Here is a 484,995-nt window from a genome sequence, read left to right on the forward strand (position 1 = left end):
GCCTCTGAAATAGCCTGAGTTCCTGGTCTGCTGTTGGCTATGGCTACAGACAGGCCAGGGCCAGGAATCAGTCCTGGATGTCATCAGGATCACACGCAGAACTGCTTTCCTTCTTCTCAGACTCTGCAAGCTCTGTGGAGAAACAGAGTTGTAGGCCGGTGCCGTGCCTTAACAGGCTAATCCTCCGCCTTGTGGCGCCGGCACACCAGGTTCTAGTCCCGGTCGGGGCACCTATCCTGTCCCGGTTGCCCCTCTTCCAGGCCAGCTCTCTGCTGTGGCCAGGGAGTGCAGTGGAGGATGGCCCAAGTCTTGGGCCCTGCACCCCATGGGAGACCAGGAGAAGCACCTGGCTCCTGCCATCGGATCAGCGCGGTGTGCCGGCCGCAGCGCGCCTACCGCGGCGGCCTTTGGAGGGTGAACCAACGGCAAAAAGGAAGACCTTTCTCTCTGTCTCCCTCTACTGTCCACTCTGCCTGTCAAAAAAAAAAAAAAAAAAAAAAAAAAAAAAAAAAAGAAAAGAAAAGAAAGAAAGAAAAGAAACAGAGTTGTAATCACCTGGCCTTGGGACCCTGCTTCCACCATGGCTAAGAATTTTAGCAACGTCCCCCATTCCTATGGCTGCTTCCAGGGCAGGGCTTCTCTACTGAGAAAACCTCTTCTTGTTTTGTAGTCCAAAGACCAGGCTGGGAGAAATGGGTCTGAAGTTCCTGACTTTCGACCTAGGGCCTCGTGCCCTCTGGCTGCTTCAGGCTCCAAAATGACATTTCTTCTCCCCAGCAAAATCATTCCAAGTCCAGCTGAACTTCGCCAGAGCTCAAGCCACAGGCCCCAGTAATAGGAAGGGATAAAGAGGATCCTCTCTCCACAAATACCCTGCTTCGTAGTGGAACAGCTTGTTTCACTGTCACTTCCATTAGATCTGGCTGTGTGTTTTGGGCCCAAACCAGAGATATTCTTAAAGAATAACAAAGGAGAAAAGCAAACTAATTAATCATCACAAGGATTAAAACTAATTACTGATTCATGAGATAAACACATTTTGGGGTCCCTTATAGGCCTACCCCTTTACTGAGCTCTGGGGTTGCAGGTTACCTGTTTTTTCGGAGCTCATAGCCTGAGGGGGAGCACAGAGACCACAGGGGAAACCACTGTGGGCAGAGGGTACTCAGGGAGTTTCCCCAAATCAGATGGAAGAGGTGGGAGGATGACAGACTATAAAAGGAAGACATGCTTCAAGGTTTGATCTTTCAGCTACCGGCTGTAAGAACTTGGACAAGTCACATATCTCTAAAATAATATACATGGCTGAACAGCACCAGGAAAAATAAGGTGGAGTACACTCTTAACATATTAGTGTTGGGAGAAGGGACCAGTTTAGCTTCAGGGGAGGGTACATGTGGGAGTTCGTGGAGGAACCAGGGTGCTCTTTCCCTGGTATTCTTTCAGGAGTCTTACTTGCTTCTTGCTGGCTTCTGTTATCTGGGCCAGGGAGAGTAAATGACGCTGAAGTGTTGAGGAGGGAAGCAGGACCCTGGGCAGCCATACCCCCACCTATTACATTCAGGAGTCAAGCCTGGGAGTAGGAGCTTCTTCCCCAGAGGAAGCTTCAGGCCAATAGCACCTATTAAATCTTTGGTGCCAGAGGCTGCAACCAGAGATTGGAGAAGGGCTTTTACCTTGGGTGTGGGGGAGGGAGGGAGGAGAACCAAAGCCTCATGGCCCTATTTATCCCTGGCAGAATGGTCCCTGACGCAATCCTCCTGGGTGGTGGTGGACAGTGCAGGCCAAGGACAGGTCATCCTGGCCAAACAGATTGTATTCTCCTGCCCAGCCTCTTTCCCTCCCAGTCAGCAGAGAGCTCCATCAGAGCTCAGCTTTCTAGACCTTCTGTCTGGGTGGTCCTTCCCACAGCCCCTCCCCTCTCCTCAGACACATTTAGTGATTTAGAAAACATAAACAAAGGCCTGGTTTATGTGTCTCTTTAGGTATAAGGATGGCTGTGGATAAAGAAAGTGTACTCCCTTCAATTCTCTGGAAATACAGACCGCCCCTAAACTGAGAATGCAGGCCCCTAGATTGCTCTGGGGGTGACATCTCAACATAATTTCCTTCCCTCCCCACTGTGGATGGGAACAGTAATGCAATGAAGCACTAGGAAGAAGTTCGGCATCTGCCCTTGGGAAAAGCCTGGAGGGAAATCTTGCAGTCAGTTCCCTTACAGGCTCAGAAAGCTCTTGCCAGCAGGTAGGGAAAGGTGTTACTATTGTGAATGGATGTGTGTGTGTGTTGGGGGGGGATCTGGGGGTGTGTTCCTGGAGTGATAGCATCAAATTTTATCTAACCCGGCAAGCTCCTGGAACCCTATTTCTCAGCACCTCCCCAGAATTCTTCCTGATTTGGCATCGAAGGCCCCCTCTCTTTTCTCCCACTCCCTACATCAACCATCACTGGGAGAGGCTGGGCAGACCCTACCAACTCTTCTTTCTGCTTGGCTCTTTTGGCTTCTATTCCCTGGAGAGTGGCTGGCCAGTGGATTAAATAAATAAAAACTGTCCCTGCCTCTGAAAGACAAATAGAGCAGAGAAGAGAAATCTAAGCATCTTGGGCACCCAGGAAATCCTGTTAGAGACATTAGCACCGGTGTCGTGTGCTGGGGGCTGCTTCCACCTGGAACTCAAACTGAGCAGACCATCCCCCTGGGGAACCCTTACCTTTTCTGTTTTCTCCAGCTGTCTTCATTCCTTGGTGCAGGAGCTGCTGGATTGGTTTGTACAAGAGGAAGGCAGAGGACAGGTTTCTCCTCTATTTCACCCTCAGGGGAAGGAGAGGATGGGTTGTAGGAGGGGTCTGGGAGTTCAATCTACCTCACTTCTTCCTCCAAACCTACGTAGCTTCATCCCCTTTCTGAGGTCAAGGAGCATAGGCTTCTGGCCTCTTGGGGCCCTCAGGGCCAGAAAGCACTGCGAAAGGTGATACAACTCGAGACTGGGAAGGGTCTTTCAAAGTCACTCCATCTTAGGGCCGGTGTTGTGGTGTAATGGGTTAAGCTGCCTCCTGCACCGCCAGCATCCGGTATGGGCACTGGTTGGAGTACTGGCTGCTCCACCTCTGATTCAGCTCCCTGCTAATGTGCCTGGGAATGCAGGGGGGCTTAGGGCCTCTGCACCCACATAGGAGACCCAGGAGGAGCTCCTAGCTCCAGGCTTTGGCCTGGCCCAGCCCTAGTGGTTACAGTGATTTGAGGAGTGAACCAGTGGGTGGAAAGTCTGTCTCTGTCTCTCTCTGTAACTCTGCCTTTCAAATAAATAAAAAATAAATCCTTACAAGAAAAGAGTCATCCCATCTAACTCTCATTTTGCAGACAGGGAAACTCAGGGTCAGAGGAGAGGCAGTGATTTGATCAAAACCAGAAAACATTACAGAGGTCAAGTCTTCTTCCACCCAGACCAGGACTCTGTCTCCAGCACTATTTGGATCCCACAAATTTCAGTTTAGCTCCAAAGGGGATCATCATGGGCATAACTTCAACTCTTTATCTTTCCCTCCCCTCAGCCCTATCGGTTTCAATCACTTCTGCTGAGCCCTTTCAGCTCCCTCCCTCCCTCCCCTGCCCCTGATTAGGGCAAACTTCTTATCCTTATCCTTACCAGTGGGAGGAATGTGGAGCTCCAGAGCTCCCAAGAAGGCTGGTGGAGGTGGAGATCCCCCAGGGTAGGAATGCTCATCTAGTCTCTCACAAGTTCAAGGAGAACAACACTAAGATCAGGCAAGATTACTTAAGTGAACTTGAGAGCCATGAGATTTTTGAAGCAACGTAGAAACCAGTATTTCAAATCATTCTTTATAATTACTGCCACCCACAGTGAGGACATCAAGAGAAACCTTTACTTTGAAAATTCTAGGAGGTGAAATCTCACCCCAGGAGCCACTTTCATCTTCCACCAAACACCTGGAGGTTGTAAACGCAGTACAGGGAGGGTACACACAACAGCAGAGTGTATGTGTGTGTTCGAGAGCAGGGGTGGTAGAGGGAAGGAGGACAGGGCTCCAGAAGAGCTATGGATATGGAAATCTGATTCTGTAATTATCTGAAGCAGGAGAGTCTGTATAATTAGGATATAAAGGAACGCAGCTGAGAAGAGTCAGAAAGAATGGCAAAGTGTGGTATAGGTTCCTGGCTCTTCCTTGCCAGGCTGGGCAGATCTCACTAGGGGAAGGTGGCGACAGGTCTGGCTTGACTCAGACCATGGTTTCAGGCCATGGATCTCCAAGCCCTTGTCTCCACCAAAACCTGTGGGGCTAGGCTTGTTTGCATGGCAGGGGTTGCCTTCTGCTTGCTTTAAGAGCCTCCAAGGGACAAGAGTTGAACTGGAGAAAATGGCCAGAGGCTGCCAGGATAAGTGAATGGAGAGGTCTTAGTGAGGGGCTAGGAATCTGTGTAGCAGGTGGGAGCAAAGAATAGTAAGTCCTGAACTGATGTTCAGGTGTGCCCTGCCAGCAGCTAGGCCCGGGGTCTAGAAGGCCTGAAGGCCTGACTGGGGTCAGGGACGGAAGTAGCTGAGTGATGTTTGTGGACTAGGTAATGTCAGTCAGTCAGAAAGTGGCCCTTCTAGGAGCTTTCCCACTGGTTAGCTGCATCCCAGCTGGGTACCCTTGGTACACAAGAGCTAGGCTCTGGGTCTTTTCTGTTCCCCACGCTTGCTCTGGATGGTCTGTACCACAGGACCCATAAACACACACTGTGTATATCTGCAGCCCTTATGATAGGAAGCTTGGGACTGCTCTGTCAGTAGTCAACATGTCTTTGGAAGATCTTCTTTATTGAAATAAATACAGAATCAAATAGGTGGGCCAGATAACATCTGTAGCTTTGGGGGCCGAAAGGAAAGGAGTGTTCCTTTCTCAGAACTCAGATCTCCATGAGTTGGTCATTCCCCACGATCACCTCGTTCATTCGTTTAGCTACAAAAGAAAAGGAAAAGGTTTTCTGAAAACTGGCAATGAAAGATGTCATTTCAAATCTAGCTCCTTCTAATTCTGTATTCACAAACAGTTATCCTCTTCAACTGTAACTGCTTTTGCGAAGTTCTCAGGAATACAATGTGCCAAAGCTTCTTCCTACACAGGAGGATTGGACTGAATCTCTGTACTCGGCTTTGGGGAGGTTTTACACAGGAGGAGAACTGGAACTGGGTCTTAAAGGGTGAGCAAAAGTTTTCCAGGCAGTGATCAAAGAGAACGCATTCTAGGCTGTTAAACAGCACGAGCAAAGACATGGAGATTTAAGAAACAGGGACATGAAATACTGTGGTGTGCTCAGAGGACAGGAAATAAGGGGAAAAGAGTGAGTAGAAATGGGGCTAAAAGGAAGACGAGATGTTCCAACAAGAAGGGGAAATACAGTAAGTTCTTCGAGACATTCCGAGGATGCCTGAAAACATGGATAGTACCAAACTTTACATCAACTGTTTTTTTCCTCTATGGATATATTTATAATAATGCTTAATTGTGAGATTAACAATAATAAATAAGAACAAAACAGAATAATTTGGCTTTTCTGAGGTCCTACTTTACCCCAAAAGGCTTTAGTGCAGCAAAATGCAGATCCTTAATGATGGGACCAAGTTTGATAGTGAGAGATGCTTGGGTCTGTTTGTACTGTGTCAGTAGAAAGTGGGTGTCTGACTGAGGCTTTGGAAACATTGAGATTTCAGATTTGTCACCTGTCCGTCTACCTTTCCAGCTCTGTTTTTTCTTAAATCTCCCTTGCACCCTATTCTCTAGATTTTCCAAATGATTTGCACAACAGACTGGACTTTTTGCCTTTAGGTGTTTGCTCACATGGCTATCCTTTGCTTAAAAGAATTTTCCCTCTTTGTATATTTGGTAAAGAGACAATTTTTTCAGGATTTAGCCTTGGGGCTGGCACTGTGGCATAGTGGGTAAAGCTACCACCTGCAATGCCAGCATTCCATATGAGCCCTGGTTTGAGTACTGTCTGCTTCACTTCCAATCCAGCTCCTTGGTAGTGTGCCTGGGAAAGTGGTAGAGAATGGCCCATGTGCTTGGGCCCCTGAACCCACGTGGGAGACCCAGATGAAGCTCCTGGCTCCTGGCTGGCCCAGCCCTGGCCATTGTGGCCATATGGGGAGTGAATCAGCAGATGGAAGATAATCCTCCTCTCTCCCTCTCTCTCTGTCTCTGTGTCTCTCTCTGTAATTCTTACAAATAAATAAGATAAATCTTAAAAAAAACCCACAGATTTAGCCTTAATTCCTTCCTTTAAGATAGACTTGTGCTAGGGCCGGCATTTCGGCATAGAGGGTAAAGCCGCCATCTGTGGCACTGGCATCCCATATGGATGCAGGTTGGAGTTCTGGATGTTCCACTTCCAATACAGCTCCCTGCTTAATGAGCCTGGGAAAGCAGTGGAAAATGGCCCAAGTGCTTGGGCCTTTGCATCCACATGGGGGACCCAGAAAAGGCTCCTGGCTCCTGACTTTGGACAGACCCAGCTCTGGCCATTGTGGCCATTTGAGGGGTAAATCAGTGGACGGATGATTTCTCTTTCTCTCTGTAACTATGCCTTTAAAATAAATATGAACAAGTGGACAGCAAGCAGCAAGTCTTACTCTTTCATTTGTTTATTTGGAAGGATTTATTTATTTGAAAGAGTTACAGAGAGTTAGAGAGAGAGATAGAGATAGAGAGAGAGAGAAGAGAGAGAGATATCGATCTTCCATCCACTGGTCCCAGATGACTACAATGGCTGAATCTGGGCCAGGCCAAAGCCAGAAGCCAGGAGCTTTGTTTAGGTCTCCCATGTGGGTGGCAGGGGTCCGAGTACTTGGTTCATCTTTCACTACTTTTCCATTAGCAGGGAGCGGGATCAGAAGTGGAACAGCCAGGACATGAACTGGCACCCATATGGGATGTCAGCATTGCACGCGGTGGCTTCACCCACTATGCTACAATGCCAGCCCCAAGTCTTACTCTTTTCTTGTTTTAAAGATTTATTTATTATTTATTTGAAATGTAGTATATAGAGAGGCAGAGAGAGAGAGAGAGAGAGAGAGAGAGAGAGAATCTTCTATTCACTGGTTCACTCCCCAAATGGCTGTAATGACTGGAACTGGGCTGATCTGAAGCCAGGAGCCAGGAGCTTCTTCTGAGTTTCCCACGTGGGTACAGGGGCCCAAGGACTTGGGCCATCTTCCACTTCTTTCCTAGGTGCACTAGCAGGGAGCTGGGTTGGAAGTAGAGTGGCTGGGACTCAAGCCAGTGTCGATACAGGATGCTGGCATTGCAGATGACAGCTTTACCCACTACGCCACAGTGCTGGTCCTTCTTTATTCTTTTTTTTTTTAGAGATTTATTTATTTATTTTAAAGTCAGAGTTACAAAGAGAGAGAAGGAGAAGCAGAGAGCGGAGGTGGGGGGTGGGGCGTGGTTTCCATCTGCTGGTTCACTCCCCATTGGATGTGAGACTTCCAACTGCACCTATCTGAAGCCAGGAGTCAGGAGCCATCTTCTGCTGCTTTCCCAGGCCATAGCAGAGAGCTGGATCGGAAGTGGAGTAGCCGGGACTTGAACCAGTGCCCATATGGAATGCTAGCACTGCAGGCTTCATCCGTTACCCCACAGCGCCGGCCCCTTCTTATTCATTTTTAACACCCCTAGCCCACCAGTACCTAGAATGGTAGGCAGTAATCAAATGTTTATTGTTGGCCGGCGCTGCGGCTCACTAGGCTAATCCTCTGCCTGCAGTGCCAGCACTCCAGGTTCTAGTCCCAGTTGGGGCGCCTGCTTTTGTCCAGGTTGCTCCTCTTCCAGTCCAGCTCTCTGCTGTGGGCCAACAAGGCAGTGGAGGATGGCCCAAGTGCTTGGGCCCTGCACCTGCATGGGAGACCAGGAGGAAGCACCTGGCTCCTGGCTTCAGATCAGCACAGCACACTGGCCATGGCAGCCATTTGGGGAGTGAACCAACGGAAGGAAGACCTTTCTCTCTGTCTCTCTCTCTCTCTCTGCCTGTCCAAAAAAAAAAAAAAAAGTTTATTGTAAGAATGTATGTTTTTGGGGTATATATGAGAACACAGGTATAGAACAAAGAACATATCTAGAAGAGAAGGCCTCTAGTCTTCCCGTAAAAGAGAATATAATTGCTTTGGCACAGTGTTAGAGGCAATCTCATGTGGGAGGAAATAAGAGGTAGGAAAGAAAAAGATTCTGAGTCAAATTATTTAGATTCAAATTTGACTTTGAGTAGTATTTTTCTGACTTGAGAAAATTATTTCATACATTTGGCTTTAGATTCCTAACAAAGGTGTGTGTGTGTGCGTGTGTGTGTGTATGTGTGAGTGTATCTCAGGGGTGGGCATTTGGTGTAATGGTTAAGGTTCTTGCATCCCATTCAAAATGCCTAGGTTCAAGTCTCAGCTCTGCTCCCAATTCCAGCTTCCTTCTTGCTAATGTATACCCTAGGGGGCAAGCAGATGGCAGATCCCTGTCTCTCTGCCTTCAAAAAAAAAAAAAAAAAAAAAAAAAAAAAAAAAGTTGTGGGGACTAGCATTATGGCACAGCAGGTTAAGTTGCCATTTGCAATACTGGCATCCCATATTGAAGCATGAGTTGGAGCCCAGCTGCTCTGCTTCTAATCCAGCTTCCTACTAATGTGCCTGGGAAGGCAGTAGATGATGACCCTAGTACTTGGGTCCCTGCTACACACAAATGGGAGACTCAAAAGGAATTCTTGACTCCTGGCTCTGGCCTGGCCCAGCCCCAACCATTGTGGCCATTTGGGGAGTGAACCAGCAGATGGGTCTCTCTGTCTCTCTTCTGTCACTCTGTCTTTCAATCCAATAACTAAATAAATGTTAAAAAAAAAAAAAAAAGAGTTGCGGGGATTCAATAAAATAACTGATGTAAGGAGTCCACCACAGTGCTTTGATAAGTATTAAACAGAAGCTACTGAGGGGCTGGTGTAGTGGTGCAGCAGGTTAAGCTGCCTCCTGCAATGCCAGTGTCCCATATGAGCACCAGTTCGAGTCCTGGCTGCCCTACTTCTGATTCAGTTCTCTGATAATGCACTTGGGAAGGCAATGGAAGATAGTCCAAGTACTTGGTCCCCTGCCACCCATGTGGGAGACTGGGATGGAGTTCCTGGCTCCTGGATTTGGCCTGGCTCAGCTCTAGCCCTTGTGGCCATTTGGGGAGTGAAACCGTGGATGGAAGATCTCTCTCTTTCTCCCTCTCTCGTGGTAACTCTGCCTTTCAAATAAATAAATACATCTTAAAAAAAGAAAGAAGCTGGCACCATGGCTCAATAGGCTAATCCTCCACCTTGCGGTGCTGGCGCACCAGGTTCTAGTCCCGGTCGGGGCGCCAGATTCTGTCCCGGTTGCCCCTCTTCCAGGTCAGCTCTCTGCCGTAGCCCGGGAGTGCAGTGGAGGATGGCCCAAGTGCTTGGGCCCTGCACCCCATGGGAGACCAGGAGAAGCACCTGGCTCCTGCCTTGGGATCGGCGCAGCACGCTGGCCGCAGCACGCCGGCCATGGCAGCCATTGGAGGGTGAACCAACGGCAAAGGAAGACCTTTCTCTCTGTCTCTCTCTCTCACTGTCCACTCTGCCTGTAAATAAAATAAAATAAAATAAAAAATAAAAAAAGAAAGAAGCTACAGGGTGAGGTCTGGCCTGTGTAGTCCTGCCTTGGGAGTATATATACTTTACAGCCATCTGCTTCCTTCAGTGAGTGGAATGGGAAGGAGGCTCAGAAAGTGCCCAGGCTGCTAAATTTCCTAGGATGGTGGTTGCCTCTGAAGCGTGACTGTCAACCAGGCTCCACTCCTGAAGTAAGACTGACCAAAAAAGAACAAAAGAAACGTTTCTCTGGCTAGTTTCCCAGGGTGTCTCCAAAGAGCATCTTTGCCCTGTTCCCTCCATAGTTATGAATTAGCCTCATCACCTTGCATCTAGACTCTGACACTTGCTCATTTTTTCATTTAGTTTCTATTTTCCAGGGAAACTGGGCTGCTCTGAAGACAACTCCAGTTCCAACTAACATTCTTGGACCTGCATGTTGCAGACCAGGGAGTGAACGAGGTGCCTGACTAGAGCAGACAACCTTTTCTTCTGCTCTGCCAGGTTCCAAATAAACACTTGAGCCTTTTCTGGCTTTTCCTCCCCCTTTCCTTCTTATCTGTTCTTGGCTTTGGGATAAGAGAGGCCTTGCTCACTGGGATTCAGGGGAGAGAGACTATATCTGGCATGTTGAAGGTAGATACAATTTCATGGAAAGTCAGTAAATTAGAAGAAATCTGCATCAAGTATGTGTCAAACTCTTGACCTATATCAGGTCTACTGTCATGGCCAAAGGCCTAGGCAATCCCTATGGTCATAGGGAAGAGATCCAGCAGAGTTCTCAGGTTTTGACTCTGGGCTGTGGCCTCTCCACTGTTTGAGCAAAAGGTCTAACTTTGTTGTCAAGACTTTTGCCAACTGAGTGTTTGGGTGGAGTGAGAAAAGCCAGAGATGTTATAAAATAGCTTTTTTTTTTTTTAAAGATTTATTTATTTATTTATTCGAAATTCGGACTGAGAGAGAGAGCGAGGTGTGTGTGTGGGGGTGCTGAGGAGGTCTTCCACCTGCTGGCTCACTCCCCTAATGGCTGCAATGGCTGCAATGGCTGCAATGGCTAGGGCTAGGTCAGGGTGAAGCCAGGAGCCAAGAGCTTTATCCAGGTCTCCCATGTGGGTGCAGGGGCCAAAACACTTGGCCCATCTTCCATTGCTTTCCCAGGCACGTTAGCAGAGAGCTGGATGGGAAGTGAAGAAGTAGGGACTTGAACTGGCACTCATATGGGATGCCAGCATCACAGGTGGCAACTTAACCTACTGCACACAATGTTGGCCCCAGAGGCCTACAATGGATTATAAGAGACACAGTTTTGGGAAAATGGACTGCTATGGATTTAGTGAGTCTGTGGTATGAATGAATATGCTTGGAAACTAGGGGCTGACACTGTGGCACAGTGGGTTAAGCTACTGCTTACAATGCTGGCATCCCATATCAGAGTGCTGATTCAAGTCTCAGCTGCTTCACTTCTGATCCAGCTTCCTGCTAATGTGCCTGGGGGAGCAGCGGAGGATGGCCCAAGTTGGGCCTCTACCACCCAATTGGGAGACCCAGATAGAGCTCTGGGTTCCTGGCTTTGGTCTGGACCAGCCCTGGCCATTGAGGCCATTTGGGGAGTGAACCACTAGATGGAAGATCTCTGTTCCTCTCTCTGTCAATCTGCCTTTCAAATAAATAAATAAACAAACAAACCCTAAAACAAAAATGCTTAGAATTTGGACAGTATTACTTCTTAGCATGAACTTCTTAATATTAGAAATTAGGATCTAATTTACTGAAATTTTCCTGAAATTCTTCCATGTGAGAAACACTGGCTGGGGACTTTGCCATCTATTCAGCTCTTTGCTTGTAAGAACCTTAGTGGATGTCTGTCAAGGTCTTCTGTCATAACAAGGCTTGAGTGCTACATTGGTGGCTAGGAATTTGCTTTTTCCATATGGCTCAATAACTTCTGTTATTACAGTGACAGTGGGAACAGATGATTGGCCAGGGAGCACCTGTGGCAGGAAGACAGTGACTACTGTGTTGTAGGCATTGGTCCCTCCAGAAGGGAACAGAGAATAAGGAGTTGTAAGGTTCTCAGTTTAGAGTCCAGATGACCTCCCTGGCTACCCCTCCCCTTCAGAAGAACCATTCAGGAGTCTCTATTAAAAAGTAGATTCATAGTGTTAGTTAGTTAGTTAGTACAGGAAATGCTGAAGCCCATCTCATGATAATTGCAAACATCTCATAGAGTTCTTTCTTGGAACCCTAACTTTCTGTCCAGAAATCCCCTGAAGTATGCTTTATGGATGCAAAATTCATTGCTTGCCTCCCTGCTTCTAGCACCATCAGTACCTGTTCTGAGTGCTACAGATAGCTTCGCCGTGAGAATCTCAGTCTAGTAGGGAACACAAACTCATAGATAATTGTCATTAAGTGTGATGAATACTTTGATAAAGTTGTGGCAAAGTTCAAGGATGCAGAGGAAGGAATGTTCAGTTCTGTGTAAGTCATGGGAAGAGTTAGAAAGGTTCTAGGCCGGCGCCGCGGCTCAGTAGGCTAATCCTTCACCTTGCGGCGCCGGCACACCGGGTTCTAGTCCCGGTCGGGGTGCCGATCCTGTCCTGGTTGCCCCTCTTCCAGGACAGCTCTCTGCTTTGGCCAGGGAGTGCAGTGGAGGATGGCCCAAGTCCTTGGGCCCTGCACCCCATGGGAGACCAGGAGAAGCACCTGGCTCCTGCCATCGGATCGGCGCGGTGTGCCGGCCGCAGCGCGCCTACCGCGGCAGCCATTGGAGGGTGAACCAACGGCAAAAGGAGGACCTTTCTCTCTGTCTCTCTCTCACTGTCCACTCTGCCTGTCAAAAATAAAAAAATAAAATAAAATAAAATAAAAAAAAAAAAAGGAAGGGGAAAAATACTGAAGAAGGTGTCTGTTTACCAAAGAGAAGGAAAATGACATTGCTTCTTCAGAATTGGTGAGGTTACTTCCTTCAGCAGCTTCCAACCTTATGCTGTTTTAAGTTTAGGAATAATCTCAAAAGGAATCAGCTCTTTTTACTGATCTTCAGCCTCATCCACTTCTTGATTAAATCAAAGTTTGAGATTTTTGACGAGGCTCAAAATTTTGATTAAGTCAAGGTTTTAGCTGCTCTTCAAAGCTCCTTGCATCAATTTATGCTGTCATCTGCAGTGTACGCCTATGCTTGCCTCCCTTATCCTCATCACGGAGCACAACGCATTATCTGTGCTAGTGTGGCAGTGTAACAAAGGGTATCTGTGATTGTAACTTGGGCTCTGGGTTACCTTTGGCTTCAATCCTCTGGCCACTTCCAACCAAGCAGTCCTTGATGTCTGCTCCCTTCTCGATCACGGCATTGTTACAGATGACGCTGCCCTGTATGCTGCTCCTGCAAAAAAGCACTCAGGTAAGAGGGTGGCCACTGCTCCCATCGCCATCCTCCCACTACTGGCTCCAGGTTCAGGTTTTCCCTGGCCAAGAACAGCCATTTAGTCTGGAAGACAGAATGGCAGGTCAAGGAAAGACATGGCTTTGGAGAAGTCTGGAGCTGGGATATGCTTATAATGAGTTTTTTTCCGAGACCTGAAATGATCAGATACTCTGACTTCACTTCTTTAGGGGCCCCAGCCTCAGAGGTAAAAATCCCATCTAACCTTTCCTCCTTTGGTCAGGAGGTGAAGCTGAGGCTGGTCCCTGACCTGTTTCACCTAGGAATATATACCTAATTTCATCTGAGGCTCAGAAATCACGAGTCTTCTTAGAGCAATTATTGAAACAATGGGTTCCCCACAGCTCCCACCAGAGACTCTGGCTAATTAAGATCATACTCATCCAGTGAAAAAAAAAATTTTTTTTAAATGCACCATTCCACATAAAAGGCTACTCCAGATCCTAACACATACTCTGAAGAGCAGCACCACTGACTCTTAGCATCTGAAGGTATTTAAAGAGCATTTGGGACTGGGTAGTCAGCCTAGTGGTTAAGATGCCTGCTTCCCACGTTGGAGTATCTGAGTTTGATTTCTGGCTCTAGCTTCTGGCTCCAGTTTCCTACCAACACAGACCCTAGGAGGCAGCAGTGATGGCTCAAGTAACTGAGGTCCCGCCACCCTAACGGGAGACTTGGCTTGAATTACCAGTTTCTCATTCTGGTCCTCAGCCAGTCTTTTTTTTTTTTTTTTTTTTTTTAAGGTTTATTCATTTATTTGAAAGGCAGAGAGTTACAGAGAGGCAGAGTCAAAGGAGAGAGAGAGAGAGAGAGAGAGTCTTCCATCTGCTGGTTCACTCCCCAAATGGTCACAATGGATGGAGCTGGGCTGATGTGAAGCCAGGAGCCTGGAGCTTCCTCTGGGTCTCCCAAATGGGTGCAGGGGCCTAAGGACTTGGGCCATATTCCACTGCCTTCCCAGGCCATAGCAGAGAGCTGGATCGGGAAACAGAGTAGCCAGGAGTCGAACAGGCACCCACATGGGATGCTGGCACTGCAGGTGGCAGCTTTACCTACTACACCACAGTGCCAGCCCTCTCACGCAGTCTTGGTTGTTGTGGGCATTTGGAGTGAACCAATGGAATGGAGCTGTCTCTCAGATTAAAATAAATAAATAAGTAAATTAATAAATAAAAGAGTACCTTCTTGGTTCCTGAAAACTGGCATGTGGAAGGAGAGGTCTTTTTGAAAATCACCACAGGGGCCGGCGCTGTGGCATAGCGGGTAAAGCCACTGCCTGCATTGCTGGCATCCCATATGGGTGCCGGTTTGTGTCCCAGCTGCTCCACTTCCAATCCAGCTCTCTGCTATAGCCTGGGAAAGCAGTGGAGGATGGCCCAAGTCCCTGGGCCCCTGCACCCACATGGGAGACCAGGAAGAAGCTGCTGGCTCCTGGCTTCGGATTGGCACAGCTCCGGCTGTTGCGGCCAATTGGGGAGTGAACCAGCAGATGGAAGACCTCTCTTTCTCTCTCTGCCTCTCCTCTCCTTCTCTCTCTGTGTAACTCTTTCAAATAAAAAAATCAATCTTTTAAAAAAATAGAAAATCACCACTAATATTAATTGCACACTTACTCTATCCAAGATACTGTGCTAAATATTCTATGCATATTATAGGAGTGATTTTCTTTTTAGACATATCTGTTTGAAAGGCAGAGTGAGAGTGAAAGCAAGCAAGAGAGAGAATGATCTTCCATCATGCACTGGTTTACTCTCCAAAGGGATGCAATAGTCAGGTCTGGGCCAGATAGAAGCCAGGATTCAGGAATTCCATCCATGTCTCCCATGTGGGTTGCAGGGGCCCAAATACTTGGGCCATCTTCCCCTGCCTTCCCAGGTGCATTATCAGGCAGCTGCAACAGAATTAGAGAAGCTGGGACTCAAACTAACACTCTGATATTGGACACCAGCGTCACAAGTGGTGGCTTAACCTACTGCTCCACAATGCTAGCCCCAGGAGTCACTTTTATAAATATAGCCATTTCACCTGAAAAATCACCAGGCAGTATAAAAAATAACAAACAAAATCACCCTCACTTTCCTGGCCCTACTAATTATTTGGTAGATTTGGGGAAGGAGCCTTACCTTTTTAATTAGAAAAAACCTTTCTAATGATTCTGGAGGTACCATTTTTATCTTTGATACAGTACAAACAGCAACCACATTTTGCAAATGAAATAACTGATACAGAGAAGTTAAGCCATCTACCCAAAACCACACAGCTGCTAGGGAGCAATTCAAACCCAGGTCTGGTTGACTCTAGAATCCCTACATCGAATCAATATGCAATATAAAGAAATTAAGAGGAGAAAAGACTGAAGGAAGCCTAGAATTGCTGAGTTGCTCTCTGACCTGAGATGGCTCCGTAGAAGCAGCTAGCTGTGTCCTAACAAGGGAATACTTAGTAGCCCTGAGTCAGAACTGAGAAGAGTCAAAAATACACAGTCGGAGAGAGGAGTATAGGAAGCATATGAGCATGATTTAAATAAAACAAACAAAACCAACTAAGGAAAAACTCTCACACAAACCAGGAGTCATGGAGGGCAGAAAAGAGGACATTCCAAGGACTGAAAACACTGATGCACAGGCTATTAAAAATGATTATCCTCAAATACCAAAAATTTAGTAAAATGTAAAATAGACGTCTAAGACTTTATGGCACTCCAGATTCCTGTTTATTGCTATTCTTCTAGAAGGTTAAAATCTGTCACAAAGCAGCAAAAGGCCAAAGCCACAGTACCTCTGTGGTATGAGCTAGAGATGGGCAGAGACAGTACTAGCTTGGTTTTTGGCACAGACTCAGTATACACTCAGTGGGTGGGCTTTAAGGGAACTTCCAGAACTTTCCACCGTGTTTAACTTGCAAAGCAGTACAATCAACTGTTATGGTGATTCCTATTCCTTGGGGGAGAATTTCCCCAAAAAGGACAATAAGGAAATATAGAAGGCCTTAGATATAAAGGTTCCTGGGAAGAAGCTGCCTATGGCTTATCACTGAAAAGTCTCATTTATTTTTTCAAGGAGGTGGTAGGGTATACTTCCGACTCAGTAGTTTAAATGCCTAAGAATATATGCTTTAGAACCAGGCAAGAGGTAAACAGCAGACAAGAAACAGCCAGAAACTCAAATAGCCATAATTAGAGACTACTAAACAGCTATTTTGGAATCTGGGATTTAAGAGGAAACCCTCTCTGGAAGGAAGAAGCTGGAATGACTAAGGTTAGATTTTCACAACGATGGACATCCAGGTTTCCCTTACGTTTAGCAGGTCCCTAAAGAACCCACCACATTGCTTGTATCACCCATTTTATGTGCAACTCTTCCTGAGACACATAAACTACCACTGCAGATACGGTATTAGTCAGTTTTTTGTTACTACAACAAAATGCTTGAGGCAACTAAGTTCATAAAGAGAAAAAAAAGTATTTGGCTCATAATTTTGGAGGTTCAATACTGGGTGGTCCCATTGGTTTGACATCTGGTGAAAGTGGCAGATGGCAATGGTAGAGTGAATAAAGAAGTGAGCAAGGAAGGGTCTGGGCTGAACTTAACTGAGGATTTTATAATCACACTTTTTGCAATAATTACCTACGGGGGGCTGGCATTGTGGCACAGCAGGTTAAGCTGGTTTGTGTCCCAGCTGTTCTACTTCCAATGCAGCTCTCTGCTAATGCACCTGGGAAAGCAGTGAAAGATGACTGAAGTACTTGTGCCCCTGCCACCCATCTAGGAGACCCAGACGGAGTTTCAGGCTTCTGGCTTGGCCTGGCCCATCCCTGGCCGTTACAGGCATTTTGAGAGTGAATCAGCAGATGGAAGATCAGTCTCTGTCTCCTGTCCTCCCTCTCTATAATTCTGCCTTTCCAATAAAACACTGGTCTAGCACACCTAATGAGAGGAAGCCCAGGCTGTGGGAGCAAGAGTGTCTCCAAATTCTTTCTCCTTCTGGTTTTTGTTAGTACTTAATTCAGTTTATTCCAGGGATGAAAGGGAACTCACAGAGACTGTATCTAAGTCTAATATGTCTCCATCATTGCACAAAGCAGTTTATATTTATTTTATAACTACAGAGATGGTGGTATTCTAATTTTTACGAGAAAAGTAAGGCTTACTGAGGCTCAAGCCCACATAGTGGCAAATGAGTCTCCACTGTCGTGGGCTCTTGCTTCAGCTGTTGACTAAGGCAAAGGGTTGTGAAACTTCTCAGTTTTTTTTTTTTTTTTTTTTTTTTTTTTTACAGGCAGAGTGGACAGTGAGAGAGAGAGAGAGACAGAGAGAAAGGTCTTCCTTTGCCGTTGGTTCACCCTCCAATGGCCGCCGCGGCCGACGTACCGTACTGATCCGAAGCCAGGAGCCAGGTGCTTCTCCTGGTCTCCCATGCGGGTGCAGGGACCAAGCACTTGGGCCATCCTCCACTGCCTTCCCGGGCCATAGCAGAGAGCTGGCCTGGAAGAGGGGCAACTGGGACAGAATCTGGCACCCCAACCGGGACTAGAACCCGGTGTGCCAGCGCTGCTAGGAGGAGGATTAGCCTGTTGAGCCATGGCGCCGGTTCAAAACTTCTCAGTAACTCAGAACTGGCATGTTTTCTTTTTCTTTGGGGATTAGTTGGCAGGTTTTCTTTCTTTCTAAGATTTATTTATTTACTTGAAATGAAGAGTTACAGAGAGAGAGAGAAGACAGATCTTCCATCTACTGGTTCACTCCCCAGATGGCTGCAACAGCCAGGACTGCGCTAGACTGAAGCCAGGAGCAGGAGTTTCTTCCAGGTCTCTCATGTGGGTGCAGGGACCTAAGGATTGGGCCATCTTTCATTGTTTTCCCAGACACATTAGCAGGGAGTTGTATCGAAAGCAGAGCAGACAGGATTTGAACCGCCAAAGCCAGCACTGTTGGTGGGGGCATGACCCATTGTGCCACAGCACCAGCCCCAGTTGGCAGGTTTTTAAACCTACTCATGGAACTGGAGATACATGTAGTTTTATTATGCATGTGACTAAGATCTTCTTTAGGCCAATTCACCACCTCAGCTCAAAGATCATACTGAGTTATGCATATCTTTCCAGGTGTTGGGGAGTCTCCTGACCTTAGCCCAACTTTTGTCTCTCTAGAGGAAGAACCATATATTATTTTCAGTGAAATAGGTCAAGTATAGAGAAAATAATAATATAAATATTATATAAATAGCCTAAGAAAAAAACAGCACAACTTGTTGTGCATCTTTCTTTGATCACATTTTCTTCCTTCCCATTCCAGAGGTAACCACTTCTGACTGCGGTCTCTACCATTTACAAACATTTTTTTTTAACCACATATACTTAGCAGATAACATATTGTTTTACTTGCCCTAAACATTTATACAAATGCCATCTCCATGTAACCTTCTGAAGCTTGCTTTCCCCCTTTAACACATTTGTGAGGTTTATCCAGGCTAATTGATGTAGTGATTTTGAGAAATATGTCAACTTTTCCCTGTTTCTGGTCACTCTTGTTTTTGGGTCTTCTACATTAAAATGTACTGGTTCCAGTCAGTAGACTGAAAAGTTCCTCCCTTTTGTTCTGTGGGACTCCCTTCGCTATACAATGGTGTAGGTGAAATTTGTCTCCTTCCTAATCCCTTAACAGAGACTAAGAAAGAGAGGAAGTTGGAGGAAATCAAAGCAAAGATATATAACATCTCGAGGAACTGGAAACTTTCCATTTAAGAAGATGGGTTCAGCACAAAAGGTTTAAACATAGGAAATGAATCAAAAGCCCTAGGAGCTCTTTAAATTCAATGAATCATCCCCAAAATTTAAGAATTTGGTATTTTTAACGGTGTGACTAAAAACAAACAAAACAAAAAAAGATTGTAATACTGAAGAAACATGGACAGAATTCTTTTAACAATTACGTTTTTTGTTACTTGAATTACACAGACTAAATTTTATGTTTAAGAGGGTTCTTGTTTATAGCTTAAACTACCCATTTGCTAACAGTTTAGAAAGTTTCATTCTGACTTGCCTATATTATGTCTTCAAATAGTTTTCTACAGGATTGGTGGGTGACACATGTCATGAGGCCTGGAATACTTCTGATGCTTTTATAGCAATGATATATTAATGATGTTCCCCCTCTCAGTTCTCTTAACTTGCTATGCTATAGTGCGGGCACCAAATTGTTCACTTTGAAGTTATGTGTGATTTCTTGTATGCCAATTATACCTTTCATGACAGTTATACCTTAAGAAAAGTTGTAAAAAAAAATTTAAAAATCTGGGTAAGGGGCTGGCACTGTAGCGTAGAAGGTTAAGCTGCTGTCTGCAGTGCTGACATCCCTTATGGGCGCTTGTTCTAGTCCCAGCTGTTCCACTTCCAATCCAGCTTCCTGCTAATGCGCCTGAGAGTACAGTGGAAGATGGGCCAAGTGTTCAGGCCCTGCCATCCACGTGGGAGGCCCAAGGGAAGTTCCTGGCTCTTGGCTCCTGCCTGGCCCAGCCCTGGCTGTTGTAGTCAGCTGGGGAGTGAACTAGCAGATGGAAGATCTCTTGCTCTCTGTCTCTCTTCTTTCTGTAACTCTGACTTTCAAATAAATAAATAAATCTTAAAAAAACAGGGATCTTTTCACAGATACGTACTTATAGTAGGGTGGGAGATCAAATCAGGGATCTCCATTTTTCATTCAGAAAATATTTACAAGGTATTTAGTATATAAAAAAGTGTAGTGTTAAGGAGTTAGAAAATATAAAGGCATATGAGAAGCATTTCTATATTTTAGAACAGAGTGCTATATAGCAGGGAGCACAGAGATTGGGCAAATAATTTCTGCCTAAGATAATTTAGGAAGGCAGTATGGGCAAATCAAGAGCCAGAATATATGGGCAGGCATGGTGATGGCTCAAGTAATTGGACTCCTACCACTGATGTGGGAGAACTGGATTGAATTACTGCTTCCAGGTTTTAGGTGCCACTTTTCCCACCCACCTACTGTGGGTATTTAAGAAGTGAATCAGCAGATGGCAGTTCTTTCTCCCTCAAGTTAATGAAAAAAATTTTTAAAGATTTTATTTATTTATTTGAGAGGTAAAAGTTTACAGACAGTGAGAGGGAGAGACAGAGAGAAGGGTCTTCCATCTGCTGGTTCACTGCCCAAATGGCTGCAATGGCCGGAGTTGAGCTGGTCTGAAGCCAGAAGCCAGGAGCTTCCTCTGGGTCTCCCACACAGGTGCAGTGGCCCAAGGACCTGGGCCATCTTCTACTGCTTTCCCAGGCTGCAGCAGAGAGCTGGATCAGAAGAGGCACAGCCAGGACTAGAACTGACACGCATATGGGATGCTGGCACCACAGGTGGAGGATTAACCTATTGCGCCACAGCGCCGGCCCCATGAAGTTTTTTAAAAGATTTACTTTAATTATTTGAAAGGCAGAGTTACAGAGAAAGGAAAAGACATAGAGAAGCATCTTCCATCTATTGGTTCACTCTCCAGTGGGCACACTGGCCAGAGCCTGGAAGCCAGGATCCTGGAGCTTCTTCCTTGTCTCCCATATAGGTGCAGGGGCCCAAACACTTGGGCCATCTTCCGCTAATTTCCCAGGTACATTAGCAGGGAGCTGGATTGGAAGTGGATGAGCCTGGACTCTAATCAGCACCCATATGGGATGCCAGTGTCTGTATAGCAGGTGGCAGCTTTACCAGTGATACCACAATGCTGGCCCCCAAATTAATTAATAATAATTAAAAAAAAAAAAAGAGTTGGAATAGGCATTTGACCTTGAAAGACTGGGAGGATTTCTAGAGGTAAAGGCCTCTGAAGAGAGGCAGTTCAGAGTGAATGTCAGGAATAAAGGGGAGTAGCAAAGTAAGGGACCCAACACGCAGGTCAGTCATTTGAGCATAGCTGAAGGGTACACGCAGGGTAACAAGGAGAAGCAGCAATATCTTGTTTGGCACCGAAGGCTGCACTCACTAACTGCAGAAAGCAGGGCAAACCTGGGTGAAAACTTGACTGCAGCATGCCTGCTACCTCAACTGCTGCTTGAGTCATCTGCCTTGGACTGGGGGGAAATGTGAGGTTGCTTGGGACCAGAGAACCAAAGATGCAGAACACTGGATTGACACCTGAGCCCTGACAATTAAGTTTTCACTAGCTTTGAATTCCTGAGCATCAGTTGTCATATAAAGGGCAGATATGAGACAGACAGGCAGGAGCCTTCTCTGCATAGTCCTGTCTACAGTCTCCTCAGGGTGGTCCTAATAGCATCCTTCAGGCCCTGAGGAACTTGGGCAGGTGTTCAAGCCACTGTCCAGAAGGTCTCAGCATCCACTTCCCCCAGCCAATGCTGACCAGCAGACCAAGAATATGAGAAATTCTTTTCTGTACAAATTTATTTCCTTACTTTGAAACTCAGTCCAGATTTAACAGCAGCAGGGTAATCAAGTCCCACATGACTGCAATTTAATTACCTTTCTCAAATTTACCAGAAGTAATTAAAACTAAATGACCCCAAAGTAATGGGAAAAAATTCATATGGGATGCAGAATATCTGATCTTATCACCAGGAGCTAATTTGCAGGATTGGGTAATCTCTAATGACTTTCCTAGTCATTACCCCCATGTAGGTTGCTTAGAGCTTTACTTCAACCTTCTTAGTTGGAAAAGTAGTAACAGCAGCCATTTGAGCCTTTTACTGCTCCCTAAGCTAGAAAATTCTCCAGGTCATCTGGGATTATGCCTCCTTCATAATAGCAATTGACTGTTAGATATGCAGGCTTTTTTCTCTGAACTACTTTTCTCACATAAGTGAGTGGTAGTTTATAGAGTGCTATGGTTTCCTCACCAAATTTCTACAGATCTATTAGGACACCAACACTGGACTGTAATGCTGTGCCTGATGAGTTGTTCCTTTTCCCACTCAGAGGGGGAGAGTGAGGGGTTGTGCAGTAGAAGGAACAGGGAAAGTAAAGATGCAAGACTGTGAAAACTACAAAGCTTCATGAGTTATTCTGGAAACGTGATCAAATGGATAAAGCTAAGTGTGGTTCTATTTTACAAGAAAATGGTGATGTCTAGTCAGTCTCATACAGGAGTCTGGAAAGGGATATGGAGTTGCAGAGGCACGAGAAAAAGAAAAGTCTTCAATCCCAGAACTTATTCATTTATAAAAATGCAGCAGTTGAGCTGGATGACTTTGAAGACCTCATCTCACGCTAACATTCTAGGACTTAGTGTTGGAAACAGATAACGAGACACCTTCAAACTTGATTCTAAAGGTCATGAGAGGTCTTCTTTAATACTCATAAAATATAATAGAGACATTCTTTTTTTTTTTTTTTTGACAGGCAGAGTGGATAGTGCGAGAGAGAGACAGAGAGAAAGGTCTTCCTTTTTCCGTTGGTTCACCCTCCAATGGCCGCTGCGGCCGGCGCACCTCGCTGATCCGGAGCCAGGAGCCAGGTGCTTCTCCTGGTCTCCCATGCGGGTGCAGGGCCCAAGGACTTGGGCCATCCTCCACTGCCTTCCCGGGCCATAGCAGAGAGCTGGCCTGGAAGAGGGGCAACCGGGATAGAATCCGGTGCCCCAACCGGGACTAGAACCCGGTGTGCCGATGCCGCAAGGCGGAGGATTAGCCTGTTAAGCCACGGCACCGGCCGAGACATTCTTTATCAAGACATTGGCATTATGCCATCTTTGTCAAATGAGATAAACAATAATTAAATATAAAATAGTAACTAATAGTCCATGAGCCAAGCACTATTCAAGGTACTTTATGTTTATTAAGCCACTTTAGTACTCCCAATAAATCTATGAGCTGTTCAGTTTTACCCCATTTTAACAAAATTATTTATTTATTTGAGAGAGAGTGAGACCGTGAGCAAGTGAGAGCATTTCCATTTGCTGGTTCACTCCCCAAATGCCCACAATGAGCAGGAGGTCAAACCCAGGAGCTGGGAACTCAATCCAGGTCTCCAACATCGGTGGCAGGAGCCTAACTACTTGAGCTATCATTGCTGTCTCCCGGGGTCTGCATTAGCATGAAGCTGGAGCTGGGAGTTGCATCCAGGCACTCCAATGTGGGATGCAGGTATCCTAATCCACATCTTTATCACTAAACCAAATGAGCACCTCCTTTTCCACTTTATAGTGAGAAAACCAGGCACAAAGAGGTAAGGCCAATTCTCTAAGTGTCTAGTAAGTAACAGACCCAGGATTCAGTCTGGCAATCTGACCTAAAGCTCATACTCTAATCCACAAGTGCAAGGCTGGGTGGGCTTGGAAGAGAAAGAAAGATGAAGACAGGAAAATAAGAGAATACCACATTTGTTTTCTGGGTCTGACCACTTCTAACCTTTAACCACAAACTGACTACCAGATACCTCCACACACCTGGATGTCCTACAGGCATTTCCAACCTCTTGTGCCCTATACAGACCTCATTTCCCTACAAATCTGCTCCTCCCAAACCTTTCCTCATTTCAATGAGTATACCACTATATACCCTTTTTCCCTAATTAGAAACCTGGCCTTCATCTATCAGTTGTCACCCCCTTACCTTTATATCTCTGGTTGTGTCTTGATTTCTTTTCTTTTCATGCCACACTCTCCTAGAATAATCTAATCAGCCCCCATCCCACCCACTCCCACAACTTCATTTACCACCTCTATGCTGATCCCTCTCAAAAGCCTACTTCAAACACAAGTTTGTTTCCTGAGCTCTAGGCCTGTATATTAAGGCTTCATACATTGGGCGGCGCCGCGACTCAACAGGCTAATCCTCCGCCTTGTGGCGCTGGCACACCGGGTTCTAGTGCCAGTCAGGGCACCGGATTCTATCCCGGTTGCCCCTCTTCCAGGCCAGCCCAAGGATGGCCCAAGTCCTTGGGCCCTGCACCCGCACGGGAGACCAGGAGAAGCACCTGGCTCCTGGCTTCGGATTAGCGTGATGCGCTGGCCGCGGCAGCCATTGGAGGGTGAACCAACGGCAAAAAGGAAGACCTTTCTCTTTGTCTCTCTCTCACTATCCACTCTGCCTGTCAAAAAAAAAAAAAAAAAAAAAAAAAGGCTTCATACACAATGTCATATATTCAACTTGTCTCAAGTAGAATAATTTCCCCACTTCCCTCCCTGCTAATCTGATCTTCCTCTATTGGTTTCTATTTTTAAAATTTATTTATTTAGAAGGCAGAGAGAGAGGGATCTCTCATCCTTTGGTTCACTACCCAAATGCCTGCAACAGCTGGGCTGGTCCAGGCTAAAACCAGGAGTGAAATATATGATATAGAATTTTTGGTCTTTTAAAAAAATGGGGTCGGTGCTGTGGTGTAGTGGGCTAAGCCTCTGCCTTTGGCCTGGCTGCTCCTCTTCTGATCCAACTCTGCTAATACCCTGGGAAAGCAGTAGAGGATAGCCCAAGTGCTTGGGCCCATGCACTCATGTGGGAGACCTGGAAGAAGCTCCTGGCTCCTGGCTTCAGATTGGCCCAGCTCTGGCTGTTTGCAGCCATTTGGGGAGTAAAACAGCGGATGGAAGATCTTTCTCTCTGTCTGTAACTCTACCTCCCAATTAAACAAATAAAATCTATTTTTATTTTTATTTTATTTTATTTTATTTTATTTTTATTTTTTTGACAGGCAGAGTGGATAGTGAGAGAGAGACAGAGAGAAAGGTCTTCCTTTTTGCCGCTGGTTCACCCTCCAATGGCCGCTGCGGCCAGCGCATCTCGCTGATCCGAAGCCAGGAGCCAGGCACTTCTCCTGGTCTCCCATGCGGGGGCAGGGCCCAAGGACCTGGGCCATCCTCCACTGCCTTCCCGGGCCATAGCAGAGAGCTGGCCTGGAAGAGGGGCAACCGGGATAGAATCCAGCGCCCCAACCGGGACTAGAACCTGGTGTGCCGGCGCCGCAAGGCGGAGGATTAGCCTGTTAAGCCACGGCGCCGGCCAAATAAATAAAATCTTAAAAAAAGAGAGAGAGACACGTAACTCCTCACCACTGTATACAGGAGTAACTGCTTTTCCAATTTTTTTTTTGGACAGGCAGAGTGGATAGTGAGAGAGAGAGACAGAGAGAAAGGTCTTCCTTTTTGCCGTTGGTTCACCCTCCAATGGCCACTGCGGCCGGTGCATCTCGCTGATCCGAAGCCAGGAGCCAGGTGCTTCTCCTGGTCTCCCATGCGGGTGCAGGGCCCAAGGACTTGGGCCATCCTCCACTGCCTTCCCGGGCCATAGCAGAGAGCTGGCCTGGAAGAGGGGCAACCGTGATAGAATCCGGCGCCTCAACCGGGACTAGAACCCGGTGTGCTGGCGCCGCAAGGTGGAGGATTAGCCTGTTAAGCCACGGCGCCGGCCTTTTCCAATGGTTTTAAATACTGAATTTTTATACAAGGTTTATCTTAAGAAAAAGTTTCCTTTCTAAAAAGTCTGAAAATCTTTACCTGGTAATATCCTTCCTCTCTTCCATAAACTATGCTTCATTTTTTTCCTGTTTGTTTACAATCTGATTGCAGAGGGAGAGAAGGGAGAGAGACATACCTCCTATCCACTGGTTCATTCCCCAAGTGATACCTGGGAACTGAGAACTCAATTCAAGTCTCCCACATGGGTGGCAGGGAACCCAACTACTTGAGCTATCACTTGCTGCCTCCAGGATGCACAACAGCAGGAAGCTGGAATCTGGTGTGCAGCTGTAACTCAAATCCACACACTCTGATATAGTATGTGGGAACCTCAAGTGGTGGCTTAATCACTGCCCTGAATGCTGCCCTTATGTTTGCATTTTGTACATTTGAAACACCTGAGGTCCACACAGACAAAGAAGCTCATTAAACACCATTCAAGTATTCTATTCCAAGTACAGGCTATTGATAAAACAAGATTTTACAACACTCTAAAGTGTCTTCAAATGAAGAAGAGTCTCCACAACTTGGAGAAATTGCCTTCAAAAGCAGTGTGTGGCTTATACATCTCCTCCTCTGCCTTCTTCAGGGCTGCTCTGGGATACTGAGATAAGGGAAGTTGAGCCCTGGGCATTGGTGCAGTGTTATTCCAGCACTGCCAGTGGCTCATTACTGTGATCATCCTCACCAAGTATACACCAAGGCAAGGGAAGGCAGCTTCTCCCGGGACCATAATTGTTACATGTATGAGAATGGCACTGGAAATACTTTGAGATATCTTGTCATTTTGGAGGCAAAACCAAAGCTTCAAAGGGCCTGTATGCTACTACATCTTTCAACCTTTTCCCCTTCTTTCCCTCAGCCTCCTAATGGTACCAGCAGGCTTGCTTCAAGTCAGCATATGGGGAAACATACCCTTCCTCCACAGTGACTGAGTTCATGAGAAGGCAATTGGTAATAGTCACTCTATCTTTTATATGACAGGAGGAACCAATGACAGAGCGCTTAATGGATGACTTCTCTCCAACCTGTGTATCAGGCCCAATAAGGCTGTCAACTCCAACCTGCAAAAGGCAAATAGAAAACCTTATCTATTCGTCTCAACCAAATGCAAATCACCCTGTATATCATTTAAGCTAACAGAATCTTTCCATAAAGACACTTCAGTAAGAAGTACCATCATTAGTATTTCTTGGGGCTACAAGGTCACACAACATTTCTGAAACAACTCAAACCTATATTGAAGCATAGGCCCTCCCTTGTCCAGAAAACAAAACAGACATGTGATCTCTTGAACACAGATTGCTTAAATCATGGTAAGAAGAGGGACAGGGATTGGAAGCTCCTGTGTCTGAGTCCCAGTACTATCATAGACCTGTTCTTAGAGGTCAGCACCTGCCCAGGCGTATTATTTTATTTTAATTTTTAAAAAAACTTATTTTATTTGAGGGGCCAACACTGTGGCACAGTGGGTTAATGCACTGGCCTGCAGTGCCGGCATCCCATATGAGTGCTGTTTAAAGTCCTGGCTGCTCCATTTCCAATTCAGCTCCTTGCTAATGGGTCTGGGAAAGCAGTGGAGGATGGCCCAAGCCCTTAGGCCCTTGCACGCACATGGAAGGCCTGAGGAAGCCCCTGGCTCCTGGCTTCAGCTCCAGCTGTGGCGGTCATTTGGGGGTTGAACCAGTGGATGGAAGACCTCTCTCTCTGTTTCTATCTCTCTCTGTAACTCTTTCACATCAATAAAACAAATCTTTTTTAAAAAATAAAATTATTTTATTTGAAAGGCAAAGTGGTAAAGAGGGTTAGAGAGAGAGAGAGAGAGAGAGAGATCATTCATCCACTGGCTCATTCCCCAAACACCTGCAACAGTCAGGGTTAGGCAAGGTCAAAGCTAGGAGCAAGGAACTCCATCCTGGTCTCCCATGTGGGTGGCAAGGAACTCAAGTACTTGAGCCATCATCCACTGTCTCCTTGGTGGTTTAACCTGCTGAGCCATAACGGCTGCCTTATCACATAGTATTTTTGAATAAGTTTATTACCAGAACCCAGCTGGGATTTCCCTGGGTCTAATGAGGTTCAGGGCTTGATGACTTCAATCTAGCTTTTCAAGGACATATTTCAAAGCCCTCAGAGAATGTTCCATGCCTGCCCTGCCCATGCTAGCACTTACCAGGTGTTTGTTCACAATCTGTGCTGATGAATGAACCAGTGATTCTTCTGGGCAAAGAACAGGCAGCAATTTGGGCACCTTGAAGAAAGAAAAAGATTTGGTTACTAAAGACCAGAAAAACACCTGAAAATACCTTATGTAGAACCTAATGTTCAATCAGAGAAATGGGGAGTTCTCAGCTATTGCTTCCAGAGATGGCTGCATTTTCCATAGGTCCAGCAATGTTTATACAGCAGCTTCAAGATGGCCCTAACAATCTCAGCTGAGAATGTTCTGTGAAAACGCCACGTCCCTCAGCTGAGAGGCAGTGAGACAAGCCTTTGAGATATTCACACAGCACTTCTTGGGAAAGGAGGCCTGATAAGGACAAAGAATAGCCTGAGTTCTGATCATGGTCATTCTGGTTCCTGCTCACCTCCTGGACAGTTGTGGCTGTGCAGGAGGTGACAATGGGAGCAATGTCAGACAAATTCCACAACCAGAACAGACCTTGAGAAGGCACCCATGTTCTTCTGTGATTCTCCAGTATAGGTAGAGTGCTGGTCAGAGCCCTGTATGTGATGGCCACACTGGCTACACTGGTATGTGAGGTCTAAGACCCCAGCCTCTAATCCTGAGATCTCCTCTATTGGGCCAGGCTGCTGCATAGCCCTGGATGGCACTTGAGATGATACTCCTCCAGTCTCAGGCTGCCCATGAACCTGCTTTTAGATCAGCCTGACAGACTCTACTTATGGAAGAACATGGGACTATCTGTGATCTTTTCATTTTCTTTCTGGCTTGGAATTCCTTTGGATCTAAAACCAATTCAGCTTGAGGTCTGAGGTTGAGGCTACTCACTATCTGCTGTGGGTCCTGAAGATTCCAAACCCAGATTTTCTTCAGGGTTCTAATCCTAATTTTTTTTTTTTTTGACAGGCAGTTAGACAATGAGAGAGACAGAGAGAAAGGTCTTCCTTCTGTTGGTTCACCCCCCAAATGGCTGCTAAGGCCAGCGCGCTGTGGCTGGTGTGCTGCGCCGATCCAAAGCCAGGAGCCAGGTGCTTCCTCCTGGTCTCCCATGTGGGTGCAGGGCCCAAGCACTTGGGCCATCTTCCACTGCCTTCCTGGGCCACAGCAGAGAGCTGGACAGGAAAAGGAGCGACCAGGACAGAATCCGGCACCCCAACTGGGACTAGAACTTGGGGTGCCGGTGCTGCAGGCGGAGGATTAGCCTAGTGAGCTGCAGCGCCGGCCTCCAATCCCAATTTTCAACATCTCTTATATAACCCACTTCCTCTCCAATTTACAACTACAATAATAGTTTTCATAGAATTCTACCAGGAAAAATGCCAACAACCGATCTTTTCATTATCTCAACCCTGTTATTCTTAAATGCCACCCCGATGCAGTTCCCTCAATTATCTATCTATTCTTGCTCTTATCTTAACCCTTTATTGCTCTGCATTTCCTGTTTCTGATCTCATTGTCTCTCCCTCCTAAAACCTTCCTCCAGTGTCCACTGTACACAAAGAGCTCCTCATTCTCTCAGCCTCTGTCCCATTCTCCACCCACTGCCTTCACTATGACCTGGCTTGTCTTTGAGGGCATTGCTTGCCCTTCACTGGAAGCTGTTCATTGTCTCTCATGAACTGCAGGGTTAAAAGGAGAGTTAACCAGACATCTCACTAATGCTGTTTCTGGACAATTGTTTTCCTAGACATTCCTTCCTTGATGCTTTGCCATCTGGCCACTATATACTATGCTCCTTCACCTTCTTGGGGAAGCCTCTTCTGTGTGTATATGTTTACCTCATCAAAGTAATGGTTATGTAGCATTTATCTGCTTATTTATGAAATAAGTACTGTAGATATTCCCATTCTGAATAGAAGACAGAAGCTGCTAAACCCAGAGCTAACCTTCCCGGAGATCTTAGCCTTTCCTTGGAGCCACAGAGGCCTTTTTACCAAGAACTAGGCCCTCCACTTTTCCTTTTGCTGTACCTGAGTAGCTCAATAGTTATTCCCTGACATGCCAGATTTTGTTCAAACACTGGAATAAGACAGACTCTGAATAACTTATCATGTACCTAATGAAGAAATAAGACAAAAGGCTCAGTTTGCTTCTAGGACTGGAGCTCCCGCAATTCTTCTTCTTCTTCTTTTTTTTTTTTTTAGAGTTATTTGAAAGGCACAGATACAGAGAGAGAAAGGGAAAGACAAAGATATCTTCTATCGGCAGGTTTACTCCCCAGATGGCTACAATGGCTGGGGCTGGGCCAGGCCAAACCCAGAAGCCAGGAGTTCATCCAGGTCTCCCACATGGGCTCAGGAACACAAGGACTTGGGCCATCATCTGTTGCTTTCCTAGGTGCATTAGCAGGGAGCTGGATCAGAAGTGGAGCAGCCAGGACTGACTCTAACTGGCATCCACACGGATGCTGGCATTGCAGGGGGTGGCTTAACTTTCTATGCCACAATGCTGACTCCTACAGTTCCTCTTCTAAATTGATCCTCTCACCTGTCTGTTTGCTTCCATGTAGAGTCCCAGCGTGTTCACTCGAGAGCAGAGCCCCTCTTTCATGATGTGGACATAGCAGCGGACCTGTGTTCTGGACAAGTCTTCCCATGTGTCTCCTCGACAAGCATTCCAGCAGGCATCATAGGGAGCCAAGGTCAGTGTATTGGCTTCTTTTATAAAACTATAAATATCTTCGGAACAAACATACAAAGCAAGCAATTAAATGACCATGAAATAATAGGAGGATGCAGACTGTCAGGTTTCGAAAGAGGGGACAGCTAATAGTTCTGTTCCTGGCACTCAACCATGAAGCACAGACTCTGGGGAAATCCCACTAAGTCCTCAATGAATAAGTCAAATGAAAAGAGGCAATGTGTTTTCCAATATGTTTGAAATATTATATAATATAAGAGGTCCTAAAAGTAAGTTTGACCAATAATTGAGTACTACTAGGGGAAAAAAAATTAAGTGACCCTTGTCAATCATGAAATAGCGCAAGCTAGTGTCTAGGATTCAGAGACCAGTCATGTTGGCATTGTGCTGCCAGTCTCTATTACCATAATAGGTGGCTATGCTGTGAAATAAACAGCATAGAACTTACAGGCAGAATACCTGGGTTCTAGTCTTTCAATTCTCACAACAGCCATTTGAAATATTTTACTTTATTATAAGAAAACTGGAGTTTGGAAGATTGAGTATCCTGCATCAGGTTACAGCAGATAAGAGGCAGAGTCATTTCAAACCCAGGTCTGTCTTTATTCCAAGTCCAGTGATCTCAACTATACTATATGTCTCTTCATTTATTTGAAAAATATTTTTTCAGAATATATACTGTGAACCCAGAACAGGGTCAGGGACTAGGGATATGAAAGCAAACCAGACATCTCATCTCCTGGTCCTGGAAAGGAGACAATATGGTTAGTCTCTAATTGTACATTCCTTCACGGAAATGGCTGAGTTTAAAGACAAAATGAGCTACAAATTTGTGGAGGAGTGTAGAGGCATGATTAATTTGTCCCTGAAAACACAGTAAAAGGATTTCCTTGACCAAGCTAATCCAGAGGTCACAGAGTGGGGTGCCCGTCTTGCTACGTAGGCTAGATGAGAATCTGCTGCCTTGAGACAGACATCTTGGGCTGGGCCTGCGTCTTACTGCACCAACCCAGGCACTGACCTAAGGACTTTAGTTCCTTTTTCTTTAGGTCTTCATCTTTTTCTTCTTGTCCTTGTTGTGAGCAAGCTGAGGAAAACTGTTTTCTCACTAGGTATGGAATCAGTTCACTCCGGATAGAAGTGATTGACCTAGGAAGAAAGAGTGACCAAATATGAGAAACCTGACTGCCTGGGTCTACTGGAATTAAAAACTCTGTGCATCCAAGGAAAAGCCAAATTCTGTTATGCCACCTTGAGACTGGCAGAGATCAAATGTGAAATGGAGGGCCAGCGCTGTGACTTAGTAGGTAAAGACCACCGCCTGCAGTGCCGGCATCCCATATGGGCCCTTGGGCCCCTGAACAGTGTGGGAGACCAGAGAAAGCTCCTGGCTCCTGGCTTCAGATCGGCTCAGCTCCAGCCATTTCAGCCATTTGGAGAGTGAACCAGAGGATGGAAGATTCTCTGTTCCTCTCTCTCTCTCTGCCTCTCTGTAGCTCTGCCTTTCAAATAAATAAATCTTTAAAAAAATGTGAAATGGTTCTGGCAGTTCTCAAATCACTGTGGCCATCTGTGGAATTAACCAGCAGATGGAAGATTCCTCTCTCTCTGTCTCTCTTCTCTCTTTAACTCTTTCAAATAAATAAATCTTAAAAAAAAAAAAAAAAATTGGAGGGACCAGCGCTGTGGCATAGCGGTTAAGGCCTCTGCCTGCAGTGCCGGTATCCCATGTGGGCGCCAATTTGGGTCCTGGCTGCTCCACTTCTGATCCAGCTCTCTGCTATGGCCTGGGAAAGCAATAGAAGATGGCCCAAGTCCTTGGGCCCTGCACCTGTATGGGAAACCTAGCAGAAGCTCCTAGCTCCTGGCTTTGGATTGGTGCAGTTTTTGCTGTTGTGGCCACCTAGGGAGTGAACCAGCGGATGGAAGACCTCTCTCTCTTTCTCTCTGCCTCTGCTTCTCTGTAATTCTGCCTTTTTAACAAACAAATAAACCTTTAAAAAAAAAAGATAATTGTTATGGATGTTTTGAAGGACGCTTATCCGGTTAAGGAACTACCCTTTTATTTTTTATTTTTATTTATTTATTTATTTTGACAGGCAGAGTGGACAGTGAGAGAGAGACAGAGAGAAAGGTCTTCCTTTGCTGTTGGTTCATCCCCCAATGGCCGCCGCAGCCAGCGCGCTGTGCTGATCTGTAGCCAGGAGCCAGGTGCTTCTCCTGGTCTCCCATGGGGTGCAGGGCCCAAGCACTTGGGCCACCCTCCACTGCCCTCCCGGGCCATAGCAGAGAGCTGGCCTGGAAGAGGGGCAACCGGGATAGAATCCGGCGCCCCAACCGGGACTAGAACCCAGTGTGCCGGCACTGCTAGGCAGAGGATTAGCCTGTTGAGCCACGGCGCCGGCCCCTTTTATTTTATTTTATTTTATTTATTTATTTATTTATTTTTTGACAGGCAGAGTGGATAGTGAGAGAGAGAGAGACAGAGAGAAAGGTCTTCCTTTTTGCCGTTGGTTCACCCCCCAATGGCCGCTGCGGCCGGCTCATCGTGCTGATCCGAAGCCAGGAGCCAGGTGCTTTTTCCTGGTCTCCCATGCGGGTGCAGGGCCCAAGGACTTGGGCCATCCTCCACTGCCTTCCCGGGCCATAGCAGAGAGCTGGCCTGGAAGAGGGGCAACCGGGATAGAATCCGGCGCCTCAACCGGGACTAGAACCCGGTGTGCTGGCGCCGCAAGGTGGAGGATTAGCCCGTTAAGCCACGGCGCCAGCCTAAAAATTTTTTCTAATGTTAACAGCTGTGTTAGACAATAACTGCACAGGATTTCTATTCTATATTCCTTCTGTAGTAGAAGCATGCAAGTGAGTTTCTTCCTTATGCAAGCTATCAAATTTTATACTTTTAGGCTATTCTTAGGTTTCCTGTCTTTCATCTTAGCTTCTGTGGTACTAATGATTCAGACTCTCTGCAAATTTAAAACCCAATTTAATGAGTAAGTAGTTCCCAGGTAGATTTAATGCTCCCACTTACTAAAACAGTGGGTGCCCTTACTTTACAACAGTTGTATCTATTTACCAATGGCTATCAAAGAATTCCCACAACAAAGTGAACTCCAATTTACTTTCATGTAATCATATCAATCTAGGCTGGCACTTACAGAAGATTAGATCAAATTCCATGTGTAGAAGAACTCCCAGAAGGCAAAAGGAAAGAAAAGAGAAACAAGAAAAAAAGCCTGCAATATTTTAAAATCATTCAAATCTAAGTAGTAAGCAGTCTTGGCCAAAAGCTTTGCAGCTCTCCTTCATTTGGTCTTCTGGGTCCCAGGAGGCCTTGTGTGTCATAGTGGGTATTTTTTTTTCCAAAGATTTATTTATTTATTTGAAAGGCAGAGTTACAGGCAGGCAGAGGCAGAAAAAGAGAGAAAAAGGTCTTCCATCTGCTGGTTCACTCCCCAAATGGCCACAATGGCGTGAACTGAGCTGATCCAAAGCCAGGAGCCATGAGCTTCTTCTGGGTCTCCCAGGAGGATGCAGGGATCCAAAGACTTGGGCCATCTTCTACTGCTTTCCCAGGCCATAGCAGAGAGCTGGATCGGAAGTGGAGCAGCCAGCCTCAAATTGGTGCCCATATGGGATGCCAGCTCTGCAGGTGGTAGCTTTACCCACTATGCCACAGTGCCAGCCCCTCCAGTGGGTACTGAGACAGGATGTTGGGTGTAAGTGACCAGGAATCTATAACAGGGAAAGAAAGGACCTGATCCTTTGAACAGGGAGTGAGAGTTACCGTGTTTTTCAGTTTTCTCTCACACTGTGTCTTGTTAGAATTTTAAATCACTAATTATCTTATTTAGCATTTGCAAAACATCTACCATATGTAAATCACTGTGCTAGGCTTTAAAAACATACTGTTTCGGCTTTTAAGAAATTCACAATTCAGTGGGCCATTGGCCTGGTATGAGTTTCTGGATGGAGAAAGGTAGAAGGAGATGAAGCTGATCAGGTAGGCAAGGGAGCCAGATCAGGGAAGCTTTCTGTGGCAGTCTATTAAGTCTGGACTGAAAAGCCAATGGTTTTAAGCAGAAAAGTAACACAGTTATGTTCCTTAGTAAGGTAATTCTAGTAGTTGTGGGAAAAAGGGACTTGAATAAGTGGACTGAAGCCAGGGAAGCCAGGTATGATACTCTGATTCTGAGATAATGTGGTCTGACAGAGGGGTTAAAGTATAGGCAGTTCAGACAGTTCTATAAACCTGACTGCTGTTGCATAGTTCCCAACCCACCACCCTGCTTAGATGCCATTCAAAGAAGCTCTGCATGTTAACACAGGACCACACAGATGGAATGTAGGTAGGAAGCAAGATAGAGGCTGAGGAGGGTAAGAAAAATTATGAACCCTGGAGCTATACAATTCATGGTTTTTGTCATTTTTAAAGGATCAAGCCAAACATCTTTGAAAATTTTTGTGTAAGCTGGGAGCCCTTGTATTGAATTTCAAAGTGATTTTTCTCCTGATCCTTTGATAGAGATTAAAAATTTCCATATGAATACACAGAATGAAACAACATTTACTCTTAGCTCTTTTTCTCTCCCTTTAATACTCCAAACCAGTGTTGTTAGCAAAAGTTCCTTGGCCCTGCCATTGAAAAACAAAAATCAGTTCCCTTTGAAGAAATTACAAAACATGGACAGCTGGGAGGTTTCAGGTCCATGACACTTACTTTATGGATCAAACAGAACTGTCACTCTAAGAGGCAAGCAAACAAGCTTTGGCACAGGGCTCCTTCAGGCACACAGGCTCAAGGAGATCAGTGTCTGGAAAAAGATTTGAAGCAGTCCTGCCAGGTCCCACTCATCTTTACTGGAGCTCAGCATTAGGTCAATTCCCACAATGCAACTGGTTTAGTAGTATAATGGAGAACACAAGTAATCTCCCTACTTCCTAGTCCAAATGGAAGCAGCTTGAAGCTGTGTCAAGAAGTGGTACAGGCTACTGTTGACCATTGTGAACAACCTGACCCTGGCCTGAAGGCCACCAGCTGGACACAGTGCCCTGACCATGGCCAACCTTACTTCTTTTCTTCCCTCTTACACATAACCTTTCTGGAAAGACCTGTCTCATCTTATGAAATTATAACTTCTCAAGGAATCACAAAGAATAACAACACTTGATTACCAGTTGTAAACCAACAAACCCAGCCCACCAAATAAAGACAAAATAATAGGGGCCAGCATTGTGGCGTAAATGGGTTAGGTTGCCTGCAGTGCTGGAATCATATGGGTGCTGTTCTGAGTTCTGGCTGTTTCACTTCCAATTCAGCTCCCTGCTAATGCATCTGGGAAAGGAGCAGAAGATGGCCCAATCCTTGGGCCCCTGCACTCACATGGGAGATCTGGAAGAAGCTCTTGGCTCCTGGCTTTGGTCTGGCCCAGCCCTGGCTGTTGCAGCCATTTGAGGAGCGAACCACTGAATGGAAAATCTCTTCTTTATTTCTCCCCCCCTCTCTCTGTAACTCTGCCTTTCAAATAAATAAATCTTAAAATTATAATAAAAATAATAATTGCCATAAATAGGACAAAGGATTATAGAGATAAGCATAAAATATTTTCAGATAAACAAGAATTAAAATACGATGTAATTCTCTTCTAACTATATTAGCAGATTTAAAGTAATTCTCATACTGATAAAGATATTTTGAGAATAGTTACTCTCATACAGCCAAGTCAGAGGGATGATTACTGGTAAAATTTTTTCTGAAAAGCATCTGGCAATATGTAGCAAAAGATGAAGATGTTTGTATTATTTCACCCTGTAATTCTATTTCTATAAATCTGCCCCAAGGGAAACACACTATGCTCACTAAATATTTGCTGAATAAATGAAATAATCACATTATGAAAGAGGATGTTTGAAAAAAAAGTATTCCAGGGCCAACATTGTGGCATAGTGGGTAAAACCACTGCTTGTAACACTGGTATCCCACATGGGTGATAGTTTGTGTCCTGGCTGCCTTCATTTCCCATCTAGCTCCCTGTTAATGGCCTGGGAAAAGCAGCAGAAGATGGCCTAAGGGTTTGGGCCCCTGCCACCTATGTGGGAGACCTGGAAGAAGCTCCTGACTCCTGGCTTTGGCCTGGCCCAGCCCGTGTTGCAGCCATCTGAGTGAACCAATGGATGGAAGATCTTTCTTTGTCTCCTCTCTCTGACTTTCAAATAAAATAACTTATTACAATAGAGAACAAACATACAACAATATAATAATATACCAATATAACATAATATCATACAGATAAATCTGTAAATGTAAGAACTTTTTAAAAAAAGATTTATTTATTTATTTAAAAGGCAGAGTAGCAGGGAGAGAGGTGAGGAGGAAAGAGACAAAGAGATTGTATCTGCTGGTTCACTCCCCAGATGGCCACAATGGCTAGGGCTGGGCCAGATCAAAGCCAGAAATTTCACCTGGGTCTCCCACGTGGTGGAAGAGGCCCAAACACTTGGGCCATCTTCTGCTGCTTTTCCCAGGCCATTAGCAGGGAGCCGGATCAGAAGTGGAGCAGCTGGGACACAAAATGAACTGATCCCTATATGGGATGCTGGCATCACATGCAGTGACTTTGCCTGAATAATTTTTAAAAATATTTTATTTATTTATTTATTTGACAGGCAGAGTGGATAGTGAGAGAGAGAGACAGAGAGAAAGGTCTTCCTGTGCTGTTGGTTCACCCTCCAATGGCTGCCGTGGCCGGCGCACCGCGTTAATCTGTAGCCAGAAGCCAGGTGCTTCTCCTGGTCTCCCATGTGGTGCAGGGCCCAAGCACTTGGGTCATCCTCCACTGCATTCCCGGGCCACAGCAGAGAGCTGGCCTGGAAGAGGGGCAACCGGGACAGAATCCGGTGCCCCGACTGGGACTAGAACCCGGTGTGCCGATGCTGCAGGTGTAGGATTAGCCTATTGAGCCGCGGTGCCAGCCTATTTATTTTTTGAGAGAGAATTACAGACAGAGAGGGAGAGACAGAGAGAAAGGTCTTCCATTTGCTGGTTCACTCTCCAAGTGGCCACAATGGCCAGAGCTGGGCTGATCTGAAGCCAGGAGCCAGGAGCTTCTTCCAGGTCTCCCATGCGGGTGCAAGGGCTCAAGTGCTGGGCCACCTTCTACTGCTTTCCCAGGCTATACCAGGGAGCTGAATTAGAAGAGGAGCAGCCAGACTAGAACCGGTGCCCAAATGGGATGCCAGCACTGCAGGTGGAGGATTAGCCTACTGCATCACAGCATCAGTCCCCAAGAATTTTTTAAAAAGATTTATTTTATTTATTTGAAAGGCTGAGTTATAGGGGGGGTGGAGAGAGAGAGAGAGAGAGTGAGACAGAGAGACAGAGATATCTTCCATGTGCTGGTTCAGTCCCCAAATGGCTGCAACAATCAGGGATGGGCCAGGTCGAAGCCAGTTGCAGGAGCTTCATCCAGGTCTCTCACATGGGGGCAAGGCAAGGATTTGGGCCATCTTCTGTTGCTTTCCCAGGCACGTTAGCAGGGAGCTGGATCAGAAGTGGAGCAGCCAGAACTAGAATCCATTACACCACAACACTGGTCCCAAGAATGTTTTTAATGACAAGAAAATGCTCATGGGGGCTGGCACTGTGGCGTAGTGGGTAAAGCCGCCACCTGCAGTATCCACATCCCACATGGGTGCCAGTTCAAGTCCTGGCTGCTCCACTTCTGATCCAGCTCTCTGCTATGGCCTGGGAAGGTAGTAGAAGATGGCTCAAGCACTTGGGCCCCTGCACTCGCATAGGAGACCCGGAAGAAGCTCCTGGCTCCTGGTTTCTGGCTTTGGATCGGCACAGCTCTGGCCATTGAGGTCAGTTAGGGAATGAACCATCAGATGGAAGATCTCTCTGTCTTTCTGTCTCTCCTTCTCTCTTGTGTAACTCTGATTTTCAGATAAATAAGTAAATCTTTAAGAAAAAGAAAATGCTCATGAATCAATACTCAAGGAAGAAAGTAGAAGATATTTTTACAGTATGATTTCAAGTGTGAATATGTGATTACTTAAGAAAGTTTATGGAAAATGGAATTACAAAGTACAGGAGCTGGCATTGTTGTACAGCAGATTAAGCTGCTGTGTGTGATACCAACATACCATATTGGACAGCCAATTTGAGTCCTGGCTGCTCTACTTCTGATCCAGCTCCCTGCTAACAAGCCTGGGAAAACAGGCCGACGCCGTGGCTTAACAGGCTAATCCTCCGCCTTGCGGCGCCAGCACACCAAGTTCTAGTCCCGGTTGGGGCGCCGGATTCTATCCCAGTTGCCCCTCTTCCAGGCCAGCTCTCTGCTATGGCCCGGGAAGGCAGTGGAGGATGGCCCAAGTCCTTGGGCCCTGCACCCGCATGGGGGACCAGGAGAAGCACCTGGCTCCTGGCTTCGGATCAGCACTATGCGCCAGCCACAGCGGCCATTGGAGGGTGAACCAACGGCAAAAAGGAAGACCTTTCTCTCTGTCTCTCTCTCTCACTATCCACTCTGCCTGTCAAAAACAAAAACAAAAAACAAAACAAACAAACAAACAAACAAAAAACAAGTCTGGGAAAGCAACAGAAATGGCTCAAATACTTGGGCCCTTGCCACCTAAATGGGAAGCTGGATGGAGTTCTAGGCTCCTGGCTTTACCCTGGACCAGCCAATGCCATTTGGAGAGTGAATTGTTAGATGGGAAATTTCTCTGAGTGTTTCTCCTCCATCCACCACCACTCTATCAAATAAATCTTGGGGCCAGTGTTGTGGCCCAGGAGGTTGAGCTGTCACCTGTGACACCAGCATCCCCTAAGGGCACTGGTTAGAGTCCTAGCTGCCCCACTTCCCATTCAACTCCCTGCTAATATGCCTGTTCTATTTTCTGACCTGAGTATAGTAGTTATAAAGGTGAGTGACTTCATTTTGTGAAAATTTATTGAACCATAACATCTCTCTCAAATATCTTCTCTTTTTGGAAGCCTTTCAAAACTCTTGTAGGCTTCCATGTTTACATAGTAAAGATAGTTATATGTATTTTCTTTTAAATCTGTATTGTGTATGCTAGGAAGTATGTTGTCTCAAATTCTCATGATAGTTGTTATTGTACTGTTTTTTTTTTTTTTTGACAGGCAGAGTGGACAGTAGAGAGAGAGACAGAGAGAAAGTTCTTCCTTTTGCCGTTGGTTCACCCTCCAATGGCCGCCGCGGTAGGCGCGCTGCGACCTGCGCATCGCGCTGATCCGATGGCAGGAGCCAGGTGCTTCTCCTGGTCTCCCATGGGGTGCAGGGCCCAAGGATTTGGGCCATCCTCCACTGCACTCCCTGGCCACGCAGAGAGCTGGCCTGGAAGAGGGGCAACCGGGACAGGATCGGTGCCCCAACCGGGATTAGAACCCGGTGTGCCGGCGCCGCAAGGCGGAGGATTAGCCTAGTGAGCCGCGGCGCCGGCCTGTTATTGTACTGTTTTATAACTGAGGAAATCAAGGCTAAAAGATGTTAACTATCTTGCTGAAGGTTAATCTAGCTTTTATAATTGATTGAGCAGAACTTCACATTTATCTGAAAGCCTATGGCTCTTTCTACCACACTAATATCCTGTGCTTACTTCAACCATAGTACTTTCCAAGGGATTTACAATTCTATGCTTACTGTTTCTCTATCAGTAAATATGTAGTCTGTGCTAAATAAGTATTTGAATAAATGAATGAGAAAATGCATAAATGATTGGCAAAAGGAAAACATTTGGCTACTTTTGCATTCTGCCATTTACGTCTTTGTAAGCAAATTAAAAGACTTAAAATCGCCTAAATGTGTTCCACTTCAATTCAGTTCTTCAAAGGATTAAATACTTGAGAAGGAGGCAGGACAGCAAATCTACTTGTATAGGGCTTGGAACTCAAGTCCACAGAGCAGGAAGCTGTGGTTTTCTTGCCTCTTGTCTCAGCAGAGCTGTAATTGGGAGAAAGGCAATTGCTAAGTTAACCCTATGCTTTGTTCTCAGGCTTTGCTTTTTTCTTTCTTTTTTGCCTTCAAAGAAAGTAGATACAATCTAGAATGGTAAACAGGAAATTAACTTAGATTAAAAGGTACTGACTTAAAAGGTAGGTATTTGATATACAGTATTCTGTGATACCCCTTTTTTCTTCTTGGCAAAATACTGATGATAGATTCTTTAAAAAAATAATTTCAGGGGGGCTGGCGCTGTGGCACAGGAGGTTAACGCCCTGGCCTGCAGTGCCGGCATCCCATATGGGCGCCAGTTCGAGTACCGGCTGCTCCACTTCCAATCCAGTTCTCTGCTGTGGTCTGGGAAAGCAGTGGGGGAAGATGGCCCAAGTCCTTGGGCCCCTACACCTGTGTGGGAGACCCAGAGGAAGCTCCTGGCTCCAGATTGGTGCAGCTCCAGCCGTTGCAGCCAATTGGGAAGTGAACCATTGGATGGAAGACTCTCTCTCTCTCTCTCTCTCTCTCTGCCTCTCCTCTTTCGGTGTAACTTTGACTTTCAAATAAATAATAAATCTTTAAAAAAAAAATAATTTCAGGGCTGGCACTGTGGCGTAGTAGGTAAAGCTGTTGCCTGCAGTGCTGGCTTCCTATATGGGTGCTGGTTCGAGTCCCAGTTGCTTCACTTCTGATCCAGCTTCCTGCTTATGAGCCTGAGAAAGCAGCCAAAGATGGCTCAAGTGTTTGGGCCACTATACCCATGTTGGAGACCCAGATGAAACTTCTGGCTCCTAACTTCTGTCTGGCCTAGTCCTGGCTTTTGCAGCCATTTGGGGAGTTAGCCAGCAGATGGAAGATCTCTCTCAATCTCTGTTTCTTCTTCTCTCTCTGTAACTCTGCCTTTCAAATAAATAAATAAATAAATATTTTTAAAAAATTCAAAGTTGCTATCTACGGCTTGAGAATCAAAAACATGTTCAGATTCTACTGGCTAGAGAGACATCCTAGGCTTAGGTAAATTCAATAAACTTAAATTTTTAAAAAATTATTTATTATATTTATTTGAAAGGCAGAGAGACAAATGAACAGAGAGAGATCTCCCATCTGCTGATTTACTCCCCAAAATGCCTACAACAGCTGCGGTTGGGTCAGGATGAAGCCAGGAGCCAGAAACTCAGTTTGGGTCATGCATGTGGATGGCAAGGTCCCAACTACCTGAATCATAACAGGCTGCCTCCTAGGGTGTGCATTAGCAGGAAGTCAGAACTGACAGTGGAACGGTGCACTGTGATAAGGGAGGCAGGAGTCCCAGGTGGAGTCTTTTTTTTTTTTTTTGACAGGCAGAGTGGACAGTGAGAGAGAGAGACAGAGAGAAAGGTCTTCCTTTTTGCCGTTGGTTCACCCTCCAATGGCCGCCGCAGTAGGCACGCTGCGGCCGGCGCACCGCGCTGATCTGATGGCAGGAGCCAGGTGCTTCTCCTGGTCTCCCATGGGGTGCATGGCCCAAGAACTTGGGCCATCCTCCACTGCACTCCCTGGCCACAGCAGAGAGCCGGCCTGGAAGAGGGGCAACCGGGACAGGATCGGTGCCCCGACCGGGACTAGAAACTGGTGTGCTGGCGCCGCAAGGCGGAGGATTAGCCTAGTGAGCCGTGGTGCCGGCTCCAGGTGGAGTCTTAACCACCACAACAAATGCTCACCCTCCAACAAACATTTTCTTAGTTCAATTTACTACTCAGCACCCTGTGCCAGGCACTGTTCCTTTTTTTTTTTTTTTTTTTGGATAGGCAGAGTTAGTGAGAGAGCAGAGAGACAGAGAGAAAAGTCTTCCTTCCGTTGTTGGTTCACCCCCTAAATGGCTGCCATGGCCAGCGCGCTGCGCTGATCCAAAGCTAGGAGCCAGGTGCTTCCTCCTGGTCTCCCATGCGGGTACAGGGCCCAAGCACTTGGGCCATCCTCCACTGCCTTCCCGGGCCACAGCAGAGAGCTGGCCTGGAAGAGGAGCAACCAGGACAGAATCCGGTGCCCCAACCGGGACTAGAACCCGGGGTGCCGCACCACAGGTGGAGGATTAGCTTAGTGAGCTGTGGCCCCAGCCCAGGCACTATTCTTGGCAGTGGGGATATAACAGTGAAACAAAATAGGCAAATTTGTGCTGTCATATGAAGTTAACAATTTGGTTGATTTTGCATTTACTATGTATCACAAGATGCACCAGAGAATGGATTTTGTCCTCAAGGGGTTAAAAAAGATAGAAAAGGGGGCCGATGCTGTGGTGCAATAGGTTAATCCTTCGCCTGCAGTGCTGGCATCCCATATGGGTGCCGGTTCTAGTCCCAGCTGCTCCTCTTCTGATCCAATCTCTCTGCTATGGCCTGGGAAAGTAGCAGAAGATGGCCCAAGTCCTTGGGCCCCTGCACCTGCGTGGGAGACCTGGAAGAAGCTCTGGCTCCTGGCTTCGGACCAGCTCAGCTCCGGCTGTTGCAGCCAATTGGGGAGTGAACCATCGGATGGAAGACCTCTCTCTCTGTCTCTTCCTCTCACTGTCTGTAACTCTACCTTGCAAATAAATAAATAAATATCTTAAAAAAAAAAAGACAGACATGTAAATACAGTTTAATGAGATGCACATAATAATTGAAGATTATACAAGATCAGAAAAGGGAATGCTTAATTATGCTTGATGAAGATAAGCACAGAAAAGCATTATGATAAAACAAGAGTAGGCTGACACCGCGGCTCACTAGGCTAATCCTCCACCTGTGGCGCCAGCACTCCGGGTTTTAGTCCTGGTTGGGTGCTGGATTCTGTCCCGGCTGCTCCTCTTTCAGTCCAGCTGCTGTGGCCCGGAAAGGCAGTGGAGGATGACCCAAGTGCTTGGGCTCTGCACCTGCATGGGAGACCAGGAGGAAGCACCTGACTCCTGGCTTTGGATCGGTGCAGCACACCGGCCGTAGTGGCCATTTGGGGGGTGAACCAATGGAAAAAAGGAAGACCTTTCTCTCTCACTGTTTAATTCTGCCTGTAAAAAACAAACAAACAAACAAACAAAAAACAAAAACCAAGAGTACAGGTAAAGAAGAAATAAATGAGATAAAGCTTCCTACAGGAGTAACATCCAGGCTGGTTATTGTTTTTAGAAACTAATTTTTTTTAAAAAAGTTTATGTATTTAATTTTTATTTTTTTAAAAGATTTATTTATTTGAAAGTCAGAGTTACACAGAGAAGAGAGACAGAGAGAGAGAGAGGTCTTCCATCTGATGGTTCATACCCCAATTGGCCACAACGGCCAGAGCTGCGCCGATCCAAAGCCAGGAGCCAGGAGCTTCCTCCAGGTCTCCCACATGGGTGCAAGCATCCTCCACTGCTTTCCCAGGCCATAGCAGAGAGCTGGATCTGAAGTGGCACAGCTGAGTCTCGAACCGGCACCCATATCGGATGCCGGCGCTTCAGGCCAGGGCGTTAACCTGCTGAGCCACAGTGCTGGCCCCTAATTTTTATTTATTTGAAAGGGAGAGACATATACACAGAGAGAGAGAGAGAGAGAAAGAGAAAGAAACAGAGAGAGAGAGATCTTAATCACTGGTTCATTCCCTAAATGCCCACAACTGCTGGGACTGGCCCAGGCCAAAGCAAGGAATTGCATCTGGGTCTCCTGCATACATGGCAGGGATCCAAGTTCTTACATCACCATTCATTCCTTCTTAGGCATATAAGCAGGAAGCTGGATTGAAAATGTGGAGCAGCTGGAACTTGAACCAGGTACTCCATTATGAGATGTGGGTTTCAAGCGTGGGCTTAACCGATTGCACCACAAGGCCCACCCCATCCTCTATCTTAAGGGGGCTAGCAGGTTTAGCAGGCTAGGGTAAGGGAGAGAAAGACAAATTTCTCTGGGTTTCTGTAAAAGGAAATCAGAAACAGCTCTGGTGTAAACTGCCTGTCTCTCATGGTGTTAGCTCAGAGTTGGCATTTTGCTTGAGTTCTTCACAAGGCCAATGCTAATCTAGGGTCTTGACTTAGGTGTCTCTTTTGGAACAATTCCTACGAAGGCAAACAGAGAGTTGGACCAATATCTGGGCTTCTAAGACCTTGCTGAAATCCTAAAAGAATGAAGAACCTTTGACTCACTACTCAGCATAAGAGATATCACAGTTGCAATACTCATCTAGGCTCTGCTTTGGCTTTCTTTTCTCTCATTTTTAAAGATTCATTTATTTATTTGAAAGGCAAAGTTACAGAGAGAGGGACCTTTCTTCTGCTGGTTAATTCCCCAAATGGCTGCAATGGCCGGAGCTGGGCCTATCTGAAGCCAGGAGCATCATCTGGGTCTCCCACGTGGGTGCAGGGGGCCAAGGACCTGGACCATCTTCCATTGCTTTCCCAGGCGCACCAGCAGGGAGCTGGATTATCTGCTTTTCTAGGCGCACTGCAGGCAGCTGTTTTACCTGCTATACCACAGTGCCGGCCCCAAGCTCTGGCTTTAGAAACATATTTTTGAATTAAAATGTTCAAGACATTATTTGGAACATTCATCTATTCCATTTTATTCAGAGGTGGATTACAAAGAAAATTTCTAAAACATAAGTACACAGTTCAATTACTAAACTTCTCATGAAAGACAGTACAGACTTTTTTCTCTCCACAGTTCTCCCTGTAGCTTTCCTGCTTAGTCAACTGCAGAATCTTTCATCTATTCTTTTACCACTGATATACTAAATTACTTCTGTTATCTGTTACTACATCTCCTTTCCTCCCAATCATCAGGCATATGTGGAATGCCTTACTAATCTAGGTAGGTATCAATTCTCAAAGAATTTCAGTGTTGGATGTAAATATGTAAACAACTAAAAAAAATAAGTATGACTTTGAAGAAAACATGAAGCTTTCCACACAAAGAACATGGAGTAGAACACAGGTATGTTACATTATTAAGGTAAAATATTAACAGAGGCTTGTTAAAGCAGTCTTTTCTTGAAGTTGTATCTACTGGGTTTAATCTTTCCATTCCTAGGAATCATCATTTGATGACCAGATTATTATAAAGGTCTACTTTCTTTGAAGGAACATCTTTCCCATGCAGAATGGTCTATGTTCTCCTGCCAGATTGCACCATTGCTTGTTTCACAAAAGACTATCTGTTTAAAGATCTGTAACTCCCTACCTAGCTTTCAAGGCTTTCTACCTGCTGCTACTTACCACCAACCTAATCAATATCATCTCCCACAACTTCTCAAAGACCTCCATTATTCCAGCAAGGAATGAAGGATGATGTCCCGCAGGGTAGGCTTTTGGCCAAAGGTTAAATGTCTGTGTTCTATCCTGGAAAGCCTGGGTTTAATGCTGGGCTCTGGTTCCTGACTCCAGCTTCCTGCTGGTACAGACACCAGAAGGCAATGGTGATGGCTCAAGTGGTTGGGTTTCTGTCACCCAGAGGGAGACTTGCATTGGGTTCAGGCTCCCAGTTTAGGGAGTTGCAGGTGTTTGGGGTGTAGGCTGGTGGATGAGAGCTGTCTCTCAAATAAATAAATTAAAAAATGTGAAAAAGAGGGTGCCAGTGTGGTGGCATAAAAATGCCACATCCATATCGGATTGCCTGGGTTCAAGTTCTCTGCTTCTGATCCAGCTTCTTCTTCTTCTTCTTTTTTTTTTTTAAATAAAGATTTATTTATTTATTTGAAAGTCAGAGAGAGACAGAGACAGAGAGAGATCTTCTATCCACTGATTCACTCCCTGACAGCTGGGGTAGGGCCAGGCTGAAGCCAAGAGCCAGGAGTTTCTTTTAGGTCTCCCATGTGAGTGCAGGGGCCCCAAGTACTTCAGCAATCCTCTGCTGTTTTCCTGGCACATTAGCAGAGAACTGTTGATCCAGCTCTTAACACACACCTTGGGAAGGTACTAGGTGATGGCTCAAGTACTTGAGTCCTTGTCACCCATGTACAGAAGATTCAGATAGTTCCAAGCTCCTGGCTTTAGCCTGGCCCAGCCAGAGCTGTTATGGGCATCTGAGGAGTGAACCAGTGAGTAGATGTTATCTCTCTTTTTGTTACTTTGCCTTTCGAATAAATAAAAACACAAAAAACTTTTAAAAAAAGTGTCTTCAAGTTACCATTCTAATTTTCCCTACTTTTTCTAATATATTAAATATATTGGGGCCGGTGCCATGGCTCACTTGGTTAATCCTCTGCCTGTGGTGCTGGCATCTCATATGGGCGCCGGGTTCTAGTCCCTGTTGCTCCTCTTCCAGTCCAGCTCTCTGCTGTGGCCTGGGAGGGCAGTGGAGGATGACACAAGTGCTTGCGCCTTGCACCCACATGGGAGACCAGGAAGAAGCACCTGGCTCCTGGCTTCGGATCGGCTCACGCCGTCCATGGCGGCCATTTGGGGAATGAATCAACAGAAGGAAGATCTTTCTCTCTCTCTCTCTCACTGTCTATAACTCTACCTGTCAAATAAATTTAAATATATATATATATAAATTTGCCAACTTTCCAACTTTTTTTTTAATTTAATGCCTTTCTAATCTTTTTTTTTTTTTAAGATTTTATTTATTTATTTGAGAGGTAGAGCTATAGAGAGAGAGAGGAAGAGACAAGGAGAAAGGTCTTCTATCCTCTGGTTCACTCCACAAATGGCTGCAATGGCCAGAGCTGGGCCAATCCGAAGCCACGAGCCAGGAGCTTCATCTGGGTCTCCCACATGGGGGCAGGAGCCCAAGCACTTGGGCCATTTTCTATTACTTTCCCAGGAAACAGCAGAGAGCTGGATTGGAAAAGGAGTAGCTGGGACTCGGTACCATATGGGATGCTGGCACCATAGATGGAGGCTTAGCCCCCTACACCACAGTGCTGGCCCCCTCTTTTTTTAAATTAATTTATTTATTTGAGAGGCAGTGTTACAGAGGAAGACAGAGACAGAGGTCTTCCATCCACTGGATCACTCCCCAAATGGCTGCAATGGCCAATCTGAAGCTAGGAGCCAGGAGCCAGGAGCCAGGAGCTTCTTCCGGATGCTCTTTTTCACTTTTTTTTTTTTTTTTTAAGATTTATTTATTCATTTGAGAGGCAGAGTTACAGACAGAGAGAAGGAGAAGGAGAGACAGAGAGATCTTTCATTAGCTGGTTCACTCCCTAAATGGCCGCAGTTGAGCCATTTGGCTGGAGTTGAGCTGATCCGATGCTAGGAACAGAGACCTGGATTGGAAGAGGAGCAGCCAAGGCATGAACTGGTAGCCAAATGGGGTGCCAGCACCATAGGTGGAGGCTTAACCTACTATGCCACAGCACCGGCCCCCTCCAATTTGCTTTTAAAAATTAAAATTTATTTTAATTTATGAAAAAATTTGTTTTCATTTATTTGAAAGGCAGAGTCAGAGAGTGAGAGAGCAAGAATAATACCTCTCTCCTGCTGGTTTATTCCCCACATGCCTGCAATAGCGGGGCTAGGCTAGTTGAAGGCAGTAGTCACATGGGACCCAAGTATCTGAGCCATCACTTGCTGCCTCTCAGAGTGTGCTTTAGTAGGAAGCTAGAACTGGAAGTGGATGGAGCTGGGACTTGAATCTAGGCACTCTGATTTGAGAGGCAGAGGCCCCAAGTGGTGTCTTAATCACTGTGTCAAACATCCATCCCCATCAATGTTCAATATATGTCCTTTGATTCTGGCAACTCTAAGATGTGAAGGTAGATAGGAGGGAAAAAAAAAAAAAGAATTGAGGGTCTCTTTAACAGATCTTGAGATGGGGAGGCAGTGTGATGTCAGACTCTGTACCACTCTCTATTGCAGCAGGCTCTGGGAAAGTCCCATTTGGCGGAGTTCCTGGCCAGGATCCACAGCCAGATAATCAACTTCAAGTGTCTTCAGGGCACATACCACTGCACTTGGAGTGATAGTGGCCACCTGAGCTACAGATAAGCTATAGTAGGCAGAATGAGGCTAGCTATGGTGCAAAATTGCCTGCGTATCCGGATGCCAAAAGTTATAATCTCATTTTATATTATTAACGGAGCACTGTTAGTTTTTTTAGATGTGATAATAATATTGAAGTATTTTTTTAAAAAAGATTTATTTATTCTAAAGGCAGAGTTACAGAGAGAGAGAGAGGGAGGGAGAGAAATCTTCCATTCACTCCCCAAATGGTCCCAAAGGCCAGGGCTGGGCCAGGCTGAAGTGAGGCCTGGAACTACATCTGGGTCTCCCACATGGGTGGCAGGGGCCCAAGTACTTGGGTCATCTTTTGCTGCTTTCCCAGGTATATTAGCAAGGAGCTGGATAGGAATTGGAGCAACTGACTCAAACTAGTGCTTGTATGGGATGCTGGTGTCACAGACAACAACCTGCTGCACCACAATACACAGGCCTCTGTTTTTATTTTTATTTTTATTTTTTTAAAGATGTGAACTTTGTTTTTATTTATTTATTTATTTATTTATTTATTTTTGACAGGCAGAGTGGACAGTGAGAGAGAGAGAAAGGTCTTCCTTTTTGCCGTTGGTTCACCCTCCAATGGCCGCCGCGGTAGGCGCGCTGCTGCCGGTGTACCGCGCTGATCCGATGGCAGGAGCCAGGTACTTATCCTGGTCTCCCATGTGGGTGCAGGGCCCAAGGACTTGGGCCATCCTCCACTGCACTCCCTGGCCACAGCAGAGAGCTGGCCTGGAAGAGGGGCAACCGGGACAGGATCAGTACCCCAACCGGGACTAGAACCCAGTGTGCCAGCGCCGCAAGGCGGAGGATTAGCCTATTAAGCCGCGGCGCCAGCCTATTTTATTTTATTTTATTTATTTATTTTTATTTTTTAACAGGCAGAGTGGATAGTGAGAGAGAGAGAGAGAGACAGAGAGAAAGGTCTTCCTTTTTGCCGTTGGTTCACCCTCCAATGGCACTGTGGCCAGCGCATCTCGCTGATCCGAAGCTGGGAGCCAGGTGCTTCTCCTGGTCTCCCATGTGGGTGCAGGGCCCAAGGACTTGCGCCATCCTCCACTGCCTTCCCGGGCCATAGCAGAGAGCTGGCCTGGAAGAGGGGCAACCGGGATAGAATCCGGCACCCCAACCAGGACTAGAACCCTGTGTGCCGGCGCCACAAGGCGGAGGATTAGCCTGTTAAGCCACAGCGCCGGCCTTATTTTTATTTTTTTAGAGTCCTAATAGTTTCCAAGCCAGTATTGTGGTGAAGTGGGTTAAGCTGAAGTGCTGACATCCTATCAGAGTGCCAGTTAAAATCCCGGATGCTCTGTTTCTGATTCAGGTCTCTGAAAATGTGCCTGGGAAATCAGCAGAATATGGCCCAAGCACTTGGGCCCCTGCCACCCATGTGGGAGACCTGGATACATTTCTGGGTTCCTGGTTTCAGCCTGGTACACAGGTCCAGAAGTTGTGCTTTTTGGGGAGAGAATGAAAGAAGATCTTTTTGTCTCTTCCCCACCGTCACTCTGCCTTTTAAATAGTTTAAGGTCACAACTTATTGCATATGTCTTCATTTTCATTTGGAAGTAAAAAATAAATGCTGCAATGCACAAGATTTAATGTCATTTTTGGAATATATATAAATCTAGACTGGAAACTGGAAAACAGGGTTTGGATTACTCTCTAAATCTTGGTAGCAAATTTCCCTGCTATCTAAAGATCTCCATAATCCATCATGGAGCTTAGACTGCAAGTTCCTGAGGGCAGGACCATGTTTGATTGTTCACCATTGACCGCATAGGCAATCTACCACAATGCCTGCATCATAAAAGGTGTCTAATAAATAAGCGCTGATGGAATGAAAAAGAAAACAAGTCAGAGGTGATAACAGTGTACTGGGGAGGGGAAACAGAGAAACAACAACCCTTTCTAGGAGTCCAAATAGTTCATTTTTCTATTGACTCAAATACATGGGCATCCTTGTAGGAACTTAGCAGGTGATTTGGGGGATGAGGGTTAGAATGTTGCAAGGAAGGTCATATTGGGCGCAGAGAACAATCATCTTTCCCTTTAATATTTATGTATATACACAAGTCCACAGCCAAGGGCAAAGTTAGTATTTAAATTCAGGTTTTTAGATTCCTTCCCCAGCTGATCTGAAGGAATTTGCTACTGTGGTGCCTACTTTGCAGTCCTCAGTGCTATTAAAGGCAGCAGTCATCAACAGAAACTACCTGCTTCTCTTCTATGCAGTTATCAAATCTTTGCCATTTGTTCTTCTAAGGATACATTTTCTTTTAAAATTTATTTATTTATCTGAAAGGCAGAGTGATAGAGACAGAGAGAGAGAGGTCTTCATCCACTGGTTCACTCCCCAAATGGCCAAAACAGCTGAGACTAGGCTGTGCTGAAGCCAAGAGCCAGGAACTCCATCCAAGTCTCCCATGTGGGCAGCAGGACTCAAATACTTCAAGGTCATCATCTGATGCCTCCCAAGTGCATTAGCAAGAAGTTGGATCAGAAGCACACAGTAGTTGGGACTCCAACCAGGCACTCCAGTGTGGGATGCAGTTGTCCCAAATGATAGCTTAACCTGTTGCCACAACACCTGTCCTCAGTTCCATTTCTTCTTCTTCTTCAGATTTATTTATGTATATGAAAGGCAGAGAGAGGAGAGGAGAGGAGAGGAGAGGAGAGGGGAGGGAAGGGGAGAGAAGGGGAGAGGAAGGGAGGGGACAGAAGAGGGGAGGGAGGAGGGGAGGGGAGGGGACACGGGAGGGGAGGGGAGAGGGGAGGAGAGAAGAGAATGAGAGAATCTCCCATTTGCTGGTTCATTCCCCAAATACCTACAGTGGCCACAACTGGGCAGATCTGAAGCCAGGAGCCAGAGCCTTGTCTGGGTCTCCCATGTGGGTGCAGGGGTCCAAGCCCTTGGGCCATCCTCTACTGCTTTCCCAGGCACATTATCAGGGAGCTGGATTGGAAGTGGAACAGCTGGGACTCGAATTGTCCTCATGGGATGCCAGCACCGCAGGCGGCGGCTTAACCTTCTATGCCACAGCGCTGGCCCCAGTTCTATTTCTTATCCAAAATCCTTGAGATCAGCTGTTAAAGGAAGCTTCTCTTTGGAAACCCAAGTCTTGTGGTCTACCAGATGCAGACTCTGGAAAGTATTTAATGTCTAAAATTCTGTTCTCAAAGCAAAAATCAGAAAAAAGATGAAATTTGGCTTATCTTTATTAATGAAAGATCACTCAGTGAGGTATGCTTCTTTTCTAATGGGGGGAATTTTGCTCTTTTTTCCCTCTTCCGTAGTAAGTCTCTGGCCCTTTGCTAAGAGGACTCATCTACAGAATAACTGACTGGGGAAAGGCATGTACCTAGAGAAAAATATATGAAGGGGAGCTCACCTTGCAGAAAAAGTAAACAAGAACATGAAACTGTGCAGAGGGGATGGGTGCTGTGGTGTAGTGGGTAAAGCTTCCGCCTGGAATGCTGGCATCCCATACGGGCACCAGTTCAAGTCTTGGCTGCTTCACTTCTGATCCAGCTCTCTGCTATGGCTTGGAAAAGCAGTGGAGGATGGCCCAAGTCCTTAGGCCCCTGCACCATTGTGGGAGACTCAGAAGAAGCTCCTGGTCCTGGCTTCAGATTGGCCCAGCTCCGGCCGTTGCAGCCATTTGGGAGTGAACCAGCAAATGGAAGGCTTCTCTCTTTCTCTCCCTCTGCCTCTCTGTAACTCTGCCTTTCAAATAAATCTTAAAAAGCAAGCAAACAAACAAACAAACAAACAAAAAAAAAAACAAAGAAAACATGCAGAAAGAGGCATCATGGGTTACTCTAAGTTTTACAAAAATATTTTCCTGGTTTATTTTAACATAGGTCCCAAAAATTAAAAAAAAAAAAAAAAGAGAACTCTGTGGTATAGACAAAACAACATTGTGCTTATAATAGGATTTCATTTCTAAAACAATGGTGAGAACCAACTGTACATTTTATATAAACTAGTGATTAACATTGTGAAGTTTTAAAATGTTAACTTAGTCACAAGGTAGCTGGTTAAGTGCCATAGGCTTGACTCTACCTCCCTTTTTCTTACTTATTTTCCATGAGGAAATCCACGACGTATTTTTTCAAACAGTAGAGATGGGCATCCACAAGACCTGTGTGGAAATGAATTCTAGGGTGCCTGCAAAGAGAACAACAAAGAAAAAGCTCAGAATCTGGCAACAGAGATTCAATTCTATTATCAGGAAGTAGGCAGCAGGAAGTTTATAAAGGTTAGAACCATGCTCTCCACACTTCACTGAAAACTCAGGATGGGAGACTTCAGCTCTGATCTTACCACACAAAAAGTCTTCTCCTAGGGTTAGTGCTGTGACTTAGTGGATTAAGCATCCCATATGGACTGCTTTACTTTCCATACAGCTCCCTGCTAATGCATCTGGGAAAGCAGTAGAATATGGCAAAAGTCCTTGGGCTCCTGCACCCACATGGGAGACCAGGAAGAAGTTCTTGGCTCCTGACTTCAGTCTGGCCCAACCCCAGCCACTGCATTCATTTGGGGAGTGAACTGGCAGATGAAAGATTTCTCTGTCTCTTTCCCTGTCTCTGTTACTCTGCCTTTCAAACAACTAAATCAATCTTCAAAAAAAAAAAAAAAAAAAAAAAAAAAGCCCCCCCCCCCCCTTTTTTTGAAGATTGATTTAGTTGTTTGAAAGGCAGAGTTACAGAGACAGAGAGATAGGGGCCAGTGCTGTGTTGCAGTGGGGTTAAAGTAGTGCTGGCATCCCATATGGGCGCCTGTTCAAGTCCTGGCTGCTCCACTTCCAATTCAGCTCCCTGCTAATGTACCTGAGAAAGCAGTGGAGGATGGCTCAAGTGATTGTGCCCTTGTAGCCACATGGGAGACCTGGAAGTAGCTCCTGGCTTCGAATTGCCTCCGCTCTGGCCATATTGGTCCTTAATTTCTTCAGGCCACACTTTAGCCATAATTTTACTTCTAGCATCTGGCATATTATTCCATCTTCAAAGAAGATTAAATAAAATTTGTGAATACTCCTCTATTATTTATCTAGCAGGATTCATTCAAGATATATATTCTCCAGGAATCCTTCACTGAAAATCCACGTTGTGCTCCCACAATACTTGGTGCTCACATCTATCAGGTAATGTGTGACTGCCTGTTTACATGTCTTTCTGCAAACAGAATGAAATTCAGTAGAGTAGAGAATTTTCATAGCCTTAGTACTTCAGCATTGTGCCTCCTGCAGACTAAATGTACAGTAAACAGTTGCCAAATAAACAAATAAAGGAATAAACTAGTTCACATTAAGGTATTTGCCTAATTGCTGTGTATTTTAATTGACTATCTTTGATTGGCTTACAGTTTTAAAGAAAATTATTTTTATGGGATTTTAATACTCCAGAAGTAATTTATCAAATAAGCTTATGGTGTACCACTCACAAATCTGGAATATAATGAAGAAACAGAGATGGATGACTTCAGATTTTTGTTGTTGTTGTTGTTCTTTCAGAGTATAGTATAGAGAATATATATCTTAGGAATGGCACACCGACAGCATTTAAGTTGCCAAAAGGGAGGTTTCTTTATGTAATTCTATTTCTTTTGAATAATGTTAAAGATTTATATTTTAAAATGAAACAAATAAAACAAAACAAAAACCTCAAAAAAGTACTAGTGAAATCTGGGCATCTGGCTTCCTGCTCCAGGCCAGGATGGTATTATATATAATAAAGACTAACATATTTGAAAATTCTTCACAGGTTTTTTTCTTCTCTAACTACTATAAAAAGAATTTGAAAGTGCTTTTTAAAAAGTTTTTTAAAATAAGAGAAAAGATCTTAGAAAAGTGAGATATAATGGACAAAGAGTGACATTCTACAAATCTCTAGACAATATAAGCCATTAGAATGTAAGGAATATTTTTGGGTTATTTTTACAGCTGTGCTTTAAAAAAATGAAGTTGGTGATTTTAGAATTTGAATTTGTGAAGTTTAAACTTTTGAGGAAGGGGCTGGCATTGTGGCATAGCCAGTAAACCTGCTGCCCGTGATGCTTGCATCCCATGTGGGCATTGGTTTGAGTCTCAGCTGCTCTACTTCCATCCAGCTCTCTGCTAGTGGCTTGAAAAAAGCAGCAGAAATGGCTCAAGTACTTGGGCCCCTGCACCCATGTGGGAGACGTGGAAGAAGCTCCTAGCTTCTGACCTACCCAGCTCCAGCCCTTGTGGCCATTTGGAGAGTGAGTCAGTGAATGGAAGATTTTCCTCTCTCTGTCTTTCCCTCTCTGTAACTCTGTCTTTAAAATAAATAAATAAACCTTTAAAATTTTTTTGAGGGTAATAAAGCATGTTTTTATGGAACAAACCAGTAGATCAAATAATTGGAAGAATTATTTCTTATTAATAACATTAGAATAAATAAAGACTGCACACATGAAGTAAGCATTGGGAAAGAACTAAACAAAGCATTTACTATTTTAACTACAAAGATCAATGGTTTTTAAAGCATCTTCATGAAAGTTCTTTCTCATCTCCTTATTTTTTAAAAAATATTTATGCTGTGGCATAGTGGGTAAAGCCACCGCCTGCAGTGCCTGCATTCCATATGGGTGGCGGTTCCAGTCCTGGCTTCTGCTTCCAATCCAACTCTCTGCTATGGCCTGGGAAGACAGTGGCCTGGGTCCTTGAGCCCCTGCACCCATGTGGGAAGCCCGGAGGCTCCTGGCTCCTGGCTTCGGATCAGCTCAGCTCTGGCCATTGTGGCCATTTGGGGAGTGAACCAGTGGACAGAAGAATCTCTCTTCCCCCCCTTACTGCCTGTAACTCTACCTCTCAAATAAATAAATAAATAAATAAACAAATTAAAAAAAAAAAAAAAGGAAAGAAATGTTCCCCTGGAGCCGGTGCCGTGGGCTAGTGGGTAAAGATGCTGCCTGCAGTGCTGGCATCCCATATGGTTTGAGTCCCAGCTGCTCAACTTCCAATCTAGCTCTCAGCTATGGCCTGGGAAAGCAGAAGATGGCCCCAAGTCCTTAGGCTCCTGCACCTACATGGGAGACCGGGAAGCAGCACCCGGCTCCTGACTTTGGATTGGCACGGCCCGGCCACTGTGGCCATCTGGGGAGTGAACCAGTGGATGGAAGACTTCTCTCTCTGCTTCTCTGTAACTCTGCTTTTCAAATAAATAGATAAATCTTTTTAAAAAATTTTTTCCCCAAAGAGACAGCTGTTTGCTTTGGGAAGTTCAAGGAACAAGTTATCTTTATGTTTCAGTATTTATTTACCCAAATCTGCTCCTAATATTAACAATTTGAAGTACTGTGTCAGGGACAAAGCTTTAAGATCTCCAGGGAGTCTGGCACTGTGTTGTGGAGGATTAAGCCACTACTTGTGATGCCAGCATGCCATAGCAGGGTGCCAGTTTGAATACTGGCTGCTCTGCTTCTGATCTAGCTCCCAGCTAATGTGCCTGGGGAAAGCAGTGAAAGATGGTCCAAGTGCTTGGGCCCCTGCCACCCATTGGGATACTTGGTTAGAGTTCCTGGCTTCTCATTTCGGCTCGGCCAATCCTGGCTGTGATGGCCATTTGAGGAGTGTACCAGTAGATGGAGAATCTCTTTCTCTCTGCCTCTCCCTCTGTGTTTTGAATTTTTTTTTTTTTTAAAGATCTACAGGGAAGCTGTAGAACAGACTTCAGGATTATGCTAGATTACAGATGCTTAGGCTTTTCTGAACTTTGCTACAGTTTAAAGAAAACTGAACATAGAGATATGTATACCACCAACATATGCAAACATCTGTAGAACTATAGAGCTAGGAAATATAGTAGGAGCGGTTTAGAAAGCTAGCCCTGGGCCAATGCTGTGGCGTAGCGGATAAAGCCACCGCCTGCAGTGCTGGCATCCTATATGGGTGCCAGTTTGAGTCTCAACTACTCCTCCTCTCTGCTATGGTCTGGGAAAGCAGTAGAAGATGGCCCAAGTCCTTGGGCCCCTGCGTCCACATGGGAGACCAGGAAGAAGCTCCTGGATCCTGGCTTTGGATCGGTGCAGCTCCAGTTGTGTGGCCAATTGGGGAGTGAACCAGTGGATGGAAGACCTCTCTCTCTCTCTCTCTGCCTCTTCTTCTCTCTCTGTGTAACTCTGACTTTCAAATAAATAATAAATAAATCTTAAAAAAAAAAGTTAGCTCTGAAAAAAGGAAATATGTCCACGAAACACAAAATTAATACTTTCTATGTCCAAAGCTTTTAATGACTCTACAAAAAGGTCTGGATCCCTTCAGTTAATATCAATATCAAAGAATTTTGGATCCCCATTTCCTTAAAAATCTACAGAATGAGAGAAAAGGTCCCTAGTTTCAGGGCAATATCAAATGTTCTTCAGGTTTGCTCCCTTCTTCCCCAATCCCACATGCAGAAGGAACAGTGTTGTTGTTTTAATCCAGCTTGTTGTATAAGTATAGCAAAGGACAACTGGGAATCCTATTCCCCAACATGCTCACTATATAATGCTCAGTTCCTGGAAGAGTGGGTAAGAAAAGACTGATAGGCAAAGAGGAAGTTTGTGGTAGCTGCATGTCTAAAAACTGAAATTCTTCCAGACATTCTGTGCCGACATATTAGGCAGGACTCCTATGAATGGGACCTGAATGATTTCTGGCCCAGCGGGAGAAATGATATGCATGCTGATACAGTCCACAGTGGCCCAATGAAGTAGGAAAGAAAGCCTCCAGTGATCTGAATTGAGTGTGACTTGACAGTTTATATAGCTGCACAAGTGACTTTTTCCAAACTGAATTCAAAATTTGAGGACAAGAGTGCACAGAGGACAGGGTAGGAACATGTACAGTCTCCTGAGCTGAGCATGGGCCAAGGCCTCCTTTGGCCAATCTGATAGAGAAGACTACATGTTAAAAAACATTATGGTTTTTTGTCACATACAAAATAATATAGGGAGCTAGTACAGATGAGGATGCAATTAATTGTCTAAGAAAATTGGCATAGGATAAGATTTCATAGGACGATGAGACATGAGGTTGGTTCTGCAGGATAAAAAATGTGTGCATCAGGAAAAAAACCAATATTTCAGAATGAGGGAACAACATATACAAAGGCAAAGCAGTATGAAAAAAAAGGCAGGATATAATAATGGTTAAAGCTGGAGAAGTAGCCAGGGGCCAGATCATGGACAGCTTTTTTTTTTTTTTTTAAGATTTATTTTATTTACTTGAAAGTCAAGAGTTACACAGAGAGGAGAGGCAGAGAGAGAGAAAGAGAGAGAGGTCTTCCATCCGCTGGCTCACTCCCCAGATGGCCACAATGGCGTGAACTAAGCTGATCCAAAGCCAGGAGCCAGGAGCTTCTTCTGGGTCTCCCAGGAGGATGCAGGGGTCCAAGGACTTGGGCCATCTTCTACTGCTTTTGGAGGCCATAGCAGAGGGCTGGATCAGAAGTGGAGCAGCTGGGACTTGAACTGGCACCCATATGGGATGCGGGCACTTCAGGCGGCGGCTTTACCCATTACACCACAGCGCCAGCCCCCATGAGCATTTTCTTGTCATTAAAAAAATTATTGGGACCAGCTGGGACTAGAACCAGTGCCCATACGGGATGCAGGTGCTTCAGGCTAGGGCATTAACCTACTGCACCACAGCGTCGGCCCCAAGGACAGGTTTCTAAGATGCCATGCTATGGAGTTTGGGTTTTGTCTCTCAAGTTATAGAGAACCAAGGAAAGTTACTGCTTTAAAGAAATAAATACACATGGTATGCTGCCTTTGTATGTATTAACTTAGCTGAGCCAGGAATGTTTTGCAAAATTCCCTTCCCTGAAAGGTTCTGAGTTAGTCATGGCCATAAGAGAGATTTTGTAAGAGATTCAGAAGGGGTAAGTAAGGCTGAAGCCACATTTTTATGCTATGAATGTTGATGAATGGTGCCAAACACTGTGGTAACCTGAGCATGTTACAGATATGCTACTTCTTCTAGTAGGTATGGAATAGTACCAAGACCTACAGTCTTCCAGATTATGCTATATATCTTCCTTCAATTTCTACTGAGTCCTGAGCCAAGTAATGTGTAGTTCTATGAGAAAGGATGCTAGTCTCTTGCAGATCACCCACAACAATGAGGCTGAAAGTAGTAAGAAACAGCTTTGAAGTTTCACTTTGCCCTTCCAGGTTTTATGTGTCCTTCTGAGTCCCTGTTTGTTTTTGCTCTTGTCCACATTAATTTATTTTTGACTGTTTAATCTGCCTGCCTAATGGTGATTGCAGATTCAACTCAAGACATAGAAATAACAGCACGCTTATGCTACTCTATCAGTTTCCACAATTGTATAATATTCATAAATCCTTTATTCTGTATCACTCATAGTATTTCTACTTCTTTGACTGATATAAAAATTGCTATCAGAAGTGTTCCTGGGGGTGGGTGTTTGGCATAGCAGTTAAGATGCCAGTTAAGGAGCACATGCTGTGGTACAGTGAGTTAAGCCACTGCTTGTGATGCCACCATGCTATATAGGAATGCTGCTTCAAGTCCCAGATGCTCCACTTCTGATCCAGCTTCCTGCTAATGCACCTGAAAAGGCGGCAGATGATGGTCCAGGTGTTTGAGGCCCTACCACCCATGTGGGAACCAGAATGGAGTTTCTGGCTCCTGGCTTAAGCTTGGTTCAGTCTTTTTTTTTTTTTTTTTTTTGGGGGGGGTTTATTAAACTTTTATTTAATGAATATAAATTTCCAAAGTACAGCTTATGGGTTACAATGGCTTCCCCCTCCCAAAACTTCCCTCCCACCCACAACCCTCCCCTTTCCCGCTCCCTCTCCCCTTCCAATCACATCATGATTCATTTTCAATTCTCTTTATATACAGAAGATCAGTTTAGTATATATTAGGTAACGATTTCAACAGTTTGCCCCCATATAGCAACACAAAGTGAAAAAAAATACTGTTGGAGTACTAGTTATAGCATTAAATAAGAGTGTACAGCACATTAAAGACAGAGATCCTACATAATATTTTTTTAAATTAATTAATTTTCTATGCCATTTCCAATTTAACACCAGGTTTTTTTTTTTTCATTTCCAATTATCTTTATATACAGAAGATCGATTCAGTATATAATTAGTAAAGATCACATCAGTTTGTACCCATGCAGAAACACAAAGTGTAAATATACTGTTTCAGTACTAGTTATAGCATCACTGCACTTTAGACAACACATTAAGGACAGATCCCACATGGGATGTAAGCACACAGTGACTCCTGTTGCTGACTTAACAATTTGACACTCCTGTTCATGGCGTCAGTAATCTCCCTAGGCTCTAGTCATGAGTTGCCAGGGCTATGGAAACCTTTAGAGTTCACTGACTTCGATCTTAGTCTTGACTGTTGCAGCCATTTGGGGAGTGAAGGTACCCCTCCCTCCCCTCTACCCTCTCCCTCCCTCTTTGTCACTCTGCCTTTCAAATACCAATGTTAAGATACCTCTGTCTCAGATTGGAGCCCCTGGGCTTGATGCCTGGCTCTGGCTCCTGACTCCAGCTTCCTGCTAATGCAGAACTGGGGAGGCAATTGCTCTATTGAGTTCCAATCACCCATGTGGGAGACCTGTATTGAGTTCCTGGCCCAGACCTGGTGGCAGATAGGAACCCTCTTTGGGGAAAAAAGAAAAGAAGGAAGGAAGGGAGAGAGGAAGGAAGAAAGGGAGGGAGGAAGAAGGAAAGAAAGGGAGGGAGAGAGGAAAGAAGGAAGAAAGGGGGCTGGCGCTGTGGTGCAGCAGGTGAAAGCCCTGGCCTGAAGCACCAGCATCCCATATTGGTGCTGGTTCTAGTCCTGGCTGCTCCTCTTCTGATCCGGCTCTCTGCTATGGCCTGGGACAGCAGTGGAGGATGGCCCAAGTGTTTGGGCCCCTGCACCCACATGGGAGACCCAGAGGAAGCTCTTGGCTCCTGGCTTCGGACTGGCGCAGCTCCGGCCATTGTGGCCATCTGGAGAGTGAACCAGCAGGTGGAAGACCTCTCTTTCTGTATCTACCTCTCTCTGTAATTCTTTCAAATAAATAAACTAAATCTTGAAAGAAAGAATGGAAGAAAGAAAGAAGGAGGAAAGAGAGAAAGTCTTGAAAGAATAGAACCTTTGCTGAATTGGTTTCATTTTGGAATCAGTTATCTGATTCAGTCAGGTTTAAACCTTTCAATTGATTGGATAATGACCATTCATATTAATCAGAATAGTCTCTTTTACTTAAAATCAAGATTAGGGGCCAGTACTGTGGCTTAATGGGTGAAGCCTCCGCCTGCAGTGCAGGTATCCCACGTGGGTGCCAGTTTGAGTCCCAGCTGCTCCACTTCTTTTTTTGTGTGTGTGATTTTTTTTTTTGACAGGCAGAGTGGACAGTGAGAGAGAGAGACAGAAAGGTCTTCCTTTTACCGTTGGTTCACCCTCCAATGGCCGCCGCGGCTAGCGTGCTGCGGCCGGTGCACCGCGCTGATCCGATGGCAGGAGCCAGGTGCTTCTCCTGGTCTCCCATGGGGTGCAGGGCCCAAGCACTTGGGCCATCCTCCACTGCACTCCCTGGCCACAGCAGAGAGCTGACCTGGAAGAGGGGCAACCGGGACAGGATCGGTGCCCCGACTGGGACTAGAACCCGGTGTGCTGGCACCGCAAGGCAGAGGATTAGCCTAGTGAGCCGCGGCGCCGGCCTACCAGCTGCTCCACTTCTGATCCAGGTCTCTGCTGTGGTCTGGGAAGGCAGTATAGGATGGCCCAGGTCCTTGGGCCCCTGCACCCATGTGGGAGACCTGGAGGAGGCTCCTGGCTCCTGGCTTCAGATCGGCGCAGCTCCTGCTGTTGTGGCCAGCTGGGGAGTAAATCAGCGGATAGAAGACCTCTCTCTCTCTGCCTCTCCTTCTCTCTCTGTGTAACTCTTTAAAGCTGTGTGTAACTCTCTCTGTGTAAATCTTTAAAAAAATAAAATAAAATCAAGATTGGGTGGGTGGGTGGGTGCTGTGATGTAAAGCCATCACCTACAAATGCCAGCATCCCATATGGGCACCCATTTGAGTCCCAGCTGCTCCACTTCCGACCCAGCTCTCTGCTATGGCCTGGGAAAACAGTAGAAGATGGCCCAAGTCCTTGGGTCTCACATGGGAGACCTGGAAGAACCTCCTGGCTTAGGATCACCCCACCTTTGGCAGTTATGGCCATCTGGGAAGTGAATCAGCGAATGGAAGACCTCTCTCTCTCTTTCTCTCTCTCTCTCTCTCTTTCTGTCTCTGCCTTTCAAATAAATAAACCAATCTTTAAAAAAAAAATCAAGATTGTTGATATTGATTATATCTATAAATACCTTTTAATTTTTAATTTTTTTTTTTTTTTTGGACAGGCAGAGTGGATAGTGAGAGAGAGAGACAGAGAGAAAGGTCTTCCTTTTTGCCGTTGGTTCACCCTCCAATGGCCACTGCGGCTGGCGTATCGCGCTGATCCGAAGCCAGGAGCCAGGTGCTTCTCCTGGTCCCCCATGGGGTGCAGGGCCCAAGCACTTGGGCCATCCTCCACTGCCTTCCCGGGCCATAGCAGAGAGCTGGTCTGGAAGAGGGGCAACCGGGATAGACTCCGGCGCCCCGACCGGGACTAGAACCCGGTGTGCCGGTGCCACAAGGCAGAGGATTAGCCTGTTAAGCCACGGCACCAGCATATCTATAAATACCTTTACAGCAACTTAGATTAGCACACTAAAGCCTAGCAAAGTTGATACACAAAACTAACTCTCACATAGGCTGATGTGAACTGCAAGTGTGACATGTAATATAGGAGTCATCAAAGCCTTCCCAGGCAGGATCACTCAGCTGTTCCTCCTTCCTCCCTCTCAAATCAGAAACTCTACCTTTCACCCCTCCAGGAGGTGCCCTAGACAAAGCTCCTACTCAAAGACAAACTCAGAAAAGAGAGCTGTTTCTCTTGTCATTCCTCCAAGCTACCTATGCCTGAAAGTTTAATAAAAAAAAGATTTGCCACTTTTTACAGAACACGGGTGAAAATTGAAACATTAATTTTCCTCCAGTCTGGTGCTCAGATTTTAGCTGCTAAATCCCTGCCCAGTTTATCACTTTTTCTCCATCTCCACCATCAATATCCTGGCCCAAATTATCATTATTTCTCATCTGGATTACTACAATATCTCATGGCCACAATTGTTCCCCTCCTGTACATACATCTTTTTTTTTTTTTTTTTTTAAGTGGGAGGTAAAATAGCAAGGTTTATTAGAGAAGGGACATCTGTAAGGATGGATGGGCACCTCTCCAGACACAGCCTGAGAGACTGGGGAGGAGGAAGGAGGGAGGTTACATGTTGAGTGGAGAGATTACACCTGACCAGCCAGGCGGGCTGATCAGCAAAGACGCAGAGGGCTGAGCGCGTTTTTTTTTTTTTTTTTTTAAGATTTATTTTATTTATTTGAAAGTCAGAGTTACACAGAGAGAGAAGGAGAGGCAGAGAGACAGAGACAGAGAGAGAGAGAGAGAGAGAGAGAGAGAGAGAGAGAGAGAGAGGTCTTCTATATGCTGTTTCACTCTCCAATTGGCTGCAACTGCCGAAGCTACATCAATCCAAAGCCAGGAGCCTGGAGCTTCTTCTGGGCCTCCCACTCAGGTGTGGGGGCCCAAGGACTTGGACCATCTTCTACTGCTTTCCCAGGCCATAGCAGAGAGCAGGATCGGAAGTGGAGCAGCCAGGACTTGAACTGGTGCCCATATGGGATGCCGGCACTGCATGCGGAGGCTTCACCCATTAAGCCACAGTGCCGGCCCCACATACGTCTTTTTGTAAAGTGACTTTGCATCTTCTTCCATTAAGAGGTAGAGTCTATTTTCCTTTCTCATGAGCCTGGCTGACCTTGTGACTGCTTTGACCAAAGAATATGGTAACAATGATGCTATCCCAGTCCTTTCTCCAATACACAAGATTAAAAGGCCTCAGCTCTGCCCACAAAACTCCACACCACAGCACAACACTCTCTCCTCTTTCAACAAATGTTTTGGGTTCCTACTATATGTTAGGCCATATGTTAGACCCTAGGGTTATAAAGACAAAATATAGGGGCTGGTGTTGTGGCATAGTAGGTAAAGCTCCTGCCTGTGAAGCTGGTATCCCACATGGGTATTGGTTCAAGTCCCGGCTGTTCCACTTCCTAATCAGCTCCCTGCAAGTATGCCTGGGAGAGCAGCAGAAGATGGCTCAAGTGTTTGGGCCTCTGTACACATATGGGAGACCCAGATGAAGCTCCTAGCTGTCCAGCCATAGCCATTGCAGCCATATGGGAAGTGAATAAGCAGATGGAAGATCTCTCTGTCTCTTCTCTCTTTTTCTAACTCTGCCTTTCAAATAAATAAAATCTTTTAAAAGATTTAGCTTTATTTATTTGAAAGGCAGAGTTTAGAGAGAGAGGTAGAGACAGAGAGGTCTTCCATCTGCTGGTTTACTCTCTAGATGGCCGCAACGGCCGGAACTGTGCCAACTGGGAGCCAGGAGCCAGGAACTTCTCCGGGTCTCCCACGTGGGTGCAGGTGCCTAAGGACTTGGGCCATCTTCTACTGCTATCCCAGGCCATAGCAGAGAAGTGGAAAGGAAGAGGAGCAGCCGGGACTAGAAATGGCGCCCATATGGGATGCCGGCACTTCAAGCCAGGGCTTTAAACCCGCTGTACCACAGCGCCAGCCCCAAAACTAAATCTTTTTAAAAAGGCAAAATAAAATCATTGTCCTTATGTAACTTATAATCCAGAGCAATAAAATGTTACAGATATTACCACAGAAATCTCCACAGTACACAGGGGAGCACCAAGGAAGAAGCATGCTTCTGCTAGGGTGGAAAGAGCTTCATAAAGAAGTGATATTTGAGCCAAGTCTTGAAAGAAGAGCAGGTACATAGTCAGGAAGAACAGCCATTCCTTACTTTGGCTGAAGGAAACCAAAAATGGTAAAAGGACAGAGACATTAAAAAGAATGCAGAAGTCAGAGAACTATTAGCAACTTTCCATAGCTACATGGAGAGGTCTGGAATGCCTCTCACCCCTCCAGGAGGTGCCATATGGTAGAGTGTAGAGTATGAAGATATACTAAAGGAATGGTGAGCTCTAAGGCTAGAGAGGTAAGGAAGCATGGTTTGATGACCTAGGGCCTTAGGAATCTGTGCTTTATTCTATAAGCAATGTGCAAGTATTTACAGGTTTAGAGAAGAGAGTAGAGAACAAAGCTGAAAATTCTGCAAAAAGAAAAAAAAAGCTGAAAATTCTGGACAGTGTTAGAGAAAAATGAATGGACTAAGGTTCTAGGGTTCTCAGAGGAGAATGGAGTAAAAGACATAAATAAAGGGATTGGTCTCAAACTTCTTCCTTTAAGGCTAGAAATGAACTGAAGGTAAGTCTGAGTAAAGATAGATGTGGGGATAGTATAACTGAGAAAATCGTTCTGTCAGCCAGGATTTTCTCTGAGAAAAGAAGAGAGGCAGGATCATTCTCTGGCAGGTGAGTAATGGTGGTTGAGAACAGTTGCTGAAAGGAGTGGCAAGCTGACCCAGGACAGGTATAAGAATGAAAAGTGGTTCTGAGGATTCAGATAAGATTAGAAGCATGAATTTATGGTGATGCCAATTTACACCATTGCATAATATTCCTCCTGAAGACTTTAATAGAGCTGATATAGTACTTGACAAAGTAGATAGTCAATATGATCCAAAGTTGAGATTGGAAAGACAGGTATAGACAATGGTAGGGGTATGCAGGGCAACGCCTGAGGCATAGGGTCTAGATTGGATAAAGAAGGAAATGAGGAGAGAAATAGATGGAGAGGGAAGAGGGGTAAGGAAAGACAGAAGGGAGACAAGAAGAGGGGCAGCAAAGAACTAGAAAGATATAATGAGACTAAAATGAAAGAAACAGGATTCTGGGTAAAGATGGCAGATTAAACACAGGCATTAAACACCTACTCCTTTCTGTAAAGGAGTTTGTTTTAAAGACATTAACCCACAAAGATAAAGAACACACACACACATACACATACACAAAAAAAAAGACAAAATTTTGGAAGCTGGAGAAAAGAAGGATGGCAGTAACAGATTTAATATATTTAAGGAAACCGAATCTTAAACCATAAGGAAAGCTAAGAAACCAAATTTGTACTGTAGAAGCCCTGAAATGATCAGGACTCAGCAGCACAGATTTACCCACCCAGGCAGGAAGCAAGATTTTCCTTTGACATCTACAGCCTGCCCTAAAGAAAACGCATAAAAGATACTGAGATGGGGGTTTTCTATAGCCATATTATTTTGTAGAAATGAGTTAAAAGTATAGAGGAGTGGCCGGCGCTGTGGCTCACAAGGCTAATCCTCCGCCTAGCGGCGCTGGCACACCAGGTTCTAGTCCCGGTTGGGGCGCTGGATTCTGTCCTGGTTGCCCCTCTTCCAGGTCAGCTCTCTGCTGTGGCCACGGAGTGCAGTGGAGGATGGCCCAAGTGCTTGGGCCCTGCACCCCATGGGAGACCAGGAGAAGCACCTGGCTCCTGCCATCGGATCAGCGCGGTGCGCCGGCCACAGCGCGCCAGCCGCGGCGGCCATTGGAGGGTGAACCAACGGCAAGAGGAAGACCTTTCTCTCTGTCTCTCTCTCACTGTCCACTCTGCCTGTCAAAAAAAAAAAAAAGTATAGAGGAGTAAAAATAACAGAAAGTTTGTCAACTCTAATTCTATACCCTGACATTCAGTGTCTATGGCAGACAAGATACTTTGGGGAAGGTGTGTGACCGCTGCCTTCCATAAGTTCTTCTGCCACCCCATCACAAGCTGCAAATTAGAGAATTTCTTTAGGAATTAGGGTAACAGTGGGGCTGGTGGTGGGGGTGGTGTATTAATTTCAACACTTTCCACACCGTTGGGGAAATAATCAAGAGTTCAAACTATCTCTCATCAATGTTGTCCCAGAAACACACATTTGGCCATGATCTTTGAGGTCTTGACTAAAGTCCTTGTTTCCCCAGATATAAATGTCTAAACCTTACAAAAGGAACTTGTGAACATTTTATTCCATTTTAAAAGATATCCTTTAGAAACTTGTTTTAATATTTTCATTACTCTTCCAGTAAAAATCCTTGACTAGAATTCAAAAAAAAAAAAAAAAAGCACTGGGGAACAGCTACATGATTTTCTTATTAAGTATTTGGCACACATATCTTTTACTTATGAACTATTAAAAACACATGTCCATCAGAAACAAAACAGGAATTTTAGAGCTGGAGGGAGAGGTCTTTAAAGAACTAAGCCAATTTCAGCTGGGGAAACTGAGGTGTAGAGAAACAAAAGTGATTTGCTCAAGGTTACACAGTTGGTTTGTCTCAGGACTAGATTCCAAATTCTCTGGACTTGACTTTCCAGTACCATACTAGTTTTATCAGCAATATTCTTTTCCAGTACATGTAATGCTTCTCCCAGTCAGAAATGTACCAATTAGACATGTGGGAAAGGTGTTGTCTTTACCCAAATCCAGTGAGTTCACAAGAATCTGGGCCCTTTGAAGTAAAGTTACCAGGCCAGAGCAGGAGAGATCGTCTCTCACCACAGGCCTAGTAGGACTCCTGCTCCTACATTTCTTGGGACCCAATATACATGAGGCCAACAAAACACCATCTCTGAAATCAAACAAATATATTATCCTCTCTCCCAGAAAGGAAAAAAAAAAAAAAAAAAAGATGGGAGGTACATTCCATCACTGTTTTTTCTCCTACCATTACAAATTAAGAAAACTTTTAAGAGGTTTCTGGTTCTCCTATATACACAAAGCCCTTTTCCAAGGTAACTTTGGTGTTTGCCCAAAAGGAACTAGCCCCCACCTTTGGAAATTCAGTTAAAACAAGGGAAAAAAAAAAAAAGGAAATACTGTATTCTCATATTCAAGAGTTCTTGAAAAATCTGGGTCTAATTAGCTTTTGACCATCATCTCAACAAGGCAGGAGGAGCACAATGCCCCAGAGGGTCATAGGAATGGGGAACATTTTTACTGATGATTTATCCAGCCAGCTGACCTTCTTATACAACCACACACCAATGATCCTGAATCTGCCAACAACCAAAAATGCAACCTAGTCTTAGGAAACTGATAGAAGATCATGCATCAGTGGCCCCAGTGCTTAGCCAAAGCCCTGAGCTTAATTAACATCCATGAAGGAAAGGTACATAGTCACCTGCTCTTTATTTCCACCTCAACTTTTAACTATGTCCATCTTTGCTCACATTCTGCCCAAGCTTTGCTCCCTTGGTCAATGATCACTGGGATTAAGTGATACAGTGATCCTTACTCCACATATGGAGCCATAAGCTAGTTCCCAGGGAGGCTAAAGTGAAAGCAGAGAGTCTCCACCCTTTTCTTGGAACTATAGAGACATATATGCCTCTAGCTTCTAAGAACTTAACGTCTAAGACTACTGACTCTAACAGAGCAAAGCATAAACATCAGTGCTTGATGAATGCATAAATGAATCAGGTCCTTTGTTTCATAGCATAATACTAATCACAATTAGACCTTTTTGTATTCCAAAGGACATAATTCCTTCAGAGTCTTGTAAACTTAGCACTGTAACACTGTAATACTTTAAGTCTTGTTACCTTGAGGCAGGTTGAGCCACTATTTCAGATGCCCACATCCCATACTGCAGTGCTGATTGGAGTCCTGGCTACTCTGCTTCTGCTCCAGCTCCATGCTAATATGCCCGAGAAACAGTACAAGTATTTGAGTTCCTGCCACTCACAGGGAGACCTGGATGGAATTGTTGGCTTCTGACTTCAGCCTGGTTGTTGCACCCATATGGGGAGTGAACCAGGGATGAAAGATCCCTCTCTTTTTCTCTGTTACTCTGCTTTTCAAATAAATAAATAAATACATCATTTTTAATAAATCATTTTTAATAAAGATTTATTTATTTACTTGAAAGTCAGAGTTACAGAGAGAAACGGAGAGACAGAGAAATCTTTCATCTACTGGTTCACTCCCCAAATGGTAGCAATGACTGGGGCTTAGCTGGTCCAAAGTCAGGAGCCAGGAGCTACTTCTGGGTCTCCCAAATGGGTGCAGAGGCCCAAGCACTTGGGCCATCTTCCACTGCTTTCCCAGTGCATTAGCAGGGAGCTGGATTGGAAGTGGAGCAGCTGGGGCTAGAACCAGCACCCATATGGGATGCCAGTGGTGCAGGCCATGGCTTTTACTCGCTGTACCACAGCACTGGTCCCAATAAATAAATCTTTTAAAAAGAATTGCTTTTTTAAAAAAATAAAGTTTTGTACCTTCAATCTGTCCTACATATTGCCATCAGGTTATCTTTTCAGAATTCTGAATTTGAATCATCAATTCCCTTCTCAAAAGTCTTTAATGATTACTTGGGAGCTGGGTGTTCGGCATAGTAGTTAAGATGCCACTTGGTGGTGGTGGGGTGCTGGAGTGCAGCAGGTTGAGGTGCTGCTTTAAATGCTGCATTTCACATTGGACGCCTGGGACTGAGTCTCAGCTTCTAAGCCAGCTTCCTACCAATGCACACCACGGGAGGCAACAGATGATGGCTCAAGTACTTTGCTCTGTGCCACCAGGTGGAAACCCAGACGGAATTACAGGCTCCTGCCTTTGGCCTGGTCTATACTTGGCTGTTTGGGCATTTGGGGAGTGAACCAGTGGATGCAAGATATCTCCTTCTCTCTTTGTCAATTTGCCTTTCAAATAAATAAACATTAAAAAGAAAAGATATTGGTTATGATACCCATATTCCATATTGAAGGGCCTGGGTTAGAGTCTTGGCTCTGTTCCCAATTCCAGCTTCCTGTTAATGAGCATCTTGGGAGGCAGCAGATGAAGGCTCAGGTAGTTGGGTCTGTGCTACCCACATGGGAGACCCAGATTGAGTTCCTAGTTCCTGACTTTTCACCTGGCCTTGCCCTGGTTTTGCAGGCATTTGTGGAGATCTCTGTCTCTTCTGCCTTTCAGTAAATAAAAAATTAAAATTAGTAATAAAGTCCTACTATTCAAGGCCCTTTGTTTTTGAACCAACTTAACTTTCCAGCCTCATCATCTAGTGCTTCCCAACATGGACACTCCATTTAGGCCAAACATTCCTGTTTACAGCTCCTACCTAGCTTTTCACACCCTGCCTTTCTACATTTGCTCAAAGCATTCTACTCACACAGTATTCAGCTTCCTGTGCCCCTTTCCATATCTGATCTAAATCTTTTTTTTTTTTAAATTAATTAATTTATTTGAAAGACAGAGCCCACAAAGAGACAGAGGCAGAGGCAACGGCCAGAGCTGGGTCAATCCGAAGCCAGGAGCCAGGAGCCAGGAGCTTCCTCTGGATCTCCCATGTTGGTGCAGGGGCCCCAGCACTCGGGCCATCCTCCACTGCTTTCCCAGGCCAAGCAGGGAGCTGGACGGGAAGTAGAGCAGCCAGGACTAGAACTGGAACCCATATGGGATGCCTGCACTACAGGCAGAAACCCCACCTGGTTTGCTACAGCACAGGACCCTCTAAATCTATTCTTCACATCCAAGTTATTCTGTTGTTTTTCTGACCACCTCATTCCCTATGATTGATACTTCCTCTCAATTCCTAGAACACTGTTAACCATCATTGTTCAGTATCTGATATTGTTTGCTATTGCTTTTAAATCTTTTGTACACATAATCTTATCTTCCACCAAAGCTAAGGAACTGTTTGAGATAAAGTTCTCTGCCTCAAAGATAAAGTCTTCTGCCTTAAATACCAAACCAGTGGCTTGACCAAAGGAGGAAAGTGGGTGACATTTGTCATTTGAAGGATTTTTTTAAAAAAATTTATTTGAAAGAGTTACAGAGAGAGAGGAAGAGGCAGAGAGAAAGAGATCTTCCATCTGCGGGTTCACTCCCCAGATGGGTGCAACAGCCATAGTAGGGCCAGGCTGAACCCACAAGTCAGGCACTTCATCTGGGTCTCCATTGTGGGCAGCAGCAGCCCAAGAACCTGGACCATCTTCTGCTGCTCTTCCCAGGCCATTAGCAGGGAGCTGTACCAGAAGCAGAGCAGCCAGGACTTGAAAAGGTACCCATGCAGCTCTATCCTTTTTTTTTTTTTTTTTTTTAGATTTTATTTATTTATTTGAAAGACAGAGTTACAGAGAGAGATAGAGACAGAGAGAGGTCTTCCATCCACTAGTTCACTCCCCAGATGGCCGCAACGGCTGGAGCTGGTCCTATCCGAAGCCAGGAGCCGGAAGTTTCTTCTAGGTATCCCACCCAGGTGCAGGGGCCCAAGCACTTGGGTCATCCTCCATTGCTTTCCCAGGCCATAGCAGAGAGCTGGACTGGAAGAGGAACAATCGGGACTAGAACCGGTACCCATATGGGATGCTGGCGCTGCAGGCAGAGGATTAACCTAGTGCGTCACGGCGCTGGCCCCACAGCTCTATCCTTGATGCCACAATGCCGGCCCTGAAGGATGTGTTCTTGAAAAGCATGAACAGAAAATGCCCAGTACTATCCTCATTAGCTATAATATTAACACACTCCTTTCTTCCTCTGGCATTCAACACCATTCTTTGAAGTATATGGGACTGACCTAAATGGTTTCCTAGCTGTAGCAGTCTATATTCTAATAACATCTATAAACAAAATCATATTTTTAAAAATACACTGAGATACTTATTTAATTACATCTTATGGTGAGTTCTTCTAAAATACAAAGAAATTCTGTTTTTTAATTTTTTTATTTAAAAATATTTGAGAGACATAGAAAGAGAAACGGAGAGACAGGCAAACAAAGAGAGCTCCCACTTACTGTTTCATTCCCAAATGCCCGCAACAGCTGTTGTAGGGGGAGGAAGGTGAAGCCAGGAGCTGAGAATGCAATCCAGTTCTCCCACATGTGTAGTAGGAACTCAATTACTTGAGTCATCACTGCTGCCTCCCAGGGTCTGCATTAGCAGTTAGCTAAAGTCAGGAGTTGGAGCTGGCTATCATACTCAAGTACTCTGATGTAGACTATTTAAATCATGTCTTAATTGCTAGGCTAACTGGTAAGCCCTGATTTTGACAAACTGATTTAGCGGGGGAAAATCCACAACAAATCCCCAACTATTTTCAGAGAAAGAACTCCAGGGGCTGGCACTGTGGCATAGCGGGTAAAGCCGCCACTTGCAGTGCCAGCATCTCATATGGGCGCTGGTTTGAGTCCTGACTGCTCTACTCTGATCCAGCTCTCTGCTATGGCCTGGGAAAGCAGCGGAAGATGGCCCAAGTCCTTGGGCCCCTGCTCCCACATGGGAGACCCGGAAGAAGCTCCTGGCTCCTGGCTTCAGATCGGCACAGGTCCAGCCATTAAATCAGTCGATGGAAGAACTCTCTCTCTGCCTCTCCTTCTCTGTGTAACTCTGACTTTCAAATAAATAAATAAATCTTTTTTTAAAAAAAGAATTCCAGATCTGGGCAGCTATATCCTGACCACTATAAGAAACAAGGCTCTGGGGCCAGCGCTGTGGTGTAGCAGGTAAAGCTGCCATCTGCAGTGCCAGCATCCCATATGGGCACCGGTTTGAGTCCTGGCTGTTCCACTTCTGATCCAGCTCTCAGCTATGGCCTGGGAAAACAATAGAAGATGGCCCAAATCTTTGGGACCCTGGACTTGCATGGAAGACCCAGAAGCTCCTGGCTACTGGCTTTGGATCAGCTCAGCTCTGGCCACTTTGGCCATCTGGGGAGTTAACCAGTGGATGGAAGACGTCTCTCTCTGCTTCTGCCTTTCTGTAACTGCTTACAAATAAAAATAACTAAATCTTTAAAAAAAAAAAAAAAAGAAGAAAGAAACAAGGCTCCGTCATAGGTACTCTTTATGGAAAGAAAAAAAGAAACATAAAACCTCCTTGGCAAGCTTACCAGTTGGATGGCTTTGCTGCTTACTTTTTAAGATTTATTTATTTATTTACTAGAAGGTAGAGTTACACAGAAAGAGACGAAGAGACAGCAATCTTCTATCCACTGGTTCATTCCCCAGATGGTCACAACAGGCAGAGATGAGCCAGGCAGAAGCCAGGAGTCTGGACCTCCAACTGGGTCTCCCATGTGGGTAGCAGGGCCCAGGTACTCAGGCCATCTTCTGCTGCAATTCCCAGGTCCATTAGTAAGGAATGAGCTGGATAGGAAGTGGCACTGCCAGGACTCATATAGGACCCCAGTGTTTGCATGCAGAGGCTTAGATTGCTGTATCAAACACTGGCCACCCTGCTGCTTAACATGTAAATAAAGTTTTATTAGAACACTGTCACAAGGCCGGCGCCGTGGCTTAACAGGCTAATCCTCCGCCTTGCGGCGCTGGCACATCGGGTTCTAGTCCCGGTTGGGGCGCCGGATTCTATCCCGGTTGCCCCTCTTCCAGGCCAGCTCTCTGCTATGGCTCGGGAAGGCAGTGGAGGATGGCCCAAGTCCTTGGGCCCTGCACCCCATGGGAGACCACTGCGGCCGGCGCATCTCGCTGATCCGAAGCCAGGAGCCAGGTGCTTCTCCTGGTCTCCCATGGGGTGCAGGGCCCAAGCACTTGGGCCATCCTCCACCGCCCTCCCTGGCCATAGCAGAGAGCTGGCCTGGAAGAGGGGCAAGCGGGATAGAATCCGCCGCCCCAACCGGGACTAGAATCTGGTGTGCCGGCGCTGCAAGGCGGAGGATTAGCCTGTTAAGCTACGGCGCCGGCCGAAAGTTTTTCTTTTTTAAAGATTTTATTTAATTATTTGAGAGGTATAGTTACAGACAGTGAGAGGGAGAGACAGAAAGGTCTTCCTTCCGTTGGTTCACTCCTCAGTTGGCCACAACGGCTGGAACTGCACCGATCCGAAGCCAGGGGTCAGGAGCCTCTTCCTGGTCTCCCACACAGGTGCAGGGGCCCAAGGACTTGGGCCATCTTCTACTGCTTTCCCAGGCCACAGCAGAGAGCTGGATCAGAAGAGGAGCAGCTGGGACTAGAACAGGTGCCCATATGGGATGCCAGTGCCGCAGGCAGAGGATTAACCTACTGTGCCATGGTGCCAGCCCCTCAGAGAAAGTTTGTCAACCCTTGTTCTATACTCTGACATTCATTACAAGTGCCAAAGTCCTGAATTTCAGACACTTAATAATGACTAGTCACTAGGTAATTTCCCATTCATTCAAACATGTACTGAGATTTCTCATTTCTAATTAAATCCTGATGATTCAGTTTCCTCATCTGTAGAATGGGCATAATAATAACATTTACTTCATGGGATTATACAAAGGATTATACAAAGACTTAAAACACAGTGCCTGGCACAACATTTGAAAAATTATAGTTGTTACTATCGTCATTATCATTATCATTGCCATGTTCATCATCATTACCATTATCATTTCCTGATGTCCCAGGAAAAGCAAGCTCCCTCTGATGGTAATGATCACTCAAAAGAAGTAAACCCTAGCATGGGAGACTAGGGGAGAGAGTTTCCAAGGGCACTTCAAAAAGTTAATGGAAAACAGAATTAAAGCATGATGTATTTTGGTACAAAAAAATGTTTGAAACTCATGCAGTTTTTCATAACACACTTTTTCGATGAACTTTTTGACAGCACCCAGACTGCAAACACAAGCATATGGAGAAGGTTCTTTTGATAAGAAATGACAGTGGATGCCATAGTCCTCTGACACCAGAGATACTAAGAACACATTCTTTTTCTGAGTTTATCATAAACCAAATATGATATGAACTTATGAACAACTTCCCGAGAACTTAAGAGCACACTTACAACTCTAAACCCATGAAGCATTAAAAAAGTCAAATTATCTCACTAACTTATCACTACTTTTGCAATCAATTAACTACCACATTTGTTAGCAAACAAAACCTCCCACTTATTGTGAGAACTATGATTTTGCAAAAAATCTAACAATCTGAAATATTTATGTATTTTTTTCCTAACAATTCAACAAATGGTAATGTGGTTACTTTTTTTTATAGTACTGGTCCTGTCTCTCTAATATGCTCAGAAGTTGTCTGAGGTAAAAAATGTTGGGGCTGGAACTATGGCATAGTAGGTTAAGCCTCCACTTGCAGCACCAGCATCCCATTTGTGCACTGATTTCAATACTGCTGCTCCACTTCTGATCCAGCTCCCTGCTAATAGCCTGGAAAAACAGTGGAAGATGGCCCAAGTGCTTGGACCCCTGCACCCACATGGGAGACCCAGAAGAAGCTCCTGGCTTTGGATACACCCAGCTCCAGCTGTTGGGGCTATCTGGGGAATGAACCAGCAGGTAGAAGACCACTCTCTGTAACTGCATCTCAAATAAATATCTTTAAAAAAAAAAAGAAAAAAAAAAGAAATGCACTTTATGCTCTTTTGGTTATCCTTCAAAATTCTGGATGATGAAATATTAAATGAGTCCCTGGTGGAAAAACGAAGGTGATTTAAAATCAAGTGTTTATATTAACATGCTGGATAATTAAAATATGATTTATCCACAATGATGGAATATTATTCAACAATAAGAAGGAATGAAGTATTGACATGTGCTATATGAATAACCCTTCAAAACATTAAGCCACATTAAAGAAGTCAGTCACATGAATGTAAAATGTTTAGAATAGGCAAATCAATAGAGACAGAAAGTAGATTAGTGGTTACCTAGGATGGGGGTGGGGTGGTGCCTAGGAGAAACAGGGAGTAATAATGGGTTCCAGATTTATTTTTGGAGTAATAAAAATGCTCTAAAATTTGTGGTAAAGGCTGTATAACTCTATGAATATATTATAACCAACAAATCATGACCTTAAATAGGTAGGTAAAATGTGTGAATTACATCTCAGCAAAGCTGTTATATACTAAAAAGAAAATCAACGTTAGGCCTTCTCAGTCTTCCACCTAGGATACAGAAAGCTGAAAAGAAAGTTGTATCCATTCTGACAGTAAGGAAAAATGGAATGATTTATAAAATCATAACTTTCCTTTAACTTACAGGGTAATCAAGTTGCCAGAAATATCAGAAAAGAGCCTCTAAGGAGAAATGAATATTGATTCAACCATAACACAGCATGGAAGGAAGATGTGGCTGCCATACAAATGGTTAAGAAAATTTCAGTGTAAAATTTTAACAAATTTCTAAAGGTTGAGTGTGAGTTAGTGGGAAGGGATACAACTCCTGGAAACTGCAGACATGTGATACATCTGCACCTACTTTTCTCAAATATACAGAAATGTATACAACAAAAAGTAAATTTTACTTATATAAATAATGCCTCAATAAACCCGACTTTAAAAAAAGTAAGTGGTAGGTAAGTAGAAATAATTTAACTTAAACCAGATATGATTAAATAAATAATTTATATTCATATGACAGCTTATTATACAGCTATTGAAAACTATATTAAAAATAAGAGGATTGTGGCAGTCAGGAAACTAATCACTTAAAGCTGTTCATATCTTGGGGTTGGCATTGTAGCACAGTGGGTTAATACACTTTTTTGGGTTACCCACATCCCATATATGGGAGTGCCTGGTTTGAGTTCTCCCTACTTCATGCTGCTGCTGTTGCTGTTAATGCTTCTTCTTCTTTATAAAGACTTATTTATTGGGGCCAGCACTGTGGCGTAGAGGGTAAAGCTGCCGCCTGCAGTGCCAGCATCTCATATGGGTGCCGGTTCGAGTTCCGGCTGCTCTACTTCCCATCCAGCTCTCTGCTATGGCCTGGGAAAGCAGAAGATGGTCCAAGTCCTTGGGCCCCCACACCTGTGTGGAAGGCCCAGAAGAAGCTCGTGGCTCCTGGCTTTGAATAGGTGCAGCTCTGGCTGTTGCAGCCAACTGAGGAGTGAACTAACAGATGGAAGACCTCTCTCTCTTTCTGCCTCTCCTATCTCTTTGTAACTCTTTCAAATAAATAAATAAATATTTTTTAAAAAGCCAATTTTTTTATTTGAAAGGCAGAGAGAAAAAGAGATAAAGATAAATGAGAGATCTATTGGCTGGTTTACTCCCCAAATGCCCGCATTAGCTGGGGCTCAGCCAGGCTGAAGTCAGGAGCCAAGAACTCCATCAGGAGCTCCCACTTGGGTGGTCGGGGCCCACATACTTAGCCCACCCTCCACTGCCTTCCTAGGCACATTAGCAGGAAGCTGGATTGGAATCAGTGTAGCTGGGACTCAAACCGGTACTCTCACCAGGGGTGAGCACACCAGTGTAACCTGCTGTACCACAATGCCCACCCCTACTCCAGGCTTCTGATGCAACTTCCTACTAATGTGCTTGGGAGACAACAGATAATGGCCCAAGTACTTGGTTTCCTGCCACTCACGTGGAAGGTCTGATGGAGTTCCTGGCTTTGGTAGGGCCTACCTCAGGCTGCTGAGGTCATTTGGGTAGGGAACCAGCAGATGATTACTCTGTCCATCTCTCTCTCACTCTGTCACTCAGCCTTTCAAATAAATAAATAAATAAACAAATCAATCAATCTGGGGGTATTCAAATGCTAATCCCTAGGATCTCTGAATATGTTACTTTATATGGCAAAAGGGACTTTGTAAATGTGATTAAGAATTTCAGCACATGGTGACTGGCCTAGATTATCCTGGGGAGGGGCAATGTAATCACAAGGGTCCTTATAAGAGAGATAAATAGTCAGCTAAGCAGTTTAACTAAAATGTCACTTAATTCTCTAGAATCACAGCCTGGAATGCTCAAAATGTTAACCGTATCATTAAGTGTGACTCCAACACCGAAAATTTAGTGGGCTGCCACTTGAGTACTTAGGGTTTATTTGGTCTTAGGAACACATCTCTGGCGTTGAACAGATGTTGTTTACACAAGCTGGAGCCCTTGTGGGCCCCTCCTTCCACCATGGCCATGGCCTGCAGCTCTTAGAGAATGAGAATCAGGTGCTGAATCCACTTTCGTTACTGTTTCTATTCATTCCTGGGAAACCAAAATTTCCTGATAGACCAAATGACTATCTGTTTATCAGAATGCTGTTGGACCATAAATATAGCAAATTTGAACAGGAGTGCCTAGTACAGTGTTTTTTCAACCTTGGTATGTTAGAATTCCCCAAGGAACTTTAAAGAATTTCTCATCATCTTGCCAGTGCCGTGGCTCAACAGGCTAATCCTCCGCCTAGCGGCGCCGGCACACCAGGTTCTAGTCCCGGTCGGAGTGCCGAATTCTGTCCCGGTTGCCCTTCTTCCAGGCCAGCTCTCTGCTATGGCCCGGGAAGGCAGTGGAGGATGGCCCAAGTCCTTGGGCCCTGCACCCCATGGGAGACCAGGATAAGTACCTGGCTCCTGGCTTCGGATCAGCACAGTGCGCTGGCCGCAGCGCGTCAGCTGCGGCGGCCATTGGAGGGTGAACCAATGGCAAAAAAAGGAAGACCTTTCTCTCTGTCTCTCTCTCTCACTGTCCACTCTGCCTGTCAAAAAAAAAAAAAAAAAAAGAATTTCTCATCCTATGCCAGCTCAATTAAGTCAGATTCTCTGGAGGTGCATTTCAAGTACTGGTATTTTTAAAAATCCTCCTCAGGTTGAGAAGAACTGGTTTTGTGAGATGGGCAGACAAGAAATCAATGCTTTTAATACTGTGAGGCTGGAAAAGCTCTGACTGAATGGATATATATATTTTTAAAATATGCTCAGGGTTAGGAGGCACAGACATTATTAGATAGCATTCATCATAGTTATTATACATGCAAGAGGCCTACACAACATGTCTGCTTTCAGAGAAAGAAAACAATTTAATCATCTTTGCAGTTTAATTCTGTAATTCAAAGAGCAGTCACATCAAAGGTGAGAAAAAGTGCTTTTTACCAGGGAGTCAAACGATAGGGAAAAACCATGTTACGGTGTGTTGAAGGCTGTATTCTCCAGAAGACCGAGACTCTGGTGTGTAAAATGTTTATTAGGGATTAACATCTGTGAAAGGAGAGAGAGGAAGCAGTGTTGGGCAGAGGAAATATTTGAACAGAGATGCCGGTTCTGTAAAGCCTCAGACAACCCTGTAGGGAGTTCTGGAGCAAGGTCTGCCTGCCAAAGTGGCAGGGCCTTTCTATCTCTGCCTCCTTCAGTCAGGGAACGCAGGCTGCCCGGCGAGCGAATGACCTCAGCTAACGTGACTCTTTGCAGATGAGGCAGATCGGAAAGTTGGTGAGAGGTGAAGGCTATCTGCTGACCATACTCCCAGCTGAGCAGCAAGTCCTTTCCTACAGGGGACCTAGTAATACATCTCTATGTCTATCACACTATAATAATGGGCACAGTGGGTTAAGAGGTAGCTGCTTTTCTCAGGAACTTAGAATAAACCATTCTTTCTGTAGGTATAAAAAAAAAGAACTATGGGACCATGTGTTGACAATATTTAAATTAAAAAAAAATCAAAGATCAATAAGACCAAAGGATGACTGTTCATTGCTTTAATGTTTTGGATTGAGCTAGTGATTTGTCCAGGATCTCGACAAAGGCACCTTACAGCCATGTGAGTCTCTCTACTTCCACAATATGTGGGCAGCAAACTAAGACTGAAAGGAATGGTGCTGCATGAGCACAAGATTTTCTTTTCTCTAAGATAGCTTTTGTTTCTAAGACACTCTTGATTGAAAGCGTAGAGGTTTAGAATTTTATTAGTCATCTATTCCCGAGTAACATATTACCTCAACTCAGAGGCTTAAAACAACAAACATCTATTATCTCACAATTTTTGTGGTTCAGGAATTAGGGTGTGGTCCAGCTGGGTGGTTCTGACTCAGTGCCTCTCATAAGGTTGCAGTCCGGTTGTTGGCTGGAGCTGTACTCATCTTAAGGCTTGACAGGAAGAGGACCTACTTTCAACCTGGCTGCTGACAGGCCTCAGGATATGTTTCTAAACTCACGCTCATGGTTGCTGGCAGGCCCCAGTTCCTCACCACATGGGCTTCTTCATATCCTGCCTGAGTATCCTCAAGACATGGCAGCTAGCTCCCCTTCCCCCAGAGCTGTGCCATGTCAGCCTTCCCAAAGTAAAAGGGTGAAACAGCATGAGGTGGGGTCAGCATTGTGGCATAGCAGGTTAAGCCCCTGCTTAAAATGAGAGCACCCCATTTTGGAGCACGAGGTTAAGCACTAGGTTAAGTCCCAGCTGCTCCACTTCCAATCCAGCTCCCTGCCAATACACTTGAAAAAGGACTGGAGGATGGCCCAAGTACTTGGGCCTCTGCCACCAAAATGGGAGACCCAGATGGAGTTCCAGGCTCCTGGTTTTGGCGTGGCCCATCCTTATGTAGCCATTGTGGCCACTGGTGGAGTGAACAAGCTGACAGAAGATGGATTCGCTTGCAGTGCCGGCATCCCATATGGTTGTTGGTTCGAGTCCTGGCTGCTCCACTTTTGATCCAGCTCTCTGCTATGGTCTGGGAAAGCAGTAGAAGATGGCCCAAGTCCTTGGGTCCCTGTACCCACGTGGGAGACCAGGAAGAATCTCCTGGCTCCTGGCTCCTGGCTTCGGATCGGCGCAGCTCTAGCCATTGCAGCCAATTGGGGAATAAACCAGCGGGCAACAGAAGACCTCTATTTCTCTCTGCCTTTCCTTCTCTCTGTGTGTAACTCTGACTTTCAAATAAATAAAAATATTAAAAAAATAAAAATATAAAAAGCAGAGCATGAGTGAACACCAAAGACAGTAGCTAGGAATAAATCATTAAGTCCAGGCCATACTTAAGGGAAACAAAATTAAGCTTCACCTATTAAGATAAGATGGATTAAGAATTTGTAAGCTTATCTTTAAAAGTACCATAAAAATTAAACAGAATTAGAAAGGTCTAGAATTATGTTAAGTTTGTTCTTGCTAATGGTAAGAAAGAAATGAATAATCCAACAAAAATCATTGGCCAGTTATACTGCAGAAAGCATTTTGAGCAACTTAGGGTCTTTCAGCAAAGATTCTTCCCAGTAGGAATCTGTGCCATGGTCACTAAATCAGGAAAGGCCACTCACTTCCCAAAAGCAAAGGCAATGTTCTCATCCATTGGACTGTATCTTTAGAAATAATAAAGTCAACATCCAATTCTCCTTATGTCATTAGGCTTCTTACTATCCAAGACAGTACACATGTTTTATTTTGTTTTGTATTTAAGTCTGGGTATTTTCTTCTTCTTCTTCTTCTTCTTCTTCTTCTTCTTCTTTTTTTTTTTTTTTTGCGAGAGAGAGAGAGAGAGGGAGGGAAAGCGAGAGAGAAATATTCCATTTGCTGGTTTACTCTCCAAATGCCTATAATGGCTGGGACTGGGTCAGGCCAAAGCCAGGAGCCTGGATTTCAATCTGGGTCTCCCATATATAGGAGGCAAGGACCCAAATACTTCAACCATCATCTGCTGCCTCCTAGGGTCTACATTCGCAGGAAGCCCAAATGGTAGTTAAAGCCAGGAATTGAACATAGGCACTCCAATAAAGGATGCAGGTATTTTCACTATGTAATTTTTTTAAAAAAGATTTATTTGTTTATTTGAAAGTGAGAGTTACACAGAGAGAGGAGAGGCAGAGAGCGAGAGAGAGAGGTTTTCCATTCGATGTTTCCCAGGAGCCAGGAGCTTCTTTCAGGTCTCCCATGTGGGTGCAGGAGCCCAAGGAGTTGGGCCATGTTCCACTGCCCTCCCAGGCCATAGCAGAGAGCTGGATCGGAAGTGGAGCAGCCAGGTCTCGTACCTGGCACCCATATGGGATGCCAGCACTTCAGGCCAGGGCATCAACCTGCTGTGCCACAGCACTGGCCCCCTTAAGTATGTCTTAACTGCTAGGCCAAATGCCTGTTCCTCTAATTTTTAAAAAACAAATATCACACTTGCTTTATGAAAAAATGCATATTTATTTTATAGAATTCAACAGCTTCTTACTAAGAAAAAAGTTTAAAAAATTCATCCCAAGGGCTGACACTGTGGTATAGCTGGTTAAGTCGCCACCTGCAATGCCTGCATTCCATATGGATACCGGTTCCTGTTCTGACAGCTCCTTTTTTTTTTTTTTTTTTTAAGATTTTACTTATTTATTGAGAGGTAGAGTTATAAACACACACACACACACAGAGAGAGAGAGAGAGAGAGAAAGATTTTCCACCGGCTGGTTCACTTCTCAAATGGCCCCAGCAGCCACAGCTGGGCCGATCCAAATCCAGAAGCCAGGAGCTTCTGGGTCTCCCACACGGGCGCAGGGGCCCAAGCCATCAGCAGAGAGCTGGATCGGAAGAGAAGCAGCTAGGACATGAACCAGCATCCATATGGGATGCCAGCACTGCAGGCGGAGGCTTAGCCTACTATGCCAAATTTGGGCATTTCTGCAGCCATAATTCCTATAATTGTTTTGTATCTGTTCTATACACAATGACCATGGCTACTCTACTACTGATTTATTGTGATTCAATTCTTGGCTGCCTTCACAATCAAGAAGCGGATTCCCCCCACTCCTGTCCCTGCTTCTAGGAAGAGCTCAAAGATGCCATTCTTGAGTCCTTTCATGTAGGAGAACAACTTAATGTTGCTTTTAAGTTTAAATGATATCATTATTTATAATATCCTTGAGTTCCATTTTCTCTCCCTGAGAATTCTGTAGAAATTGTTCCTGTGGTATTGTATGTTCTGAAGACCTCAGAAATAAGCCTCATTTTTTCTTCCATTTAAGAAAATATTTGTCTTTTTGCCACTAGATAGTTGAAGAATTCTTCCTTTATGCCTGAAGGATACATTTGGTCAAATTTCCTTGGAACATACTATACTTTTAAACTATATTTAATTTTTTTAATTTAAAGATTTATTTATTTGAAAGAGAGTTACACAGAGAGAGGAAAAGACAGAAGAGAAAGATCTTCCATCCACTCGTTCACTCCCTAGATGGCCACAACAGCTGGGTCTGGGCCAGACTGAAGTCAGGAGTCTGGAACTCCATCCAGGTCTCCCATGTGGGTGGCAGGGGCTCAAGTAATTAGGCTATCTTCCACTGCCTTCCCAGGTGCATTAGCAGGGGGCTGGATAAGAAGTGGGGCAGCTGTGACTTGAACCAGCACTCATGGGATGCTGGTATTGCAGGCAGCAGCTTAATGTACTGTACCACAACACCACCCCCTCATGAAGTTTTATTGTATTATACCTTATTCGGTCTCTTTCCTATTCATTTTCTGTTTCTCATGGGTATCTACTTTGAACTCTTTTAGTGCTTCCATTTACCATTTACTATTAATATCATCAGTAGCATTTTTTATTGATATTTCTTGGTTTTTGTTTTTTTTTTTTATTTCATCAATTGCCTGTTGATTTCCCACTATGGAAACAGGATTTAACTTTCTTTCATCACCAACTCTGTTGCCACCATATACACTCATACTTCCTAGAGCTTATACAATATAATTGCTTCAGGGCTGGCACCACAGCTCAATAGGCTAATCCTCCGCCTGTGGCGCAGGCACACCGGGTTCTAGTCCCAGTTGGGGCACCGGATTCTGTCCCGGTTGCTCCTCTTCCAGTCCAGCTCTCTGGCCGGCTGCAGTGGCCATTAGAGGGTGAACCAATGGCAAAAAAAGGAAGATCTTTCTCTCTCTCTCACTGTCCACTCTGCCTGTCAAAAAATAAATACAAATAAAAAAACAATATAATTGCTTCAGTACTGTAGTTAACTCAATAATCAATGTTTAAGTTATTATGACTTCAGCTCTAGGTATTAGTTATTAACTATGAAAGGGGAAGATACACGTCTTTTCTTTTTCTTCCCTCATACCTTCAACACACTAACCCCTTTATCATTCCAAAATAATTATACCATAATTTTGCCTAGATCAAGTCAATGACTGCAAAATTATGTTTATATAAACATTAGTTACAGCTGAACCATTCAGTAACTAATAATTAATTTTTCTCTGCACATTTTTGTTTGCTTTGCCATTAATAATTATCTTGTTATGAAGTTTTCTAGTGTTCATCAACTCAAACCATTCAACAAATACCAAAAAAAACTCCCTCAGAATGTTGAGACACATCAAAAATTCTGTCATTTTCATCAAAGGAAATATGATTACCTTGAAGAAATCATCCCCAAAGCTTTTTTTTTTTTTTTTTGACAGGCAGAGTGGATAGTGAGAGAGAGAGACAGAGAGAAAGGTCTTCCTTTTTGCCGTTGGTTCACCCTCCAATGGCCACTGCGGCCGGCGCATCTTGCTGATCCGAAGCCAGGAGCCAGGTGCTTCTCCTGGTCTCCCATGCGGGTGCAGGGCCCAAGCACTTGGGCCACCTCCACTGCCTTCCCGGGCCATAGCAGAGAGCTGGCCTGGAAGAGGGGCAACTGGGATAGAATCCGGCACCCCAACTGGGACTAGAACCCGGTGTGCCGGCGCCGCAAGGCGGAGGATTAGCCTGTTAAGCCACGGTGCCGGCCCCCCAAAGCTTTTTAACCTGTTCTGCTCTGGTCTGGGTGCCATCTCTAAGGGGTACACACCTGGTATCTCAGAATCTCCCTTTATCATCATCCCAGGAGTCACCTTAGTTCTTTTAATTGGATGCCCCTTTTCCTATATTCTGTGTCTTTCTCTTTCTCAATTGTTTTATGCTTAGTTTTCAGGGTTGCTGTAAAGAAGTTTAAAGCTAGAGAGGGTAGCATAGCGGGTTGAGTCACCACTCAAAATGTCCACATCCCATACTGGAGTGCATGTTTGAGTCCCAGACTTCACTTCCCACTTAGCTCTTTGCTTATATGTTTGGGAAGCCAGGTGATGATGGCTCAGGTACTTGATTCCCCGCCACTCAACGTGGGAGACTTGGATGGAGTTCCTAGCTCCCAGCCCTGGCTATTGTAGCCATTTGGGGAGTGAACCAATGGTAGAAGACTTCTCTATGTCTCTGACTTTCAAACAAACAAACCAAACAGCTTAAAAAAAAAAGTTCAAAGCTTTTTAAATTCCTTTATATACAATATCCCTCCCACTTCTCTGGGAGTTTATAAGATCTTCTCTTTGCTATCAGAGTTAAAAAATTTAATCCATTTTGCTATTTTGCTATGTACTGCTTCTGCTCTATCTAAAATCCAGCTCATTTCATTCTTTCCTTTTAAAAACATATTTGTTTATTTTTTGAAAGGCAGAAACACGCACACACACAGATAAAGAGACAGAAGACTCTCATCTGCTATTTCACTTCCCAAATGCCTTCAGCTGGGGCTGGGTCATGGCCAAAGTCAGGAAGGCAATACAGGACTTCCACACGCTTGGCAGGAACCCAATTACTTGGGCCACCACTGCTGCTTCCTAAGGTCTGCATTAGCAAGAAGATGGAGTCAGTAGCTGAAACTGGGACTCCAACTCAGGTATTCAGGTATGGGTAATGGGCTTCTTAACCTCAGGCTAAATACTACTCCCTCCCTCCCAACTCCTTCCATATAGGCATAGTTAGGCTTGTCAACTTTGAAATTCACTGTTGAGTGATCCAGGTCATCTTTTGGAGAACTCTGATGTCTTTCTTCTTGGACCGTTACTATGATAGGCAAGAATCATCTAATGTCCTTGACTGAAGTGCGGGGCTGGCTGCTTGTATTTAGAAGTCAAGTTGCAGAAGGAAAGTGAGGACCTTAGAACATACATTCATTATTCCTCCATTTTCCTCTAACCTCATCTCTGCCTTATACCCTATACTCTATATACTCTTATACCATATACTCTATTTTATCTTCTTAGGAGTTATTAAGTCTTGAGTTTTTGCTACAGTTGTAAGATTTGGGGGAAGAAATCTGAGGATTTAACAACTTTTGATATCAACTTTCATCACTTTCTTAGCCTCATCCCTAGAAGGACTTGGTGCTGCTGAATCTTGATTCTTTTAAGAGTTCTGTAGTACAAACCAGTCTGAACCCCTGCCTTCTCTATTCTGGCTTGGCATTCAGCTTTCTCAGGAATGCTAACTTGTCCTGCTCTCTTGTTCCAAGATTTTGTTCTTGTTTGTCTCATTTTTTCCTTTTCTTTAGCTTACTAGATTTATAGTGTTCTAAAATCTCTTTATTATTTTTATTGGGGTTTTAGGAGACATTTACCTAGTTCTCATATCTTTCTTTATATTAAAATCCTTTAATAAAATTATTTTACCAAGAAGTTTTTGTATCTGTGAATATATTTTTGGGTTACATGTTCAGTTCTCTAGAGACATTGAATCATTTCTGTCATTTCCATGAGATTCTCTAATTTCTTTTTTTAAAAAGATTTATCTATTTATTTATTTATTAGAAAGGTAGAGTTACAGAGAGAGGGAAAGACAGAAAGTCTTCCACCATTGGTTCACTCTCCAGATACTGGTGCTGCAGAGCTGAATCTCTCAAATTTCTTTGACCACTTTCTTTTTTGTCTAAATCACTCATCTAAAAAAAAAATTCCTCTGTCAATAATTTGACTTTCAATGGTGTTTATTCTGTCCTGTACTATTTTAAAACTTTAAAAAAAAAGATTTATTTATTTATTTGAAAAGCAGAGTGACAACAGAGGGAGAAGATAGAGAAAGAGATCTTCCATCTTTGGGTTTATTCCTCAAATGACTGCAAGAGCCAGAGCTAGTCCAAGTCAAAATCAGGAGCATAAAATTCCATCCAGTTCTCCCACGTGGACAGGGGCCCAAGCACTTGAGACCATCCTCTGCTGCTTTCCCAGGCACATTGGCAGGAAGTTGGATCAGAAATGGAGTAGCTGGGACTTGAATCAGTGCTCCAATATGAGATGCTGGCATCACAAGTGGCAGCTTAACCCACTCTGCCACAATGCCAGCTCCCCTTTTTAAAACTGATTAAAAAGCTGCAATTGAGGTTTTGGTCCTCCATTTGCCTTTTTTAGATCTAGAATATTCTTTTTTATTTTATTTTATTGTTTTATCATTACTGTACTCTTTATGTTTAAATAAGTTGTTTTACAATCATAAGCAAATTCCTTCTATTTTTAAAAAAAGATTTATTATTATCATTTTAAAAATATTTATTTGTTTATTTGAGAGGTAGAGTACAGAGAGGGGGAGAGGCAGAGAGATAGGTCTTCCATCTGCTGGTTCAATCCTCAACTGGTTGCAATAGATGGAGCAGGGCTGATTCAAAGCTAGGAGCCAGGGGCTTCTTCTGGGTCTCCCACGTGGGTGCAGGGGCCCAAGCACTTGGGCCATCTTCCACTGTTTTCCCAGGCCATTAGCAGGGAGCTTGATGGCAAGTGGAGCAGCCAGGACGTGACCTGGCGTCCATATGGGTTGCTGACACCACAGGCAGAGGCTTAACCTACTATGCCACAGCAGCAGCCCCCATTTATTTATTATTTATTTGCAAGGCAGAGTGACAGAAAGAGAGAGAGGGGCACACACAGACACAGACACAAACACACACATACATGGATATTTCATCCACTGGTTTACTCCCCAAATGGCTGCAACAGCTAGGTCTGGGCCAGGATGCAGCCAGGAGCTAGGAACTTCATCTGGGTCTCCCACATGGGTGGCCATGACCATCCTCTGCTGCCCTCCTAGGAGCATTACCAGGAGACTGGATCAAAAGCAAAGCAGCCTAGACTTGAACCAGCACTCTAATAAAGGATGCTGGAGTGGCAAGTGGTGGCTTAACCTGCTGTGCCACAACACTGGCCCCTTCCTCTTATTTTTTGAGTTCTTTTTTTCTCAGGATAGGTGGCTCTTTTACAGGGCATTTTTCTTGTTTTAATTTTGTTTGCTACAGTATGTACAGTTGACATGCTAACCCTTTTGATCTTGTTCATGCTTGAATCACAGCTTTGCTCAGAAGTTTTATTTGTTTTGATACATGTAGATGAATTCCTGTCTGTCATCCTCCTGAATAGGAAACTAGCCATGTGAGCACTATTTTAAATTCTAAATATTTTCCTATGGCTTCAGGAAATGGCATGAGTGGGAGGGACAGGAGAAATTTAAGGAACACAGCTAAGGTATTGTAGAGTCTTTATTAGAATATTTTTCTTTCCTGAGATTTTATAAAATGTTTTTGGTTTATTCCACATAAATAGGGAGCAATTCTTATGGAGGAATTCTCTCCAGCTTGCTTTTATTTCACCTATTCATTATTTAAGCTTAAATTTGTTTTATTATACCTGGACTCTTTGTCCATTTTTCCCACTTCATCATTTACACCACAGTAGCTCTTTCCTTTGCTTCTCCGAAGCAGACAAAGCTAATGACACGTACTTAGTTTGTTTCCTTGAGATTTGGAAACATTAGCAAATATTTATAGGATTTGACTAACATATCAGTATGGCTTCTGGGGGAAGAGGTGACAGGGTAGAACTGGGAGTCCACTTTTAGTTCTCACCACAATCATTTCTTTCTTTGGTCACCATTTTTTAAGTTTTATTAATTTAACTACTCTATTTGGGGGCTGGTAGTATAGCACAGTGGGTTAAGCAGCCACTTGCAATGCCAGCATCCCATATTAGAAGGTAGGTTCAAGTCCTGGCTGCTGTTCCACCTCTGATTCAGCTCCTAGCTATTGTGCTTGGGAAGGAGGTGGAGGACTGCTCAAGTGTTTGAGCTCCTGCAACAACTCACGTGGGAGACCCAGATAGAGTTCCTGGCTCCTTGCTTCAACCTGGCCCTGACTGTTCTGGCCATTTGTGAATGAATCGGTAGATGAAAGATCGCTCTGTCTTTCCCTCACTCTGTCTCCTGTTTCTGTCACTATATCAAATCAATAAATCTTTTTTTAAAAGATTTATTTATTTATTTGAAAGTCAGAGTTGCACAGAGAGGCAGAGAGAGAGGGAGAGAGAGCAGTTTTCCATTCGCTGGTTCACTCCCCAAATGGCCGCCAACAGCCAGAGCTGTGCTGATCCAAAGCCAGGAGCCAGGAGCTTCTTCCAGGTCTCCCATGTGGGTGCAGGGGCTCAAGGACTTGGGCCATCTTCCACTGCTTTTCCAGGCCAAAGCAAAGAGCTGGATTGAAAGTGGAGCAGGGGGCTGGTGCTGTGGTACAGCAGGTTAAAGCCCTGGCCTGAAACACCAGCATCCCATATGGGCACCAGTTCTAGTCCCGGCTGTTCCTCTTCCAATCCGGCTCTCTGCTATGGCCTGGGAAAGCAGTACAAGATGGCCCAAGTGTTTGGGCCCCTGTACCCATGTGCGAGACCCAGAGGAAGCTCTTGGCTCCTGACTTTGGATCGGTGCAGCTCCAGCAGTTGTGGCCATCTGGGGAGTGAACCAGTGGATGGAAGACCTCTCTCTCTGTCTCTACCTCTCTCTGTAACTGTCTTTCAAATAAATAAAATAAATCTTAAAAAAAAAAAAAAAAGAAAGAAAGAAAATGAAGTGGAGCAGCCAGGACTCAAATTGGCACCCATATAGGATGCTGATACTGCAGGCAGTGGCTTTACCCGCTATGCTACAGTGCTGGCCTCTCAAATAAATAAATCTTTTTTTCTTCTTTTTGACAGGCAGAGTGGACAGTGAGAGAGAGAGACAGAGAGAAAGGTCTTCCTTTTTGCCGTTGGTTCAGCCCCCAATGGCTGCTGCGGCCGGCACACTGCGGCCGACGCATCACACTGATCTGAAGCCAGGAGCCAGGTGCTTATCCTGGTCTCCCATGCGGGTGCAGGGCCCAAGCACTTGGGCCATCCTCCACTGCACTCCTGGGCCACAGCAGAGAGCTGGACTGGAAGAGGAGAAACCGGGACAGAATCCGGCGCCCTGACCGGGACTAGAACCCAGGGATAAATAAATCTTTAAAAAATAAATAAATAAAGGATACCTTGGAAGACAGGAGGTAGGCTTCAAACACAAAGAAAAAATAAGGAAACGGAATGGTTGGTTACCTGGTTTGATTGGTTTCTGCTGTGTATAAGTGTTGAAATATTGCACTTAAAGCCACAGAAATGTATATGTATTTCATATTAATAATGATAAAATAGGCCGGCGCCGTGGCTTAACAGGCTAATCCTCCGCCTTGCGGTGCCGGCACACCGGGTTCTAGTCCCGGTTGGGGCGCCGGATTCTATCCCGGTTGCCCCTCTTCCAGGCCAGCTCTCTGCTATGGCCCTGGAAGGCAGTGGAGGATGGCCCAAGTCCTTGGGCCCTGCACCCCATGGGAGACCAGGAGAAGCACCTGGCTCCTGGCTTCGGATCAGCGCGATGCGCTGGCCGCAGCGGCCATTGGAGGGTGAACCAACGGCAAAAAGGAAGACCTTTCTCTCTGTCTCTCTCTCTCTCACTATCCACTCTGCCTGTCAACAACAACAACAACAAAAAACAATAATGATAAAATAAAAATTAAAAGGAAGTTCTCAATGAGATATGACTACATACACACTAGGAAGGCTGCTATCAAAAAATAGAAAATAACTAGTATTGGTGAGGATGCAGAAAAACTGGAATCCTTAAGCATTGTTAGTAGAATTGTAAAATGGCGAAACTACTATGGGAAAATAGTAGGGAGGTTCCTCAAAAAATTAAAACTAGAACTACCATCTGATGCAGCAATTCCACTTCTGCTTATATATCCAAAAATATCGAAAGTTTTGAATAGGTATCTTCATACTCATATTCATGACAGCCAAAGTGGAGGCAACCCAAATGTCCATCAACAGACAAACAAAATGTGGTATTTACATATACTGGAGGATTATTCAGCCTTAAAAAGACAATCCTGTCACCTGTTACAACATGAATGAATCTTGAGGACATTGTGCAAAATGAAATAAGCTAGTAACAAAGACAAATATTATGATTCCTCATCTATGAAGTATCTAAAGTAGTCAAATTCCTAGGAACAGAAAATCTAGTGGTGGTTACCAGACAGTTATAGGGAGGAAAAAAGGAGAATTACTATTCAGTGGGTATAGAGCTTCAAATTTGCAAGATGAAAAAGTTCTGGAAATCTGTGTTACCACAATGTGAATAAATTTAACACAACTAAACTGTTCATTTTAAAATGAATTTTATGTTTATTAATTTATTTTAAATAAAAGAAGGTTCTATAACTGTCAGAAAGTCCTGGCCGGCGCCGCGGCTCACTAGGCTAATCCTCTGCCTTGCGGCGCCGGCACACCAGGTTCTAGTCCCGGTCGGGGCACCGGATTCTGTCCCGGTTGCCCCTCTTCCAGGCCAGCTCTCTAATGTGGCCAGGGAGTGCAGTGGAGGATGGCCCAAGTGCTTGGGCCCTGCACCCGTATGGGAGACCAGGAGAAGCACCTGGCTCCTGCCCTCGGATCAGTGCGGTGCCATTGGAGGGTGAACCAATGGCAAAGGAAGACCTTTCTCTCTGTCTCTCTCTCTCACTATCCACTCTGCCTGTCAAAAAATAAAAATTAAAAAAAAAAAATAAAAAAAAAATAAAAAAAGAAAGACAGTCCTGTTCTTTCCACAGTGCTTTGCCCTAATCATATGTAGGATGTCACTCTACTCTGGCAAGAAAAGATATAGCAAGAGCTAAGCTTATGTACTGAAGAAAAGCCTTTATCCGGTCTTATGGGAAAAACATCCAAATACTTTTGTCAATTTCACACAGTATAATCTAGTTTTCATTGCCTCTTTCCCATAGTGGGTGGTTTTATTTTGTTTTAAGACAAGGAGAACTGCCAAAAAGAAAAACCCTAGGGCTTACTTCTGTAGGATGGATCCCTTAATGACCAGCTCTTCATCCAAGTCTGCTTCATTAGCCATGAAGAGCAGCCTCTTTCCTGTGCTGTCCACTCCAATGAAGTCTCGCTGCTCCACTGAATCATACAAAAAAAGAAAATCAAATAAGGGCATCTGCCTCACCTGCATGATTAAGTCATGGGACAGGGGACTCTGATCACACTGTTGTTGGTGCCAAATATAGGACTGAGATGAGAGGGGTCGTGATGAGTATTATGTAGCACATACCACAATGTTTAAAACACATGTAGTTAATTTTTTTTTTTATTGCTCTAAGGGCTATTGGGATAACTGGTGAAGTATGAATAAATAAGGTCTATAAATTCAAGTACTGTATCAATATAATTTCCTGTTTTAAGAGACAAACCATGCAAAGAATTCATGAAAAACGCATATAATGAAAAACTATGCATGGGCTTCTAATTTTTTTTGTAGCAAAACAAACTCATCTTTTAATTCAATCTTTTCAGGAACTTTTTCAAATTGCCTCAGATATTACAAATAAAGAGAATGATGAAGTAAATGTTAACATTTGAGGAATCTGGGTAAAAAACATGTAAATTCTTTGTACTCTCTTCCTGTAAACATTCTTAAGTGTGAAATTATTCATGTAAGGGGCAGTCAAGATGCTGTTTATTTTAAGGTAATCCATATTCAACAAACATTAACTATTAAGTATATGTCTCTGATGCACTAGATTTTATGCAATGTTTGAGATATTAAAAAAATTGGTGGGTGGGTTGTGACAGATGGTTAAGCTGCTGTTTGGAATGCCTGCATCCCAAATCAGAGTGCCATTTTGAGTCCTGGCTATTGGGCTTCCAATCCAACTTCCTGCTAATGTATCCGAGAAGGCAGCAGATGCTGCTGCAAATGGTTGGGCACAGGGCCAGCGCTGTAGTGCATTATGTTAAACTGCTGCCTGTGGCACTGGCATCCCTTATGAGTGCCATTTGAGTCCCAGCTGCTCCACTTCCAATCCTGCTCCTTGCTAATGTGCCTGGGAAAGCAGTGGAATATAGCTCAAATACTTGGGTCCCTGCACCCATATGGAAGACCTTGATGAAGCTCCTGGCTTCAGCTTGGCCTAGCCCCAGCAGATGCAGCCATCTGGGGAGTGAACCAGTGGATGGAAGCTATCTTTCTCTATCTCTTCTTCTCTCCCTGTAACTGCTTTTCAAGTAAAACGAATAAAAAAAAATTTTTTTTTAAAGTGCTTGGGCCCATTCCATCAATGTGGGAGACCCAGATGAATTCTGGGCTTCTGGCTTGGGTCTGATGGCCTGTCCTGGCTGTTGTGGGCATTTGAGGAGTAAACTGGATGGAAAATCAATCTCTCTTCTCGCCTTTCAAATAGATGATAATGAATGAGTGAATATTTTTTAAAAAGTGCTTATTTTTATCAGATGTGGAGAATTCTTTGGTAGACAATGATTACACAGACTACCACATTATTGCTATTTTTTGTGTTATATTTTGTTTCCTCAACCAGATTATAAGCTATTCAAGGGTAGACTTATGATTCCTTTCTATCTCCCATAACATCTAGTGGACATTTAATAAGAGGTACTACTAACATCTGTACAGTATTTATGACTTCTAAAACATGTTCACAAAGAGGTAGCATAACAATTAAGAATAGAGCCTCTAAAGGCTGACCACCTGGGTTATGAATTCCAGCTAAGCCACTTACTAATTTATGCTTAAGTTACTTAACCTTTCTGCTTCTCAGTTTCATCTATAAAATGGGGAAGTAGTGTCTACCTCGCAGGTTTGTTATAAGAGTTAAAAGAGTTAATTTTTGTAAAGCATTTTAGTAGTATTTAATAGTATTAACTAAACATTAAGTAAAATGTTTAAGTTAAGGAAATTTGACAAAATGCATGCTCTCACTTGTTCCTCACAACAATCAAAGCAATGTTTTAACACCTTTTGCATAGGAAAAACAGGAAGTTTAACTCCAGGGAGAATGTTATATGTAAAGATGAATTTGTCTGCCTCCTATTGACAGCCAATGGCTACTATACAACAGAACATGCTTCTCTGTTGGCCTTTATACCCAGAACCCACTTATCACTCAATTACATAACACATTTATTTAGCTCAGATACTTGAAAGCATTTAGGATTGTTAATCTATTCTTCTTACAATATGTCATGTTTTAATCTGAATAGGCAGTAGCTATCGTAAAAAGTTATATGTTGGGGCTTTTCTCCCAATAACCAAGATTAGTGAAATCCAAAGAAGGAAGAGCAACTACTGCCAACTTAAAACTAAAATTTGCAGAGAATTTAAAATGGCCACACAGCAGCTTTGACGCAGATCAGTTCACTATTGCATGGAAATTTGAGACTGTAACAAAGTTTACAAAAAAAAGTCTGATTATGAGCCAGCCATTTAAAAAAGAAACACAGAGATGTTATTTTTGGATATAGTTTGGAGTGCTTATCCTACCCAAGAACTTAGGCTCACAAAACATTGAACCAATGAATGCTCCAGGAGCAATAATTTCCAATCATCTAATTTTTCACCTATGTTTTACTTTAGTAGTACTCTTCTCCTTCTCGGGACCTCCTCCTTGTATTGCTTCTTTGTAGCTATCATGATAACTAGGACATCAGAATATAATACAGAGGCCGACGCCGTGACTTAACAGGCTAATCCTCTGTCTTGCGGTGCCGGCACACCAGGTTCTAGTCCTGGTTGGGGCGGCGGATTCTATCCCAGTTGCCCCTCTTCCAGGCCAGCACTCTGCTGTGGCCCGGGAAGGCAGTGGAGGATGGCCCAAGTGCTTGGGCCCTGCACCCCATGGGAGACCAGGAGAAGCACCTGGCTCCTGGCTTTGGATCAGCACGATGCGCCGGCCTCAGCGGCCATTGGAGGGTGAACCAACGGCAAAAAGGAAGACCTTTCTGTCACTCTCTCTCACTATCCATTCTGCCTGTCAAAAAAAAAAAAAAAAAAATATATATATATATATATATAATACAGATCATAGAAACTTGGAAAGGGTTCTTTCTGTTCTATTTTAACAAAGTAAACTCCACTCTAGCAGCAGAGTAGGTAACTTGACAATGCCGATACTAAGAAAGACTACACAAATAAGGTTACAAAAGCAGACAAAACTATGCACTTCCATTTAAAAAAATTCTGCCATATCCTGCTATTCATACTTTTTCCCCTCCTAATTGATTTTAATTCTCTCACTAATAATTCTGTCTCTTCTTATCCATTCATTCAACCAACAACTATATTTGTGCACCTACCCTGTGACAGGTACTATGTTTAGAGCTGGGAATTCCAACTGATTTTATGAGGCCAGTCTGATCCTGATGCCAAGACCAGACAAAGACATTGTGAGAAAGGAAAATTACAAGCATATTCACTCATTATTCAAATACAAAGATCCAGGGGCCAGCGCTGTGGTGCAGGGGTTAATGCCTTGGCCTGAAGCGCCGGTATCCCATATGGGCGCCAGTTCGAGTCCCGCCTGCTCCACTTCCAACTTGGCTCTCTGCTATGGCCTGGGAAAGCCTGGGAAAGATGGCCCAAGATCTTGGGTCCCTGCACCCGCGTGAGAGACCTGGAGGAAGCTCCTGGCTTAGGATTGGCACAGCTCCGGCTGTTGTGGCCAATTGGGGAGTGAACCATCGGATGGAGGACCTCTCTATCTCTCTGCCTCTCCTCTCTCTGTGAAACTGACTTTTAAATAAATAATTTTTTTTTTTTTGATAGGCAGAGCTAGACAGTGAGAGAGAGAGACAGAGAGAAATAAATCTTAAAAAAAATTACAAAGATCCGGCCGGTGCCGTGGCTCACTAGGCTAATCCTCTGCCTGTGGTGCCGGCACCCCGGGTTCTAGTCCCGGTTGGGGCGCTGGATACTAGCCACGGTTGCTCTTCTTCCAGTCCAGCTCTCTGCTGTGGCCCGGGAGGGCAGCGGAGGATGGCCCAAGTGCTTGGGCCCCTGCACCCACACAGGAGACTGGGAGGAAGCACCCGGCTCCTGACTTCGGATTGGTGCAGCGCCAGCCATAGTGGCCATTAGGGGAGTGAAGCAACGGAAGGAAGTCCTCTCTCTCTCTCACTGTCTATAACTCTCTCTCTAGCTCTCTCTCTCACTAACTCTGCCTGTCAAAAAATATAAAAAAAAAAATTACAAAGATCCTAAATGAAATGTTATCAGAGCAAAATTAATAATATAGAGGGTAAAAAGCAGAAAGAGTGGGGACAGTTTTGTGGTATAGCAGGTAAAGTCTCTGCTTGTGATGCCTGCATCCCATAAGGGTGCTGGTTCCAATCCCAGCTGCTACCAATCCAGCTCCCTGCTAATGTGCCTGGGAAAGTAGCAGTAGATGGTCCAAGTACTTGGGCTCCTACACCCATGTCCTGTGTGGGAAATCTGGAAGAAGCTCCTGGCTCCTGGCTTCAGATAGGTCCAGCTCCGCTGTTGCAGCCATTTGGGGAGTGAACCAGTGGAAGGAAGATCTCTCTCTCTCTCTGCTTCTCTATAACTCCAACCTCTAAATAGATAAATAAATAAATAAATATTTTTTAAAAAAATAATACCCCCTTTATTTTCTTAATAAAGATTTATTTATTTACTTGAGAGGTGGAGTTACAGACAGAGAGAAGGAGACCCAGAGGTCTTCCATCCACTGGTTCACTCTCAAATGGCCACAATGGCTGGAGCTTCTTCCTGGTCTCCCATGTGGGTGCAGGGGCCCAAGCACATGGACCCTTCTCCAGTGCTCTCTCACGCACATGAGCAGGGAGCTGGATAGGCAGTAGAGCAGCCAGGACCCAAACCAGCACCCATATAGGATGCCAGTGCTGTAGGTAGAAGCTTAATCTACTACGTCACAGTGCCAGCGCCCAAAATAATCCCCTTTAAAAAAATAATTTATTTTCATCTACTTCAAAGGCAGTACAATAGAGACAGAGAAGACATCTTCCATCTGCTTGTTCACTGCCCAAATGTCCACACAGCCAGTGCTAAGCCAGGCTGAATACAGGAGCTCAGAATTCCATTCTGATCTCCCTCCCTTCCAGGCACAGCAGGAGCCCAAGCACTTGAACCATCATCTAATAACTCCCAGGATGCATTACTGGGAAATTGGATCACAAGCAGAGGTACTAGGACATGAACCAGCACTCCAATATGTGATGTGGGCATCCTATGTGGGAGCGACCTATTGTGCTACAATGCCCACCCTGAAAATAATCTTTTTGAAGTCAGAAATGAGAAAAGGATGCCAGTAACACCACTTATATATGTAACTGTATTGGAGATTCTGGCCATCACAGTAAAACAAGAGAAAGAAACTAGAAAAAGTTAGAGAGATGGTCAAAGGAAATAAAATTTCAGCTACATAGGAGGAGTAAGTTCAAAAGTTCTGTTATATATAACATGGAAACTTTGGTTAATAACAATGTATTATATTTTTGCTAAGGGAGTAGATTTTAAGTGTCCTCACTTAGAGAACTTTGCAAACAAAAAGTATTCCTATAATCTTCCAGAAAAAAAAAGTTTAATGTAAAGACTTAGAAGATTATTTATTTATTTGAGAGTCAGAGAAAAGAGAAAGAAAAGGAGAGAGATTATTCCATCCACTGGTTCACTCCCCAAATGGTCATAACATTGGAGCTGGACCGATCCAAAGCCAAGAGCCAGGAGTTTCTTCTAGGTCTCCCATGTGGCTGCAGGGGCCCAGGCATTTGGGCCATCTTTCACTGCTTTCCCAGGCCATTAGCAGAGAGCTGGATTGGAAGTGGAGCATTCAGGACTTGAACTGGTGTCCATATGGGAAGCCAGGGCTGCAGGTGGAGGCTTAACCTACCATCCCACAGTGCCAGCCCCCATGTAAAGATTTAAGAATCAAAATGGTATTTGACTTAACAGAAGATGGTAAAATCATATTTTCAAATTTTTGAGGGAACATGATTCCCAAGAGAAGATTATATATATATAGTCAAAGCAACAGAAAAAGATGAGGGTAGAAGAAAGACATTTTCACACATGAAATAGCTCAAAAATTCACTTTTAACAAACTCCATCTTCGAAGGCTACCAGGGCCGGAGCCATAGCTCAATAGGCTAATCCTCTGCCTTGTGGCGCTGGCACACCGGGTTCTAGTCCTGGTCGGGGCGCCGGATTCTGTCCCGGTTGCCCCTCTTCCAGGCCAACTCTCTGCTGTGGCCAGGGAGTGCAGTGGAGGATGGCCCAGGTGCTTGGGCCCTGCACCCTATGGGAGACCAGGAGAAGCACCTGGCTCCTGCCATCGGATCAGTGCAGTGCGCTGGCCGCAGCGTGCCGGCCGCAGTGGCCATTGGAGGGTGAACCAACGGCAAAGGAAGACCTTTCTCTCTCTCTCTCTCTCTCTCTCTCTCTCTCTCTCTCACTGTCCACTCTACCTGTCTTAAAAAAAAAAAAAAAAAAGGCTGCCAGCACTGTGGCACAGTGGGTAAAGCCGCTGCCTGCAGTGCTGGCATTCCATATGAGTGCCGGTTCGAGTCCCAGCTGCTCCACTTCTGATCCAGCTCTCTGCTATGGCCTGAGAAAGCAGTAGAAGATGGCCCAAATCCTTGGGCCCCTGCACCTGGAAGAAGCTCTTAGCTTCGGATCAGCTCAGCTTGCGGCCAACTGGGGAGCGAACCAGCAGATGAAAGACCTCTCTCCTTCTGCCTCTCCTTCTCTCTCTGTGTAATTCTGACTTTCAAATAAACAAATAAATCTTGTTCCATAAAAAATGTGAGTATAAACTAAGAAAGAAGATGCGAGATTCCACATATGACAATGAATGAACCTAAAATGACAGCTCTGCACAGCAACTAACCCAGATTATGAAAGCTCCAGGAGAGGTATCTTCAAGAATTTGAAACTGGCCAGTGCCATGGCTCACTTGGCTAATCCGCCGCCTGAGGCGCCGGCACCCCTGGTTCTAGTCCCGGTTGGGGCTCGGATTCTGTCCCAGTTGCTCCTCTTCCAATCCAGCTCTCTGCTGTGGCCCGGGAGGGCAGTGGAGGATGGCCCAAGTGCTTGGTCCCTGCACCTGCTTGGGACACCAGGAGGCAGCACCTGGCTGCAGCGCACCAGCCATAGCGGCCATTTGGGGGGTGAACCAATGGAAAAGGAAGACCTTTCTCTCTGTCTCTCTCTAACTCTGCCTGTCCAAAAAAAATAAAATAAATAAATAAAGAATTTGAAACTGATGGGGCCATTGCTGTGGCGCAGCGGGTTAACGCCCTGGCCTGAAGTGCCAGCATCCCATATGGGCGCCAGTTCAAGACTTGGCTGCTCCACTTCCAATCCAGCTCTCTGCTATGGCCTGGGAAAGCAGTAGAAGATGGCCCAAGTCCTTTGGCCACGGCACCCATGTGGGAGACCTGGAAGCTCCTAGCTCCTGATCGGCACAGCTCTGGCTGTTGTGGCCAATTGGGGAGTGAACCATTGGATGGAAGACCTCTCTCTCTCTCTCTGCCTCTCCTCTCTGTGTAACTCTCTGACTTTCAAATAAAATAAATAAATCTTTAAAAAAAAAAGAATTTAAAACTGAGGGGACAGCTAATGTGTTTTTAATAACAAAAAGAAATTTATACAACTGGGTCAGGAGCTTGAATCAAACAAAAAACAATGTAGATTGAGAAAAACAAGAAGAAAAAAGCAATCATATATTAAAAAGCTCATAGTGAATAGTATTTATATAGTCATAATAATATAAACATTAAATATTTAGTTAATAATATAGTATTAACTACTATATTAAGGAGATGAAGAGACTAAAAGTTTGCATATGTGTAGCAGGGGCATAGTGTGTGGTAAAACAGAACTAAGGCCGGCGCTGCAGCTCAATAGGCTAATCCTCCACCTGCGGTGCCGGCACACCAGGTTCTAGTCCCGGTAGGGGCGCCGGATTCTGTCCCAGTTGCCCCTCTTCCAGGCCAGCTCTCTGTTGTGGCCCGGGAGTGCAGTGGAGGATGGCCCAAGTTTTTGGGCCCTGCACCCACATGGGAGACCAGAAGGAGCACCTGGCTCCTGGCTTCGGATCAGTTCGGTGCGCCAGCCGCAGCGCGCTGGCCACGGTAGCCATTGGAGGGTGAACCAACGGCAAAAGGAAAACCTTTCTGTCTCTTTCTCACTGTCTAACTCTGCCTGTCAAAAAAAAAAAAAAAAAAAAAAAAAAAAAAAACACACACACACACAAAAAACACAGGACTAAACCTTTAAGTTCCCAAGTAGGAAGTCAATAATTAATTCACAGAACTAAAAAAATAAAGCAAATAGAAATAAGTTATTTTGAGAAAAAGAGTTAAATGCCAAAAAGTTAGCTTAAAATGTTGGTAGCGGCTGCCTTACAGGGGCGAGGATAGATAGGGAGGAGACTGCTATTTATTATAATATTCCTTTAAGAAACAGACTAAATTGAAAAAAGCCAGGAGACATGGGTTCAAGTTTTGGCTGTACCATTTACTCATGACATGATCCTGAACAACTATCCACAAAATGCTACCAGGCCATATACAGATTAAAAAAAGCTAGCAAATAAAACTACATGCGGGGCCAGAGCTGTGGTGTGGTGGGTGGGGCTGCCACCTGCAGTTCAAGTCTTGGCTGCTCCACTTCCCATCCAGCTCTTTGCTGTGGTCTGGGAAAGCAGAAGATGGCCCAAGTCCTTGGGTCCCTGCACCTGTGTGGGAGACCTGGAAGAAGCTCCTGGCTCCTGGCTTTGGATCGGCACAACTCCAGCCATTATTGCCATCTGGGGAGTGAACCAGCGGATGGAAGATGTCTCTCTCTCTCTCTCTCACTCACTCTTTCTGTAACTCTGCCTTTCAAATAAACAAATAAATCTTAAAATAAAATAAAATAAAATAAAATAAAGTAAAATAATTTCAGGAGCCAGTACTGTTGGCGTAATGGATAGCTGCTGCCTGCGATGCTGGCATCCCATATGGGCACTGGTTCGAGTCCCAGTTGCTTCACTTCTGATCCAGCTTCCTGCTTATGAGCCTGAGAGAGCAGCCAAAGATGGCTCAAGTGTTTGGGCTGCTATACCCATGTTGGGCCCCTGCACCCACATGGGAGACCTGGGGGAAGCTCCTGGCTCCTGGCTTCATCTGCCCAGATCCAGCCATTGTGGACATCTGGAGGAACTCTATCTCTGCCTCTCTGTAGCTCTGCTTTTTGAATGAATAAATACATCATTATTTTTTAATTTTTAAAAAAGATTTATTTTATTTATTTGAAAGAGTTAGAGAGAGAGGTAGAGACAGAGAGAAAGGTCTTCCATCCGCTGGTTCACTCCCCAGATGGCTGCAATGGCCGGAGCTGTGCTGATCTGAAGCTAGGAGCCAGGAGCTTCTTCTGGGTCTCCCATGTGGGTGCAGGGACCCAAGGAGTTGGGCCATCTTCTACTGCTTTTGGAGGCCACAGCAGAGAGCTGGATGGGAAGTGGAGGGCTGGGACTCAAACTGGCACCCATATGGGATACTGGCGCTTCAGGCCAGGGCTTTAACCCGCTATGCCACAGCACCGGCCCCATAAATAAATCTTTAAAAAAATAACCAAAAACTATGTGGCCCTATTCACTGTATTTCAACTTGAGAAAAAAAATCTTGATTATATTTGTTTTTCATGTAGAATTTAATACAGATTTTTCATTTGACTAAAGTATTTCCTAAATTCAAAGACTGAATTCATATTTAATGCAATTGAAAATAGGGATCTGACTTTAAACCAACTACCCTGTCTTCACATAAACAGGTTGCTTACTTTTATCTTACCAAATATGTCTTTAAATAAATTTTCCTATAACTGAGTGAGCTATTATTTACTCCCTATATTTTGCATACGATTGTATTATTATAGTTATCACATTGTGATTTATGAAGTCTAGCATATTTGAACTAACTCCTGTGTATTCTCCTTCAAGCAAAAGAATTTCAGTTCTGAGTATGCAGGGATTTCAAGTCTCTTCTGTTATAAGAAAAATGAATAAACAAAAAATAGTTGCAGGGGGTGGGAGGTAGGAAAAGAATTGGGATTGAAAAAATAACACAGCTAGAGCAGGACCTCAAGCAGGAATAAAAGCTTTTCTGTTTTTTATTTTTTGTAGTACACCTTTGGAATAAATAAAAGAAGGTGAAGCAAAAGAAAAAATACAAAGCTGGCGCCGTGGTTCAATAGGCTAATCCTCCGCCTTGCGGTGCTGGCACACTGGGTTCTAGTCCCGGTCGGGGCACTGGATTCTGTCCTGGTTACCCCTCTTCCAGGCCAGCTCTCTAATGTGGCCAGGGAGTGCAGTGGAGGATGTCCCAAGTCCTTGGGCCCTGCACTCCATGGGAGAAGAAGCACCTGGCTCCTGCCTTTGGATCAGTGCGGTGTGCTGGCCGCAGCGCACCAGCCGCGGCGGCCATTGGAGGGTGAACCAATGGCAAAGGAAGACCTTTCTCTCTGTCTCTTTCTCTCACTGTCCACTCTGCCTGTCAAAAAAAAAAAAAAAAAAAAAAAAAAAAAAAGAAAGAAAGAAAGAAAAAATACAGACTAGTGCTGGGATAGTGGGTTAAAGCCATTGATGGAAACACTGGCATCCCACATGGGGCTTGTTTATGTCCCGGCTGCTCCACTTCCCATCCAGCTTGCTGCTAACGTGCCTGGGAAAACAGGGGAGGATGGCCCAAGTACTTGGGCCCTTGCACCCACATGGAGACCTAGATGAAGCTCCTGGCTCCTGGCTTCAGCCTGGTTCAGCCCTGGCTGCTGCAGCCATTTGGGAAGTGAGCCAGCAAATGGAAGATCTCTCTCTGTCTCTCCTTCTCTTTCTGTAACTCTACCTTTCAGACAGATAAATATATCTTTAAAAAAAAAAGAAAGAAAAAAAGAAGGAAATACAGGCTTATAACTGCCTGTCAGTTTCTATTAGTGCAGGGAGAACTAAGCTGATCAGTGAGCTGACAAGCAAAGTGCAAGCTTTCACTCAGGTGGTTCTAAAGCACACTGATATGTACTAATTCTAGTCTGGACCAAGAATATATTCCCTGAGAACTGGGGAGAAGTTTGAAAAACACTGCAGTGAAATGGATGGGATAAATAAAAGTTTCCCAGAACATTTTCTAGTTTAAATATTGTAAGACACACAGTGGAATTGTAAAGACAGTAGTCAACAATTTGTATCATGAAATCATAATACCATCAAACACTTGCACAAAGTAACATACAGAAAAAATGCCACTCAGTAGACATTATCTGCAATATATCAAAATAAATATATCTTCTCACTGAAATTAAGAAAAAAAATCTTATTTTCTAATAAGCAAGATATAATAAATGGAAAATTTTATACATTATTGCGAATTTAAGACATATAGTATCATAAAATTATTTATGTGTATTGTTGTCACTGATTTTTGTGAATGTAAAAAATTAAAGATATGGAGCCAGCACTGTGGTATAGTAGGCTAAGACTCCGCCTGCAGTGCCAACATCCCATGTGAGCACTGATTAGTGTCATGGCTGCTCCTCTTCCAATCCAGCTCTCTGCTTATGGCCTGGGAAAGCGGAAGATGGCCCAAGTGCTTGGGCCCCTGCATCCACGGGGAGACTAGGAAGAAGCTCCTGGCTCCTGGCTTTGGATCAGCCCAACTCCAGCCATTGTGGTCATTTGGAGAGTGAACCAGCAGATGGAAGACCTTTCTCTCTGTCTCTCCTTCTCTCTGTCTGTAACTCTACCTCTCAAAAAAATTAAAAAAAATTTACAGATATGAGGCAAACTTTTCTCAAGATCAGTTTCTTGAATTTTATCCATCAGGTTTCAAGTTTCTAAAAATGCCTATGACTGAGGAGGGATCATTGAGATGTGGAGATACTGTTTTTCCCCTCATATACATATATACATATATATCCTGGTGCCTAGTTCAGGACTTGGCAAAACACATTCTCAGTAAGTGCACTAAACTGATCTCTCAACCATTAATTCAACACATATATCAAGCAATGGAGTACAATGGCTGAATATTGACAAGTGATAGGTCTTGTATTTCAGTAATGGTATATATTGCTGCAAATACCAAGAAATGGGGTCTGCCAGTTTACAGATCCCATTTGCCTGTACAACCTTAAGTGGGTTGGTGTATGGGTCTCTATACTTCTAAGTTATACAACTTTTTCCTGAGAAGTTGGAACCTTCTAAAATATGCTAGGGGGGCAGCATTGTGGCGTAGTATGTTAAACCTCCTCCTGTGGTACCTGCAACCCATATGGGTCCTGGTTCACATCCCAGCTGTTTCACTTCTGATCCAGCTTCCGGCTGATGTCCTGGGAAAGCAGTGGAAGATGGTCCAGGTGTTTGGGCACCTGTATCCACCAGGGAGACCTGGAAGAAGCTCTTGGCTTTGGATTGGCCCAGCTCCATCCATTGCAGCCATTTGGGGAGTAAACTAGTGGATGGAAAAACTCTCTCTCTGTCTCTCCCTCTCTCTGTCGTTCTGCCTCACAAATAAATAAATAAATAAATCTTTAAAAAAAAAAAAAAAAACAAACAACTAGTTTTAAAATATATTAGGAAACAGGGCCTATTTGAGTTACCAGAAAAAGTTACACATGATCCTTCCAAAGAGGCTGTTCTACACACTTACACTGTCACTATCGGTTTCCCTTGAGACTTTTTTTAAATTAATTAATTTATTTGAAAGTCAGAGTTACACAAAGAGAAGAAAGAGAGAGAGGTCTTCCATCCGATGGTTCACTCCACAATGGCCACAACGGCCAGAGCTGCACCGATCCGAAGCCAGGAGCCAGGAGCTTCTTCCGAGTCTCCCATGCGAGTGCAGGGGCCCAAGGACTTGAGCCATCTTCTACTGCTTTCCCAGACCATAGCAGAGGGCTGGATTGGAAGTGGAGCAGCTGGGACTTGAACTGGCACCCATATGGGATTCCGGCACTTCAGGCCAGGGCGTTAACCCCCTGCGCCACAGCGCAGGCCCCTCCCTTTAGACTTACAAGCTATTATGGTGGATATGCAAAAAAAATGATAGTTTGTAGTCTTGAAAGCATTGTTATTTTACATAAAATTTAATAATCACATGATATGGAATGCTTACAAATTTATTGAATGTGGTTTTTTAGGCTACAGGGCCAAATTACAATGCTGTTACAATCTATTTCAGGTAGTAGGCTACATGCTTTAAAAACATCTTGTTTAAGACTCATAAAAATCCTGAAAGGATTTAGACTGATTTTACAGCTTAAGAAAATGAAGTTCAGAAAGATTGGGTATTTGCCCAAGATCATACAATTTTTGAGTACTAAACCCACACAGTTTGAACTCTAAAGTCTATGCCAATGTTAATTTCATGCCTTCTACCAGGTTATTTATTTAGAAAACCATCTCTTTTTAAAGATGAAGGCAGAGTTACAGAGAGAAGAGGAAACACAAATAGGGAGGAGGAGATGTGGAAAGGGTGAGAAGGGGAGGAAGAGAGAGATAAAGAGAGATCCTCTATCCACTAGTTCACTCTTCAAATGACCACAACCACCAAGGCTGGGCCAGGCAGAAGCGAGGAACATGGAACTCCATCTGGGTCTCCCATGTGTGTGGTGGGGTATTTGGGCTATCTTTTGCTACTTTCCTAGGCACATTAGCAGGTCATTGGATTGGAAGTGGAGCAGCCAGGTTTCAAACCAGCAGTCATATGGGATGCCAGTCTTGCAGGAGGCGACTTAACTCACTGCACTATAAGATTTCAGTTAGATTGGAAGAATGTTTTGGTGATCTTCTGCACTGACAACGATCATCACTAATAATAATATACTGTATATTTCAAAATTGCTAAAGGAATAGTTCTCATGCTAAGTTGTTGAGATGTTGAATATGTTAATTAGCTTGATTAAATCCTTTTATAATATAGATATATATCAAAGCATCACATAGTACTCTACAAATACACACAATTATTATTTGTCAGTTTAAAAAATCTTGAAACCACTCCTAAACATAAATTAATAGACAATGGTTGGTTTGCTAGATTCAAATTGCTGAAATCATTATAAGCTCATCAGCTCTTGATATACCTACTCACGAATCTAACTACAGCTCAGACTCCTATGCTCAGGATTTTTTTTTTTTGAAGATTTATTTATTTGAGAGGCAGAGACACAAAAGGCAGAAGCAGAGGGGTGGTGGCAGGGGTGGGGGAGTGTCCTACAGTTCAATAGGGGAAAGAGCAAACAAGCCAGCAGGTTGCTATACCAAAATAAGTATCTTTTAATTCCATTTTCCATTAACTTTTTGAAATACCCTTGTACAAGCCAGCCTGTTAAAATCCTAAGAATGAAAGCACTAAGATATTAATAAGCCATAGTTAGTTGTTTTTTGTTTTTTGTTTTTTTTGACAGGCAGAGTTAGACAGTGAGAGAGAGAGAGAGACAAAGAGAGAGTTATAGAGAGACAGAGAGAAAGGTCTTCCTTCTGTTGGTTCACTCCCGTAATGGCTGCTATGGCTGGCGCTGCACCAATCCAAAGCCAGGAGCTGGGTGATTCCACCCAGTCTCCCATGCAGGTACAAGGACCCAAGCGCTTGGGCCATCCTCCACTGCCTTCCCGGGCCACAGCAGAGAGCTGGACTGGAAGAGGAGCAACTGGGACTAGTACCCGATGACCCAACCAGGACTAGAACCCGGGGTGCCAGTGCCTCAGGTGGAGGATTAGCCAAGTGAGCCACGGCGCCGGCCAAGCCATAGTTTTTAATAAATATAAAAGAATGTTAATATAATAATGACAGAATAATGGATTACATAATCCTGGCTAAGCAAAACCTAAAGAATGCATTATTTCCAAAGAAGAACTCCAAGGAAAAAACATATCATTCCAGGAAAAGCTTTTGGATCACAAGTTCAGCTATAAAAAGTAGTTCACAGGAGCTGGCGCCGTGGCACACTAGGTTAATCCTCAGCCTGCAGTGCCAACATCCCATATTCCCATATGGGCACGGGTTCTAGTCCCAGCAGCCCCTCTTCCAATCCAGCTCTCTGCTGTGGCCTGGGAAAGCAGTAGAAGATGGCCCAAGCGCTTGGGCCCCTGCAGCAGTGTGGGAGACCCAGAAGAAGTTCCTGGCTCCCAGCTTTGGATCAGCTCAGCTCTGGCCTTTGCGGCCACTTGGGGAGTGAATCAGCAGATGGAAGACTTTTCTCTGTCTCTCCCTCTCACTGTCTGTAACTCTACCTCTCAAACTAAAAACAAAACAAAACAAAGACATTATAGAATCTAATCAATGGTTATAACCATTTTCAAGTCAAGGACTGTCTTCATGTAATGTAATCAACTTCAAGCAATTATGTCTGTGGTGGATGGAAGGTTCTCAATACAATTTTTTTTTAGTGAAAGCATGAATGATAATAAGAATTATGAAAATCCAATAGACAAATAAATCAAATTCCAATCTTCCATACCTGCTTTTTTTTTCCCCTTTTGACCTGGAACTGGTAGTAAGCCATCTTGGCCTTTTCTCATTAACATGGAGAGTGATGCATCATAAGCTCGGAACAAATCCACAACCTCATGTAAGGCAACATCTGTTATCAGATCACAGCTCAGGACCAGAACGTCTGTCTATCAAAAGGAAAAGGGAAAATTAATATCACAAAGGACAATGGATCACATAAATGATCACAGGATAAATCTATGGTGGGTTAAAAGCACAAAAATCATATAATACTTCTCAAATCTTTTTTATAGCAAGACAAGTAAAATTGTAGGGATTGTTCTAATTGAATTGTGCTGTTGGAGGGTCTGAAATCTCTACCTCTGTTTGGTCAACCTTACTGGACAGACTCTGAAACATCTTTAGAATCCTAGGCTCTGGGCCAGGCGCTATGGCATAGCAGGTAAAAGCCAGTTAGAGTCCCAGCTGCTCCACTTCCGATCCATTTCTCTGCTACGGCCTGGGAAAGCAGTAGAAGATGGCCCAAGTCCTTGGTCACCTGTCACCTGTACCCACATGGGAGACCTAGAAGAAGCTCCTGGCTCTTGGCTTTGGATCGGTGCAGCTCTGGCCATTGTGGCCATCTGGGGAATGAACCAGTGGATAGAAGACACCCCCCCCCCCCCGCCTCTGCCTCTCTGTTAAAAAGAACCTATATTACTGAATGATGTTTAAAGAAATACAGCTTTGCTGGTTTGAAGGTCCCATTTAAGGTTCTGATCCACAGTGATATTGTCTAAACAGATCTAATTTTAGGTCTTAGACACTATAAATTTAGGTCTGTCTAGTACTCAATATTCTGGGTACTGAGCAGCCTTGATAAGTCAAACAGTACTGCTAAGATGATGAAAGAGGCAAAAAACATGGTGGCTGAAAGATGTTTAGTTGGGAGAAAATTGTGTATATAGGAGAGAGAGTCAACAGGATAGAGTAGGGAACAAATAGTTGCACATCTCAAATACTTCGCAGTCTGAAGGAAGAACCAAATTTTTTTTTTTTTTTTTAATATTTACTTGCAGGGGCCAGTGCTGTATAGTAAAGCCTCTGCCTGTAGGGTCAGCATCCCATATGGGTGCTGGTTCAAGTCCTGGCTGTTTCTCATCCAGCTTCCTGCTAATGGCCTGGGAAGGCACTGGAAGATAACCCAAGTATTTGGGCCCCTGCACCCACAGGGGAGACCTGGAGGGAAGCTCCTGGCTCCGATCGGCCCAGCCCCAGCCATTATGGCCATTTGGGAAGTTGAGCAATGGATGGAAGACTTCTCTCTCAGTCTCTTCCTCTTTCTGTCTGTAACTATGCCTTTCAAATAAATAAACAAATCTTTAAAAAATTTACTTGATTTTTTTGTTTATTTTAAAGGCAGAGTTAGAGTTAGTTTCCACCTGCTGGCTTACTCCCCAAATGACTACAATTGCCAGAGCTGAGCCAGGCCAAAGATAGGAGCCAGGAATTCCAGGAAGGTCTCCCATATGGATGGCAGGGGCCCATGCACTTAGGCCATCATCACCTGCTGCTTTCCCAGGTGCATTAGCAGGGAGCTGTATCAGAAGTACTGCAGCTGGGACTCAAACAGGTGCTCATGTGGGATGCCAACAGTATATTGCAGTTATGTCACAATGTCAGCCCCAGGAAGAAAAAAATTTTAACTGAGTAACTCAAAAGCAAAACTAATGTAAATATGAAAAGTATTTTTGGCTTCTATGTTAATTTTCTGTTAATAAAAATAAAATTTTCTGTCAGTGGGCCAGCATTGCAGTGCAGGGGTTAAGCTGCTGTGTGGGATGCTGACATTCTCTAAGACCACTGGGTTGTGTCTCAGCTGCTCCACTTCCAATACATCTTTGTGCTTATGTGCCTGGGAAATTAGTGGAAGATGGCCCAAGTACTTGAGCCCCTGCTACCCGTGTGGGAGACCCAGATGGAGTTCTAGGCTCCTGGTTTCCTTGTAGCCATCTAGGGAGTGAACCAGCAGATGGTAGATCCCTCTCTCTTCCTCTTTCTCTCTGTCATCTGGCCTTTTAAAAAAAAAGAAAGCTTGAGTTGCCTATCATTAGAAGTCTTAAACAGAAACTGATTTGCACTTGCAATAGCTCATTTATCTAACATTATTGAGTATTTACTCTATGCTTAGCCAGGCCCTATTCTGGAACCTGGAGTATTAAATGTGAATGGCTGGGGCCAGCATGGTGGTGTAGCGTATAAAGCCACAGCCTGCAGTGCCGGCATCCCATATGGGTGCCAGTTCAAAACCTGCTGTTCCTTTTCTGATCCATCTCTCTGCTATGGCTTGGGAAAGCAGTAGAAGATGGCCCAAGTGCTTGGGCCCCTGCACCCATGTGAGAGACCCAGAAGAAGCTCCTGGTTCCTGGCTTTGGATTGGCGCAGCTCCAGCCATTGCGGCCATCTGGGGAGCAAACCAGCAGATTGAAGACCTCTCTCTCTCTCTCTCTACCTTTCAAATAAAAAAAAAATTTTTTTAAATGTGAGTGTTAAGCAAGTCTACTTATTTTTTAAAAAATTATTTATGGATTGATTTGAATGGCAGAGTGACAGAGGGAGACACACACATGCACACATAATGAGAGACAGAGTGAGAACGAGAAAGAGAGTTTTTTTTTTTTAAGATTTATTTATTTATTTGAAAGGCAGAATTACAGAAGGGCAGAGGCAGAGGCAGACAGAGAGAGAGAGAGAGGTCTTCATCCGCTGATTCACTCCCTAGATGGCTACAACAGCTGGAGCTGCGCCAATCCGAATCCAGGAGCCAAGTGCTTCCTCCAGGTCTCTCACGTAGGTGTGGGGCCCAAGGACCTAGGCCATCTTCTACTGCTTTCCCAGGCCATAGCAGAGAGCTGGATCGGAAGTGGAGCAGCTGGGTCTTGAACCGGCGCCCATACGGGAAGCTTGCACTGCAGGCTGCACTTTATCCGCTACGCCACAGCACCGGCCCCAGAGAGAGATATCTTTCATCTACTGGTTCACTCTGCAAATGGCCACAATAGCTGGGGCCAGGCCAGGTTCAAGTCAGAAGCCAGAACTCTATCCAGGTCTCCTACGTGGAAGGCAGGGACTTAGCTGCTTACGTAATCATTTGCTGTGCCCCAAATGCATTAGCAGGAACAAACTGGAAGTAGCTGGGAATCGAACTGGCTCTGCAATATGTATGCAGGTGTCCCAAGTGGCAGCTTAACTTGCTATACTGCAGTGCCTGCCCCTACTTACTATATTTTAAACAAATGTCTACCTATACCTTCTGCCATTATGTTACCACAAATATGCAGAAAAAAGAAGTTCAAAAACAGTCAATTAGGGGCTGGCACTGTGGCATAGTGGGTTAAGCTGCTGCCAATAGTGCCAGCATCCCATATGGGTGCTGGTTCCAGTCTTGGCTGCTGTACTTTTTTTTTTTTTTTTTGACAGGCAGAGTGGACAGTGAGAGAGAGACAGAGAGAAAGGTCTTCCTTTTTGCTGTTGGTTCACCTTCCAATGGCCGCTGCGGCCAGCAGAGAGCTGGACTGGAAGGGGGCAACCGGGACAGGATCCGGCACCCCGACCGGGACTAGAACCCGGTATGCCGGCGCCGCAGGTGGAGGATTAGCCTATTGAGCCACAGCACCAGCCTGCTGTTCTTCTGATCTGGTTCCATGCTAACGCACCTGGGAAAGCAGTGGAAGACAGCCAAAGAGCTTGGGCCCCTGCCACCCACAAGGGAGACCCAGATGAAATTCCTAGCTCCTGGTTTCAGCCTGGCCCAGCCCTGGCTGTTGCTGGAGTGGACCAGAATGAAGGAAAATCTCTCTCTAATGCTGCCTTTCAAACAAACAAAAATATTAAAAAAAAAAAAAAAGAAAAGAAAAGAAAAGAAAAAAAAACCCTGGAAAACAAATCACTTACATTGTCATTTAAATGTAAAAGAAAAATTTATTTATTTGTTGGTTTATTTATTTATTAGGCAGAGAAACAGAGACAGATTCACAGAGAGCTCCCATCTACTGGTTCACTCTCCAAATGTCCACAATGGTCAGGGCTGGGCCAGGCCAGCCAGGAACCACAAATTCAATCCAGGTCTCCCATGTGGGTAGCAGTGACTCAATTACTTGATCTATCATCTGCTGCCTCCCAGAATGTGCTTTAACAGGAAGCTGATCCAGGACTTGAACCGTGGCACTCCAATATGGGATGTAGGTGTCTTAACCCCTAGGCCAAATACCTGCCTCTAAATTACAATTTAATACAACTATACTATTGTTTCTCAACACCCCATTTATAGTTTCCCAGAAGTGCCTCAGGGAATGCCTGTTTCCTATTGCCCTTCCTAAATCACCAGGGCAAGTCCTCTTTTATTAATCTTATTTTCTGGACTTCTATATAAACTTTGCCTAGGAAAACAGGTTCTATCACCTTAAAAAGCTTGGGGGGGGGGAGGATTAAGTTATTCAAGCTTAGTGAATACATACATGAAAAGTTTTATATGAGATCCCAACTTTCCAAAAGTTTAATTTAATTTAAAATTAAGATTTCTGCTTTGAGTGGATTTCAATTCATAGTCTACTAATGCAGAGTCTTACTTGCTCAGAAAGTGAGACTCAACCATCAGAATGCCTGTCTTACTGCCTGAAATTTCTATTGTGAACACAGACTCTGTATTCACCATTATTTCCTACATAAAGCTCATTACTTATAGCCTAAATAATTCCTTTTGAAGGCTTCGGAAGGTTAAGGAGAAAGTGTTTAGCCTAGCAGTAAAGACACCCATTTCCCATATCAGAGTAACTGGGTTTGAGTCTCTGCTTTGGTTCTAGATTCCAGCTTGCTGCTATGATACAGACCCTGGGAGGCAAAAGCAATGGTTCAAGTTATTGGGTCTCTACCATTCACATGGGAGACCCTGACTCTGGCTTTGGCTCAACCCCACCCCTGCTATTGAGGGTATTTGGGGAGTGAACCAGCAGATAGAAGCACTTTCTCTGTTTATTTCTCCCTGCCTTTCAAATAAATAAATTCTTTTTTATTTTTTTTGACAGGCAGAGTGGACAGTGAGAGAGAGAGAGACAGAGAGGAAGGTCTTCCTTTTACCGTTGGTTCACCCTCCAATGGTTGCCGCGGCCAGCGCGCCGCGCTGATCCGATGGCAGGAGCCAGGTGCTTATCCTGGTCTCCCATGGGGTGCAGGGCCCAACAACTTGGGCCATCCTCCATCTGCACTCCCTGGCCACAGCAGAGAGCTGGCCTGGAAGAGGGGCAACCGGGACAGAATCCGGCACCCCGACCGGGACTAGAACCCGGTGTGCCGGCACCGCAAGGCGGAGAATTAGCCTGTTGAGCCACGGCGCCGGCCCAAATAAATAAATTCTTAAAAGTTGTTTGGGGTAGCTGTTGTGGTACAGCTGGTTAAGCTGCCACTTGAGATGCCTGCATCCCAGATCAGAGTGGCTAGGTTAAAGTCCTTATCCACTTCCTTATTCACTTCTGATCCAGCTTCTTGCTAGTACCCCTGGAAAGCAGCAGATGATGGCCCAGGTACTTGGGTTCCTACCACACACGTGCAAGATCTGGATGGAGCCTCTGGCTTTGGCCTAATGCAGCCCTAGCTGTTATGGGCATTTGGGAGCAAACCTGAGGATCTAACCTCTTTCTCTATCTTTTCCTGTCTCTCTGTCACTCTGCCTTTCAAATAAAGAAATCCTTTCAAAAATTCAAATTTGGATATTTTTCTAGGCTTCTGCTTAAAGCTCTCTTAATTATTTTTGAATTGAAATTCTAAAGTTAAAAAAGGAAAAAATGTTCCTATAAACATCTTTTCGGGGGGGAAAAAAAATCCTAAGCCTGCAATTTACATACAGGAACCACCAAACATTAACAAATCAGACCACAAACAGGCAGGCTAAGGAAGAAACAGCCTGCAGAATCCTACTTCTTATTAACGATGCTTAGAAAGTAAGGGCACAGTCTATTACTAAAGACATCCACACAACTGTCACCACAGCAGTACACAAGTTTTCCCATTTCATTGTAATGAAAATGACAGTTTGCTGAGGAAAAAAAAACCACGTTTTTCTAAGTTTCTCTAATTTAAAAAAATTACATTTTTGCAAGATGATTGTTCTACAATAAATTTGAGTTATTAAGTGTACCCTGGAGTGAAGACATGACTCCAGTGCAGATGCATCTGAAATGGTGACAATGTTGTTTTGGAAAATAAATGCCATTATCATTCAATATCTGCAAAGTGTTTAAATCTGTCAGTACAGTAAATACTGAACAAGTCCTGAATAATTGTGAACAGGCTGCAGGCTCATTTAGATGACTTTTTTGCTAAACTAATACAAAACCCCCAAGGATCACAAGGAACAGACCCCTCCTCTCAATGTCTGTTTGCCATCTGTTCTCGGGGTGTAAAGAAAGGCACTGGTCTGAAAGAGTGGGGCGGGAGGGATACAGATGGAGGTGCTTCTGCCTTTGTTCCCAGAGAATGCATCATGTAAGATTCACTGAGACCAAACATGTTCCCATCTTCTTTGTAACTCCACCACTTCCAAAGAAAGTCTTTGCTGTCTGATCAATGTACTTTGTTTCCAAAAGTTGGAAATCCTGGAAGAGGTAGAAGCCTAAAAAGAAAACTAAATCAATGTTACACATTCATACACTCCCTGAATTTCTTTACATTTTCATAAAAGGTACAACAGAATAACCATTGTTTTAACCTTTATTCTAAAAACATAAAACACATTCAAGAATGTAAATTGCCTTCTCCTAACTAAAGCCCATAGACAGAAAGCGCAAAAGCTAACCCTCAGGTACCTTGTATATTAGGTTCTTTTCTAAGAACAACAATATACCTTTTCACAAGGACCAGGTGGAATCTCCAAGACCTCCCTATTCACTACAGCAACAGTCCTCAGTATGCCTCACTGTAAACCTGCTCCTCTAGAGAAGGGCAATGTCAAGGATAAAAAGCACAGTTTTGAAGGACAGCCCTGTGTACACTATTAACAATACAGAAACATATGTGGTCTCCAAGAGTAGGCAGCACTTCAGTGTTTGAAGAGGAATCAAGATACCCAGGAATTCAAAATCTAAACTATTGCCAGTTAGTCTTGACTAAAGCAAACAAATTAAGCACAGAAAACCCAATTACCAAGCCATGGCAAAGCCCAGAAATATCTCATTACAAGAATATTTTGGATCAAGCCAAAACCACTGAGTAAAACTTGAGGAAAAAAAAACCAAAAGTTAAATCAGAAAACCGGATGTGTGTGTGTGTGTGGTGGTAGTTGCGGGGTGGGAGGTGAGGAGAGCTACTGGGAATAGCCTCTTTTCTTTTCCTGGCAGCTGTTCCATGACAGATTGTTATAAATAACACAATCTGGCAAACGATTTCCTACGGCAAGGAAAAAGAAAAACACACTTATTTCCCTGGAAAAAAACTGTCAGGGCAAGGTAACTACCATGCTTTTATCCACCCAGCACTTCCACAAACAATGGCTATGGTCCAAATCACCACTCTGTGCTCCACCCCTCTCCATATGGAACTAATGAATTCAGCTACTTGGTGTGACTGTGAATGGTCACAATTTACATTTTTCCTATGTGGTCCAGTTTCAATCCAATCCCCAAGAGTAGTTTGTGTGCCTTAACAAACTTCCAATGGTTAACTGCGACAGAGACCTCATCAGTTCCGTTCTGGCAGCAAATGCTTGGAAAAGACTCCCAGTCTGTAGTTCCCAAAGTACACAGCAAAGAGACAACTGCCACTTTGTTTTCACTGAGGTCAGGGCAGCAGGTAGAGGAGGGAATGACCAGCTCAGTCTGTAAGTAAGAAATCTGATAATCCTTGGGCTCAGAGCTAAATGTCCTTCCCGCATTCCTTACCTCAATCATACAGTCACTGCCATCCAGGTTCTGAAGACAGAAATATCACCACGCAGTCCAGGACTCAAGTCCTCCCTCTCCTAATCAATCTCTAACCCTAACACTTCACTGGTCCCCTCACCTTCCTCTTTTTTCTTTTTTTTCTCTCTCTCTCTTTTTTTTTTTTTTGACAGGCAGAGTTAGACAGTGAGAGAGAGAGAGAGACAGAGAGAAAGGTCTTCCTTTTTCCATTGGTTTGTCCTCCAAATGGCCGCTACCGCCAGCTCACTGTGGCCAGCGCACTGCCCCAATCTGCCCAGGTGCTTCCTCCTGGTCTCCCATGCCATTGCCTTCCTCTTTATCTTTACTGCACTGCCTAGTCAGGTTCTAACATTCCAGTCTCACTCTAGTTTTCCCTTATTCTAATCTATACTCCAAATTTCACTTCTTATTTCATTTCCCTGCTTAAACACACCCCATATCAGTGTTCTCCAAACACACAGAGTTGAACTTGTCACCATCTATTTTTAAAATTTATTTTTGGGGGCTGGTGCTCTGGCGTAGAAGGTTAAGTCTTCACCTGTGGCACTGGCATCCCATAAAGGTGTCAGTTTGAGTCCCGGCTGCTCCACTTCTGATCCACCTCCCCATTAATGGCCTGGGAAGGCAGTGGAAGATGGCCCAAGTGCTTGTGCCCCTGCCACCCACGTGGGAGACCTGGAAGAAGCTCCTGGCTTCAGATCATCCAAGCTCCTGCCATTGTGGCCATTTGGGGAATGAATCAGTGGATGGAAGACCTTTCTCTCTATCTCTCCCTTTCTCTGTCTGTAACTCTACCTCTCAAATAAATAAATAAAATCTAAAAAAATCATTTTAAAATACTAAATCATTATAATGATATCATATACTCTATATAACATACAGGGGCTGGCTCTGTAGTGCTGACATAGTATATGGGCGCCGGTTTGAGTCCGGCTACTCCACTTCCAATCCAGCTCTCTTGTTATGGCCTGGAAAAGCAATAGAAGATGGCCCAAGTTCTTGACACATAAAATAGACATTTTAAAAGGAAAGATAAAATTTTAAAAACTAAAAATTCTAATATTTTTCTTTAGTACTCCATCCCATATACTCAATGGCTCTGAGAACATCTCACTTTGAAGATCATTCTTTAAGAGGAGTAAGTTTGGCTGGCGCCATGGTTCAGTAGGCTAATCCTCCGCCTGTGGCACCGGCACCCCAGGTTCTAGTCCCGATTGGGGCACCGGATTCTGCCCCGGTTGCTCCTCTTCCAGTCCAGCTCTCTGCTGTGGCCCGGGAGTGCAGTGGAGGATGGCCCAGGTCCCATGCACCCACATGGGAGACCAGGAGAAAGCACCTGGCTCCTGGCTTCTTATCAGCACAGTGCGCCGACCATAGCAGCCACCTGGGGGGTGAACCAACTGAAAAAGGAAGACCTTTCTCTTTCTCTCTCTCCCACTAACTCTGCCTGTCAAAAAATAAAATAAAATAAATAAATAAATAAGAGGCGTAAGTTCAAATTCCTTAGCATGACATTCAAAGTATGACTCCACCTACCTAATTCAGCCTTCTCACCCACAATTCCCCTCGGCAACTCCAATTTTAACTTGACAGAGTAAACTGTCAAGAATTTATTCCTTATTCTCTCTTCCCATCACATTACATATTCATATATCAAGATTCAATTCTGTCACAATTTCTAGAAAGGATAATGTGTATGTGTGTATTTGAATACATATGTATATTTGAATATATATATATATTTGAAAGGCAGAGTTACAGAGACAGAGAATGAGAGACAGAGAGATCTTCCATCTACTGGTTCACTTCCCAAATGGCCTACTGCAATGGAAGAAGCCAGGAGCTTCTTCCAGGTCTCCCATGTGGGTAGCAGGGACCCAAGTACTTGGGCCATCTTCTGCTGCTTTCCCAGGTCTATTAGCACCAAGTTGGATCAGAAGCTGGGACTCAAATTAGCACCAGCGCTTTAGGCAGTGGCTTAACCAATCCACCACAGCACTGGCCCCATAATCTATATTATCTCCCCTAGACACAAAGCCTTTACGGATCCATCACAGAACTTAAACTGCTAATTGGCTTACATTATTATTATTTTTTTTTTCTCTAGACTTTGAGTTCTATTGGCTCTTCTGTCTGCATCCCCAGTGTTCAACCTGGTGCTGGCAAGTAAGCATCAATACATATCAGCACTCTTCCTGTTAACTCCCTTCTTGTTTAATCTGACTCAAAGATCAAAATATCCATGTTTACAAACAGCCTACACTCTGACAGAAGTTGAGTACTCTCTTTGCATAGTCGGTGATGATTCAGAAGTAGCACAGGGGCCACGGAGGTAACTTTGCAGTTCCCTACAGGAAGAAAGCAGGGAATGAACCAAAGAAGAAAAAGGCAGAGATGTCTGAAAAGAAAGGAAATCAGATGCAGCTGTCCTAGAGGGCATGGCTGGAGAATGATATGCTAGGTTTATATTTACAGTTCTAATATTTATAGTTCATTTATCTTCTCAAAGGAAGGCTTCCTCTTTAGGTTAAGAATGAAATCTATTCCTGTATAGAGGGATTTTATTTTTTTATTTTTTTTTAATTTATTTTTTATTTTTTTATTTTTTTGACAGGCAGAGTGGACAGTAGAGAGTGAGACAGAAAGGTCTTCCTTTTTGCCGTTGGTTCACCCTCCAATGGCCGCTGCGGTAGGCGCGCTGCGGCCGGCGCACTGCGCTGTTCCGATGGCAGGAGCCAGGTGCTTCTCCTGGTCTCCCATGGGGCGCAGGGCCCAAGCACTTGGGCCATCCTCCACTGCACTCCCTGGCCACAGCAGAGAACTGGCCTGGAAGAGGGGCAACCGGGACAGGATCGGTGCCCCGACCGGGACTAGAACCTGGTGTGCCGGCGCCGCAAGGCGGAGGATTAGCCTAGTGAGCCGCGGCGCCGGCTAGAAGGATTTTATTAATCTTTGCTTTGTGAAACTCAAAAAGAAGTATCTGAGAATATGTAAATTTCTAATTCTGTTAAAATGAGTTCTGTATAAAAGCACTCATCACTTCTCTTCCAGAATTTAGATATATGTGATTGGATTTTAATTTCCAAATGTACTGATTTGGAATACAGGAAAAAACAAGGGCTTTTTTTAACTCTCAAATCAAATCTTTACTATAAAACAACTCATTATACTGAATTTATGTTAAGCAATTAAATTTTTTTAATTTTTTTTTTTTTTTTTTGGACAGGCACAGTTAGTGAGAGAGAGAGACACAGAGAGAATTACAGACACTGAGAGAGAGAGAGAGAGACAAAGGTCTTCCTTCCGTTGGTTCACCCCACTAATGGCCACCATGGCTGGCGTTGCACTGAGGAAGCTGCTGCTTCCTCCTGGTCTCCCATGGGGTGCAGGGTCCAAGCACTTGGGCCATCCTCCACTGCCCTCCCAGGCCACAGCAGAGAGCTGGACCAGAAGAGGAGCAACCAGGATTAGTACCCAGTGCCCCAACTGGGACTAGAACCCGGGGTGCTGGCGCCGCAGGCAGAGGATTAGCCAAGTGAGCCATGGCGCCGGCCATATTTTTTTTAATTAGAGAAAAATACACCACAGGATAAAAACACCATTACCTCATTAGTCTAGTAAAACAAACACCTCAAGACCATAGAATATGTTTCTACAATTACAAAAGATATTTTCTTCCGGAATTTGAATTTAATACTAGCAAGGCACAGAAGTATTGTCCAGTTTACTTGTGAACCAGAAAGTTTGGAAAAGGTCAACAGAAGGTAGTTAAGGAGTGTGATAAAATGGAGTTCATGAAGAGAAAAAGGCAACCAATAATTTAAAGCGTGTCTTCTGCCATTAATACCACCTATCACCTTGAGTGAGCTAATCTCTCCTTGAGCCTCAATTTCCTAATCTATACAGTGAGAGGGCCAAATCATCTCTAAAGCTCTTTATGGCATAAAATTGTATGATGTCAAAGATCAACTGACAGTTTTTTTATTTAATATAAATTTACAAAGTACAAATTTTGCATTGTTGTGGCTTTTTCCCCAATAACCTCCCTCCCACCCGCAACCATCCCACCTCCCAGTCCCTCTCCCATCCCATTCTAATCAAGATTCATTTTCAATTATCTTTATATACAGATGATCAACTTAGTATATACTAAGTAAAGATTTCAACAGACTACAGCCACACAAGATATAGAGCACTGTTCCACTAGTAGTTTTACTGTTAATTCTCATAGTACAACACATTAAAGACAGAGATCCTACATGGGGAGCAGGTGCACAGTGACTCCTGCTGTTGATTTAACAATTGACGCTCTTATTTATTTATTTATTTATTTTTTGACAGGCAGAGTTAGACAGTGAGAGAGAGAGAGAGAGACAGAGAGAAAGGTCTTCCTTTCTGTCAGTTCACTCCCCAAATGTCCACTACGGCTGGCGCGCTGCAGCCAGCGCACTGTGCCGATCAAAGCCAGGAGCCAGGTGCTTCCTCCTGGTCTCCCATGTGGATACAGAGCCCAAGCACTTGGGCCATCCTCCACTGCTCTCCTTGGCCACAGCAGAGAGCTGGACTGGAAGAGGAGCAACCAGGACAGAATCTGGCGCCCCAACCGGAACTAGAACCTGGGGTGCTGGCACCGCAGGTGGAGGATTAGCCAAGTGAGCCACGGCGCCGGCCCTGACACTCTCATTTATGACGCAACTGACAGTTTTTTATCTAGAGTTACTTCCTGGGTTAAGGTATCAACATTGACCTTAAGGGTCTGAGTCTCTCATCCACCTTGGGCCTCATCATGAAAGATTAAATCACATTAGGGGGGACGGCACTGTGGCGCACCAGGTTAATGCCCTGGCCTGAAACACCGGCATCATGGGTGCCAGTTCGAGACCCAGCTGCTCCACTTCCGATCCAGCTCTCTGCTATGGCATGGGAAAGCAGCAGAAGATGGCATTGGGCCCCTGCACCCGCATGGGAGACCTGGAAGAAGCTCCTGTCTCCTGATCGGCGCAACTCTGGCTGTTGCGGCCAATTGGGGAGTGAATCATAAGATGGAAGACCAACCTCTCTCTCTCCTATCTCTGTGTAACTCTGATTTTCAAATAAAATAAGTAAATCTTTAAAAAAAAGTAAGTTTAAAAAAATCACATTAGGTATAATTTCAATGCTTAGTACACTTAATTAAACTTGAATTTTTAAAAAGTAATAATCCATGTATGACATATATGGTAATTATCAGTTAATCACAGAAGTCAGGCACAAAAATCATAACCAGTTAACCACTCAGGCTTAATGGATGTATCTATGAATACCTTTTCAGTAACAATGTGAGTAATTTCAGGGTTCTAATTAACAGAGATTGCAATTTGGAACCAATGGCTACACACTATTTGCTACTTTCAGCTAGACTGGTTCTCTCAGGCTATGCTGTCTTTAAGTTGATAGCAAAAGTCACTAACTTAAAACTAGTCAGCATTTATTGCTTGCAAAAGTCTTAAGCATACTTCATTTCATTCTCACAAGTTTTTTTTAAAGATTTATTTTATTTATTTGAAAAGAGTTACAGAGGGACATAGAAACAGAGAGAAATAGGTCTTCCATCTGCTGTTTCACTTCCCAAATGGCCACAATGGCCGGAGCTGAGCCAATCCAAAGTCAGGAGCCAGCAACTTCTTCCAGATCTCTCATGTGGGTATAGGGGCCCAAGGACTTGGGCCATCCTCTGCTGCTTTACCAGGCAAATTAGCAGGAAGCTGGATCAGAAGTAGAGCAGCCAGGACTCAAGCCGGCACCCATATGGGATGCCAGCACTGCAGGCAAGGGCTTAGTGCTGGCCCCTCTCACAATTCTACAATATTAAATAACTAAATCTATTTTATAGATAAAACAGCAGCTCAGAAATACTATGGGATCTGCCCCTCTACCATCACCTTGCCCTCCAAAAACTAAAGAAAGTAAAACAAAAAACAAAACATAGCGAAGCACAGTGGTATCCTAAATCAACCTAGGCCTTCTTTAAATTTACTCACATGACATTTAAATTTAGTCATGCATATTACTGTTTAAAGATAAATCATAGGCCGGCGCCGTGGCTCAACAGGCTAATCCTCTGCCTTGCGGCACTGGCACACCGGGTTCTAGTCCCGGTCGGGGCGCCGGATTCTATCCCGGTTGCCCCTCTTCCAGGCCAGCTCTCTGCTATGGCCCGGGAAGGCAGTGGAGGATGGCCCAAGTCCTTGGGCCCTGCACCCGCATGGGAGACCAGGAGAAGCACCTGGCTCCCAGCTTCGGATCAGCACGATGCGCCGGCCGCAGCGGCCATTGGAGGATGAACCAACGGCAAAGGAAGACCTTTCTCTCTGTCTCTCTCTCTATCCACTCTGCCTAATAAAAAAATAAAAATAAAAATAAAAAGCTAAATCATATTGGGTGTAAAAAAGCCTCAAGATATACTTAAAACATATGATGCCTAAAAAGTGTTAAATATCATGTGAAAGGAACTTTGCTTTTATTGGAACAGATAAAACTCTTATAAAAATGGCCCCCAGATGACAAAATATAATAATATCACTATTACTTGTACTGAACAAGGAATATTTCTGAAAAACACATTCTGAAAGAGACACTGACAAATACAGAGGGGGGCTGGCGCCACAGCTCACTTGGCTAATCCTCTGCCTGCGGCGCCGGTACCCTGGGTTCTAGTCCCGGTTGGGGTGCCGGATTCTGTCCCGGATGCTCCTCTTCCAGTCCAGATCTCTGCTGTGGCCCAGGAAGGCAGTGGAGGATGGCCCAGGTGCTTGGGCCCTGCACCCACATGGGAGACCAGGAGGAAGTACCTGGCTCCTGGCTTTGGATTGGCGCAGCGCGCCGGCTGTGGCAGCCATTTGGGGGGTGAACCAACGGAAAGGAAGACCTTTCTCTCTGTCTCTTTCACTGTCTAACTCTGCCTGTCAAAAAAAAAAAAAAAAAATCACAGAGGGGACACAGGATGTTACAAGGATGCTGAAGGATCTGCAAATAATGGGAACTGAAGATACTTAGGAGAAAAGAACATGGGGATCTGCCACAGGAACAGGAAGATAATGTATTTTGACTGCAAAAAGACAGAATATAATTCAAAGTAGAACTTTAGGGGCCAGCGCTGTGGCACAGAGAGTAAAGCCACCACAGGCACCGGCATTCCATAGGCACCAGTTTGAGTCCCGGCCGCTTCATTTCTGATCCAGCTCCCTGCTAATGTACTTGGGAAGGCAGAGGAAGATGGTCCTCGTTGTTGGGCCCCTGCACCCATGTGGAAGACCCAGAGGAAGCTCCTGGCTCCTAGCTTCAGATTGGCACAGCTCCAGTTGTTGTGACCACTGGGGAGTGAACCAGTAAATGAAAGACCTCTTTCTCTCTGCCTCTCCTCTGTGATTCTGACTTTCAAATAAATTAATAAATCTTTATAGCAACAAAACAGGGGCCAGTGCTGTGGTGTAACAGGTAAAGCCGCCTCCTGCAGTGCCAGTATCCTATATGGGCGCCAGTTTGAGCCCTGGCTGCTCCACTTCCGATCCAGCTCTCTGGATGGCCTGGGAAAGCAGTAGAAGATAACCCAGTGAACCAACGGCAAAGGAAGACCTTTCTCTCTGTCTCTCTCTCTCTCACTGTCCACTCTGCCTGTCAAAAAAAAAAAAAAAAAAAAAAAAAAGATAGCCCAAGTCCTTGGGTCCCTGCACCCACATATGAAACCCAGAAGAAGCTCCTGGCTCCTGGCTTCGGATTGGTGCAGCTCCAGTCGTTGTGGCCACTGGTGAGTGAACCAGCAGTTGAAAGATCTCTTTTTTTCTCTCTGCCTCTCTTTCTCTGAGTAACTCTGACTTTCAAATAAACAAATAAATCTTTAAAAAAAAAAAACAACAAAACAAAACCTAAGTAGAACTTTAAAAGGAGCACTGAGTAGTTCAATATCAGAAAAAGTTCTCTACTACAGAACCTCATGGATACTCCCACTGAAAGTTATCAAACACAGCCTAGCATAATCTCCATAGGAAATCACTCAAGAATAGATTTTGTTCAGAGTAAAGAGTTGATCAGAGGTCTCTATAGACCTTTTTTAATCCTTCTTTTTTAAAAAAATATTTATTTACTTGAAAGGCAGAGTTAGAGAGTGAGCGAGCGAGAGAGATCTTCCATCCTCTGGTTCGCTCCCCAAATGGCTACAATGTCTGGGGCTGGCCTAGGCAGAAGCCAGAAGCCAGGAGCTCCATCATGGTCTCCCATGTCGGTGCAAGGGCCCAAGCACTTGGGCCATCTTTTGCTGCTTTCCAAGGCACATCAGCAGGGAGCTGGGTAGGAAGCAGAGCAGCCAGGATTCACACTGGCCCTCACTTGGGATGCCAGCATCATAGGTGGGGGCTTAAACTGCAATACCACAATGCCATCCCAATCCTTCCTGATTATAAGGGCTTAAGAGTCTATCACTCTTACTTTTTTTTTTTTTTGACAGGCAGAGTTAGACAGTGAGAGAGAGACAGAGAGAAAGGTCTTCCTTTTTCCATTGGTTCACCCCGTAAGTGGCCGCTATGGCCCGTGTGTTGCGGCTGCCGCACTGCACCTATCTGAAGCCAGGAGCCGGGTGCTTCCTTCTGGTCTCCCATGCAGATGCAGGGCCAAGGACTTGGGCCATCCTCCACTGCATTCCCGGGCCACAGCAGAGAGCTGGACTGGAAGAGGAGCAACGGGGACAGAATCCAGCGCCCTGACCGGGACTAGAACCCAGGGTGCCAATGCCACAGGCGAAGGATTAGCCTAGTGAGCCACAGCACCGGCCTATCACTCTTACTTTTAACAGCACTAAATAGTTTAGGGCATTTTCTCTGTCCTTATACTGTCCTCCAAGCAGAGGGCCCAGAAGAGGACTAAGTATCCTCCTTGTTCCTCGTTGTCATTCCAGACCATTTCTCTCCTCTATTCTGTCAGGTCAGGTCATTTGAAGTGCCTGATGACAAACAATATCACCTACTGTCTTCTTTGCTATAGTCAGCTACTGAATTCCCTTTCACCACTTTTTTTTTTTTAAGATTTATTTTTATTTATATGAAAGACGGAATTACAGAAAGAGGTAGAGTCAGAGAGAGAGAGAGAGGTCTTCTATTCCATTGGGTCTCTCCTCAAATGATTGCAACAGCCACAGCTGAGCTGATCCTAAGCCAGGAGTTAGGAGCTCCTTCTGGGTTTCCCACATGGGTGCAGGGACCCAACTTCTAATGCTTTCTCAGGCCATAACAGAGAGCTGATCAGAAGAGGAGCAGCCAGGACTCATCCAGCGCCCATATGGGAAGGTGGCTCTGCAGACTGTGGTTTTAAGCCACTGCACCATAGTGCCATCCCCACCACTTGTTCTTCACTAGAGATTATAAAATTTTTAGAAAAGATAGTAGACAGACGATATATAATGATATTTACCAATATTACCAAAATAATGCTGAAAAGAATGTTTAAATTTTGTTGGCATAAGCCAACAAAAATAGGAAGAATGGAAGGAGACAACACTGAAAAAATGACTCCTAAGTCAGTGGTAAGAAAACAGAATCAACTTAAGTTACATTAGATCCCAAAAAGGCTCAGAAACTGATTACAGGAGAAACCAGTAGAGATGGGGTCGTTAAATAAAGACGACTGGTCAAAAGACCCCTCTTCTTCATTTGCTGCTGTTCAACTACTGCACAAGTCCCACACAGGCAGACAGCTGAAAAGAGGAATCTGGAATAGGAAATAATCACCGCTGGAGCAGGGAGAGGGAATTCCCCATATTGAAAAAAGCAGGCTTTGTGACGCAGCAGATTAAGCTGTTGCCTGTGACACCAGCATCCCATGTGAGCACTGGTTCGAGTCTCAGCTGCTCCATATCCAGTCCAGTTCCCTGCTAATACACTTGGGAAAGCAGTGAAAGATGGCCCAAGTCCTTGGGCCCCTGCACCTACATTGGAGACTTGGATGAAGCTGCTGGCTCCTGGCTTTGGCCTGGCTCAGCCCTGACAGTGGTGGCCATTTGGGGAGTGAACCAGTGGATGAAAGACCTCTTTCTCTGTAACTCTGCTTTTCAAATAAATAAAATAAATTTTTAAAAGATAAACAAAAAAGTAGGATTTAAGAGAATATGCATACAGGATCTGACACACCCTCCAGCCCACCTGTCTTCAAGAATGACAGTAGCCAGATATTTACCTTTCAGGTAGGAGAGTGTAATAATTTTCTCTGGAGAATCGAAGTACTTCAAAAGGGGAAAAAAAAAAAAAAAAAAAAAAAAGCCAAAGCCAATAGCTGACATGCACAATTCATGTATAAAACTTAAATGAAAAAGATAAAGAAAAGGAATCACAAGTTGTTCAGAAAAAAAAACATTAAGAATCATAAACAAAATTATTTTTTGAAAACTGAGGAGGCCATTTGACCTAGCAGTTAAGCTGTCACTTAAGACACTCACATCCTATATCAGATGGCTGGGGTTTCAGTCCCATCTCCCCTTCCTGCTAATGCAGACCCAAGGAGGCAGCAGGTAATGGCTCAAATAGTTGGGTCCCTGTATCCATGTGGGAGACCCAGACCGAGTTCTGGGCTTCTGGCTCCTGGGACTGTTGAGGGCATCTGGAGAGTAAAGCAGGGAATGGAAGATCTTGGTCTCTGTTACTTTCTAATAAAAATACTTTCTAATAAAAATGAAAATAAATAAAAATGGGGGGGGGGAGGATTTCCCAGGAGTGGGCCTCTAGCCTAGACAGGAAATTTCTCTCTCTGCCTCTCAAATAAAATTAATTAATTAAAAAAATTCTTAGGGAGGGGTGGTGTTGTGGCATAGCAGGTTAAGTCACTACCTTGAGACACAGGCATCCCATACAAGTGCCAGTTTGAGTCCCAGCTGCTCTGTTTCTGAGCCAGCTCCCTGCTAATGCACCTGGGAAAGCAGTGGAGGATGGTCCAAGTACTTGGGCTCCTGCCACCCCTGAGGGAGACCTGGATGGAGTTCCTGGCTCCTATCTTTGGTCTGGTGCAGCCTTGGTCTTTGCAGCCATCTGGGAAGTGAACCAGCGGATAGAAGATTTCTCTCTCTCTCATATATAAGCGCCGGTTTTAGTCTCGGCTGCTCTACTTCCGATCCAGCTCTCTGCTATGGCCTGGGATAGCAGTACAAGATGGCCCAAGTCTTTGGGCCCCTGCACCCAAGTGGGAGACCTGGAGAAGCTCCTAGCTTCGGATCAGCGCAACTCCAGCTGTTGTGGCCATCTGGGGAGTGAACCAGCGGATGAAGACCTCTCTCTCTGTCTCTACCTCACTCCGTGACTCTGTCTTTCAAATAAATAAAATAAATCTTTAAAAAAAAAAAGGGATCACAGATGATAAAGCAAACAAAAAGACAAGACCATTATTACTGCAGGAAAAAAAACTGTGTGGGTAAAGAATAATTTTTGGCCACATGGCTCAATAGTTTATATTGTCAAATAAACAACAAATACTGATCTTGCAAAATTACAATATAACTATATTATGAGGAGCAAAATTCTCATCCTTCATAGTAGGGAATCAATAGGTAGCACCTAATACATAAAATCTGAGAAGTAACAATTTAAACATGTTATTTAGACATAGAGAATAAAAGCAATGTGACTGCTTTTACAGGTAAGAATATTAGGAAGTAGGACAGGGGACTAAGTAAAAAATATTTATTTAAAAGGCAGAGCAATAGAAAAAGAGAGAAGGAAAGAGGAAGGAGGGTAGAGAGATATTTTCCATCTGGTGGTTCATTCCCCAAATGGTGGAAATGGTCAAGTTTGTGCTAGGCTGAAGCCAGAAGCCAAGAACTCCAATCTGGCCTCCAACATGGGTGGCAGGCCCTAAATACTTGGGCTGTCTTCCACTGCCTTTCCAGAAGCATTACAAGGAAGCTGGACGAGAACTGGAGTAACTGGGACTTGAACTAGCACTGTGATATAGGTACAGGCATCGTAAATGGAGGCTTAACCCACCGTACCACAACACTAGCCCCAAGGACTAGCATTATTTTCTTTTAAAGATTTATTTATCTATTTTGAATGTCAGAGTTGGGGGGAGGGAAGGAGGGAGGCAGAGAGAGAGAGAGATTTTCCATTCTCTGGTTCATTTCCCAGACGGCCACAACAGCCAGGGCTATGCCAGTCTGAAGCTAGGAGCCAGGAGATTCATCTCACATAGATGGCAAGGGCCCACACACTTGGCCATCTTCTGCTGTTTTTCCCAGGCTTTTAGCAGGGAGCTGGATTGGAAGTGGAGCAGCTGAGACAAGAACCAGTGCCCGTATGGGATGCCAGTGTCCCAGGCAGTGGCTTTACCTGCTTTGCTACAATGCTGGCCCCATAATCTAAGATTTTTTTTAAAGATTTATTTATTCATTATTTGAAGGTCAGAGTTACACAGAGAGAGGAGAGGCAGAGTGAGAGTGAGAGTGAGAGTGAGAGAGAGGTCTTCCTATTCACTGGTTCACTCCCCAATTGTCTGCAACGGCCAGAGCTGAGCCGATCTGAAGCCAGGAGCCGGGAGTTTCTTCCAGGTCTCCCAGGCAGGTGTAAAGGCCCAAGGACTTGGGCCATCTTCTACTGCTTTCCCAGGCCATAGCAGAGAGCTGGATTGGAAGTGGAACAGCCAGGACTTGAACTGGTGCCCATATGAAATGCCGGCACTGCAGGTGGCGGCTTTACCTGCTACACCACAGTGCTGGCCCCCATAATCTAAGATTTAAAAAAAAAAAAAAAGACTTTAGCATTATTTTCTCTTTTACTCTCGTTTTATTATTAGTTCAATGATTTCAACCTCTTTATTGTTGAGGTTCCTTGATCTCTTCACTTCTAAAATTTTTTTTCTTCCTTTCATCTTAGTTTTTCAACCACTTTGCTATATCCTATTCTTTGGCATTACCAATAACTGCACTACTTCCAAGTCTTATTTTTAAATATTCTATTAATTCATAAAACACACATATATTGAGCCCCTAATATGTGCAGACATTATGTCAGGTGCTAGGGAAATAGCAGTGGAAAAATCCCTATCCTTAGGAAGTTTATATCTTATTCTTTTGCCACTACCTTCTCTTACTTTCCCAACTCACTCACTTTGGCTCTCTGGCTCCAGTAATTCTGTTTCTATTAGGATTCTCACAATTTTTCACAGCCTCATTCCCCTGGTGGTCTCATTTACTCATTATAATTAATCCCTCACACACATCATTGCCTTCCTTGCTACTCTCATTCCTTGTACTTACTATGGAAAGCCTCAATCTTAGTTATATTCTACCTATCCACTTTGCATCTAAACTCAAGAGTCTGAACATGGATGGAAAAACATGCACATTAGTATTGGCTAATCTCCTTCTAAACTGGTAATACACATCAAGAGGACCTGCTGCACTACCCATCAGTACATTTCCCAGTCAGTTCACTCTCACACTCTGAGATGATTTCACATATTCTCATCCTTGCTTAAAACTTCAATTCCCTCTCTCTTCCTCACTTTTAACTGGTAGCTTTACTTGTTATTTCAACACAAAAAGAGACGCACCAAACATTTTTTAACACAAAATCAACAAATCTGGGGTGAGCATCTGGTCCTCCCATGTGACAGTACCTGGAGTCAATTCCTGGCTCCAGCTCCTTTCTGCTAATGCAGTCCCTGGGAGGCAACAGTAATGGCTCAAGTAGCTGGGTTCCTGCCACCTATATGGAAAATCTGGATTGTATTTCTGGTTCCTGGCTCCTGGCTTCTGCCAGTGCCCAGCTGCAGCTGTTGAGGGCATTTGGGGAATACACTAGTAGATAGGAACTTTATCTCTGGCTGTCTGGCTGTCTCTCTTCCTTTCTAATTAGTTTTTTGGAAAAAATTTATTTATTTATTTATTTATAAGGCAGAGAGAGAGTGAGTGAGTGAGAAAGAGAAAGAGAGAAAGAGGGAGAGAGAGATCTTCTATCTGTTGGTTCATTCCCCAAATGGCTACAACAGCCATTTAAAGATATTTTCTTTGCAGAAAGAATAGCAAGTACAAATACTCAAAGGTGAAAAATGAGAATGGCATGTTTGAGAGGCAGCAAGACCAGGGTGACTGGGACACAGTAATTATGTAATAGAATGGTTGTATACAAGGCCTGGGAGTTAGATTTAGATCACATCATTAAGAAACTTATAGATCAGCCAGCACCGCTGCTCACTAGGCTAATCCTCCACCTTGTGGCGCCGGCACACCGGGTTCTAGTCCCGGGCGGGGCACCGATCCTGTCCCGGTTGCCCCTCTTCCAGGCCAGCTCTCTGCTGTGGCCAGGGAGTGCAGTGGAGGATGGCCCAAGTCCTTGGGCCCTGCACCCCATGGGAGACCAGGAGAAGCGCCTGGCTCCTGCCATCGGATCAGCGCGGTGCGCCGGCCGCAGCACGCCAGCTGTGGCGGCCATTGGAGGGTGAACCAACGGCAAAAGGAAGACCTTTCTCTCTGTCTCTCTCTCACTGTCCACTCTGCCTGTCAAAAATAAAAAAAAAAAATTAAAAAAAAAAAAGAAACTTATAGATCATAGGAAGGATTTAGAGTTTAGATTTTATTCTATGTTGGGAAATTTTTGGTGGTTATTGAGTGACATCAGTTGATTTATGGTTTTAACTATTTTTTTTCAAAGATTTATTTATTTATCTGAAAGGCAGTTACAGAGAGCCAAAGGCAGAGAGAGAGAGAGAGGGAGGGAGGGAGGGAGGGAGGTTGGTTTTTCATCTGCTGGTTCACTCCCCAATTGGCCACACAACTGGAGCTGCACCGATCCAAAGCCAGGATCCAGGAGCTTCTTCCTGGTCTCCCATGCGGATGCAGGGGCCCAAGGACTTGGGCCATCTTCTACTGCTCTCCCAGGCCATAGCATACAGCTGGATAGGAAGTAGAGCAGCCAGGACTTGAGCTGGCATTCATATGAGATGCTGGGACTACAGGTGGGCACAGTGCTGGCCCCTGATTTATGTTTTGAAAAGATCACTTCAGCTGCCATATGGAAAATAAGACTTATAGGAGGATAGACTGAATCAGTAGAACAGTTAGGTGGTGATTGTAGTAATTTCATTAGGGACCAGTGTTTTAACAAATAGCAGTCTGTGAGAAGGTAAGATGAAAATACTTCCAGTCTGTAGATATAAATTTCCTGAAGAAAAAAATTAGTGGGGATGGTATGGACATTGGGATTAGACCACTGTTTGGGAGGCCTGCATTCCATACTGGAGTGCCAGTTCAAGCCTTAGCAACTCTGCTTCCCACCCAGCTTCCTGCTAATGCATCCTGGGGGGCAGTGGATGATGGCTCAAGAGTGTGGGTTCCTGCCACCCTTGTGGGAGGCCTTGATGGAGATTCTGGCTTCTAGCTTTGGTCTGGCCCATTCCTTGCTATTTCAGGCATTTGGGGAATGAACCAGTAGATAGAAGATCTCTCTCTCTCTGCCTTTTAAGTAGGTGAAAACAAACACAGAGGGAAAAAAATTCTAAAATTCCTACATTCAACTTGTTTGTGCCCTAACCCCTGAGCTTTTCACTCTGCCACCACCAGGCTTAAAGAAGCCATCATCAAGGATACACTGAGGCCCTCCTAGGCAACCATAGCCCACCAAAGCAGTCATGAGAAGGAAAGTTGCCACTAATAAAGTCTCTAAGCAAGTTGAGGCCAAGTTCTCAGATCCTCCCTTGACCAAATCGTAGTCACTCTTTTCAAGCAGATAGAAATCTAACAAAAACAAATCCTTAGGGGCAAAATGAAAGGTTCCAGGAGAGAGTGACAGAGATTTGTAATTTGATAAACACATCAAACACTCAACTGAAAATAACTTGCATTTAGCTTTTTGAACATCTAAAAATAGCATATATGCTCAATCATTCTAATAAGCTGTCTCCAGAAGGGGGATTTTATTGGCATAGTTTGTTCTTTGTTGTAGCATGTTAGCTCTTTCGTAAGTCATATAACAATAGTCCTTTTTCTACATCAAAGGACTTAAATAACTAAACCTCTAACTAGTGTGTTGGTATCATTATCCCTATTTTCTTGGTTGTGAAACTGAGGCAGAGGGCAAATAAGGTTTGCCCGAGGCCAAAGAAAGATTCCAGTCTAGATTAAACAGAATAATCAACTTCGAAATTTCTAAATTAAGAGAAGCAATGAGACCTGCAATATAAGAAAACTGATTTAAACATAGGCTACAAGACTCTATTATAGATTTGGTCTGCAAGCTTCTTAAATATACCTCACTACCTTGTTCTCAAAACACTTATCTAAGGAATAATAACACTCTGTTTCTGAAACACAGAAACAGCACTGGGGCCAGCCTTATAGCACAGTAGGTTAAGATGCTGGTTGTGATGCTGGCATCCCATAGCATAGCTCCAGTTCAAGTTCCAGCTGCTTTGCTTCTGATCCAGCTCCCGGCTAATGTGCCCAGAAGAGCAGCAGAGGATGAAGTACTTGAGCCCCTGATACCCATGTTAGAGATCTGGATGGAGTTCTGGGCTCCTGGTTTTGACCTGGCCCAGCACTGACCACTGTGGTCATATGGGGTGTGAACCAGTGGATGAAAGACCTTTCTCTCTGTCACTATGCCTTTTAAATAAATAAAACAAAAATTAAAAAAACAAAAAACAAAAAACAAAAACCAGTACCAATGGCTGAATACACCAGTTAGAGGAACAATTGTACTGTAGGTCAAGTTCAGTGTCCAAAGAGTCAGACAGCTTTGCATTATGTACTGATCATAGACTGTAACCTTTCTTATTTTATTTTTTTTAAAGATTTATGTATTTATTTGAAAGTCAGAGTTACACAGAGAGAGGAAAGGGAGAGAGGAAAGGCAGAGAGAGAGAGAGGACTTCCATCTGATGGTTCACTCCCCAGATGGCCGCAATGGCCAGAGCTGTGCCAATCCAAAGCCAGGAGCCAGAAGCTTCTTCTGGGTCTCCCGCAGGGGCCCAAGGACTTGGGCCATCTTCTATGCTATCCCAGGCCATAGCAGAGAGCTGATGGGAAGTGGAGCAGCCGGGTCTCAAATCAGCACCCATATGGGATGCTGGCACTTCAGGCTAGGGCATTAACCCACTGCGCCACAGCGCTGGCCCCTGTAACATTTCTTAACTAGGCTTCTTGCTCACACAGCTCTAGACATAAAATAGAAAATCATCCTACAAGACTAGAATCCTTCCCACTAAGAGAAAGATAATCAACAAGCAACAGTTGCACAATTGCAAGAGAATAGTAAAAACTGTTAAAAGAGATTTGTCAGGTTTCTTTAAAAAAATTATTTATTTGAAAGGCAGAGAGAGAAGGAGAAAGAGGTTTGAGGAGAAACTCAGAGAAACAGAGACAGATCTTCCATCCACTGGTTTACTCCCAAATACCTACAACAGCTGGGCTGGGCCAGGCTGAAGCCAGCAGCCCAAAACTCAGTCTGGGTTTCTCATGTGGATGGCAAGGGCCCAAGTACTTGAGCCATCACTGCTGTCTCCGAGGGTGAGCATTATCAGGAAACTAGAATTGGAAGCAGAGCCAGGACTTGAACACAGGCACAGTACAGGATGTGGGCATTCTAAGCAGCACATTAACTGCTATGCCAAATGCCAGACCTAGATTTGCTAGTTTTTAAATACAGATGTTCCTCAAATCACAATGTTGCTGTATCCCAACAATTAACCATGAGAAGTTGAAAACATCATAGTTCAAAAATGGATTTAATACACTTAACCTGACAAACATCATAGCTTAGTAACACAGTACACTATAGAATATAGGGTGTTTACCCACATAATCACATGGCTAAGTTGAAGCTCACTATTGCTGTCCAGCATCATTAGAGGATTGTATCACATATTATTAGCCCAGGAAAAGATCAAAGTATGGTTTCTACTGAGTGTGTGTGTCACTTTTGTATTATTATAAGGTTGAAAAAATGTAAATCAAACCACTGTAAGTCAGGGACTATCCGCATGCTTTACACACAAAAAAAATTTGATGAGTTCTTCTATGCATACCAAGAAGCAGTGAATTGTATACCTTTAAAGAGTTACATACATACAACTATCTAACCTACACAGAAAATTCTACATACACGGATCACTCAGACTCAAAAGAGAAAAAGAAAAAGTAATTTTGAAACACCAGACCAATTAAAACTGTCCTAAACCAATTTTAGTATATGTGCTGCCGACGTGAACACAAACCTGTCCTAAACCAAAGATCCAGAGTATATATGAGGGCTACTGATGGAATAACAAGACAGACTACTATTGTAAGAATTATAAGAATATTATAAGTATTATTATATGGATATAAGATTACAAGGGCTACTTTTGGAGGCAATATAATAGAGTGAAAAAAACATGGGCATTTGGGATAAACATATGTATCTTAAAACCCCAGGGCTGGGGTCTAACTGTGGCACAGCAAGTCACCAGGTGTGGGATCTGGGGCAGGCTATTCAAGCTCTTTGAATATCAGGTTTCTCAATTGCAAAACAGAACAGTAACAACCATTTTTCAAGACTGTTGTGTGGGTTAGAAATTGAGACACATATTGTAAATATAAAGATCTCCCTTGTGATCCTCAGAGCCAATAACTCTGAGAAAAATAAAATTTACATATTAGTAATTAGAATCAGCTAGTAAGTCAACTCTCTACTTTAGGGCAGTCTCTAAGAACAAAAACTATCTTCAAGTAAAAAAATTTCTCAAATGTACTCGTTTATAAAAATCTTGCAAATTTAATTATTTTCAGAATTGCCCAAAAGGCTGGAGCCAGAGTTCCTGTGTGAATAATCAGCTGTGACTGCAAAGCAGGGGTTTCCTTCTCAGTCCCCCATTTTCCATCTTTCTATTCTCCCCCAAATATTTCAACATTAAACAAAAAAGGATCAAATAAAACCTTAAGTGTACATAATTCAGGCTGCCACTCAGAAATCAAAAATACTTTAATTATTTAATTGATTTCTGGGGAGTATATTAAAAGTTTTAGGTATATTTGCTTACACTGAGGCCTTCAGATCATAAAATCTGGAGGGTTTAAAAATACCTTCTCTGGCATGGTGGTAATGCCACCTTCTGGAGTGTCGGCATCCCAAATGGGTACTGGTTCTAGTCTTGGCGGCTCCACTTCCAATCCAGCTCCCCGTTAACGCACCTGGGAAAGCAGTATCAGAAGTGGAGCAGCTGGACTAGAACTGGTGCCTATATTACTCACTACGGCACAGTGCTGGCCCCATAAAAACATAAATAAATAAATAAAAGTTCAAGATTTATCAAAATTGTTATTCTTTATCAGGAATTATTCTACCATATTCCCACTAGAAATGTCTATCCCTCCTTACATCCCCACAATCACAATTTCCTATTTTTCCTGCAAGACTCAATTTGAAAGTCACATTCATGAAATATCCTTTTCTTCAACAAGCAGATCCAAGCAATGTTCCCTGATGGTCCTCTGGAGGGCACTTAGTATTCTCCCAACTCCTCTTTACCATGTTCTAGACCACTTCACTACTGTACTCTCCAAAGAAAATTCAATCTTCACCAGGACGTGTGCTATCTGGCTGTACCTAGTAGATGTTTTCTTTCAATCTTTCAGTTACTTAATCCATTTACTGAGACTTTGACACTTTTTTTTTTTTTTTTTTTTTTTTGGACAGGCAGAGTTAGACAGTGAGAGAGAGACAGAGAAAGGTCTTCCTTTTTCCGTTGGTTCACCCCCTAAATGGCTGCCATGGCCGGTGCGCTGCGTTGATCCGAAGCCAGGAGCCAGGTGCTTCTCCTGGTCTCCCATGGGATGCAGGGCCCAAGCATTTGGGCCATCCTCCACTGCCTTCCCGGGCCACAGCAGAGAGCTGGACTAGAAGAAGAGCAACCAGGACAGAACCGATGCCCCAACCAGGACTAGAACCTGGGGTGCTGGCACCGCAGGCGGAGGATTAGCCAAGTGAGCCACGGTGCCGGGCAAATTTGGCACTTAACCATAGTCCTTCTTCTACTCAAACTTTGGGCAAGTTATTCAAGCTGAGACTACTTTTCCATTTGTAAAAGGAGGATAAAGACACTATCTACCCCAGACTGTAGTTGGGAGATTAAACAAAACATGAAAATAAAGTACTTTGCATGGAGGCATCTGATGCTGGAAAACTTATAGATTAAAATAACCTCAACACTTTGTTAAAAACTTTTCAAAATTTTGGATATGACATAACAAAAATGTATTTCAGGTACATACTGGAATTAACAAGAAAAAGAGAAAATATCAAGTACCAGAATTGAAGAAAGAAGTGACAACAGAGCAAAAACCTTGGATGTCTTAACTGGGCTTTTAAATTTTTTTTTTTAAATATTTTACTACACTGAGTGTTTTTTTTTTTTTTTTTTTTTTTTTGGACAGGCAGAGTTATAGAAAGAGACACAGAGAGAAAGGTCTTCCTTCTGTTGGTTCACTCCCCAAATGGCCGCCACGGCCAGCGCTGCACTGATCCGAAGCCAGGAGCCAGGTGCCCCTTTCTGGTCTCCCATGCAAGTGCAGGGGCCCAAGCACTTGGGCCATCCTCCACTGCCTTCCCGGGCCACAGCAGAGTGCTGGACTGGAGGAGGAGCAACCGGGACTAGAACCGGCGCCCATATGGGATTGCCGGCACCGCAGGCAGAGGATTAACCAAGTGAGCCTTGGTGCTGGCCCTTAACTGGGGCTTTTAAATGCTACACTGAGAGGCCTGGCAGTTGTGGCCATCTGGGGAGTGAGTTAGTTACTGCACCATGGCACCAGCCCATAGCCTTTTCTTTAAAAAAAAAAAAAAAAAAAAAAAAAAAAGATTTATTTTATTTATTTGAAAGGCAGAGTTAGAGAGAAAGAAAGACAGGAAGACAGAGAAGTCTTCCATCTGCTGGTACACTCCCCAAATGGCCACCAATGACCAGGGCTGGGCCAGGCCAAAGCCAGGAACCAGGATATTCTTCTAGGTCTCCAACGTGGATGCAGGTGCCTAAGCACTTGGGCCATCTTCTACTCATTTGCCAGGAACACTAGCAGGGAGCTGGACTGGAAGTGGGGCAGCTAGGACATGAACCAGTGCCCACATGGGATGCCAGGGCTGCAAGCGAATGCTTATCTGCTGTGTCACAATGTTGGCCCCTATTTTAGTTTTAAGATACTTTAAAAAACAAACAAACAAACTTAAAGATTCATTCATTCTGCTTGAAAGGCAGAGTTACAGAGAGGAAGAGACAGAGGTAGGGAGAGGTCTTCCATCTGCTAGTTCACTCCCCAGATGGCCACAATGGCTGGAGCTCTGTGGCACAGCACCAGCCCCAAGGTGCCTTAAGTTTAAGACCCTTCATCTAGGGCTGGTGTTGAGGCACAGCAGGTTAAGCTGCCATCTGCAAAGCTGGCATACCATATGAATGCCTGTTTAAGTTCCTGCTCTCTGCTTTGCTTCACTAGCCAGCTCCTTGCTAATCTGCCAGGGGAAGCTGTGAAGATGGCTCATGTACTCCAGCCCCTGCCACCCATGTGGGAGACCTGGGTAGAGTTTGTAAAAATATATAAAGTAATACATGTGGGATGTACATCAAAAGAAAATAAGAGATACTACATTTTAATAAAATAAAAAAAAAAAAAAAAAAAGAACATGGGAGAAGAAACTTGGTGGTGATACAGATGAAAGATTTTCCACAGGTTGTTAGGTGTTAAAGCTGGGTAACATTGGGGCCAGTGCTGCCCCCTAGCAGATAAAGCCGCTGCCTGTCATGCTGGCATCCCATATGGGTGCCAGTTTGAGTCCCAGTTGCTCCACTTCTGATCCAACTCCTTCCTAAAGGCCTAAAAAAGCAGAAGATGGCCCAAGTGTTTAGGCTCATGCCACCCATGTAGAAGACCTAGGTGAAGCTCCTGGCTTCGGACTGGCCCAGCCCTGACAGTTGTGGCCATCTGGGGAGTGAGTTAGCAAATGGAAGATCTCTCTCTTTCTCTCTCTGCCTCTATGCAATTCTGCCTTTCAAATAAATAAATAAATAAATTTAAAAAAAAAAGTTGAGGCTGGCGCCGTGGCTCAACAGGCTAATCCTCCGCCTTGCGGCACCAGCACACCGGGCTCTTAGTCCCGGTCGGGGCGCTGGAGTCTATCCCGGTTGCCCCTCTTCCAGGCCAGCTCTCTGCTATGGCCCGGGAAGGCAGTGGAGGATGGCCCAAGTCCTTGGGCCCTGCACCCGCATGGGAGACCAGGAGAAGCACCTGGCTCCTGGCTTTGGATCAGCGCAATGTGCCGGCCGCAGCGGCCATTGGAGGGTGAACCAACGGCAAAAAGGAAGACCTTTCTCTCTGTCTCTCTCTCTATCCACTCTGCCTGTCAAAAAAAAAAAAAAAAAAGTTGGATGACAGATACATGGGCAGTGTTCTATTTACTTTTGTACAAGTTTAAATTTCTGTAATAAAAAGTTAAACAATAACTATATCTGATCCACAACTGGTTCTTAACAAATAGTAATTATTTCATTATTAGTGGACTCTTAATAAACATTTCCTAACAGAATGAGTTCAGACAGATTGATTCATCAACAAAAATGAAACACTATTAGGGAGAAAATATGAAATCTAAGAATGTTTATATTATCAGTGCCAATTATAAGAATGGAGCTCACTCACTCAGGGCTTGGGAGAATGAATGAATGAATAATCTCTTGATAAGTCAGAGAAAGAGGTTTGAGCAGCTGAAATAAAAAGTGAGAACCAAAAAAAAAAAAAAAAATCAGTAAAGTTGTGGAGTTAGATAAAGCAAAAAAGTAGAAAAATGATACCAGAAGAATAAAACTAAATAAAATGTATGTCTTTCAGTTGAAAAAAAAAAAGTATTTTAGCAAATATGGTATCCAGCTTCACTATCCTATAAGCACATAGGATGGATTTTCGCATGTAAGAACCCAGAACTTTCAAAGGGAATGTCCTTATCTTACCTAAAATCTTACTGGAAACAGAAAAAATGTTTAGGTAGCTCTTTTGTGGGTACAAGGGAAGAGAAACAAATGAGCTCAAAGGGTTACTGCTTTTAAACCACGGCACAGCATGCGTATACAGCTTTCTCTTTCTATTTTTATTTTTTCAGCTTTCTACTTTAGAGAGACACTGATATCCCTCGGCAAACACTGACAAACTGTCTTCTTAGGCAGGTTGCCTCTCTCTCTCTTTCTTTTTTTAAAATATTTATTTATTGATTTGAGAGTCAGAATTACAGAGAGAGAGAGAGAGAGAGAGAGAGACAGAAAGGTCTTCCATCTGCTGTTCACTCTCCAAATGGCTGCAATGGCCAGAGCTGGGCAGATCTGAAGCCAGGAACGAGGAGCTTCTTCCAGATCTCCTATATGGGTGCAGGTGCCCAAGCACTTGGGCCATTTGCCATTGCTTTCCCAGGTCATTAGCAGGGAGCTGGATGGGAAGTGGAGCAGCCAGGACTCTACAGGCAGAGGCTTAACCTACTGCCATAGTGCCAGCTCCTGCCTCACTTTCTTCAACTGTTTTGAATTGCTTCTCTTACAAAGCTTACGTTTATCCCAGCTAGATAGTTCTGATTTTTGGCTTAGCTCAGGTTTTACTTTGTTCCCAAGATTTTTGGGAGCCTACTTACATTTCTCCACAGGTTAACTTTGTTGCCTTCTATTCCAGGTTGGAAAGCAAACTAAGAGCTAAGATTTCCGTAGGGAAAACCAAGCAAAGACAACAGAGACTTGTGTTCAAGTCACAGCTTAGAAGGCCTAGGGGTAGGACTGCATGTAAGGGATGCTGTGCGGCTGGCGCCACGGTTCACTTGGCTAATCCTCCACCTGCGGCGCCGGCACACTGGGTTCTAGTCCCGGTTGGGGCGCCGGATTCTGTCCCGGTTGCTCCTCTTCCAGTCCAGCTCTCTACTGTGACCTGGGAGGGCAGTGGAGGATGGCCCAAGTCCTTGGGCCCTGCACCTGCATGGGAGACCAGGAGGAAGCACCTGGCTCCTGGCTTCGGATTGGCGCAGCGCACTGGCCGCAGAGGCCATTTGCGGGGTGAACGAACGGAAAAAGAAAGACCTTTACTCTGTCTCTCTCTCTCACTAACTCTGCCTGTCAAAAAAAAAAAAAAAAAAAAAAAAAAAAGGATGCTGTGTAAAAGTAAAAAACAAAAAACAAAAAGAAAAGAAGTAGAAACTAAGTGAAAATGCGGAAAAGAAAAGAAACAGTGCAGAGGGAGGGAAAGGGGAAGGAATGAACAATCCAAGTCATAAGAGAAGGCAGTAACTTGGAAAACTGTCCTTCTGGTAGTTAAAGCCCCTAAGGGTTAGAGAAACTCATTTACAGGAGAATCCCAGTATCTCTAATTCTAGAGTAGAGCAAAAGTAACATTTCTAAAATCTAGCAATTAGAGGGCAAAGAAAGTTTACACCTCTACCCTAAATTTTCAGACAGTAGCTAAAACAGGCACTGGGATGACCACTAAAAATCCTAAAGTCTTTGAAATAAAAGCTACAGTGAGAATGGCTATTATAGGGGCCAGCACTATGGCACAGTTGGTTAACACCCTGGCCTGAAGCACCGGTATCCCATATGGGCTCCGGTTCTAGTCCCAGCTGCTCCACTTCCCATCAGCTCTCTGCTATGGCCTGGGAAAGCAGTAGAAGATGGCCCAAGTCCTTGGGCCCCTGCACCTGCATGTGGGAGACCCGGAAGAAGCTCCTGGCTCCTGGCTTCAGATCAGCACGGTGCACAGGCCGCAGCAGCCATTGGAGGGTGAACCAATGGTAAAGGAAGATTTTTCTCTCTGTCTGTCTCTCACTGTCTACTCTGTCAAAAAAAAAAATATATATATATATATATATATATATATATATAGGAGGGGCCGGCGCTATGGCCTAACAGTTAAGGCTGCCACCTGCAGTGCCAGCATCCCATAAGGGCACCAGTTTGGGTCCCAGCTGCTCCATTTCTGATCTGGCTCTCTGCTATGGCCTGGGAAAGCAGTGGAAGATGGCCCAACTCCTTGGGCCCCTGCACCCACATAGGAGACCTGGAAGCAGTTCCTGGCTTCTGGCTTTGGATCAGTCCAGCTCCAGCCATCGTGGCCATTTGAGGAGTAAACCAGTGGATGGAAGACCTCTCTCTCTCTCTCTCTTTGCCTCTCTGTAACTCTGCCTTTCAAATAAATAATAAATCTTTTTCAAAAAATTGGAAAATAACAAGTGTCAACAAGGATGTAGAGAAATTGGAACATTTGTTCCCTGTTAATGTAATACAGAATGGTACTGTCACTGTAGACAACAGTATGGCAGTTCCTCAAAAAATTAAAATACAGAGTTACCATACAATCCAGCAATTGTACTCCGGGTCTATATCCAAAAGAACTAAAAGCAAGGCTCAAAGAGATATCTATACATCTACGTTCACAGCAGTAGTATTTATATTAAATGAATTACTCAGCCTTAAATAGGAAGGAAATTCTAGATGAACCTTGAGGATGCTATGCTTATAAATAAAAACTAGTCACAAGAAAGACAAATACTGGGCTCTGCCTCTTCCCAACTAGCTGGGGGCTGTGGCGCTTCTGTGAGTGGGAGAAAGCAGGTTAATGCAGAATGACAATTATGAGGTGAAAAGAAGTTCTTGGTCCCTACTGCTACATTTTCAGGCTCACGAGGAAATGGCAAGTAGCCATAGGGCAGATGCAAGACACTATTAAGGAAACAGAGTACATGCCCAATGAATGCTGCCCTAGAAAAACAAAAATCTCACAGACACAGACAGGCTTAACCAATGTATAGATAAATGTACAGCCAGGATTGAAATTGGACTGCAATACCAGATTCCTCACCCAAGGCCAATTCATCTGCCTCCAATGGGCCTCATTCCACTATAAGGCTGGGGACTTCAAAACCAGGAGAAACTGAAGAAACTTTCCAAACCAGTATATCTCAAGTCTTTTGATGAAATTTCCTAATCCAGGAGAAAGTTTACTTCTGAGAATGGTGAGCCAACTAGACTTTGAATATAAACCAGATGACAAAACCCATCTCTTGATTTCCAACAAAAATTCCACTTTCTTCTTAAGATCCCCAGAGTTTGTCAGTCTTGCTGCCTGAGCGGATAACATCAACCTGAAGGTCATGGACCTTACAACCTCACTGACGTCACTTTTGGAACCAAGACCAAGGCCTGAGGAAGGAAGGATGAAGGATGATGACACTTTTCACGGGAATGCTGTTCATCATCAGGGCCGGCTGATCCAAAGAAACTACCCAGTTGTTGAAAATCCATGGCTACTATAAAACTATCTACCACCCTTAGAATATTTTTAGACTTTTTTTTTTCAAGCTAAAGATTTGGTTAAGAGTGTGTTTCTTTGGGTCGGCGCCATGGCTCAACAGGCTAATCCTCCGACTTGCGGTGCCGGCACACCAGATTCTAGTCCCGGTTTGGGCGCCGGATTCTATCCCGGTTGCCCCTCTTCCAGGCCAGCTCTCTGCTATGGCCCGGGAAGGCAGTGGAGGATGGCCCAAGTCCTTGGGCCCTGCACCCCATGGGAGACCAGGAGAAGCACCTGGCTCCTGGCTTAGGATCAGTGAGATGCGCCGGCCGCAGCGGCCATTGGAGGGGGAACCAACGGCAAAAAGGAAGACCTTTCTCTGTCTCTGTCTCTCTCTCTCTCACTATCCATTCTGCCTGTCCAAAAAAAAAAAGAGTGTGTTTCTTTGGTTGTCTTTTGACACTTCCAATTTCCAGATAAACTCTCCTGATTGGGTTGATCACAGTTTTTCACAGAAATTTTATAGGACCCATTCCTCCCCGATACATATATACAAGAGTATGTTTTTTAGTAAAATGCACGTTCATGTTACCTTAAAGCTTATAGTTAATTAGGATACATTTAGGATCTGAAAAGCTCACTTGAAACTACTCATGCTACAGAATAATCAGGAAAAGTATAAAAATTCAAAAGTGAAATAAGTAATTTTATCAATCAAAAAAAATCTCATACTGAATTCATTCTGACTGCTTTAGTTTAGCATAACTAAAAAGTACAAGGTCCAAGCTGACTTTCAAATTATGTCTAAACACAAATGAGACAGAGACTGAAACACAAGAAATTCACTTCCTTGCATGTAGGAAGCCATAGAATTCCATGTCATCTCTTTTTACCTTCAAAGAGGATGGGTGTTATTGATAAAGACAAATCTCTATTTGAAAAAAAAAAAAAAGACATATATGATTTCACTTTATGAAATTCTTAGACAAAGTCATAGAAAGTATGTAGCAAGCATCTGACATGTTAAGACACTGCTTGGGACACTAGCATCTCATTTTCAGAGTGCACGGGGTTCAAGTCCTGGTTCTACTTTCAATTCTAGCTTCCTGCTAGTGTGCATTTTGAAGGATTCAGATACTTGGGTCCCTGACATCCACACAGGAGACTTGGATTGAGTTCCAGGCTCCTGGCTTTGACCTGGCGTGGTCCTGGCTATTGCGGGCATTTGGGGAGTAAACCAGGGGTGGAAGATGTCTTTCTGTCTTTCAAACAAATAAATAAAAATAAATACATATATAAATTAAAAAAAAATTTAAAGAAAGAATGGTGGTCACTAAGGGCTGGGGGAAGGGTGAAGTCATTGTTTCATGAGTTTACAGATTCAGTTTTGTAAGATGAAAGTTGGGGCCGACATTGTGGTGTAGTGGGTAAAGCCACTGCCTGCAATGCTGGCATCCCACATGGGTGCCAGTTTGACTCCCAGCTGCTCCACTTCCAATCCAGCTCCCTGCTAATGCACTTAGGAAAGCAGCAGAAGATGGTCCAAGTACTTGGGTCACTGTACCCACGTGGGAGACCTGGAAGAAGCTCCCAGTTCCTGGCTTCAGCCTGACCCAGCCCCAGCCGTTGTGGCCATTGGGGAGTGAACTAGCTGATGGAAGATCTCTCTCTCTCTTTCTTTCTTTCTTTTTTTTTTTTTCCTAAAGATTTATTTATTTATTTGAAATTCAGAGTTACACAGAGAGAGGAGAGGCAGAGAGAGAGAGAGAGAGAGAGTCTTCCATCCACTGGTTCACTCTCCAATTGGCCGCAACGGTCAGAGCTGTGCCGATCCGAAGCCAGGAGCTTCTTCCGGATCTCCCTCACAAATGCAGGGACCCAAGGGCTTGGGCCATCTTCTACTGCTATCCCAGGCCATAACATAGAGCTGGATTGAAAGTGGGGCAGCTGGGTCTCGAACCAGCGCCCATATGGGATGCTGGTGCTTCAGGCCAGGGCGTTAACCCGCTGCATCACAGCACTGGCTCCTCTTCCTTTCTTTCTGTAACTCTGCTTTTCAAATAAATAAAATAAATCTTTAAAAAAAATGGAAGTTATGGAGTCGGACTGTGGTAAATGACTGTACAACATTATGAATATTTAGTATTACTGAACAGTACGCTTAAAAAAAGTTAATATAATAAACTAGGACCAGTGTAGTGGGTTAGGCTACCACCTGCAACACCAGCATCTCATAAGGGCGCCAGTTTGAGTCCTGGCCTCTCTACTTCCAATCCAGCTTCCTGCTAACATGCCTGGGAATGCAGCAGAGGATGGCTCAAGTCTTTGGGGCCCCATACCCATGTGGGAAACCTGGATGAAGCTGCTGGCTCCTGGCACTGGCCTGGCCCAGTCTTGGCCGTTGCAGCCATGTTGGAAGTGAACCAGTGGATGGAAGATCACTCTCTAGCTCACTCTGTCTCTCCTTTCTCTGTAACTCTGCCTTTCAAATAAACAAATATATTTTAAATGATTATTTAATTAAAAAAGATGGTAAATTTTGTTATGTGAATTGTACAATTTTTAAAAATTAAAAAAAAATTCCAAGCTCCCTAATAAAGTTGGCTTCTGTCCCAGAAAAGAATTTTTTCATTAACATAGTGAAATTCCCTGTATCTCCTCTAAATAAATAAGCAGTTGCACTCTGGAAAGTAACACATCCGATAATTATGATAGTGGAGCCTCTAATTTAAGGCATCAAAGGCCACCTGGGTGGGAACATAGGAAAGCAGAAAGGGAGGCCATAAAGTGAATGGAAATGGTTATAAAGAATAAAAAGTAAGACATAATATTGCTTTAATTTGCAGTAGAAATGATGATATATACAGAAAACAATAAAAGAATACAATTTACCAGAGACACAAGTTATCAGGTCAAATACAAAAAAAAAAAAAAAAAAAACCAACAAAAAAAAAAACAACCAAAAACCTGTATTTCTATCCCAAAGTAATAAACAATGGAAAAACAGACTTCAAAATTCCAGTTATGATATCATTAAAAACATTTTGCTAGAAATAAAACAAACTTACCAAGACATGTTCAAAACATCCAGACTAAAAATTATAAGCTTCATTGAAAGAAATTAAAGGAAACTTAAACATATATACCATTTTCAAGAAATGCAAAACTCAATATTAAGATGTCAGATCTCAAATTGATCTACAGAGTCAATGTACTTCCAACCAAAACCCCAGAAAGCCTTTTTGTACAAACTAACAAGCTTTTTTTTTTTTTTTTTTTTTTGACAGGCAGAGTGGACAGTGAGAGACAGAAAGGTTTTCCTTTGCCGTTGGTTCACCCTCCAACAGCCACTGCAACCGGCGCGCTGCGGCCGGCACATCTCGCTGATCCAAAGCCAGGAGCCAGGTGCTTCTCCTGGTCTCCCATGCGGGTGCAGGACCCAAAGACTTGGGCCATCCTCCACTGCACTCCCGCGCCATAGCAGAGAGCTGACCTGGAAGAGGGGCAACCGGGACAGAATCTGGCGCCCCAACGGGGACTAGAACCTGGTGTGCCGGCGCCGCAAGGCGGAGGATTAGCCTATCGAGCCACAGCGCTGGCCAAGCTTGTTCTAAAAGTTACAAGTACCTAGAATAGCTGAAATAATCTTAAGACCAGGGGCTGACATTGTGGCACAGCAGGTTAAATGGCTGCCTGTGATGCTAGCATCCCATACGGATGACAGTTTTTTTTTTTTTAATTAATTAATTAATTTATTTTTTTATTTTTGACAGGCAGAGTGGACAGTGAGAGAGAGAGAGAGAGAGAAAGGTCGTCCTTTTGCCGTTGGTTCACCCTCCAATGGCTGCCGCGGCTGGCGCGCTGCAGCCGGCGCACCGCGCTGATCCGATGGCAGGAGCCAGGTGCTTATCCTGGTCTCCCATGGGGTGCAGAGCCCAAACACTTGGGCCATCCTCCACTGCACTCCCTGGCCACAACAGAGAGCTGGCCTGGAAGAGGGGCAACCGGGACAGGATCGGTGCCCCGACCGGGACTAGAACCTGGGGTGCCGGCGCCGCAAGGCGGAGGATTAGCCTATTGAGCCACGGCGCCGGCCGAATTTATTTATTTGAGAGGCAGTGTTACAGGCAGAGAGGAGACAGAGAAAGAGGTCTTCCATTCTGCTGGCTCACTCTCAAAATGGTCAAAATGGCCAGAGTTGGGTTGATCCAAAGCCAGGAGCCAGGAGCTTCTTCCAGGTCTCTCCAAGTGGGTGCATGGGCCTAAGCATTTGGGTCATTTTCCATTGCCTTTCCAGGCCATTAGCAGAGAGCTATGGAGCAACTAGGACACAAAACTGTTTCGATATGGGGTGCCAGCACCACAGCAATAATCACAGAAGCAAACGTAATTTGAATTTCACCAACATGTAAAACTTCTGGTCAATGAAGATATTAAGAAAGTGAAAGGGCAAACCACAGACTGGCAGAAAATGTTTTCATCATACATCTGAAAAAATACTTGCAGGGGCCAGCACCATGGTGTAGTGGGTAAAGCTGCAGCCTGCAGTGCTGGCATCCCTATGGGTGCGCCAGTTCAAGTCCCAGCTGCACCACTTCCAATCCAGCTCCTTGCCAATGCGCCTGGGAAAGCAGCAGCAGATGACTCAAGTGCTTGGGCCCCTGCACGCATGTGAGAGACCTGCAAGAAAATCCTGGCTCCTGGCTTTGGATTAGCTTAGCTCTGGCCATTGAGGCCATTTGGAGAGTGAACCAGAGGATGGAAGATATATCTCTCCTTCTAAAACTCTGCCTTTCAAATAAATAAATCTTTTAAAAAATACTTGCAAATAAAATTTATAAAGAATTTCTATTCTCAATAACAAAAAAGCAAACAGCTCTACTAAAAGATACATAAATGTCTTAAACAGGTACTTCACGAAAATTTACAAATGGCCAATAAACCCAAAAAAAGGAAGTTAGCTTCATTATCAGGGAAATCTAAATTGAAACCACGGTGAGGGGATGGCATTGTGGTACAGTGGGTTAAGCCACCACTTGGGATGCCAGCATCCCATGTTGGAGTGCTGATTCGAATACTGGCTGCTATGCTTCCAATCCAACTTTCTAATAATGTACCTGTGAAGGCAGTGGAAGATGGTCCAAATACCTGGACCCCTGCCATCCATGTGGATCTTTCTTAGCTCATGGGACACAATCCCCTAGGAAGACTCATGTTTACGTACATGTTTATATACTTCTGTTTCTTGTTGTTGTTGTTGTTTTTTTTTTTTTTTTTGACAGGCAGAGTGGACAGTGAGAGAGAGAGAGAGAGAGAGAGAGAGAGAGAGAGAGAAAGGTCTTCTTTTTCCGTTGGTTCACCCCACAATGGCCACCGCGGCCGGCGCACCATGCCGATCCGAAGCCAGGAGCCAGATGCTTCTCCTGGTCTCCCATGCGGGTGCAGGGCCCAAGCACTTGGGCCATCCTCCACTGCACTCACAGGCCACAGCAGAGAGCTGGCCTGGAAGAGGGGCAACTGGGACAGAATCCAGCACCCCGACCAGGACTAGAACCCGGTGCGCCGGTGCCGCAGGTGGAGAATTAGCCTATTGAGCAGCAGCGCTGGCCCATGACTTTCATATAAATAAATAAATCTTAAAAAAATAAAAAGTGAAATAAAATAAAGAAAAAAGAAAAAAATGATTTTGTCTAGCCATTCATGAAAAAAATGTTGAAAACCACTAACTGTAGAGTTAGAACTGTGGCACAGCAGCTTAAGCTACTGCTTGTGACACTGACATCCATATAAAAACCAGTTGGAGGGGGTGGCCTTGCGGCGTTGCAGGTAAAGTCACCACCTACAATGCTGGCATTCCGTATGGGCATCAGTTTGAGACCCAGCTGTTCCACTTCCAATCTAGCTCCCTGTTAATAACCCTGGGAAAGCAGCAGAAGATGATACAGTGCTTGGGCCCCTATATCCAGGTGGGAGATTTGGAAGAAGCTCCTGACTCCTGGCTTTGGTCTAGCCCAGCCCCAGCCATTGTGGCCATTTGGGGAGTGAACCAGCAGATGGAAGATCTCTCTATGTCTCTCTCTCCTGTCTCTTCCTCTCTCTGTGTAACTATTTCAAATAAATTAATTAATTGGAAAAAAAAAAAAAAAAGGAAAGAAAGCAAGCCAGTTGGAGACCTGGCTGATCTGCTTCTGATCCAGTTCCTTACTAATGTGACTTGGAAAGTAGTGGAAGATGGTTCAAATATTTGGGGACCTGTCACCCATATGAGAGACCAGGATGGAGTTCTGGGCAGCCCTAGCTGTTGTGGCCAATTTGGAAAATGAACCAGTACATGGAAGATCTCTTTGTCTGTCTGTCTCTCCCACTCTGTCACTCTGCTTTTCAAATAAAAATTAAAACCAGAAAGAAATAAAACCATGAACCATAACAACTGAAGTCTAAATCTTTACTAATAATCAAACCAAAAACACTTGAAGGGTATATGAGCAACAAAATATGTGATCTAAGAATGAATTATTTTAAAGTTTCATAAACTCTACTGACTGGGAAAATACAATATTATTTATCTTCAATAAACAGTAAAAGTCAGGGCCGGCGCTGCGGTATAGTGGGTAAAGCCGCTGCCTGCCATGCTGGCATCCCTTATGTGCGCTGGTTCCAGTCCCGGCTGCTCCACTTCCAATCCAGCCCTCTGCTATGGCCTGGGAAAGCAGTAGAAGATGGCCCAAGTGCTTGGGCCCCTACACTCATGTGGAAGAAGCTCCCAGCTCCTGGCTTTGAACTGGCACAGCTCTGGCCGTTGCAGCCAATTGGGGAGTGAACCAGTGGATGGAAGACCTCCCTCTCTCTGCGTAACTCTGACTTTCAAATAAATAAATAAATAAATCTTAAAAATAAAAGTCAACAATTTTTACCTTAAGTTTTGGATATATGTAGCGCAGAGAATCTGCAGTTCCCATGTCAGCCTCATCAGGAATACATACAATATCTGGCTTCATTTTCATTTTGAATTCTGCACATAGAGCCTTTTGGACATCCTTGGTTGTAACCACAATGACTTCTATAGCATGTAAGGAAAAAAAGAAAGAAAAACACAAAAGCTCATTTATTTAGAAAATGGTTTCACTCTTTCAATTAGATTTGTTCTATTTCTGCGTATAATAATAGCTGCTATTATTACTGAGCATTTTTAATGTGTTTACATGCATTCTCTCAATTCTTACAATGTCACTTTATAAACAGGAAACTTGGGGGCCAGTGTTGTGATGCAACATGTTAAAATCGCTGCCTGTGACACTGGCATCCCATGTGAACACCAGTCTAAGTCCCAGTTGTCTACCTCTGACCCAGCATCCCTGCTAATGTCCTGGGAAAGCAGCAGATGTCCTAAGTCTCTCCATCTATGTGGGAGACCAGGATGGAGTTTCTGGCTCCTGCTTTCAGCCTGTTCCAGCTTTGGCTATTACAGCCATTTGGAAAGTCAATCAGCTTATGAAAGGTTAATCTATTTTTGTTGCTCTGCTTTTCAAATAGATAGATAGATAAATAAATAAATCTTTTAAAAAACCCATACAAATGGGGTCACATTTAAAAAAAGAGTTACCATCTCCTACCAGGAAACCACCAGTGATCACAACGGACTCTAATAAGAGGCAACTTTCACAAATTAGATGTCTTTGCCTTATCCATGTAGCTATCAACCAATGAGAAAACAAGGTTTTGTCGTGAACATTTGGTGATACACTGTAACCCACTACAATATAACACGTGGTGCTAATGCTGGAGAGCATTATGATAGAAAAACAAAGTATGATAGAAGCAGAGTGGACAAGACAAGTCATGTTGTTTGGGATGCCAGCATATGATATTCCATAGGTTAGAGAGGACATTTTAGGTACAGAATGAAGGAAGTAACTGCAAATATGGGACAATCAGTCTATCAATTGGATCACGATTCTTCTTTGTAGAGGGAGACATCAGCTAAGCAGCAGAGTAAGCACTTGGTACAGTTAAGATACCATTTGGAATGCCTGCATCCGATACTGGAGTGCTTGGCATCTAGGCCCAGCTCTGCTTCCAATTCCAGCTTCCTGGAAATGTGCATCCTGGGAGGCAGCAGGTGATGGCTCAAGTACTTGGGTCCCTGCCATCCACGGGGAGACCTGGATGGAGTTCTAGATTCTTGGCTTCAGCCCGGCCCAGCCTCAGCTGTTGTTAGCATTTGAGGAGTGAATCAGCAAACAGAAAACCTCTGGCTTTGAAATAATCAAAAATTAATTAATTTTTAAAAGCTGGGGCTGGAGCTGTGGCATAGTGGGTAAGGCCACCATCTGTAGTGCTGGCATCCCATATAGGTGCCAGTTCAAGATCCCGCTGATCCACTTCTGATCCAGCTCTCTGCTATGGCCTGTGAGAGCAGTGGAAGATGGCCCAAGTTCTTGGGCCTCTGCACCCGCCTAGCAGACCCAGAAGAGGCTCCTGGCTTCAGATTGACTCAGCTCCAGCAGTTGCAGCCATCTGGGGAGTGAACTGGAGGATGGAAGACCTCTCTCTCTCTCTCTCTCCCTCCTCTCTCTCTCTCTCTTTGCCTCTCTGTAATTCCATCTTTCAAATAAATAAATGAATCTTTAAAAAAAATGCTAAGTAGGGCTATGTTAACTTCCCTTTATAAAATAATAAATAATATGAAATGAGTGAACACAGTTACCAAACTCCAGATTTTGCATTTAGTAGCTACCCCCTAAATTTCGAGTGAGCTTCAGTGAGGAATCTTCCATGATGTAGGTATTAAACACACCACAAAAGTACACTCCCAAATGTGAACCAAAGATACCTAGCAAAAGTAAAAGGCAAAGTCACAGGTGAAAAAAATCCATAAAACTTACTAAAGTATGATTTTTTTTTTAAAGATATAGAGATTTCTACCTTCTAGTTCACTCCCCAGATGTTGCAACAGCTGGACTGAGCCAGGCTCAAGTCAGCAGCCAAGAGCTTCATCTGGGTCTCCCCGGGTAGATGGCAGGGTCCCATATGTTTGGATCATCTTCTACTGCTTTTCCTAGGCCATTGCAGGGAGCTGGATCAGAAGCGGAACAGCCAGGACTTGAACTGGCACCTATATGGAATGCCAGTGGCACAGGCAGTGGCTTTAACCCACTATGCCACAGTGATGGCCCCTAAAGTATGACATTTTAAAGTATATCAAGTGTGTCATAATCTCCTTTACCTGTGAAACTGAGCTCTAAAAAGAAAATCTCTTCCAAAACATTTCTTTCAAAATAATTTATTTATTCATTTTCATTTTTATTTAAAGACAGAAAGAGACAGGCAGACAGATCTTCCATTGGCAGATCTACTCCCCAAATGCCCACAACAGCCAGGACTGGGCCAGGCCTAAATCAGCTGCCTAAAACTCCATCCAGGTCTCTCATGTGGATGGCAGGGTCCCAGGCACTGCAGCCATCTTCTGTTGCCTTCCATAATGCACCTTAGCATGAAGCTGGATTGGAAGCAAAATAGCTAGGTCCTGAACCAGGCACTCCAATATGGGACACAGGCATCCCAAGTGGCAACTTAACCACCAAGTCATGTGCTTGTGCCCAAAACATATCTCTTAACAACAATGTCATTTAGTCTGTGCACAGAAATGTGATGAGTCTGTCTCAGGAAGGTAAACTCTCATAGAGGAATAAACAGTGGATCACAAGACTGGGAACAAAGGATCTGGTACCCTAATTTATTGTATCTAACAGGCACTCTGATTTGTTCTAACTGTAGGATACCGCAAATTCCATGTGGCCAAAGATGAGCCCATTATATATTTTTTTTATTTTTATTTATTTGACAGAGTTAGACAGTGAGAGAGAGAGAGAGAGAGAGAGAGACAGAGAGAAAGGTCTTCCTTCCGTTGGTTCACTCTCCAAATGGCCACAATGGAGCTGCGCCAATCTGAAGCCAGGAGCCAGGTGCTTCTTCCTGGCCTCCCATGAGGGTGCAGGGGCCCAAGGACTTGGGCCATTTTCTACTGCTTTCCCAGGCAATAGCAGACAGCTGGATGGGAAGAGGAACAACCAGGACTAGAACCGGCACCCATGTGGGATGCCGGCGCCGCAGGTAGAGGATTAACCTAGTGTGCCACGGCACCAGCCCCGAGCCCATTATATTAATTCAAACTTGTTCCAGGTTGGGCATTGAGATATAGTGTGTTAAGCTGCTGCTTAGGACACCCACATCCTATATTGGGAGCACCTGGTTTGAGTCTTGGCTACTCCATGCTTCTAATCCAGCCTCCTGCTAATGCCCCTGTGAGGCTACAGATGGTGGCCTAGTACTTGGGTTCCTGTCACCCACATAGAAGCCTTGGAGTTCCCAGCTTCTGGCTTCAGCTTGCTCTAGCCCTGGCTGTTGCAGGTATTCGAGGGATGAACAAGTAGATGTCAGTCTCGCTTTCAAATCAATCAATCAATAAATCTTAAACACATACACTCAGAAAATAAAGAGATCTCTTCCCAAAAGACTTTAAGGTTCTGGAAGTTAGAGTCTGAGCTGCCTTTTCGATTTTGTACCCCTGTGTTTCATATATTACTTGGTACATAAAAGATTCTCAACAAGCAATGACTAGGAGGCACTCAGATTCCTAATCTGCTCTTTCTGATTTCATGTCAGTGTTTACCTCAGGTCATTGTGAAGACCAGCTATCTTCTCAACAGCAATAGAGTATAGCTATGTTCCTGATGTAAAAGGGCCAGTCTCCAGACAATTTTGAGTCTTGTCTTCATTCATTCATCCTCTCTTGCCCTCATAATGCTGACACATCTTCGGGATCAAACATCCTAAAAGTTTTATGAGTACATCTCATTGTCACAGCTCACCTTCAAATCCAACACGCTCAAGCAAGTTCAATGGGTACCAAATTAAAGGTTTGTTCCCAACTGGAAGCAGAGGTTTGGGAATGCTGGAAGTCAGGTCTGTCATCCGAGATCCCCCACCAACTGCCATCACTACTGCTTGAAATTCCATTTTTACAAACTGGAAGCACAGAAAAAACAATGAACAAAAAAAGATATAGCCAAAGTCAAGGTGCTAACACAGTACTAACCATTTTTATCTATGGTACTCATACCCACTTACATCAAATGCATCGCTTCCAATTCTATCTTTTCATTCTCTTTAACCAACACACACCCTCAGCTCCATCCTTGGTAAATGTAGGCAGATATGAATGAAAAAACCCGGCCTTGCTTTTGATTTGTTCATAATTCAGGAGAAGACAAATTCAGTATATTACAATATACTACCTTTAGTGCCACAGCAGAGATACATCCAAGCTGCAGGGGGAATAGAGAAGGGAAAACCTAAATCTTCCTAGAAAACACAGGGAAGGTTTTACAGGAAGGCAAGGCTTGAGCTGATTCTGAAGAAGTAAGTTTATCGAGTAGGCTTCTGACAGGTTAAATTGCTGAAAACATTTAAAAATACATGACTTAAATTACCAGCAGAAACATAACCATGGTAGGCTTCTGAAAAGTAGGAAATGACCTTAAGATGCCTCCAACAATTTAGCCATCTGCTCTAGTCTTCTCATTACCCCTAATTTTTTTTAAGATATATTTTTTGAAAGTCTGAGTTACAGAGAGAGAGACAGAGATCTTCCATCCATCTACTGGTTCACTCCCAAGTGGCCCCAATGGCCAGGGCTGGGCCAGGCTGAAGCCAGGAGCTTCAGCTGAGTCTCCCACATGGGTGGCAGGGGCCAAAGCACTTGGCCACCTTCTGCTGTTTTGCCAGGCCATCGGCAGGGAGTTGGATCAGAGGCAGAGTAGCCAGAACTTGAACCAGCGCTCATACGGGATGCCGGCATCACAGGTGGTAGCTTTATACTCTACACCACAAAGCCCCAACATTACCCCTAATTATAAACTCAAATGTGGGTTTGTATCTGAACTATATTTGCAGAACCCAATTACAGAAAAAGACAAAATTTTTAATTCCTTTCCGAAGGCAGGAGCCAGGTGCTTCTCCTGGTCTCCCATGGGGTGCAGGGCCCAAGGACTTGGGCCATCCTTCACTGCACTTCCGGGCCACAGCAGAGAGCTGGCCTGGAAGAGGGGCAACCGGGACATAATCCGGAGCCCCGACCGGGACTAGAACCCAGTGTGCCGGCGCCGCAAGGCGGAGGATTAGCCAATTGAGCTGCGGCGCCAGCCAATAAATTGATTTTTGCAGTTACCACAGAACATAGGCATGGTAAAAGATCACAAATCCATATTGATTGAAACTGAAAGGGGCCAGCGTCATGGCACAGTAAGTTAATCCTCTACCTGCAGATCTGGCATCCCATGTGGGCGCCGGTTCTAGTCCCAGCTGCTCTTCCTCCAATCCAGCTCTCTGCTGTGGCCTAGGAAAGCAGTAGAAGATGGCCCAAGTGCTTGGGCCCCTGCACCCGCATGGGAGACCTGGAAGAAGCTCCTAGCTCCTGGCTTTTGATTGGCGTAGCTCCAGCTATTGCAGCCAACTGGGGAGTGAACCAACAAAAGGAAGACCTTTCTCTGTCTCTCCTTCTCACTATCTGTAACTCTACCTCTCAAATAAACATAAATCAAATCTTAAAAAAAAATAAAGTATTCTGATTTGACTTTTATTTTAATAAGAGTACAAAATGGGGAGCCAGCATTGTGGTGTAGTGAGTAAAAGCTTTCACCTGCAATGCCAGCATCTAATATGGGTGCCAGTTCAATTCCTGGCTGCTCCACTTTCAATCCAGCTCCCTGATAGTGTGCCTGGGAAAGCAGCAGAGGATGGCCCAGGTGCTTGGTCCCCTGTATGCACGTGAGAGAACTGGAGGAAGTTCCTGCCTCCTGGCTTCAGCCTGGCCCAACACTGGCTGTTGGAGAGTGAACCAGTGGATGGAAGATCTCTGTTTCTCTGTAACTCTGCTTTTCAAATAAATAAATCTTTTAAAAAAATGTAATATTCAGAAAAAAGAAATTTATTCAACACCAAATTGGCAAATAATGTACTTTTACCAAAATTATAATCAGCCCTAGGCTCCATACATCAATATCTTGGCTATAGCACTTAACGCTGAGGACATTCAAGGCCCAAAATGATGTCTCATTTGCAACATTTACTGTTTAAAGATATGATCATTTTTATTCCAGCCAGTATTACCTCTGATGGAATTAAACTTCAATTTGGCATTCTATAACTTTAATCACATCAGATATTATCATTAAAAGTTTTGTGGACCCTTAAGAGTCAAAACATCTGAGTTTGAGTTCTAGTTCTGCCACTCGAAGATGGTGTGACCGGGGTGGGGGGTGGGGGTCTGCCATTAAAACTCCCAGTGTCCTCAGTTCCTAGAGGGAAGGCTGGTGTTAAGTTACAGATCCCAGAGCCAGGCTGCCTGAGTTTCAATTCTAGCACTACCATTTATTAGCTGTGTGAACTAGGACAAGCTCCCTAACTTTCCTGTGCCTCAGGTTTTTTTTTTTTTTCTTCATTTTATAATATAGAGATAATTACAGTTTCTACTTCACGGAGTTGTTGTTAAGATTAAGCTACTTGTTCTACATAAAGTACATAAAATAATGTCTATCTCAGAACACGCACCATGAGTATTTGGTATTATCAGACAGAGGCTAGATCAAGGAAAGCCTCTTGTGCCAGCTGAACCATGCTGTTTCAGAATTCTCCCTGCATTACTGTTCTTGCTCCCTAGGGTTTCTTTCTCCTGTACCTAGATATCAACCACTAAACTTTTAAGGAATCATCTTGCCTCCGAAGCCACGCTAACCCTTCCAAGTCCTCTGGTAGAAGTGACTCCTTCCTCCTAGAAGCCTCTCCTCTACCATGGACAGATTACCTCCAGCCTCTACAGGCTGCACTGTACATACATGTTTAAGAGTCTACTTAAGAACGACATTCTTAAATGTCTATTTAAGAGTTCCTTTAAGGAAAGAACTGCGTGATCATCATCATTGTATTCTCACTCAGATGCCAGGCACTCAATTATTGTTCCTGAAATGAGGCTCTGTGAACCTCCCAAGAGCTCTGTGTAAGCGCTCAGTTCCAACTTGTGCAGAGGGGCACCAGAACCCGGGCCACTGGGCACTGAGGCTTCTCTCAAGGAGGCTGTGGGTGAAGAAAGGTAACCTAGGAATCAAGAACAGGTATCACGAACATAACCAAGCATGACACTAGGCAGACGGTCAAGTCTCTCGGTATCACTGCCAGGCCTCTGGGTGCCGAGGATCCAGGAAAGGCGTCTCGCTCGCTGGCCGCCGAAGCTTTCCAAAGGGCGTGCGAGGCGTCTCGGACACGCCTGGATCGCAGCCCTCGCTGCCTCCCGCAGCTTACCCAGAGGAACACGGTACATCCTAACTGGTCTGCCAGCTCGCTGTCCGCTGCCCGAGCGCAGGGGCCTCTTTGTAGTTCACTGCCCTGCACCCAAACGACCAAAGGTAGCCTGAATAAATGAATGAAGGGCCAAAGTGAGAGCTCAGCCACGGTAGTGAGGGCGTATGGTCCCGGGGCTGGTGCTTGCTCATTCTGACTAGGAGCAAAACCTCCCCTCCCCGAAATTCAGTCCAGCTGTTGCACATGGTGCTTGGCTCGGATGTTCCCCAACCTCCCCTGTAGCTCAGACACTTGGCTCCACAGCCGAGGCGAGCAGGGACTTGGGCTGGCGACCTCGAGACTCGACATCCCCCCCGTTCCCTTCGGTTCGGCTCGACGAGCCCGCCTCCCTCAGATGAAGAAGGGTCTCCGGCCCTCACGGCGCTGCTCACCCGGGTTAGCCAGCTCGTGCGCGGCCTGGGAGGGCAGAAAGCGCAGCTTTACCTCAGCTCCCGGTGCGCAGCCACCGCTCCCAGCACTCACCACGCCGCCTCTGACTGACAGCCTAATGGCGCAGGCGCGCGATGGCCGAGCAGATCGATGGGATGAGCCGGGCAGACCCAGGAAGAAGGGACGAGCGCCGGGCGATTGATTAGAGAGGCCCGCGGCGAGCGGAGAGGAGGCGGCGCGGAGGCGGAGCCGTCCTGGATGCTGCCGCCTGGAGCGCTCCAGAGACCACTACCAAGGTTTGGATGTCGCCTCTGGGCCCTGTGGTCCCTTCGCAGACCACCACGCTAGTGCGCGCCCCTGTCAGAACTCAGATGGAACAAGTCGCCATCTCTTCCCTCAGAATTCCTATTCTAGGAGCTGGCCCCCAACTACCACTCCGTGAAAAGAGAGCCCCATGGGTGCCACAGCTTTTGACTAGTGGCGGGGGGAAAAAAAAAAAAAAAAAAAAAAACCATCAAATGCCCTCGCAGGCCAGAACATCCTAACCTGAGGACTCAGCCATCCTAGGAGTAGGGACGGAGGTCAGTGAGGACCTCCCTGAGAAGTGACGCTGAACAGTGGCTTGAAGAGGATGGGTAAAAACTTTCTTTTCTTTTTTAAGATTTATTTTATTTACTTGAAAAGCAAAGTTAGGCCGGCGCTGTGGTGCAGGGATTATCGCCCTGGCCTGAAGAGCCGGCATCCCGTATGGGCGCCGGTTCTAGTCCAGGCTGCTCCACTTCCAATCCAGCTCTCTGCTATGGCCTGGGAAAGCAGTAGAAGATGGCCCAAGTCCTTGGGCCCCTGCACCAGTGTGGGAGACCCAGAAGAAGCTCCTGGCTCCTGGCTTCGAATTGGCGTAGCTCCGGTCATTGCGGCCAGTTGGGGAGTGAGCCATCAGATGGAAGACCTCTCTCTTTCTCTCTCTCTCTCTCTCTCTCCCTCTCTCCCTCCCTCCCTCTCTCCCTCTCTTCTCTCTTTGTAACTCTGACTTTCAAATAAATAAATAAAAATTTAAAACAGAGAAGCAAAGTTAGAGAGAGAGAGGTCTTTGATGTGCTGGTTCACTCCCCAACTGGCCGCAAAAGCAGGGAACTGGGCAGGCTGAAGCCAAAAGCTTTATCTGGGTCCCCACACAGGTAGGGTCCCATCTTCTGCTGCTTTCCCAAGCGCATTAGCAGGGAACTGGATCAGAAGTGGAACAGGGGAGCAGTTCTCAAACATTTTGGTCTCTGGACCCTTTACATTCTTAAAAATTATTAAGGACCCCAAAGAGCTTTTGCTTATATGGATTGTATCTACTAGCATTTATTATATTTAAAAACTCAACCAGAAATTTAAAATATAGTAATTCACCTCAAAATGAAAATAATATACATGTTCTCATATGTAGTTTTAAAAATTATATATATGTATATATATATATATACACACACACATAGACAATTCCAATTATAAATAGTGATTAGTAGGGCTGAGCATTTGGTGTAGCGATTAAGCCATCCCAGCTAGTACGCTTGCTTTTTTTTTTTTTTTTTTTTTTTTTTTTGACAGGCAGAGTGGATAGTGAGAGAGAGAGAGAGAAAGGTCTTCCTTTGCCGTTGGTTCACCCTCCAATGGTTGCTGCGGCCGGCACATCGCGCTGATCCCAAGGCCGGCGCCGGCCCCAGCTAGTACACTTGCATCCCACATTGGATGGAGTATTTGAGTTTGGTTCCTGGATCCTGCTCCTGACTCCACTTTCAGGTAGGTAATGCAGACCCCGGGAGGCAGCAGTGATGACTGAGTAGTTGATTTCTTGTCACCCATGTGGGAGAACAGGATTGAGTTCCCAGCTCGGGATATTTGATAAGTAAACCAGTGGATGGGAGGTCTGTTTCTGTCTCTCTCTCTCTCCGCCTCTCAAATCAATAAAAACAAAAAAACAATAAAGCCACTGCTTGGTAACATCAACATTTCAATGAAAAAATGTAATATTAATTTCAAAATGTTAAGTTTTGTGAAAAGAATGCCATTATCACACCTTTTTTGCAAAACTCTTTGATGTCTTAAAACAGCTGGATTCTTCTGTCAATTGATATGTTGTTTTGGTTCAGTTAGATGGTGAAAATCTGACTTCACGCAGATACACATTTGGAAAAGATAAATTTTAATAGTCTTTTCAGATAATTGTAGGTATTCTTTGATACTATATCAAAACTTAGTAAGTCATAGTTTATTAAAGGCCAGTTACAACATAGAATCTGAACTTAAATCAATAAACATTTCATAGTCTGTCACAACAATAATTGTACTTTGAATGTTTCTTTTTTTAATCCATGCATGGTTTGCTGGTTGGTATATTGATCATTTGTAAGATACTGTTTCACTGACTTGTATAGCTTTTCCCCAAACTGATTCATTATAAAAATATTTTAGGCCGGTGCTGCGGCTCAATAGGCTAATCCTCCGCCTAGCAGCGCTGGCATACCGGGTTCTAGTCCCGGTCGGGGCACCGATTCTGTCCCGGTTGCCCCTCTTCCAGGCCAGCTCTCTGCTGTGGCCTGGGAGTGCAGTGGAGGATGGCCCAGGTCCTTGGGCCCTGCACCCCATGGGAGACCAGGATAAGCACCTGGCTCCTGCCATCGGATCAGCGTGGTGCGCCGGCCGCAGCGCGCCAGCCGTGGCGGCCATTGGAAGGTGAACCAACGGCAAAAAGGAAGACCTTTCTCTCTGTCTCTCTCTCTCACTGTCCACTCTGCCTGTCAAAAATAAAATAAAATAAATATATATTTTAAAGGGGCCGGCACTGTGGCGTAGCGGGTAAAGCCACCGCCTGCAGCGCCGGCACCCCATATTGGCACCGGTTCCAGTCCCAGCTGCTCCTCTTCCCATCCAGCTCTTTGCTATGGCCTGGGAAAGCAGAAGATGGCCCAAGTCCTTGGGCCCCTGCACCCGCGTGGGAGACCCGGAGGAGGCTCCTGGCTCCTGGCTTCGGATCGGCACAGCTCTGGCTGTTGCAGCCAGTTGGGGAATGAACCAGCAGATGGAAGACCTTTCTTTCTCTCTCTGCCTCTCCTCTCTCTGTGTAACTCTTTCATATAAATAATAAAATAAATCTTAAAAAAAAATCACATTTGTTAATAGCACCACCAATCTCATCAGAAATGTTCTTAAACATTAGAAAGCTGGTAAGCTTTATGATGACTAATGCAAATTTTCCAAAATTCTAATTTTCTTTTGAAAGCTCACATATTATCACTGGCAACAAAATTCTGTTAGTGGATTTCCTTGAAGTGACTGGCTCACTTTGTTTATTTTGATATATTGTTGGCCATAATTTTTCAGGTTTTTTTTTTTTTTTCAGATAAATACAGTGTTCCATGAATAAAGAGTTCAAAATGGGGTAAGGGAGCCCCCCTGGGGTTGTGATATAGATGGTAAAAAGCCGCCAGCTATGACACTAGCATCCCATATGGGCATTGGTTTGTGTCAGAATTGGCTGTTCCACTTCTGATCCAGCTCCCTGCTAATGGCCTAGGAAAAGCAATGGAAAATGGCCCAAGTGTTTGGCCTCCTGCCACCCATGTGGGAGGCCCAGATGAAGCTCCTGGCTCCTGGCTTTGGCCTGGCCTAGTACTGGCCATTGCAGCCATCTGGGGAGTGAAACAGTGGATGGAATATCTCTTTTTCTCTCTGTCTCTCCCTCTCTCTGTAACTCTGACTTTTAAAATAAATAATTTTTTTAAAAAAAGTTCAAATCAAAACTCAATCACACAAGAGCTTTTCCTAGAGGACACTATTATACTTTTGCATGCATTTTATTCTGTGAGTAAACACACAGAATATTAAAAAGCTGTGTACTCGAGGGTTAAGATTTACTGACAGGAGCCCTGCAAGAGCCTTGGGGATTCCCAGTCATCCATAGAGCACACTTTAAGGGCTTATGGAGAGCAGGCATTTGACACAGTGGTTCAAATGCTGCTGGTATTCAGTTCAATTCCTGATTTCTTGCTTTTTAAAAGTGGCTTCATTATTTTAAAAAGTATGAGTCAAAATTGACATAATAATAATAAAATGTTCCTAATAGAACATTTCAAATAAAGCAACTTAAAAAAATGCTTTTGGGGATGCCCACATCTCATATCGGAGTGCCTAGGATCGAGTCTGGCTACTGTATTTCAGATTCCAGTTCTCTTATTTCAGACCCTGGGAGGCAGCAGGTGATGGGTTCTTGCCACTTACATGGAGACTCAGCTTGAATTCCAGGCCTCACTTTGGCCTGGCCCAGCCCCAACTATTGCAAGCTTTTGTTTATATAGATTATATGGAATGAGGATATTTTCCTCCCTGTCTACCTCCCTGCCTTTCAAATAAGTAACACAATAAATAAAAATTTTTTTTAAAAAGACTTTAAGCCTTTTGCCACCTTGTCTGCAGTCAAATGAGCTCAGATTTCAAAAGAGGCTGCTTCTAGCGTCCTCCTCTTCTGTGACAAAAAGAAGGTCTGATTGGAACTCAATATGACCAATGAAATCACCAAAGCCAGCTCCTCTCAGCAGATCTGGAAGCTGATCAAAGATGGACTGATCATCTGCAAGCTTGTGACTTTCCATTCCCAGGCTCAGTCCTGGAAAAACATCTTGGCCTTCAGGACAGGGTAAATGAAAGGGCACACCCAAGGCTCAGATGCCAGACAAGGTAATCTGAATGAGGAGGATGTGACTTCTGTACCAGCTGCTCAGAAGACACTGGGGATCTATGAAGATTGGCTACCATGCCTATCACAACCTCTGCTGACAGTGAAGGGAAAACATGTTTAAAAACAAGTGAATTCTCAAGAGGTAGACATTGGCAGAATGTAGGAAAAATATTTGTGAACCGAGGCCCAACTTTTGAAAAATGTGTTCTGTCTTCCACAGTTTAGAGAGCTTGTCCTTCTTGAACTATTCCCCTACTTCCCTGCCTCCTCTCACCCCACCCCCCCATCCTCAGGAGAAAAATGAAGTAATCACAGAAGGCAGATGGGGCCTGTGAGAAGCTCTTGGCTGAGGTCTGTAGGTCTAAAACCAAGGAAGTGCACAAGAACCATGAAGAGCGCCTTCATGCCAAGAAAAGAGGTCCAGTGAGGAAGAGACTAAGAAATAAAGTTCCCCCTCTCTTGTCCCCACACAATGGCCTCAGTGATTACAATGGATCAATTATTGAAATAAAACAAGTTCTATTTGCAAAAAAGAAGGAACTTACTGGTTCCTTCTGCTGGCTCCCACTGCTTCTAGTACATACATTATGCCACTCACCTTAAATAAAAAATGGTCATTCCCTTTTTTATGTCATCTCTGTCACAGTAGGAACCCTTTGAGGATAAAAGCTTTATTTTATTTAGCTTCAGCTCCTCTCTCCCCAAGATCTAGCACAGGACCTGGTATGTGCTATGTGAATAGAATTGAAATGAACTGAGAATGTCTCATAAATTTTCTTTTGGCCTCCCCATTTGGTGATGGGAAAACTGGGCTGAGAGCCCAGGTCACTGACATCTCCTTTTCTTTTCATTAAGTCAAGTCATGTTATTATCCCTCATGCTTAGCCTCAAGCTTATTATTATTATTATTATTATTTGTTAAGTTCACAGGAAATACCTAGTAAATTCTTATTAAATGTAAGTTGCACTCTATAATGTTTGTTTTCTGTTCACAGTGATTGTTTTCAATTTTTACTCAAGGGATGTGTTTATGTCTCGGGGACGGTAGTAAGGGGAGGGAATATTTAAGAAGGGCAAACTTTAAACTGTGGGAGACAAAAGAAACCTTTCAAAAGTTGGGCCTTGGCTCACAAATATTCTTCCCACAGTCTGCTAGAATGCTCTCTTTGGGAATTTGCTGGCCACATCACAATATTCATCTACTCCTTTTGGCTGTGGACTTGTCAGTGAAGTAGGGAATTATTGTTTTTAGCATGCTGAGTGAAAGGCAAAATTGAAAAGAGAAACTCTACTTTTTGGCAGTCAGTGGCAGATCTCAAATATTTATATCTTATTTCTGTTCATAAACCCAGTTCTTGCCTAGTAGAGTCGTGGTAAGTTAGCAAATAATGCTACAGCATTTAATATAAAGAACTGGGAAAGAATTTTCACCACCTAGGACTTCAATATTTCTTTTCAAGCATGCAGAATTTTCATTGGTGGTGTTTTAATAGTCACGATCTGGACTCATATTTTAAACTGATGGGCCAGTTTATGTGGTTTAATCAATTGGGTTCTTTTCCCTCACTTTATTGTAAACAAAAACTTCCAGATGGCTGATTTTTTTCCTGTGTTTTTAAATTGGAAAATATGGTTTTGGAGACCCAGCCTTTACTCATTTAGCAACTATTTATTGAGTGCCTATTATGTACCAAGTACTAAGGAGAGTTTTAGCCTCTTGGGATGCATTAATGAGCAAAATAAAGATCCAGCCCATATGGACCTTACATTCTAGCAGGAAGGCAGTATAAATCTTGAAGTTAAATAATAAGCAAGTAAAGTTACAGTATATTAAAAGGTAAAATGTACTTTGGGAATAAGAAAAAGTTGGGCAGGGAGAAATGGTGGGGAGAGGGAGAACACCACACTATATGGTCTTTAAGTCTTATAGAGGCTATGGAAATTTTGGGCTTGTGTTTGATTTAAATCTTTCTCAACTTTCTATTTAGTAACTTTAGAAGCAAATACAAAAGGAATAGCTGACATTAGTAAAAATGGTGGAGTAAAGTCCTCCAAAACTACTCTCTTTCATACGAGAATACTGTCAAAATTGTCAATTTTTTTTAGATGTGCATCATAAGCTGTGATCAAACCATGTCACTTCTTTCAAAATCTGTTGGTCATTGCTCATCCTTTGTTCAGTTTATACAGACACTAAAGAGTATAGTTGTATTGCTTCCTTGTCGTCCAGTGATACAAGCACATGGCAATTTACAAAAATGATTAAAAAAGAATTGGCCAACAAAATGAAAGTGCAGCAAAGAAATGAAAAATGATAATGCTGGAAGTGGAACTAAAATTGAGAGTAGATGGGGTTAGAGAAAAAATAGCTGATTGTGGGAATGCTGACCCTGCTGTCATGATGAACCATGGATATGCAGCCAGAGGAACTTAGTCAACTTATCTACATTTATGAGGAAAGTGTTAATAAAGTGGATGAGGATGTCCTAAAAGAAGCAATGGCAGCAAAAACCTTCACATTAAGGGAATTCATGAAACTGAAAATATAGAGAATAAAATGTTACTACCTGATACAAACTTAGAAAGGAATGTGACAATTTTTCAAGGCATAGAGAAATTGCTTGTTGCAAATTATAAGATGCACCACAAGAAAAAAGAGGCAAGCTCTTTTCAAAGTATTCTCAATAAGATTTTTCATTAAAGAGAGCAATTTAATCCCCATTTTTATTTTTTGACAGGCAGAGTGGATAGTGAGAGAGAGAGAGACAGACAGAGACAGAGAGAAAGGTCTTCCTTTGCCGTTGGTTCACCCTCCAATGGCTGGCGCGCTGCAGCCGGCATACCGCACAGAACCGAAGGCAGGAGCCAGGTGCTTCTCCTGGTCTCCACTGCACTCCCGGGCCACAGCAGAGAGCTGGCCTGGAAGAGGGGCAACCGGGACAGAATCCGGCGCCCCGACCGGGACTAGAACCCGGTGTGCCGGTGCCGCAAGCAGAGGATTAGCCTATTGAGCCGTGGCGCTGGCCAATTCAATCCCCATTTTTCTTAATGCTTTATATCACAGTCCACTAAATAATTATTACTTTTGTTTTTCTCTTATATTTCCCTATAATTTTTTTTTTTAACAGGCAGAGTGGACAGTGTGAGAGAGAGACAGAGAGAAAGATCTTCCTTTGCCGTTGGTTCACCCTCTAATGGCTGCTGCAGCCGCCGCGCTGCAGCCAGCGCACCGCGCTGATCCAAAGGCAAGAGCCAGGTGCTTCTCCTGGTCTCCCATGGGGTGCAGGGCCCAAGCACTTGGGCCATCCTCCACTGCACTCCCGGGCCACAGCAGAGAGCTGGCCTGGAAGAGGGGCAACTGGGACAGAATCCGGCGCCCCAACTGGGACTAGAACCTGGTGTGCCGGTGCCGCTAGGCAGAGGATTAGCCTATTGAGCGTGGCGCCGGCTTTCCCTATAATTTATAGTTGATAGTGGAGTGGCAAAGTTTTTTGGAACAAAAATTGTTTTTTATTTTTCATTTTCATTTGAAAGCCAGAGAGAGAAAGAGAAAGATCCTCCACTCACTGGTTCATTCCCCAAATGCCTGCAACAGCCAGGGGTGGGCCAGGCCAAAGCCAGTAACCTAGAATCTAATCTGGGTCTTCCATGTGAATGGAAGGCATCCAAGAACTCAAGCCATCACCTGCGGCCTCTCAGAGTGTGCATTAGCAGGAGGCTGGAATCAGAAATAGAGCCAGGACTCAAACCCAGGTAATCTGATGTGAGGTACAGACATCTCAAGTAGTGTCTTAACCACTAAGCCAACACTCATCCCATGAATTAGTTTCTTTATACACCACCAACAACCTTATGAGGGAGGCATTACAATTATCCTTATTTTAGATGGAAATCTGAGGGCCAGCATTATGGCATGGTGGATTAAGCCTGTGACACTGGCGTCCTACATTGGTGCCAGTTTGTGTGGCTGCTCCACTTCTGATCTAGCTCCCTACTAATGCACCCAGGGATGCTAATGCCTAAGATAGCCCAGGTACTTGAGCCCCGGCACCAATGTGGAAGACTCAGATGGAGTTCCTGGCTTTGGCCTGGCTCAGCCCTGGCCATTACAATCATCTGTGGAATGAACCAGTGGATGGAAGATCTGAAGGTCTCTCTGTAACTCTGCCTTTCAAATAAATAAATATTTTTTTAAAGGTGGAATTTGGGGGAGAGCCGTTGGACCAGTGGTTAAGTCACTGTGGGGGATGCCTGCATCCCACATTGTAGGGCCTAGTTGGAGTACTAGGTACTCTGTTTCCAATACAGCTACCTGCTGATATGCACCAGAGAGGCAGCAGATGATGGTTCAAGTACTTGCATCCCTGCCACCCATGTGAGAGACCTAGACTGAGTTTATGGATAACAGACCACTCTTCAAATTCTAGCGTCATCACTTACTACCCATCCTGGGCAAATTACTTAAATCCTCTTTTCACTAGGTTTCTAGAAACGGGCATCTAGAAAGGGGCATAATAATAGTATTTCATAGGTTTGTTGAGAAGATAAACAAGATAATAAAGCAAGCACTTAGCACACTGCTTTGCACTAAGAGGGTTATCAGTCACTGTCAAACTTTTATTTGAAAATTGTTCATTTCAGAAGGAGAGAAACAGAGACAAACATACAGAGAAAGACAGCTTCCATCCTCTTCCTCTGGTTCACTCTCCAAAAGCCCACATGGTTGGGGTTGGGCCCAGCTCAGAAACAGGAGCCAGAAAGGCGTTCCAGGTCTCCCATGTATAAGGTGAGAACCCAAACACTTGAGCCATCTCTGCCATCTTTCAGGGTCTGCTTTGGTGGGAAACTGGAGACAGGAACTGGAGCTGGGAATCAAACCCAGGCACTTCAGTGTGAGGCATGGGTGTCTCAACTGCTAGGCTAAATGCCTACTCTCAAGCTTTTATTATTTTAATACTATGCAAAGATTGTTATAAATCAATAGGAAAAATAAAATCTACCAATAAAAATGGACAAAACACACAAATGCTAGTTAATAAAGAAAAATGACAATATAGTAAATAAAGCAATGGAAATTAAAATAAAAATCATACCATTTTTCAGGACATCAAATTGTTTAAAATATTAAATGTTAATGCCTATAGGTGCTAAGGGTTTAGGAAACAGATACTAAGGGGAGTGAAAATTAACTTATTGTTACCACAGGACAAGTCAGCAGTTTGATAAAGTGATTTCTGGAAGTTACTCCAAGGAAATAATAAAATAGGTAATGCAAAAGTTGTATAAGACAATATTTATGGTAACTGGCTGCCAAAGCTGGAAGGGGCTGGGAGACTGAGGAGGGCAGTAGAATGCAATTTACTGTGGAATACTTAGGGACAGAAGTGAGGTATTAGGTGGCTACAAGACAACAGATCCTTGTGGCACCAAGCAAGAGAAAAGTATTTTATAGATAGAGGCGGTCTGTGGCTAATTGGAGTGCACTTGAGCTTCTACTATTTATTTAAAGTGTTTATTTATTTGAAAAGGTGAGAGAGCGAGTGAGTGAGCTTGCTTTTATCTGCTAGTTCACTCCCCAAATGGTCACAACAGCCAGGAGCCAGGAACTCCATCTAGGTCCCTCACATAGATGTCAGAGACACAAATACTTGGGCCATCACTCACTGCTTCCCAGGGTGTGCATTAGCAGTTGGCTGGATTGGAAGAGGAGGCTGACTTGATCTCAGGCATTCTGATACAGAATGCAAATATCCCAAGTGGTGGCTTAACTACTGCACCATGTTGCCAGCCCCTATTTTATTATTATTATAGTTATTATTTTATTTGAAAGGCAGAGATAGATATCAATCTTTGATTCACTGGTTCACTTCCCAAATGCCAGCAACATCCAGGGCTGGGCCAGGCTGAAGCCAGCAACCAGAAACTCAATCAGGATAATCAGGATCTCTTTCGAGGATGGCAGGGACCCAAGTGCTTGATGTTTCATCTTCTGTCTCTCAGGATGTGCAATAGCAAGAAGCTGGATGAGAAGTGGAATAGCCTGGAGTCAACCAGGCACTCTGATATGGGATGCAGGCGTCCTAAGTAGTGCTGTAACTGCTGCACCAAATGCCCGTTCCAGCACCTGGCCTTTGATTTTGAGGATGGGAGGCCACATTTCAGATGTTAGATAAGGGACATCCCAAGGTTTGGTCCAGCAAGACAAGCCTGGCAGGTTATCTTAAGGACTTTTTTTTTTTTAAAACCCTATCATAGTGCTGAGGATGACCTCCACGGACACCTGTGGCAGCTGGAGGGCAAGATGATGGTTATGTCCAAGATGGTTGCAGTCACGTCCAACTGAATCCCCACAGTCTCCCTAGGAATTCAGCATCTCACCAGGTCCCACCGGTTAGAATGATCCTGTTCTGACCCCTGATCATATGATACTAGTATGTGTATTTTTCCTTTTTAGATCTTACACAAATGGTATTAAATGTAGTCTTCATGGTTATTTGGTTTGCTATATGTGTCACCCATTAGTTTAAATACCACGAAGGCAAAAGTTATCTCTGCATTAGCTAGTTTTATCCCTGCACTTAGAACGGTGCCTGAAACAGGTGCTGGATACATATTTGTTTACTGAATGATCAGTTAAATGCAAAAAAGACTACAAAACATACACTGCAGGAGCGAACAGGCCACGAAGATGAGGCCAGCACCAGGCCTGGAAGCTACCTCCTCCAGGCAAAGGACAGAGACAGGAAAGGTGCGCCCCCTACCGGCGAGAGATTGCTGGGAACAGCAGAGCAGGCTGAGAATGGAGGGCTCCGGTTCTAACCCTCAGTTCCCTGGGTGGTCCGGAAGGGACCTGGCAGGCACAGGATGGGGGCCGTTGGGGAAGCTGAGCTGGGGTCCTAAGCTGTTTGGGGGAGCTCTCCAACTTCAGGGTGAGCGTGGCACAGAGAAGGGCTCAGCGCCACTTCCCAAATCTCACTGCCAGGACAGTGTCAGGGCTCACCCTAGAGGACAACATGGGAAACAGCTGCGAGGGTGGGACAACTGGGACCCTGGGGCTGTGCTTGAGCTGTGCCTGCCCACGGTGGAGGAACTGTACCCACACGGGATCCCTCGCGGTGATTTGTCCTTACAGACTGCACCTTGGCTGGGTAGCAGCTGCACATAGGTTGGGGAGTGGCAGTGAGGTGGGCTCCCCCTTGCTGTCAGCCAGCTAACTTTGCCTTCTGTGTTATGAAATTCTTTTACCCACTTGATTCCAAAAGCGGCCTCCCATCCTCAAAATCGAAAGCCACACTCATCCCAGAGTGATGCTAGGGCAGGCCTCTCCCCTCCTCTTCCCTTTCTGAGTAGGATCATCTTTAAGTCCATGCTCAGCTCCATTGAATGTCTGTCACCAAGAAACTTGACACATTTCTCCTTGGCTCCCCCAGCAGAGCCCAGAAGTCCTGGAAGAGCCCTCTCTAGCTCTCTGGGGTGCAGCAATTTCCTTGTGTGCTTCCTGTGCCTAGCACAGAGCCCAATAAACAGACCCTATGAGCCGAAAAACATATTCTGAAGGAATGAATTCATTCATTTATTCAACTTTCCCATGTGTAAGGCCTTCTTCTGAAGGCATGTCCCAGAGGCCCTCGAGCGCAGGGCTGGGGCAGGAACGTGCAGAATAGGCTTTATTTTTGAGTTGGATATTGGGGAACTGTTAACTTCAGAGAGGATATAACTGGCCTTAAACTGTGCAAAAAACAGCAGACGGGAAGTCAGGCTGCAGGTGATGCAGGAGTGACTGTAGGGTAGTGGTGACGGGTTTCATGTTGAATGGACATAGCTTCTGAGCCAGGAGGGTGGCGACACTTTGTCAGTTGAGACCGGTTTGGAGGAAGGGCAGAGCTCACTCCTCGGTTATAAGGGAACAGGAGAAAAACCGGTATGTGACAGAGGTGGTGCTCAGCCGTTTTATTTGTGAGCAGGCGACTACGGGGGATGACCATCACTCCCTAGCCATCCTGGCCCCTGCTCAGGAGCTGCTGGCATCACCATCCAGAGTTTTCAGTTTTGAGTCACAGTTGAAGCCAGAAGAAAGGAGAAAAGAGGTGGAGCCAAAAATGGAAGCAAAGTCCACAAGGTGGGGAGCTGGGCAGCCCCCTTCAAGTAGCTCAGGCCTGGCAGCTTGTGCTGGGCTTGTTTGGAAGATTCCTCTGGTGGAGGCTAAACACCTTGGGAAGCAAGTCCCAGCACGAGTAGGGCTTGTGGGTTTGCGGGGCTGCACCGCCAATGTCAACTCCAACCACACACAGGAGCAAGGCGCCAGGTTCTGGGTTTCTGAGGGCGCCTGCTCACATCAGGCGGCAGCTGCTCACTGGTGCAGGGCAGGGGTGTTCGCCCTGGGTGAAGCCAAGTGGGGCTGGGCAGGCACAATGCTGCCAGCCCACGCCATCCCATGGCACCGCCTCACTCCTCCCAAGGGCTCATGTCGGTGTCGATGGCCACGCAGTTGTAGGCAGCGTAGCGGAGCTTCTCCTCGCACACTTTGGCACTGCGGGGTTGAGGTCTTGCTCAGTCCCCTTCACCACTCCCAGGGGGATGGGCCTCCAGCCCAACTTCTGTGCCAGAAGTTCTCCCCAACCAAGGATGCCATCTTCCTCCTGCCCCCTGGCTTGAGCCAAGGAAAACTCACCTGACATAGTGTGGCAGGAAGAGGGTGCTGGAGCAGGTGGAAGACTCAGGCAGTGCATCTGTGGTCTCGTAGCTGGAGGTAGACAGGGACACAGAGTAGCATGATTTACATGTGTACAGGAGGCCGCCTGCAGCACCTGCAGACCCCACCTCCGCACTCACCCCAGTTTGTCTGGGTAGATGTAGATCCGTGCTGGTAGGCGGCTGCGGCCCGTGACAAAGCGCAGGAAGCGGCTCCGGTCCTCTGGATGGACGAGGAGGAAATCAGTGTGTTTGCTGGCAGTAGGGGAGGTTCTGCAGCTTCTACCCTGCCCCTGTCCTGCAAGTGGAGTCCAAACCCAGTTGGCGCCCCGCCCTCCTGCACTGACCATTGGTGAAGTTGTTCAGAGCTTCCCAGAAATACTGCACCCGTGTATCAGATGGTTCGAAGTCCTCAAACCGAGCTGGAGGAGACAAGACCAGACATCATTCTTAGGTCTCAGCCATCCCAGTCCTCAAGACCCACCCTCCCGCACTGTGCTCCTGTGCGGCCCTGTCCTGTCCCCACATACCCCTCTGTGTGGAACTCACTGAGCTTGCGCAGAGCGTCCACAGTGACCTCGGGGTCCCCGCACACTTTCTTCTCCAACTCTTGCCAGGTCAGCAAGTCCAACACAGCCTGTGGCACCACCTTTAGCAGACCTGCCTGCATGGCCGCCACCTGGTGGTGGTGGGGGGAATGCCTGACTGAGGAAGAGGGCCCAACTCCCAGCTTACACTGTGGGCATCTCTGCAGCCCTCTGATACGCAGTAGCGTGGGACACAGGATGGTGGGGGCCGGAGTTTCCAGGATAGGTTCTGATGGCCTATTGGGCGGGCTCTGGCTACTAAGGGCTGGGGCTCAAGAGGGTCCAAAGCTCTGATCCGCCGGCCCTCATCACTACCTGCTCCTTGCTCTCCTCTAGGCGTGCCTTCTGCACCAGTCGGATGAAACGAGAGCGGTCTTCATAGCCCACCACGATGCCTGTGCCCCCGGGGACCAGCTCCACCACCTGCTGGTCACTCAGCACAGTGGTGAATGTTAGCTCCTTCCCAAATTTGAACTCAAATGTCTCCTTGTCCATTCCTTCCATCACTTCCAGGAGCTTCACCTGGGAGGCAAGGGGACAGAGGCAGGAGATCAGCCTTTCGTTGTAGACACACTCCCTGTCCTTCCTCAAGGTGCTCTCAGGGAAGCAGCAGAGGGAGCCGGGCAAGGCAGCCTCAGGCAGGCAATGGGTGAGGATGCCGCGCGTGGAGACCAGGAAAGGCATCAGGCAGGACACAGCATCTGAGCTGAAACCTAAATAATGATGCCTGGGAGCTGGCTGAGTCTTAAAGGAAGACAGAACATCTTGGAGAAAGTTAGAGCAAAAGGTCCGAGGGATCTCTTTGGCTGTAGCCTGAATGTGAACCAAGGGGCTAGGGGCACAGGGACCACGGAGGCCTTCACAGAGCCCTCTGAGAGTTTAAACAAGGTCAGTGAAGTCATCACTCTGGCTGCACGCAGACCAGGGGGAGGAACGGAGACAGGGTGCTGGCTTCTATAGTAAGTGGTTAGGTCAGAAAGGCGGCCTGAAGCAGGGGACAGTAGTGAGATGGACGTATGGAAAGACCAGGAGGGAGACTTGACAGAATGTGAGGGGAGAGGGAGGGAGAAGAGTGAAGGTGACCCTGGGAGCTTGGCATGGGGAGAAGCGGGGGCAGTGCCATTTTGGGACAGGGAGCCATGGAGGGCAGCAGACTGGGGAGCCGAGGAAGAGCGCTGAGCCAGAGGTGCCACCTTGGAACAAATGTCCAGGAAGCAGATGCATCTATGGCCCCTGTGCTTAGGAGGGAGGCTGCGGCTGGTGGTCAGGGCTTTAGGGCTCATCATAATAGAGACAGTAGTTAAAGCCATGGGAGTAGATGGGACTGGAGAGGGAGCATGTGTATGGTAAAAGAAGAGGGTGCAGGACAGCCCAGGCGAGGACAAACTCTAGGGACAAGGCAGAGGAAACACTGGTCCCAGACCCTACTCACCAGCACAGAGTCCACGGCTGGGAAGTCCTTGCTCCAGCTCACCTCCTCCCCAGAGAGCTGCTTCCACACGAAACCAGGCAGAGCCAGGACCTGTGTGACAAGCACATACCACTGCCTGCTCACCCTGAGCTGCCCGCGTTTGCTGACTCTTCCTCCTGCTCGCTAGGATGTGGATGAGGCTACTCACCAGGAACTCCTTACCCCGCAGGGCAGCCCCCATCAGCTGTCCAATCCACTCATACTTGGCAAAATCTCGGCAGGAGGGGTTGGGCACATACATGTCGCGGGCCTCACCAGTGCCATTGCCCTGGCCCAGAGACAGAGCTGTTAGCACGGCATGGGATGACTACTTTCCTGCCCCAGCTGGAGATATTCCATTAGGGGCCCTGAATGCCTCCCCCTCGCCCCAAATGTCCAACGGCTCCTCCTCTCCTTGTTAGCCTGGAGGGCTCCCTGGGCAGCCCCATCCCTCCTCTGCTCCCTTTGCTAGCTCAGTCTGGATTTGCAGACAGAAGAGCAGAAACAACCTGGGAGGCGGGCCTGGGAGGTTACCTGATTGGCCGTGCGCACAAAGAAGGGCAGAGGCACAGGGGTGTCGGCTGAGCTGGGGCACAGCTCTTCTGACATGTCTGCCAGACTGTCCCGGAAACCGCCACCTGAAACGACAGGTGCCCTCGGCGGGTACTCACACTCGTGTCCTCCTCAACTGGCAGCCCTTGAAGCCTCTGCCATTCCAACAGGGCGATGAGCAGGACCTGCCGCCCTCCCTAAGGGCCTCACCTTGATCAATGATGCCTTCTGCGATGAATTTGCACTCCCACCACTGGTCATAGCGCATGGGCCACCTGGAAGCAGAGGTTCTTTCCATCATGCTGGGTCAGGGCTCAGGGAGATTCACCTGCCCCAGGAGCAGCCAGAAGGGCCACAGAGCAAGAATGGGGAGGGGCACCAGGAGCAGTGTGTGGGTCTGTGTGTGTTCACGTGCGCCCTGAGCAAGCCCCGTACCTGTAGTCCAGGGGCTTTTCATACTTGTCAGAGGGCTTGAGGCCTTCATAAACCTGGGGGAAGGGCCCAGGGAAGGGAGCTGTGTCAAGACCCTGTCAGGTCCCTCTTGGCTCAGCCCCCAAGGCCCTTAACTGCCCCTCCGTCAGTCTGACTCCACATAGTCCGGACCTGGGTAAAGACTGCGTTCTTGCAGGCAGGGTCCCGAGAAGGGCAGGCACGGTGTTCCATGGCAAGGCGCCGGTTGATGTAGAGGCGTGGCATGAAGCTTGGCTTGCTGCTCTCCGAGTCGCGCAGGCACTGAGCCACAAGGCCAGGCCGCTGCCGTGACAGCAGTAGGAACTGCTTCACTTGCTGGTGAGAGAGGTGCAGAGTAAGATCGGTGTGCAGTCAGCTTCTGTCCAGGCCCTGGGACCTGCCTGTATCCCTGGACCCAATTCTACCATTCCAGTCCAAGCTTGGTCCCTGCCTTCCTTGCCTCCAGGCCCTTTCTTAGTCCAGCCACCAGGGGGAGCCATGTGAAACAATACATCTGACCTCACTTAATACCTTAATAGCCTTTCTTTTTCTTTCTTTCTTTCTTTCTTTTTTTTTTTTTTTTGGACAGGCAGAGTGGATAGTGAGAGATAGAGACAGAGAGAAAGGTCTTCCTTTTTGCCGTTGGTTTACCCTCCAATGGCCACTGTGGCCAGCGCATCTCGCTGATCCGAAGCCAGGAGCCAGGTGCTTCTCCTGGTCTCCCATGGGGTGCAGGGCCCAAGGACTTGGGCCATCCTCCACTGCCTTCCCGGGCCATAGCAGAGAGCTGGCCTGGAAGAGGGGCAACCGGGATAGAATCCGGTGCCCCAACCGGGACTAGAACCCGGTGTGCCGGCGCCGCAAGGCGGAGGATTAGCCTGTTAAGCCACGGTGCCAGCCCTTAATAGCCTTTCTTGTGGCCCTACTAACCAAGTCCTCGCTTTAGTGCCTGGGCCTCAGTTACAGTGTCTGCTTCCTGCCTACCCTCTTAGCCTCGTCCTCCTGTCACACTAACACCTACCCGTACATGTCTCATCTTGAGCTGTGGGGGACTCCCAATATGTACCTTTCTGGCAGCCTGCCTTGCCATCTGTCATGTCCCCTCCCTCAGCCCCTGTGTATGCCACACACTCAGCTGGAATTTTGACCACTACCACTTGTGCCTGGCTTTCTTCCAGCGTTCTCAGACCCTGCAAGGGTCCAGTCCTAGGGAAGGTTTTAGGGAATCGCTGTTGAGACTAGACAGCTACATGAGCAGGAAGAGGAAGCCCAGACTGCCAAGATCAGCACTGGCTGTGCTCACCTTAATCTCACTGAAGGTGCCCAGAGTGTGGTCCCAGGCTGGTACCAAGTGGTGCAGGACACTGTCGAGGATCTTGATGAACCTGTGCTCGGTGAGTAAAGACAGCCACAGCTGAAGAGCTTGGCATGAAGGAAGACTCCCAACTTCCCAACAGGAGAGGGCAGGGCCCACAGACCGCTCTGCGAGATCTTGGGGACCTCCTGCATGCAGACACACAAGGCATAGGGTAGGGGGACGGAGGCAGGCCCGGGACCACAGCCACCTCTGCAGGAGGACAGCTCTGCGGTACAGCACTTCTGGGTCAGTGCCTTCCAGGCGTGGATATCGCACCAGACTGGTCGGCTGGAACAGGTCTGCATTCAACCCTAGTTCCCGCTGTCTGGATGACTTGATCTTGACCCCTCGAAGACGAACGTCAATCCCGTCATCTGAGGGAGAGAGGTCAGAGTGAGGTCATTTAATGTACCTACTGTCCTTGGGCCCTCAGAACGGGGAAGGGCTCCTTCATGCTCAGCCTTGTGTCCCCTTATCCTCTAGAAACTGGGCACCTTTGGGATCCCCTCTTAGTACCAAATTCTCACCTCTATATTTTTGCTGGTTCCTCTGCCCACCATTACAATGTTCAATGCCTGAGGGCCCTACCTCAGTTCCTTGTCCAGGAGAGCCCAACCACCACTATGGCTTTAAGGCAAGCTTATCGCTGGCACCTCCCACCTGGCTCAAGCCCCAACGCTTCAAGTTCTGGAGTTAGTTCAGCCATTACCCAGCTCCAGGCCTAGCCCCTCCTCTCCAGACTGCCAGCTCCCCATCTACACACTGGAGCTCCCCTTCCATCCTTATAGCCTGAAGCCCCACCTCGGCACTCCACGATGCGGATCTCAATTATTGGGAGGTGGACGGTCATGTCCTCCAGGACACAGACATCCCCGATCAAGGTCCTGAGGAGATGGATGTGAGGCACTTCAGACCCCTGCCTCAGGCCTTCAAGGATTTCTGGGGTCCCACCCAAACTCAGGCTTTTAAGCTCAGTCAAGCCCCACTGCCAGGACCATGCCCCGCCTCCCATCCCAGGTAGGCCTGCTCACTCGTCAATGCTCACGTCACTCAGCTTCTTCAGGTTGTCCCCTTCGCCCCCATAGACCACCACCCGCTTAGGCATAAAGTTGTCATCTGTGGTATCCACTGTGAGGAGCAGCTTCCTGAGGGGTCAGAGTGTGCACCTGACGTCTGCTTACCCACAGGCATGTGGCTCACCCCCCCAGTCCTGCCCAGAGCCTACATACTTGACAATGGTGCCCTTCTTCATGGTAAGCCGTACCCAGTGCTGGCACTGGGAGCCATCACTCTCCCAGTAGGTATCTGCGTTGCTATCTGTTAGGCAGGACACGTTGAACTCCTCCTGGTTTTGGACAGAGAAGTAGAGTCAGTGAGCACCCTGACTGGGTATGTGCTTTGGGCCAGGGAGCACAACACAGAAAGCACAGCAGAGTTAGGCTCAAAGGGAAATTGGTATGGGCTGGGGGTGGGGTGGGTTTCCTATAGGGCTCCCAAGATGAGGAGCTGGCTGGAGTGTGGCCTGTGGGGGTTCTGGTGTAGCTCTGGCCAGAAAGTGGGGGTTCTGGATCTAGCCCTGAGCTGTGACTACATCTTGCCTGGAGTGGGAGGAGTCCCAGCACCCACCGTGTAGGAGGAAACGTCTATGCTCTCCACATACTGCTTCACACTACCCAGGTTCTCATCCTCCTTGCCCAGGTGGTCATACAAGAAGTGGATCAGGTCCTCGTCGCACTCGTAGGTCCACGTCGGAGGCACATAGCTAAGCAATCCAAGGCCCTAATTAAGATTGGGACCAGACCTGGGCTCGTTCCTCCCCGTCCCATGCCCAGATCACTCACAGTAGCCTCTGAACAGCTTCCGTGTATGCCTCCGCCGGCTGAGGCCTCGATCCAAGGCGATGCGAGTATGTGAGGTCCACCACCTGTTCCCATCTGCGGGCACAGAATTGGGGGTGGGATGCGGAGGTATCAGCGGGCGGCAGAACACCATCTCCGGATTCCGAAGCCTTTTCCAAAACTCTATCTGCACACCTCCAGAAGTCCCACCCAACCCCCCTGCAGATCCCGCCCCTTCCTGCTCTGGCCCATCTCTTCTCCAATAGCCCGTGCTCCGGGACGTGCCAGGAGTTCCCAGCTCCCCTGCCCCTTCAAGTGCAGAACCTGAGCACCGGCCGGTAGTCCACTCCGAAGAGCTGCTGCTGCCGCTGGAGGTGGTCCGGAGTGTCGATGGGTACGAGGCGGGCCCCGCCCTCTGCCGGGCGGCACACAAGCAGCCAGCCTTCGTCCAGCCCGCAGTCGCCCAGGTGCTCCGCCAGCTGCTCCTGCCGGCGTGCGCCAGATGGGGACAGCCATCAGGGAACTGCTCAGCTGGCCGCCCTGCCCAGCCCGGGGCAAAGTGCACGGAACGCAATGCCAGTTTAATATGGGGGAGGGAAAGGAACAGCCAGGGGCTTCCCTGGCCCCGCGGGTCTCTAGCGGGGGTCCCAGCAGGCCCGAGCGCACCTTTGTCAGCTTCACCCAGAGCCCGTGGCCGTTGCATAGCTCCTCGCCGGTGGTGCGCACGCAGGCGCCGCGCCGGAGCTCGATGCTGTCGCGGGCGGTGCGGAGCGGCCCGGAGCCAGTACCGGAGGCCGGCCCCGCGGCTCCCACACGCAGCCCCAGGCCCTCCGCCTCCCACACCGGCAGGAGAACGCGCGACGGTCCCGCCGGGTCCTTGTAAAGCTTGTAGAGTACCTCCCGCGGTACGAAAGCCAGCGCCGCCGGCAGCGGCCTCCCGGCGCGGAGGCTCCGTGCTGCCTCCGCCAGGAAGCGCACGCGGCCCAGCAGCTGCCGCGGGGACTCTAGTGCCGCGCCCGGGCCAGGGCCCGCCATGGCGAAGTGACGGAGACGAGCGGAGGGACGCGCCAGTCCGCGAGCCGCAGCCGCGACCTCAGGCTCCGCTTCCCACCACGCCCTGCCCCGCCTACCGTCAGCCTTTGCCGTAATTTCTAGACTAAGCGCACCCCGGCGTGGTCCTGGGTACTCATACCCCAGGATGTTCCCTACCTCTGTGTCCCCTACCCAGCCAACCAGAATCAAGATCAGAGTTGCGACCTGATGAAATTTTCTCTCTCCATCTCCAGTGCTACTAACATTTGATCCCCACTGCCTCTGTCCTCGTGGAGGTCACCATCTAGCCTGGATCATCTTAACAGACATTTCTCTGGTACTCAAGAGTTCCTGATTTCGCGTTCCAGTCCTCAGCGAGTCCTATCACAACCAGAAGCACCTGTGCAAATCTGCTGAATAAAGTGGGGTGACCCTTTCTCCGGCAACTGACAGGAGTCGTGACCCGTTTAGGCTTTTGAAAAATTCTGGTTGTTACACCCCATCCCAAGAAACTGCCAATCGGTATCCACTTTGATGTGATCGCAGATGTCTGGTCTCTCATCAGTGTGTAACTCCTTAAAGGGGCTCCAGCAGGGGCTGACTCGCTTAGCACCGACCACAGTGCTCAATTCTGAGTAGGTAACGGAAGTGTACAGTAGAGGAATTCAGTTCTCTGTGTACAGCCTTTTTTGCACCATCTGCTACATTCCTGGCTGGGTAAGATTCTTAGACTCGTGGGCAGTGGAAATGACAGTGAGGCCTGGGTCAAACTGGCAGGATTTCCAGACTCTCAGATATGAACACATTTCTGACACCACCAGTAAGATCTAGTTTTAGCGGAGCTCGTGCCTTTGGACGTTTGGTGTTTCGTCGCTACAAGGGACTTTACGGTGGAAAATGGTAAGGGTCCTACAGGCGGTAGCCAGGGCAGCCCCAGAACTGTCACTGAAGTCCGATCACGTGCCGTCCAATATGGCGACGCCCTCGGGACGCCTCAGGAAGGGGCGGAGCCTGGACTGCCTGTCTGCTCTTACTCAGGGTTCAAGCGGCGAACGCGCTCGCAGTTGCGACATACCATGGAGACGAACGGGTTGGGGTGAGTTCTCTGAAGTAGGCTGCGCGGCTAGCGGGGCTTCTGATCTGAGTCCTCCAACTCGGGAACCTGTATATTCCCCATTCCCTGGGAACCTAACAACCAGAACCCCAGTAGTCTGAATCCTGCAACCACGCAGGGACCTTCATTCCTGGGATCTCCTTGCCGGACTGTGTCCCCCAGACTTTTATTCCAGGGGCTATCCGAGGACTTCCAACTAGAATCCCTATTCTGGGATCGTGGGCCTTCTTCGTCCGCCAGTCTGAGGCTCCTGGCCCTGGCACCAGCCCTGGGCCACCCCGGTTCCTACATTTTCATGTCCGAAGGTCCGCCTCCCTCAAACTATTCCTGCTGGGCTTTCATCTTCTCTTCCCATTCCCTTCGGTTGCTTTGAGGTTGGGAACGAGGACTAGGTGTAGGAGAGAGGCCCCACTGGGGCCCTTGCTACGGTCTTGTGCAGCAACCGATAGGCAGAGAGGGCGGGGAGCCCTGGCTTGGGGACTGGCCTGGAGGCGGCAGATAGCGGTGCCAGACTGAATCCGCCTTAAAAACCAGCGCCTTCCCCAACCTCCAGCCTAGCATATTGACATTATTCCCACCTCCACCTGATCGCCAGACCCAAGGGGTTTCCGGAGCTGAAGAATGACACGTTCCTTCGTGCAGCCTGGGGAGAGGAAACAGACTATACTCCCGTTTGGTGCATGCGGCAGGCAGGCCGCTACCTACCAGGTCAGAGCCAGGACTCGGGCATCTATGTAAAACTGGAGGGTGAGTTTTGAGTAGGGCAAGGCTCTAGAGGGCCTCAGTGCTGAGCCCTTTCTTCCTTCTCCTGTCTGCAGAGTTTAGGGAAACGCGGGCTGCCCAGGACTTTTTCAGCACCTGTCGCTCTCCTGAGGCCTGCTGTGAACTGACTCTGCAGGTGAGGGGTCCACAAAAGAGGGAGGGATTTATGCCCTCAGCTTGTCACCTAGCAACTTGTTTCCAATTCCCTACAGCCACTGCGTCGCTTCCCTCTGGATGCTGCCATTATTTTCTCCGACATCCTTGTTGTACCCCAGGTACCAACTCAAAACTGATCCTGGAATGGGTAAAAACAGGGAAAGGGCTCTGGAAATCCCATCCATTCAGTGAAGGTTCAAGATAAACAATCACCCTATGAAGTGGATAGAGGGTAAAACTAAGGCTAACAGATGGAGTTTGGCTGAATCATATTCTCCTTTTCCTTTCCTCCTGGTATGGGCTGAGCAGAACCTCTTGGAGTTCCAGGTTGTGGACCCAGATATTCTTTCCCCTCCAGGCACTGGGCATGGAGGTGACCATGATACCTGGCAAAGGACCCAGTTTCCCAGAGCCAATTAGAGAAGAACAAGACCTAGAACGCCTACGGGATCCAGCAACAGTGGCCTCTGAACTGGGCTACGTGTTCCAGGCCATCACTCTTACCCGACAACGGCTGGCTGGACGTGTGCCACTGATTGGCTTTGCTGGTGCCCCGGTGGGTGAGACAGGCAGGGACTGTGAGGGGGAGGTCACTGACAGTTCTGGTGCAGACATGGGAAGGACGTGTCTTGCACCTGCGACATCCTCTTTGTACCCTTCTGCAGTGGACTCTGATGACATACATGATCGAGGGTGGCGGCTCAAACACCATGTCTCAGGCCAAACGCTGGCTCTACCAAAGACCTCAGGCCAGTCACCAGCTGCTTCAAATCCTCACTGATGCTCTGGTACCCTACCTGGTAGGACAAGTGGCTGCTGGCGCCCAGGTGAGTCCTGAGAGAGAGACAGATAGGCTGGGGTTCAGTCAACGGGACCCGAAGCAACAGTCTCCTAAAGCTAAGAGGACACATCTTCGTGCCAGGCATGAAGATGGCTGCCTCCAGTGATCTGGTGGATCCCACCCTGACAGTGGCAGGAGGATGTGGATGCTTCTTGGGTTCAGCCCAAAGCCAGTGCTGGGATCTGGAGAAGGCAACACTTTTTGACTGGAACTGGGCTTTATAGGCTCAGGCAGTATCTGGGATAAAAGTCACTTGGGAGAAAACTGAGGCCATTCTATATGTGAAACCTAAGATATTTTCTATTTGTGTGTTCTCTATTTCTTTTCACCACCTCCTCACTGTAGGCATTGCAGCTCTTTGAGTCCCATGCAGGGCATCTAGGCCCACAGCTCTTCAACAAGTTTGCACTGCCTTACATCCGTGACGTGGCTAAACGAGTGAAGGCCAGACTGCAGGAGGCAGGCCTGGCACCGGTGCCCATGGTAAGGACTGGGGTGGGTTGAGGCAAGCTGGGCCTGCTGACCACTGGAGGGCAGCAGAAGTGCAGCCAAGAAAGGTCAGTGGGTGTAGCAGAGCCCTGTGTGTCCTCAGATCTCTTTTTCCTCCAGATCATCTTTGCTAAGGATGGACATTTTGCACTGGAGGAGCTGGCACAGGCTGGGTACGAGGTAGTTGGGCTTGACTGGACAGTGGCCCCCAAGAAAGCCCGGTGAGTGATGGAGTGCATCGTTGAGGTGGAGGTGGAGCGGGGGGAGCAGCTGCCATAGGGCAGTTATTACAGTGTGGCACTGGCTCTGCTTCTAGGGAGCGTGTGGGGAAGACAGTGACCTTGCAGGGCAACCTGGACCCCTGTGCCCTATATGCACCCAAGGTAACAACCATTGTTTCTCTAAGTGTCTGTGAGCTTGTCTGTGTACTCCTATGGCTACAGTTATGGTTGTGGGTATTATGTGTGCATTTTTACTATGTCTGTTTGTTCCCGCCTCTACTCTCTATGCATAATCTAAGTCTTAGGAAGGCAGAAGTTTTTATTATTTTGATTTGTGTTTTCTTTTTTTTTTTTTTTTTTTTTTTTTTTTTTATTTTTGACAGGCAGAGTGGACAGTGAGAGAGAGAGAGACAGAGAGAAAGGTCTTCCTTTGCCGTTGGTTCACCCTCTAATGGCCGCCGCGGTAGCGCGCTGCGGCCGGCGCACCGCGCTGTTCCGATGGCAGGAGCCAGGTGCTTATCCTGGTCTCCCATGGGGTGCAGAGCCCAAACACTTGGGCCATCCTCCACTGCACTCCCTGGCCACAGCAGAGAGCTGGCCTGGAAGAGGGGCAACCGGGACAGGATCGGTGCCCCGACCGGGACTAGAACCCGGTGTGCCGGCGCCGCAAGGCGGAGGATTAGCCTGTTGAGCCACGGCGCCGGCCGATTTGTGTTTTCTTAATGCCTGGCTCATACCAGCCTCCAGTACACTTTGTTGAATGGGTGAATAACGAGTGAAAGCAGCTCAGTGTGTGTGTGTCCCTGTTATGTACAGCGCGGAGAGGCTTGCCGGCCCACTCTGTTAACAGTGCCCTGTTGGCCCCCCAGGAGGAGATCGGGCAGCTGGTACAGCAGATGCTGGATGGCTTTGGGCCACAACGCTACATTGCCAACCTTGGCCACGGGCTTTATCCTGACATGGACCCAGAACACGTGGGGGCCTTTGTGGATGCTGTGCACACACACTCACGTCTACTTCGACAGAACTGAGTGTACACCTTTCTCCTCAAGTGCCACCTGATGTTTCCAGAGAATAAACGTTCCAGAGTTGGGTTTTATGAAAAACTCGTGCCCTGATCCTTAGTTCCTTCTTAGCTTGTGCTCCTTCCTTGAGCTTTTTGCTGCATCCTTCCCGTAAGTCTTGGGGCTCAGACATCAGCACTTAATGTCAGGGTTCTCACCACCGTCTGGCTCTCACATATCCAAGCCCCAGAGCTACACGGGGTGGGGTAGAGCTTACTCCTGGTTGGGGCTGTACATTTGCAAGGAAAGAGGTGGGGCGGCTCCCACACCATACAAAGGTGAATTTGATAGAATTTTGTATCTGGGGAGGAAGAGGAGAACAGACCCAAGAGGGGTACAGAAGTGTTCAGAGCACTTCAGAGAGGCCTGGGGACCAAGATGGGCTCTAAATGAGAGGGAGAGATCAAAAGATGGGAAGGACATAGACTCAGCGATACTGCTTAGGACTGGAGCCTTAGACTAGTGTGTCACCAGGGTAAGATGGCCACTGAAGCCAAGAAGCCCTCTGGCAGCTCAGGGTGGCGCTGCGTTATCTTAGGAACATTATTTTCTGTTTTTTTCAGATCGTGGGCTTTCTGCCATCGCAATGGCACCTACTTCCTAAGACAAGGCTCTGAGGTAACAGTGAGCGCTAGAGAGGGGTCTCACGTGGCTTCAGTTGTCTGTCTACATCTCCTTGTAGGCACAGCCAACGCCCTACCCACACTGGAGCAATGCAGAAGGGAGAGAAGGCCTAATTAATTGAGAGAACACAATATCTGCTTTTAGAAAATGTGACCCATGATTTATTCATAGAAAAGCACTGCGAGTTCACACACTTGCTAAAAAAGGGGCAATTGTGATACAGATATGGGAGTGGCTTCTCTTTCTGACCAACCCATTGGGCTGAGGTGTTGTAGGGGCCCTTGGCTGGACAGTAAGACTCCAGTAGCCACAAACAGCAAATACAACTTACTGGTCAGTTTGCAATAAAAAAGGTGACATAAAGAGTTTGCCAAACAAAGGAAAAAGCAGACAGGTCCTTAGTTCACACTCTAGCTATACCACCCCTTCTCTATCAAGCCCCATCCCAACTCAGGAACTAAGACAGGAAACAGGAAACACCAAGACACTGGTCTCCAACTGACTCATTCAAATATCTTAACTACCTCCTAAAACAACTCCAGGCTTAGCACAGGGTCAGGAAGTAGCAGGAACACAGCAGAGTGTGGCTGTCGGCTAGGGGTTTGCCCTCTAAGGCTAAAACTTAGGAAGGGAAAGGCCAAATGAATACCAGCCCCAGCCTCCAAATCAGTGACCAACAGGACTGTGACAAAAGCAGGCAAAGGAAGTCTGAGGTAGAAAGACAGGGGAAGAAAGCAAGGATAGGGTAAGAACTGTAGCACTAAAGCGGTCAGTCTGGGCAGAGGGAGACGTGCTCAGAAGCTTGTTAAACAAGAGAGAATGGTGACCTCAGGAGGCACAGGGATGGTGAAGCAATGTTTAGCTGGTGAGAGACTAACAGTAATGAAGGAGAGATCTGGCAAAAAGAAAAAGGACACATTTATGCAGATGCTCAAACAGAACTACACAGACATACCTACATGTAGCAATACCCTCAGTTACACACACACACACAGATCCCTGGGGAGCAGGCATCACACAGGTACAAATATGTTGATACACATGCCCCCATGTGTGCCTAGATACACATACACATTAAAAACGCATAGACAAGAACGAGTACACTTATACCCAGATAGGCATTCTCACATGTATATGTCACACTGAAACCCATGGTACAGCACACACATGTGTTCACACACACATGGGCACAAAAGTAACACATACACATCAAGATATATGTGCAGATACAGACTGGCACGCACAGATAGATCTACATACATAGACCCAGGTACTTAGCCAGGCTTAGCACAGGGTCAGGAAGTAGCAGGAACATAGCAGAGTGTGGCTGTCGGCTAGGGGTTTGCCCTCCAAGGCTAAAACTTAGGAAGGGAAAGGCCAAATGAATACCAACAACTTAGCCACGGAGATACACACACACACACACACACGAAACCAGATGCTCTCTAACACAAAGGTGGTCAGAGTAGAGGAGTATGAGCTCAGCAGCTTCCCAGCTCTTCGTCTTCTCCCTGCACTTGTTTCTCAGGAGCTCAGCAGGCTGTCGGAGAAGCTGTATGAAGCAGGAGCAGGAGCTTCAGTGTCTTTATAGCTTCATGAGGTGAAAGTCAAGTCCAGTCCTGGCCTATGCCCATCACCTACCACCAGGCTATAGATGCCTCATCAGCAGGCTGGGGTTTCTGCATAGACTGGACTTGGGATTTATTCCAACTGGCCATTTTCTTCCCTGCCATCCTCATTCTTCCGCTACCAATAACATACACTCTACAAGGGAAACCTGAGAAATGGTTGTGTCTCCTCAGAAAACAGGCCTAACCTCCCACCCACAGCTACTTCAAGTGCCCATCAAATCAGAAACAGAATTATAAATAGTTACAACTTTACAATAATTGGCAACACATATACTATAGTATTTACAGTACCATAAATGCTTGTTTCTCTGGTTAAGCAATCCCTGAGACGGAACAGTGTTCTGTGTTTGCCAAGGGAGGGAGGGCCAATGCCCAGGACACGCAGGATATAGGGCGTGAGGTGGCATGTTGTGGGGTTTCTGATGGATCTGCAGGGCCTGGCTCCTCCAGGAACAGTGGGCTGTGGTGAAAAGCTTGCCAAGGCAGACATATTGGCTACAGCTAGACGCTCTCTGTCTTTAGCCCTGTGGTCCTTTGGCCTCAGCCACAAGTGCTCAGAAATCTCTCAGGGTGGACAGTGTTCCAGTGTCCTTGGCCTGACCTGATGTATCTGGGAGCTCAGGCTGCCCTGCTGGGGAGACATCTGCCTTCTCAGCCAAAGCGCTCACGCACCAGCAGCATCAGCTTCTTCTTGCCTTTGTAGATCTGTTTGAGGTTGTCGATGAACTGGGCAAACTGCAGGTGGCCATCCTGGGGCAGCAGGAAGGTCTCTCGAGCCTTGCTCAGGAATTCGATGAACTCTCCGTAGTGGCGGGGGCTGATGTGTGTCAGGCGTGAGTGTGTAGTGTTGATGTAGGCATTGATGGTGGCATCCAGCAGCTGGCGCAGCGGAGCCTTGTCGGTGGACATGAGTTTTCCAGAGCTGCGGCGGCCTGGGATGCCAGCCAGGCCAGGTGCAGTCACTGTGCAGCGCCGCAGGATATCAGAAAGGACTGTGGCACAGTGCACACTCTTCACCACCAGGGGGATGAGGGCCGCCAGCTCATTCTTGCCCAGAGAGTGGCTGAGGGCACATGCCCAGAGCACATCATTGATGGCGGGGTGGGTATCCTGGTTGTAGGCCAGGTTAAGATGGCTCATGGCTAGGGAGGCCAGCTTGAAGGCACGCAGCGGGTAGCCACGGAGCTCCATGTAGCGGGCAATGGTGAACAGCTGGGAATGGGTCATGCCGCCAGCAGCAGCATCAATGGCAATCTGGTAGGCTGCCTCAAAGGCGATGTGGTCTTTCTCACAGAGTGTAAGGGCTGACAGGGCACAGCTCTGAGGATCCTTCATAGCACACTGCAGGGCCAGCGTGCGAGCACAGCTGGCCAGCTCCTCCCTCTGTGCATAGTCGAGACTGAGGCGCAGGACAGTGGTGTGGGATACGGCTGTGGCGGCTACAATGCTCGTAGCCTCAGTCGGGGTGAAGAGTGTGTACCAGCTCTGCAAGATGCTCACCAGGGCCCGCACACCTGTCAGGAAGAGCCTGAGCTCAGCTGTGGCCATCTGGGTCCCGATCCAGGTCTGCCCAGATTATCACGTAGGGTCTGAACTTGGCCTGTAGAGATGTGTCCTCCCTTCTCCTTAGCAGGCTTGAGATGATCTAAGGCAAACCAGGGCAAGGGGAGCATCCTGGATGGCCAGATCTAATTTGGGGTCTCTTCCTAAACCTTTTTTTCCCAGGTAGAGGGCTGAAGGTTTCTGTAGTGCTCTTAGCCCCTCACAAGGATGCAGCGGTAGAGCCTGTGGTTTGCTTGCTGCCAGGCCCCAGGTAGCAGGTCTGCCTGGGGTTCTAGCTGAAGTGGGGCTTCTGAGGGTAGAGTTTTGTGCTAGTGCTTTGGACTCTAGAAGGGATCCTGAACCTTCAAGTTGTGTGGGATTTAAGGGACTGAATCAAACCATTGGGCTCAAGGGAGCTGGGGAAAATTCACCCTCTCGGACATGCTGACATCGGGCTACGGTCCAAGCAGGGAGGGCAGCACTTAGGCTGGCTGAAAGAGGCCATGTTCCCTTACCAGCATCCTACCCTCTCCTAAGCCATGAGAATAGTAATATGAGAGCTCTAAGTACTTTTTGTCCTGTCTCAAGAGTAAGGCATTGAAACTCTTGTCCCTGGCATAGGGGGAGGTGGGAAACTCACCTACTTCTGTAGCACAAGTCACCAACCATCGCACCATCTCCCGGCGTCTCCAGTTAAGGGTTGATAAGGTCATCCGCATCACCTGTGTGAGAAAGGGGCGTTGCCATTGGGCTAAGCTCAGCTGCTGTGACTTCCCTGTCCCCATCCCCACCATCATTTGTTTATGTGGCAGAGGGTTTTTCCGTACTTCAAATGCAGCCTCTGCCATGAGAAGGAGACACAGGTTTAATTTCTGCTCCATCCCTCCCACCAATTGAATAGGAGGCTTTTCTGATGATCTACAACAAAGTCCTGATTTCCACACCTTATCTGACTTGCAGGAATGGAGAGGTAGAGAGAAGACAAGGGCCCCATGGAGCCTAAAGCTAGAACTTCAAAATGGAGCTCAATTTTTTAAAGTCCTACCTTCTGCCTAGCCTAGAACTTGTGTTCTGGAGACACAGAAGAGCCAGATTTAGCCCATGTCCATGTTCAGTCCCCCAGGGATCTTACCTTTTGAGAACTGTCATTATGCCATAGGCCGAAATCAGGGATTTCCTACCCCATACCTGTAACCCCAGCTCGAGGGCCACATTGAGCAGGGTGCTGTCCGTACTGCTATCTGTGGGAGTAGCAATCTTGAATGCATCCTGGGCCAGCTTGAAGATGAGGGAGGAAGAGTGGATGTGCTTCTGTATTGCTTCCAGAATTGTTCGGAGCCTCAGAGTGTCTCCTACAAGGGCCGAGAGAAGGGACAGGGACAGGGTCTATTGTAAAGTTTCCTAAGTCAGGTATTGGTTGAACTAGCAGTTGTCAATTCATTATTTCTGAATGCTACATCCCTTCTGTGTGGGAAAGCTGTGACCACTGAACCCTCCGAGGTGCTATGCCACAGTGCTGGCCCCTTTCTGCCATCTTAAAAATAATTTTTTTAAAAATTAATAGACTATGCTTTAAGAGGAGTTTTAGTTTTACAGAAAACTAAAAAAAAACAGTTCAGAGGCTTCATACATATACTTTGTTACTAACATCTTATTAGTGTTCAACCATTCATCTTTTGAAGGGTTTTGAAGGATATCTTGGTTGCTTCTAGTTTGGGGCAAGTATGAATAAAGATGCTACAAATGTTCATGTGTGGGTTTTTTGTGGATATAAGTTTTCTTTTTTTTTAAGTTAAAAGATAAATTTATTTTGGAACAAAAATGTTGAAATCCATGTATAGTTTTTTTCACGTTACACAATTTCCAAGAACTTTTCTTTTGGGTACATATATATTTATTATAGTCACATTTTCCTATTGAATCGATCCCTTAATCATTACATAGTGCCCTTCTTTATCTTTTTTCCCCTTGCTTAGTATTTATTTATTTATTTTCCACAAGAAACATTTTATTTAAGGAATATAAACTTCGTGAATTTTCATAAGTACAACTTTAGGAATATAGTGATTCTCCCCACCATACCTGCCCTCCCACCCATACTCCCACCCCTCAACTTATTCCCTCTCCAATTCCCAGTCCCATTCTCCACTAAGATCCATTTTCAATTAACTTTATACACAGAAGACCAACTCTATACTAAATAAAGAGTTCAACAATTTGCATGAAACTGTTCCTCAACAGTTGAGACAAGGACTGTTCAATTTCACTTTTTTAAGAAACTTAATTAGCTTTTTTTTTTTTTTTTTTTGACAGGCAGAGTGGACAGTGAGAGAGAGACAGAGAGAAAGGTCTTCCTTTGCCGTTGGTTCACCCTCCAATGGCTGCCGCGGTAGCGCGCTGCGGGTGCTTATCCTGGTCTCCCATGGGGTGCAGGGCCCAAACACTTGGGCCATCCTCCACTGCACTCCCTGGCCACAGCAGAGAGCTGGCCTGGAAGAGGGGCAACCGGGACAGGATCGGTGCCCTGACCGGGACTAGAACCCGGTGTGCCGGCGCCGCAAGGCGGAGGATTAGCCTAGTGAGCCGCAGCGCCGGCCTCTCTCTCTGCTTTTTAAATAAATGAATAACTCAATAAAATTTAAATTTCAAAAGGCATTGCCATATCCAAGGTCACCTAGATTTTCTCTAATGTTATCTGCTGGAAGTTTTACAGTTTTATGTTTTTGTGGAAGGTGTCAGGTGTCTCTATATTCGTTTTTTACATGTCAACGTCCAGCTCTTCTAGCACCATTTGCTTAAAAGACTGTCCTTTGATGTTTCATATCCATTAACTATAAGTATGTGAATACTTCTGAGCTGTTCTCTTCTATTGATCTACTTGTTTATTCTTTCACCATTACTACATTGTCTTGATTACTGTCCCTTTATAGTAAGCATCTAGGTTGAGTAGTATCAGACCTGCAAAAAGTTTACTGATATTTACAAAATAATTTGCTGAGATTTTAATTGGAATTATACAGCATCTATAAATATGAAGAACTGATGTTAACAACAGTCTTCTAGGGGCCATCTGCAGTGCCAGGATCCCATATGGGCACCAGTTCAAGTCCCACCTGCTCTACTTTCAATACAGCTCCCTGCTAATGTGCCTGAGAAAGCAGCAGAGGGTGGTCCTAATCCTTGGACCCCTGTACCCACATGGGAGACCTAGAAAAAAACTCCTGGCTCCTGGCTTTGGCCTGGCCCAGCCCTGACCTGAAAGTTGCTGCCATTTGGGGAATGAACCAGGGGATGGATGATCTCTCTTTCTCCTTCTCTCTCTCTCTGTAACTCAGCTTTTCTAATAAATAAAAGAAAGTCTTCTTTTTTTTTTTATTTTTTTTATTTATTTATTTATTTATTTTTTTGACAGGCAGAGTGGACAGTGAGAGAGAGAGACAGAGAGAAAGGTCTTCCTTTTGCCGTTGGTTCACCCTCCAATGGCCGCTGCGGTAGCGCGCTGCGGCCGGCGCACCGCGCTGTTCCGATGGCAGGAGCCAGGTGCTTCTCCTGGTCTCCCATGGGGTGCAGGACCCAAGGACTTGGGCCATCCTCCACTGCACTCCCTAGCCACAGCAGAGAGCTGGCCTGGAAGAGGGGCAACCGGGACAGGATCGGTGCCCCGACCGGGACTAGAACCCGGTGTGCCGGCGCCGAAGAAAGTCTTCTATCATGAACATGGACTATCAGTTTAGATCTTCATTGATTTTTTCAATAAAAATTCTAGTTTTCTTCATGTAGATTTTGTACATAGTTTTTTAGACTTGTTCCTAAGTACTTCATTTTTGGGTATGCTAATGGTAGTTTCTTTTCTTTTTTAAAGATTTATTTATTTGCTTGAAAGGCAGAGAGAGAGAGAGAGAGAGAGAGAGAGAGAATGAGAATATCTTCCATCTGGTTCACTTCCTAATATGGCTTCAACAGCCAGGGCTGACCCATGCCAAAGCTAGGAGCCTGGAACTCTATCCAGGTCTTGTACATGGGTGTAGGGGGCCAAGTACTTGTGTCATCAGCTGGTTGCTTTCCAGGTGCATTAGCAGGGGGTTGGATCAGAAGTAGAGCTGGGGCCAGAATTGTGGTGCAGTGGCTAAAGCCAATGCCTGCAACCCATATGGGCACCAGTTCAAGTCCCACCTGCTCTACTTCCAATCCAGCTCCCTGCTAATGTGCCTGGGAAAGCAGTGGAAGATGGCCCAAGTGACTGGGCCCCTGAAGCTCCAGGCTCCTGTCTCAGCCTAGCTCAGCCCCAGCCACTGCAGCCCTATGGGGAGTGATCCAGCTGATGGAAGATCTCTCTCTCTGTCTCTTCCTCTCTCTCTCTGTAACTCTGCCTTTTAAATAAATAAATAAATCTTAAAAAACAAAAACAAAAACAAAACAAGGCCGGTGCTGTGGCTTAACAGGCTAATCCTCCGCCTTGTGGCGCCGGCACACCGGGTTCTAGTCCCGGTCGGGGCGCCGGATTCTATCCCGGTTGCCCCTCTTCCAGGCCAGCTCTCTGCTATGGCCCGGGAAGGCAGTGGAGGATGGCACAAGTCTTTGGGCCCTGCACCCGCATGGGAGACCAGGAGAAGCTCCTGGCTTCGGATCAGCGTGAGGCGCCAACCGCAGCGGCCATTGGAGGGTGAACCAACGGCAAAAAGGAAGACCTTTCTCTCTGTCTCTCTCTCTCACTATCCACTCTGCCTGTCAAAAAAAAAAAAAAAAAAAAAAAAGCAAAAAACAGCAGAGCAGTCAGGAATCAAACCAGCACTCTAATGTGGAATGCTGGTGTGACAGGCAAAGTCCTAACCCGCTGTAGCACAATGATGGCCCAGGAACTTTCTACCTTCAAATTTCATTTGTTCAATGCTGGCATATAGGAAAGCAACTGATTTTTGTATGTTAACCTTATATACTGCAACCTTGCCACAGCCACTTTTAGTGAAAGCTAGAGAACACACTCCTGCCTGCTGGATCACTTCGAAATGCCTGCAACAGCTCCAGGCCAGGCCTGGAGCCTAAAGGAACTCATGTTGGTCTCCCAAGAGGGTGCATCAAACCTAACAGAGTCTCAATCAAATCCAGGATGCAAAACTCTCAGCCACTAGCTAGACCAGACCCCTACCTCCTTTATTTATGATATCAATAACTGATGTCTCCTTTCTTTTTTCTTGGTTAGCCCAACCAAAGAAATAGCTTTGCTTTCATTGATTTTTTGATATTATTTCTCTGTTTTCAATTTTATTGATTTCTGCTGTGATTTTTTTTTTTTTTTAGGTTTATATTGCTCTTCCTTTTCCATTTTCTTAACGTGGAAGCTTTATTTATATTACTGTCCTCTATTGTCTTAGTGTGGAAGGTTATTGATTTGAAATCTTTTTTTTTTTTTAAAGATTTATTTATCTATTTGAAAGTCAGAGTTACACAGAGAGGGGGGAAGAGAGAGAGAGAGAGAGAGAGAGAGAGAGAGAGAGAGAGAGAGAGAGAGAGAGAGAGGTCTTCCATCTGCTGGTTTACTCCCCAGATGGCTGCAATGGCCGGAGCTGCACTGATCTGAAGCCAAGAACTAGGAGCCAGAAGCTTCTTCCAGATCTCCCACACAGGTGCTGGGGCCCAAGGATTTGGGCCATCTTCCACTGCTTTCCCAGGCCATAACAGAGAGCTGGATTGGAAGAGAAGCAGCCGGGACTTGAAACAGTACCCATATGGGATGCCGGCACTGCAGGCAGTGGCTTTATCTACTATGCCACAGCACCAGCCCCATGGAATCTTTTTTTTTTTTTTTTTAAGATTTATTTCATTTACTTAAAAGGCAGAGCTACAAAGAAAGAAGGAGAGACAGAAACAGAAAGAGATCTTCCATTTGCTCTTTCATTCCCTAAATGGCCGTAACAGCTAGGGCTGGGCCAGAAAGAAGCCAGAAGCCAGAAGCCTCTTCCAGGTCTCCCATGTGGGTTCATCCGCCCAAGCACTTGGGCCATCTTCCTTAGCCAGGAGCTAGATTGGAGCAGCCAGGACTGGAACCAGCGCCCATATAAGATGCTGGCGTTGTAGGCGGTACCTTTACCTGCTATACCACAACAATGGCACTGAAATCTTTCTTTTCTAACATGTACATTCAATGTTATAGATTCTCATCTAAGCATTGCTTGCTGCATCCCACGCATTTTGGTGAGCTATATTTTAATTCATGTAGTTCAAAATATTTTAAAATTTGAGATTTCTTGTTTGATCCATGTGTTATTTCAAAACGTGCTGTTTCATCTCCAAATATTTTGGGATTTTCCAGGTTTTTTTCTGTTATCAATTTCTAGTTGAATTTCACTGTGGCCTGAGAGTACATTTTTAATTAATTGTATCCCTTTAAATTTCTTTTTTTTTTTTGGGGGGGGGGGAGTATTTCTTTTTTCTTTTTATTTATTTGAAAGGCAGAGTTACCGAGAGGCAGAGGCAGAGAGAGTGGTCTTCTATCCACTGGTTCACTCCCCAGTTGGCTGCAACAGCTGGAGCTGTGCCAATTGGAAGCCAGGAGCCAAGAGCTTCTTCTAGATCTCCCACGTGGGTGCAAGGGCCCAAGGACTTGGGCCATCTTCTGCTTCCCAAGGCCATAGCAGAGAGCTGGATTGGAAGTGGAGCAGCTGGGACTAGAACCAGCACCTATAATGGGATGTCAGTGCTGCAGGTGGCAGCTTTACTCACACACCATTGTGCCAACCCCTCCCTTTAAATTCATTAATGGGGCCATTTCTGTGATATAGTAGGTTAGGCACCTGCCTGCGGTGCTAGCATCTCATATGGTCGCTGGTTTGAGTCCTGCCTGCTCCACTTCTGATCCAGCTCTCTGCTGTGGCCTGGAAAAGCAGTAGAAGATGGCCCAAGTGCACGAACCCCTGCACCCGTGTGGGAAACCTGGAAGAAGCTTCTGGCTTCTGGTTTCAGTTCAGCCCAGCTCTAGCTGTTGCAGTCATTTGGGGAGTGAACCAGTGGATGGAAGACCTTTCTCTATATATCTCCTTTTCTCTCTCTGTAACTCTGCCTCTCAAGTAAATAAATAAATCTTTAAAAATTTATTAAGATGATGGGGCCGGCGCAGTGGCGCAGCGGGTTAACGCCCTGGCCTGAAGCGCCAGCATCCCATATGGGTGCCAGTTCGAGTCCTGGCTGCTCCTCTTCCCATCCAGCTCTCTGCTGTGGCCTGGGAAAGCAGTGGAAGATGGCCCAGGTCCTTGGGCCCCTGCACCCGTGTGGGAGACCTGGAAGCAGCTCCTGCCTCCTGGCTTCGGATCGGTGCAGCTCCGGCTGTTGCAGCCATCTGGGGAGTAAACTAGCGGATGGAAGACCTCTCTTTCTGTCTCTACCTCTCTCCATAACTCTGTCTTTCAAATAAATATAATAAATCTTCAAAAAAATTTATTAAGATGTTTTGTGGTTCAAAATGTGGTCTCTCTTGGTGGATATTTCATGTGAAGAATGTGTATCTTGCAGTTGTTTGATGAAGTATTCCACAAATCTCAGTTAACTAATGATGCTATTTGTTTCAAATATATCCTCACTAATTTTATGCCTGCTGGACCCATCAACTATGGGTAGGCCTGTGTTAAATTCTCCAACTGTTATAGTGGTTTTGTTTATTTTTCTTTGCAGTTCTACCAATTTTTGCCTCATGTATTTTGATGCTTTGTTGTTAGATACATGCACATTAAGGATTGCTAGGTCTTTTTAGGGAACCAACTCTTTATCCCTCTTTTCCAATTCTGTAATCTGCCTTGTCTGAAATTATTTTAAGTACTCCAACTTTCTTTTGATTTGTGTTAGCATGGTATATCTTTTACTATCTCTTTACTTTTTGTTGAAGAAATCTGCAGTTAAAACATAATTTTAGTGTCTGGTGTTGTAGCACAGCAAGTTAAACTGCTGCCTGTGATGCCAGCATCTCATGAGTGCTGGTGTGAGTCCAGAATGTGCCACTTCTGATACAGCTCCCTGCTAATATGCCTGGGGAAACAGCAGATGACCAAGTCCTTGGGCCCTGCCACATGTGGAATTCCAGGCTAATGGCTTCTGCCTGGCCCAGCTCTGGCCATCGTGGCCATTTGGAGAGTAAGCCAGTGGATAGAAAATCTGTTTCACTTCTAACTTCCTTTTCAAATAAACAAATAAATCTTTAATAATTTTAAAGAGGGTGAAAATTGGGGCTGGCGCTGTGGCGCAGTGGGTTAACACCCTGGCCTGAAGCACTGGCATCCCATATGGGCACCAGTTCAAGAACCAGCTGTTCCACTTCCTGTCCAGCTCTCTGCTATGGCCTGGGAAAGTAGTAGAAGATGGCCCAAGTCCTTGGGCCCCTGCACCCACGTGGGAGACCCGGAAGAAACTTCTGGCTCCTGGCTTCCAATTGGTGCAGCTCTAGCCATTGCAGCCAATTGGGGAGTGAACCAGCGGAGCGAAGACCTCTCTCTCTCTTTCTCTCTCTCTCTCTGTGTAACTCTGACTTTAAAATAAATAAATAAGTCTTTAAAAAAAAGAGGGTGAAAATAACAAACTGTCTATATTAGTATGTATACTTTGCTGGGAGAGTATCATTTTCTAGACCTTCTTGTTCTCAGTGTAGCTAGCTGGTATAATATGAACAGAACAGAGGGCCAGAGTGTTGACAGCATATATAATTTTTTTTAAAGCCCCAGTCTCTATTTTCATTAGAAAATAAAATACCTGGAAAGGTAAAACATATAAGCTCAATTACAGAGAAGTTAAATATCTGCCCAATGGTACTAGGATAAAAATGAAGTCCAGTCAGTATTTGTACTTTGGTTCTTATTGATTAACACTGTCCCTTTACTTTTTCTTTCTTTCTTTTTTTTTTTAAGATTTATTCATTCACTTATTTGAAAGTTAGAGTTATAGAGAGAGAGGGAGAGACAGAGAGAGATCTTCTATTCACTGGTTCACTCCCCTAGATGTCTGCAATGGCCAGGGCTGGGCCAGACCAAAGCTGGGAGCCCGGAATTTCTTCCAGGACTCCTACATGGGTGGCAGGGGCCCAAGCACTTGGGCCATCTTCTGCTGCTTCTCCCAGGCCATTAGTATGGAGCTGGATTGGAAGTGGAGTAGCTGGGACACAAACTGGCACCTGTATGGGATGCTGGCATTGCAGGTGGTGGCGTTACTGGCTATACTACAACGCTGACCCATCTCTTTACTTTTTTTTTCTTTTTAAAGATTTATTTATTTATTTAAGAGGCAGAGGCGCACACACACACACACACACAGGTCTTCCATCTGCTGGTGCATTTCCCAAATGGCTGCAATAGCTGGAGCTGGGCTGACCTGAAGCCAGGAGCCAGGAGCCAGGAGCCAGGAGTTTCTTCTGGGTCTCCCAAATGGGTGCAAGAGCCCAAGGACTTGGGCCATCTTCCGCTGCTATTCCAGGCACATTAGCAGGGAGCTGGATTAGAAGTAGAGCAGCCGGGACTCAAACTGGCACACATATGGGATGCTAGCATTGCAGGTGGTGGCTTTACCTACTATGCCACAGTTCCAGCCCCTACCCCCCCCCCCCCCAGGTATAGTTATAGACAGTGAGTGAGAGAGACAGAGAGAAAGGTCCTCCCTCCGTTGGTTCACTCCCCAAATGGCTGCCACGGCCGGCGCTGCGCCGATCTGAAGCCAGGAGCCAGGAGCCAGATGCCTCCTCCTGGTCTCCCATGCCGGTGCAGGAGCCCAAGCACCTGGGCCATCCTCCACTGCCCTCCCAGGCCACAGCAGAGAGCTGGACTGGAAGAAGTGCAACCAGGACTAGAACCTTGAACCCATATGGGATGCCAGCGCTGCAGGCAGAGGATTAACATAGTGAGCCACAGCGCTGGCCCCCAGCCCCTACTTTTTAAAGTTTATTCGAAAGGCAGAAAGAGAGAGAGAGAGACATTCCACCTGCTGGTTCACTCCCCAAATGCATGCAAAAGTCAGGACTGGGCCAGGATGAAGTCAAGAGCCAAGAACTCTATCCAAGTTTATTATGTGGGTAGCAGGAACCAAGTACTTGAGCTGTTATCTCCTGCACCCCAGAGTGCACATTAGTAGGAAGCTAGATCAGAAGAAGAGTAACTGGAACTACTCAATTATATTGAGGCACTTCAATATGAGATGCAGGTTTCCCAAGTGGCAGTTTAACCTACTGCACTGTAATACCTGCCCCACTCTGTCTCTTTATTGATTCTTCTATCTAGGTAACACTGTAAAATAAAAAGCATATATATATATATATACATATATATGTATATATATAATTTGCTATCTTAACCACTTTAAGTGTACAATTGAGTAGCATTATTCATATTCACAAGGTTGTACAAACACCACTATTTTAAAAAATGTTTCATTGTTGCAAACAGAAGCTTTGTACCTATTAACCAAGTTTTACATTGCCTCTCTCTTGCGCTCCCTAGTAACCCCTAATCCACTTTCTGTCTCTACGGTGTACTTTTTGGGCACCTCATATAAATGGAATAATACAATATTTGTTTGTTTATATCTGGCTTATTTCACTTATCTTAAAGACCATTCATATAACATGTATCAGAATTTCATTCCCAGGGCCAGTTTAGTGGCATAGCAGGTTAAGCTGCCACCTGGGCAGCATCCCATATGGGTGCCAGTTGGTGTCCCAGCTGCTCCACTTCTGGTCCAGCTCCCTGCTATTGCTCCTGGGAAAGCAGTGGAACATGGCCAAGTACTTGGTTCCCTGCCATTCACATAGGAGACCTGGATGAAGCTCCTGGCTCTGGCCTAGCCCAGCCCTGGCCATTGTGGGCACTTGGGAGTAAACCAGCAGATGGAAGATCTCTGTCTCTTCCCCTCTCTCTTTCAAATAAATAAATAAATCTTTAAAAAATGGTCATTTCTCTTTACAACTGAATAATATTCCACTGTACGTATATAACACAATTGTGTACATCTATTCTTATGTTGATGAACACCTGGGTTGTTTTCAACTTTTGGCTACTGCAAAATTCTGAAATATTGGCATGTATGTATGAGCCCTTGTTTATAATTCTTTTGAGTACATACCTAGTAATGGAACTGTTTGTTCATAGTAATTCTCTGCTCAACTTTTTGAGGGACTACCAAACTATTTTTCCACAGCAGCTACATCACTTTAAATTCCTACCCTCAATGTACTAGGGTTTCAATTTCTCCATACTCCCCAAAAATCTGTTCTACTTTTTGATTAACAGTCATCTTAGTGGTATACCTCATTGTGGTTTTTATTTGCATTTCTCTAATGATTAATACTGATATTGAACTGATTTTCATATGCTTATTGTTCATTTGTATGTTTTCTTTGAAGAAATGTCTACTTGTCTTTTTTACATACTTTATTTTGTTTACGATAGGTTTGTAATATAACTTGAAATCAAGTCTGATGCCTCTAGCTCGTTCTTCTTTCTCAAGACTGATTTCACGATTTGTGATTTCATATGAACTGAAGAATTCTTTGTTTTCTATTTTTGTAAAAATGTCATTGGGATTTCAAAAGGAATGCACTCAATCTGCAGACTGCCTCTACAGTTTTAACAACACTGCCTTCCAATTTCTATTTGTTTGTATTTTACAATTTAATTTCTTTTCAGATCCAACCAAACACGGAGTAAAAATATTTCAAAATGTGTTTGACCTGAACAGGTACAGCCTTTTTGTCATTATTCCCTAAACAATAAAGTATAACAACTATTTAGATAATATTTACATTATATAAGGCATGATCAGTCATCTGGAGATGATTTAAAGTATATGTGAGGGGGCAGACTGAGTTGCCACTTGGGACGCCTGCATCCCATACTGGAGTGTCTGGTACGAGTTTTGGATACTCCACTACTGATCCAGTTTCCTGCTAATGTGTCAGCAAATGATGGCTCAAGTACTTGAGTCCCTGCCACCCATGCAGGAGACATGGATGGAGTTCCTGGATCCTGGCTTTGGCATGGTCCAGTCCTGTCTATCACAGGCATTTGGGGTGTGAATCAGCAGACAGAAGATCTCCCTTTCTCTATCACTGTGCCTTTCAAATAAGTAAATAAATAAATAATTTTTAAAAAACACAATATATTTACTATAGTCACCACATCATGTAAGAGATTATTTGAACTTATTTCTCCTGTCCAAATAAAATTCTGTATGCTGTGACTCACATCTTTCCATCACTCTCCAACACTGCCGCACCCCACCAGATAACCACCATTCTACTTCTGTGTGATCAACTTTTTTAGTTTCCATATATGAGTGAGATCATGTGGTATTAATATTTCTGTGCCTGACTTATTTCACTGCACATAGTATCCTCTAGATTCATACATACTGCCACAAATTACAAGATTTTTCACCCTTCCTTTCTGAGGTTGAAAAGTATCCCATTGTGTATATGTACACACTTCCTTCAACCATTTATCCACTGATGGACATTTAGTTTCATTCTCTATCTTGGCTAATGAGAATGTTGCTGCAAAAAACATGGGAGTGTAAATATCTGTTCAACATACTGATTTCATTTTTAAGTCATTAAAAAATTTCTTTTCACTATTTGAAAGACAGAGTGAGAATTAGAGAATGAGAGAGATCTTCCCTCTGCTAGTTTACTCCCCAAATGCCCACAACAGTAAGGCCTGGGATAGGCTAAAGCCAGGAGACAGAAACTCTAACTGAATCTCTCACTGGGTAGTAGAAGCCCCAAGTACTTGAGCTATCATCTGCAAGAAGCTGGAGTGGAAGCAGAGTAGCCAGGACTCAAACCAGCACTCCAAATATGGGATGTGGGTGTCCTAACTGGCAGCTTAAGCCATTGTGCCACAATGCCCGCCCCTGATATTACTTCTTTTGTATATGTATCCAGTAGTGGGAATACTGTATTTATACCATGATGCTTCTTAAATTTCTGTAGCCAGTCTTCTGACATTCACTACTCACCCTAAATGCTCAAGCATTCATGGCATATTCTAGAGTGTTTAGTGGCCAACAAACCAGTCAGTGGTATATTCAGTTTGCTTCACTACTGAATCCATTCAGTCATGATTATATCAATATTTTCATTTTTGCCCTCTGAAAATTTTTCCTAGGCGTCATTAGTTTTGATCATTGTTGTTCCTGTAAAACTTTTAATAGTTTATCTACTTTTCTCAAGTCATATGTGGTGTTAATTTCCACACTATATGAAGTAAGATATAGATGATCAAACTTTGACAGTAACCCTATTTTCTGTGCTACTGATAATGACAGAAACTTCCTTTTCTTCTTTTTACCCCCAGAAATACATTTCATTTTTGTGTTATTTTTACAGAGAATTTAAATTTAAGTTGACAAGATATCAATATCATAAATTTTTTAAAAGGCCACACAATATATGTGAATAGCAGAAGTGTCTGTGACTGGTAAAACTATTCAGAAACAACCAACTCCTCATGTCAGCTGAGGTTAGGTTTTAAAACTGTTAAATTTATGGAAAAAAAAGTTTAGGTTTTCAATTTTTTCAGATTCTGATACTTTGGATCTGAAGTAATGGGTTTATCCAGTCTCCTGTTGATGGATATTTAGAATTTTCAAATACTTTGCAATTACTAACAATGTTGAAAGTAACCATGTACAAATATCATTTATACATCTATACACATATATTGGTAAGATAATCCTGGAAGTAAAATTTTTAGGTCAAAGGATGTGTGTTTTAATTTTAATAGACACTGTCAAATTACCACAAAGAATCACCAATCCATAATCCCGTCAGTAAAATAAAAAAACAATAATTTCTCCACATCTATACCAACACAATGTTTTATCAAAAATTTTCCTTTTATTTTATATAAATTCAAACTTACAAGTTTCAAGAACAGTACAGAGATCTTTTCTTCCTCTTGAACCATTTGAAAGTAACTAATTTGGTTTTTTTGAAAGTAACTAATTTGATATTCCATCACTCCTGAATACTGTAGCATATATTTCTGACAATGACACTATTTAAAAAAAATATTTATATGTTTGAAAGGCAGAGTAACAGAGTGTTTGTGTGTGTGGAGAAGAGAGAGAGAAAGACATACACACACACACAGAGATATTGATTCTCTATCCCCTGGTTCACTCCCCAAATGGCTGCAATGGTCAGGGTTGGACCAGGCCAAAGCCAGGAGCCAGAAACTCCATCCAAGTCTCTCACATGGGTAACAGGGCCCCCAGAGCTTGTACCATCATTTGCTGCTTTCCCAGGCATATTAACAGGGAGCTGGACAGGCAGCAGAGCAGTCAGGACTCAAGTCATGTTCTGGTATGGGATGCTGGTGCCACAAGAGGTGGCTTAACTTGCTGTGCCACAACACAGGCTCCAACACTATTTTTCATATCCATAATTCAACCATCAAAGTTGTGAAATTAACAGTGATATATAACATTTATGTATACCTACTATCTACCACAGACCCATTCAAGTTCCACCAATTGTCCCAATAATGTCCTTTATAGCAAAAGAATTTTGTATAAGATCATGTACTTTTCCATGCGTCTTTTAGTCTTCCTCAGCTTGGAAAAATTTCTTTCCTTGACATTCATGATCTTCACACTTTTGCAGACTAGTTATTTTATAGTGTGTAATTCATTATCAGTATGCCTGATGTTCTTCATGATTAGATGTAGGTTGCATTTTTGGTTGTAATTTTACATAATTAATGCTGAATTTATATTGTTTCCTATTTGTTGATAAATGATATTTGACTTGCCATTATTGATGATATTAACAGAGATTACTCAAATAAAGTGATGTCTGCCAGGTTTCTCTGCTGTAAAGTTCCACGTGTTTCTTTCTTTCTTTCTTTTTTTTTTTTTTTTTTGACAGGCAGAGTGGACAGTGAGAGAGAGAGAGAGAGAGAAAGGTCTTCCTTTACTGTTGGTTCACCCTTCAATGGCCTCTGTGGCCTGCGCACCGTGCTGATCCGAAGCCAGGAGCCAGGTGTTTCTCCTGGTCTCCCAGGTGGGTGCAGGGCCCAAGGACTTGGGCCATCCTCCACTGCACTCCCGGGCCACAGCAGAGAACTGGACTGGAAGAGGGGCAACCGGGACAGAATCGGCACCCTGACTGGGACTAGAACCTGGTGTGCCGGCGCCACAGACGGAGGATTAGTCTATTGAGCTGTGGCACCGGTCATAAAGTTACACGTTTTGCCATTACAATTTATAAGCACTTTGTGGATAGAGACCTTAAGACAATTGTAAATATCTCATTCCTTATCAAGTGTTCACCTGCTAGCTTTACTATCCATTGATATTTTGTAGTTGAATTTAGTATTATATGGTTTTCAGATGCACTATTCTCATTTCATCATTCCCTATATACTTACCAGTTGGTATTCGTATTAGTAAAAAAATTCATGGATGCCTATAAAAATTGAACTCAAGGAGTCCTATTCAATGGATTATAAGCAGTTATATATTTATTTACAGCTTTAATGAGTTGTAACCTGATATAAAATTATCAATATTTATTTAAAATATGAATTTTGATAACAAATTGATACAATTTTTAATATATGTATATGCCAAGAAAACACCACCACGACCAAGGTGATGAATGTATATATCATCCCCACTTGCAACTCTTTAACAAACTCTTCACTTCCATCCTAACCTGCTCCAATTCCTATTTCTAGGAAATCACTGATCTGCTTTCTGCTACAATAGTGCAGTATTTCTAGAATTTTATATAAATGGACTCATACAACATGTACTGTCCTCTGGTTTGGTTTATTTCAGTTAGGATAATTAGCTTGAGATTCATCCACGTGCTTTTATTGCCAAGTAGTATTCCATTGTATGATTATATCATAACTTGTTTATCTATTCCATTTATTGATGGACATCTGGATTACTTCCAGTGTTTTATTATTAAAAATAAGGCTGCAGGGCTGGAATTGTGGTATAGCAAATAAAGCTGCTGCCATTACATCAGCATCTCACATGGGCATCGGTTTGTGTCCCAGATGCTACAATTCCGATCCAGCTCCCTGTTAATGGCCTGGGAAAAGCAGCAGAAGATAGTCCAAGTGTCTGGGCCTCTGCTATTGAGGCTATCTGGGCAGTGAACTAGTGGATGGAAGATTGTGCTCTCTTTTTTAAAAAAAATATTTATTTATTTGAAACTCAGAGTTACACACAGATAGAAGGAGAGGCAGAGAGAGAGAGAGAGGGAGAGAGGTCTTCCATCTGCTGGTTCACTCCCTATCTGGCTGCAAAGGCCAGAGCTGAGTTGATCTGAAGCCAGGAGCCAGGAGCTCCTCCCAGGTCTTCTGTGAGGGTGCAGGGGCCCAAGGACGTGGGCCATCTTCTACAGCTTTCCCAGGCCATAGTAGAGAGCTGGATGGGAAGTGGAGCAGCTGGGACTCAAACCAGCACCCATATGGGTTGCTGGCATGCAGGCAGCAGCTTCATTGGCTATGTCACAGCACCAGCCCCCTGACTTTCAAAATAAGTAAATAAACCTTAAAAAAAAAAAGATAAGGCTACTATGAATATGCATGTTCTAGTCTTTGTATGGACATACGCTTTCATTTCTTATGGGTGGAGTTGAATGGCTGGATCCTATGGATAGGTATCTTTTTATGAAACTGCCAAATTGGGGCTGGTGATCCCATACAGCACCGGTTTGAGTCCTGGCTGCCCCACTTCTGATCTAGCTCTCTGCTATGGCCTGGGAAAGCAGTGGAGGATGGTCCAAGTCCTTGGGTCCCTGCACCTGTGTGGGAGACCTGGAAGAAGCTCTTGGCTCCTGGCTTTAAATCGGCCCAGCTCCAGCTGTTGTGGCCATTTGGGGAGTAAACCAGTAGATGGAAGACCTCTCTCTCTCTCTCTGTCTCTGCCTATGTCTCTTTGAAGTCTGCCTTTCAAATAAATAAATAAATCTTTAAAAAAAAAAAAAAAAAGGCCAGCACCACAGCTCACTTGGCTGATCCTCCACCTGCGGCGCTGGTACCCTGGGTTCCAGTCCCAGTTGCTCCTCTTCCAGTCCAGTTCTCTGCTGTGGCCCGGGAGGGCAGTGGAGGATGGCCCAGGTGCTTGGGCCCTGCACCCGCATGGGAGACCGGGGTGGGGGGCACCTGGCTCCTAGCTTTGGATCAATTAAGTGTGCCGGCCGCAGCGCGCTGGCTATGGTGGCCATTTACGGGGTGAACCAACGGAAAAGAAAGACCTTTCTGTCTCTCTCTTTCTCACTGTCTAACTCTGCCTGTCAAAAATAAATAAATAAATAAATAAATAAATAAAAATAAAAAGAAAGAAATTGCCAAATGATCTCCCAGAGGCTGTGCCAATTATATCACCACCAGAAGGGTGTGAGAGTTCCATCTGTTTCACATCCTTGTCAACTCTTGCTATGGTCAAGTTCATTTTGTCTTTGAAGTTTTAGCCATTTTCTCATTGTGGTTTTAACTCCTTTCTGGAAGGATTGATGATATTGGGCATCTTTTTGTTTATTTTTAACTGGAATGTCATCTTTAGTGCAAATATCTGTTCAGATCTTTTTTTTTTTTTTTGACAGGCAGAGTTAGACAGTGAGAGAGAGAGACAGAGAGAAAGGTCTTCCTTCTGTTGGTTCACTCCCCAAATGGCCACCACGGCCTCTGAAACCAGGAGCCAGGTGCTTCCTCCTGGTCTCCCATGCGGGTGCAGGGCCCAAGGACCTGGGCCATCCTCCACTGCCCTCCCGGGCCACAGCAGAGAGCTGGACTGGAAGAGGAGCACCTGGGACTAGAACCCGGGGTGCTGGCGCCGCGGGCGGAGGATTAGCTAAGTGAGCCGCGGCGCTGGCCTGTTCAGATCTTTGACCATAAAAAATGATTGCTCATTTTCTCATTATTGAGCTTCGACAGTTCTTTATGTATTTTGGAAGCAAGACTTACATGATATATGTGATTTGCAAATATTCCAGTCTCTGGCTCATGTTCTCATTTTCAACAATGATTTTTCAGAGTTTAAGTTCTTAATTTTGACAAGTCCAATTTACTAATTTTTTTTTTATAAATTGTGCTTCTAGTGTTAGTTATATCTAAGAAATCTTTTCTAACTTAAAATTAAAATGATTTTGTCTTATATTTTCTTCTAAAAGTCTTTACAGCTTTTATGTTTAGGTCCTTGATCCATTAGGAGTTAATTGGCTTTCTCTCTTAATCAAAATACATATGTATGGGTTTGTTTTGAGACTTTATTCTTTGTCTATGTTTATAACAAGTTACGTTGTACTGATTATGACAACTTTATTATGAGTCTCAGAGTCAGGCAGTATTAGAATTCTGACTTTATTCTTCTTTTGCAAAGTTGTTTTTCGCCATTCCTCGGTCTTTTGTGTTACCATATTATCAATTTCTACCCAAAAAAAGTCTGTTAAGATTTTGATTGAGATTACATTGAACCTATGGCTCAATTTGCAGAGAACCAATATCTCAATACTGAGTATTTCAATCCACATGCACAGTATATGTCTCTCCATTTATTCAGGTTTTTAAATTTTCTCAGCCATGTTTTATGGTTTTCATTATAAAGTCTTGCATATTTATTGTCAGATTTATTCTCAAGTATTTTCTTGATACTATTATGAATGGTAATTCTTAAAAATTTAATTTCTGATTGTTGGTGATATGAAAGTTCTTTAAAAAGTTTGTGGAAAAATGGAATTAAAGCTATTTATTTTGGTGCAAAAATTTTTGAAATCCACACACATGAGGAGTCTTCAAAAAATTCATGAGGCCAGCACCGTGGCTCACTTGGCTAATCCTCCGTCTGCGGCGCCGGCACACCGGGGTTCTAGTCCTGGTTGCTCCTCTTCCAGTCCAGCTCTCTGCTGTGGCCTGGGAAGTCCTTGGGTCCCTGCACCCGCATGGGAGACCAGGAGGAAGTACCCAGTTCCTGGCTTCGGATCGGCGCAGCGCCAGCCTAGCCCATTAGGGGAGTGAACCAATGGAAGGAAGACCTTTCTCTCTGTCTCTCTCACTGTCTAATTCTGCCTGGCCAAAAAAAAAAAAAAAAAAAAAAAAAAAAAAATCATGAAAACATATAGTATGGACTTCAAAATTTTTGGTATCAAAATAACCTTATCTTTTAATTCAATTTTCCCATGAATCCTTGAAATACACTTGTATAGAAACACAACTGATTTATATATACTGATCATACCCTGAAAAATTGCTGTGGCTTAGTGGGTGAAGCTGGCAGGCATCCCATATGGGTGCTGGTTCAAGTCCCAGCTGCTCCACTTCCAGTCCAGCTCCCTGCTAATGCAACTGGGAAAGCAGTGGAGGATGGCCCAAATGCTTAGGCCATTGCACCCACGTGGGAGACCCAGAAGCAACTGGCTCCTGGCTTTGGATTGGCTCAGCTCTGCCCATTGTGGCCATCTGGGGCCAGGTCAAAGCCAGAAGCTGGAACTCAATCTGAATCTTCAACATGGTGGCAGGGACCCAACTATCTGAGCCATCACCTGTTGCTTACCAGAGTAGGCGTTAGCAGGAAGCTCAGATCAGGAGTAGAACTGGGACTCAAACTCAGGCATTCTGATACGAGACAGGTGTGCCCTAACTGGTTAACCACTAGGTCAAATTTCTGCCTTTCTCTCTTTTTAAAATAGTTTTATTGAAATATAACTCATCCATTTAATACGCACAACTTGCTTCTAGTACATTTTCAGATTTGTACTACCATCATCACAATCAATTTTAGAATGTTTCATTTCCTTCAACAGAAATTCTGGATCCTTACCATTCACCTTCTATTTTAATCTACTATCCCCAACCCTTGGCACCCCACTAATCGACCTTCTGTCAACATAGATTGGGCTACTCTGGATGTTTAATATACAAACATTATTCAACTTATGCTTTGATTTATGACTTTTCAACTTCACAGTGTTGTGAAAGTGTACCCATACATCCATTCCATTTTTTTCTACTTTTGCTGCAGTATTCAATAAATTCCTAGAGATACTCAACACTTGATTATACGATAGACTTTGTGTTATGTTATTTTGCCCAAATGTAGGCTAATGTAACTATTAGCACATTTAAGGTAGGCTAGGCTAAGTTATGATGTCTGCCAGTTCGCAATACATTAAAAGGGGGCAGGAATTTGGCACAGTTGTTAAGACATGACTTAGAACATCCATATCCCATACCAGAGTGCCTGGATTCGACTCCAAGCTCTAGCCAGCTTCCTGCTAATGTACACCCTGGGAGGCAGAAGGGGATGGTTCAAGTAGCTGGGTCTCTGTCTCTCAAGTGGAAAACCTGGATTGGGTTCCTGGCTCCTGGCTTTGGCATAGCCCCATCCCAGCTGTTGCAGGCATTTGGAGATGTGAACCAGTGGATGGGAGATCTCTATCTCTCTGCCTTTCAAATAAAATAAATAGAAGACTTTTAAAATTTAAAAAGTACATTAAATGCATTTTTTACCTTTAATAATTTTAATTTATGATGGGTTTATTGGGACATAACCCTACTATAAGTCAGAAGTATCAGTAAATGGAATCATCTAATGTATGGCTCTTTGTGACTAGCTTCTCTTCTCTCTCTCTTTAAAAGATTTATTTATTTATATGAAAGGGAGAGTTACAGAGAAGCAGAAGCAGAGAGAGAGGCCTTCCATATGCTGGGTCACTCTTCAAATGGCCAGAATGGCTGAGATGAAGCCAGGAGTCAAGAGCTTTTTCTGAGTCTCCCACATGGGTGCAGGGGCCCAAACACTTGGGCCACCTTTCACTGCTTTACTAGGCACAGTAGCAGGTAGCTGGATCAGAAGTGGAGCAGGGGCTGGTGCTGTGGCATAGTGGGTAAAGCCACTGCCTGCAGTGCCAGCATCCCATATGGATGATGGATGGAGAACCTTTCTCTCTCTGCCTCTCTGTAACTATGCCTTTCAAATAAATAAATAAACTTAAAAAAAAAAAAAAAAGAAGTGGAGTAGCTGGGACATGAACCAGTGTCCATATGGGATGCTGGCACTACAGGCAGATGCCATAGCACCAGCCCCAGATTTCTGTTTCTAAAGGCTGAAAAATATCCTATTGTATGTATAGTCATTTTAAAAAATCATTCAGGCTGGTGCCGTGGCTCAATAGGCTAATCCTCCGCCTTGCAGCGCTGGCACACCGGGTTCTAGTCCCGGTCGGGGCACCGATCCTGTCCCGGTTGCCCCTCTTCCAGGCCAGCTCTCTGCTGTGGCCAGGGAGTGCAGTGGAGGATGGCCCAAGTGCTTGGGCCCTGCACCCCATGGGAGACCAGGAGAAGCACCTGGCTCCTGCCATTGGATCAGCGCAGTGCGCTGGCCATAGCGCGCCAGCCACGGTGGCCATTGGAGGGTGAACCAAGGGCAAAAAGGAAGACCTTTCTCTCTATCTCTCTCTCTCACTGTCCACTCTGTCTGTCAAAAAATTAAAAAAAAAATCATTCATCTGTTAATGGATATTGAAGCTGTTTTCGCTCTTGGCTATTGTGAATAGTGCCACAATGAATACATCTCTTCAAGTTTCTAATTTCAATTCTTTTGAAGTAGGATGACTGAATCAGAAGTGGGATAAATGAATCCTATTACAGTTCTGTTTTTAGTTTTCTGAGGAACTGCCATACTGTTTTCCATAGTGGCTATACCACTTTGCATTCCCAAAAGTGAATAAGGATTCCAATTTTTTCCCAGCTTTATTAATACTTGCATTTTCCCCCATAATAGTCATCCTTACAGCTGTGAGATTTCTCATTGTGATTCTGACTTGCATTTCCTGATGATTAATGATGGTGTATCTTCACTGGAGAAATATTTATTCAAATTCTTAGCCCACTTTAAAATCAAGTTGTAGGCTAATCCTCCGCCTTGCGGCGCCGGCACACCGGGTTCTAGTCCCGGTCGGGGCACCGATCCTGTCCCGGTTGCCCCTCTTCCAGGCCAGCTCTCTGCTGTGGCCAGGGAGTGCAGTGGAGGATGGCCCAAGTGTTTGGGCTCTGCACCCCATGGGAGACCAGGAGAAGCACCTGGCTCCTGCCATCGGAACAGCGCGGTGCGCCGGCCGCAGCGCGCTACCGCGGCGGCCATTAGAGGGTGAACCAACGGCAAAGGAAGACCTTTCTCTCTGTCTCTCTCTCTCTCTCACTGTCCACTCTGCCTGTCAAAAATAAAAAAATAAAATAAAATAAAATAAAATCAAGTTGTTATTTCCCCCCTTTTGCTATCGAGCTGTAGGAATTCCTTATATATTTAAAAAATTAACCCCTTTTCAGATAGATGATTTGCAAATATTTTCTCCATTCTTTATGTTGCCTTTTCACTCTACTGAATGTTTCCTATGTTGGGCAAGAGCTTTATAGTGATGTAGTCCTACCTGTCTATTTTTCCTTTGTTGCCCTTTCATTTCTCTCTCTGTTTTTTAAAATCTATTTATTTATTTGAAAGGCTGAGCCACAGAGAGGCAAAGACAGAGAGAGTAAGAGAGAGAGAGAGGTCTTCCATCTGCTGGTTCACTCCCCAAATGGCCGCAAAAGCCAGAGTTGCACTGATCTGAAGCCAAGAGCCAGGAGCTTCTTCCAGGTCTCCCATTTGGGTGCAGGGTCCCAATCACCTGGGCCATCTTCTACTGCTTTCCCAGGCCATAGCAGAGAGCTGGATTGGAAGCAAAGCAGCCAGGACTCAAACTGACACTCCGATATGGGACACTAGCTTTACCAAGGGGCTTAACCCACTGCATGACCATGCTGGTCCTAAGAGTTTTCTTTTTTGACTCTATTAATATGGTCTGTTACAGGGACTGATTTTCTAATGTTAAAACAACCTTGCATATCTAGGACTAGCCTGAGTTGGCCGTGATGTACTTATCTTTTTTATCTATGATCAAATACAATAAGCTAAAATTTTTATTTATAACATTTGCACCTATGTTCACGAGAAATTAGTCTATAATTTAAAAAAGAAACATTTTTACTTATTGGGCTGGTGTTGAGGCACAGTGCATTAAGTCGCTGCCTACATCACCAGCATATCATATGAATACTGGTTGGGGTCCTGGCTGATTTTTTTTGAAAGATTTATTTATTTACTAGAGAGGCAAAGTTACAGACAGAGAGAGGGAAGACAGGGAGAGAGGTCTTCCATCTACTGGTGGTCATATAAATGGCACAGCCTCTGGGAAATTATGTGGCAGTCTCTTTTTATTTTTTTTTTAAAAGATTTATTTATTTATTGAAAGAGTTACAGAGAGGCATAGGCAGAGAGAGAGAGAGAGAGAGAGAGAGAGAGAGAGGTGTCAGTCTTTCATCCTCTGGTTCACTCCCCAAATGGCCTCAACAGCTGGAGCTGGGCCAATCTGAAGCCAGGAGCCAAGAGTTCCTTCCAGGTCTCCCACGTGGGAGCAGAGGGCCAAGTACTTGGGCCATCTTCTACTGCTTTCCCAGGCCATCAGCAGGGAGCTGGATTGGAAGTAGAGCAGTTGGGACTCAAACTGAAGCCTATATGGGATGCAGGCACTGCAGGCGGATGCTTGATCTATGCCACAGTGCCAGCCCTGCTGATTCACTTCTTCTTCTTCTTTTTTTTTTTTTTTGACAGGCAGAGTGGATAGTGAGAGAGAGAGAGACAGAGAGAAAAGTCTTCCTTTTTGCTGTTGGTTCACCCTCCAATGGCTGCTGCGGCCAGCGCTTCGTGCTGATCTAAAGCCAGGATCCAGGTGCTTCTCCTGGTCTCCAATGCGGGTACAGGGCCCAAGGACTTGGGCCATCCTCCACTGCCTTCCTGGGCCGTAGCAGAGAGCTGGCCTGGAAGAGGGGCAACCGGGATAGAATCCGGCGCCCCGACTGGGACTAGAACCCGGTGTGCCGGCGCCGCAAGGCGGAGGATTAGCCTGTTGAGCCACGGCGCCGGCTGCCAATTCACTTCTGATCCAGATGCCTGCTAATGCACCTGGGAAAGCGGCGGAAGATGGCCCAAGTGCTTGGGCCCCTGCCACCCACTTGAAAGACCCAGATGAAGCTTCTGGCTTCAGCCTGGCACGCCCTGGCTGATGTTGCCATTTGGGGAGTGAACCAGAGGATGAAAGATCTCTCTCTCTAAATCTGCTCTTCAAATAAATACAAGTTTTTACTTATTTATTTGAAAGGCAGACAGACAGATACAGATATACATCTTCTAACTGCTGTTTCATTCTTCAAATATCTGTAACAGTTAGGGCTGGGTCAGGGCACAGCAAGGAGCCTGGAACTCAATCTAGGTCTTCAACATGGGTGACAGGGACCCAAGTATTTGAGTTATCACCTGCTGCCTCCCAGGATCCACAATAGCAGAAAGTTGGAATCAGAAACTGGAGGTAGGAATCAAACCCAGGCACTATGATACGGATGTGGCCATCTCAACCAGTGCTTTAACTGCTACAACAAACTCTTGCTCTGATTTTAACCTTTAAATATTCATTTATTTTTACTTTATTTGAGAGAGACACAGACAGACAGTATGAAAGATCTATCTTCTATTTATTAGTTCACTCTTCAAATGCCTGCAACAGCCAGGGCTGGGTCAGGCTAAGCCAGAAGCGCAAAATCCATTCCGGGTTTCCCTCATGCATGGCAGAGACCCAAGTACTTGAGCCACCCCTCCTGGTGCTTCCCATGATAAGCATTAGCAGGAAGCTGGAACAGGAATCAGAGCTGACACTCAAACACGAGCACTATGATATGAAATGTGGGCATTACAAGTGATATCTTTACCACTACATCAAACACTTACCTCCAGTTTTAACAATTTTTGAGTATAATTCTGTGACATTAAATTGTACAACCACAATGTTGCACCATTATCCATTCTACAATCACAATACAGAATAACCAGGCACTGTCCATTTCTAGAATTTTTCTTTTTTTTTCTTTCTTTTTTTTTAATTTTTGACAGGCAGAGTGGACAGTAGAGGGAGACAGAGAGAAAGGTCTTCCTTTTTACCATTGGTTCACCCTCCAATGGCCGCCGCGGTAGGTGCACTGCGGCCGGCGCACCGTGCTGTTCCAATGGCAGGAGCCAGGTGCTTCTCCTGGTCTCCCATGGGGTGCAGGGCCCAAGCACTTGGGCCATCCTCCACTGCACTCCCTGGCCACAGCAGAGAGCTGGCCTGGAAGAGGGGCAACCGGGACAGGATCGGTGCCCTGACCGGGACTAGAACCCGGTGTGCCGGCGCCGCAAGGTGGAGGATTAGCCTATTGAGCCACGGCGCTGGCCTCTAGAATTTTTCATCACCCCAGAAACTCTGTATAAATTAAATAATTCCTTATTGTCCCAGTTTCTCTATTCTTTGAATTTCTCCTCTATTTTGATTCTAGTCTATTTCACTTTCTGTCTATACAAAATTAAAAAAAAAATTTTAAAAGATGTTATTTATTTATTTGAAAGAGATACAGAGAGAGAAGGAGAGACACAGAGGGGTATCTTCCATCTGCTGGTTCACTTCCCAAATGCTTATAATAGCCAGAGCTAGGCCAGGCTGAAGCCAGGTGCCAGGAGCTTCCCAGGTCTCCCATGTGGGTGCAGGAGCCCAAGGAGTTGGGCCATCATCTGCTGCTTTCCCAGGCACATTAGCACGGAGATGGACAGAAGTGAAGCAGCTAGGACTCGAACCATTGCCCATATGGGATGCTGGCACTGCAGATGGTAATGCGCTGTGCCACAGCACTGGCCCCAATGAACTTACGATATTAACTGTGACCACTGAATAAAGTGATGTCTCCTAGGTTTCTCTAAGCTATAGTAAATTATACTTTTTTCCCTAATTTATGATCAGTCAGTATTTTGTGGAGAGATATTCTAAGGCCATGTAAACATCCCATTAATATTTCTTCACTGTGGCTGTTACCAGGTTACTTGTATAAGTGGAATCACACAGTATTATCCTTTTAGGTCTGACGTATTTCTGTTAGCATTTTTTCAAGATTCATCCACATAGCAGAATATATTCAATTTTCATAGCTGAGTAATAATCCATTGTATGTATATGTCATAGTGTAGTTATCCATTCATGTGTAGATGGACACTCATTTTCAACCCTTGGCTATTGTGAATAATGCCATTATGAACATCGGTATACAAGTATCTTTTTGAGTCCCTATAATCTATTATTCTAGTTAATATACCTAGCTAATTTTTATTCCTCAGTGAGCTTTGGTATTTTGTATCTTTTTTTTAATTTTTGACAGGCAGAGTGGACAGTAGAGGGAGACAGAGAGAAAGGTCTTCCTTTTTACCATTGGTTCACCCTCCAATGGCCGCCGCGGTAGGCGCGCTGCGGCCGGCGCACCACACTGATCCGATGGCAGGAGCCAGGTGCTTCTCCTGGTCTCCCATGGGGTGCAGGGCCCAAGCACTTGGGCCATCCTCCACTGTACTCCCTGGCCACAGCAGAGAGCTGGCCTGGAAGAGGGGCAACCGGGATAGAATCCGGCGCCCCGACCGGGACTAGAACCCGGTGTGCCGGCACCACAAGGCGGAGGATTAGCCTATTGAGCCGCGGCACTGGCCTTTTATTATTGGTTTTAAGCAATTTAGTTTTAAGCAATTTCACAGCTTCTTCCACCAGCAGATTCAAGATTTTTCTCTCTCTGCCTCTGCCTCTCTGTAACTTTTGCCTTTACTTGAAAGGCAGAGTTACACAGAGAGAGAAGGAGAAGGAGAGAGAGAGAGAGAGGGGTCTTCCATCCGCTGGTTCACTCCCCAATTGGTCACAACAGCTGGAGCTATGCTGATCCGAAGCCAGGAGCCAAGAGCTTCTTCAGGGTCTCCCATATGGGTGCAGGGGCCCAAGGACTTGAGCCATCCTCCACTGCTTTCCCAGGCCATAGTAAATAGCCAGATTGGAAGTGGAGCAGCCAGGACTCAAACCGGCGCCCATATGGGATTCCAGCACTGCAGGCGGTGGCTTTACCCACTATGCCACAGTGCTGGCCCCAGTCAATAAATCTTAAAAAAAAAAAAAAAAAAAGATGCATGTAAACTTAAAGGCCTGAGTATCTCTCTATATTGCACACCTTTTGGAAAAATTGCAAGCTCTCATATCTATCAGAGGTTATGTAGTTCTATCTTAAACATCTCTTCATAGGATATTCCAAAGTCCCTGGGAGGCTAACAGGTAATTGGCAATGAACCTCATTTTCTAGACTTTGAAAATAAGGCTCACAAAGGTAAACTTATCATATGGAACTTTATCATATAAAGGCTCTATTTAGAAATCCTCTTAAAACTCATAATTCTGTATGTTCATGGTCCTACAATTAGCTATTAAGGCAAAGTTTTGGCTTGGACACAGGTGCTCTTCTAATGATAGCAATCAATATGAGGTTCCCCCTATCATTCTCAATGGCTGAGGAAGAAGATACAGCCTTTCTTCTCACAAGACTGCAAGCCATCCTTTAACAGGCCATGTGTGTAGACAGGCACAGTGAGGATGCAGGAGCCAAGGTCTACCTATACTCACCTTTGGCAGCTGTCAGCATGGTGGAAGCTAGTTCACACTGCTGTGATTCCAAGTGTCCAAGAGTGAACCAGCGAGGATAACGGCTGGGCACCACAGACACCATATGATGCGGATGAGAAGTGTCGCCTGCAGAAGCTGAGTTTTCTAGAACAGGTAACCTAGAAGATCCAGGAAGAGTCATCAGCTATAATCCAGACCCTGGCCATCCTGGGTCATCTTAGAAAAGTTTGCTCTTTTCTGGGAAGGGACTGGGAAGAAAGGATTAACTAAGAGTTTTGAAGGCTTTTAAATCCATTATTGTACATTATATGAGGTGAATATATAGGCCCTTGCAGAACTCAAGCTGAATAGTCCCTACTGCAAAAAGGTTTAAAAGACAGTTCAAGGTACTTGTGCTGTGGCACAGTGGACTGAGCGTGATGTGCTGGCATCCCACATGGGGGCCGGTTCATGTCCTGGCTGCTCCTCTTCCAATCCAGCTCTCTGCTTATGGCCTGGGAAAGCAGCGGAAGATAGCCCAAGTGCTTGGTCCCCTAAACCCACGTGAGAGATCCAGAAGAAGTTCTGGGCTCCTGGCTTCAGATCAGCTCAGCTCTGGCCATTGCAGCCATTTGGGGAGTGAACCAGTGGATGGAAGATCTCTCTGTCTGTCTTCTCTCTCTCTGTAACTCTTTCAAATAGAATAAATCATTAGTAGGAACTATATAAATAATAAATAAATCAAATCTTTTTTTTAAAAAATAAAGTATATAAGAAATACATATCAAGAAATTTATGGTTTTAGCTGAGGAGTTTCTCCCAGCCTTATGGTCTACTGTAATTCTTCTTCTGTATGGTCTGCTGGACCTCAGAGGTCGATCTGCCTTAACCAAGGATCCTATTCTAGTTTGGAAACAAGATGCCCACAGCTGAAGTCTTGGGGTAAGCATATTTATCTCTATTTCCCTTAAGTTCCTCTGGATATCTGTGTCTGAAAACCATGACTCAGTTGAGCTATGGAAGAACTCAAACCCCTCCCATGCTGTCTAACTGGCCTCAGAGAAAGGAGACTCAGGCCTTGGGTGTTTCATATCTATTAGCATGTCATGGGCTTCTTAGACCACCGCAAGCATAGACAAGGAGACAAGAGAGTCCCTAACAAGGAATCCATGAATGATCACATGAAGATAACTGAGTCATTTTAAAGCAGGCTTGGTGGCAGGTCCCCAGAACTAACAGAGGAAAACAGTAGAAATATAAGCAAAGGAAAAAGAGCACTGGAGACTTCTGCTTCGGTGGAGGCAACTGGGCTGGGGAAGAGCTACCCACCTCATGGCACGTAGGGCTAATTTATAGGACAGGTCTGGATCATGAGGCAGCAGAGCTGAGAACAAATACTTGGCAAAGGTATGCATGGGAACACTCTCTCGGTGGATTACTTCTCCCAGACCACTGAAAGGGCCTCCTGCAGGAAGAAGATAAGCCAGCCAGTCATTTATCAGTATACTTCCATTCATCAGTCTGGAGATGAGAGCCCCCAAGATCCTTTGTGTACCTTTGGTACACATTAATGTCATAAATGTTCCTATAGCTATGCCTATGCCTACGCTCTGATAAAGAGGGAGCCCAAGGACAGGCACTTGACCTAGAAGTTAAGACCCCAGCTAGGATGCCTACCTCCCATATTGGAGTACATGGGTTTGATCCCCAACTCTAGCTCCTGATTCCAATGTCTTCTTGCTAATGCACACCCTGGGAGGCACTATCTATGGGTGAAATATTTGGGTTCCTGCCACCCATGTGGAAGACTTGGATTAAGTTCCTAGCCTTGAGTCCTCCCACTGGTCATTATGGACATTTAGGAGGTGAACAAGCCAATGTGAGCTCTGTCTTTCTTCCTGCCTCTCCAATAAACTTTTTTTTTAAAGAGGCAGCCCAGGGTCACAGGTCAAAGACATCTTGACAATACCCCTTCTCTACTTACCTTCCAGCAGTAAGATGCACTGTTTCCTCAGTGTTTGTACCAACTCATAATCCAGTTGCAGTTCCTGGAGTTGGCTCAGGAGTTGCTCCTCATTACGGCACACCTTGTCCTGTGCATAGAGGCCTTCAGGCATCACTCTCTGTTGACCCATACCCATCAGAGCAACTTCCAGGGCCAAGGAGAGATAGGACTCATTGCTGTTTGAGCAGCCTGCAGCCACAGGTACATGCTGGTACATAGGGAGTCTGCTTTCATTCATATCTGAGGGCAACAGGTCAATAGTACAGGAAAGTTGAATCAGAACCACAGAGCATTAAGAAAAATATACTGAGAAAAGGTAACAGAGAATCACAAAAATTCCTACCTACCTCCTTCCTAATATAGAGGTGTTAGGCCAGTAGGGGAAATATAAAATCTTATCTTTTGCTAGTACATTATAGAATGTCATAGTTGTCTGATTTTTGTCTGTCTCTTTCACTAGGGTGTGGATACCCGCAATGGTGGAAAACCTCCTTTCTATCAAGGGTCATCTGGGTATTTATAACATTATTCATGGGCCATACAAAATTATCAACTTAAAAATTAGCCTGCTATAGATTTATTGAACTTCGAGTCCTGCCTGCAGTTGCCTTGGCAGGGCCAGATCAAATGATTTTGGAGGCATTATTCGATGCATGGGCCAGATGTTCCCCACCCCTGCAAAGTATGAGACTATCTTGTTGCTCCAGTTATCTTCAGGGCCTGGCATCTGGGAGAAGTTAAGTATATGTCAGTTTTGAACAGATAAACCTCAAGTTTTCAAGATGTAAATGTCACTGTGCAGATGAAACAGACCAAATGTGCCTATTCCTTTTGCAGGGGATGAGAGGAAAGATAAGAGCAGCCTACCTTGTTTGGGGACCACCCTTTATATCTCTACTCAGAGAAATCTGAATTCATCCATTTATAATCCATTTATAATGTCTATGTTTCACCACTGAATTCACAATTTCAGGAAAAGAACACAGGTACAAGCCAGAGTCTTGGTTTCTTTTTTTTTCCCTTCAACCATCCCTTAAGTATTTATGTAAGACTATTACATGGCAGGTGGTATACTAAGTGCTAGGAACACAAAGATAGGTAAGTCATAATTTCTGCTTTAGTAGATGATAGTATAGTCAGAGATACTCATTTGTAAATAAAGCATAATATATTAAACAGTAAAGCAGATGTATGTATATGATATACTGATGTCATAAAGGAAGAATAAATTGCTTCTATCTAGTTCTGGCTACTCTGAAACTCTGTTAGATTACTTTTTATCTCTCATTTGTAAAATTGGTACAAAACTATGATGTGGGAGAAAGTTCAAAGGAAATCAGAAAGTATAATGTAATTGCAAGGGATACACACAATCTTGATGGAAGTCTTCTCCCACTTCCAGACTGCTCTGATGCACTGGTCTCTGACTCCTGAAATTGTTATACCCCTTTTAGTTCCCCTTGAACCATACTCTATAGTCATTTATCGTAGGAAACTGAAAGGAGCAAGGAAGCCTGGCAAGGTAAAATTTGAAAGTAGGACAGGGCTAGACAGGGTGGAAAGCAAAGTAGGAAAAAGAGGAAGCCTGAGGAAATCTACAGATGGCCCAGTTTGGACAACAAGGTCAAAAAGGTACAGGAAGGGTAAAACACAGTCTGGCAGGGAGAGAAGGGCTGCTAAGAGCAGTGCAGGCTTGCCTCCGGCTGACCCCATACCTGACACTTCCAGATAGCCATCATCATTCAGGCGGCAGGCTTCAGTCAAAGTGAGGAAAAGGCAGCCAATGGGATCCAGGGGGTGGCCCACCCAGCCCTCCAGGTTTGTGATGGTTGTAGTTCCTCTTTGCAACAGCTCTGGGAACAAGCAGGTCAAAGTTTCAGAGAGCAACACAGAAACACTATTCTTTCCCTGCCTGGGTCTCCTTATCAGACTCACTTAAACCTTGACCTTGAAGGTAAAAGTAAAGCTTCCCTTATTTTCATGCCTTAGGTTGATAGGACTGGTTACAAGCTCACCAACCACCTCTTTAAGGTCAAGTTGCAGCTGACAGTGCGTACATAAATACAACTTTACAGTTTGAACAGAGTTTTCTCAGGCCAGATCCTAGAGAGTATTTCAACTGCCCTGTGAGAGAGGCAGGCAGGTTTACTGTTCCTGTTTTACAGATGAGAAAACTGGGACTTATGAAGTTCAAGTGAGGTATTCTACATGGCAGATGAAATGATTTGAAATTGCCTAGCTCTTGCCATTCTTTGATACTTAAATGAAAATTAAGGTCTGCGCCTTGCATCCTCTGAGACTTCTCATCAGCCTTAGGCCTGAGGGGATAGACGGCTCTTAATCACTGTACCTTTCTTCTGATGCTTGTAAATTTCCAGCTGCCGCTGCTGCTGCAACCTCAGAGTATTAATAATGGCCACCGTGAGTCTGAGGGCCTCTTTAGGATAACCGTGGGAACGCAGGGCATCAACCCGAGCACAGGCTGTAGGCACATGCTCTGCCAGATAAGAAAAAAATATTTCAGTCTGGTTAAAATTTAAAATCGTTTGCTTGATAAACACAGTCTGTGGTCAGTTCAGTTCCTTGGATTTGACGTGACATCTACTATATACTAGGAAGCTATGTTTTTATCTTTAAGGATGTAAAAAGTTGAATAAGTCATAGATGCTACCTTAAAAGAGCTACCTTGGGCCGGCGCCGCGGCTCAATAGGCTAATCCTCCGCCTTGCGGCGCCGGCACACCGGGTTCTAGTCCCGGTCAGGGCACCGATCCTGTCCCGGTTGCCCCTCTTCCAGGCCAGCTCTCTGCTGTGGCCAGGGAGTGCAGTGGAGGATGGCCCAAGTACTTGGGCCCTGCACCTGGCTCCTGCCATCGGATCAGCGCGGTGCGCCGGCAGCAGCGCACCTATCGCGACAGCCATTGGAGCGTGAACCAACGGCAAAGGAAGACCTTTCTCTCTATCTCTCTCTCACTGTCCACTCTGCCTGTCAAAAAATTTAAAAAAAAAAAAAAAAAAAAAAGAGCTACCTTGTAGGCTCAACATGGTGGGATGGTATAAAAAGGGACCCACAAATAATATAATAAAATGTAGTAATTCTTTGTGAGCATCTATGGGAACCCAGTGGAGGTAGTAAGTAACTGCTCAAAGGGAAAAGCCTATTCATTTATTAATCCTACATTTACTGAAAACCTATTTTGTGCCAGGTAGTATGCTGGACAAAGGATGTACAACGATGGAAAAGAAAGTCACTGCTCTCAAAGAACTTACAAATGACACATAAACAGATAATTACAAAACAATTAACAAAGAAGTGACATCTAAGCTGGACTTTATTTATTTATTTTTTTAAAAAACAGTTTTATTTTGGCCAGCGCCACAGCTCACTTGGCTAATCTTCTGCCTGCGGCATCGGCACCCCGGGTTCTAGTCCTGGTTGGAGCGTCGGGGTCTGTGCTGGTTGCTCCTCTTCCAGTCCAGCTCTTTGCTGTGGCACAGGAAGGCAGTGGAGGATGGCCCAAGTGCTTGGGCGCTGCACCCACATGGGAGACCAGGAGGAAGCCCCTGGCTCCTGGCTTAGGATTGGTGCAGCACACTGGCCATAGCGGCCATTTCGGGGGTGAACCAACAGAAGGAAGACCTTTCTCTCTCTCTCTCTCACTGTCTAACCCTGTCTGTCAAAAAATAAAAAAATTAAAAAAAATAATTAAAAAAAGATTTATTTTATTTATTTGAAAAAGTTACAGAGAGAGAGGTAGAGACAGAGACAGAGAGAGAGAGAGAGAGAGGTCTTCTATCTGCTGCTTTACTCCCCAAATGGCCACAACGGCTGGAGCTGAGCCGATCTGAAGCCAGGAGCCAGGGGCTTCCTCTGGATCCCCGACACGGGTGCAGGGGCCCAAGGACCCGGGCCATCCTCTGCTGCTTTCCGAGGCACATTAGCAGAGAGCTGGACTGGAAGTAGAGTAGCCAGGACTTGAACTGGCGCCCATATGAGATGCCAGCACTGTAGGCCGGGGCTTTAACCTGCTTTGCCACAGCACTGGCCTCTGAGCTGGGCTTTAAAGGACAAGCAAAATTTTAAATAGGAGGCAAACAGGGAAAGATATTCCTGGCAAAGGGAACATGTAAGCAAATGCATGTAAGTACAAAAAGAATTCTATATAACATCAGATTATAATTAATTATGTTAATTATAATTATACTAATTCCATGCAGCTAGAGTTAAGTTATGTGGTTAGAGATAGCCTGAAAAAGTAGGGTCTAGAATGTAGAGTTAAAAGTTTTAAAAAAATTTTACTTATTTGAGAAAGAGAGAGATCTACCACCTGCTAGTTCACTCCTCAAATGCCTGCAATGGCTAGTAAAGGGCTTAACTGAAGCTGTACATCAGAACTCAATCCAAGTCTCCCACGGTTACCTCCTAGGGTCTACACTAGCAGGAAGCTGGAGTCATATTGAACCGAGGTAGTCTGATACGGGACACAGGTGTGTTGATAGGCTCTTAACTGCTAGGCTAAACACCCAATCCTAGGACGTTTTAAAGAACTCTGAATGCCAACCTCAGGAATTTGGGTATATCTTGGTGGTATCAGACTACCAAAGGCTTATAAATAGGTGAGCAATTATAACAAGCTTTATGGTGTATTTTGTGACTTCTTTTAAAGGTAACATTAAAAGTTATAGAGCAGGGGCTTGTGCTGTGGCACAGCAGGTTAAAGCCCTGGCCTGAAGCATCAGCATCCCATATGGGCACCAGTTCAACTCCTGGCTGCTCCACTTCCAGTCCAGATCCCTGCTAATGTACCTGGGAAAGCAGCAGAGGATGGCCCAGGTTCTTGGGCCCCTGCATTCATGTGGGAGATCCAGAGGAAGCCCCTGGCTCCTGTCTTCGGATTGGCTCAGCTCCGGCTGTTGTGGCCAATTGGGGAGTGAACCAGCGGATGGAAGACCTCTCTCTCTGTCTCTATCTCTCTCTGTAACTTTTTCAAATAAATAAAATAAATATATATATTTTAAATGTTATAGAGCAGCCTGTGCTGTGGCATAACAGGTTAAGCTGCCGCCTGCAGTGCCAACATCCCATATGAGTGCTGGTTCAAGTCCCGGCTGTTCCACTTCTGATCCAGTTCTCTGCTATGGCCTGGGAAAACAGTGGAAAATGGCCCAAGTTCTTGGGCACCCAAACCTCACCTCTCTGTCTCTGTCTCTCTCTCTCTATTTCTTTGTGGCTCTGCCTTTCAAATAAATAAATAAATCATAAAAGGTTATAGAAATAATTGCAGAAAATTTCAAAATAAATAAGCAAAATATAAAATAAAAATCAGAAATAACTACTCTTTCCAGTTTCATATTTACCCAAACTTTTCCATTAATTTTTATGAAAAATATAAAATTATTGCTTTATAACTGGCTTTTCTATTTAATAGCATATTGTAAATAGTTTTCCATATCACTAAATATGCTTCTATAACATTAAAATGTTTGTATATCATTCCACTGAAGATGCATATATCTAATGAATTAATCAGTCTCCTACTGTTGGATACTTAGATGGTTTCCAATTTTCCCCACCTTTTCCCTCTAAAGAACCTCCTAGTTTTATGCATACTTTTATTAATTGAGAGAGAGAGGCAGAGAGAAAGGTCTTCCTTTTGCCATTGGTTCACCCTCCAATGGCCGCCGCGGCTGGCGCGCTGCGGCTGGCGCACCACGCTGTTCCGAAGGCAGGAGCCAGGTGCTTCTCCTGGTCTCCCATGGGGTGCAGGACCCAACCACTTGGGCCATCCTCCACTGCACTCCTGGGCCACAGCAGAGAGCTGGCCTGGAAGAGTGGCAACCGGGACAGAATCCGGCGCCCCAACCGGGACTAGAACCCAGTGTGCCAGCGCCACTAGGCGGAGGATTAGCCTGTTGAGCCACGGCGCCGGCCTGATATGTACATTTTTTCACATGCTTGTTCAGTTTTTCTCCGAATGTGTTGGATTAGAGAAGAGCAAAGATTATCAGAGAGAACTTCAGCTAGTAACTGACAGTTTAGTAAGGCTTTTAAGAAAAAGGCACATCTTCAGATTTAGCAAGATCTTGAGAAAGACAAAAATATGAGGTGTGGATGGAGGCAAGGGAATTAGGAGAAGACAATGAAAATTTAAGTCATTTATTTTAAGACTCAGGAAAAAATATTTTAAAAAAAGAACTTCTATTTTGGAATGGGCATCCTGTAATAAAGTCAAGGACAGACTGATAGGAAGTCAGTCAGGAACAGGTTTCAGAGGAGGATTTAAACTCAAGATGGAATGGATCTATCCTATTATTATGGATAGTAGGAAGGAAGACAGCTTGGTGACATGCAGATTGTGTCCTAGTCACTAGCACAAAGTAACTTAGTGTCAAACTTAGTGCCTTTTTTTTTTTTTTTTTTAATTTTTGACAGGCAGAGTGGACACTGAGAGAGAGAGACAGAGAGAAAGGTCTTCCTTTTGCCGTTGGTTCACCCTCCAATGGCCGCCGCGGTAGCGCGCTACGGCCACGGCCGGCGCACCGCGCTGATCCGATGGCAGGAGCCAGGTGCTTCTCCTGGTCTCCCATGGGGTGCAGGGCCCAAGCACTTGGGCCATCCTCCACTGCACTCCCTGGCCACAGCAGAGAGCTGGCCTGGAAGAGGGGCAACCGGGACAGGATTGGTGCCCCGACCGGGACTAGAATCCGGTGTGCCGGTGCCGCAAGGCGGAGGATTAGCCTAGTGAGCCGTGGCGCCGGCCAGTGCTTTTTTTTTTTAAGCAAAAGATATAGTTTCAGAGTAGAATACAATGTCACTCAGTCATTGTGGATTGAGAGAGCCTGTGAACTGAAAACTAATGGTTTTATTAGTACTCTTTGAGATGTATTAACTCCTTTCCCCTCCCAAAGCTTAGAGGACAGGATATGAATTCCTATTCAAGATTACTCTACCTCAGCTGAGAACATATGCACACGGCTTAGGCTTCAAATAAATATCCCGAGTCCCTAGTAAAGGTGCAAAAGGTCTGTGTGAAAACTGTCCAGATTCTAGCTGGTGTTGCTAGTACCTGTGAAGATGTCAGGCCTGGTACAAGGTAAGGCCAGGCTCTGAAATAGAAGAGGGATAGACTTACCAAGCCACAGTGGCTGGCCTTGAGAATTAAACAGTAGTCTGTCACTTTCCCGCTGGCAGATGGGAGCTGTATATTTATCGCTGTTGATTATTCGCTGTAGGTGGCTGTCCTGCCAATGTAATTCACGGCCCTCAATGGCTCTAGTGAACACTGTTCTTCTTGGTCTGGATAAGGAGTCTGGGGAAAGGAAAAAATGCAGCAGTACATGATGGATCATTTTTTAAAAGATTTATTTATTTTATTTTATTTGAAAGACAGAGTTACAGAGAGAGGAGAAACAGAGAGAAAAAGAAAGAGAGACAGATCCTCCCTTTTTTGGTTCACACCACAAATGGCCGCAACAACTGGGGCTGGGCCAGGCTGAAGCAAGGAGCCAAGAACTTCTTCAGGGTCTCCCATGTGGGTGCAGGGGTCCAAGGACTTGGGCCATCCTCCATTGCCCTCCCAGATGTATTAGCAGGGTGTTGGATTGGAGTGGAGCAGCCAGGGCTTGGACTGGTGCTGGTATGGGATGCCAGCACTGCAGGCTGTTGCTTAACCCTCTGTGCTACAGCGTCCGCCCCTACGATGGATACTTTGAAGTTCTATCAGTGGGTCTTCTTCAGGGTGGGTGGCTGGACAGAAGAATAGTATATGGGTAGCAAGAGCAACCACTCTGCTTTCTGTCTGGGTATCTCTTATGTTGCCTCCTCTTGGATAAACTTTTATTTTAAAAAACTATTTATTTGTAAGACAGAGTAATAGAGAGAGGAAGAGACACAGAGAAAGAGATATCCATCCAAAATGGCAGCAACAGCCACGGCTGGGCTAAGCTGAAGCCAAGATCCAGAAACTCCATCTGGGTCTCCCACATGGGTATCATGGAAACAAGTACTTGGGGCATCTTCTGTTGTATTCCCAGGTGCAATAGCAGGAAGATGGTTTGAAAACAAAGTAGCCAGCATGTGAAAAGGCACTCCAAAATGGACTGGTGTCACAAGTGGTTGCTTATCCCACTGAGACACAACACTGGTCCCCTTTCAGTGTATCTGTACTCTCTATGGGGAGAACTTTTCTGCATAGAGCCGTGGCTACTACCTTCCTCTTTCTAAAGAAAACCAATTTCTCCTGGGACCCAGAGTCACATGAAAGACAGGAGAGGCAGTGATACCCAACTGCTCAATCATGATGATATGTAATGCTTCCATAGAGGTCAGAGGTAGACAAAAGCAGCTACATAATTTCTCTAGCGAATCCATAACTTGTTTCATATATAGCAGGATACTTTACAGTCTCAGTACCTTAAGGGCTTTCACAAAATTCATATTAAAAGCCGAAAAAGACCTGAAGCCCTCTATATTCTAGGGCTATTTCTTATATAGAAAAGTTTCTAAAAAGATAACATTTGAAGAAAGATCTGTAGGAGTTCAGGGGCAAGCCTTATAGATAATTAAGAGGCAGGAGGAATAGCAAGTACCAAGTCCTGGGGGCAGGAATATATTTGGAGTGTTACAGGATGTGAGGAGGGCCACTATGGCTGGGATGGAATGAGCAAGCAGAAGAATCAAAGATGGAGCCAAAGAGATACTGGCGAGCCAGTCATGGAGGACCTTGGAGGCCATGTGTGAAAGATGAATTTGAGTGATATGAGAAACTATTGGTGGGCTGTGAAGGAATATGATGATACTTGCATTTTAAAAATACAACTCTGGCTGCAGTATTGAGAATAGATTATAAGCTGGAAGGGCAGAAGCAGGAGAAGGAGTTACATGGCCACAGCAATAATCTGTGAGATGACAGTAGCTGGCCAAAGCAGTTAAGTGGTGGAGATGATTAAGTAGTTGGATTCTAGATATATTCTGGAGGTAAATGCTATCTAGGATTTGTTCATTGATTAGATCTGGGATGAGCAAAAAAGAGAATGAAGAATATGCTAAGGTTCTTTTGAAAAAAACATTTATTTATTTAAAAGGCAGAGCAATAGAGAGATGGAGGGAGGAAGAGAGAGGAACAGAGAGGGAGGGAGGGAGGAAGGGTAAGGGAGAGAAAGAGAGAGAGAGAGAGAGAAATCTTTAATCTACTGGTTCATCCCCCAAATAGCTGCAATAGTCAGGGCTCAGCCATGCTGAAACAAGGAACCAGAAACTCCATCCTGGTCTCTCACAAGGATGGAGTACCCAAGTACATGAGTCATCTTCCACTGCCTTCCTAGGTACATTAACAGGAAGCTGGATCAGAAGTGGGTGAGCCAGAATTGAACTGGCACTCCAATATAGGATGCCAGCCTTACAAATGGCAGTTTAACTCAGTGTGCAAAATGCCAGCCCTTAAGGTTTTTACAGATAGAGTTACCATATATAGACAGAGAAGAAAGACTGCAGGAAGAATAAGTTTGGGTGGGACTTGAGGGTAAAAAATTCTGCTAAGATCCCTATTAATACATATAAGTAGAAATAAAAAAAATAGCAGTTAAATACACAAGGATGGAGTCAGAGGAAAGGTCTGAGCAAGATAGATACATCTGGGAGTTGTTAGAACAGATAATTATTGAAACAACTCAAACAGTGCAATCTCCAAAGGAGTTGGAAAAGAATCTCAGCCTGATGACTAAAGCCATGGGAATCACAGCATTTTTAGGTAGGGAAGTGGGGAAGATAGTATATTTAGAAGGAGGGGTCAATGAAGTAATGTGAATCAAGAGAGAGTAGTGTTTTGGAAATCAAATGACAAAGGTGCTTCAAGGAGAGAGTGATCAATATGTTAAAAATTACTGATAGGGGCCGGTGTCGCGGCTCACTTGGTTAATCCTCTGCCTGCGGCGCTGGTACCCCGGGTTTTAGTCCTGGATGGGGTGCCAGGTTCTGTCCCGGTTGTTCCTCTTCCAGTCCAGCACTCTGCTGTGGCCCGGGAAGGCAGTGGAGGATGATGGCCCAAGTGCTTGGGCTCCTGCGCCCGCATGGGAAACCAGGAGGGAGCACCTGGCTCCTGGCTTCAGATCGGCGCAGTGCCGGCCATAGCAGCCATCTGGGGGGTGAACCAGCGGAAGCAAGACTTCTCTCTCTCTCTCTCTCTCTCTCTCTCTCTCTCACTGTCTAACTCTGCCTGTCCAAAAAAAAATTACTGATAGGTCAAGTATGATTACAACTGAGAATTAAGCACAAGATTAGGCAATGGTTAGCATCAGTAACCAGAACAAGAGCTGTTTCAGCACTTTCAGTGGGACTGAAAGCCTGACTGGAATAAGTACACTGGATAAGATTAGAGGAAATGGAGACTAAATAAATACTATTGTTTTGAATAATTTGTCTTAATTCTACCACCTAGTTCTACCACCTAAAAGTCCAGTAGCTAGAGAGGCATGTGAAATCACAAGAGTATTTTCAGCAGAAAAAAAAAAATCCTATTGTTTGCAACAAAATAGATGAAACTGGAAAACATGATACTCAGTGAAATAAGCCAGTCCCAAAAGGACAAATAACATATGTTCTCCCTGATCTGTCATAACTAATAGAGTATCTAAAACGTAATTGACAGAAGTGAAACTGACACTTTGAGTTGCAATGACTTTGAACAGCCCTTGTCTTGACTGTGAGGAACATTTTTTTTTCATACTATTTGTTGAACTCTTAGTATGGAGTTAATTGTATGTGTAAAAAGTTAATTGAAAATAGTTCTTAGGAGCCGGTGCCATGGCGCACTAGGTTAATCCTCCACCTGGGGTGCCGGCATCCCATATGGATGTTGGTTTGAGACCTGGCTGCTTCTCTTCCGGTCCAGCCCTCTGCTGTGGCCCTGGAAGGCAGTGGAGGATGGCCCAGGTGCAGACCTCCCTGCACCTGCATGGGAGACCAGGAGGAGGCACTTGGCTCCTGGCTTTGGATTGGCGTACTCCGGCCATTGCAGCCATTTTGGGGAGTGAACCAACAGAGGGAAGACCTTTCTCTCTGTCTCTCTCTCTCTCTCACTGTCTGTAACTCTACCTGTCAAATAAATAAATAAATAAAATCTTAAAAAAAAAAGAAAAGAAAAGAAAATACGGCCAGCGCCGTGGCTCACTAGGCTAATCCTCCACCTGCGGCACCGGTACCCCGGGTTGTAGTCCCGGTTGGGGTGCCAGTCCTGTCCCAGTTGCTCCTCTTCCAGTCCAGCTCTCTGCTCTGGCCCGGGAGTGCAGTGGAGGATGGCCCAGGTCCTTGGGCCCTGCACCTGCATGGGAGACCAGGAGAAGCACCTGGCTCCTGGCTTCAGATCAGTGCAGCGCGCCGGCCACAGAGCGCTGCCTGTAGCGGCCACTTGAGGGGTGAACCAACGGAAAAGGAAGACCTTTCTCTTTCTCTCTCTCTCTCTCTCTCTGTCTGTCTAACTCTGCCTGTTTAAAAAAAAAAAAGAAAATAGATCTTAGTAAAAAATAAGAATGAGAATAGGAGGGGGAGGAGGAAGAAGGGTGAAGTGCAAGTGGGAGGGTGGGTAAGGTGGGAGGAAATACTGTGCTCCTAAAGTTGTATTTACGAAATACATGAAGTTTGAATTCCTTAAGTAAGAGGTTTCTGGGGGAAAAAAAAGAGTGCTTTTTATTTTGTTTTGTTTTGGGATGGGAGATACTACAATGTGCTTATATACTCATAATAATAATTCAAGGAAAAAGAAAAAAAATCTGTGATGTCAGAGATAATTCCTAGTGTAATATACCAGATTAAAAAAAAAATAGAATAAAACCTTTAGAATAAGTGCAGAGCACTCATGGTGAGGGGATGAGAGAGATATATTAATCACAACTTGAGAAGACTGCAGAGGAAGCAATGTCCTCAAAGGAGAGCCAGTAATGTATAACAAGAAAGAAACCGCCAGACTGGAGACATGTGTATATATATATACACATATATGTATATATGCATTTGACCTTTTCTATTCTATTCAAAATCAGTTCTAAAAGGATGCTTCCTGTGTTGTTGGAGGCTGGATGAGTGCTAAGAAGGTATAGCTAAAAGAAGTGGTAAAACTGTAAACTTTTAACTTTTATTTACCTTATTTGTCTAAAAACATAGATAATTAGTTATGGTAGAGTAAAAGAAAGCCAAGTGAAAACAGCAATTCAAGCCATTTACTCCTTGAGATTAAAAATACCAAGAGTTAGGGTAGGTGCTGTGGTGTAGTGGGTAAAGCCACTGCCTGCAGTGCCAGAATCCCATATGGGCACCAGTTCCAGTCCCGGCTGCTTCTCTTCCTATCCCGCGCTCTGCTACGGCATGGGAAAGCGGTAGAAGTGGCCCAAGTCCTTGAGCCCCTGCACTTACGTGGGAGACCTGGAAGAAGCTCCAGGCTCCTGGCTTTAGATCAACCCAGCTCCGGCTGTTGTGGCCATTTGGGGAGTGAACCAGAAGATGGAAGACCTTTCTCTCTCTGCCTCTGCCTTTTTGCAACTCTGCCTTTCAAATAAATAATAAATAAACCTTAAAAATTTTTATTAAAAATCTTTTAAAAAATACCAAGAGTTATCACTTAAAATAAAAGAGACAAAATATAAAAATCAGTGTCTGATAAGACCTCTTACCAATAAAGGCTTTCAATGGGCTACAGAACAGTTAGTTCCCAATATCAAATTACCTTAGTTAGATGTACTAATAGGATATGATGCTGATGTCTGCTGAGGTCTGTAGGCCAGTAGGCAGAAAAGGTACAGTATCACTGCACTGGATTTGTCTTTTTTTTCAAATTTTTAAAGATTTTATTATCTATTTGACAGAGTTACAGAGAGAGGGACAGAGAGAAAGGTCTTCCTTCCGTTGGTTCACTCTCCAAATGGCCACCACAGCCAGAGCTGCACCGATCCAAAGCCAGGAGCTAGGTTCTTCTTCCCAGTCTCCCACACAGGTGCAGGGGCCCAAGGACTTCTTCTACTTGGGCCATCTTCTACTGCTTTCCCAGGCCATAGCAGAGAGCTAGATTAGAAGTGGAACAGCTGGGTCTCGAACCGTCTCCCATATGGGATGCCGGTGCTTCAGGCCAGGGCGTTAACCACTGTGTCACAGCACCAGCCCCAGGATACTTTTAAAAGTTGGTTTTGGTAGGCTTTCTATCCCTCCCTTGAGTTAGGTCTTCTGAGCAAAAACCAACCCCAACTTAGGCCAAGATCTTTTAGGCTTTATAAAGAACCTGAAGTGTAAAGAATCATCATGCCAGGCACTGTTAAGACACTCCAGAAGGGGGAAGAGGACAGCATCCCAATGTCAAAGACAAAAGCTTATCCTTATAGTTTGGCATTTCAAGATGAACAAAAAGACAGACTTCTTATTTAGGATGACAATCCTGACATCCAAAAAGCTGTCCAGCCTCCACTGTTCTAGGGCTTTACCCACCTTTTGAAGTTCCAGGCACTAAGAGTCTAAAAGGATACTTGGCTCACCTGAGCTGTGATTAGCATTCTGGGGAAGTGCATTGGTGATGTTGGGCAGCTCGTGTCCATAGTTCCCATCCTCCAGAGGACAGACATCCAGGTCGCTCCATTTCTGCAGCTGTTGTAGCCAACAGGATTTTTCCTCCAGTTTGCAGTGGGGATTTAAAATTATGCACACCCATAAAGCCCCTGGAAAATAAAGCAACCCACATTCTTGACATCTCTCCTTTGATTATGTAAGCCTTAATGTTTCAGTTTCACTTTTAGGTGGTAGAGAAAGACTCCAAATTAAAAAAAAAAAAAAAAATTAGGTAAGATTTTCAGAACCAGCTTATTTTTCCATCCTAAAGCTTCCTTAAAGCAGAGAGATTATCTTGATATCTGGATGTGAGTGTCTGTAATGTGAGACAAGGCAGCTTTAGGCTTGAATTCTGAACTCAAATCTGCAGTTTAATAAGAATTTACTGAGAGCCTTCAAAAGCTCTGTGCTGGTGAATAAGACACTATTGCTACCTTGATAGGCTATCTAGTAAGGGAGACAGATGAATAAACATAATGCTATTTGAATATATTAAGTGTTAAGGTATATTGAGGGCATAATATCAGCATAGAGGAAGGGCATTTAGTACAAGGATGGGATTGAAAGGGAGGTGCTTAGAAAATGTTTCATATTTTGTCTAGTTGGAATTCCTGACCTTCAAATATGTCAACTGTAAGACTGAGATAATAGGCCGGCGCCGTGGCTCAACAGGCTAATCCTCCACCTTGCGGCGCCGGCACACCGGGTTCTAGTCCCGGTCGCCCCTCTTCCAGGCCAGCTCTCTGCTATGGCCCGGGAGTGCAGTGGAGGATGGCCCAAGTGCTTGGGCCCTGCACCCCATGGGAGACCAGGAGTAGCACCTGGCTCCTGCCTTGGGATTAGCGTGGTGCGCCGGCCACAGCGCGCTGGCCGTGGCGGCCACTGGAGGGTGAACCAACGGCAAAGGAAGACCTTTCTCTCTGTCTCTGTCTCTCTCACTGTCCACTCTGCCTGTCAAAAATTAAAAAAAAAAAAAAAAAAAAAAAAAGACTGAGATAATAAAAACACCTACTCTGTAGGAATACTGAGAATTAAATGAAATAACATTTGTAAAGGGTTTAGTATATTACCTACCACATAGTAGAATCTTGGTATTTTCTTTTTCCAAGGAAAATGATGATTTGGACTTGGATTTGAAACTGGTAGTCACCTTGTGATCAAACCATTACTTTCTTGGAGCAGGCATTTGGACTAGCAGTTAAAATGCCAGAGTCCCACATCAGAGTGCCAGAGTTTGATATATGCTTCCTGCTAATGCTGGCTCTAAGAGGTCACAGTGAAACTGGGAAGACCAAAGGAGGCAGCTGTGATGGCTCAGTGATTACGTTCTTACGACCTACATGGGAGATCTGGATTAAGTCCCCAGCTCTTGGCTTCATCCAGCCCAACCTAGGTCACTGCGGGCATCTCGGGAGTGAACCAGCAGATGGGAGCTCACTCGCTCTCTCTGTCTCTCTCAAACCAACAAAAAAATCCCACATAAAAAAAATCCCACCTAAAACAGGCATTGTGGCGTGGTAAGGTAAACCACATATTATATTGTCAGTCTGAGTCCCTGCTGCTTTTTTTCCAATCCAGCATTCCTGATAATGCACCTGGGAAAGCAGCAGCTGATGGCTCAAGTGCTTGGGTTCCTAACTCTCATCTGAGAGATCTAGACTTCACTCTTGGCTTCAGCCTGGCCTACCCTGACATTTATAGCTATTTAGGGAGTAAACCAGTGGATGAAAGATCTCTCTCTTTCTTTCTCTCTCTCTCTCTCTCTGTCCTCCCTGTCTCTGACACCTTATCTTTCAAATAAATAAATATGTAAATCTTTTTAAAAAGTCAAAACCCATCACTTTCTTGGAGTTTCTGTTACTGTGCTGTGGCAGAGTATCACATTCCATATAATCAATGAGTTCTGTTTCTTTGATCACATCACCCTCTTTTTCAAGGAAATCTGCTTCTTTTTCCTCAGGGTTGCCTACGTGACTGTGCCAGATAATTTCTCAACCTCAACTTAGCAATAAGAGTGGTGGTAGTGCTTAATTTAAACATCCTTTGGGATGGAGCTATATCCATGGATGGAGGTATATTCAGATACTATTTAAAGTGTCTCAAAATCAAATAGAAAAGTTTTAAAAGGCCATCTTAGCCTCTGTTTCAGATATTAACTGAAAATGAAGATTCATTTTTATTGGTTCAACTTTTAAAACATACCACAAAAAAGAAACAATACTATGTAATAATGGTTTTTAAGGGGATTATAGTATTAGTAACATTTATTTTACAGTTTTAAATAACTATTTATTTATTTGAAAGGCAGAGAGAGAGAGAGAGAGAGAGAGAGAGATCTTCCCTCTTCTGTTTCACTCCTCAAATGCTTACAACAGCTAGACCTGGGCCAGGATGAGGCCAAGAACTCAGAATTCAAACCAGGTTTCCCACATGAGTGGCAGGGACCCAAGTACTCAAGCCATCACCTGCTGCCTCCCAGGGTGTACATTAACAGGAAGCTGGATTTAATGTGGAACTGCCAGTGTCCCAAGCAGCATCTTAACCACTGTGCTAAATGCCTGTTCTTATTTTACAGTTGAAGAAGTGTACTTTTGGTGCTGGTGCTGTGGTATAGTGGGTAAAGCTGCTGCCTGCAGTGCCGGCATCCCATATGGGTGCTGGTTTGAGTCTCGGCTGCTCCACTTCTGATCCAGCTCTCTGCTATGGCCTGGGAAAGCAGTAGAAGATGGTCCAAGTCCTTGGGCCCTTGCACCTGAGAGATCCGGAAGACACTCCTGGCTCCTGCCTTTGGATCGGCTGTGGCCAATTGGGGAATGAACCAGTGGATGGAAGACCTCTCTCTTTCTGCCTCTCATTCTCTTTCTGTGTAACTCTGACTTTCAAAGAAATAAATAAATCAAGAATATAAAAGTGAACTTTTTATTTACAGTGAAGAAAAAGATTTTCGTATTTAACATTCCCAAGTAGAAAAGAAGAGCAAAAAGAGGCCATTAAATTTGGCAAATAGAACTCTTGGTGACCTTGGGAATGGTAAAATCAGTAGGATAACAGGAATAGAAAACAGATTGGGTGAGTTGAGAAAGGCTCAAAGAAACAAAATGCTGAGCCGGTGTTTAGCACAGAGGTTAAGCTGCTATTTGAGATATCCACATCACACAGTGGAGTGTCTGGGTTCAAGTCCCAGCTCCATTTCTGCCTCTAGGATTTGGATCCCACTTTTCCACATGGGAGACTTGGATTCAATTCTAGGTTCTTAGCTTCAGCCTGGCCCAGCCCTGGCTATGGTGGGCATTTGAGTGAACCAGCAGATGGAACATCTCTGTCTCTGTCTGCCTTTCCAAAAAAAATAAGTAAGTAAAACAGAAAGATACCATAAAATAATAATAAAAAAGAATGTGTTACTCTAGTCATGTAGGAGTTTCTATTTTCCAGTTATATAGATATGAAAAAGAAGATTTCCTAGAAAGCAAGTACAAATAATTTCACCAGCAAGTTAAAAATGAGCTTCTGTGTTATTAATTAGGTCCTTAAGAATTTGTTTCAAAACACCCTGAGACTATCACATTTCTTTTTTTTTTTTTAAAGATTTATTTATTTATTTGAAAGTCAGAGTTACACAGAGAGAGGAGAGGCAGAGAGAGAGAGAGGTCTTCCGTCCGATGGTTCACTCCCCAGATGGCCGCTCCAGCCAGAGCTGTGCCGATCCGAAGCCAGGAGCTTCTTCCAGGTCTCCCACGCTGGTACAGGGGCCCAAGGACATGGACCATCCTCCACTGCTTTCCCAGGCCACAGCAGAGAGCTGGCCTGGAAGTGGAGCAGCCGGGACTAGATCTGGCACCCATATGGGATGCTAGCGCTTTAGGCCAGGGCATTAACCTGCTGTGCCACAGTGCCGGCCCCAGAGACTATCATATTTCTAAGAAAGAGTCTAAGCAAAAAATTCTGCAGTTGCCTACAAATAGCAGCATTCATGGACTGCTAAAAGCATTCAAAAGCATATTTTTTCCAAGTTAAAAGTATCAAGAATGCTAAGCAATGCTATTATAGAAGTTAAAATTATATATAATTTGTATATGTTTAATATAACTCTCACTGATTTATTCTTCTCAGTTAAGCATTAGTACTTTATATATATTGTCTCATTCAATTCTCCCACTCTAAGGATCAGCAGGGCTTGGTTTTACTCTAGAAAACAGAAAATGGGGAATCAAGGATGATCCGGCATTTTTTCTTCTTAAGCAACCTGATATATCATGATGGTGTGTATTGTGCTGGGCCAACAAGAGTAATTCAGACTTTGGCAGGAAAATTAAGGTTCTTTGATGGTTATACTAAGCTTGAGATTTTTTTTAAAGATTTTTTTTTTTATTTATTTGAAAGTCAGAATTACACAGAGAGATAAGGAGAGGCAGACAGAGAGAGGTCTTCCATCTGCTGGTTCACCCCTCATTTGGCTGCAATGGCCCAAGCTTCACTGATCCAAAGCCAGGAGCCAGGAGCTTTTTCTGAGTCTCCCATGCGGGTGCAGGGGTCCAAGGACTTGGGCCATCTCCTACTGCTTTCCAAGGCCATAGCAGCCTGGACTCTAACTGGTGCCCATATGGGATGCTGGCACTGCAGGCAGCACCTTTACCGGCTATGCCACAGCACTGGCCCCAAGATATATATATATATTTTTTTCCAGAAATGGTGTGCAGCAGAACACAGCCTGGAGTTCAATGGAAAGGTCAAGGCTAGAGACATAAATCTGTCTTACCTGCTCGTGGGTGGTATTTAAAACCATGTGACTGAATATGATCACTTAGAGAATGCAGACAGTGAAATGGGTGCTGTGAGGTACTCTATATTTAGAAGAGTTGAGGACAGGCCAATTAGCCTTGTAAGGGAAATCGAGATAAAGTAGTCAGGAATCAGGAAACCAGGTGTCAGAGAAACCAGCAGAATAAATTTCAAGAAGAGTATGGTTAATTTTATTAAGAACTCCTAAAAGGTTAAGAAAGATGAAAACTGAGAAGAGACCATTGTATCTAGCAACATGGAAGTCACTAGTGGTTTTTATGAGTTACTTCTGTAGAGTAGCTATGAGCAATGGAAACTGAACTGGACTGGGTTCAAAAACGAATGGAGGCGAGCAAATGGAAAATGTGACTGTAGGTAACTTTTTTGAGAAGTGTTGCTTTGGAGGGGAAAAGAGAAATGAGGTAACAGTTGGAGGAGGGCAGTTGGAGATCAAAGGAACTTTTTTCAAACGTTCGAGATTGCAAACATTACAGCATATTTGCATGCTGGTGGGAATGACCCAGTATCAAGAGAAAAATTAATGATATGGGGTCGGTGCTGTGGCGTAGCGGGTAAAGCTACCACCTGCTGTGCTGGCATCCCATATGGGTGCCGGTTCGAGACCTGGCTGCTCCACTTCCCATCCAGCTCTCTGCTATGGCTTGGGAAAGCAGCAGAAGATGGTCCAAGTCCTTGGGCCCCTCAACCTATGTGAGAGACCCAGAAGAAGCTCCTGGCTCCTGGCTTCGGATCGGCACAGCTCCGGCCATTACAGTCAATTGGGGAGTGAACCAGTGGATGGAAGAGATCTCTCTCTCTGCCTCTCCTTTCTCAGTGTAACTTTGACTTTCAAATAAATAAATCTTTTAAAAAATTAATGATACTACAGAAAGGAGATAAGTATAAGAGGAAAGCTCTTAGAAAAGGAGACAGGATAGAACCCAGAGCAAATATGTAAGAACTGACCTTCTATGGGAACAGAGACACTGTACAGATTTTAAGAAGACAAAGAATATGTATATAGAAATGGAGAGGTTAACAGATTTGTAGATGAGGAAATTTCATGTCTGATTGCTTCTATTCTCTCTAGCTCAGCAACTGAATGTAGTGAATCTGTTTCTCTTTGCTATATTTGTAGTTCCTACAAATTCTGCCTAGGCCCTTCCCAGGTGAACAGGTCTTTTGACAGGTAAGGAGCCCTTAAAGTCATTAAGGAGGCATAAATGCACTGTGCTCCAGCGCTGACCAACAAGGGCTTCCTTTAGGGAAGCATTTCTCAAAAGTGTGGTCTTGGGATCAGCAACATCAGCATCTCTTATGAATTTGTTAGAAATGCAAACTCTCAGGCCCCATCCAAACCTACTGAATCAGAAACTGATCTGTTTAAACAGATACTCCAGGTGATTCTGAAAAGTTTGAGAACCAGTATCTTAGAATGATGAGGATTTCTTGGAAGGCTGATAGCCCAACTTCTTAGATATGACAATGTCAGAAGAAAGAGCTTTTCATAATGAACTCAAGTATATGACAAAAACTTTAAAAGTACTGGGAGCTTGGGGCCCGGCGCTGTGGCTCACTTGGCTAATCATCCACCTGCGGCTCCGGCATCCCATATGGGCACCGGGTTCTAGTCCCGGTTGCTCCTCTTCCAGTTCAGCTCTCTGCTGTGGCCCAGGAGGGCAGTGGAGGATGGCCCAAGTGCTTGGGCTCCTGCACCTGCATGGGAGACCAGGAGGAAGTGCCTGGCTCCTGGCTTCGGATCAGCGGAGTGCCGGCTGTGGTGGCCATTTGGGGGGTGAACCAAAGGAAGGAAGACCTTTCTCTCAGTCTGTCTGTCTCTCTCTCTGTAACGCTACCTGTCAAATAAATAAATAAAAAATCTTTTTAAAAAAAAAGTACTGGGAGCCAGCTCTGTTTACTCACTCTCATCTACTTTTGTCCCAAAGGCACAGCATAATTTAGTGATTGGTACAGAAATTACTCTAAGACATTCATGCTGCAGATGAAACTGACTGAAGAAGGCTAACTTCAAATTCTTAAGGAGTATGCAATTAATAAAAAGATAAAACAAGACAGAATTGAGGGAGATGTTACTGGGGATGTTTGACTTAGAGTCAGATTAGGGTTCCAGTGTTAGAGCTGTGTTACCCTAAAGGAAATAGTTAACTTTTCTGAGCTTAGTTTCTCATCTAAAAACATGGAGATGCTAAACAGGAAGGGACTCCGTGGAAAGGAGCCCAGGCCTACAACTTCTTTTGAGAAAAGAGTACATAAGTGGTTCCTAAGCCTCCATGCATTGTGTTATGTGACCCTAGAAACTTGGTTGTAATTAGTTGGACAAGGAGCTACAAACTCTATTTTTATTTTTTATTTTATTATTATTATTTTTTTTTGACAGGCAGAGTGGACAGTGAGAGAGAGAGACAGAGATAAAGGAGCTACAAACTCTATTCCCATACTGAAGTGTGGCTATGTCACTGGCAGAAATAATTTTCTGTAATTCCTTATTTTATTTTATTTTTGACAGGCAGAGTGGACAGTAGAGGGAGACAGAGAGAAAGGTCTTCCTTTGCCGTTGGTTCACCCTCCAAAGGCCGCCATGGCTGGCGCGCTGCGGCCGGCGCACTGCGCTGTTCCGATGGCAGGAGCCAGGTGCTTCTCCTGGTCTCCCATGGGGTGCAGGGCCCAAGCACTTGGGCCATCCTCCATTGCACTCCCTGGCCACAGCAGAGAGCTGGCCTGGAAGAGGGGCAACTGGGACAGGATCTAGAACCCGGTGTGCCGGCGCTGCAAGGCGGAGGATTAGCCTACTGAGCCGCGGCGCCGGCCAGCCTTATTTTATTGTGTTACCAAAAGTAACCATATGTTTCCTAGAAATAAATACACAAACACTTCACATCATTGTTAAGAGAATTAAATGAAACAATGTGAGAACAATATTTAACACAAAAACTGGAACGTAATACTCAAAAATGTAGCTAGTCATTATTATTGGCAACTCCAAAGCCATTAGTTCCCCAATGATACAAAAAAGGCTAAGAACATAAACCAAAACCTAGACTTACCAGCCTTAAAATAATCAAGTACAGATCCAAAGTTATTAAGTCTCATCCCTGAGGCTTTCAGCCTCAAGACTATAAGATATATGCTTCAGTCCAAGAGAACTCACTAAAATTCCAAGCTACTGTATTGTTCTGTGGTATTTTGGATGAGCAGAAAGTCTGCTGCTGCTTTCTGGGTGAGCTACACATGAAGGAGCTGTAATAAAACTTTCAGAATGTTAAAAATTAGAACATTTTCCATATAACTCCTAAATGGCTGGATGGTGAGTTCAGGGTATGGAAGTCTGAGAGTAAGGAGAAGAGTTGAGTATTAGCATTGCAAAACTGGGGAATGGTCAAAAGAAATAACGACCAAAGAGAACAGAACTGTCTCAATGGGGGAGAGTCTAGAGACCACTCAGGAAACCATATTTCTAAACTAATCTAAAATGCCCAAGGTTTTCAATCAGGCTAGTGGTGATGGGAAATAAAAAGAATTGACAATAAATTACAATTTAAAGGTCAAGGAGTCAATGAAGTTTGTGACTGGATATAGGGGGGAAAATAAGCACTTAACAGTCGGTTTGGTAGAGTAAGGAATGCCAATACCACTTTCTTTGCCAAAGAGTTCATTTTGGATTTCTGTTTAAATGGTCAATGGGAAGCTGCTAATAAGGGATTAGAACTCAGCTGAGTGGAAAGAAGATAAGTTTGAGATCACTATATAAGTAAGCTCTGAAGCCAATATATTTAAAAAAATAAAAAGTTCTTAAGGAGTACAGAGAAAGAATAGAGGGTCCACGTCTTGGAAATGGTCGTATGTCTAGAAAGCTGACTAGGATTGATAGAAAAGGACAGACTTAGGGAAGGAAACAAAAGTGAGGCTGGTGAGTATTTGGAAAGCCAGGCTATAGCCATGCAACAGAAGCACAGTGAAGAGGTTTTTCTCTCAGCAAAGCTCCCATGTAGTAACACCTGGAACAGAATGCTGATGTCAATCATGAAGCACAATGCTCTAGAAGCAACAAAAATGAGGTCAGAATTACTCTGCACAGCCCCTGTAGAAGCTAAATCTTCCATCAACTGGACTTAGCTAGATTCATGCAATGATGGATGAGAAATATTCACTAACACTGTTGCCATAGGGCAGGCTGGTAAGACGTAGCACTTGTGTGAGAGATGAGGATTTACCTAGCTCATCCCAGAGCTGCCTGCACTTGTCTGTCATGCTTGTTCCTTGTTGCCTCCAGAGTGTGAGTCGTGGATCAGCCATAAACTGCTCGGTTATAAGCGTCAGCATCCTGGCTCCATTGGAATCTCTCATCCGCAGCATCTCTCGAACCTGACACAAAAGGTGGGGCAAGAGAATGGTGACTGCATGACATAAAGGAAGAACAGGGCAAGGCAATGAAGTATCTGAGAACAACAAGATACCACTTCATATCCCTTATCAAAAAGTCAGACAGTAACAAGTGTTGGCCAGTATATGAAGAAATCAGAACCTCATACCCTGTTGGTGGGAATGTAGAATGAGCAGCCATATTGGAAAACAGTAAGGCTGTTCTTCAAAAGGTTAAACACAGAGTCACCATATGATCCCTCAATTCTACTCTAAGAGGGAAACATGTACAAAAATATACATGGGGCTGGCATTGTGTCCCTGCTAATTTGCCTAGGAAAGCAGTGGAGGATGGTCTGAGTACTTGGGCCCCTGCACCCATCTGGGAGACCCAGGAGAAGCTCCTGGCTCCTAGCTTCAGTCTGGCCCAGCCCTGGCTGTTACCATCTGGGGAGTAAACCAGCAGATGGAAGATCTCTCTCTCTCTCTGTAAAAAACAGCTCTGCCTTTCAAATAAATAAATAAATGTTAAAAAGAAAAAGCTTCTGGGAAAGCAGTAGAAGATGACCCAAGTAGTTCCACTGACATAGGAGACCAGGATGGAGTTCCAGGCTCTTGGTTTCAGCTTGGCATTGTGGCCATTTGAGGAGTGAACCAGTGAATGGAAAATCCCTCTTTCCCTGTCTTTCTATTTGTAAGTCTGCCTTTCAAATAAATAAATAAATATTTTGTTGGTGTTGTTAAACTTTTTTATATTTATTTGAAAGATAGAGTTATAGAGAGGAGAGACAGAGAGAGATCTTTGTGCCAGGCCAAAACCAGGAGCCCAGAGCTTCTTCCAGTTCTCTCACATGAGTGCAGAGGCCCATGCACCTGGGCCATTTTCTGCTGCTTTCCCAGGCACATTAATAGGGAGTTGGATCAGAAGTGGAACAGCTGGGTCTTGATGCTGTTGTCATAGATGGCATTGTTACCCACTACACCACATGCTGGTCCCAGTAAATAAATCTTAAAAACAAAGAGTATTTACAATAGTATTACTCATAATAGTCAAAAGGTAAAAACAACCTTAATGTTCACCAACAAGTGAATAAACAAAATGTGGAGTATCCATACAATGTACTACTATTCAGCCGTAAGAATGAAGTACTTATTTAAGTAATAACACAGATGAACCTTGAAAACCTTATGCTTGGGGCCAGTGCTGTGATGTAGTGGGTTAAAGCCCTGGCCTGAAGTGTTGGCATCCCATATGGGCACCGGTCCTAGTCTCAGCTGCTCCTCTTCCGATCCAGCTCTCTGCTATGGCCTTGGAAAGCAGCAGAAGATGGCCCAAGTGCTTGGGCCCCTGCACCCCCATGGGAGACCCAGAGGAAGCTCCTGGCTCCTGGCTTCGGATTGGTGCAGTTCTGGCCATTGTGGCCATCTGGGGAGTCAACCAGCGGATGGAAGACCTCTCTCTCTGTCTCTACCTCTCTCTGTAACTCTTCTTTCAAATAAATAAAATAAATCTAAAAAAAAAAAAGAAAAGAAAACCTTATTCTAAATCCAAGCAGCCAGTCATGAAAGACTATAAACTATGTGATCCATTTATATGAAAGTCTAGAACAGAGAAATCCAAAGGGATAGAAAGTAGATGAGTGACTTTTAGGACTGGAGGAGAATGATGTGATCAAAGAAATAAAGGAGTATTAGGTAAGGCATCTTTTTCAGATGATAAAAATGTTCTAAAGTTGACTGTGGTGATGGCTGCATATATTTGAATTGCACACCTTAAATACCACTAAATTGCATACTTTAATGAGTGAATTGTATGGTAAGTGAATTATGTTCCTAATGGTGTTAAGGGTGGGAGAAAAAGAGGAAGGAGGCCTGCTGTGAGATTTCTCCAGTTTCAAAATACTAAGTCTCTTTAGGGACACTTTTGCAACTAGTCCTCAAGGCTTGGTTGGGTACCTTGGTTTCAAAGCAGAGAGAAGATGGTTTCTTTGCTAAACACCCCAGCAATGCTAACTCATTAGGGACTGGAGCAGAAGGAATAGGACCACCAGGGTGAGAGAGTATGGCTCCCTGGATGCAATCCGCTCAGGTCAGCTCTGACTAGCCCCTCTCACCAGGTTTCAGGCACTCAGTATAGCTAGGGTCAAGTGAGTTAGATATAATGCAAGATGCCAGAATTGTGGTGACTCCAGTTTACTTAAGAAAGTTTTTTAAAAAAATATCTTTTCATATCTTACCTTGGCAAACATTGAGTTGAGCTGCTTTCCAGAGCCATAGTAACCCCCCTGAGAAAGAAAAAGCTTCACTTGTTCTTTCACCTGTTCTTCATCCAAATGCCAACAGTTTTCATCATCAATGCTAGCCCCAGCTGTGGGATCAGGGGCACCTGTGAGAAATGGGAATAGTGAAATGAGTTCCCCGAGTTTGCAGGCTGCACACTCAGCTAGAGGGACATTTTACGAGAATGCTCAAATTTAATATGGGCTTATTCTGCTTTAATGTGGTTTTTGTCAACTGTGTGGACCTAAATAAATATGAGAGATCTAATACTAACTTCATGTTCACTAAGTCTCAGCTGTATTCTCTCCTGAAGTCTATGAATACCATCCTGGGTAGAAAAGCCTAGAAGCAAACACACATGGGAAATTGTGAAATATACTTGAACACTTGTCTTTGTCCCTGTTTTCTAGTATAACTCCTAAAATCCTTGGAATCTTCACAATGATGCATCTTTTTGCTAGCCAGTAAGCTGATTGTCAGCTGGCAATCTCTGGATAGCTTCAGGATAGGGGGTGGGGAGGCACCAAGGCAGGATTAAAGGCTGGAACTGTCAGCCTCACCTTCCAACCTCTGGGAAGAGGAAAGAGGCAGAGGTTAAGCTGTTTTCCAGTGATAAATGATTTATTCAATTGTTCTTATGTAATGAGTATGGTGAACTTCCAGAGAGCAGAACATGTGGAGGTTCCTGAAGGGTCGTATGCCAGGAGAGGGTATCAAAGCTCTGTGCCCTTACCACATGCCTTACTCTATGCATCACTTCATCTGTATTCTTTGTAAGATCCTTTATGATTAACTGGAAAATTGAAGTAAAATGTTTCCCTGAGCTTTTTTTTTTTTTTTTTTTTGACAGGCAGAGTTAGACAGTGAGAGAGAGACAGAGAGAGTTATAGACAGTGAGAGACAGAGAGAAAGGTCTTTCTTCCATTGGTTCGCTCCCCCAATGGCCACCACAGCCGGCGCTGCGCTGATCCGAAGCCAGGAGCTGGGTGCTTCCTCCTGGTTTCCCATTCGGGTGCAGGGACCCAAGCACTTGGGCCATCCTCCACTGCTTTCCCGGGGCCATAGCAGAGAGCTGGACTGGAAGATGAGCAACCGGGAATAGCACATGGCGCCCCAACTGGGACTAGAACCCGGGGTGCCGGAGCTGCAGGCGGAGGATTAGCCAAATGAGCCACGGTGTTGGCCTCCCTGAGTTCTATGAGCCACACCAGCAAATTAATCAAACCCAAGGAGGGGGTGTGAGAACACTGATTTATAGTTGGCTGGTCAAAGGCACAGATGAAACAACCTGGGGGTTGAAACTGGCATGAGAAGTTGGTGGCAGTTTTGTGGGACTGAGCTTTCAGGCTGTAAGTGGATGCTATCTCTAGGTATAGAGACAGACAGCATCAGAATTGAATCAGAGGAGGCCAGTGCCACTGATGTGGCATAGTGGATAAAGCTGCTGCCTGCAGCACCAGCATCCCATATGGGTGTTGGTTCACGTTCCGGCTGCTTCACTTCTGACCTACCTCTCTGCTATGGCCTGGGAAAGCAGTGGAAGATGGCCCAAGTCCTTGGGCCCCTGCACCCGTGTGGGAGTCCTGGCTTCAGATTGGCTCAGCTCCGGCCATTACTGCCAATTGGGAAGTGAACCAGCAGTTGGAAGACTCTCTCTCTCTCTCTCTCTCTCTCTCTCTCTCTCTCCCTCTCCCTCTCTCTCTTTCATCTTTGCCTCTCTGTAACTCTGCCTTTCAAATAATAAATGAGTAAATAGAATTGGAAGACAACCAGCTGGTGTCCACTGTAGAATGAATTTTCACTTAGTATTTTGGGGGAAACCCTCACATATTTGGTCGCAGAAGCATTCCGTGGTTCCATGTTGTGTTGACAATACAGTAAGAGAATCTGAGTTTGTTATTCCTTTATATGTTTCATACACAACATGAAAATGGTACAAAAACATTTTTTTTTTTTTTTGGCTAGGAGGATGGCATTCATTTTGTTTTTCTACAGAATTCAAATGTAACTCAAAGTGTCCTTTTTTTTAATTTGGGAAGCAAAGACAAGAGACAGACAGAGAGGGGGCTCTGGTTTGTTACTTCATCCTAAAATGCTTACCATAGCCAGACGTGGGCTGTGGCTGAAGCTGAGAGCCAGGAATGCAATCCAGGTCTCCTATGTGGGTAGCAGGAACCTAATTGCTTGAGCTATCACTGCTGCCTCCCAGGATCTGCATTGGCATGAAGCTGGAGTTAGGAGCCAGTGCTGGGAATCAAACCCAAGTACTCCAAAGTGGAATGCAGCTGTATTTTAACTGGGAGGCTAAATGTTTGCTCCAAATAGTATTTTAAAATTAAAAAAAAAAAAATCTTCTTTGGAGCCTGAGTTGTGGCACAATGGGCTAAGCAGCCACCTGGGACAGCTGCATCCCATATGGGAGTGCCTGGTTCAAATTTGAGCTACTCCACGCTCCCATTCAGCTTCCTACTGATGCAGCTTGGAGGCAGTAGAGGAAGGCCTAGGGACTGAGGTTCTTGCCACTCATGTGGGAAACCAGGATAAAATTCCATGCTCCTTGTTTCAGCCTGGCCTAGCCCCAGCTATGGTGGACATTTGGTGAGTACACCAGTGGATGGAAGATTTCTCCCTAATTCTCTCTCTGCATTTCAAATAAATAAATGAATAAGTAAATAAATGAATAAATAAATCTTTTAAAAAAACTTCTTAGAGCATAAAAAATGATGTTCTTAAAGTTAATCATAAAACTGCTTCCTAAAGCATAGTCACAGTTGCATACGGGATGATATATTTTCATAGATACTCAAACTATTTTTCATAGCTCAACTAACGACAGTTAGTTATTTGCACATCCTTCTTCCCTTGCAGTCTGTTAGCTCCTTGCTCACAGTTGAGCCCTTAGATGAATTCACAGCTAAATCATGTGTAGTACAGTGCTGGTAATGAAACAGGCACTCCAGAGATATTTCTGGAATGACAACTGAATTGTCTCTCACCCTCTTATAGACAAAGTCCTATGACAGATTTTTAGAAACCTGCCTCCAAATGACAATACACCCTAACTCAACACTCTGTTCGTGTAGTCATGCAATAGGTTACAAATTCATGTTATGTTTTGATCAGTCTACTTTTTTCCTTTTGTTTCCCTCTTGCTGCTTAAATGAAATCTGCATCTTTACAACAAAGCTATGCTTCTGTTAAACTATCCTAGTGTATCCTAATCTCCAGGGAATTAAAAAGCCTTCATTCCTAAAATACTTATTAACACAAAATACCACATAAATAACACAAAATGCTTCCTTTTTTCACGTTTTATTCTAAAAAGTTCTGATCATACCACTTCTCTGCTCAAAAGTCTTTAGTTGGGGGACAGCATTGTGTTGCAGTGGGTAAAGCCACTGCCTGTGACAATGGCATCCCATGAGGGTGCTGGTTCAAGTCCCAGCTGCTCCACTTTCTATCCAGCTCCCTGCTAATGTGCCTTGGAAGCAGTGGAAGATGGCCTGAGTGCTTGGGCCCTTGCTATCCATGTCGGAGACCCAGATGAAGCTCCTGGCCCCTGGCTTTGTTGCAGCCATTTGGGGAGTAAACCAGTGGATGGAAGATCTCTCTCTTTCAAATAAATAAATAAATAAATAAATAAATAAATAAATCTTTCTTTAAAAAGATTTGAATAAAATATTTTTAAAAAGTCTTCAGTGAAACGGGGCCATCAAAGAAGGAGGTACCTTTCTCTGAAGGGAGGAGAGAACTTCCACTTTGACTATGATCCTATTGGAATAAGATCAAAGTCAGCGAACTCTAAAGGCTTCCATAGCCCTGGCAACTCATGACTAGAGCCTAGGGAGATTACTGACGCCATGAACAGGAGTGTCAAATTGTTAAGTCAGCAACAGAAGTCACTGTGTACTTACATCCCATGTGAGATCTGTCCTTAATGTGTTGTCTAATGTGCAGTGATGCTATAACTAGTACTGAAACAGTATTTTTACACTTTGTGTTTCTGCGTGGGTACAAACTGATGAGATCTTTACTAATTATATACTGAATTGATCTTCTGTATATCAAGATAATTGGAAATGAAAAAAAAAAACCTGGTGTTAAATTGGAAATGGCATAGAAAATAAATTAATTTTTTAAAAAAAATATTATGTAGGATCTCTATCTTTAATGTGCTGTACACTGTTATTTAATGCTATAACTAGTACTCCAACAGTATTTTTTTTCACTTTGTGTTGCTATATGGGGGCAAACTGTTGAAATCGTTACCTAATATATACTAAACTGATCTTCTGTATATAAAGAGAATTGAAAATGAAAAAAAAAAAAGTCTTCAGTGATATAGTATTACTAAATTAAGTCCAAATGCCTTATAGCTTGGTATTCAAGGCCCTCTATATTCAGGTCCTATCTTTCATTTCTAGTCTTGTTTTCTCTTTTCTTACACTAGTGATCCCAGAAGTCAACCACATTTCCTCATGACTTCACTTATGCTTTTCCCTTTGCTTCCCTCCTCCCTCTGATCTGTTCTTTGGCCAAAAGTCAATAATTCTCATTGACAAAACTGCCTCAGCTCTACAATCAGGGCCACACTGAGAACTCAGTATACAGAGAGGCCAACATTGCTGAGGTTCAAGAAATTGCTTAGTTCATTTGGCAGGAGGGGGCTCTCTTTTAGCCTCTCACTGAATTAACCATATATTATTGCCACCTGAGAAGTACCCATCTCATGCTGATATGCTCAGCATACAAAGGCAACAATACCCTTCTGTTGCATTTTGTTTTATATTAGAATTGTGCATCTTTAACATATTGCCAATTAAATTGAAAATTTTTAAGAACAGGGATTCATTTTAGTACCTCATAGTGCCTAGCTCATTATAGCATTGAGTTAATATTTACAGAATGAACAAATATATGTCTCACCATCTAGATTTAAGCTTTAGGTGGGAAATATTATATAATTATATATATTTGCTAAGCTTCAGGTGGGAAAAATATTATGTCCTATCATAAATATTTGCTAATAACTATGTATTGAGTGCTTTCTTCAAGGTAAAGGCTAAGTATTTTTCATATATATGTCCACTACAATATATGCTTTTTGAGGGCAGAAATTGTTTTGTCTGCTGATATATTTGTAAAAAAGTACTTGGTACATGGTAGATACTTGGAAAATATTTGTCGAATAAATTCTAAGGAACCTTAATAACAATTCTATCAGATGGTATATTTACCCTAATTTTAAAATGAAGAAACTAAAGTTTACACATGGTATCTGAACAAATGAAAAACTTAAGGTCAGGATACATACAAGTTTGTCAGTCTCTCTCCAAAGCTTGTGCTCTTCACTATAAAGTTATACCTTTGGCCTCCAGCCTCAAGTGAGGGTACTTCAAAAAGTTCATGGAAAATGGAATTAAAAGAGATTGCATACTTTTGATGAACTTTTTGAAAGCCCTTGTACTGCTGTGATTCACTGGCTATTTTCAGAATCCTTGAATGTAAGTTGATGCTGTACCTGAATATAGCCAAATCCTACTCTTTCTTGGCCTACTATACCATACAGAATATGAGATTAGTTAGAATAATGCACTTTTCCCATGGTGAAGATAAGGGTCTCATCAGTATAAGAATGCTTGGATATAAATATACAGAATAATCACTCGGCATTTATGTTCAAAATGCAGATTATAGAGTCTCATCTCTAATGAGTCTAGTTTTCAGTACTCCTTGAAGACAGGAATGAGATAAACTAGATTAAACAAAGCATTTCCAAATATTTTTGAGCTAAGGATGGAGTTAAGGCACCAGAAGGCAGTTGGGGAAGATCATAAATTCACATTTGTATATGTTGATCTTAGGATATTTTGTTAATGTGAAATAGTTGAGTAGAGTCTAAAGCTTAGAAGATTTGGGCTGGAGAAATAAACCTGTGAGTCATAGTATATGGATGACATCTGAAGTTAAGGATGTAGCTGAGACAGCCTACAGAGATCAAGTAAAACAAGAAAAATTAAAAACCTAAGATTAATCTATAAGAAATGTTAATATTTAAAGGTCAGATACAAGAGGGTACAGTATTTAGGACTGAATGAAGAAGAGCACAAATCATTTTAAGTAGATAAACTGGGCCTGGACTTCACAAACATACTTTTTTGGTTGCTACTCTCTAAATCTCAAACAAAAATATTTTTTTAAATAAAGTATTTATTTTTATTTATTTGAAATGAAGAGAGAAGGAGAGAGGGAGAGGGAGGGAGGGAAGGAGAGAGTGAGAATGAGAGTGAGAGTGAGAGTGAGAGTGAGAGTGAGAGAGAGAGAGAGAGAGAGAGAATATTTTGCATCCACTGGTTCACTCCCCAAAATGTCTGCAATAGCCAAGGATAGGCCAGACCAAAGTCAGAAACTCCGTTCAGGTATCCCACATAGGTGGCAGGAACTCAAGTACTTGAGCCATCATTTGCTGCCTCCCAGGATGTGCTCTTGCAGGCAGATGGATCAAAAGCAGAAGAGCTAGGACTTGAACTAGGCACTCTGATATGGGATGAGGACATCTCAAGCAGCTTTATCACAAGGCCTGCTCTCAAATCTTTCTTTAAAATTGCTTTCATTTACGAATAACATAAAATTTAAATGTCCCTATATATGTCCACTGGTTTGTATATTTTAGTCATCTTATGAAAAGAGATGAGTACAAAACTATTTACCTTCAGTAGCAGTAAAGTGGACCTAGTCAATGTAAATGACACTTTAACATTATATTCTGAATTCTTCCTTGTAATTCTAAGAGAAATGGTGACAGGTAAAGATAAAATGGAAAGGCCATCATTATAAATAAGTATGAAACAAACCACTGTGGAGGTTGAGGTCTAAATTAGCATTGAGGAGCTGGCTTGTAATGCAGTGGGTTAAACCATTGCCTGAGACACTAGGATCCCATATGAGCACTGGTTTGTATCACAGTGGCTCCACTTTCAATCCAGCCCCCCCTGCTAATATGCCTGGGAAAACAGCAGAAAATGGCTTGAGTGCTTGGGACCCTGCAACCCACATAAGGGATCGGAATGGAGTTCCAGGCTCCTGGCTTCAGCATGGATCAGTCCCAGCTGTTGCAGCCATTTAGGGAGTGAACTACAAGGTTGAAGATCTTTCTCTCTCTCCTCTAACTCTGCCTTTTAAATAAATAAATAAATATTAAAAAGAAATTAGCATTGAGACTATACTATAAGATCTGTCCTGAGAGACTCTAAGTTTGAGGAACCAATTTTTTTTCTTAAACATCCTTTTAAAAATTATAAATATATATTTACTGTAGAAAACAAACTAAAGCATAAAGAAAACCCACCTAAAATTCAGTAAAGTATTTTCTTCCACCCTTTTGAGCCATAAATATAAGGATGTGTGTACAGATTGATGAATTATCACATAATGATCAGAACTGTGTAATGTATTCAAGTTAAATAGAATACTACCACTACTCTATGCCAAAATATTTATGAGGTAGAAATTGGGTTGATTTAAGAACACATGATCATTTGGATAGAATGAACTGAGTAAGGTTAAGTGATTACAGCCCCAGAAATATCTCAACCTTTAAACATGCAATAAGGCAATAAAGAGAAAAGGGTGGATTTTTAACAGTGTAGTGAAAAGAACATTTTTACCGACAAAAATGTTTTACAATTACCATTCACTTGGTTGATTTCTGAGTTGGAGGAAAGAATCTCATCTGCCAGTTTCTGTGCAGTAGGAAGAACTTCAGTGTGATGTGCTGTGATTAAATATTGAATAAACTTTTGTAGCTGGTCCCTATTCATCTGAAAGAGGGTTTCTGAGATAGGAAGACGCAATTTGACTTGGTCTGGTTTTCGGATCCTGTAGAGTGAGAGTGCAACCACGTGAGCACAGTAGAATATGTCCTTGTTCCCACAGCCACATGTCACTGAAGTGATTTTGCATCGATCAAAGCTGATTGCAACTTTGTAAGTCATTGCTGGTTCTGAAGCAGTGGCGGGCTCAGTTACCGTACCACTCAGATGGAAGCCTAAGGAAACAAAGAAGAAACTGTGTTTATTGGTTCTGTAATAAGAAATTTAAAGATTTGCATTTTGAATTTCAATCCATTTAGAAACTATTCACCAAGCATCTCCTAAACACTGATAGCCCCTGCCACAGACACAAAGGGCAATGAAACTCAGGTATTGCTCCGAAGGAACACACAATCTAGAAAGACTTCTTAATCCTGGAGTCCATAAACCTCCTGAATTAATATGAAAAATGTTGTTTGTACCTTGGTATATTTTACTGGGAGTATAGCTTTTGTCATAGTCTAAAAGATTAATAAGGAACCCCAAACAAGTTAGGAACTCCTGTAGTAGTTGTAACCATTTGGGGAGAAGAAGTGAACAGACAATCTCTCTCTGTTCCCCTCCCCTCTCTAACTCTTTAAGATAAAATAGATATATATTTTTTAAAGATTTACTTATTTTACTTGAAAGTCACAGTTACACACACACACACATATACACACAGAGGTCTTCTATCTCTGAATTTTTGAAGACCCCTTGCATGCAAAAATTTCAAAACTTTTTCACACGAAATAAATTAATATTTTAATTCCATTTACCATGAACTTTTTGAAGTACTCTCATATATATTCATATATATATATATATATTCTACTCATTATGTTTCTCTGGAAAATTAATATTATTATTATCATTGCCATTATATAAGGAAACACAGGCACAAAGCAATTTAGTAACTTGCTTTAGGTTACTCTGCTAGTACATGGCAGAGCCAGGATTCACACCCATGTAGTTTAGCTCTGAAGTCCACAGTCTATTTTTTTTTTAAAGATTTATTTATTTATTTGAAAGGTAGAGCTACAGAGAGGCAGAGGCAAAGAGAGAGATATATCTTCCCCCTGCTGGTTCACTCCCCAGAGTGCCACAATGGGTGAGCTGAGCCGATCTGAAGCCAGAAGCGAGGAACTTCTTCCGGGTCTCCCACATGGGTACAGGTGCCCAAGGACTTGGGCCATCTTCTACTGCTTTCCCAGGCCATAGCAGAGAGCTGGATTGGAAGTGGAACAGCCAGGACTTGAACTGGTGCCCATATGGGATGCTGGCACTGCAGGTGACAGCTTTATCTGCTACACCACAGCTCTGGCCCTACCCATGCTCTATTATACCACACTGCCTTTGTATAATATTGTGTTACATGGCAGTCGATACCATATTTAATTAACTGAATTATAAACTATAAAACAATACCACTAGATATGTTAGGAAATAACTTTCAGGTTTATTAAAATTCTAAAATTTCAGTTTTTTATTTTTAAAAAATATTTATTTATTTTAAAAGAGTTAAAGAGAGGGAAAGACAGGGAGAGAGGGATGAAGGGAGGGAGGGAAAGAGAGAGAGAAAGAGCACGTTCTTCTGCTGGTTCACTTCCTAGATGGCCACAATAGCCTCTGCTGGGCCAGGCTAAAGCCAGGAGCTCCATCCGGGTCTCCCGTGTGGGTGGTAGGGGCACAAACACTTGGGCCATTTTCAACTGCTTTTTCCTGACCATTAGCAGGGAGCTGCATTGGAAGTGGAGCAGCCAAACATGAACTAGCCTTGCTATGAGATACCGGCATCACAGGTGGTGGCTTTACCTGCTGCAATGCAGTGCTAGCCCTATGGGTGCCGGTTTGAGTGCCGATCCAGCTCTCTGCTATGGCCTGATAAAGCAGCAGAAGATGGCCTAAGTGCTCAGGCCCCTGTACCCACGTGGGAGACTGGAAAGAAGCTCCTGGCTCCTGGCTTTGGATCGGTCCAGCTCCGGCCCTTGTGGCCATTTGGTGAGTGTACGAGCAGATGGAAGACCTCTCTGTCTGTCTGTCTGTCTCTCTCTCTCTGTGAGTCTGCCTCTCAAATAAACAAAATTTAAAAAAAGAGAAGATACAAGTTCCCCTTCTTCCCTGGCACCCCAATTATTTATTGAAAAAATAATAGTTGGCTATGAAGACCTGATCAGTTTGAGGTTTTTCTGTTGAAATTATGTCACAAGCTTCACTACATAACTTTCTTTTGCTTCATATCAGGAGACACACAATGCCTGTTTTCTCTTTGTTTGTATTGATCATTGGGTTCTGTTGTACTGATATACACTCATTAAAAAGTTCCTTTTTGGGGCTGGTACTGTGGTATAGCAGGTAAAGCCACCTCTGCAGTGCCAGCATCCCATATGGGTGCTGGTTCAAGTCCCAGGTTCAAGTCCCACTTCTGATCCAGTTCTCTGCTATGGCCTGGGAGTGCAGTGGAAAATGGCCCAAGTCCTTGGGCCCCTGCACCCATGTGGGAGACCAGGAAGAGGCTCCTGACTCTTGGCTTTGGGTAGGCACAGCTCCAAGCGTTGCAGCCAACTGGGGAGTGAATCAGCAGATGGAAGACCTCTCCCTTCTCTCTCTCTCTCTCTCTGTAACTCTTTCAAATAAATAAATAAATAAATATTTAAGTCATTTATGGTAACTATTTCATTGGAGGTGTTTCACTTTTAATTATTTAAGATTTTGACTCAATTTCTTTGACCCTTCATAACCAAATTTGTAAAACAAGGGGGAGAAAACTGTAAAGTGGTTAGCTTGGTGACTGTAATATGTGTGCTCTTAACAAAAAAAAAAAAAAAAAAAAAAAAAAAAAAAAGACAGAAATAATGACCACAAAAAGTGCTTAAAATTCTTGGGAAAAACAACAACTATTTCATAAAGTTTTTCCCAAATATCAATTTTGTGATAATTCTTCATCCACAGTTTCCTAAAATACACACATAAGAAACTCCCTACATATATTGTAAAGTCATCCTACATATCAGATATTCTCAAGAACTGGAGGCTCCTGACAGTCTCTTTATCATTGTATATGTTCACACTTCACAACTATGGGTGGCTAGGAAGGTGAGGGGTTAAGCAGGGATAAAAGGAAGCAACACACAGCGTTTACTTTACTAGTAGCTTTAGTAAGCCATGAAAGTCAACACCCTGGGCCAGCACTGTGGTGCAGCCGATCAAAGCCGCCGCCTGCAGTGCTGGCATCCCATATGGGCGCCAGTTTGAGTCTAGGCTGCTCTACTTCCCATCCAGCTCCCTGCTAATGAGCCCATGAAAGCAGCAGAGGATGGCTCAAGTCCTTGGGCCCCTGCACTCATGTGAGAGACCCGGAAGAAGCTCCTGACTTCAGATCGGCCCAGCTTGGCCGTTGCAGCCATTTGGGGAGAGAAGCAGCAAACAGACGACCTCTCTCTCTTACCTCTCTCTGTAACTCTGTCGTTCAAATAAATAAAATAAATCTCCTTTTGTCAACACCCATATTTCCTTCTTTCCTACCACCTTTCATTTTGATGCATAGACGTCAAGGATGGTGGACCTTCTAAGGAAAATAGGCAATCAGGCAGCTGCTTCTCTATGGTCCCATCACTTTATATACAAGACAAAACAAACACACAAAAAATTCTCAAGTTTTTTACTGCTAAGCAGGCTCTGAATAAAGTACCAAATCCTTTCAAGGAGCTCCTGTTAAGCTTTGCAAGCAGTGTGTTGCCAACAACTTCCCCCCAACCTATCCCCATTCCCCTATAACAAAAAGCAAGCATTGCTTTAAAGAAAAAATGTTTCATTTCAACTTTGCACTCTGTGGCTTAGTTAGCATTCCTACCTGCTGGCCTCTACACTTTTGAGAAATATAATAAAATCATATCCCAGACTCTTCTGCATTACAAATCACAATAGCTCTGACTTCACTTCAGTTTCTTGCTTGCTTGCTATCTATCTATCTGAAAGTCAGAGTTACACAGAGAAAGAAGGAGAGGCAGAGAGAGAGAGAGAGAGAGAGAGAGAGAGGTCCTCTATCCACTGGTTCACTCTCAGATGGCCGCAACGTCCAGAGCTGTGCTGATCCGAAGCCAGGAGCTTCCTCTGGGTCTCCCACACAGGCGCAGGGACCCAAGGACTTGGGCCATCTTCCACTGCTTTCCCAGGCCACAGAAGAGAGCTGGACAGGAAGTGGAGTAGCCAGGACTCAAACCGGTGCCCAAAGGGATGCTAGTATTGAAAAGGCGGCTTTAGCCAGCGCCGCGGCTCACTAGGCTAATCCTCCGCCTTGCGGCGCCGGCACACCGGGTTCTAGTCCCGGTCGGGGCGCCGGATTCTGTCCCAGTTGCCCCTCTTCCAGGCCAGCTCTCTGCTATGGCCCGGGAGTGCAGTGGAGGATGGCCCAAGTGCTTGGGCCCTGCACCCCATGGGAGACCAGGAGAAGCACCTGGCTCCTGCCATCGGATCAGCGCGGTGCGCTGGTTGCAGCGCACCAACCGCGGCGGCCATTGGAGGGTGAACCAACGGCAAAAAGGAAGACCTTTCTCTCTGTCTCTCTCTCTCAGTGTCCACTCTGCCTGTCAAAAAAAAAAAAAAAAAAAAAAAAAAAGAAAGAAAGAAAGAAAAGGCGGCTTTATCCGCTATGCCACAGTGCTGGCCCCTTCACCTCAGTTTCTAAGAAAATCGTTAGCCTTCCATTAAACACCTGCTATGAGTTAACCCCCTAGCAGCTTGTCATCCCTAACTGTGCCTGCCTGTGCTTAAAAATGTACAGCAAGAGATGTGAGAACTTCAACATCAGCAAAAAATCGCTAAAAATCCAAGAGCTGTTCTTAGGTTAAAAAGAGTTCTGCTGGGGCCGGCCCTGTGGCGGAGTGGGTTAGGCTGTAACCTGCAGTGCTGGCATACCAGCTGTTCCACTTCTGATCCAGCTAATGTGCCTGGAAAAGCAATGGAAGATGGCCCAAGTACTTGGGCCAACTGCACCCGCATGGGAGACCTGGAAGAAGCTCCTGTTTCCTGGCTTCTGGTTTCTGCTTGTCCGAGCTCTGGATGTTGCAACCATTTGGGGAGTGAACAAGAGGATGGGAGATTTTTCTCTCTCTCTCTCTCTCTCTCTCTCTCTCTCTCTCTCTGCCTCTGCCTCTCTGTAACTCTGCCTTTCAAATAAATAAATAAATCTTTTTTAAAAAAGAATTGATACTCTAGCTAGGGAGACAGATATTGAACAATAATTAAGTAACAATAATTACTTAATTTTAATTGTGTTAAGTACTATGAAAGAAAAATGCAGAATGACAGGTATATAAAAGGAGGTCCCTCACCTGACAAAGAGACAAGGGTGGTAAAGATGAATTCCTTGAGAAAATAACATTTTGAGCAGAATTTTATCAAATGAGTAGGAACTAATTAGGTGAAAAGATGGGGACTGGCAAAGTAATGGTAAAAGGGACTCCAGGTAGAAAAAATAAAGAGAGAGGAAGAGAAAAGTATATGCAGAGGTGCTGAGGCAGAGGGAGAACATGGAATAGTCAAAGAGCAGAAAGACCAGTGATTGGAAAGACAACAGGAAGGGGTCCAGTGTCATACATGAGGCTTGAGAGGCAGACAGTCATTGCTCTGGGATTTATCCTAAGCTCCTCTGCTCAATATCCAAAACGTCACTAAATCCTGGGAATTCTGCTTCCTAAATATGTGTCCATTCTAGTCTTCTCCACCACCTCCTCTAACACTGCCTCATTCAAGAGCATAACACTTTCTTGCCTGGATTAGCTAATCTTCCTGCCTCCAAGTCTTATTCCCTCTACCCATCTTCCATAATATAAGTAAAAAAAAAAAACAAAAAAACAAAAACAAACAAACAAAAAACAACAACTTTCCAAAAGGGCAATAAAATGTCATTGCTACAAAATGATGACCTATTTATCTGCTATTCCTGGTGGCTGACAGAGTCTGCATCAGAATACACATCTGTAAAAATCTGTTGAACTCAGCTGCTTAAAATCCTTCAGTGGTTCCCCACTGATTAAAGGATAAAGTAAAAACGTAGGCAGGGGTCAGTGCTGTGGCTAAGCCTCTGCTTGGGCCGCCAGCAACCCATATGGTCGCTGGTTCTAGTCCTGGCTGCTCCTCTTCCAATTAGCTCTCTGCTAGGGCCTGGGAAAGCAGTTGAAGATGGCCCAAGTGCTCGGGCTCCTGCACCCACGTGGGAGACATGGAGGAAGCTCCTGGCTCCTGGCTCCTGGCTTTGGATCAGCCAAGCTCCGGCTGTTGTGGCCATTTGGGGAGTGAACCAAAGGACTGAAGAGCTCTCTCTGTCTCTCCCTCTCTCTGTAACTCTCTCTCTCAAATAAGTAAATAAAATCTTTAAATAAACCTTATGATGTGGCTTCTTTCCATCTCTTCAGACTTGTCCCCTATGCCACACCTGCTGCCCCACTTCTCAACACATTAGTCACTAAACTATTTGCAGTTTCTTGACATTGAAGTGTTTTCTCAATTTTCTGAGCCTCTAGGCCTTTGCATGTGATATTCCCTATCCCAGGCAAGGCCTTCTCACCTCAACTCAAATGATACTTACTCCGGGATTCTTCCCTAATCTGTTTGGAGAACAGGTTAAGCGCTTCTTTCTAAGCTCTCATTTTTCTTTAGTCATATCTCTGTAATCACACTTGATGTCAATGTAATTAATACTTTTATTTGTCTTTTCCACTAGTGTGAACTCCTTGAAACCAGGAGTTATGTCTCTTTCAACTCTACATTTTCATTAGTCATATTGTAAGGGCTTAATAAGTGTTTATGGATAACGATTAAATGAACACTAAACTGAGTCTTTAATTTACATATTCATTGCTATGATTCACAAATTAAGCATGCTTATAAAATTCCTAATTTTGTGATTAAAAGGAAATCAGCCAGTAATTAAAGGACTTTACTGGGATAGTGAATAGTGAGAAAGGTAACCATAATCTGTATAAAAGCTAGTAACATCAAAGTGTTATTTTGTACAATTCATATTTATACCTGAAATGGACAGCTGTTATTTTTCTGCCAATTTTTATAGCCTATTTTTTTTTTTTTTTGGACAGGCAGAGTGGATAGTGAGAGAGAGAGAGACAGAGAGAAAGGTCTTCCTTTTGCCGTTGGTTCACCCTCCAATGGCCGCCACAGCCGGCGCGCTGAGGCCGGCGCACTGCGCTGATCCGATGGCAGGAGCCAGGTGCTTCTCCTGGTCTCCCATAGGGTGCAGGGCCCAAGCACTTGGGCCATCCTCCACTGCCCTCCCGGGCCATAGCAGAGAGCTGGCCTGGAAGAGGGGCAACCGGGACAGAATCCGGCGCCCCAACCGGGACTAGAACCTGGTGTGCCGGCACCGCAAGGCGGAGGATTAGCCTGTTGAGCCACGGCGCCGGCCTATAGCCTATTTTTTAAAATACAAAATATGAGCCATTTTACTAACATTTACTGGATATTTCTGCGTGCCAGCATTTTAAAATGTTTTCTATGTATTAACTAATTAAATCCTCATAGAAGTCCCACAAGGTTGCTATCTCCCTTTTTAGATAAGAAAACTGAGGCAGAGAGAGATAACAGAAGTTGTCTAAGATCACACAACCTGGGATTTGAACAGAAGTATTCTCTAGAGCCTGTACACTTAACCACTACAATTTACTAAATATTCCTATGTAGTTATGAATATAAAACTTTATGAATGTAATTGTCAAGTACAATTCTATAAATACAGAGCCCTGCATTAATGAAAAGTCAGTAAACTGACATTTGCATGGCTTCCTGAACAATTGTTCAAGGCAACTGAAATTCGCAGGAGTTCAGTAATGTGCTTGCAGTTGGAATGAACAGCTCATGAACTCATCTGTACAAGACAATGTAGCAGCACACTGAGTGAATCATCTGCTCAGAGTTCTAAAGGAAAGCACTTCTCAGTACAGCCCTCTGACACCATTCAAAGTCTTTTGTGTTTCAGAGTGCAAGGGAGGCTCTAGTAAGTCTAAAGCAATTAAAACCACTTTGCTCATTGCTCTTTTGATTCATCAGGTCCCAAGGCAGGTGCTAATGCATGAAAATGGATGTCATTTCAGCCAATGGCAGGGAAAAAGAGAGCTGAGGTGTTTTTTTTTTTTTAATTTTTTTCTATATTTGCTTTACTTATATGTGTATTACATGTATGTAATATATACACATATATACATACACATGCAAATGTGTGAATTAACTAGCTCTTGTAAAGAGAATGTTTCCTCTTAAATAAATTTGGTTTTGATGAGACTACACAATATTTAGACCTTCTCAATGCTCATCTCCTGGAAGGTCACAGAAGTACACCAGCAAATAGAGCAGTCATTCCTTCTCTCCTTTCTGTCACCTAGCAAAACCGAAACCACAAGAAGACTTAAAACAGTGAAATCTACAAAATAACGCATTTCCTTTCTAGAAAGCCCTACTTCAAAGCTGGATAGCTACTCCTTATCCAAGAGCACTAGAATGAGTTGGTGGACTACTACTCTGATATAAAGAGATCAGGAGTTGTAATTCTAGTGTGCATGAATTCCTCTTTGCCTCAGTTTCTTAATTATTCAAATGAACATAATAATACTTAGCTGCCTATCAGACTCATGTGAAAGTAATTTGTAAAGAACACAATTCCCAAAGATATCTCAATAGCAATCCCAACTGGCCAGGGTTTCTCAAGAAGCAGATGGCGCCCACACACTCCAGTGAGAGTGCAAGAAATTGCAAAGTGAGGAGCAGTATTGTTATTTGGGAATATAAATGATGTTGCCCCATTACCCTGAGAGCTACTTGGTTTGTTTGTGTTAGAGAGGTCACCCTAAGCTTCTCAGAGCAGCTGAGTAAGCTGGAGGGCCCTTCTTGTGGCCATCTGCTCCCTTCCCAGGCTCCTCTGGCAAATCAAGAGGGTTTCCTTGTATTAACCTCTGAAGAACAGCCACAGCCCCTCTCAGCACCAGCTTCAGCACACAGGGGTCTCTGCTCTCCATCTGTGCAAGCAGCTACAATTAATGAATAACAAGGTTTCCCAGCCCAGGCATTCACTTGCAGAGATAACTTTGCATTACCTGGTTTTCCAATACTTGGATCTCTATAAAGGAATTAAATGTATATTTTAAAAGACTGATATTTTTGCTATTTTAGACATACTTACGTGAGAAAAAATGAAATGGGAAGAATTTGTCTGGAAAATCCATTAAAAAATCTAATCATAAGACACAATTATTTCAAAAACAATAATTTAATTTTTATGGTAATTACTCTGTGGTACATAAGACTTACAGAACAAGTTAGCTTGATACTGATGGATAACTACAGATTACATGCCTCCTCCTCAGTTCACAAATTGAACACAGATTAGAAAAAAAAAAACAAAAAACACACTCCTCAAGCAGTCCTCTGCAGAAATAGTGTGCATATATACAAAGTATATATCTAATATCTACAACCTGGGTTATTTATTGAAAGGGACAAAGGGGCAACATATAATTTGTAAAATTATTTCAGAAATTACTCTGCTCTATTTAGCAGCTTACCTTAGTGGGGGAGAGAAAAAAACTAAACAATGAACTACTTTTCAAAAGAAAAAGGATATGCATAACTATTTTTGATCAACCAAATTATTGAGTGATCAATTTTTTTGAGGTGCTTCATAGTAGTCAGATTTACTTTAAAGCATTATAAAAATTACCTAGAAATTCTTTTCTAGGAGGAGAAAGATTTAGTTACTTCTGTGAGACTGTACACTGAATCAAGTCATCAGAATCTACTGAAATTACATTTAAATGTGTTTTTGTATGATATATATCACATATAATCCACTTAGAATAGTGTTTGGTAAGTATTTTAAAAATATTATTATTCTGTTAGAGTTCCAAATATAACTCTAGCTAGAGTAGAAGCCCGTATTTCAATACTCGAACATCGCCTCACTTCAACCATAGCCTAACTTCAAATGATCTCAAGAAAAATGGCTATGCATAAATATCATATGAACTGTAATCAATTCTTAGAGTAATCAAAAGACTAATTTTCAGGCACTCCTAATTCTCCTCTTTTCTAAACTCCATGACATTTTATTTCCAACATGGCCTTGCTTTTTTTTTTTTTTTTTTTTTTTTGACAGGCAGAGTGGACAGTGAGAGAGAGAGACAGAGAGAAAGGTCTTCCTTTTTGCTGTTGGTTCACCCTCCAATGGCTGCCGCGGCCAGCGCGCTGCGGCCGGCACACAGCGCTGATCTGAAGGCAGGAGCCAGGTGCTTCTCCTGGTCTCCCATAGGGTGCAGGGCCCAAGCACTTGGGCCATCCTCCACTGCACTCCCTGGCCACAGCAGAGAGCTGCCAACATGGCCTTTTTCATATGGAGATGAATGCACATCCCACATAACATTATTTAAAAGTTCATGTACTAGTAAGAACACCATTCTTAGCATTTATAGTATTTAGGTCAAGGCCTCATATCACCTTCTAGCTTTATTCTTCTGTTCCACTTTGCAACTTGCATTGTGTGGGGTAGCAAGAATGGCAAAACAAATTCAATTAGGACAATACTTTTAATTTTGTTTAGAAACTGGAGCAAAACCATTTTTCCACACACTGCAGTAACCTGATTCCATGTAAACATCAATCAGACAGAAGACACTCTCATTAAGTATTTAACTCAGAATTTTTTTTTTTTGACAGGCAGGGTTAGACAGTGAGAGAGAGAGACAGAGAGAAAGGTCTTCTTTCCTTTGGTTCAACCTTCAGTGCCCACCATGCTGATCCTAAGCCAGGAGTCAGGTGCTTCCTTCTGGTCTCCCATGCGGGTGCAGGGCCCAAGCACTTGGGCCATCCTTCACTGCACTACAGGGCCACAGCAGAGAGCTGGACTGGAAGAGGAGCAACTGGGACAGAATCTGGTGCCCCAACTGGGACTAGAACCCGGGGTGCCGGTGCCGCAGGCGGAGGATTAGCCAAGTGAGCCGCGGCGCCGGCCATCAACTCAGAATTTTAAATTCATTCACATTATCCATTAGATCTGAGAAATGGTTCTTCATAGGACAAGTCTCTGATATCAGCAACTTTTTGAATCAAAATGGGATTATTGTACAATCCCATCAACTGGTCAGTTCTTATATGACTTAAAAAATTATTTATGGGGCTGGTGCTGTGGGGCAGCAGGTTAAAGCCCTGGCCTGAAGCACCGGTATCCCATATGGGTATCAGTTCAAGTCCCGGCTGCTCCGTTTCCAATCCAGTTCCCTGCTAATGTGCCTGGGAAAGCAGAGGGATGGCCCAAGTCCTTGGGCCCCTGCACCCACATGGGAGACCGAGAAGAAGCTCCTGGCTCCTGGCTTTGGATCGGTTCAGCTCTGGCCATTGCAGCCATTTGGGGAGTGAACCAGCAGATGGAAGACCTCTCCCTTTCCCTCTTTCCCTCTTTCCGTCTCTACCTCTCTCTCTTTCAAATAAATAATATAAATCTTTAAAAAATTATTTATGAGGCTGATGTTGTGGCATAGCAAATAAAAGTAAGGCCTACCTTCAATGCTGGCATCCCATATAGGCACCAGTTTATGTCCTGGCTGCTCCACTCTGGATCCAGCTCCAAGCTAATGGCATAGGAAAAGCAGCAGAAAATGGCCCACGTGCTTGGGCCCCTGTTACCTGTATGGAGACCCGAAAGAAGTTCCTGCTTGTGGCCATCTGGGGAGTGGACCAGTGGATAGAAGATCTCTCTCTGTATCTCCCTCTCTCAGTAACTTCCAAATAAATAAATAAATCTTTAAAAAAATTTATGTATTTGAGAGGTAGAAAGACAAAGACAAACAGAGAAAGAGAAAGAGATCTTATCTGCTGGCCCACCCCCAGATGTTTCCAGTGCTTGAGTCTGAGCTGGAGCTGGAGCCAGAAGCTGGGAATGCAACCCAGGTCTCCCATGTGGGTGGCAGAACTTAATTACTTATCACCATTGCCTCCAGGGTCTGCACTGGTAGAAAGTTGGAGTCAGAGGCCGGAGCCAGGAATTGAACCCAGGCACTCCAACATGAGATGCCATGCTTTAATTGCTAGGCTGAAAATCTGCTCCTTATGAGACTTTCAACTCCTTTGTTGCTCTAACAGTAAAGGCAGGAAACTGAACTGACAAATAGAATGTTCTTCCTCATGTATACTACTACTTCAGAAAGATTTCTTGAACATCTTTAGAAAATCTAAACTGGAAGGTATGCATTCATAGATTTCATGGTCTGTGGATATGATTTATTCTTCTTTTCTTTAAAACAAGTTTAAATTTATTTTAAAACAGTCATGATTTGAGGGAAAGCTCAATGTACTCAAGCCTGATCTAAGAGTTAAAGCATTGTAGAGCTCAGAAAATACACAGATATAAAAAAAATAAAATTTTATTCTATAATTCTAAGAATTAAATTTGCTTATTAGGGAGTCTGCAGGAGAAACAAAAAAGCTGCACGAAGAGTTCTTCAATCTAATTCAGATCTATATTCTAGCATCCTTGCATGGTTCACAAAGGGAAGAATGTGGGTGAAGAGGGGTCTGTAATGTTTTTCCAGGTAAAGGATATTAAGAGTCTTCAATGGTAGCTAAAGATAAAAATCTAATGCCTCCAGCCTCTGCATCAACATATTAAGCCAACTAAAGTATTTGATCTTTTCTCATACAAAACTGATGGGAAAAATAACCAGGTTACTCTCCACAGAAATACTGCTGAAATTTAATAATCATTTGAAAGAATGAGTGGTGAGGCCGGTGCCGTGGCTCACTTGGCTAATCCTCCACCTGTGGTGCCGGCACCCCAGGTTCTAGTCCCGGTTGCTCCTCTTCCAGTCCAGCTCTGCTGTGGCCCGGGAAGGCAGTGGAGGATGGCCCAAGTGCTTGGGTCCCTGCACCCGCATGGGAGACCAGGAGGAAGCACCCGGCTCCTGGCTTCAGATCGGCGTGGTGCCAGCCGTGGCGGCCATTAGAGGAGTGAACCAATGGAAGGAAGACCTTTCTTTCTGTCTCTCTCTCACTGTCTATAACTCTCCCTCTCTCTTGTTAACTCTGCCTGCCAAAAAATTAAAAAAAAAAAAAAAAGAATGAATGGCGAAAGAGATAAACCTCTAATCAGCAGGGTTAGAGCTCTTATATCTTTATGGTGGCCCCAGGAAGCTCTTTTTCTTGTATTTTGTACTCTAACAGGAGGAAAAGTTGATTGTTTAGGCTGGGGTTGAATATAATATTCCAACAGTAATTTCAAGGGATAGAATCATGGATTGATTCTGTTCAGTGCTCCAGGGTGAGAGGAGTGCCCAAGGTGATACCCAAACTGGCACAGTAAATTTTTTTTAAATTAGAGGGGATCTTCTCTGTTGACATAGTCTCATACTCACCTCCTCTCCTCCAATGAGACCAATGCCTGATTGCTAGCCCCAGTGGGTATAATATTCATTCATGCTGCCTAAGAACCACTCAAAGGATCTGTGCAGTCCTCTGTCATATCAATGATCATTGCCAGGGAATCAGGGAGTCCTGAGAGTGTGGAGCCACCCACAGTGGCTGCCCAAAGTCTTAGCCATACCCTGCACCCTCATATGCAGCCAGTGTTTTCACAGTCCCAGCACACAGGGCTCCCACAACCATGAGCACCCAGCCCCCTATCAATTCTCCCAGTCAGACTCAGGCATCTCCTCTTAGCTGGTTGCTGGGCATGCAGACACAAGCTGGCGCAGTGGTTACGTATGTCCAAAATGACACCCGCCCTCTCTTGGCTAGTTACAGGACCCTGGTGCTGGGTGATCAGGTAGAGACAAACGTGTCCCCACCCTTCTCTCTAGGTTGGCAGGTATACTGTCCCCCACAGGACTCCAAGTCTGACTCACGCCAGGTGCTTCCTGCGGCTTTCTTGCCAGTGGCTTGGACTGCGGCAGTCTGGTCTCACCTCACTCTCCAGAGCTGGTGCTGAGGTTGTCAGCTACTAGGGTCCTGAGTTGTGTGCATCCACATCCTCCACACAGGTGCACAGTGTCCCTCTAATTTGCATGGAGTTTCCTCTGCTGTTTTCTCCCTAACTCTTCCCCAAGAATGCACTCTCTTCATATTTTTTAAATTATCTTCCCCTAGACTACAGCAGTAAGCACCCTCCCTATTCCACCATCTTGGTTTCTCCTGTCACCTTTTAAAATATTGAAATGTCATTTTGAAGTTAATTTCTAAGAGATGCTGTGACCCTTGAGTATGTGTGAAGAGAAAGGTGAACAACGGTCTTATTTTCTTCTGAAGGAAGAGTCATTAAAAAGTTATGTAGGGGTGGTTTAGGGGTGTGTTGGTGTAGTGGTTAGATGCCATTGGAGTGCCTGGGTTCAAGTTCAGGCTCCACTTCCAATTCTAGCTTCCTGTTAATATGTACCCCTGGAGGCAGCAGATGATGGCTCAAGTATTTGCACCCCTGCCACCCACATGAGAGACCCAGATGGAGTTCTGGGCTCCTGGCTTTGGTCTGACCCAGCCTTGGTGTTGTAGGCATTTGGGGAGTGAACAAGTAAATCAGAGATCTCTCTCTGGCTTACTCTTTGTCCTTCTCCCTTCAAATAAATAATACAGGTTTTAAAAATTTATTTTAAATAGGCAGTAACCTGATCAGATCTATGTTTTAGATCTTTTTTTTTTAAATTAATTTATTTATTTGACAGGTAGAGTTACAGACAGTGAGAGAGAAAGAGAAAGGTCTTCCCTCTGTTGGTTCACTCTCCAAATGGCTGCAACCAGAACTGCGCCAATCCAAAGCCAGGAGCCAGGAGCCAGGAGCCTCCTCCTGGTCTCCCATGTGGGCGCAGGGGCCCAAGCACTTGGGCCATCCTCCATCACTCTCCCAGGCCATAGCAGAGAGCTGGACCGAAAGAGGAACAACTGGGACCAGAACTGGTGCCCACATGGGATGCCAGTGCCGCAGGCGGAGGATTAACCTAGGACTAGTCCCCTAGATCATTCTTGTAAGAATGTGGAGAATGGATTGGAAGACAAGGATTGGAATAGAAGCAGAGAAATTAGTCAGGAGACTACAAGGTTATTTATAGGAAAGGAAATAATGGTGAAAACTAGGATTATTTCAAGTAATTACAATGATTTTTTTTCTTTACTCATAATACTCAGAAGGACAGCTCTAGAAATTTAAGTTCCAGACCTACATTTCCAACATTTCCAACTGCCTACTTCAAACTCAACATGTTCTAAACTGAGCTAATCATCTTTCTCCTAAAAATTATACTCCCCTTATTTCCCTGATCTTACTGAAGAAAACATTCAGGTCACTCAGCGTTGAACCCTGATCTAATGTTCCACACTTGTACTCCCACACACATAGTTTACAAATTCTCGGAAAATGATTCCATGAGCCATCCATTCATCCCCTCAGCTAACCATCAAAACAATGAAATAACATCTTTGGAACAGTGTTAAACAGTGAAGATAAATACTACATAGTTCTTGAGTATATTATAATCTGAAGAGACATGTAAACAAGATTCAAAGTTTAAACAAAAGGCTTCTGTAATGTAATTGTGTAAGAACTACAGAAAAATAGCAAAGGGAATGGCAAAAAAGAAAACAAAATTTGCATTCTATCTCCTTTCCAGTCTCATCACTACTACTTTAGTTTAGGCTCTCATTACTGCTTATCTAGATATTACTCCCAAGGGTCTCCAAACCTCTAGTCTCCTCCAAAATCACACACACTCAGGCACAAGAAGAGAAAGTTGTGGTATAATACAGAGAGTACTCCATACTTTAGATCAAAAGCTATATATTTTAGTCTGGGTCTTGCCACTTACTAGCTGAGTTATTTTAGGCAAACTCTTATCAGGGTTTCCATCACACTGTCCTTATCCTTAATGATTCTAATCTATTTACTGGGTTACAAATGAGGCTTATATAAAATAAAAGTTTATCCTAAAGTGAGTTTGCTTAACAATAACCTGCTGGTACAATATCCTAGATGGTTCCCAAACATCAAACACCTAAATCTCAGAAATTAAAATTTCAATTGCAAGAATCAGAGGTTTCAATTCATTCTAGGTATTTACCTAGAATATATTTACCTATATTCTTTTTTCTTGCTTTTTTTTTTTTTTTGGAGAGTTAGTTTCATTAAAGATTTTATGACAACTTAAAAATTAGGTAAGTGAATTCTGCAAAACAGAACATTAAGTGTGCAGATAAACCCTTTTGTTTTACAATAACTAATGCCTTTCAAATAAATAAATAAATATTTTTTTTTAAAAAAAAGAAGAAAAAAGCTCTCATTATTTATAGATGATGTAATTTTGGAGGCAGAAAATAAAAAAGAATCTACAGGTAAATTATTAAAATTAATGAGTTCAACAAATCTTGTATAAGAAATATAACAGCAGTTATATTCACAATAGCCAAAAACCTGAAATAATTCAGACAATGGACAGATTATAGTAGATTTATAGTTAAATACACTTGGTATTTAAAAAATATACACTGATACACAAAATAACATGAATCTCACAAACATAATGCAAACACAAATACATACTATAAAATCCTACTTAAATTATATTCTGGAACAGGAAAACTAATCCAAGAGAAAACATATTAAAACAGTGGTTGCCTCTTGGCAGGAAGGGGAGCTGAATAGAAGCTCTCAGAGAAACTTTTGGAGACGCAAGAATGTTCATGATAACTTGCGAACTAAATTATTATCATGTTCAACATGGATAAATCTCATAATGTTAAGTAAAATAAGGAAAATACAAAAGAACACAGCATGATTACATTATATAAAGTTAAAAACATGCAAATTTAAAGTATGGTGTTTATGTAGCAAAATAAAGAAAAGCAAGAAATTGATTACCAGGGTAGTGGTATATTTGTTTAGAGAGAGGAGATGGTGACTGAGAGATGGCATGAATGAGACTTAAAGGGAGTCCGCAATGTTGTGTTTCTTCTTATGGCAGTGATTACATAAGTATTTGATTTTTGATACAACATGGAGCTACATAAAATAAAACCATGGTAAAATAGCATATTTTAATTAAATACAAGATAGCAGCTAAGTTTTCCAAGCTTTCCTATAATTTAATTTTTCAATGTACAAAATTGCTGAATATTATTCATCTGCAGGAAGATTATTGTATGTATAATAAATAAATAATGTAAATAATAATAGAAACCAGGGAAAGTTGACTTTAAAAGTAGTCTGGAGACTACCCTGAAATCAGAAAGAAAAGGTGGTTTAGGACTCTGCTGAAAATGAGTCATACAACTCAAACTACTTCAACAACAAAAAAAGGAATGTCTTAGCTCATTTAATTAAGAAGTTTAAGTGGGTTGACCTCAAAGTTAGGCATGGTTAGGTGCAGTAATTCAAACGTTGTCAAGGAAAATGTATTGGCTCTGCTTTCCTGTATCTTAAGGCCTCATTCTCAGACAGATTTATTTACATAATGGCAAAGTTGTATCATTCCCACTAAAATAAAAACATTATTTCTCCCACCTTTAAAAGCAAAAGTATTAGCTGGCACCTTGGCTCACTTGGCTAATCCTCTGCCTGCAGCACCAGCACCCCCCCACCCACCCCACCCAAGAATAGTGCCTGGGCCAGGGCCACAGCTCACTAAGCTAATCCTCCACCTGCGGTGCGGCACCCCGGGTTCTAGTCCCGGTTGGGGCACCGGATTCTGTCCTGGTTGCTCCTCTTCCAGGCCAGCTCTCTGCTGTGGCCCGGGAAGGCAGTGGAGGATGGCCCAGGTGCTTGGGCCCTGCACCCACATGGGAGACCAGGAGGAAGCACCTGGCTCCTGGCTTTGGATCAGCGCAGTTTGCGCCAGCCTTAGCAGCCATTTGGGGGGGTGAACCAATGGAGGGAAGACCTTTCTTTCTGTCTCTCTCTCTCACTAATTCTGCCTGTAAAAAAAAAAAAAAAGAAAAGGCGAAAGTATCTCCTATTGACTCCACTTCCTCTGTAATTCGTCACTCTGTTTCTTTGCTCCTTTGGTACAAAATTAAAGATGCTGATATTTTCTAATTTCTTTTCTCTTATTTGATAGTTTCTAATTTCTTTTCTCCCATTTTCTCTGAACCCATCTATACAACATTAAATAAAAACTGAGAGCACAAATTCTCGTTTTATTCCTGACCTTGAGGAGAAAGCATTCAGGTTTTGAACATTAAGCATGATGTTAGCTGTAGATTTTTTGTAGTATACTTTAACAGGTTGAGGAAGTTCTACTCTAGTCCTAGTGTTTGAGAGGGATGGAAGAAGGAAGAGGAGAAGTAGAGGGTTTTAAATGAAAAAAAAAAAAAAAAAAAAAACCACACCCAGATTTTATCAAATGCTTTTTCTGAATCTATTGAGATGGTTATATGGTTTTTCTTTTTCAGTATGTTATATGGTGAATTAACTTGATACTTTTTTATAAATATTAATTGGCCTATAATTTATATTAAGATGTTTTATTGAGATAAACTTCAAATAATATAAAAATTAATCATTAAAGTATACAATTCAGGAATGAGCTTTTAGCTAGATGCCCATCCCACATCAGACTACTTAGTTTTGATTCTGGGTTCTGGTTTCTGACTCCAGCTTCTTGCAAATGCAGTCCCTGGGAGGCAGTGATCCTGGCTCAAGTAATTGGGTTCCTCCCAACCATATGGAGACCTGGGTTGTATATCTGGATCCTGGCTCCATCCTCTGCCTAGCCCTGGCATTTGTGGGTGCACTGGGGAATAAAACAGTGGATGAGAGTGCTTTCAAGCTCACTCTCTTTGGGTGTTTCTCTGACTCTCAAACAAACAAACAAACAAACAAAAGAACAGTGTACAATTCAGTTGCTGTTTTCTTTCTCTGTGGATTTGCCTATTCTTGACATTTCACATAAATGAAATCATATAAAATATGACATTTTATGTCTTTTACTAAGCATAATGTTTTTAAGGTTCATTCTTCTCATAGCACATAACATCTCAGTCCTATTCCCTTTTTCAAGAAATTGTTTTGTTAATTGAGGTAAAATTCATATAACAAAATTAACCATTTTGAAGTAAACAGTTTAGTGACATTAAGTATATAATGTTGTGTAACTATCAATCTACACAGAAATTTTATCATCCCAAACAAAAACTTTGTACCCAGTAAGCAATAATCATCAATCTTCATTCTTCCCAACATATAGTAGTCTCTTACTGTCTCTATGAAACTTTTCTTCTAGAGTCCACATAAAAATGGAATAATATACCTGTTCTTTTCTGTTCTATTTCATGTAGCATTAAAAGTATTTTAAAATTATTTTATTTATTTAATAGGCAGAGAGAAAGTGAGACAATGAGAGCTCTCTCATTTGCTAAGTCACTCCCCAAATGTCTGCATTAGTCAAGGCTGGGTCAGGCCAAAGTCAGGAGTCTGGAATTCAGTCTGGGTTTCCCACTTGGGTGGTAGTGACCTAACTACCTTGGGCAATTAAAAAAAATAATAGGGGGCTGGTGCTGTGGTATAGCGGTTAAGCTGCCGCCTGCAGGGCCGGCATCCCATATGGGCGCCAGTTTGAGTCCCGGCTGCTGCACTTCTGATCCAGCTATCTGCTACGGCCTGGGAAAGCAGTAGAAGATGGTCCAAGCCCTTGTGCCCCTACACCCACTTGGGAGACTCAGAAGAAGCTCCTGGCTCCTGGCTTTGGATTGGCACAGCTCCGGCTACTGCAGCCCCATTGGGGAATGAACCAGCGATGGAAGACCTTCCTCTCTCTTTCTCTGCCTCTCCTTCTCTCTCTGTGTAACTCTTTCAAATAAAATAAATAAATCTTTAAATAAATAAAAGAGACAACAATGGACTTTGATTGTCTAGGGCTATGTTTTTCTTTTCTTTTTTTTTTTTTTTAAAGGATGATAGTGTTCAGTGTCATCTGCAAAGATATAGTGCTTAGCAACACAAAAAATTCCAAGGGATAGGTTAGAAATTCAGGACCCAGTGTTATATATGTTACTCATCCTCCTTGTATAGGAGGAAGAATGTGTGTAAAATCCAAAAGAGGGGCCATAGCCTTGTGGCACAGTAGGCTAGGCCTCTGCCTGCTGTGCTGATATCCCATATGGGTGCTGGTTCTAGTCCCAGCTGTTCCTCTTCTGATCTAGCTCTTCTGGTAATAACCTGGAAAAGCAGTGGAAGATGGCCCAAGTGCTTGGGCCCCTGCCCCCACGTAGGAGATCTGGAAGAAGCTCCTGGCTCCTGGCTTCAGATCAGCCCAGCTCCAGCTATTGCAGCCACCTGGGGAATGAATCAGTGGATGGAAGACCTTTCTCTTTGTCTCCTCCTCTTTCTCTCTGTAACTCTACCTCTCAAATAAAAAATAAATAAATATTAAAAAAGAAAGAAATACAAAAGAACTTAATTTGAGGAACTATACAGAGAGTATTAGTGTAGTTTGATTGTTTACAATTAAGTCAGCCAAAGGAAACACAACAAAATGCCTGACTCTTGACTCACTGGGCAAATTCAAGTCATTTTATTATGTAGTAGTTGGAGATCCACAGCAGGAGACTACATAGAAGGCAGGCTGTGCTTTATTTGTTCAAAGGCCAAAGGAAGCTCAAAAGGCAGCAAAAATAACTGGACTTTTTATAAGTTTCATAACTAATGCTCATGACCAAGACTTCTATCAGAAGGAACATGGTACAAAAGAATGGAGTATTAAGGTGAAGTTAGGGTAATGCAGCACAAGGTTTGTATCTAATCATTGAAAAACTGTCCTCTAACATCTAGAGAAAGGACTTTAGCACATAGTTCCAAATGTGGTGTAGAGGGGTCAAATCATAGGAAACTTGCCCTAGTTATATGGTTGCCCAGTTGCTTCATAAAAGTATCTTAGGGATTACACCCTTCATCATCAGCTACACTTATTTAAACCAGTGGGGTTGGGATGTATGAACATACAGTGATGCAGAGAGACTGGCTGCTTTAACTTAAGTAGCCTTGTTCAAATTCAGCAAAGATGGGACAAAATGTCCAGTAGTTCTTATAAAAGAGTGGCATGTCAATTTACACTAGCTTGTATGAAAAAGTAGGTGGGAATCATTCAGGGTCAGAATCTTTGAGGGCTATAACTAAGAATACAGTGGCTTTGGTAGGTAGAAATGCAGGTGGAAGTATTCAATCAGCAGTTGAGGAAACGTAACTATCAATTGTGAGTGACAGGCAGATGGGTGCAATGGACTTTGAGGCAATACTACCTAGAAAAACAGATATTACAAATGTCTGGGTAACACTACCGGCTAAGATCATTATAAATTTTAAGGGATGGTGCAGCTCATCAGCTTACTGAGAATTCAGTCTTCCTGCACAATAATAAAACATTTTATTTACTTTCACAGACTACTGAACTGAGATTATAACTTACATCAAACAATTTTATGTGAATGACAAAGTATAGAGTATAGTATGAAGTGCTGTATCATGGGTTCTCAGTTGCTATCAATTTGTAACTTGCACTGTTATACAGTGCCTTGCCAAAATAAAACAGAAAACAACACTAGAAAAATATTAATTAAAATACTCATACTATTATCATTCTTTGCATTTGCAGCAGTAGATGTCTCCAAATTCTTATTCTAAATCTATAACAGCTGTGAATCAATATCCCTTTTAGGATATTCATATTTGAAGATTTATTTATATTAAAGGCTTTAAAGTGTAACTAACCACACAAGTATTTCCAGAACAACCATTAAGAAATAAATTGGGTGTGTGTGTGCTGTGGTATAGTGGGTAAAGGTACCACCTGTAGTGCCTGCATCCATATGGGCGCTGGTTTGAGTCCCAGCTGCTCTGCTTCCAATCCAGTTCTCTGCTATGGCCAGGGAAAGAAGTGGAAGATGGCCCAAGTCCTTGGGTCCCTGCACCTACATCAGAGACCTGGAAGCTCCAGGCTAGATCAGCCCAGCTCTGGCCATTGCGGCCATTGGGGGAGTGACCAGTAGTTGGAAAACCTCTTTCTCTTTATCTCTTTGCCTCTGCCTCTCTATAACTTTGCCTTTCAAATAAATAAATAAATCTTTAAAAAATTTTTTTTAAATTAAACTTTTATTTGATGAATATAAATTTCCAAAGTACTGCTTATGGGTTACAATGGCTTCCCCCTCCCAAAACTTCCCTCCCACCCGCAGCCCTCCCCTTTCCCGCTCCCTCTCCCCTTCCAATCACATCATGATTCATTTTCAATTCTCTTTATATACAGAAGATCAGTTTAGTATATATTAGGTAACGATTTCAACAGTTTGCCCCCATATAGCATCACATAGTGAAAAAAAAAATACTGTTGGAGTACTAGTTATAGCATTAAATAAGAGTGTACAGCACATTAAAGACAGAGATCCTACATAATATATTTTTTTAAAAATTAATTAATTTTCTATGCCATTTCCAATTTAACACCAGTTTTTTTTTTTTTTCATTTCCAATTATCTTTATATACAGAAGATCGATTCAGTATATAATTAGTAAAGATCAAAACAGAAATTGTGGGGCTGGCATTGTGGTATAGCACACTAAGCAGCCAACTGCAAAACTGGCATCCCATATGGGCCTCTGTTAGAATCTTGGCTGCTCCACTTCAGATCCACTTCCCTACTAATGCACCTGGGAAAGCCGCAGAAGATGGCCCAAGTACTTGGGCTCCTGCCACCAGTATAGCGACCCAGATAGAATACCTGATTCTTGACTTCAGCCTGGCCCAGCCACAGCTGTTGTGGCCATTTGGGGAGTAAACGAGTGGATGGAAAATTTTACTCTCTGTTTCTCCCTCTCTCTAACTCTGCCTTTCAAATAAATAAAGAAATAAATTCCAAGATGATTATCTTAACCTCCAAAACAATAAGCAAAATGAGGAAATTTAAGTGTCTATTACACCACTAAATTTAACAGTAATTTCTTTTTTAAAGATTTTATTTATTTATTTGAGAGTAGAGTTACAGACAGTGAGAGGGAGAGACAGAGAGAAAGGTCTTCCCTCTGTCGGTTCACTCCCTAAATGGCTGCAACGGCTGGAGTTGTGTCAATCCCAAGCCAGGAGCCAGGTGCTCCTCCCAGTCTCCCATGCGGGTGCAGGGGCCCAAGCACTTGGCCCATCCTCCACTGCTTTCCCAGGCCACAGCAGAGAGCTGAAGTGGAAGAGAAGCAGCCAGGACTAGAACCGGCACCCATATGGGATGCCAGCACCGCAGGTGGAGGATTAACCTACTGTGCCATGGCACTGCCCCCAACAGCAATTTCTAGATGAAGGAGACAATCACATAGATGAAAATATACTTAGATCTTTCTGTATATAAAGAGAATTGGAAATGAAAAAAAAAACAACCTGGTGCTAAAATGGAAATGGCATAGAAAATTAATTAATTTGAAAAAAAATTATGTAGGATCTCTGTCTTTAATGTGCTGTACATTGCTATTTAATGCTATAATTAGTAATCCAATGGTAGTTTTTTCACTTTGTGTTGCTATATGGGCAAAATGTTGAAATCTTTACCTAATATATATTAAACTGATCTTCTGTATACAAAGAGAATTGAAAATGAATCTTTACATGAATGGAAGGGGAAAGGGAGCGGGAAGGGGGAGGATTGCGGGCGGGAGGGAAGTTATGGGAGGGGGGAAGCCATTGTAACCCATGGGCTATACTTTGGAAATTTATATTCATTAAATAAAAGTTAAAAAAAAAAAAAAAAACATCAAGGAAGTAGCAGGACTGAAGGGCCAAGATCCCAGACAGGAAGAGCTGAGAAAGAAGATGTTTGCCAATTTGCAAACCAGAAAGCAAACAAACCAAAGTAAACTCCCCAGCCTTTCTGTTTGGACATTGGAAAGACTTACCTGGAGCACGACACCTGGAAGAAGGCCACTGCTCACCAAGACCAAAGCCAAGACTCAAAGGCGCTCCAACTGCCCTCCCCCCGCTCCACTGCCTTCCAGAAGCAAAGGCCACGTCCGCCAGGAGGAAGGAACCCTTAGCCTGATCCCATGTATTCCACGTTCAGGTTCAGCCTGCTGTGGTCATCACAGAAGTTCACTTTCTTCTACTCACATTGCTGGCCTGCGGTTCTCTCTCTTTGGGACCTCCCTGTCTTCACACCTGTCACTCAGCTATCAAGTTTTACTTTTATATGATACCTTGCTAAGAATTATTGTGCTTGAAGGGGGAATAGGTCACATGGGCAGAAGTCCAAGGCATCTGGACGTATCTTCTGAATAGTTCCAGAGATTCTTTCAATCCAGAGTCTTGCACGTTGGTATATTTTTAAAAGCCTTCCCTGGGGCAGGCATTTATCCTGGAGATGAAGACACTGGTTAAAGTGCCCATGTCCCATGTCCAGGTGCCAGGGTTCAATACCCGCCTGACTCCTGACCCCAGCTTCCTGTTAATGAAGAGCCCAAGAGGCATCGGCGATGGCTCAAGGAATTGGATCCTTGCCATCCTCATGGGGGACCTGGATGTAGTTCCTGCTTCCCAGTGTTGGCCCTTGCCCAGCCCCCACCATTGCAAGCATCTGGGGAGTGAACCAACACATGGGAGATCTCTCTGTGTCTCTCATTCTCCATCTCTCAAATTAATTTGTCAATTAATTAATTTTAAAAAGCCTCTCCTAGGTACCGAAAAATGGTGATCAAATACAATTGGTCCTCTGTGGGTTCTACATCTGTGGATTCAACTAACCACATATCAAAAACCTTTGCAAAAAAATGCCAGAAACTTTCAAAAATCAAAACTTGAACTGTCAGGCACCAGAGCTGTGCTGTGGTGCAGTTAGACCACTGCCTGCAATGCTGGCATCCAACATCAGAGTGCCAGTTCAAGTCCTTTCCATCCAGCTCTCTGCTAATGTGCCTGGGAAAGCAGGGGAAGCCCTTGGGCCCCTGCACCCACATGGGAGACCTGGAAGAAGTTCCTGGCTCCTGGCTCCTGGCTCCGGGCTGGCCCATCCCAGATTGTTGTGGCCATTTGGGAAGTGAACCAGTGGATGATAGGATCTCTCTCTCTCTCTCTCCCCTCTCTCTGCCTTTCAAATAAATAAAAATAAATCTTTTTTTTTAAAAGCAGTTGTCAGGCACCAAGCACAATACGGAATCCACACAAATGAGGTGTGGCACCTGCAGCAGCCGCTGCCTCTCCCAGGTTCTCTCTGTGTCCAGGACTCACAGATTGCCACGCATCTCATTCATTTGCTGAACCGTCAGGCCTATGGTGGCCGTGTCTGTACTGAACTCGTGTAGACTTGTTTTTCTTGTCATTATTCCCTCAAATAATACAATAACACAAGTGTTTACATAACATTTCTATTGTGTGAGGTATTATAAGTCATCTGGAGGTGACTGAAAATCTGCAAGACAGTGATTCTGGGCAAATCCTTCTCCATTTTATAGAAGTGACTCGGGGGCGTAGTCTTAGAACCAGTTCCCTGTGAATCCTCAGGAACCACTGCGTATACCTGCCTCTCTTTTTTCCTTTGTCTTTTTTTAAAAGATATATTTATTTATTTGAAAGAGTTACACAGAGAGAGAAGCAGAGAGAGAGAGGGGTCTTCCATCCACTGGTTCACTCCCCAGTTGGCCGCAATGGCTGGAGCTGTGCCGATCCGGAGCCAGGAGTCAGGAGCCTCCTCCAGGTCTCCCACGTGGGTGCAGGGGCCCAAGGACTTGGGCCATCTGCTACTGCTTTCCCAGGCCACAGCAGAGAGCTGGATCAGAAGAGAAGCAGGCAGGACTAGAACCAATTCCTATATGGGATGCCGGTGCTTCAGGCCAGGGCGTTAACCCGCTGCGCCACAGCACTGGCGCACCCCCTTTTTTTTTTAATATTTATTTATTTATTTTGAAAGTCAGAGTTAGAGAGAGAGAGAGAGAGAGAGAGAGCTCCTTCATCTGCTGACACACTCCCTGAAAGGCCGCAACAGCCAGGACTGTGCCAGGCCAAAGACAGGAGCCAGGAGCTTCTTCTGGGTCTCCCACGTGAGGGTGAGGATCCAAAGACTTGGGCCATCTTCTACTGCTTTCCTAGGTGTATCAGCAGGGAGCTGAATTGGAAGTAGAGCAGACTTGAACCAGTGTCCATATGGGTGCAAACTGAATCTGTTATGCCACAACGTGGCCCTATCCTTTCCTTTTCTATTTCTTTTCCCTATTTATTAATATTTCTGTAAGTGAAATAAAACTCAGGACTGCCAACCTTCCAAAAAAAAAAAGAAAATATACTTAGATCTAATCACTTAATTTAACACTAAGATCCTAATTTAGTTCCAAGAAAAATAAACTTAGACAAAATTTGTATTAATTTTCTTGAATAAGTTAACCACTTATTAAATATTCATTGAGTACTATACTATGTGCTAGGTACTATTTTAGGTAGTGAGAATGAAGTAGTAAATAAGATAGGATTCTATCCTTATAGAGCTTATGTTACCAAAGAGAGCAGAAGGCAATAAATAAATAGACAAAATAATTTCTTCCTATGATTGTGCTAAAACATAAATAAATAATGTGATGTACAATCAGGGCATGAAGGAGAGCCAGACAGTATGGTGAAGAACAGCCTCAGGAAATTCCACTTTAACTGACGCTGGAAGAGAAGCAGCCAACTAGTTCCAGAGAAACCCATGCAATGATTTTAAATAGAGAAATGGTACGATTACTAATCATCTATCATGATTTAGGAAAATCTTTGAGGTTAAGATAATTTTTCCACCTATATTTTTCTCCAAATTTATAGTTCCCTGCTTACCTCTTTCTATTTTCTCAGCAGCACCCTCAAATGCTTGTTCCTATTTCAAATCCTCCTTAAAATAAATGTTCACTGTATCACAAGTCTTCTACAGTAAAATAATTACATAATTCACCCCTTGTATTCGAGCTTGGAAGCTAAACACCCATGCCCAACCTTTTCATTAACTATACTACACTTTATTCTTTTCTGAACATTAAAATCTAAAATTTTTTCTTTAATGATAGCTAAGGTGGGATGTACATGTGGCTTAATGATTATGATGTCAGTTAAGACACTTGCCTCAGACATCAGAGTACCTGGGTTCAATTCCCAATTCCAACTATCAATTCCAGCTTCCTACTAATGTGTGCCCACAGTTGTTGGGATCCCTGGCACTCACATGGGAGATCTGGCTTGAGTTCCCAACTCCTGGCTTTGCCCACTTCTCTCCCAGCTATTGTGGGCATTTTGGGGGAGTAAACCAGGGGATGGGGATGGAAAATGATACATCTCCCTCTCTGCCTCTCAAATAAATACTTGTTTAAAAAAGATACCTAAGATGACGGTACAGCCTTATTTCAAGTACTGTATCTTAAGAGGGTGAAGATAACCAACTGGTTGAGTTTCCTCAGGTCTCAGAAGCATGCTGAGGAAATATCATAAACTTGTCCATTTGTGCCACTACAAATTCATGGTTTTCAATCTCAGTTTCTTGACGAAACTGCTTTCCTTTCACTGACTCTAAAATTTTCACTCCTCTCATCCTCTTCAACATCTCCTCAAGTCTTGTCACAACAGCCTCCAAGTTACCCAAGAGTAGGAGTTGCAACTTATTATTGTTAATCTCAGCATCCCATATCTAGCACAGTCTGGAAGTGATTACTAGGTACCTTAAAACTTCTCATTTTCATTTCTCTTTGATAACCTCAGTTCCTACTTCCCAGAGAAAATTAGAACATAAGAGTTTTCCCACTGCTCTACCCACAAAATTACCTTTATCCATCCACCCTTTTCTATGCGCCTCAGCTCTCCTTCATACAACCATCCTTTCATTTTACCCATAGCAAAATCCCAATTCTAGATGAATCTAACTGTCCTTTCTACACTCACCCAGAGTTACTCAACATTGCTATCAAAATTCATACAAACTGACAATACATTAACTAAAGCTACCAACTTCAATTAGAAATAATTTTACCATATCATTCTATGTTTTCCATATTCAGCTCTCTATCCTATTCTTCTAGGGCTATTTCAAATAATGGCCAGTACAGACAAACCTCCAACCCCTCTACCTTTCAACCCACTTCACAGGGAAACAGAAGTCACCAGCTTTCTGCTTCTAAACCCAGAAGTTTTCAACATCCTCAGCCTTTCTTTCTTTTTTCTTCTAGTTCAAATAGTAGATGTTCCTCTCCTACCTAAATCCAATCCTTCCACCCCTGCTCTGAATCCTATCACCTTTCATCTTGACTCTTTGGATTATGTCCTCATATAGTCAGTTTTTAATGACTTCTCAAGTCTCCTTTGTAAGTTTTTTGTCTTCTACTTATCACTTTAATATTCTCAGGATTCTGTCCTAAATTTTCTCCTCTTCCTATACAATCTCCCCTGATCCCAATGTTTTCAGTGACCATGAATCTAATCCAAACCCATAGATCCAACTTTATAATCACTTGGATTATCCACAGAGTTAATACGTATAATATGAACTGTTTCAAAAAATCTGTTTCTTTATCCACTCATTTATAAGTAGGAATCATTCTTGATGCCTCTTTTTCCTCATTTTCCTCATCAGTCATCATGTCAAATCTTTCTCAAAACTGATCTCTTTTCCTCACTGTCACTGCCTCTAATGTAATCCAGGTAGTCATCATCCCTGACATAGGTTATTACACTCTCCCTTTCTTAACTGTTCTCCTTGTTTCTGGTCTTACTTTCCTCTATTTTACCAAACTCATTGTTCTAGAAAGAAAATCAGATAATACCAGTTTCTTGCTCAAAACTCCTTTCTCTTAGAATAAAGCCCAAAGTCCCTAAATGGACTTGTGTAACAGCTGCAAATGCCTTATCCTTCCCTGGTGTCTTCTCATGTCACTTCCTTCCTTTAAAAAAATTTTTTTTAATAGATTTATTTATCTATTTGAAAGGAAGAGTTACACACAGGTAGAGGCAGAGAAAGGAAGGTTTTCTTTTCTTTTCTTTCTTTTTTTTTTTTTTTTTTTGACAGGCAGAGTGGACAGTAGAGGGAGACAGAGAGAAAGGTCTTCCTTTTTACCATTGGTTCACCCTCCAATGGCCGCCGCGGTAGGTGCGCTGCTGCCGGCACACCGTGCTGATCCGATGGCAGGAGCCAGGTGCTTCTCCTGGTCTCCCATGGGGTGCAGGGCCCAAGGACTTGGGCCATCCTCCACTGCACTCCCTGGCCACAGCAGAGAGCTGGCCTGGAAGAGGGGCAACCAGGACAGGATCGGTGCCCTGACCGGGACTAGAACCCGGTGTGCCGGCGCCGCAAGGCGGAGGATTAGCCTGTTAAGCCACGAAAGGAAGGTTTTCCATCTGCTGGTTCACTCCCCAAATGGCCACGAAGGCTGGAAGTGGGCCAGTCCGAAGCCAGGAGCCAGGAGCTTCTTCAGGGGATCTCCCACATGGGTGCAGGGGCCCAAAGGCTTGGGCCATCTTCTACTGCTTTCCCAGGCCACAGAAGGGAGATGGATCAGAAGTGGAACAGCAGGGACTCAAATTGGCAGCATCCATATGGGATGCCAGCACTGCAGGTGGCGGCTTTACCTGTTATGCCACAGTGGTGGTCCAGAGAGAGAGAGAGAGAGAGAGAGAGAGAGATCTTCCATCTGCTGGTTCACTCCCCAGTTGGCCACAATGGCCTGAGCTGGGCCAATCCAAAACCAGGAGCCAGGAATTTCTTCTGGGTCTCCCACGTGGGTGCAGGGGCCCAAGAACTTGAATTATCTTCTGCTGCTTTGGCAGGCACATTAGCAGGGAGCTGGATCAGAAGTGGAGCAGCTGGGACTCCAATCACCCACATGGGACACCGGCAGGTAGCATGCAAGTGGGATGCAGGTGGCAGCTTTACCCACTACACCGCAGCACCAGCCCCACTTCCTTCCTAAAATTCAATGCGCAAGCTTACCTAACATTTTTCAGTTCCCCAAACACTTTATCTTTGTCTTGCTTCCAAGACATCACATAAGCTTTTTCTTCTCTAGGAAAGTTCTCTCTCTCCCACCTCTTTGCCTGGCTAACTCAGGCTACCGATTCAATATTTAGCTAAATGTTATTCTCTTGAAAAGCTATACCAGAGAGTTTAGCTGTCTCTACTATGTGCTTCCATTGTATTCTACATTTTCACTACCATGGAACTTTTATACTTTATAATTGCTATTAACTACCCAGACTTCACCCCTATGATCACACCAGCACTAGACTATACGGTCCATGAAGGAAAAGACTTTGTCCTACTCATGGTTGTAATCTGGAAGCTATTCCAAATTTCTCTTTTCCCGTGTCCTCTATGCCCAATCTACCAAGACATGACTATTTCTCAACTCCATTCTTTCTTCTCCATCCCTAATTTCACTTCTCTAATCAGTTTACTGATTATCTCTTGCTGAAACTACAGTAAAAACCCTGAAATTAGTCTTCTTGCCTCCAGGCTCTTTCCCCTCAAATCTATTCACCACAGAAGCACCTAAGTAATTTATTTAAAACACTAACCTTACATCTTACTTCCTAGCAAAAACACTGGATTACTCCTTTAACACTTCCAGGATACGACTGAAAATCAAGGGGCCCTTGACCAGTGAATTGCACTTGCTCTTCAGCCTTATGCATCTTAACTTCTCAGTGTTCACTTTGAATATCCCAACTACACCTAACTGCTTTCACTTCTCCCACATAATCTAGGATGCTTTTTGTTCTTATATCTCTTTGTTTATGCTTTCTTTTCCACTTAGAATACTTTCTTCTTTTCTCTGTTTTAGAATTTCTTATTAACTCTAAATTTACATTGGTGTCATTCATTCCTGGGTGCTTTCCCAGAATGCTCTTCCCCTCCCCCTCACCCGCTCAGTACTCCCAAAATGTCTTGTCCATCACTCTGTATATACATTTCATGTTGCTCTAAAATGATCTGATTGTCTCTCTTTTCTCAAAGAGATTATTATAGAAGTAACTCTACTGCATTTATCTTTGTACCCCTAGTACTTAATACAGTGTCTACTTATACTAAAAAAACAATAAATATTATTGTAAAATTTAGTCTATTTTTATTTATTGGAGGGAGAGAGGGGGAAAGAGAAGTAGACAGACAGAAAGAGAGAGGGGCCCAGGAGGGCAGTGGAGGATGGCCCAAGTGCTTGGGCCCCTGCACCTGCTTGGGAGACCAGGAAGAAGCACCTGGCTCCTGGCTTCAGATCAGCGTGGTGCGCCGGCCGCAGCGGCCATTTGGGGAGTGAACCAATGGAAGGAAGACCTTTCTCTCTCTCTCTCTCTCTCTCTACCTGTCAAATAAAAAAAAATAAAATAAAATAAAATAAAATAAATAAAGAGAGAGGGCCCAACTACGAGTTTACTCCCCAAATGCCTGGGACAGTTGGGCTCCACCAGGTCAAGCCAGGAGCTGGGAACTCAATCCAGGTCTCTCATGTAAATGGCAGGAACCCAATTACTTCAGCCAACACCACTATCTCCCTGAGTCCACAACAGCAGGAAACTGGAGTCAAGAATAAGAACTGGGTCCTGAACTCAGGCACTCTGATGTGAGATGTGTGCATCTTAATTCCTAAACTAAACATCCACCCCCAATAAATGTAATTTTAACAAACAAATGAAGCTTCTTAAATTTTTATTCTATATGTAATATCACCAGTTCTTCACCTCATCTCTTCTTTTTTTAAAAGATTTATTTATTTATTTGAAAGTCAGAATTACATAGAGAAAGGAGGAGGTGCAGAGAGAGGTCTTCCATCCACTGGTTCACACCCCAATTGGATGTAACAGCTGGAGCTGCCACTGATCTGAAGCCAGGAGCTTCTTCTAAGTCTTCCACGTGGGTGCAGGGGCCCAAGGACTTGGGCCATCTTCTACTGCTTTCCCAGGTCATAGCAGAGAACTGGATCGGAAGTGGAGCAGCTGGGACTTAAACCGGCACACATATGGGATACTGGCACTGCAGGCGGTGGCCTTACCCACTACACCACAGCGCTGGCCCCTTACCTATACTTTTCAATCAACTGTAATCTGGCATCTAGTTACTCTACTTCATTAAATTTACAAAAGTCACTAATGATCTCTCTTTCTAAGTAAAAAATTATTTTGATAACCTTTACTTTACTTGATCTGCCTGTGGCATTTAATACTGCTACCAATTCCCCTCCTTCTTTATAACTTCTCTCCTCTCTAGATTTCCTGCTATCTCTCATCTAATTCTGTTTCTTCATATGTGATTCTTCACCCCCATTCCCCATTCCTCATTTTTATCTCAGTACAATTATCTTCTATCCACTCTTTAAATACTGGCATTTCTTCACATTTTATTTTTGACCCTCTTAACTTCTCACTCTAGTCCCTCATTTTTTTTTTTTCTATTTTTTTTTTTTTTTTTTTGACAGGCAGAGTGGACAGTGAGAGAGAGAGACAGAGAGAAAGGTCTTCCTTTTGCCGTTGGTTCACCCTCCAATGGCCGCCGCGGTAGCGCGCTGCGGCCGGCGCACCGCGCTGTTCCGATGGCAGGAGCCAGGTGCTTATCCTGGTCTCCCATGGGGTGCAGAGCCCAAACGCTTGGGCTATCCTCCACTGCACTCCCTGGCCACAGCAGAGAGCTGGCCTGGAAGAGGGGCAACCGGGACAGGACCGGTGCCCTGACCGGGACTAGAACCCGGTGTGCCGGCGCCGCAAGGCGGAGGATTAGCCTGTTGAGCCACGGCGCCGGCCTAGTCCCTCATTTTTTAAAATGTTTATTTATTTTAGTTTTATTTGAAAGGCAGAAAGTGAAAAAGAGGCAGGCAGGCAGACTTTCCATTTACTGGCTTACATTCCAAATGCCAGCAACAGTTGGGGTTGGGCCTGGCTGAAGTCAGGGGCTAGGAATTCTATCTGTTTCCCCAAGTGGGTGGCAGGGACCCAGCTACTAGAGTCCTCATCTGCTGTCCCCCAGGGTACACACTAGCAGGAAGCTGGGGTGGAAGCAAAGGCACCAGGATGTGAAGCAGACTCTCTGATATGGGATGTAGGCATCTCCAGAAGCAAGTTAACCTTCACCAAATACCTGCCTCTTAACTCTTTTTCTAGATAGTCTTATCAAAACACTCATATACAAGTATGTATGGATTTAAAAATTTTCTGTGCCAAAAAACCATCTTTTAGTTCCATCTTCCATGAACTTACAAAAAACATTTAATTATCTATTTATTTGAAAGACAGAGCAACAGAGAGAGAAGGAAGGACATAGAGAGAAAGTTCTTCCATCTCTTGATTCTCTCCCCAAATGGCCAAAACAGCCAGAGCTGTGCCAGGCTGAAGCCAGGAGGCAGGAATGCCATCCTGGTCTCCCATTTGGGTTGTGGGGGGCCCAACCACTGGGGCCATCCTTTGTTGCCTTCCCAGGTGTATCAGCAGTAAGCTGGATCCTTAGTGCAATAGCCAGGGTTTCAACCATTGCTCTGATATGGGATGTCAGCATCATAGGTGGCAGCTTACCTCGTAGGACCACAATGCTGGCCCCTCCACAAACTTTTTGAAATACTCTTATAAGCTGATAATATAATAGAACTCTTAACTGAGCTGCAGATTAATACAGATAACTATCAAATGGGCATTCTCCCCTAAAAGTCCCAAAGGCATTTGTCCCGTTCTCATCTTCCTTATATCTGAACTCATTAGTATTCCAATAAGAGGAGGAATCACATGAGATTTCTGACCCATAAAACTGGTAATTTCATACTATTTTACAGAATGATTTCTATTTCAGTTGGTAACATCACCATTCACTCAGAAATCTGGTATTCATATTCTTCTTTCTTCTTCTGTTTAAAAAGATTTTATTTATTTATTTGAAAGTCCAAGTTAAATAGAGAGAAAGAAGGAGAGACACAGACAGAAACCAAGAAAGAGAGGGATCTGCCATCCACTGGTTCAGTCCCCAAACGGCCATCATTGGCCAGGGCTGGGCCAGGTCAAAGCCATGAGCCAGGAACTTCTGGGTCTCACATGTGGCTGCAGAGGCCCAAATACCTGGGCTATTTTCTGTTGCTTTCCCAAGCCATTAGCAGGGAGCTGGATCAGAAGTGGAGCAGTAGGGACTCGAACCATTGCCCATATAGCATCATAGGTGGTGACTTTACCCACTATGCCACATCAGCTCCCTTCTTCTCTTCTTCCCCAACAGCTAACTGATTACCAAGTTCTTGATACTACATTCTTTTTCTTTTTCTTTTTTTTTTTTTTTTGACAGGCAGAGTTAGAGAGAGAGACAGAGAGAAAGGTCTTCTTTCCATTGGTTCACTTCCCTAATGGCCACTACGGCCGGTGTGCTGCACAGATCCGAAGCCAGGAGCCAGGTGCTTCCTCCTGGTCTCCCACGCGGGTACAGGGCCCAAAAACTTGGGCCATCCTCCACTGCCTTCCCGGGCCACAGCAGAGAGCTGGACTGGAAGAGGGGCAACTGGCACAGAACCAGCGCCCCAACCGGGACTAGAACCCGGAGTGCTGGTGCTGCAGGTGGAGGATTAGCCTAGTGAGCCGCGGCGCCGGCCAATACTATATTCTTAAATATAAACATTCTCAAATCTGTTCTGTCCCTTTCATTCTCACTGCTAGTACTCTCAGGCTCTCAAACATCTTAGTGAGAAATATTTCAATAGCCTCCTAACTAGTCTCCAAGCCCTTAGCTCAAGAATGGGAAAAATGTGAAAAACATGTCACCACCCTCCTCTGAGCCCAAACACAGTTTCAAAATCCAACTCAATCTAGCATTCCTGGCAGTCACCACGATTTGTTCAGCGCTGACACATGGGACAAAACCTCTCTCCAGTATTTTACATTAAGAGCAAGATGATGATCATGTAACTTCTTAAAAATCTGTGAGGCTCCTCATAGCCGTAAGATCAAGTCCAAGTTCATTAGCATGGCACAGATCATGCTCTAATTCTCATCCATTTTTCAAGACCTTTTTCTTTCCGTTGTTCCACATAAAAAGAAGACAAATCTGCTTAGCTTCTTATATATTCCCCCAAACTATCTCCCTCAGAATCTGCCAACCTTTATCAATTCTTTTTTTTTACTTGCAACAGAATTTTTATTTGATTTACATTTTTACATTAAAAGCAATTTTCTCTGGCATGTTATTTTTAAGTTGCTCTCAAATATGTTAATCAGTAGATTACATTATTAAATAAAGGACAGAAAAACAGTAAAATAAATTAGAATCAGAATAAGTAAGTTTTATCCCCCCAAAAAACTGAATCCATATACACATTTTATTATGTTTATAAAATGGAAAAGATTAAAATATATAAAATATTAATAATTCTTAAATATTTTGTAAATAAGAAGATATAATAGCAGAAAATGTTCCTTTTAAAGCTACATCAGAAAAAAAAAGGTACATCAGTTTCACCATAACTTCACTGGTTTGTTTATTCAACAGATGTTTATTAAATTCTCAGTTTTTTTTGTTTTTTTTTTTTACTTTTTGATAGGCAGAGTGGATAGTGAGAGAGAGAGACAGAGAGAAAGGTCTTCCTTTTGCCGTTGGTTCACTTTCCAATGGCCGCCGCGGCCAGCGCACTGCAGCCGGCGCACCCTGCTGTTCCGAAGGCAGGAGCCAGTTGCTTATCCTGGTCTCCCATGGGGTGCAGGACCCAAGCACTTGGGCCATCCTCCACTGCACTCCCTGGCCACAGCAGAGAGCTGGCCTGGAAGAGGGGCAACCAGGACAGAATCCGGTGCCCCGACCGGGACTAGAACTGGGTGTGCCGGCGCCGCTAGGCGGAGGATTAGCCTGTTGAGCCACGGCGCCGGCCAAAATTCTCAGTTTTAATCACCAATCTGGGTACTCAGTATAAAGCAGTTAATTACATAGAAAGTTTTACCCTTCATAAAACTTTTGTAACCTGGCAGGGTAGAATATGTATATGTACACATACGCACATATGTGCACATCTGCATGTTATACACATCTATTCCACTAACTGACTAATTTAATGGGGAGACAACATTTCAAGTTTAGTCAACAGTTGATTTCTAGCAAATCTGAATATTCTTTTGTGATTTTTGTGTTTTATTTTATTTTATTTTTATATTTTTATTTTTATTTTTTTGACAGGCAGAGTGGACAGTGAGAGAGAGAGAGAGAAACAGAGAGAAAGGTCTTCCTTTGCTGTTGGTTCACCCTCCAATGGCCGCCGCAGCCGGCGCACCGCACTGATCCGATGGCAGGAGCCAGGTGCTTCTCCTGGTCTCCCATGGGGTGCAGGGCCCAAGCACTTGGGCCATCCTCCACTGCACTCCCTGGCCACAGCAGAGAGCTGGCCTGGAAGAGGGGCAACTGGGACAGAATCCAGCACCCCAACCGGGACTAGAACCCAGTGTGCCGGTGTCGTAAGGCGGAGGATTAGCCTAGTGAGCCGTGGCGCCAGCCCTTATTTCTTCTTCTAAAATATTTGCTATTCAAATATGTTACTTTAGGCTTAGTGATATTCTTATCAATTTGAGTGATATATTTATATAATCATGTCATATTTACTAAAAATATTTTCTAGGTACATATATATATATACCTATGTGGAAACATATGAAACTTAATGGCTATAGAGATATATAAAACTACATAAACACAAAGTCATTATATAATGAACCATACCAACATTCTCCTTTCCTTTTTTTAATATTTATTTATTTATTTGAGAGGCAGAGTTACAGAGAGAGAGGAGAGACAGAGAAAGATCTTCCATCCACTGATATACTCCCCAAATGGCCACAATGGCCAGGGATGGGCCAGGCCAAAGCCAGAAGCCAGGAGCTTCTTCAGGGTCTCCCACATGGGTGCAGGGACCCAAGGACTTGAGTCATCTTCTGCTGCTTTCCTAGGCTAATTAGCAAGGAACTGAATTGAAAGTGGAGCAGCCAGGACTAGAATGGGCATGAGCTTCAGGCCATGGCTTTAACCCATTGAGCCACAGTGCCAGCCTTCTGATCTATGTTCTTATTTGCAAACTTGTAAAATCTTAGCCAACATCCCTATTTCTCTTCCTTCTACCAATCTGTGTCCAATAGTGGATAAAGAAGAGAACAATTGTAAGTTTTGAGCCCCTACCTCTAAATAAATTGTAATTTGATGGTATTGGGTCATAGATTTAGATCCTTGATCCATTTTGAATTTTTTTTTTGTATAAGGTGTAAGGTAGGGGTCTTGTTTCATACTTCTGCATGTGTAGATTCAATTTTTCCAATACTATTTGTTGAAGAGACTGTCCTTTCTCCAGGGAATGATTTTAGTTCATTTGTAAAAGATTAGTTGGTTGTAGATGCGTGATTAATTTCTGGGGTTTCTATTCTGTTCCATCGGTCTACATGTCTATTTTTGTGCCAGTACCAGGTTCTTCTGATTATAATTGGCCTGTAGTATATCTTGAAACCTGGTATTGTGATGCCTCCGGCTTTGTTTTTGTTGTTTAACATTGCTTTATCTATTCGGGGTCATTTGTGTTTCCATATGAATTTAGCATCATTTTTTCTAGACCTGAGAAGAATGTCCTTCATATTTTGATTAGTATCACAATGAATCTGTAAACTGCTTTGGGTAGTATCGATTTTTTGATGATATTAATTCTTCCAATTCATAAACATGGAAGATTTTTCCATTTTTTTGTCTTCTTTTACTTCTTTAACATTTATTTTATTTTTTATTTTTTATTTTTTGACAGGCAGAGTGGACAGTGAGAGAGAGACAGAGAGAAAGGTCTTCCTTTTTGCCGTTGGTTCACCCCCCATATGGCCGCCGCAGCCCATCCGCTGAAGCCGGCGCACCGTGCTGATCCGAAGCCAGGAGCCAGGTGCTTCTCCTGGTCTCCCATGGGGTGCAGGGCCCAAGCACTTGGGCCATCCTCCACTGCACTCCTGGGCCACAGCAGAGAGCTGGCCTGGAAGAGGAGCAACCAGGACAGAATCCGGCTCCCCGACCGGGAATAGAACCCAGTGTGCTGGTTCCGCAAGGCGGAGGATTAGCCTAGTGAGCCACGGCACCGGCCAACTTCTTTAACATTTTTAATTTTCATTGTAGAGATCTTTCGCATCTTTAGTTAAATTTATTCCAACATATTTAAATTTTTTGTAGCTATTGTGAATTGTACTGATATTACAAGTTCTTTTTCAGTCATATAATGTCTGTGTATACAAAGGCTATTGATTTTTATGTGCTGATTTTATGTCCTGCCACTTTTCCAAACTCTCTTGTGAACACCAATAGTCTCCTAGTGAGTCTTTTGGATCTCCTATATATAGGATCAGGTCATCTGCAAACAGGGATAATTTTACTTCCTCCTTTCCAATTGTATCCCTTTGATTTCTTTCCTTCCTTCCTTTCTTCCTTCCTTCCTTCCTTCCTTCTGTCTTTCCTCCCTTCCTTCCTTCCTTTCCTCCTTCTCCTCCTCCTCCTTCTTCTTCTTCTTCTTTTTTTTTTTTTTTGCCTAATGGTTCTGGCTACAACTTCCAGAACTATATTGGACAGCAATGGTGAAAGCAGGCATCCTTGCCTGGTTCTGGATCCTAGTGGAAATGGGTGTTCCACCTCTGATCCAGCTCCTCGCTAACACCCTGGGAAAAGAAGCAGAAAACGGCCTAAGTACATGAGCCCTACCACCCACATGGGAGACCTAGATAAAGCTCCTGGCTCCTGGCTTCGGGCTGCCCTAGCCCTGGCCATTGTGGCCATCTTGGAGAGTAAACCAACAAATGGAAGTTCTTCCTCTCTCTCTCTCTAACTCTGACTTTCAAATAAATAAATAAATATTTAAAAACAAATAAAAATGAATTAACATCAATTCTGTGCAATCTTGACCCCTCTGTGCAATCTCTTAAAGATAATGTAAGAGAACAGACTACTTCCCAAACCATTTCATTAAGCTAGTATTACCCTGATACCAAAACAAAAGATAGTACTAAAATACAAAGCACCAATATCCCTCATAAATAAGCTCTTTAACAAAACATGAGACTTAGAAGTCAACAATATATAAAAAGAACTGTACACCCTGGCAAAGCAGAGTTAACTTCAGGTATACAAAGCTGATATAATATTTAAAACTCAATGCAATTTATCCTATCAATGGGTTAAATAAGTCACAATTATAGGAATTGATATAGCAAGAACATCTGACAAAATTCAACACACATTCACACTAAAATTCATAGCAAATATAGGAATAGAGGAAAATATTTTGATAATGAGCATCTATAAAAATCTATAGTTAACATTTAATGGTAAAAAAACCAAACACTTTCTCCCATGACAGAGAACAGACAAGAGTGATGCTCTCATCACTCTTTTTGAAAAAGTAAAGATGACTACCTAAGTTCAGCCAGGTCACATGAAACAAAATAAACATACAAATCAACTCTATTTCTATATATTGGCAATGGACATGCAGAAAGCAAAGCTAAAAATATAAAACTATCTACAATCACTAAAAAAAGAAACAGACATAAACCTAACAAAACAGATGGAATTTGTGTGTTGAAAATTACAAAACACTGGTGAAAAAACCTTATGCCTTTAAAAAATTCAAAATGGATCATGGACTTGAATGCAAAATGTAAAACTTTTAGAAGATCAAGGGCTGGGTAAAGAATTCTCAGATTTGACACCAAAAATATAATCCATAAAGGGAAATATTATAAGCCTGATTTCATCAAAATTATACTCTTGCTATATTGAATAACCTATTTATAAGATGAAAAGATGGGGCTGGCTCTGTGGGGTAGCAAGTTAAACCACACTGCAGTATTGGTACCCCATATGGGAACCAGTTTGAGTCATGGTTGTTCCATTTCCAATCCAGCTCCCTGCTAATGACCTGGGAAAAGCAGTGAAAGATAGTCCAAGTGCTTGGGCTCCTGCACTCACACAGAAAACCTAGATGAAGTTCTGGGCTCCTGGTTTTGGACTGGCCCAGCTCCAGTCATTGTAGCCATTTCGGGGAGTGCTGTTGTAGCCATTTTGGGGAGTGAACCAGAAGACTGAGGACTTCTCTCTGGTTCTGCCAGTCCCCCCTCAGTAACTCTACCTTTAAACTAAGTAACTAACTAAATAAATCTTCAAAAACCAAAAAAGACTTGAAAAGACAAGCTACAGACTAGTAGAAAATATTTTAAAATTACGTATCACAGACCGGCATTGTGGTGCAGCAAGCTAAACAACCATGGCCTTGGTGACAGCATCCACATGGGCATCAGTTCGAGTCCCACTTCTGATCCAGCTCCCTGATAATGCACCTGGGAAAGCAGTGGAAGATGGCCCAAATACTTGGACCCCTGCCCCTTATGTGGGAGCCCGGATAGAGTTCTAGGCCCGGACACTAGTCATTTGGGGAGTGAACCAACTCATTTGCTTACTCGTTTTCTCTCTTGCTCTCTCTTCTTCCCTCCCTCCTGCCTCTCTCTGTAATTCTGCCTTTCAAATAAATCAAGTCAATCTTTAAAAAGTAAAAAAAAAAACAAAAAAAAACAAAAAAAAAACAAAAAAAAAAAACCCTCATATCAAGCAAATTACTACTATTTCATATTTATATAAGGAACTCTTAAAATTGAATAGTAAGGAGGCCAGTGCTGTGGCACAGTGGGTTAATGTCCTGGCCTGAAGCACTGGCATCCCATATGGGCGCTGGTTTGAGACCTGGCTGCTCCACTTCCGATCCAGCTCTCTGCTGTGGCCTGGGAAAGGAGTAGAAGATGGCCCAAGTCCTTGGAAGGCCCGGAAGAAGCTCCTGGCTCCTGGCTTCGGATCGGCGCAGCTCTGGCTGTTGCGGCCAATTGGGGAGTGAACCATTGGATGGAAGACCTCTCTCTCTCTCTCTCTCTGCCTCTCCTCTCCTGTATAATTCTTTCAAATAAATAAATAAATCTTTTTTAAAAAATTTAATAGTAAGAAACCAAACAATCCAATTAGCAAATGGGCAAAAGACATGAAGAGACATGCCACAATGAGGTATTACTACATACCTATCAGAATGATTAAAAAAAAAAAAAGGCAACAACAGCAAACACTGCTAAGGATGTGGAAAAACTGAACCAACTGCAAGTTGCTGGTGAGAATGTAAACTGTCAAAGCACTCTGGAAAAAGATTGGAAGTTTCTTTCTTTCTTTCTTTCTTTCTTTCTTTCTTTCTTTTTTTTAAAGACTTATTTTATTTATTTGAAAGATAGAGTTACAGAGAGAGGTAGAGACAAGCCAGCGCCGTGGCTCACTAGGCTAATCCTCCGCCTTGCGGCACCGGCACACCGGGTTCTAGTCCCGGTCGGGGCGCCGGATTCTGTCCCGGTTGCCCCTCTTCCAGGCCAGCTCTCTGCTGTGGCCAGGGAGTGCAGTGGAGGATGGCCCAAGTCCTTGGGCCCTGCACCCCATGGGAGACCAGGAGAAGCACCTGGCTCCTGCCTTCGGATCAGCGCGGTGCGCCGGCCGCAGTGCGCCTACCGCGGTGGCCATTGGAGGGTGAACCAATGGCAAAGGAAGACCTTTCTAACTGTCTCTCTCTCACTGTCCATTCTGCCTGTCAAAAAAAAAAAAAAAAAAAAGAGGTAGAGAGAGAGAGATCTTCCATCCGCTGATTCACTCCCCAGATGGCCGCAGCGGCCAGAGATGCGCCAATCTGAAGCCAGAAGCCAGGAGCTTCTTCCAGGTCTCCCATGTGGGTTCAGGGGGCCATCTTCCACTACTTTCCCAGGCCATAGCAGAGAGCTGGATCAGAAGCGGAGTAGCCGGGACTAGAACTGGTGCCCTTATGGGATGGTAGTGCTTTAGGCTAGGGCTTTAACCCGCTGCACCACAGAGCCGGCCCCAGCAGTTTCTCTCTTTCTTTCTTTCTTTTTTTTTTTTTTTGACAGGCAGAGTGGACAGTGAGAGAGAGACAGAGAGAAAGGTCTTCCTTTTTGCCGTTGGTTCACCCCCCATATGGCCGCCGCGGCCCATGCGCTGAAGCCGGCGCACCGCGCTGATCCGATGGCAGGAGCCAGGTGCTTCTCCTGGTCTCCCATGCGGGTGCAGGGCCCAAGCACTTGGGCCATCCTCCACTGCACTCCTGGGCCACAGCAGAGAGCTGGCCTGGAAGAGGGGCAACCGGGACAGAATCCGGCGCCCCGATCGGGACTAGAACCTGGTGTGCCGGCGCCACAAGGCAGAGGATTAGCCTGTTGAGCCACGGCGCCAGGCCCCGGCAGTTTCTTAAAAAGTAAACATATATTGGGCTAGCACTACAGCACAGCAGATTGTTTCCACTTATGATGCTAGCATCTCATACTGGAGTGCTGGTTGGAGTCCTGGCTATTCTGGTTCTGATCCAGTTTCTTGCTAAGGTACCTGGGAAGGCAGAAGATAGTCCATGTGCTTAGGCCCTGACACCTATGTGGAAGACCCAGATAGGGTACATGGCTCCTGGGTTCAGTCTGGCCTAGACCAGGCTGTTGCAGCCGTTTGGGGAGTAAACCACTGTATAGACTATCTCCATTTCTCCTTCTTTCCCTGCCCCTTTGCCTTTCAAATAAATAAATCTCTAAAAAAAAGTATACATACAACTACTGTATGACTTAGTAATCTGGGCATTCTGGGAAATTAAAATTTGCTTACAATAACCCTGTACATGAATCTTCAAAGGAGCTTTGTTCATAATAGTTAAAACTGGAAACAATTCAGATGTCCTTCAATGAGTGAACAGCAGTGTACACCCATACCATGGAATACTATTCAACAATTAAAAAAAAAAAAACAATAACACAACAACAGCAGCACACAATTTGAGTCTCCAGAGAATTATACTGAGTAAAATGAACAAACTCCAAAAAGTTACACATTATATCACTCCAATACATAATATTTTTTAAATTATAGGAATAAAAAATAGTATTTCTCAATTGTTAAAGTATTTCTCAATTGTTGGTTGACAGCAGTACATACAGAAGTGAGTGTGGCTATAAAAGGGTAATATGATGGATAGTTGTGGTGGTTCAAATACTTTGAATATTAACTCTATCAATGTCAACATCCTGAAGGTGATATTCTACTATGTTTTCTTCTTTTTAAAAGTGCTCAGAGCAAACTTTTTTTTTTTTTTTTTTTTTTAAAGATTTATTGGCTGGCGCTGCAGCTCAATAGGCTAATCCTCTGCCTTGTGGCACCGGCACACTGGGTTCTAGTCCCAGTCGGGGCGCCAGATTCTGTCCCAGTTGCCCCTCTTCCAGGCCAGCTCTCTGCTGTGGCCAGGGAGTGCAATGGAGGATGGCTCAAGTGCTTGGGCCCTGCACCCGCATGGGAGACCAGGAGAAGCACCTGGCTCCTGCCTTCGGATCAGTGCGGTGCGCCAGCCATTGGAGGGTGAACCAAAGGCAAAGGAAGACCTTTCTCTCTGTCTCTCTCTCTCACTGTCCACTCTGCCTGTGGGGGGGAAAAAAAAAGATTTATTTATTTGAAAGGCAGAGTTGCAGAATGACATTTGGAGTCATTCTCCAAATGGCTGCAATGGCAGGAGTTGGGCCAATCCAAAGCCAGGAATCTCGAGCTTCTTCCAGGTCTCCCATGTATGTGCAGGGGCCCAATGACTGGGGCCATCTGCTACTGCTTTCCCAGGCACATTAGCAAGGAGCAGGATTGGAAGTGGAGCAGCTGGGACTCAAACCAGTACCTATCTGGGAGCCGGAACTGCAGGCAGTGGCTCTATTCTCTATGCCGCAGTGCCGATTCCCTCTACTATAGTTTTGAAAGGTGTTATCATTGGGGAAATTAAGTAAAGAGCACATGAGATCTCTATATATTTTTTCTTACAACTGCATGTAAATTTACACTTACCTCAAAGTTAAAAGTTTAATAAAAACACATACAATGTTTACAAAGTTGAGTAATATATAATATTCATGATCTTGATACGTTGATTAACTCAGACCAATGAGGAAGATAAGCTTTTAAGTCAAACATCATAATTCATTAATGAAAATAATTGCTACTAATTATATAGCATGTCTAAGCACTATACACTGTCACAAACTTTACACATATTAACTAATTTTTCTCTTCACAACAACCTTATGAGATACTACTATTATTTTACAGATTAACAAACTCAAGTACAGGATAGAGATGTTTGTTGACTTGTAGTTAACAACTGATAAGTCACTTGTAGCTAACAACTGATAAGAAAGTTACATCCAATATATATAGGGAGAGAAAACTGAGAGGGGCGTGAACAGCTATACCCAAGGAGGCTAGGGTTGACACAGAAAGCTTCCCAGAACTGTATCTTGATCAATACTAAATATTCTGCCAGGATTTTAAGCAGAAGGATGCAAATTAAATAGCAATCACTTCACTTTGGTATTTGATTATCAAAATATTACACTGTACATCTTACATTTCTAAAATAAAAATAGGGGCCGGTGCTGTGGCGTAGCAGGTAAAAGCTGCTGCCTGCAGTACCAGCATCCCATATGGGTGCCAGTTTGAGTCCTGACTGCTCCACTTCCTGTCCAGCTCTCTGCTATGGCCTGGGAAAGCAGTAGAAGATGGCCAAGTCCTTGGGTCCCTGTACCTGTGTGAGAGACTCAGAAGAAGCTCCTGGCTCCTGGCTTTGGATCGGCACAGCTCCAGCCATTGCGGCCAATTGGGGAGTGAACCAGTGGATGGAAGACCTCTCTCTATCTCTCTCTGCCTCTCCTCTCTGTGTAACTCTGACTTTCAAATAAATAAACAAATCTAAAACAAACAAATAAATAAGAAAAATATGCAAATTTCACTGATGTGCAGGAAAACATCAATGGAGAAATCATTTGCCTTTCCTATTTCTCCCTCATAAAATAAGCAGTTCTGATTACTTTACTATTTAATATCTGAAATTCCTTTAAGCTCATATAGCTGGTGATTCTATGCTGCTAGTGTAGAAAGTTAAATTATTGGAGCCCTCTAGGCACAGTACTTGTTTCTATGCAATACTAGAATAACTCATGGGAAATAGGTCCCTGTGTCCTAGAAACAAGGGTGTAGGTACTGTCACTTAGAAATGAAATTCTATTGTGACACAAGTTAAAAAAAGCTTTGGAATTAGTTATGGAAACTGAATCACCATTTATAATGTCTATGGGAAAATAACTTTTAAATTAAATATGGAATATAAAGTAATTATTTAAAAATTGTGCATACTGTGTTCAAATGTATTTTAAAATAATCAAAAGACAAGAAAGAGACAGTCCTTCAAATATATTAGAACAAGGCTTAGAAGGAACTGTGGGTCTCAGAGAAAAGTTAATGAATAATCTTTTGTGTCTGATGCCAACTAGCTTTTATAGCAGTTTCAGCCTTCAAAGAAAAGGAAGCAGAAGAGGAGAATTCAAGAGAGAATTTCCACCTAGACTGAAAAAAGGAGCAGAGGGTAATCCTAGGGAAACAGGGCATGTATTAGTAGAACATTTTCCTTTCCTTTTAGTTCAAATTGGAAAAATGCAGGACAGTGAAAAATACAAGGCGGCAAACGACACCTGAGCTAGAATGGCAGAATGAAATACCCTTTAGTGACAGTAGAAGTACTTTCTCTTACCTTTTCATCACTGCAAGTATTTTCATTTAGCTTTTTATTAAAAGAAAGAAGAAAAGCTATAATTCTTATTAAGCCAAAATAAAGCCAAGATTAAATAACAAGAGTGGAAGTCCTGTTATGATAAAGTCCACAAGTATACTTATGAATTGTGTATTTTAAATTGAAGTCCCAGGTTGTGCACTGACAATTCCAAATATTTATATTTATAGTTCAGGATACTTCCCTACATTTGAAATGCTTACAATCAAGTGCCTACTTATACATATGGATTTCAAAAATTTTTAAACCAATAAAAACTTATCTTTTGACTCCATTTTTCCATGAACATTTTGAAGTACCCTTGTACATACAATGGAATTTGTACAGACTTAAAAAGAAGAAAATTCTGGGGCTGGAGCTGTGGCATAGCAGGTAAAGCTGCCACCTGCAGTGCTTGCATCCCATACGGCTGGTTTGAATCCCAGCTGCTCTACTTCTGATCCAGCTCTCTGCTATAGCCTAGGAAAGTGCTTGGGCCCCTGCACCCACATGGGAGACCCAAAGAAGCTCTTGGTTCCTAGCTTCGGATCAGCCTAGCTCCAGATGTTGCAGCCATCTGGGGAGCAAACCAGCGATGGAAGACCTCTCTCTGCTTCTCAAATAAATAAATAAATCTTTTAAAAAAAGAAGAAATAATAAGGAGAAAATCCTATCACATGTTACAATATGGATGAGCCTTATACTTGATCAAGGAGCTAAAACCAATTCCTGGAGCAAGGACAGTTTATCCAATAAATGGTGCTGGGAAAACTGGATTTCCACATGCAGAAGTATGAAGCAAGACCCCTACCTTACACCTTACACAAAAATCCACTCAAGATGGATTAAAGATCTAAATCTATGACCCAACACCATCAAATTATTAGAGAACACTGGAGAAACCCTGCAAGATACAGGCACAGGCAAAGATTCCTTGGAAAAGACCCAGAGGCACAGGCAGTCAAAGCCAAAATTAACAACTGGGATTACATCAAATTGAGAAGTTTCTGTACTGCAAAAGAAGCAGGAAAATGAAGAGGCAACCAACAGAATGGGAAAAAATATTTGCAAATTATGCAGCCAATAAAGGATTAATAACCAGAATCTACAAAGAGATCAAGAAACTCCACAACAACAAAACAAACAATAAACAATCCACTTAAGAAATGGGCCAAGGATCTAAATAGACATTTTTCAAAAGAGGATATCCGAATGGCCAACAGACACATGAAAAAATGTTTGGGATCACTAGCCATCAGGGAAATGCAAATCAAAACTACAATGAGGTTTCACCTTACCCCAGTTAGAATGGCTTTCTTAAAAAAAAAAGGGGGGGGGGGGTACTGCGCTGTGGCTCACATGGTTAATCCTCTGCTTGTGGCCGCATCCCATATGGGTGCAGGGTTCTAGTCCCGGTTGCTCCTCTTCTAGTCCAGCTCTCTGCTGTGGCTCGGGAAGGCAGTGGAGAATGGCCCAAGTGCTTGGGCGCCTGCAACAGATCGACATAGCTCCGACCGTGGTGGCCATTTTGGGGGTGAACCAATGGAAGGAAGACCTTTCTCTCTGTCTCTCTCACTGTCTAACTCTCTGTCAAATAATAATAATAAAAAAGAATAGCTTTCTTTTTTTTCAAACAATACAAAGTTTTTGTTTTTGTTTTTGTTTAGACAGGCAGAGTAGACAGTGAGAGAGAGAGAGGGAGAAAGGTCTTCCTTTACCGTTGGTTCACCCTCCAATGGCCACTGTGGCTGGCGCACTATGGCCAGCACACCACGCTGATCTGAAGCCAGGAGCCAGGTGCTTCTCCTGGTCTCCCATGTGGGTGCAGGGCCCAAGGACTTGGGCCATCCTCCACTGCACTCCCGGGCCACAGCAGAGAGCTGCACTGGAAGAGGAGCAACCGGGACAGAATCCAGCGCCCTGACTGGGACTAGAACCCGGTGTGCCGGCGCCACAGGCAGAGGATTAGCTTACTGAGCCACGGCGCTGGCCTTGTTTTTGTTTTTAAGATTAATTTATTTATTTGAAAGTCAGAGTTACACAGAGAAAGAGAGAGGCAGAGACAAAGGTCTTCCATCCACTGGTTCACTCCCCAGATGGCCTCAACAGCCGGAGCTGCGCTGATCCAAAGTCAGGAGCCAGAAGCCTCTTCCAGGTCTCCCACTTGGGTGCAGGGGTCCAAAGACTTGGACCATTTTCTACTGCTTTCCCAGGTCATAGCAGAGAGCTGGATTGAAAGTGGAGCAACTAGGACTCGAACCAGCGCCCATATGGGATGCCGGCGCTTCAGGTCAGGGTGTTAACCCACTGTGCCACAGCGCTGGACCCAATATGGCTTTCATACAGAAATCAACAAAAAAGAGATGCTGGCGAGGATGTGGGGAAAAAGATACCGTAATGCACTGTTGGTGGGAATGCAAACTGGTAAAGCCACTATGGAATATATTTTTGAGATACCTCAGAAATCTGAATATAGCTTCAACATGGGAAGCAGGAAACACAGCAGACACATAGAATGACAAATGCCCTAAACAGCACTCTGGCTTCAGAATCAGCCCTTAAGGCATTCAGATCTGGCGAAAAAGCCCATGAGAGCATTTCAGGCATGGAAAGCCAAGACACTGTGGCAAAAAATGACATACAGGAAAGATCTCTGTGAATGAGATCCTGGTGGAAAGAATGGGCCATCAAAGAAGGTACCTTTTTCTTAAGAGAGAAACCTTCCACTTTGGTTATGGCCTTGTCTAAATAATGTCAGAGTTTGTGGACTCAAGAGGCTTCCATAGCCTTGGCAGCTCATGACAAGCGCCTCGGGTGATCACTGACATCATAAATAAGAGTGTCAATTGTTAAGTCAACAACAGGAGTCACTGTGCACTTCCTCCCCATGTAGGACCTCTGTCCTTAATGTGTTGTACTGAGAATTAACAGTAAAACTAGTCTTCAAACAGTACTTTATTCTTTGTGTGTGTGGGTGCAAAATGTTGAAATCTTTACTTACTATAGAGTTGATCTTCTGTATATAAAAATAATGAAAAATGAATCTCAATGAAGAATGGGATGGGAGAAGGAGCAGGAGGTGGGATGGTTTGGGGGTGGGAGGGCAGGTATAGGGGGAAGAACTGCTATAATCCAAAAGTTGTACTTATGAAATTTATATTTATTAAATAAAAGCTTTCTATTAGAAAAATTAAAAACATAAAAATAGGGCATAGTAGGTGTAGCTTCCTAATTGTGACACAGATACTAATAAGAGATGCTAATGGGGTAATAGGGTAAGGAGGCATATGGGAATTCTTTGTATTATTTGTTCATAATTGCTGTTTTGTAAATTTTAAAAAAAGTATCCTGAAATAAAACATTTCAAAAAACTAAAGAAAAAGTTATAGAAACAGAAAGTAGAAATGAGGTTATTAAAGAATGAGGGGAGACAGCAAATTAGTGTTTTATGGGTATAGTTTCATTTTTATGAGATGAAAAAGTTTTGTCAACTATTGTGCAATGATATACTTAACCCTACTGAACTAGACACTTAAAATGACTTAAATGGTAAGTTTAATATTAATTTTTTCCACAAAAGTTAGATCATCTCACTGATATTTTCTAAGAGTTTAGTTTTATATGAAGAACTGAAATTATTTATTAAATCTTAGGTTTCATTATCTATTCTTAGAGAATACCTTAACAGCTTCAACTGTGTTGATTTATACTGACATGACTTGAATACTTTTGAAACATTCTTTTATCTTCAAAGAGATATATGTCTATTAAGAATTAAGACTTAATCCTGATTTAAAAAACTGAAAAACTATAATCTACTTTTTCTTTGACTGTTAATCTATCATCAGAACAACCAACTACCACTGTCTGTTAGGTATAGTACCTACCTATGCCTCCCATTTACTTACTACCTTGGGGTAGATGTTTTTCAAGACTTTTCACTTGAACAACTGTCCAATTTGGATGGATTTCTCAATGTGTGAAATCTTAGTTAAGATTTTCTTATTAAATAACAAAATTTAAAAATAAAATACATAACTTATTAGACAAACTAGAAATATTGCAGTTCACAAAGGGGCATGGGAGATTTAATACTTCCTTCTAGCAATCTCCATTAATATTAAATCTATAATTTAGTTCACATATCAAATGGTATATCAAATTCTTAATACATGAAAATAATATATCATGGTTGTAAAACTGCACAGAGAAACTGCATATTTTAAAAGTGAAAACCAAATGCAAAAGACTCACATATGAAAAGAAAGATCCGGTCGGCGCCGTGGCTTAACAGGCTAATCCTCCGCCTTGCGGCGCCGGCACACCGAGTTCTAGTCCCGGTCGGGGCGCCGGATTCTATCCCGGTTGCCCCTCTTCTGGGCCAGCTCTCTGCTATGGCCCGGGAAGACAGTGGAGGATGGCCCAAGTGCTTGGGCCCTGCACCCGCATGGGAGACCAGGAGAAGCACCTGGCTCCTGGCTTCGGATCAGCGAGATGCGCCGGCTGCAGCGGCCATTGGAGGGTGAACCAACCGCAAAAGGAAGACCTTTCTCTCTGTCTCTCTCTCTCACTATCCACTCTGCCTGTCAAAAAAAAAAAAAAAAAAAAATCTACTGCATCAAAAAAGGACCTGGTAGAAATGCTCTAAGAAACTGATATACTGATAGGGTATATGTCTAACTGAAAAAAGTCCCACTGGTCAAAATTGGAATGGGGCAGGTGCTGTGGCGCAACGGGTTAACGCTCTTTCCTGAAGCGCTGGCATCCCATATGGGTGCTGGTTTGAGACCCAGCTGCTCCACTTCCAACCCAGCTCTCTGCTATTGCCTAGGAAAGCAGTAGAAGATGGCCCAAGTCCTTGGGCCCCTGCACCCACATGGGAGACCTGGAAGAAGTTCCTGGCTCCTGGCTTCGGATTGGCGCAGCTCCAGTCGTTGCGGCCAATTGGGAAGTGAACCAGCAGATGGAAGACCTCTCTCTCTCTCTCTGCCACTCCTCTCTCTATGCAGCTCTGACCTTCAAATAAATAAATAAATATTTTTAAAAAATAGGAATAATTTGATCAGGAAAATAAGGGAATATTGAATTATAACCTAAAGTATAAATTATATGTCCATGTATCCATACTTAAATAAATGTCCTTGAATCCATACTATTAATAATAAATGGAGGCCGGTGCCGTGGCTTAACAGGCTAATCCTCAGCCTTGCAGCACAGGTACCCCAGGTTCTAGTCCCGGTCGGGGCGCCAGATTCTGTCCCGGTTGCCCCTCTTCCAGGCCAGCTCTCTGCTGTGGCCAGGGAAGGCAGTGGAGGATGGCCCAAGTCCTTGGGCCCTGCACCCGCATGGGAGACCAGGAGAAGCACCTGGCTCCTGCCATCGGATCAGCGCGATGCTCCGGCCGCAGCGACCAATGGAGGGTGAACCAACGGCAAAAAGGAAGACCTTTCTCTCTGTCTCTCTCTCACTATCCACTCTGCCTGTCAAAAAGAAAAAAAATAATAATAATAATAAATGGAGGCCAGCGGCGCAGCTCACTGGGCTAATCCTCCGCCTTGCAGCGCCAGCACACCGGGTTCTAGACCCAGTCAGGGCGCCGGATTCTGTCCCGGTTGCCCCTCTTCCAGGCCAGCTCTCTGCTATGGCCAGGGAGTGCAGTGGAGGATGGCCCAAGTGCTTGGGCCCTGCACCCCATGGGAGACCAGGAGAAGCACCTGGCTCCTGCCATCGGATCAGTGCGGTGTGCCGGCCGCAGCGCGCCGGCCGCAGCGGCCATTGGAGGGTGAACCAACGGCAAAGGAAGACCTTTCTCTCTGTCTCTCTCTCTCACTGTCCACTCTGCCTGTCAAAATAATAATAATAATAATAATAATAATAATAATAAATGGATATTAAATAACTAGGTAGGGGAGAACAGGTAATTTTCTTTGCAAAAGAATTTCAAATTTTTACAAAAGCACTTTTACAGTGGAGAAACCTGATCACTACTTTACCCAGGTGATCAGGGTTAACATCATGTTAACAACCCCCATAGCCATACCCTTGACAATGTGATGAGCATGGATGGCATTTTACCTCTGTAGTCTTCCTTCCAAAAACCCATAACCCCAGTCTAATCATGAGAAAAATATCAGACAAAACCCAATTGAGAGACATTCTACAAAACATCTAATAGTCATCAAAACTGTCAAAGTCACCAAGGAAAGTTAGACAAATTGTCACAGCTAAGAGGAGCCTAAGGACATCTGATGATTAAAAGTAATTTAGTGTCATGAATGGGATTCAAGAACAGAAAAAGGAAGTTAGGTAAAAGGAAATCTGAATAAAGTATAGCCTTTAATTAATAATGTAAATAATAGCTCCTTAATTGTAACAAAGTCTTATACAGGTGAAAAATATTATTAAGAAAGGAACTGGTGCGATGTTTATGGAAACTCTGTACTATCTTTCCATTTTTCTGTAAATGTAAAACTATACTAAAAGTAAAAACTTTTGTTTAAGTAGTCTAGCTGCTAGTTCCAATTGTTTACAGCAGCATACTAAATTCAGTCTGTCATTTTCCAAAAATTTAGTAAATCACATTCAGTCTACAAGTATATGCAATTCTTGATTATGCTAATATTCAGGATACAAAAGCATCCTTCACTAAAATAAGGTATTACATGCCTTTTGTGAACAGTTACACGTAGAGAAATTTAGAGTACTAGGATCTTCTAATGAAAAGTGAAGCATGCTATAGGAGAAATTCATATGTAAATATTAGTTCCTTTAGAGATTAAATGTTAACAGGCTTAAAATTAGTCATGTTTTTAAGGGAGGACATTTTAAGAGATTGTTAGCAAATGGCAAAATAGGTAATCTAGGTAACATAAATTGTGGTGTTGGGGCCAGTACTGTAGCATAATGGACAAAGCCTCCACCTGCAGTACCGGCATCCCATATGGGTGCCGGTTCAAGTCCTGGCTGCTCCTTTTTTTTTTTTTTTTTTTTTAAAGATTTATTTATTTATTTGAAGGTCAGAGTTACACAGAGAGAGGAGAGGCAGAGAGAGAGAGAGGTCTTCCATCCACTGGTTCACTCCCCAGATGGCCACAGATCCGAAGCCAGGAGTCAGAGTTTCCCACACAAGTGCAGTGGCCCAAGGACTTGGGCCATCTTCTATTGCTTTCCCAGGCCATAGCAGAGAGCTGGATCAGAAGAGGAGCAGCCAGGACTAAAACTGGTACCCATATGGGATGCCGGCGCTTCAGGCCAGCGCATCAACCCGCTGCCCCCCAGCGCTGGCCCCTGTTCTACTTCTGATCCAGTTCTCTGCTATGGCCTGGGAAAGCAGTAGAAGATGGCCCAAGTCCTTGGGCCCCTGCACCCACATGGGAGACCCAAGAGAAGCTTCTGGCTTCAGATCGGCACAGCTCTGACTGTTGCGGCCAATTGAGGAGTGAACCAGCGGATGGAGGACCTCTCTCTCTCTGTGTCTCTCCTTCTCTCTGTGTAACTCTGACTTTCAAATAAATAAATAAATCTTTAAAAAAAAAAAAAACTGTGGTGTTGATGTGGCTGAATCATCTTCATGACATTAGTGCTATTCTGAATTTCTGCCTCTACAGTAAGATATTATCAAGTGAAAGTCTATCAAACACATTCACATTTAACTCCTAGGCAGATCATAGATGAATAAGAGATACCTTTTAAATAATACTTTAAAATATTACACAAAGAAGGAATGAAAATGATAAATCAAAATTCCATTTCTTGGCACTATCCAAAAACAGAGCTATTACAATATTGATGTTTGCTTGAATCTATCCTATTCTTATTTTATAATAATACAGCACTGATATTTTCCAACCAGAGAAGATGAAAAATATAGAATGATCTCTGTTACTTCCATTTTATAATCTGAAATTCAAAAACCCTCCCCTTTATAATAAAAAATTCAATTATCTCTGAATTGAATATTAAAATGGCAAATACTGAAAACCACTGGCACTTCAAAAACAATCTAACATTAGTTATAGTCTCAATTACTTGAACTTACAGAGTAGTCTTCCAAAAGTTCACAGACGGGCAGGCATTTTTAGCAGTTCATATGCCAGCTAGGACACATAGGTTCAAGCTCCTGATTCCAGCTTCCTGCTAATATGGACCCTGGGAAGCAATAGTGATAGCTCAAGAAGTTGGGTTCCTGTCAATAATATGGGAGACCTGGGTTGAGTTTTTTTTGACAGGCAGAGTGGATAGTGAGAGAGAGAGAGACAGAGAGAAAGGTCTTCCTTTTTGCCGTTGGTTCACCCTCCAATGGCCACTGCGGCCAGCGCATCGTGCTGATCCGAAGCCAGGAGCCAGGTGCTTCTCCTGGTCTCCCATGGGGTGCAGGGCCCAAGGACTTGGGCCATCCTCCACTGCCTTCCCTGGCCATAGCAGAGAGCTGGCCCAGAAGAGGGGCAACCGGGATAGAATCCGGGACTAGAACCCGGTGTGCTGGCGCCGCAAGGCAGAGGATTAGCCTGTTAAGCCACGGCGCTGGCCCTGAGTTGAGTTTCCAACTCCTAGATTTCACCCTGGTCCAGCCCCAGCCATTTTGGGCATTTGGGGAGTGAAGCAGAAAATGGGGGATTTCTTTGTCTATCTGTCTCTCATTCTCTCTCAAAAAATATAAAGTCCACAGAAAATGTATGTTATTAAAAATATGCATGGATTTAAAATTTTTGCATCAAAATAATTATCTTTTAATTTTACTTTCCAGAAACTTAAATTTTTTAAAAATCTAGTTTCATTTTATTTGAAAGAGAGAGAGACAAAGACAGAGACAGAGAGACAGGTGGCTCTTCAATCTACTGGTTCACTCCCCAAATGCCTGCATCAGCCAGAGCTGGGCCAGGTGGAAGCTAGGAGCCCAGAGCTCAATCTAGGTCTTCCACATGGGTGGCAGGGATCCAAGTGCATGAGCCATCAGCTGCTTCCCATGTTGTGCATTAGCAGGAAGATGGACTGGAAGTGGAGCAGCCAGCGCTTGGACCAGGTACTCAGAAAGAGGACGCAGGTGTCTCTAAGTGGCAACTTAACCACTGAACCAACACCCATCCCTCCATGAAATTTTTGATGTCCCCTTGTAAAATTAAAAAAAAAAAAAGCTATCTAATTTGATTTCCATTCATCTCTTTTTCTGCACAAACTCTTTCAGAGGAATGAAATAAGCAAATTGTACAAAGCATAAGGAAGGTAAAGTAAAAGGAAATTAGAAACAAGTTTTCTGATGACAACTACAGTCCACAAACAGAATGATTATTCCATGAACTGATAATTAAAGATTGATTATGGATTGTAATATATCATACTGAAACAATGTCTTTTAATACTCTCATTTTAAAAAATGTTCATTTTTCATTTTCATCGATGTGAAACACAGAGAGAGAAAGAGAGAGAGAGAAATTTGAGAGAGAGAAATCTTCCACCCGCTGGTTCACTCCCCAAAAGCTACAACACGCAGGGCTGGGCCAGGCCAAAGCCGGGAGCCTGGAACTCCATCCGGTTTTCCATGTGAATGGCAGAATCCAAATACTAGGCCATCATCAACTGCTTCCCATGATGCATTAGTAGGAAGCTGGATTGAAGTGATGCATTAGGGCTAGCACTGTGGCATAGTGGGTAAAGCCGCCGCCTGCAGTGCTGGCATCCCATATGGGCGCTGGTTCGAGACTTGGCTGCTCCACTTCTGATTCAGCTCTCTGCTGTGGCCTGAGAAAGCAGTAGAAGATGGCCCAAGTCCTTGGGCCCCTGCATCCACGTGGGAGACCTGGAAGAAGCTCCTGGCTCCCAGCTTCGCATCGGCACAGCTCCGGCTTATGTGGCTATCTGGGGAGTGAACTAGAGGATGTAGACTCTCTCTCTCTCTGCTTCTCCTCTCTCTCTGTAACTGTGACTTTCAAGTAAAATGAATAAATCTTTAAAAAAATATAAAGAAAAAGAAAGTGATGCATCTGGGGTGTTGTGGCATAGAAAGTTAAGCCTCCTCCTGCAGTGCCAGCATCCCATATGGGTTCGAGTACCAGCTGCTCCACTTCTGATACAGCTCCCTGTTAATATGTCTGGAAAAGCAGTGGAGGATGGCCCAGATACTTGGGCTCCTGCATCTACATGTGAGACTGAGAAGAAGATCCTGGCTCCTGGTTTCACCTGGCCCAGCCCTGGCCATTGTGGTCATTTGGGGAGTGAACCAGTGGCACCCTTGGGCCAGGCTGAAGCCAAGATCCAGGAGCTTCATCCAGGTCTCCCATGTGGGTGTCAGGGACCCAGGTACTTAGACCCTCATCTGCTGCTTTCTCAGGCTATTAGCAGGGAGCTGGTTAGAGGTAGAGCTGCCAGGACTTACACACACACAGGTACTTATGTTGGATACCTGTGCCCATATTTTATGTCAGCATCACAGGCAGCAGCCTTTCCTGCTGTGCCACAGTGCTGGCCCCAGCTGATCCACTTTCTTTTTCTTTTTTGAAAATAAAGATTATCTATTTATTTGAAAGGAAGAGACAGGTAGAGAGAGAAATAAATAAATAAATCTTTAAAAAAAAAAGAAAGAAAATGATGTGAGAGCATCATTTCATTGAGCTCATTTGCTCAAATAAATAATAATAATTACTTTTAAAAAAACTTGTTCCTTAGCAATCTAATTTAAAATCCTTTCCATAGTAACTCTAACCATTATCTACTTTTATTTTTTCTTGCAGCTTATTTCTTATTATAAATATAAAATTTGCATTCCTGTTTATTATCTAAGTTCCCCTGCTTGAAATAAGTTAACAGTCAGGGAATCTGTTTTATTCATTATTATTTTCATTGTTATGTCTCCAGTGACTGGCACATGGCAGCCTAGAAGTATTGGTGGGGGGGACTTCAAGAAGTTCACAGAAAATGTGTATTATATAAAATATGCACAGATTTCAAAAACTTTTGGGCCCAAATAAACTTATCTTTTAATTCCATTTTCCATGAACTTTTTTACATTTCTTTGTATTTGCTTAATATGGACATAAAGTCCCAACCCTGGCTTTTGTGGTCATTTGGGGAGTGAATCAATAGACTGAAGATCTCTTTCTGTGTAGTCTCTCTCTGTCACTCTGCCTCTCAAATAAACATTTTTAAAAACTGTTAAAAGTTTTGAGATGTGACATAATACACATGAACTGATTTTTTCATAATATATTACAATGGATATGATTTTTTAAAAATCCTAGAGTTCAAGAAATGAGCTGGAGATTCAGGGCAATGAGATTTATAAGTTTAAGATGTAGGAAAAAAAAAGTATTTTCAAGAAAATAGACTTGGGACAGAGATTCTTTATGAATGCCAGTTTTCTCATTTATTGTGTGACCTACATATTTATTACCATGTGTCTTTGTTTCTATTTTTCCTGCTCGGTACTCTGTGTCCTTTCAACTTGAGAATTTATGTCTTCAACTCTGGAAAACCCATAAGCATTATCTCTTCAAGTATTGTCTCTCCAAATTTTACAGAAGTTCTTGGCTCACTGCTTTCATAGCATTGGATAGTGCAAATCTGGATCTCATGCTTGATGGTGTTTCTACCCATATGTTAGAGAAGGCAACTTACTCTCCTGGACTATAGACAGACTATTTCTTTAAACATTCATTAATTTATTTGAAAGGCACAGTTATGGCGGGGGGGCGGGGGGGACACAGAGAGACAGAGACAGGTTTTCCATCTGCTGGTTCACTCCTAAATGGTCACAATGGCCAGAGCTGGGCCAATCTGAAGTCAAGGGCCAGGAGCTTCTTCCAGGTTCCCAACAAGGGTGCATGGAGTACTTGGGCCATCCTCCACTGCTCTCCCAGGAGCATTAGCAGGGAGCTAGATCACAGGTAGAGCAGTTGAGACTTGGGATGCCAGTGCTGCAGGAGATGGCTACACATGTCACGGCACAGCAGCAGCCTCAGAAAGACTATTTCTAATACTCTCTCAGGTGAAGTGGGAGCCTATTTCCACGTCTTTAAGAGCCAGTATTTCAGCAATATAGTTTATGTTATTTTCTAGAAACTTTCCTGATTTAGCCCATTATTTATATCTATAATCTTGATTTAATAATTATATATAGTGTCAAGATTCATTTTTTTACTTAAGGATATTGATTTCATTTATAATAATTTCTTGAAAGGGCTATTTTAACTCACAGTTCTGCAGTGGGAAAAGTGATCACTTGTGAATTCACTTTTAGACACTCTATTCTGCAACGCTGGTCTATTTCCCCTGTGCTACTATCATGCTGTCTTAAATACACACACTAAATCTAGAATTCTAGAATATGTTTTTTTTTTTTTTTTGACAGGCAGAGTGGACAGTGAGAGAGAGAGAGAGAGAGAGACAGAGAGAAAGGTCTTCCTTTGCCATTGGTTCACCCTCCAATGGTGGCCATGGCTGGTGCGCTGCGGCCGGCGCACAGCGCTGAACCGAAGGCAGGAGCCAGGTGCTTCTCCTGGTCTCCCATGGGGGGCAGGGCCCAAGCACTTGGGCCATCCTTCACTGCACTCCTGGGCCACAGCAGAGAGCTGGCCTGGAAGAGGAGCAACCGGGAAAGAATCCGGCGCCCCGACCAGGATTAGAACCCAGGGTGCTGGCGCCGCAGGCGGAAGATTAGCCTATTGAGCTGCAGCGCCGGATAGAATATGTTTTGAATATGGCAGGTTAAGTTCTCAAATTTATTCTTCAAGACTGTCTTGTCTTGGCCTTTGCATTGTAAATTTAGCTTGCTAATTTCTTTCTTTCTCTCTCTCTCTATTTTTGTGTAAAGATTTGTTTATTATTTATTTGAAAGGCAGCTTTACAGAGAGAGAGAGAGAGAGAGAGAGAGAGAGAGAGAGAGAGAGAGAGAGAAATTTGCCATCGGCTGATTCATTCTCCAAATGGCTGTAATGGCCAGGGCTGGTCCAGGCCAAAGCCAGAAACCAGGAGCTTCTAGGGGTCTCTCATGTGGGTTCAGGGGCCCAAGTACTGGGGTCATCCTCTGCTGCTTTCCCAGGTACATTAGCAAGGAGCTGGGTTGGAAGTAGAGCAGCCGACTCTCAAAAAACAGTGTCCATATGGGATGCAGGCGTCACAGGTAATGGCTTAGCTTGGTGTGCCACAACGCTGGCCCGTGGCTTACCAATTTCTATAATTTTTTTAAACCCTGCTGGGAATTTTGATTGGGATTGCACTGAATTTAGGAATCAATTTGGATACATCTGACATCGTAATAAAGACCAAATATTCTGGGTCTTTATTCATTTCTCTTAGCAATGTTTTATAATTCTTTTTGTTTTATACTTATATTTTATTTTAAAGATTTTTTAATTTTGAAAGTCAGAGTTACAAAAAAGGGAGAGAGAAAGAGAATCTTCCACCAGCACTGCAGCTCACTAGGCCAATACTCCGCCTGCGACGCCGGCACCCCGGGTTCTAGTCCCGGTTGGGACGCCGGATTCTGTCCCAGCTGCTCCTCTTCCAGTGTAGCTCTCTGCTGTGGCCCGGGAAGGCAGTGGAGGACGGCCCAAGTGCTTGGGCCCTGCACCCGAGTGGGAGACCAGGAGGAAGCACCTGGCTCCTGGCTTCGAATTGGTGCAGTGCGCCAGCCGTAGCAGCCATTTGGGGGGTGAACCAATGGAAGGAAGACCTTTATTTATTTATTTATTTATTTTATTTATTTATTTTGACAGGCAGAGTGGACAGTGAGAGAGAGACAGAGAGAAAAGTCTTCCTTTACCGTTGGTTCAACCCCCAATGGCCGCTGCGGCTGGCGCACCGCGCTGATCTGAAGCCAGGAGCCAGGTGCTTCCTCCTGGTCTCCCATGCGGGTCTAGGGCCCAAGCATGTGGACCATACTCCACTGCACTCCCCAGCCACAGCAGAGAGCTGGACTAGAAGAGGAGCAACCGGGACAGGATCCGGCGCCCTGACCAGGACTAGAACCTGCGGTGCCGGCGCTGCAGGCGGAGGATTAGCCTATTGAGACGCAACGCCAGCCAGGAAGACATTTCTCTCTGTCTCTCTCACTGTCTAACTCTGCCTGTCGAAAGAAAGAGAGAGAGAGAGAGAGAGAGAGAGAGAGAGAGAAAGAGAGAGAGAGAGAGAGAGAGAGAGAGAAAGAGAGAGAAAGAAAGAAAGAGAAAAGAGAGAGAGAGAAGAGAGAGAGAGAAAGAAAGAGAGAAAGAGAGAGAGAGAGGGAGAGAGAGAGAGAAAGAGAGAGAAAGAGAGAGAAAGAGAGAGAGAGAGAAAGAGAGGAAGAGAGAAAGAAAGAAAGAAAGAAAGAAAGAAAGAAAGAAAGAAAGAAAGAAAGAAAGAAATCTTCCCATCCACTGGTTCACTCCCCAGATGGCCACAGTGGCCAGCAAAGACCAAGTGGAAGCCAGGAGCCAAGAGCATTATCAGGGACTTGGATGTGGTACAGAGGCCCAAATACTTGGACCGTCTTCTACTGCTTTTCCCAGGACATTAGCAAGGAGCTAGATCAGAAGTGGAGCAGCCAGCACAGGAATCAGCCCCCATATGGTATACCCACATCACAGGCAGTGGCTTTATCCACTGTGCCACAATGCTGGCCTCTGTTTTATAGTATACCTCTGATAAGTGATGTCTGTTGTTTGGACCTCCTATGAGCCTATTCCCTTGTTCTTTTTTTTTTTTTTTTTTTTTTTGTTCTTCTTAGTGCTTGGTGAGTGGTTAGTTCTTCTTTATTTACATAATTGCCTATTTTTTTTACTAACTTCCAGTTATTGGGTATGAAAAACTGTAGAAATAATTTGAGCTCTAGAACATTTTACCTTCCTCCAGAGATCTGTTTTTCTGGCAGGCAGTTAAGCAAAGAGGGGATCATTTTAAACCCATCAGGATTGAGAGGATTAAGAATTTGATTTCAGTCCTTTTAAATATTAACCTATTTCTGATTCATCCTTATTCTTTCAGAGTGTAGCTCTTCATGGTTCTGACCATAAACCAGAGGTATTTGCCAGGCCTCTCCTTATAAGCATCTCTCTAATTTTTGTCCTTTTAGTCCTACAAAAGTACTGAAAACTCTTTTTAGTTTCTCATCCTCTTTGCAACTGACTTCAAAATCACCGAAGTGATCCCAAATTTTGTGTTCACCTCCCTTGGCTTCTCTCTCCTACAAGATATTAGCTCTACAAATTTTCTTTTTTTTTTTTTTTTTTTTTGACAGGCAGAGTGGACAGTGAGAGAGAGACAGAGAGAAAGGTCTTCCTTTTGCCGTTGGTTCACCCTCCAATGGCCGCCGCGGTAGCGCGCTGCGGCCGGCGCACCACGCTGATCCGTTGGCAGGAGCCAGGTACTTCTCCTGGTCTCCCATGGGGTGCAGGACCCAAGTACTTGGGCCATCCTCCACTGCACTCCCTGGCCACAGCAGAGAGCTGGCCTGGAAGAGGGGCAACCGGGACAGGATCGGTGCCCCAACCGGGACTAGAACCCGGTGTGCCGGCGCCGCAAGGCGGAGGATTAGCCTAGTGAGCCGCGGCGCCGGCCAGCTCTACAAATTTTCATTGCCCTGGTACTTTGATGCCTTTTCTCATTGCCTCATCACCTGGGTACTTTTTGATGCCTTGAAATAAATTCTTAAGAAACATGTTATCCAATTCTTTTAATGCTTCCATTTTAGTAGAAGGCTGGCAATAAAAATGGTAAACTTCAGTATCTTTGAAGATGGTAAGTAGAAGTATAGAAGAAAAGAAAATAAGAACTGGGGTAAGAATAAAGAGCTTGAAGGTAAAGTTAATAAATTTTTTTTGGAGAGGCAGAGAGACACTCTGATGTGTGACACAAATGTCTTAACTGCTAGGCTAAATGTCTGCCCCATTCAGCTTTAATTTTAAATACAGTGGCAGCAGGAAGCAGAGCAAGATGGCAGCTGACTAAAATGCTCTGGCAATCTCCCCACCTAGACACCAACTTGAACAGCTATTCACGTATCAAGTCACTTTCCCAAGAGTCAAGGAAGCCAAGTAGGAGACCACAGTTCCTGGTTTTAGATGATAGTAAGAAAAGACTCCCTGAAGTAGGCAGGAAGGAAAAAGTTGCTATGTGTCCCTGCTCCAATTACTGGAGCTGGGAGAGAGACATCTCCCACTTACGGTACAGAAAGGGAATAAAATCCAGACCTTAGATTTAAAATTCAGTACCAGGCCCGCTACAGTGAAACCAAGAGACAATTTTTGCAAACTAAGCCTTTGGCCAAGGGACCACTTTCACCACTTCTCCCCCAACCTCCAGCAGACATTGGAGAACATTTGCTAGGAAGTTCAGAGCTTGGCTTGCTGCAGTGAGACCCAGCAAGAGATAAAGCCCAAAGGATTCTATCCCCAAGCTAGTTCTATTTTTTTTTTTTTTTTGATAGGCAGAGTTAGACAGTGAGAGAGAGAGCAGCCAGATTCTGTCCCAGTTGCCCCTCTTCCAGGCCAGCTCTCTGCTGTGGCCAGGGAGTGCAATGGAGGATGGCCCAAGTGCTTGGGCCCTGCACCCGCATGGGAATCCAGGAGGAAGCACCTGGCTCCTGGCTTCGGATTGGTGCAGCGCACTGGCCGTAGCAGCTGTTTGCAGGGTGAACCAACGGTAAAGGAAGACCTTTCTCTCTGTCTCTCTCTCTCTCTGTGTAACTCTGCCTGTCCAAAAAAAAAAAAAAAAAAAAAAAAAAGTGATAGAAAACCTAGGTTAATCCTCTGCCTGCGGCACCAGCACCCCAGGTTCTAGTCCTGGTTGGGACACCAGATTCTGTCCTGGTTGCTCCATTCCAGTCCAGCTCTCTGCTGTGGCCAGGGAAGGCAGTGGAGGATGGCCCAAGTGCTTGGGCCCTGCACCCGCATGGGAGTCCAGGAGAAGCTCTTGGCTCCTGGCTTCGGATCGGCGCGATGCACCGGCCGCAGCACACCTGCCGTAGCTGCCATTTGCAGGGTGAACCAACAGAAGGAAGACCTTTCTATCAGTCTCTCTCTATCTCTGCCTGTCCAAAAAAAAAAAAAAAAAAAAAAGTGATAGAAAACCTAATCCACCAGATGCACAAATATCAACATAGGAACCCATGAAGTATGTGCCCCTAAAGGACACAATAAAGTTTTATGCACAGACTCCAAAGAAAAGGAGATTAACGGCCGGCGCCGTGGCTCAACAGGCTAATCCTCCGCCTTGCGGCGCCGGCACACCGGGTTCTAGTCCCGGTCGGGGGTACCGATCCTGTCCCGGTTGCCCCTCTTCCAGGCCAGCTCTCTGCTGTGGCCAGGGAGTGCAGTGGAGGATAGCCCAAGTGTTTGGGCTCTGCACCCCATGGGAGACCAGGATAAGCACCTGGCTCCTGCCATCGGAACAGCGCGGTGCGCCGGCCGCAGCGCGCTACCGCGGCGGCCATTGGAGGGTGAACCAACGGCAAAAGGAAGACCTTTCTCTCTGTCTCTCTCTCTCACTGTCCACTCTGCCTGTCAAAAATAAAAAATAAAAAAAAAAAAAAATAAAATAAAAAAAAAAAGAAAAGGAGATTAACAAAGTACCTGAAAAAGAATTCAGTATGATTGTAAGGATGCTCAAAGACATACAAGAGAATATGGGCAGAGAGCTGAATGACATCAAGAAACAAAGTAGGTATGAATGAGAAATTTAGCAATGGAATCTTTAAAAAGAACCAACTAGAAATCCTGGAAATGAAGACCTCAATAAGTCCAATAATAAAAATACAGTTGAAGAGGGTGCCCATCATGGCATAATGGATACACAGAAGCAAGGAAGGAAGGAAAGAAGGAAGGAAGGGAGGGAGGGAGGAAGGGAGGAAGGGAGCGAGGGAGGGAGGGAGGGAGCAGACACAATAAAGCATTCCAATTGTGGGTACTGATGAGAGTGAATAGAGAAGAGGCTTAGAAAATGTATTCAATGGGGGCTGGGCTGTAGCATAGTGGGTAAAGCCACCACCTGCAGTGCCGGCATCCCAAATGGGTGCTGATTCGAGTCCTGGCTGTTCCACTTCCAATCCAGCTCTCTGCTATAGCCTGGGAAAGCAGTAGAAGATGGCCCAAATGCTTGGGACCCTGCACCCATGTGGGAGACCTGGAAGAAGCTCCTGGCTCCTGGCTTCGGATCTTCGCAGCTCCAGCCATTGGTGGCCATCTGTGGAGTGAACCAGCAGATGGAAGACCTCTCTCTCTCTCTCTCTCTTTCTGCCTCTCCTCTATCTGTGTTAACTCTGACTTTCAAATGAATAAATAAATCTTACAAAAAAAAAAGAAAAAGAAAAAGAAAATGTATTCAATGAAACACTAATAGAAAGTTCCCTAATCTGGAGAAATATGAAGACCCAAGTACAGAAGGCCCACAGGAACCCAAATAGACATGACCAAAAAATATCCTCACTACAACATATAATAGTCACAGTCTCAAAGATACAGCACAAAGAGAACTCTAAAATTTGCAAGAGGGGTGGGTTTTGGTATAGCTGTTAAGATACCACTTAGGAATCCTACATTCTACGTAAGAGTACTTGAGTTTAAGTACTTGCTCTGTTCCCAATTCCAGTTTTCCTGCTAGTATGCACTCTCAAAGGCAGCAGATGATGGGTTAAGTAGAGTCCCTGCCATCCATGTAAGAGACCCAGCACCTGACTTTAGTTTGGCCCAGTCCTGGCTATTGTGGGCCCTTAAGGAGTAAACCAGTGGATGAGAGATCTGTTTCTCTGCCTTTCAAGTAAATAAAATAAAAACTTAAAAATAAAAAAAAAATTCGTAAGGGAAAAGTATTAGGTCACTTAGATTAACAGCAGGTTTTTTAACAGAAACCTTACATTACAGGAGAGTATGTGATGATGAAATCCAATCTCTGAAAGAAAATAACTGGCAATCAAGAATACTTTCTCTAGGGACCAGCACTGTGGCATAGCAGGTTAAGCCGCTGCTTACGACACTGGCATCTTATATCAGGGTGCGGGTTCAAGATCTGGCTAGTCTGTCTCCAAGTCAACTTCCTACTAATGTGCCTGGGAAATCAGTAGAAGATGGTCTATGTTACTGGGCCCTTGCCACTCATGTGGGAGACCAGGATAGAATTTTTGGCTTCTGGTTTTGGCTTGGCCCTGCTCCATTTGTTGGGGCCATTTAGGGACTGAACCAGCAGATGAAAGGTTCTCCCTCATCATGTAGGATCTCTGTCCTTAATGTGCTGTACATTGTGATTTAATGCTATAACTAGTACTCAAACAGTATTGTACACTTTGTGTCTCTGTGTGGGTGCAAACTGTTGAAAGCTTTACTTAATATATGCTAAATTGATCTTCTGTATATAAAGATAATTGAAAATGAATCTTGATGTGAATGAAAGGGAAGAGGGAGCGGGAGAGGGGAGGGTTGCGGATGGGATGGAAGTTATGGGGGGGAGGAAGCCATTGCAATCCATAAGCTGTACTTTGGAAATTTATACTCATTAAATAAAAGTTAAAGAAAAAAAAGGTTCTCCCTCTCGCTTGCTCTCTGTCTCTCTCTAACTCTGCCTTTCAAATAAATAAATAAATCTTTTTTTTTTTTTTAAAAAAAAGAAATCCTTCACACAAAAAAAAAAAAAAAAAAAAAAAAAAAAAGGATGTCTGCTTTCTAGAAAAGAGAAAAAAATAAAAGGTATGTAAATAGAAAAAAAAGGAAGTCAAATTATCCCTATTTGTAGATGAAAAGTTCTATGTAGAGAGAAACCTAAAGAGTCTACCAAGTGACTATTAGAACTTATAAATACAGTAAAGTTGCAGAATACAAAATACAGAAAAATCAATACCATTTTTATATAAAAATGAACTCACTGAAGAAGAAATAAGAAAAATTTAATTCACAATAGCTACACAAAAAATGACCTTATAGTAAATTCAATCAAGGATGTAAAAGACCTTTATAATGAAAAGTACAAAATAGTGTAGAAACACACAAAAAAATTAAAAATTTTCCATGTTTATGAGTGGGAAGAATTAATGCTATTAAAATCTCCCTATAACCCAAAATGATTTACAGATTCAATGCCATAAAAATGTTAATACCATTCTTTGCAGAAATAGGAAAAAATCCAAAAATTCATATGGAAGTATAAAAGACCTCTAGTAGCCAAAACAATCTTCAGCAACAACAAAAACCAAAGCTGAATGCACCACAATACCAGATTTTTATGACATACTACAGGAGGCCAGCGTTGTAGCAGAGCAGAATAAGCCACTGCCTGTAGCACCAGGATCCCATATGAGTGCCAGTTCAAGTCTGGCTGCTCCACTTCCAATCTAGCTCCCTGCTAATGTGCCTGGGAAAGCAGCAGAGGATGACCCAGGTGTTGGGGCTACTGCATATACATGGGAGACCTAGGAGAAGCTTCTGGTTTCTGGCTTCAGCCTGGCCCAGCCCTGGCTGTTGAGGCCATTTGGGGAGTGAACTAGTGGATAGAAGAATTTTCTCTCTCTGTCTCTCCCTCTCTCTCCATAACTCTGCCTTTCAAATCAATAAAATCTTTAAAAAAAAAAAATACAGAGCTATTGTAACCAAAACATCAAGGTGTTGGCATAAAAATAGACACACAGGACAGAACATAGATTCCAGAAATTAATTCACACATCTGTATTTGAAATCAAAAACTGGAGAAAGGGCCGGCGCCGTGGCTCACTAGGCTAATCCTCCGCCTTGCGGCGCCAGCACACCAGGTTCTAGTCCTGGTCGGGGCACCGATCCTGTCCCGGTTGCCCCTCTTCCAAGCCAGCTCTCTGCTGTGGCCAGGGAGTGCAGTGGAGGATGGCCCAAGTCCTTGGGCCCTGCACCCCATGGGAGACCAGGAGAAGCACCTGGCTCCTGCCATCGGATCAGCACGGTGCGCCGGCCGTAGTGCGCCTACCGCGGCGGCCAATGGAGGGTGAACCAACGGCAAAAGGAAGACCTTTCTCTCTCTCTCTCACTGTCCACTCTGCCTGTCAAAAAAAAAAAAAACAAAAAACAAAAAACTAGAGAAAGGATAGTCTTTTCATTAAATGGCATTAGGAAAACTGGGTATCAATATGTAACTTAAAACTTAATACACCCCAACCTCTCATCCTATACAAAAATCAACTCAAAATAAAGCCTAAATGTCAGGCCTCATATCATGAAACTACTAGAAGTAAAACACCTCAAGACATTGGCATAAACAATGATTTTTGGGATAAGACCCCAAAAGCAAAAATAGATAAAAGAGATTATATCAAACTAAGAAACCTGCACAATAAGAGAAACAATCAACAGAGTAAACAGAAAACAAAGAATGGGAGAAGATATTTGCAAACTATAGCATCTGACATAAAATTAATACACAGAGAGGATGGTATTGTGGCAAAGCAAGTTAAGCCACCACCTATGTTGCCGGCTGGTTTGAGTCCCAGCTGCTATGCTTCCAATCCAGGTCCCACTAACATGCCTGGGAAAGCAGCAAAAGATGGCCCAACTACCTAGGTCCCTGCCACTGACATGGGAGACCCAGCGGAGTTCCAGGCTCCTGGCTTCAGTCTAGTCCAGCCTCGGCTGTTGCAGCCATCTGGGGACTGAAGCAGCAGATGGAAGATCTCTTTCTCTGTCTTTCCTCTCTGTCACTCTGATATTCAAATAAATAAAATTTTATAAAAAAAGATTAATATGAAGAATATGTAATGAACTTGAAAAACTCAACAAAATAACAATGTAGTTAAGAAATGGGCAAAGGATCTGAATAGATAGTTCTTAGAGCAAATACAAATAGGCAACAAATACATGAAAAAGTTTCAATATCACTAGCCTGGAGAAACACAAATCAAAAGCACAATAAGGTATCATTTTACTCTAGTAGAATAGCTATTCTCAAAAAGAAAAAAACGTGGCCAGCGCCGCGGCTCACTAGGCTAATCCTCCACCTGCGGCACTGGCACCCTGGGTTCTAGTCCCGGTTGGGGCGCCAGATTCTGTCCCGGTTGCTCCTCTTCCAGGCCAGCTCTCTGCTGTGGCCCGGGAGTGCAGTGGAGGATGGCCCAAGTCCTTGGGCCCTGCACCTGCATGGGAGTCCAGGAGGAAGCACCTGGCTTCTGGCTTCGTATCGGTGCAGTGCGCCGGCCGTAGCAGCCATTTGGGATGAACCAACGGAAGGAAGACCTTTCTCTCTGTCTCTCTCACTGTCTAACTCTGCCCATCCAAAAAAAAAAAAAAAGTAACAAATATTGACAAGAATTTGGGGAAAACGGAACCTATACACAATTGCCTGTAGGAATGTAAACTAGTATAGTCATTATGGAGAACAGTATGGAGGGTGCTCAAAAACTAGAAATAGATCTACCATACAAACCAAATATCACACTTCTGGGTATATAGCCAAAGGAAATTAAACAAGCATCTGAAAGAGAAACCTGCACTCCCATGTGCACTGTAGCACTACTCAAAATAGATAGATGTCCATTCATAGATAAATGGATAAAAATGTAGCACATATAAAAATAGAATATTATTCAGCCATTAAAAATTAAATCTTGTTTACACTACAAAAGATACTGGAGATAATTATTTTAAGTAAAATAAGCCAGGCACAGAAATTCAAATACTATATATTCTCTTTCTTATGTGGAAGTTAAAAAAAATAGTCAATCTAAACTTAGAATAGTGACTACTGGAGGATGGAAAGGGTGGGGAGAATGGGTTAAGAGGAGGTTGGGAAAACAAAACACAGTCAGATTGAGGTAACAAATCCTAGTATTCCATAGTACAGTGGGCAACTATGGCTCATAATAATGTACCATGTACTCTATAAAGAACTGGAAAAGAAGAGCTGGTAGGCTCCAAACACAAAGAAAACAAGGAAATTGAAAGGCTAGATGCCTGATCTGATTGGTTTACATTCTGATTATGTGCTGAAATATTGAACTGTATCTTCATAGAAATGTACAGTCCCTGGCCTGAAGCTCAGGCATTCCATATGGCCACCGGTTCGAGACCTGGCTGCTCCACTTCCAATCCAGCTCTCTGGCTATGGCCTGGGAAAGCAGTGAAGATGGCCCAAGTGCTTGGGCCCCTGCACCCGTGTGGGAGACCTAGAGGAAGCTCCTGGCTCCTGGCTCCTGGCTCCGGATTGGTGCAGCTCTGGCTGTTGCAGCCAACTGGGGAGTGAACCATCAGATGGAAGTCCTCTCTCACTTTCTCTGCCTCTCCTCTCTCTGTGTAACTCTTTCGAATAAATGAATAAATCTTAAAAAAAAAAAAGAAGAAAAAGAAGAAGAAAAAATGCACAGTTCCAAAGCCAGAGCCAGGAACTCCATCCATGTCTACCACATAGGTGGCAGGGACCCAAGTACTTGGGTTTCCTCCTGCTGCTTTCTCATGCACATTAGTAGGGAGCTGTATAGGAAGCAGAGAAGCTGGGACTCTAACTTAGGACTCCAATATGGGATGCCAGCATTGCAGGCGCCAGCTTAACCTGCTGTGCCACAAACTAGTCCCAATATATTTTATTTATTTATTTGAAAGGCAGAGTTACAGGAAGCAGAAGCAGAAGGGGAGGGAGGGAGGGAGGGAGGGAGGGAAGGAGGGAGAGAGAGAGAATATTAGATTTCTTCCATCCTCTGGTTCACTCCCTAGATGGCCACAGTGACCAGAGCTGGACCAATTGAAGCTAGGAGCTAAGAGATTCATTTGGGTCTCCCACGCGGGTGCAGGGGCCCAAGCACTTGGGCCATCTTCTACTGCTTTCCCAGGCCATAGCAGAGAGCTGGATCTGAAGTGGAGCAGCCAGCACTCAAACCAGTGCCCACATGGGATGCTGGCACTGCAGGGGGTGGCTTCACCTGCTACACCACAGCATGGGCCCCTAAAACATTTTTTTAATGTGCTGGAGAGGGTAGGTCTGCCTCATTGAGAAAGTAACAGCTAATAAGGATTTGAAGGTGAGTGAATTAGCCATGTGGATATTTGAGATGGAAACTTTTTAAACAGAGGGAACAAACAGTATAAAGATACAAAGACATGAACATGACTGGCATGTCTAAGGAATAGCAAGGAAGCCATAGAGGGCAGAATGAGCTGGTGGAACAACAGTAATAGAAACCACAGAGGAGAAAGAGTGACATATTAGGTAGAACATGCAAACCATTGAAATTTGATTTTCACTCTGAGTTAAATGAAGAGCATTTGTAGGATCTTAAGTATTATGTAGCCCACGATTATTCTGGCTTCTTAAGAACACACTGCGGGGTAGGCGCCGTGGCTCACTTGGTTAATCCTCTGCCCTTGGCACTGGCATCCCATACGGGCACCGGGTTCTAGTCCTATTAGCTCCTCTTCCAGTCCAGCTCTCTGCTGTGGCCCAGGAAGGCAGTGGAGGATGGCCCAAGTGCTTGGACCCCTGACCCGCATGGGAGACCAGGAGGAGGCTCCTGGCTCCTGGCTTAGGATCGGCGTAGCTCTGGCCGTAGCAGCCATTTGGGGGGTGAAGGAAGACCTTTCTCTCTGTCTCTCTCTCTCACTAACTCTGTCAAATTAAAAAAAAAAAAAAAAAAAGAACACCCTGCAGGGTCAGTGCTGTGGCATAGCAGGTAAAGCTGCTGCCTGCAGTGTCATCATCCCATATGGGCACCAGTTCGAGTCCCAGCTGCTCCACTTTTAATCCGGCTCTCTGCTATGGCCTGAGAAAGCAGAAGAAGATGGCCCAAGTCCTTGGGCCCCTGCACTCACATTGGAGACTGGGAAGAAGCTCCTGGCTCCTGGCTCCTGGCTTCGGATCAGCACAGCTCCAGCTGTTGCGGCCATTTCAGGAGTGAACCAGCAGATGGAAGACACCTCTCTCTCTCTCTCTCTCTCTCTCTCTCTCTCTCTGCCTCTGTGTAACTCTGCTTTTCACATACATAAAAAAATCTTTAAAATTAAAAAAAAAAGAAAAAGAAGAACATATTGCAATAAGGCAATGGCAGAAGCAGGGCGGGCTACTTATATGGCCAATGTAGTAAGTCAGGTGAGAGATTACACTGGCTTGGACTAGGGTTCTTAACAATGGAAATAGTCAGGAGCAGTCACTTCAACATTTGGGTTCACTTTCTTTCCAATCTCATTCTTAGGAAACTATCTTTAGATGTAGTTTAAGAGCTCATGTGTTGGGAGCTTGGTCCTCTGTGTGGTAGTACTGGGAGATGATGTAAAACCTTCAAGAGTATGGACTAGGGGTCAGTGCTGTGGCATAGTAGGCTAAGCCTCTGCCTGCAGCACCAGCATCCCATATGAGCACCAGTTCTAGTCTTGATTACTCCTCTTTTAATCCAACTCTCTGCTTGTGGCCTGGGAAAGCAGTGAAGATGGTCCAAGTGCTTGGGCCCCTGCATCCATGAGGGAGACTCAGAGAAGTTCCTGGCTCCTGGCTTTGGATCAGTTTTGCTCCGGCCGTTGTGGCCATTCGGGGAGTGAAACAGCATATGGAAGACCTTTCTCTGTGTCTCTTCTGCCATGAAGCCCTTGCTAAAGCTTGGCTATTCAGCCTCCCCAAACTGTGAGCTAAATAAACTCCTTTGCTTTTTGAAGTACCCAGCTTCAGACGTTTCATTGTAGTAACAGGAGACAGATTAATACATATGTGTACAGTTATTAACTACAGTACTATTTGGAGTTGCAAGAGAATGGAGATATTGCTAATGTCTATCAGTCAGTAGAACATTTGCTCCAATTCCTCCCATGCTTCTTTACAGTCTGAACATGCACCTCCTCCCATCAAGAGGAAATCTATTCCCTTCCCCTTTTGCTCTGGGAAGGATTTACGACTTTCTTTAACCAAGCAAACACAGCAGTTGGGCCAGTTTTACAGTTGACCTTAAAAGGTATTACAGTCTACATTTCTTCTCTTAGAATGCTGCTCTGACAGTCATGTAAGGAAGCCAACAGAATCCACTGAAGGATGACAGGCCACATGAAAGAGAATTATGGCATCCCACTCAGCCCTCAACAACTTTCAGACACATGATTGAAACCTTGAAACAAATCAGGGAGACCATCTTGGAGCTTCCAATTCAGCACATAACACAATTCAGCTTCATGAGTGATACCAGATAATATTAATAGTGGAGCCATTTGGTCAATCAATACAATCATAAATGTCTGAGTAGAGTTTTATAACATTTTCACTTTGGAACCATTGCTTTACATATTCAAAAAGAAAATTAAATTGAAAGTCCAAAGGAAAAAACCCCAAAAACCTGAAACAAGCAGCTACCTATCTATATACCAAATATGTAGTATTAACAAGTGATTTCAACTACTTCTGTTTACCCTTGGAAGGATATAACCTAAGGGGAAAAGGACCACATAGAAATCTTTACCCAATAAGTTCTATAGTTATAAGTAATATTGATACAGAAATTGAAAATCATTGTGTATATAAATATATATATATGAAGCAATTATATAGATACATATTTAAGATTTATTTGAAAGGCAGAGTTAGAGAGAAAGAGATAGACAGTGACATCTTCCATCCACTGGTTCGCTCCCCAAATGGTCACAATGGCCAGGCCAAAGCTAGGAGCCTGGAATTCCACTGGGTTCTCCCACGTGAGTAGTAGAGAGCCAAGTGTTTGGGCTGTCTTCCACTGCTTTCTTGGGTGCATTAGCAAGCAGCTGGATCAGATGTGGAGCAGCCAAGACTTGACTTAGCACCTGTATGAGACGTCACCATTGCAACTGGCAGTTTAACCTGCTGCACCACAATGCCAGCCTCACAATTAAATGTATTAAAATACATTTTTTCTGTGCAGCAGAAAAAAAATCAATGTAAATTAGGAAAGTTAAGAAAAAAGCCTATAACAGTAAATACAGGGGCCAGCGCTGTGGCGTAGCGGATAAAGTCGCTGCCTGCAGTGCCAGCATCCCATATGGGCGCCAGTTGGAGTCCTGGCTGCTCCACTTCCGATCTAGCTCTCTGCTATGGCCTGGGAAAGCAGTAGAAGATGGCCCAAATACTTGGGCCCTTGCACCCATGTGGGAGACCGGGAAGAAGCTCTTGGCTCCTGGCTTCGGATAGGCACAGCTGTTGTGGCCATCTGGGGAGTGTACCAGTGGAAGGAAGACCTCTCTCTCTGCCTTTGCCTCTCTCTAACTCTGCCTTTCAAATAAATTAATTAATTTAAAAAAACGGTAAACAGTTTGGAGATGTTGCTATGAATTCATTGTTTTGAAAATGTAAGTTTTTATTTACTTTCGTTGAAAGATGGAGAGCAGGGAGACAGAGATTTTTACTCCCTAAATTTCTACAACAGCCAGGGTTGGGCCAGGCAGACGCCAGGAGTCAAGAACGCAATCTGGGTTTCCCAATTTCTTAGCTCACTGACAAGACTTAGATACAATGACAGCATAGTAGAAACAAGCATATATAGCACCTAGATCTTGGTTACTAAAAACTATTTCTCACTGAAAGCAACCAGAGTTCCTTGGTGAATTCCAAGTCTAAGCACAGAAGATGCCAAATTTTTCTGGATCATCTTGTGCCTAAAATCAAAGAAACACTCAAGGAAAAATGGAGGGGATGGTGTTATGGAACAGCAGATAAGTCACCACCCACAACACCAGCATCTTTTTGGGTGCCAGTTCCTGTTCCAGCTCCCTGCTAATGCACCTAGGAAGCCAGTGGAAGATGGCCCAAGTGCTTGCACCCCTACCATCTTTGTGGGAAACCCCAAAGAAGCTCCTGGTTCCTGGCTTCAGCCTGGACCAGACCTATCCATTGTAGCAATTTGGGGAATGAACCAGCAGATGTGGTCTCTCTCTGTGACTTTGCCTTTCAAATAAATAAATAAATCTTTGGGAAAAAAAAAGAAAAATGGAGATATATTAAAAGAACATAAGAGCAACATGGAAATTACTTCTACTAACTAAATTATATACAGTTTCAGTACCAAAAGAAAAAAAAAAACTAAATGTAATTGATTGTAAAATATCAGAGTGGAAATTTAAAAACCTATAGTTTCCCCCTACCCCCACCAAAAAACAAAAAACAAAAAACAAACAAACAAAAAACCACTGGGTATAAAAATTACAGCAATTACTCATCTGAAGTTTCTTAAAGATTTATTTACTGATTTGCAAGGCAGAATTGCAGAGAGAGAGACAGAGAGAGAGGGAAAAATCTTCCATCTGCTGGTTGGCTCCCCAAATGGCCACAATGACAGGCTGGGTCAGGTAAACCCAGGAGCCTAGAATTTCATCTGGGTCTCTCATGTGACTGGCAGGGGCCCAAGGACTTGGGTCATCTTCTGCTGTTTTCCCAGGCACATCAAACAGGGAGTTGGTCAGAGGTGGAGGAGCTAGGATTAGAACTGCTGCTTGTATGGGATCCCAGCTCTGCAGGAGGCTTAACACGCTGTGCCACAACACTGGCCTTTTAACATTTTAACATTTTTAAACCTTTTAACATTTTAAACATTTATGTATTTATTTGAAAGAGTAACAGGGAAAGGAAGGGAGACATACACACACACACTCTTCCATCTACTGGGCACTCCACCAGATAGCCACAATGGATAGGGTTGGGCCAGATCAAAGCTGAGACAGGAGTTTCATCTGGGTCTCCCATGTGGGTGGAAGAGGCCCATGCACTTGGACCATTTTCTGTTGCTTTTCCTAGGCCATTAACAGGGAGCTGTATCAGAAGCGGAACAGTCAGTACTTGAACTGGTGCCTATATGGGATGTGGGTGTCGGAGGCAGCAGCTTTAACCTCTACACCACAACACTGGCTGCGGAACTTTTTAATTAAAAGGAAAGATTTAAGTATTTACATAACCGTTTAGGCAGGAACTGTCCAGTTGATAAGGCACATTTTTTTTGCAGAAGATGCTAGCTGACATAAAAGAATGACAAAATTACAAATACCATTATTTCACAAATCATAATGAAATACACAACTAAGGCAAGAATTGTTAAAGAAAGTTAAAACCCGGGGCCGGGGCTGTGGCACAATGGATAAGCCACTACCTGCAGTGCCGGCATCCCATATGGGTGCTAGTTAGAGTACTGGATGCTCCACTTCCGATCCAGCTCTCTGCTGTGGCCTGGGAATGCAGTAGAGGATGGCCCAAGTCCTTAGGCCTCTGAACCCTCGTGGAAGACCTGGAAAAATCTCCTGGCTCCTGGCTTTGGATCAGTGCAGCTCTGGCCATTGTGGCCATCTGGGGAGTCAACCAGCAGATGGAAGATCTCTCTCTCTCTCTCTCTCTCTCTCTCTCTCTCTCTCTCTGCCTCTCTGTAATTCTGCCTTTCAAATAAAATAAAATAAAATAAATCTTTAAAAAAAAGAAAGAAAACTAAATCCATGAGGTGAGGAGTTGATGGGAATGGGTATACATGATTTCAAATACCATCTCCTTAATTTTTAACTACAAAGGGTTAAAAACAAACTTCTTAAGTTGAGACAACCCACTCCAAGAAATCACTTTGTATCTACAACAAGACAATGTAATATCATGTGTCCTGAATGTAGCACAATATAAAATATATAATGTATAAGAAAATAAACTATTTTTCTTCTTCTATGCTCAAAACACTTCAGTCTCAAAATGTGTGGGTTTTGTTCCCTCACATCCACTGTTCTCCAAACATTAGTTGTAGGTCTTACCATTCAACTCAATTCTGGCACTAACTGGAGTTAGTGTAGGCCCCCTCCGCCAACAGATAAAGGCCTAAAACAGGACTGTTCCTGTTTCAAATGCCAACCACAAGCAGTAGTTTCCCAGATTATCCAAAACTGCTCTATGTTACAAATTGGAAGTTCTTACAACCCTCTCTCAGTTTCAGTCATTTGCTCACAGAACTCAGGAAAATAATTTACAAGCTATTTTCTGGTTTATTATTGGTTTATTACAAAGAATATAACTCAGCTACAGCTAGATGGAAAAGATGCAAAGGGCAATATGTGAGGGCAGGGATTCAGAGCTTCCATGACCTCTCCAGGTGTGCCATACTCCTCTCAACACCTTCATGTGTTCAGCTACCCACAGCTTTCTGAACCCTGTCCTTCTTGGTTTCTATGGACGCTTCATTACAGAGGCATGGCTGAATAAATCACTGACCATTAGTGAGTAGCTCAACCTTCAGCCACTCTCCTCCCCAGAGGTTGAAGGGTGGTAGCTTAAGTTCCAAATCTCTACTAACATGGTCAGTTTCTCCTAGCAAACAGCACTCAGCCATAGGGGTTTTCTAAAAGTACACTCTATTAACATAAAATCAGGTGTGGTTGAAAACACAGTACAGTCTCCTTTCGTCTTTATTGTTCTCAATATTTAGGAAATTACAAAGGTTTTAGGAGCTCTGGCCAGAAACCAATGATGAAAGCCAAATACATAGTTCTTACTATGTATCATGATATCACATACAGCATCATTTATTATTACCAATTATCCTTGCCAAAAATACATTTTATTTTTATTTTTTATTTTATTTGAGAGGTAGAATTACAGGCAGAGAGGGAGAGATAGAAAGGTCTTCCATCGGCTGGTTTAATCCCCAAATGGCCACAATGGCTGAAGTTGTACCTATCCAAAGGCAGGAGTCAGAAGCTTTTTCCAGGTCTCCTACAGGGGTGCAGGGACTTGGGCCACCTTCTACTGCTTTCCCAGGTCACAAGCAGAGAACTGAATGGGAAGAGGAGCAGTCGTGATGCAAACTGGCGCCCTTATGGAATGCCAGTACCGCAGATGGAGGTTTAGCCTACTAAGTCACAGTGCCAGCCTGACAAAAATATTTTTTTTTAATATCTGCTTATTTATTTAGAACAGCTCTAAAATAATTGCTTAAGGACATTCTGAAAACATAGAACATGAGGCGAAAAAAATGAATAGAGCCTCAGTGAATTGTAGAATGACTGAGCAGCCAATTGGAGTTCTTACAAAGATAGAGGATACAGAAAAAATATTTGAAGAAATGATGGCTAAAATCTTACTACACTGGCCAGTGCCGCGGCTCACTAGGCTAATCCTCCACCTTGCGGCGCCGGCACACCGGGTTCTAGTCCCGGTCGGGGCGCCGGATTCTGTCCCGGTTGCCCCTCTTCCAGGCCAGCTCTCTGCTGTGGCCAGGGAGTGCAGTGGAGGCTGGCCCAAGTCCTTGGGCCCTGCAACCCATGGGAGACCATGATAGGCACCTGGTTCCTGCCATCGGATCAGCGCGGTGCGCCGGCTGCAGCGTGCCAGCCACGGCGGCCATTGGAGGGTGAACCAACGGCAAAAGGAAGACCTTTCTCTCTGTCTCTCTCTCACTGTCCACTCTGCCTGTCAAAAATAAAAAAATAATAATAAAATAAAAATTAAAAAAATAAAAATAAAAAAATCTTACTACATTTACTTAAAATGATATATCCAAGAAGCTAAATGAATTTTAAAAATATGAAGAAAACTACACTAAAGTACATCATTTCTAAATTTCTTTTTTTTTTTTTTAATTATTAGATAGGTAGAGTTATAGACAGTGAGAGAGACAGAGAGAAAGGTCTTCCTTCCGTTGGTTCAACCCCCAAATGGCTGCTAAGCTGGAGCTATGCTGATCCAAAGCCAGGAGCCAGGTGCTTCCTCCCGGTCTCCCACGCGGGTGCAGGTGCCCAGTCACCTGGGCCATCCTCCACTGCCCTCCCGGGCCACAGCAGAGAACTGGACTGGAAGAGGAGCAGCCTGGACTAGAACCCAGTGCCCATATGGGATGCCGGCGCGGCAGGCATAGGATTAACCAAGTGATCCACGGCGCTGGCCCACTAAATTTCTTAAAACCAATGATAAAGAAAGAGATCTTAAAAGGAGCCAGAGGGCCGGCGCCGTGGCTTACTTGGCTAATCCTCCGCCTGCGGCACCGGCACCCCAGGTTTTAGTCCCAGTTGGGGTGCCAGTTACTAGTCCCAAGCACTTGGGCCATCCTCCACTGCCCTCCCGGGCCACAGCAGAGAACTGGACTGGAAGAGGAGCAACCGGGGCTAGCACCCAGGGTGCCGGCACCACAGGCGGAGGATTAGCCAAGTGAGCCATGGCACCAGCCAATAGCCAAAATCTTACGTGAAATCCTTCAGGCAGAACACTAGAAACCATGACAATACATAAATTGTAGGTAAACTTAAAAGACAGTAGGTAAATTTAAAAGTCTTCATTTCTTATTTAAATCTGAAAATATAACTGAATATTATATCAAAAATATTAATAATGTACTGTAAGGTTTCTATCTTATGTAAAAGTAAACTGTGTGAAAACAACAGCATACGGGCTGGTACAGGAGAAATGGAAGTGTGCTGTGGTAGGGTCTAATACTATAGTGAAGTAGTACATGAATAATATAATTTGAAAGTAGATGGTATTATATTAAAGATACAACCATAGATTAAGAAACTATAACCCACAAACCAAATCTGACTTGCTACCTGTTTTTGTAAAAGTTTTAGGTAAAGTCATTCATTTATATACTTTCTCTGGATGTTTGTGCAGTAAAAGAAGAACTGTAGGAGCAATAGATAATGTGGTCCACAAAACCTAAAATATTTACTATTTGAATCTTAATGGAAAAAGTTTGCTGATCCTTAGTATATATAATACCTTCTGAAATAAGCATAAAACAAAGTACAGCTAATATACCAACAGGGGAGATAAAATGGAATCCTTACAGATAATAAAACAGAGGGTAGAAAAGTCAGAAGAAGAAAACAAAGAGCAGACTGGACAGAAATGAAACAAATGGCAAGATTGTAAGTTTAAACACAATCATTCTGGGGTCAGTACTGTAGTGTGGCGGGTAAAGCGGCCGCTTTCAGTGCCGGCATCCCATATGGGTGCCGGTTCGAGATCTGGCTGCTCCACTTCCGATCCAGCTCTCTGCTATAGCCTGGAAAAGCAGTACAAGATGGCCCAAGGCCTTGGGCCCCTGCACCCACGTAGGAGACCTGGAAGAGGCTCCTAGCTCCTGGCTTCGGATTGGCACAGCTCTGGCCGTTGCGGTCAATTGGGGAGTAAACTAGTGGATGAAAGACCTCTCTCTCTGCCTCTCCTCTCTGTGTGTAACTCTGACTTTCAATTAAAATAAATAAATCTTTAAAAAATATAAACACAATCTGGCCGTGGCTTAACAGGCTAATCCTCCGCCTTGCGGCACCGGCACACCGGGTTCTAGTCCCGGTCGGGGCGCCGGAGTCTATCCCGGTTGCCCCTCTTCCAGACCAGCTCTCTGCTATGGCCCGGGAAGGCAGTGGAGGATGGCCCAAGTCCTTGGGCCCTGCACCCGCGTGGGAGACCAGGAGAAGCACCTGGCTCCTGGCTTCGGATCAGCATGATGCGCCAGCGGCAGCGGCCATTGGAGGGTAAACCAACGGCAAAAAGGAAGACACCTTTCTCTCTGTCTCTTTCTCTTACTATCCACTCTGCCTGTCCAAAAAATAAAATAAAATAAAATAAGCACAATCATTCTAATAATCATATTAAATGTAAATAGTCAACCAGTTCAATAAATGGCAGATGAATAAATTACCAAACTGGATTTAAAAGCAAGGCATACCATATGCTGCCTACAAGACACTCACTTAAAATTTAAAAGCATAAATAGGTTAAACAAAAGGATCAAGGTTCTAGAGCTGGATAAAATGGAATAAGCACACTTCACACTGTTTCTCCCTCAGAAGGCAACTTTAAAGCCTGGACAGAATCCATAGACTAGTATGAGAAGACTCAGAAAAGTCTTCAGTATCATGCAGATTTAGAAAGGAGACCAGAATTTGAAGTAATACTAAACTAGCTGTGAGTTATCCTTATTTCTCTAGTATCCCCAGCAATACTGGGGTACACATAACACAGCTAGAGGAAAAGCTTCTCAAGGAGTGACAGAGGAAACTCCTAATGTTCAGTGAAACTCCTGATATTCATACTCATGAATATTTCATATTCATGTGAAAACTCCTCATATTCATACCCAACCCCTAGGCAATACTGCGGTGATGGCAATGAAGGCTACAGCAGCAACACCAGTAACAAGAAGAATCATCAGAAACCAAAACTCTGAAAAAGGAGCTCTTTCTCTGTTTAGTAAAGTTGTGGATCTAACAAAGTGGAGCCAATTCCCCCTTTTTCCTTTTTCCGATTTCCCTGCTGCTTGGAACTAGATATGGATATATAGTAGAAAGGGATAAGAAGCCCCCTAAATTTCTGGTAGGAGGAAGGGACATCCCCAGAGTACCAGAAAGAACTAGGACAGGGATAGAAGAACGCAGGAGAACCCTATAACCTTGTTTATGAACTCCCAGATTGATCCTAACATGAAACCATATGGACCTGATCCCATTAAGCATAACAACAATTTTAAAAACTGAATTGTTAGACCACTATATGAAGCCCCAAGCTAGTCAATGAGTGGTACATACAGCAGCTTTAAAAACAGAACTGACATTGGAATCAGAACCTACAAAAGCCAGGTTGTAATCTGAGGCTGAACCTAAAAAGGCAGACTGCCTGCTAAAACCAAAATAAGCTCCATGGATTTATCAAGAACAAGTTGCCTAGGGCAGGCATTTGACCTAGTGGCTAAGATGCCAGTTAGAAACCTGCATCCTACAATGAAGTGTCTGGGTTAGGGTGCCAGCTTTAGCTCCCGAGTCCAGCTTCCTGCCAATGCAAATTCTTGGAAAAAGTAAGTAACAGCTCATGATTGGGTCGCCATAATCCATTCTGGACACCTGGATTACATTCTGATCTCCTATTTCAAGCCTTGGCTTAATCTCAGCTACTGTGGGCATTTAGGAAATGAATTATTGGATGGGAGCTTGCTTTCTTTCTCTCAAAAAAAAAAAAAAATCAGATGACTTCAAAATAACTCACTTCAAATATAATGAATAAGTAGATTAAAAGTAAGAGAGAGGGGGTGGCACTGTGGCACAGCAGCATCCCATATGGGTACCGGTTGAGATCTGGCTGCTCCACTTCCCTTCCAGCTCTTTGCTATGGCCTGGGAAAGCAGTACAAGATGGCCCAAGTCCTTGGGCCCCTGCCCCAGTGTGGGAGACCCAGAGGAAGCTCCTGGCTCCTGGCTTCAGATCGGCACAGCTCCGGCTGTTGTAGCCATCTGGGGAGTGAACTAGCGGGTGGAAGACTTCTCTCTCTGTGCCTCTCCTTCTCTCTCTGTGTAACTCTGACTTTCAAATAAATAAATAAATCTTAAAAAATAAAAAGTAGGCCGGCGCCGTGGCTCACTTGGCTAATCCTCCACCTGCGGCGCTGGCAGACTGGGTTCTAGTCCCGGTTGGGGTACCGGGTACTAGTCCTGGTTGCTCCTCCTCCAGTTCAGCTCTCTGCTGTGGCCCAGGGGGGCAGTGGAGGATGGCCCAAGTACTTGGGTCCCTGCACCCGCATGGGAGTCCAGGAGGAAGCACCTAGCTCCTGGCTTTAGATTGGTGCAACGCCGGCCATAGTGGACATTAGAGGAGTGAACCAACACAATGAAGACCTTTCTCTCTGTCTCTCTCTCACTGTCTGTAACTCTACTTGTCTAACAAAAAAAAATAAAAATAAAAAGTAAGAGAAGGGCTGGTGCTGTGGCCAGCTGTGGCCTAGTGGGTAAAAGCCATCACCAGAAGTGCCGGCATCCCATATGGGTGCCAGTTCAAGTTCAGGCTGCTCCACTTCCTATCCAGCTCTCTGCTATGGCCTGGGAAAGCAGTATAAGATGGCCCAAGTGCTTGGGCCCCTGCACCCATGTGAGAGACCTGGAAGAAGCTCCTGGCTTCGGATCAGCACAGCTCTGGCCATTGTGGCCAATTGGGGAGTAAACTAGTGGATGGAAGACCTCTCTCTCTCTCTCTCCGTGCCTCTCCTTCTCTCTGTGTAACTCTTTCAAATAAATAAATAAATCTTTAAACAAATAAATAGATTAATTAAAAAAAATAAAAGTAAGTGAATGAGGCCAGTGTTGTGGCACAGCAGGTTAAAGCCCCAGCCTGCAGCATCAGCATCCCATATGGGAGCCAGTTTAAGTCCTGGCTGCTCCACTTCCCATCCAGCTCCCTGCTAATGTGCCTAGGAAAGCAGTGGATGATGGCCCAAGTCTATAGGCCCCTGCACCCACATAGGAGACCCAGAAGAATCTCCTGGCTCATGGCTTCAGACTGGTTCAGCTCCAGTTGTTGCGGCCATTGGGGTGTGAACCAGCAGTTGGAAGATATTTCTCTCTATATATCTCTACCTCTCTCTGTAATTCTGTCAAATAAATAAAATTAAATTAAATTAAAAAAAAGCCCAGTCTTACACATGCCCTGTATGCAGTGAAGTCTCTTTGGAGACTGTCACCACCTCTTTTTTTAAAAAGTATTTTATTTATTTATTTATTTGAGAAGTAGAGTTACGAACAGAGAGAGGAAGAGACAGAGAGAAAGGTTTCCCACCTGCTGGTTCACTCCCTAATTGGCTGCAATGGCTAGAGATGGCCCGATTGGAAGCTAGGGGCTAGGAGCTTCATCTGGGTCTCCCAAATAGGTGCAGGGGCCCAAGCATCTGGGCCATCTTCTACTGCTTTCCCAGGCCATAGTAGAGAGTTGGATCAGAAGTGGAGCAGCCGGAACACAAACCAGCGCCCATATGGAATCTTGACACTGGAGGGGAAGGCTTGGCCCATTATGCCACAGTGCCAGGCCCAGACTGCCACCACCTCCTAAAAAAAAAAAAAGTAAGAGAATGAAAAACATATATGAGTTATACTATGCAAACACTAATCAAAATAAAGCTGTAACGGCTATAATAGTATGACACACAAACATACTATGGACCTAAACAGATACATAAATAAATAAATAAATAAGAATATTAGGGGACCGATGCTGTGGTGGAGTAGGTTAAAGCCCCAATATGCAGTGCCAACATCCCATGTGGGTGCCAGTTCAAGTCATGGCTGCTCTACTTCCCTGCTAACGTGCCTGGGAAAGCAACAGAAGATAGCCCAAGTGCTTGGGCCCCTGCTACCCATGCGAGAGACCTCCTAGCTTCGGACTGGTCCAATTCCAGTGGCTGCAGCCATTTGGGGTGTGAACCAGTGGATGGAAGGACACACACTCTCTTTCTCTCTCTGTATATGTAATTTCAAATAAATAAATAAATCTTAAAAAAATACAAATATATAAAGAATACTACACCACAACAAAGTGAGTTTTTCTCTTTTGAATGCAAGGCTGCTTCAATATTTGAAAATCAATTCATGTAATCTAATACAAAAACAGTCAGGGGAAGAAAAACAACCAAATGACAGTACCAATTGACAGAAAAAAGCACTTAAGGCCGGCGCCGCGGCTCACTAGGCTAATCCTCCACCTTGAGGCGCCAGCACAGCAGGTTCTAGTCCCGGTCAGGGCACCGGATTCTGTCCCGGTTGCCCCTCTTCCAGGCCAGCCCTCTGCTGTGGCCCGGGAGTGCAGTGGAGGATGGCCTAAGTGCTTGGGCCCTGCACCCCATGGGAGACCAGGAGAAGCACCTGGCTCCTGCCATCAGATTAGCGCGGTGCGCCAGCCGCAGCGCGCTAGCTGCGGCAGCCATTGGAGGGTGAACCAATGGCAAAGGAAGACCTTTCTCTCTGTCTCTCTCTCACTGTCCACTCTACCTGTCAAAAAAAAAAAAAAAGAAAAAAGAAAAAAGCACTTAATAAATACAACATCCAGGGGCCGGCACCGTGGCTGACTTGGTTAATCCTCCACCTGCAGCACCGGCATCCCATATGGGTGCCGGGTTCTAGTACCTATTGCTCCTCTTCCAGTCCAACTCTCTGTTGTGGCCCGGGAAGGCAGTGGAGGATAGCCCAAGTGCTTGGGCCCCTGCACCCGCATGAGAGACCAGGAGGAAGCGCCTGGCTCCTGGCTCCTGGCTTCAGACTGGCGTAGCTCTGGCTGTAGCAGCCATTTGGGTAGTGAACCAACGGAAGGAAGACCTTTCTGTCTCTCTCTCTCACTGTCTAATTCTATCTGTCAAATAAATTTTTAAAAATTTAAAAATAAAATAAATCCAACATCCATTCATAATTAAAAAGAACACTTAGTAAACAAGTAATAGAAAAAATTTTCTAAGTCTGAAAAAGAGTAAAAAATCATTCATCTATTATCTATTCATCTATTATCATATAAAATGATAAAATGGTTAAAGACTCAATGCCTCCTTCCCCAGATCTGGAACAAGGTTAAGATATTCAATATCCGGCCTGGCACTGTGGCGTAGCAGGTAAAGCTGCAGGTAAAATTATGACCACAATACAAATATAAAAGTGAAACATAACACATTTTTTTAGAAATATTTATTTATTGGGGCTTGTGCTGTGGCACAGCAGGTAAAGCCGCCACCTGCAGCGCCGGCATGCCATATGGGCACCGGTTATAATCCCAACTGCTCCACTTCCAATCCAGCTCTCTGCTATGGCCTGAGAAAGCTATACAAGATGGCCCCTGCACCCATGTGGGAGACCTGGAAGAAACTCCTGGCTCCCGGCTTCATATGAGTTCAGCTCCAGCCACTGCAGCCATCTGGGGAGTGAACCAGCAGATGGGAGACCTCTCTCTCTCTCTCTCTCTCTCTCTCTCTCTCTCAGCTTCTCTGCCTCTGCCTCTCTGTAGCTCTGCATTTCAAATAAATAAAAAATATTTTTTTTAAAAAAAGATACTCAGTATCATACTAGAAGCCTTAGATGGTACAACATGGGAAGAAGCAGAAACAAAAAGCAAAGAGATTGCAAAGACAGATATAACTTACTCAGATATGCCATAATTGTCTACACAGACACTCCCAACAAATTTACAAAAAAAATTCTAAAACTAAGAATGTATTTAGCAGGGATGGAATACAAGGATTATCATATCAAAATCAATCAATTCTACTAATATACAAATGAAAACAATTTTTTAAATATAAAGTTATAGAATATTTCTTTTCTTTCTTTCTTTCTTTTTTTTTTTTTTTTTTTTTTTTTTTTTGACAGGCAGAGTGGATAGTGAGAGAGAGACAGAGAGAAAGGTCTTCCTTTTGCGGTTGGTTCACCCTCCAATGGCCGCTGTGGCTGGCGCATCTCGCTGATCTGAAGCCAGGAGCCAGGTGCTTCTCCTGGTCTCCCACGCGGGTGCAGGGCCCAAGGACTTGGGCCATCCTCCATCGCCTTCCCGGGCCATAGCAGAGAGCTGGCCTGGAAGAGGGGCAACCGGGACAGAATCTGGCTCCCCAACCGGGACTAGAACCCGGTGTGCCGGTGCCGCAAGGTGGAGAATTAGCCTGTTAAGCCACAGCGCCGGCCTAGAATATTTATTTTCAAAAAATAAAATTTTAAGTATAAATCTAACAAAGCATGTACAGAAGCTATATGCTAAAAGCTACAAAACTGATGAAAGAAATCCAGGAAGATCTAATAAATTTAATAAAGACTTATCATGTCATGAATTGAAGTCTCAACATAGTAAAGCTTTCAATTTTCCTAAAATTTATATGCAAGTTTAATACAATATCAATTAAATTCTTAGCAGTTTTTTATTTTAATACTGACATGTGCATTTTAAAACTTATATAGAAAGGCAAAGGAACTGGAACAATTAAAACAATTCTGAGAGGCCGGCGCTGGCATCCCATATGGCTGCCAGTTCTAGTCCCAGATGCCCCACTTCTGATCCAGCTCTCTGCTATGGCCTGGGAAAGCAGCAGAAGATGGCCCAAGTCCTCAGGCTCCTGCACCCACATGGGAGACTGGGAGGAGACTCCTGGCTCCTGGCTTTGGATCGGCGCAGCTCCAGCTGTTGCAGCCGTTTGGGGAGAGAACCAGCAGATGGAGGACCTTTCTCTCTGTCTCTCCCTCTCACTGTCTGTGGCTCCACCTCTCAAATAAATAAATAAAAATCTTCTAAAAAATTACAAATAAAAACAATTCTGAAATAGAAGAATAAAGTTAGAAGAATCATACTAATTTGAAGACTTCTATAGGGTTGGGTGTTTAGCCTAGCAATTGGAGACACCTGAATCCCATGATCAAATTGGCTGGATGCTATCCTCGCCTCTAGCTCCTGATTCCAGTTTCCGGATAGCACAGATAACAGAAAGAAACAGTGAGGACCCAAGTGGTTGGGTTCCTGCTGCCCATGTGGGAGGCCTGGACTGAGTACCAAGCTCCTTGCTTCAAGCCCCTGGCAAGGGCAGGCATTTGGGGAATAAACCAGTGGATGGGTGCTCTCTCTGTGTGACTATCTCTCTCACACAAATAAATAAAAATTTAAAGAAAAAAAAAACTTAAAAGATTAATAAAGTGAGATTGAGGAAGGGAAAAAGGAAGGGAACTATGGTTACCATCTTAAAATTGTACCTATGAAATACAAGAAGTCTGTTCTCTATATCAATAAAAATTAAACAAAAGATTAATATAGTAATCAAGATAGAGTGGCAATAGGAAGGGAAAAATGTATAAATCAATAAAACAGACAAGGTCAGCGCCATGGCTCACTAGGCTAATCCTCCGCCTGTGGTGCCAGCACACCAGGTTCGGGTCCCGGTTGGGGCGCTGGTTCTGTCCCGGTTGTTCCTCCTCCAGTCCAGCTCTCTGCTGTAGCCTGGGAGTGCAGTGGAGGATGGCCCAAGTGCTTGGGCCCTGCACCCGCATGGGAGACCAGGAGGAAGCACCTGGCTCCCGGCTTCGGATCAGTGCAGTTTGCGCTGGCCGTAGTGGCCATTTAGGGGGTGAAACAACGGAAGGAAGACCTTTCTCTCTGTCTCACTCTCTCACTAACTCTGCCTGTCACAAATAAAAATAAATAAATAAACAAACAAATAAATAAACAGACAAGTCTAGAAATATATCCACACAAATATGGCCAACTGATTTTTTACAAAAATACAAAAGCAATTTAATAGAATAATTCAATGTCTTTTTAACATACAAGATTGGACATTCAACACTAAACATTGAATATCCATATGTTAAAACAAATAAATAAGTCCTAACCTAAACTTCACATTTTGTACAAAAATAACTCAAAATGAATCACAGCCTAAATGTAAAATTTTAAAGAATAAAATGTTTTTGAATAAAATGCAACAGGAAATCTTTTAACCCGGGACTAGGCAGATTGAAAAGAATAAACCACAGACTGGGAGAAAATACTTGCAAAACACATATCCAACCAAGGACTTGTGTCCAGAATATATAATGAACTCTAAAAATCAAAAAGAAAACAACTCAATTTGAAAATAGGCAAAAGAGTTGGATATTTCTTCAAAGAGAATATAGAAATGGCAAGTAAGCACATAAAAAGATGTTCAACATCACTAGCTATTAATTAGGAAAATGCAAATTAAAATCATGATGAGATATCACTACATACCTATGAGAATGGGTAAAATAAAAACACTGACAATTCCAAGTGCTAGTGAGGATGCAGAACAACTGGAATTCTCATGCGTTGCTGGTGGAAATACACAATGATACAGGCACTCTGGAAAAGCATTTAGCAATTTCTTAAAAAGTTAAACATACACTTACCATATTACCCAGCAATCCCACTCCTGGGATTTCTCCCTAGAGAAATGAAAACTAATGTTAACACAAAAACCTGGTTGTCAATGTTTACAGCAGCTCTAATCACAGTTGCCAAAAACTGGAAACAGCCCAAACATCCTTTAACAAGATAAACAATTTGTGTTACATCTACAGAATGCAATACTACTTGGCAACAAGAAGCACCAAACCATAGATAAACACAACAGCTTAAGAGAAATATCAAAGACATTATGCTACATAAAAGAAGCCATTTGGAAGGCTTATTATTGATATTTAAATTCTATTTATATATCATTCTCAAAAAGACAAAACTACAGTGACGCAGAAATAGATCAGTTGGCTGCCAGGCATTTCAGGTGTTACTATAAGAGGAGAGCAGAAAACAGTTTGTAACAGGAGTGGTAAAACTATTCTGCATCCTGATTATGGTATTAATTATATGAAACTATACTTGTGTTAAAATTTATAGAACTATATATTTTTAAAAGTTAATTTTACTGTGTGACATTTAAAAAATATTATTTACTTCTACAGCTGGTGGGGAGGGGACAGTCAAAGAATAGGAAGAATGAACAAAGGAGACTAAGAGGCAAGTAGCAAAGAAACACAATGTGTTGATCTAGGAGCCCTGTGAAAAAAGGAATGAATCAAGATAAGAGTGATCAACTGTATCAAACACTGCTGATAGGCACCAGTGCTGTGGCGCAGCAGGTTAAAGCCCTGGCCTGAGTGCCAACACCCCATATGGGTACAGGTTCTAGTCCTGGCTGCTCCTCTTCTAACCCAGCTCTCTGCTATGGCCTGGGAGAGCAGTAGAAGATGGCCCAAGTCCTTGGGCCCCTGCACCCACGTCGGAGACCCAGAAGAAGCTTCTGGCTCCTGGCTTCAGATCGGCGCAGATCCAACCGTCGTGGCCATGTAGGGAGTGAACCAGTGGATGGAAGACCTTTCTCTCTGTCTCTACCTCTCTAACTCTTTCAAAAAAATAAAAATAAATCTTTAAAAAAAAAATAAAATAAACACTGCTGATAGCCAAGTAAGACAAGGACTGAGAAATGACAATTACCAATGGTCACTGGTAACTCTCATGAGAACAGATTTGGAATAGCATGGTAAACAACTGGTTGAATCAGGTTTAAGAGAAAAATGAGAGGAGAGAAATTAGAGTTAACAAGTATAGACAATGAAGTTTTGTTACAAAGGAGAGTAAAGAAATATAATAGTTGACAGAAACAGAGTTGAGAAGATTTTTTAAGAAGAAATAAAACTATGAAGAGAATGAAAAATTGATGATGTAGCCCAAATGTATTTTTCATACTGCTTTTTTTTCAGCACTTGAAACTATTTGCTTTCACATACATCTACTATATGGTAACTATTAATTGTAGAAATATGGCTGGCGCTGCAGCTCACTAGGCTAATCCTCTGCCTGCGGCGCTGGCACACCAGGTTCTAGTCCCAGTCAGGGCGCCGGATTCTGTTCCGGTTGTCCCTCTTCCAGTCCAGCTCTCTGCTGTGGCACAGGAGTGCAGTGGAGGATGGCCCAAGTCCTTGGGCCCTGCACCCACATGGGAGACCAGGAGAAACAGCTGGCCCCCAATTCAGATCAGTACGGTGTGCCAGTCGCAGAGCGCAGGCCGCAGTGGCCATTGGAGGGTGAACCAATGGTAAAGGAAGACCTTTCTGTCTGTCTCTCTCACTATCCACTCTGCCTGTCAAAAAAAAAATGCAAATTTATGTTATTACAGACTTCCTCAATCTATTAAAAATACACAAAATAGAAATACCCGTGTTTTAGGACATTACAGATACCACACCACACATACCCACAACTGCATATACACATACTCATACAACAACTATTATATCTATGTCTTAGTCATGTTTGCAGTCTTAGTGCCTATAAGAGTGTGTGGATTTGGCCGGCGCCGCGGCTCAATAGGCTAATCCTCCGCCTAGCGGCGCTGGCACACCGGGTTCTAGTCCCGGTCGGGGCACCAGATTCTGTCCCGGTTGCCCCTCTTCCAGGCCAGCTCTCTGCTGTGGCCAGGGAGTGCAGTGGAGGATGGCCCAAGTGCTTGGGCCCTGCACCCCATGGGAGACCAGGAGAAGCACCTGGCTCCTGCCATCGGATCAGTGCGATGCGCCGGCCACAGCGCACCTACCGCGGCGGCCATTGGAGGGTGAACCAACGGCAAAAGGAAGACCTTTCTCTCTGTCTCTCTCTCTCACTATCCACTCTGCCTGTCAAAAATTAAAAAAAAAAAAAGAATGTGTGGATTCAATCAAAAGTATTTGCTGCCGGCGCCGTGGCTCACTTGGCTAATCCTCCGCCTTGCAGCGCCGGTACCCCAGGTTCTAGTCCCGGTTGGGGCGCCGGATTCTGTCCCGGTTGCTCCTCTTCCAGTCCAGCTTGGCCCAGGTCCTTGGGCTCCTGCACCCACATTGGAGACCAGGAGGAAGCACCTGGCTCCTGGCTTTGGATCAGTGCAGCGCTGGCCGTGGCGGCCATTTGAAGGGTGAACCAATGTCTCTCTCTCTCTTACTGTCTAACTCTGCCTGTCAAAAAAAAAAAAAAAAAAGTATTTGCTGAATGGCAGTAATAGTTAATAAAACATGCTTTAAAAAAAAAAAACAAACACTAAATCCCACTAACAAGCTCTATGATAGATCAACTTAGTTTCCTACGCATATTCTTTAAAGCACAAAGTTACTCCCTGACTTCCCTGCCCTCTCCTTACATGACCATCTTCAGTCCTACACTATCTACATTTCCAGTATGAACTAAGAACTTAACTGAGTCCTACATTTTCACTACTGTGAAATATAACCCTTTTATTATAAATGTTCTAGGTTTCCCGATGTTCCAATGGGCACAAATGACATGCTCTGGATAACAAATAATATCACCTTTAACAAAAGAAAAGATGAACATCACTTCAAATTTATATCTAAAAATCTAAAGTTTCAAAGTAGGAAATCCTAATTCAAAACATGGTTCAACTTATATATAGATATGTTTAGATGAAATGTCTCATTAATTCAAGAAATTATTTTCCTAAAAAACCACTCCAATTACCACAAAGGAAAAGAATATAATATATATCATATCATATCATATCATATATATATATATATACAACTTGTCAGCTTCACTTGTAAATGTACAATTACTATCATAGGAAAGGTTTTTGCTTTGTAGAATTCAAGTACGTATTCAAAAGCAGTTCTAAGAAAGGCTCCTAATCTGTTCCATTGTTAGTCAAGTGGTTTATACATGCAGGAAAAAAAAAGAAAATCAGACATATATAATATGGAATGAAAAAAGTGAGAAGAGGAGAAATCACCTCAACATCTCTTACTTTTCTCCTTTATAAAAATCCCTTGTTATTCTTCCCTTTTCTCATTTCTTCCTATCTATTAAAAAAGAAGATGAAGAAGAAGAAGAAGAAAATCCTTGCCAAACCTCACATAAACCCTTAGGTCCTTCTCAAGCATGCAAATGTAATTTTCTACCCAGACAACACACTCCCTTTTAATGAACTCCAAAAACAATCTGTGAATGCCTACAGAAGAAAAAGAAGAAAATTGCAATGAAAGAAAACACAGAGAGATGTGGGGGAGGGTCAAGATGGAAATAGCAAGTCCAGAGTTTAAATAGACATAAAAGATAATGAAGGTGTAGGGATTGTAATCAACAACACAGTTTGCAGGCTGTCATTTCATACAAATTGGAATCAGAGAAATATATGAATATTCACTTGAATAAAAATCATTCATTATAGGAGTGGTCCTTCAAGTGAAAGGATCCCTGTCAAGCCCAATGTAGCTGTCATTCTTTGTTCCATTTTGTAATTTTTAAAAAAACTGTATAAAGACAAAAAAGGAAAAAAAATAATGCGACATATCCACAAACCCCTAAAGCCATCAAGAGCAGGAGCAAGTTTCTTCGTTATATAACTAAATACTATGTCAAAATTAGACATTGAAAGAGTGTTAATAAATGACAAGAGACACTTCAGTTAGTCACATGATCCACGATCCCTCCAGATGCACATTATGATTCAGATTGGAACAGTAAACAGAGTAGGCCACAGGGTAGGGCGGGAGGACTTGAAGAAAAACACAATGCAGGAAAGGTCGTCAAAATGAAAACTGTCTTCTTGCCTTACAATTTGAAAAGAAGTTTTATTGAAAAAAAAAATAGCTGGAAACCAATTTAGGCCGAAATAATTACAACATTTTACAATCTATCCTCTTAATGATGAATAGAATTCTTCTCCCTGCTTAAGCATCAAACTGGTTGGGTTCTACACTTGTCTGGCACCACGCTGAGGGCTATTTCCCTTAATATATAACCAATCAAAGATGTATTCAGGCTTTTGTGAGATCCAAAGCTTTGTAACTGCATATTCTACAGCATCATGAAGTTTCTCTAAAAGGAGCAGACAAAGCTATACATAGTGATAGGCTCTCTCGGGTAGCTAATATTTAGTGGCCTCTCATTTCTCAAAGGTAAACATTGAATCTTTCTATAATACAATGAATACAGATACTTTTTCTTATGTACTTGTCCTATAATATTTATAGTAAACTTTTCTCCTTTTAATTTGAATCAACATACAAGATCATAGCTGCTTAAGGGAGAGACAAAAGAAAACTCTTCAAAATACATAATTATAAAAACAGTAAAATAACTAAGTACTATCTGAAAAATAATACAACTTTCTCAGACTTAAAGATAAATGTCATCAGCTGAGTGTACAATTTAGCATAAATCTCTATGGGATAACTGCTCACATAAGGCATATGTAAATACTATACACTGTTAAATTTATAATTTATAGATGAAGGCAATTTTACACATTGGTGCATATGTTATATAACAACACCTATATTTATAGAGACTGAACACATAGTCTTTAAAAAACTACCCAACAAAATGCACTAAGGTAACCAAGTAAAATCAAGGATCTAAGGATGAAAGGACTTACATAAGAGTATTATGTGAGTTAAATTTTGCTTCTTTTATTCATAACAGGCTCACCACACATGAAATCCATAAGAGTACAGAACACTAATAGAACTAAACATCTGTTTTTACAGGAAAATAGCAGGTATCTTTATATAAATCTATTTCAAACTTGTCATATTCTTCATAAAACAGTTCTTTGTACACTTTCCTCCATAGACCATGTTAAAACAAAGATTAACCACCTAGTAATTTTCAGACTACCATAGAAAAGTAGCTGTAAAAGAGATATACAATGGCCAATGAGCACATGAAAAGATATATTAAGAAGATGCAAATCAAAACCACAATGAGATATTTCACACCCATAAGGATGGCTATCTTAACAACAACACAAATAACAAGTGTTGGGCAAAGATATGAAGAAAATGAAACCCTTGTACATCAATGGTAGGAATGCAAAATGATGTCACTACTGTGGAAAACATTTTGGTAATTTAAAAACTGATCACAGGATTACCATAGGAACTAGCAATTCTACTCCTAGGTATATCCCCAAGAGAAATGAAACCATATATCCACACAAAAACATGTTTATAGTTGCATTATTTCTAATAGCCAAGAGGTAGAAACAACATGTCTATCAACTGATGAATGGATGAACAAACTGTAGTATATTCAAATAGAATATTATTTGGCCATAAATAGGAAGGAAGTGCTGATACACCTTATAACTTAGATGAGTCTAGAAAATATTAAACTAAGAAACAGGTGCCATACACGAAAGGTCACATATTATACGATTTCTTTTATATGAAATATTCAGAATAAGCAAATCCAGAGAATAAAAGCAGATTAGATGTTGCAGGGGATGGGTGGAAAAAGAAATGGGGAATGATTATTTAATGCGTATAGGGAATTCTTAGGGGTAAAAAAAATTTTGAAATTAGAAAGTGATGGTATATGACATTATGAATGAATCAAATGCCACTAAATTGTATACTTTAAAACAGTGAATTATGTTCTATGAATTTCACTTCAATAAAAAAGTTAACCAACAAAGGTAAAGTCGCTATATTTTTAAAAAAAATTACTACTTCAATTTTTTGTTTTGTTTTGTTTTTTTGACAGGCAGAGTGGACAGTGAGAGAGAGAGAGACAGAGAGAAAGGTCTTCCTTTTTTTGCCTTTGGTTCACCCTCCAATGGCCGCCGCGGCCAGCGCACTGCGCTGATCCGATGGCAGGAGCCAGGTGCTTCTCCTGGTCTCCCATGGGGTGCAGGGCCCAAGGACTTGGGCCAGCCTCCACTGCACTCCCTGGCCACAGCAGAGAGCTGGCCTGGAAGAGGGGCAACCGGAACAGAATCCGGCGCCCTGACCGGGACTAGAACCCGCTGTGCCAGCGCCACAGGCAGAGGATTAGCCTACTGAGCCGCAGCGCTGGCCCAAGTAGTATATTTTTTAAAAAAAGATTTATTTATTTTGAAAGTCAGCATTACAGAGAGAGAGAGAGAGACCTTCCATCCACTGGTTCACTCCTCAGATGGTCGTAACCGCCAGGGCTGGGCTAGGCCAAAGCCAAGAGCCAGGAGCTTCAATCAGATCTCCCATGTGGGTGGCCGGAGTCCAAACACCTTTCCATCTTCTGCTGCTTTTCCCAGATGATTAGCAGGAAGCTGGATCAGAAGCAGAACAGCCAAGATACGAACTGGTGCCCATGAAGCATGCTGGGACTACAGGTGGCGACCTTACCCTCCACGCCACGAGGCCACCCCCAGCAGGCTAATTTTTAAGCTGGTAACTTTGTAAGCCCTGCAAATGATATTATAAATATCCAAATCTCTGTTAGCAAAAAAAAAAAAAAAAAAAAAAAAAGAAAGGAAGAAAGAAAAAAAAAAGGTTCCCATTCCTACTAAATCTTAGTATCCACCACAAACTGTTCTACCTTTGAAACTACTAAGACTCATATCCCACTCACTCCTAACTCCTCTCCTTTGTAAGTGCTTACTTAGTTATTCCATGTTTCTACTTCAGTCTACTAACTAGCATATTAATGGTCTCTATTCACTCTCTTGGGTGCCTACCATTGAGTTATCATTTAATAAATAATAATAAAATTATCATTATTATCCAGCTTAGATTCCATTATATTAATTTACTCTCATCAATATCCTAAAACTCAACTGTCCTTATTTGACAATCAGCTGGCAAAACCTTAATCCCAGAAGTATCTACTTTCTCTATGTCTGTACCAGACTAACAAACACAGCTGAATACAAATCACACAATTAGGCTGAATGATGCTACTAAAAATTAGGTTTGGGGGGCTGGCACTATGGCACAGCATGTCAAGCCACTGCCTGCAGAGCTGGCATCCCATATGGGTGACAGTTAGAGTCCCAGATGCTCTACTTCATGGTTCGAGTCCCAGATGCTCTACTTCTGATCCAGCTCTCTGCTGTGGCCTGGAAAAGCAGTAGACAATGTTCCAAGTCCCTGAGCCCCTGCATCCATGAGGAAGCTCCTGGCTCCTGGCTTCGGATCGGTGCAACTATGGCCATTATGACCATTTGGGGAGTGAACCATGAATGAAAGACCTCTTTCTCTTTCTCTCTCTCTGCCTCTGCCTTTCAAATAAATAAATAAATCTTAAAAAAGAAAACTAGGTTTGCCAACTGCATTTAGGCGACAATACTGTCAGGCATTCTTTTTCTTTTTCTTTTTTTTTTTTATGGTTAAACATGTCTGATCCCTCTTTTATTTATTTATTTATATATTTATTTATTTTTATTTAGTAAATATAAATTTCCAAAGTACAGTTTATGGATTACAATGGCTTCCCACCACCATAATTTCCCTCCCACTCGCACCCCTCCCATCTCCCGCTCCCTCTCCCATTCCATTCACATCAAGATTCATTTTCAATTATCTTTATATACAGAAGATCGATTCAGTATGTATTATGTAAAGACTTCATCAGTTTGCACCCACACAGAACATAAAGTGTAAAATACTGTTTAAGTACTAGTTATAGCATTAATTCACATTGGACAACACATTAAGGACAGAGATCCTACATGAAAAGTAAGTACACAGTGACTCCTGTTGTTGACTTAACAAGTTGACACTTTGTTTATGGCATCAGTAATCTCCCTAGGCTCTAGTCATGAGTTGCCAAGGCTATGGAAGCCTTTTGAGTTCGCCGACTTCGATCTTACTTCGACAGGGTCATAGTCAAAGTGGAAGTTCTCTCCTCCCTTCAGAGAAAGGTACCTCCTTCTTTGATGGCCCCGTTCTTTCCACTGGGATCTCACTCGCAGAGATCTTTCATTTAGGTCTTTTTTTTTTTTTTTTTTCCCAGAGTGTCTTGGCTTTCCATGCCTAAAATACTCTCATGGGCTCTTCAGCCAGATCCGAATGCCTTAAGGGCTGATTCTGAGGCCAGAATGCTATTTAGGACATCTGCCATTCTATGAGTCTGCTGTGTATCCCGCTTCCCATGATGGATCGTTCTCTCCCTTTTTTATTCTATCAGTTAGTATTAGCAGACACTAGTCTTGTTTGTGTGATCCCTTTGACTCTTAGAACTATCAGTGTGATCAATTGTGAACTGAAATTGATCACTTGGACTAGTGAGATGGCATTGGTACATGCCACGTTGATGGGATTGTATTGGAATCCCCTAGCATGTTTCTAACTCTACCATTTGGGGCAAGTCCGATTGAGCATGTCCCAAATTGTACCTCTCCTCCCTCTCTTATTCCCACTCTTAAATTTAACAGGGGTCACTTTTCAGTTAAAATTTAAACACCTAAGAATAATTGTGTGTTAATTACAGAGTTCAACCAATAGTACTGGAACAAAAATAATACTAAAATGGATAAAGTATTACATTGTACATCAACAGTCAGGACAAGAGCTGATCAAGTTCAGGCATTCTTCTTTATCAATCTACATTCTTAATGATACCTACATTGAATCAAACCTCTTCCTTCAAAATTCCACTTGTTTTCTACACTTGGATGTCTCACAGACATTTCCAATTCAATATGTTGAAGACTGAACCCAACCCAACACTACCTTCAACCATCTAAATACATTCATGCCCCTTCTCTAGCCTCCACCACCACCACCAAAAGACAGAAATCTGGGACTCATCCTTGTCTCTAACTGCTGCCTCAACAGTCATCCACACAGTATCTAATCACCAAGCCATGTCTACTATTTTTTATAATATGCCTGCAATCAAACACTTTTTTCATGTTACCCACTATTCCACCTCAATAATAGCTGTAGTTTTCAAAACCTACTCTCCTGGCCTTCACCCTTCGCCTAATTCTAATTCCTTCTCCAAACTGCAATTAACATTCTAATTGGCATAAGACCTTTACTAGGAGGCCCAGTTGTGGCACAGCGGGTAAAGCCACTGCCTGCAGTGCCAGCATCCCTTATGGGCACCGGTTTGAGGCCCAGATGCTCCACTTCCGATCCAGTTCTCTGCTATGGCCTGGGAAAGCAGTAGAAGATAGCCCAAGTCCTTGTACCCCTGCACTCACGTGGGAGACCCAGAAGAAGCTGCTGTCTCATGGCTTTGGATTGGCTCAGTTCTGGACATTGCAGTCATTTGGGGAGTGAACCAGTGGATGGAGGATGGAGGACCTCTCTCTCTCTCTCTGCCTCTGCCCCTCTGTAACTCTGCCTTTTAAATAAATAAATAAGTCTCTTTTTTTGAAAGATTTATTTATTTATTTGAAAGAGAGTTGCAGAGAAGCAGAGGATATAGAACCTTTTTTTTTTTAATTTATTTATCTTTTGACAGGCAGAGTGGACAGTGAGAGAGAGAGACAGAGAGAAAGGTCTTCCTTTGCTGTTGGTTCACCCTCCATTGGCCACCGCGGCCGGCACACTGCGGCCAGCGCACTGCGCTGATCCGAAGGCAGGAGCCAGGTGCTTCTCCTGGTCTCCCATGTGGGTGCAGGGCCCAATCACTTGGGCCATCCTCCACTGCACTCCCTGGCCACAGCAGAGAGCTGGCCTGGAAGAGGGGCACCGGGACAGAATCCGGAGCCCCGTCCAGGACTAGATCCTGGTGTGCCGACACCGCTAGGCGGAGGATTAGCCTGTTGAGCCACGGCGCCGGCCTTAAAATCAACTCAGAAAGTTCCCTCATTCCCTGTAAGCCAGTCCTCTCCAGAGATAATCGCTATTGAAATTTCTTTAACCACTGATTAATTTTGCCCCTTCTAGAACTTCATGTAATTAAATCATATAATATGTAATCTTGAGTGATGATGCTTTTTCACTCAGCATACAAGTATTTCAAGATATGTGAGCATTCAAGGTGTTCATGTGTATTAGTAGTATGGTCCTTTTAACTGAATAATTATATTGTTTATTATATGTATATACCAGTTTCTTTAGCCAATTCTCCTGTTCATGTACAACTAAACTGTTTCCAGATTGAGACATTTATGACTGAAGCTGCTATGAACTTTCCTGTACAAGGCTTTTTTTAAATTGACACTGTTGAGATGCACTTTAATTTATCTTGGGTAAATACTCAGGAGTGGAATTTCTGGGTCATAGGTAGGTGTATGTATACATTTATTCTCAAGTGCTTATATTATTTTATATTCCCAACAACAATTTATGTCTGAGAGTTCCATTTGCTCCACATCTTTACCAATATTTGGCTTTCTAATTTTAGCCACTCTGGTGGGAATACAGTAACATTTCATTGTAGTTTTAATTTCTATTTCCCTGATGATTAATAATGTTGAGTGCTTTTCCATGTGTTTATTAGTCATTTGTACATAATTTTTGTGACATATCTGTTCATATCTTTTGCCCATATTTTATTGGGTTGTCCTTTACTGCACTGTAAACATTCTTTATATATTTTAGATATCAATCTTAGATATCAACTATCTAATATTTTCTCATAAGGACAAGTATTTATTGACTGTACTACTTAGAGATTTTAAGTGTTACTTAATTCCACTCTTTAAAATAAAATAAGCTTAGGTTTACTTTTTAATTTTTAAAATTTTTTTCAATTATTTGAAAGGCAGAGTGGGAGAGAGAGGGAAACAGAGAGAAAGAGAGAGAGAGATTGATCTTTCATCTGGTGGCTCATTTCTCAAATGTCCACAACAGCCAGTTTGGGGCCAGGTTGAAGTCAAGAGCCAGAAACTCAATCCAGGTCTCTCACGTGGGTGACAGGAACCCAAGTACTTGAGCCAACATCTGCTGCCTCCAAGGTACACAGAAGCAGAAAGCTGGATTGGAAACAGAGGTGGAATTAATTCCGGACACACAAATATGGGATATGGATGTCCCAAGTGGCAGTTTAACTGCTGTGCCATAATAACCACCCCTAAAATTAGATTTAACTCTTCGCTCTATATATAACTAGCTATGGGAGTTTAAGCAAGGTATGTAATGTTTGTGGGCACTTTTCTCACATCCATAAAATAAAGCTAATACTTAACATTTCTAGGGTTGTTGTGATGACTTAAATAATGAATTTCAATGTGTCTAGCACAAAAAGGGTTCTCAATAATTGTTACTTCCATCCTTTTCTGATTTTAGTTCTATGATGATGTGGCAGTTGGTGCCTTGAATAGCTGAACTAAAATTCTTAAGACCACAAAACTATATAAAAATGTGAATTTTTACAGTGGAACAAATCATTGCCATAGAAGAGACCATAAAGAATTAGGACTCCTGGGAAGAGATAAATAAGTCTTGCTTTTATTCTAGTTCAGCAGCATGTAAAATAAAGCTGAATCTAGAAGTAGTCAAATCATATAAAATTCAGCTGAAAGTAACACTGAAAACAAAAAGGTGAAGAAATCATATTATGTTAAGTCACCCACTATAGCATGTGGAAATTTTAAATGACATGTGGTTGCACACGTAATTGTACTGGATCCCATTTATACCAGCATTAGGTGGATTCTGTCTCTTCCAGAGATTCATTAAAAAATAAGTTTAACACAACAGCATTTTTATAGCAATAACTTCAGCATGTTAATAATACTTTAAATAAGATTTTACACTGGGGGCGGTGTTGTGACTTAGCAGGTTAGGCCTCCACCTATGATGCTGGCATCCCATATAGGCATCAGTTTGACACCTGGCTGCTCCACTTCCAATCCAGCTCCCTGATAATGTGCATGGGAGGACAGCAGAAGATGGCGCAAGTGCTTGAACCCCTATACCCACGTGGGAGACCCAAAGTAAGCTCCAGGCTTCTGGCTTTGGCCTGGCCCAGCCCCAGCCATAGTGGCCATTTGGGGCATAAACCAGTGGATGGAGGATATATCTCTCTCTCTGCCTCTCCTCCTCTCTCTGTAACTCTGCTTTTCAGATAAATTTAAACAAAAATCTTCAAAAAAATTTACATTTATAAGTATGAGTATCTGGCTTCACTTTTAAAAATTATAAAATTTAGCCAATAGTAGGCCCAAATTTTCACATAGGAAAACTCAGATGGAACAGAGGAAAAGACATTTAAGTAAGAAAGGGCATATGTGATTTGCAATATCCAGTTTACCACAGTTTTTAACCAGTCCAATTCAACTGGTTACCTGACCTGCCTGGCTTCTCATAAATAATTGAATTTTTGTTATCTGTTTAACAAGGTAAAGCCCAAACTCTTTAGACAGACAGGAAAGACCCTTAATAATCTGGATCAAGCTAACTTTTCCACTCTGAGTTCTCATCTCTTATGTGCTCCCTTCACATACACACTCATTATTCCTAAACACAATGGGTTCTTTTATGCATTCTTTTATACTTCCAATGTGTACAACTAGTTCCTTTTGCTTGGAATGTCCTTCCTACATTCCTTTCCCCAACTACCAGGGCATCTGAAGAAGTCCTCTACTCCTTCTTCAAAACCCAACTATACAAAAAGGATGGGAAACATAATCTCATATAAATGAGATAACACATGTAAACATTTAGCACAGAGTCTGACATGGAATAAGCACTCATTAAATGTCCTTACAACTCTAAGAGACAGATACTACTACCATATTAGAAACAACAATTTTATTGCTTAAGGAAGATATGAACCTTAAGACCAAGGAGCTAGTGAGTGACACAGTTGGAATATGGTCACTAATTTCTCTGATTGATTCTAAGGCCCATGTTATTATTACCAGGCTATACCATTTCTTCCCAAGCAATTCATATGACATAAAACTGCCAGACTAAGTTTCCTTTTTTTAATAAGATTTTATTTATTTATTTGAGAGGTAGAGTTACAGACAATGAGAGGGAGAGACAGAGAGAGAGGTCTTCCTTCTGTTAGTTCACTCCCCAAATGGCCACAACAGCCAGAGCTGCGCCAATTCGAAGCCAGGAGCCAGGAGCTTCTTCCAGGTCTCCCATGCAGGTGCAGGAGCCCAAGCACTTGGGCCATCTTCATCATCTAACAGCCAGGACTAGAACCGGCACCCATATGGGATGCCAGTGCCGCAGGTGGAGGATTAACCTACTGCGCCATGGCACCGGTCCCCTAAGTTTCATAATACATCTCATCACAGCACTCTTCTATTCAGATATCTCCAACAGTTACATACTCTCAACACATCCAAACTATGCTACCTTTGTAACCCTAATTACCTTTCATAGCTAAGCTAACAATAAAAGTTTGGTTTTTTTTTTTTTTTAAGATTTATGTATTTGAAAGTCAGAGTTACACAGAGAGGAGGAGAGATAGAGAGAGAGAGAGGTCTTCCATCTGCTGGTTCACTCCCCAATTGGCTTCAGTGGCCAGAGCTGCGCCTATCCAAAGCCAGGAGCCAGGAGCTTAACCCAGGTCTCCCACGTGGGTGCAGGGGCCCAAGGACTTGGGCCATCCTCCACTGCTTTCCCAGGCCATAGCAGAGAGCTGGATCAGAAGAGGAGCAGCCAGGACTAGAGCTGGCTCATTGAATGAGCAAAACTTTTACTGTACTGAAATCTGTATTAAACGGTAGAATCCAAATACTTTCTTTAGCATTTTCCAAATCACCTATCTTAATATATACCATATGCATTGGAAAAAAAACACTTAAAATGTTCAGGAGTCAGGATTATGGCATAGCAAGTAAAGCTACCACCTGCAACACAAGCATCCCATATGGGCATGGGTTCAGGTCCTGGCTTCTCCACTTCGGATCCAGCTCCCTGCTAATGGCCTGGGAGAAACAGCAGAATTTGGTCCAAGTGTTTGGGCCCCTGTCACCCATATGGGAGTCCCAGATGAAACGCCAAACTCCCAGTTCCAGCTTGGCTCAGTCCTAGCCACTGTGGCCATTTAGGGAGTAAACCAACAGATAGAAGATCAATCTCCCCCACCCCTGTAACTATGACTTTAAAATAAATAAATAAACCGTTGTTTAAAAAAGTATGATATACATATATACACTATGTTAAAAATGTTATCTTGCTTTTTAACCGCCCCCCCCCCCGCCATGCCTCTAAACAGATAAAATACCAGAACTAGAAACATCCTTGTGGAGAGACAAGAGAGAGGCTGCTATTTTATTTCACTTTAAAGTTCAAAAATTTTTAAGGGCTGCAGATTAACACACATTTACATAATGTTATATGCATATCTCTCTGCACATCCATTCTGGGAAAGTTTTCTGGACTATAATAGTATATAACCAGATGACTTTTATATTTTTCTCTAAACTTATAAAATTATTTTAATTTATAAATAATTATGTCATTTTTTAAAACTAAAATGCTATTTAAGTTCTTTTAAGAAATAATTCTTTTTTAAAAAAAGATTTAGTTATTTATTTGAAAGTCAGAGTTACACAGAGAGATAGAGGTCTTCCATCTACTGGTTCACTCCTCAGATGGCTGCAATGGCTGGAGCTGTGCTGATCCAAAGCCAGGAGCCAGGAGCTTCTGCCAGGTCTCCCATGTGCGTGCAGGGGCCCAAGGACTTGGGCCATCCTCCACTGCTTTCCCAGGCCATAGCAGAGAGCTGGATTGGAAGAGGAGCAGCCGGGACTTGAAACATCCCAAATGGGATGCTAGCACTGCAGGCAGTGGCTTTACCCGCTATGCCACAGTGCCGGCCCCAAGAAATAATTTTTTTTGAACCAATAGTAATTGTATTAATCATATTCCCTCTCATCTCATGCAAAAACCTATGGAATCACATTTGAGAAGTATATAAATTTAAAATAACTTTTATTTATTTCTAAAATTTATTTTAGAAAGAAAAGGTTTTTTTGTTTTTTAAAGATTTATTAGGGATGGTGTTGTGGCATAGCAGGTAAAGCTGACACCTGCCATGCTATCATCCCAAATAAACAACAGTTTGAGTTCTGACTGCTCCACTTCCAATCCAGCTCTCTGCTAATGGCCTGGGAAGAGCCAAGGAAGATGGCCCAAATGATTGGGCCCCTGATACCTACATGGGAGACCTGGATGAAGCTCTTGGCTTCTGACTTCAGCTGGCCCAGCCATGGTCATTGCAGCCATTTGGGGAATTGGCCAGCGGTAGAAGAACGATCTGTCTGTCTATCCTTCTCTCTGTGTGACTCTTTCAAATAAATAAATATTTTTTAAAAGATTTATTTATTTATTTGAAAAGCAGAGTGAGTTACAGACAGAAAGAGAGAGGGAGAGACAGAGACAGAGATCTTCCATCCACTGGTTCACTCCCCAAATGGCCACAACAGCAGGAGCTATTGAAGTTCTGATCCAAAGCCAGGAGTCAGGAGCCAGGAGCTTCTTCCAGATCTCCCACGTGGGTGCAAGGGGCCATGTTCCGCAGCTTTCCCTGATACCTTAGTGGGGAGCTGGATTGGAAGTGGAGCAGCTGGAACTTCGGTCAGCCACTCACATGAGATACTGGTGCCGCAAGTAGCAGCTTTACCCACTACACAACAGTGCCAGCCCCTAGAAAGACATACAATACACTCAAACAAAGGCTCTAAAATGACTTCTTATTAAATAGAAAATGACTAGAAAATTACAATATTCAGCACAGCACTGAATTTACCTTCTTCCACATATTTATTGAAAAGTAATTACTGGAGTCGGCGCCGTGGCTCAATAGGCTAATCCTCCGCCTTCAGCGCTGGCACACCGGGTTCTAGTCCCGGTCGGGGTGCTGGATTCTGTCCCGGTTGCCCCTCTTCCAGGCCAGCTCTTTGCTATGGCCCAGGAGTACAGAGGAGGATGGCCCAAGTGCTTGGGCCCTGCACCCACATGGGAGACCAGGAGAAGCACCTGGCTCCTGGCTTTGGATCAGCACAGTGCGCCGGCCGCAGCGCACCTGCCATGGCAGCCATTGGAGGGTGAACCAATGGCAAAGGAAGACCTCTCTCTCTCTCTCTCTCTGTCCACTCTGCCTGTGGAAAAAAAAAAAAAAAGTAATTACTGGGACCGGCATCATGGTGTGATGAGTTAAGCTGCTGTGGGCAATGTTGGCATCCCATGTGGGCACCAGTTCTAGTCTCAGCTGCTCCACTTCCAATCCAGCTTTCTGCTAATGCACCTGGGAAAGCACCAGAGGATGGTCCAAGTCCTTGGGCCCCTGCATCCACGTGGGAGAGCTGGAGATAGCTCCTGGCTCCTGGCTTTGACCTGGCCCAACCCCAGCCATTGCAGTCATCAGGGGAGTGAATCTCTCCCCTTCTCTATAACTCTTGACTTTCAAATAAATAAAATAAATCTTTTTTAAAAAAAGAAGAAGTAATTACTGAAGTAAGTATTTAAATCAGCAGTTAAGTCATCACATGGGATGTCTGCATTCTATATTAGAGTGCCTGGGTTGGAGTCCTGGCTCTGCTTCCAATTCCAGTTTCCTGCTAATGTTCACCCTGAGTGGCAGCAGATGATGGCTCAATATTTGGGTTCCTGTGAGCATCCCAGATTGACTTCCTGGTTCCTAACTTCAGCCTAGCCCCATTCTGGCTAGTTGAGGGCATTTAGGGAGTGAACCAGTAGATGGGAAAGATCTCTCTCTCTTTCTAATAAAATGAAAATAAATGAAAAAACATAATAAATGCCAAATATACATTTCTGTCACCTTTTCAACAGGCTCCTGTACTATATACCACAGTAACTATGAACAAAAATTTAATTTTTAGAGTATGGTATTTCTTTGTTATAAGATCAGAAAGTCAACTAAATTTGAATCATCTACAATGATATTTCTGACAAAAATCTATTTAAAACTGATGCTGTCTCAGAAATCAACATCTAATGAACAGTTTCACAGCCCATCAATCATGTAAAAAGCCTCTCTTGCTGTAGCTCTGCTATTACACTTCTTTCAGGAATAGTTCAGCCTATTTCACAAGTCACAGGTCATGTTATTACATTCCAAACCCCATAAAGCTCATAAAGAAATAATATATGGCCAAAGGGGCTTTGTGAAAATGAACATTAACCAATATTATCAAGAATAATGCTAGGAAAATACTGTATAGAACATTACATCACTGTAACCAATTTTTATTAATTACAAAAAATAAACCTTTAAAGAAATTTAACCTTTTGACCATCAATTATTTTTGTGAAATGTTTACAAAATACTTTATAACTACAACTATTTCTATAAAAATCTAGAAAGTGAAAGAAGATACTTATTTTACTTATTTATTTCAAAGATGTATTTGTTTGTTGGAAAGTCAGAATTAGAGAGAGATATATATATATTTTCTATCTTCTGATTCACTCCCCAGATGGCTGCAAGGGTCAGGGCTGGGTCATGTTGAAACCAGGAGTCAGGAGTTTCCTTCAGGTCTCCCATGTGGGTACAAGGGCCCAAGCACCTGGGCCATCCTCCACTGCTCTTCACAGGCTATCAGCAGGGAGCTAGATGGGAAGTGGAGCAGCCAGGACATGAACCAGCACCCATTTGGGTTGTTGGCATGGCAAGCAGTGGCTTTACCTGCCATACTACAGCACCAACCCCCCCCCAAAATGAGGTTTAAATGAAGCTATTCATAGTCCTTAAGGCATTCTCTGACTGAAAAGCCCATAAGAGCATTTCAGGAATGGAAAACCAAGACACTGTGGCAAAAAATGTCCTACATGAAGGACCTTGGTGGGTGAGACCCCAGTGGAAAGAAGTGGTCATCAAAGAGGGAGGTACTTTTCTCTGAAGGGAGGAGAGAACTTCTACTTTGCTTATGACCTTGTCTAAATACTGAAGGAGCCTCTGGATTCAAAAGTCTTCCACAGCCTAGGCAGCTCATGTCAAGAGCCTCGGGTAAACACTAAAGTCATACATAAGAGTGTTAATTGTTAAATTAACAACCAGAGTCACTGTGCACTAACTTCCCATATAGGACCTCTGTCCTCAAAGAGTTGTATTATGAGTTAACAGTAAAACTTGTTCTTAAAGATTTATTTCATTTTAGTGTATTAAGGGGAGGATATTCTTATGTCACATAAGCTTTAGTTATGCCTAAGTGTCCAACTCCATTGCTTATTTTCTTAGGTGCTTTCTTAATTAATGACAAAACTTGTCTCAAGGACTCACTTTTTTTAATGTATTAAGTGGAGGATATTCTTATGTCCCATAAGTTATAGTTATGTCTGAGTGCTCAAAAAAGATATATCATTCTTTGGTGCTTTTTTAAAGTTAACTAAGTTTCTAAAAAAAAGTTAATTAACTTTGAGATGCAATGACTTTGAACAGCCCTTGACGGTTGAGGAACAAGTTTTTGTTGTGTTGTTTTCATGCAAATTGTTTAACTCTTTACTTAGTAAAGAGTTGGTTCTGTGTATAAAGTTAATTGATAATGGATCTTAGTGGAGAATGGGACTGGGAATGGGAGAGGAAGGTGGTGGGGGATAGGGTGGGTAGGAGGGCAGGTATGGTGGGAACAATCACTATATTCCTAAAGTTGTATTTATGAAATGCATGAAGTTTGTATTCCTTAAATAAAAAGTTTCATTGGAAAAAAATGAAGCTATTCAATTGACAATTCACTTTTATTCACTACCAATTACTTTAAAGAATCTTAATTCTTTATATGAATTTTTAAACCTAAAAACTTTTTCTAAAATCGTCTCAACTTCACATATGTCCAAAGTACAGAGGAAAATCTACTAATATCAAAGGAATGGATATGGATCTGAACTTAGATGTTATGTTCAAAATAAAGGAAAGATGATCCCTTCAGTACTAAAACCAAAATGTGATTCATGGTTGTGAAACTCAACAAAAAGAATTCTGTTTGGGGGCTACTCTATACTTTCCTTTGACTATAATTGTTGAACAAGTATTAATCATTGTACTTTTCTCTGAAAAAAAGGTAACTTGCCCCAAGAAAAGAAGATAAAATACCAAATTTAGATGATCATAGCAAATATAATGGCCAAAGGCAACATAACAACTGAATTATGCAGTTATTATTATAATAATTATATATTTATAAGCATAATACATAGTATATAATAAATAAATATATATAAATAACACAGCTATTAGTACTACAGATATACTACTGAGTGAATTTAGCTGAAATGAACAAAAAATTTAAGCTGAAATAGTTTACTACGCTAAATTTTCAGAGAGCTGAAAAAATTGCTAATGTACATTTTGAATTGTATATTTGCCAACATGATAATGAATGACTGCTAAAATGGATAGTTCTGCAGCAAATAAGATAATGTCAACACAAAACTTTATACTTCAATAAGTACTTCAGATGCATTACCACCTGGAGTGAAATTTTTTGTGAAAAAATATTATCCCATAAAAAACAAAGCAGGGACTTGCACTATGGAGCAGCAAGTTAAAGCCCCAGCCTGCGGAGCCGGCACCCAATAGGAGTGGTGGTTTGGGTCCCAGCTGCTCCACTTCTGATCCAGCTCCCTGCTAATGCGCCTTGGAAGGCAGTGTAGGATGGCCCAGGTGCTTGGGACCCTGCACGCCCGTGGGAGCCCTGGAAGAAGCTCCTGGCTCCTGGTTTCAGATTGGCCCAGCTCTGTCCATTGCAGTCATTTGGGGAGTGAACCAGCAGATGGAAGACCTCTCTATATAACTGTTTCAAATAAATAAAACAAATATTAAAAAAAACATAATCAGTACAAATTTAAATCATCCTGTACCCCTGAAGAAAAGGTTAATTTAAATGAATACATAAAAGTTCTGCAATATATGAAAATAAAAATATATCAGGCTCAACAATGGTGTTATTGTTCTGGAACAGCACCTGCTACTTAAAGGAAAAAGTCTCTCACTTTAAAATGTGATAGTTGAAACACAGAAGATAAGAATGAATCTTTCAGGCAATAAAGATAAATAATAATAAATAATAAACAAAATAAATTTAAAAATCTTGTTTTTAAACCTTTAAAAAAATTAGAACACTGTAAGTTTATATAGCCAAGAAAAATATACTTATTTTGTGTATTAAAAAAAATTGGGGGGAGGTACTGGCACTGTGGCACAGTGAGTTAAAGCCCCAGCCTGAAGCACTGGTATCCCATATGGGTACCAGTGAGAGTCCCAGCTGCTCCACTTCCAATCCAGCTCCCTGTTAATGTGCCTGGGAAAGCAGCCAAGGATGTTGGCTCTGCACCCACGTGAGAGACCTGGAAGAGCTAAGCTCTTAGCTCCCAGCTTCAACCTGGCCCAGCCCTGGTCATGGCAGCCATTTGAGGAGTGAACCAGAAGATGGAAGACCTCTCTATATATATAACTCTGCCTTTCAAGTAAATAATAAATCTTTTAAAAAAAATTTTTGAGAGGCAAAAACACAAATAGAACTCCCATCTAATGGTTCAATTCCCAAAAGCCCATGCTAGCCAAATGCTGGGCTGAGGCCAAATCTGGGAGCCAGGAAACCAATCCAGGTCTTCCATCTGGGTGACTGGAGCCATCACCACCTACCAGGTTCTGCACTAGAAGAAAGATGGAGGCAGAAGCTACAAGCAAGCATCAAACTCAAGAGCTCAGATATGAGAAGTTAATGTCTTCACTGTAAGGCCAACTGCCCGCTCTCATAACCAGCATTATTTTAAAAACAAAAACTTCAAAATTTTAACTTTTAAACAAGAAACAAAGTATCCTTTAAAATGAAGTTAAATTAATTATAGATGTTTGTACATTTATGCTATTAATAATTTAATCTTTAAAATGAACATAAAAACACTAAAAATGATTCTTATTCAAAAAACTAGGGATTTGAACTTTAAGTCAAGAAAACATTCTATTAAACAATTCAAAGTAAACAGGTAAATGGAAGGGTATTCACTATTAATTTAAGTTCATTCAAGAATGAATGCTGGGGCTGGCATTATGGTATAATGGGTTAAGCCACCACCTGCAATGCCAGCATCCCATATGGGCACTGGTTCAAGTCCTAGCTGCTTTGCTTCTGATCCATCTTCCCTGCTAACAGCTTGCAAAAGCAGCAGAAGATGGCCCAAGTCCTTGGACCTCTGGACCCATGTGGGAGACCCAGATGAAGTTCTTGACTCCTGGCTTTGGCCTAGCCAAGTCCCTGCCATATGGTCATTTGGGGAGTGAATCAGTGGATGGAACACTCTCTGCATTGTTTCCTCTCTGTCTCTGAAACTCAGCCTTTCAAATAAATAAATCTTAAAAAAAAAAAAAGAATGTCATATGTATTCCTTTTATTTTCAAGTAATCTCAAACTTACAAAAATAAAAAACTTTTTATGGGCCGGCGCCATGGCTCACTAGGCTAATCCTCCGCCTGCGGCGCTGGCACCTCGGGGTTCTAGTCCCGGTTGGGGCACCGGATTCTGTCCCGGTTGCTCCTCTTCCAGTCCAGCTTTCTGCTGTGGCCCGGGAGTGCAGTGGAAGATGGCCCAAGTCCTTGGGCTCTGCACCCACATGGGAGACCAGGAGACAGCACCTGGCTCCTGGCTTCAGATTGGCACAGTGCACCGACCACAGCAGCCATTTGCAGGGTGAACCAGCGGAAAAAGGAAGACCTTTCTCTCTGTCTCTCTCTCTGTCTAACTCTGCCTGTCAAAAAAAAAACAAAAAAACTTTTTATGAGCCATTTGAGAGTGAGTTGTCAACACGTCACCTCATCACCACAGAATATTTCTATGTATATTTCCTTCAAATAAGAACATTTCCCTAAGGCCAGCACTGTGGCACAGCCACAACTCTCTCCTTTCTCTACCCTTCAAATAAATAAACAAATCTTTAAAAAGAAGGGAAAAAAGAGACGTTCTCCTACATAACCATAAAACAATCAAAATTAGAAATCAACACCAAAACATTATTGCATGTTTTGTCAATTGTTCCAATAAGGATTCCGCCCAAAGTCATACATTTTGTTTAGTTTTTATAGCCCCTTACTCTCCTTCAATCTGCAACTATCTGTAATCTTTCCTTTACTTTTTTTTTTTTTTTTTTTTTTTTGACAGGCAGAGTGGACAGTGAGAGAGAGACAGAGAGAAAGGTCTTCCTTTTGCCGTTGGTTCACCCTCCAATGGCTGCTGCGGCCGGCGCACCGCGCTGATCCGATGGCAGGAGCCAGGTGCCTATCATGGTCTCCCATGGGGTGCAGGGCCCAAGGACTTGGGCCATCCTCTACTGCACTCCTTGGCCACAGCAGAGAGCTGGCCTGGAAGAGGGGCAACTGGGACAGAATCTGGTGCCCCGACCGGGACTAGAACCCGGTGTGCAGGCGCCACAAGGCGGAGAATTAGCCTAGTGAGCCGCGGCGCCGGCTACTTTTTTTTTTTTAAAGATCTATTTATTTATTTCAAAGGCACAGTGACAGAAAGAGAGGGAGACAGAGAGAGAGAGAAAGAAAGTCTTCCATCCACTGGTTCACTCCCCAAATGGCTAACAGGTCTGAGCTAGGCAAAGCCAGGAGCCAGGAAATCCACCCTGGTCTCCCACATGGGTGGCAGGGGCCCAAATACCTGGGTCATCTTCCCTGCCTCCCAGTCACATTTGCAGGAAGCTAGATCTGAAGACCAGCCGGGACTCAAAACAACACTCCAATATGGAATGTCAAAATCATAAGCTAGGCCGGCGTCGTGGCTTAACAGGCTAATCCTCCGCCTTGCGGCGCCGGCACACTGGGTTCTAGTCCCGGTTGGGGCGCCGCATTCTATCCTGGTTGCCCCTCTTCCAGGCCAGCTCTCTGCTATGGCCCGGGAAGGCAGTGGAGGATGGCCCAAGTGCTTGGGCCCTGCACCCGCATGGGAGACCAGGAGAAGCACCTGGCTCCTGCCTTCGGATCAGTGAGATGCGCCAGCCGCAGCGGCCACTGTAGAGTGAACCAATGGCAAAAAGGAAAACCTTTCTCTCTGTCTCTCACTATCCGCTCTGCCTGTCAAAAATAAATGAATAAATAAAATCATAAGCTACAGCTTAATTCTGCATCACAACACCATCCCCTATCCTTGACTTTTATGACTTTTAAGTTGAAAGCCACCTATTTTGAAGAATGTCCCCCAACATGATGTTCCTCATTATTTCAATTAGATTCTACTTATATATCTTTGGCAGAAATATCATAGAAGTGGTGCTATATTCATATTTTATCCTATCAAGTAGCACTTAATTTCAATTTGTACCACAACTGGTAAAGTTAACCTTACTGGGGCCGGCACTGTGGCATAGCAAGTAAAACTGCAGCCTGCAGTGCTGGCACTCCATATGGGTGCCGGTTCAAGTCCCAACTGCTCCACTTCCAATCCAGCTCTCTGCTATGGCCTTGGAAAGCAGAAGATGGCCCAAGTTTGGGCCCTTGCACCCACGTGGGAGACCTAGAAGAAGCTCCTGGCTCCTGGCTTCCAATTGGCACAGCTCCAGCTGTTGCGGCCAACTGGGGAGTGAACCAGTGGATAGAAGACCACTCTCTCTGCCATTTGGGTGCCAGTTGTTTCCCGGCTGCTCCACTTCCATCCCAGCTGCCTACTAATGTGTCTTGGAAAGCAGCAGAGAATGGCCCAAGTGCTTGGGACCCTGCACCCAGATAAGAGACCTGCAGAAAGCCCAGCCATTGAAGCCACTTGTGGAATCAACCAGCAGATGGAAGATAGATATGTCTTTCTCTGTGTTTCCCTCTCTCTATAACTCTGCCTTTCAAATAAATAAACAAATATTTTTTAAAAAAAATTTAAAGCTTCGAGGCTGGTGTTATAGTATAGCAGGTTAAGCTGCCACTTGTCACGCTGGCATCTCAATATCAGAGTGCTGGCTCAAGTTCCAGCTGCTCAGCTTCCAATTCAATTCCCTGCTAATGCACTTGGGAAAGCAGCAGATGACAGACAGTCCAAGTATTTGGGAACTCTACTACCCATGTGGGAAACCCAGATGGAGTTCCAGCCTCCTGGCTTGTTGCATACATTTTGGGGATGGAGTTCTTTTTCTCGTTTGATCTCTAACCTTTCTCCCACCCCCATCTCTCCCTTTCTCTGTCACTGTGCCTTTTAAGTAAACAAATAAATGTATAAATCTTTTTTAAAAATATAAATATTCTGAGGCAGACATTTAGCTTCACCATTAAGATACTAGCTGGAGGGGCTGACGCTGTGGCATAGCAGGTGAAATTGCCACCTGCAGTGCCATGGTTCGAGTCCTGGCTGCTCCACTTCCAATCCAGCTCTCTGCTATGGCCTGGGAAAGCAGTAGAAGATGGCCCAAGTCCTTAGGCCTCTGCACCCATGTGGAAGCCCTGTGAGAAGCTCCTGGCTCCTGGCTTCAGATTGGCACAGTTCTGGCTGTTATGGCCATCTGGGGAGTGAACCAGTGAATCGAAGACACCCCCCCCCCCCCGCCTCTGCCTCTGCCTTCTCTGTAACTCTGACTTTCAAACAAATAAATAAATCTTTAAAAAAAAAAAAAAGATATCAGTTGGGGGTCTGGCACTGTGGAGTAGCAGGTTAGGCCAACAGCTGTAACACCAGCATCCCATATGGGTGCCAGTTTGGGTCTTAGCTGCTCCACTTCCAATCCATATCTCTACTAATGTGCCTGAGAAAGCAGCAGAAGATGGCCCACGTGGGAGACCCAGATGAAGCTCCTGGTTCATGGCTTCTTCTTGGCTCAGACCTGGCCGTTGCAGTCATTTAGGAAATCAACTAGTGGATGGAAGATTTTCTCTTTCTCTCTCTCTCTCTCTGTCTCTCTCTCTCTCTCTCTCTCTCCCCCCTTCTTTCCTTATTTCTTTCTAACTCTGCCTTTAAAATAAATAAAATAAAACTTGTTTTAAAAAGATACCAGTTATATTAGCATCTTATATTAGACTGCCTGGGTTCAAGTCCCAGCTCCACACCTGAGTCCAGCTTACTGCTAATGCACACTCTGGGAGTCCCTGCCACCCCTCTGGGAGACATGGATTGTGTTAATGGCTCTTAGCTTCAGCCTGGCCCATTCCCAGCTATTCTGAGCATTTGGGGATTAAATGTAAGAATATATTTGTAAACCACATACCTGATAATGGACTACTGCTTAAAATAAAAAACTCATACAACTCAGTAATAAAAAGACCAATAACCCAATTTAAAACTGGGCAAAGGATCTCAATACAGAGATTTGAATACATGAAAATATACTTATCATTAGCCATTGGTAAAATGCAAGTCAAAACCAGCCACAAGGAAATACTACTCCTGCTATCCCTGTACAAGGATGGCAATAATGAAAATGATAAATAACATATTTGGCAAGGATATGGAGGAAACAGAACTCATACATTGCTGGTAAGATTAAAAAATAGTGGAGCCACTTTGGAAAATATTCTGGAAGTGACTCAGAATGTTAAATGTAGTTATCATATGACCCAACAATCTACTCACAGGTTTACACCCAAGAGAAATGAAAACACATATAACAGCACTATTCACAGTAACCAAAAGGAAAACAACAAATATGTAATAAATGATGAATGGATAAACAAAATGTATTACATCCATACAGTGGAATATTTTTCACCAATAAAAAGAAAGGAAGTATTGATACATGCCACAACATGGATGCACCTGGAAAACATGGTGAGTGAAAGAACTTGCTGAGACTTTAGTCTTTAAGGCCACACTGGACAGCTTTGAATTCAAAGCAGAGAGAAGGTGACTTCCTTAATAAAATCCCCCAGTATTGCTAACTTGTCTTGATGATCGACTAGAAGACATATCTACCACATGGCTATATAACTGCAATAGGTTAAAACCCAACTCTTTCTCGATGATCAATTTTAATTGCAAAGCGAATAGGTAATAGGGAATAGGTAATGGAAAACCATGTACCATTCAAGTTCTAAATGAAATAAATTATGAAAACATGTTTGATCATGAAACACTAAAATAAAATATGAAAATGTAAGATTTTGGTTGAGTGGCTTCTTTTGTTGCTAATTATCCTGATGCTATGTTAATAATTGTAAGGGACAACACATGAGGTGACAATCTACAAATCTCTGCAATTATGGAGACTGGAGAAGAAAGACAGTTATCAATTATACTCTGGAGACTAGCTACAGTGGAAGAGATTCTAATTCACTCACTAATCCTTTTGCCGTTGGTTCACCCTCCAATGGCCGGCGCGCTGTGGCCGGCGCATCTCGCTGATCCAAAGCCAGGAGCCAGGTGCTTCCTCCTGGTCTCCCATGGGGTGCAGGGCCCAAGGCGGAGGATTAGCCTATTGAGCCGCGGCGCCGGCCTTCAAAGTATCTTGAAAACCTATTTTAAATGTTTGGGTAAATTACTGTCTAAATTGACAGATGACTGGTTTCAAACTAACAATATAATTCTTTTTTTAACTTTTATTTAGAAAATATAAATTTCCAAAGTACAGCTTATAGATTACAATGGCTTTTTCCCCCCCATAACTTCCCTCCCACCCACAACCCTCCCCTCTCCCACTCCCTCTCCCATTCCATTCACATCAAGATTCATTTTCAATTATCTTTATATACAGAAGATCGATTTAGCATATATTAAGATTTCAACAGTTTGCACCCACACAGAACATAAAGTGTAAAATACTGTTTCAGTACTAGTTATAGCATTAATTCACATTGAACAACAAATTAAGGACAGAGATCCTACATGAGAAGTAAGTACACAGTGACTCCTGTTGTTGACTTAACAAACTGACACACTTGTTTATGGCGTCAGTAATATCCCTAGGCTCTTATCATGAGTTGCCAAGGCTATGGAAGCCTTCTGAGTTCGCCGACTTCGATCTTATTCCGACAGGGTCATAGTCAAAGTGGAAGTTCACTCCTCCCTTCAGAGAAAGGTACCTCCTTTTTTTTTTTTTTTTTTTTTTTTTTTTTTTTTTGGCTAGAGCGTCTTGGTTTTCCATGCCTAAAATACTCTCATTGGCTCTTCAGCCATATCCGAGTGCCTTAAGGGCTGATTCTCAGGCCAGAGTGCTATTTAGGACATCTGCCATTCTATGAGTCTGCTGTGTATCCTGCTTCCCATGTTGGATTGTTCTCTCCCTTTTTGATTCTATCAGTTAGTATTTGCAGACACTAGTCTTGTTTATGTGATCCTTTTGACTCTTAGACATATCAGTATGATCAACTGTGAACATAAATTGATCACCTGGACTAGTGAGATGGCATTGGTACATGCCACATTGATGGGATTGTATTGGAATCCCCTGGCACGTTTCTAACTCCCCCATTTGGGGCAAGTCTGATTTAGCATGTCCCAAATTGTACCTCTCCTCCCTCTCTTATTCCCACTCTTAAATTTAACAGGGATCACTTTTCAGTTAAAATTTAAACACCTAAGAATAACTGTGTGTTAATTACAGAGTTCAACCGATAGTATTAAGTAGAACAAAAAAAATACTTAAAGGGATAAAGTATGAAGTTGTAGATCAACAGTCAGGACAAGGGATGATCAAGTCACTGTTTCTCATAGTGTCCATTTCACTTCAACAGGTTTCCCCTTTGGTGCTCGGTTAGTTGTCACTGATCAGGGAGAACATATGATATTTGTCCCTTTGGGACTGGCTTATTTCACTCAGCATGATGTGCTCCAGATTCCTCCATTTTGTTGCAAATGACTGGATTTCATTGTTTTTTACTGCTGTATAGTATTCTATAGAGTACATATCCCATAATTTCTTTATCCAGTCTACTGTTGATGGGCATTTAGGTTGATTCCAGGTCTTAGCTATTGTGAATTGAGCTGCAATAAACATTAAGGTGCAGACAGCTTTTTTGTTTGCCAATTTAATTTCCTTTGGGTAAATTCCAAGGAGTGGGATGGCTGGGTTGTATGGTAGGGTTAAATTCAGGTTTCTGAGGAATCTCCAGACTGACTTCCATAGTGGCTTTACCAGTTTGCATTCCCACCAACAGTGGGTTAGTGTCCCTTTTTCCCCACATCCTCGCCAGCATCTGTTGTTAGTAGATTTCTATATGTGAGCCATTCTAACTGGGGTGAGGTGAAACCTCACTGTGGTTTTGATTTGCATTTCCCTGATGGCTAGTGGTCTTGAACATTTTTTCATGTGCTTGTTGGCCATTTAGATTTCCTCTTTTGAAAAATGTCTATTGAGGTCCTTGGCCCATCTCTTAAGTGGGTTGTTTGTTTTGTTGTTGTAGAGTTTCTTGATCTCTTTGTAGATTCTGCTTATTAATCCTTTATCTGTAGCATAGTTTGCAAATATTTTTTCCCATTCTGTTGGTTACCTCTTCACTTTCCTGTTTCTTTTGCAGTACAGAAACTTCTCAATTGGATGTAATCACAATAGTTAATTTTGGCTTTGACTGCCTGTGCCTCCGGGGTCTTTCCCAAGAAGTCTTTGCCGGTGCCAATATCTTGCAATGTTTCTCCAATGTTCTCTAATAATTTGATGGTATCAGGTTGTAGATTAAGGTCTTTAATCCATGTTGAGTGGATTTCTGTGTAAGGTGTAAGGTAAGGGTCTTTGCTTCATGCTTCTGCATGTGGAAATCCAGTTTTCCCAGCACCATTTATTGAATAGACTATCCTTGTTCCAGGAATTGGTTTTAGATCCTTGATCAAATATAAGTTGGTTGTAGATATTCAGATTGATTTCTGGTGTTTCTATTCTGTTCCACTGGTCTATCCATATGTTTCTTTTTTCTTCTTCTTCTTTTTTTTTTTCCTACAGGCAGAGTGGACAGAGAGAGAGAGAGACAGAGAGAAAGAAAGGTCTTCCTTTGCCTTTGGTTCACCCTCCAATGGCTGCCGTGGCCGGCGCATCTCACTGATCCGAAGCCAGGAGCCAGGTGCTTATCCTGGTCTCCCATGGGGTGCAAGGCCCAAGAACTTGGGCAATCCTCCACTGCACTCCTGGGCCACAGCAGAGAGCTAGCCTAGAAGAGGGGCAACCGGGACAGAATCCGGCACCCCGACCAGGACTAGAACCCGGTGTGATGGCGCCGCAAGGCGGAGGATTAGGCTATTGAGCCGCGGAGCTGGCCCATATGTTTCTATACCAGTACCATGCTGTTTTGATTATAACTGCCCTGTAGTATGTGCTGAAATCTGGTATTGTGATGCCTCCGGCTTTGTTTCTGTTGTACAAAACTGCTTTAGCTATTCGAGGTCTCCTGCGTCTCCATAGGAATTTCAGCATCATTTTTTCTAGATCTGAGAAGAATGTCTTCAGTATTTTGATTGGTATCGCATTGAATCTGTAAATTGCTTTTGGGAGAATGAACATTTTGATGATATTGATTCTTCCAATCCATGAACATGGAAGATTTTTCCATTTTTTGGTATCCTCTTCTATTTCTTTCTTTAAGGTTTTGTAATTTTCATCGTAGAGATCTTTAAAGTCCTTGGTTAAGTTTATTCCAAGGTATTTGATTGTTTTTGTAGCTATTGTGAATGGGATTGATCTTAGCAGTTCTTTCTCAGCCATGGCATTGCCTGTGTATACAAAGGCTGTTGATTTTTGTGCACTGATTTTATATCCCACTACTTTGCCAAACTCTTCTATGAATTCCAACAGTCTCTTAGTAGAATTCTTTGGATCCCCTAAGTAAAGAATCAAATCGTCTGCAAAGAGGGATAGTTTGATTTCTTCCTTCCCAATTTGTATCCCTTTAATTTCTTTTTCTTGCCTAATGGCTCTGGCTAAAACTTCCAGAACTATATTGAATAGCAGTGGTGAGAGCAGGCATCCCTGTCTGGTACCAGATCTCAGTGGAAACACTTCCAACTTTTCCCCATTCAATAGGATGCTGGCCATAGGTTTTTCATAAATTGCTTTGATTATATTGAGGAATGTTCCTTCTATACCCAATTTCCTTAGAGTTTTCATCATGAAAGGGTGTTGAATTTTATAAAATGCTTTCTTTGCCTCAATTGAGATAATCATATGGTTTTTCTTCTGCAGTTTGTTAATGTGGTATATCACATTGATTGATTTGCAAACATTGAACCATCCCTGCATACCAAGGATAAATCCTACTTGGTCTGGGTGGATGATCTTTCTGATGTGTTGTTGTAGTCTATTGGCGAGAATTTTATTGAGGATTTTTGCATCTATGTTCATCAGGGATATTGGTATGTAATTTTCTTTCAATGCTGCATCTTTCTCCAGCTTAGGGATTAAGGTGATGCTGGCTTCATAGAAAGAATTTGGGAAGATTCCCTCTTTTTCAATTGTTCTGAATAGTTTGAGAAGAATTGGAGTTAGTTCTTTAAATGTCTGGTAGAATTCTGCAGTGAATCCATCTGGTCCTGGGCTCTTCTTTGTTGGGAGGGCCTTTATTACTGTTTCAATTTCTGTCTCAGTTATGGGTCTTTTTAGGTTTTCTATGTCTTCCTGGTTCAATTTAGGTAGATTGCATGTGTCCAGGAATCTATCCATTTCTGAAAGATTTCTCTGTTTGCTGGCATACAACTCTTTGTAGTAATTTCTGATGATTCTTTTTATTTCTGTTTGTCTGTTGTTACATTTCCTTTTCATCTCTGATTTTATTGATTTGGGTCTTTTCTCTTCTTTTTTTAGGTAGTTGGGCCAATGGTGTGTCAATTTTATTCATTTTTTCAAAAAACCAGCTCTTCGCTTGGCTGATTTTTTGTAATTTTTTTGTTCAATCCTGTTGATTTCTTCTCTGATTTTAATTATTTCTCTTCTCCTACTAGATTTGGATCTGGTTTTCTGCAGTTTTTCTAGATCCTTGAGGTGCACTGAAAGCTCATTTATTTGGTGAAACTTGATGAAGAGTGTGATGGGAGAGGGAGTGGGAGATGGGAGGGCTGTGGGAGGGAGGGAGGTTGGGGGGAAGCCACAACAATGCAAAGGTTGTGCTTTGTAAATTCACATTTATTAAATAAAAAATAAATAAATAAAAAATTTAAAAAAGAATGCTCATTTGGTGCCTTTCCAATTTCTTGATGTAGGCACCTATTGATATAAACTTTCCTCTCAACACTGCTTTTGCTGTATCCCATAAGTTTTGATATGTTGTGTTGTTATCCTCATTTACTTCCAGAAAGTTTTTGATTTCTCTTTTGATTTCTTCTATGACCCAGTGTTCATTCAGGAGCATGTTGTTCAGTCTCCATGTGTTTGCATAAACTCTAGGGATTCCTGAGTTGCTAATTTCCACCTTCATTCTGCTGTGATCTGAGAAGCTGCATGGTATGATTCTAATTCTTTTGAATTTGCTGAGACTTGCTTTATGGCCTAGTATGTGGTCAATCCTAGAGAAGGTTCCATGCACTCCTGAGAAGAAAGTAAATTCTTTAAATGTAGGATTGAAAGTTCTGTAGATATCTGTTAGATCCATTTGGGCTATAGTGTCAATTAAATCTGCTGTTTCCTTGTTGATCTTCTGTCTGGTTGACCTGTCCATTTCTGAGAGTGGCCTTAACAAATCTTTTAAATAAACTGGTGCCCTGTAATTAGGTGCATATACATTTGTAACAGTTACATCTTCCTGTTGAATTGAACCCTTAATCATTATATAGTGCCCCTCTTTGTCTCTCTTAACAGTTTTTGTGTTAAAAGTTTATTTTGTCTGGTATTAATATGGCTACACCTTCTTTGTTTTGTTTTGTTTTGTTTTGTTTCTGTTGGCATGGAATATCTTTTTCCAACCTTTCACTTTCAGTCTGCATGCATCTTTGTTGGAAAGATGTGTTTCTTGTAGGCAGCAAATAGATGGGCTTTGTTCCTTAAACCATTCAGCCAGTCTGTGTCCTTTAACTGGAGAGTTGAGGCCATTAACATTCAATGTGACTACTGATAAGTAGTAACTTTGCCCTGCCATTTTCCCAAAGATATTTTCTAGTATATGCTTTGAACTTCCTATGATCTTTTACTGGGAGGTTTTCTTCCTTTACCTTCTTTCATACTGATGGCCATGTTTCTGTGTGTAACACATCTTTAAGCATTTTTTGGAGGGTTGGATGAGTGGCAACAAATTCTTTCAATTTCTGTTTCTACGAAAGGTCTTTATTTCACCTTCATTCACAAATGAGAGCTTTGCAGGATATAATATTCTGGGCTGGCAGCTTTTCTCTCGTAGTACCTGGGCTATATCTCACCATTCCCTCCTAGCCTGTAGGGTTTTTGATGAGAAGTCAGCTGTGAGTCTAATTGGAGATCCTCTGAGAGTAATCTGACGTTTCTCTCTTGCACATTTTCGGATCTTTGTTTCACTGTGGTGAATTTAATTACAACGTGTCGTAGTGAGGATCTCTTTTGGTCATGTTTATTAGGGGTTCTACTAGCTTCCTGTACTAGGATGTCTCTGTCCTTCTCCACACCCAGGAAGTTTTCTGCTAGTATCTCACTAAAAAGGCCTTCTAATCCTTTCTCCCTCTCCATGCCTTCAGGAACTCCTAGAACCCAAATGTTGGGTTTTTTAATAGTATCCTGTATATTCCCAACAATATTTTTTAGATTTCTAATTTCCTCTTCTTTTCTTTGGTTTGACTGTATACTATCCTGTTCTCTGTCTTCTAAGTCCGATATTCTCTCTTCTGCTTCACTGATTCTGTTTTTAAGGCTCTCTAATGCGTTTGTCATTTGATCTATTGAATTCTTCATTTCATTATGATTTCTCTTCACTATCACAGTTTCATGTTCTACTAGTTGCTTCATTTCATTTAGATTCCTCCTTAATATTTCATTTTCGGGAGAGAGAATTTCTATCTTGTCTAGTAAAGATTTCTGTAGTTTAAGAATTTGTTTTTGAGAACTTCTTAATGTTCTTATAAATTTTTTGAGATCTGTATCTTGCATTTCTTCTATCTCATCATCTTCATAATCTTGAATTGGGGTGTCTTGTTCATTTGTGGGCAACATAATGTCTTCCTTGTTCTTGTTTCCTCAGTTTCTGCATTTGTTGCTTGGCATTGTGGAGATATTCTTTGGTTTCTTTGCTGTAGTGGTTTTTCTCGTTATACTATGACTCCAGATTAAGTGGACTGTCTGTTTTTGATGGATCCTTAGAGGCTTGTGATGGGTGTGGCCAGAGAGGTCTGTTTGGTTCTTCAGGGTAAAGGGTGTGCCAAAGGTGACTCACCCAGGTTGTTCTCTCTCGCTCTCACTCTCTCTCTCTCTCTCTCTCTCTCTTTTTATTTTTTATTCAGAAGGGAAGTAATTCCTCAAGCTGAGCGGAATTGAAGGTAGTCAATGTCTGAAATCTGGCCCCTGTGGGTATAATATTCGTCTGCTCTGTCCCAAAGACCACACAAAGGATCTGTGAAGACCCCAGTGTAAGCTCAAATTCCTCTGCAGTCTCCCACCGAGTTGCCAAGGTTACCGAGTTTGTGTACTCTCCCGAGAGTACTCACGTCTCAGGTACTCCGTGAGTTCTCTCCCACACCCTCAGTTTTTCACAGTCTCAGTTCATTAGCTCCACACATTCACTAGGTCCTAACCTCCTGTTATTTCTCCCCACCAGAGTCAGGTTTTTCTGCTTGGCTGATGGCAGGCACAGCTTTTACATATGTCCAAAATGGCGCCTGCTCTTTGTCTTGCTTGCCTTCATAAGTTGAGTGGAGAGAGAGACTCGTGTCCGTACTGGTCCCTTTTATTTATTTATTTTCTCTCCTCTAGTTAGCCTGGTGAACTTTCCCCAACGGGGCTTCAAGCCTCATTCCCTCTAGGCTCTTCCTGCCAATGTCTCGGGCTACTGTGGTTTCACCTCACCTCCCTTTCTAGCGCTGTTGCGTACACTCCATGACTGGGGTCTTGAGCTGTGGGCACCCTTGCCCTCCACGTAGGTCCACCGTATCCCACTAGTTCTGGAAGAGTTTCCTCTGCACTTTTTTTTCCCCCTAACTTTTCCCTGAAACTACAGAATCTCTACTTTTACTAAACTATCTTTTCCTGGACTATCAGTGCATGCCCTCACTATTCCGTCTTCTTGGAACTCTACTAACAATATATTTATATTAGCATAACTGAAAAGAGACTATATTAAAGATATACACCCTTTGAAAGTTTTTCATCCACTAATCTTACTCTTGTAAGTTTTATCAGAAAAATAAATGATAGAATCTTGGAGGAGCTGTTCCCAGAAAGAGTGAATTTACTAGGTGAAATGAATCCAAGGGGCTGGCTTTGTGACACAGTAGGTTAAGCTGCTGCCTGCAAAACCACCATCCCATATCAGATTGCTGTTTCAAGTCCCAGTTCCTCTTCTTCTGATCCAGCTCCCTGTTAATGCACCTGGGAAAGCAGTGGAAGATGGTCCAAGCACTTGTTATCTATGTAAAAGACCCAGATGGAGTTCAGAAGGCACAGATGGAATTCAAGGCTCTTGGATTCTGACTGGTCCAGACCTGGCCATTGAGGTCATTTGGGGAGTGAACCAGTTGGTGGAGGATCTTTTTCTCTCAGTCTGTCTCCCTCCATCACTCTGTCTTTCAAATAAATAAACGTTTTTGAAGAAAGAGACAGGGCCAGTGCTGTGGCATAGTGGCAGCACCAGTATCCCATATGGGCACTGGTTCTAGTCCCAGCTGCTCCTCTTCCAATCCAGCTCTCTGCTATGGCCTGGGAAAGCAATGGAAGATTGTCCAAGTGCTTGGGCTCCTGTACCCACATGAGAGACTTGGAAGAAGCTCCTGGCTCCAGACTTCAGATTGGCCCAGTTCCAGTCACTGCAGCCATTTGGGAAGTGAACCAGTGGATGAAAGACCTTTCTCTCTGACTCTCCCTCTGTGTCTGTAACTCTACCTCTCAAAAAAATAAATAAAATATTTTAGAAGGAAGGAAGGGAGGGAGGGAGGGGGAGAGAGAAAGAGAGGAAGAAAGAGAGAGAGGGAAGGAGGGAGGGAGGGAGAAGGAAAAAATTCAAGGGTCACAGGAATGCATTGCCTCAATCCTTCCTTCAGGAACAGCTCACAGTTATGTCCTCCTTAACAGGCTGCTCTTAACTCAAAGTATCACAAGTCCAGTTTTCTGAAAGTAGATACCAAGATGGAGTTTAGCACAGATACAAAGGGACTTACAAAAGTTCATGGAAGGGGCCAGCATGGGGGCGCAGCAGGTAAAGCCGCCATATGGGCATCCAATATGGGCACCAGTTCAAGTCCCGGCTGCTCCACTTCCGATCCAGCTCTCTGCTGTGCCTGGGAAAGCAGTAGAAGATGGCCCAAATCCCTGGGCTCTTGTACCTGTGTGGGAGACCCAGAAGAAGCTCCTGGCTCCTAGTTTCAGAAAGGCACAGCTCCAGCCATTGTGGCCAACTGGGGAGTAAACCAGTGGATGGAAGATCTCTCTCTCTTTCTGCCTCTCCTTCTCCCTCTTTGTAACTCTGACTTTCAAGTAAATAAATAAATCATAAAAAAAAGTTCATGGAAGAATTGGCATTTAGCCTCACAGTTAAGGTGCCCATGTACCTGGGTTCAATTCCCAGCTCCAGCTCCTGACTCCAGCTTCCTGCTAATGTGCATCCTACAAGGTAGTAGTGATGGGCTCAAGTAATTCGGTTCCTGTCATACACATAGGCTCCCAGCCCTGGCCACACCTCAGCCTTGGCCATTGCAGTCATTTGCAGAGAAAATTCAGATGGGAGCACTCTCTTTCTCTCTGTGTCTCTATCTCTCCCCATCTCAAATACATTTTTTAAAAGCTTTTTGAGAGGCCGGTGCTGTGGTGTAGTGGGTAAAAAAAAGCGGCCACTTGCAGTGCTGGCATCCCACATGGGTGCCAATTTGAGTACCGGCTGCTCCACTTCCAATCCAGCTCTCTGCTATGGCCTGGGAAGGCAGAAGATGGCCTAAGTCCTTGGGCCCCTGCACTGGTGTGGGAGACCCAGATGAAGCTCCTAGCTTCAGATAGGCCCAGCTCCAGCTGTTGTTGCCATTTGGGGAGTGAACCAGCAGATGGAAGACCTCCCCTCCCTCCCTCCCTCCCTCCCTCCCTCTCTCTCTCTCTCTCTCTCTCTACCTCTGCCTCTCTGTAACTCTGCCTTAAAAATAAATTTTTAAAAAGCTTTTTAAAAGATTCATGGAAAATGAAATTTTAAAAAGTTCATTTTGGTGCAAAAAATAATTTGAAGTCCAGGGATGGATATTAGCCCATATCCCCATATAGGAGTCCCAACTATTTGACTTCCAATCCAGTTTTCTGCTAATATTTGTATAGGAGAGGGTCTTCAAACAGTTCATGCAAGGATAGGCACAGCAGGTTAAGCCACTGCCTGCAACACCAGCATCCGTTATGGGCACTGGTTCAAGTCCCTGCTGTTCCACTTCCAATTCAGCTCCCTGCTAATGGACCTGGGAAAGCAACAGAAGTTGGCTCAAGTGCTTGGGTCCCCACCACCCACATGGAGACCAGGATGGAATTCCTGGCTCCTGGCTTCAGCCTGGGCCCCAGCTATTTATGGAGTGAACTAGCAGATGGAAGTGGTTGCTCTCTCTAACTCTTTCAAGTAAATAAATCTTTTCTTAAAAGTTCATGAAAATTGGCCGGCGCCGTGACTCACTAGGCTAATCCTCCACCTGCGGCAACAGCACCCGGGTTCTAGTCCTGGTTGGGGCGCCAGATTCTGTCCCGGTTGCTCCTCTTCCAGTTCAGCTCTCTGCTGTGGCCCGGGAAGGCAGTGGAGGATGGCCCAGGTCCTTGGGTCCTGCACCCGCATGAGAGACCAGGAGGAAGCACCTGGCTCCAGGCTTCGGATCAGTGCAGTGCGCTGGCCATAGCGGCCATTTGGTGGGTGAACCAATGGAAGGAAGACCTTTCTCTCTGTCTCTCTCTCTAACTTTGCCTGTCTAAAAAAAAAAAAAAAAAAAAAGTTCACGAAAATTCATATTATGAAAAAACTATGTAAAGATTTAAAATTTTTTGTACCAAAATAAACTTATTTTTAATTTCCATTTTACACAAAGTTACTGAAGTACCCTAATACCCGTTAGAGATCAGATTAGAGGTTTCCTGTGAAGGAAAGGCAGCAGGAAGATTTAGAAGAATAAGAAGTCAGGCATTGCAAATGTGTAAAGCCGCTGCCTGTGATGCTGGCATCCCGTATGAGCCCTGGTTTGTGTTTCGGCTGCTCCACTTCCAATCCAGCTCCCTGCAAATGGTCCAGGAAAAGCAGGTGGCCGAGGTGTTTGGGTCCTTGCCATCCAGCACTTCGGCCATCTTCTGCTGCTTTCCCTAGGTCATTAGCAGGGAGCTAGAGCCGAAGTGGAGCAGCCAGGACACAAACCGGTACCTGGATGTCACTGTCACAGGTAGCAATTTACCAGCTAGCCACAATGCCAGTTCCATCCTGGCTTCTCTTTTTAAAGTTCTTCCATTTTTTTTATTTGAGCCAGGATAAAGCTCCTGGCTCCTGGCTTCAGCCTAGCCCTGAACTTGTCATGCCATCACCTCGAAAGTGAACCAGCACATGGAAGATCTCCCCCTCTCTCAGTAGTTCTTTCAAAATAAATAAATTTAAAACACACACACACACACAGAGGGTTAAACCAAAGTTCAGGATAAACACACTCCATAACAGAGTACCAATTCAAGCCCTGACTACTCTGCTTCTGATACAGCTTCCAGCTAATGCATCCCGGGAAGCAGTAAATGATGGCTCAAGTATTTGCATACCAGCCAACCAAGTGGGAGACACATATGGAGCTGCAGGCTCTTGGCATTGGCCTAGCCCTGCCCTGGCTTTTCTGCCATGTGAAACAGAAGATGGAAGATACCTCTCTGTCCCTCCCTCCCTCTTCATCTCTCCCACCTCCACCCCCCATCACCTTTCAGCCAACTAGGTTTGGCTGTCTGAGCTAGTATTATCTATCAGAGTTCTTTGGAAGGCTAAAGAGCTGGACATTTATACTCCTCACCATGTTCAGTCATTTGGAAGCTGATCTTAGACGATAGTGACCTCTGCAGTTGAGACAGACTACAGCTCGGAAATAAGCAGTTCCTTAAAGAACTGTGTGGGTAATCTCCATCTCTACCACATAAAGAAACACACCCCATCCAATGTTATGTCTCTTCCCTTCAGGTCAGACTACATCCAATTCCAGACAACTTGAAGTGCCATTCCAGCTCCAGAGCTCTCGATGGGACTGAATAAAGTCCTGTTGCAATTGTATTAATTTGATCTCTCTGCTCTCTCTATCTTGTTTCCCATACTCTCTTGTAAATGTTCATCCTAAAAGCATTCTCTAATAAACCTTCTGGAAGCAAATTTCCATCTGAGTGTTTATTTCCCAGGGAACACAACCTTAAAAATCCAATTCCATAGAAAAAGTCAATTAAGAAGCAGCTATGGCCTACTCTGTTCTGTAACCTCATAGCATATTATTTTATTTCTGCTAGTGCAAACAATTAAAACTCAGTTGTCTATTATAGCATAATAATATCAAGTCATGATTCTTTTGAAACAAAAAAAGCAATTTATACAGCATTTGGATAAGTAGCACAAAGGATGACTTTATCAGATATACAGAATGGAATATTTAACTAGGAAAAGTAGCAAATTTTAAAGCTGTGGGTTTTTTTAATATTTATTTGAAAGAGTGACAGGGAGAAAAGTTACAGACAGAGGGTAAGAAAGACAGAAGGATCTTCCAGTAGCTGGTTTACTGCTTGAACTCCCAAATGACCACAGCAGTCAGGGCCAAAGCCACGGAGCTGAGAACTCCATCTGGGTCTCCCACATGGGTGGCAGGGACCCAAGTACTTGAGCCATCATCTGCTGCCTCCCAGGATGCACATTAGCAAGAGGCTAGAATGGTGGTAGAGGAGTCAGGACCTGAATTTGATATGGGATGTGGACATGGCAACTAAACCTGCTGTGCCAAACAACCACCCCAAGAACTAGCATTCTAAAATATCAAAGGATAGATTCAGTACTAGTGATTTTCACTAATATTAGCAAATTATAATGTTGCTGAGCTTAGTGACTTTTCACATTAATTTTACTGAATCTGACCTATCTATTTAATTCAATTTGACCACAAATTCCAAATCCTGTTTGGAACAAGCTAGAGTATCAGTCAATAATCAATTCACGGGCCAACACAGAAGATGGCACAAGTCCTCGGGCCCCTGCATCCATGTGGGAGACTCAGAAAAAGCTCCTGGCTCCTGGCTTTGGATCGGCATGGCTCCAGCCATTGTGGCCATCTGGAGAGTGAACCAACTGATGGAAGACCTCTCTCTCTTTCTCTCTCTCTCTCTCTGCCTCCGCCTCTCTGTAACTCTGCCTTTCAAATAAATAAATAAATCTTTTTAAAAAAATAATCAAGTCAGCCAACAATTACTAAACTCTTTATATATAAGTCAATGTGCTAAACACTACATAGCAGTGGTTACCACACATTTAAACCCAGGAAAGTTGTCAAAAACAGTTTCTGAGCCCCACGGTAATCTTAGTTAACGAGAATTTCCAAAAGTGAAGCCCTAAGACCTTTCTTTTACCAAAGCTCTTCTTTACTCTGTAAAGCAGTCAAGACTGGGAATCACTATTTTGAAAATTATACAAGTGAACAAGATAATGTTCTTGATTCACTTCAACAACCTCTTAAAAGTCCATTATAAAACCTATTAGATGTTGTGCTGAATGCCAGTAGATTGCAGGATAGAATGCTTGCCCTGGAAGAGCTGGAAGGGAGGTAATAATTTGCAACACTATAACATAAACTCAAAGGGAAAAGTGCTCCATCTATCCTCTCACTAAAAAGTATGCTCCAGGGGCCAGCTCTGTGGCTTAGTAAGTTAAGCCTCCACCTGAGGTGCTAGCATCCCATATGGGTGCTAATTCGAGTCCTGGCTGCTCCACTTTTGATCCAGCTCTCGGCTTGTGGCCTGAGAAAGCAGTGGAGGATGGCCCAAATGCTTGGGCCCCTGCACCCATGTGGGAGACCCACAGGAAGCTCCAGACTCCTGGCTTCAGATCAGCCCACTTCCATCCAGCAATGGAAGACCTCTCTCTCTGTCTCTCCCTCTCCGTAATTCTGCCTCTCAAATAAATAAATAAATCTTAAAAAAAAAAAAAAAAAGTATGGTCTATGAAAGTAGGAATTTTTTTTTCATTCTCTGCTCTATTTCCAGTGACCAGCCCACACACTGACACAAAGACACCCAATAAATAAATGCTGAATAATGCCCAGGACTGAAGTCAAAGGAAACTTTAATTTCAACTAAGTAGATAAGGAAATGGCAGTTTTAAAAACAGATGAGTATGAGTGGGCCTTTAGCCTACTGGTTAAGATGCCCATGTCCTACAACAAAGTGCCTAGGTTCGATTTCTCCCTCTGACTCGTGACTCCAAGTTCCCACCAATGCAGAATCTGGGAAGCAGCAGTGATGGCTCAAGTAACTGGACTCCTGCCACCCATGTGGGAGACCTGTAATTGAGTTTCCAGCTCCTGGCTTCAGCCCCAGCCCAGCCTCAGCCACTGTGGGCATTTTGGAAAATGAAACAGTAAATGAATGTTCTCTATCTCTGACTCTCAAATAAAAATAAATGTGTAAAATGTAAAGAGGAAAAGCAGCAGAAAATAAAGAGAACTAATATTCACAGTCCCCTACAATTCCAAGCTGCCCTCACATACGTTATCTCATTTAACTATATTGTCAACATTCTGACATGGTATTCTGTCCCTGTTTTATAGATGAGGAAACTGAGGCACAGAGATTAAGTAACTTATCCAAGATTACACAGCTAGAAAGTGGCAGACCTGGGAGTTGAGACCCGGTCCCAAACCTAATGCTTATGAATTTAGATCTCATGAAACAACATTCCCCTCTGAAACAGAATGAATTTGAGGTTGTTTTTTTTTTTTAAGGAATATTTGTTTTTCTAATAAGCTTTATTGAGACATTATTCACATAACATAAAATTTACCCATTTAATGTGTAAAATCCAGTGTTATTTGTATGTTTACAGACTTGTGCAACCATCACACTATTTAATTTTAGAACATTTTCATTGTCCCAGAAGGAAGCTCTGTGTGCATTAGTAATCAGTCCTCCTATCTCCCATCCATGAAAACTACTGATCTACTTTCTGTTTCTAGGATTTGCCTATTTTGGACATTTCATGTAAATGGGATCAGATAATATGTATCTTTTTTGTTTAATTTTTTTCTTGTGGTAAAATATAAATAAGATTTACCATTTTTAAATGTATCATTCAGTAGTAGTAAGTACATTCACAACACTGTACAACCATTACCATAATCCATCTCCAGAACTTTTTTATCACCCCATACTGAAACTCTGTGCCCATTAAACAATAACTTACAATTTTTCCCTCAGCACTTGTTAACCATTATTCTACTTTCTGGTCCTATGAATCTGCCTATCCCATATACTTCACTTAGCAGAATCAAACAAAATTTGTCTTTTCATGTCTGGCTTATTTCCCTTAATGTCTTCAAGGCTTATTCATGTTGTAGCAAGTATCAGGATTTCTATAATATTCCAATGTTCATATTTGCCACATGTTGCTCATCCATTCAACTGTTCATGGACAAATGGATGCTTCTACCTTTTGGGTATTGTGGGTGACAATGCTGTAAATATGGATATTTAAAAATTCCTACATTCAATTATTTTGGTTATATACCCAGAAATAGTATTACTGGGTCATAACACTGTTTAATTTTTGAAGAACCACCATACTATTACATCATTTTATATTCCTAATAGGTTCCAATTTTTCCCCATATGCTTGGTCAAAATTTGGTTTTTTCTCTCTTTTTATAATTTCCACTCCAATAAGTGTGAAGTAGCATTTCAATGGGACTTTGATTTTCATTTCCCTAATGATTCGCGATGTTAAGCATATTTTCTTGTGTTTATTGACTGCTTGTGTATCTTCTTTGGAGAAATGTATATTCAACTCCTTTGACCATTTTTTAGTCAGGCTGTTTGTTTTCTATTGCTGAGCTGTAGGAGTTCTTTATATATTCTGAATATTAATCCTTTATTGGGCATGTTTATTTTGAGTACCTAGTAAATATCTATTTAAAGATACCTATGAGCAGGCAAATATACTGCTGATCTAAAACTGCAGAAATAGAACCAAAGAGGCAGACTTAACAATCACATCATTTGCACAGTGACATTTACAAAGCACTTTCACATATATTAGCTTACTTAGAATCTCACAAAAATCCTGACGCTTTACAGATGAGAAAACCAAGGCAGATTTCCTGACTCGGAATCTCAACATTAAGATAATTTGGAAGTGCTTCAGATTTTCAAAAGGAAATACTACATGGCCAAACTGATAGTTCTGGACTCTATTCCCAATCACCAATGCAGCACAGATTTTATCTGCTGCAAAAACTAGAATTCTAATACTTCATTTGAAAATGAGACTACAGTTGTTTTAATCAAATTTTATAACACTAAACAGGTGCACCATGTTATTTTATGTTTATAAAACAGTAACTGAAACAATAAAAATTAATTAAATTGCTAAATTAGAAGACTTGAAGCAAGAAGGTACATCCCATTTTTGTGGGATAACAGAGAAAGAAGGAAGACAGAAAACCAGAAAGTTGAAATTTAAAAAAAAAAAAATTAGGGAGGAGCATTTCAAAAGGAAGGTGCAGTAAACTACAGAAAATTCTACACAGAAATCATAATGAATGAAGACTGAAAAAAGGATAGCAGTGCTTGGGAATCATGAGGTCACTAGCTAACCCTTAAAAGATCAATTTTAACTCAGTAAGTGAAAGCACAAATCACTGTAATGGCTTGGAGGTGAGCTGGAGGTTGAGGAAGGGAAGTTAACAATACACAATACACTTGGGTAAAGGTATGTTAATAGTGAATATTTACATACTTAATATGTACTAGGCTTCATTCTAAATGCTTTACATATTGGCAAATTTAATTTACAAAACAACCTATGAAGTACCATTATTCAGTCCAATCACAGTGGAGGAAAGTGAGACATAATAAGCCAAAATTTTATACATACATGCGCACGCACACACACACATATATATGATGGTATGAATATGTGTATGTACACACACACACACACACACGGTAGATAAATACACATAATAGTAAAGAGTATAATAATATAATATTGAGTGAAAAAAGATTTGTATGATCTAATCTTTTTCACAAAATAAGGAGCCATAACATGGGGAAGAACTTTATATTACTAATGATGTCCATGTATACTGGTGATGCTCGCCAGCCATGTCAGTTTATCAAGTATTGATAGATTTAAGCAAAATAAGAATACCCTAGCTTTTCCTGAATATATCAATGCTACAGGCTTCCATTTGATAAAACCATGAATGAATAGGGAAAAAATATATAATTATCACCAAGGCTTTCAAAGACAGAATATATTTTCCTGTTGCTTACAGACCACAATATAACGAATGGATAGACAAAAAGCTATTCTGCTGATTAGCTTTATATCAGAGCAACAATTTTTTTAAAAGAAAGAAAAATTATTATCTGACAGTAACAAAGCTATCCTAAAGCCAGAAATCTATAAGGCTTATTCTGAGAAGGAAAAAAAAGGATTAGTACATGGAATACTTTTGTCATCTTCCTGCCTACCAATATTTTCTTTGAATCAACTACGCACTAGAGTATTACAGGCATATGAAATTTTCAAACAGAAGGAATCTCATGAAAGGTTCATCTAACTTGCAAGCAGTAAATTGTGTTTCCATTCTCTACTGTAAGTATTAGATATAATTTTAATATTTCTTACAATTTGGATTATATTAAAGTAGAACAATATTTCCAACTGTCTCCATTTTCCTAGTTAATCACTTCCTATTCATAATCTCCATAGTAACTACCTTTATTATTCAAAACATTGTGCTAAATGCTATTTTATATGTATATCTTATATTAAATTGTGTACTCCTTAAATATAGGAATTATGTTGTATTTTTCATAGAACATTAAAAAATATATTAAGTTTTATAAATGAATCAATGAGTGAACAAATATGAAGAAAATTATAGCATGGCATTACACTAATTCAAGTGTCTTTTGATTATGATAACAATGACAATTTATGTACTTTGGAATAAGAGCTTTCCAAAATACAAGTGGAAAAAATTTTTAAATGATAAGAGAATAGATTTCCTTGAGATCCATTAATAGCCTTAAAATAGGTGAAACAGAGCAGATGGAAGTAGAAAAGAAAATTGACAAGGTATACAGCATTTGTGTAGTAAAAATTACATAATGCTTTGATTGCCAACAATAAATTCAGAAATGTGGATAACACTAAAAAAGATGATCATTTTTCTAAAGCAGCATTTCTCAACCTTAGACACTAACCATAAAACTAGCTAAGAGCTTTTAAAAAACATTTTGTCCTCATTCTCAACAGATTCTAAATTAATTTGGGGTGAGTCCTAAATACTATTATTTTTGTTAAATCTGAAGCCAAGACGAGAATCCATAATTCTTTTCTTTTTTTTTTCTTTTTCTTTTCTTTTTTTTTTCTTTCTTTCTTTTTTTTTTTTTTTTTTTTTTTGACAGGCAGAATTAGTGAGAGAGAGAGAGACAGAGAGAAAGGTCTTCCTTCCGTTGGTTCACCCCCCAAATGGCTGCTACGGCCCATGTGCTGTGCCGATCCAAAGCCAGGAGCCAGGTGCTTCCTCCTGGTCTCTCATGCAGGGGCCCAACCACTTGGGCCATCCTCCACTGCCTTCCCGGGCCACAGTAGAGAGCTGGACTGGAAGAGGAGCAACCTGGACAAGAACCCAGAGCTCATATGGGATGCCGGTGCTGCAAGCAGAGGATTAACCAAGTGAGCCATGGCACTGGTCCTATTTTCATATTCTTGAAAAGCAGACTGACAGAGAGACTTCACTGGTTCACTCCTCAAATGCCCACAATATCCAGGGCTGAGCCAGGCAGAAGCCAGGCGCCCAAAACTCCATCCACGTCTCCCATGTGGGTGGCAGGGGTTGAAGCACTCTGGGCATCATCCACTGCCTCCTAGGATGCATCAGCAGGAAGCTGGTTTGGAAGCTGAAGAGCCAAGACCCAAACCCACACTACAATTATGGGATGTAGGCATCCCCAGCAGTGGCTTAACCCCATGCGCACAATTCCTGCCCCTGATTTACTTTCTGTCACTATAACTTTTGCCTTTCTAAAATTTCATATACACTGAATTGTACTGTATATAGTCTTTTATGTCTGGCTTCTTTTTATTTAGATTCACCTATGTTGCTAGGCTATCAATAGCATCTTCCTTTTTATTGCTGAAAAGTATTCCATTATATGACTATACAATAATCCCTTTGACTATTTACCCATTTGATAGGCATCTCGGTTGTTTCCAGTTTGCTACTATGATGAATAAAGCTGTTATAAATATTCAAATACAAGTGTTTATACAAACCAAAGTTTTTATTCATATCAGGTAAGCATTTAGGAGTAAGACTGATGAATCTTATGATTAAGTGCATGATTATAAGAAACAGTTTGAATAAATAAGCAAATTTTTAAGAAAGAAACTGTTTCGGGCAGAGTTGTGGTGCAGTGGGTTAAGCTGCTGCCTGTGACCACTGGCATCATATATCAGAGCACTGGTTCTCTTCAGAACCAGCTCCCTACTAATGCACCTAGGAAGGCAGCAGCAGATGGTCTAAATGCTTGGGTCCCTGTCACCCATGCAGGAGACCAGAATGGAGTTCCAGGTTCCTGACTTCAATTGGCCCAGCCAACTGGACCTAGATGTTGCAGCCATTTGTGAGACTGAACCAGCAGATGGAAGATAGATTGATCTCTCTCTCTTTCTCTGTCTTACTTCTTTTCAAATAAATAAATCATTTTAAAAAGTTTTTTAAAAAGAAATCATTTTCAAAAGTAAATGTATCATTTTGCATTTCACCAGCAATGTATGAAAGTTCCAGTTGTTGCATATTCTTGTCAGTACTTGTACTGCAAGTCTTTTTATTTTTAGCTATTCTACTTTGTGCATAGTGTAGGTATTTCCTTCAGTTTTAATTTGCATTTCTGTAAGAAATAAATATATAGACAACTACTCTTTTTTTTTCTTCCTTTTCCGTTGGTTCACCCCTGAAATAGCTGCTACAGCCGGCGCACTGCACACTGAGGAGCCAGGTGCTTCTCCTGGTCTCCCATGCGGGTGCAGGGCCCAAGCACTTGGGCCATCCTCCACTGCACTCCCGGGCCATAGCAGAGAGCTGGCCTGGAAGAGGGGCAACCGGGACAGGACCGGTGCCCCGACCGGGACTAGAACCCGGTGTGCTGGTGCCACAAGGCAGAGGATTAGCCTAGTGAGCCGCGGCGCCGGCCAAGGCAAGAAAACTTCTAAAAAGAGGTATACTTCACCTTTTGCATCAATAGTCTATTTTTAAAGAAGTAACAATGTTATACTCTACTGATACCACATTCATTACTCTATAATAAAGAGAAACAAGCAAATGACCCAAAAATATGCATTCACAGAACTTTTCAAACACAGGTTTCAAAGACTAAGATTTTGGAATCAAGTACCTACTCAGTTTATAATCTCACCCTGCATAAAGACAAGATAACATTAGGCTTCAGTGTCCAACATGGGTTTGTACTCTAAGATAGTAAACACAAAGGATTTTAGAAAGACTCACACCAAAAACAGGTAAACAATTATTTACTGAGCCTAATACATAACAAATGACTAAATGCTCATTTAATGAATAAATCAAGAGCTAATTAATAATACACTTCAAGATTATTTTTATCTTTGTAGCACTTTAGAAATCAAAAATATCCACAAATTAAGTCACAAAATGCCAGTCTATCTTCTAGCCTCCAGTCATATATAATCAATTAAGAGATATATCCAGGCCGGCGCCGCGGCTCACTAGGCTAATCCTCCGCCTTGCGGCGCCGGCACACTGGGTTCTAGTCCCGGTCGGGGCTCCGGATTCTGTCCCAGTTGCCCCTCTTCCAGGCCAGCTCTCTGCTGTGGCCAGGGAGTGCAGTGGAGGATGGTCCAAGTCCTTGGGCCCTGCACCCCATGGGAGACCAGGAGAAGCACCTGGCTCCTGCCATCGGATCAGCGCGGTGCGCCGGCCGCAGCGCGCTACCGCGGCGGCCATTGGAGGGTGAACCAACGGCAAAAGGAAGACCTTTCTCTCTGTCTCTCTCTCACTGTCCACTCTGCCTGTCAAAAATAAAAAAAAATAAAAAATAAAAAAAAAACTTTTATAAAAAAAAAAAGAGATACATCCATACTATGCAAATATTAAGTTACATGACAACTTCCTCATTCATTTAATAAGCACTTATTGGATACCAGCTTAGGGAAAATCATATTACACATTCTGAGGAGGAGAGCAATTATACTTAAAACCAAAAAGTTATCAGTTGGCTATCTATGATTATTACCTCAATCACACAGTAATTTAGCATATATGACCATATGTGCTAAAGCAATATAAAAATTAGTGTGATTTCTTTAGCAAACCAGCTCAATAATGGGCTCAAAGTGGCTTATATCAGGAAAGAAATGAGTCCATAAATAAATTACAAGGTAGGATATTCACATAAAAGTAGTTTGCAATGAATTATTATACAGTTCTATCTGGTTTAACACATATAGTCGTATATATTTCTATAACCCTCACTATAATAGGATACTGCTAATGTCTATTTCTCTTTCTTTTATAATGTTTTATTTATTCATTTTTTATTTTTTAGAGAAAGATCCATCTTCCACCCACTGGCTCATTCCCCAAATGCCCACAATATCCAGGAACTCTAACAGGGTTCTCCACTTGAACCATCCTCTGTTGCCTCTTAGGACGCGTATTAGAGGAAAACTAGATTGAAAGCAGAGTGGGGGGCTGGCGCTGTGATGTAGCGGGTAAAGCTGCTGCCTGCAGTGCTGGCCTCCCATATGGGGGCTGGTTTGAGTCCCAGCATCAGCCATTACAACCATTTGGGGAGTGAACCAGCCTTCTCCTCTCTCTGTGTATGTAATTCTGTCAAATAAATAAATAAATATTTAAAAAGAAAGAAATAAAGCAGAGGTGGGATTTGATCTCACGTACTTTGATATGGCATATGGAAATCTCAAGCAGCAGCTTAACCTGCTACACCACAATTCCTATCACCAGTGCCTTTATTTATTCACAGCCAATGTTTAAATGAGAAAAAAATTGTTTTGCACAGACATAAATAACTTTCTAGGCTTTTCACCTTAAAATGTAGGCTTTCATGAGGCCGGACCATGGCTTAACAGGCTAATCCTCCGCCTTGCGGCACGGGCACACGGGGATCTAGTCCCAGTTGGGGAGGCAGATTCTATCCCGGTTGCCCCTCTTCCAGGCCAGCTCTCTGCTGTGGCCCAGGAGTGCAGTGGAGGATGGCCCAGGTCCTTGGGCCCTGCATCTGCATGGGAGACCAGGAGAAGCACCTGGCTCCTGGCTTTGGATCAGCACAATGCGCCGGCCGCGGCGGCCACTGGAGGGTGAACCAACGGCAAAGGAAGACCTTTCTCTGTCTCTCTCTCTCTCACTATCCACTCTGCCTGTCAAAAAAAAAAGTAAGCTTTCATTTGAAGAAATTGATAAATCAACATAGAAGATACACATATGTTGTAACATATTAATGACTACTTAACATTACCTTATTACAGTAACATTATTATATGCACAAGTCTAGTACTCTCCCTGTGTCTTCCACTACCAGATTCATACTAAAAATGTAGTGTTCTTCCTGTGTGTTTGTGTATGACAACACAGATCAGTCCATCCATAACATTCGTTCAAAAACATTTATTGAATTTTAAGATATGTTTGTGTGTGATCTGTTGGAGTAGAGGAGGAGAAAGAGAACTCACTGCTCAAAAAAAGAGGTAATTGAAAACTTGATAAATTTCTACACTAAAAAAAGATTACCACTTATCCCTTAAAGGAAAGCAGCTGCCTTCTATGATACACTGTGTGTGTGTGCGCGTACACACACATATACATAAATTGAGTCATTTTCCCCACATTAAGTTTAATTATCTTTTGAGATGTGGATTACTTTTGTACTCCAGAACAATATAGATTAAAATTAATTACATAATAAAAGCAGCAATTGTTACGGGCATAGTGGGTAAATCCACCATCTGTGGCATGGGTTTGAGTCCCAGCTGCTCCACTTCCAATTCAACTCCCTGCTAATGCACCTGGGAAAGCAGCAGCAGATGGGCCAAGTCCTTGGGTCCCTGCACCCATGTGGAAGACCCGAAAGAAGCTCCTGGCTCCGCACTGGCCCAGCCCTGACTGTTGCAGCCATTCAGGGAGTGAACCAGTGGATGGAGGATCTCTCTGTCTCTCCCTCTTTCTAATTCCTTCAGATAAATAAATAAATAAATCTTAAAAAAAAAAAAAGCAACTGTAATGCTTGTTACTGCTGCATTTCACAGCAGTTATACTATATAAGAAGTTCATACTTTTATTAATGATATACAAATGCACATAAAGTTATTACTTGATATTCAAGTTATGGAATACTTCCTGAAACTGACCAATAATTATTGTTGTCATTGTTATTGACTTTGCAGTTGTACCTCTTTCACACAATGTAGTACTCAGCACTGTGGCTCTAGTTTTAAAGACTATCCAAGGGAAAATTATGTGCTTACTGGAAAATGTTTGGACTGAAAACAGGAGATTTAGTAAGCTACCTGTAAGAATCTACTGAAAATTTGTGGATATCTATATAGTTAAGATACAGCAGGTGCAGAGGCTCCTACATGTCTTTACCCAATTTTTAAAAACCAAAATATACAAATAAATATATATGCATTTTAAAAAGGGAAACCATTAACCCTTCTATTCAGGTCTCTGAAAAGGCACAAGCCTCTTTCAAGTCTTACCAAACACAGAGAAATCAGATAGCAAAAAAAGGGGTCAAAATCTTAAAACTAGTAATAAATTACATTTGTCCCATTCTGAGACCATCTGCAGACTCTTGAATATTTTCCCAAGGTTCACATCACTATTTCTATGGCTTCTAAACAGGTTAAAAATGCAGTTGCTTAAAACATCTATACTCTTATTACCTCAATAATACCAAAAGATCAGACTGTAATTATACTGGCACTGCCTCAAGCTTACAGATATCACAAAGACTAGTGTGCAATTTTCACTTCTTAAAAGGAAAATTCAGTACTATTACAATTCAGTACTAATATGGAAAAGAAATGTATCCTTTGAGCATAACACACCTATAGTTTTATTTACAGCAAATTGGGGAAGTTTTAGATCTGATTCAAAATCTGATGTTTTTCAATACAGTATTGCTTTTCAACCAGAATCCCGTACTTCCCATTACCAGATTCCACTGGAATGTACTCAGCAATTACAGAATTTAATCTATCTACTCTTTGTACAAGTGTTTATTTTTAATTTATTTTCTTTCAAAACTTGTGTGTTGTGCTGCACTTTTCCAGTTAAATTCCCTTACAAATTTTTTATTTAAAAGGATAATGTTAAAGAAATATGCCAACTGTCCTTTTCTAAACCATCAGCCTTCAGTAAACCACCCAATTCTGCACTTATTATATAGCTTGGTAAGGAAATATGCAGAATTCTTAATTAGCACCGCTTAGTAATTAAATCAAGGTTGAAGTGATATTATAAACTGAAGAACATGATTACTATCTTACTATATACAAATCACTTCCTCACTCATCTCTTGGCAACACTTTTATAGAACCTATCATCTAGATGAAGTCATCATACTCACAATTTTAAGATTAGAAGCTGAGGGAAGATCTCTAGTTATACATATTACAAGATGATTCATGTTAAAATGCAAAACTCAAAATGATACAGAATGGAGTATCCTTCTCTCCCAACCTTATTAGCATAAAGTAAGGTCAGAAAAAATAAAGATTATTTAACTCCTAGTTCTCAAATAGCAATACTTAAGAGTAAGTAATTCATTCTCCTATCAATATTTGAAATCCAAAGTCAATCTGAAAAATATATTTATATGTATCTTTTCTCAAGGTCCCTGAAGAAGAGCCTACCATCCCATAAACACACCAATTATCATAATCTGTACAACCTACAAAATCTTCATTTGGAATTTAACATTTGAGTCTCTTTAAAAACAGATACCTGTTCAAAACTCTTTCTTCATTTGTCCCCAAAAGTTTGAAAATCCTTTCAAATTCATCTCTTACTAAAAAACACAAGCATTTCCAATTTAAAATATTTTAAAGAATCTTAAAAGGATCTAAACTCACAGAAAAATTAGGGTAAACCCAGACTAATAAATGTATATATTCATTTTCATGTTTTCAATATTTCAGCATTAAAGCTGCATACCTTAATTACCCTTTTATTCAATTCATTCTTTCAAAAATATATACAAATACACAAAGAACTAACCCTTTCAAAAGAGCAAAACTTTCTCAATTTACTGTCATGTATTCTGGCACAGGATAAATCTGCATTTCACCTTTGCAAAACAAATGGTGGTATGCTGTTCTTCCAACAAGAAACAAGGGATTCTATGATTCTCAACCACAAGCAGATTACTTTCTAAAAAACATCATGATGTAGTATAGTTTAAAGAAAAAAATGATCCAAATATGTTGGTTTTGCCTGGGAAGAAGAGAGCTGGATGTCTGGGGTCTGTACATGTGCCTGTGCTTGTTTTTAATTCTAAAAACCACCTTCTTCCAACTCCTTTCAAAAATCGGTATTTTCTTCAATAAATGAGTATACATTATACAACAAAATGCATAAATATGTACTTCCAGAATACTATATAATCCAAATAGAAAAAAAATCAATGTTTTAATTTTCCACATAACAAGTCAACGTTAATTACTGTCATTTTTTCTCTTTCCCCAACCACTCCACGAATCAGAAGCACTGTATTTATATACTTAATAAGATTAACAAACTGACTAGAAGCTCCAGAGAAGGAAGAAGAAAGAAATCGTTTTTCATCTTCCAGCAAACAAAAAGCTAAAACAAAAGCAAATACGAAGACTAGTTAAATGAGACGCATTTGAAAAACCCAACGTGACCAGCTTTTGATTTACCCTAGTCTGACAAGGAAGACAGACCCCACCCCCACTCCAGATTGTGTGGTTTTTTTTTTTTTTTTTCCTTGGGTGGGGGTGTGGAGAAGAGAAGCTGTCACATTTCCATCTTCGGTTATTGTTAGTCTGCAGCCTAGATTCCCAAGCACCACTGGTCCAGGGGGAAAAAATATTAAAGCAGACAATCAAAATTTTCTACAATGCACAGCAATTTGTCGTATTTTTTACCCCAACATGAAAAGTTAATTACACTCAGATTCAATCAGCTAGCACTACAGATTCGCCTGTGACAGCCTGTCCTTCAAACACTCTAATACTGCTCGCTCCAGATCACTAACGTCCTCTCCTTTCTAAACTTAAATCAGAAGAACGCCATTTCCTTACTTATTGCATCCCAAAAGGTATGCCGCCCCTTCCTTATTGCCTTTCATACAGGGAAATGGAGCGAAGTGTTAAAAAAAAAAAAAAGAGAGAGAGAGAGAGAGAGAGAGAGGGAGGGAGAGACACCTAGTCGCTCTTCAAACAAAAAAAGCAATGGGGCAGAGGAGAGGGCCAGCGGAGGAAAGAGCAGTAGTGAACCTGAAAGAAATGCTGAGAAAAAGTTTTTGATGTGACTTGTTCGTCCTTCGGCAGGGGTACGGGAGTTGGGCAGAAAGCCGATCGAGCAGAAAGGAAGCACCTGCAGAGGAGGCCAGGGACGCAGAGGAGCCGGCCGAGCACCTACCGACTTGCAGCACGTTCTCCACGGAGCCGCTGTCCAGCAGACGGATGCCCCGGCGGAACGGCAGCCCCTCGCCGCCGCCGCCGCCGGTCGCGCCGGCCCCTGTGCCCAGCCCGGGGGACGTCCCCGCCGCGGCTGCCCCGGGGGCGGAGCCGGCCGGAGCGGCGGCCCCGGGGGGTGGCGGCGGCGGCCCCTCCTCGGCCGGCGAGGACCCCGCGGCGCCGCCAGCCGCGCCGGCGCCCGGGCCGCCCCGGTACTGGAAGCTTGAGTACATGCAGATCTCCCGCTCATTCCGCGGGAAGGACCAGTAGACGATGCGGCGCTGCACGGGCTCCGGGATCCGCTCGAAGCGCTCCTCCACCCGCTCGTACGCCCACTTTTCCGCCACCGTCTTGGCGGCGCAGTCCAGCAAGGACTCCGGCTGCAGGTGGGGGCGGGCCCCGGGGGCCAGGCAGCCGCTGCCGACGCCTCCCGCCCCTCCGCTGGCCGCCCCGGGAGAACCGCGAGGGTGGTGAGCCTGTGGGCTGGGCCACGAGCACAGCCGCTTGGCCGGAGAGACCGGCGGCGGCGAGAGCAGCTCCTCTCGCTCACCTCCTTCCGCCATTGCTGGGGACGGACTGACTGACTGAGGCGGCGACGGCGGCGGCGGCGGCGGCGGCGGCGGCTCCGGCTGCGGCGGAGACCCCAGCCACGGCCACGCGCCCCGCGCAAGCGCCTAGCGGCGGCGCCGAAGAAGGGGAGGCGGGGCGAGCGAACTCGCGAGCCAGCCGGCCCGAGTGGGGAGCCTGGGCCGGTCCGGTGTGCGCGCGGAGAGAGCCGACGCGGGCGACCTCAGGACCAGCGTGAGGTGGCGCGCGCTGTCCGGGCCGCCGCGGGCGCGAGGAGGCGCGGGCGCGAGCGCAGGCCCGCGGCGCGCTCCAAGCGCTGACGGCCCAGAACGCGCGCCGAGCGCTCGCTCGCTCGCTCGCTCTGGGCGCTCGGCCGCCAAAGGGCGAGGAGAAGAGCGCCGGGCATCCTCGCCTGCAGCGCACCTGCCGCCTGGCCAGAGAGCAATGGACTGTGTGGCCAAGTGAAATGGCGAGGCCGAGAGCCTCCGAGGAACCGCAAACCCCAAGGACAGAAAAACTCAAAATCAGGCTCCTGCGGTGGGCTGACCTGACAGGAGACAGCAGAACGAGGCTCTGCCAAAAATGTACTAGGAAGGCAGCCTCTAGGGCAAAAATCAGAAAGTTCGAGTCATGAACTCTCCTCGTGCCATGGTGTGGCATAAAGTCAGCGGTCCCTGTCCCCCATCCCCGCCACAGCCCGGCGAAGTCGCTCCAGCCCTCGCTCCAGACTGGGGCGCCGACATCGCGCCGCCGCGCTGCAGACCCTCGCCGGCTTTTCTGGACGGTTTAGCACCTTGCATCCCAAGAACAAGACACTTTTTGTGTGCGTTTTGGTAGAATTCTGTGACACCCCGCCCCCAGGTTAAATTAGGTCTTTCTTATTTTCCTCACTTGGCTCAGTCTTCTACACATCTACATTACTAGTCGAGCGGTATAAATACTTTTATATTTAATGCCCTACTGACTGTAAACTCAGTGACAGCGAGGAACATGTCTGTTTGCTACTGGATGGCAACTTCATCACTAACTCCTTCATAAAAAAAACACCGAGATGTCTCTTGCTCATTCCAGAAGACTCAGCATATTTCAGATTAATTGCTGACAAATTAATCTCTACAACTTTAAAATGTTCCAAGAACTCTGATAGAAGGGTTCCTATAGTTGAGGTAGCCCTTCAAAATGAATGAGTCCTGGAATGTAGCATCAGGTAAGAGTAAGAATGGAGTCTGATGGGAGGCAGAGTGGAGGTCAAGGAGTTTGGTTTTGCTGCAATCTCAGAATTAAAGAGCACTGGCTAAAAAGAATTGGGTTTGAATCACGTTTGCTCCTTGTGTGATGCTAATCTTGACTAAGTTAAATCACTTGTAAAAGGAAGCTAGTAATTCTGCCTCAACATACAACTGATAAGAATTAGAAACAATTAAAATTGAGTGCTTATTCAGTGTAATAGGTACTCAACACCTGTTTATATCTGTAAATGGATTTCTATCTGTAAATACCTGTAAGTGGATTACCACGGTGCAGCATGATCCCAGCTTCCCCTTGAATCTGGTACCACACTAATAGGTTTTCATGACACCATCCTTCTTCCTCCTAGAACTTACCAGAGTTTATTTGGGGCGTGAGTATTCCTTTAATGCCCGTCTGGCTGACTAGATGATGAGCTATGTAAAGGACAGGAAGCATTTCTGTGTAAAGGCATCTCCCCAACCTCCCATAAAGCCTGCACATGGAAGATACTAAAAAAAATTTCCATTCAATCAATGAATATGTTACTCTGATTTAATCAATTGCTGGCATACAAAGTTGACAGGAAGAAATGTTACTTAAACATAAGAGTTAAATTTGGGGCCGGCGCTGTGGCATTGCAGGTAAAGCTGCTGCCTGCAGTGCCGACATCCCATATGGACGCCAATTTGAGTCCTGGCTGCTCCATTTCCAATCCAGCTCTGTGCTATGACCTGGGAAAGCAGGGGAAGATGGCCCAAGTCCTTGGGCCCCTGCACCCGCATGGGAGACCCAGAAGAAGCTCCTGGCTCCTGGCTTCAATCAGTGCAACTCTGGCCATTGTGGCCAACTGGGGAGTGAACCAGCCTCTCCTCTCGCTCGGTAACTCTGACTTTCAAATAGATAAAATCTTAAAAAAAAAAAAAAAAAAAAAAGAGTTAAGTTTGACTCATGAGTTTAACTGGGTGTTTTTTCTTTATTTTGAGAGCATTAATGAAGCAATTTCGGGGTATTTCAAAAAGTTCATGGAAATAGAATTAACAGATTAGTTTACTTTGAGGTAAATAATTAATTCATAGTTTTTTCATAATACACATTTTCTTTTTCTTTTTTTTTAAAGTGTTGGTTGATACTATCTCTTTTTTTAAGATTTACTTTATTTGGAAGAGTTACACAGAGAGAGAAGGAAAGGCAGAGAGAGAGAGAGGAGAGAGAGAGAGGTCTTCCATTGGCTTGTTCACTCCCTAATTGGCTGCAACGGCCAGAGCTGCACTGATCCGAAGCCAGGAGCTTCTTTCGGGTCTCCCACGCAGGTGCAGAGGCCCAAGGACTTGGGTCATCTTGTACTGCTTTCCCAGGCCATAGCAGAGAGCTGGATTGGAAGTAGAATAGCCGGGTCACGAACCGGCTGCCCATATGGGTGCCTGTACTGCAGGTGGTGGCTTTACCAGCTGCGCCACAGCACCAGCCCCCATAATACACTCTTTCCATAACTTTATGAAGATCCCCCCGTGTGTCTGGGTTTCATACAATTTTGCACCAAAATAAGCATATCTTTTAATTCCATTTCCACAAATTTCTTTAAATAAATGTATCTTCTAATCTTGTTTCCATAAACCTATTTCATATAGAAAAATACAAATAGTCTTACGTATATTCATATTCTCATCATTCACAGTCACTATTAATTATTATATCTAAAGTTCACTTTAACCACTTACTTTCATAGAGCTTCCATAGAAGCACCTATAATCTGAGTAGGAGCCTCTTTTTAAATTATATATGCTTAAAAATGTGTATAATCTATTTAATTAAATGATAATATACTGCCTAACATCCTACTAGTACCTAGCTTTTTTCCTGTGCATATATAAACATTTCATTCATTTAAGTGTGACAAAATATTCCATCTTAAGAACCTATCATATTTTACATCAAAGCCTAACTCTACTACTTGTTAGTTATACACACGTAGACCTTAGAGAAGTGACCTAAATCTTCTACTCTTCAGCTTTCTAGTTTATATGATAGGGATAATAAGAGTACTTAACTGAGGTGGGTGTTTGGCCTAGCAATTAAGATCCTTTTTGGGGGGCTGGTGTTTTGGCATAACAGGTAAAGCTGCCACCCATAGTGCCAGCATCCCTTATAGGTGCTGGTTCAATGCCTGCAGCATCAGCATCCCATATGGGAACCAGTTTAAGTCCCGGCTGCTCCACCTCCAATCCAGCTCCCTGCTAATGTGCCTGGGAAAGCAGCGGAAGATGGTACAAGTCCTTGGGCCCCTGCACCCAACTGGGAGACCAGGATGAAGCTCCTGGCTCCTAGTTTTGGTCTGGGCCAGCATTGGCTATTGCAGCCATTTGAGGAGTGAACTAGCAGATGGCAGACCTCTCTCTCTCTCTCTCTCTCTCTCCATCTGCCTCTCCCACTCTGTAACTCTGCCTTTCAAATAAATAAATAAATTGAGGTCAGCGCTATGGCATAGTAGGCTAAGCCTCTGCCTGCAGCACTGTCATCCCATATGGGCACCCATTCATATCTCAGCTACTCCTCTTCTGATCCAGCTCTCTGCTAGGGCCTGGGAAAGTAGCAGAGGACAGCCCAGGTGCTTGGGCCCCTGTGCCTGCACAAGAGCTTTGGAAGAAGCTCCATGCTCCTGGCTTCAGATCGGCCCAGCTCTGGCCATTGCAACCATTTAGGGGGAGTGGACCAGCAGATGGGAGATTCTCTTTCTGTCTCTCCCTCTCTTGCCCTCTCTCTCTAACTCTAACTCTCAAATAAGTAAATAAAATCTTAAAAAAAAAAATTCCTGTTGGAATACCAGCATCCCATATTGGAGTGCCTACATTTAATACCTGCCTCTGGCTCCTGATTCTGGCTTCCTGCTAATGTGCACCCTGGGAGGCAGCAATGATGGCTCAAGAAATTGCCACCCAAATAGGAGACCTGGATTGAGTTCCTGGCTTCAGCCCTCCAGCTATTGTGGGCATTTGAAGAGTCAATGAGCAAATAGGAGCCTACTCTCTATCTGCCTCTCAAATAAACGAGAAAGCAAAAATGAGAATACTTACCTAGAAGTCAGCATGGTGGCACAGAGTGTTAAGCCACTGCCTGTGATGAGAGCCAGTTTGAATCCTGGTATTTCTACTTCCAATCCAGTTCCTTGTGAATGCTCCTGGGAAAGCAGCAGAAGATAGCCCAAGTCCTCCAGCCCCTGCACCCACGTGGGAGACCCAGATGAAGCTCCTGCTTCCTGGCTTTGGCCTGGCCCAGCCTGGCTGTTGAGGTCATCTGGGAAGTGAACCAGCAGATGAAGATCTCTCCGTAACTCTGCCTTTCAATAAATACAAAATAAATAAATAAATGCTTTTTTCTGTATCAGTTGGTATGGTCATTTGTTTTTTTCTTCTCCAGACTGTTTTTATGTTAGATTACATGAATTGATTTTCAAATATTGATGCAGCCTTGCATTCATGGGAGAAAACCCACTTTATTGTGGTGTAATATTCTTTGTATATTCATATTTTTTAAAGATTTATTTGAAAGGCTAAGTTTTAGAGAAAGAGAGAGAGTCCATCCACTCCACTTGTTCACTCCTCAAATGGCTGCAACCACTGGAGCTGGGCCAGTCTGAGGCCAGGAGGTCTCCCACGTGAGTGGCAGGGGCCATCTTCAGCTGCTTTCCTGACCATTAGCAGGGATGGGAAGTGGAGCAGCAGGGCTCAATCTGGTACTCACATGGGATGCCAGCAGTGCAGGCTACAGCTTTACCCACCTCAGTGTTTCCACAACACTGGCCCCAAAAGCTGTTTTGTATTTCATATATGTGAATTGTATAAAGCACTTACAATCAACGCTACGTCAATGAACATATAGTGCTACAATGAGCATCTTTGATCTCCTTATGCATATATTCCAGAATTCTCAGTTATATAGCTAGAATGGAATTGCCGATTATGGAATATGAACACTTTTAGTTTTACTAAATGCTGCCAATGTGTGTTCAAACATAGCTTGATCAATGCATCAGTTTTCTTATGCTGAGAAACAAATTACTCTTTTAAAAAACCTAGAGGTTCCAAACAATAGCAATTTATTATCTCTCGCAGTATATGTGAGTAAGGAATTTGGAACAGCTTGGCTGTGTTGTTATGGTTCAGGATCTCTCATGAAGTTGGCTACACATATTGGCTGAAGCTGCAATCATCCGAAGATTTGACAGACTGACAGATCCTCTTCCAAAGTGGCTCACTCACACTGCTGGTAAATTGTTGCTGGCCCTTGCTGGCCTCAGTTCCTTCCCAACAGGAGTATTTTCACAACATGGCTGGTTTTCTCCAAGAGGAATCAAGAGAGCAAAGCAGAATCTGCAGTGCTTTTTATGGTCTAGCCTCAGGAGTCACATACCATCACTTCTAGTATACTCTTATGCTATCAGGCCAGTCCTGATTTAATGCTGGAGAAGATTATACAAAACCGTAACACAAAAATAGGTAAAGATTACCAGAAGCATGTTGAATATTGCCTACCACAACCAACTTCCATTGGCACTGAATAAGAGTACTATTTTCTGCACATCCTCACCAATAAGCAGTGTGTCAGACTTACAAATTTTTAACAGTCTAGTAAACAATAAATGTTTTTCTTTATTTTTCTTCAGTTACTGCTAAGGTTGAGCATCATTTAATGTATTTTTGTTCATCAAATGCCCTCCTATTAACTGTCTAATTACATCTTTTTTTTTTCTACTGGATTGTTAAACATTTTCTTAATTTGTAATACCTTATTTCTTCTGGGTAGTACTACTTCACTATATGCAATACAAATATCTTCTGGTGTGTCTCTTGTCTTTTTAATGTCTTTTTAATCTTTTACTATATTTTGCAATACTAAAGTTTTTAAATTTTGATGAGGTCAAATGCCTAACTTTTTTTTTTAAGTGCAGCTGGTGACTTTGTTCTTCCCTTGTCACTTTTTTCTTTTTAAGATTTGTTTACTTATTTGAAAACCAGAGTTACAGAGACAGAGACAGAGACAGAGAGAGAGAGAGAGAGAGAGAGAAGTCTTCCATCTGCTGGTTCACTCCTCAGATGGCTGCAATGACCAGAGCTGCACCAATCCAAAGCCAGGAGCCAGGAGCTTCTTCCGGGTCTCCCACGCGGGTGCAGGGGTCCAAGCAGTTGGGTCATCTTCCACTGCTTTCCCAGGCCATAGCAGAGAGCTGGATCAGAAGTGGAGCAGCTGGGACTCGAACCAGCACCCATATAGGATGCCAGCACTGCGGGCAGCAGCTTTACCTGCTATGCCACAGCGCCAGCTCCTGCACATATTATCTTATTTAAAAAAGGCTTTCATAGTGTATTTTCTTCTAGTAGTTTTGGAGTTCTTCCATCTTTGGGTCTTTTTTTCTCATATGGAATTTTTCTATGAATCTGATTTTAATTTTTTCTATAAGAAAATCAGTTTCTTGTTCTAAAACCATTTGACAAATAATTCAGCCTTTCCCTCATAGACCTGTAATGCATTAACTTTATCTTAAATTCATAGGTAGTGTTTAGACTTTATTTCCTGTTTTATTTACCTTTCTTTCTATTCTTTCATTAATACATTGCGTTAACTAATAAGTTTGGTAATATGAAATTAAATTTGTAAGTTTTGGTGACTGGCAGGATGAATTTCCCTTCTTTGTCCCTGTTTATCAAAGTTTTCTTAGCTATCCAGGCACCTTTTTATCCATCTAAATGAGTCTTATAGTTAATTCTACTTAATTTCCACAAAAAGTCCTGCAAAGATTTTTCTCAGAATTATATTGAACTTATAGATTAACTTGGGCATATTAATATCTATATGAGTCCTCATAAATATAGTATAACTTCACTTATATGTGTCTTCTTAGCAATCTTTTTTTCTTTTAAAATTTTTATTATTTATTTTAAAGACAGGAAGATATAAAGAGAGACAGACAGGATCCATCCATGGGTTCATGCTACAAATGCTCACATGAACAGAAGACAGAAGCCAGGCACCAGAAATTCCATACCAGCCTCACATTCAATGGCAGGGACCCAAATATTTGGATCATTAAGCAATCCTTTTGGAAATTATTAAATATCTTATTATAATTTTTATATTTAGTTCATGGCCCTAGTAATTGCCACATATTTTCCAAGATATCATTAAAAAAAGAAAGTCTCACCTCTGGGAGCTTACCATCTGGTTAATGACATAAGATAAGAACATATGAAAATTTAAATCACAGTAAAAGACTGGAATACTACAAAAAGTAATAGATACCGGGCCTGTGCTGTGGTAAAGCAGGTAAAGCTACCACCTGCAGTGTCAGCATCCCAAATGGGCACCAGTTTAGGACCTAGCTGCTCCACTTCTGAATCAGCTCTCTGCTATGGCCTGGGAAAACAGTAGAAGATGGCCCAAGTCTTCAGCCCCTGCACCTGCGTGGGAGGTCTGGAGGAAGCTCCTGGCTCCTGATCAACCCAGCTCTGGCTGCTGCAGCCATTTGGGGAGTGAACCAGCAGATGGAACACTTTCTCTCCCTCTCTCTCTCTCTTTCTCTCTCTCCCTCTGCCTCTCTGTAACTCTCCCTTTCAAATAAATAAATAAATCTTTAAAAAATTTTTAAAAGTAATAGATATCATAAGCTCCAGAGAATGTCAAATGACATGAACAAGCAGTACAGTAATTATTAGTAACTCATAAGTACCTGGGAATCAGAAAAAAAGCACTTTGAGTAAATATTGTAAGAGGAAACTCCACTATAATCTCCTTTCATCTACATCTTGGAGAATGAGTAGGATTCAGATAGGCCTAAAGGATGTGGAGGGAATTTCAATTGGGTTGAACAACTTCAGCACAAACCCAAATGCTAGAAAGCACAAAACATCTGTATAGGACAATGTAAAAAATCTGTTTGGCTATAAAAGTGGAAAATAAAGATAAGAAAAGTCTCTCAAAGTTTAATAATGGATAATCTCCTAACTAAGGAGTTCAAAGTTGAACATAAAGTATGAGCAATGGAGGACCAGGAGAATGAAGGTTATTAGATATCTAGTGAGCACTATAATATTGAATATGCCATTTTTCACACATTTCTCTCCATTTGTCTGGGCTTTTTACTTAGCACATAATAGATTCTCAACAAATATTTCTTTAATGAATAAATAAATGATCTGGTTGTGATGTTAAGAATCTATCTGAAGAGGTGAAATGGAAGATACAGAACCTTTTAGAAATCTATTCCAATAATCTGGTTGTAAGTTGTTTGTGGCCTCAATTTGGATAATGAGAGTAGGAAAAGGGGGAGGGGGGACACAGAATATAATGCTTCTGTTCTCCTGTTCCTAATAACTGATAAAATGAATATTTGTTTTTTGACAAGCAGAGTGGACAGTGAGAGAGAGAGACAGAGAGAAAGGTCTTCCTTTTTGCCATTGGTTCACCCTCCAATGGCCGCCACGGTAGGCGCGCTGCGGCCGGCGCACCGTGCTGATCCGATGGCAGGAGCCAGGTGCTTCTCCTGGTCTCCCATGGGGTGCAGGGCCCAAGCACTTGGGCCATCCTCCACTGCACTCCCTGGCCACAGCAGAGAGCTGGCCTGGAAGAAGGGCAACCGGGACAGGATCGGCGCCCCGTCCAGGACTAGAACCCAGTGTGCCGGCGCCGCAAGGTGGAGGATTAGCCTATTGAGCTGCGGCGCCAACCTAAAATGAATATTTATTAATAGACTATTAAGGTAAATTTCATACTTCCAAATATATTTTCTATTTTAAATAAATAACTACTGTTTATAAGATATTGTCAGTTAAATATATTGCAGGTTACCAAGTTGTTTAAGACTGGACATTAAGAATGGAAAAAAACATGTGGAGCTGTTTTGGGTCTGGGATTTGATAGAGGAAATTGCAGGAAAATAAGAAGACAAGCACATCTAATAACGATACATAAAATTGATGCAATGCTTTACAGTTTTCAGCTGGGAAATAAAGCTTTGCTGAAGAAAACTCACTGAATTTTGCTGGCCAAGAGTCCTACCACTTTAATTTCAATTGGGTCCCAAATGCTGCTTCATAACCCATTTAGATAAGAGTAATCAGTTATTCATCCTGAATTGATTAGCCCTTTCTCCCCATTTTATATACAAAGAAAGGCTCAGAAAAGTGTGTCTTAATCAAGGATTCTAGAAAGTGAGTGACAGAACCACGACTTGAAATTCAGTTTGTTGGGGCCAGCGCCATGGCTCAATAGGCTAATCCTCCGCCTGTGGAGCCACCACACCGGGTTCTAGTCCCAGTTGGGGCGCAGGATTCTGTCCCAGTTGCTCCTCTTCCAGTCCAGCTCTTTGCTGTGGCCCGGGAGTGCAGTGGAGGATGGCCGAGGTGCTTGGGCCCTGCTCCCGCATGGGAGACCAGGAGAAGCACCTGGCTCCTGGCTTCGGATCAGCGCTGTGAGCCAGCCACAGCACGCCAGCCGTAGCAGCAATTGGGGGTTGAACCAACGGAAAAGGAACACCTTTCTTTCTCTCTCTCTCTCACTGTCCACTCTGCCTGTTAAAAAAAAAAAAAAAAGAAGAAGAAGAAGAAGAAAGAAAGAAAAAAAAAGAACAGTTTGTTGGGAGCAGGCCTTTAGCCTAGCAATTAAGAGGCCCAAGTCCCACATCAGAGTGCCTAGATTTGATTCTTGGCTCCTTACTCCAGCCAATGCTGGATCCTTGAGGGCAGTGGTAACAACTTGATTGGTTTCTTGCCTCTCACCTGGGAGATCTGGATTGTATTTCCAGCTCCTGGCTCCAGCCTCAGCTGAACACTAGCCATTATGGATCAATGGATGGGAGATTCTCTCTCCTTCTCTCTCCCCCATAACCCTTTCTCTCTCCCCATAACCCTTTCTCTCTCCCCACTCCCTTTCTCTCTCCCCTTTTCTCCCTCCTTCCTATCTCAATGCCTCTCAAATATTTTTCTTTAATCCAGTTTGTTGAATTCTGAGTCCAGTGAAATTTCCTTTCTGCACCATAGTTGTTTCATCAGGAGGCGAAGGATTTTTTTAATAGCAGCATTAAAATGACCATATATTTTATCTTCTGAATAGGGACTCAAATTTGGCCAGAATAGGGACACAAATTTGGTTAATCACATTGATTAACCTAGAAGGAGGTAAGCAGGTGGAACAGCAGTTAAGTCTCTGCTTAGGACACTCACATCTCAAATTGGAGTGCTGGCTCCACAGATTCTGATCCAGCTTCCTGCTAATGTTCTTCCTGGGAGTCAGCCTGGGATGGCTCAAGTACTTGAGTCCCTGCCCCCATGTGAGAGACCCAGATGGAGTTCCAGGCTCTTGGCTTCATCCTGGCCCAGCCCTGGCTGTTGCAGGCACTTTGGGAGTAAGCCAGCAGATGGAAGGTTTTTCCCTTTCTTTCTCTGTCTCTCTGCATTTCAAATAAAATGAAAAAAAAATTTAAATAAGTTTATAAGCAATTATATTTCTCAAATATATGAGAACTATTCCATTGTCTATCGTCAAATACTAAAACTGGAAGGACAGAAGAAGGAAAAAAGAGGGCAAGAACAAGGAGACGAGAAGGAAAAAAGTAGCAGTGACTTGTAGAAACGGACCGTAATATAGTGGAAATATCAACAGGTAGGATCATAATGAGACCTAAAGTAAGCCCTTGTTGATATGAGGCCTATGTGGAATAAATACAGAGGTCAACAGTGTTATTGAGAGCTATGTGAGGCCACTGTTGACATCTGTAAATTCTTTTCAAGATTAGTCCAAACACTGACTCAAATAATATGTATTGGCTGATGTTAGCATTATTATAGTTCTAATGCTTTAAGTCCAAAGATCAACATAAAAACTCAACATGGAGAATATAGACCAGTCTGGGAAATAGCTATTAAAGAAAAAACACAGGGGCTTGTGCTGTATCATAGCGGGTAAAGTTGTCGCCTGCAATGCAGGCATCCCATATGGGCACCGGTTAGAGTCCCAGCTGCTCCACTTCTGATCCAGCTCCCTGCTAATACACCTGGGAAAGCAGCAGAAGATGGCCCAGGTGCTTAGGTCCCTGAACCCATGTGGGAGACCCAGATGAAGCTCCTGGTTCCTGGCTTTGGCCTGGCCCAACCCTGGCCGCTGTGGCCATTTGGGGAGTGAACCAGCAGATGGAAGATCTTTCTCTCTCTTTCTCTCTGCCTCTGCCTCTCTGTAACTCTGCCTTTCAAATAAAAATAAATAAATATTTTAAAAAACATATATAAATACAGATGGTAATAACATGGCAGGTAAGACATTTGGGAATACGTAAGAAGTAGCTGGGAATAGCATGTGCACTAGACTAATTGGAACACAAAGTTTGTGGTAAGAAATAGTGGGAAAGGACTGTAAGGGAGACAGGACACATTGTGAAAAGCTCTACAATGCTAATTTAAGGAATCTGAATTGTCTTAGGTTGGCAGAGGGAAGCTGATAAATGTGTTTTGAAGGAGAATCGTGTGATACAAAGGTAGTGTTTTAGCAAAATTAATCAGACAGAAGGATGTGGGATGAGTCAGAAGGAGAATAGAGCCTGGAGGCTGAGGATGAATTAGGAGGCTGAGGGTGAGAAGGAGGTGATAAATGACTACAAAGGTAAAGGACACAAGAACATTTAGACATAAGACAAACAGGGGCTGAAATCCAGTGTGCACTCCACTTGCCAGTCCCTGGGTGTTTGCATCTGGGTAGCCTTTTTCTAATTCTCAACAAGTGACCAAATGGACTAGCAGGGCTCTGTGCCTGCATTAACTGTTTGATCCCTCCTTGCTGGTGAGAAAATTGATCCATTTCAAAGGGACTGTGGGAATCTAAAGATACTTCTTTTACAGCATTACAATGTCCAGGGTGAAAACACAAGCACTAAATCAATGACCAGGGAGACATGACACTTTAAGGCAGCTCTTTTGATGTCAGGAAAATTCTAACCAACTTAGAAACAGATCTTTAAAATTGCCTTTGTGAAACATCCTCAGTCCCTCAGGATGGAAGAGAAATCGGTGATGAGATGAGGCTGAGGGATAGGGTGAGGCTCAGAGGTGAGGATTTAGGTATTGTCTGGCAAGCAAACTATATATAACCAACAATCATTTATCTAATAATGAAATTTATTTGGGCTTCTGTTTCAAAATGTAAAATACAGACACCTGTGCTTTCTGGTAACACTAATTTTGGGTGTATATTAAACACTAGAAGAAGTGGGAATGGGGAGAGATATTTGGGAAACAGAAAGGAAGACCATGATTAAAATGATACTGAATAAATTGGACCTACTCACATTACCCAATTCTGACATATTCTATATGGAAGAATTTGTGAATAAATCCATTACACACCCTCTCCAGTTTTGCAGCAGCCATAAAACTAGATGAATTTAACTTCAAAGGTTAAGCCCCAATCTGTCTAATTGATTGTAGTAATCTCACATCCTATTCTAAAGTGATTCATTCAAGACTAGGCAGATCAATGTATGCCATTTCCCTAGCCAAAGGGATTGGTTCAGGAATAAGCATAACCCATAACCCATTGGGTCAATGAGATATTTGGTCTGCTAACAACTTCCAGAAAAAAAGAAATGTTCCTACTTAAAAAAAAAAAAAAGACTTATTTATTTACTTGAAAGTCAGAGTTACACAGAAGGAGAGGCAGAGAGAGAGAAGGTCTTCCATACGATGGTTCACTCCCCAATTGGGCACAATGCCCGGAGCTGCCCCAATCAGAGGCCAGGAGACAGGAGCTTCTTCCGGGTCTCCCACATGGGTGCAAGGGCCCAAGCACTTGGGCCATCTTCTATAGCCTTCCCAGGCCATAGCAGAGAGCTGGATAGGAAGTGGGGCATCCAGGACTCGAACTGGCACCAATATGGGATGCTGGCACTGGGGCGGTGGTTTTACCTGGTACACCACAGCGCTGGCCCCCCCTACTTTTTTTTAAGATTTATTTATTTATTTGAGAGGTAGAGTTACAGAGAAACACACACAGACACATACACTGGTTCAATCCCAAATGGCCAAAATAGCCAGAGCTGGACCAACCCAAAACCAGGAGCTTCTTCCAGGTCTCCCATGTGGGTACAGGGGCCCAAGCACTTGGGCCATCTTCCACTGCCTTCCCAAGCCATTAGCAGGGAGCTGGATAAGAAGTAGAGAAGCTAGGATGCAAACCGGTGCCCATATGGGATGCTGGAACTGCAGGTGGAAGCTTAACCTACTACGCCACAGCATCAGCCCCCGTACTTTTTTTAAGGCTTATTTATTTATTTTATTTATTTAAAAGCAGAGTGGTAATATTCCCATTCTTTAAAAAAAAAAAAAAAGATTATTGGCCGGCGCCGCGGCTCAATGGGCTAATCCTCCACCTTGCGGCGCTGGCATACCGAGTTCTAGTCCCGGTCGGGGCACCGGATTCTGTCCCGGTTGCCCCTCTTCCAGGCCAGCTCTCTGCTGTGGCCAGGGAGTGCAGTGGAGGATGGCCCAAGTGCTTGGGCCCTGCACCCCATGGGAGACCAGGAGAAGCACCTGGCTCCTGCCATTGGATCAGCGCGGTGCGCCAGCAGCAGCGCGCCTACCGCGGTGGCCATTGGAGGGTGAACCAATGGCAAAAAAGGAAGACCTTTCTCTCTGTCTCTCTCTCTCTCACTGTCCACTCTGCCTGTCAAAAAAAAAAAAAAGAGAGAGAGAGAGAGAGAGGTCTTCCATCCACTGGTTCACTCCCCAACTGGACGCAATGTGCGGAGATGCGCCAATCTGAAGCCAGGAGCCAGGAGCTTCTTCCAGATCTCCCACATGGGTGCAGGGGCCCAAGGACTTGGGCCATATTCTACTATTTTTGCAGGCCACAGCAGAGAGCTAGATGGGAAGTGGAGGAGCTGGGTCTCGAACCGACACCCATGTGGGATGCCGGCACTGCAGGCAGCGGCTTAACCTGCTACACAAAGCACCAGTCCCAATATTCCTACTCTTTTAAGAGAGATTTTGAAAGCAATTCTCTTCTCTGACACAGAAAAGGAGGTTGTTGGTAGCATTCTCTGAATACAAGGGTAAGCTAGGCTTTGGTTGAAGTTGAAACAGCAGAGCCTTATGGAAATGACATTAAATAACTAGATCTGGGCCAGCGCCGTGGCTTAAAAGGCTAATCCTCTGCCTTGCGGCGCCAGCACACTGGGTTCTAGTCCCGGTTGGGGCGCCGGATTCTATCCCGGTTGCTCCTCTTCCAGGCCAGCTCTCTGCTATGGCCCGGGAAGGCAGTGGAGGATGGCCCAAGTCCTTGGGCCCTGCACCTGCATGGGAGACCAGGAGAAGTACCTGGCTCCTGGCTTTGGATCAGCGAGATGCGCCGGCCGCAGCGCACCAGCCGCGGCAGCCATTGGAGGGTGAACCAATGGCAAAAAGGAAGACCTTTCTCTCTGTCTCTCTCTCTCACTATCTACTCTGCCTGTCAAAAAGAAAAAAAAAAAGGAAAAAAAAAAACTACATCTGATGGAATTGTTGAACAGTTAAATCAAAACCACATGATGCCCTTCATGTCTATCAATATCCAATTGTATGAACCAATAAATTTCCATTATTATTTGTTACTTTATTTAGGTATAATTACATGCATTAAAATGCACAAATCTTAAATGTACAGCCTGATGACTTTATAAAGTGACCACACAGATCAAAATGTTGAACATTTCTGTCATTCCATAGAGTTCCTTTGTGTCTCTTTTCAGTAACACCCATCCTTCCCATTTAAATGAAATCATGTAGTATGAATTCTTTTCTAACTTTTTTCACTAGGCATAATGCTTTTCAGAGGCATCTATTCCTATGGCAGTTTACTTTGTTTTCATCTTGAGTAGTATTCCACCATATAAATGCATCACATGTTCTTTATCCATTCTCCCTTGGATGGACATTTGAGATATGTGTTAGAGTGGGATCAGATATGCAAGAGATTAGAAATGATGTTTCACAGGAAAATGAGGAGGGCGCTATGAAGTAGAGAAGACTGTGAGAACCATTAGATCACAGTGCAAATGAAAGAAAGAAAGGAATGCAGGTTGACTGGAAGGGCCCAAGACCACAAATGTAGTTCTAAAAGAGTTGGCCTAGGCCAAACTTGCCATGGGAGGAGACCTACTCTTCCAGGGATGAGCCTAAGTGCCCCTTCTGCACTCATTCATGATGTGGGAGCAGCCTGTAGAAGACATGGCCTCCAGGTAATTTGGGGATGGGTTTTTAGATCACAACAAGCTAAGGTGGTCAGTAAAGTATGCTCCCCACAACCCAAAATCTGAGAGAAGTGTTCCCATGGCTGCCACAGAACACTCCTTGATCTCACAGATTTAGTTTTTCATGCAGGATCAGGCAGCAGATCCTCCATGGTTTCTTCCTGGGGGGGAAAGTCAGAAGAACTGTAGTGGAATGAACCAAATCCCCTAGTTCTACAACTGATCTTGGGGCCACAACTAGTATTCATCTTCCTCGTCCACTATCCATTCCAGATTCCTCTCACCTTCCATTCTCATCTCAGCAGGTCTTGGAGCTTCTTTAGTGGTTAGGACTCAAGCCCTCAATCCTTAGGGTTCTGAACCCTTACTAATGACACCCTGCCAGGCCAGGATTGTCTTACCAGTCTGCTCATGGTCACAGTAGGCAAGGGGGCACCCAGGTAGATCTCTTGGGTTCTCCATATATTCCTTCCTGCTTCCACTGTGTAAAAGGAACACTACCTCCTTCTGCTTAAGTGTTAATGACTCCTGTCAGGATGCCAACTTTGCATCTGGTTGTTCTCAGACACAAGGTATCTGTGGTGCTCTAGCAGCAGCTCTAACTTGGGGTACATGGATCTGAACCTTTAACCCTGCAGAACCTAGAGTTCCAGGGACAGGAAGCCTAAAACCTCCCAGCATGTCTTTGGGAATGATAAGTGAGGCCCCTCCTGCTTCTACTCCTTGGTTTCTGGACCTAAGTCACTGGAGACACAGCACTTGCATTGCCTTCCCAGGCCATTAGCAGAGAGCTGGATCAGAAGAGGAGCAGCCAGGACACGAACCAGAATGCCAGAGCTGCAGGCAGAGACTTAGCCTACTATGCCACAGTGCCACCCCGACACAGCACTATTTAGAAGTCCCTAATTTAATGCATAGCCATCATCTTGAAGGCTAGCACCTCTCTCCCTTCAGAATGTTGTCTCTGAACTCAGCACTTTAAATGTGCCTGCATTAAGACGTTTCATGGGGCCAGCGCTGTGGCAATGTGGGTAAAGCTGCTGCCTCCAATGCCAGTATCCCATATGGGCGCTGGTTTGGGACTTGGCTGCTTCACTTTCAATCCAGTTCTCTGCTATGGCCTGGGAAAGCAGTAGAAGATGGCCCAAGTGCTTGGGCCCCTGCACCTGCGTGGGAGACCCGGAAGAAGCTCCTGGCTCCTGGCTTCGGATCAGCCCAGCTCCAGCCGTTGTGGTCAATTGGGGAGTAAACCAGCAGATGAAAGACCTCTCTCTCTCCCCCTCTCTCCCTCTCCCTCTCTCCCTCTCCCTCTCCCTCTCCTCTCTCTGTGTAACTCTGACTTTCAAATAAATAAATAAATATTTTTAAAAATGCAAAAAAAAAGACTTTTCAGGCTTTTTTTGAGATTAGCCGCTACTGGAAAATGTGTTACATATGACTAGTGGGTTCCATGTTCATACACACCTTTTCTCTGGGAAGTAGGTCCCCTGGTTGGATGCTATTCCATGAATTCATAAACCCCTTCATACTGGCATTGTCTGAGGTATGTGGGTGGGCAAGGAAATCCATCTTCAGGTACTGATCCCTTAGAAAGCAAATCTGACACTTCTAGAATGGAAGGGGCCTGATGTACTTGATCTGTCACCAGAGTCCAGTTAGTCTCTGGAATAAGACCACATCAAGAGCATAGTTGTTCATCTTGGTTTCCAGGAGGTTGGACATTCAAAGCAGCAAGAGCTAGCTCAACCTTAGTATATTACTCTGTTTTCTGTTGCTATAATAGAATTCCTCAGAGTAGGTAAATTATAAAGAAAAGAAATGTATTTCTCAGTTATAGAGGCTGAAAAGTCCAAAATCCAGGGGCTGCCTCTGGTGAGGGCCTTCTTGGCTGTGTTATAAAATGGTAGAAGATGTCACATGGAACCCACTCCCATGATAACTAAACACTCTCACTTACAGTGGCATTAATCCATTCACAAGGGCAGAGTCCCCACAATCTAACCACTTCCCAAAGGTTCCCACCTCCCAATACTGTCATGATCAAATTAAAATTCCAATATGAATTTTGGAGGGGGTTTTCAAACCATGGTATTTGATAAGTGGGAATGCCTGTTTGGGGGCCCACTTGTAGCCATTACTTGTGCCACTATGACTGCTCTTTCATGTCCCTGTCATGCCAGTTGTGGCGAGCACTAACCAAGTTGTTTTTTCTGCTTGACCATTCAGTGCCTTTTCCATGCTTTCTGATAGTCCTTTTTGTGCGAAACAAAATCCTTTTCCCTTGAGGCATATAACCAGGGAGCCCACACATATGCCACTGTCCATAAATCTATCTATATTTCCATCTCTCTAGCCACTTCTCCCTTACAATGTGGATAACCAGATGCCCATGTTCTCAGCTCTACCCATCTATGAAGCAGGTGTGTTATCTATTTTTGGCTTGTACCCACATTCCAAACAGACCCACCCATATACCAAGCTTTGGATTTTTTTTTCCTCCTTCAGATATCATATCAGACCTTCTTCCCCCTACACAGACACACACACAAGCTGAGGGAAGAGCAACAGTGCAAGTGTGGTGGGTAATATGGGAATCTGCACTTCCTACTTGAGCCCTTTGCTCCTCCCCAAGTTCTTACAGTCCCAGACATATCATTTCCATCTTTGACAGATATTTGTTATGTCTGAATTTATGACTTACTTGGCAGATCCAAGAGAACTCAGATTATAATGGTTAAGTTCAGTAATCAGTCACTTGGTATCCCATAGTCAAACATCCCCCATGTACCAGGCACAGTAATAAACTATTTTTTCCTAAGGTATATAATTCTTCCCTGGAAATAATATGGCTTTCCTCCAAAATCCCAGGACCTGCACTGTGATTCTTCCACTGGTGTTTGCCATAAACTTCATTTTGCAACTTTTCCCACCACTGGCAGCATCAACAGGGCCTGTTGGATCACATGGCCTAAGCATCATGGCTACTCACCCTACAGTTCTATTTATTTTTTTAAAAAGATTTATTTATTTATTTATTTGAAAGGCAGAGTTATAGAGAGGAAGAGGGAAAGAGAGAGAGAGAGAGGTCTTCCACCTGCTGGTTCACTCCCCAGATGGCTGCAATGGCCAGAGCTGCACTGATCCAAAGCCAGGAGCCAGGAACTTCTTCCGTGTCTCCCACACAGGCACAGGGGCCTAAGGACTTGGGCCACCTTCCACTGCCTTCCCAGGCCATAGCAGAGAACTGGATTGGAAGTAGAGCAGTGGGCACCCTAACTGGTACCCATATGGGATGCTGACACTGCAGGCAGTGGCTCTATCCACTATACCACAGACTGCCCCCACCCTATAGTTTAGACTGATTCACAGCCCCTTCCTTTTCCAGACGCCACAGAAGCTGGCAACTGTCTGTATTATCTCAGTCTATAAGCTAGAGCAGCATTCTTAGGCAAGGAGTGTGTTACCTTCAACACCTGAAGAGGCCTACAGGACATTTACTTCTTTCTATGTGTTAGGAGATGTAAGATGCAGCAATTTTGTCTTTCACTTTAGAGGGGTATCTTGACATGCTCTAGGGTCCCTAAACATGAAGTGATAGGTCAGGTCTCTAATTCCCTGCAGAGTTGGTCTCCCATCCTGTAGAGCATATGTGTCTTACTAAGGCTACCAGCATCCTAGTTACCTTCTACTCATTCCGTTCAACCAAACTGATGACATCAATATAATTAAATGAAGTGATATTCTTTGAGATGATCAAGAACATCCTACACTATGATAGAGGTTAAGAAAGTAAACATAATCCAAAGACAAAACTTCAAGTAACTATCATGGTTAGTTTTATGTGCCAAGTTGACTACTAGCCAGGACCAGCATTGTGGCACAGTGGGTTAAGACATCACCTGCGATGCCAGCATCCCATATGAACTCTGGTTCAAGTCTTGGCCACTCCACTTCCAATCCAGCTCACTGCTGATGCACCTGGAAAAGCAGAGGAAGATGGCTCAAGTATTTGGGCCCTTGCCTCTTATATGGAGACCCAGATGGAGTTCTAGGCTCCTGCCTTTGGTCTGGCTCAGCCTCAGTCATTGCAGTCATCTGTGGAGTCAAAAAGCAGATGGAGGATCTCTCCCCTCCTCTCTCATAACTTTGCCTGGCTGGCTTGCTTGCTTACTTGCTTGCTTTCTTCTTTCCTTCCTTCCTTTCTTTCTTTCTCTCTCTTTCACTCTTTCTCTCTCTTTCACTCTTTCTCTCTCTCTCTTTTTCTTTCTTGCTTTCTGACAGGCAGAGTTAGAGAGAGAGAGAGAAACAGAGAGAAAGGTCTTCCTTTTCTTTTGGTTCACCCCCCAAATGGCCATTATGGCTGGTGCTCTGTGGCCGGCGCGCCGTGCCGATCTGAAGCCAGGAGCCAGGTGCTTCCTCCTGGTCTCCCATGCGGGTGCAGGGCCCAAGCGCTGCCTTCCTGGGCCAAAGCAGAGAGCTGGACTGGAAGAGGAGCAACTGGGACAGAATCCGGCACCCCGAGTGGGACTAGAACCCGGGGTGCCAGTGCCGCAGGCGGAGGATTAGCTTACTGAGCCGCAACGCTGGCCAACTCTACCTTTCAAATAATAAATAAACAAAAAAGCAACAACTTGAGAAGACTGTTTGTGTGCAGATGTGTGGTCAAACATTATTCTAGGTATTTTATGAAAATATTTTTGGGTGGTATTGACATTTAAATCAGTAGACAGAGTAAGCAGATTGCCCTCCCTCTACCCCCACCAAAGCTTCACCCAGTCAGTTGAGGATCTAAACTGAGCAGAAAGGGTGACTCTCTTCCAACTAAGAAAGCCTGATTTCCTTTGAACTGGGACATCAGCTTTATTCTGGTCTTTGGACTCAAACTGAACATTAGCCCTTCCTGGGTCTCGAGCCTGCTGGCCTTCAGACAAGAACTATGTCACTGACTCTCCTGTTTATCAGGCTTTCAGACTGAGACTGGAGTAAAAACGTCCCCTGTCCTGAGTCTCCAGCCGACTTACCATGCAAATCTTCGCTGAAGAACCCTAATAGAATGATTATGTTCTATGTGAATGTAACTCTTTCAGACCCTCTTTCCTGGCAAAAGTTTTTGGGTTTTTTTGTTTGATTATTTTTAAAGATTTATTTTTTTTATTTGAAAGGCAGAGTTACAGAGAGGCAGAGACAGAGACAGAGGCAGAGTTAGAGAGAAACATCTTCTATCCGCTGGCTGACTCCCCATATGGTGGTAATGGCAAGAGCTATACCAATCCAAAGCCAGGATCCAGGAGCTTCCTCCAGGTCTCCCATGTGTGTGGAGGGGCCCAAGCACTTGGGCCATCTTCTATTGCTTTCCCAAGCCAAAGCAGAGAGCTGGATTGGCAGTGAAGCAGCCGGGTCTAAACCAGCACTCATATGGGATGCCAGCATCACATGCAGAGGATTTACCTGCTAAGCCATAGTACCAGCCTCGTGGTAAAAGTTTAGAAGAAGGCATTCACCAACTCAATGGCTATGTAACTGAGGCCATATTCATCCAATACACCAATGACACTGAGTCTAGTATGGCCATTGCAATTATGGCTGCTGCTTGGTTGAGCTTGTGGTAACCTACAGGCATCCTTTAGGGTCTTATTAGGCTCTACAGGGGCCACAATGCCAAATCAGATGAAGTTATAGGAGGGATCACCATTCCCTGCATCCTTTTTATCTTTAACTGTGACACTAATCTTTTCCATTGCCTACACACCAGTCTCAAGGATGCATGGGGGTCAGACTTTTCAGAGGCTTCCATTCGGCCTTTCCCAGTCTGATAATTCTTATCCTACAGGTCAAGGATCCAATGTGGAGGTTACTCCAACTGTAAATATGTCATCCTCAATCACACACTTGAGAGCCAAAGAATGACTATTGAGTGACTCCACGTCTCCTGTGGACCCACTGATATCTAGATCTTGTCCAAGACTCCACTTATTACTTGGCCTCCATGTGTCCCCACTCTCAGATAAGGATAATGATTACACCTCAAGTCTCCAATAGCAATATAATTTCAAACCCTGTGTCCTAGAGTCCTCACAGGATGAGTAGTCTTTCCCAGGTATATACTCAAGTAAATGGCCATAGGTCCCTTTTTAGAATACTTGGGGGCATTACTATCACATATAGCTGCCATGGTGTTGCAGGGTCCCTTTTCCCTAAGAATTCATCACTTTCCAGTTGAATTTCAGAGTCTGAAAACTGGCTCAAGTTTGGAAATTTGGCAGAAGACCATTAATTTCAACTGGAATGACTTCCTCCAGCCTCCTAATAATTTGTTCTGGTTTCTTTTGATTTTGTTTTCCATAACTGCTCTTGATCGTCATTCCAACTCTGCTGGTCAATATGATAAATACAACACTCTGGCTTCTGGCAGTTAGGTGTTGATATAGGACCTCTGTTATGGGAGGACCCCATCACCCACTTCCTAACAGGAATCCAAGTTTGTGACCACCTCTAGTACCATCATCGCTGGCTTACAGAGGAGAGACATTATTAACTTAATGATGGGTCCCTCCCCCACGCCCTTTCTGAGTGGTGTCCTCTAGGACATTGTGAGGAACATAACCTTCTGGCAGGTTTTCTGGTCTCACATAACATACACATGCCAGTCTCACTGGCATTCCTCTAGTTCCTGCCCAGTATACAGCAGCTATGTTTCTTTGGAGTATAGTCCTTATCCTCCTTGTCAGGCTGAGCATGTTCCTAGCTATGTTATGCTACAACCCATCCCAGGTTAGAAGTCCAATGACTGAGAGAGCAGGTGGGGCCAGTTCCTGTGGGCAGAACTTGCTGACTTTTAAGGGAAAGATGTCAGTATTCTCCTTCCACATGGGGAGAATACTGTTTGTTAATTGGGAGGCACAGGCCAGTTTTGCAGGCTCAAAGGTTCAGAGAAAACTGTGGAGACAAATCTTCAGGTATATCCAGCTATCCCTCTCTCACCCATGTGTTAGGCTTACAGGTTTTCCCAAAAAGGATTCTGACATTGACAAAAAAAAGGAAAAAGAAAAAAAAAATTAAACTGCCCTGCTTTTGCTGAGTATTCAATTATCTTCAGAGTTCAGCCACTCCATTAAGTCCTTTTCCTGCTTACCCACTTCACAAGATGACAGCATCTTTGTAAGCCACCAAAGAGCCTCTCTGGCTCTCATACTTGATTTCAGCTATCTGCAGATTGCCCCCTGCCTTTCCTCATTTGCTAGAAGGCATTGACACAACTAATGGACAACCATCTCACTTCCATTGTCCTTATAATTATTATTACCCCACAAATTTCATCATACTGGCCCTTTTATTCTGTTCTACGTACATATCATCCCAGCTCACAACTAGGGAAAGTTTTCACAATCAGAAGGACATCCTGTGCCTGTGCTGTCAGTGTACTACTTACAACCAAGGATGGGTGGTGACTGAGCCAATCTTCATCTTATTTCCTGCTTTCCTGGATCACTTCTGGTACCAGCTGTCACGGGTTAGTTCCCCACGAAGCAGATGTCAAGACAGAGTTGGGAGCATCTTGGTAAATAACATGTGTAGAAAGAAAATAGGAAGTGGAATTGAGCATGCAGAATGGTCAGACGATGATGCCAACCTGACAAGGTCTCTGCCAGCCTTGGAGGGCAAAGATTACCCATTAAAGGAGCCCTACATTAAGCAGGAATAGCAAGGCACTTGTTTAATCGTTGCCCAGAGCCTTTGAGAAAAGCATGCTCTCTGCTCACAAGCTGAGGTGGACCCTGAAGAAGCTAATAACTGGAAACCACTATCTAAACACACTCCTTGCCACTAAGCTCAAGGGGAAATGAGGAACACAGCTGTGTGTCTGCCACCTTTTCCTCCCTTCCTGTGTACCCACTCTATCAGCTTTTCTGGGCAAGCCGTGAACTTTCCTAAGGTTTGCAATACGAACAACTTTTCTTCTTTGAGGATTCTCCAACCCCCCACCCCCACCCCCGATTCCCACCATAAAGGCACTTGGGTTTCTGCTTTCTCCATTCTGCCAAGTTTGTCCATCTGCTTTTCATCTTCCCACTTTTTAAAATGCTTCTCTGTTTTCATCTCAACTGTACTTTCTGTGCTCAGGGTTTTAGGCTTTCTTCATTCTCTTTCTACAAAGGGCTGGCTAGTATATCTTTTAGGCTTTATGAGCTGTGCAAAATCAGGCCATAGCAATAGCGTGTCAGTCCATGCTCCACAGCCTTACTACTCAGAGTATGATCCACAGTGGAGGTGGTAGCAGCGGTGGCAGCAGCAGCAGCAGCAGCAGCAGCAGTATGGAGCTTGATAAAACACGAAATTCAGGCCCCACCCAGAACTGCTGGATCTGCATTGCTGTTTAATGAGCTTCCCAGGTGATTCATATGCATGGTAAAGTTCAAGAAGTATTGGCCTAGAGAGGTTTGGAGGGAAAAGCAGATAAGTGCAAATGTTCAGCCCATTGTGTTTACCCAGAAGTTTCTCTCCTTAAAGCTGATTTGAGGTGGGGAAAGATGGCCCAAATAGATGACTCCCTGCTACCCATGTGGAGACCCAGATGAAGCTCCTGGCTGTCGCCTGGCCTAGCCCTGGTCATTGAGGCCATCTGGGGAGTAAAGCACAGGATGGAAGATATCTCTGTGTGTCCCTCTCTGCCTCACCCTCTCTTAATTCTGACTTTCAAAATAAATAAATAAATAAATTTTAAAAGAAAGCTGACTTGATTTGGGGTTTCTTTTTTTTTTAATTAAACTTTTATTTAATGAATATAAATTTTCAAAGTACAGCTTATGGGTTACAATGGCTTCCCCCCCCCCCCACAACTTCCCTCCCACCCACAACCCTCCCCTTTCCCGCTCCCTCTCCCCTTCCAATCACATCATGATTCATTTTCAATTCTCTTTATATACAGAAGATCAGTTTAGTATATATTAGGTAACGATTTCAACAGTTTGCCCCCATATAGCAACACAAATTGAAAAAAAATACTGTTGGAGTACTAGTTATAGCATTAAATAAGAGTGTACAGCACATTAAAGACAGAGATCCTACATAATATTTTTTTAAATTAATTAATTTTCTATGCCATTTCCAATTTAACACCAGGTTTGTTTTTTTTTTTTTCATTTCCAATTATCTTTATATACAGAAGATCGATTCAGTATATAATTAGTAAAGATCTCATCAGTTTGTACCCACGCAGAAACACAAAGTGTAAAAATACTGTTTCAGTACTAGTTATAGCATCACTGCACATTAGACAACACATTAAGGACAGATCTCACATGGGATGTAAGTATACAGTGACTCCTGTTGCTGACTTAACAATTTGACACTCCTGTTCATGGCGTCAGTAATCTCCCTAGGCTCTAGTCATGAGTTGCCAGGGCTACGGAAGCCTTTAGTGTTCGCTGACTTTGATCTTATTCCGATAGGGTCATAGTCAAAGTGGAAGTTCTCTCCTCCCTTCAGAGAAAGGTACCTCCTACCTTGATGGCCCTGTTCTTTCCACTGGGATCTCACTCACAGAGATCTTTCATTTAGGTCTTCTTCTTTTTTTCTTTTCCATGGTATCTTGGCTTTCCATGTCTACAATACTCTCATGGGCTCTTCAGCCAGATCCGAATGCCTTGATTTGGGGTTTCTAAAACCTGCAATTGAAGGTGTGCTAGTTCATACCTTCTTGGCAATGGAACTCACACAAATTACTTCACTTTTCTGGACATTAGTCTCTTCTCCATAAGTAAATGGTTAAGTCTAATGCTATTTTAAGGTCTTTACTAGCTCACAAATTCCATGACCCAGTGTCTCTAGTTTTAAAAAGGGTGGAGAAACTGGAGCCCTGAGCAAAAAAAAACAAAAAATGCAAGGAACTCAGACACAAAGAGACAAAGACTCAGTTATTGTACTTAAAATAAAAGAGGATTTGATCTCTGAATAAAACTAAATATACCATGAAGCTAATGCAATATAGGTTTCATTACTCCTCATTTGGATGGACTTTTTAAATCTTCATACCTACTATGTTTTTTTTTTGTTTATATTTTTCGTTTTTTTATTTTTTTTTATTTCTAATTTCTTTCTCCTACTTTGTTTTTGCACTTAATTTTATGTTCATAATTGTGTTCTTTTTCTTAAACTGAGTACCTGAGATTGCGTAAGTTCTTGCCCAATAAAACTTTGATCTGCCTCTATTTCTGAAAAGTAATGGGAAATAACCATATACAAAAGAGAGATAGAAAAAAAGATTGTACATGGGGCCAGCGCTGTGGTATAGGGGGTAAAAGCTGCCATCTGCAGTGCTGGCATCCCATAAGGGCACTGGTTCATGTCCCGGCTGCTCCACTTCCGATCCAGCTCTCTGCTATGGCCTGGGAAAGTAGTAGAAAATGGCCCAAGTCCTTGAGTTCCTGTACCTGCATGGGAGACCCAGAAGAAGCTCCTAGCTTTGAACTCATCATTCTCATGAGTTAACCTAGTGCTGGAATTTGGCCTAATGGTTAAGGTGACCATATACCATATAAAAATACCTGGTTTGGGCCAGTGCCGCGGCTCAATAGGCTAATCCTCCACCTTGCGGTGCCGGCACACCGGGTTCTAGTCCCGGTCAGGGCACCACCGATCCTGTCCCGGTTGCCCCTCTTCCAGGCCAGCTCTCTGCTGTGGCCAGGGAGTGCAGTGGAGGATGGCCCAAGTGCTTGGGCCCTGCATCCCATGGGAGACCAGGAGAAGCACCTGGCTCCTGCCATCGGATCAGCACGGTGTGCCGGCAGCAGCGCACCTACCGTGGCGGCCATTGGAGGGTGAACCAACAGCAAAAAGGAAGACCTTTCTCTCTATCTCTCTCTCTCACTGTCCACTCTGCCTGTCAAAAAAAAAAAAAATACCTGGTTTGGATTTATGACTCTGGCTCCTGACTCCAGGTTCCTGCCAATGCAGACCTGGGGAGGCAGCAGTGATGGCTCAAGTAAATGGATTCCTGCCACCCATGTGGACTGAGTTCCAGGAAAAGCAAAAGGAGGGGATCATTAATGAAATAATTCAGGAAAATCTAGATTTCTAGATTTAAAAGTATAACCTTACTGAATATATCATTTTTCCTGTTCATATTATGATGAAAAAAAAGCTGAACACTAAACTTATAACTAACTAGAATGTGTGTTCAAACAGATAAATAATGCTTAGTTATGAATTCCAAAAACTAGCCTTGGGAAAAACCAGCTGAAGTTGCAAAATAATCCAGCTAACTGTCTAGTCAGCATGACCAGAAGACTGAATTTATTGTCATAGAGTATAAGAGTACAAATTCTTAAGGGCACAATAATCTGGTCTGAGGGGGTTTCATCTTGATTAATGAAACACTGAAATCTCTTTAACATAATACTTTGCTTCTTTTAGATCTCGGCCAACAAATATTTTGTAGCTGCTTATTTGTACAGAACACCCTGCTATGCCCTCCTCATGATAAAGTCAAGCCATCAAGAAAGTTTTTTTTTAACATTTATTTGAAGATTTTTTAAAAAGATTTATTTATTTGAAAGGCAGAGCCAGAGAGAGAAAGTGGAAGAGACAGAAAATAGAGATTTCCCATCTGCTGGTTCACTCCCCAAATGGCTGCAATGGCCAAGATTGGTCTAGGACAAAGTCAGGAGCCCAGAACTACACTCAAATCTCCTATGTGGGTGGCAAAGGCATAAGTACTTGGACCATCATCAGCTGCTTTCCAGGAGCATTGATAGGGAGTGGATGGGAAGCAGAGCAGCTGGGAGCTGAATGGGTGCTCTGATGTGCAATGTCAGCCACAGTGCTGGCCCCTAAGCCATGTTCTTAAGGAACTGCACTGACACCTGAGATGGATAAAATACTCTGTTATCATGCCCACAACTGGATTCAACACCTGACTATGTGACCTGCCATGAGTCATGTCCTCCGTAGCCCAGCCTCCATCTTGCATATCTTAAAAACCCTAGATCACCCTCAATGAAGAGGATGATACTTCTGGAGACCCCTAGTCTGCTACTATTCTCATTCATTGGTGGATTAAGCTTTCTTCCCTTTTTTTACCCTCAAACCTTGTCCTCATTATTCTGATTTGGCACCACTGACAAGGACTGGACTTTTGGTAGCAAAAGGATCGTAGCAAAAATTGTGAAATGACTAGAACATGAGTAGGTTAGTACTGCTTGGAGAAGGAAGGACCTTTTAAGCCATTCCAAGGAATAGAATTTTACCTAGTAAGCACGTAAGAGACAGTAGAGATTTAAAGAGGGAATGATCAGATTAGGTTGTAGACCAAGAGAACGGAGGAAATGTAGCAGTAGGGTGAACAGTGTTGTAGAGGAGAGAGGGAATAATGTTAATGTAAATGGTTCTAAGCATATTTCATTTGGCTAGGAGAAGAAGAAGCAGATTTAAGAGCTATTTAAAAGGTGTACTAAGGAAGACTAATAGAAGACTTGATGAAAGATAAAGTAGAAAGTAGTTTCCAGATTTCTAACTTGAACTATATAGTAAAAGTTGAAGTAGGCTGGCGCCACTGCTCAATAGGCCAATCCTCCACCTGCAGCGCCGGCACCCTGGGTTCTAGTCCCGGTTGGGGCGCCAGATTCTGTCCCGGTAGCTCCTCTTGCAGTCCAACTCTCTGCTGTGGCCTGGGAAGGCAGTGGAGGATGGCCCAAGTGCTTGGGCCCTGCACCCGCATGGGAGACCAAGAGGAAGCACCTGGCTCCTGGCTTCCAATTGGTGCAGCACACCAGCTGAAGCGGCCATTTAGGGAGTGAACCAACGGAAGGAAGACCTTTCTCTCTGTCTCTGTCTCTCTCTCTCTCACTGTCTAACTCTACTTGTCAAAAAAAAATAGAGAAAAAAAGTTGAAGTAAATTATCAAAATATAAAATACAGGAATAGGAGATTTAAAATTAAGCAGGATGATCTCAATTTGGGAGATGTTAGACTTGGTGTCTATGTTGGGAATCCAAGTGTAAATGGTCTGAAGCTCAGGAGAATAACTTAGGACAAGGGAGACTTGGTTAGAGTTAGGGTAAGAGTTGGGTATCTTATGGAAGAAGATGGGGTAACCCAAAGCAAGTATAGAGAGTTAGGTGGGATGGAGTGGGGCAGGGAGAGAGGAAGTCAGATGACACCAAGTGACTACCAACAATTAAGGAGTGGACACGCAGAGAGAGAAACAAGCAAAGATAAATGGAACCCTTCAAGAAGCAGAAAGTGTGGTCCTACAAGCCAAACAAAGGAAAAAGTTTTTAAAAGAAAGGCAAAACAAATAAGCAAACAAACAAAAAGCACAGGATAGGATAGAAAAAGAGAATTTATATTTGACCATTAAGAGATTCAAAATTTCAAGGCCAGCACTGTGGCATGGTAGGTTAAGCCCCTGTCTGCAGTGCCAGCATCCCATATCGGGGCCAGTTCGAGTCCCAGCTGCTCCACTTCCAATCCAGCTTCCTGCTAATGTGCCTGGGAGAACAGCAGAAGATGGCCCAAGTGCTTGAGCCCCTGCACCCACATGGGAGACCTGGATGAAGCTCCTGGCTCCTGACTTTGGATCAGCCCAGCTTTGGCCATTGTGGCCATTTAGGGAGTGGACCAGCAGATGGAAGACCTCTCTCTGTCTCTCTCTTTCTCTGTCTGTAACTCTGCCTCTCAAATAAATAAATAAAATCTTTTTTTTTTTAAAAAAGGAAGAGATTCACAATTTCAATATTATGGCATGTCATACAACTGGTTTTAGTTTCCAAAGCATTAAAAGAGAGAATAATGGAGGACATGTAAGCACAAATAAGTGTAATACAAGGCAGTATGTACATAGTATTATAAGATAAACATACATTTTTCTATGCTGCTCTAAGTCTCTTATATGCACGGTAGCTGGCTTCTTTCAGACTGCTGACCTCCAAGTTACCCAGACAACACTGCCCAGGTTCCAACCTCCAGGGCTCCCCCCATGCCCATTCAATAAGAACAAAACTGATGGGCTCTTAGAACGCAGGCTTTTCTTCCATTCATCTCTCTCTCCTCTGGAGCATACCAACATTCCAGAAAGGGTTGGAGAGGGCTATTATGGTCAGGAAGGACTCTTCTCACCCCTACAATTACTGCTACCACTCTGCAGAGTTTGTCATTCAGCCTAGTCCTTTGCACAAGACTTCTTCATTTATGATGTTTTTCTCTCAGAAGCTCCATGAACTCTCCCTCTGGTCCTGTCTCCACTGGGGTATACAGATACATACAGGCCAGAACTCAAATATGAACCAAGCTCAAGCTCTTTATCAAAGGTTTCCTGTATTTGAAGTAAACCATGGGGGCCAGCGCTATGGTGCAGCGGGTTAACGCCCTGGTCTGAAGTGCTGGGATCCCATATGGTCGCCGGTTCTAGTCCCGGCTGCTCCACTTCCAATCCAGCTCTCTACTATGGCCTGGGATAGCAGTAGAAGATGGCCCAAGTCCTTGGGCCCCTGCACCCACATGGGAGACCCAGAAGAAGGTCCTGGCTCCTGGCTTTGGATCGGCACAGCTCTGGCCGTTGTGGCCATCTGGGGAGTGAACCAGCGGTTGGAAGACCTCTGCCTCTCTTCTCTCTGTGTAACTCTGAATAAATAAATAAAATCTTCAAAAAAAAAAAAATGAAGTAAACCATGGATTGACCTTAACACATTTTTTCAGTTACCCAAGACAGATCAGGGGCCAGAGATATGTGGAAAATATAGAGAAAATTAAAAATAACTAATATAGGGTCCAGCACTGTAGCACAGTAGGAAAAGCTGCTGCTTACAACACTAGCATCTCATTTGGGAGTGCTGTTTCAAGTCCTGGCTGCTCTACTTCCAATCTAGCTTCCTAGTGATGCTCCTAGGAAGGCTCTAGAAGATGGCCCAGGTATTTGGATTTGCCCTGGACCAAGCACTGGCCATTGCTGCCACCTGGAGAGTGAACCAGAGGGATGGAAGATATCTCTCTGTAACTATTTCAAATAAATAAAACTTAAAAAAAAACTTTCCCAAAGTAACCATGGTTGGTGAATGGTAGAGATATGATTTGAACTTAAGCAGTGTTAGTCCACAGTTCTTGTTGGGCTAAGGACAAAGAATTAAACACTGAAGGAAAAACAAAAACAAAGCAAATCCATTGCCTGCCCTCAATTATCTTTTTTGAATTGAAAGTTCAGTTTAATAAGAGGACTAAAATGTAAATAAAAGAAATGTCAAGAAAGCATAACAACAAAATACATAAAGCAAGTTACAAAAATAGAAGCAAACATCAGCTACAACAACAGATGCAAGCAGTTTAAAATCCTACATTAAAGAACTAAGGCTGAGGAAGTCCACTTCAAGCTGCTAATTTGGGCACAAAAATTCAACTTCCCCTGGATTATTCAGGGTCCAATAAGGAAACAGAAATCATACCAGTAATTAGAACAGGAAAAATTTAACATAAAGAATTGTTGAGGGCTGGTGCTGTGGCTTAGCTGCCTCCTGCAGTGCCAGCATCCCATATGGGCGCTGGTTCAAGTCCTGGTTGCTCCTTTTCCGATCCAGCTCTCTGCTATGGCCTGGGAAAGCAGTGGAAGATGGACCAAGTCCTTGGGCCCCTGCACCTGAGTGGAAGATCTGGAAGAAGCTCCTGGCTCCTGGCTTTGGATCAGCTCAGCTCTGGCTAACGCAGCCATTTGGGGAGTGAACCAGCAGATGGAAGACCTCTTTCTTTCTCTGCCTCTACCTCTCTCTGTAACTCTGTCTTTCAAATAAATAAAATAAATCTTTTTCTTTAAGAAAAGTAGCTGCTATCTCTAGGCTGAGGGAGAGTGAACGAGGAAAGAACAAAGACCTCAGAAGAGCCTCACTCCTAAACCAGGACTCAGACATTTTTGGAGAGGGTGAGACTACCACAGGAGCTTGAGGCCTATGAGTGATAAAGGAACTTGCCAAAGGCTGCCGACCAGAGCTGGTTCATAAGACTGGCTCACTAGATGGCAGAGAATCCTGCCAAACTATGCAGGCAGGCTGGGTCTGGTCTATATATAGGAGCAATGCACTGGGTGGTGGAAAAATTTGCTGATGGGTATAGGTTGGTTGTAGCTGATCAGCGGGAGTAGTCTGCTAGGTAGCAAAGAAATATGCTGAGAAAGGCAGGTCACAGCTGCCTGAACCATGCGGACTGCTGAGGTGAGCACTACCAGCCTTCTTCATGATGTTAAAAACCAGCTCACTCTGTGATCCCAGTGGAAAGAACGGGGCCATCAAGGTAGGAGGTACCTTTCTCTGAAGGGAGGAGAGAACTTCCACTTTGACTATGACCCTGTCAGAATAAGATCGAAGTCGGTGAACCCTAAAGGCTTCTATACCCTCGGCAACCCATGACTAGAGCCTAGGGAGATTACTGACGCCATAAACAAGAGTGTCAAATTGTTAAATCAACATCAAGAGTCACTGTGTACTTACGTCCCATGTGGGATCTGTCCTTAATGGGTTGTTCAATGTGAAGTAATGATATAGCTAGCACTGAAACAGTATTTTTACACTTTGTGTCTACATGTGGGTGCAAACTGATGAAATCTTTACTTAGAATATACTGAATTGATCTTTTGTATATAAAGATAATTGGAAATGAAAAAAAAACTTGGTGTTAAATTGGAAATTACATAGAAAATTAATTTTTTTAAAAAATATCATGTAGGATCTATGTCTTTAATGTGCTGTACACTGTTATTTAATGCTATAACTAGTACTCCAACAGTATTTTTTTTCACTTTGTGTTGCTATGTGAGGGCAAACTGTTGAAATCTTTATATATACTAAACTGATTTTCTGTATATAAAGAGAATTGAAAATGAATCTTGATGTGAATGGAAGGGGAGAGCGAGTGGGGGGGGGGGAGGGTTGCGGGTGGGAGGGCAGTTATGGGGGGGGAAGCCATTGTAATCCATAAGCTGTACTTTGGAAATTTATATTCATTAAATAAAAGATTAAAAAAAAAAAACCAGCTCACTGAAATGAAGTATCTTTCTTCTCCTATGGCTTTGCTGTATTCTTCGAGAACTGTCTACTGATAAAGACTGATATCAAGCCAGCAGACAAAGTATATATAAAAGAAGATACTTTACAAGTATCTACTTTTATAAGTATCAAAACATGAAAAATAAGAGTACACTTGAATCTGAGAAGCAATAAATAACTGGCATTGTCCATCCCCCTCGGCTTCCATATGCCCACTTCACACGCTTGAACTTCCATACAATGGTACAACAACTCTGTTTCTACCTAACAAGGTGCAGTTATCCTTCACACAAGTAAAGTTCTTACTCTTTCCCTAAGGTGAGGAGACACACAATCCAATAATTCATTATTTCCATCATTAGTCATACCAATTACCCCTCAATTTCAGCCACAGTCCCACTGAGTATTCTGCTACTTGAAGACACAACTATAATGTTAACTAATCTCCAATAATTTGTACATAAAATAATGGGAGAAGCAGGCATTTGGCCTAGCACTTAAGACACTGGTTAGGATGCTCAAGTCTCATTTCAGAGTACCTGGGTTTGAGAACTGGCTCTGGCTCCTGATTCCAGCTTCCTACTAATGCGTACTCTGAGCGGCAGAAGGTGATGGCTGGGATAATTGGGTGACAGTCTCCTGCATAGGAGGCCTAGATTGAGTTCCTGACTCCTGGCTTTGGCATGGCCTAGCCTCAGTCATTGCAGGCATTTGGGAAATTAACAGGTAGATGGGATCTCTCTCTCAGATAAAAAAAAAAAATTAAAATAAAAACAAAATAGAATATAGAAAATTTGTTGACTAGAGACTTATTGAGACCTAGAAAAATATCATTATTTCTTTCCTCCTGGAAAGAAAAGCTAAGAGCAGGCTGGAATTTAGAGACTTGGGGCAGGCATATGTTGCAGCAGTTAGACTGCCACTTAGGATGCCTGAATCCCATACCAGAGTGCTGGCTTAGAGAATCAGCCCTTCTGCTTCTGGTCCAGCTTCTTGCTGATGTGCATCCCGGGAGGCAGCAAATGTGGCTCAGGTACTTGGGTACCTGTGGGAGATCTATGTTGAGTTATGGGCTCCCAGCTTTGACTTGATCCAGTTTTGGATGTTGCAGGCATTTGAGGAGTAGATGGAAGATCTCTGTCCACTTCTCCCTCTTTCTGTTTCTAGCTTTCATATAATATAAAAAATAAACAATTTTAAAAAGAAGTCAAGGGGTTGGCACTGTGTCTTAGCTGATAAAGCTGCCACCTCCAGTGCCAGCATACCATATGGGTGCCGGTTCAAGTCTCGGCTGCTCCACCTCTGATAGAGCTCTCTGCCATGGCCTGGGAAAGCAGTAGAAGATGACCCAAGTCCATGGGCCCTTGAACCCATGTGAGCAACCAGGAAGAAGCACCTGGCTCCTGGCTCCAACCGTTGCAGCCGTTTGGGGAGTGAACCAGCAGATAGAAGATCTCTCCTGTCTCTCTCTATCTCAGCATCTGTGTAACTCTGCCCTTCAAATAAATAAATAAATCATTTAAAAAAAAAGAAATCAACAAGAGACAAAGGCAAGAATATCAAAAAAAGAAATGGGAAGAAAATTTCAGAAACTTACTCAACAGTGCAGAAGATCAGGCTTGGAGTCTTCCCTCTGCTGGCAGCATGGTGCTGATTTCAGCATAAAGGCATCCTTTGGTGGAGAAGCCCTGACACTCATCAGTGATGTTCCCTTTGGTTAATTAGAAATACTAAACAACATGGGAATAATTTTGCTAGCCTAAAAGAACATGAATAAATTATAAGAAAACCATGAGTAAACACAATGTTCACATTAGCTTTTCATAATGGTTCCCATCTCAACTTCACAAACTTGAAAAGACTCCAAAGTTCAATGTGATGGAAAGTCAGAATAAAACTCAATGTGGCTCTGTAACATTTCAGATATATAAGTAGTTCTTGTGCAACAGACAGCATGCTGGAGAAGGTAGCAATCATTTTCCTGAAAGGTATTTTGGCCATACTATCATGTGTACTTAAACAGGAATGGGGGGAAATTTTAGGCCAAGTATGAAGTATGGCCTTGGAATGAATGATTTTCCTACAATGACTCATTTTAGAGGCTTTGATAGGATGAGGGAGACAATAGCAAACTACCTTTCTCTCAGGTTGCAGAAGGATTCAGAGAGTAGTGGTTCTAGCCAGAATGGATGTTCTCACAAAGGGCAGAACAAAACTCCCTTGATTTAATGTTTCCCTTGTCTCCATGACTACCTGCCTGGTCAAGGATCCTCCCTAGGAAGCACAGGAGAGTGAGGAAAAAAATTTTACAGAAACATCATTTATATAAACAAATTGATTCACTCAAAATCAGCATTCTAGCACCATTCTGGTAACCCAGTTTCATGCAATTCCATGGAAGTAATAACTTGCTAGCTAACTAGTCTCCAGTCTCCAGTCTCCAGGCTACTTTTCTGGAACTGGCACCCAGCCATGAGACCCTGGAATGACCCCAAAGCATGAGTCCACAGGTCCTCAGCAAATCTAATGAACTCTATGTGTAGGACAGGAATAAATAATTAGAAAATGAGACAAGGAGCTGTTATTGTGCTGCAGTGGTTTAAGTTGCTGCTTGTGATGTCAGCATCTCACATGGGAGTGCCAGTTCAAGTTCCGGTCGCTCTTCTTCTGATCTAACTCCTTGCTAATGCACTTGGGGAAGCAGCAGAAGATGACTCAAGTGCTTGGACGCATGACACTCAAATGGGAGATCCAGATGGAGCTCCTGGCTCCTAGCTTCACTATAGCCCAGCTTTGGCCATTGCCACCATTTGGGAAGTGAACCAACAAATGGAAGATCTCTTTCTCTTTCTGTCACTCTACCTTTGAAATAAATAAGACAAAACTGAAAAAATAAAATAAGATGAAAAATAATTCAGCTTTTGGGACAGACATTTGGCACAATTGTTATGACACCACTTGGGATGCCCTGAATCCACACTGGAGTACTGAGTTCAAGTCACTGTTCCATTCCCAATGCCAGCTTTCATATTCCAGTTTTCACTGTATCTTTTTGGAACCTGAGAGAGTGTAGCTCAACCTGGGAGGCAGCAGGTGATAGCTCAAGTGCTTAGGTCCCTGCCATCTAACCAAGTGGGGCACCAAGACTGAATTCTGGATTCCTGGCTTCAGGCTGGCCCAGCCCTGGCTGTTGCAGCCATTTGGAAAGAGAATCAGATGGAAAATATCTTTCTCTGTCTGCCTTTCCCTCTCTCTCTGTAAATCTTCCTTTTAAACAAATAAATTTAAAAAAAGAAACATAAACTTGAAACCTGGGGTGAGCTTGTGGCACAGCTGGTTAAGCTACCGCTGCAACCCTGGTATCCCATATTGGAGTGCTGGTGTTGAGTCCCAACTGCTCTGCTTCCAATCCAGCTTCCTGCTAATGCACCTGGGAAGGTAGCAGAGGATGACCTAAGCCATTCATGTAGTAGACCCAGATGGAGTTCTAGGTGCTGACTTTGGCCTGGTCCAGCCCTGGTTGTTGTGGTCATTTTGGGAAACAAACCAAAGGATGGAAGATTCTCTGTCTCTCTGCCTTTCAAATTAAAAAGAGGGGCTGGCACTATGGCTCAGAGGGTTAACGCCCCGGCCTGAAGCGCCAGCATCCCATATGGGTGCCGGTTCAAGTCCCAGCTGCTCCTCTTCCAATCTAGCTCTCTGCTATGGCCTGGGAAAGCAGTAGAAGACGAGCCCCTGCACCCACGTGGGAGACCTGGAAGAAGCTACTGGCTCCTGGCTTCGGATCGGTGCAGCTCCAGCCATTGAGGCCATCAGGGGAGTGAATCAGTGGATGGAAGACCTCTCTCCGCCTCTACCTCTCTGTGTAACTCTGTCTTTCAAATAAAATAAAATAAATCTTAAAAAAAAAAAGAGAGAGAGAGAGAGAGAAGAAGGGCTGGCACCATGGCTCACTAGGCTAATTCTCTGCCTGTGGTGCTGATACCCCAGGTTCTAGTCCTGGTTGAGGCGGCAGATTCTGTCCTGGTTGCTCCTCTTCCAGTCCAGCTCTCTGCTGTGGCCCGGGAAGGCAGCGGAGGATGGCCCAAGTGCTTGGGCCCTTGCACCCGCATGAGAGACCAGGAGGAGGCACCTGGCTCCTGGCTTCAGATCGGCGCAGCATGCTGGCCACAGTGTGCCAGCTGTAGCGGCCATTTGGGGGGTGAACCAAAGGAAGGAAGACCTTTCTCTCTGTCTCTCTCACTGTCTAACTCTGCCTGTCAAAAAGAAAAAAGAAAAAAAGAAGAAGAATAAGAAAAATTAAAATGAAGTAATAGCAAGTCACAGAATATATTCAAAAACATAATCTGACAAAGGACTTATATTCAAAGTAAATAAATAATTCCTAAAATTAATATAATAAATAATTTTAACAGATACTTTACAAAGTAAGATAAATGAAAGGTCAATATCCACACATAAAGATGTTCAACTTCATTACTTTCCAAGAAAATATGAATGTAAAGACTGAGAGGGCCAGTGCTGTGGCGCAGCAGTTTAAACCTCATTCTGCAGAACCAGCATCCCATATGGGCACTGGTTCAAGTCCCGGCTGCTCAACTTCCAATCTAGCTCCCTGATAATGTGCCTGGGAAAAGAGCAAAGGATGGCCCAAATTATTGGGCCCCGGCACCCATGTGGGAGACCCAGATGAAGCTTCTGGTTGCTGGCTTCAGCTTGGCCCAGCCCTGGTCATTGTGGCCATTTGGGGAGTGAACTAGTGGATGAAAAAGCTCTCTCCTCTCTGCAGCTCTTTCAAATAAATAAATAAATCTTTTTTAAAAAAGGCTACAAAACATGAGGAGATGCTAGTAAATACCCACCAGATTTTTTTAAAAACTGGTATCACCAAATATTCAAAAGGATATACAGCAAACAAGACTCATATATATTGATGATAGGAATGTAACGGGTTACAACCACCTTGGAATTGGCTTAGCAACTTCTTATAAAGTCCAACAGAAACCTACCTTTTAGCCTATAATTTCACTTATAGGTATTTAGCCAAGAGAAACAAAAATAGATATTCAAAAAGACTTGTAAAAGGTTGTTCCTAACAGCTTTATGCACAACACCATAGCACAGCAAACAACACAAACATTGTTCAGCAGGGGAATGGGTAAACGAATTATGGCATATCCTTGCAACTGAAGAATTACTAAGAAATATAAAGTAACAAACTACTGATACATATACTAACATGGGAAAAAGTCTCAGGAACAATGCTAAGCAAAAGAAACTATACTCAAAAGAATACATTCTATGTAATTCCACTTATGTGAAGTACTAAAATAGACAAAATGAATCTAATGTGAAAATAATCAGCATGGTGATTTTCTCCGGGAATCAGAAGAAAGGACTGATGGAGAAAGGGCACAATGGAGCTTTCTATATCATGACAAAGGTGTGAGTCTTACAGGTGTCCATTTTCCAAAACTGTATAACTTTTAAAATTTTTTCAATATACTTAAATATTACCTTAAAATAACATCAAGGATAGGCACTGGTACAGTGGTCAAGACATCACTGGGACACACACATCCCATATCAGGTGCCTGGCTTCAAGTCCTGGCTCTACTCCTCAATGCACATCCTGGAAGGCAGCAGGTGATAACTCAATTAGTTGAGTACCTACTACTCACATGGGAGACTTGGATCGAAATCCTGGCCCTGGCTTTGACCTGGCCCAGTACCACATGTTTGGGCATTTGGGGAGTGATCTTGTGTCTTTGGTTATTACCGTTTCTTCCATCTCCTCCACTGGCTCCTTCCCAGCAACATTCAACCACACTCAAGTATCCCATCCTAAAAACAAGAACAAAGCATAAAATCTTGACTTCATATTTTCCCCTACCACTGCATGGCCCCTCTCCTTTTTCAAAACCACTTTTCTTTCTTTCTTTTTTTAAAGATTTATTTATTTATTTGAGAGGCAGAGGCAGAGAGAAGGGGGGGGGGGTTCTCCATCTACTGGTTCATTCCCCAGATGGCTGCAATGGCCGGAGCTGCACTGATTTGAAGCCAGGAGCCAGGAGCTTCTTCCAGGTCTCCCAAGTGGGTGCAAGGGCCCAAGGACTTGGGCCACCTTTCACTGCTTTCCCAGGCCAGAGCAGAGAGCTGGACTGGAAGTGGAGCAGTCGGGACTTGAACAGGTGGCCATATGGAATGCCAGCCCTGCAGGTGGCAGTTTTACCCACTAAGCCACAGTGCTGGCCCTACAACCAGTTTTCTTTCTTTCTTTCTTTTTTTAAGTGTTTTAAACTTTTATTTAATGAATATAAATTCCCAAAGTACAGCTTATGGATTACAATGGCTTCCCCCCCCCACAACTTCCCTCCCACCCGAAACCCTCCCCTTTCCCGCTCCCTCTCCCCTTCCATTCACATCAAGATTCATTTTCAATTCTCTTTATATACAGAAGATCAGTTTAGTATATATTAAGCAAAGATTTCAACAGTTTGCACCCACATAGCAACACAAAGTGAAAAATATTGTTGGAGTACTAGTTATAGCATTAAATCACAATGTATAGCACATTAAGGACAGAGATCCTACATGATTTTTTTTTAAAAATTGATTAATTTTCTATGCAATGTCTAATTTAAAACCCAGGTGTTTTTTTTTTTTAATTTTCAATTATCTTTATATACCGAAGATCGATTCAGTATATACTAAGTAAAGATTTCATCAGTTTGCACCCACACAGAAACACAAAGTGTAAAAATACTGTTTCAGTACTAGTTATAGCATTACTTCACATTGGACAACACATTAAGGACAGATCCCACATGAGACGTAAGTACACAGTGACTCCTGTTGTTGACTTAACAATCTGACACTCTTGTTTATGGCGTCAGTAATCTCCCTAGGCTCTAGTCATGAGTTGCCAAGGCTATGGAAGCCTTTAAGGTTCGCCAACTCCCAGGGGATTCCAATACAATCCCATCAAGGTGGCATGTACCGATGCCATCTCACTAGTCCAAGTGATCAACTTCAGTTCACAATTGATCACACTGATAGGTCTAAGAGTCAAAGGGATCACATAAACAAGACTAGTGTCTGCGAATACTAACTGATAGAATCAAAAAGGGAGAGAACGATCCAACATGGGAAACGGGATACACAGCAGGCTCATAGAATGGCAGATGTCCTAAATAGCACTCTGGCCTGAGAATCAGCCCTTAAGGCATTCGGATCTGGCTGAAGAGCCCATGAGAGTATTTTAGGCATGGAAAGCCAAGACACTCTGGAAAAAAAAAAAAAAGAAGAAGACCTAAATGAAAGATCTCTGTGAGTGAGATCCCAGTGGAAAGAACGTGGCCATCAAAGAAGGAGGTACCTTTCTCTGAAGGAAGGAGAGAACTTCCACTTTGACTACAACTAGTTTTCTTGAAAGAAATGTGATATTTATTATCTCAGCTTCATCCCATTTCACTCACTCTTTGGCCACTTCAGTCTGGCTTCTATTTCTACCATCTCTTTCTTAGATCATCAAATACCTGTAAGTTGCTAAAACAGAAGAATTATTTTCAGTCCTCATTTTAGGTAGACACTTGACAGCATTTGACATCCCCTCCTTATAAAAACCCTCTGAGGTTTCCATGATACTGTATTCCCTGGCCTAAGTTTCATTTGTTAACCTCTCCCTCTTTACCAGAATCTTATAATCTAGAATTTCCTAGGCCAATGTCTTAGAGCTCTCTCAGTGTGTTGCACCTTTCCTAAGTGATTGCATTTGCTTCCATCTATGAGCTGAGGATTCCCCAATGGGTATCTCTAGCACTCACCCTACAGTCTCTAGACCCATATGCAGATGGATCCTTGACTTATGATGGGTTTATGTTCCCATTATAACATCCTAAGTCAAAAATGCATTTAACACACCTAACCTACTGGACATCACAGCCCAGCTGAGCCAACCTTAAACATGCTCAGAACACTTCCATTAGATTGCAGTTGGACAAAATCATCTAACACAAAGCCTATTTTATAATAAAGTACTGAATAGCTCTTTTAGTTTATTGAAATCTGTTACTCCACTGAAAATAAAGAGCAAAATGTTGGTATTGGTATGCTTTCACATCACTGTAAAGTTGAACACTGTGCGTCAGGGACCACCCATATTCAATTCTCTAGAGTGTTCTCAGATGTTCCATGGTCATCTCAAATGCTGCTAAGTCCAAAACCGAGCTCTTCAGCTCACCCCACACCTGCTTCTCTTTCATTTTCCCTATGCCAGTTTCTGGCACCACTTTCCATATAATAGCTACAGCTTAGAGACCAGGCCATCTTTGACTTACATTTTCCTCACCATCCATATTTAATAAATCACCAAGTTTGGGAGATTCTACCTCTTCTAATTTTTTAAAATTTATTTTTATTCATTTGAGAGACAGAGACAGAGAAAGGATGCTCACTTCTGTTGGTTAACTCCCTAAATGCCAGAGACAGCCACGGTTGGGTCATGTCAAAGCCAGGAGCTGGGAACCAGGAACTCAATCCAAGTCTCTCCCATATAGATAGCATGGACCCAAGCACCTAAGCCATGATCTGCTGCCTTGTAGGGTGTGCATTAGAAAGAAGCTGGATTCAGGAGCAGAAGTGGGACTTGAACCCAGGTACTCCAATGTGGGCATGAGTGTCTTGATCTCTAGGCCAAATGCCCACATGTCTACCTTTTGAAAATATATTTTTACTTAACTATTTAATTATTTATTTGGGAGAGACACACAAAGATAGAGAGGGAAAGACAGATCAAGCCCCCACCTGTGGGTTTACTATCCAAATGCCTACAATTGCTCTGAGTCTGGGGCTGAAGCAGGGGGTGGGAACTCAGAACTCAATCCAGGTTTCCCATGTGGGTGGCAGGAACCCAGTTACTTGAGCCATCATCACCATTACCTCCCAGCGTCTGCTGGAGTGAGAAACTGGGTATCAAACTCAGGTTGTCTGATATGGGATGCAGGTGTCTTAACCACTAGGCTAAACACCTGCCCCAGGGATTCCACCTTTTAAATCTCAAATCTCCAATATCTCTGATTCATTTTAGTCCAAGCCATCATCCTCTCTTATTAGATTCTAACAATAGTTTCTCTATTGACTTCCTTGCCTCCAGCCTCATGTTCCTCCAGTCCTTCCTACATACAAAAGCCAAAAATTTGTATCTGATTATTTCTCCTGCCCCTTTCCAACCTGCATAAATACATACAGAGACTTGCAATCACCCTAACAGTAAAGTCGAAAATACTTAGCACGGCCCATAAAGCTTGCATGTTCTGACTTTGCTCCCCTCTGTAGTCTCATTTCATGACTCTCCCTGTCAGTCTCTATATTCCAGCTATACCAAGACAGGGTGGCAGTGTGGTCCCCTAGGAAGCATATGCTGAGATGGAGTTAGGAATCAAGAGGTTTATTACAGAGGTAACACCTGAGAAAGGAAAACAGATGAGGAAGGACTGGGCAGGGGAACCCTGAGGACTGCAATGCAGATTTTTTAAAGTCTTTGCAGGTCTGATAGGGAGATTTAGAGCAAAGACAGCACATTGCAGGAGTCGTACTTGGCAGAAATGGTCAGGCCCTTGTATCACAATCTCAGTTGTTGGCTAGGCCAATGGAGAAAAGCATAATCTCTCCGAAGCTGAAGTGGAACTGAAGGAGTTAACAGCTGGAATGTGTCAGTTAACCTCACTCCTTTTGGTCCTTTCTAGATGGGGACAACCATTTCAGTGTCTGTCATCAGAGGTCATATAACTGAAGTCTAAAGAATCAGGGAGGCCGGCGCCGTGGCTCAACAGGCTAATCCTCCGCCTTGCGGCGCCGGCACACCGGGTTCTAGTCCCGGTTGGGGCACCGATCCTGTCCCGGTTGCCCCTCTTCCAGGCCAGCTCTCTGCTGTGGCCAGGGAGTGCAGTGGAGGATGGCCCAAGTCCTTGGGTCCTGCACCCCATGGGAGACCAGGAGAAGCACCTGGCTCCTGCCAAAAAAACTAAAAAAAAAAAAAAAAAAAGAATCAGGGAACACTTAAGAAGTGACATTTAAAATAAGGCTGGTGAGATCCTACCTCCACTTCCAGTCCACCTTCCTACAAATGCACCTGGGAGGCAGCAGACGATGGCTCAAGTACTTGAGATCCTACCACCCACCCATATGGGAGATCCACATGGAGCTCCTAGCTCCTGTCTTTTGCCTGATCTACCCTTGGCTGCTGCAAGCATTTGAAGAGTGAACCAGTGGATGGAAGATTGAAAATTTTTCTCTGCCTCTCACCTCCCCATCTCTCTCTCTTTGTTGCTCTTTCAACTAAAAATAAATAATCTTTAAATAAAAGGGTGTCAAATACCCTTACTATATGTGAAACACTTGGTATTTCCTGTTCTATCTATTTTCAAAAAAAAATATATATATATATATATATGATCCTAGGCAATTTAAAAAATAGTGAATAGAATGCTTTCTTTGCCACTACCCTCTTGCCCATCCTGCCCTCACTTCCCCAGCTACAATCTGACCTTGCCAAATTAGCAACAGGAACCCACAAGCGCTGTGAACTCCTAGTTCTCAAGTCTTGCACATGCTGCTTTCTCTAACTCAAAAGGCCCTTCTTTCCCTTTAGTAATTCTCCTTTGTTCTTCAGGTCCTGTGGCCTAAGAAGCTTTCCTTACCATGGGTTAAAGTTTTACTCATGTCAAAGCATTTGTTACTTTGTATGAGGATGGTTTGCTGGTCCATACGCCTCAGCATGCTAAGAGAACTTAAGAGTCAAGGACTGAACAAAATGAGTGCTCAGAAATGCTTGTGGGGGGCAGGCATTTAGCCTAAAGGTAAATACAAAATTAAGATATCTGCACCCGGCCAGCGCCGTGGCTCAACAGGCTAATCCTCCACCTTGCGGCGCCGGCACACCGGGTTCTAGTCCCGGTCGGGGCACCGATCCTGTCCCGGTTGCCCCTCTTCCAGGCCAGCTCTCTGCTGTGGCCAGGGAGTGCAGTGGAGGATGGCCCAAGTGTTTGGGCTCTGCACCCCATGGGAGACCAGGATAAGCACCTGGCTCCTGCCATCGGAACAGCGCGGTGCGCCGGCCGCAGCGCGCTACCGCGGCGGCCATTAGAGGGTGAACCAACGGCAAAGGAAGACCTTTCTCTCTGTCTCTCTCTCTCTCTCACTGTCCACTCTGCCTGTCAAAAAAAAAAAAAAAAAAAAAGATATCTGCACCCTACACCAGAGTCCCTAGATTCAAGTCCCTGTTCCCTCCAATCCCAGTGTCCTGCTAATGCACAACCTTGGAGGCAGCAAGTGATGGCTCAAGTACTTGGGTCTCTTGGTGATGCTCGATGCTTGGGTCTCTGCCACCCATGTGGGCAATCTAGATTAAATCTCCAGCTCCCACCTTTGACCCAGTCCAGCCCCAGCCATTGTGGGCATTCAAGGGAATGAACCAACAGATGAGAGCTCTCTCTCTCTTTCTCTCTTTCTCTCTCCCTCTCAAATAAATAAATAAAATTTAAATGCTTGTTGAATGCTTGAATAAAGTCAGAGTGTTGTTATGTGTTAACATGAAAGGGGAAATCTGGGAGCTACAAGAGAGAAGGAACATGAGGTGAATGATAGGATTATGTTGTTCACACCAAGAATCTTCTGTAAACAGACAAAAAGAAACTCACTTTTTCAGACCCTCTAGATTTTACAGCTCACAAAAACTATCCACTATGTTAGTGAGGGTCTAGTTCAAATCAAATACAATACATGTTTTTGCTATATAGTTTTCTTAAAGAGTCTAATTTAAAAAAAAAAAGGAATCATTTATTTGAAAGGCAGAGCTTCAGAGAGAAGCTCAAATAGCTGCAACTCTCAAATAGCTGCAACAGCCAGGTCTGGGCCAGTCAAAGCTAAAAGCCTGTAATACCATCCTGATCTCTTATGTCGGTGGCAGGGGCCCAAATACGTAAAGCCTACTTTTCCAGGTGCAGTAGCAAGGAGCTGAATCAGAAGCAGAGCAGCTGGGACTTGAACCAGTACTCCAATATGGGATGCTGACATTGCAAGTGGTAGCTTCACTCACTACGCCACAAAGCTGGCCCCAGAGCCTAAGAATTCAAACATAAATATTAACAGAAATACAGATTCACCAACATATAAAAGCTTAGGTGCTGGAATCAAACTAGACTGAGTCAAGCTCAAGGAGGTGACCTCAAAGTGCCCAGGACGATGGCTGTTATATAAATTGGACACACAGCCCTTAGAGGGACAGAGTGGTTCTGCTCTGCAGCATCACCGAAGGGCACCTTGGCTAATGTCCTCGTACAACATGAGGAACTGAAACTACAAGATTTTCTCTTTTCTTCATTTCTATGACTACTTATGTTACTTGAATTTATTTTACTCTGTAGTGTTGGGATAGTGTTAACAAAAACCCAACAACATTGTCAAAGATGTTTGTGTTGCCTTTATAAACTCTGTCGTCTTTGTGAAGACCTGAATAAAGTATTTTTGTCATTTCTTAAATTTCTGGGTCCCTTCACTTCAAGTGTTTTCACTTAAAGAGGCTCTTGACACTTTTTACTCCTCTCTCTGTCCCTGGAGCCTTTCTGTGTCATATTCTCCCTGACTAATGAGAAATCAAAAGGATCTTTCTCAGAGCAGCTCTCAGATAGCTGAAGGAGGTAAGGGACCACCTCACATCATACTTTATAAAGGAGGACACCAGAGCGAGGCTCAGCCCTGGACTCTGGAGAGCTGAGGTTGGCAGCAGAGATGGCAGCTGAGATGGCAGCAAAGTAGGATTCTGAGAAGAAAATGAAGAACCTGGTTACTTATGAAATGTTTGTTGTAGTCTCATTTTGTTGTAGCATAAAATTATTCAACTCAGATTTAATTCTCATACCCTTTGTTTTTTCTACAAAGATTTGAAAAGTGTCACATACTAGACCACTGGTAAAATGTCTTCAGGGGCAGGTATTTGGTGCTACAGTTCAGCTGCCTCTTGGTACACCCATATCCCATACTCAAGTCCTGGCTCTTCTCTCCGTTCCAGCTTCCTAATACACATCTTGGTAGGCATCAGGTAATGATTAAAGTATTTGGGCACCTGCCACCCACGTGGGAGACCTGGATTGAGTTCAGGACTCCTGAATTTGCCCTGTCCTAGCCCCAGCTGTTTTGGGCATTTGGATAGTTAATCAGCAGATGGGAGATCTAACATTTTTAGGATGTCTTTTCAGCCATTCATACTTGTTAATTAGCCACACTGTCTAATTCTGAGCCCCTTATTTGTTCATTCTTAATATAGAGGATAATTAAGAGAAGTCACAATACTTAGAATGTATGCTATGTTATAAATATACAGCATTTACAATACTATGCCTATCGAGATCTTCTGTTTTTTCAAGTTTTTTCAACATCTAGATAACTGTCAGTTATGAATCATACAAACAGTATTAGCAACAATCAAAGAAAGAAAAAATGTATTCTCAAACCCATTCTGGCAACAAATCAAATACCAAATATAGTTCTTACCACACAGGCTTACCACTATGGTAGCAAAACAGTTGCCAAAGTTCTAGATCCCACATATTTGCATCAAAAGGGTTTTTTGTAGTGGCTCCCAAGTAGCAAGCTTTTCTTCCTCTAAATCCTAAGAAACAGCTTCTGATTGGGTTACCTGGCCACAAGCCGGGCAGAGGAGATTCAGGTTGACCTGAATTATCGAGACCCATTCATATGGCTGAGGGTTGGAGAAGAGCAGTTTCCTCCAACACTTTTTTAGGGGAGAAAGGGAAGACTGGATACTGAACAAAATAAACAGTACGTGCTTGTTCCCACAAGCAAACTTGATTTGTTTCACATCATTGTGATAATGATTTAGATGTGATTTTTTTTTTTTTTTTTTTTTTTTTGGACAGGCAGAGTGGATAGTGAGAGAGAGAGACAGAGAGAAAGGTCTTCCTTTTTGCCGTTGGTTCATCCTCCGATGGCTGCTGCGGCCAGCGCATTGCGCTGATCCGAAGCCAGGAGCCAGGTGCTTCTCCTGGTCTCCCATGGGGTGCAGGGCCCAAGCACTTGGGCCATCCTCCACTGCCTTCCCGGGCCATGGCAGAGAGCTGGCCTGGAAGAGGGGCAACCGGGATAGAATCCGGCACCCCGACTGGGACTAGAACCCGGTGTGCCAGCACCACAAGGCAGAGGATTAGCCTGTTAAGCCACGGCGCCGGCCTAGATGTGATTTTATAGTCTGCTTTTTAAATGTAATTTTCTATAGAATGATATTTCAATGTATCAGACTAACAATATGCATACTTCCAGTGCTATTTAATGTAGGTCATTTTCAGTGATTCTGTCATCATTTTTTAAATGATTTACTTATCATTATTTATTTGAAAGGCAGAATTAGAAAGAGAGAGAGAGAGAGCGAGTGAGAGAGACCTTCCATCCACTGGTTCACTTGCCAAATGTCCCAATGGCCAGGGATGGGCTAGGGTGAATCTAGAAATCTGGAACTCCATTCATGTCTACCACACGGGTGGCAGGGACCCGAGCCAAGCACTTGGGCCATCTTCTACTGCTTTCCCAGGTGTGTTAACAGGGAGCTGATTGGAAGTGGAGCAGTTGGGACTTGAATCAGCATTCATGAGATGCCAGTATGTCTAAATAAGGTCAGAGTTTGTGAACTCAAGAGGCTTCCATAGCCTTGGCAGCTCATGACAAGAGCCTCGGGTGATTACTGACGTCATAAATAAGAGCATCAATTGTTAAATCAACAGCAGGAGTCACTGTGCACTTACTCCCCATGTGGGGTCTCTGTCCTTAATGTGTTGTACTATGCGAATTAACGATAAAACTACTACTCAAACAGTACTTTATACTTTGTGTATCTGTGTGGGTGCAAACTGTTGAAATCTTTACTTAGTATATACTAAGTTGATCTTCTGTATATAAAGATAATTGAAAATGAATCTTGATGAAGAATGGGATGGGAGAGGGAGTGGGAGATGGGATAGCTGCGGGTGGGAGGGAGTTTATGGGGGAAAAAGCCGCTATAATCCTAAAGTTGTACTTTCAAAATTTATATTTATTAAATAAAAGTTTTTTAAAAAAAAGATTAAAAAACTTGAATGCAAAATACTGCTGACACTTTTAAGTTGATAAGCTAAGCAAGTGAGATAAATTATGCATAGAAGCTGATATATAATAACAATGATCATAACACATCTTTGGTATGGTCAACAGGTTAAGGCCAAGAATTTAAGTCTATATTCATTTATTTATTTGTTTATTCAATAGATGTTTAATGGGGGCTCCTGTATGTCAATGTGTGGGAGCAGCAAAGAATGTAAAAATGAACCAAATCTGGCCTCTGACCTCAAGGAAGGCATGAGTTTTGTCAGCATTTTCTCCAAACCCCATTCTGGGTTCCATAATCTTGTTTGTATTTTACTTGGATGTAGCAAAACTCAGTAACAATCTTGAGCTTTATATCACCATGATTTGTTTCTTAGGGCAGCCTGAACACATATGAAATTTCTTCATATTGACTTTTAAGCCACAGGACTGTGGTGTCTGATTGTAAAACAACCCCTTGCATATCTGTTTATGTGCTTCTAGAATGAGTTATCAGCACATAATAATTCCCAGATAGCTAAAGGAAGACTTGGCCAAATGGAGACAAACACCATCCTCCTAGATGCCAATTTCCCCAAATTATTATATTACTAAGTATAATTCTAATCAGTCATCAAATTAATTTTTTAAATTTAATTTATTTGCCTGACAGGCAGAGACACAGAGAGCTCCCATATGCTGGTTCATTCCCCAAATGCCCACCATGGCCCCACGCTCGGGGCCAAAGCTGGGAGTCAGGAAATCAGTCCAGGTCTCCCACGTGGGTGTTAGCAACCCAATGACTTCAGCAATAACTGCTGCCTCCCAAGGAATGCATTAGTAGGAAACCGGAGTGAAAAGCCAGAGGCAACTACGGAACCCCGGACACTCTGATATGGGATGCCAGAATTTGAACAGGCATCTTAATCAATATGCCAAACACCTGCCCCAATTAATTTTTTAAATTGTAACATGATTTAAGATAATTTGAATATTTCATGAGAGAATATAAAATCAAGCAAAACATGAGTGAAGCTTACAAAACCATAATTAAAATAGTGGTATATCTTCTTTCAGAAGAATTCCAAATAATTTGTGTAGAACCTCCCACACTTAGGAGGTGGATCTTACTCCTAACCTTTCCCTTGGCAGGTAGGCTAGACTTAGCAACTCTCCATAAAAGGATAGAACAGGGAAAGAGCAAAACAGTAATGCTGTAGTGGAGAAACCTAGCAACCACCACCTTAGTCATGTGACAAAGTCAGCATCATCAGTGATGTCACATCAGTTGATGAGATATGGGGTCAGTGCTGTGGTGTGGCAGGTAAAGCCTGTAGTGCTGGCATCCCATAAGGGTGCTGGTTTGAGTCCCAGCTGCTCTACTTCTGATCCAGCTCCCTACTAATGTGCCTGGGAAAGCCGTGGAAGAAGTCCAAGTCCATGGGCCCTTACACCCATGTGGGAGACGCAGAAGAAGCTCCTGGCTCCTGGTTTTGGTCTGGCCCAGCCTGGCCATTGCAGCTATTTGAGGAGTCAACCAGCTCTCTCTTTCGTTCTGTATCTCTGCCTTTCAAATAAATAAATAAATAAATAAATCCTTTTAAAAAAATTGATGAGATGTAATGAGAAGGGCATTTCACCTCTGTGATATTCCTTCCATAGGAAGTCCAGTCTAATCATTAGACCAACCCAGATTGGGGGACATTTTACAGAATAACTAGCCAATACTTGTCAAGACTATCAAGGTCACAAAAAGGGAAGACTGAGAAACTATCACAGACCAGTGAGACTGAAAAGACATGGAGGCCAGTGCCATGGCTCAACAGGCTAATCCTCCTCCTAGTGGCGCCGGCACACCGGGTTCTAAACCCAGTCGGGGGGCCGGATTCTGTCCCGGTTGCCCCTCTTCCAGGCCAGCTCTCTGCTATGGCCCAGGAGTGCAGTGGAGGATGGCCCAAGTCCTTGGGCCCTGCACCCCATGGGAGACCAGGAGAAGCACCTGGCTCCTGCCATCAGATCAGCGCGGTGCGCCGGCCGCGGCGGCCATTGGAGGGTGAACCAACGGCAAAGGAAGACCTTTCTCTCTGTCTCTCTCTCTCTCACTGTCCACTCTGCCTGTCAAAAAAAAAAAAAAAAAAAGACATGGAAACTAAATGCAATGTGGTAGCTTAGGTTGGAATAAAAAAAGACATGAGTGGAAATACTGGTGAATCTGAAAATTTGGCATTTACCATAACTGTCACTTATAATAGTTCCTTAGTTTTTTCTCAAAGTTACTTAAAAATTATTTATTTGAAAGATAGACAGAAAGGCCGGTGCTGTGGCTAAACAGGCTAATCCTCTGCCTTGCGGGGCTGGCACACCAGGTTCTAGTCCTGGTTGGGGAGCCAGATTCTATCCCGGTTGCCCCTCTTCCAGGCCAGCTCTCTGCTATGGCCCGGGAAGGCAGTGGAGGATGGCCCAAGTCCTTAGGCCCTGCACCTGCATGGGAGACCGGAAAAGCACCTGGCTCCTGCCTTCGGATCAGCACGATGCGTTGGCCGCAGTGGCCATTGGAGGGTAAACCAATGGCACAAAGGAAGACCTTTCTCTCTGTCTCTCTCTCTCACTATCCACTCTGCCTGTCAAAAAAAAAAAAAAAAGATAGACAGACAGAGAGTTCCATATGCTGGCTCACTCTCCAAATGCCCACAACAGCCAGGACTAGGTCAAATCCAGGTCTCCCATGTAGGTGGCAGGAGCCCAATTACATGAGCCATCACCACTACCTCCCAAGGTCTACGTTAGCAGTCAGGAGCTGGAGCCCAGCATCAAGCCCAGGCTCTTCAATATGTGATGTGGGTATGTTAATCAGTGTCTTAACTGCCAGGCCAAATGTTCGCCCCAGTTACTCAGTCTTGACAAATGTACCACAGTAATATAAGTCATTAATTATGGGGTAAACTAGGTGAGAAGGATATGAGAACTCCCTATACTCTTTGTAACTTTTCTATGAAATCAAAATTATTTTAAAATAAAGTTTGTTTAAAAAATAAACAGGGGAATACAGGGTGTCAGGTGGGTTAAGCTGCGCCTTGGGATGCGCACATTCCATGTCCAGATGCCTGGGTTTGAGTCCTGCCTCTGCTTCTGATCCAGCTCTCTGCTAATGTGTATCCTGGGAGGCAGCAGATGAGGGCTCAAGTACTTGGGTCCCTGTCACCCATGTGGGAGACCCAGATGGACTTCCTGGCTCCTGGCTTCAGCCTGACCCAGACCAAACTATGGCAGGCATTTGGAAAGTAAACCAGGAGAGGGAATATCTCTTTATCTGGCTTTCAAATAAATGAAAATAAACCTTTAAAAACAGATTTGTGCTGGCACATTATATATAGACAGATCAACAGGATTGAACACGCTGTCTAGAAAGAAGCTCTGTTAGTATACAAATATAAGATACAATAAAAGGGAACAGGCATTGTGATACAGCAGGTTAAGTCACAACTTGGGTTGCCTGCATCCCATACCAGAGTGCTGGTTCAATTCCCAGCTACTCTGCTTCTGATCCAACTCTTTGTTAATGTGCCTTGAAAAGAGTGGGTGATGGCTGAAGTCCTGGAGTCCCTGCTACCCACTTGGGAGATCTGGATGAAGTTCCTGATTCCTGGTTTTCACCATTTGGCTAAAACTCTTAGCTGTTGTAGCCATTTGGGAGTGAACCAGTAGATAGTAGGTGCCTCTCTCTTCTCTCTTCATTCTCTCTGCCTTTCAAATAAATATATAAATCATATATATATATATATATATATATATATATATATGGGGGGGGCACTGTGGTGTAGTGGGTAAAGCCACTGCCCTGGGCACCAGTTCCAGACCTGGCTACTCCACTTCTGATCCAGCTCTCTGCTATGGCCTGGGAAAGCAGTGGAAGATGGCCCAAGTCCTCAGGACCATGAACCCACATGGGAAACCCGGAAGAAACTCCTGGTTCCTGGCATCAGATTGACTGAGCTCCTGCCATTGCAACCATTTGGTGAGTAAAGCAGCAGATGGAAGCTCTCTCTCTCTTTCTCTCTCTCTCTCTCACTCTATCTGTCTCTGCCTCTGCCTCTCTGTAACTCTGCCTTTCAAATGAATAAATGTCTTATAAAAATATATAAGAAAAGGAAGATATCATAATTGTGGTCAATGTATATATTATTCAACAAATAAGGTTGAACCGCAGCTGTTCAGCAAATTGAGGTGAAAGCCAATTTGACCTTTACTTTTATTGACTCATCTATGCATAATCTATAATTTATTGAGCACAAATTATATACCAGATATTATGTTAGGTATCATCATTGCTTCTTTTTCAAGGTGCTTACAATCTGCTTAGAAATGAGACATGCAGCAAGTAATCAGAAATGTAATGATTATAAAGGAAAAATACTAAGTGCTTGAAAAAGTCTAAGGCATCAAAGGAAGTCTTCTCTGAGGAAGTGACAGTTAGGCTGACATGTAAAGAACAGGAACTAGCCAAATAATTAAAGGGTGAATAATCTAAGTAAAAGCTGAGATAAGAGTGGCCGTGGTACTGACAAGGAAATGGGAGAAGGCCAGTGTGGCTCTAGGGTCAGCGGCAATAAAGAGAGGCAGAAGACGATGCTGGGAAGTAGGCAGGATTCCATCATGCACAGCCTTGAAGGTCACAGTAAGAGTTTTGATCTTCTTTCTAAGAATGATGGAAAGCCACTGCAGTTTTTCCAAAGGAGAGATGATCTTATTTGCATTTTCAAGAGATAACTGCCTTCTGTGTGGAAAATGGAGAGGGGCAAGAATGAACAAGAGTTGAGCTAGGTGGCTGTGGTCATAACCCAGGAAAGTGCTGGTATTTATAAATACTAGCATGTTGGAGTGGAGTTTTGCACATCAATTAAGTTAACACTTGAGATGCCCATATTCCCTATCGGAGTGCCTGGTTCAAGTCCTGGCTCCTCTGTTTCCAGTTCGGCTTCCTGCTACTGCATACCTTGGAAGGCAGCAGATGATGGTTCAAGTACAAGAGTCCTTGCCACCCAAGTGGGAAACTTGAATGAGTTCCAGGCTCCTTAGGTCTGGCCCAACTCAACTGTTGTAGGCATCTGGGGAGTGAACCAGCAGATGGCTAATGTCTCTCTGTCCCTCTGCCTTTTAAATAAAATGAAATAAATAAATTTAAAAAATTTTTAAGGGCTGACATTGTGGCATAGCAGGTAAGGCTGCTGCCTATAGTGCTGACATCCCATATGTGCATCAGTTCTAGTCCCAGCTGCTCCACTTCCAATCCAGCTCTGGGCTATGACCTGGGAAAGCAGGGGAAGATGGCCCAAGCCCTTGGGCCCCTGCAACCACGTGGGAGACCTGGAAGAAGCTCCTGGCTCCTAGCTTTGAATCAGCGCAGCTCCGGCCATTGCGGTCATCTGAGGAGTGAACCTGTGGACAGAAGACTTCTCTTTCTGCCTCTGCCTCTCTGTACCTCAGCCTTTCAGATAAATAAATAAATCTTTAAAAAAATTTAAATACAAGTATGTAGACAAGTGGACAGAAAAAAATTAATGTATTGTACATGCATTTAGAGAGAATACAATAGAATTTCATGTTGGAATTGGTGTCAAAGTAAAGAAATTTGGGAATTCATGAATAATTCCTACCTGTTTGGCTGAGCAAACACTGGAACCACTTTGTAAGATGGAGAACAATGGAGAAAAAGATGCAGGAGGGTAGGGATGTTGCTGTCAGTTTCATACATTCACAGGTAAAAAGAAAATTCTGGCCTGGAGATAAAGTGGCACACAATCAGTACATAAATGGTAACTGAAATTATCAGAATAAATGAGATGACCAAAAGAGAGGGGTTAGTGTGGCAAAAAAAGACAAGAGCCAAGGAAACAGTCCTAAGGTACCATTACATTAAAACATGAATAGTGGAGGAAGAGCCAGCCATAATACAGAGAAGCAGTCATACATACATAATAAACTAAAAAATAGAATAGCAACATGGAAGCCAAGAATAGAGATTGTTAATTCTGCTAAAGGTTGAAGTGTCCCTTGGAATTAGCAATATAAGGTCACTGATAGTAAGTGCACAGAAATTATAGGAATGCAAGTCAGATTAAGTGGTTTGAAAACGGCAAAGGATAGGACTTCTAGTTTGAGGATAGCATAATGATCACTTAGAATAGTCTCCTAAAAACGCAGGAGATCCCTTAACTCAGGCCTTGAGAAAGCCAACGGTGAGGCTATCGCTTGAAAGGCCCTGCACTGGCATTCTCTGCAAGTCAGGAATGACAGGCTGTAATGCTGACATTGAAATGGGCGCTCTCTCTCTCTCTCTCCTGGTTGTTCATTTTTCCTGGAAAGAGAGATAGTAAGAGGCATGTGCTTATACTAATTCTATGATGACTGTTAATGAATGTGACTTGTGGGCTAAAGCCTCCGCCTGCAGCGCCAGCATCCCATTTGGGTACTGGTTCAAGTCCCAGCTGTTCCACTTCTGATCCAGCTCTCTGCTATGGCCTGGGAAAGCAGTGGAAGATGGACCAAGTCCTTAAGCCCCTGCATTCATGTGGGAGACCCAAAAAAAGCTCCTGACTCCTGGTTTAGGGTCAGTGCAGCTCTGGCCATTGTGGCCATTTGGGGAGTGAGTCAGTGGATGGAAGATTCTCTCTCTCTCTCTCTCTCTCTTTCTCTTCTCTGTCCCTCTGTCTTTCAAATAAATAAATAAATCTTAAAAAAAAAAAAGAAAGAAAGAAAGAAAGGAAAAGAAATGCAGGGAAGCCGTTCTCCGCCATTTTTTTTTTTTTTTTAAAGAATTTCCAGAAGGAATCAGTTCTGCAGGTTGATTTTGGACTCTGGCCTCCAGGCCTCCAGGACTGTGTCAGAATGAATTTCTCTTGGGTTAAACCACGAAGTTTGCGATAATTTGTTACAGCAGGCCTAGGAAAGCAATACAGGTGCATTTAGCTACTGTTTAGTAGTTTATTATTTTCTAATTGTATATCTTTTGTTGAGTATCTGAGTCATACATCATTTCCTCCAGTTTGACACTTAGCTTTTCACTTTATAATGCCATTAATTTATGTAATTTTTCTGGATTTAAACCATGTTGATACATGCTTCTCTATTTCAAAGGCAGAATTACAGAGAGGAAAAAGGAGACAGATAGACACAGATACACACACACACACACACCTTCCATTGCTGGTTCACTCCCCAACCAAATCCCTGCAACAGCCAGGCCAGGCCAGGCCAAAGCCAGGAGTAAGGAACTCCATCCAGTTTCCCACACAGATGGCAGATATACAAGTACTTGAGCAGTCATCTGCTGTCTCTCAGGTACATCAGCAAGAAGCTGTACTGGAAGTGGAGGTGGGACCCAATCCTAAGCACTGCAATATGGGATGCCGGCATCTCAAGCAGCAATCTAACCTCACCTTGTACCATAATGCCCACCCCCAACTTACATAATTCTTGATGTAAGATGTATAAACCATTCCCTTCCTTCATGTTTTGTGCTTTTTAAAAACTTTTTATTTCAGGCCGGCGCCGTGGCTTAACAGGCTAATCCTCCACCTTGCGGCGCCGGCACACCAGGTTCTAAACCCAGTCGGGGGGCCGGATTCTGTCACGGTTGCCCCTCTTCCAGGCCAGCTCTCTGCTATGGCCCGGGAGTGCAGTGGAGGATGGCCCAAGTGCTTGGGCCCTGCACCTGCATGGGAGACCAGGAGAAGCACCTGGCTCCTGGCTTCGAATCAGCACGGTGCGCCGGCCGCAGCGGCTATTAGAGGGTGAACCAACGGCAAAAGGAAGACCTTTCTCTCTGTCTCTCTCACTATCCACTCTGCCTGTCCAAAAAAAAAAAAAAAACTTTTTATTTCAGAATACTTTTGAATTAACAAAACAGAAATTGTGAAGTAGTACAGAGTCCCCATATACCCCAAATCCACCTTACATTAGTATATTTGTCACAATCTATAAACCACACACAGCTTCTGCTATTAGTAATCTCATATAGTATATTTGTCACAATCAATGAACCACACTCAGCTTCCTCTAATTTTTTTTTTGTCTAAACTCCCTCTATCCCTCCCACCACTCCTAGCTTCTAAAAGTCAACATTCTGTGTTCAGATCGAATCATTTTTGTTGTTGTTGCTTAGCTCCCACATATGAGGGAGAACATGTTGTATTCTTTTTTTTTTTTTGGACAGGCAGAGTGGATAGTGAGAGAGAGACTGAGAGAAAGGTCTTCCTTTTTGCCGTTGGTTCACCCTCCAATGGCCGCTGCAGCCGGCGCATTGCGCTGATCCGAAGCCAGGAGCCAGGTGCTTCTCCTGGTCTCCCATGCGGGTACAGGGCCCAAGCACTTGGGTCATCCTCCACTGCACTCCCGGGCCATAGCAGAGAGCTGGCCTGGAAGAGGAGCAACCGGGATAGAATCCGGCGCCCCAACCAGGACTAGAACCCGGTGTGCCGGTGCCGCAAGGCGGAGGATTAGCCTGTTAAGCCACGGCGCCGGCCACATGTTGTATTCTTGTGTCTACCTTATTTCACTTAACATGATGTCCTCCAGGTCTATCCATTTAGCTACAAAGGACAGGGTTTCAATCTTCTTATGGCTGAATAGTAGTCTGTTGTGAACATACACATTTTCTTTATCTGTTCACCTGATATGACATTCTGTGCTTTTGTGTCCTATTTAAGAAATATTGGCACTGGTATTGTAGCACAGCAGATTAAGCCACCAATTGTGACACTGCAACTCATATTGGAGTGCAGGTTCAAGTCTGGGCTGCTTTGCTTCCAATATAGCTGCATGCTCATGTACTTGGAAAGGCAGCAGAAGATGACCCCAGTAACTGGGCACCTGCAGCCCATGTGGGAGACAAGGATGGAGTTCCTGGCTCATGGCTTTGGCCTTGCCCAACCTAGGTGTTGCAAGTATTTTGGGGAATGAACCAGCAATCGGAAGATTTTCTCTGTCTTTTCTCCCCTTCTTGCTCTGCCTTTCCAAATAAATAAGTAAATCTTTTTAAAAAGAAAGAAATCCTTTTTATCCTGAAACAGTAATATTCTCCCATATTTTCTTCTCAAAGTTAGGAATTATTTTCAAACAATTGTTCCAGAACCATTTAATAAATAGCCTATTCCTTCTCCATTGATAGATAATTCCACCTCTATCATATATCACATTCCATATATGAAAGAATTTGTTTTTAGTCTCCCCTATTCTGTGGATCTGTTTATCTACCCTCATATCAGTAACACTTAATTACTATAACTTTATATCAGTGGTTCTCAACAAGAGTAAATTTTACTTCCTTGGGGACATTTGGCTATATCTGGAGACATTTTTGCCTGGGAGTAGGGTACTGTTGGCAACCTGTGGCTAGAAGCCAGGATGCTGCCCAACATCCAACAATGCACAGGATAGTCTTAAATAACAAAAAAATTATCCAGCTGAAAATCTCAATGGTGCTAAGGTTGAGAAACTCTTTCTTACAGTAAGACTTGGAATCTGGTATGACAGGGCATCATCTCATTGATCTCATTGAATCTTCCCAAAAACTACATGAAATGTATCATTACTATTGTCCTTTACAGATGAGAAAAATGAGGTTCTAAAAGGTTGTGTGACTTGTATCACACATTTCTCAGTAATTGGTGAAACTAGATAGAAACCCAAATAAGAGGCTGACGCTGTGGCGTAGCGGGTTAAAGCCCTGGTCTGAAGTACCAGCATCCCATAAGGGCGCTGGCTGCTCCTCTTCCGATCCAGCTCTCTGCTATGGCCTGGGAAATCAGTGGAAGATGGTCCAAGTGCTTGGGCCCCTGCACCTGTGTGGGAGACCCAGAAGAAACTCCTGGTTCCTGGCTTTGGATTGGCACAGCTCCGGCCTTTGCGGCCATCTGGGGAGTGAACCAGCAGATGGAAGACCTCTCTCTCTGTCTCTACCTCTCTCTGTAACTCTGTCTTTTGAATAAATAAAATAAATCTTTTAAAAAAATTCAAATAAAACTCTCCCCTAATATAAGATAGTTATCGCCATGTCCTAAGACAGGGCTCCCAAATCCCAGTGAGTTTTCAATTGATTAATTTCATTTAAAAAATTCACTGTGTACTTCTTATGTGCCAGGTCCTGTGTGGATGGTGAGAATGCCCAGTAAATAAACCAAAGCCTCTGCCCTCTTTGAATTCAGAATCTAGGACGGACAGAAAAATGTGGGAATAATAGCCCCTAAAATGCTGCTGCAGAGGCTATCTCTTTGCATTTTAACATCTTCAAGGAAACTTTGTCATCCTATATACTTCCAAATGTTATTTAAAATAAGAATTTTAATCTGTGCTGAAACAGATTTGATAAGCAAAATTAAATTTTAATCCAGCCATGTTCAAATAACTGCAAATTCCAAATAAAGTTATCAAGTAGAATTTTACTGTGTATGGAGGGTACATGAATGTTGGACAGTAACTACATACAGGTATATAACATTCATGAAAAGACCAATAATTAAGTCTCTTGTTTAGAGAAAATGCTTGTGAATTAAATGAATTAACAGCAGGGAAGCTGAGATGAAGCAGCAAATGAAAGCTAGCACCATTTAACCTCTCTCTGCCTTTCAGAAGTTTGGAATGAAGACCTGCAGTGTCATTAAGTTCTCTCTGTGGTAGCAGGATGGATGTGTTAGTCTCAAACCATCCATAATAGATGTCTGTCTGGTCTAGCCTTAGAAATCTGCTCATATGATGATTGCTCCACAGCCTCCCTCGGCAGTTCCTAAGTGTTCTTAGAATTTTAATGTTTATTAAATACAAACCTCATCAACTTATTTTCAAAGCCCAGATAACAGCAGGCAGAATGTGTCGTAATTGATTTGTCACCTGTCCCTCCCTTGCCACATGCTCGTCTTACATGCCAGGTATTTTCCAATGTCAGACTACTGCCTTTCTCTCTAATTGTCAGACTTTCTTCTACTTCCTCCCATTCACATCCTGCCCTTCCTTTTTGGGAGTTCAGCTCTCAGTGTCCTCCAGACTTAATTCTGGTAGTCCTCCTGATTTCAGTTGCCAGACTGAAACTTTCCAGTTGCCTAGTGTATTAGCCATTTTTTTTTTTTTTTTTTTTTTTTTTTTTTTTGACAGGCAGAGTGGATAGTGAGAGAGAGAAACAGAGAGAAAGGTCTTCCTTTGCCATTGGTTCATGGCAGGAGCCAGGTGCTTCTCCTGGTCTCCCATGTGGGTGCAGGGCCCAAGCACTTAGGCCATCCTCTACTGCATTCCCGGGCCATAGCAGAGAGCTGGACTGGAAGAGGGGCAACCGGGACAGAATCCGGTGCCCCAACCGGGACTAGAACCTGGTGTGCTGGCGCCGCAAGGCGGAGGATTAGCCTATTGAGCTACAGCACCGGCCAGTGTATTAGCCTTTCATCACTACAACAAAGTACTTGAGGCAAATAACTTTACAGAAAAAATTATTCATTTAGCTCACAGTTTTGGAGGTTCAAGTTCAAGACTGGATGGCCCTGTTGGTTTGGCCTCTGGTGAGTGTGCTGAAAGGTAATGGTGGGAGCATCTCAAACCAGGAAGAAGAGAGAGGCTGGGCCCAACTCAGACTTTTTTTTTTTTTTTTTTTTTTCATTTTTGACAGGCAGAGTGGACAGTGAGAGAGAGAGAAAGGTCTTCTTTTGCCGTTGGTTCACCCTCCAATGGCCGCCGCGGCCAGCGTGCGTGGCTGGCGCACCGCGCTGATCCGAAGGCAGGAGCCAGGTGCTTCTCCTGGTTTCCCATGGGGTGCAGGGCCCAAGCACTTGGGTCATCCTCCACTGCCTTCCCTGGCCACAGCAGAGAGCTGGCCTGAAAGAGGGGCAACCGGGACAGAATCCGGTGCCCCGACCAGGACTAGAACCCGGTGTGCCAGCGCTGCAAGGTGGAGGATTAGCCTGTTGAGCCACGGCGCCAGCTCCAACTCAGACTTCTATAACAACCTCTCAGGAGAATCACCTTCCAGGACTTTGCGTTACAGCAGGTTAAGCTGCTGCCTGCAATGCCAGCATCTCATATGAGAGTGCCAGGTTGAATTCTGACTGCTCTACTTCTGATCCAGCTCTCTGCTAATATACCTGGGAAAGCAACAGATGACTGGGTTCTGCCACCCACGTGGAGACCCTGAAGGATTCCTGGACCCTAGTTTCAACCTGGCCTAGCCCTGGCCATTACAGGCATTTGGGAAGTGAACCAACTGATAGAAGATCTTGTTCTTTCTTTGTCTTTCCCTTTATTTCTGTCACTCTGTCTTTCAGATAAATCTTAAAACAAAAATTACCTTACAAGGGCATACCTCAATGATCTAAGAATCTCCTACTAGGACCACCTTCTAAACACTAGAATGGATTAAGTTCCCGCCCTCTTAGTACCATTAACTTATGATTTCAGGGTTTAAACATCCACATGAGTGCAGGAGCAAAATTATATTCAAACTTTATCATCTGTCTTACTTTTTCTAAATAGCAGATTCTTTAGGCATGAGATTAATATTGTCTAAACACATACCTGGCTAAGGAAAACTGATGCCTATTTTATAATGTTTCGCTTATTAGAAATAATTTAGTTTGGAAAACTTTCACCTATTGATGTTCACATTACCTAGTTGGCCATTTTTTACACTATTTTCAGCTATGTATTTCTTTTTTTTTTTTTTTTTGACAAACAGAGTGGACAGTGAGAGAGAGAGAGATAGAGAGAAAGGTCTTCCTTCCGTTGGTTCACCCCCCAATGGCCGCTGCGGCCAGCGCATCACACTGATCCGAAGCCAGGAGCCAGGTGCTTCTTCTGGTCTCCCATGCGGGTGCAGGGCCCAAGGACTTGGGCCATCCTCCACTGCACTCCTGGGCCACAGCAGAGAGCTGGACTGGAAGAGGAGCAATCGGGACAGAATCCGGTGCCCTGACTGGGACTAGAACCTGGTGTGCCGGCACCGCAGGCGGAGGATTAGCCTATTGAGCCGCGGCGCCAGCCTTATGTATTTCTTTTTAATTTAATTAATTAATTTATTTGAAATGCAGAGACACACAGAGCTCCCACTAGCTAGTTCACTACCCAGATGCCCACAATGGCAAGGGTGGGCCAAGTTGATGCCAGGAAACAGAAATTCAATCCAGGTCACCCTTATATGGATGGCAAGAACCCAAGTACTTGAGCCATCACCTACTGTCTCCAAGGGTACATATTAGTAGGAAGCTAGAATCAGAAACAGAGCAGGGGGCCGGCGCTGTGGCTTAACAGGCTAATCCTCTGCCTTACGGCGCCGGCACACCGGGTTCTAGTCCCAGTTGGGGTGCCAGATTCTATCCCGGTTGCCCCTCTTCCAGGCCAGCTCTCTGCTATGGCCCAGGAAGGCAATGGAGGATGGCCCAAGTCCTTGGCCCTGCACCCACATGGGAGACCAGAAGAAGCACCTGGCTCCTGGCTTCAGATCAGCACGATGCGCCAACTGCAGCGGCCATTGGAGGGTGAACCAACGGCAAAAAGGAAGACCTTTCTCTCTGTCTCTCTCTCACTATCCACTCTGCCTGTCAAAAAAAAAAAAAAAAAAGAAAAGAAAAAGAAAGAAAGAAACAGAGCAGGTACTCAAACCCAAGCACTCTGATCTGGGATTTGAGCAGACCTGTGACAGCAGCTCATCTCCTCATTCATTCTAGATAATAATTATGATAAAATGTAATAACTGGGGCCTGAATTGTGTCTCATTGGGTTGAGCCACCACCTGTAATGCCAACATACCATATGAGTACGCATTCGAATCCTGGATACTCCATTTCTGATCTAGGTCCCTGCTGATGCACCAGGAGGAGCAGCCGAAAATGACGCATGTATCTGGGCCCCTACTATTCACGTAGGGGACCTAGGTGGAGATCCAGACTCCCGGGCTTGGCACAGCCCAGCCCCAGCCACTGCAGTCATTTGGGGAGTGAACCAGTGGATAGAAGAGTTCACTCGCTCCCTCTCTCTCTCTCTGATTCTGCCTTTCAAATAAATATAATAAATCTTTAACAACAACAACAACAAAATATGCTGTAAGTGTCATGGGACCACAGCGGAAGTTAGCTTGATCACAAATATTTCCCAAGTAACTCCAGTTTGGCTGTGAGATGTGACATGCTGACCAGTGTCTACAAAAATGTACTATCCCAGGGTACTTCAAAAAGTTCATACAAATGAAATTAACAGGTAGTATTTTTGTACAAATAAAATTTAAATCCATGCATAGTTTTTTTTTTAATAATACACATTTTCCATGAACTTTGTTTTTTTGAAAGAGAGAGACAGAGAGGTCCCATATGTTGGCTCACTCCCCAAAGCCAGGAACTGGAAACTCAGTCCAGGTCTCCCATGTGGGTGGCAGGAACCCAATTATTTGAACCACCACTGTTGCATCTCTAGATAATGCATTGGCAGGAAGCTGGAGTCAGGAGCTGAAGCCTGGAATTGAATTCTGAGGTGGAACACAGGCATCATTTAAAAAAAAAAAAAGATTTTATTTATTTACTTGAGAGGTAGAGTTACAGTGACGGGGAGAGACAGAGAGAAAGGTCTTCCATCTGCTGGTTCACTCCCCAAATGGCTGCAACAGCTGGAGCTGAGCCAATCCGAAGCCAAGAGCCAGAAGCTTCCTCTAGGTCTCCCACGCAGGTGCAGGGGCCCAAGGACTTAGTCCATCTTCCACTGCTTTCCCAGGCCATAGCAGAGAGCTGGCTTGGAAGAGGAACAGCTGGGACTAGAACTGGCGCCCATATGGAATGCCAGCACTGCAGGAGGAGGATTAATCTGCACCACAGCACTGGTCCTGGAACATGGACATCTTAACCACTAGCCTAAATTCCTACTCCCTACATGAGCTTTGTGAAGAGCCCCTTATATGCATGTATTTCCAAAAATGTTGCACCAAATAAATTTATATTTTAATTCAATTTTTCCATGAACTTTCTGGAATAACCTATATGGTTCCTACTCTCAGGAACTCACACTCTAGCCAGGAATTTTGAATAGGGTAAGATGCCTTTAAGTTTAAAAAAAGAAAATGCCTGAGTTGAGTCTTGAAGGATAAGAACTTATTGTGCAGACATAAGTGAAAGAAGGAACTGTTTCAGGCAGGGTAACAGCCTAAATAGAGACACAAAGACAAGAACCACAGGGTACGTGCAAAGAACCACAGATATTTTGGCAAGCAAGAGGGTAAGGGACAAGCCTAGGTGTGGTAAGAAGTGAGAACACAGAGGCATATGCGTGTCTTGGATAAGGACTTAATAGTGTAGTCATGGCAGTGGTGATATAGACAGGTTTGAATATTAGAAAGAACACTCAGGTCATGGGGTGGGGAGGTGGGTTTTTAGCTTGGGCAAATAGATATATTTGGTGACATTTATTGAGCTAGAGACCACTGGAGGAAAAAATATAGGTCACTTAGAGTGACGGAGGAGATGCAAAATGTCCAGCTTGGAGTACACTGAATATAAGTGTCTCTGAGACATTAAAAGGGAAATATTTAGCAGGAGCTTGAATATGTTAAGCATCAGATCTGGGAAGATGTCAGGACTGAGGAAAATTTGTGAGTCATCAGTTTATAGGTGGTAGTTAAAACCGGGGAATGTGATAAAACTAAATATGCTCAGACATAAGATATTAATGGACAAAAAGTAATGTGATTTCCTCATGACCATCTTCTGGTCACTAAAGTGAGTCACCTAAGATGCAATGATAGAAACTTTCCCCATAGTATTTAATGAAACTTCATTTAGTTTTCCATTTTGTTTTCATTCCATTTGAATTTTTTTAAATGCCACAAGAAAGGGCACAGGCATTTAGCCTAATGGTTTAAACATCTGCATTCCACATCAGAGTGCCTAGGTTCAATTCCCAGATCCAGGTCCTAACTCTTTCTTCCTGTCCAAGCAGATCCTAGGAGGCAGCAGTAATGGCTCAAGTTTCTGAGCCATCAATAGGGTTCCTGCCATCCATGTGGGAGACCTAGATTGTGTTTCCAGTTCCTGGTTTCAACTCCAGCCTAGCCTGGCCATTGTGGGCATTTCAGGAGTAGACCAGAGGATGGGACCCCTCTCAAATAAATACATAAACACGTTTCTTTTAAATAAATGCAGCAAGAAAGAAGTAGTGGTGGCAAAGGGTGGGGGTGGGACAACTTTACATTGAAGGAAATTGTCCATCACTAACTCAGCTAGGTGATCAAGGTTATTATCAGAAGTGGTAAGTCATGATAATAGTATATACCCTTGATGTGATGACAATGACATTTTATTTCTGTGGTCTTTCTTCCCCAAACCCAGCACAACCAAGAGAAAAACTTCAGACAAACCCAGACTGAGGGACATTTTATAAAAACGTCCTGGCCTGTGCTTCTCAGCAATTGTCAAGGTCATGAAATAGAAAAGTATAAGAAAATCCCACAGACCAGAAGAGGCTGGGGAGACCTGATGACCACACATAATATCTTGCCCTGGATAGGATCCCAGAATACAACAAGGGACTTAGGGAGAGGAAATCAGTGAAATCTTAAGAAAAGGGTTAATGCTAAGTAAAGTACTAATGTTGGTTTCTTAGCTGTGATATATGTTACCATGGTAATCTAGGATATGAACAATAGGGGAAACTGCATGAGGGATATATGAAAACTGTCTGTACTATATGCAAGTTTTCTGTAAATATAGAACTGTTTTAAAATAAAACATATATTTAAACAAATACAGCCAGTAAACATTTCTGTTTTCTCCCCAAGTGTAGATTGAGACAAGCTGTGGACAAAGAATGGCCCCTGGGAAAAATCAACATTTACAAGATAGTAAGATAAATGAGATAAGAACCATTACTGAGGTTAGGAGAGTATAATGTTGTTGTTGTTTTTAAAGACTTTATTTATTTATTTGAGAAACAGGGCTGCAGACAGAGAGAGACAGAATGAAATGCCTTCCATCCACTGGTTCACTCCCCAAATGGCTGGAACAGCTGGAGCTGAATGGATCCAAGGCCAGGAGTCAGGAGCTTCTTCTAGGTCTCCCACATGGGTGTGGGGGCCTAAGCACTTGGTCCATCTTCCACTGCTTTCCCAGGCCATAAGAAGGAAGCTGCATTGGAAGAGAAGCAGCCGGGACTCAAACTGGCGCCCAAATGGGATGCTGGCTCCACAGGCAGAGGCTTAGCCTACTACGCCACAGCATCAACCCTAGAGTATAATGTTTAAAAGAGCACCCCCAGGATCTAGTGACAAGAAATCGAGTAAGATAAAGACCTAAAAGTCCACAGGAAATAGCATAAAAAGCCCAGAAACAGTCCTTTGCCTAACTGAAAACTTGATATGTCACAAGGTAGGCTTAAGAATCAATGAGGGAAATGATGAATTAGTAAATTATTTTTGGACAATTAGTTACTCATATGGGAGATAAAACGGACCCTATATCACACCATTTATTAAAAAATCAACTCTAGGGGCTGGTGCTGTGATGCAGAAGGTTAATCCTCCACCTTCAGTGCCAGCATCCCATATGGGTGCCAGTTCAAGTCCTGGCTGCCCCACTTCCGATCCAGCTCTCTGCTCTAGCCTGGGATAACAGTAGAAGATGGCCCAATTCCTTGGACCCCTGCACCTGCATGGAAGACCCGGAAGAAGCTCCTGGCTTCTGGCTTCAGATCAGCCCAGCTCCGGCTGATGTGGCCATTTGGGGAGTAAACCAGCAGATGGAAGACCTCTCTCTCTATCTCTCCCTCTCACTGTCTGTAACTTAATCTCTCAAATAAATAAATAAAGCCTTTTAAAAAATCAACTCTATGTCAAAGATTTAAATATGAAAAAAGTACTTAAGTTTTAAAAACTTAAAGAAGAAAATATGGAAGAAAGATGGAAACGATGCTGTGGTTAAGGTGCCACTTGGGGGACTCACATCCAACATCAGAGTGGCCTGGTTCAGGTTCCAGATCCTCAGCTTCCCATTCAGCTTCCTGACTGTAACCTCTCTAGGAGGCAGCAGGTCTGTGGCTCAAGTATTTGGGTTCCTAACACCTAAGTATGAAACCAGGATTGTGTTTCAGACTCCTGGCTTCGCCTGACCCAGTATTGGCTGTTGCAAGCCAGTGGACAGATGTCTTTGTTTCTTTTTCTCTTTTTCAGAAAAGTAAAATAAATAATTTTTAAAAAAGAAAACATATGAGAATATTCTTTACCTCAAGATAGGGTGAGAGTTCTTAAACAAGATGCCATAACCTCTAGTCACAAAATTTTTAAATAAGTATTAAAATTATAATACAAATTATAATTAAATATTAAATAATTAAATATTATAATTATAAATAGGTATAAATATTATAATTATAAATAGTATAACTTATTGTAAATATTATAATTGAATAAGTATTAAAATTATAATACAAATTATTTCTACAGGGAACTATACTATCATACCATAAAACTGGCTAAAATTTAAACATTCAGCAACAGCAAGTTTTGGAGCAACTGTGGAGAAATTGGAACCCTCATCCATTGCTCTAAAGACATAAAATCAATTAGGAGGACAATTTTATAATATCTGGTAAAGATGAAGATTTATATGTGCTCTAGTTAAGTGCCCATACTCTTAAATATAAATGCAAAATAAATTACACATATACGTATGTGTGTATTAGGAGATATGAATAAAAGAAGACTATTCCTTGAAGCATTACTCAAGATAGTAAGAAAGTGGAAATAATCTAAATGTCCATCAGCAGGAGACTGGATAAATAAATTATGTACTTTTATTCAATGTGTAATAGATGTTAAAATCAAACTATTTAGTGAGGTGCTGAATCAGCATGCAGGACCTGCAAATGAGATTTTTAAAAACCAACTGCCAATTTTGGACTTCTCACCACAGTAAGGGTAAAAAAAGTCTCAGTCAGAAGTGGAGATGGAAAGAGGAGAGGTACAGAGGTCATATCAGATCGGAACTGGCCACTGGGACCAGTGCTGTGGCTTAGCTAGTAAAGCTGCCGCCTGTAGTGCCAGCATCCCATATGGGAACTGGTTCCAGTCCCAGCTGCTCCACTTCCAATCCAGCTCTCTGCTATAACCTGGGAAAGCAGTGGATGATGTTCCAAGTCCTTAGCCCCTGCAACTACGTGGGAGACCCAGAAGAAGCTCCTGGCTCCTGGCTTCAGATCAGCACAGCTCCGGACCTTGTGGCCATCTGGGAAGTGAACCAGCAGATGGAAGACCTCTCTCTCTCTTTCTCTCTCTGCCTCTGTGTAACTCTTTCAAATAAAGAAGTAAAGAAGTAAAGAAGGAAGGGAGGGAGGGAGGGAGGGAGGGAGGGAGGGAGGGAGGAAGGAAGGAAGGAAGGAAGGAAGGAAGGAAGGAAGGAAGGAAGGAAGGAAGGAAGGAAGGAAGGAAAGAAGGAGCCAGTGTTCTCAACACTTAGGGCAAAAGATTCAGTAGTAAGTCACATGCGTGAGAGCCAGTTGCTGAGGGGTCATGGCAGATCCCGTTCAGGAAGGACCTCTGGAAGAAGAAAGAAACCTTAGCCTCCAGGTGCCTAGGAGCTGAAGAAGGAGACACCATTAGAGACCACCTGGAAAACGTGTTTACATCGATATCAGAAAAATGCCACTGAGAAACCTCTATGATGGCGAAAAGGTTGGGGCAGGGGAGGGGTGTCTCCAGAGAACTCACTCTGCCTTTCAAAAATAAATAAATCTTTCAAAATGACCTCCCAGGGGCCAGCATCCCCTACTTGTGTAGCTTGGCTAGAACCCACTACTTGGGATTCCTGGCATCCCATATCCAAGTGCTGGTTTGGAGTTCTGCTCTGCTACTGATCCAACTCCCTGCTAATGTGCCTGGGAAAGCAAGGGATGATGGCCCAAGTGCTTGGGCCCCTGTCACCCACACGGGAGACCTGGATGGAGTTCCAGGTTCCCAGCTTCAGCCTGGCCCAGCCCTGGATGTTGCAGCCATTTAAGGAGTGAACCAGAGGATGGAAGATTTCTCTCTCTCTCTCTCTCCCTCTCTCTCTCTCTGTGACTCTGACTTTCAAATAAATAACTCTTTTTAAAAAAATAACCTCCCAGGCCAGCACCGTGGCTCACTAGGCTAATCCTCTGCCTGTAGCACCAGCACCCCAGGTTCTAGTCCCGTTTGGGGAGCCAGATTCTGTCCCGGTTGCTCCTCTTCCAGTCCAGCTCTCTGCTGTGGCCTGGGAAGGCAGCAGAGGATGGCCCAAGTGCTTTGGCCCTGCACCCACAAGGGAGACCAGGAGGAAGCACCTGGCTCCTGGCTTCGGATCGACGTAGCGTGCCAGCCGCAGTGCGCTGGCCGTAGCGGCCATTTGGGCGGTGAATCAACAGAAAAAGGAAAACCTTTCTCTCTGTCTCTCTCTCTCTCTCACTGTCTAGCTCTGCTCCCAAGAACTCCCAAATGTTGTGTTTAAAGTATTGATTACATTTGGAATGCTATACAGGGGGTAAAACTGCTAACTCTGAGGAATATACATCAACATATACATTTTCTTTTTTTTTTTTTAAGATTTATTCATTTATTTGAAAGAGTTACATAGAGAGAAGGAGAGGCAGAGAGAGAGAGATCTCCCATCCGCTGGTTCACCCCCCAATTGGCTGCAACAGCCAGAGCTGTGCCGAACTGAAGCCAGGAGCCAGGAGCTTCTTCTGGGTCTCCCACATGGGTGCAGGGGCCCAAGATTTTGGCCATCTTCTACTGCTTTCCCAGGCCACAGCAGAGAGCTGGATTGGAAGTGGAGCAGACGGGACTCGAATCGGTGCCCATATGGGATGCTGGCGCCACAGGCAGAGGATTAACCAAATGAGCCATGGCGCCAGCCCCCAACATATACATTTTCAAAACTAGAATGTTGAATGAAAAAGTTACAGAAAGATATATGTAGCAGGTTCTAACTTACATAAAGTTTGCGTATATATAAAATACCACTATATTAGGGTTCTGCAGAGAAACAGAATTCACTTATTTATTATGGGAACTGGCTCACACGATTATGGAGGCTGATGAGTCTCACAATCTGCTGCTTGAGATGGAGAACAAGGGAAGTGGTGGTGTAATTCAGGCTGAGTCCAAAAGCCCAAGAGCTAGAGCACTAAAGTCCAAGGGCAGGAAAAGATGCTCAAACAGGAAGCAAATTCACCCTTTCTTTGCCTTTTTGTTTTATTCAGGCCCACAATAGATTGCATGACACTAACTCCCAATTGTAGGTGGATCTTCTTTACTCAATCTACCATCTCAAATGCTAATCTCTCCCAGAAACACCCTGACAGACATACACAAGAGTCATCTGTCTACTATTATATAGATACTATTTTTTATATAATACATATTTATAATGTATACAATGCTATATATTACATAGTGTATATTGTGTTATATATTATATAATATAGAATACACATACACACACATACAATGTGTTTTCTATTACTAGCTATCTGGGCATCCCTTAGCCCAATCAAATTGATAATTAAAATCACACATCATAAACATTAGATATTATTTTCATACATTTGTGTAGTAAGATTATAAAAATACAAATGAAAGTGTTAAATACCAGGCTAATCCTCCACCTTGTGGCACCGGCAAGCCGGGTTCTAGTCCCAGTTGGGGCGCTGGATTCTATCCCGGTTGCCCCTCTTCCAGGCCAGCTCTCTGCTATGGTCCGGGAAGGCAGTGGAGGATGGCCCAAGTGCTTGGGCCCTGCACCCGCAAGGGAGACCAGGAGAAGCACCTGGCTCCTGGCTTCGAATCAGCGAGATGCGCCGGCTGCAGCGGCCATTGGAGGGTGAACCAATGGCAAAAAGGAAGACCTTTCTCTGTCTCTCTCTCTCTCACTATCCACTCTGCCTGTCAAAAAAAAAAAAAAAGTGTTAAATACTAAATTTACTCTGTGGTTACCTGTGGAAAATGAGTAAGAAGATTAGGGAAAGTAAGGGATACGAGGCTTCATGTAATGATTGATTTCTTTAGCTGGATAGTGAGTACCTGAAGACTCATTGTCGAGCCTTTGTTTTCTTTTGCATGTGGCAATAGTTCATAATTTTTAAGAGTTGAAGAGAAAGGGCCTTTTGGAACAGACAATGAAGACTGGAGTAGGTGGCCTCAGTAAGAGCAGTGTCTGTGGGTGGTGGCAGCAAAGGCCAAATGCAGAGGGAGGAGTGAAGAGCAGGTACCCTTTCAGCTGAGTCTTAAAGACTTGCAAGGCCTCCATCTGTATTTCCAGTCTCTAGCCAAGCTACACAGGCCATTATGCCCTACAGATAGGTACTTGTTCCCTACACTAAATATTTGCTGTATGTCAGTCCTGCTCCCTGGGATTAACAGTTGTCACCTATGACAGCACGTGGCAATCCTGGACATGAATACCTACTATGGTCTGGAAACTTTACAGATACTTTTTCATCCTGACAACAGCTTTATGAATAGACAATGTTAGGGGCTGGTGCTGTGGTGTAGCGGGTCAGGCCACTGCCTGCAGTGCCAGAATCCCATGTGGGTGCCAGTTTGTGTCCTGGCTGCTCCACTTCAAATCTGGCTCTCTATTATGGCCTGGGAAAGCAGTGGAGGGTGGCCCAGGTCCTTGGGCCCCTGCACCCATGTGGGAGACCCGGAAGAAGCTCCTGGCTCCTAGCTTAGGATCGGCACAGCTCTGGCTGTTGCAACCAATTGGGGAGTGAACCAGTGGATGGAAGACCTCCCTCTCTCTCTCTCTCTGCCTCTCCTTCTCTGTGTGTGTGTGTAACTCTGACTTTCAAGTAAATAAATCTTTTTTAAAAGTAGACAATGTTATTCTCATTTTATAGGTAAGAAAATTCAATTTAAATGTCATGTTCAAGGTCCATTCGGGAACCAGTAGAGGTGATATTTAAATACAAGTTCATCTGACCCTGAAACATGCCTTTCATTATAGCAACTTGGCTTGCCTTTCCCAATCCTGGCCCTGCCACACTCAGCTTCTATACCCTCAGTTCAAATGTCAACTTCTTCACTTTCTGATTCACAGCTTTTCATTCACTCAAACATTCATTGACATTATAACAGAAGGAACTGGTGCCCTACTCAGAGCCCTTGGCCTAACCCAGAGAGTGCCTATGGTTCTGAGGACAACGGATAGCTTATGCATCAAACACCTGCATCTCAGCCTGAAGGATTTCTCTGGCTGCAGGGGAATCCAGCCCATGTGCAAGGCAGGGGAATCCAGCCCATGTGCAAGGCAGGCTGCGATACTAGGGGATTAGCACTACGAGGAAAAATCTGCAACCAACGTGGAGGAGTTAGTGGAAAATTTCTCAGGTTCCTCAGCCCTTGGTGGGACAGTTCTACACATGCCTTCAGAAGGTACCCAGCTGGATGGAGCCCCCAGTTGTCCCCAGCTGTAACCCTCTCATTAATATACTATTGTTGGCTTTCTTCCATTTTCTGTCTCACTTTCCTATTAGCTCCCTGTGCTGTGTTCAGAGTGTGCTTAGGGAGCCCTAACAGACACAGCTTCAGGGAAGCCCTCTCTGAAGTCCCAGGCATAGTTTTTGCCAAATCCTCTCCACTCCCTTTGCTCTAGCTCCTTGCCAGCCTTTGTCACACAATCCTAGAGACTTCCAATGGTAGGTTTGACTGGCACACTTTGAACAGTTCAAAGCTGGATACCCTGTTTTTTGTCCTTCTGGCTCCCAACACAGCCCAACCACTTACTGAGTTTGTGCTGAATAGGCTGAATTGCTGACAGTCCTTTTTATGTTTTAACTGATGGATCCTTACCAACTCCTGGAAATTCTCTGATTCCCTTGGGCTAGGAACTATTTACAGGTGCTAAAATCAAGACACAGGAAGGTTGTGACAAGAATAAATTCTTGAGGCTGGCATTGTGGCACAGTGAGTTAAGCCACCAATCTGCAATGCCAGCATCCCATATGGGTGCCAGTTTGAGTTCTAGCTGCCACACTTCTGATCCAGCTCCCTGCTAATGCATTTGGGAAAGCAGCAGATGGCCATAGTACTTGGAACCAGAATGGAGTTCCAGGTACCTGGCTTTGACATGGCCCACTCCAGGCTTTTGTGACCATACAGAGAGTAAACCAGCAGATGTAAGACTTCTCTCTGTGAATCTCTTCTCCCCTTCTTTCTTTGTAATTCTGCCTTTCAAATAAATAAACAAATTTTTTAAAAAGGAATAAATTCTCCCCTGGTTTGAATCAGAAATCAGCTGTGGAAAAAAACACTTTATTAGTTTTACATGTCCTTTTTTTTAAGAATTATTTTATTTATTTGAAGGACAGAATTACAGAGAGAAGTAGAACCAGAAAGAGAGGTCATCCATTCTGTTGGTACACTCTCCAAATGACAGCAACGGCCACAGCTGAGCTGATCCGAAGCCAAGAGCCAGGAGCTTCTTCCAGGTCTCCCACATGGGTACAGAGGCCCAAGGACTTGGGCCATCTTCTACTGCTTTCCCAGGCCATAGCAGAGAGCTGGATTGGAAGTGGAGCAGTCAGGATGTGAACCACTGCCAATATGGGATGCCAGCGCTACAAGTTGCGGCTTTAACCTGCTGCACCACAGTCCTGGCCCCATAGTTTTATATAAAGATTTACTTGATTTATTTGAAAGGCAGAGTTACAGAGAGAGAGGGAGAGGGAGAGACAGAGACATAGACAGAGATCTCTATCCACTGGTTCATTCCCCAAATAGCCACAACAATCAGGGTTGGGCCAGGCTAAAGCCAAAAGCCAGAACCTTTATCCAGGTCTCCCATGTATGTGCAGGGGCCCAAGGACTTGGGCCATCCTCTGCTGCTTTCCCAGGCACATTAGCAAGGAGCTGAATCGGAAGTGGACCCTCCAGGAATTGAACTGGCACCCATATGGATGCTGGCACTACAGGCAGTGACTTAACCTGCTGCACCACAACACCATCCCTGAGTTTTACATATAAATTTTTACAGTTTTCCTTGTTTAAAAAAAAAAAAAACTCATAGGTGTTTGGTGTAGTGGTTAAGACACTGCTTGGGATGCCTACAAGCCATATTAGAGTGGCCAGTGTTTGAGCCATGGTTCTGCTTCTGATTCCAGCTACCGCTACCTGTTAATGCACATCCTGGGGCACAGCAGTGTTAGCTCAAGTACTTGGGTCTCTGCCATCTTGGACTGAATTCTGGGCTTCTGCTTTGGCCTGGCCCAGCCCTGGCTGTTGCTGGCATTTGGGAAGTGAACCAGTACATGGAAGATATTGCTTTCTCTGTCTCTGTTTCTCTGCCTTTCAAACAAAATTAAAATAAAAATAATACATAATAAGGTAAAAAGTAATAAAGGCTGCTTATGTTGCTTTGAGTTAGTGTGTAGATGAACTGAAGAAACTGATAATTTATTATAAGTAAAATGTAAATATGTTGCTTGAAATGAACACAAGCAGGCTAGTCCAGGACCAGAGATATCTAAAGAGAAAGATGAGTGTGGTTTTAGCGAGGTGCCTTTATGAAACAGCAGAGAGTAGTAGCTAAGAGCATGGATGCAGAAGACAGCCTGTCTCTGTCTTCTTCTTGGTTCGTGTGATCCAAAACATTTTACTCAATCCCTCTATTTCTTAGCTGCCTTAACTGTAATATGGAGATAATAATAAGATTGCTGTTATTGAGATGGAGGTGGGGATGATGACATTTCTGTTGTGCTTGGCTCCTCCCTGCTGGTTTCATTGCCTTCTTCTTCTTCATGCTCCATTAGAATCTTTCTCTAGGCCTGTCATTCCTTCACTTCTCTCCTTCCCCTATCCAGCCACTTCCTCAACCTCATTCTCATCCCTCACTACCTGGATCCAGCCAACATTGCTCTTCATTGTTTGCTTGTGCTTTCGTCTCTCCTTCACATTACCACCTCCCCTGCCTGCCTCATCACTCTCCTCCAGTCTGAGGACAGGTAAACAGAGAGGTATATGCATATTTGTAGGCCTTAGAATGGAAGTTCAAGAAGGTACAATGGAATGATTGAGAAGTGAGGCAAGAAAGGAGGGCAGGTCATTAAAGGTGATGTAAAGAACAGGTGGGAAGGAGAGTGAGCAACGTAAGGTGACACAGGTGTATAGCATTCATCCTGAGAGTTCCTTGCAGGAAGCAGAACTAACTCTGGCCATTTTTCTCTGTAAGGCAGTGTTGTTCCAGACCTACCCAGGCCCTCAGGTGTAGTTCTCACTCCAGAGGTCTGGAAGGAATAGCTGTCTCTCCGACAGATAAAGGTGGCAATGTCGTCACTTCTGAAGAGCAGGTATTAGGAGAGGAGCTTGGCTCTTCTAGTTTTTAGCCTGCCCCAATCTTGCAAGATCAACTTGGCTTTATCTGGGAAGTGGGAGATACAAATACTCAGTTTCTTATCTATAAAACACTGGCTCCCTGGCTGTAGATCTAATTTAGATTACAATCTCCTGGAATCATGTCTAGCAGTGCTGCATGGAAGAAAGCATCAACTATAATGTCAGAGATATAAATTCAATTTTCAGCTTTGCCACTTACCAGCTATATGACTTTGAGCAAGTCATTTAACCTCTCTGAGACTTGGACTCCTCTTGGAGATTAAAGTATCCACCTACCAGGTTTTAGGGAGAACTAGATAAGATGAAATGTGAAATCCCCATAATATGTGAGGGCTGGGACTGTACCAATTTATTTTTCATTATCATCCACTTCCTGGCATGGAGTGTACCCTCAACAATATTTGTTATAATTGAATGAGTGAGTAGTTACCTAACAAATTATAACTGGGTATCCCTCTGTGCAAGTTATAGTTTGATAAGGATTCTGGTTGATGATAATGACACTCTGCCCTGACACAGTCAGAAAAAAGTCATTACATCAAATCCAAGGAGAGTGGCACATCAATCTAACATGACTGATGTATTACGTTCATGCACCACAGGTTTAAAGGGGCTCGTATGGAATTAAAGTTTCAATAGTATTGATTGTGCCCACTGAAGAGTTTAATACTGTGATTCTCAAACTTTAATGTGCCTGGAATCACCTGGGGATCCTTTTAAAACGCAAGTGCTCAGTAGTTCCAGGTGGAAACCTCATAAACTCCCAGGTGATGCTGAAAGTTCTGGTTTGTAGACCTCCTTTTGAGTAGCAAGGGCCAAAGCAAGGAGTCAGCTTTCTTTTCTGTAAAGAGCCAGACAGCAAATATTGTAGGCTTTGTAAACTGTACAGTCTGCTGCTCAACTTTGCCATTCTAGAACAAAAGCAGCCATGAACAATACACAAACGAGCATGGTTGTGTTTTAATAAAACCCTATTTACAAAAAGAAGGCAGACCGAATTTGGCCTGTGAGTCACAGTCTGCCTGGCTGTGACCCAGTACAGTTAAAATCAGTGTATGATTCTCATAATAGATATGCAGAAGTGCACTTCCTTAGCTCGCAAAGACTTTCTCACATATATGGTTATCTCCCCTTCCTGCAGATCTGTATCTCCCTACCCACAATCTATATGGTTCCAGGAGCTCGGCACCCACTGCTAGTTTCCCACAATGGATTTAGATCCCAGAGTCCAGTGATTGGTTCAGGGTGGTGGTACCCAAGAGGAATTATTCACATTCTATTCTACAAAATGTCACGATCTAGGACAGGGGTGAATTTTTTTTTCTGCCAAGAGTCACTTGTATGTTTATAATATCATTTGTGGGCCAGACAAAATTGTCAACTAAGTCCCACCTGCAGTTGCCTTGGCAGGGCCAGACCAAATGATTTCATGGGCCTTATAAGGCTGCAGTCCGGATGTTCCCACCTCTGCTCTAGGGGATGCCTAAAACATGCCCTTGGCATAGAAAACAAGGTGAATGCATTCTATAGGTTACTTATAGATTTTCCACAAGATTCTGAAGTTGAGGGGCCAGCACTGTGGCACAGCAAGTTAAGCTACCACCTGCAATGCCAGCATCCCATATAAGCAACAGCTCAAGTCTGGCTGCTCCACTTCTGATCCAGCTCCCTGCTAATGCACCTGGGAAAGCAGTGGCAGACTGGTCAGGTGCCTGGGCTGCTGCCACCTACAGGGGAGGTCCAGCCCTGGCTGTTGTAGCCATTTGGGAAGTGAACCAGAGGATGGAAAATTGATTCCCTCTCTCCCTCTCTCTCTTTCCTCCTTTCAGATTCCAGAATTGACTCTAGAATATTTCTGCCTCAGTCTGTCTGTCCTCTTAAATATATAAATATTTATATTTATATTTATATAAGAATATATAAATGTGAAGATGAAAGTTTTTTTAAACCCTGTATATTTGAATGCTGAGAAAGTTAGTAATGAGAAAAATAAAGGGGAAATGCAGAAATAAAAAGGATGAGAGTTGTCAAGAGGGCTTCCTGGGCTCTCCACAGCATTGCAATCATGGCTCCAGGCCACTTCTGAGGTCTAGCCACATCCTAGCCCTTCGGTTCTGTGAGATACCTTGTATCCCTGTATAATTCCATTCTTCTTCTGTTCAAATCAGCAGAATTCTGTTGCATGCAAACTACAGTCCTACTTGCATTAGCAGATAAGGGAGTGTTTCAATAAAATTTGAACTCAGAGGTCGGTGCTTTGGCATAGCAAGTAAAGCTGCCACTGTGGCACCTGCATCCCTTAAGGGCACTGGTTCAAGTCCCAGCTGCTCCACTTTCAATCCAGTTCCTTGCTAATGTGCCTGGGAGGGCAGTGGAAGATGGCCCAAGTGCTTGGGTGTCCTGCACCCACTTGGGAGACTCGGAGGAAGCTCCGGGCTCCTGCCTTTGAATCAGCCCAGCACTGGCTGTTGGCAACCATTTAGGGAGTGAACGGATGGAGGACGTCTCTCTCTCTGTCTGTAACTATGCCTTTCGAACAAATAAATCTTTTTAAAAAATTAAAAATAAAAATTTCAACTCAGCAGGATTTTTAAAAATCAGTTTATAGACTTTCAGCAGCATATATTTTTGTTTAAATATGGATCTACCTGACAACAGAGTATATATAATTTAATAAATATTAAATTATATCTGGGGCCGGCGCCGTGGCTCAACAGGCTAATCCTCCATCTTGCGGTGCTGGCACACCAGGTTCTAGTCCCGGTCGGGGCACCGGAGTCTGTCCCAGTTGCCCCTCTTCCAGGCCAGCTCTCTGCTGTGGCCCAGGAGTGCAGTGGAGGATGGCCCAAGTGCTTGGGCCCTGCACCCCATGGGAGACCAGGAGAAGAACCTGGCTCCTGCCTTCGGATCAGCGTGGTGCGCCGGCCACGACGGCCATTGGAGGGTGAACCAATGGCAAAGGAAGACCTTTCTCTGTCTCTCTCTCTCTCTCTCACTGTCCACTCTGCCTGTCAAAAATTAAAAAATAAATAAATAAAATAAAAAAACAAATTATATCTGTATTCTAATTATCTACATAGTAATAAATCACTTTGTCAGTTGTATAGTAACTCCTAGCACTTTGCTTTGGTTAGGATTCAGTGGCAGAGGGGGAAAAAAACTACTCCTGTGGATAGAAAGAAATTTATTGCAAGGTATTAAATGCTTTATAATATGATAAATGGGCGGCCAGCGCCACAGCTCAATAAGCTAATCCTCTGCCTTGTGGCGCCGGCACACCGGGTTCTAGCCCTAGTCAGGGCGCCAGATTCTGTCCCGGTTGCCCCTCTTCCAGGCCAGCTCTCTGCTGTGGCCAGGGAGTGCAGTGGAGGATGGCCCAAGTGCTTGGGCCCTGCACCCCATGGGAGACCAGGATAAGTACCTGGCTCCTGCCATCGGATCAGCGTGGTACGCCGGCCGCAGCGCGCCGGACACAGCGGCCATTGGAGGGTGAACCAATGGCAAAGGAAGACCTTTCTCTCTGTCTCTCTCTCACTGTCCTTTCTGCCTGTCAAAAAAAAAAAAAAAGATAAATGGGCAAAACAAAACAAAACAAAAAAAAAACCCACACACACACTCTAGGCTGACATTCAGGAACAATTCTCCAAGCCACACCACAGCTTTGGACTATGAAGGAAGTTGCTGCTCTTGCCAAGCAAAGGAAATTACCAACTGAACCAAGGAGTAATCACTAACAGTAGGCAGAAGCTCAGGAATCACGCCACTTCCTCCACATCAGGAAACTGCCTACCAAATTAGGGAGCCTTCACCTGCAATTCTGGGTCCAGACCAAACTGCTCTACAATCAAGACCAACAACATAAATGCCAAAACTTCTCTCTCCCCACCTTAACTCAGGTCATTTACAGAACCCCAACAGCAAAGGAGTCTGGGAATTGCACTTTTAAGTTTTTCTGTCTCCGCATTCCAGGAAGCCACTCTATAATTATAGAGACTGGAACAGATGTTGAGTGAACCAGTTCACAAAGTCACACCCCTAACTTACCACACAGTTGTCAAACAAAAATTATATTTTGGGGAGTAAAATGTAAACATTAGCAAACAAATAATAACACTATACTTGTCAGATTGATACTACATAATTCAGAATTTCCCTGTTTCTGCCAGATAGTGTTGGCTATAAATTTATTCCTACTTATGCAACTGGAGTAGCATTTAAAATCTGAATGATTATGATGAATAAAGAAATTTATTCACTCATTCATTTAGCCAACATACTCTTTGGACACCTGCTCTGTGTGTGCCAGCCATTATTTCTATGCTGGGTTATAACAGAGAATAACAGATGTTACATCTTATCAGGTCAAGATTCTCTATGAACATTCTTTGTCAGGGCCAGCACTGTGGGTAAAGCTGCCACCTGCTGTGCCAGCATCCCATATGGGCACTGGTTTGAGTCCCAGCTGCTCCATTTCCCATCCAGCTCTCTGCTATGGCTGGGAAAGCAGAAGAAAGTGGTCCAAGTCCTTGGGCCCCTGCACCCACTTGGGAGACCCAGAAGAAGCTCCTGGCTCCTGGCTTCCAATTGGAGTAGCTCCAACCATTGCGACCAGTTGGGGAGTGAGCCAGCGGATGGAAGACCTCTCTCTCTCTCTCTGCCTCTCCTTCTCTCTGTGTGTAACTATGATTTTCAAATAAATAAATAAATCTTTAAAAAAAAAAAAAGAAAATTCTTTGTCTCCTGGAAGGCTGAATGGATTCAGGGGGTTCTGTTGGCATAAGCAGACAAAGCAGTTTCAGTAGTCGATGACCCTTAATATTTGGCTTTTTAAACCCAAAAGGTGCAAATGTTTTGTCAAAGCTTTTAATAAAATATGTCAACTTTATTGCCTTAAAGATTAGGTAAAAAATCTACATTTAAGATTTATGTTTTCAAAAAAACAGGCCGACGCCGCGGTTCATTAGGCTAATCCTCTGCCTGCAGAGCCGGCATCCCAGGTTTTAGTCCCGGTTGGGGCGCCGGATTCTGTCCCGGCTCCTCTTCCAGTCCAGCTCTCTGCTGTGGCCCAGGAGTGCAGTGGAGGATGGCCTAGATCCTTGGGCCCTGTACCCGCATGGGAGACCAGGAGAAAGCACCTGGCTCCTAATCAGCGCAGCGTGCCAGCCGCAACGCTCCAGCCGTAGCAGCCACTTGTGGGGTGAACCAACAAAAAAAGGAAGACCTTTCTCTGTCTCTCTCTCTCTCTCTCATTGTCTAACTCTGCCTGTCAAAAAAAAAAAAAAATCTCTCTTGACCAAAACTTCACCATTTGATGATCCTTAACAGTTTTCCCTTGCATGCCAACTAATCTTTGGCAGTGTGTAGTGGAAGAGTAAATGAAATAACATTTTCAGGGCCAGCACTGTGTCGCAGTGAGTTAAAGCCCTGGCCTGAAGCGCCGGCATCCCATACGGGCACCGAGTCTTGTCCTGGCTGCTCCTCTTCCGATCTAGCTCTCTGCTGTAGCCTGGGAAAGCAGTGGAGGATGGCCCAAGTGCTTGGGCCCATGCACCCACGCGGGAGACCTGGAAGAACCTGACTCCTGGCTTTGGATTGGCGCAGCTCCGGCAGTTGCGGCCATCTGGGGAGTGAACCAGCGAATGGAAGTCTCTCTATATATATGTGTAATTTTGACTTTCAAATAAATAAATCTTTAAAAAAAAAAAAGAAATTACATTTTCCTTGTGCTGAAATCACTAAGCTAAGCACAGTCTTTCAGGAGTTAAATATTTGCGCTGACTAGTTTGTATCTGTTTTTCCAATTCATATAGATTTAAAAGCCCATACGGTAAAATGCAGAGGAGATGCAAAAGGAAATTTCAGGCACCTGTCAGAATCATCACTGATGTAATTACTAGTTCATGCCAAACCAAAAGAGAAAAAAACAGAAAACTGTTCATGAATTTGCTGATTTATTCATTTGGTATTCACTGAAAACCTATTGGCCAGCGCCGTGGCTTAACAGGCTAATCCTCCGCCTTGCAGCGCCGGCATACCGGGTTCTAGTCCCGGTTGGGGTGCCGGATTCTATCCCGGTTGCCCCTCTTCCAGGCCAGCTCTCTGCTATGGCCCGGGAAGGCAGTGGAGGATGGCCCAAGTGCTTGGGCCCTGCACCTGCATGGGAGACCAGGAGAAGTACCTGGCTCCTGGCTTCGGATCAGTGAGATGTGCCGTCCACAGCGGCCATTGGGGGGTGAATCAATGGCAAAAGGAAGACCTTTCTCTCTCTCTCTCTCTCTCTCTCTCTCTATCCACTCTGCCTGTTAAAAAAAAAAAAAACCTATTATATTAGTTCTATATTGTTACATAACAAATTACCCCAGACCTTAGAGGCTTAAAAGCAACAATAACCATTTATGCTCTCTCACAGGGAGCAATGTGACAGAATAGTTCTAGCTTAGTATCTCTCTTGAGGTTTCAGTCAGATGCCAGCCAGAGCTGTAGTTATCTGAGGCTTGACTGGAGTGAAGGATCTACTTTCATGGGAGCTTCCTTCCTGGGCAGAGTTGTTAAAGTCCTCAGTTCCTCTCCATATGCTCCCTGTCATGGGTTTTCTTCACTGCTCTTGCGTCAGGGCATGATTTCCTCTGAATAAATGACCAAAGAGTGAAGGAAGCTGCACTCTTTCTATAACCTAGCTTCAGAAATCACACACAGTCATTTATACCATACTCTATTTGTTAAAAAAGTAGTCACTAAGTCTGGCCTGTCAAGAAAAAGAGATTTACACTCCTGCCTTTGGGAGGGAGTATCAAAGAATTTGTGCGTTGCAGTGGATTCATTTCTGAGAGGAGGAGCATGGTGGGGGCAAGAGGCGCGGAGTCACCACACAGACCCCAGGAGTCGGGTGAAAGCAGGCCTGAGGCAAGCAGCCTGCAGATTCATTTATTTCAGTTGCTACAACAGCTTATATAGCCAAGGCAGCCAATCTGGTCAAGGGGCGGTCTATGCCCTAACCAATCACAGCCTGTTTCCAGGCAGTTTCCAAGGCCATCAACCAAGGCCTGTTGTCAGTCAGGCTCTGTTGTCATGTGGTTTCCGAAGCCATCCAATCACGGCCAGCTGCCAGGCAGTTTCTGTTGTCAGCAGCCATCTTGGCATGACCTTCTCACCTTCCACCACATTTGTGGAAATACTTTAATTTATTTTTAAAGATTTTATTTGGAGCTGGTGCTGTGGCATAGTGAGCTAAGCCAACACCTGCAGTGCCAGTATCCCATAAGGGCACTGGAACATATCCCTGGCTGCTCCTCTTCCAACACAGCTCTCTGCTATGGCCTGGGAAAGCAGAATAAGATGACCCAAGTGTTGGGGCCAGCGCTGTGGTGCACCAGGTTAAAACACCTGGCCTGAAGTGCCAGCATCCCATATGGGAGCCAATTCTAGTCCTGGCTGCTCCACTTCCCATCCAGTTCTTTGCTATGGCCTGGAAAGTAGTACAAGATTGCCCAAGTCCTTAGGCCTCTGCACCCACATGGGAGACCCAGAGGAAGCTCCTGGCTCCTGGCTTCGGATTGGCACAGCTCCAGCCATTGCAGCCATCTGGGGAGTGAACCAGCAGATGGAAGACCTCTCTCTCTGTCTCTACCTCTCTCTGTAACTCTGTCTTTCAAATAAATAAAATAAATCTTTAAAAAAATGGCCCAAGTCCTTAGGCCTCTGCACCTACATGGGAGACCCAGAGGAAGCTCCTGGCTCTTGATTTCGGATTGGTACAGCTCCAGTAGTTGGCGGCCATCTGGGGAGTAAACCAGCAGATGGAAGATCTCTCTCTCTCTCTCTCTCTGCCTCTGCCTCTGCCTTTCTGTAACTGAAGGACCCTTATGGGGGGGAGGGACAAGAAACTAGGCCTGGGCAAATATCAGGGGCTTCTTAAGAGGTTAGATGTTCCCCAGAGTCCAGCGGGCAGGACGTTCTCTGGGAAGGAAAAGTCAATCCCCTTCAGAGAACCTCTAGGCACGCCCAGAGCAGAACTGCCCCTCCCCTCCGGGAAACCTCTGGGCGCGCCCAGAGCAGAGCTGCCCCTCCCCTTCGGAGAGTCTCTAGGCGCGCACTTATGATGTCACTGCGACCGGCCAATCCTGTAACACCTCAGCACTCTCCCTCAGCACTCTCCCTCAGCATTCTCCGGTATGCTAATTGTCCCTCCGAACTAGCCAATCCCGTGCCACCTCTGCATTTTCCACCAGCACTCTCCACCAGCATTCTTCGCCAGCATTCTCCCATATGCTAATGGTCCCTCTGAACTGACCAATCCTATGCATGCGCATTAGGAATATGCTAATTCGTTGCCTATATAACCTGTGTGAAACTGCCGTTCAGGGCTCCTCACTACCTGAGGTGGGGGCCCGTTTGCGCAAACGTTCAATAAAAACCTCGTGCTTTTTGCATCAACTGGTCTGGAGTCTGGATCTTTGGGCGTCCTCCCGAGCAAGTGGGCATCTCTGCAACTGAGAGGTCCAACATAACTATGCCTTTCAAATAAACACATGAATCTTTAAAAAAAAAAAAAAAAAAAGTGGAGCAGTTGGGATTCAAACCAGCATCTATATGAGTTGCCGGTACCACAGGTGGCAGCTTTACCTGCTTTGCCACAATGCCAGCCCCTGTGGACTTTTTTTTTTTTTTAAGATTTATTTATTTGTTTGAAAGGCAGAGTCACAGAGAGGCAGAGGCAGAGAGAGAGAAAGAGATCTTCCATCCACTGGTCACTCCCCAGATGGCTGCAATGGCTGGAGCTGGAACAATCCAAAGCCAGGAGCCAGGAGCTTCTTCCAGGTCTCCAACACAGGTACAGGAGCCCAAATGCTTGAGTCATCTTCTACTGCTTTCCCAGGCCATAGCAGAGAGCTGGATCGGAAGTAGAGCAGTTGGGACTTGAACAGGTGCCCACATGGGATGCCAGCACTGCAGGCATTGGCTTTACCCACTATGCCACAGCACCATCCCATGTGGACATATTTTTAAAACACCACACCTATCATGTGCAAGTACAGTTGACCCTCTACTGGCTCTGCATGTGTGGATTTAATCATGGATTGAATTATTTATATCTATATATAAATAAATAATTATATACATGCCAAACATGTACATAATTTTTCTTGTCATTATTCTCTAAACATAACAGTATAAAAGTTATTAGTACAACTTTTACATTTTATTAGGTATTATAAGTAATCTACAGATGATTTGAAGTATACAGGAGTATTGTGTAAGTTACATGTAAATACTGTCATTTTGTATAAGGGACTTAAATATCCATGGATCTTGGTATCCACAGGGGGTTCTAAAATGGAACTGGGATAATTGCCAGGATACCATGCATATAAAACAGGCATGTAGGACTGACATTGTAATGCAGTGGGTTAAGCTACTCCTTGCAATTCCAACATCCTATTTCAGAGTACTGGTTTGAGCTCTGGCTACTCTGCTTCCAATTAAGCTTCCTGCCAATGTGCCTTAGAAGGCAGTGGAAGATGGCCCAGGTACTTAGGCCTGTTGCCCACGTGGGAGACAAGGAAAGAGTGCCTGGTCCAGATCTGATTGTTGCAGCCATTTGGGGAGTGAACTACCAGATGGAAGATTGAGCGACCTCACTCTTGCTCATTCTCTCTCTCTCTCTCTCTCTCTCTCTCTCTCTCTCTCTTTCTCCACAAATAAAGAAATAAACCTTTAAAACAAAAAACAAGCAAACAAAAAAAGAAAAACAGGCATGGTCCTCATGGAACGTACAAAAAGAAGGAAGAGATAGGCTCTGGTTAAATAAACACAGAGACAAATGTAAAATTACAACTATAATAAGCTCTTTGAAAGACAGGTATACAGTGTGATGTGAGATAATGACAGAGTCCTGGGGCAGAGCGGAGGGGGGAACCAAAGAACTGATATTTTAGTCAAGACCTGAAGGATGAAAAAGGTCAGAGAACTGACTCAATCTGTGCATTGGGCTTGCAAATTTCCAAGAAATACTTCAATAACTAGAAATGCAGTTTTTAATAGATATGGGGAAAATTATAAGTATATAAAATTCTTTTGGCCGGCGCCGTGGCTTAACAGGCTAGTCCTCCGCTTTGTGGTGCCGGCACACTGAGTTCTAGTCCTGGTCGGGGCGCCGGATTCTATCCCGGTTGCCCCTCTTCCAGGCCAGCTCTCTGCTGTGGCCCGGGAAGGCAGTGGAGGATGGCCCAAGTGCTTGGGCCCTGCACCCGCATGGGAGACCAGGAGAAGCACCTGGCTCCTGGCTTAGGATCAGCGCGATCCGCCAGCTGCAGTGGCCACCATTGGAGGGTGAACCAACAGCAAAAAGGAAGACCTTTCTGTCTCTCTCTCTCACTATCCACTCTGCCTGTCAAAAATAAAAAATAAAATTCTTTTTTGTTAAGAACATAAACTTTTATATATCTTTATTTATTCATGGTTATTATATTTTGTATATCACATTTTAATACTTTTATTCAGAGTGTTCTTTATAAAACTATTAATTTAAATTTTACATTTTTTAATATAAAAAATGGAGCCCACATGTTGCTAAACTGTAAGAACAAGGTATGGGACCAGCACTGTGGCACAGAGGGTTAACGCACTGGCCTGAAGTGCCAGTATCCCATATGGGTGCTGGTTCGAGACCTGGCCGCTCCACTTTTTTTTTTTTAAGATTTATTTATTTATTTGAAAGTCAGAGTTACACACACACACACACACACACAGAGGTCTTCCATCCGCTGGTTCACTCCCCAATTGGCCGCATCGGCCAGGCTGCTCCACTTCTGATCCAGCTCTCTGCTATGGCCTGGGAAAGCAGTAGAAGATGGCTCAAGTCTTTGGTCCCCTGCACCCCTGTAGGAGACCTGGAGGAAGCTCCTGGCTCCTGGCTTTGGATCCTCCAGCCGTTGCGGCCAACTGGGGAATGGACCATCAGATAGAAGACCTCTCTCTCTCTGCTTCTCTTCTCTCTGTGTAACTCTGACTTTCAAATCAAATAAATAAATCTTAAAAAAAAAAAAAAAAAAAAAAAAGAGGGGCCAGAGAATGGCGCACTAGGTTAATCCTCTGCCTGTGGCACTGGCATCCCATATGGGCACCGGCTTCTAGTCCCAGTTGCTCTTCTTCCGGTTTAGTTCTCTGCTGTGGTCCGGGAGGGCAGTGGAGGATGGCCCAAGTGCTTGGGCCCCTGCACCCACATGGGAGACCAGGGAGAAGCACCTGGCTCCTGGCTTTGGATAGGCGCAGTGCCAGCCGTAGTGGCCATTTGGGGAGTGAACCAGTGGATGGAAGACCTTTCTCTCTGTCTATAACTCTATCTGTCAAATAAATTAAAAAAAAAAAAAGAAAGAACAAGGTATTATCTGCTGGAGAGTAAAAGCAGACAAAATCAGCAAACAGAAGATGTCAACTTGGCAAACAGATGTAATTCAACCGTCATTCTTCTGGGGGGTTACTATTTAATATCCAGAAAAAATTGCTCAAATCACTGTCACACATAACATAGAAGTCTCTATTTTCTCCCCATATCACTGATTCTCCTGTTTTTCAGATTACAGTGGCTTCTCTGTTTGGCTCAAGGTTCTTCCTTGGTCGGGATCCTCCCATCTTCTCATTTATTCTCATTGGCTGACACTCTCCAGCTCCTCAGGCTATTCCCCCAAGCTGCTCCAAACACTTCTGATTCCCTACTTTCTTCAGCAGAGCAACTCTGCTCTCTTTCTCTTACGCCCTCTCCTCCCCCATGTATTGCTCACTCCTCCCCATAATCATGGGCTTTTTGCTTGACAAAAAGAAGCACCTATCTGTTCCTCCCTTGAGAGTGAAAATGGCTCATGAATTATTTTCTGAAGAGCAATTTTTTCCTCTTCCCACTACAGAAAAATAAGCATTTCTGACACAGGGGCATCTGCCTCTCCTCTGTGCATACTGTTCCCTCAGCCTGGAACGCCCTACACACTCATCAGTTCCCTCTGTTGCTCCGTGACTCATTCAATTTGCACACAAGTTCAAGTTTCACTCAACATCACTATCCCCAGTATGTGGTGCAGGTTTGCTGACTGACCAAATAATGTCTTCTCAACTCTCAAATAAAAGCAGCATTCACTTCTGGAAAAGATCCTTCAGAAAATTAAAGGAAAATTGATTCTGAATTAATTTAATAAGCCTCGTATTCTGAGCTACCATTACTATCAGTTTCTGCTTCTGTGACTTTATTGCTAGAATTCTGATTGGCTGAAGGTTAGCCCAGACTGGAACATGTCTCCTTTTCCCTCTTTATGTTCATTTACTTTTTCAATGAATGCATTTACAGTACACAGCATGCTGCTTATCAGACCCTTAGCTGCTTCTCTGTGGTCTCTATCATTTTTCCAGACCTTTCTGGTGTTTTGTCATCTGGTCAATATTTATGGGTTTGCATTTCTTTCTCTCCCAGTGAAATAGCAACAATTCTTTTGATTTTTTTTTCCTTTTAAAAAGATTTATGCATTTATTTGAAAGGCAGAGTTACTGAGAGGGAGGGACAGAGGGAGAGATCTTCCATCTGCTGATTCACTCCCCAAATGGCTGCAACAGCAAGGGCTGGGCCAGGCCAATGCCAGGAGGCAGGGGCCAGATCTCCCACATGGGTATAGGGGCCCAACTACTTGGGCCATCTTCCACTGTTTTTCCCAGGCACATTGGAGGGAGCTAGATTGGAAGTGAAACAGCCGGGACTTGAATGGCTGCTTGCCACTGTTGCCAGTGTTCCAAGCAGCTTTACCTGCTACACCAAAATGCCCCCCTCCCTTTTTTATATTTTAAAAATTTATTTATTTGAAAGGAAGAGTTACACAGAGAGAAGGAGACAGTATTTTGACTTTTAAAAATTCTCCTTTGTATAATTTGGAAAAGAGCTGTTTTCACAATGTAATAAAGAAGAAAATTTTAAAAAAAGGAATGCACATGTTCCTTTAGATTTGGTCTTAAAGTAAATAACTATGCATAATGACAAAACTATTTTGATAATTACTTGTGTTACTGTTTTAATGCTGTTTTTCTGTAACATGCCTGCGTATATTGTTAGCAAAATGAAGATTTTATCAGTCTCAGTCTTTTGCAAAGTATCTTGCATTGTTAAATATAAATTATTATAGGGGCCGATGCTGTGGCACAGCAGATTAAAGCCCTGTCCTGAAGCGCCGACATCCCAACATCCCAACATCCCGTATGGGCGCCAATTCTAGTCCCAGCTGCTCCTCTTCTGATTCAGCTCTCTGATATGGCCTGGGAGAGCATTAGAGGATGGCCCAAGTGCTTGGGCCCTTGCACTCACATGGGAGACCTGGAGGAAGCTCCTGGCTCCTGGCTTCAGATCGGCTCAGCTCCAGCCATTGTGGCCATCTGGGGAGTGAACCAGCGGATGGAAGACCTCTCTCTCTCTGTCTCTACCTCTCTCTCTCTAACTCTTTCAAATAAATAAATAAATAAATAATTTTAAAATAAATCTTTTAAAAAATAGAAATTATTATAAAATAGTATGGTTTTGGACTAGACCCAACTGACTAGGCTAAAAACCAAAATGGATTCACTCATACCAAGCTGAAACCAAGCTTTATTTGACCTTCTGAGAAATCAGGAGAGAAAGATAATAACCAAATGTCCCAAAAGGTAATTTCAGTCACCATGGTAATTTTCCTTCTGCTTTAATTCCTACAAAAAAAAAAAAAAAAAAAAAGTAACCTGTGTGAGACCTGAGCCTGGATCAAGGTGTAACTATTTTTAACTAGGCCTCCATCTTATAACTTGGGCCTGACCAGGCCCTGAACCCTAAGCCAAGAGCTCCTAAAAGTAAATAAATGAACTCCCCTTGCAATAAACTCTCCTAGCAACAGCCGATTAACAGATAACAGAGAAATACCTAGAGTTCCTGGTGTCTTCTCAGGGCAGATTAGGTGATTGATAGCTACCCGAGACCTTCAGTTCGGCATGTACACCCCAGCAGCTCGGACCCTATGCTTCGGCCAATCAATTCAAAAGGCATCAACCCCAAAGCCATCCAACCACCTTTAGTAGGTCCGTTCCTGCCACTGGATGCACTAATCAATTCTAAGAGATGTCCTTTGGACCGGCGCCGTGGCTTAACAGGCTAATCCTCCGCCTTGAGGTGCCGGCACACTGGGTTCTAGTCCCGGTCGGGGTGCCGGATTCTGTCCCGGTTGCTCCTCTTCCAGGCCAGCTCTCTGCTATGGCCCGGGAGTGCAGTGGAGGATGTCCCAAGTGATTGGGCCCTGCACCCCATGGGAGACCAGGATAAGCACCTGGTTCCTGCCTTCGGATCAGCGTGGTGTGCCGGCCGCAGCAGCCATTGGAGGGTGAGCCAACGGCAAAAGGAAGACCTTTCTCTCTGTCTCTCTCTCACTGTCCACTCTGCCTGTCAAAAAAAAAAAAAAAAAAAGAGATGTCCTTTGAATTTCCCATGGGACAAGATGATTTGCTAAATGGTACCATGATGTATAGAATGTCTCTAAAAACCCTGTTAACTGAAGGGTCGGAGCTCTCAATTCAGACCCAGTGCGTTGGTGTTGATTGAGAGTCCAGGCCCGGACCTGCAATAAAACTCTTGTGTGCTTTACAGCGGTATCGGCTCCTTGGTGATCTTTGGGGACAACTGAACTGGGCATAACACCTGATACATACAAATCAGTCTTTTTTGAAATTTTTCTGTTTCTCTGTCCCTACCTTAAAAGGAAAGTAATTTGAAATGACCATCCATTTTTTTGTTCTGCATTTCTACATTATTTAGCCCTTTTTTTTCTTTTTCTTTTCTTTTTTATTTTATTTTATTTTTTTTTTGACAGGCAGAGTGGATAGTGAGAGAGAGAGACAGAGAGGAAAGTCTTCCTTTTTGCCGTTGGTTCACCCTCCAATGGCCGCTGCGGACAGCGCATCTCGCTGATCCGAAGCCGGGAGCCAGGTGCTTCTCCTGGTCTCCCTTGCGGGTGCAGGGCCCAAGCACTTGGGTCATCCTCCACTGCCTTCCCAGGCCATAGCAGAGAGCTGGCCTGGAAGAGGGGCAACCGGGATAGAATCCGGCGCCCTGACCGGGACTAGAACCCGGTGTGCCGGTGCCGCAAGGTGGAGGATAAGCCTGTTAAGCCACGGCGCCGGCCTTTTTTTTTCTATTTTAAAACCAAACTCCTTTTGCTCAATTCATTGGAACATTTATTCTATTTTACAAATGAAGTGTTACCCAATTCTAGAATTGCAAATAAAGCCAATTAAGATCTTTAAAATTTAAAATAAAATAAGATCTTTAAAAATTACAAATTGTAATTTTGTCCATTGACTTCATTAACCTCTAATAGATTGGTCATCCTGTTGTGCTCCTTTTTAATATTTTTTAAAATCTGAGGTGCTTTTACAAGTTTATTATTTCTTTTTTTTTTTTTTTTTTTTTTTTTTTGACAGGCAGATTTAGACAGTGAGAGAGAGAGACACAGAGAGAAAGGTCTTCCTTTCCGTTGATTAGCCTCCCAAATGGCCACCACAGCCGGTGCGCTGTGCCAATCCTAAGACAGGAGCCAGGTGCTTCTCCTGGTCTCCCACGCGGGTGCAGGGCCCAAGCACTTGGGCCATCCTCCACTGCCTTCCCGGGCCACAGCAGAGAGCTGGACTGGAAGAGGAGCAACCGGGACAGAATCCGGCGCCCCAACCAGGACTAGAACCTGGGGTGCCCCACCGGAGGCAGAGGATTAGCCAAGCGAGCCACAGCGCCGGCCACAAGTTTATTATTTCTTATCCCCAAAACCATTTCATCTATCAGTATAATTAGACACAAAAACTCATGCTTCAAACAGATTTTATCTGGTCATAATCTGGCTATAAAGACCTTTGCTCAAACTTAATAATGGAGCAAATAGGAGAGCATACAAAGTAGTTTTTATTAGTACCTAGGTTTTGAAGTCAGCAAATGCCTCTATGTACAGGCTACGTGACCTTGAAAAAGTTATTTTAACTCTATGAACTCTAAGTTGCTATTTTGTAAAATGGGAGGTGGGGCTGCATAACTATTTCAACTAATGGCTATAAGAATTAAATCAGATTAAATATGTGACACAGGGAGCACAGAATATGAAACACAGCAAGTGTCTAAACAGAAATTATTATTATATTATTATTCATTTCCTTTGGCTATATACCCAAATTTTTAAAATTTTATATTTGAGAGGCAGAGAGACAGAGACAGAATGAGAAACAGAGAGCTTCCATTTGCTGGTTTACTCTCCTAAAGGCCCACACTGGCCAGGGTTAAGCCAAGTCAAAGTCAGGAGCTAAGAATGCCATCCAGGTCTCCCACATGAGTGATAGGAACTCAATTACACGAGCCATCACCACTGCCTCTCGGGATCTGCATTAGCAGGAAGCTGAAGTCAGGATCCAGGTACTTCAAAGTGAGATGTGGGTATCTTTATCACTAGGCTACGCATGTATACAAGAAGTTCTACTTTTAATTTTGAGGGGAATTTCCCTACTGTCTTCCATAATGACTACACCAATTTACATTCTCACTAACAATCTACAAGGGTCCCTTTTATTCTCACTTCGTTCCAACATTTGTTATTTCTTGCATTTTTGATAACAGCCATCCCAACAGGTATAAGATGACATCTCATTGTGGCTTTGATTCACATTTTCCTGATGTTAGTAATGTTAAGTATGTTTTTGTATATTTATTGGCCATTCACATGTCATCTTTGAAGAAAAATGTTCAGGTGACTAGAACATCTGGGTGTGATAGCATCTTAGTGTGATAATTCTTAGTGTGATGGCAGAAACATGAATATCACATGAGGAAATAGGGAAAGTCACAACACAAGAGCATGTTGTAACAACACAGAAAGACAACTTTCTGCAGCTAGTCTATCTGTAGCACCTAGATACAGATGATTCAGACAACCCACACCTTAACAAAGATTCAGGATAGGGGCCGGTGCTGTGGCGCAGCGGGTTAATGCCCTGGCCTGAAGCACCAGCATCCCATATGGACGCCGATTCAAGCCCCGGCTGCTCCACTTCCAATCCAGCTCTCTGCTATGGCCTGGGAAAGCAGTACAAGATGGCCCAAGTCCCTGGCCTCTGCAACCGTGTGGGAGACCCGGAAGAAGCTCTTGGCTCCTGGCTTCAGATCGGTGCAGCTCCGGCCGTTGTGGCCAATTGGGGAGTGAACCATCAGATGGAAGACCTGTCTCCCTCTCTGCCTCTCCTCTCTCTGTATAACTCTGACTTTCAAATAAATAATCTCTTTTAAAAAAAAAGATTCAGGGGCCGGCTCCGCGGCTCACTTGGCTAATCCTCTGCCTGCAGAGCCAGTACCCCAGGTTCTAGTCCCGATTGGGGCACCAGGTTTTGTCCCAGTTGCTCTTCTTCCAGCCCAGCTCTCTGCTGTGGCCCGGGAAGGCAATGGAGGATGGCCCAAGTGCTTGGGCCCTGCACCCGCATGGGAGACCAGGAGAAGCACCTGGCTCCTGGCTTCGGATTGGCGCAGCGTGCCGGCTGTAGCGGCCATTTAGGGGATGAACCAATGGAAGGAAGACCTTTCTCTCTGTCTCTCTCTCTCTCTCTCACTGTCTAACTCTGCCTGTCAAAAAAAAAAAAAAAAAAAAGATTCAGGATAACGGATCAAAACAAGGCACTACAAAATGTACCCCTATTGTATACCATCTCCTCTCCTCCTCACTCACCCAAGTCTCACCAAGTTATATATTAAGAAACATAATGATAAAATAGCATAAAGAAAAATATACACGAAGTCATAAGCCAAGACCAGAAACAAAACCAACTATAAACCTAACCCATATTAATCTATCTAATCTACTGGCTTTGTGGTTTAGAGGATTCAGCTGCTGCTTGTACACATCAGAGTACTGGTTTGAGTCCTGGCTACCCTGCTTCTGATCCAGCTCCCTACTAATGCACCTGAAAAGGCAGCAAAGAATGGCCTGAGTGCCATTATCACCCATGTGGGAGACCTGGACAGAGTTCCTGACTCCTGACTTCGGCCTAGCCCAGCTCTAGCTATTGTGGCCATTTGGGGAGTGAACCAGTGGATAGATAATCTCTCTACCTCTTTCAAATAAATAAATAAATAAATATTTTTAAGATGAATGAATAAACCTAACCCAGAAACAATTTACAACAGCTTGGTGCCTGCTGTTGGCTGGGAGATGTCCTAGACACAAGGCTCTGGCACAGAGAATGATATCCCAACAGCAAGCACTTCTGGCTTGGGGGGAGTCTCATATACACTCAAGTCACTGCCACTGCTCTACAATGCATCATAAGCCCTGCTTGCACAGAGAGAAACTGGAGCCCACACATATAGAAGTATTCTCCACTTAAAAATAATACCTCCAAAGTATCAAAGCTCCAGGTTGCTAAGATGGAAAACAAAAATCCTGTGAATGAGCTGTTGGATATGAGTCAAAAGAGCCATTTCCATTCGCATACATCAATTCCCAGGCCCATACTAGGAGTTTTCAAAACTTAATGGAAAACACATTATATTTTATTTCCAATTTTCCCCAAACTTTTCAAAGCCCCTTCATAATCTGGCTGTAGAGGAGAAATAGCATATACTGCATCCTATAAACAGAATTCCATTGATTCAGGTTGTTGTCTTCCAATCAGAACCAAAACTGAGTCCTCAGTGAGCCATTCCACCTTTTTAATACAGCCAACTACTTCTAAGTCATGGTATATGTAATAAGACCAATTAATTCCTCGGGCACATGTTCACTGCCGGATAGTGAACACCCCAACAGTGAATAAAGCATTCTGAGAGAATGTATAGATGGTAGAGATAGCAAGAGAATTGCAAACAGGGATGGAAAATCCATATCCATAATGTTTCCATTTCCCATGAGGACGAATTTGACCCCTCCATGATGGAAGAGATCCAAAATATTCAGCCTTCCACTAGGTGACTAGCTTGTCCCTCTAAGGAATGCTGCCATTCTAGGGGCTCTGTTCTCACACTGTCTGTTAGCAGATTAGATACTCAGTGGCAGCAGTAGTCAAGCCACCTTCCTTAAGGGAAGGTCCTCATTGTTCAGCCCAGGCAGTTTTCATTCCTACCACAACAGCTACTTTGTTCATGGGTCCTTTAAATAAGCATCAGAGTAGCTAATGAAAGGCTAATGTCTAATGAAAGGCCATAGATTTACTGCAAAATCCTAAAAATCTGTGCTATGATTCTCCTAGTAGTGACTGTCAAAGATTGTATTCACTGTCTATTTGATACAGACCCTTGAGTATCATTGGAACAGCTAGATTATAATGTCTAAGAGCATCTTACTTTACAGCCTCAACAGGGCCTTTTCTTGCTCTGGTCTCCATTTGAAGCTAGTAGCCTTATGGGTGACTCTGCAGATAGTCCAAACTAAAAATGTGATTCATATATTGCCTCCAAAATCTAAAATGTCTACCAAGCACTGTGACTCTTTTATCACAGTAAATAGTAGATCAACATTTGTGTCATCTTGGAAAGGTTATCTCAACAAGCTCTTGACTACTGGATCCCTAGAAACTCCCCAAGGTAGCAGGCTATTCAATTTGTCTTACACTCCCTGGTTTGCATATATCTTAGTAAGACTTCCAAATTAACTTCTACTTTCTACTCACCAGATTCAGTTAGCATAATTGTTCTGAAAGCCATGCATAGTTTTTTCAGTAATATACTTCTTTCCACAAACTGTGTGAAAACCCCTTGTATGTAAGAGTCTGAAGACCAAAAGAAGTGTAGGCTCAATATAGATATTTGGAAGTTGTACCCAGGCTAGCCTACCAGAACAGTAGACACCCTAGTGACCCAATACTTTTAAAATGCATTAATCTGCTATAAAATAAGAATAAAAATCAAATTTTTAAGTCAAAGAATGCTTTAATATATAATATTAATATTTCAATCTTTAAGCTAATACAGTCATAAGATATAAATTCTGAAAATTTTTATGTAGGAAGTTTCATTCCACAGAAGTCATACTGCTGTCCTAGCTCTATCGGTAAAGATGACTTTTGCTACAAATAACAGAAACTACACTCTCAATGACTCCAGCAGAGACTGTGCTAATTTCCCTACCCAGGAAGCTCAGCATTAGTGGCACCTCCAGGGTCTGCAGACAAAGACTCCTCTCAGCTCTGCACACTGCCATCCTTGCTGTTGCTCCATTCTCAGCTGTGAGTAAAACAGCTACAGCAGTTCCAGGCACCTCCAGACTTGACAACATTCCCAGGAAGAAGAGATACTGTCACTTCCAGGGACTGTCTCCTAGCAGCGAGACAACCTTTCTCAGAAGCACCCTCTCCCCTGCCCTCGCAGATGTCCTTGCTATGGACTGAATGTTTGTGTTCCCAAAATTTATACGTTGAAATCCTTTACTCTCAAGGTGATGGTCCTAGGAGATTGGGTTTTGGGGAGGTAATTAAGTCAATAGGGTGGAGCCCTCGTGAATAGGATTAATTCCCTTATAAATGAGGCCCCTCAGTAAGAAGGCAGACATCTATGAACCAGGACAGCCCCTCACCAGTGCTCCAATACTGGACTTCCAAACCTCCAGAACTCTGAGACAAATGCGTACACCAGCCAGTTTATAGCATTCTGTCCTAACAGCCCAAACTGACAAGAGAGTCTCCTTTGTCTCACTGGACAGGACCAGAATATATCCTCACTCCTAAATCAATGACTGGCAAGAAGGATGGAATAAATAGAACATTCTCAAAGTAACCACCTGGGGTGGAAAAGGGACTCATCCATCTGCTTTCTCTAGGAGTGTTCCTCCGGGAAGGGTGGATGAGCTCACCTGGAGAAGGTGTTCAGAGACAAGCAGAGAGCACCCAGGAGCTTCTGCATCTGCAGGAAGAGCAGAGATGGAGTCAGTCATGGTTTCTGCTACAGCGGGGCTTCCTGTGACGGAAGAGACACATCACAAACAGCTACAGTTGGACCTGGGCTGTAGTTTGGTCTGCTGGTAAGAGCAGACTGGGCTATGAAGTGCTAGTTGTATATTAACAATTGGCCGGTGCCGCAGCTCACTAGGCTAATCCTCCGCCTTGCGGCGCAGGCACACCGGGTTCTAATCCCGGTCAGGGCACCGGATTCTGTCCCGGTTGCCCCTCTTCCAGGCCAGCTCTCTGCTGTGGCCAGGGAGTGCAGTGGAGGATGGCCCAAGTGCTTGGGCCCTGCACCCCATGGGAGACCAGGATAAGCCCCTGGCTCCTGCCATCGGATCAGCGCGGTGCACCGGCCGCAGCGCGCCAACCGCGGCAGCCATTGGAGGGTGAACCAACGGCAAAAGGAAGACCTTTCTCTCTGTCTCTCTCTCTCACTGTCCACTCTGCCTGTCAAAAAAAAATATATATATATTAACAATTATATGACTCGGCAGGTTACCAAAGCTCTGTGTCTCGATTTCTTCTTCTTCTTCTTTTTTTTTTTTTTTTTTTTTTTGACAGGCAGAGTGGACAGTGAGAGAGAGAGAGGGAGACAGAGAGGAAGGTCTTCCTTTACTGTTGCTTCACCCTCCAATGGCCGCTGTGGCTGGCGCGCTGCGCCGATCTGAAGCCAGGAGCCAGGTGCCTCTCCTGGTCTCCCATGCAGGTGCAGGGCCCAAGGATTTGGGCCATCCTCCACTGCACTCCTGGGCCATAGCAGAGAGCTGGCCTGGAAGAGGGGCAACTGGGACAGAATCCGGCACCCCAACCGGGACTAGAACCCGGGGTGCCGGTGCTGCAGGTGGAGGATTAGCCTATTGAGCTGCGGCGCTGGCCTTTTTTTTTTTTTTTTTTTAACAAAATGTCTAGACCATGCAGGAGAGATGACACTGTTACTTCATCTGCATTTACAATGGCCCAATATTAGTTTATCCCATTTGTACAACTACTGATAGCACTGAGAGAACATAGCAGCAAATAAACAGAAACTCATTTTACTCTTCTATAAAGCACCCTATACAGAGTAAATATCGAGTAAATGCAACAATTATTATTTTCATTATTTTCATATTCAGGTGTTGGGAGGCCGTTGGAAGGGATTCAAGCAGGAAGGTGCACTGGTGAGATCTGTGTCTTGGTTGGATGGCTTGGGTAGTTTGTTCTGACTCTGCTCTCGGCTTCCTCTTCACCAGATCAGCGTGAGCATGTATCTCCCCAGCTGAGATTACTTCTAGCTATCCCCACAACGGAGCCCCACCAGACTCCTCCAGGCCCCAGCAGCATCCCCAGTAAAATCTCTGTTGATTTTAGCAAGGCTTCTATGCTTTGGAATCAGGATGAATTACTGCCCCTCATTTCACCCCTGTCCACTTGCATTGTTGCTACTCAAAGAAATTAATCAAGTTTATTAAGCATGACCTCTCTTAGGAGCCCTGCTCCCAGGCTGCTGTCTGTACCTGTCTGCTACTCTCCTAGCTCAGTTCCAATCAGAGGCCTCTGCCTACATTAGTGCTTTTGTGGGGGCAGGGACAGGCGGCTGGGTGGCCACATCTTTTGTTGTTTGCAGAGACTGACGCACTGAGCTGGATCGGACAAAGGCAGGATGCTCTGCTACAGTGAGCAGGAGGCCCTTTGTTTCCATAGCTGTGAAAAAATAGGAACAAAAAGGATAAATGTTGCATCCAAATGCGCTAATAATTAACACGTAGCACCATGGATATAAAAAGCACTTAATGCTAAATTACAAGGATCATAATAGCTATTCTTTATTCAGCCCTCCTCCGTATGGCACCACGGCTTGGTAGCTAAGTACATATGAGCCAGAGCCTAACTGCCCAGGTCCCAAATCCTGGTTCTACCATCTATTAGTTCTGTGACCTCGAGCCAGCTACTCAGTCTTTCCAGTCTCAGTCCTTGTATCTATGAAGCACAGACAATGAAAGAACACAGTTCATAAATTATGTGAGTTCAGACTATTCCTATAAAGCACTCAAACATGACCTGCCACACAAGAAATATATTTTTATATACCAGATTTTGGGTTTTACATACATTGATTATAAACTTAGACCTCAAAACAAACTTGTGATGTGGATGTTCTTATTATTATCCATATTTACCAGGATATGGACAGTATCCTGATAATCCTTGCTATCCTAATAATATCCTTGAGGAAATCAAGACTCAGAGAGGTTGAATAACTTCCCAAAGGTTACTCATCAAGAAAATGGTAGAACCCAATTCTGTCTGACTGTCATGGCCGTCTCCTGTTATCACGATGGAACACACCAGGTCTTTTCAGAGTGAAGGACAGAGGCAGCTTGATCAATGACTTC

General features: G+C 43.8%; 4 protein-coding genes, 1 long non-coding RNA gene, 1 other non-coding gene and 1 pseudogene across 14 annotated transcripts; 3 read left to right on the top strand and 4 right to left on the bottom strand.

Moving 5' to 3' along the window:
- Nucleotides 1–4,786: 4,786 nt before the first annotated feature.
- On the bottom strand, nt 4,787–155,423 carry EIF2B3 (eukaryotic translation initiation factor 2B subunit gamma). Of its 3 annotated transcripts, none has more exons than XM_062193313.1 (12): nt 155,370–155,423; nt 151,400–151,556; nt 147,443–147,588; nt 106,315–106,474; nt 90,836–90,947; nt 52,280–52,369; nt 31,337–31,464; nt 30,163–30,353; nt 27,664–27,741; nt 26,406–26,554; nt 12,919–13,022; nt 4,787–4,962 (listed from the first exon to the last, which is right to left on the bottom strand). In XM_062193313.1, exons 2-12 carry the CDS (start codon nt 151,545–151,547, stop codon nt 4,910–4,912), a joined length of 1,359 nt encoding a protein of 452 aa, XP_062049297.1. In that variant the 5' UTR covers nt 151,548–151,556; nt 155,370–155,423; the 3' UTR covers nt 4,787–4,909. The 3 variants fall into 3 exon arrangements, with proteins under 3 accessions (XP_062049297.1, XP_062049296.1, XP_062049298.1); XM_062193312.1 differs by having other exon boundaries at nt 155,318–155,423; XM_062193314.1 differs by lacking the exon at nt 155,370–155,423 and adding an exon at nt 154,887–154,968.
- Nucleotides 139,861–140,222, top strand: LOC133760728 (LYR motif-containing protein 1-like; annotated as a pseudogene).
- A 109-nt stretch (nt 155,424–155,532) lies between the features above and the next one.
- Nucleotides 155,533–158,427, top strand: LOC133760730 (uncharacterized). 2 transcript variants are annotated; one of them, XR_009865998.1, is made up of 4 exons: nt 155,533–155,611; nt 155,846–155,950; nt 156,909–157,100; nt 158,233–158,427. It is a non-coding gene; the product is annotated as an uncharacterized LOC133760730 (long non-coding RNA). The 2 variants fall into 2 exon arrangements; XR_009865997.1 differs by having other exon boundaries at nt 155,533–155,950.
- Nucleotides 158,428–167,582: 9,155 nt separating this feature from the next.
- Nucleotides 167,583–176,025, bottom strand: HECTD3 (HECT domain E3 ubiquitin protein ligase 3). The gene is made up of 21 exons (XM_062191170.1): nt 175,627–176,025; nt 175,285–175,445; nt 174,964–175,056; nt 174,749–174,884; nt 174,352–174,467; nt 174,154–174,267; nt 173,924–174,006; nt 173,331–173,496; nt 173,069–173,150; nt 171,919–172,101; nt 171,751–171,803; nt 171,526–171,590; nt 171,298–171,401; nt 170,933–171,052; nt 170,746–170,835; nt 169,629–169,835; nt 169,276–169,405; nt 169,074–169,148; nt 168,868–168,949; nt 168,707–168,778; nt 167,583–168,565 (listed from the first exon to the last, which is right to left on the bottom strand). Exons 1-21 carry the CDS (start codon nt 175,993–175,995, stop codon nt 168,481–168,483), a joined length of 2,586 nt encoding a protein of 861 aa, XP_062047154.1. The 5' UTR covers nt 175,996–176,025; the 3' UTR covers nt 167,583–168,480.
- A 958-nt stretch (nt 176,026–176,983) lies between these two features.
- Nucleotides 176,984–180,675, top strand: UROD (uroporphyrinogen decarboxylase). 2 transcript variants are annotated; one of them, XM_062191171.1, is made up of 10 exons: nt 176,984–177,088; nt 177,702–177,814; nt 177,925–178,004; nt 178,081–178,143; nt 178,383–178,580; nt 178,690–178,851; nt 179,211–179,348; nt 179,475–179,575; nt 179,671–179,737; nt 180,445–180,675. In XM_062191171.1, exons 1-10 carry the CDS (start codon nt 177,069–177,071, stop codon nt 180,604–180,606), a joined length of 1,104 nt encoding a protein of 367 aa, XP_062047155.1. In that variant the 5' UTR covers nt 176,984–177,068; the 3' UTR covers nt 180,607–180,675. The 2 variants fall into 2 exon arrangements, with proteins under 2 accessions (XP_062047155.1, XP_062047156.1); XM_062191172.1 differs by lacking the exon at nt 178,081–178,143.
- A 729-nt stretch (nt 180,676–181,404) lies between these two features.
- On the bottom strand, nt 181,405–392,019 carry ZSWIM5 (zinc finger SWIM-type containing 5). 5 transcript variants are annotated; one of them, XM_062191175.1, is made up of 15 exons: nt 387,056–387,126; nt 333,942–333,977; nt 246,660–247,016; nt 238,927–239,075; nt 236,542–236,692; nt 227,461–227,640; nt 221,079–221,255; nt 216,297–216,443; nt 215,662–215,799; nt 213,926–214,186; nt 213,271–213,406; nt 211,963–212,120; nt 185,625–185,788; nt 185,077–185,158; nt 181,405–184,408 (listed from the first exon to the last, which is right to left on the bottom strand). In XM_062191175.1, exons 3-15 carry the CDS (start codon nt 246,961–246,963, stop codon nt 183,546–183,548), a joined length of 2,910 nt encoding a protein of 969 aa, XP_062047159.1. In that variant the 5' UTR covers nt 246,964–247,016; nt 333,942–333,977; nt 387,056–387,126; the 3' UTR covers nt 181,405–183,545. The 5 variants fall into 5 exon arrangements, with proteins under 5 accessions (XP_062047159.1, XP_062047162.1, XP_062047158.1 ...); XM_062191178.1 differs by lacking the exons at nt 333,942–333,977; nt 387,056–387,126 and adding an exon at nt 391,962–392,019; XM_062191174.1 differs by lacking the exon at nt 333,942–333,977 and having other exon boundaries at nt 387,056–387,656.
- Nucleotides 392,020–483,519: 91,500 nt separating this feature from the next.
- Nucleotides 483,520–483,649, bottom strand: LOC133761323 (small nucleolar RNA SNORA20). The gene has a single exon (XR_009866125.1). It is a non-coding gene; the product is annotated as a small nucleolar RNA SNORA20 (small nucleolar RNA).
- Between the last annotated feature and the right edge of the window lie 1,346 nt (nt 483,650–484,995).

The sequence above is a fragment of the Lepus europaeus genome, chromosome 5 (genome assembly GCF_033115175.1).
Source record: "Lepus europaeus isolate LE1 chromosome 5, mLepTim1.pri, whole genome shotgun sequence".
Taxonomy (NCBI): domain Eukaryota; kingdom Metazoa; phylum Chordata; class Mammalia; order Lagomorpha; family Leporidae; genus Lepus; species Lepus europaeus.

Excerpts from the sequence above, each read along its gene's own strand:
- EIF2B3 (XM_062193313.1), bottom strand. The coding sequence starts at position 151,547 with ATGGAATTTCAAGCAGTAGTGATGGCAGTTGGTGGGGGATCTCGGATG. Across the intron at positions 90,948-106,314 it reads AAAGGGGAAAAAAAAAGCAG|TGGAGCAGCGAGACTTCATT; the intron begins GTATGGAAGATT and ends TGTATGATTCAG. Across the intron at positions 26,555-27,663 it reads AGATTGTGAACAAACACCTG|GTTGGAGTTGACAGCCTTAT; the intron begins GTAAGTGCTAGC and ends TGCCTTTTGCAG.
- HECTD3 (XM_062191170.1), bottom strand. The coding sequence starts at position 175,995 with ATGGCGGGCCCTGGCCCGGGCGCGGCACTAGAGTCCCCGCGGCAGCTG. Across the intron at positions 172,102-173,068 it reads GCACCTTCAGTGAGATTAAG|CAAGTGAAGCAGTTCCTACT; the intron begins GTGAGCACAGCC and ends CTCTCTCACCAG. Across the intron at positions 171,804-171,918 it reads AGAACGCAGTCTTTACCCAG|GTTTATGAAGGCCTCAAGCC; the intron begins GTCCGGACTATG and ends CCCTTCCCCCAG.
- UROD (XM_062191171.1), top strand. The coding sequence starts at position 177,069 with ATGGAGACGAACGGGTTGGG. Across the intron at positions 179,349-179,474 it reads GCCTGGCACCGGTGCCCATG|ATCATCTTTGCTAAGGATGG; the intron begins GTAAGGACTGGG and ends TTTTTCCTCCAG. Across the intron at positions 179,576-179,670 it reads GTGGCCCCCAAGAAAGCCCG|GGAGCGTGTGGGGAAGACAG; the intron begins GTGAGTGATGGA and ends CTCTGCTTCTAG.
- ZSWIM5 (XM_062191174.1), bottom strand. The coding sequence starts at position 387,656 with ATGGCGGAAGGAGGTGAGCGAGAGGAGCTGCTCTCGCCGCCGCCGGTC. Across the intron at positions 227,641-236,541 it reads GCAGCTCTGGGATGAGCTAG|GGGCTTTATGGGTGTGCATA; the intron begins GTAAATCCTCAT and ends TTTATTTTCCAG. Across the intron at positions 184,409-185,076 it reads GACTTGTGCTACAGAAGTAG|GTGTGCGGGCCCTGGTGAGC; the intron begins GTGAGTTTCCCA and ends TCTTCCTGACAG.